At 38.8% G+C, this 576,716-nt stretch overlaps 6 protein-coding genes across 13 annotated transcripts in view; 2 read left to right on the top strand and 4 right to left on the bottom strand.

Annotated features, from left to right (window-relative positions):
- LOC149942911 (amine oxidase [flavin-containing] B-like) overlaps positions 1 to 2,964 on the bottom strand; it is a 5,555-nt gene extending 2,591 nt beyond the window's left edge. The window contains exons 1-5 of the mRNA XM_090179537.1: positions 2,950 to 2,964; positions 2,325 to 2,416; positions 2,111 to 2,252; positions 1,990 to 2,050; positions 1,711 to 1,799 (exon numbers count right to left, since the gene is read on the bottom strand). Coding sequence (XP_090035663.1) covers positions 1,711 to 1,799; positions 1,990 to 2,050; positions 2,111 to 2,252; positions 2,325 to 2,416; positions 2,950 to 2,964 — 399 coding nt within the window. The remainder of the gene's footprint in view (positions 1 to 1,710; positions 1,800 to 1,989; positions 2,051 to 2,110; positions 2,253 to 2,324; positions 2,417 to 2,949) is intronic.
- A 10,560-nt stretch (positions 2,965 to 13,524) lies between these two features.
- On the bottom strand, positions 13,525 to 14,364 carry LOC149942910 (uncharacterized). Its single transcript, XM_090179536.1, has one exon. The coding sequence runs from the start codon at positions 14,362 to 14,364 to the stop codon at positions 13,525 to 13,527; it is 840 nt and encodes a 279-aa protein (XP_090035662.1).
- Positions 14,365 to 16,721: 2,357 nt separating this feature from the next.
- On the bottom strand, positions 16,722 to 18,143 carry LOC149942909 (uncharacterized). Its single transcript, XM_090179535.1, has one exon. The coding sequence runs from the start codon at positions 18,141 to 18,143 to the stop codon at positions 16,722 to 16,724; it is 1,422 nt and encodes a 473-aa protein (XP_090035661.1).
- Positions 18,144 to 73,489: 55,346 nt separating this feature from the next.
- On the top strand, positions 73,490 to 81,275 carry brun (trafficking protein particle complex subunit brun). Its single transcript, XM_090179534.1, has 26 exons — positions 73,490 to 73,629; positions 73,718 to 73,915; positions 73,990 to 74,280; positions 74,348 to 74,867; positions 75,797 to 76,074; positions 76,139 to 76,272; positions 77,009 to 77,077; positions 77,139 to 77,210; positions 77,264 to 77,392; positions 77,465 to 77,534; positions 77,601 to 77,871; positions 77,934 to 78,082; positions 78,143 to 78,228; positions 78,297 to 78,423; positions 78,485 to 78,695; positions 78,750 to 78,835; positions 78,891 to 79,016; positions 79,091 to 79,230; positions 79,287 to 79,429; positions 79,502 to 79,737; positions 79,817 to 80,022; positions 80,092 to 80,197; positions 80,456 to 80,575; positions 80,634 to 80,732; positions 80,797 to 80,921; positions 81,046 to 81,275. The coding sequence occupies exons 1-26, from the start codon at positions 73,560 to 73,562 to the stop codon at positions 81,259 to 81,261; spliced, it is 4,278 nt and encodes a 1,425-aa protein (XP_090035660.1). The 5' UTR covers positions 73,490 to 73,559; the 3' UTR covers positions 81,262 to 81,275.
- A 39,442-nt stretch (positions 81,276 to 120,717) lies between these two features.
- LOC149942907 (latrophilin Cirl-like) lies at positions 120,718 to 403,035 on the bottom strand. Of its 8 annotated transcripts, XM_090179813.1 has the most exons (22): positions 402,439 to 403,035; positions 402,293 to 402,372; positions 302,799 to 303,148; positions 183,456 to 183,648; positions 177,579 to 177,688; positions 174,834 to 174,933; positions 174,054 to 174,358; positions 172,703 to 172,846; positions 167,571 to 167,674; positions 159,575 to 159,766; positions 156,730 to 156,913; positions 152,333 to 152,476; positions 152,044 to 152,273; positions 151,926 to 151,975; positions 151,738 to 151,849; positions 149,858 to 149,961; positions 147,259 to 147,649; positions 129,158 to 129,249; positions 124,055 to 124,226; positions 123,793 to 123,993; positions 123,072 to 123,195; positions 120,718 to 122,937 (listed from the first exon to the last, which is right to left on the bottom strand). In XM_090179813.1, the coding sequence occupies exons 3-22, from the start codon at positions 303,031 to 303,033 to the stop codon at positions 121,925 to 121,927; spliced, it is 4,200 nt and encodes a 1,399-aa protein (XP_090035939.1). In that variant the 5' UTR covers positions 303,034 to 303,148; positions 402,293 to 402,372; positions 402,439 to 403,035; the 3' UTR covers positions 120,718 to 121,924. The 8 variants fall into 8 exon arrangements, with proteins under 8 accessions (XP_090035939.1, XP_090035938.1, XP_090035943.1 ...); XM_090179812.1 differs by lacking the exons at positions 402,293 to 402,372; positions 402,439 to 403,035 and adding an exon at positions 359,052 to 359,659; XM_090179817.1 differs by lacking the exons at positions 402,293 to 402,372; positions 402,439 to 403,035 and adding an exon at positions 359,052 to 359,659 and having other exon boundaries at positions 123,120 to 123,195.
- Positions 403,036 to 556,187: 153,152 nt separating this feature from the next.
- LOC149942906 (uncharacterized) lies at positions 556,188 to 572,450 on the top strand. Its single transcript, XM_090179533.1, has 4 exons — positions 556,188 to 556,349; positions 563,738 to 563,870; positions 571,756 to 572,001; positions 572,065 to 572,450. The coding sequence occupies exons 1-4, from the start codon at positions 556,188 to 556,190 to the stop codon at positions 572,448 to 572,450; spliced, it is 927 nt and encodes a 308-aa protein (XP_090035659.1).
- Positions 572,451 to 576,716: the final 4,266 nt, after the last annotated feature.

The following is a 576,716-nucleotide window of genomic DNA, read 5'->3' as shown; positions in this document are numbered from 1 at the left end:
CTCCGAATAGATCCTCTTAGGAGCTCCTCTCTCGGACGAGGCTATCTCCACTTGCTTTTCCTCGAAAACCGAGGCCTTGAATACCATGGTCGGAAATCTTCAGCAAATATCTGCCCATCAAGGTTTTTTTCTGTTAAAAAACTCAATTGCTATCCCGATGCTGTCGTATCTCCTTGGCAGTGCCCCCGCGTGCCTTACGTCGTTTGATGAAACCCTTCGTTCGGCGCTGCAAACAGTTACGAACACTCTCATTGATGAGGCACCTTAGCTATAGTCGTCACTTATCGTGTCTCGGAGAGGCCTGGGTATTCGCCATACCTCTACTCTTGCTCTCTTGACCTTTCTCTCGTCAGTATCCAGCGTCGAGGCCTTAGTCCACGCTATTCTCCCTGCCTCTATCGACCCTAACGGGTTCTATTTTTCCAACGCTTCATCTCAGTGGGAAATCCTTTGGTGTGTGGTCTTGCTATCGTCGGATCTCCAAAGTCATCAACGCGCGTGGGAGGCCCCACTTGTCAAGCAGTTTATCACTCGTTTGTCCGCCCGTACTTCCAGTGACAAGGACTCTGAGTGCGGGCTTGAGTGCGGGCTTATATATATATTTGCGCAAGCTAAAGCTTAAAACCATTTTAATAAATCTGAGTGTCTTAGTGACAGGGCAATAGTTCGTGTTAGTACTAAGGCAGAGGTGGGAGAGTCCCGGAAAGTGAGTTTGACTGACAAGGAGACTACCCGAGGTGTAACACACCGATTTTGATCAAACTCGGCGGTTTCGTAGACCTTCATGTAACTTGAAAAACCCTGAAGGGAAATGATTCCATAGGCAACCGTTTTGCCATGGCAACCAAAAATGTTTTTAACAACACAAAATGGAAATTTTCCTACTGAATATAACATGGAAATCTGACCAATTTTAAGGGTACCCCCTGTAAAAAATTTAATCAATTTTGAACTTTTTCATTACTTTTATATTTATATTTATTTTTAGCATTTTCAAAAAAATTATTTTTTTACAGGGGGTACCCTTAAATTTGATCAGATTCCCATGTTATTTTCAAGGGGAAAATTTCAATTTTGTGTTGCCAAAAATTTTTTGGTTGCCATGGCAAAACGGTTGCCTATGGAGACATTTCCCTTCAGTGTTTTTCAAGTTACAGGTAGGTCTACCAAACCCCCGAGTTTGATCAAAATCGGTGTGTTACACCTTGGGTAGTCTCCTTTGTGAGTGAAGTAGCGGATGAGTTAAGCAAAAAAATAAAACATGCAAAAATAATGCATCAAATTTGTAACGATAAATTTCTATTATTTGGTTTGTTTCATGCGAAATACACCATTACAAAAATGTGGCGTTCATGGTGAAATTGAATTAAAAATAAATTGACTCTATTAATAAAAACAAGTATTTGTTATTTTTCATGAATAATAATTTTGTGTAAATGCAGTAGAAAAACCACGAAAGATTTTGATTTCATTTCCATATTTGTAACCTTACATGTATAAATTAAATTAACTGCTAAAACAATCTCAATTTAGAAACAACGTTCCGCGTGGTGTAACATTTTGCAATTGGATTTTGTCAAAAGTAAGCTACTCTCGCTAGTTTAACTATTTATCTGGTACTTTCATTCAGCTAGGTGTTAATCTGTTATTGTAATCATGGACTAATTAACTAATTGTTATATGTCCATGTTGCAATGAATATCGTCTTACTTTATACGTTTGCCCGTCCAACGTAGTAACCGTGACCCCACTAGCATTTTGTTGAATACGTATCACTGGTTTTTCAAGTATTACTTTATCTAAAAATAAAAACGTTAGCTCGACACCATACTCGATGTTTGAAGTACAATTTTCAAATAATTCAGCCTTCGTGGTAACCTTTAGTAACAGTTGTACAGGAGTACTAGCGTTACGTATCTTGTAAAAGGCCACTAGGTCTTTATAAATTTACAGTTTAATTTATATTTATTTACTATACAACTATTTTACCTGTGAGTTTTTCCGCAATTTTAATACTAATTTGTTGCATGCCTCCCACAAATTTTCTTTCCTGGAAATGAAAAGTATAATCTTATTTCTATATTTTTATTAATTTAGAATTAAGTTATACCTGTCCTCCGTTAGAAGTTGAATTAATTTTTTGCACTCCTCCGCACTGCTTCACGTACCAAAGAAACCAAAGCAAAGACGCCTCGTACGGTTCGGATGTTACGCATGAGTTAATAAATAGTGTTCCCAAGCTCTTGCAAGTTCTGCAAAGTCAAAAAGGGATAAGTACTTAACGTTTAAAAACATAGTAAGTGAAACGGGTGAAAAAAACCTACTCAGTATAACACGTTTTATTTATAAATTCTTTGAATGTCATTGAATCCCATTCTTTGGCCTTTGGAGCATCCCATGGAGCGTCTGCAGGAATCTAAATATGAATTTAAGATTCTCATCATGACCACTTAGTAAAGGTGTTCTATAGTGCGATTAAACATTAAATAGACTCCAATAATATATTACTACTATCAGACTAGATATATGGCGATTAAAACGAGCCAGAATGAGTTTAAAACTCAAGTGGAAAAAAATTAAATAGTGTTTATTATAGCGAATATTTTGTTCTGACTTAATTATTAGCCACGGGGGAAGGGTAGCCATCCCATATACCTTCTCAGAATAAACCAATTTAAGTTGTTATTTGAAGTCTCCTGAGTTTGGAAAAGTTCCGCTACAATTTTAAGTTCAACTTACCCACCCACGCTCCTCCCCCTCCCCCTCCGAAATATTTCGCTGCGCCCCTGAATAATGTATTTTTTTCCAAATCAAGTGTTATTTTTAATTTAAAAGCGTTCTTATTTTTCGTTAGGAATTTGGTGAAATTGAGGAGCTTGTGCAGCAGATTTCTCAAGTGAGGATATTTGAAGATTGACCCGTACGAAGTTTCAAAAGGTTCGAACTTACGCTATGCGCATTCATATTCAAATGACGACCTATCAAAGTGTACAATGCACTGGCATCGCTAGGGTGTTTTAGGAGCTGTTTGGCAGGTACTGGGGTGCTAGACTTAAGCCTACTCAGGTTATCGGTTTAACCTTGGCCCTATTAATCTACTTCGTACAGGAACGTTTCATTGCCAATAGCTTTTTCTTATCCCTCTACCCGCGAAATAGCTTACCTATATTTGCGCATGTGAGAACACCACCTGGAATAGCTATGCACATGCTGAGATAAAGTTGCTCATTCATTCGACGATAGAGGGTACTTTTAAATGTAGTCGAAACGTAAAACAATTTTCAATAAGTCAAAATAATTATCTCAAGGCAACAATCATTGGAGATATTCTTTCATTGCCGATTAGCAAGGTATGGTTAAGCGACTTTAAAATTTAGTGCCATTTCTAAAAGTTATGTGACCTGGTAACCTGATTAAATTTTGATAATTAGATAGCATTTCTATCTAACTATTGCAAAATCTTTATTTCGCCGCTACAAGGCATTGTCTGCACAAGGAAAAACCATTTGATTAGGTTTCTTCTTTCTGTCTCTGATTTTAAAATAAAGCGGTTGCAAGAATTATTTTAGACCTAAAGTAATCCACAGTTAGATAAAACTAAGCCCTAATGAAGAATTTTCCATGTGAAGTCTAATCAACTTCTACCAAGATGTTAATTAACCTCAACTATATTAGGAAAACGTTCAACACCATGAGCTAATTTATGAAACGTGATTTAATAGTAATAGTACGCAAACTTTATTACAAAATACACACGAGAGTGTTAATTTAAGACTTTCCACCTGATCCCACCTTTCGTGATTAGCCAAGCTGATTATTATTATTATTATTATTAAATATAATCTAGAGAATCAACCCATTGTAAGTTCCAGTCATTACGCTACCGTCATCTCTAGATAGAAGTGAAATATTGCCGGTTCTGGCGCGTAACATGGTAACAATGTTCGCGCGAAATTTTAATGTCAAGTAAAGATAGTATTTTTCAGTGAACCTAATTTATGATAAGAGGCCATTGGATTTTTATTACGTATCTAGACTTTGGTTGACACTTATTTCGCTTTTCTTACTAAACCTCACTAAGGGTTAGCAGTTCTTTTATTGTTTATGGAATAAATAAGCTTCAAACTAAATTAAAAATAATTTTTTTCATTTAAACTATGAAAATTATTTAAAAAAAACGAGCATCAAAAACGTTAGCTATACAAATTATAATTTGTGTTACTAAAAGTGTAATGACATTGCAAATTAAACTTTATTATTGAATGATGCAATACGGTAATTTCCAAATGCCCTAGTTTCAATTCCATCTATAACATATATCTTATTATCAATAAAGCCTTGTGAACCGAGGTGATGCGCTCATTGTTTGTACTTGTTTTTATTTTGAACTAGTCATATGTCTTTTTGTCTACATCTGCTTACGTCAATAATTTAACCCTTTTAAGTTCCCCGCATATATTTTCGCTATCATACAGTGGATTTATTTCATTCTCATATGCATCTTTTTACACAGGTTGTAAAGCTGCTAAAATGAACCACACGAAACACTTATTCCACCGGATGATGAATTTCATCCTGATGGCGACGTTACTATAACTCGTGCATTGAGGGAGCAGTTACAAAATATACTTTTTATTCCAAGTGGTTACAACGAATTGGAGATCGTATTAATCTTCCCTGAAAGATTTATAGATAGCCTTCCAAAACAATTGGAAACAATTCGTGGTATCAAATGGAATATAAGTCTTCATGGAAAACACTCCAAAGCAACGGTTTGCACCGAGAGAGAAGCTCTTGTAGAAAGCTCACTGCATTTCCAAAGGACAGGATTTACCACTCTTCGGGATGATATAATAAACGCTCAGATACCTAAAACCTTCGCAAAATAGAAAAATCAATGCAAGAGTATGAGAGGGAAGGTAGTGGCTGGTCCTTTGAATATTAGTTCAAATTTAAGATAAAAAAGGGTATCGTTAAAGGTTCCAGCTTAATTCCTCGGCCTCAGGAGCTGCAGAATAAAAAAGCGCTAATGAATATTCAAAACGATGACATTAGTGCTTCGTGTGGTCCATTTTGGTAACTTTATATCCAGTAGGAAAAGGTGCCCATTTAGAGGGAAAATACCTTCAGTGTTATAAGTTTCCCAATGAAGATTAAACCGGTTGGAAAGTTTGAGAAACCGAAAAATCTGTCAGTCAACAATTTGGCATATAAGAATGTTGATTTGTTGATGGTAGCAGATGAAGACCAAAAGATACGGCTAGTTAATGATAGAAAACAATTTAAAAAATGAGCGCATCACCTCATTTCACAAGAGCTAGAATTTTGAATAAAAATCACGTTGAAATGGAAATGGCTAAGAAAAAATCAATAAAATAATTGGTTTTGTAAACTATTTCCCGTTACTTTGAACTAAGATGCTGCCTAATCGACCGATATATGTCTTATTTTGTGGGCTATTTTAAGTTATTTTGAGTAAGAATGCTGCTTAATCGACCAATATATGTCGGATTTAGTATTCTTGATGTCAGAAAAACCTGCATGTATGCATTTTTATATGAGATAATGAGGCGCTTTGCATCAAAAGCAAAGCTGTGTTTCACGGACACTGACTCGCTATGTTATCTGCTTGAGACCGATGATATTTACAATGACATGGCAACGTCTACCCATCTTTATGATTTTTCAGACCATCTTTATGATTTTTCAGACTATCCTAAAGATCATTTAGTGAATCTATCAAAAAACAAATCTGATATATGAAAGATGAATTGTGTGGTAGACTTGGCCTCTCTTTCGTTTGTCTCAAATTACTTTTTCCGTTCGCGTTGTGCCCTCGCTGTTGCCATTTTTGAGTTAATTATTGCCATTGTTTAATTGTAGAATCTTTAATTATAGTATTTTAATGATCTAAGACGGTTACTTACGTATAAGGTAGATAAAGAAAAATTAAAAACCACTTTGTTTACGTAATACAAATTTTAATTAAAAACAAATGAAAATCGACGACTAGTTTCGCTCTCTATACAGAGCCATCGATAGAGGTTATAATTGTGCCTCCCTTAACCGGGGTTTCGACAGAATCATTAATAACAACAAAATTAATCAGAATACTAACTTAACTTTAACTATTAAAAATAAACCATATATTGTTCTCCCCTTTATTAAAAATACTGGTGAACGGATCGGTGACGTGTTCAGCAACAATGGTATTACCCCCATTTTCAAACCCATTAATAAAATTCAAAATTTTTTAGGTAGCAACAAAGATAAAATTGACATTCTACAAAAATTCGGGATTTATGAAATTCCGTGTTCTTGGGGCATGGTTTATATAGGACAATCAATAAGAAACTTAAAATTCCGTTTTAATGAACATAACAACGATATTAAAAATAAAAAATCCACTCTTCCGCTCTTGCTGAACACGCCACCGATAACCCCAATCACTCTATTAATATAAAAAACGCCACCAATATTGTAACTTCTGATAATTACTTTAAATTAAATATATACGAATCTTTAAAAATATTAAAAAAACGAAAAATTCACCCGGGTTTCCTATTAGCTGATTTCTGGTTTAAAAATCTATATAACTCTACACTTGACACGTGATCATTTCTATGTATATTTATTTCCCCCCTCTTTTGTATGTTTTTTATCGCGAAACGTAGTTTACTTCATTTGGAATTTGTATTCTCCTGTCCAGACCTGATGATGCCTTTGTATAGAGAGCGAAACTAGTCGTCGATTTTAATTTGTTTTTAATTAAAATTTGTATTACGTAAACAAAGTGGTTTTTAATTTTTCTTTATTTATAGTATTTTAATTGTAGTGTTTATTATTATTTAGTGTAAGTGTATATTAATTTCTGTCCCCTCCGTCCTTCGAGCCCAAGTTGCCCGAGAGTAGGGATACCGGAACCGATCCCATAGAAAATAGTAAGAGATCGTTTCATTAATAAATTTAAGGTCCAGAGTGTATTTTTATGTTTAAATTCCTAAAAGAACCATAGAGGAAATGGCCTAACCATCACTAGAAGCAAAGTCAGAACTATTCCCTCAATCCCCCTCATTATGTTCATTTTTGTATTTTAGTGCTTTTATAAAATTAAGTGTTAAATAAAGATCTTGTGATTGATTAACGACAAAGGGTTTCCATTCTGAATTCGAATCTCCCCCATTTTTTTTTATTTTTTCTTTCCCCTATATGTTACCCCCTCTCTCAAATTTAATTCACGCCACGAAAGGCCACGACTCGCATTTTGTCACCATCTTCCCCCGCCTTGGTGAAATAATATCTTTGAGCAAGGGCTAGGAATATTTCTTATCAATCATCATACGACGATATTTCCTAAAAAGGTTGCACACTGTTCGTTCACACGTTCGATTTCCAGTGAGTTTGGAGAAAATTCGGCATGCTTAGTAAAGTCATACAACTAGGAGCTCATCTGCACCCGCATTTGTGTAACGTTTTAAAAATTAAAAATGCACTAACACAGAAGAAATTTGTAAATTTTTTCAAAACATAAGCTTATAGTTCCCTTTAAACCATTTTGCTCGACGTATGAGTGTTTTATTTAATGTGGCGTTACCGTAGAAAAACATTTTCCCACCAGCTCTAGGGACAAAAACTTATTTCAACGGTCAACACTTTATTTATTGTTGTGTTTTTGTTAAGTTAAAAAATATATCATCACTGTTTATTTAACGGTCAAAATTTTCAAGTTTTATTTCACCGTAATTTTAAATATCAGATTACCGTTAAGTAACATAACACTAATTTAACGGTTAATTTTACGGCAAAATTTGATACGTTCATATGACTGTAAATTTTAGGATGAAATTACCGTTTGGTTACGGAAATTTTTTAGAGTGTAAAAGATATAATAATAAAATTAAAAATGGGGGATGGAAAGCTAGCTAAGTACAATAGATATAATTAAATGTTAGTTTTCGAAATGCTAATAATAATTAGCGTTGTCAAAATCGATAAGAACTCGAACTTTCAGATTTGTTATAAATCCATTTTTACAAGAGACCTATTACAATTGAGATAGCGCGTAAAAAAATGCGCTTACCGCTGATCCCGGCTCCAACAACTATCACTTGCGTTTCGGTCGAAGGCATTTCGCGAACTGTGATTACGAGTACGCGCTGTTACTGTCTTTAATATTTGATAGCACCTGATGTCTCAATTTATTTAAATTCGAAATGAAAGTTCTTACGTTACGTGACTTGAACGAAATTTTTAAATTTACAGGTGTTAGATAAAGACCCTTTCGCTATCGGAATAATATAAGTTCCAGATTAAGGTTAGAGGTGGGCGAAACAGATAAATTAACTGCCAAAATATCGATTAACCATAAAAATTGCGGTTAACTGTTTATTTATAGATATTATCCACAGATAGAAAGGGATTTAACATTCAAAAAATAATTTTATTTTTCGGATAATCGTCGGTTGTGGATAAAAAAGATAAAGTTATTAATTCTTATCCAAACGCCGACCTCTAATTAAGGTGGTCTTTATATATCTTGTCAATTGACTTTTTCTCATAACCGAATAGAGGACGAATACGGGTACATACTAGATACGTTTTTCGAATCCTCTCGGTATAATTAGAAGTTTTGAATTGCGAAAATTCTTTATTTTTAACACCAAGCAGTTTTTAACGAGAATTCCGTGTATGACCTTCCAGCGGTAAATAACTGCCATAAGGTTTTAGATGTGTGTGTTTCGAAATATTTTTTAATCTCGTGTAGCAGCGGATCATGTACATCATTCGAAAAACCATAAAAGTAACAAGTCGGCCAAGCCAGTAATATTACCACTCCTCGGGGGAGATTTAGTTCATTCCCCACGCGTGGTCTCACAACATTTTAAATACGCTTATTCAAAACTGTTATAAGGGCGATTCGTTTTTTTAGTAAAAAAGTAAAGAAAACGGGCCGAAAATTTAAAAATTTAATTTAAAGTTTATAAATTTCACCAAGACCCCCACGATAAATTTACGATACTTTATTCCCGTTGCCGCTACATCAAAAATGTATTTGTTTCGAGATTGCCAAAACTGTTTGTAAGGGTGGAAATATAGAAAACTCAAAAGAAAATAGTGTATTCTTCTTTAGACCAGATTTTCATATTGACTTAAATTCTATCCAAATACTTATTTAAACAATTATTAATTATCACAGTGATAATGTAAAGATTGATTAGAAATTAAGCAATTCTAAATTTATTAACAATATAGTAATTAAGGTAAATAAAACCAAAAGAAAATGTAATAATACCCCAATCCATCAAACTTCAGCCAAAATAAAGAATAGTAAAATATATAATAATAACCCAATCGATCAAGTTTCAGAGCAAAAATTAACGAATAGAATTAATTAATTTTTTCTGTGTTTTATTTTCTTTTGGTATTGCATTCTCCCCGCACTCTTGACCCTCTAGATTTATAATTATTCTTAAAGCCCCATATATCAAAGGTCTTAAAATTCGAAGACTATTAAATATAAACTAATCCCAGTGTTAAATATAATTAAAATTAATGTTAAACTAAAAACTTAAATAACTTTTGAACGCCACATACGAATTAAATAAAGTTACTACATGTAATAGAACTCGATCTACCCCCGCTATAAAATATAAAATTAAGCTAATTAATTAAACCATTATCTCACAATAAATTATTAACTAAATCCCTGCCTTCAGCAAAGCTAAAATTTAATCCCTCGCTAATGAAAGTGTGTTCCCTCGGTCACACGATCATGGTGCCAGACATTCTGAGCCGTCCCCACCCAGGTTTTTCGCAAAACCTTTCCGAACTAGACCAATAATATCCCCTCAGCTCACAGCGATCCTATAGAATCATTATCATATTCGTGGTCCTCTAGCCCACCATCAGGTAGCAAGATCCCAACAAAAGCGCACGTTTCCCACGGCTGCCGCCATAAGGTCGCGAGGGTGCCTGGACATTTCCACTTGGAGACCAAAATAATGGTAACCTCGAGACTTCCTGGCATCCCCCCCCCCCCGCGCAACCCCGAGCGCCTTTTCGTAGATCCGGCGACGTCATCAGTACCATCACAGGACACGAGTCTTAGGTGCACCAATGACCCACGTAAAATGGGAGGTCACCAATTGCTTTTTGTTACAACCCCGCCCCACAATTCCCGGAACAAAACCAAAAGACACAGCCCCAAAAAGACAGAATTTTGATTTATCGAGAGAGACTTGGGACAGATTTCTGATCCTCAAGGGTCAGGAGAACTCTGCTTCTCGGACAAGAGAAAGACCATGTCGAAATAAATAGAAAATCATGTGCGATGAAGTCGCGCTTAAATATTAATTAACCCTCGCTGCAACCCTCATGATCGAAATAACCATCAATGACTACCTAGATGACCTACATCCAAGCAGCCATGAATCTGGGAAATGTAATACCCTAAAATCACCTGTTGGTCACCCGATATCTAACCGTTCTGAGAGAAGAAACCCAGATGGAAGAGACCGATTCTCCCGCCTAGCCGGACATTTCAGACCGAAATCCGAGGTACCTACCCCCTCGTCAGCTTGTAAGAAAAGAAGAAAACGAGGATAAGAAACCTGCAATCCGGCCGCCAAACCGTAGACGAGTAATAAAGAGAAAAAGAGATTAATGAAAAGTGTGAAATAAAACGCGTTTACAAGCAACCCCCAAAGACGTCCCGTTCTGTGAAGTGCGTGTGTCGGGCATCTTGCGTGAACCGAGGAACGCGAAAACCCGTAAACGGCGAGACGACAACGTAGCGGAGGACATCAAAATCAAGTGATAAGTAGAAAATTATCATAACCCCCCCCCCCTCCTCCCATTGTAGAGTATCCAGGGTCGAAATTTGAAGTAGCCAGTGAAAAGGTAGAGAATCATTCTTAGAAAGAAGGTATAAGCCCTCGCTATTGTTCGGAGAAAGGTTAAAAACAGGTCCCGTCGAGTTGAGAGCTCATTCCGTTTCGTGTATTTATACAGTTATGATTACCTTTTTCGTTAGTGTTTTACCCTCGCCTTTTTCATTTTTGAATTAATTATTTGTCATTGTTTAATTGTAGAACTTTGAATTGTAGTATTTTAATTGTAGTGTTTATTATTAGCGTCAGTGTATATTTATTTCTGCCTCTACGTATTTTACAACCCAAGATGTCTGAGGTAAGACACATTGGCACCAATCCCAAGGGTGCGTGGAGAATAGGAAGAGAAAATTTAATGGGTATTTCGTCTCCAACTTCTTCTTATTGGCTTTTGGGATGGACCGAGTGCTGACGGTTAAGCTAAATATCTCAACGTCCCAATGGCACGGTTTCCACCAATTGTTTACGGTATCCGTCTTAGTTTCAATTTGCAATCGTATCGGGCGGGATTCAAAGCCGAGCTCTCCTGCATGACAGGCGACTGTTTTACCACAGAACCACCGATACATGTTACGGTTCGTTGAAAACTATAAGCTCAGCTTAAGCGGAAGAGTATCTTAATAGTTTTTAAAGTCTCCCATTATTTACGTATGAATTTTTAAAGGTCAAATCTTGTTTTAGCGCAGTCAGCAGAGATAAGATGGTTAAAGGGTAGAACCCGTGTGTGGTCCACTTAGTTTTTTGTAATTTATTTACGGGTTTTCTTATCGACTTAGATATAGTTGTATTAATGCGGTGGTGTTGGTTTGACATTTATTGATATACGAGCGGTCGTGTTTAGTCAAGTGACTTTCTGTGCTTTGTTAATGGTAAGGTTCGCTTTTTCTATTGGTGTGGATATTTGGATATCTACGATTCCTAATGCAGTCATTGATTTCCTGGGTGTGCGAGTCATTATATGACATTGGAAATTGGACGGCATTGGTCTTTTTCAAGCGGTATGTGTCACAACGTCAACAGGAAGTTTACGAGTCGTCCACTACCAGATGTCGAATATAGCTATTCTATGGTATCTTCATAAAGGGCGAGTGTTGAAATAAAATGAGCTTTAAAGATGCGGCAAGTATTTCGTAAGCGAGAAAAATGCAAATACCCTCTGTAGATATTTCTTTCATTAAAATTGGTTTCGTATTAAAGTTAACTGATAAACTTGTACTGTAAATAGGGTTAAATTCAATTGTGCATTGTTTTAATACGTCTAACTCACTGTTGTAACTACTTAATTTATAATATTCTGAATAAATTAAACTCGGTAGTTTCGTCTCAATTATTTTAATTAAAATTAAAATTTTATACCGGGCGGGATTGAACCCTTTCATACAAACCCTTTTCAACTGTAATATTTCTTAGTTTATATCTAAAAATTAAACTGTGATAAATATAAAAACTCTGATAATCCAAACAAATTTGATAATTGCTAAATATGTAAACAATTGTTTGATCTCATTTGAATTTGTAATTAGTACAGTGTTTTTTACCGTTTGTATCAACTCAAACTGAAATAAAAGAAATCCTAAAAAAATAATTATAATAATAATAATAATAATCAGCGAAACTAATACTCAAGGCAACACTATAGGGCTAAGGCAACTAGCGACTTGTATAGATAATTGAAGTCTTGTCCATTTTTGGCATTATAGTACTGTACTATTACACTAATAGTTTTTCTGAATTCGCGTTAAAAGATTTCGAATGTTGAGCCGTGGAATTCCAAAGACTCACCCATATTAGATAAAATAACTTGCAAAAAATTTATAAATCAAAAATGTTATACCTACTGTTGAAAACTAAAACCAAAACGCACTTGTAGGGAAAGCTTAAATTAACTGGCGATTAAAGCGGACTGAAACACTCCAATCGTTGATTTCTTGACCAGACACGATGGGTTACGTGAGAATTAAAATGAATTGAAACCAAACTTCTTTAAAAACAAAACAACTACTTTATTTAAACTAATTTTACTAAATGCCCCAACACAAGGGGCGCTTTACTAGGAGACTGCCGCAGTCGCTCCTTTCTGGACTAAAACTCTTGCTTTTCTAACGGTTTTCTTTTGAATAAAACCTTTTTCTTTCTTAAGACTGACCCTAACGGCCCGTAATCCCTCTTTTGGGGTTTTTCCAACACGTGACCATCCCGCGGAAACAACTCCCTCTAGCTACTTGGGAAATTTCCACAGTACACTTTTTTCGCTTCCCTTCATAGGGGGGCTATTAGCTATTTCTTTGACAAAGGTATTGGCCCAAATGGTGCCTACAAAATACGTGGGGAAATATCTTGACAAAACATGCAATACACTACCGAAATTACAAATATTACAAAATTAAATTCAACATAACAATACACTAATTTAGCTATATACATTAAAATTATAAGTTTACACTTAATTAATTAATTAAAATTAAAAACCATTTTATACAATCGAGATTTAACAACCTCCCCCGAGTTGAACCTTTAGTTCAACAACTTAAATTTCCAAATTATAAAGAAGATTGATCGGGCGTTTTACACGGGTTCCGTTAGGAAGACGCACCATACACGATCTAACTACCTGATCTAGACCTCGGATTGTGTCTTAGACTAATCGAATTTTCCACAATAGTCTCGGAGTCTTTATTTCTTCCAGTAGAACCACGTCGTCCTTTTTCAATTCTTTGCTAGTCACGCAATTTGGTTTATGGTGCGCGGATCTTAGTTCTAAGAGATAATCCTTTTTCCAACGCACCCAGAATCGGTCAAGCAAAATTTGTCGATATTTTAACCGTTTTGTTAATTCCTCCCGTTGATAATTCTTGACTTCGTTTGCGAAATATACTCGCGAAGGAAGAGCTGTCAAACGTTTCCCTACTAGAAAATGCGATGGAGTTAACGGGGCTGGTTCTCCGGCTTCTTGATAAACGTAACTTATAGGTCTCGAGTTGACCGTAGCTTCTATCTCTATTAGGATAGTTTCTAATTCTTCGTAAGTAAGGCGGGCCTGCCAGAGTGTTTTCTTTAAAGATGACTTGACGGATCTGACCATCCTCTCCCAGAACCCGCCCCACCAAGCTGCGCGTTCCGCGATGTACCTCCAAGAGATACGGAAGGTACCGAAAAATTTAGCAACTTCAGGATGACGTAAATTGCTCAATAGGCTGTTTAAGTCTGCTTCAGCTCGTTTGAACGTTTTAGCATTATCGCTATACACTACTCGCACCATTCCACGACGCGCTATAAAACGACGGAATTCCAACAAAAATTTCTCAGTAGATTGATCTGATACGATCTCTAAATGCACTCCTCTGGTTACCGCGCAAGTAAATAACGCGATGTAACATTTGTCTCCTTGCTTGGTGTACATCGGTCCAGCGAAATCAATTCCGCACACTGAAAACGGGGGTGACGGTTTTATTCTGGTGTCGGGTAATGGGCCCATTGTGGCCGTTGAAGCTCGCGCGCGAAAACGTTTGCACCTTGGGCAAGTATGCTTTTCTTGTTTTACAAGTTGTCTTAATTTTGGTATCCAGTATTGTTCTCGAATTTCCGTCAACGTTTCATTTACACCAGCGTGTTTTAGTCGAATATGACATTGGTCAGTAATAAGCTCTGATAATTTGTGTTTGTGGGATAAAATCCACGGGTGACGCTCTCTATAGCTAAGATTAGCCACGTCTATACGACGTCCTACACATATAAGACCATCTTCATCGAGATATGGACTCAAAGTTAAAATATTTGACGTTTTTGGTATTTCTTTGCCTAATTTTAAGAAATTAACCTCTTTGGGATAACTTTCATTTTGAGCTACTCCTATCCAATATTTTTCTGTGCTAATTAATTCTTCAGCTGATAAGGGGTCTTTTTTTAACATTTGATTTTGTATTATTTAAAAATCTCTTAAGCCAAGCCATGATCCTTAAATCCAAAACCAAGGAACTATAATCTTTAAGTTGGAGTAGGGGTTCTCTTTGATTTTCGGCTTCTACCGAAACCAAACAAACATATTCATTTTTAGCACGCAATTCACTTTTAAGCTCGTTTTCATCGACTTCTGGTTTTACATCTGGTCTAACTTAATTTGATTTTGAAGAAAAGATGGACCATGCCACCATAATTCGCTTTCTTTTCATTCGTTTAGCTTCTTACCCCTAGAGGTTTTCTTTACCTGGGCATTGTTGCCAGCAAGTTGGATCAACTAATTTTTTAATATCTCTAACTCTATTGGAAACAAATGGCTTCCACTTAGCGGCTGATCCTCTGATCCAATGTAACACTATAGTAGAGTCTGTCCATAAATGGATGGTACTTGGGTCATAGGCTAAAGTTTCCCTCAGATTTGACATAAGCCTAGCGCTTAACAATGCTCCCATTAATTCTAATCTGGGTAATGATAATTCGCTCAAAGGCGCTACTCTTGTTTTTGAAGCCACTAGTGACGTATTTCTTTGTCCGTTTGGATATTCACTGCGTAAATAAACAACTGCCGCGTAAGCGCGTTTACTAGCGTCGGTGAAGCCATGTAATTCTAATTTTGGCGTCATGTCAACGGGCTCGTTGACTAAGTAGTATCTAGATATTTTTATTCGTTCCAACATAGGCAGTTCTTCGCACCAACTGTTGAATTTTTCCGTATACAAATATTTTTCTTCATCTTTTAACTCTTTGTTCCAGGAGATCTTATTTTCCCATAATTCTTGTAATAACAATTTTGCTCTTATGGTAAAGGGGGAAACTAACCCTAAGGGGTCAAATATTTTTGCGACCTCCTTTAACACCCATCGCTTTGTGTTTTTCCTATTCACTAAGAATTGCAATAATCCCGTAACTTCAAAAGTAAATAAATCATTGACCTCGTCCCAAGTTAATCCTAACACTTTGAGGGAGCTGGGCTGGGGAAAATATCCTGACCTTGTTCCTTTTTACTATTGTCATCCCACCTTTCTCTAACTTCTCTGGAGTTACTGCGCCATTAACGTAAACGCATGTTTGCCTTTTCTAAAATTTCTGTAGCTTCGCCAATTAACTTATTTGCTGCCTCCACATTATTCTCGCCTCCTACCAAATCATCAACATATAGGTCTTCATTAAGGACTCTAGCCGCGTTTGGAAACTCACGCTCGTATTTTTTAACGTTACATGTTTAATTGTCGCCGCTAACAAAAAGCGGCTTGACGTGCAACCAAAGGGGACCCTCTTAAATCTATATGTTACTAATTTGTGGCTCTGTGGGCTATCGACCCATAGGAATCTCAACGCGTCTCTATCTTATTCTCTAATTCCAATTTGGTGAAACGCCTTTTCTACGTCACCTGTGAATGCGACTCTATGTTGGCGAAAGCGAACTAACAATTTAAACAACTCTGTCAATAAATTGAAACCAGGTTCTAGACAATCATTTAAGGATGCTAAGTTGGCTTCGTGGGATGATCCGTCATTCACTATTCTTAACTTGGTGGTTTGCCTATCGTTCTTAATTACTCCGTGATGAGGAATATAGTATAGTTTACCCGAGAATACACTATTTCTATTTTGAACCCTCTCGATAATTCCAGTTTTCAATTGCTCTTGTATTACGTCATCGTAGGATTTAAAATGATGGGAATTTGATTTCAATTTCTTCGCTAAATTTAGGGTGCGAGTTTTGGCCTGACCAAAATTGTCTCCTAACTGATCCCAGTTTGCCTTCCACGGAAGTGCAACTTCGTAACGCCCTTCCCTAAATGTTATGTCCTCCTCAAACGATTTTAAACTATTTTCTCTCTCTAAAGACTTCTGATTTTCACCGTCATTTATTCAAATCGACTCTAGACTCCAAAACCTTTGCACTTGCGAAGACAATAGCTCATCTTCCGATCCCACCCCTATATGCATGACTGATATTGAATTTACCGCTATTTGGCTTCCTGGCTCCGACATATCGCTCGTTCTCATCACTGTCCATCCTAATGTTGTATTTAGGGCCATTAATCTTTCTCCTAGTCTCTCTAACTCACCCGTAGCTAACTTCCAAAAGTAGTTGGCGCCAATCAGAATATCTAGTTTGGTCGCGTTTACCCCACCTGGATTTTCAAGGTTATCTGCTAGGTCTAAGTTGCGTTTTTGCATTTCCGCTCTAACTTCCCTTCCTGGTATCTTAAACTTCGCTCCACAAATTTCTGGAGTTTCTTGAGCTACAATTTCAACTCTTTCACCAGTGGTCATATTACTCAAAATCACCTTAACCCTTTTTCTCTCTACATGGATTGGCTTCGTATGACCAAAGGGGAAAACGTCTATTCCTTCTGTTCCTAACACTTCTAACTTTAAATCTCTTGACAATATTTCTGTAATAAAAGACCTGTGGCTAGCGCCATCTAGTACGCACCTAACTCTAGATTTATTTCCTAAATCGTTCTCTATATTAGCGGGAACGGTTTGTAGCAACACTATCCCCGAATCTGAATTTGCTGTCATAGTAGCTAAAGTAGCGTTTGTTTGACCTTGGGAGTTTCTGTCTAGGGACGCGCTATTTAAATTTACTTGAGAAGAATTTGAATTTATTGACTTGTAATTGGTATTGGTTCTGGTTTGATCAGGATTGGCGTCGTAAACAACCTGGTGATGTTTTCTATTACAATTTTTGCAATTTTGAATTTTTCCTTTACATTGCCAGGACTGATGACCTGGTCTTAAACATAGGAAACATAACCTTTTCTGGCTGGCGATACCTCTCTTATTGTCTATGGAAAGATCTCTACATTGATAGAAGGGGTGATTGGGGCTATTACAAAATACGCAAGACCTATGGCTTTGACTTTGATAATTATTTTTAACCTGACTTGAACTATGACTAGCTGATTTTATTTGCTGACTAGAAGCTCTATGAACGGCTAACGCTCTTTCTCTACATTGAATTTCCTTATTTAAGAATGACATAATTTCTTCTATATTCCACAATTGTTTTTCATTTTTATCCCTAGTAAACTGTTCTAACAATTCAATCGGCAAAAGACCTCCAACAATATGAGCTAACAATTCTCCATAATTATTACTTAAATGTCCTAAGGAATCTAAACTACGTATGTCTACTTGACAATTATCATGCAAATTTCTAAGACCAGTGAACTCTATCGCCGTAGCGTAATTGTTATCGGTTATTGGTAAATTTTCAAAAGCCTTCGCGGCCGCGCCCGATAAATACGACTTTAAATACTGAAACTTATCTGTATCTTCCATGTTAGTTTGATTATGAATGGCTCCTTCGTACTGCCCCCAAAAGGTTAACCATTGCGAAATGATACCGTCGAATTATTTAATTTCTAGTTTTGGGAGCCTAACCGCCTTGTTGACGTTGCCGTTGACGTACATTTGCCGGTGTTAATCCCGTCAGGTTGACGGTATTGTTGCTTCCCGTCCCGGAGGCTCCTCCGCTCGGCGTCGTTCGTCTGTCTTGTAGACATCCTTTCGCTCTTGACCTCCACAACACTAATTTTTCGTTGTACTCTTCTATGGTTTCCAATTACGCGTCTAATTCCTCATCGGTTGTTGTAAGTTTGAGGATCCGGTTGTCCAGATCATTTAATTTTATTTCTTTAGAGTCTATTTGCGCCATATTATCTTTGAGAGTTTGTTCACATATAACTGTTGATTTCTCGAGCTCCACCTGAATACTGTTGCAAGCTCGCGTTACCATGCCTCTCGCGGAGGATAGCTGCTTCTTTAAAATTCTTAAATCATCCGCCATTGTCTTTATTTTATTTTTTAACTCATATTTAATTACTCGCGTCCCGGGTTTCTCGGCACCAAAATAATGTTGAAAACTAAAACCAAAACACACTTGTAGGGAGAGCTTAAATTAACTGGTGATTAAAGCGGAGTGAAACACTCCAATCGTTGATTTATTGACCTGACACGATGGGTTACGTGAGAATTAAAATGAATTGAAACCAAACTTCTCTAAAAACAAAACAACTACTTTATTTAAACTGATTTTACTAAGTTATTTTACTAAATGCCCTAACACAAGGGGCGCTTAACTAGGAGACTGCCGCAGTCGCTCCTTTCTGGACTAAAACTCTTGCTTTTCTAACGGTTTTCTTTCGAATAAAACCTTTTTCTTTCTTAAGACTGACCCTAACGGCCAGTAATCCCTCTTTTAGGGTTTTTCCAATACATGACCATCCCGCGGATGGTCGACACTTTGTCCACATTCCCTTTCATTTCTCAACATGATGAAACAACTCCCTCTAGCTACTTGGGAAATTTCCACAGTACACTTTTTTCGCTTACCTTCATAGGGGGCAGTGATGTTCCGAGCGGTACAATTGTACTCAGTGGTGTAGTCGGGCCAGGGCAGGGCAGTTCGTCGCCCCGGTGCTTGGTTTTTCCATTTTGAAAGGGCGCGCCCTGCCTCTTTTTTTTCAACTTGCCAGGGCGTGCCTTGCTTTTATTTCGTAAATCATTTTTCTCGAATAAAGGGTGTGTGAATTTATGATAAATTTTGCCCGCAGAAAAATTCCATGACAATTTCAAATCGTTACCTAGGTACGGCCAACTTCAATCACGCTAAAAATCAAAGTTGGACCTAAGTTTATTTCAGCCGGTACAGCCAACTTCGGTTACGCGCCCCGGTTCTTTTTATTTTAGGACTACACCATTGTACTTTTTTAATACGTTTTCAAATTTTTAGTATGAAAGTACGTTTTGGATTTAATTAATCGTATTTAGTACGTTTGGAAAAATTTATGATACGAAAATACGGTTTGATATTTTTTGGCATATATTTAGTACGTTTGAACTTTTTGGGGTGCGTAGAAAGTTTTATAAATAGTATGTTGTCTAATTTCACCACCAAAGCAGCTGGCTTTCTCCGAATTCCTCTTGTATTGCCCTCTATTGAAAGCGACCTTCAACCGGTTTTCAAGCGCATTGTAATTGTTGACAGCAGTTACAATGCCGGATTTAATCTTTTGACGTTTAAAAACGGAAGAAAATTTGTTTCATAGATGGCGTATTAAGTGTAAAATCGAAAAGTACGGTTTTCCTCAAAAAATGCTTCGAAAATACGTTCTGTGATTGGAGGAAATACGTTCCCGAAATCGCTCGGAACATCACTGATAGGGGGGCGATTAGCTATTTCTTCAAAAGGTATTGGCCCAAATGGTGCCTACAAAATACGTGGGGAAATATCTTGACTAAACATGCAACACACTACCGAAATTACAAATATTACAAAATTAAATTCAACATAACAATACTCTAATTTACCTATATACATTAAAATTATAAGTTTACATTTAATTAATTAATTAAAATTAAAAACCATTTTATACAATCGAGATTTAACATATACAAAGTAACTAGCCACTGCTATTATTATATTTCTAACAAGTAAAGTTATCCGAGAGGTTATGTGGAATATCCAACTTTCTTTACAGAAAGTGCCAAATGACCGTGAATGTGAATGTGACTACAGAACCTCACGAAACGTCCCTCCTTTGGTTTCTGTGGTACATCAAACAATGCGGAAGAATTAAGAGAGTTATGGCTACATCCAACGGAGGACAGGTGAGTTAGAAGAATAAGCTTAATCGCTAGTCATTGTAATGTACCACAAGAAGGATTTTATTAAATTTTAAAAACTAACTAAAGGAAAGAAAATTTTAAGGTCAGCAAATCAGTCTAAAAATGGCCGAAAGACTGAAAGGTATTCAACCATTCAATTACCGAATGTTCAGGCCGGTATAGTTAAAAATTAATAGGGCAACATTAAATCATATATCATTTAGGGACAGTCTTGTATAGTACGTAAAAATTTCTAAATACAAGTCAAAATTATGCGTTGATTTTCAAACACTTGGTTTTACCAAAGTTTAAATACACAAACACGACCTCACCTACTTAAGAGGTATTCATCTCCCTCAAACATTGTATTGTTTTAGATTCTAATGTCAGCGTTTTACTGAATGAAGCTGTGTGCAAAATACAGAAGGAAGATAATCATTGTTACGAAGTATCTTCCCTTTCTAAAAAGCACTGGAAGGTGATTATTTTTCATTACCATATTTTAAAAAGCCGTTTTCTTAAAAAATAAGTCTAGTTGATTATTAAGTTCGAAAGAATATGTTAAGAACACATTTCAAATAACCATTTTGTTAAAAACGCAAATTTTGTTTAAAAGTTTTAAACATGTTTTAAAAATACGTTTCGAAAATATTTTCATGATTAAGAGGGAAATGACGATTTGATTTATGTCGACAAAAATATCAAAAAACCTGATTGTGACAAGTTTAACTTGAAAGGTAACTAAGGGAGGTTGAAATAAAACCCGGTATATGTTTGCAGTTTTATTGACTACAAAGATGTGAAATTAACCAGTCATGTCACCATGAAAAGTCGATTTTTATGATATTTTCAGGGCATGTTTACATGGCTGCGAAAAGCCTGCGATACGGTGGTATACAAAATATTAAGTTAAAATATTGATTAATTTCAGCAATAGGACCAAAAATGTTAAAAATGATGGCGTTGTCGAAATTATTCTACCCTTTCCCCTTTTAAGTAAAGAAATGGGTCTTTATGACTTTTTTCAAAACGTTAAAAGTACTTACCATTTCAAAGGTCGGTATTGACACTAAAATAAACAACACCTTGATCTGACAAACTAACAACAAACTTTAATTGTGGAGTAACCCTCTGGTTCACCCCGTTTTAATGATACGATACATTCCTAGGCACAGTAGGAAACATTATGTATTGACAGATAGTGGATAGACAAAACTACAAAGTAGTCTGAAATAGTTCTAGATTAGAAACTCAATATATTACATGCACCTCTTCTTTTAAAATGAGAAGAGGAGGGTTTATCACAAATGATTTAACCCGAGGTACATGTTATATTTCTTCTATTAGTCGGGTTGGTTTGATTCTCGTTTTCATGTGAAAATTTTAAAAGAAAATACACGGCATATATTTCAACAATTTTCAGTAATTTTTCACCAAATTGAAAAACTTTAGGATTGGATTGAAGATGAATAGGTCCAACGAACGTTAAAATAATATTTATTAATGGAACATAGCACTGCATGGTCTTTATTTTTTGGGGCATAAAATTAATAAGTTTTAGATTTAATATTCATAAAATCCAACAAAATGTCTTTATCTTCCTTTTTTTCTATTAAATAATAGCCACGTACCAATCCTTATCATAAACCGCTGCTTCAAACATTTTTATCAAATTTAATAAACCAATGTAAAACAATAAACTAGGAAGTACTGTATTTAGCGTCGTTAATTCGGTTTTTAATTACAAAGTAGTCAAATCAAAGGTTCGGAATTCGTCTGCTTTTAAAAAGGAGGAACAGGGCAAAATATAACCACTATAAAATTTCCCCAAAATAAACCAAGGCAAAATCTATCATCTACAGTAGATTTTTCATGTTACATAAAGGCCATTCCTTAACTTAAAAGGGGAAAAGGGTAGAATAATTTCCACAATCAGGCCTCTCATTGTTATGACTACAGGCTTTCAAGGACCTGTTATAAATTAGTTGACGTAAAATGCTACGGCACCGTCAACAACGGGTTAAATGTATCCCGTCAATATTGTGAACCAGATCGAGTCATTCATAAATTGGGTGTCCGAGACCTGATTATTCGTGGCCTCGGTAGTCCAATGGTAGTGGCGTTGGGACGGTAATCCATAGGTCGTAGGTTCGATTCCTGCCCGAGGTGATGTGATTTTTCTCATTCACTCTGGTATGGCACCACACGCAGAGGTGTTCCTTGTTTAAATTAAACTTCTAATTACGGAAAGTAAATCTCCTATTTAAGCGGTGGTTGTTTAACTTCAACCCGTTCTTCGGGTTTACTAACAACTTACGGAAAGTAAGTGGCCTATTTAAGTAGGGGTTGTTATACACCAACATGTTCACAGGGTTGACTAAACAACATACGAAAGGTAAGTATCTAATTTAAACGGGGTCCTAAATCTGTTCTCCGGTTTGACTAACAAATTGGAGAGAATTGAACCTTTTTGGCTAACTTATTAACTATTGTGGTAAATTATAACATGTATAATACCCAATAAAAGCGTTACTTCATTGTTTTCCTTCTTTTAGTCTTAAAAAACATTTTCTTTAATAAGAAAATTAGGGTAATTTACCGCAAAATGGTAATTACAGCGTAAACGGTAATTTAAAGGGATCCCTCACAACAGGGGAAGGCATAGGGGTCACAAAAAAACTGGTTTTGAAGCACACTGCAAGTCTGGATTTTATGTGACCCTTCTGCCTCCCCCTGTTGTGAGTGATGGATCCCTTTAAGAACTCTACTGGTTCGAGGAATTGGAATTGGAAAACGAAAATCGATCTCATGTTTACACACTTTCATTAATCAGTGTTGAAAGAGGCTTAACAAATAATCTTTGCTACAAATCTTGCGATAGTTTAAAAATGTTTAATAACATCCTCAGACTCCACGATGATGTCATTAAACAATTTAAAAAAATAGTACACGACGAGCCACTTTTTCATGTAAATAAAGAGTTTGTAACGAAAAAGTACGATTTTAGTTTAAATGGAATAGTAGTGACACTGAGGATTTCGGTTTTCCTGCAGGTGCGCGTGCTAGTCGCGTAGGTCTGTAGGAGACGACGGGTCATCATCAAGGTTCCTAGAAAAATCTCTTATATGAGCCAACCCAGCAGAAATATTCGAAAGTTTAAGATGGCGGCCTGTCTTCAGTATGCCGCTGTAAATTTAGATGAAAATGATGTTCCTGGAGCAGTATTTATTCATGAAGATATTTGTAGGCACAGTGTTGTGCAGTTAAAACGTTGGTTAGAGTGCCGCGGATTATCGCAAAAGGGAAAAAAGGAAGATCTTATTATCTTTAACATATGGTAATACTAGCATAGGGGTAGTTCTCGACGAAGGCATAATTTCTTGGTGGGTATTTTTTTACATTATGTGAAATGAAGATACCAGACACCAGGGATTTATGGTAACCAGAATTGACAAGTTGAGAGGTAATAATGTTTTAATCAAAGGTAGGAGTCGAGAACTCCCCCTACGCTAGTATTACCATATGTTACAGATAAAAGTGAAATAACGAATAGATTGTTGGAGAATAAATTTAATATAAAATTGGTTAGTCGTGCATGGTGGTAGAAATCTGAAAGGCATTTTCAAGAATGTGCCGTTGAAAGACACGAAAGGCCTTTTCACACGAGCCAACTTTTTTACCCAATTAGATGAGTCAACTTGAGTTGAGTCAACTAGTTGGTTCGTGTGAATAAAAGTTCGATGAGTTGATCCACCAAAAAAGTACGCGAGTAAAAAATGGATCACTGATCCATTTTTGCTGACTCAGCATTTTGATTTGAAAAGTTGGCTCGTGTGAAAAGGCCTTAAGAAGAATATTCTTGATGACAATTGCATAGTATATAAATTTGATTGTATCTGCAAAAAACCATATGTCGGTGAAACAAAGCGCCCCCTACGTACAAGAATCAGTGAACATAAATATTGTATAAAAACTGGCGACTTGAATAATGGTTTGGCACACCATATTTGGAATTCTAAAAATGATGAAAATCATGAAATTTCGTTTAATGAACCATCAATTTCATACAAAGAAACGGGTTATTTCAAAAGAAAATTCATAAAGGGTGTCTATATCAACGACATAGGGAAATTAAACTTGGACGATGGTTGTTTAACCGCAAAATCGTGGGGTGCGTTCGACAGGAATTTATTGTATACCGTAGGAAAGACCAATCAATGATTGTGTCGCTTTTTAATTTATATCTACTCTGTTTGGTATATATATATTATTTTTATAATTTTATATCCTTAGTTTTGACAAAGACCCTTGGATCGAAAGCTCAACCTGTGAATGAGTTAGTTTTTATTTAATTTTTAATGATTTTGGAAATTTAAAAATTGAAATAAAACAAGTTTTACTTATTACATCCATGTTTCCTCCGTTTAAATTTATAAAATTATTATTCTCCATGGATCTTAACAAATCTTTCAACATTTATAACATCAACTTTTTTGGATACAGTCCGGTTAGTTGCACTATAGTAAATTGTGCGGATGGAATCACGGAAGGAAATCAAAAAGATTACCAACAGAAATATCAGTGGCCAACTATGATAAAAAGAGAAAAGATGGACGAGAAGGATATGAACCACGCCCATTAGAGCTGATTTCCACTGAGCTAGACGACCATCGAGGTAACACGCTAATCACATACTGCCAATACTCAACAGTAAAAGAAAATCTGATATTTCCTAGCTTGTGGTAACAGCTACTGAGCCTGAAGTATGAAGATTACGAGCTATTGATATCCGATACGGAAGTATTGTTTGAAATGGTTAAAAGCTTTCTACGAAATATGTTAGAAGCGCTAGAATCGCACGAAGACCCATACATGGTTGCGGGAACCGAAGCACAAAGCAAATCTGATATTTGGAAATCGCGAAGACGTTTTAGAGTCATAGCTTCCCACGAAATACTTTTAACTAATTTAAACATTGCTCGCCCTTGCTTTCAGAAGAGAACGTTCTTTGTCATTTCATCAGTTTTATCTATTATGTTAAAATGGATACATCTCCCCAAAGTCAGATAAGGATAATTTTCTAATAATTTTAAATTAATAATTTTTAAAGTAGCTAGCTTTAATAGCATACTCCTACGAGAAATAGACTGTCAGATCTGCTAATAATTTCAAGCAATTATTCTTACTTAAAACAAATGTTCCAAAATAGAGTATTTTGTATTTGAAAATACTAAAATAAAGTTTTTTATTTTAAATACTATTTCCAAAGAGTATTTAGTATTTTATTTTAAATACTATTTCGAAAGAGTATTAAGTATTTGATTTTTAATACTTTTTTCAAAGAGTATTTAGTATTTTATTTTAAATATTTTTTCTAAAGAGTATTTAGTATTTTATTTTAGATACTTTTTCTAAAGAGTATTTAGTATTTTATTTTAGATACTTTTTCCAAAGAGTATCGAGTATTTTATTTTAAATACTTTTCCAAAGAGTATTTAATATTTTAATTTTAATACTTTTCCAAAGAGTATTTAGTATTTTATTTTAAATACTTTTTCCAAAGAGTATTTAGTATTTTATTTTAAATACTTTTTCCAAAGAGTATTTAGTATTTTATTTTAAATACTATTTCGAAAGAGTATTAAGTATTTGATTTTTAATACTTTTTTCAAAGAGTATTTAGTATTTTATTTTAAATACTTTTTCTAAAGAGTATTTAGTATTTTATTTTAGATACTTTTTCCAAAGAGTATCGAGTATTTTATTTTAAATACTTTTCCAAAGAGTATTTAGTATTTTAATTTTAATACTTTTCCAAAGAGTATTTAGTATTTTATTTTAAATACTTTTTCCAAAGAGTATTTAGTATTTTATTTTAAATACTTTTTCCAAAGAGTATTTAGTATTTTATTTTAAATACTATTTCGAAAGAGTATTAAGTATTTGATTTTTAATACTTTTTTCAAAGAGTATTTAGTATTTTATTTTAAATACTTTTTCTAAAGAGTATTTAGTATTTTATTTTAGATACTTTTTCTAAAGAGTATTTAGTATTTTATTTTAGATACTTTTTCCAAAGAGTATCGAGTATTTTATTTTAAATACTTTTCCAAAGAGTATTTAGTATTTTAATTTAAATACTTTTCCAAAGAGTATTTAGTATTTTATTTTAAATACTTTTTCCAAAGAGTATTTAGTATTTTATTTTAAATACTTTTTCCAAAGAGTATTAAATATTTTATTTTAAATATTTATTCTAGCAAGTATTTCACCCAACACTGGTCGAAATACCACTCATGCTCGAAAGGTATGCCTCTTTCCCCTAAAAAAAATCATATCAGTCCATCATCTCAATGGATCACTTAAACTGAGTCTTCCGACGCGGTTGAAGATCACGTCGGAAACTTTTTCCTTCACACTCTCTAGTGCCGGTGTAAAATTCGTCAATGACGAGAGGCGAAAGTTTCAACGCAGTCATTCTCACTATCTATAAATAAATACATTATTGATCATATACTATCCCATTTATGTGTAAAGCATTTAGCTCTCTAATTTAAATTATAGAACCAAGTTGAAATTTTCAGCAGGTAACCTCCCCATTCCCAGAAATATTTCTAAATTGTGATCACGGTTCACCAGTTGCAGCCAGTTACCTATGAAAGTATTCATCTGAATTTCCAGGTTCGTTTCGGATCATTTTAAGAAACACATTGCAAAGAAACCAATTTAATTACTATATTTTTAGGTCAAACCCTAAATAGGCTGGGAAAAATAATTGTGGCCTGAAAATATTCCGATGTTGAGATTATTTTTCCAATAAATAATTCATCAAAATTATAAAAGAATAAATTTACAACTAACGCCCACTTAACTTTAATTTTAAGGGTTTATTGTTGTTAATAAATGCCGGGAAATTACTGAAATTTCAAAAGAAAATAGAGAAAAAATTCTAAAACAAAGCCTCTGTGATGTTTTCCAGATGACTGAGGTTTACGAAGTAATAAATTTATTTTGGTTTGATATCCGATCCTTTCCAAATCATCAAACGAGGTGCTATTTATTTATTATTTCCCTGTTTAGTCGACGCATTACGAAGAGTTCAACTGGTGTGCTCAGCAGTATTCCGGGGGTTGTTATACCTCAACCTGTTCTCCGGGCTTACTAACAACTTACGGAAAGTAAGTCACCTATTTAAGCGGGGGTTGTTAAACCTCAACTTGTTCTTCGGGTTTACTAACAACTTTCGGACAGTAAGTCGACTATATAAGCGGGAGTGATTATTCACCAACCTGTTCCCAGAGTGGTCTAAACCACTTTCGGAATATAAGTAACTGATAATTTCAACGTGGTTTTAATCCTGTTCTCCGGTTTGACTAACAAATTACATTAGACCGCATTTAGAGGGGCGCTTCGGATCTTAAACTGCAGACCAAAATCCCTTTTTCGAAATGAAGACTAAAGACTTGAATACAACAAACTTAAGATCGGAGAACTTTACGTATGGGCTACGTAATAATCGTATTTACGAAGTTTAATAATTCTTGAAAAGGCTCAACGTACCACAAATTTATTTTTGAAAGTAGGCTTCAGAATTCTATAGCTAAGACCGCAAAACAGATTTTCTACTGGAGGGGGGTTGGGGGAGATCAGATGCCAGAGTTTCCAGTAAAGACTGGAGACCAGAGGACACACCTACCAGTAAAGACTGGAGGACTGGAGCCCGAGGTCGGACCTAGCAGTAAAGACTGGAGGACTGGAGCCCGAGGTCGGACCTACCAGTAAAGACTGGAGGACTGGAGCCCGAGGCCGGACCTACGAGTAAAGACTGGAGGACTGGAGCCCGAGGTCGGATCTACCAGTAAAGACTGGAGACCAGAGGACAGACCTTACCGTAAAGACTGGAGAACTGGAGAACAGACCTTACCGTAAAGACTGGAGAACTGGAGAACAGACCTTACCGTAAAGACTGGAGAACTGGAGAACAGACCATACCGTAAAGACTGGAGAACTGGAGAACAGACCTTACCGTAAAGACTGGAGAACTGGAGAACAGACCTTACCGTAAAGACTGGAGAACTGGAGAACAGACCTTACCGTAAAGACTGGAGAACTGGAGAACAGACCTTACCGTAAAGACTGGAGAACTGGAGAACAGACCTTACCGTAAAGACTGGAGAACTGGAGAACAGACCTTACCGTAAAGACGGGAGAACTGGAGAACAGACCTTACCGTAAAGACTGGAGAACTGGAGAACAGATTTTACCGTAAAGACTGGAGAACTGGAGAACAGACCTTACCGTAAAGACTGGAGAACTGGAGAACAGACCTTACCGTAAAGACTGGAGAATAGGAGAACAGACCTTACCGTAAAGACTGGAGAACTGGAGAACAGACCTTACCGTAAAGACTGGAGAACTGGAGAACAGATCTTCCAGTAGAAACAATACAACGGGAGGCTGGTGACCAGACCTTTTAATGGAGGTTCGAGGACTAGTAATTGGAAAACAGACTCGACCTCATATCTACCATGACGGAGTTGCGACTGAACACACTTTCATTAATAAGTGTTGCAAGAGACAACAAATAAACTTTGCTACAAATTTGGCGATAGTTTAAAAATGTTTAATAATATCCTCATACCCCACAATGATGTCATTAAACAATTTTTTTTAAAAATGGTACACGAAGAGCCACTTTTTTCGTGTAAATAAAGACTAACTTATTTTGTTAAAACTATTTTTTTAACTTTAATTTTTGAATTTGCTAATAATAGACAGTTTATCGGTATATTTTGTAAAAGAGGCACCAAAACGTTAAATATCGTTAATATCGTTAAATTTAATTGTAAAGTCATTTAATTTTTCGGCAGAGACATACGTAAGCCGGTGAATGGTATATTTTTGGCCGGAACCGAAACTGCAACCCAATGGAGCGGCTTCATGGATGGGGTAGTAGAAGCCGACGAAAGAGCAGCCAGGGAAGTGTTGCACAAACTGGGAGTTCTTGAGGAGACAGATATTTGGCAACTGGAGCCGCGATCTTTGGTAATGTAGGAAAACTTCTGTACCACAGAACTAATAAGGTTACTCATAATAATGTAAAGTTAAGTTTTCTAATGGCATTAATGTTACTAATTTTCCAAACGCTTATATTTAAAGGTCATTTTAGGAAATATTGTACGTACAACTATTAAGAATTAAAGTAAATAGTGGCACTTGTACATAGAATACTCTAAAATAATTACAAAAACCACTTATTGTACAATAAGTGGTTTTGAATTATTTTAGAGAACTATTAAGATTTTGAGTGATTAATAGTTAATTAAAGTTAGATATAATTAAAAGTTAGAAACAATTTCGGTTATTTCTAAGTCGTCTCAAAAAGAATTCTTTACAAAATAAAGATTTAAATATTAAGATTAATATTAAAAAAAGTTCATCAAGATCCGCATGAATGATCCGATTAATTGGTCATTGGCGAGGAAGGGTGATAGTAAGTAAACAATGCACGAACAAGGCTGAAAGTATCATGCTTTGGGTTATTATGCCAGTTATAGTTAAATTTATAGTAAAGTAAGGCACCACATTAAAACGTGTGAAATGCTTTTATGAAATTAATTAATTTAAATAAATTAAATTTTGTCCCGACATTAACAATAATAAAGGCGAGTGATGAATTGATAATCTTTGAAAAGTATCGTTTCATTTTATGATGTTGTGGAAAAACCGTTTCATGACACATTCTGGGAATTTAAACATCTTCCTTCGATTCCGGCACTGATAAAAACCGTCGGCGTTTTATCATCAGTCTCAATTTTACTGTTCATTTCTTTGAAACTAAAAAAATTCTGAACATTCCACAAATCTACCTGTATATTTTTAATCGGAATTAAAAGGAAAATATCATCGCTCAATGAAAATTATTTTTTATTGACCAAAAATATAAATGAATCACCTTTATGTCGAATCTAGCCTTTATACTGTTCAAGTCACAATTAAATAATGCGTGATGGATGTAATTATATTATTATTTTACGAAGATACCCATTTAAAATAATACCTTTTAAGTAATTATTTGGATAAACTAAGCTAATGCTAGTGCATGAGGAGAGTGAAAAGTTCTTAAATAGCATTTCAAATTTTATGGAGGTATATAAATAATGGTTTAAATTGATATATTTATTCCATAACATAAACATCATCTGAAAAAATAAATGACTCTTAACCTACTATTTACTGTGTATTTGACTTATTATAGTACATAGGCTGTAAAAATGCAGGACTTCTAACGGTATTATTTACCTATTACTTTATAAACAAGTTGGCAAGCCAAAATATACCTCTCCTCGGAAGAATTGTCCCTAGTGGTATTAATTTCTCGAGATAACCCTTAAAGATATATCTCCGCAATTTAGAGTTATTTGTTAAAAATATTAACCCATTTCTATCCCGCCCGGTATAAAATTTTAATTATAATTAAAATAATTGAGACGAAACGACCAATTTTAATTTATTCAGAATATCATAAGTTAAGTAGTTACAACAGTAAGTTAGACGTACTATAACAATGCACAATTGAATTAAACCCTTTTACAGAACAAGTTTATCAGTTAAATATAATACGAAGCAAATTTTAATGAAATATCTACAGAGGCTTTTTGGAATTACTCGCTTACGAAATACTTGCCGCATCTTTAACGCTCATTTTATTTCAACACTCGCCCTTGATGAAGATACCGTAGATATCTGGTAGTGGACGACTCGTTCACTTCCTGTTGACGTTGTGACGCATACCACATGAAAAAGACCAATGCCGTCCAATTTCCAATATCATATAATGACTCGCACACCCAAGAAATCATTGACTGCGTTAGAAATCGTAGATATCCAAATATCCACACCAAATGTATTTACAAGAAGCAAAAACCTTACCATCAACAAAGCACAGAGAGCCACTTGACTAACCGCCAGCTTTTAAAGCAATTAACGTTAAATTATCTCCTTTGAATTAACAGAACTATATATAGGTCGTTAAGAAAGTGGACCACCCACAGGGTCTACCCTTTAACCCTCTAATCTCGGCTGACTGCGCTAAAACAAGATTTAACCTTTAAAAAATACCAGATTAGGCCTTCATAAATTCATTAATAAAAAAAGACTTTATTACCTATTATGCTTACGATGCCTGTCTTAATTTCAGCGAATCTAAGCAGCTATCGGTGGTTCTGTGGTAGAGCGCTCGACTGCCAAGCCGAATGGTCTGGGTTCGAAACCTGGGTGGCGCATTTGTTTTTAATCAATAGAGAAACGCTAAATTAGAATTTCTTCGATGCAATAATTTCAATTTCAATTCTATTTCAATTAAACCAAAATTTCGTACTCTATTAAATACGCTTCCGATAAAGCTGAAGGTCTAATTTTCAATAAGGCGTAACAAGTGTCGGTGGTTCTGTGGTAGAACGTCCGCCTGTCAATCAGGAGGTCTCGGGTTCAAATCCCGCCCGATGCGATCGCAAATTGATACTAAGACGAATACCGTGTACAACTGGTGGAAACCCTGCCATTGGACGTTGAGAGGTAGCATTACACTCAGCACTCGGTCCGTCCCAAAGTCATTAAGAAGAAGTTGGAGAGAAAACGCCCATATAAACACAACAGACTCAACATGCACATCCATCAGAACACAAACACAACAAATTCAACACTCACAACCTACGCATAAACATTACAAAAACCGTAATACACCAAACCGTGACGTCACGACGGTGAGCGAAAAAACCCCATCCAAACCAAACCGCAAATGCATCCGTTAACGCTCACCGTCACACGGTGGTTTTGCCAACCCTTTGAGAAACTGCGTACGCAGTGATTACACTTTGCACCGAAAATGCGAACGCGTTCGCAGTCCTGACAGACAGACAGACCCACCCACAGACCCACAGACAGACACGGTCGTTGTATAACCCCTCCTAGGGGACTTTGTCCCCTCGGAGAGGTAAAAAAACACTTAAAAAAAAGAAGAAAAGCTATATTTACAAAATATTTTCAAACATTATAACCTTTTTGGCCTTAATATCCTGATAATTCCGGATCATAGATTGAAAAAAGTACAGAACTTCTAACCGACTTATTTACCAATTTGTAACGCATAAAATCAATAGCCTTAATATTTAATTTAAACATTCACATTAGTTCACTTTTCTCACATCCTTAACTTTACGACTCTGGGTATATGCTTAGAGTCATTTCAAAATTCTCAGGAAAACATCCCCACAACCCTTCCCTGCCTAGACGCTGGCCGTCTAGCTGACAGGTTAATGGGGTTACCCCCTTTCTAGATCCCCTCTCTATAGAAAGTCGTTCTGGGACCTCTGGCCACGGTTCCCCCTTCGCTTTCTTCTTGCCGTCCCGCGGCACCATCTTTATTGGGCTTAGCGACTCTCCCTCTCTTACCTATTGTTATTTTCTTTAAAGTAAGGACCATTTCCCATCAATTTTACCCAAAACGTTGAGGTTTGCCTATCTAGTTGCCAATACTTTCTTTTTGTATGTTTTATTTTACTCGCGAGAATTCGTGGGAATTCCACTTTTAATTTAACAGGGCGACCTAATTGGGATCGCCCTGTCAAAACGTTTGCGTCCATATATGGTGAACTTTTATAATTTATGGTGGCCGCCGCCCTGGCGCCACTTTTGACATTTCTACGGACAAGTGATGCGCGGATCAAACCTTTGATGACGCCGGACACAGTGGCTGATCCCACGGTCAGGGATTGGTAGTTACTCTTTCCCGGGCTTTTCTCAGAGGTCATGATTGGCCCGAATTACGGACGATCTCTAAGACCACGTTGCGACCTGGTTTAAATACTCGGACTTAGACATTTTTCAACATAATAGAACTCTGGAAGTCAACCAGAGGAGACGACCTCCAGATATAAAGATCGGAAAGTCGCAAAACTAAAATTGGGACATAGTCCCAGTACGGGTCGCGAAGACCGCTCGTTTTAAAAACGCGTGAACCCGATTTCGCGATAAAGAGTCGCCATGTGTACATAATATGTGAGTGCGTGATTCTCGCTAACCGACATCGCCAGTTCTTCCATCAAGGAGCCTGCAGCATCCACCGTCTCTGGACCATATCGTAAAACATTTTTATTTTCATTTATGATATCCATTTTGTATTTCGATTTATATTTGGCTTCAGGCTAACTGGCGCCTTAATATGACGCCTTTGGCATTATTGGACGTAGTCCTCCCTTTTATTTTTCTTGTGTGTTATATTTCGCCCATTGGGCAATGTTATTCTTAAATCTTTATTAAATGTTTTGTTTTACTTGGCAAACCTCAACCCCATTGTTATCTTTTAGTATAAGCATACCCCTAGACAGACTAACTTTAATAAAAAAATACCCCTAGACTATTTTAATAACCTCGCTCACCCCAATAGTGAAAGTGACGCGAGTCCCCGGGCCAGTCGTTTTTAGTTCGATTAATGTAGCGAAGGTAAACATACGTTTAACCGACTTCCCCTTTTTACCCCTTTTTAGAACGTAGTTAATGATTAATTAGGTTAATGGGTAAAGGTATATATGTCGTTACAAATTATTCCATGAAATATTCATCATTGACTGTAATAAATACATGCATTCCACCCGTTAATTTTAACGATAATATCATTGAATATACGATATAGAATCTAAAAGTCACATGTTGTGTTCCTGTATTTTTTCATAAAAAAACAATTTTTCTCTGTAATTGTATTTTAAAGAAAGCCACGCTAAACCTAACGAAAAGTAATGGAAACCTACACGTCCATTATTTTCCTGTAATTTATACTAAAGTTTTTTATCTCAGTGTATGGTCAGGTACCGTGGAAAATATTGCTTTACATTGATACACTAGTTCTTCTAAAATCACTCTCTGCTAGTCTGAAACCCTGAACGGGGCGTATAATGGCCTTCTTTGGGGCGAGCGATGCCGAGTTGGGCGGATGATAGCGCGAAAATCTTGGAAATGCCGTTCAATTTAGACTTCAATTCAAACTCATCAACGAAGATTTCCGGTGAAAACATTAACTATCATGCCCGTGGCGTACAACATATAACACCCCAAAATACACTCATACCCTATCGCAGAAACGTACACTCTAAGAAATAGGGGTGTTTAAAAGGTGTTAAGAAAGTGTTACACCTCGTTCACACCGTTTTAACGCTTAACGGTTATACTTTTTAAAGGTGTAAGAATAGTGTGACTTAACACTATACAAATGTTTAAATAAGATAAACATTCCAAGAAATTGGGATTCGTTTCACACCGTTCTAACACCATTTAAACTCAATTTGATGAGTCGAACCCAGATTCTACACCTTAACCAAACAATTAAACCCGTTTTAAGCACTCTCCACAGCTTGAGAAACAATATATCCAATAACATGTAAACGCACTTTTAATCAGTTATGACGCATCTTTTAAGCGTTAAATCACACCTTTAAAAGTGTTAATACGCCCTTTTCAAGAGTTTCATCACACCTTTAAAAGTGTTAATACGCCCTTTATAAGAGTTGAATCACACCTTTATAAGTGTTAATAAGCCCTTTGGTTAGAGTTAAATAGCACCTTTAAAAGTGTTAATGCGCCCTTTATTAAGAGTCAAATCACACTTTTAAAAGTGTTAATAAGCCCTTTTGTTAGAGTTAAATAGCACTTTTAAAAGTGTTAATACGCCCTTTATTAAGAGTTAAATCACACCTTTAAAAGTGTTAATACGCCCTTTATTAAGAGTTAAATCACACCTTTAAAAGTGTTAATACGCCCTTTTTAAGAGTTTCATCACACCTTTAAAGTGTTAATACGCCGTTTATTAAGAGTTAAATCATACCGTTAAAAGTGTTAATACGCCCTTTTTTAGAGTGAAATCACACCTTTAAAAGTGTTAATTCCCCTTGTTAAGAGTTAAATCACACCGTTAAAATTTTTAATACGCCCTTGTTAAGAGTTAAATCACACCTTTCGAAGTATTAATACGCCCTTTTTAATAGTTAAATAACAATATGAAATCTACAACGCCTGGGCCAATGAAATGATTCATAACCCCAAATTTCACCATCGCGCAAACCGTATCAACATCCGTGAATTCTATATAACAGAGCTGGTCTGAGACGATTAGCCATTACGCCTTAAGTAATATCTTCATCGAGGGTTATCACTCAAGAAAAATGCGATGAAGGTATTTTTTTGTTCTTAAGCTATCAATAATCAGAAAGTTTTTTATACATATTTTATCTCTCCGTCATTCTGTTTTTAGCAGATAATAATACTTTTCGTCACGCTTGGTTTTTCGGTATAAAACGCCCGGGCATTATTGCTCCGTTAAAATTACGTCTTAGGCTAGGCGCCCACTGGCTCTCCGTTTCGTATCCGTCCTGCCTTCCACAAGGCATTGTCTCCGTTACGAAGCAAAGGCTTGTGAAAGCTGGGACGGAGACGTTACGAAGAGCAGTGGGCGCCTGGCCTTAGGTGAAGCCGGTTCATTGTTGCGTTACTTTAGTTATACTTAACGTTTTTTGTAAATTGGCTCTATCATTTTACCGTTGCGCCCGGTTTTCCGTGCTGTAAACTTCAACACTATTTCCAATGGTTTTTTTTAACTAATAAAAGGTTTTATTGAACACTTCAAAAATGACATAGTAACACCATTAAAATTGTTATTGAGCTCTTATAGGTGCAATGTACCTTTCAAAAAAACTTTGGAATCTGCGTGGCAAATTCGGAAACAGTCTCTTTTGGCTTTTACATTCTCTCGGCAATCTTATCTTTTATATTTTCGTCATTACCCGAACTCTCAAATCAGTGGGGTGGCTGAGTGGTTAGCACTTTAGCCTCGCAGCAAGATTAGCCGGGTTCGATCCCAGTTAGTGGCACTGGGTGAAAATCCGGAACCACTCCTTCTGCGTAGAGTTTGTAAGTTCTCTCCCCACTGGTTAAAGGGGTTTTCCACCGAGATCTTCGGTTTCCCCTTCCCATAAAAACTTGCTGAGGTTAACGGTAATAGTTAGTGTAGGGAGCTGTTGGCTCGCGTGACATGAAGGGCTTGCCACCACCCTCCTACGCATTGTAACCCGGCCACCTGTTACTTGATCACGCACAAGCAACATTGCTTATGTGGTCGAAGGTGGTGCCTTGGGTATTAGCTCTATTTAAAAAAAAAACATGCTTAATCCTGCTCTCAAAATCAGGCCATGACGAACAAGTGATCTCTGCGTAAAACCAATCTAAAGCTGGGCTCGTAAGCATCGAGGGATAAACTTTTGTACGGACACGTCTTCGGGGATACCATTAGCTATGCAATCTTGTTTTGAGTGGCGCAAAAAGACTTTTGGGTCGGCATTAACGGGTTTTCCAGGAAACGGTGGTACTGTCATCGGACGGAAGAGAGGGGTTCCAAATGTTCAGGGGGTATAACCCCTCGCTGGTTTGTAAAAGGCATTTCTATAAAATAACGTGGCTTCCTTGTTTACTGTTTTGCTTTCCCTCTTCTGCAATGCTGCCTCAGGCATCCCACTAAAGAGAGCTAGTGAATTCGTCCATAGGGGTGACTGCACTATCTCAAGAACAAGTTGGGCAGTCGTATCGAATTTATGGAAAGGCCTATTATGCCGCCGGACGGAGACGTGACTGGAGAGTGAAATGAGGTATTTTATATAAAAGAATTGCCTGTGGCTATGGATTTAACTATTAAACGACAAAACTGGTAAAAAAGACCGTAAATTTAATAAAAATAAATCGCAGTACTTCGGCAAAATATGCCATCAAGGCGGTACAAGATTTAACTATCGGTGGGGTGGCAACGCTATTAGCTGGGGTGTTTTGGCTTTTGATTTGCGCCATTTCTTGACGAAGTAGATTATTTTCACTAATGAACTGATTATTTTGGTTTTCGATTTGCGCCATTTCTTGACGAAGTAGCTTATTTTCACAAGCCCACTGATTTAATTGAAGAAAAATCTGATCTAATACGCTGGGAGCTACCGGAACTACTACCCCACCTACACCTGCAAAGCTTATATTTTCCCCTGCCATAGAAGACTGAGTGACTTCTTGTTATTGATATTAAGGGAGGAATTATAATAATAATCAGTTAGGGCTAAGGTGGTGCCTTGGGTATTAGCCTAAGTCATCAAGCGACTTTTAACGCTCTCTTCTACTGCTTTTTAGGGCTTCTACTACTTCCTTATTGAAACGGCTACAATAACTCATATAATAATCAAAAAGTTAATCGGGAAATAATTTATATACAGGGTGTCTACTAAAAAATGAACCAGGGCGAATATCTCAAAATCTGTTTGAAATTTGCAGGTCGCATAGAGTGTGTAGGGGGAAAACCTACTAGGAAAATGTCGATGACCTTGAACCATGTCACGTTTTATGTCTAAATAGCTTTAACCCGATCGGATTTTACCAATAGGAGGTCGAGAAAATGTTTAATAAAATCACAAAGGTCGTAAAAGGGAAATTTGCAAGAAAGTGCTAATAAAATTGGATGACCTTGAAAACGCGGTTCAAGGTCACGAAAAAAGTATCTCGCAATCCATTGGGTTTAGAAACCAGGTTTTAAATAGAAAAATGCGTATCACCACATTCTCGTCCAACTAGCTTTGAACCATTTCTTCAAGGACATTCGAAAATGACCTTGAGAAATAACTCTGAGCCCATGAGGCGGGTCTTCAGGAGGGAGGGAGCAGTGTAACGAGTGGATTGTGGATACAACGCTCTCCCCCCCCCCCACCTCCCACAGGTGGATTGTAGAACGACCGCTTCTCCGAGAGCCGCTCTCTGCCTTTAAATACAGAGATGCCAGCCGACGAAGAGAAAAAAGCCGCAGTCCCAGATCAGCTCACATAGCTCCAAGACTTCTACAAGATCTTTTGACCACCAACGAACTCGTACCGCTGATCGTTCCCAAACCGTTGACGCCGCCAATTCCAGAACCAGCTCAGTCAAGCACCGCCGCATCAAGTCCACGTCCAATAATTCCAAGTCCGAAATATCACCTTCGCCCACGCACTTATAAACCAAACTACCTTTGTTAAAGAGTTACCGCAATAAAGATCATTTCACTTATCAACTCAAAACCTGTCGTCGCAATATTAACATTCTAATTTAAAGTTTAATTTATCAACCAGCTAAACTATCTACTAACCTTCGTTTTTTTTAAACCCTGACATATTGAATAGATCGAAATATATTAATGCCACCCAAAAGGCGATCTCGTGACATAATATCAAGCGTTACTCCAAAACTGTCAAAATTCAGCAATCTTGCGTAGAGCTGCGACGTATGGTAAAATTTGACAAGTTCTACAACTTCATGTGGCTCTGATTTAAAATGCTTATGTAACTTATCCAACAAATCTGAGTATGATGTATTTTCTGGTTGTTATGTAAAGTGTAGGTCTGAGTTCCCATAGCTGTAAGCAAAATAGCTATCCTCTTAATTTGCACTGCTGCAATAGACGCTTCAATAAAACATACTCAAGGAAATTGCCCATAAGTAATTTTTCCAAGAGCCAAGACCTACATGTTACTGTTTATATAGTGCTTGATGAAATAATGGAAACCTCTAACGCTAAGGTATATGCAACAAGTGTTTCCTTTTAACCAGGTAGCTTTTTAGGCGACGTATTAAGGCTTATCAAAAAACACGGCTGGTGAAAAGTTTCCATTATTTCAACAAGCCTATACACAGTAACTTGCAAGTTCTGGCTCTCGGAAATATTACTGCTTGGTGATTTATTTGAAGATGTTTTATTTAAGTGCCTATAGCTCCTATGTTCGCGGCAATCAATCACGGTAGGGTCTATAGAAGCTGTAACTGCTTGTTCTATAATATCTTTGGCAATAAATGATTGATTTAATCTTTCTGTATGAATAATCAATTTTCCTTGTTTGTGATCAAAAGGTGTGGGTCAAAATAGACACTACGTAACTGAAATGACTTAAGAACTCGATCGTCTGGATAGCGTGATTTGTTTGTCGTTTTATTTTTTTAGTTTCAACTTGGTTTTATTTTCTGGCTAACGTATTCTTCATTTTTCGCTTGACTACTTCTCTTTTGTTGTTTTAAAGAAAATAATTAATGATCTCCGTCGCCATTTGTTAGGGTGATGTCTGTTATCTGTTATCGAAATGAAAACCCCTTGATTTATATAAAATAATACTTTTAATATGAAGAATAGAATACACATGCTGGTGTTCATACTAGCAGCCATTGAGAAGTAATGGTGTCTTCCACAGTTACACGGCTTAGCTACCTTCCTCTCCTATCCCCAGTCTACAGCGCCAGAATGCGGAAAACATACAAACTACATTTTCTATGTACAAATAGGAAGAGAGGGGAATTTATTTTAATTCCCCATGGAAAATGGCTATGATACAAACATAAACATATGTCTATGGATACAATAAATGAGATTCCGTTCCGTAGTATTCGCGATTGAAAACTACCACTACGCTCCCTTTGGTTCACCATTGAAACCTATATAGGTTGCACGGCTAAAGCAGACGCTATTAGTTTTTCCTCATCGTTATTCATAAATTTGACTTTATAAATAATGATACTTGCATTTTAATATAATTTTTTGATCGTTTTGATAAGTTAATTTGAGGAAAAACGTTCTTATAACTTTTTAATTTGTCTGTAGCAGACGCTAGGTCATAAGCGCAACCTCGGAGAAGCTAGCGCCGTTGAGCCACCTAGACTCTCGGTCGCGAATTAATGAAAACATAGACATATGTCTATGGCTGAAACCTACTCGAAAAGATCCGTCGTCAAAAATTGGCTGTAATATGACAAATGTTTTTTCTGGGGTTTCAACTTGTGGTAATTTTTTTAGGTATATAAAATAAAGCGAAGTTATTATAGTACAAAATTAATTCAACTGTTTTATATTCTAAAATTATATGACACCGTTTGTCATTTTTAACTTTTAGATGGACACCACACACGATTTATAGCAAGTAGCTATTTACGAGTATTTAGTAGCTCAGTATTAGAAAGCGGAAACCTAGGGAAATTTAACGATTTAAAAACGTTAGTCTTATATCTATTTATGCGAATTGGTTTTGTCCTACATATGAAACGATAAATTTTTGCATTTAACTGAATAGTTAGACAATTAGCAATTGCACAACTAACCATTTTCAATCTTATTACGTACTTAAAAAAGGTTATTCTAAAGTTTTCAAAATAAAACACTTTTCTGCCTAATTCAAATTGCCCGCGTTATTTTTTTGAAATATTAATTTTATGGATCACCACCCCAGGGGAAAATACTATTACGGAGGTGACAGCACTGCTAGCGGGATATAATATATCCCTCTAGCAGTGCTGTCACCTCCGTAATTTAAAATAACCCATGGACCAAGAATCTAAGGGGACTCACTATTCAGGCTTTAAAATACTAGGAATAGGAAAATCACGGTAAATTTTAGCTCATTGTGGACAAACTTGGCGTCACTAAAGACGGTTTCCTATGGCACGCCAAACGAGACATAATTATGTTTGAGTTAAAAGTGCCTCGTGGAGAGACGTTATGGCGAAAAAATTGTTCTCGTGGAGAGACGTTATAGCGGTAAATGTCTCGTGGAGACACGTTATGGCGAAAAATTTGTTCTCGTGGAGAGACGTTATAGCGGTAAATGTCTCGTGGAGAGACGTAATAGCGGTAAATGTCTCATGGAGAGACGTTATAGCGAAAACTTTGTTCTCGTGGAGAGACGTTATAGCGAAAACTTTGTTCTCGTGGAGAGACGTTATAGCGGTAAATGTCTCGTGGAGAGACGTTTTAGCGGTAAATGTCTCGTGGAGAGACGTTATGGCGAAAGATTTGTTCTCGTGGAGAGACGTTATAGTGGTAAATGTCTCGTGGAGAGACGTTATAGCGGTAAATGTCTCATGGAGAGACGTTATAGCGAAAACTTTGTTCTCGTGGAGAGACGTTATAGCGGTAAATGTCTCGTGGAGAGACGTTTTAGCGGTAAATGTCTCGTGGAGAGACGTTATGGCGAAAAATTTGTTCTCGTGGAGAGACGTTATAGCGGTAAATGTCTCGTGGAGAGACGTTATAGCGGTAAATGTCTCATGGAGAGACGTTATAGCGAAAACTTTGTTCTCGTGGAGAGACGTTATAGCGGTAAATGTCTCGTGGAGAGACGTTTTAGCGGTAAATGTCTCGTGGAGAGACGTTATAGCGGTAAATGTCTCGTGGAGAGACGTTATGGCGAAAAAATTTTTCTCGTGGAGAGACGTTATAGTGGTAAATGTCTCGTGGAGAGACGTTATGGCGAAAAATTTGTTCTCGTGGAGAGACGTTATAGCGGTAAATGTCTCGTGGAGAGACGTTATAGCGGTTAACGTCTCGTGGAGAGACGTTATAGCGGTAAATGTCTCGTGGAGAGACGTTATAGCGGTTAACGTCTCGTGGAGAGACGTTATAGCGGTAAATGTCTCGTGGAGAGACGTTATAGCGGTTAATGTCTCGTGGAGAGACGTTATTGCGGTAAATGTCTCGTGGAGAGACGTTATTGCGGTAAATGTCTCGTGGAGAGACGTTATAGCGGTAAATGTCTCGTGGAGAGATGTTATAGGAGCAAATGTCTCGTGATTGGGTTATTACTCAAAGCGTATCGCAGAAAAATTGCGTCAAATTTTAAATTGTTAATTTTTTCATTAAAATTATTTTAAAGGGAATATAACTTCAGTTATTTGGTGTGTTACACCAACACTTCGAACATTGTCCGTTCCCAAATCACAGTGTTACGAAGACAGCGAAATGCGGCAGAATTTAGGAAATTACCAGACATATGATATTTACATATTAGTGACAAGGGAGTAATAACGAGTGACGTAACGAAACAAATTTAAAGCCACGCCCCTTAGCGACGAAGTTTGTAAAAAGAACTATACGTTCCGCCCCGAGCTTGTGCCTTACAGTGCCAATCACATGCGCGCCTTGAGCGTATCTATAGTTTCTTAGTTTCAACGTTTAGTTAATGTAGAAAATAATAATAATAATAATAATAAATAGCTTTATTAGGATATCCAACTCAGTTTTTTAACTGCTTTCCAGTTGGGTCCACATGAACAACAATACATTTTAAAATATATACAGAGATAATTTTAAATAAACAAGAACAAAAAATAATTAAACTATTGGAGTGTCGTGGAGTAAATTTAGTATAGAAGTACGAAACTGATTTAAAGTAGCAGAGGTGTCAATAATCACACGAGAAAGATCATTCCACAGTTTAATACCGCGGCATCGCACACTAGAATTTCGAAGCGTAGGGGCCATGAGAGGAACTTGGTAGCCATATTCGGAGACTTTTGTATTGTATTAATGACGGTTAGATATTGGTAGAAAATGGTCACGAAGATATTCAGGAACTAGATTATTTTGTATTTTAAACATAAAAATGTACATGTGAAGTAGATACTCTTGTTTGAGGGTTAGCCAGTTAACTGAATGACGAGCCGCCGTGGCAGAGGAGCGTCTTGATAAACCCAGGATAGTTTTAGCCGCACGGTTTTGTAACACTTGAAGGCGATTTACATTAGCGACAGAGGCTGAATGATATAGTATATCGCCGTAGTCAAATAACGGCTTGACCATCGTTTTAAAAATCAAGTTCAAAAGGGGTACATCCAAGAAGGGCTTCAAGGAACGAATGCACCATAGCCTCCGATTAACTTTGGTTGAAAGATAATCCACATGATTAGACCATGAAAGACCCTCATCCAATTGAATGCCAAGGTATTTCATTTGAGCAACACGGTCGACTTTAGATCGCGGAAGTGAGTGTATATTTTCAAATGGTCGAAACTTGAGTTTAGAGCCAAATAACATAAAGGTCGATTTCTTAGGTTGAAGAGAAAGTTTAATTTCATCGTACCCGGCAATAATATTACAAACATCATTGTCCATAGATGTTATTAGTGATAAAGGGTCATCAGCTATGGTGAGTGTTGCCGTGTTGTCAGCAAATAGGTGAGCCAAGCTATTAGTAAGGTAATCTGGGATGTCGTTGATATGGGCCGAGAAGAGAAGTGGGCCGAGGACACTGCCTTGATATTAATAGTACCCAAAGACGACCAAGCACCATCAACTACCACAGATTGAGTTCGATTTAAAAGATAAGAGTGTATCCAGTTTAACGCATCCGTAGAAAATGAAAGTCCACGGAGGGTAGAAAGGAGAGTGGTATGATCAACCGAGTCAACACAACAGGGGCGGATCCCGACCATCTAGTAAGGAGGGGCGATCATGAGTGCCCGCAGACTTATTTATTATATTATTATTATATTTAGTTATATTTTCTGGGGGTGGGTGCAATGAGTCCCCAAGCCTTCTATTTGCATCCAACCCCCAACCCCCCCCCCCTCGAGCCCAGAAAATATTTCCCAAGTTTTCATAATTTGCACCCCCCACTTCTAGTTTCTTTGCTGGGTCTTGCCCCCTCTGCGCGGTCCTGTGGGGGCTTCGGTCATGCTTTCTTCTTCTCCTTGGGAGGGGAGGCTGCCCCCTTGGGTGCGCCACTGGGGTGGGCCAAAATGGGCGTGTTCGGCGACATATAATTTAAAAGTAAATGTACAATACAATTTATGGAGCTTTAAAATGTCACAAGGGGCTTTCATTTTCGTTTGCACAAAGTTTCCACACCTAGTATGCTCTAGTCTCTAGAACTTGAAAAACCTAGTAAATGTTGAAAATGTGATTGAGCGTTTTGCCAATTTTGGAAAATCGCAATCTAGAATTTGTGTTAAAAATCGTTAAAATAATCAATCACAACCAATCAAGGTTTTAGATACATTACTAGGCTAACAACTAAACTCTGTATGTACTATTCATCAAATAAATATATTTCAACAACTTGAAAAATTGCCAAAAACTGCAAGCTGCTCTCTAGGGGGGAGCGATCGCCCACATCACCCCCCCCCCCCCCGGTTAGGAACCGCCACTGAGACACAATGACACACAAACTTCCGGAAATATATAGTAGATTCTATATTATAATATTAAAATTATTTATATCGTGAGTTAAAACTTATAAGCCATTTTCAAGGGTTTAATTTTACTGTAGACCGAAATAATTTTACAATTTTTGTCAAATTTTAACTAAGTATCAATGATTTATTTATATAGAACGGTATTTTTTTGATTTAAAACTAAGGGGTTAATTTCATTTTCAAAGTGAAATAGATGGTAAATAAAAAATAATTAGCCTAATTCCTATTCAGTTTCCCCGCTACCTATAACCGCTAATTTTTGAAATCTGCCGTAATCTATAGCCAAAAATATGATTATGTATTTGTACCCCGCCGTTCCACTAGGCACTACGGCGGCCTACAAGACTAACCAGTCAGGCCGGGACAGAGGATGCACGTTGCGAAACAAACTTTCGGCCAGTGAGACAGCTATAAAAACAGCCTCACATATGGCAAACAAACGCCCTCATCACGGCCCATCAAAAGGCGACACCATGGGCCTGCCCGAGAACCCATCCACGCACAGCTGAGGGCTAGAGTGACCTTTTTCTTCCACTGCAATTACCATCCCCGATAAGGTTATCAAATGACAGTTATGGAGCGAACCATCGCGCAAACCCAAAAACCAGGCCAAGCAATCAAGAACCACATCCGTCACCCCCACCACGGTGAAGAGGCCGATGCGAACTGACGCGCAAACCCAGAAATCAGGCCCGGCAGCCGCGAACGACACCAGTGACCCCATTATGGACAATCCGGATAGGGACAACCAGTAGGAATATAACTTTCTTGAAAATCAGACTTAAATTTCTAGGCGAAAATAAAAAAATCACAAAATTTGGGTCCCAGTGGCGGCGCCTGGGGGTAGGCAACCGCCAACCTTGAAATTTGAAAGGGGCCCCAAAATTTACCAAGGGGCCCAACACAAAGCGAAACCACCGAAAATAGTAAATTGGGCCAATGCCTAGTTTCTTGGGCTCTTATTCCGAAATTTATGAAAGGCGGTCATATGTACATTCGAACGAGATATCATTGACCTTTCTAGACCTAACTGTTGAAGAAATTTGTACGAGACATTAAATATACCAAAAACTCCGCTAGGGCAGCGAAATCAGTAGCGGGGTTTCCGAAAACTCTCATTTTCCCGCTTTGACGTTTGCCACTGAGAATCTGAGATCGTTTTAATTACAGCAGAATTCATATTAGGAAAGTATTTTTCTAGAGTTGGACTCGCGATTAGTCGATTACATACGGGAAATTACAGGTCATAGTAAGACATGAAACCGAGGGGTCCGTCACTTCGAGGAATCTCGTACGGACCTTGATTCCGTGATTCCGAATCTCAAGAATCTAATCAGGAATCTCTCGAATATCCGAATCTTCGGAATCTTGGAATCCTACTCGAATCGATGAATCACGGAATCAAAGATTAATCACCGAATCTAAAATTGGTTTAAGGAATCACAGTCATAAGCCTCGGTCACACTTACAGCAACTGTCGGCTCTATCATTGCCAACTGTATTATGAAAAGGCCATTAATCTATCTTACCGATTTGAGTGGAGACCGCGGTGCCATCTATTAATGAAAAATGAAGTTAAATTTTAACGTCCACTTATGATTTTATGATGTGTACCGAGCTGACCGCGTTTCTCTCCCACCCCCGGCGAAAGGCGCCAGGGGCGGCGTTGCGATTCTGGTTGCTAGGTCTCTTCCGACGGTACAGCTTCCTTCCCCAGGATGTGTCGGGATGGAAGTGCTGGCTCTTAAGATCCGCTTTACCACTGGCTGGATTACTCTTTTTAACATCTATGACTCGGGTGGTGTAGCCTCCAGACAATGTTTCATACTGATCAGCAAGGCCGCCTCATCCAGAGTTGGCTAGAAGCCCAGGACTGTCTGGTCCTCCTCAACACTGGAGACGCCATCCGCCGCACAAATCGGGGGCCCAGAGGCTGCCCTAGATCTGACTTTCGTAAGCTCCACATTGGCTCACTCCCTCCCCTGGACAGTCTTTAACCGAGGAACAAATAATCATCTCCCTATTTTTATCGGCGACCCAGTACACACTACAAGTTCTACGGCAAGTGGTATGCATTAGCACTATCCAGCGGTGGACTGGAAACGTTTTAGAATCCTTATGGATGACACACTGGAGGACGCTCCGTTATCTGGATACTCTGCAGAAAATCTTTTCCGCCAGATAGCCCTGGCTGCGATTCCTATCAAAAAGGGTGGGGGAGGCTCGTCTCCTCGTAAGCCTCCATGGTGTTATCAAAGATAATTTAAACTCATACCCTAGATTCGAATACTGAGAGCTTTCCCATTGACGGTTTTGTTACGAAGCGTTTACCCTTTTCCGGCACATGACCTCAGAAAAATCGGGTTGTAGAGTGTTTGGCATTCTCAGCTGGCGCTGACATACATCCCCCGCCAATGGCCCATTCTCGACAGAGGAACTATATGGGGTCCTCTCCGGGTTACACAATACGGCTCTGGGCGTGGACAACATTTCTGACCTTATTATCAAAAATACTACTCCGGCATTCCACACAGCATTTCTGAGTTTCTACAACAGCCTGTGGGAGGCGGGCATCATGCCGGCGAGGTGGATGCAAGCCATCCTCCATCCGATCTAAAAGCCGGGTAAGTCCCCCACTTCTGCTGATTCATACAGAGATATCTCTCTCCTCCTGAACCTGGGAAAACTTTATGAGAAACTGGTACTGGGCCGTCTGGTTTGGTTCCTGGAGAAAAATCATGTTCTCGGGTTTCCGGGAGGGTCGGCGGGTGACGGATAATGCTTTCCGATTGACTACGGTGGCACAGTGCGCCCTAGCAACCAACCAATTTTGTCTAGCGATGTTCATCACCAAGCGCTCCTCTATAAGCGGCCTCGAGGGCAACCTTCTCAGCTAGGTGGAAAGCTTCTTAACAGATCGTACGTCCCAAGTGCAAGTCAACGGCGAGATATCGGCACCTTTTACGGTTAAGCAGGGCGTTCCTCAGGGCAGCTTGGTAAGTCCCCTCCTCTTCAGAATCATGCTGGATGGGAATCTGTTGAAGATAAAAAGCGTTACCGGCTTTTCTCGTTTAGTTTTTTTTAATAGGTTAAAAAATGTTTATTGTAAATAAGATATATTTTTAATCACTAATCTTATATTACTATTTTTTAACCTTATGTGTATATATATTCGCTTACAGCGTTTATTATTATCGTCACTCCTAATATGTCGTTCATCTTGTAAAGTATTCATTCTTAATAAACGTTTGTCATTTTAAATTACTACGTTATGATTTCTTACTAGTTTCATTAGTTAGTTAGTGTGGGGTAGCTCTGCTGATTAACATTGGATTTAAAACTCCAATATGGTAGCAGAGCGTGGTTCCGATTGGAGTTTTAAATCCAATGTTAATCAGCAGAGCTACCCTACACTAACTAACTAATGAAACTAGTAAGAAATCATAACGTAGTAATTTAAAATGCCAAACGTTTATTAAGAATGAATACTTTACAAGATGAACGACATATTAGGAGTGACGATAATAATAAACGCTGTAAGCGAATATATATACACATAAGGTTAAAAAATAGTAATATAAGATTAGTGATTAAAAATATATCTTATTTACAATAAACATTTTTTAACCTATTAAAAAAAACTAAACGAGAAAAGCCGGTAACGCTTTTTATCTTCAACACTCGCCCTCGTTGACGACTTTCTCGTACTGTCGTAAACTGAGATTCTGACGGTGGCGGGTGAAGACTTCTTTAGGTAGTGGCTTAGTGAAAATGTTGGCCAGCTGTTCTTCACTCGGGACATACATAACGTCGATGACGCCCTCTTCGACCAGTTCACGAATGTAGTACTGACGAATACTGATATGTTTCGTTCGGCGATGAAACTCAAGATTTCTGATGAGTTTAATGGCCCCTGCATTGTCGACTCGGAGTACGGGTACATCATCGTCTACGTTGAGACCCAGGAAAGACTTGATTCGTTCAATCCAGACGACATCTTTCGCCGCTTCAGTGGCAGCTACCAGTTCAGCCTCCGTGGTTGACAAAGCAACAGATTGTTGCTTTCTGTTCGCCCAAGTAACTGGAGTTGAGCCAATTAGGCATACGATCCCAGACGTTGAACGTCTTGTTTTCTCACAACCACCGTAATCAGCGTCGCTGTAGGGGATGGTTGTCATGGAATTCTCGGACTTGAATAAGAGGCCCAGTGACTTGGTCCCTCTGAGATAACGAAAAATTCGTTTAACTCCATTCCAGTCAACGACCTTTGGATTCGCCATTGCTTGGGACGCTCGATTGACTGCGTATTCGATGTCAGGTCGTGTTCCTGTCGCTGCGTATCTGAGACTTCCAATGGCCGAGGCATATATGGTCGTTGACTCGAAACTCTCCTGACTTTGGTTGGTCGTGTCTGGACTGCCGATAGGAATGCTCACTGGTTTACAGTCTTGCATGTTGAACCTTTCAAGAACCTTCTCGATGTAGGCGCTTTGGTGTAAGAATACGGAGCCGTCGCTTAACTGATCGATTTTAAGTCCAAGATACGTTGACGCTTTTCCGGTTATGATTTCGAATTCATGGCTGAAGTCGTGAAGAAAGTCATCAACTGCTTTGGTGGTACTGCCGGCAACCAATCCATCATCGACGTAGAGGATCAAGACCAAGAAAACGTCATTGGTTGAGTAAATATATAGACAGTGATCTCCATCAGCACTCTTGAAGCCATGGTTCTGAAGCGATTTGTCAATTCGTTCATTCCAACATCGTGGAGACTGTTTAAGACCGTAGAGACTTTTCTTTAACTTCCAGACTTGTCCACTACTATTGTCGAAACCTTCAGGTTGACGCAGATAAATTTCTTCGGATAGCTTCCCATGAAGGAATGCGGTCTTTACGTCGAATTGCCTGAGGTTGAGATTTTTCTGGGCAACTAGGTTGAGAAAGATTCGTAGTGTCTCGAATCGGCCAACTGGAGCGAAAGTCTCATTGAAGTCGATTCCCTCTCGTTGCGTAAAACCTTTTGCGACAAGCCGGGCTTTGTGCTTGACGATCGTCCCATCTTCATCATTCTTTGTACGAAAGACCCAACGATTTCCGATTATCTTGCGACCAGGTGGAGGATCAACCATTTCGTAGACGTCGTGTCTTTTCATTGCCGAAAGTTCATCTACCATCGCTTTCTCCCACTCGGCGGATTCGTTGCTTGAACGTGCTTCTCGTGCCGTTTGTGGTAACATGTCGCAGATGAGGAATGCTTTATTTGCTAGCTGGCACCTCTGACATGGTTCGACTTTCCTTAGTGTTGAACGATCTCTAAGGACTGGACCGCTCTTCTCAGGTTGATTGTCCCGAACATTGTCAGGAAGAGACACTGTTGCCTCATTAGGTGTGGTGACCTTATCTTCTGAAAAACCGGCAGCTATGATGGGCATGTTGGTGATGGGCTCGTCTTCTGAGAAACTGGTCGCTCTGGTTGGTATGTCTCTCAGTACGTCGATGACTGTGACGGGTCCGTCTATGCAGACCGTATCTTCGGTTGACTGCTCGCCCTGGTTACGAACTTCAGGAGATGACATATTGCTCTGGATCAAACTTGACATCTCTTGATCTGAGTACGTTATCGAGCTCCGGAACGTAAATTCGGTAACCGTCAGCGTCATCTTCATAGCCGACGAGGAGACCCTTGTATGCTTTCTTTCCAAGTTTCTTCCGTTTCACATTTGGAACGTGAACGAAGCAATCAGTGCCGAAGACCCTTAGATGCTTGATTGACGGATTTGGCTTTCCCGTCCAAAGTTCGTATGGCGTCTTCCCAGTAATGCATGTTGGAGCCGATCGATTCAGAATATAGACGGCCGTATTCACCGCTTCTGCCCAGAGCTTGGGTGGTAGATCTGTCCTGGAATGCAACATGGCACGGACTGACTCCATGATTGTGCGGTTCTCTCGTTCAGCGACTCCGTTCTGTTCGGGCGTGTACGGCATGGACGTGCGATGTTATAGACCTTCTTGAGAGGACCATTGATGAAACTCTGCGTTGACATATTCTGTTCCGTTGTCGGTGATCAGCTCTTGAACTGGGTAATTCCGGGTTCGGCAAAGAGCAAGAAAATCCTTGAAATAGTCGATGACCTCGGATTTCTTCGTTAGGAAGTAGACGGCTCGTATACTGGAATACTCGTCTTTGAACAGGAGGTAATACCTCTTCCCCTTCATGGACGGTGTCGGTGACGGTCCCCAGAGATCGAAGTGAATCCTTTCACCCGGCTTTGTAGCCTTCTCCAAACGAGTACCGAAGCTGTGCCTCGACATTTTTCCATAGATGCATCCTTCGCAAAGCTTGCTTGAGGTTTGGTTTTGGACTTCATATCCAAGTCTTCGCAACGTAGCTGCAACGTGCCGTTTATCCTGATGACCCAGCCTCTCATGCCAGACTTGAAGATCTGCGACTCTGTCATTTCTAGGATCGGCTGCTATGTGAGCGGAACGTTGTGGTTTCTCGATCTTGGCGTCCAAACGGTAAAGATCCTCAACTTTGCCAGGCAAGCAAAGGATTTTCTTCCCTCCAATGTTTTCATAGACCCCACAAGAGGTTGCTGTGACTAGGAACTCAAGGTTCTTGTTCCTCTTCATGACGCTTTTCAATGAAAAAACGCTACAGGCGAAATCGCTAATGTGCCAGACGTTGTGCACAATTTCGTAATAGCGTTTCTTTTCAATACGGAAAAGAAATTTGATATCTCCTTCCCCATCGGCGGTCATCAGTGTCTTGTTTCCAATCTGGAGAGTTGCTGGAGTGGTGAACTTGCGGAATGTGAGGAAATTCGTGACGTCGTTCGTAATGTGCTGTGAGGCACCCGAATCGAAGTACCAGGCTCCTTCAGAAGAAGAGTTGACAACTAAGCCATTAGCTGCAATCACACCTCCGGCTCTGTCACATGGATTCTCTTGGTTGCTGCTACTTCTGGATTTCCTTTTCAGAGCTCGACAGTCTTCGATGACATGACCATACTTGTGGCAATGGAAACATTGTCTTTTGTTTTTCCTGTTCTTCTCGGTTGAAGTATTGGTGTGATGACCCTTGCTATTGCGTTTCACCATCAGACCAGAGGAATCTCTGAAGACGTCTTCCTCTCTGGTAGCTCGGCCAATTAACAGACGTTCCAATTCGGCGACGGTCTGTTTTTCTGTGGGCATTGTGTCCCAGAGCATGCCGAATTCTCTGAATTCTTCCTGAGGTAAAGACTCGAAAATACAGGCGATGAGAATGCAGTCATCGAAGGATATGTCCTTTTCTGAATGTGCCGTTGAGAGAATATCTGCCCAAAGAGAGCACATCTGGGCAATGTGGGTAGCCATGTCGACATCAGGCGACTTCGTCATGTGCATTAGCTGCGCCAGGAGCTTTCGCAGACGATTGGACGATTTCTGATCGAAGATTTCAAGTAGCTTATCCCACATCTCCTTCGGGGTGTCGCAGTTGGCGATCATGTTTTGGACCTTTTTGGACAAGGTTGACCAGATGATGCCACGGACTGTACTGAAAGCCACTCGGTACTTCTTTTTGTTTGAAGTGTATTCAGATCTCTCTGCTACTGTTAATGGTTCCGTTGGTTCAAGCCATTCGCCAGTAAGGATCTCGTATACGTCTCGTACGGTTAGAATGTCGACGATTTGTCTTTTCCAACTCCTCCAATTCTCCGGACCTGATAGTTTCTCGACGTCTTGACGAAAAATACTATCCATGGTTACTAACGGGAACTGTTGACAGGATACGGATTACGGTGATGGTAACTGAAACCGGGATACAGCAGACTAGATCATCAGCATAGTAGTGGCGCAGTGGGAGCGTGCTGCGCCCATAACCTATTGGAGTTTTAAATCCAATGTTAATCAGCAGAGCTACCCTACACTAACTAACTAATGAAACTAGTAAGAAATCATAACGTAGTAATTTAAAATGACAAACGTTTATTAAGAATGAATACTTTACAAGATGAACGACATATTAGGAGTGACGATAATAATAAACGCTGTAAGCGAATATATATACACATAAGGTTAAAAAATAGTAATATAAGATTAGTGATTAAAAATATATCTTATTTACAATAAAAATTTTTAAACTATTAAAAAAACTAAACGAGAAAAGCCGCAGCAACATGAGGCCTCCAAGTGAGACGACTGTCAAAAACAACTCCGAGGTAGCGAGCCGTGCGAGCCATTGGAAGATCATGACCATCCACCTTAAGGGTAAAATGGTCAGCCGGATTTCTTTTGCGTGTAAAACACATTGAAACACACTTGGCCGGAGACAGGGAGAAGCCCTGACGCCGGAGGTAGTTAAAAGTGGCATTGAGCGCATCTTGCATGTGATCATTCAAGATCCCTAACGACTAGCCCGTGAGAAAGAGCACAATATCATCCGCAAACATGGCTACCTGGATGCCAGGAGGCATGACGGAGGGCAAATCGTCTAAAAGCAAACTAAAGAGCAAAGTACTGAGGACAGCACCCTGCGGGACCCCTCTGAGCAAGGGGAAGAAATCGGAGAGTGACGTGCGAATACGCACACGAGCTGTTCGCCCCGTTAGATAGGACCGAAAGAAGCTGAGGACTCTTAAGACAGCTTGCGAAGGATGAAATCGTGAGTGGCGCTTCCAAAAGCGTCCTGAATGTCCAAAAAGACGGCGACACAGGAATTCTTGGACAAAAGCGCATGACGAACAACACCACTCAGTAAAACCGCATTATCAATGCTGTGACGGGCGCGCCGGAAGCCACTTTGAAAAGGCGAACGCTTTCCAGACGATTCAAGCCACCAATCAAGGCGGCGCTGGATAATACGTTCAAAGATCTCTCTGCTACTGTTAATGGTTCCGTTGGTTCAAGCCATTCGCCAGTAAGGATCTCGTATACGTCTCGTACGGTTAGAATGTCGACGATTTGTCTTTTCCAACTCCTCCAATTCTCCGGACCTGATAGTTTCTCGACGTCTTGACGAAAAATACTATCCATGGTTACTAACGGGAACTGTTGACAGGATACGGATTACGGTGATGGTAACTGAAACCGGGATACAGCAGACTAGATCATCAGCATAGTAGTGGCGCAGTGGGAGCGTGCTGGGCCCATAACCTATTGGAGTTTTAAATCCAATGTTAATCAGCAGAGCTACCCTACACTAACTAACTAATGAAACTAGTAAGAAATCATAACGTAGTAATTTAAAATGACAAACGTTTATTAAGAATGAATACTTTACAAGATGAACGACATATTAGGAGTGACGATAATAATAAACGCTGTAAGCGAATATATATACACATAAGGTTAAAAAATAGTAATATAAGATTAGTGATTAAAAATATATCTTATTTACAATAAACATTTTTTAACCTATTAAAAAAACTAAACGAGAAAAGCCGGTAACGCTTTTTATCTTCAACAGAATCCCTTGCTATGTCCCAGGGCGGTCGACCAAGGGGAACAAGCTGATGATTTCGCCGTCTGGATATGCGGTCGGAATTTTGAGCGTCTATAAACGACAATGTTTCGTCCTATGGCGTAAGATGGGGCCTAAACTTCCAGCCGCTGAAATGATAATACATGGTTCTATCCAAGATCAAACATATTCCGGACGCTCTTCAACTTCAGCTAGGACGCAATATCCTGTCGAGGGTGACGTCATACAGATATCTACGGGTTACTATAGATGCAGGGCCATGCTTAGGGGGGGGCAAGCCGGGCGGTCCCTCAGGTCCTCTTAAATATTACCATGGGGATGTATATACTGGAGGGCCGCTACACTCAGTTTCGCCCATGCATTTTGCCCAGGGCCACGAGACTTCTAAGTCCGGCCCTGTATAGGCGGCTGATCTCGACTTCTCTGGAGCGTCTCAATCTTTTGAGGGCGGTTTTGCGACTGGCTGGGGGCCAACAGGAGCAGTCATTAGACTGCTTTATACCCATCTCAGTCGCTCCAGGATGGATTATTCCAGCTCTCTCTATGCGTCGGCCTCCTCCACTCTTCTTGCTAAGCTCGACACGGTTCAAAATGCAGCTCTCAGAGTCATCCTTGGGGTCCCGCCCTCAACGGCCATTAGTCTCATATAGGCGGAAGCAGCGCTTCCACCATTGCGCTTCAGACGCGATTTGTTGGACCTCCTCAACCTCACTCCGTGCGGCGCGGCGGACACTCCTGCTTACTACACCTGGCCCGGGTCAGAGTGTGCAATAACTAGTGGCTTTACCGGGGAGTGCGGGTCCAGCTCTTGAAACCGATAAGGGTGGTGGCGCACTTGGAGATGTTAGGTCTGGTCAAATGGTCCTATCTCCACCTCCGACTTCAGTCAGGTAGGGGCTGGAAACTGAGTTTCGGCTCAGGCTAACGGAGAGGGTCCGTGCAAACTGGCCACCTCGGTGGATTAGGTAGCCTGCTGTGGGGCGGCGAGCCTCCGTATGAGGGCACGGCGGTCCTGTTTCCCGGCCTTTTGGAGTCACACCAGGATCTCCGGTGTCAGCTGTTCCGGGTTACTAGGACTGCTGTGTGCTCGTCGTTCCCCTTTAGGAGTTCTCTCCAAAGGGTTTGACGCTGTGTGCGAAGTGGGAAATGGTCCACCCATTGCTGCACCTTCTGCTGGGTTGAGTGGCTTGCGTCAAAGGTGCGACCATCAGTAGTAGGGTACTACTACCCGTGTTGGATTTGTCACCTGTCCGGGCTAGGTAGACGCTGGCGTAGGGCACTATGATGATAGACCTCCGGTGATATGGTCTCTGTTACTAGGTACACCGGGCTACAAATTCTGACACACTGCTTACTACACCTCCTTTTTGAGGTAAGGATTGTCTCCTCTCGAAACTTTGGAACATCGCTTCCCGTTGGGACGTTTACCATTCCTCCTCAGGGCTTGGCGTTTGGCGCAGGCCCACCACCTGAGCTGGCTCTTCAATACCTCTCGTTTCCATTTGTCTTTCAAGGATTCGCCGTCCTGGCAACCACCCGCCGCGATGATTCTCTTGACTTGTATCACTACCGCTAAGGAGGACAACAGCTCGGATATGCTGCGACAACTTTTCCTCGCGGCTCTAGAACCTCACGGAAAGAACGCTACAGTCATCTAAACCGACGGCTCGTTGGCTGAGGGCTGTGGTGGGGTGGGTGCGGCTTTCGTGAACCCGGCTATCAATGTCGGCGCGACTTGTCTTGGGGATTCCGGTCATCCCATAAATAGGATTGAGCTCTTCGCTATTCAAATGGCTTTGTCTTATGCGTCGGTCAACCTCCAAGGCATTTTGGTTATTTGCTCGGATTCGAAAAGCGCTCTCACGCAGCTTCACTCTCGTTCTACGGACGCGGTGGTCACCACCATTCTCGAATTTTGTGATGGATACCAGTGGCCCATAACTCTCCTGTGGTGTGCCTAATTGAATATTTTTTTACTCTTATTTCGTCTGTGCAGAGAATTTGGATATACTTAGGATTGTGAAATTATCCAATTTGACTAATCTGAAGGTGTGATATCAATTTCCGTCGACGGTTTTTCGATATTCCTTCATGGAAGCTAGTTCTGCCGCCAGGAGTAGCAGTGTTTCGGTTCTGATATTGACGTAAATGGTATAGTGTACTGAACCATAATATGTAAACACATTTTTACTTTATCTTTCGGGAATTTATGTGTTATCGTGTAAAATGTGTTAGTATTGTTTGCAATTTTATTTCAATAATCGGGAGTCCTACTATAATCTAAAATGGTTTTTCGAAAATCAATTCCGTCGGAATGACAAAACAACGATATAATCAAATTCAACATTTAAAAATGTAGAATTTTGTAATCTTTAAATCTAATTTAGAATTAGTTTAGTAATTGACACAGCTGAAGAAGGGTTACGGCCCGAAAGTTCCTGAAATTTGTATATAATAATAATAAAATTATTTAAAAAAAACCCACGAAGTATCTGTCGCTTATTTACCACTATAACGTCTCTCCACGAGACATTTATCGCTATAACGTCTCTCCACGAGACATTTACCGCTATAACGTCTCTCCACGAAAACAAATTTTCCGCCATAACGTCTCTCCACGAGACATTTACCGCTATAACGTCTCTCCACGAGAACAAATTTTTCGCCATAACGTCTCTCCCCGAGGCACTTTTAACTGTAACATAATTCTGTCTCGTTTTTCGTGCCATAGTTTCCGACGTAGTTTCGTAGAGAAGCTGGAGCGTTCACGTTAAAGTTTGATAAATGGCGCCGTTCTTGTCGGCTAAACCTTTTATTTTTGAAATTGGTTCTTTAAAAATTTAAGTAATGGTAATTAACCATTGTGTTAAGTAAAATAACCAGTAAGCCGCATATTGCTGAGGTGTTTTAAATAAATTCACTGCAATCCGTTTCATTTCTAAACTTGATGAATCCTAACCTAACATGATTCTGGCACGTACTTTCGCCTAAGCCCCGAGTAAGATTATCGTGGTGATAATTGAACAGAATTATTTGATGTACCTCAGTAAGCCATCCGATTTCAATTCTTGGTCCATGGTTCGCCCAAGCCCAAGGTTGTATAAGCACTAAAAAAACTATATGGCCCAAGTTAGAGAGCTGCATTTTAATAAAAAAAATTACCATTCCCGTTGAAGGTCTTCCCGTTCCCGATCCATTCCCGTAGTTTTCGTTGAGAGTTTTCCATTCCCGTTCCACATTTCCCCGTTCCATCCGTTACCGTTCCGTAATTTCTCGCTACCAAACTTTTCCGTTTCCATTTAAGAAAAGTAGTCCCATTCCCTATCCATTACCGAAATTTTGTAAGGGAAAAAACTAGAGTAAAAGAATTGTTTTCTAGTAGTATTACGACTTGTACACGAAATGACACAGATTGTACCGACTCCCGAGTACCGAAGTCCAACTACTGAAACTAGCGATGGCGATGACATATTGAAGAACTTTCAAAAACGAAACTAAAAGTAAAACCTCGATCTTCCAATTGAAGGACGCCAACACGTACCCTCACTGACTAGAAAGTAGAAACGCCCAGTGCCGTATTTCCGCCTAGGCCAACCTAGGCCGTGGCCTAGGGGCCCATCCTTGAAAGGGGCCCTCCAGTGACCGTAATTACTGTATTCAAAGGCATAAATCTATAATATCAATCGTAATTTATATTGGAGAAATTCCTAGGTAGAAGATTTTGTTTTAAAATTAGCAAATTTTCCGCCTGGCATTTTACGGACGCAGCCTCAAATCGCAATGTTGCATAATTATCGCATATTTAGTCAACGATTGTTAAGAGCTTTTTTGTGATATAAGCAATAATGGCCGGGAGTAGTGGCGTACTCCTGTACTCCCAAGCATTGAGTTGGGAATATTAATCTAGAGATCCAATCAAATCTGCTCCCCGCGAAACAAGTTTTTGAAAAATACGAATGTGCCGTCTGCTCTAAAATGACGAGCAAACGTTATCATATGACCCGTGGCGCCATCCATTATTTTGAAGAAAAAAAATCTTTTTGCTTGAAAACGCGTCTTATTTGGACGAATCATTGAGAGATAGACGGCGCCACGGGTAGAATGATAACGTTTTCTCGTCATTTGGGACGCCGATGGGAGCAGACGACAGTATTCTTATTTTAAAAACTTGTTTCGCGAAATACTGAAATCCGACAATTCGATTGGACCTCTAGATTAATATTCCCAACTCAATGCTCCCAAGCGTCTGGGAGGCAGAGTTTGTGGATGGCCGTTTGAGGACAACCACCAATCCCCCAACAGGTGGTCGGAATACTTCCGCCACGGGTGTCCTCACCCCTGTCCACACGTAAAATAAGCAATAATGGCATCGGGTCACTGGGGACCCGTAGATGCCCGTTGTACTATATTAGGGCCAGAACTTACGAGGCGTTCAATTAAGGAGAAGGGGAGTTGAGAAGGATAAGCAGTTTGAACAAATAAACAGCCAGCACCCGCAAGAGTGGCAGACGCTGTCGGGGAGGGAGAGCCATGTACGCCAGGACATGCGCCAGGGAATAGCGAACCGGATCAAGACGTCGTAATAAAGGCCACCTGAAAGCGGCAGGCTGGGGACAGTGAAACATATAGTGAGAAAGATCTCCCAGAACGGCACACGTCCTACATAGAGGGGTAGAGGACCTGTGGAAGCGGAATAAGACCGCCGGAGTGGAGAAGCGTTCAACAAGTGCCAGAAATAGAGGGCGCTCCATACATCGACGTAGGCGCAGACTCCAGAGGGCCGGATAGCAAGGGGTAGGACGAACGGAATATAGGAAACGACCCGCTGAGAGCGAATCCCAGTGGGGCTGCCAAGACGAAAGTAGGGCAGTAGTAAGTAGCCTTCGACACTGAAGAACGTCGGCGGGGGAGAAAACATAGAAAACCATTGGAGAGACCACCGTGGCACGGGCAGCGCGATCCGCCAGCTCATTACCGGGTATTCCGATTTGCGCCGGTACCCACTGGAAAGTGCAAAGTGCCTGGGGGGAAAGCACGCAGTCGACCCAGCAGAGGAAATAACAGGGGGTCGGAAAGATCTGGGCGACTGAGTAACGCTAAAGCCGACCGGGAATCAGAGCAAATTACAGCTTCCAGGATCTGATGATCTAGAAGCCAAAGAAGGGCCTGCACAATGGCTGTGAGTTCCACACGACAAATTGAGAGCCCCTTCGAAGTACGAAATGAGCAAGTGATCTTGAGGTTGGCTACATAGAATGCGAAACCGGAGTAATCAGCCTGGGGAAGGCGAGACCCATCAGTATAAACAACATATGTCGCATTACGAAATAGGGAAAGGCGATTCAGGAAATCCACCGCGAGTACAGTAGGCCAGCAATCGGATTTGGAGCTTTGGCACCAATCGAAATCGAAGGCAAAGGGGGCCCTGTTCCACGGGGCAAACATCGGCAACGCGGGAAGTCGTAGGAGCGACTGAAAGACCTCAGTAACTTTATGGACATTGGCAAGATGAGCCAGAGCTCCACGAAACGAAGCTGATGTAGTGTTAGTAAGCGCCATCCAGTCGGAAAGGCAATGGGTTATGGGGCTAGAATGACAGTGGACACCATATCGCAGGGTCAAAAATTCACGGTGGAGGGAAAGAGGTGGCACATAGCAAACCACCTCCAATGCCCCAATAGCCGTGGAACGAGGAGCCCCAGTTATAAGACGTAGGCACGCGTTCTGAAGGTTGTTCAGCAAAGCGAGTGTTGAACGGATGAGCCCGAAATAGAGAAGGCGGAGGTATTTACTCGAAATTCCCCATCGGGAGCCCGCCATTGTACGGAGCAGATTGAGCAACCGGAGACAGCGCGTGCGCAGCAACATGAGGCCTCCAAGTGAGACGACTGTCAAAAACAACTCCGAGGTAGCGAGCCGTGCGAGCCATTGGAAGATCATGACCATCCACCTTAAGGGTAAAATGGTCAGCCGGATTTCTTTTGCGTGTAAAACACATTGAAACACACTTGGCCGGAGACAGGGAGAAGCCCTGACGCCGGAGGTAGTTAAAAGTGGCATTGAGCGCATCTTGCATGTGATCATTCAAGATCCCTAACGACTAGCCCGTGAGAAAGAGCACAATATCATCCGCAAACATGGCTACCTGGATGCCAGGAGGCATGACGGAGGGCAAATCGTCTAAAAGCAAACTAAAGAGCAAAGTACTGAGGACAGCACCCTGCGGGACCCCTCTGAGCAAGGGGAAGAAATCGGAGAGTGACGTGCGAATACGCACACGAGCTGTTCGCCCCGTTAGATAGGACCGAAAGAAGCTGAGGACTCTTAAGACAGCTTGCGAAGGATGAAATCGTGAGTGGCGCTTCCAAAAGCGTCCTGAATGTCCAAAAAGACGGCGACACAGGAATTCTTGGACAAAAGCGCATGACGAACAACACCACTCAGTAAAACCGCATTATCAATGCTGTGACGGGCGCGCCGGAAGCCACTTTGAAAAGGCGAACGCTTTCCAGACGATTCAAGCCACCAATCAAGGCGGCGCTGGATAATACGTTCAAAGATCTCTCTGCTACTGTTAATGGTTCCGTTGGTTCAAGCCATTCGCCAGTAAGGATCTCGTATACGTCTCGTACGGTTAGAATGTCGACGATTTGTCTTTTCCAACTCCTCCAATTCTCCGGACCTGATAGTTTCTCGACGTCTTGACGAAAAATACTATCCATGGTTACTAACGGGAACTGTTGACAGGATACGGATTACGGTGATGGTAACTGAAACCGGGATACAGCAGACTAGATCATCAGCATAGTAGTGGCGCAGTGGGAGCGTGCTGGGCCCATAACCTATTGGAGTTTTAAATCCAATGTTAATCAGCAGAGCTACCCTACACTAACTAACTAATGAAACTAGTAAGAAATCATAACGTAGTAATTTAAAATGACAAACGTTTATTAAGAATGAATACTTTACAAGATGAACGACATATTAGGAGTGACGATAATAATAAACGCTGTAAGCGAATATATATACACATAAGGTTAAAAAATAGTAATATAAGATTAGTGATTAAAAATATATCTTATTTACAATAAACATTTTTTAACCTATTAAAAAAACTAAACGAGAAAAGCCGGTAACGCTTTTTATCTTCAACAGAATCCCTTGCTATGTCCCAGGGCGGTCGACCAAGGGGAACAAGCTGATGATTTCGCCGTCTGGATATGCGGTCGGAATTTTGAGCGTCTATAAACGACAATGTTTCGTCCTATGGCGTAAGATGGGGCCTAAACTTCCAGCCGCTGAAATGATAATACATGGTTCTATCCAAGATCAAACATATTCCGGACGCTCTTCAACTTCAGCTAGGACGCAATATCCTGTCGAGGGTGACGTCATACAGATATCTACGGGTTACTATAGATGCAGGGCCATGCTTAGGGGGGGGGGCAAGCCGGGCGGTCCCTCAGGTCCTCTTAAATATTACCATGGGGATGTATATACTGGAGGGCCGCTACACTCAGTTTCGCCCATGCATTTTGCCCAGGGCCACGAGACTTCTAAGTCCGGCCCTGTATAGGCGGCTGATCTCGACTTCTCTGGAGCGTCTCAATCTTTTGAGGGCGGTTTTGCGACTGGCTGGGGGCCAACAGGAGCAGTCATTAGACTGCTTTATACCCATCTCAGTCGCTCCAGGATGGATTATTCCAGCTCTCTCTATGCGTCGGCCTCCTCCACTCTTCTTGCTAAGCTCGACACGGTTCAAAATGCAGCTCTCAGAGTCATCCTTGGGGTCCCGCCCTCAACGGCCATTAGTCTCATATAGGCGGAAGCAGCGCTTCCACCATTGCGCTTCAGACGCGATTTGTTGGACCTCCTCAACCTCACTCCGTGCGGCGCGGCGGACACTCCTGCTTACTACACCTGGCCCGGGTCAGAGTGTGCAATAACTAGTGGCTTTACCGGGGAGTGCGGGTCCAGCTCTTGAAACCGATAAGGGTGGTGGCGCACTTGGAGATGTTAGGTCTGGTCAAATGGTCCTATCTCCACCTCCGACTTCAGTCAGGTAGGGGCTGGAAACTGAGTTTCGGCTCAGGCTAACGGAGAGGGTCCGTGCAAACTGGCCACCTCGGTGGATTAGGTAGCCTGCTGTGGGGCGGCGAGCCTCCGTATGAGGGCACGGCGGTCCTGTTTCCCGGCCTTTTGGAGTCACACCAGGATCTCCGGTGTCAGCTGTTCCGGGTTACTAGGACTGCTGTGTGCTCGTCGTTCCCCTTTAGGAGTTCTCTCCAAAGGGTTTGACGCTGTGTGCGAAGTGGGAAATGGTCCACCCATTGCTGCACCTTCTGCTGGGTTGAGTGGCTTGCGTCAAAGGTGCGACCATCAGTAGTAGGGTACTACTACCCGTGTTGGATTTGTCACCTGTCCGGGCTAGGTAGACGCTGGCGTAGGGCACTATGATGATAGACCTCCGGTGATATGGTCTCTGTTACTAGGTACACCGGGCTACAAATTCTGACACACTGCTTACTACACCTCCTTTTTGAGGTAAGGATTGTCTCCTCTCGAAACTTTGGAACATCGCTTCCCGTTGGGACGTTTACCATTCCTCCTCAGGGCTTGGCGTTTGGCGCAGGCCCACCACCTGAGCTGGCTCTTCAATACCTCTCGTTTCCATTTGTCTTTCAAGGATTCGCCGTCCTGGCAACCACCCGCCGCGATGATTCTCTTGACTTGTATCACTACCGCTAAGGAGGACAACAGCTCGGATATGCTGCGACAACTTTTCCTCGCGGCTCTAGAACCTCACGGAAAGAACGCTACAGTCATCTAAACCGACGGCTCGTTGGCTGAGGGCTGTGGTGGGGTGGGTGCGGCTTTCGTGAACCCGGCTATCAATGTCGGCGCGACTTGTCTTGGGGATTCCGGTCATCCCATAAATAGGATTGAGCTCTTCGCTATTCAAATGGCTTTGTCTTATGCGTCGGTCAACCTCCAAGGCATTTTGGTTATTTGCTCGGATTCGAAAAGCGCTCTCACGCAGCTTCACTCTCGTTCTACGGACGCGGTGGTCACCACCATTCTCGAATTTTGTGATGGATACCAGTGGCCCATAACTCTCCTGTGGTGTGCCTAATTGAATATTTTTTTACTCTTATTTCGTCTGTGCAGAGAATTTGGATATACTTAGGATTGTGAAATTATCCAATTTGACTAATCTGAAGGTGTGATATCAATTTCCGTCGACGGTTTTTCGATATTCCTTCATGGAAGCTAGTTCTGCCGCCAGGAGTAGCAGTGTTTCGGTTCTGATATTGACGTAAATGGTATAGTGTACTGAACCATAATATGTAAACACATTTTTACTTTATCTTTCGGGAATTTATGTGTTATCGTGTAAAATGTGTTAGTATTGTTTGCAATTTTATTTCAATAATCGGGAGTCCTACTATAATCTAAAATGGTTTTTCGAAAATCAATTCCGTCGGAATGACAAAACAACGATATAATCAAATTCAACATTTAAAAATGTAGAATTTTGTAATCTTTAAATCTAATTTAGAATTAGTTTAGTAATTGACACAGCTGAAGAAGGGTTACGGCCCGAAAGTTCCTGAAATTTGTATATAATAATAATAAAATTATTTAAAAAAAACCCACGAAGTATCTGTCGCTTATTTACCACTATAACGTCTCTCCACGAGACATTTATCGCTATAACGTCTCTCCACGAGACATTTACCGCTATAACGTCTCTCCACGAAAACAAATTTTCCGCCATAACGTCTCTCCACGAGACATTTACCGCTATAACGTCTCTCCACGAGAACAAATTTTTCGCCATAACGTCTCTCCCCGAGGCACTTTTAACTGTAACATAATTCTGTCTCGTTTTTCGTGCCATAGTTTCCGACGTAGTTTCGTAGAGAAGCTGGAGCGTTCACGTTAAAGTTTGATAAATGGCGCCGTTCTTGTCGGCTAAACCTTTTATTTTTGAAATTGGTTCTTTAAAAATTTAAGTAATGGTAATTAACCATTGTGTTAAGTAAAATAACCAGTAAGCCGCATATTGCTGAGGTGTTTTAAATAAATTCACTGCAATCCGTTTCATTTCTAAACTTGATGAATCCTAACCTAACATGATTCTGGCACGTACTTTCGCCTAAGCCCCGAGTAAGATTATCGTGGTGATAATTGAACAGAATTATTTGATGTACCTCAGTAAGCCGTCCGATTTCAATTCTTGGTCCATGGTTCGCCCAAGCCCAAGGTTGTATAAGCACTAAAAAAACTATATGGCCCAAGTTAGAGAGCTGCATTTTAATAAAAAAAATTACCATTCCCGTTGAAGGTCTTCCCGTTCCCGATCCATTCCCGTAGTTTTCGTTGAGAGTTTTCCATTCCCGTTCCACATTTCCCCGTTCCATCCGTTACCGTTCCGTAATTTCTCGCTACCAAACTTTTCCGTTTCCATTTAAGAAAAGTAGTCCCATTCCCTATCCATTACCGAAATTTTGTAAGGGAAAAAACTAGAGTAAAAGAATTGTTTTCTAGTAGTATTACGACTTGTACACGAAATGACACAGATTGTACCGACTCCCGAGTACCGAAGTCCAACTACTGAAACTAGCGATGGCGATGACATATTGAAGAACTTTCAAAAACGAAACTAAAAGTAAAACCTCGATCTTCCAATTGAAGGACGCCAACACGTACCCTCACTGACTAGAAAGTAGAAACGCCCAGTGCCGTATTTCCGCCTAGGCCAACCTAGGCCGTGGCCTAGGGGCCCATCCTTGAAAGGGGCCCTCCAGTGACCGTAATTACTGTATTCAAAGGCATAAATCTATAATATCAATCGTAATTTATATTGGAGAAATTCCTAGGTAGAAGATTTTGTTTTAAAATTAGCAAATTTTCCGCCTGGCATTTTACGGACGCAGCCTCAAATCGCAATGTTGCATAATTATCGCATATTTAGTCAACGATTGTTAAGAGCTTTTTTGTGATATAAGCAATAATGGCCGGGAGTAGTGGCGTACTCCTGTACTCCCAAGCATTGAGTTGGGAATATTAATCTAGAGATCCAATCAAATCTGCTCCCCGCGAAACAAGTTTTTGAAAAATACGAATGTGCCGTCTGCTCTAAAATGACGAGCAAACGTTATCATATGACCCGTGGCGCCATCCATTATTTTGAAGAAAAAAAATCTTTTTGCTTGAAAACGCGTCTTATTTGGACGAATCATTGAGAGATAGACGGCGCCACGGGTAGAATGATAACGTTTTCTCGTCATTTGGGACGCCGATGGGAGCAGACGACAGTATTCTTATTTTAAAAACTTGTTTCGCGAAATACTGAAATCCGACAATTCGATTGGACCTCTAGATTAATATTCCCAACTCAATGCTCCCAAGCGTCTGGGAGGCAGAGTTTGTGGATGGCCGTTTGAGGACAACCACCAATCCCCCAACAGGTGGTCGGAATACTTCCGCCACGGGTGTCCTCACCCCTGTCCACACGTAAAATAAGCAATAATGGCATCGGGTCACTGGGGACCCGTAGATGCCCGTTGTACTATATTAGGGCCAGAACTTACGAGGCGTTCAATTAAGGAGAAGGGGAGTTGAGAAGGATAAGCAGTTTGAACAAATAAACAGCCAGCACCCGCAAGAGTGGCAGACGCTGTCGGGGAGGGAGAGCCATGTACGCCAGGACATGCGCCAGGGAATAGCGAACCGGATCAAGACGTCGTAATAAAGGCCACCTGAAAGCGGCAGGCTGGGGACAGTGAAACATATAGTGAGAAAGATCTCCCAGAACGGCACACGTCCTACATAGAGGGGTAGAGGACCTGTGGAAGCGGAATAAGACCGCCGGAGTGGAGAAGCGTTCAACAAGTGCCAGAAATAGAGGGCGCTCCATACATCGACGTAGGCGCAGACTCCAGAGGGCCGGATAGCAAGGGGTAGGACGAACGGAATATAGGAAACGACCCGCTGAGAGCGAATCCCAGTGGGGCTGCCAAGACGAAAGTAGGGCAGTAGTAAGTAGCCTTCGACACTGAAGAACGTCGGCGGGGGAGAAAACATAGAAAACCATTGGAGAGACCACCGTGGCACGGGCAGCGCGATCCGCCAGCTCATTACCGGGTATTCCGATTTGCGCCGGTACCCACAGGAAAGTGCAAAGTGCCTGGGGGGAAAGCACGCAGTCGACCCAGCAGAGGAAATAACAGGGGGTCGGAAAGATCTGGGCGACTGAGTAACGCTAAAGCCGACCGGGAATCAGAGCAAATTACAGCTTCCAGGATCTGATGATCTAGAAGCCAAAGAAGGGCCTGCACAATGGCTGTGAGTTCCACACGACAAATTGAGAGCCCCTTCGAAGTACGAAATGAGCAAGTGATCTTGAGGTTGGCTACATAGAATGCGAAACCGGAGTAATCAGCCTGGGGAAGGCGAGACCCATCAGTATAAACAACATATGTCGCATTACGAAATAGGGAAAGGCGATTCAGGAAATCCACCGCGAGTACAGTAGGCCAGCAATCGGATTTGGAGCTTTGGCACCAATCGAAATCGAAGGCAAAGGGGGCCCTGTTCCACGGGGCAAACATCGGCAACGCGGGAAGTCGTAGGAGCGACTGAAAGACCTCAGTAACTTTATGGACATTGGCAAGATGAGCCAGAGCTCCACGAAACGAAGCTGATGTAGTGTTAGTAAGCGCCATCCAGTCGGAAAGGCAATGGGTTATGGGGCTAGAATGACAGTGGACACCATATCGCAGGGTCAAAAATTCACGGTGGAGGGAAAGAGGTGGCACATAGCAAACCACCTCCAATGCCCCAATAGCCGTGGAACGAGGAGCCCCAGTTATAAGACGTAGGCACGCGTTCTGAAGGTTGTTCAGCAAAGCGAGTGTTGAACGGATGAGCCCGAAATAGAGAAGGCGGAGGTATTTACTCGAAATTCCCCATCGGGAGCCCGCCATTGTACGGAGCAGATTGAGCAACCGGAGACAGCGCGTGCGCAGCAACATGAGGCCTCCAAGTGAGACGACTGTCAAAAACAACTCCGAGGTAGCGAGCCGTGCGAGCCATTGGAAGATCATGACCATCCACCTTAAGGGTAAAATGGTCAGCCGGATTTCTTTTGCGTGTAAAACACATTGAAACACACTTGGCCGGAGACAGGGAGAAGCCCTGACGCCGGAGGTAGTTAAAAGTGGCATTGAGCGCATCTTGCATGTGATCATTCAAGATCCCTAACGACTAGCCCGTGAGAAAGAGCACAATATCATCCGCAAACATGGCTACCTGGATGCCAGGAGGCATGACGGAGGGCAAATCGTCTAAAAGCAAACTAAAGAGCAAAGTACTGAGGACAGCACCCTGCGGGACCCCTCTGAGCAAGGGGAAGAAATCGGAGAGTGACGTGCGAATACGCACACGAGCTGTTCGCCCCGTTAGATAGGACCGAAAGAAGCTGAGGACTCTTAAGACAGCTTGCGAAGGATGAAATCGTGAGTGGCGCTTCCAAAAGCGTCCTGAATGTCCAAAAAGACGGCGACACAGGAATTCTTGGACAAAAGCGCATGACGAACAACACCACTCAGTAAAACCGCATTATCAATGCTGTGACGGGCGCGCCGGAAGCCACTTTGAAAAGGCGAACGCTTTCCAGACGATTCAAGCCACCAATCAAGGCGGCGCTGGATAATACGTTCAAAGATCTTTCCCAGGACCGATAGGAGGTGATGGGACGATATGATGACGGATCCCCGGGACTTTTCCCCAGCTTCAGAAAAGCTAGGATTATACCCGATTTCCAGGAGGAAGGCATAAAGCCAGTCGCCCAACATTCATTGTAGATACCAAGGAGAATGGTAAGGATATTATGAGGAAGGTTCTTTAGCAGCAGGACCTAAATCCTGTTTGCCCCTGGCGCCGTGTTTTTCGTTTTGGACAGACCGATGTGGAGATCGTCAGCGGTAAATGGGATAGAGAGAGCCGACGGGGAAGTCACTGGATCAGGGACACGAAAACGGCCCCCTGCCGTGGCGGCAAATGAGAAATGGGACGCTAAGACACGGGCAGCCTACGCCGCCGAGGAGACAGGACCACAAGGGGTTTTGAGCGGGGGAATAGGAGAGAGAACCAACGTACTTTGTTCCACAACGAGTTTATAGAGATGGAACCTGACACCCATATGCACGAGTCACCCAGAAAATAATGTAAAAGATCAAAGTCAGCTCTGGGAGCTGAGCCATGCGTGTCATATATACTGGCCACAGCCGTCCACCTGTTATTGAGAAGGCAAGAGACCGCCACTACCTCAAGAGTAGTGAATGTCGGCAACATAATTGGAGATTGGGGAATAGACGATTGAACCACCCCACCTCCAAGGCGACCCTGCCGATCACAACGGTAAACGGAATAGCAGCCAAAGCGCATGTTAATCGAGGAGGATACGGAAAGGAAAGTTTCTTGGAGTCCTACAATGACCGGCTGATATTTCTGGATTAGCTGTGCGAGGAAACCCAAATGAGCCCGGACCCCACTGACATTCCACTGAAGAATGTTAGATTCAGTGGGATTCATCATCAAAGGTAGAATCGTCCATTCCACTCACCCCCTCAACCCAAGAGGATTTGGAGAGAGGTGGAACGTCACGTAGTGGCGCTAGAATATCGCCATCAATCCATGGAAGATCGGCAAATCAAACCTTGACCGATTGGAGAATGTAGGCAGCAGAGTTACGGTTACGACGGGGGTTTTTAAGGATGTTAGCAAGATCTGCAAGGAATGTGATGATGGCATCTGTCACAGCAGTGGTAGCACTGGTATTCGGAGGGTCGAGCTCTGCTTAACGAACAGCAGGGGCGGAGTCGGGGGAAAGGCGGGAACTAGGTCTGGGCCGTAGAAGTCCCATCAGAGAAGGTTTTGTAGGGGGCTGAACTGGAGGAGAAGGGAACTCATGGAGAGCGGCACGGAAGGAGGGAGGCGAAGGGCCAGCACGAGCTGTCGCAGCGTAAGTGGACGCCACAGATATGTGAGCCTCGGAGAAAGTGATGCCTTTTTCGACTTGGGTTTGCTTAACTATCAGTTCTTTGGTGAGCGAGAGAAACGGGGGTGGGGGCCTTTACAATGAAGACAGCTGGACTCTTTCTTACACTGAATCTGGTCGGAATGTGGCTCACTGCAACGAGGGCATCGCTTCGATATAGGCGGCTGACGGCAGCGCTTGTCCGAATGGCCATAGCGCAGACAGTGACGACAACAAAGAGGCCTATCCTCAAACGGCAGGATATAGAACAATTATCCGTAAATCTGGACACGCTCCATAACTATAGAATTGAAACCAAGGAGAAACACCTTACTGTTCTGTCCCAGGCGCCGACATTCCACCAAGGACTCCGCCTTGGTGGAAATTTCTTCTTTCACTTCGGTGTCAGTATAACCGAGAGCAACATTAATGATCTTACATCGTAGGAGAGGTAAGAGATTCGGCGCATCCAGGAGTTTAACGGGGATACCTCCCAGCTGGGTGAGTTCCCGGAGTTTGCCGGCGGAGAGAAAGTTGACAGGAGTAGTAGAAACTCTGCCATTGACCAAAAAACGAATGTCGGAAACATCGGCTCTGTTGAACGACTCCGACAAGACGAGGGGCTTCGTAGGATCGGAGGTGACAAAGATGAGAGGAGGAGCTGACGGAACGTGACCTATCTTCACGTGATAGATACGTCTTCGGGGTGAGACCGCTTAGGGGGCATAATGTCCCACAAAGGGCTTGGAAAAGAGAAACCCGCAAGTGCTAAAAGCCAAAACGGGAACACAAAGAGAAAGGAGTTAAAACAAACAAGACCAGTTACCTTCTTGCACCGGCCGCAACTCGATGCAGTGGAAAGTGAAAAGGAGCTGCCTTATTCTAAAGAAAAACTAGCCCTAAATGGAAGGGATGACCGAACTGTGCAGTTAGAAAAACAAACCCGAAAAGGGAAGGAAAACAAACTTCGCAGTAGATAAGAAAAAATAAACAAAGGCCACGGGGTAGCTAAACTACGCAGCAAACGAGAACGAACCGACTCCTACGGGAGTCAGACCTCTACGCTGAATCAGGGAAATTCAGGCACAGCCAAGTTCCAGGGATAACAGTAAATGCAGCGCGTGAAAATGGGGCCCAGACTCCTTATCTGCCTATGGGCCCAGGATCTCTAAGTCCGGCCCCGGAAACGCCCCCCACCCTTAACGTTCATTCCCCTTCCTTTCTTCAACATTACACCGCATAACGTTCTTCAACACGCAACTAGTTCGCCCAGCGAAACAAAAACAACGTACGAACTACGAAGTTACCAAAGACTATACATACGCTTCGCTTAATAGACTGGCGTGTTCAATGGCTTCTTGCATACGATAGCAGACGCTGGTCAAAAATTTCCCTGCACTTCAGCAGTGCTACTAGTATCGCCTCTAACGGCTAGTCAAAGGCTTCTCCCGTGTTTCGAAAGTGTTAACAGGTTTTTTGTATGGAGACGCCTGTCTCGTAAGCGAAGCGTATATATAGTATATAAGTAGAATGTGAGTAGCAAGCGCGTCGCATTTCCATCCATTCCATTATCGAATATAATTTTTCACTCACATTACGGACCATTCCCGCGGTGTTCCCGCGGTTACCGTGGGAATAGGGTTATACCGTTTCCATGCAGCTCTCTAGCCCAAGTCTATTTTTCTCAACGGACCTTGGCCCATAGATAAAATAACTTCGTATATAGATAGGAAACTTCAATGGGGCAAACTGACTCTCACGAGATTGCCCTGACATCTAGTGACTGCGCCAGTTGGCTGTGTTCTCAAGAGCGTAGAACGTATTGAGAAATTTGAGGTCGGAGTTTTGGGAATAAACGTATTTTGCAAGGTAAATGTCTTCAAATATACCAGAAATAGCGTTTAAAACAAACTTTAAATCTTTACTGAATGCTATTTCTTTAATAGTGCTATTTTTTTAAATTTGCTCTCAGTTCAAGAAAAAGTACTTTTAATACATATAGCTCGCTTAAGCCTTTGTAATTGGGATTGCGTTACACCAAGGTTCTAGTACGGACTTCGAATAGTGAGAACTTCACCAAATAATATTATTCGGGTGCCGCCACCAGATGTCGGCCAAAATTCTTTCGTCACTTCTACAACATGAAGTTTCCTATCTATATACGAAGTTATTTTATCTATGCCTTGGCCCAAGCCAGCGTCGTGGGTCCATTGGGTTGGGAATATACTACTTCTAGAGCCAAAATTTGTATTTGATTGTTGGGCGCACATTTTTGAAATCACGTATGAAATAGTGCAACATTATTATTTATCTAAGGTCCATCCTAGTGTGGTTGTCACTCTGTGATTTTTATTTCTAGCCCTACTTAGATATACACATTTTTATTCAAAGACTACATTTACCGCGATATTTACGCTCATAGAGATAGAAATCAGGGTTGGAAATAAAGATTTTTTTGAAAGTGGACAAGTGACCAGCTTAGATTAAATAAACTGGACCATGACCAGTGCACGTCGTCTGCTACATTATAATAGCGTGTTTTAACGGGGCTCAAAAGTTCAGTGGTTGAAACTTCACGGAGAGAGGGGAAAGTATTGTATTTTTTTTTATGCGTGGACATCCCGCCCTATCTTTCCCTCCTGAAGTTTCAACCCCCATGTGCCACCGAACTTTTGAGCCTAACTTTTAAAAATTTATAATAGGGTTAATTCTAGGGCTGTGAAATACTCGAACATCATCGATTACTCGGTATATTTTGAAATCGAGTACTCAAACTGGACCTCGAATAAGTAATTGGAAAACACTCGTCGATTATCGAGTACCAACAAATTGAATAGTTGTTTACCCGATTACTCGAATAAGCTGCTGTAAGTTCAAAGACGGGTGTTTGCGAGCGGGTGTTTGCAACTTTTTGGGGTGGATATAATGAACAGTACCTACAAGACGTACAAACAACAAATGCTTTGAATGACCTTTGGGATGGATCACGGTTTTTAATACGTAGTGCGCCTGCGCGGTTTTTCTTCATGAATTCCGCTGTCGGCCGGAGTTAGAACTTAGGAGTGTTAACTTCTTAAGCAATATTAATATTTAATATACTATTAATTACTATAATTAGGCTAGTAGTCTAGTATACTAGTCTTTTTATATACCACTAGTCACTATAATGTTACTAAAGTTCTGGTAACTGCATGAGGTTCATTTAAAATTAAGGAATATTTTTCAGCATTGAAAGCTAGTTAATACTCATTTTAAATTTAATTTCTTAATTACTTAATTACTTGAATAAAACCAGCTCCTGATCAAGTATACTAGTTTTTTTTTAATTATACTTGACTCGAATGAGACAAAGTTTTCCCCTAATCAAGTACTCGATTACCCGACTCGACTTGAATACTCGATAAAAAAAATTCGTACTCGATACCCGACTCGATTGCCTAGGACTCCCACAGTTCTAGTTAATTTGAATTGGAGTGTACAAAGAATAACATTTGAACCTACCAATTGCAAAATATTAAAGCATTATCATTTAAAAAATTAAAACACCTCGAATTAATTAAGTGGTCCAGTGGACCACTAACCCCCTCCGATTTAATTAATAAACTGGTACGGGCAATTTTTAAAATGGTCTTTTGGCCCACTGCCACCGCCTTATTTCCCACATTAAAAAAAATTATATATTAATCCCTAACATTGTTTGGTCTTTGCTTATATGCTGTGTGCTTGGTCTTGTGTCAATTGTGTGTATGGGTGGGCATTGGGCAAGGACAGTAGATACAGGGACGATAAAGTGTATTGGCGGCCTCTGTTAGAATATATCACCTAAAACGACCTAAACGCAAGGAGAGTTAGTTGTAAACAAAAAAAGGCGGTCACCTAATTTTAGCGGTTCTTGACGAGGCTTAAGTGTTCAAAACAAATGGGCATTTTTTATTTACGCTCGTAGTTTTATTTTTAATTTAACATCAAAATGGTAAAAACTAACTTCAATAATACTGTCCATGGTGAACCACGTCTTATCAATGGCCGCGGTTTGTTTACATCAAACTCCCCGTGAATATGAAGACGTTTAAAATCGAATTTTTCCCCCGCTTTCTCGTCCCTGTATCTACTGTCCTTGGGGTGGGTGACTGGATGCATGGATGCTGGATGTCGTGAGTCTGTCTACTCTTAGACTACACTACACACAGAAGTGAATTTAGCACATATTGTCAAGAATAGATAATTTGACCATAAATTATGAAAGTCTGATTTTGAAGGTTAAAAATGGTAAGTATCCAGTGGCCAGTTTTTTAATTAAACTACCTGGGCTCTATTGGCCATAGGTCCAGTTTAAAAAAAATCCTTATTTATCATCCTGATACGATCCGCTAAGCGAAGCGTATATAAATAGTCTTTGCTTTTATCATTATTAAATGCTGTCTGCTCTTTGAGCTTTAAATGTTTTCGGACCTTTAGTTTAAATAGAACATGCCTTTTCTGTAGTAATTAGTTAATTTTGTTAAAAATCAAAATGTCGTCTGTTAATTATGATGCAAAAGCGGAGGATCACCAGTCAATTTTAATTCTAGTTAAGCAAATAGGTAAGATTATCAAGGAAACCAACCATGTAACATCTGCATACCAAGGCTTATTCTATGGTTCATTCTGTTTTGTTTATTTTTGTTACAGGAACGGAAATACCATCCTCGACTTTTCATAAAATATTTGAAAGACTTTCGAGAATGAATTATGTCAAAGTTCTTGACAAACAAGCTCCAGGGTGGCAAAGGGGAATTTGGGTAAATTACAAAAATGAGTATTGTCAAGATAACAATGAATGGGGTGATTTCCAAGCTCATCGTAAAGTACTTGGTCTTATTTCTATAGGTAATCATGTCATGCTTTTAAATCCAAGTTTAAATTGCCTAAAAAGCTAATATTGTTTTCTTATATTACTTTAGGAAAATGCTCAGATTTGTCTAATCTTCAGGATCTTTGTGAAAGTCATACTAAGCATCAGGAAGATTTTAAATCAACAATATATGACTCCAGATGTTTGGTATTTGGCTTACAAGAAATTAGTAAAAATTTGAAGTTTGAGCTTGCTGAGGCTGAAGAACGGGATCATCAAAGTACTCCTGCCCAAATTCTTAATCAATCTGGACTTTCCCCAGAATCGGTGAATCTCGAGTTTGAATCTGAAAGCACTAATCTTGAGGAGACTGATAAATGTAATATTGAATCTGTTAAAGGTATGCCTAGAATTTTTTTTTAATTTATTGCCACTGGCTTTTGTAATTGTTTAGTTTTCATATGTAGAGAATGAGGAGATTGTTTTGCCAGTATCAGAGAATGATATTAAATTAGAATTTGATGCGACAACTCAGTCGGCTATTGTTGAAGTAGAGTCATCTCAGTCCTCAGTTTCTGATCATCAAACGTCAACTTCTCCATATGATACTAGTGATCCGTCACCTGAAACAGAAGGCACTGATATGCCTATAAGTGAAACGGCCAAGGCAGGGTATTCTAGTCATGATTCGAGTTCTGATTCAGATAGTCCTCAACCTGCACGATATTCCTTACAACCAACGAAAATAGAAATGGTTCCTGGTACTGGAGGATCTAGGCGAACTCCTTGTATTCAATATGGGAGTTTTGAAGAGTGTGAAAAATTGGAATTGGACATCTACGAATTTATCTCTTCAATATTTTTTGTTCTTGAATCGAAACGACTCTCATATGTGGGACAAGATAAACAGTTAAAGCAAGAAAAATATCCATTATTGAAAGCACCATATGAAAATAAAGATTTGGTAGGAGTTGACCTAGATACCAAGTGAGTCTTCACAAATCACTTTTCTGTGATTCATTGTTAGCATAGTCACCAAAATTATTCATGGTAGAAATACCTTCTCAATGAATTTGCGCATGCCATTAATTGTCCTAGTTTGGTCAAAATGACTTTAAAATTTTATAGTATAATTAAGCCATGTTCACACTTCTTAAAAACCAGCGTGAAAAATCGCCTTGTGTTGGTTAGGGAAGCAACTCGTCCAAGTCAGTTTTCATAACTACAAGGCGGGGAAGTAAAATTGTAAATAATGTCAAATAAGATTACTGTGTGTATAGTAAACGTGATTAACTAATTGTTTAGGGATACATTTTAGTATTTTCCAAATTCTGGTCATAATTTGAAATGACGTTAAGCGAGCCGGGGTGAAATGATTCGCACGTGTGAACCAAGAATTATCATCGTCGATCAAAACTGGCATTCAAATTGACCTAAACTGGGTTTTAGGCAATAGTGTGACCGTGGCTTTAAAACCCTCCTTTGGGTATTAGCCTAGCTGATTATTATTATTTTTTTAATTTTTCTGCAAATTGGTAAAAAAACAAATCTTTGTGTTACTTTGAGTCTAAATCCATTAGACTTGCACAGTACAAAAGTTAATTAACTTAGAAGTAATGAAATGATTTTCTCAGCCTTATGCAACTTGCTCTCATTTCATAATTATTACACTTTAATTATATTTAATTTTAACGTAGGCATTGGCCAGAACACATAGAAGTAACTACTTAGTGTTCCTGGCATTGTTTATAAAGTGAATGTTTATTAAGAAAATAATCTGCTGAAATACTGCGGTTTAACTAATACACTCTTTGTTGTTTAAAAAATTGTAATGCATTTTTAAAATTCACTTTTCTCAGACTCAAAGCCGCATCCAGAAATTCAAATAAATTTTTCAATATTTAATGAATTTTCAGAAATTTTAAGAAAAAGTGCTTAGGACGCATGAAGAAACATATAGGAGATATTTCATTACAAGTGGGTCTCCCAGTGGAAGCATTGACAATGTACTTAGCCGCAGTTGATACCCTAAAATCAGCCAGTGATTGGTTATGGCTCGCAGCAGCTTATGAAGGACAATGCGCCGCTTCAATAGCCCTTCTTCACCCACCGCAAAATCGCAGCTTAGCTTTGCAAAGAAATTCTTCTGTTCCTCTGCCTGAAAGAAATACAATGCCTAAAGCGAGAAATAGTTGTAAGATAGAAATATTTAGTCAATTTTTAGTTTTTTATTGAATAGTAATTTTTCATCATTTCAGTTAACGTTACGCTTCCAAGTCGAAGCTTACCTAGTGGTTTAAATCCATCTGATGTTAAAGCACTAGGCAAAAATATGCTAACTCAAAATGAAATAACTGAGAAATATAAGGAAGGTTTTGATTACTATTCTAAAGTAAGATTTTTTTAAATTCCATGTAGGGTGCTGTGCTGCCCTTTAACCAAGAACTAGGCATGTGCGAGCCTTGATTTTCTGGTTTAGAGTCGAGCTTCGAGTACGAAAAATTTAACTTTTCAAGCATCGAGCTGAAATTTAAAATTTTATCAAGCTTTCGAGTTCTTAGGCTTAGGCTAAAAAGTGGTTTAGAGTACTCGAATAATTAGGGGGGGGTTTCGAGTACTCTATGATAGATTTAGATTAAGAAGGATCTGAATAAATGGGTTTACTAAATAAAACATTTTTCAAAGTTAAAACAGCTAGGGAAACCTACATTATGTAACTTATGGTTTTGGTTTTGGTTTCGACATTTAAAATCAGTGACCAACCAGGACTTGTACCTCACCCTTTAGGAGGTCTTAATGCAGGACCAAAGGGATTTTTTAGTAGCTTTTCCCGCCATTTTTAAAAGCTTGGGTAAAAATAATAGTTTTGAGTACTCGAAAGTGAAGCCTAGGCCTCGATTTGAGACTCGAACCATTTTTGAGCTTTTCAACAAAATATTTTCGAGCTTAAAGCTATGTACTCGTCTCGAATCTCGATAAAATCGAGAATTCAGCATTTACTCGTACATGCCTACCAAGAACTAATTTACGTAATTTGGTTGTTGGTGTAACTTACAACACATCCAGCATGGTCTGGTCAAGTATATGAAACTGAAAGTATATTATATTTTTTTTTGTGTATAATATAGACCAAAAATACATTTTGTATTGGTATTGAATGCTGTATAAAAGCTGCCAGAATCCACGTTTTATTGGAGGTAATTGTTTTTTTTTCTTTTCTTTTTGTGAGAAACTTCGCAATATTAATTCGCATTTTAGAGGCACATCACAGCTGCTTATTTTGTGCAAAACATAGTTTTCTCAAATTTTCAACAAACTGAAGAAGATAAGGTAACAACAATTTATTTTATCCATTTACCTTTTTTTAACATGTTCCTTTTCAGTTGAGGTGGTTTTGCACACTATCTGAACTCTATACAGAACTGGGTTTTCATCGCAAAGCAGCATTTTTCAAATGGATAGCAGCAACTCGTTATGGAGCATTACCTGTAGATGAATCAAATGCAAGCAAAGTAAGGGTTTGACAGTATTATATTAAGTATTACATTATTTTTTTGAGGTAAAGTAAATTTTCCTTTTATTAGCCCTATCACCTTATTTTAGAAACATTTGATGGATATCAGCTCTCGCTGGACCCGAAAGAGTTTTCTTCAGGTGTTACTTTTTAACTTTGTATTACTTTATCATTAAGGTGATTAACTTATATTTTATTTATTTTAGAACCGGTTAGTGGTTGGCCACGTGTTCAAATTCAAGTATTGTTGGAATTAATTGCATCAGCAAAACGAATGAATAATCAGCCATTGGCCGTTCGCCATACCAGTTTTCTTCTTTTTGCAATGTTCCAACACTTATCGTCAGCAGAGAGGAAAGAGTACTGTAGTCAGCTGGAACAGTTGGCTTCTAAGAATGAGGGGGGTCCATTTCCTTTGGCTCTAAACTCTGGGCTTATCATTCCACCCGTTAATTTATTGAATTTACCACTTATAAAGTAATCGTCTAAACTTTTCCCAAATGGTTATTATTTTCATAACTCTAATTTTTACAATCTAGATCAATAAAGTTACAAAGTTTAGCTCCTCATTTAAGGCCAATTAAACTACAGTCCAGGAAATTAACTCCTCAAGCCGACAAAATGGGTCCATTTATTTTTTCTCCACTTATGATAAACAGAGACCAAAACTTAAAAAGCAACAAGCTAGGTTTGTTCTTTCTTTTGTACAAAGCTTTGATATAATTCTCAAAATGCCTTTACCTTCTAGAGTTCAAGTGGGTTGAAGGAGATGTGTGCGAAGTTTCTCTGCAAGTTTTTAATCCATTACCTTTTGAACTCAGAGTTACTCACATGGTATGAAGAAATGCTTTAAATATTTGAAAATGTTGTGGTACTTTTATTAAAACGATCCAGGTATTTAGGGTTTAATGGCTGATTCGGTTGCCTTTGAAAGCTTCCCTGCATGTCTTTCCTTACCCGCAGAATCTGGCCCATATCCTGTAAATTTACTCGGAACACCTAGAGCTTCGGGAGAACTTCATATACTAGGTATAGCTTGTAGTGTTTAATAGTTATAATAATACTAAGAAACTATTCATTGGTTTTCTAGGATACACTACTCACGTTTTGGGAGTTAAAAGCAATTGCAAGTTGAAAGATTTGAAAACTATCAAAGAAGACTCTTTTATAATTGACGTCATTCCATGCTTACCTCAACTTCAATTATCAACGTTTTTACCCAAATCAAGTGTCTTTTCCAGCTTGGGTGATACTAGTCACGTAGTTATGAATGCGGCTCTATCTTTGCATTCAGGGGAAAGGTAATATATTTAAATATAAATTAATATTGGTTGGCATTAATGTAGTTGTCAAAGGCGCCAGTGTGAAATTACATTGAAAAATATTGGTAAAGAATCTGTGGAGAAAGTGGATGTTACTATACAAACAAAATTAGGAAAAGGTAAAAAATAAATTAATTTAATTAACCATCGTTCAATTTCTTATATTCTTTTTAGATGTTGAGCAGTACTTTTTTACATGGAGCAAAGAAGAATTGGATGCGAAACTTCCAATTCCACCTGGAGGCTCTACCAATTTTATTATCTTCATTCACGCTATCACGGGATTTGTTCATTTGCCTGGTAACAATTTAATATAACTTAAAGTCACGCAAGTCCTGTTAATTTATATGGCTTTATATAACAATTGGGCTCAGAAAACAAATCAAATAAAAAGGAAAAAATAATTTCTTCAACTCCATCAGGATCTCCTTCTAATAGTCCCAGATTCCGAAGTCGAAGTTCAGGGCCATTATCTGACCAGAGAGTTGCAAGTCCTGAACCTTACTCAACTAAAGTAATTTTCACTTTTAAATATCTCTGTGAAGTAATTAACTCAATCATATGTTGTAGACAGTGGAAGCTGTAATCCAACTGCAGTATACTGGTGGTCCAGGGATGCAAAGTAGTTATGGCAGACAATGTGCAATTGCTTTAACTGTGGAAGTTGTACCATCTCTCATTATCACAAAATGGGATGTGTTACCAGCGGAAATGTAAGCTTCTCTACGACTAACTTTTGGTTTGTGGACATAGTTTTTTACTCATTTTCCTTATTTATTTTTAAGTTCTTCACATTGTTACTTAGTCTTAGATTTATTTAATGCTACAAAACATGAAATGGAACTTCAGTATGCGGCAAATAAGTTCATTGGCATTGAAGCTCAAGATACTTGCCGAATACCCGTGCCAGTTGAAAGATGCCCCATGCCAACTAGTGGGAAAGGTGTCATTTCTCCAAAAAATTTAGGTTTAAAAAATGTATGCAAGAAACATCTAACTAGTCTGGTGGATTTGCAGTGGAGTTTGATATCCTTTTTCTTGAGAACGTGTTATATTGTGTGTTAACTATAAAATTATACATATTTCAAAATGTGTTTTAGTGAGGAATTTCAAACTTTCAGCACACTTAGGGGGTAATTTGACAATGGAAATTTCCTTGACCTTGAACCATGTCATCAAGGTCGTTCAAAATTTATATCGAGAACCATTAGAAGTGTTCCAAGTGATGTCACATTTTAGGTCTATTTTGACCCATAACAAGTTGAGGGAATCGAGACAAAAACAGGAAGGTCGTGATGAAAATAATGTACCAGTGACCAGGTTAAAGGGCTAATAACTCGCAAAATACTAATGCTAGAGTATAAAAATTTGCTAGACATACTCATCTAGTAGGAAATCAATAGAATTTGCAAACTTGGGTGATATTTTAGTGATGGTTCAAGGTGGTTCAAGGTCATTCAAAGTTTATCTCGAGAAACAATGTATTTAGAGAAATGGTTATTGGTCAAATAAGGAAGAATTAAAGCTATTTAGATCTAAAATGTGACTGGGAACAATTTTCTAATTGAAACCAACTTTGTATCTCTAATGGTTCTGAGAAATTTTTTTTAAATGACCTTGAAGACATGGTTCAAGGTCATGGAAATTTACCATGTCAAGTGACCCCAGCACGTTCTATGTGTAATCGTGGTTTGGATACACCATGTTAAATGCGTAAAACTATTTAAATTTTATTGAAGTATTTTCCCTTGACTACATTTTGCACCCTAATTTGGATCTTCAAGGAACTGCGTGGATCGCTGATATTCCTTGGACATCATCTATGATTGATGGAATACTCATGTCACCTATTCAATGGGGTAAAAATATGCTCGCTAATAAAGTACAATCAAGTCATTAATTGACCACTTCTTTCAGAAATATATCTCTGTGATCGTCCTTTTAAGTTTGAAGATGAATTTAGTTTTAAAATTGGACAGCTAATTACTTTATCTGTTGTGCTACAAAATCTTTCCGGTATGAATTAGATTGTATGTTGAAAAAATTTTGAGTTTGGTTAACTTATGTTTTTTACTAATAGATCATAAATTGAATTCACTTTGTTTGCGTGTCAGTGGGTACCAAGATTATCAAAATGGACACAAAACATATAGGCTAGAAACTAAAAGAGCTATTGTTGGTAGTGATAGGGTATTAATTGATGAGGTAAGATTAATTCTGTGATTTTATGCTTTACTTGTTTTTTATTATTTTTGGGGCTCCATTATGCTTTTAAATTTTTTTTCTGAATTTTATCTAAGTACTAATGCTTTTCTCATTTAATGTACAGATTGCCCCAAAAGGAAAATATAACCATAAATGTGGAATTGTGTTTTTCCATACTGGATTTTATAAACTTGATATTCAGTGCAATTGTTCCAATGTTAATGCAAAATCTCTGACAGTTGATACCCACCTCAAACATTCAAGTTACAATGAAAACCATGTCCATGGAAATCATATTTGGCGGTGCACACCATCTGTTGAAATTAATATAGTTGAATAAAATAAAAAATTTACCATAAATTATACTTAGTTGGAATCTTCCGGCCAACTTCTCAGTGTTGATTTAGGAGGTGGTGACACCCTGCGGTACGTGAAACAAATAAGAGCCCCCTCACAAACACAGCAAAGGTTGATTGGCTCACAGCTGTAAATTTTATTTGAATACCAAATAGTTTAGTAAATTGGGTTCAAAATTGACCAAATCAAAATGGGAAAGGCTCATTTCCCCAACTTGCCATTACCCCAACCACAAATGCTCCATTTCCCCAACTGTTCATATCTAAACCATTCATTTCGCCAACTACTCATTTCACCAACTAGTTTTTTTTACGGAGTTGGGGAAATGAATAGCTCATCAAGGACCTTTTCGATTTTCTCCTTCGTAGCATAGGTCAACGAGCTCAATTTGAGACTGAGCTCGGGTATTTTAAATAAATATTGTGAGCCTGAGACGGGACCGATAAGTTTGTTAAAATACAAATTACTTAGAGCTCGAGCTTGAAACCATTTCATGATTCACATTACTTGGAGCTCGAGCCCGAGCCTGTATTAAAAATTTACGTACTAAGAGCTCGACATAATACTTGAGAATAAACCACGACAAAGGTATGAAAGACCGTTTTTCAATGGGAATAAACGCGGTACTTCGGCACATATGCCTTCGAGGCGAAAAGAAAACTAACAATTAAAGGTTTTAAAACCTTTAATTGTTAGTTTTCTTTTCGCTCAATATATTGGGCAGTGGGTGTATGGTCAGCGGTTCCTGATTTGTCGAGAACTCGATGCAGCGGTAAAGTCATCTCTCGACCGGTAAGCGTGAAATTTGGGCTGTAACCGGTCGACGAGATGACCGCCGAACGAATAGCGAGAGTGAATTTAGGGCAAATGAGCATCCCAAGTCACGTGGTTGTCCTCAACGTAGGAGGCAATCATTGTTTTTATTGTGCGATTAGCGCATTCAGTGAAATTTGCCTGGGTGATACGGGGTCGTGTGTTGAACTTTTACCCCCCAATAAGTACAAGCGCGAACGAATTGTTTAGAGATAAATTGGAAGCCCCGGCCCCTGTTTACGATTAAAACGCGAGGAACCCCAAAGCGTGGAAAAACCTCCTCCGAAAGTTTCTTAGTTATAATCTGGGAAGTAACCTTGTGCAAAGCGAACATTTCAATATATTTTGAAAAATGGTCAGTGACAACTAGGAGATATTCGATTCTTTTTGTACTAACAGGGAAGGGGCCCATAAGATCTCTCAAGGAGCGGTGGGCTCGATTGTGTCAAGGAAACCTGCTGGTTTAGTGTTGGAAATCTTAAATTTGAGACAGGTGAGGCGAGAGTTGACGTAGGCCTTACAGTCGGCTACCCTACCAGACTTGTAAATAGCGGCAGTCCACGCGTCAAAAACCCTTGAAAAAAATCACGGGACTCCTAAAAAAATGAATTTAGAAGGGGGTAAAGAGTCCACGGGACTCCCTCAAATTATATCGTTAGCTGTGTAAAAAGAGGGAAAATTTCGAGAATTAAATAAAAAGTAGAATTCTTTTTCTCTTTGAGGCATCTGTATCTGGAAGGACGTCCTTCCAGTCTGTATAGTGTATACTGACCGCCACTATGTCAGCTCTCCGAATATTAGTCGGACTCCCAATTACTATTTATCTGTGAGGCCTATAGAAATTTACCATGACCAATGAAAAATTTGGAAAACTTGGGCCTACCAGGGAAAAACCTCTTAACTCAAACAGGTGTGGCCCGTGTCGGGAATGGAAATTATTAGCCCATAATTAATAGTCTTGCTCTGTATTCCATTAGGCACAGTAATTGTAGACCAATATTTTGCTTTATTAAAATGAATAAAGGTAGAAAACAAAAATTTAAGCTCTATGGGTTTGGAATGAAGACTTTAATGGTTAAATTAATTGTGATAATATTTAAGAGCATTTTAATTTACCCGATCACGATTATATATGAAAATATGTAAACTTTGATGCTGTAGTTCGATTACGGACTGTCTCTTTTATAATTACCATAAAAATGTTATAGGCTTTGCCTCTATTAGGTGTCATTTATTTTCGAACATAATATGGAGGAATAAAGAGATATTAAAGAACATATAAATTTAAACGAGGGGGGGGGGACGAAGAAAGAGGGAAGAGTCCTGGACTCGTAGAAAAAATAGATCGGCGGAGGGGTCCGGGTCCAGTGGACTCTCTTAAAAATATACACTATTTACAAGTCTGTACCCTACCGTCCCAATACACGGTGTTGCGCAGTCTATGGTGTTTTTTCTCAAACCCTAAATGACCAGCTGTGGGGTGGTCGTGCAATTCAAATAAAACTTTATTTTTGAGGGAAGAGGGGATAACGGGACGCGACGCTATGGGCTCCGCGATCCGTGCCATGTGCTTAAGTGGGCGACTTTCGATCCATCGGTAAAGAACGGTCTCGTCACAAAGACAATAGCTTCTCGATTTTCGTTTAATTTTTCTACCAAATTTTTCACGTGGAAGGTCCCCATTTGTGAGATAGGTTTTCAGGGCCCTGATTTTTACATCTTTATCCTGAGCTTCGGATAAACGGCGTAAATCGCGAAGCGGAGCTACCTGAGTCGCGGCCGCGTCTTTTAGGGCAAGCGCGTCAACGACTAGTTGAGAGGGGGTTTCAACTTCTACGCAATTATACTTATTTCGTAAATCTCGAGAATTCGGTTAGGTGATCATCGTTAGATTCAACGGAATTACGGGAGAGGGTGTCCGCGACTTCATTTTCGCGACCCTTTCTATGGACGACTGTGATATTGAATTCTTGGAGCTCGACCGCCCAGCGAGTTAGTTTAGAAGTTACGTTTTTCATTTTTTATAACCATTGAAGAGCGCTATTATCGGTAATTAGAGTGAATTTAATGCAGTGGACATATTGCCTATACTTGTTAACCGCCCAAACCACCGCTAGAAGTTTGCGTTCTGTGGCGTGGCATCGGGTTTCCGCGTCTTTAATCTTTTTGCTGCCAAGAGAAATGAGTCAAATGACGCGTTCCCTTCTTTCCCTATCATTCTGATACAAGACCGCCCCGAGGCCGGTTAATGAAAGGTCGGTCCGCGGGACAAAAGACGGAGTAATCGGGGTAAGCTAACACAGGGGGGGGAGTAGGCTTTTCTTCATTTCCTGAAAACTGGACTCACAGTCTCACAGACTCACACGCTGCATTCCAGGAAATTATTGCGGTAGTAGGGTTTTTCGTCAATTGGGTGATGGGTAGTGAAATATCGGCATAATCTTCGATAAATTCACGGTACCAACCACACATACCCAAGAATGACCAAACCTCTTTAAGGTTTTTCGGCCTAGGATATTCTTCGATAGCGAAGGTAGATATGAGGGGTCTATCGCGATTCCCGCGGAGCTCACTCTATATCCCGAATATGAAACTACCTTTTTAAGAAACGCGTATTTATAACGCTTGCAGGTTAAACCAGTTTCGCGTAGGCGCTGGAAAATGGACTTAAAGCAACAAGGTGGTCTTCTAGCGTGCGGGTTTTAGCTAAAATATCGTCAAAGTACAGCTCTAGTAGTTTGGATAGCATTTCCTCGAATATTCCCTCTATACAACCATGGGCCAAATAATGATAAATCATTATTTGGCCCATGATACAACAACAATTTGCCAACAATGTTGCAGACAGCAATTGTCATTTTTATGGGGTAAATTCCAAAAATTACCTTTTGGAAGTAATCCAACATTTAACAAAATATTTTGGGGTATTGTAGCTGGAAAACAAAGTACGAAGCAAAAAGACAAACAATTCTTTTTTTAAATTTGAGATATCTTCATCCGAAACAATCGCGTTGGTGTGACGTGCTTCGGTTCAGCCTAAAAGAAAAGATCAGATGTTTGGTATGAACTAAGAGTTTTTTATCAATGATGTTGAGTCATCCATCATTGATAAGAAATTCCCTCCGTAATAAAGAGAGCGTCTTTTATTACACAATTATTTAGGAAAATTTTAATTATGCTACTTAGTAATTGTACGTTTAAAGCCCTAATTACGTATAATCTAATACTAACACGATAATTAAGAAACTACTCAATAAAATTGATTGCGGCTATTTGTGCATAAATTACTATTAGGGACTTGGCAGCATGACGTAGGTAATACGTCACCTATGCTTTTTTCAATTGAAGAAAAAAAGGATACCAGCATGGCGGCCATAGCAAAAGGTGTTTCCAAAAGCGACATAAGACCCAAAAGTGTGTTAGTACGGTATAATGTTTAGTCATGGACTGTAAAATTTACAGTCCGTGGTTTAATGGGAGCTTGTCGCGAAGTAAAAAGAAGGAGTGGGAGAGGGGGTTGAAAATACGTCATCAAAATTTGAAATTTTCTCCACTCCAGCGCCGCCGAGTGAGGCGTTTTAGAACGTATGTCAACGGGCGAGTAAATCGAAGAGAGAAAATCGCGCCAGACCATAGACTAAATATAAAGTTACTAGTACTATTCCAACTAGTAGGTTATGTAGTCTATTGTGAGACTAGCTTTCAATAAATATTTTAACGGGCGCAAAGGTAGAGTTGACACACTTTTGGGTCTTATGTCACTTTTGGTGTTACTTCATGCTGCCAACTTGCCAAGTCGCTATTGAAAATTTGAAAATCGACGGTGCTTTTTTTCGCACAGTAGTAAAATCAATTAAAAGACCGACTATAGTTTCTGCTTGTTTAGGCCTAGTGCCGTTGATTTAAAAAAAAATTATTTGTAGGAAATTACTTGTAAATTACTTACTTCGTAGATGAAAATACTTCTTGGTCACCTCAATTCTTTCACCAACTTTAAACGCCGCTGAGCCGATCTAGCTGTACACAAAAACCACGAAATGGTAGACCGTAGAAGGGAATTTGGACATGAGAAAGGGAAACAACGGTCAGCTTCAAGACATTTTAACCATTCTTTGCCCTCCCAGGGTCTCTATCTCATAGGCGTGCGCAGATCTTCTCGTCAGGTGCGGCCAATTAAATATTTTCCGCTCCCATTTATTGCCAAAATCTTTTTAAAGTTAAATTGCAGGTTAATAAATCCCTTCCACGGTAACTGTAAATTTCCATGTTTAAAGATCCATTAGTCAAAAGCGAAGAGCACGGTGTCTAGAGAAACGTTTTTGGAGTAGATAGGACAATAGTCCACTAACCGCTATGCGATTAATCAGGCTCGAGATATATGTCAGGGCCACGTCAACGTTGTTATATGTGGAGATAGGGAAGGTTTACCGGTGGCGGAAGTATAACAACCACCAGTTGGGTAATTGGTGGTTGTCCTCTAGCGGTCATTCTCATTATCTCCCTCCCAGACGCTTTGGATTACGAGAGTGCACCACACTCCGACTTCACGGAATTTTCTTCTCATATCGTGTCCCATTGTCGTCTGTAAGCTGAACTCACCAAAGTGAACAGAGTAAATGGAACTCTAGTAGCATACGACGATTGCCAGACGTTTTATAGAAACTTATATATTAGATATTTTAAAGTAGTATACAGTGTATTTAATATAATCAAAAGTGACATAATTATCATAAGTGGGTCTATCGGACCTATTTCGTCGATCTCGAGTCGAGCATTCATTAAACCTTTAGCACACTTTTGGTAATTATGTCACTTTTGATATAATATGTTACCACAAGTACGTATAATATATTTATTACGAGTTATAATATATTTTTTATATTATATTGATTTATAATGTATTATAGTATATTATATTATATTATATTATATTGTTTTATAGTGTATTATATTATATTATATTATATTATATTATATTATGTTATATTATATTATATTATATTATATTATATTATATTATATTATATTATATTATATTATATTATATTATATTATATTATATTATATTATATTATATTATATTATATTATATTATATTATATTATATTATATTATATTATATTATATTATATTATATTATATTATATTATATTATATTATATTATATTATATTATATTATATTATATTATATTATATTATATTATATTATATTATATTATATTATATTATATTATATTATAATATAATATAATATAATATAATATAATATAATATAATATATTATATTTTATTTTATTTTATTTTATTCTATTTTAGGATATGATATGATGATAATGTTTTGTGATGTTATGTTACGTTATATTTTATATGTATTATATTTTTATACGTTATTAAAATATAACTTTATTTAAAAAGTTAGTATAATATACTGAATATTTTGAGAGGCCTGCTATACAGCTTCTGGAAAACCAGGTGGTATAAAGATAAACCATTCAGGAAACGTAATAAACTCTAACAATCAAAAATTAAACCATTGCAATTTTGAATAAATCCCTATTTTAAAGAACATTTTGGAGTTCTATTTAAAACTGTTGGCTTCAATAAAAAGCCCGGGACTGCAAGTGGAACCCCTAGGTTCCAAGAAGAACATATTCGTGTTCACGTCGAAACCCCAAGGTTCCGTGATAACCCTATAGGTTCCAACGCGAACCCCCATATGGTTCCATAAAAAATGGTTTTATAAAGAACCCTATAGTTCCAGGAAAACCCCGATGGTTCCAAGAGTAGCCCAGAGGTTCTAAGAAGAACCATTTCTTTCAAGAAATACCCTAAAGGTTCTACAAAGAATCATTTATCTCCAGAAATTCCTCCTAACGGTTCTACAAAGAACCCTTGGGTTTTAAAAGACACCCTTTAAGAACACTTTTTTCTAAGAGTGTACACCGTTGAAAAGTTGCGGGTGCGTTAATGAGGCCAATGGGCATGACATTGTACTCAAAGAGTCCCTTGTGGGTTACGAAAGCGGTATATTGCCTATTAGACTCTTCCAGTTCAATTACAATTTAAAGACGATATACCTGAAAGGTTCGGTGATACGGTACAAGATGACCAAAGCGATTGGAAAGTGTTCGCAAAGAAAATGTTCGTCGAGAGTTCTCGGTTGATTTCACAACGCAGGAGTGGATAAGACGCCGGTGGTCTTGGTGATGTGAAGGTTGCGTCGGGTACAGAGAAGCGTTGTGGCCCAGGAAAAGTCGCCAGGAACGGTGAAACGTCGTTGCCTGGACTGAAGTGGTCGGAACGGATGAAGCGTCGTTGCCTGGGTGGTTGATTCGTCAGAAACGGATGAGTGTCGTGACCCCGGAGTAATGTGTAGTACGATAGCGGCTGACATCGGCAGATACTGCTACGGGGCTACTAGCGGACCATGATCGGGAGACATCGAGGTTTGGGGCGTGAATTCAAAAATTGATTAACGGTGACTTCGGTAACGGGTTATCTTCAGCGGGCTTTGTTACTCGACGGTAAACTTAAAACCAAACCAACGCCTCCACCATATTTGTAGCGGGGGATACGCGACTTAGCGTGTTAACTACAAATAACAGAACTACGTTCTAAAGTTTAAAGAAAAAGGAATAATTTTATTTAGCATTAGAGAGGAGAACCTCTCTCTTCGAAGTCGTACATCAAAATGTGCCCTCTCCTTGAAAGGCAGTCCCTTTTCAAGCAGAGGTCTTACAATAGGTATTTGTCCCAACGCCGAGAAAGAGTTTTCCCCGGCGAAGGGATATTGGTTCGTGATTGACAGGTGACATCTTACAATAGATAAGATGGGGAAAACACGCTACCGTTAAGCAGGGCAGGAGTTACTCATCACACTATAGGATCGATTCACAGGGCTCATCCAGAGCTGGCTGGAAAAACACGACAATTTGGTGCTTCTTAACACAGGCGAGGCTACTCGTAGCCCAACTAAGGGCCCTGAAGGAGCGTTAGATATAGCTTTGGCGTGCGCAGATCTTGCTATTCATCTTCCTTGGCCTGTTCTGTCGTCAGGAACCAGTGACCACCTTCCAATCTACAAGGGAGCTCTATCAAAAGTCAGCGGCGGTCCCACCGGTCCAGCTCATTGACACTATCCGGCGGCTGACTGGAAACGTTTCCGTATACTCTTGGATGACTCCCTCGGGACTGACCCCTTAACAGTTCAGTCAGCTGAATCAAGTGGCCATTGCAACGATTCCGGCTAAGTGGGGCAGTGGTGCAGTCACCCCCGCCAGCCCCTTTGATGGGACGTCGCATGATTGGAGCAGGCCAAGACAGTCTAAGCTGCTCATCGCAGGGCACATGGCTCGGGTCACTCGTTGGACCAAGTTACTTATAAACGAGAAAGGGCGCTCTTCAAAAAACTTACTAGAGAGACGAAGTGTAATAGTTGGATAACTTATTGTCCCAAAAATGTGCCAGAGCAAGTGGTCCTACACTTCGCGTTATATACGGCGCCATACAGCTTTCGCTCGACAACATTTTAGAGAACGGTGCCTACTGGGGCCTCAACTTCCAGCGACTGAAGTGTTAATTAGGGATTGCAATTGCTGGATCCCTCATCCAGCAATCCAGCTGGATCCAGCGTATTTTTCGGTCTGCAGGATCCAGCACCACGTGCTGGATCCAGCGATGCGGATTCGCAAGTAATTAACGTTGCCGCTTTGCTATGTGCGCTATGGCCCTGCGTGAGACAAGACCATCAATACCATTTGTTTCTTAAGATTGTACTTCCAGAAAAGTAAAAAAAGGCTCTTATGTGGTTTAATATTTAATAAAATGTACCTAGTTGTCAGTATTTACAATACAGTGTGGTTTATTTGTAATTGTCTGCCTTATTCTTCCCAGATGTCAACAAGAATCTCCTTAACTAATAGGTGTAGATAGATACCCCCAACCCACGTGCGTTACAAATTATACAAACATGATCGATTTTATCCTTTAAAATACTTCAAGACTAGTATTATATAACCCCTCCTTCTAACAAGACTTTACCATAAGAGAGTTCCCTAGGAGGGATTTTACAATTTTTTGGAGTGTCTGTTAACAAAATGTATTCACCGCGTTGGCAGTTTCATGAACTTTGCAAAAGGTTCATCAGGGCAAAACCGATCTTTTACAGCTGAGCCAATGACTGCCACGTCTACTAATTGCAAATAAATAATATCGTAGACATACCATGGAGGCATAACAGGATAAGTTTAAATTTGTCACGCTTTTTAGTACAGTACGACCGCCAGGTGACGCTAGTATCGCCTTTCAAAAAAACTCCTGATAGTTATCCATGGAAAACTTCCGAGGAGAGGTATATTTTGGCGTTCATTTTTGATAAAATTCTTTTGTTTTTTGAAAAATATATAAATTGCTGGATCCGCGTTGGATCCAGCTGGATTGATTTCGGTCCAGAAAAAATCCAGCTGGATTGAAAACCCTGCTGGATTGCAATCCCTAGTGTCAATACATCCTATTCTCCAAAATGGCTACCATCCCGGGAGACATCTCTCAGTCTCGGAGGCACTCCCCTAACCAAGGTCCAATCATACCGGTACCTAGGTGGCTGGCTACTCGCCTAGGAGACCTTTGCCCGGAAGCGCTGAGGCAATTGTTCTTAGAGACCCTTGACATCCACGTCCAAGGTGCGATGGTTATTTATACTGATGGGTATCTGGCTGCGGACTCGGGAATCGGGGGTGCCACCTTTGCCATTCCATCTATTAGAGTCGGCGTTCGGTCCTCTGTGGACTCCGGCCATCCCATCAACAAAATTGAGCTATTGGCCATCCAACTAGCCCTCTCATATGCGCAAGACCAGTAGTCATCTGCTCAAACTCCATGACTTGTGCGAAAAATACTCCTACTCGGTGACGCTATTGTGGCTCACGTCGGAGTGGACGGCAACGAATTAGCGGATGGTCTAGCCGGTGTTTCTAGTATCCCGCGCTCTTCCATGGTGGACTTTTTGCTCCCGGCTACACTTACTAAACTGAAATCTGCATGCAGTAAAGCGATTACCACTATATGGTCGGATTCCTGGCAGACGCGTGCCCTTTTCTATGCCCTTCGGGAGGCGAAACCCAACCCGGGCTCTCTTGAGTTAATAAGGATCCAGCTGACCAGGAGTGACGATACTCTGTTGGCGTGACTCAGCTGCGTCTCCCCACGCTTAAATTTGTGCGTCATGGACTCTTGTTCCAAGTGCGGGGCTGAGGATACCGTGGATCACATCCTCTTCGACACCCCTATCATGAGGCTGCACGACGATGTATTTGCAGTACTTAACATCAGCGTGTGTTTCCCGTCAAGCTGACGGGGGTGTTAAAAGCGATTCACGCCGGTTTCTCAGACGTGATCTCCACCACTTGCTCCATTCTTCACACTGCACTTCGGACGTGACCTAGAGACATTCTTCTACGTTTCTGGCGCCCATGGTGTGATGGCTTACAGCTAAATACACAAACCTTTAACATCCAGTTATTCTGCCCCCACCCCCGCCACCATAGAATATATAATAATAATAATAATAATAATAATAATAATAATCAGCTAGGCTACTACCCAAGGCACCAAGCGACTTTTGAAGCCTTTAATTCATATGGCCGGGTTACAATGCGTAGGAGGGTGGTGGGAAGCCCTGCATGCCACGCGAGCCAACAGCTCCCTACACCTAGGTGCAACAAACACAATACCCCACACAAAGAGAACACAACTAGACAAAAGTCGTGGATTTTCTTGTGTACATTTTTCATTGGCTAGACGCTGTAGCGCCTGCTGCCGTCGGAAGGGGAAAATTCGGAATTTGTCTTCCCCCCCCCCCCGCCCGTAAAACGTTCAGCGTAAAGGCTCGTGACGCTTGTCCAATGAAATTCGTACACAACCCTTCGTTAGCGTGTTTAAAGGCTAGCTGCGTTCTCCTTGTGTTTGTTGCTCCTAGCCTACACTAACTATAACCTAGGAGCAACAAACACAACACCCCACACAAAGAGAACGCAACCCGTCAAAAAGTCGTGGATTTTCTTGTGTACGTTTTTCATTGGCTAGACGCTTTAGCGCCTGCTGCCGTCGGAAGGGGAAAATTCGGAAATTGTCTTCCCCCCGCCCGTAAAACGTTCAGCGTAAAGGCTCGTGACGCTCGTCCAATGAAATTCGTACACAACCCTTCGTTAGCGGGTTTAAAGGCTAGCTGCGTTCTCCTTGTGTTTGTTGCTCCTAGCTATAGCCGTATGGGGACTCACTGATTCCAAGTGGGTAGGCGTGGCCTAAATACGAAGGCTTACTGAGGTATGCCAGCCGCTTTGAAGCGCGTCAAGAATTATGTTCAACTATCACTACGAGAGACTTAGTCGTAGTACAGTACGTGCGGCCAAAGATAATATAAGCCTCGTGCCCTAGATTTGAATTCTGATTGACGATTTTGTAAAGAAGCGTTTACCGACTTCCGGCATGTGACCTCCAAAATGTCGGCCTCCATCGGTCGCTGTATTGTCCTAAGACGGCCAGCTTTGATGACGCGCGGTTGCGCGAACAGCAGTGCGTTATAGGATCATGGCATTAAATGTTTTATGTTTACAAATGAAATGGATGACAGTGAATTTGATAAAAAAATACCTCAGCCATGTGCGGCTTACTGGCTATTTTTACTTAACACAATAGTTAAATACCATTACTTAAATTTTAAAAGAACCAATTTAAAAAATAAAAGGTCTAAGACTTACTTAGACTAATCATTTAACCGACAACAACAGCGCCATTTTATCAAAATTGAACGCTCCAGCTTCTGTACGAAACTACGCCGGAAATCGTCTTCAGCGTCGCCAAGTTTGTCCACATTGAACTAAAAATAACCGTGATTTTCCTATTCCCAGTATTAACGCGGGCTTTTTAAAGCCTGAACAGTGTGTCTATGTTGCCACCCTAAATACATCATTATGGGTAAAATCGACTTAGGCTGTTGGATAATTTCGAATGCTTGGGAGGGTTTTATTTACATAGCCTCCATGTCCATGCTGCCACGGCAGTGACATTTCAAACAGACCTCGTGACAATTTTTGAACATTATTTTCAATTCAATGAGCATTATTTTCAATTCAATTAACAATTTATTTTCATTATTAAACTTAATTACAAGTTTACAATTGTCACTAAATTGACAGTTAAATCAGCATTGTCTTTGAAGTTTAAAAAATAAATATCCTAACGCTCGGTAGGCTAGATGGCGCCAGGTTATCCACAGTTTAAGTATTATAAATCGCTAAATCTGATCAGGACCAGAATGTAAGGGAACTCACCGTTCAGGCTTTAAAAAGCACGCGATAATACTGGGAATAGGGAAATCACGGCTAACTTTAGTTCAATGTGGACAAACTTGGCGTCGCTGAAGTTGATTTCCGACGTAGTTTCGTAGAGAAGCTGGAGCGTTCACGTTCAATTTTTAAGCACGTCATAATTTGGAGGCCCCATCTAACTTAATTTTTTACTTCTGGTTTTAAGTGTTATGATATACAGCTAGGGTGTCTTCATTTGATCGGCCCAGGCATTTTTCTCAAAAACTATACTTTCTAGAAATGTTAAATTTTCAGTATGTACTCTCTCGGTGGAGGTCGTTGTTATTTGTGAATTTTAGAAAAATCGTTTTCACGGTTTTAGAATTTGTAGTTTTTGAACGCGAGGTGGTAGCCAAAAAGTTTCAATGAGTAAGTTGTAGAGCATACTCGAAAACCGTTAATGGAGTTGGTATGGTCAAAATCAAACATTTTGTCTCTGAAATAATAGGTCATGAAAAATAACCAGTTGGTACTACCCAAATGTTTTTACGCCACATGTTATTGTAATGATTGTCTGTGAAAAATGAACATGTTTTGAGCCAAATCATTGTTTTACCTTTACAAATTAAGTGTTAGAACAAGTGCAATTTTATAAGGAATTACAGTAGGACCCCGCACACGTTCTCTAGGGACAAAATGTTGGTGTTTTTTATTAAACAAGAAAAAGTCGTTTTTAGGGTCTACAAAATGTCTAATTTATGCCAACTGAATTTCCGAAAGCTTTTTTTTGCACTTCTGATTCGTTTAAAATGAAGACACCCGGTATATAGAAATAAAATATTGCGTCCCATAAATACACCCCCCCCCCACCCGCTCATTTTTACCTCCTTACAAAATATTCTGTCTTCATTCTTTATACTCTTGTTGGCAAGAGTAAAGTAACATTTTTTGAATTATAAGTTTCTTAATCAAAAAACGATATTCTACTTTTAGATATTTTTCCAAACTCGTCGACGACTAACATAACGTTTTCTTTTACGCAGTTAGATAAGTCGCGATTAATCGAAAGTATGGACAGATTTGAAAGTTTGTCCTCGCCTATTGTTGTCCGTATAGACGCGTTTCAATTCTGTTGAGAGTACTAAAACCTCTTTCTGAAATTGTATTTGACACAGGATTGCACAGGGCAGTTTTATAGTACTTGACTAAATCTAGTAAGCCATCTTCCAACGTTATTAAATACAGAAAGCAGTCGGTAACGGTGCTCAGGTTTTTGGATTTAATCAAATTTCTGGCTATTCCGATCTGCGCTTTTAAAGCATGTATATCAAAATTGATGTTTTACAATGAGATATTTTGCGATTATTCCTTTGAAAGGGCCAGTGTTTTCAAAAAGTCTAGATTTCATTTCTGATATAAATGTATCAATTAACTCTTAGTAGGTAGATCTCATCTTATCGATTAAGGTTTTGGCTTCCATTTCTCGACTCCCTGTCCGGCACGTAATGACACTATGATTTAGCCTCTTGTTAGGAATTATCTTCCACTTTCGTAAACTTAAAGGTTCGCTGTTGCGATCAGGCACGGCGATAAGGGCGGACTAATTTACTTTTAGTTTTTCATATAAGCTCATCTTTATCCTATCTCAGATAACTCTATGTGGGTTTCTACGTAACTGTCAACTGACACACCCTGACGTATTCTCAATTGAAAATGGGCTCGTCCTCCAAATGTTTGCTAAAAAACTGGCATAATCCGGAAATCCGCGATAGTTTTAGTTTTATTTTCTTAAGTCGGAAAACTCGACACAATTTCACAAATGTAGAAAAGGCCACAAAAAATATTTGTCGTCTACTGCTACTAGTGTGCCTTCCGAGCAATTATTTAGTGGGGCAATGGGCAACCATAATTTTTGATCCCCTTCGCAACGGACTTCGAGGAGAAACGGCAAAAAAGCCAGTGGTGTAAATAACGCCCCGGCAGACTCCGCAATTTGGGGGGGGGGGCTTCCATCGAGGGGCCCCCAAATTGCCTATGGGACTGGGTACAGTCCAACCGCGCGAGGCCTCGTCTAGTTTTTTCTCTTGTCAGCTCAAGTGAATGTTCTACTTGCTTCAAATATTTCTTTATGTTTCAACAGGTGCGCCCAAAACCTTATATATGCAACCACAATAACCATCGCATCAATATCCAAACAACGTACATAATGAAAGTAACATACTGAAGTTTGAAAAGTATCGAGACACGTGTTTTATAGCAGATCGTTAAACTGGGTTTAAGGGGTTTTTCCCCGAGTTCTTCGGTTTCCCCTTCCATGAAAACTTGTCGAGGTTAACGGTAATAGTTATTGTAGGGGCTGTTGGCTCGCGTGGCATGCAGGGCTTGCCATCACCCTCCTACGCATCGTAACACAGCCTCCTGGATTAATGGCTTTAAAAGTCGCTTGATGACTTAGGCCTAAGGGGGTGCCTTGGCCCCTTGGGTATTAGCCTAGCTGATTATTATTATTATTGTAAATTAATAACTAAGTTGTGTTTCTGAATTGAAAGTTTTTAAGGTAAGGCTCATTCGTTTGCATAATATAATCGCTGGCCTGGGTAGTTTTGGTCTAGAAAATCTAAAATGCTTGTTGAACGAAATAATATGGACTCCATTTAGAACGATATACTCAACTGAAATCAAATTAGTCATAGAAATCCCGTCTTTATATTTTTCAATGAAATGAGGCAGAGGCGTAGGAACCAGGGGGGCAATACCCCTCCCTAGAATTTTGCTGGGAGGGGCAACTATTGTTATTGCCCCTTCAACTTTTTGGTCAGTTGAAATCTTCAAAAGCTCAAATTCTCAATTTAAAAGCATATAAAGCTTATAAAAGCTCAACTGTGTCTTTTCCCGCCAATTTACATAGTAGTCAAACAGTAACACTTGCATTCGGTGAAGCTACACTCCTTTAAAAATTCAAAACCATTCTCATTTTATTATTGTGGATTTCTGTATCTTAAATTCATAAACGACTCCAAAGACTAAAATACACTTCGTATGATAACTATTGTTACTGTTAATGCCTGAATGACATTCGCGACAGATTACTCACTCTACATCGGGGGTTAAGCTCCTAGACCCCCGTTTCGTTTCTCTTTGCCCCCTCCAACTTCTAAAACGTTCCTACACCCCTGAAATGAGGAGCGGAAGGGAAGGCAATGTCTCCCCAAAACTTGAAAGTACATAATCCCCCCCCCCCTCGATCTTGAAACGATGAAACCGTGGGAATTTTCAAACAGATGATATCATTTTTTACCCTACTTTATTGAATAAACAAATAACGCGCTTACACGAACGAGTTCCCTACCTTTTTAAGTACGTTATATTTACACAAACATATTTATATACAGTACTATAATACTATATAGGAAAGAAATTAGTTCGTAATTTCCGTTCCAACTAACAATTGAGAATTTAATTACAAGTAACTTATTCGATGGTTTACTCAAGTATAATTGAAATATTTACGCGTTTACCCAATTTTTTTGAAATAATTAATAATTTTTCCCAATTTTACTTGAAGTAACTAACTTCAATACATTCTTGCTAATATTTATTGGTTTTACCCAAATTTGTTCGCTTTCATCCGCATTTAATTGTAGGCATGCTAAATTACCTATAAAAGCCCAAAATTGCTGTCATTTGGGTCATTTTTAGCGAAATCTCTTTATTTTACCCAATTTTAGTATTTTTTTATTTTTTTTGGTTCAATTTTAGCGTAATTTCTTTATTTCACCCAATTTAATCAATTTGATTTGATATAAATAATTTTTAATGAATTTCACCTAATTTTATTAAAAAACTTATTTTCAAAAGTTTACCCAATTTAATAAAAAAATATTTAATTTTTAAAAGGTTTTACTCCAATTTTATTTGATAGAAATAATTAATATTTTAGAACTTTTAGAACTAAAACAACTACAGATTTAGATTGGAAATTAATGGGGTTTTTGATCGAAACTACTTATTTTTTAAAAAATTTTACACTTTTTTACAAAATTTGGAAAATAATTTAAAAAAAATCAATTTTTCTATATAAATAAATTTCCATCAATTCCTATCAATTTTGATCGTTTTGGATCGAAACTATTGATTTTGATAATTTTTTCAGTGTTATTAACATTTTTCAATTTTGAAAATAAAATATTTCACACAATTTTGAGGTAGTTGATCGAACTTAGTTTATTTTTATATAATTTTTACAAAACTTTAAAATTGGGCTAATTTAAATCTATTATTTTCCAATTTTGGTCCAGTTTGATCAAATTGACCAAAATAAATACTTTTTTCAAAAAATCGCAATTTATCTATACATTGATCCAATTTTACACATCTTATAAATTTCCGTCAATTCCTATGAATTTTGATCGAAACTACTGTTTTTGATCAATAATTTTTCAATTTAATATTTTTTTTTTCAATTTTTGAAAAAAATTATTTTAATCAATTTTGAAATATTTTTTTCAATGTTTGTATTTTTTTAATTTTTATCTCACATTTTTTTCAATTTAAGCCACATCGGTTCATTTACACCCATTTGGTTCAAATTGATCAAAATGTGATCAATTTTGATTTTTTTCGTCAATGTTTATCAATTTTTTATAATTTTGGTATTTTAAATATTTTTAAATTTAAAAAACAATTTCGGTCAAAATCCCATGTTTTTTTTCAATGGGAAAATTTCCATTCTCAAATTGCAGGTGTCAACCTCGCAGATTCATTGTATGTGTATTTGTTCAGCTAAATGGGGAAATCAGGCAATCTGGAACCAAACCAGTTCTAGTCTCTTCTTGGAATATAATATTGAGAAATATTTCATACAATACAAAAGTATATTAGAGTTCGAGATGACCTTTGGCATGTTTAGAGAAACACTCTAAACACACAGTAAACCTTATTTTTCTTAAAAAAAAAAAAAAAAAAAACGATTATTTTTCCAAAAAAAAATTAAAACTCAGGCTTTAAATAGGCACATTATTAACCCATTTTGAGGGCCCTATTGGAAAGTTTTTTGAAATTTTGGGTCCCCCAAAATGGCCCAAAATATTTCAACGTAGGCACGTGCCTACCTGTGCCTATTGCTGGTGACGCTACAATTTACATTAGAAAATTGACATTTAATCCTCCAACAGTGCCTGAAAATGTTTTTATCTTATTTTTTATCTTTATACAATGTTTTTTATTAGTTAAATTTTTTTATAACATCCGTCAAATTTACTCCCGACTATTTACAACTAAGATAAAAATTTATAAATCAACGTAAATGTATTTTAAGGTCACAACAAACCACCCGCCTTGAAAATTTAGATTTTATATACTTGAATCTTGCGGTAATGGGCATAATTTAAAGGGGAACGGCCAAGCTTTTCCAAATATGGCCTTATTTCCGTATCAAAAGATTAACAAGACGTTCGATATGCTAACACGTACCTTTTTTTGTCTTGAAAAAATAGCTTTTGTCCTAAAAAGTTGAAACGAAAAATAACGCCAGGTGTTTGGGTTTGAATTTTCGCCGCCATCTTAGGGGCTGCCGCCAGCACCCAAAGGCGTATCCAGGATTTTATTTAAGGGGGGTTTTTGAGGGAAACTGATTTTTATTAGGCAACCTCCCCCCACAGTCATCAGCATTTACAATACGCCCTTGCCAGCGCCCCTAACCCCGTATGAGCGATTTGCGAACTATCCTAACTTTTAAAATAGCGCAATTTAGGCTTAGGTCTCTTATAACTGGAACGCGCCGCGCGTGCAAAAGAAATTTTTTGCGTCCTCAGCAGCGCGCGCGCGCTTTTACGTTGTTTTTCTGTCTCACCGACTTCTCACCGGCTGTCGCGGCGGACGCGCGCTTTTCAATTTCCCGAAATTTCTTTATTTTAATAAAAATTACCCACTGAATATTTTTTTATGCGGTTTCCGCCATAAATTTTAGTTTCTAATGGGCTATAGGGCTATCTAACTGGTTAAAGCTTGACCGTTCCCCTTTAACAATTGGTCTCTTGACTTATCCGCCGTTTAGACTGTGGCCACTCGAACTCGTCCGTCAGTACCAGAGTGCACTTCCATATTCCGAGCCATCTTCCATTTCATTGGTGCTAAATGTTCGTCTTTCAGCAGCAACAATTTCCCCGATCTGGAGGTTAGGGTGCGGAGTGGCCCATTTCGGACGTTGTTGTAGACGAGACAGGTATTCTTGGCTCCACCGTCTCCAGAAATGCTCTTATAGTTTTTGACTCAACGGCTAGCGAGATAAACGGTTAGTCGTCGTTGAAGTTAGAAATACTACTTTGGGATTTTGATCTTTTCGGCTAGCCTAAATCATAGACGGAGGATTCGAAAAAAAAATATTTATGTGTCACTAAAATTGGGGTAGCCGGGAGTAGTGGCGTACTCCTGTAATCCCAAGCGTCTGGGAGGCAGAGTTTGTGAATGGCCGTTTGAGGAAGACCACCAATCCCCCAACGGGTGGTCGGAATACTTCCGCCACGGGTGTCCCCACCACTGTCAGTGAGAAGAGGAAGGAGTTACGAACGCTCAGGAGGAGGTTCCAAAGAACCAGGGACCTTGCAGCCCGGGAGGCGCTTAAGGTCGAGTATCGTCTCGAGTCAAAAAGCTGTAAAGCACTTATAGCAGACTCAAAGCTTAAGTCCTGGCAGGATTTCTGCACAAGGGTTTCAAGGGAGGATCCTTTCTCCCTATCCTATAAGCTGGCCACAAAGAAGGTCAAATGTAAGAATGCATTAAATTGCATCAAGAAACCTGATGGTTCTTTGACCTCAGGTATTGAGGAGACGTGGTCTACTCTGATGGATACTCTTTTTAATGATGAGGAGGTTCATACGACAATAAGGGAGTCATTGCACGAAGACTTCATGAGTCAGTATGATGAACCATTTACGAGTGATGAGGTCTTGGAGACTATCAACTCTTTTAAGAAGGGCAAGGCTCCTGGTGAGGATGGTATCACCATTGAGCTTTTCAAGATATTTTTCTTAGCTTGCCCAGCGTTGTTTGTCAGGCTTTTCAACACTTGCCTCAGTATGGGATACTTCCCAAAGCTTTGGAAGGTTGCTAAGTTGGTTTTTCTTTATAAAGAAGGCAGAGACAAGCAGGACGCAAAGGCCTACAGGCCAATCTCGCTTCTTCCGGTGGTAGGGAAGGTGCTTGATAAGCTGTTGTCAAGAAGGTTGTTCTACTTTCTACACAGCAACAAATTGCTTTGCGATAAGTAATTTGGGTTTAGACATAGTCGATCCACGACTCACTGTCTTACCAATATGGTGAACCAAATCAGGGATAACAAAACAAATAATTGTCACACCAGTCTGATATCTTTAGATATCGAGGGTGCTTTTGACAATGTGTGGATTCCAGGAATCCTACACGGTTTAAGGAACTTTAAGTGTCCGAAGAACATATATGAGACATATGTTAACTATCTGAAGGATAGAGTTGCAGTGGTGAGGGCGGGTAGTACCTGTGTACGGAGAGTACTGACCCGCGGCTACCCTCAGGGTTCATGCAGTGGACCTCTGCTATTCAATGTGGTTATGGATAGCGCACTGAGGATTAAGTACCCAGAGGATTCTCTAATCCAAGCCTTCGCGGATGACTTGCAGTCATTATTTTGGGGCACGTCCAGGCGTGCTCTCGAAACCACGGGTAAGGTGATCGTGGATAAATTGACTAAGTGGAGCCAAGTCTGTAAGCTGAGTTTTTCCATTAAAAAGTCGGCGGCTATCACCTTCGCTGCAAAATCCATAATGAAAAGGCTCCCAATCTATAAGATGGGAGCCGTCAACATTGCAAACGTTGACAAGTTGAAAGTTGTCGGTGTCACCATCGACAGCAAGCTTTCCTTTCTTCCTCATCTCGAGGAAGTAAGTGTCCGGGTGACGAAGCTTGTGCAAAGCATTGCTTGTTTTGCAAAGGTCGAGTGGGGCCTCGACCATAAAGCGTTAAGGACTATCTACAATGGGTGTATTGTGAGAGTAGTGGCTTACGCTTGCGGTGCTTGGTGGAAGAGCACACAAAACAGTGTGATGGTGAGGAAGTTGAGCTCAATACAGAGAATTGCGGCCCTTCGTATTACTTGTGCTTACCGGACTGTCTCGAGCGATGCGCTGCGGGTCCTTGCTGGTATTCAACCGTTGGACCTGGTGGTGAGTCAGGAAGCTGCTGTGTTCCGATCCTTTTCTTTTAGAGAAGACAGCAAGCACTGAGGGGTGGAGTTACGCGGTGGTAACTACCTCTACCCAGGTGACCCATGTGAGGACCACCCAGCGGTCAGAAGCATTATAAACATCACAGAGCAACTACCCAATGGCAATGGGATAGAGGTGTTTACTGACGGTTCGTTGTCCGGTCGGGGTGCCGGAGTGACATTTGCTGTGTACAAAGATGGTGTGGAAGTGTACAACGAGGTCACTCGCATTAGTGGTAAGGTGGATGCGTTTTCTCTTGAGCTCTTAGCAATACATGAGGGTATCTGCTGGTTAAGGATGCATGGTCAACGTCCTGGTGATGGTGCAATGGTTTTTACAGATTGTCTTTTTGCTATAAACGCAATAAGCAATCATAAAAACAATCATGGTTTATGCCATGATATCCGTAAGGTGTTAAAACGGATGGAGACTCAAGTAAACTTTACTTGGATAAAGTCGCACACTGGGTGTGCAGGGAATGAAAGGGCTGACTTTCTTGCAAAGTCAGCAACCGATCTTCCAGAGGTGAAGGAGATGAAGCCAACTAAGTTGGTGATTAAAAGGTAGCTCAATGAGGTGACGACTCAAAGGTGGCAGGAGTCGTGGGATGAGAGTGAGAAAGGAAAGGTAACTAAGAAGTACTTTCCTAAGGTCAATGGTAGCTTCAACACGAACTACTATTTGACGCAAATCCTAAGTGGGCACGGTAAGTTCCCACTTTACCTGTTCAACTTGGGTCATATTGCATCGCCCAAATGCATATGTGGTGCTCTGGTAGCAGACTCAGAACACTATGTTCGTAATTGTCCGAAAACGAACCACCTGTTAAGGAGACCAAGCCACGAGAATGGTCTCCATAATCTGGATAACGAAACGATCAACGATCTTGAACGCGTAATGCGTTATATCGTTGTGAATTTTGACGAACTCACGAGTGAGTCGTGAGTAGGTGGTGCAGGTAAACGGGTGTATACTGTTTTGTGTACGTGTTTTAGGAAGCGTTTCCTATTTTTGTATACAGGTCGACGGCTCGGCCAGGACAAATGATGAGTAACCCCTGTAATGGTTTAGCGGTGCACGGGGTATATAAATACAACAATCTGATGTCCCCACGTATCCCCCCGTTGGCGTGGCCGTTACACATATCTGTAACGTAGAATTTTTTTAAATTTTTCTTTGGTTTGCATTACAAAAATGCTTTAAAATATGCTTTGTCCCATTAAAATCGAACTTTTAATGACAAAGATATCAATTTCCAATTTTTCGGGGTCAAGGCCTTTTTGGCCATTTTTGGTACAAGTTCTATAACCCGCTTATCGCACATTAAAAATAATTTGGAAATTGGCTTTATCGACCAGAATAACCCTTAAGACTAATTTGTATTAAAATCTTAAAAGGTAGGGTGGAAATTTCCAAAATAATTGGTCGATTAATCGTGGAATGACCCATATGTTAACGTCGTATTACCAACCACTCGCTTCAAATGGAACTTCATAGATTTAACTCCGGCTTTTAAGAGGCCACTGAAGTGTGGAGATGCGGGTGGGTTGAAAGGCCATTTAATTTCTTCTTCGGTTGACCATTTGACAATCTTTGACTAGGTCGACGTAGTGGTAGTTAGTGTAGGGAGCTGTTGGCTCGCGTGTCATGAAGGGATTGCCACCACCCTCCTACGCATTGTAACCCGGCCACCTGTTTAAAGGCATTATAATTCGCTATATGACTTGGGCCTAAGGTGGTGCCTTGAGTATTAGTTTAGCTAACTGATCTTGATATGAACTGGATGAAATTTTTAAGCTCTCGGTCGGCTCCTATAAAATTCGAGCCACAGTCACTGTTAATATTGGTGAATTTTCCCCGGCGAGAGACGAACCTCTTGAGAGCCGCCAGGAATGCTTCGGTCGTCATATCGCTTACCAATTCAAGGTGCAACGCCCTAGTAGAAAAACAAGCGAAGAGTGCGACATATGCTTTAAACGATTTATGGCCACGCCCCTTTCGAACTGTAAGCAGAAATGGCACAGTGTAGTCAATGCCACAGTTGATGAATGCTCCTATTGGAAACACACTTGTGGTCGCCAAGCTCCCCATGAGTTGCTTTTCTACCTTGACTTGTTGACGAGTACAACGGACGCAGGGCTGAAAATGGAATCGTACAGCATCAAAATCCAGAACCTGTGTTGAAGACTCGATATTAATAGTTGGGGCCCACCATGTAGCTTCATCTCATGATTAGATTTTCTAGGAAGTATCATTGGGTTAATTTTATTGCGTATTCTGGAGACGCCCTCCTACTCGTATGATAAGAGTTTGCTTTTCGTGGAAAGATCTTTCTTCTGGCTCAATCGCTCGTAATCTTCCGAGAAAGCTTCCTGTTGTATTCGATGAATCCAATGTCGCAAGTCTGTGGTAGACAATGGTCCCGTACGTCTAGCTTCTCTAGTGGCGTGAGGGACTCGTGAGTTAAGCGTAAACCGTTGTACTTAATCTGGGATGTTGTTTATGGTATTTAATGTGGGGTATTTCTGTAGGAGATCTTTGTCAATTTGACAATGAGCAACGATTGTTACAATCGGCTTCTCTTCTAGACTGTATTCCTTCAGCTCCGGGATTTGGGCAATTGATTTGGTTGCGGACCATTGCACCATAGTTGATGTCGTACCTGATGTAGCTCAGGTGCTTGGAGACCTCGAGAGGCGCAATCGGCAGGGTTGGAGTTGCCTGATACACGAGGGGAGTGAGAGCTAGGTACGAGCTCTTAAATTGCGGTGACGCGATTAGCCACGAATGTTTTCTAGCGTTGCGGAGGTGCTATAATCCATGCCAAGACGATAGTATAATCGGTCCAACAGTGTACGATGGTGAATTTTCTTTCATGCAGGTTTGAACGATTCGAATCAATTTCACAAACAAGACTGCTCCATATAGCTCCAACCTAGGTAGGGTTGTCTTTTTGAGCGCTGCAACTCTTGTCTTGCTGCTATCAACTGTACTTTGACTTGACAAGATCTTGAAATGTTTTACAGATTAATTTCTGCTGCAAATGCCTTTTCGGAGGCGTCGCTGGACCTATGGAGACTTTGTTCTTGTGTCTCTGCTTGTGACAGGTACCGTGGTAAAGTTATCTTCTCGAGTTCAGGTATACCGGCTCCGAAAACCGTGTTATTTTCTGACCAAGGCAGCTGGTAGTTCTTCATCCCAGAACTTTTTAGGAACAGCTTTTCCCCAATCGTGATCGGAGTGAGTAAACCAAGGGGTCGAAAATATTCGCTGTATCAGACCGGGTAGTGCGCTTTGTTATGAACGCTCTGGTTTCCAGTGCCGTGACTTAGAACGTGAGATGTCGGAGTCCATTGTAGACCCAAAGTTTTGATGTTTTCATAGCTGTCAAAATGCATTGTTCCTTGAATTTCTCGAAGTTCTGATGGTAGTGTGTCTAGGAGTGCAGGGTCATACGGAATCCATTTTCTGAGCTCAAACCTGCTTCCCTTGTCAACTGAAGCAGCTCTCTCTGGAGTTGAAGACCTGTGGCTCTCGTCTGGACGCCTGTCATGAAATCGTTCATATGGTAAATAAGTGAGCGGAGGCGATTGAATTTTAAAAGTGTAGATTAAGAAGATATCTTTTACGTCACTGTGAAGATTACCGCCGCCAATTAACCGGAAATTCGTGCTAGTATCTTTCCGCCACACGTACTAGATATTTTACTTTTCGTAACCCGCAACCGACAATTGTGAGTAAAGTCATTAAATTTGTAAGAAAAACCCTTTTTGAAACGTTTTTCGAGAAAAGAAAGATTTTGTGATAAAATGATTGATTGAAATTCGGTAATTATCGGTGAATTCGACTAATATTGAGTAAATTTCAATAAACTATAAAATTTGGATAAATGCGAGTCAATTATATTCAAGTAAATGCGTGAAATTTTGTGAAATGCCAAACAAATTGCGCAACTGCAATAATTTGATAAATGGTACAGTCAAACTAATATTCAACCTAGACAAAATTGCAACAACATTATCTCCGGGTCATAGGCGCTATCTCTAAAAACCTAGACTCATTTTGGTCGCGGACACTCGGAATTTCCAAGTATACATTGGCAGCGTGTTGCGAATGCGTCTGGAGAAACGGGCTACGTCACTTCTTTTCGAAATAATTTGCTAGCCACCGTCGCAAGCGAAAATATCAGCTTAGAGAAAGCCCCTTCAAAGTTGTTACTTTTCTGGCTGCGTTCAGTAACGCTCAACGGTTGGATACCGTTTTACGTTTACGTTGACTCCGTTGTCAGACGGTGTTGAACGCTTGTTGTAAATTCTGTAAAATATCGTATGTCGTGGCGTCTGCAGCTAGCCTTCCTCCGTGCTGCAATTTCAGCCGATAGCTTCGTTGAATAAACGTTTTTAACGTGACGCCAAAACCGGATACGCGAAAAATCATACAGTAGAGTAAGCGGTCTCAACGTTGAGTTCGTCGTCAAATCATTCTAAAAGCTAAAACTTTACCATTAAAGTTATAAATAATTTAAATAGTATCTGATTTGAGGCTTTGACCACCACTCAGCTAATAGGATACCTCTAAATTGAATTGAGAAATAACCTTTTGATATAAATGTACATGTATAATTTCGCATAGCGCAGTACTTGCAATGGCCCATAGGCAGTATATCACGATCAGACATTCAAAGAAATCCCGTACACTTTCCAAGAAATCCGAAATCCGCCAAAATATCAAGAAATTGAAAAATCCCGAAACCCGACGTGACATCTTGAAACTCAACGTGAAATCTTGAAATCCAGCCAGAAATCGAGAAATCCGACGTGAAATCCCGAAATTCAACGATAAATTCTGAAATCCAACAATTAATCTTAAAATTCAGCGTGAAAACCTGTACAAATTTTTGGTGAATGTCCGACCCCTCGCGCACTATATATTACGCATTTTTCGATAATTCAGCTTGCACGTACGATAATGTACGATATTTTTTAATTTTGGCTGAAAAGCATGTAAAACTGACTTTTAAACTTTTTCAATCGGTCGAACTTTTAAGTACTAAAATTCAAATTTACCGCCAATTTGCAAGCGTACGATAATATTTTTCTGATTTCGAAATTTTATTTAGCTCTGGTACGATAATTTGAGTTTCAGGAATTTGGAAACTCTGGATGTGACGGGGCCAAACAGCCGTCGGAGACGATCGGATCAATATCAACCAATCAGAACTCAAAGAGTGATTACCGCAGCTATTGTGTGACATCTAGCTTGAGTTCTTAATGGTAAATAATTACTTTATACATTATGTCACTATAGAACTAGCAATTGGTTGGCCGATATCTCTTTTATTTTTAATTTTACAATCGAGGTTTTTAAATATGAGGCGATAAGATATAAAAGCAATTTTAATAATTCTAACTCAAGACTTTATTTTTTTATTGTTATGAACCTCGGTGTCTAATTACAACGTACCAAAATAAATATTCGACGGGCGCGAATGTTTCCTTGTACAGGTAATTTATAAGCCTCGGGTTGGAAACGGCAGGGGATTTGAATTATTTGTTTATAACCTTATTTCGAGGGTTATCAAAGCAGCCGGCTATTTAAACGGAGTTCAATTTAAGTGACGCAGAACGATTTTAAAATTTAAATTACAAAATATTTGCCCAATGCAGGTATTGATGAAAGGAAAATTATCCTTTGTGAGAACATTCACGACCCGAGGTGATAATCACCGATTTTGTTCCAAGTCGGGTATAATGTACACCGCCATGTAACTTGAAAAATCTGCAAGGGAAAAGTTGCGACGGGCTTTCGTTTTGCCATGGCAACCGAAAACGTTTTTGACAACATGATTTTCAATTATTTCCATTGAAAATAACATGGGAATTTGAAGGATTTTAAGGGTCCCCCAATTGACCAAATTGCATTTAAGCTTGATTAAATTTAATTTTTAAAATCAATTTAAATGTATTTTTAACGTTTGTGAAATTTTCAAAAATTTTCATTTTTTAAAAGGTTTCACAGGGGGGACCCTTAAAATCGTTCAGATTCCCATGTTATTTTCAAAGGGAAAATCCCAAATCATGTTGTCAAAAACGTTTTCGGTTGCCATGGAAAAACGAAAGCCCGTCGCAACTTTTCCCTTGTAGGTTTTTTAAGGTACAGGGAGGTGTACACTATACTTGAGTTTGAACAAAATAGGTGATTATCACCTCGGGTCGTCTCCTTGTCAGTAAACCCACTGGAATGGATTCCTTAAATGTCTTGGGAATTTTATTGTAATGAAATTTATGGCTGTGTCTCTGGCAAGCAGGTGGGTATTGCTATAATAAGCAATGCAGCCCCAAATTGTCTCACAAACGGGACTTGTTCGGTTGTACACATCGTAATTTTGTATAGTACATGTACCTATATTCGTTTTCAAATGTTTATATAGCGCGCGCACGCGTGAAAGTGAGTTTTTGGTTGCTGTTAAAAAAAGGTGTTATTTTGCGCGTGTAAAAATAAATTAACGGCCAGTTCTGTTTTGAAATAAGAGGAAAAAGGTTTACCGGTTTTTATGTCGGAAAAGTTCGCGTCTTTTATTTGGCTGTTCACGACATTTTTTGGTCCGTCGAGCCGGATACATTCGTCAACTTGATTATGTTCCTCAACTAATCATCGAATCGGCTATCTTTCCGTGAGAGACAGTGAAAATTAGCGTGGATTCTCCGTTGGAAACCGTTTAAACCATCGATCATATCCCGATCGTAAACGAATCAACATAAGTCATCATGGATGTTCTGGTGAGAAGAAGAGCAGCTATCAAGGGACAGATCACCAGGATTGAAAATGCGGTGGGTCAAACAGCAACGAATCTATCTGACGTCGCCTTGAAGCTGTATGTAGACAAGGTGGAAAAACTATCGAAAGACTTGGATGAGGTTCACGATGCCGTAGTTGCAAATATCGATCCCGACGACGACGACTTCGCGGATCACGAAGATGAATACAACCCTCTAGTCGCTCGACTCGAAGATCTGACAATCCTACTCGTCACTGAATCAAATGAAAGAGCAGCAAACATTCCAGTGAGACAAGTCAGACCAGCTAGTGATGTACGTTTACCTAAGCTGGAACTTCCATCATTCAGCGGTGGTTACGTCGATTGGCTTCCATTTCATGATCTCTTCACGGCCACCGTACACAACAACGAATCGCTCACCGGAGCTCAGAAGTTTCAGTATTTGAAGTCATCATTACGAAACGAAGCAGCGCTCCTAGTTCAATCTATTCCGGTAACTGACGCTAATTATCTGGAAGCTTGGGATATCTTAAACAATCGGTTCAACAATACCCGGGAAATCATCGATGCACACGTAAAACGTCTCTTCAGTCAAACTAACGTCATCCAAGAATCTTCATCCGCTTTACGAACGCTAATCGATACCACCGCCGAATGCATAAGGGCGCTCAAGGTTCTCAAAGAACCAGTACAACATTGGGACTCCATACTACTTCATCTTGTAAAGGAAAAACTGGATTCAGAATCTCGCCGACAATGGGAACTTTCCCTGAGGGGGACCGAAAGACCAACTTTCGAGGATCTCGTTACATTTCTTGAACAACGGGCCAGAGCCTTAGCAGCAGCTCCGCCTACAACTACTGCAATCAAGTCGAAGCCTCCATTACATCAGAGACCGAGTACAAAGGCTCATCATGGTGCTCTGAGCGAGACGTGTCACTTTTGCAACGAAACACACTCTGTATACAAATGTACCAATTTTCTGAATGCATCTTCGGACGAGCGTTGGAACATGGTCAAGAGGAGTGCCATGTGTTTCAATTGCTTACGAACCGGTCATCAAAGCAATGACTGCAAATCTGGTCATTGTAGGAAATGCAACGCACGACATAACACACTTCTACATCAAGAGAAGGAATTAACGAAGACGAAGGCAACCTCCGGTGTAGTTTCATGCCCATCTCGTGAAATAATTGGATCAACCCAAGTTATCTTGGCAACCGCAATGGTCCAAGTCAAGGGACTTGACGAGCAACTTTATCCAGCCCGAGCGCTTCTGGACTCGGGTTCTCAAGCCAGTTTCATCACGGAACAATTCACGAGGAAACTAAGATTGAAGCGAACACGTTTCAACGTCTCGGTTGACGGAATTGGAGCAACCGGAATGAACACCTCTCAAGGCTGTGTCATGGTGAATATTCAGTCAAATATCATTAACACGTCGGAGGTCATCGTCGAGGCAATCGTCCTGAAAAAGGTCACGGATTATTTACCTAACAGTCCGTTCGATCCTGGAAATTGTCTACATTTGAAAGGCTTAACACTTGCTGATCCAACTTTTCATAGCCCTGGACAAGTGGATATTTTACTAGGTGCTGACGTGTATCTAGAACTCTTACAAGATGGCATTTGCAAGGGGAAAGAAGGTCTTCCAGGTGCCTTTAATACTCTTTTCGGATGGGCAGTTTCCGGTCCATTGCTGATGTCCGGAAGAAGTTCGAAAATAAAGGTCCACCATTGTACATTGGAAGCAGATTTGAAACATCTTTGGGAGCTAGAAGACATCCAGCCTCGAAGAATACTATCTCCAACAGAAATTCAATGTGAAAAGAACTTTGAAGAATCACATACACGTGACTCTACAGGAAGATTCACTGTACGATTACCAAAGATAAACGATGCACCAAAACTTGGAGATTCTAAACAAATGGCAATCCGTCGATTCTCTCACTTAGAACGACGTCTACGTGTTAACCCGAATCTCTATGAGGAGTACCGCAAGTTCATGGGGGAATACATTGCCCTTGGACATATGGAACTCATTCCCTCGAATGAAATAAAAATCGAAACCAATCCATCTTACTACGTCCCTCATCATGCGGTATTCAAAGAAGACAGTACCACCACGAGAGTTCGTGTGGTGTTCGACGCCTCTGCCAAATCTACAACTGGAGTTTCCCTAAACGATCATCTGCTAGTGGGGCCAAAACTTCAAGATGATTTGGTCAACCTCCTTATTCGCTTTCGTCAACATCGCATTGTAATGAAAGCAGACCTTGCCAAAATGTTTCGTCAAATTAGAGTACATCCAGACGACTCCGCTCTTCAAAGAATTGTTTGGCGAAACAACTCACACGAACCCTTGCTCGAATACCGTTTGCTAACGGTTACATATGGAACCGCATCAGCGCCATACCTAGCAACTAAAGTCTTGAAGCAACTCGGCCATGACGTGAAAGAGACACTTCCGTTGGCATCTTCGGCTTTACAAAATGACTTCTACATGGACGATCTAATGACAGGAGACGAAACGATTGAGAACGTTTTAAGACTTCAGTCAGAAATCATTCAAGCTACATCTCAAGCAGGATTTGAAATAAGGAAATGGGCGTCGAATGAAGCTGCATTATTGGATACACTACCAGCCAACATGAAGGATTTACAAAAGCCACTATGCATCGAGAACGACGAATCAGTCAAGACTCTCGGCCTATATTGGACTCCTTCGGCTGATAATTTCTCGTTTATGGTTACTTCTCCAGCGTCAAGAAGTTCAATCACTAAACGTACGATTCTTTCGGATACAGCAAGGATATTCGATCCTCTGGGACTGTTGGCACCAGTAACCGTTCGAGCGAAACTGATGTTACAGGAAATGTGGCAGCTAAAATTGAATTGGGATGAGCAACTTCCCCAACCACTTGAAGCTAAATGGAGGTCGTTTCGAACCGATTTACCAGAAATTGAAAACATTACGGTTCAACGGCACATTTCGCAAGCTAATGCTACAGACATTAGCCTGCATGGATTTTGTGACGCATCGGAGAAAGCGTACGCAGCTGCCGTATACCTGAAGACGGTGAATAACAACGGACAAATCAAAATACAACTGATCGCTGCGAAAACAAGAGTCGCTCCGCTCAAACAAATCACACTTCCGAGACTGGAATTATCTGGTGCATTACTTTTGGCTTCTCTGATTCAACTGATCAGGGAGTCATTGAGATTGGATATAGCTGATGTTCATTGCTGGTCGGACTCAACAATCGTCCTAGCTTGGTTGAAAGCTCCACCGCAACGTTGGAAAACGTTCGTAGCCAATCGAGTGTCAGAAATCCACGAGAAACTACCGAGAGCGCAATGGCATCACATTTCAGGAGACAGCAACCCTGCAGATTGCGCTTCTCGAGGAATATCCGCTAGCGAACTGGGAAATCATGGTCTCTGGTGGCATGGACCGCAGTGCCTTATTTTCGCCGCAACAACGCAAGAACTTCATGAACTCTCAGAGCCAAATGAATGTTTATCCAAGGAAAGACGAATTATTTCTTTAGTAACACATCATCAAATGGATTTCACGCTCCTTTCCAAATTTTCAGCGCTTAAAAAACTCATTCATATCACCGCCTACATTCTACGTTTTGTCTTCAATTCGCGAAATGCGACAGAATTGAGGATTACTGGACCATTATCGAAGGAAGAGAACGAAAAGGCGCTATCCCATTGGATTCGGGTCGTCCAAAGCAACAGTTTTAACGAAGAGATAGCTTGCCTTAAACAAAACAAGGAATTACCACGGAAAAGTAAAATCCTTTCGATGCGTCCGTACATCGATCAAGATGGGATTCTTAGAGTTGGTGGCAGACTTTGCCACTCCAACTTACCATACGAACAAAGGCATCCGGCATTGTTACCGAGACAGAGCAAATTAACAGAACTTCTAATACAACACGAGCACGAGAAACATTTTCACGGAGGTGCTCAACTACTAACTTCTGTCTTACAGAAACGTTATTGGATCGTCGGTCTTCGTGATGCCATACGTTTCCATATCAGAAGATGTGTTTCATGTGTACGACAGCAGGCAGTCCCTGTAAAGCAACTTATGGGCGATTTACCACCAGCGAGAGTAAATCCTGCTCGGCCATTTTTGAAGTGTGGAGTCGACTACGCAGGACCATTTACCCTTAAACTAATGAAGGGACGAAGTCACTTCAGGTTTAAGGGATACATTGCCGTCTTCGCTTGCTTTACCACAAGATCAATTCATCTTGAACTTGTCAGTGACATGACCACCGAAGCATTTCTGGCAGCATTGAAACGCTTTGTTGCTCGACGAGGAAAATGCGCCGACATTTACAGCGACTGTGGAACCAACTTTACAGGAGCCGATCGAGAGATGAAAACATTCATCAAATTCATAGTCTCTACAAACAACAACGATCAAGTATCACGATGGCTCGCAGACGAAGGAATTAATTGGCACTTCAACCCGCCTGCAGCGCCACATTTTGGAGGCCTCTGGGAAGCCGGGGTGAAGTCCGTCAAGTATCATCTGAAACGAGTTCTTGGCACCATGGTTCTAAACTTTGAAGAAATGCAAACGCTTCTTTGCCAAATCGAAGCTTGCTTAAATTCACGTCCTTTAACGGCGTTAAGCTCGGATCCAAACGACTTCAATGCGTTGACACCTGGACATTTCCTAATCGGAGATGCGCTCACCGCAATACCCGATCCCGATCTCACTTCTGAAAACGTCAACCGCCTGTCACGTTGGCAATTGGGCCAACAAGTACTGCAGCACTTTTGGAACCGTTGGCGAAATGAATTCCTCTCTCGCCTTCAACAACGTCCAAAGTGGACTACACCAAAACCGAATCTACGAGTCGGCGACTTGGTCTTGCTCAAAGATGAAGATTTACCTCCAACCAAGTGGAGAATGGCAAGAATCACTGAACTTCATCCAGGACAAGACAATCAAGTTCGCGTCGTAACTGTCAGAACCTCTGACAAATCACTGAAAAGACCCGTAGTTAAATTATGCCAGTTACCACTAGACTGATTTTAATTGTATTCAAACTGTTTACTAAGGGTTATTTATGTATGCAAATGTAACTTTTCGGACTTTTACTATCTCATTTGAAATTCGTTATTTCAAGGCGGACGGAATGTTCGGTTGTACACATCGTAATTTTGTATAGTACATGTACCTATATTCGTTTTCAAATGTTTATATAGCGCACGCGCGCGTGAAAGTGAGTTTTTGGTTGCTGTTAAAAAAAGGTGTTATTTTGCGCGTGTAAAAATAAATTAACGGCCAGTTCTGTTTTGAAATAAGAGGAAAAAGGTTTACCGGTTTTTATGTCGGAAAAGTTCGCGTCTTTTATTTCGCTGTTCACGACAGGACTGTATCGCAGATTAAAATAAAGATCGTGATTCTGGCCCAAGAAATTTGTGGTTATTCTATCTAAACATTATTTTGGAACTTTAAATTAATTTTTGAAAAAATTGTATTTATAGCAATTGTTAAAAACCAAATTACTTCTGACTTGTTTTATTGTGATGTTGCGTTGTATTCTAGTAATTATAACTGCATACACCATAGAAATCTCAATACATTCTTTTAAGACAAACCCCATCCCTAATTTTTCTCAATCTTAGCGTAAATAACCACCAATGGCCTGAAATTCAAAGAATATTAAAATTAAGTCCTTTAAATTAGGGTAAAGTTAAAAGGAACCACCTATGGACTGCATTGTAAAGGATTATATAATAAGCGAATAAGTAGATTATAGTCAGTTGCAGGCTAAGAAAGACAAAATATATAGTACAGTCGGCGCAAGAATACCTCAGACCATTTCCGGCCAGTCGACCGCGCGAAAGTTGAATTTGACCACTTTACGGTCAATTTCAAATTTCGTGATTTTCATCGTATTTTCGCGCCATCTAGGAACCGAAATTGGTATCTATTTTTAATTTAATGTTACGAGTTTAATTACTGAATACAGCCGAATTATTTTGCTAAAGAAGGTTCGATAATTAAAGCTCCAAATATATTAAATAGCCCAAGAGGTTACTATAAAAAGCATGATAAAGGTTTATTGTTAACAAGTAAAGAGAAAAAGCATAATTTTAAATGTCTATAGCTCATTAAGACAACGTTACCCCCAAGAAAGCGTGGTAACTATTTTAAAAGAAACTGCCGATTTAACTGGTAAGACGTAGAAATAAATTTACAAAATTAAATAATTATACATACTATTTTAAATTTAAGAATGATAGGAATGCCTTATCTTTTAAATTTGCTCGCCACCACAATAATGAAATTAAAAAATAAAGATTCCAATTTTGGTCTCTAGATGGCGCTAAAAGACGACGAAAAGAGCAAAATTCGAATTTGACCGTAAAATGGCCAAATTCAAATTTCGCACGGTGGAATGACCGGAAACGATCCGATTGTACTATATATTTGGTCTTTCTTAGCCTGCAACTGACTATTGTTCCTTTATGAAAAGGGATAATAAAGCTAAACCCTAAACAAATTTGAAGAAATTTAAAAACTTACAAATAGCTCGTACCGATAGGTCTTCGAGCGAACAAAAAGACGCGAAACTCGGACCAAATAGATCTTCGAGTGAAAAACTAAAAAAAAAAAATTAGGGACTTTTCTACTTTATAAATTCACTTTTCAAACTTGTTTGGTTTGATTGTAGGCTAAATTGAATTTATAGCAATTATGAAAAGAAAAATTATTACTTTAACTGTTCTATAGCGTTCAACCAATTATAAATTCATATACCACAGAAATCTGTACACATTGATTTTAAAAACTTGACCAAAATTTCATCGATTGCGGTTACCCCCTTTTCTCATTTATCTTTTAGTCGGACTGTGTGCCTTAGATATTACTGTATACGCCTTGGTTTTGTTTTGTGTTTTCTCTATCTAACACTTTTAACTTATTTGTGAAAAATGTATTGGATGTTATAAAAGAAAAAAATTGTAGTTAGTGTTAATTTATCTAAATCTTTGGCGTCTACGAAATTTTATATATCGTAGACGCCAAAGATTTAGATATAATAAATAAATTAAATAAATATAAATTATAATTACATTTATTATTATGTATCAATAAAGACGTGCAATAAATATGTAAAAAACATTAAAAAAACAATTGCATCATTTAAACTTAAATACCGTATATACATGTAAAAGTAAAAAAAACTTCTATTGGCCCTGGTTATTTATTTACACTTGTATTGTCTATCGCAGCGTCCTTGACTTTACCTTGATCACAGACCGCGACTTTCTGCTCAGTTTCGTTGTTGTCGGAGTCAAAACCCTTCTCTTCCCTCTCTATGAACAATTCTGCCCACGTTGTTTTTCTCCTTCTAGGCGATACGCCGAACCGTCGATTTTGACGGGAGCCGTTCAAAACATTCCAATCATTTTAAATCAATGATTATGCACTTAAAAATAAAACTAATTAAATTGACACATATAAAAGGCATTTGTCTGTGACGTCGACGTCAGGAATCCAGTGGTGGTGTCAAATTTTGTCTTCGATGAATAGTTTTTCTCTAGATGCCTCTAATTAAATGAGTCTAGCTTTCAGAGCCGAAATATTATTTGTATTTAATGATTTACTATTTAAAACTAACTTTAATTGACTTGAAATATAGAAAAGGTGGAGAATTGTAGTGTCAGGAATCCGATAGTGGTTTCAGAATTTGTCTCCGATGAGTATTTTGTTCTCTAGATGCGCGGGATTAAATGAGTGTAAAAATGTTCACCCCTGACAAAACTCTTCGAAAATTTGGGCTTACGGATCCAGTGTAGCTCAAAGACATGCGATCCGTAACAGTTTGCTTTCTTTAAGGAATAGGCTTACAGAAGGCAGGGATTGAGTCTAGGAATAAACAGTAAACCTATCGGTTAACATCAATAACTATTTCACATTGAAATCTCGACTCTTAATGGGGGTATTTAATTTTAAAAATAAATTATAGTATTACAATTTCTATGATATGGTCACACAAACACTCATACATATCCACATACGTAAACCAATATTTTTCTGTAGAACTTTCTTTCTCCCATCGGCCTTAATTTGAGATTCAACCTCACATTTTCTTAATTCCCATCGGATGTCCAAGCCCGCTGCCCAATTCATTAGTTTTTGTTGTTAGATTATGTGTCGCGCGAGTAGAAATTTGTTTCCCATTATAGCTTGAAATTTCTATCTCTAAAGCCAGGGTCACGCTAGAGCTTACAACCCGGTTTGAATGCCAGTTTTGACCGCCGACGATAATTCTTGGTTCACACGTGCCAAATCGCTTCATCACGGCTCGCTTATAGTTAAGGCTTAAGGTCATTTCAAATTATTTGGAAAATACTCAAATGAATCCCAAATACCTTATTTAAAAATAATAAAATAAAAATCAGCTAGGCTAATACCCAAGGCACCACCATAGGCCTAAGTCATCATGCGACGTTTGAAGCCATTAATTCAGTCATGTTTACTATACATACAGAAATATTATTTGACATTATTAAGAATTGTATTGGCATTATTTTGGATAATACGAGCAATTTTTCTTTCCCGCCTTGTCGTTTTGAAAGCGATTCTAAGCGAACCAACTTGGATGAGTTGCTTCCCGAACCAACACGAAGCGATTTCTCACGCTGGTTTTGAAAATTAATTATCTAAAACGAAGCGAGTTTAGGGGTAAGTGTGAATCTGGCTTAAGTGTTTGTGCGCACATATCAATTCCTTTTGTGCGAAAGCGCCAAAGGCCATGCTAGATGCTCCCCTAGTCGCTTCGTTGAAAGTGCCTCGGGGCCAAACATGGTCATGTGAACATATGGCAACTGTAAAATTATTTTTAACAACATATTTTCGTTCATCTTTATTACCATGTATTTTTACTAGCCTTGTCGGTAATTTAACTTTAAATGACTCATTGCCTAATCAATTACAAATGTATATCTGGAATTCAAATTATCTTTGTTTAATTTTTGTATTTGCAAATTCTTTGTGCTTCACTCGTAAACATCACTTCGTTGGTATGTGGCTTTCAGACTAACCCACTTCCTCAAGATGGTGCAACTTGATCTTCTCCACTCTCTCACTGGTTATTAAAAACCACGTGATGACCTGGACAAAAGGGCAGTAAAAACCTCTAATCGACAAAAATCTCCGTGCTCTTTGAACTCGAGGGCATTAACAATTTTTGCTTTCTGCGTTCGGAAATCTTTTCCATACTTTCCTCGGGACCCATTCAAGTGGGCGAACCAAGATGTATTTTTGTTTTTCATCTTTGATAATTGTCGCTTTTTGTTCTTATAAAATTTAATTTTAAAATTCACTAACGTTTATAATCGAACCCTACCCCTTAATTAATTCGTGCTAGGATTGTAGGATTTTGCGAACAGTTTTTAGGTGTCGCGACTCTGATGAACTTTTGTTCCCGCTGTATGCGCTTGAGACATTAGACTATCAGACGATAATGTGAATTGACAAATAAACAGTTTAATTATGCGATTAAATATTGGTTAAAATAATATGGTTACAACTATAAATACTGAATAGTTTAACAAAAAGGGAATATATAGTTTAAAGTTTTTCACGCTAATTATTTATTCAACATTGTACGCTCGCTCGCTCTTCTTCGCTTCAACTTCAAAACGCTAACTGAAACAAAAACTTTCTTTTGGCGAGAGGAGCCTTCTCTCCAGTATCTGTCCCTGCGCTTCTGCAGTACAGACTTTGGGACACCCCCAATTCCTCACTTAGTCACGGCCCAATTGCGACCAGAAACGTCCGCTAGAAATGGGGGTCAAAACATGAACTTGGGCTCTTTCCATTCCTCGCGCCTACGCGTTACACGAGAAGAAAATATAATAATTATAGGGCTACAGAAAATATAAACCAAGGTTACAAAAAATAAAACTTAAACAAATTTAAACGAATCCAAAAACAATTTCTACAAGGATTAATTAGCCCTACAATCCTTTTCAGTCGTGATTTTAGTAGCACTATAGTTCTCCCACTCTGAGCTTAGACTACCCGAAATTTTCCATCACAGCAACTAGTTGGTTTCCTTAACGTATTTCAACTTTCATCTCTTCGGCTTCGCTTCTACAATTATTCTACAGACAATATCTCTACCCTGCTCCACCTCTTCAAGTATATCTTTAAGCTTTGAACTAGTCCAATAACCAGCCATGGTTTTAAGTTCAACCTCTTCCCAATAAAAAACAATTTGAAAAAAACTAGGCGGTTGCACCAAAATTGAGAGAGATCTTCGATTGGAGGAAGAAGAAGTAGTCTCTCCTCTGGTAGAGCGATATAGTTCGTTAGGACTAGGACATATTGGAGACATAGCCCGGTTTAGGCCTTAGGTGACTATTTGGCACAACAAGTCCCAGGGAAAGAGTTCAACCGCAGCCCGAACTAACAGCGTAAACGGTGACTCTCAACTTCGCCATCGGAGCTACGTAAAAAGATTTCACCAAAAGACTTCTTCGGCAAAACTAAACAATTAGTAGTACTCGTAAGACAGATTTCCACGGTAAAGAACTATATTATTATTATTATTAATTAGTCTGCATGTTAGTTGATTATAAATTGTGCATGATAATCCTTTGTTATTGAATTTGACCTATTAGTAGTATATTGTTTGTTTATTATGATTTAACGTTAACAATGAATTTTATTTAATGTTGGTATGTTTAAGTGTTCGAAATACATTTTACTTGGACACCCGATACTTGCCATTGATTTAATTAGTAATCATACTCTAGATTTAAAGGTAATACCCCAAGATAATTTGAGACCAGTACATCCCCCCTTCTATGCTGGCGCTAGGAAAACCTTCAACACATTTTAGTCTTACTTTTTACAAAGTAACAAATAGCGTCGCACCATTAGGGACAAAAACAAAGATTGTCATCCATGCTAAGCCGACATTCTGGAAGTCAAGGCTATTTCTCACTAGCAATAACCAGCATGATCTTAGGTCCAAGTAGTTGTCTAAGAGTCAAAAACGGTTAGAGACGTCCCAAAGGGGAAAAGGGAGGGATTCCTCCCCTCCCCAATAATTGGCAACAACTAGAGAAAAGGTTTAAAATAATCAGAAGAAAGTGAAACTATTTAGCTTAATGTTTTGATGAATCTTTTTCAGGTCCCTAAAACACAAACCATGATTGCTGTAGAACAATCCGAGTACTTACCCTTTTCCTATGCCTGCATGTCTCAGAAAAGGTGGCGTTTGCCGGTTGGTTCGTAAGCCTATATTATTGAGCCAAGCCACCAGGAATCGCCGTGTAACGAGGCAATGGGAACTCGGTGCCTAATACTTTCCCACCGGGTTCCTCACTCGGGGAATGATTTTCGTTACCATAATTTGTAACCATCTCTGTCTAATAAAGAAAGCCTCCTTGATTGCCCATCTTAGAGGTGGTCCATAAAACCTTGTTGAGGCTAACGGTAATAGTTAGAGTAGGGAGCTGTTGGCTCGCGTGGCATGAAGGGCTTGCCACCACCCTCCTACCCAATGCAACCCGGCCATCTGAACTAAGGGCTTTAAAAGTCGCTTGATGACTTGGGCCTATGGTGGTGCCTTGGGTATTAGCCTAGCTGATTATTATTATTATTATTATTAAAATTATGTACCAGTGACCAGGTTGAAGGGCTAATAACTCGCAAAATACTAATGCTAGTGTATCAAAATTTGCTAGACATACTCATCTAGTAGGAAATCAATAGAATTTGCAAACTTGGATGACATTTTACTCATGGTTCAAGGTCATTCAAAGTTTATTTAGAGAAATGGTTATTGGTCAAATAAGGAAGAATTAAAACTATTTAGATCTAAAATGTGACTGGGAACACTTTTCTAATTGAAACCAACTTTGTATCTCTAATGGTTCTAGAGAAAAATTTAAATGACCTTGTCTTCAAGGTCATGGAAATTTCCCTTGTCAAGTGACCCCTGCACGTTCTATGTGTAATTAAAGTTTCTTCAAATTCCTAGCTGATTATTATATGTTATATCTAGATAAGTAACTATTTGATAAACGATCTATTTGTTCGCGAACCACATATTTACGTGCTCTACTTTTAAGTGAACAATTGCCTCGAAGTCGATAAGATACATGTAGTAAGGTTATATTTAAATAAAGCCCCGCGTGATGTATCTGACTCTTTTATGATAATTCCCATTTGCGATGGTCATCTGTATTATAATCGAACCAATTGATGAGAATGTATGAGAATGAAAAAGCAAGTTACACATGTCTGATTACACTTTATTCTTTTGTTGTTTTTCTTTACATTTTACAAGGCACCGGCTTTTACTAAAACGGTTACGAAATATTCGGGTACTGGGTATTTTGAAATGATCCCACAATATTATGGTTTTATTTTGAGAGAGGGCTTGTTGGGGGCAGGCAGCATCGAGGGTCGCGCGTTTTCATCTAGAAAAATCCGAAACGGGATACATTAGTTATTTAATTTATATATATTTTTCAAACACAAAAACGACACTACCAGTATTTCGTTTTATACACTAACACTACAAAGAAATGTAAATATTCATTTTGTTATCAAAAACAATCGTTTCGTGGGTGCAAAAAAAAACGTACGGGCTTAGCCTATGAACAGCAACCCTATTTTACTTGTTTTGGTTTTAAGTGTTTTAAAGGTCTATAGCGCTTACCTGTAACCGGATTTTTATAAAATATGACCTATTCGCGGCTATTTATACCTTAGGTTTCTCTCATTCGCTTTTTCATCATAATAACAATAATAAATATCATTATTATATTTTTACCACGATTCGAAATGTATATAAAATAGTTCAGTGGCGCTTTTCAAAATTTCGCACGCTCTTGTATAATAAAATAAAAATTAAAAACATTCATTCGCTCGATGAAATATATTTATATAACTTAAATTTAACTAGGGCCGGGAGAGCGTTGTCTAAGATACGCGATTAGTATCTTTCTTTGTAAGAAACGCGCGTTTCGTTTTCGTTATAAATACAATAAAGTTCAAATAATTTATCGAGGGAGAAAAATAAACCAAAGTTAGTCGTTAAAACAACTTTTCCGAAAAAGGGTTCAAATATTTTCGTACGACATTCACGCTCGCTCCAATCACTCGCGCACAAATGTACATTTATTTAAATATTTCATATTTAGTGTTTTTCCTTTCTTTCGAAATAGGGCTGGGAGTTTAAAGAAGACTACGTAGAGTCCAAGGACGCTTCTTAGCCTCTATTCGTCTTGTTTCTGGTAAAAACGGTCTTCGTGTACGCGAAACATACATTTAACGTTCACCGCATTGACTAGGCGTGTATAAGGGGGACTGATATAATATATATATATATACTATGTTACAATAATGGGGCCTAAGAACGAGTGTACCGAGGATGCGTTTTTTGTTTCTGGCGCCTTAAATATGAAAGTAGAGGCTACATCATTTATATAGGATTCCGATTTGCTCACGTCGCGACTTTTAAATTGAGACTGGAGTCCGGCGGGCCAGCGACCACGGCGTTCGCACTGGGGTATTTAAGTACGTTGGAAAAAGTGACAAGCTCGGATTGCGCCTGTAAATTAGGCAAACTTTGCAAATACTGAGAGTCAATTCCGGAGTTTCTATTGGCGGCGTGGTTGTCGCAGTCCTGTTTCCGCGAGCCGGCGTCCCCTCGGTCCTCGAACCCGGAGGGGCCACTGTTGGGGACGGTGTCCCGAGAGTCCACGGAGGGCGAAGAGCTGCTACGGTCCACCATCAGAGAACTGGAGGATCGTTCCGAGTCCGTGGAGCTGGGAACGCCGCTGTAGGCCGCCCTGGATGGCGACCGGAAACAGCCCTCTCGCAACAGCGTCAAATGACGCCCGCGCGGGGACCCGCTGAAGACGGCGCTGAGAGACGTGAAAAGTTTGGCGTTGTCTCCGGCCGAGTGTCCCAACGACCTCCTTTCCCAGTTCGTGCACGGGTCAAAGACGGGAACGCCGCGACCGCCGCTGACCCTTTGACTGGCACTGGGCAAGCGGCCGGCGTTGACCACGCCGTCCGCGCGACTGTTATCGGGTGAAATCGCGTCGTCGTCGTCCACCACCTCGTAGATATGTTCCTGCAACTTGCGTCGCTTCCCGCTCCCGTACGAAGCCAACGACGCGTTCGATAAACGCGTCCTGGTCGGGATGTTCCTCTCGCCGATGGTCCCGCCTAAGTCCGACTGGCGACCCGACCCCGAGGATCGCTGTCGATTGGCACTCTGATTGAAGTTGTTGAGATGATGTTGAGCGGGGGTCGAATCCTCGTGGTAAGAAGAAGGGATGGCCGACAAGACGCTAAAGTCCAAGACGCGAGGGTCCGAGGAAAGAGGTTCGGTGGACGAGGCGACGAGATTGTCGTGACGGTTCTGAAGATTGTAGGCGGAGTTGGGAAGCCAGTTTTGCAGGGGACACTCTTCAGCTAACACTAGATTGTTGGTTGTAGATGGGAGACCTGAAGAAGAAAAAAACAAACGCGTTTTATTTTAATATAAACAACGCCAATTGAAAACTTAATAACGGGGTTTCAAAAATGGTTATTCAATCACGATTTAATTATTTTTAAGGCAAATTTTTATAGTTAAAGACCTGGATCGTGACTGTATTCCTTTGTAAGAATGGTCCGTTTCAAGTTACCTGGTGTTGCAGACATCGGGTTTGTGGTGGAGTTTGCTTGGAATTGTTGACACGAAGTCCATGTTGGCTGGGACCACTGAATCGACGAAGAAATTATTTCAAAAATTAAAAAACAAAATAAAGTTTGCGTTCGATAAACCGGGAAAAAGAAATTGAGAAATAAAAAATGTTAAGGAGCCAGAGAATAAAAGGATATGATAAATATAAAAACCTGCCTTCAACCCACCAGTTTGCAACTCTGTTATAGCAGCCCAAAAGGGAGGATTAGATTAGGGATTAATATTTGATACTTTTTTGTTAATTCGAGAAATACATTAAGCGTATACGGAGATCGAGAGATTTGGAAGATGAAAAGAACGCAAGAGCCAATCGAAAAAAAGAACATTCAAGCCAAAGATTTCAAAGTTTGTTCCCGAGAGAAAAATGGTTTCGGAGAATTGTAGTCGTAAAAATTGAAAAGCATATAACGCAATAAAAAAATAACTCGAAACGAGAGCAAAAGTAGTACACAACGGCCAAAGTTGAAAGGCGTTCGAGGATTATTTTAAACAAAGGTCAAGATGATTTAGCGGTAATAGAGTGTATATATTCTCGTCCTTGGGGGGATGTTGTGCGCAATACCTGTGGTAAAAGAGGAGACAACTGTGGGATTTTGAAGGCAGGAGTTACCCACACTGTGCTGCGGAGGCATGGGCCCAGTTGTGCTGTTGGACATGGCTCCTCCGGGAGGCATGGTCACGAGTCCGTTCGCGTGCATGTAGAGACTGGGCCTTCCGTGCAGCGAGTCTCGTCCGACGCCATCCACTTTGGTTGGCTTCATACAGTCGGGCACCCATTCCGATTGGCGTAGTGTCTTTTCGAAAGACTCGCGAACCTGCAAACGATTTCAAAGTGTTAAAGGTAATGGTCGCCAAAATCGTTTACGATTTCAGTACCTTTTCGTTCTTGACGCAAAGAATGAGGAATAGACCTAATCCTTGCAGAACGCTGGCCGTCGTGAAGAGGTAGGCCAAGAGAGAGTTGGTATCTTCGTGGACGTAGAGAAGAGCGGTGGCCCAACAACCGCTTACCAGAATAAGTCCCAGGGTGGTTCGTCTACTCCAAGATCTAAAAACAACGATCAAGTTAATTTAAACTACTTCGCAATCCGAAATTAATTAGGATTTAAAGTTTCGATCCGAAAGAGCGGTAACTATTACTTACAAGTAAAATGTACGAAGAAAGAACGCGTTTGAAATAGAATCAAATATATTTCTAAACGCTAAACGTTCGAAAAGATGATTAAGTTGAAAAAAATAACCAAGACGCGAGATAATTTCGGGCAACTAGAAGTTTCGAAAGGTACTCGGAAACAGGGGGTTAAACTCTGACACACCGTACTCTGCGGAAAGCGCGAAATCCGCAAAATTGGACGACCACACTTGATCCCTCCATTTTTCAACGGTCGTGAATCAAAAGGAAACTGGAGAGTGAGAGAAAAACGAAATTGCTTTTTTTTAACAAAAACTAGCGTCCCTCAATATACCAAAACTCGGGATAAAAACCCTTCTCGGCATTTAGATGTTTTACCGTGAATATCGAGCATTAGCACGCCACTCGTAATCCGACGCTATAGCGAAAAAGAGAATCGCGGTAAAGTCTGTCTTACTTATCTCTAACCAAACTATCAATTTAGGCTATCCAACAACGATTCTAGAAAGTTTTTAGATTTGGGAAGAGAGGGAAGGTTCGGGAGAGACGGTGGAATATATAAAGGGCTTTTAAAAAATCCGAGCTCGTGTGTATATTTGCTTCGAAAGTTTTTTCGCATTTGCGTTAAAAGGAATGCGAAATAAAATAAATGGGAGACCATTTTTCACCTTCTCTGGTTTCCGGACTTGATACGCGTATTATATTATGCCGTAGTAGAACGGGCTCGGAAGGCCGCGCCACCAATTGAGAAAAACGGAAACGAAAACGGGAAAGAGAGAGACTGAAGCTATACGGATGCGCCAGGCGAAAGAGAAAGTTTCTCTTGAGTGATTGCGTTTTATTTCTGGAGACAGCCTTTCCAAAAGTGGAGCGCCATCGTGGGAAATGAAAACCCAAAACCTAGTTTAACCACCTCCGGAAAGTAAAGTGCTGGTGGCGCTGCCTGGTGGGAGCGCCGAAAACGAATGGAAAATGAAGGGGGAGAAGATGGGGAAGAAAGTTTCCAAATAAGGAGTTGTAAGCGACGATTAAAAAGAGGTATTATAATTCCTCTAAGCAGGGGCAAATTCACGGGCTAAAGAAAATACTTTTGCAATTTTTCCAATAGTGCCAAATTTTAATCAACTTGGCGAAATTGAAATCTCAACGATCGTTAGAATTATAGGTTATCTTTAAAAGAAGTCTAAAAATTTTATCAGTTTATTAAACCCACGTTACTATATTGAAATATTTTTTATTTATAATCAGCTAGGCTTATACCCAAGTCACTAACTAGCCATCAAGCGACTTTAAATGCCTTTAAGCAGGGGGCCGGGTTATAACGCGTAGGAGGGTGGTGCCAAGCCCTTCATGTCACGCGAGCCAACAGCTCCCTACACTCACTATTACCTATACAAGTTTTATGGAAAGGGGTGACCGAAGAACACGGGGTAAAACCTCTTTAACTAGTAGGGAGATAACTTGTTAAAATCAACGCGGAAGGAGTGGTTCCGAGTTTTCACCCAGTGCCACAAGCTGGAATCGAACCCGACTCCTCTTGCTGCGAGGTGAATGTGCTAACCACTCAACCACCCCACCTTAATCAAATATTAACTGGGAAAAAATTGATTCGAAATAATATTAAAAGGGAGACTATAGTCCTAACCATACTAACAAACCTTTTTTTCAACAAAAAAACCTTTTCGTTATTAGCAATATATATTTAAATTCAATATCGCAAATAGAAAAGTTTCGAGGGAAGTAAACGGGTAGACTCAAGTCGGATCCCAATCTTTTTCCCGCCAAACATTACAATATAAAGGCGAGATATATCCTCAGCCTCCGCGAGCGCCTCCGGAATAAGCGAAAGGTATTCCGCGAGATATACCCAGGGCATTTTTAGTCTCTCTTCGCGCGTTTCTAGAACCAGCGTCGTCTTTGACTCCGGAACTAATTTACAATTCTCGACGGAATCGTAGTCAATAGCAGCGAGAGGAAAGAGGGGACCGTATAGAACGCCATCACGCGCCCGTTCCTCGTATTAAACGGATACCGCCGCGATATAAAGGGATGAAATTTCTTTCCTTTTTATAAATTTTAGGTAGAGTAGAGGGAGGGAGGGTGAGTGCCATCTTCGGAAGAATAGCGTGTATATATATTAGTCTATCTCTGGCTGATTTCCATAAATTTGCATCGATATCAGATTGGCCACCTTCCTCGGCGAGCGTTTCCCTCAGGAGTCAAAAGGGAGAAAATGAGCGCTCAGCGTATATCTTATACGTACTTTCCTTTCGAGCCGGCTGACATATCACTACATAGACGATTTATAAGCTTGTTGGAAATCGTTCGGGACCCCCGCGAAGCGGTAGTTCAAGCCGTGAGGATTAAAAGATTAGTTGACCGGCCGCCCCAGAATACTTTCAATGGAAGGTTCGGTTGGGTGGGAGGGTTGGGACGTCGCTATTTGTTTTAACTAGGTTCTCGGATCTTTTGTTCGAGACAAAGGGCCAGTGCCGTAGAAAGACTTTTGCGAAAGTTGAGGAGGTGGACGACGGGGGTGGGTAGGGGTGGAGGGGGGCCTTAGGCTTAATCGCGACTGAAGAAAGATTTAGGGAAAATTCCGGCTCGCCCGCAGTGTCCGGGAAATTCCCCATCTTCAGCTAGCTTATCGTCTTGAGAGATGAAGAAAAATTAGCTCGAAGGTTTTTAAGCTTCGCGGATAATTGCATCGTTGAGTGTCGAATATTTTGGGAGGATGGAGATGAAACGTTAAAGGTTAATTACGCGAACTTTCAAATTGCGTTAGTATTTTCGTTTCAAGGGATTATTTACTAATATAGCCGATATTATTATTTCGTTCGCTTTCATTTGTATCGTTTTAATCTCACTATACCAGAAGTAAATGATATATTTCTTAGAAAGACGTGTTAATTTCCCTACACTTCTAATGGTATTTGTTCGCAGGCTCCCGATTTCGAAGAAATACATTTTAAATTCTAAGTCTTTTGCCAATAATGAATTCAGGTTCCCAAGAATATGGGGCTGTAAAGATGCTCAGGGTGACCACAGGAAACAGTCAAATTTTTAAATAGGAAAAATAGGAAATATTGAGTCATTTTATAAGACATTACAGAAGTAATTTTTAAAATAATATAAGAAATTATAGAAAAATTCAGGGGAAATTATAGGAATAATTTTAATAAAGATAAAACAAATGCTTTTAAATAATAATAATAATACTACTTTTAATGAAATTAGTGCTTTAGTAAAATGTTGGCGGTTTTTGAGCACCTATCGATTTTTAAAACAACATTGAAAGCAGAGCGCTAAGTACGAAAAATGTATAGAAAAACGGAAAATATAGGTGTGGATGCTAAGCCCTACATTGGCATAATTTGTATCGAAAGTTATGTTAACGTTTTGTGATAAAAAATCAGACGAAGGTCTATGCACTGCCTCATATTCATAGTTATTATGAGAAATTTTTAACTCCACGCAACAGTAGGAGGCTTCAACGTTTCAATTTAATAACGTAGCGTGACGTACGCTCCGGGGAACACTCTTATAGGGTTGTGTGGCGCCATCTTCAGCTTAGGCGAAGTAAAAATAATCCTCACTGAATATTTCCTCGAGCTTGCGAAGCTATATTTGTTCTTTTAATGGCTCTCGTAAAAGATACTTTATACCCATTACTTCTCCTACTAATTAGATTAAAAATTGCCATCACTAATTTATATCTTACTAAAATATTAGCTAATCAAGACGGCCAATAAAATGTAGGCGCTTACAAAACGAAAGAGCTCCGAGTATTTATTCCTTTATTCACAGAGCAGTAGAAAAATCATTGAGATCTGGATGGCTTACGAGCTTCGTCAAGGCGTTTGTTGAAAGGTAAATGGGACGTGAACGGTCAGTTTTCGATATTTTTATAAGGTGCGCGGCCATCCGCGGCGAGGCTTAACCAGCAGTTTCCTCCAAATGAAAAAGAAGAAAGGAAGATGGAGAGGAACTCAAACCTATTTCCAGGCGGAAATAGACTCATTTAGTGGCGCACGTTTGTTTTATTTTCGAGGAAGATGGTGTTAAGAGCCAGGGGTGCCCTTATTCCCCAGGTTCAAACCATTGATTTTTATTTTTTGTCAGCAGTTTTGACCCTTACAAAGTGTCTTTAAAATTATTTGGTTTTTGGGCCCCGAGTAAATGGTCTCAAATATGTTTTTATCTGTATTGCAACCATGTATGATATGTTTTGAAATTTTAGCATTGTGGTTCGTAGACTTTATTATAATTTAATATTATGTAAAAATAAATGATGAAGTATTTATTACGATTACTATTTAATTAAAATTCAACGCTCACTTTTGGTCTATTTTTGATCTAAAAACGCCTGTAGAAGTGTTCCAACCACGGCGCTTCAAAGTAGTACGCGGCAGTTACCTGCCAGGGGTAATACTACCCAGCGTGCGTGTAACATAGTTAACGTGTCCATTGATTTGGCAAATATCGGTGAGAGGAAAGAGAAGATTATACAATTTGGAGCGGTATGGAGCGTGGGGTGCTATTTGGCTCCAATCTGTTACGGTAATAGGCGCTCCGTCGGGAGTTCCGCTTAACTTCTCATATATAGCGACTCTGATTACACAGATCCATCACTTACGCGGGACGGCACCAAAATAAAAAGGAAAAATTTCTTGACGGCAGTTTAATTAAGCGGATTTTTTCTTTCTTAACAGGTTAATTGCTTTTTCCCCTCGCGCGCGCGGATGGCGAGGGAGCTAGTCCGAGGAAAGCGCTTTCGCTAAGCGACTTTCCGCTCGCAGTACGGAGAAACGCTGTAAGGAAGAGAAAATGAGAGAGCATCCGCTTACTTGGCTGTTTTTAGTTTGGCTTGAGCTTTGTTGACTACGTTGGGTTGACAGCATGTCCGGCAGAGCGTCAGCAACAGCAAAAACAGACTGGCCTGAAATTGACACGACAGAGAAAAACAATTAGACCAAACCCAACAGATGGAAGCTTACGTTCCCTACGCGACTATTAATAAACACTTTTCAACAAACTAAATACATTAAGAGTCCCTGACATTCGCTCTATAGAATATTTACCCGAGATAAAAATTAAGCTTGACGGGCTGCTTAAAAGGAACGTAATTAACGAGTTTATATTTTCAATTTGCGGCGACGCAAGCAGCTTAACAATCTTAATTGCATTTACGATGCAATTAGTTAGTTTATATTGTATATTGTATATTGTCGACATTTAGTTACTGCTCGCTTGTTAACTGAGCCGGGGAATTTGCGATTCGTCAAAAGTAACGACACGCTAGGCAGTTTTTTTTGCTCATTTCCGTGTCTTAGTATACTTAGTAAATTATCTATCGTAGAAAGCGGGAAATTTTAAATTAACATCGCTTTCTGAATTTTTATGGAAGGAAAAGTTTTCCTTGATGCCTAATAAGATATTTAACACTACCGCTAATTTGTTTATAAATAAGTTTAAGCAACTTAGTTAAAATTATTTTATAAAAGAATCCCTCTTGAATTGTGGAAAATATTTTAAATGTTGTTGTTAGAAATTGCAGAGATTTTATGGAAACAATAAAATATCTAATAAATGCCATGATGCTTCCAGTTAATTAAATAATAATCAGCTATGCTAATACTCAAGGTACCATCTTGAATCAGGTAGCGTAGGAGGGTAGTGGCAAACCCTTAATGCCAGGCGAGTCAATAGCTTTACATTTACTATTACCGTTAAACTCAACATAATAGAACTAGAGGGAAAACCCCTTCATCCAATGGGGGGAGGGGAGATTTACCAACTCAATGTGGAAGCCGTATTTCCGAGCTTTCAGCCAATGCCACAAGCTGGGATCGAACCCGGCTGCTCTCGCTGCGAGGCGTAAGTGCTAACCACTCTGTTTTTTCTGAGATCTAAGCTTCGGCGATCCGTTAGACGCGGCAAATACGGCCCTTGGCCCCCGATACAAGGACGACAGCGGGAATGAAAAGGAAATAAAAGGGGCGCGTCATGATATAAAATACCGTCATCCAGCAGAGGTGAAGGCATCCCAAAATATACGCGTTTATAATATCTCGAGTAAAAGCCCCAGGGTGATGCATTCTTCAAGAAACCCAAACCGGGGATGAGCGCGGCAACAGGTTCGACAGAGCGGCCGCGAAATTCGAGCACCCTCGGCGTATCTCTCTCGGAGGCTCGGGATAAATGAGATCCACGGAGAGAGGGAAGAGCGAGAGAAAGTGGAAATCCATAGTCAAAGGAAGGGGGAACGAAGAACTATCATCGGCCGACCAGAAATTCGACGCCTCAGCCAACTGAGGAGGGAATCGTGGAGAGGAGAGGGCGGCGCCTCTTTTTTCCGGGGCTCATGTTGATGGAAAAGAAGGTTAGATGGAATAAACGGCCGGTGATTCCTAATCATTTCTTTTTTGGCCGTGTCAAAAACACCTGCCCGAGTACGCGCCCCTTTCGTTTCCGCCGCGTTCTCGTTGCACCCCAAAACTTTGATCATCGCCCGTCTCGAATCATTCACACGCTATACACAACAGTTCCGAGGGGGAAATGCTCTTTGGGGAAATAGATTTCGGTTGACGGAAATAAACAGACTCTCAGGCTTGGTTTGATATCGAGAGAGAGAGAGAGAGAGAACTTACGGAACAAATATAAGGGATTATCTTCCACGCAAATAAGCCCTTTCTACCGTCACAAACTTCCAAACAGAAGGAATATGACAGATTTAATCTCAAAGGCTCCGTTTTCTTAGAGATATTTGGAAACGGATTTCGAGGACTTAATTGGGAATTTATTGACCTCAATTTCATCGATATAAGAAGATTTTGGGATAAATTCGCTCAAGATGACGGATATAGCTCAAAGGCAGGGTGTTATCAGGGAAATAATAATAATCAGCTAGGCTAATAGCCAAGGCACCACCTTAGGCCCAAGTCATCTAGCGACTTTTAATGCCTTAAACAGGTGACCGGGTTACAATGCGTAGGAGGGTGGATGCAAGCACTTCATTTCACGCGAGCCAACAGCTCTCTACACTAACTATTACCGTTAACCTCTACAAGTCTTTATGGAAAGGGGAAACCGAAGAACTCTGGGGAAAGGGCTCTACCACTAGTTTTGCACCATTTTATTTTATTCGGAAAAATTTTAAGTAATTTTTCATTTATGTGGAAGTCATTATAAAGCGATTCAACGGTGGTTTTCTTCGCTTTGTCGGTAGGCAATTGCAACTTACTTCTAAGTCGATAGAATGCAAAGTGGTATTATTGATGGAAAAACCCTTTCGAGTCTTTTAAACCCGTCTGGTTTGCAACATAACCGACCCTTTGAAACATTGAATTTTTCTCTTTCGAACGGAAGAAAAACAAGTCGTCACGTACGGCAAATCTTTATAGGGAAAAACGTAATAGCCAAATACTTTCCTCCAAACTCCCAGACAGCGGTAAGAAAGCCATAAGCGTCCCTACAAACCCAGTTGAGGCCCCGAAAAAATCGAAATCGTTGGACTGTGGATGAGCTCCAGTGGAGAAGAGGAAAACATTTTTTATCGAAAGGACGCCAGATTCGAACGGCAGGCGGCATTATAGGAGGTCGCCCAGTCCGCCACTAGGGGGATTTAAAAAAATCCGACGACAGGGACAACCGGGACACGAAGGACAGGGACAGCGTAGGAAAAGAAAGGAAGCAAAAAGAGAGAGAACCAGCTTTCTTCTATAGTTAATTGAAATTACCGGCAGCAGCTTTTTAGGAGAGAGAGAGAGAGAGAGAGAAAGCAGCGGGATAGGACGACGAGCGACAGAAAAAATGTTGGGGAATTCATCGATCCATATCAAGGAGGGTTATTTAAAAAAGAAAATTATCAAAAGACTAGCGAGGTTGAAAGGAACGAGATCCGATCTGTCTCCCGAGGGAGGAAGAACAACGAAAAAAGACATTTGGAAGTTGGAAAATGCGATGATAAATATGTCAAAATATTTGTAAAGGTGTAATTTAAAAAAAAACAGATTCTTCGCGATTCAATTAAGATTGGAAATAACTCGATTATTCCAGAGTATTGATATCGTGGTTGAAAATATTTTGAATCTTACTAAGGATATTAAACTAACAAACATTTTATTGGTTTATCCGCAATCTATTACAGTATAATCGCGCGTAAAATTCGAGGTTGTGGTCTATTAATTTAAATAAAAATATATTTAAAATATATCATGTGGCGGATAATACATTAAAAGTATCGACGAGTTACGAATATCAAAGGGTAACCAAACAAATCCAGATCCAAAGTTTCGTTTAATGCGCGTAAAATTCGAGGCAGTGGTCAAGGGATTAATAATTTAAATAAAAAGATATTTCAAACATATCAGGTGGCGGATAGTAAATTAAAAGTATCGGCGAGGTGCGAATATCAAAGGGTAACCAAACAAATCGAGATCCAAAGTTTCGTTTAATGCGCGTAAAATTCGAGGTAGTGGTCAAAAGATTTATATTTTAAATAAAAAATATTTCAAAAATATCAGGTGGCGCATAATAAATTAAAAGTATCGGCGAGGTGCGAATATCAAAGGGTAACCAAACAAATCCAGATCCAAAAATTCGTTTAATGCGCGTAAAATTCGAGGCAGTGGTCAAGGGATTAATAATTTAAATAAAAAGATATTTCAAACATATCAGGTGGCGGATAATAAATTAAAAGTATCGGCGAGGTGCGAATATCAAAGGGTAACCAAACAAATCCAGATCCAAAAATTCGAGGCAGTGGTCAAAGGATTAATATTTTAAATAAAAAGATATTTTAAACATATCAGGTGGCGCATAATAAATTAAAAGTATCGGCGAGTTGCGAATATCAAAGGGTAACCAAACAAATCCAGATCCAAAGTTTCGTTTAATCTACCGAACAACCTAACAAATTAAATCCGTAGCCAACTGTTTTATCCGGGAAATGTTTAAGTTCACGCGGCAAAGTCGGAAAATAAGTCTTTGGAAATCTTTCGGGAAGAGCGAAAGAGAACGTTGTAGCCTTTAGAAATGGAGAACGGTTAATCCCAGGCCAGTTCAATGGTTTCATACTCGACGAGCATCTTCTATGTCGGACGGAAGAGGAGTCGTCTTTAATGGTATAATAAGATCGGAACTGTCCCTCTATTAGAAATTAACTCCCGTCCGCCCAATGTCCGAGAAGGAAGCGAGACTGGGATGGAATTTGATTAAGTGTTTGGATCCATCGGAGTCGAAATGAAGTGAAAATAGCGGATTAAAATTCCGGGCTTCCTCACTCTCGCTTATGGCCCGTATTAATTGGAGATTCCCAAAACGAAAGCTTTAATCAAAACGGTAAAGCCGGCTGAGTTTCGACAATATTAATATTTGGTTCCCAATTAATTAGTAACAGAAATCTCGCTATTGGGGAAAAGTCGAGCCCATCCCCGCGCGTTCCCGTCCCCTCCCACCGGCTCTCTTTGATATTCACTCGAGCGTTACAAGCGCGGAGTCAAGAGGAGGATGCGGATAAAATAGCCCAATTATAATCCCGAATCAAAGGGAACGACTTTACCAAAATGCGCGTTTAGGCGAAAGTTACGATCAATTTTACTGGAATAATATTAATAACGATATTAAATTTAATTTCCAAAATTCCATGATTCGCGTTTTTTAAATATTAAAATTAAAATGTAATCAAATTATTCACTTTCGCTAGTTAGATTATCGTAACTTTTTTTTAATAAATTAAAGGTTCGCTTTCGCTTTAAACAATTCGAACGTACTAGGTCTAATTCGTACAATGCGTCAAGTTAAAAATAGCGAGAGAAAACAACGGATAACCGCGAACAGTAAGCGAAATTTAATAGGACAAGAACCTATAAATATTGCTCTTCGTCGGTTGCAACAAATAAGTCAGGCGGCGACTTTCCGTCGTTTATTTGATGTTTGGGAATGCGGGTCTCCTGGTCTCGACGCCAACTGAACCGAGCTGAATTCTTTATTAAGAGACACTCGGTCTACTCGCTTTAGGGTGACACATCCTGCGAAAGAAGCCTGGCTGCGAGATTCGCTATTCTTCGATTTTTGACACGCCTCTCAGTTTCGCTTCCATGCCAGCGAAACGAACGATTTCTATATAACTACGTCAACATTGACATCTAAGTACTCTTTTTTTTTGGGTTCGCGCGCCAATTTTAGCTTATTTACCGTTCTCTCACCGCTAAGTCAAGATTCGTATTACTATTGACTGAAAAACATTTATCTGTATGCAAAGAGAAATTATACGAAAAATATTTGTTACTAACAAAATTATTTTTAAGGAAGGGGTTGGTAAGATATTACTTTACTACATGAAGTTAAATATTATATTATATTATCTTATATTATTTAATTACATTAAATAATATATTATATTATCTTATATTATTTAATTACATTAAATAATATATTATATTATCTAATATTATTGTATTACATTAAATAATATATTATCTAATATTATTGTATAAGGCCTTCATGAAATTTAATATTATCTTATATTATTATATTACATTAAATTATATATTATCTTATATTGTTGTATTACAATATATTAGCTAATATTATTGTATTATAATATATTAGCTAATATTATTGTATTACAATATATTAGCTAATATTATTGTATTACAATATATTAGCTAATATTATTGTATTACAATATATTAGCTAATATTATTGTATTACAATATATTAGCTAATATTATTGTATTACAATATATTATCTTATATTATTGTATTACAATATATTAGCTAATATTATTGTATTACAATATATTAGCTAATATTATTGTATTACAATATATTATCTTATATTATTGTATTACAATATATTATCTTATATTATTGTATTACAATATATTATCTTATATTATTGTATTACAATATATTATCTTATATTATTGTATTACAATATATTATCTTATATTATTGTATTACAATATATTATCTTATATTATTGTATTACAATATATTATCTTATATTATTGTATTACAATATATTATCTTATATTATTGTATTACAATATATTATCTTATATTATTGTATTACAATATATTATCCTTTATTTTTATCTTATATTATTGTATTACAATATATTATCCTTTATTTTTATATTATATTACATTAAATTATATAGTATCCTACATTATTATATTACAATATGTTATATATTTAAAAATTAATGTAGGGTAAATTTGAACTTCGAGAACGACGTGGGTTAGACCCAACAATCTTCAAAATTTCGCTCAACTCTAACACCGTAACCGAAAACCGAGAAATTCAGTTTGAAAAATTAACGGAGGAGAAAGCGGTTACGACCTTAATGATATAAAAATTCTTACGAGTAATTGGGTTCGAATTTATCCAGGCAGCGCCGCAATAAAATATATAAAATAACCCCCACCTCCGTGTGTAACGTGTGTAAAAATAAACTCCCATCCCAACCACAGAGTATCTCTCTTAGTATCATTTGGGGAAAAGATTAGGAGAAAAAATAATATAAACCTCTAGCTCAACTCTTATCTCGTCCGACGCACCTTTTCTTTTTATTTGCTTTCCCCGCATAACCCCCTCCCCCCCCCCCCGCAATAGAAAAATAATAGAAAAAAAAACACCAATGAGGGCAAAAGATGTAAACGAGAAAGATCTTCCATCCAGAAAATTTCCAAAGAAAAATTGTTGAACCGTACGAATGGTAAAGGAGAAGCAAAAATAACGTCCTAATAAAATCCGGCGTCTTCGAGATGGGTCGCGGGCGGGCACGCCACTATTCTACCAGATAAAGAACATTAAAGAGTATTAAGATAAAGACAAATAGGAAGAATATTTTCATCCTCCTACCGACAACGAAAATAATAGACACGTTAAAATAAAAACGGTTGTCCTTTATGGGAAAATATTCGCGAGGATACCGAAAGAGATAAATAATATTTTTCGGCAAATTTGTAAAAGGAAACGTGAAGGTGGCGAAAACTAGATAGGAATTTTAGGTTTAATAGGAAAATCTAAGAGATAAAGTTTTGTCGGGAGCCATTACCCGCGGATGGAAATGATGTCTTCATATTTTAAGATATACGGAACTTGTCATACTTCGCTATTAAATAGATAATTTGTTTCGCGAGTAAATAGGGACGCGTCTACGTCTAGCGGGGGCCATTTTAATGGAAACTTATTCGCGAGGACTGTACGTTACATCGAAATACACCATCGTAATATAGAGAGTGATTACACGCTTAAAACTCTCTTTATGGGAAAAGATAGCTAAAAACGAATAAATTTTCCTTAGAAGCTTACACGATGGTTCGTGTTATTCTAATGGAGAAACGTGGCCTTGAGATGGTTTTTTTTGTTAAATAACGGCATATATAGAAGATGCTTTGCCTTAAAAATATTTTCAATGTTGCATCAAGATCATTAAAAAATGTAGCAGTTTCAACTTTGGAGAAAAACCTTTTAAAAGTAGACGTCGTTTTTCTTCCGGAAATCACCGGGCGAACCGGGTGCTACTTACATATTCTCTATACACCCGAATACAGGGTTCATACAACTATTGGAGAACCAGGTGTTGCTTACATATTCTCTATACACCCGAATACAGGGTTCAAACAACTATTGGCGAACCGGGTGCTGCTGACATTTTCTCTATACACCCGAATACAGGGTTCATACAACTATTGGAGAACCAGGTGTTGCTTACATATTCTCTATACACCCGAATACAGGGTTCAAACAACTATTGGCGAACCGGGTGCTGCTGACATTTTCTCTATACACCCGAATACAGGGTTCATACAACTATTGGCGAACCGGGTGCTGCTTACATATTCTCTATACACCAGAATACAGGGTTCATACAACTATTGGAAAACCCGATTTTCCCTGTTTTTTCATATCTCCGTGTCATTGCTAACTTAGCTATTCTTTAGTCGAAAAGATGTAGGGTTGACATATAAATCCAATTGGTTCCATATAATTATACATAAATAAGACAAATCTTTAATAAGAAAAATTTATTAATGTAAATTTGTACTCTTTAGTGTCAACTTCCTCAACCCAAGTAAATTTCCATGATTTTGCAAAAGAAAATGGGAATTTCCTGATATTTCACTACTTTTCTGTCGTCAATCTAATTCCCTGATACACTGCTAATTTAATTTCTTACATAGACGGCGTTTTTAAAATTTTAATATAACTAGGAAAATTTAAGCCGTAGGTCTGGTATCTTTACATCGCTATATCGCCATGACGAAAATTAATTTTTTGGTCGTGATAAAATTCGGGTCAAGTGGATGAGGAGATAAAAATATCGAACCGAAAGTTACCCTTTATTCTCTTGGAAACAGCGTTAAGTTTTTTTTCCTGGTAGGGAAAAAATTGGTGTAATAGTCTCGGGCTTCGTAGATAGATGTTGGCCGCAATGCGCGCCTTTCAAAAGAAAAATTATGCGGGACACGTCCTTGGTAGAGGGCGCCAGTTCCGCCTTTTTTGTTAAGTAACGAGAAAAAGCGAGCCTACAGGGGTAATAAAGATCGTAAACTTCATCGTTAAAACGAAATTACAAGCGAGAAAGAGAAAGGACTATGAAATATGGGGATGGCCAAATTTAAAATTCAAATTCGCCGGCTCTACTCGAGGCGCTTTTTGTACGGCGCGACGAAAGGGTCCTTTTCACACCGATATAATACTCCCAGGTGAGCGATCAAGGAATTATCAGACCCTCCGAAACTACCCGCGGATATAGCGGCTTTAAAAATGTAGGCTACGCACTCTCAAAGACCATTTTAAAACAAACCTTTTAAGTGGTTTAATTATCTTGGACGCGTTAAGTTTTAGAGTACTTTCAAAATAGAATGGAATATTTCAGTGAAATTATTTAGAATCTCTTTCTAATTACAACGGGAGAATTAAATTGAAATCGGAGACTACACACGTTCAAATCCATATCTACATTAAAAATAGAAATTAACATTGTAGAGAGTATAACCAGAGGAAAATCTCGCACGTTTGAATTTCCACGCTATGGTTATACTCTCTTCGTAGATTCGTTAAAGCCACTACGAAACAAAATTTACTAAAGTGGGGTGAAATAAACTAAAAGACGACACTCGGCGCGAGAAATTAGGGTAAATCGGTCCCCAAAGGTCAATCCAGTCCGAGATAACCTTCCAAGTAGACAATTCGACCCATCAGAAAGATAACAGAAATTAACTCTCCTTCGAAGAACAGTCAAAGTTCCTAAATAAAAACAAGTCGTCCCGTTGTAAGCTAACCGAAAATAATTTTGTATTTTATATTTTGATACAGTCTAAAAGCAAGTGTCGGGCTCGACGTTAAGTAGTTATTTTTTTCAACAGATGTCGCTATCGCCGAAATCCAAACAAAATGCTTAAGCTAAATTTTAATTTTTTTTAAATGCGAGACATAAAAGTACCCCTCGCGTTGATTGGCTCGTTTGCAAATATTACGATAACTTAAATTATAGTAATTTTTTATAATATATTTTATACGGGATATATAATTTAGGTAAAAGTACACTAAATAGAGTATAAGTTGTCTAATTATAATACTTAACAATAGTTCTCTGAAAACGTTATTGTTTCGCTAATCTGAAATTGAGCTTCCTTTTTCATTAATAGATGGAACCACGATCTCCAGTAATGTCGCTTTTTTCGAAGAATCGTATAGATTAATTGCCATCTCTAATAACAAGGGCCACAATGTTCTCATTTTCTCACCGATATTCTTATAAACTTTAAATATGTCTGTTAGCTATAAGTAAAATAACCAATTTATATCTAAACGATACACATTTTCACAGGGGTTACGCCATTAGAAGCCAATTTCTAATTTCCCAAAGTCTTAGTAGATTTTTTTCGTGCTCCTTTTATGTCGCTTTTTTCCCATGAAACATCGCATACCATAGTGTCGAAGTATTTAATAAGCATAATAATAAGCTAGTCTAAAACCCAAGGCTCCACCTTAGGCCCAAGTCATCTAACGACTTTTATTGCCTTTAAACGGGTGGCCGGGTTACAATGCGTAGGAGGGTGGTGGCTAGCCCTTCATGCCACGCGAGCCAACAGCTCCCTACACTAACTATTACCGTTAACTTCTACAAGTTATGTGTAATAAATCCTTTTTATTTACTCCCTTGCCGCCAAAAGGTTTCAATTTGCGCCATCTAGTATAAATCACGGGATTAAAACTGAACCTCTAAGGGTTGCCTTCTAAATGCTTAGGTTACTTCCCAGTAATCAATTTATAAATCGGTGTCTACTTTTTTGCTACAAAATAATTTAGCGCTTTACCACTTCACCATCTATAGTTATTACGTTCGCTGTCATTTTCCCCTTTGCGCACAGTCCATAGTTTTAACGTTTACGGCGTATTGAAGTTCTACAGACGGACAACTAGGCCAATGTCATAAGGCACTCTTCCTCCAGCTGTCGGTTCGCTATATACGGTCAAATGGTCTCCCATTAATGCTTGATAAACCAATTTCGATGTACGGCGAAGGAATTCCGCCGTTAATAACTATCTATCTCCGAAAGCACCAATAAATTTCGCCTTTATTCACTGGGTACCTTATTACAAAAAGAAGGGCTGTATGGCGACCCCCCTCCGTTACTACACACTACAACGACCCGTAGCTCCCCCCCCCCCTACTTTTTATATTTCTTTCATAGGCGCGGATATACGTATTTTGTATAATAAGGAGATTTGGGGGCTCCTACAACCTCCGAACGAATATGAAAGAAAAAAAATACATATGGGTGGACTGCAACGAGGGGGACGGGAGAGTAAAACGATAAACCATAAAAAAGCGGAAAGTTATCACCGTCGTAAATTTCAACTGCGGAAAACTGCTGCCGAAGAAGGAGTTATACGCGCTGAAATCAAGTAACAAGGTCGCTAAGATCATCTGTTCCAACCGCTTCACTCGAACACGAATCGTCACATTTTTTGTCCAACAAGGGCACTATATTTTCAGGATGATAACATTATCATCCTTTGCATTGCAGTCCATAGGTGGTTCCTTTTGACGTTACACTATATTTTAAAATCCACTTCAGCATTATTTAGCATTTTTGCTTCAAATATGATTTACGTCAAGGCTGTCAAAATTAAAGAGTAAGTTGCATATAGATTTTCGGAATAGAAACTTCTTTATATTATTGTGGGCTTTCCGAAAATGTAACTCACTTGATGAAATACCGTCGTTAAGTTTATTTAATATTAAAATTAAATTTACGTGTAGCACCCCTCTGCGGCTTTTATTTTGAACGATAATTTTAAAGCGCCTAGTTTGTGACGTCATTGACTATGGTTTTTTCAGAATTTTTCTCATTGCATCTGATAGATTACCTAATTTCCATTATCCTACCGAGATCATTCTTGTAATATCCTTAGTAGATATGGCTTCGATGTCAATTTAGCGCGCTCTAGCGAATAAGCTTGAGCACGTGTTTTAAAACCATGTAAGCACTCGCGTACAAAATTCATGGTTCTAAAGGAGATATTTCGGATTCGGCCACGGAATCAGTAGCATCTACATTTGGTATGCAAGCCTCAACTCAAGGTTGGGGATAGCGGCCAATGTGAAATCACGTGTAGTCAATTACGTCAATCACCACGCTAAAATTCAAATTGGTTGGCCGTTCTACTAATTACTCCAAATTAACTACGAAATGGAAAGCAACGAAACTTTGTATTTGGGTATTTTAAACGTACGTGCTTCGTTTAATTACAAAATTGAGGCGGTAACGAATAATTTGCAACTTATTCTTTAAATGGCACGGTAAATTTGGGCACTTCGTTTAAGTGATTGGCTAGTACCACAACGAAAGTGACAAAAAGGTTTAAGGGCGCGGATGAGGGGAGAAACCACTCCCTAAAATACAATACAATTGTCCTTTTCATTCAAGTGGTTGAATTATACCGCGTAGGAAGGTAGAGCTCCCTACACTATCTATTACCGTTAACCCCAACAAGTCAATGCTACAGACTAGCACGGGAAGTGATCAGAGATTCTCTCAAAGAGGAAAATGCCAAATAATTTCACCTACCAGTACAACCTGCTATTTCATACGCTGCGCGCTTTAAACGGCTGATGGCTTAAATTCGGGTCCTGATCGGCATTCTACAAAAAGGGTTTTAAAAATCCAATAACCTAACTGGAGCTTTACGAGCGGGAGGATTTGATATATTGTCTGAGGTAGACACGCCGAATAGAACTTCTGTCTCGCTCCCGCTCTCTCTAGGTGGCTAATATTTTTACGACTAAACGATAACCGTTAAAAGATAATGTATATAGGATATTTTTACTTTAAAAGAGGAGTTAGACTAACAGTGTCCGTTCCAAGAAATCTACTTAAAAATTAGTATTACGTTTTATCGTCTTTATCGTACATAGGGTAATAAAATCTGGCTGAATTGACTACGGCCATTTTCACTCTAATTGGAAGGATTTTCAAATCAAGAGCCAGTATGGTACGGCTTCTTGAACAGGGGTAGCGTTACTATGCTGGTATATAATTCATAAAAATTTAAATATTTTACTACATAGACAGAAACTGAAATTCCCGACTTAATTCCGAAATCAATCACATCAATTTTCCTTACTCATCAATTGCACCAAAAATATTAGAAACGCCGATAGTTATTTTCATATACCGTGAACGTTATTCGTTAGAATAATTAGTTTATTTTATACCTATTTTTACTTAAAAACGCCTGTAGAAGTGTTCTATTAGCGATACATTGGTGTTTTGGTATATGCCAACCTTTCCCTTAATACATAATTTTTCGTTATACTCAAATCTTAAATTTTTTTATAGGAAAACTATTATTATATTTCTAAAAATATAGAGCTTTAGAGGCATATTTTTTCAAAATTATAGGATTTTATAGGACTTTATATGCATTTCATTTAATAAATTTATGCATTTAAAAACATTTATAACAAAATATACTAGTACCAAAACATGTTAACAAAACTTTGTATAGGAATTTATCCTAGATTGCTAAAACTATAAATTTAACTGACAATTTTGAGTGGCGGGATATGAAGTGGGAAAAATATCAAAATTAAATTATTTTATAGGACGTTTTGAGCTGTATACTAATATTATAAAATTAATATATTTAAAAGAATTAATTAATGTAATAATATTGATGTATAATGTTTCTAATTACGTTCAAGAGATGACCCTCTCAGGGCCCCCACTCAAATCCTTAATTTTTTTATAGGGAAAATAGGACTATTTTTACAAAATTATAGGATTTTATAGAACTATATATGCTATTTAATTAACTAACGTAATGCATTTAAAAACAAAATATATATTTAGAGAAATAAGTCTTTGATTTTCACTTAAAAATTGAAACTATTTAACCATTTTATCACCAAAATATACTAGTAGCTAACCATGTTAACAATAACAAAAGTATAGACTAGAATGACTTGGTATAGGAATTTATCCTATCTAAATCTAGCAATTTAACAGAGTGGCTGGATTTGAAATTGGCAAAATATCAAAATTATAGGATTTTATAGGTCTTTTGAGGGATTTTGCTAAAAATATAGGATTTTATAGGTATTTTGAGGGATTTTGCTAAAAAATAGGATGATATAGGACATTTTTGAAAAAAAAAAGATTCTATAGGAATTATAGGACCTCTGGGGCCTTGTCTGTCTTTTCACTGGAAGTCGGCTGCACGCGTAACATTATTGCCAGGCAGTCAGCCAGCTTCCAGTGAAAAGACAAGGGTAAAACGAAGAACGACGTAGTTGTCCTTTAAGAAATACGTAATTAAACGGCAGCGGTTTGGCTAAAGTGGTCTATTTCAATGCGAATTTCAAAATGGCCACGAAAGTTTCTAGTTGGGGGATAATTGAAAAAAAAAACTAATGGAAACGCAACACGTTACGTCCGAATTCTTTAGAAATTAATTCTGTGATAAAAAAAGTGAACACTTTCGCCTGGTTTATGGTTCTCCGGTGGCCATCGCGTTACTGCAAATTAAAAAAACTTTTTGCTGAAAGGGATTTAATCCAAAACAAAATTGAGAAGGACTGGGCTCGAAGGCGGGGCGGGAGTACAGCGTTTCTATTAATTAAAAGCTTAGAGCGCAGACGCACTCCTTTAATTAGAATCGGCGAAAGGAATGTATTCGGGTTCCTTCTCTTTTCCCCTTTTTTTCCCATTCTAGGTCTCTTGATAATTTCCGTTACTACAAGTCCTGTTTTATTAAGTTTAGAGAACCAGCTGGAATTGCCACGGATGGAGGGGTGAGGGTACCAGTTTGCGCTTATAAACGCGATTCTTATTCGACAAGAAACGCGGAGGTTGGTTACGTGGAATAGGTGGGAAGTCCGAGAAATTATATCGAGAAAAATGTTCCAAAAGTGCGCTTAAAAAGGGAGGAAAAAAATAAATCACGGATATAATTTTTAAGAACCGATTTTAATAACAGAGAAGGTATATTTTTGCTAAAATTTTGAACGCTACCCAGAAAAGTTTAATCTCTATGCCAAATATTTAATTAAGTTTCCTTCACCGTGCACTTAATATTAGGTATGCAAATTTCGCGACGAAATGGAGTAGTTTTAAATAACGGGTTTCCTAATGAAAGAAATTAAAATATATTACTAAACTTCGAGTCATCTTTAAAAATGTTTTTGAGAATTATTTGAAATGCAAATTCCCCGAGTTTTAGACCGATATTCAAATCCCCCGAGTTTTAGACCAATATTCAAATCCCCCGAGTTTTAGACCAATATTCAAATCCCCCGAGTTTTAGACCAATATTCAAATCCCCCGAGTTTTAGACCAATATTCAAATCCCCCGAGTTTTAGACCAATATTCAAATTTCCTGAGTTTCAGACCAATATTCAAATTCATTGAGTTTCAGACCAATATTCAAATTCATTGAGTTTCAGACCAATATTCAAATTCATTGAGTTTCAGACCAATATTCAAATTCATTGAGTTTCAGACCAATATTCAAATTCATTGAGTTTCAGACCAATATTCAAATTCCCTGACTTTTCTATGTTTTCCAGGTACTATGGCAACCCTGTTTTAAAATGAGTAATAATATAATTTTATTTTTAATGATAAACACCGAGTTTTAGTTTTAAAATGACTTTTCTTTTGTAATGGTTCAATTCAAAAGTTTCGGAAGAAATGTCTCAGTGAAATAGATTCCAATTAATTCAAATTCAAATTATTTTTTATTTACTTTTGGAGTCATATTAAGATATTTGATCACTCGTTAACTTATTTAAACGTGATTCATTCTTAGAGTCCATTACAACGCTAAGGTCAATTTAAACTTTGCAAAGCAAGATAGATAAATAGCTTTCGATAAAAACAAGTCGCAATAACTTATATTAGAAAGCGTAGAAATAAAAATATAATTCACAAGTCTCTCTCTCTCTCTCTCCTTCTGGCTATGGCGAGAAATTTAAAAGAAACGGTCACAGACAAGAAACGTAAGCTCGCGTTTACGTTTCTCACATAAATTCAGAAATATCGCGGCTGCTCAAAAGATAGGAACGTTTTAGTCGGCCCACCGAATATATGGAGAAATGTGGGCTCTTAATATAAAACCAGATTGTATAGAGGGGAAGAGCTGGAGAAGGCGAAAAAACCTAAACGCTAGGGGGCGTTTTCTAGACTCCTATTTTCCCAAAGTACAAAATTGCTTTTTTTTGGAAGAATTCCCCGTTAGACGGCGTTGCACGCGGGCTGCCGCGACTGAAAATTTACGATACATCGTAAGTTCTAGCTTCATTTCAACCGGCTTATTTTTTTCACTCGTTTTTCTCAGACTCTCTTTTAGTTTTCCAATTTTTAATGAACCGCAATGTCTGTAGCAGACGGCGAAGATTTAAATAACTGGAGAGCGGAACCCCGCTCGCGACGTATCCGTAGGCAATTTTACTCATTTTAAGAGGAGGGAAAAAATTATAATATTTCTTTTCCTCTTTCAAATCGGTGTAAGGTATTAAAAAAAACAGAAATTGCTCGCTTTTTTTTCTAAACATAAGCTCGAGAGAACGACGGATTACACGCGTGGGTGGAAATTATAAACTTGTGTCGCTTTATAGATAGAATGTCAGATAAATGTATCAACGTGCTTACAATTTATAGGGCTCGAAAAATTAGAAATTTTAGCAGTACTGGAATTCGTTAATGTATGAAAAGTAAATTAAACACTTTTCATCTTTTACCAAGAATGTATTCATACTTGGAGATAATCACAGGGCTCCCGTTGATTATTTTTTAAATAATTATATAATAAATATAATAATTATAGGAATTATAAGAAATTAACACAGAAAATATAGGAATTTATAGGAACATCTTCCTAATAAAAACCCTTATTACAATAGTCAAATAATTTTAAACTTTAATTTTTTTCTATCACATTTATTATTTTTTCAGTATTTACTTAAAATGTGTTTCAAAATTCCAATAGGAAAGACATTTTAGTGTTTTGGTAAGTAATTCAAAACTATCGTAACCATGCGCCAATCCGCAGGGGGTCGCCGTTTTCAATTACTTCTCACAAGGGCCAATATGGCGTTGAAATAGTAAGGAAAATAGCGCCATTGCGTACGCTTTTCAATCATAATTACGAACGCGGTAGTACAGTTCCGGAGTATGTCTAGGCAGTATGGAAATATTTATTTAATATAAATACTTCGTATCAGATCGACGAGCGCTACCCGCGACTATCAACTTGAAAGCCAACAAAAGAAGGGTTTAAAAATGATCGATAAGCCTCTCTCGTATTTTATTTGCATTCTTTCGATACTGCAATGATTTAAGGGCCAGACAATACCTTGCCGGTAGCGGATCTTACGCGTGAAAAAACAAGAGTATGAGAAAATTACTAAGAACGAGACCGAAAATTAGCTGTCCGTCGGAGTAACACGAAATAACAGGTCGGCCCTAATTCGCCGTCAAGACGGAGGCCGTCGCGTAAAACTAAAACTACAATGATGGGGAAATTGTATTCCTCCATCGCCGAAGCCCGGTTCGGACGGGACCAAATATCCGTGTTTTATCTATTTTCTCATTTTCAGTTTTGCCTTCCTCAGCGCTCTCAGATAAGCGATACGATATACAAAACCAACACAAATGGTCCGGCGCGAACCCGGCTCTAGTCAGCCTCAGCCGAAAGCTCTCTTCCTTATTAAATATACAGTCACGACTTCTTAAAATGAATTTTTAAATTGAAAAGTCAAGAGTTGAAGTGCTACCAACTTTTGCGAATGCTTAAAACTGCCTAGCAGAATTCGCCAAGAATTATATGGTCTTGTATGCCTACTTCGAGATCTCGCAAATTCCCCCAACTCCCCCCCCCCCCTTCCATCTGGTTAAGAGTGACGCGACACGTCGTGACTAAAATTGCAAATTATAAAATACCGTACGGGTTTCGACAAGCGAGAAATAACGTCGACGATTTAAACATTTTGGTAGAAATATAATTTAAAATTATTCGTGAAATATTCGATATATTTCGAATATTTGGTAGGAATGCACACTTATACACCTAAAAGCAACAAACACAGCACCCCACACAAGGAGAACGCAACCTGTCAAAAATCGTGCATTTTTCATTGGTTTGACGCTTTAGCGCCTGCTGCCGTCGGAAGGGGAAAATTCGGAAATTGTCTTCCCCCTTCCAGGAAAACGTTCAGCGTAAAGGCTCTTCCAATGTAATTTGTACACAACACTGCGTTAGCGTGTTTCAAGGCTAGCTGCGTTCTCCTTGTATTTGTTGCTTCTAGCTTACACTAACTAATTGTATTATTTGTAAGAATTCATGTAAGCTTAAGGTAAGCTTAACCAATTTTTGGACGACATCGACGAAATGTTTAGATTGAAAAAAAGGGTACTCACCAGGATCGCCATCATGGCGGGTCCAACAAAGCTGAAGATATAGTAATTGCTGACGTTGATCCAGCAATAATTGGGCGTTCCGTAACTGGACGGGTCGACGGCGGAAGAGATGGCGACGATTCCAGCCGGAATGCCGTAGGAGAGCAAGGCGTACCAACGACATCTGTCTTTCTCGATCGGGAACAGCTCCGACACGGTCGCGTACAAGTCGAAGCATTCCATCAGCAACCAAGCGAAGACGACGGTCAGCAAATAATGTAGGATACCAGCCACCACGGAACACAGGACTGTCGCCGAAGTCTGGTGAATGCCAGCCACGTATACGGCTTCGGCCAGTAGCAGACACACCACCAAGTGCTTGTGGATGGTAGCCCTGTCACCTTTGACGCCCCTATAAACGGAAAGAAATAATACATTAACATCACAATCGCCATATAAATTTAACTCGTATTGAGGTATGTATCACAGGGTTTCCGCAATTCAGATTCAAATTCCCTGACTTTCCCTGACCATTGGCCAAACGTTTCCTTGACCATTCTAACATTTTCCAATTTTGAACCTATATTTTTAAATAAACATTTTCTATCCGCAAACCAAAAATAATTCCCCAGTTTTTGTAATTCCTCGAAATAGAACCATTTAAAAATTCCCTGACTTTTCCTGACCGTAGCTAAATCAACAGACAAAACGCGCAAAAAACAGTGTAAAATTGCAAAAATGCTTAATAAATCGATCAAAGTCTAATTTCAAATGTATGACATTAAGTTTTCGCTCCAAAAAGCACAGAGGTGAATCTTAAAATCTTCTAGCGATATAAAAAACCAAGTCGATATCCGATTTTTTTCACTCACCCTTTTTTTAAAGGATTATCGGCTAATTTTTTCTTTGGGCTATCGAAGGGGGGGGGGGTGGGGGGGACTGTTTAGCTAACGTTCTGAGCGAAAAGAATCGATTACTAGCGAGGAAATTGAGGCTCCGACCAAAAAAGGAAAGCCACCTCAATCGCTCTCTAGCAGTCACTCTGAAAGCTGGCCGCTTTAAGCTAAGGGATCTAGTTATATCCTTCACGGTGGAGGTATCCCGGCTCAACTGACAGTTCGGCCGATGGTAGAGGTTCTCCAGATGAAGCTGCAACTAACGGCTTTGCGGCCAGTTTTAGGTAACCTCCTCAAACCAGTAAAGAAGAAGCTAAACTAACCCAGAAGTTCGATCAAAGAAACATCAGATGAAGGCCATAAGAGGTTAGAAAGTGTAACCGGTAAACATTAGCTTTTGGCCTACTATGACCGGAATTGAGGTTAGTTATAAAAACGTTTCGGTAAGATAAAATGTGATATTCCGCAAGATACCAATAAGTGGTTAAAAAAATGCTCAAGATTATGAGACAAATCAGACAGCCATTTACCCGCTTAAAGATAATGGAAATTTTTAAAACGAAGGGAAAAGCCTAAGTTGACGTCATAGCTCACTAAGGTCAAGTCCAAGTACCAATCTTGACTTAACCAAACGGCGCTGGCGTCATACACGTACCTCTAAAACAGAGAACCAAAAATTGCTAACCGAACCCCGTGGTAATTATTTAAATATTTCGTGATATTAGAGTGACGTAATACCTATATTTCGCAAATTAATGGATAAAACCGGAACTGGAATAAAACAAGAGGACTTTCTTATAAAATAATTGCATCAGAAAGAAATGAGAAAATACGAAGTTCACCTTTTTCTCGGCGACGGGGTTAAATTCGTGTTGATTCCAGGTTAATTAATCGCAATTACGCCAATCTAAAAGATTTTACGGATAATTGTTACGGATACAGCGGGGAGGGCAACGTCTAGAACGGGTGGGGGGTGGTGGCACGGCGACCGACACGATTCCGAGCACGCGCGACTCATCTTTGCATAAAGTTGAATTCATCAAGACTTGAAGGGGGGAAGCTGCAACAGCCAACTTAAAAGAAAAAAAAAGCCTAGCTCGGGGATAAGAAAAAAGAATTTTCCCTTCTTCTGTTCGTCCCAACACTGTGGCAGGGAAGGAGAGAGAGCTCAGATGCCGCGTGCTAGGCTTTGAAATGCGATCCGTGACTGTGTTATTAAAGCGGGTGTTGACCATTTGCGCCCCGAAAAGCGCCACACGGAAAAAGAGAGACAAGGGCAAAACGATTCGACGATAAAAATAAGAAATTGGGGGCTCATTCGTAAAGGATACCTCCCAAACATCGCATCCATTTTGCGCTGAGGTTGTAGGGTCTAATTGTGATGACTTATATTTCTTCATTAACAACATTACCACACTTCAATAAGATTTATTTTGTATTTCAAAAAGAATTATCTACACTAACAAACATCATGTTTTACATTTACTATTAATCCTTGAAGTGTCAGAATATATGATCATTAAATAATAAAGAAAATGTTTTATACGACACAATTTGCAAAGTTTAGATCTAATATAAAACCCCATTTGCGGTAACCTTGAGAGGTCAATTTTATAAAGTTTGTTGACCCCCTAGACAAGAGTGTATTTGTTTTTGGTAACCGATGTCGGGTGTTTCTGGCCTTCATGACCCAAAACTTCAGCCAAAGAATTCTAAAATCTCACCTGCAAAGTAGGAGGACCAGCGCGGTCAAGAGCAGGAAGACGATGGCGATCGCGCATCCCACCGTGGTCACTAGGTGAAGGGTCAACAACATCGGGTTCTTCACCTGCGGGGGAAAACAATCCAATTATATTACAGCGTAAAAGCCGTTCCAGAATATAAAAAGGCTGGCAAGACTGACTATAAAGGAGGCAGCGACGCCTAGTGTGACCCGGGAGGACGATAAGGCTCTTTAGAGAGAGACGCTCTAAACCTTTCCGAGATTTCTTCGCGGGGAAGAAGAGGGAGAGAACTAAAATTAGCGGTGGGCGGATGTCTTCCTAAAGTTCCGCTAAAATTTGAATTCTTTACGGAGGTGTTTCGACCCCACTTGGTCGGATGGGTAATTTAAGTCCCGCGCGGCGGCTTTGGTCCCCGATCAAGCGACTGAGGTAGTGGTTCCACTTTGCCTAAAAATTTACCTTCTCTCTCTAGCCACTACCTAGATAAATTACCGAGCCACGAGTAAAAAGAGATCCACGACGTGTTATTCCAAAACTTGGCTGCGAGTTGAAATGGAACCAAAACAATATTCCACAGCCAAGAGGACCCGCCGTTTAAGAGTTCGTAAGCTGGAATGTAAACACGTGACGTTTAATAAGTTTGAGTCACAGGCGTCATAACCAGTAGACCGCGTCTCTTTAAGACTATATTCCTGGGTGGTAGTTCATAACCGGCGAGTTCGAGTGATACAAATAGGATGGCGTCCAACTTGACCCGGACCAGGGAGCTGGCTAAGAAAAAGACTCGCTTAAATTAATGACCTCGTCCATTTTCACACCCACGAATCTGTACAATGAAAACAGCGAAAAATGGTTGTCTTTCAATAATAACCACGTCTCTGTTGAAAATATTGCGAGAAATATTTCTTTGCGTGTCTTTTTTTCTCTCTGGAAGAATCTAAGGATTTTCGCCTTTAACCTTTCGTAACTTTTGTCGGCCCACGTATAAATCTAGAGGGGGGAAAATATGGCTCGCGAGAAAAAGGAAGAAAACTAACAACCCTGGCGGGGAAATATTCCAGGACACAAGTTCTGGTTGGGAATATTATTTCTCCGTGATCAGAGAGAAAGACGGGGCTGCGAGGACCAGGGGTGGGTTCCGTGTCGCGGTATAATCGAAACGTTACGACGGTTACGGTTTCTTAGCATTAAACAAGACATCTTTTCAAAAAGAGAGAGAGAGAGAGAGAGAGAGAGGTAAATTTTTTTGGCATCGTAGGAAGACGAAGCGTACGTGATCCAGACGAGATCGTGCGTCACGCCGCCAATCGACCCAAACTCCTCGCTTTAATACTTTCGCGAGGAACATAAAGCGCTGTTTACCAGTATTGTTTCGTACCGTATTACAAACACAATCTCAATAAACTAATAAAATTTAATAAACAATATTATTGCGCCAACGAATTTAGTAAATGGAACTTCATCGTGGTAGATGAAAATCCGAGCCTAAGGACATCATTTATTTCAGCAAAAAACGAGTAACGAGAATTCCCATACTACGGCTCTTTTGTTACGAAGGCTTTCCCAAGCATCGCCTTAGTCGTGACTGACTGGGGTAAGAAGACCTTTAAGGGTCAAACCACTTAGTTTTTTCCATAGACATCCCTTCACCGAGTTACACGCGCGAAATCGTTAGGGTTTTCATTTAGAAGTTTCATAATGCCAAGTTATTGCTCCCGCGTAATTATAATTTCTGCCGCCGGGAAATATCAAAGCCCGGTCGCTACTTTCATATCACGACGTATTACGAAAGGGGTCTCATTTGCATACGCGGATTTGCAATTATCCGACCGTAATGACGAGTACAGTCGCGGTTTACTCGTATATTTGTAGAAACGCACCTGAGATGCCGAGACCTCCATGACCAACGCGAAATTAGTCAGATGGTTACAAGCGCAGGTCGTGTGAGTGATGTTGAAACCGCGAACCCAGCAACCGCTTCCGGACCAGGTCCTGCCAATGAAAGGCGAAAATTGTTATTAATCTGCGATTTAATATTAAATCGATTGGGAATAAAAGGGGTCATTACCTGGCGTTGATGTCCCAGAAAACACACTGCGGATTGGAAACGTTGTCCTCCTACGATATAAAAAAATATGATTTATATTAAACTGAAATGATGACGGAGGACGAGATTCTCAAATTACTTGTAGATGTCTCAAGGTGACGATGACCGGCTCCAGAAGCCTGACGACGTGATAGCCGTTGACTGAGGCTGATAACACTCGAGAGTTGACGATGAAAGAACTGTTTCCATGGCCATCACCAGAGTCGCCGTTGCTTCTGCCCGTTACGAAATGACCATTGTCCAGATGGCCGTGGTAGCCCAAAAAGTCGTGTATTTTATTGAACGCCATAAATACAACTTTCACCACGCCTAACAAATAAATAAATCGTATTAGTGAGTTAAGTGACGAAAATGTCGTCGAAGCGTACCGTCCGAAGAAGATCCAAGAGCAGCCTGGGCGGGAAGGACTAACGAATCTTCCATTCTAGTCCAGGACGTTCCGTTGGTGTCTTCAGGGACCGGAAACGAAACCTCGGACACTGCCCACGCTTCCAGTAAACGAACGGAAACCACTTTAACAACAAGATGAAAAATAATAATTTAGTTTAGAAATACATTTAGGTTAAACGACCGATTTTGTTGGCGGCATATTTTTGGTACAAAAAAGTATCGCTTAGGCCTATACATCATTTCCATTGTTTTCCAGAGATGTCAATAGTTTTAGGCGTTAGTCGAGTTATAAGCCAACTTTTATTCCAACAGTAAAACAAAATGACAAGTGGTTGTCGGGCGAGAGAAAAATCGAAGGAGGACTGGCACTCCTTGTCTTTCGACGCGAGACAGTTATGTCCCCGGAAAGCGCGAGCGGGGAATAAGACAAAGGGAAAATGATTTTTCAAGGCGATTGTTTTCGTTTCGCGGCAGCGACTAGTAGCTGGCGTACCCTCTCTCACTCTCTCGCTTATAAATCATCGAGCCGAGTTCGTCGGCGAAAGTCGTTGAAAGCTTTCGGGGAGGGTCTTCTCTCGGACTAATTAAGCAGTCCGGAGCCGAGCCTAAATTTAGATTCCAAAGACAGGCTTCGTCTTCCCGCGCGGTTGCCGTCATCCAGCCGAGCCTCTTCCAGGAGAGAGAATCTTTCTGGAACACGAGGAAACGAGAGACATCGCGCGGGAAGATAGACAGAGAGAGAAACAATGGCACGACGACGGGAATTCTTAATAGTTTCGCCCCGAGAAGAAGAAATTCCCGGTTGTTCCGAATTCCGACGCTTGACTGAGAAAAGTCGCTTAATTAACGTTACTCGAGAGCGAACGCAAAAAAAAAGGAAACCTAACAACGACAGACATTCGGATAAACTCTTATTTTCGTCGCCATTTCGCGCCCTTTTAAAACTGATTCCGTAGTCTTAAAACCAAAGCGTTCTCTTACCGAACCTTTCTTATAAAATACTGATTTCAAAGGTTAGCATTTTCAATAGCGTCACAAAGAAACCAGAGTGGTGGTTCGTAGATATACGGGGGCAATGACGTGGTCAAAATGATTGATATTATAAATAATTTTATTATTTTGGTAATTACGATATTTTTATCGGTCTCCGTATATCAAGCATAATAATTGGGAAAACTTCGTCTTACGCGTTTGTCGAAAAAATAGGCTTTAATTAGTAATAGTTAGTGTAGGGAGCTGTTGGCTCGCGTGGCATGAAGGGCTTGCCACCACCCTCCTAAGCATTTGTAACCCGGCCACCTGAATTAATGACTTTAAAAGTCGCTTGATGATTTAGGCCTGGGGTATTTGCCTAGCTGATTATGATTTATTATTATTTGAAAAATTTATATTTAAATCAATACTCGCTATATTTTAAGTACAATATACTGTTTTTTTTTACTGGATTGGATAGATTTGGATCAGATTCGTAGTTTCTTAAATACAATATCCAGTTTTATGATTTAATTTGCAATCGTTTCAACCGCGCTTTGAAAAGGGCAACCTTAAACTATTGAGGAATTATTGCGCGCTTAATTGGCTCGTACAATAAAGCGAGACTGAAAGGAACTTGAAGCAATTTGAGCGTGATTGAAATTAATCGAACTATTAAACAATTTGTTAACAATGCGCCATTAGGTAAGTTTCACTAAATGATTCGTACTCAACCTATAACATTAATTAGCCCATTAATAGAATTCAATTAATCTTTTAAATAACGTGTAAACCGTTTGATGACGCACAACGTTAGCGTTATATTTAAACACCGATCACAATGCTCGTACTTGCACATTGTTTACCGCACTAAAATTATCTCAACGAAGGTGCCTATCTTAGCAGAATGTCTTTAAAGCCCCGGATATAAAAAAAAAACTTTTTGTTTTACGCGAAGACGTCTCTAGTTTTATTAAGAGCGAGAGGATAAAGAGGAGGTTGGATGGAAGGAAAGACGTCATAGGCCAACCCCGAAATAGACCACGACTTTCGCTCTTCCACTAACTAAGATACGCAGAATGAGAGCGAGAGAGAGGAGAGCCACACGCTCGAGGAGGCAGATTGCGTGACGCATGGCGCGCCAAAGGTTACGGATGCCTCTTCGCCAGCGATGCCAAGAACGAGCGACTTAAACGATTCCTGAAAGCGAATTATTCAACTTTCCCATATGAAACAAGCCGATAAAGCCACGTTATCATTCGAAACCAAACTTAAGCTCAACAAACCGGTCCGCGCCCGGCGAAACCACCTACCGTACAAAAATATATATTTATATATCTTTCTCCGATCGGTTTTCGTTCGCGACATACAAACCGAGTGTTTGCTATTGTTTTATCATGAAAAAACAACAGAGAAAAAACTGCTAATAAATTAATCGGGAAGATGACTATGGTGTCAATTGAGTACTTGTACTAAAGACGAGATGTAATAATAATAATAAGTAGCTAGGCTAATACCAAAGGCACCAACTTAAGCTTAAGAAGTCATCAAGCGACTTTTAAATCCTTTAATTTAAGTGGCCGGGTTACAATGAGTAGGAATTGTGGTGGCAAGCCCTTCATGCCACGCGAGCCAACAGCTTCCTACACTTACTATTACCATTAACATCAGCAAGTTTTTATCAGCTAGGCTAATACCCGAGGCACTACCTTAGGCGCAAGTCATCTAGCGACTTCTAATGCCTTTAAACAGGTGACCGGGTTACAACGCGTAGAAAGGTGGTGGCAAGCCCTTCATGCCACGTGAGCCCTACAATAACTATTACCGTCAACCTCTACAAGATTTTATGGAAAGAGGAAAACCCCTTACACCTGTGGGGAGATAACTTGCAAACTCAACGTAGATGTACCAGAACACTGATGTCATCTACCATAAGAGGACAGTGAAATATGGAAAAGTGAACGCGAAATTATAGTCCAATCTGCCAAACCCTATCAGATGATAACTTTGAGAAAGCAAGTTTCGTTTTGGAAGTAAAAATGAGAGAGTCTGAGCGAGAGGCAGAAAGATGGGAGAGATTGGTACTATAGAGTAGGAGCAACAAGGTACGCGGAAGACGAAGAAAGAGTCAAAGAGATATGGATGGAGATGATGGCAAGAAAACACGACGCGATCCGCGCGGTGGCGATCCATCAACAAGATCTCTGATCCTCGGGATTAGACGAATAATTTTGATAAGGGCAAAAAGCGAACATCAATTTGAAGAAGGGCCAGCGCTCTTTCATTCGCAGCTCCTCGTCGTCGCGGAGATCAGATAGGACGTGCTCTCTATAAATGCAATCCTTTTAATAGTTTGGCGCCGCCGGTTGAGGGTTTTCACTATTTCAGAGAGATACTAGACGCGTTTCGTGCTCGAATCCACTTAAACGCTAGATTTATCGCTCTTTTGACGCATTATAAAGATACAGAGCCCGCGGCTCTCACTCAAAATATCGTTTCATTTCGCGGTTTTTTCTAAACCGTCGACCAAAGGTATTAAAGCTCGTATTAAAGAAGCGTCAAAAGGTTTATAGCGCGCTAAAAAGGAGACAGTTTAATGTTTAAAAATGAGCCTTCTCGTAAAAAAATTAAACGTTTTCGTTAAATGACAGGATAAGACGTAATACGGCAATGAGATATTGACATAAACATTCGGAAAAATTTATAAACAATTCGTCTTTTTTCGTGGTTTTTTTTAAATCGTAATGAGTTTCTCTATATTCGAGAAATCTTTTAATATATTGACGCGATTCTACGGGATTTAATAAATTATATACATGGTTTTTAATTTTTAATCAATTCAATAGTGTACTTTGATATTGTTCTAGTCTCTTGAATAAATTATAGTTACCATTGAATGTTAAACTGCTCAATAAATCTCATAGGCTTTAGCCGCCGCTACTATAAAGCGCACCGACAAATATTTACTTAGAAGAGTGCTCACGAAACAAACGGAATTCGAATTAAAATTCGAGTAGAAAGGAATTGCAAATTATCTGTTTTAGGATCTTTTAGAGTAAAGGCTCTTTAGAAACTACTAAATATTGGTGGAAAGGCAAAAGCTTCCGAGAATTTTGCGACGAGAGCGGCACTGTCGGGGAATCTAAAAATAACGGCGCATTTGGGGAGGACATTATTTTATCCGTCCCTATTGTTCACCAGATTCGCGGCTTTTACACCGGCGGCTCCATTCGACCAAAGAAAAACCCCACATTCCGGCGAAGCTTGGCAGCCCAACGAAACGAGGAGAAAGAGGGTACGGTCTACGTGGTCGCGATCGCGGACAGGCCTCCGAGCGACTTTTTCTACGAGGCACGGTATCGCGAATGAATGAGAGAAATTGTTCCAAAACAAATATACTCACGAACGTTGCCGAGAGCTCTGCTGAAGTGGTATCTATTGCGCTGACTACTGGCCACCAGCCAACTGCTCCTTTCGAGGCCTTCGAGGAGGGCCGAAGCCACCAGTCTCTGGCGGGGTCGTGGCAGATCGAGCCAGGCTTGATATTGGTTGTCGTCCAGAACGTTACTGCAAACGTGCAAGACAGACTGCGGGAGGTAAAACAAAAAGAACGACGTAAGATATCGGATGAAAATAACAATAGAAATTAGTAAAGGGAGGAATGGTTTGGATTCCGGAAGCCTCCCGCGGTTTCGTTCAGCTCCTCAAAGACTAACTCCGCTCGCCATCTCTCGCAACCAGGAAGTATACACGAGGCGGGAAATGTTTTTGCGATTTCGTTAATTGACCGACGCGTTGCGGAGATCGCTTGGAATAGCTCGCGGCGGGTCGAATAGGACGTGTGGCGTTATCGCATCTATTTAAACCGCGTGTATGGGTTCGAAAGCGCGTGGATTTGAGACGGAATAGAGCTTATCCTTGACAACCGCGATTACGCGGCTCTAGCTCCTATCGCGAATTATCTCAACTTGGCTGCTGTAATGAGCGGGGATTAACGTACCTCATAGACCAACTTCCGGTTTCATGCCGAAATCGGAAGTTGGTCTATGAGGCACGTTAATCGTTAATTCGGATTGCGGGTGCCTCCTATTTTAGGCCACGTGTATTTTCGATAAGAATTGTTTCGTCTTTCCAGCATTTTATTTAAAATAATTTTGGATAAAAATTCAATAACCTATTCGGCGGGAAAATTAAAATTAATAGTTCTACCCAAAATTTGTTCGACAAAATGGGTGGCTGACGTCTTGAAAATAAGGAGCTTATTCAAAACCATTAGACAAGGCGAACAGCCTTCTTAATTAAATTAAATTTCCTAAAACATTTCTTCTTGGTCAAATTAAGTTTATACGGAGCAGACCAAGAACTATTCAAAACTCCGTTCGAGACAGCAGGGCGATAAAAACAGCGACTAATATAAAACACGAAAGCAGTAGACCTAGCTACGGCGCGAGTGCGAAGGGCGCAAATTTGCCGAACACGGACGATATCAGACGGGAGAGGATGGCGAAAAGTTATTAGTAAAGAAAATGCGGGGAGGGTCGGATTCGCTTACCCCATTAAACCCCGCCATCTCTCAGAGGGCTTCGTTACCCCCAAATTATACACCTCTTAAGAAGTTGGTCGTCGTAAATATCAAGCGGCTGCGGAACCGAAAAACGAAAGAGTGTACCTCATCCGCCAGTTCTCCTCTGGCACCCCATTCCAAAACTCGGCACGAGCAATTACATTCGGCTCGTTGAATACGAAATCGAGCGGATTTGATTTTGGTCGGGCCAATCCTTTCCGACTTAATTCAGCCCCCAACCCCCTCCACGCTTGTCTCTCCAAAACATATTTCTTCAGCTTCCAAGAACGGGTGTACGTTTATGCCAATTAAGAAACGAGAAAGAAGGGAGGGAGGGAGGGAGAGCCTAAAACAAACCTCCGATTTATTTTTGGTGCCGCGGACCAACCGTTCTTATTAACGCTGGCAGACTATACTTCTTTCTCACATTCACGGCGCTTTCAAGTCACTGACCTTTTTCGAGCGTAGATGAAAGGAAAAATCGAGAATAATTCTCTACTAACGCTTACTACGGGACTGGGTTATTGTTGCTGGTAGAGAATTGCGAAAATATTGCGCCGTAAATTCCGAAGCCTATGTAATAAAGCGGCGGCTCACCTGTTTTTTTTCTATTAAAAGAGCGGCCAGTAACGATAAACATCAGAATATGTTTTGGATTTAAGAATGAGGTTTTTAATATCGTCTCGCATCCGGATAGTAATGCCCCCTTTCAACCCCAATGACGATAATTTCCGACCATTCCGTCGCTTCCTGGAAATGTCTAGCTTACTTATAACAAGCGTCACGATTTAGCAATACTTACAAGTTCAAAATCGAGACGCTTATACACGACCCCGGAGACAACAGGATCTCGTCCCCTCTCTCGTGAAAATCTCAGACAGACACAAATTGAATTAAAAAGAAAAAGGTTGACTGTACGTAGGCGCCCGATCCTCCAAAGACGCGTCATTGAGAGCGGGTTATAGTTTAGGCGGAATTTTACGAAACGCTTCAATAAGCCGGTCTGGGTGAAATGAGGTTAGTAATGGGAGAGCTAACTAATGGGGCTTAAAGGTTTGTTAGGAAAATTACTTTTCGACTGCAGTTTTAAGATCGACCTTTTCCACGCTGTAACCCGTTATCGACAACAGCGACCCTTGGCGGAAAAGGAAGAATTTTAATAAATTCAAGGGGAAGCGTACTCCTAAAGCTGTATAAAGATAATTAGCGCGTACAACCCTTTTAAGTAACGTAAAAGCGATGGACTTCGAGTCGCGTAAAACAATCGCTTCCTTGCGTTTCTCGCTCTTGGCCAGTTGTAAAAGTGGAATGTACGGCGTTCGGTCACGAATCCAACTCGGAGAAACTCGAAATTACGGAGGAAGGAACTCTTCAAACACTATATCAACAAGGGTTTATTACTACTGGTTCTCCCTAGTAATTTGGCGACTGCTAATAACGTAGTAAGAAGATTTAATAGTCGCTGTTCGCAATATCTTGGCCGTAGAAATCCGGTCTCATTGGAGGGTACGGACAGCTGGCAGGGGTCAAAAAGGAAGCTACGAAAAGGAAAACTCAACCTTTTCCGGCGACAAGCGAAAAACGAAGAGGGTAAAAGTACAAGAGCGGCTCGCGAGATGATGTATCGCTTTTCCGCGAATGACGATGGACGGTACTCATCGAATTGGAGCAATCTTCTTCTTACCTCGAGTAGTTCTTGGACAACTTTATGGCGTTGCGTCTCGTCGTTGAAGTCCTGCAGTTTCTCCGTCATTTTTCCAACGATATGATTCAACATGTCACTCGTTTTCAGGACGTCACCGCCGTGAAGCGCTTTCGTCCTGCTCAGCTGAGCCAACTCGGCCGCGATGCTGACCACGCTGTCTCCTCCTTCCACCTAGAATTGGACATCAATAATTTTTAATAATTAAACGACATTTGCAGTAGTGTAAAATTGACCTATTTACGTATAAAATTAATAAATATGTTTTTTAAATAAGCATGAAAAATTAACTTCAATCAAGGTTTATTTATCTTCCCTAAACATAGAATAGAGACTAAATTCAGTAGGAACTCTGATTAGAGAAATAATAATCTCAAGGGGAATGTTAAGGAAGGAACTTCATTAGTTTCTTTCGAAAGACGATACATCAAGCGTTACCAAAACAAAATTCCCAAAACCCAATGAATAAAATATGCCTCACTGGTTCTTAGTCGGGTGAAATCATCGCGGTAACACGAAACCCAGAAAGGGACGTGCCCCCTTTAGCCCCGAAATAACTCTAAAGAGTGAAAGAAAGCACAGATTTATCCGAAATACTCAAGGTTACCGTCGAAAACTCGCGGTGGCAGCGGAAAATGCGCCCGTTATCCTCCCTTTCGGAGCTAGGGTTAACAAGCGGTTAAGTCGAAGGCGAGGAACGAGTGAAGTTTGTTCGCGAATGATCGAGGCGACGACATTCGGGTATTATCATAGTTTTCGAGGTGGAAACGGGGTCTCGGAAGGGGAACGCCAAAGTGGAAAACTAGGTTTCGGATTCTAATCGATCACTCGAAATTTACTTCTTTCCGAACCCTTTTACTCTTTCTCGAAGGACCTTTTCGCTGGCGACCCACGCGGAGGCTTAAAAGAATTCCGACTTCGAGGGCGACCAGCCGTCCATCCCACCCTGACTTAAGCGGAAAAAACGTCCTCCAGCAGATTCTTTTCATCCCGCATCGCGTTCTCGATTTTGAAAATGGAGAAGAGAGGGGAGTCGCTAAAAGAGGGGAGTGAAAGCTCTCCGAAGCGACGGAATGCAAAAACGATATGGCCAAAGGCACCTCTGTGAAACTCGAGGCACCTCGATCCGAGGAAACGGGAGAGATCACTATAACCAAAACGCGGATGAAGACTGATCAGTCCGAATATAGTGAAGTACTCGTACGTTTTGAGCGACAGCCCGTCGACGTTCAAATTCCAAGGTATACTTTTAGGTCGAGAAAATAATTTTCAATGGGTGGCAGGGGTTACTTTAGGACACTATACGACCACAGACGTAAACACGTCGATTTAGAATTTCAAAAGAGAGCCAAAGATCGATCTTCAAGATATATTAAGCAGTTTAAACACCACGAATCTGCAAGTCAATATTTAGGCTTTCGCGATATAACCTTCGAGCAACATTGGAATCGATTAGCTAAACACTGAAACAAAAATGTCTATACTGAATAACTGATTTCCGTTATTGCCACGAGAACAACATTGCTATCCAACCACTAGCCACGAAAAATCTATGCCTAGCTCGCTCGTGCCTCGCCCAGAGAAATGCCTAGCTCGCTCGTGCCTCGCCCAGAGAAATGCCTAGCTCGCTCGTGCCTCGCCCAGAGAAATGCCTAGCTCGCTCGTGCCTCGCCCAGAGAAATGCCTAGCTCGCTCGTGCCTCGCCCAGAGAAATGCCTAGCTCGCTCGTGCCTCGCCCAGAGAAATGCCTAGCTCGCTCGTGCCTCGCCCAGAGAAATGCCTAGCTCGCTCGTGCCTCGCCCAGAGAAATGCCTAGCTCGCTCGTGCCTCGCCCAGAGAAATGCCTAGCTCGCTCGTGCCTCGCCCAGAGAAATGCCTAGCTCGCTCGTGCCTCGCCCAGAGAAATGCCTAGCTCGCTCGTGCCTCGCCCAGAGAAATGCCTAGCTCGCTCGTGCCTCGCCCAGAGAAATGCCTAGCTCGCTCGTGCCTCGCCCAGAGAAATGCCTAGCTCGCTCGTGCCTCGCCCAGAGAAATGCCTAGCTCGCTCGTGCCTCGCCCAGAGAAATGCCTAGCTCGCTCGTGCCTCGCCCAGAGAAATGCCTAGCTCGCTCGTGCCTCGCCCAGAGAAATGCCTAGCTCGCTCGTGCCTCGCCCAGAGAAATGCCTAGCTCGCTCGTGCCTCGCCCAGAGAAATGCCTAGCTCGCTCGTGCCTCGCCCAGAGAAATGCCTAGCTCGCTCGTGCCTCGCCCAGAGAAATGCCTAGCTCGCTCGTGCCTCGCCCAGAGAAATGCCTAGCTCGCTCGTGCCTCGCCCAGAGAAATGCCTAGCTCGCTCGTGCCTCGCCCAGAGAAATGCCTAGCTCGCTCGTGCCTCGCCCAGAGAAATGCCTAGCTCGCTCGTGACTCGCCCAGAGAAATGCCTAGCTCGCTCGTGCCTCGCCCAGAGAAATGCCTAGCTCGCTCGTGCCTCGCCCAGAGAAATGCCTAGCTCGCTCGTGCCTCGCCCAGAGAAATGCCTAGCTCGCTCGTGCCTCGCCCAGAGAAATGCCTAGCTCGCTCGTGACTCGCCCAGAGAAATGCCTAGCTCGCTCGTGCCTCGCCCAGAGAAATGCCTAGCTCGCTCGTGCCTCGCCCAGAGAAATGCCTAGCTCGCTCGTGCCTCGCCCAGAGAAATGCCTGGCTCGCTCGTGACTCGCCCAGAGAAATGCCTAGCTCGCTCGTGACTCGCCCAGAGAAATGCCTAGCTCGCTCGTGACTCGCCCAGAGAAATGCCTAGCTCGCTCGTGCCTCGCCCAGAGAAATGCCTAGCTCGCTCGTGCCTCGCCCAGAGAAATGCCTAGCTCGCTCGTGCCTCGCCCAGAGAAATGCCTAGCTCGCTCGTGACTCGCCCAGAGAAATGCCTAGCTCGCTCGTGACTCGCCCAGAGAAATGCCTAGCTCGCTCGTGCCTCGCCCAGAGAAATGCCTAGCTCGCTCGTGACTCGCCAAGAGAAATGCCTAGCTCGCTCGTGACTCGCCAAGAGAAATGCCTAGCTCGCTCGTGCCTCGCCACGAGAAATGCCTAGCTCGCTCGTGACTCGCCAAGAGAAATGCCTAGCTCGCTCGTGACTCGCCAAGAGAAATGCCTAGCTCGCTCGTGCCTCGCCACGAGAAATGCCTAGCTCGCTCGTACCTCGCCACGATAAATGCCTAGCTCGCTCGTACCTCGCCACGATAAATGCCTAGCTCGCTCGTACCTCGCCACGATAAATGCCTAGCTCGCTCGTACCTCGCCACGATAAATGCCTAGCTCGCTCGTACCTCGCCACGATAAATGCCTAGCTCGCTTGTACCTCGCCACGATAAATGCCTAGCTCACTTGTACCTCGCCACGATAAATGCCTAGCTCGCTTGTACCTCGCAAGCCACGTGAAATGCATTATTAACAACTATTTATTTTCAATTTTTAAGTGTTTTTAAGTGAATTTCTTATAGATTGAAATCAAATCTTTAGTTTAAAATTTCACACGCTAAATGACGGAGGTAGTAAGCGGGTTGGAAATCGTTCCTCGTATAGATAAAACTTGTTCCGACGCCAAGAAAATTTCTCAAAATAAAAAGTGAAAGTTTGAAGTGATTGTACTCGAATCTTCCGAATCAGCCAAACAAAAAGGTCGTCAATGAACGTAATTTAGTAGGTATCCTCCCATCCGGACCTTTAGAAGCTTTGTAGTGGCAATAATTACTCCCAGCAGGCCTCGTAACCTATAAGTAACGTACCGAAGGGCGATTAAAACGAGTCTAAGAAGACGGCCATTAAACGCGTTTGTCGAACTTTGCAGAGTTCCATAGCGCTATAGATAAGCGACGTAAATTATACTGGCGTGGCAAGAGGCCGCAAAACATACACCGGGGAAATATATATCAAGAAACTACAATCGCTTCCCAACGAACCCAGTCCGCCATTCTAGACGCGCGGATCCTGTTCTAAGAAAATTCCGAAGCTCAGAATTTATGTTCAGTTTTCTTGGGAGATTACAAGATTACTCTAATCCTGGAGCGGCCGATAATAAACAATCCCCTCGAAGTTGGCCGCCGTCGAAGCGATGCTCTACGGAAACGTACGATTTATTTGAGCCGTAAAAAAGCCAGTTCGTTTGGTTTCCCGAAAGAATTACTTTATCTCGAAATAAAATCGCTATAAATAATTACCCATTAAATAATTGATCAGAGGTATATGTTCGGTACCGAAAGTTCCCAGGAAAGAACGAAAATGGCTTCCCTAGCAAAATTTATATTAACTGTACATTTGGATTATATTTCCAAGCACGAAGCAATTGCTTTTTATATTCCGTTAAAACTAGTGACAAAATGTAACCGATTCCATAGATAAATCTAAACATCAAATTATTATTTAAATTAATTTTTGAAGATTTAATACTGAATTAAATATATTATAAGAGCACTACAAACTATTTTATTATAACAATTGCTCAGATTCGTATCTCTTTTTAGAGAATCACGCGATAGTAAGCGGACGGAAAATGTGTGCTGCAAGAGGTATGTGATGAATAGAAAGTGTCATACTTACGGAACACCATTATATTCTTATGGTTCTACGTTACATAAATAAGTTAAGATACTTTTATAACATTTTACCACTTTCTATTATCATTCCTCTAAAATATATTTAACAAATTAATATTCGTGATGAATTTCGACTACTAGACAGATAATAATTTTCTATGGGCAGTATGGGCTAAAACAAAAAAGTGCGAATATATCAGGTTTTTGTACAAGCCTGTTTTTCCATTTTCCCGCGAAAGTGAGAAAAAAATAACTTTATTATATGGAAAAGGTTTTCTCTTTTTTCTTTTAGTTATACCATTTTCTTTTATGAAAATATAAATTTCATACGCAAGAATTCGGGGAGTAAATTTAAAATGGGGAGTATAGTTTTTCACTCAGGATTCTCTTCTTTTCCATATAAATTTTCAAAATGAAGAGAGCTTCGTCCGCGTTAGCGTGTATAGAGTGAATGGAATAATGCATTCGCGTACGAGGATTTAAATATAAATTGCTTCGGCGGAATCGGGCCCATAATATTTATTTGGGCATAGAAGTTTCACCAAGTTGAATGAAGTTGAAGCTTTTTTTCCGAATTCCTCCGTTCTGAGAAGCAAAGCTGCTTCAAGAAGGAAAACCGCTTTGGATCAAATATTAGCATAACAGCTTGCGGGTTAATTAAAACGCGAATGAATGGGCCGAGGTTGGGGATCTATTATTCACGGCGGGAAATTCAATATGTTGTCAACGAGGTTCTCCTATTGTGGTTCCGCCGAATTCTATAGGCCAGTTACTGGGAAAACCGCGTACATAAACTGGTAAAAGTGGACAAACTGTGACACCGTATATTCCATAAGTTTCTTTGATAAAAGTTGCTAGTTCTAAAAATCTTTGGGTATAATAGGGGCTTTGCAGCATGACGTCACGCCGTACCTTTGGTTACGGCCGCCATGCTGCCCTTACCAAAATCGAAGTTAGTTTTTTTTAAACTTAAAAACGACAAGTTTTGAGCTGCCACATTTCCATATTCATCCTTTTTTCACCTTAATTCACGCCTAATTTCGACCTTAAAGAAGGCTTATTTACAATTGTAGAATGTAGATATGAACCAGATTTAAACACGCACCAACAAAATGAGCTTAAAGAAGTCTTTTTTAAACTGTCTCAATCCCATATTCATCTTTACATCAGATCTAATTAAAGCACGCGATAGCCTGATTTACGACTCAATATTGCAGAACCATAAAGTGATTTATCAACCAAAAAAAGTCATAAATAATTTGTAATCGATAGACTTTGGTTGAGTCTTTATTGGATAGAAAAATCAGCTTGAGTTTAAAACTTTGGTTGAGTCTTTATTGGATAGAAAAATCAGCTTGAGTTAGAGACTTTGGTTGAGTCTTTATTGGCAGAAATAATCAGCTTGAGTTTAAGACTTTGGTTGATTATTTATTGGCTAGAATAATCAGCTTGAGTTTAAGACTTATTTAAAGCTGCATTATATACTTTTTAGCCTACATTTAAATTTAATATATTTATTCTAGTTTTAATCTAAAATAATATTTGGAGATTCGTTTTTGTCTAGCTTGCAGTAGAGTTTTATTAGTCTCAATCTTATCTCAAAATAGGAGATTTGGTCTAAATTTAATTTGAATTATTCGCAGTTACTAAAGTTTCAATCTAAAAGGATAATACACAAAAATTAGTCTATAATATCGAAATTTGCATCCCTATTTTCCCTTTCTTTCAGTCAAATTTAAAACTTATTTAAGAGTTAATGAAAATCGGAATGTAAACGTAGTAATAAAGACGTATTTAAAATATTAATACGATCACTGTGAGTTATATTAAGTTAACAAATATTTTACACGCGTGAGGTTAGGTGTAGGCTTACATGTGTTATATTTTCATGTTTCGAAAATATCTGTTTATTGGAGTCTACTCTAAGTCTTGATTCTTAATTATCCTAGTTCCATCCTAAAATAAGATTCCTATTTTCGTAAGATCTAATCAAAACATATTTGAATGTTATTTATGTTTTAAAAATACAGACTAAATTTTAATGTTTCAGAACAACGATTCCACAATTGAGACTTGAAGTAAACCTTATTTGGTATTTAAAATTCGTACTTCAATATAAATTAATTCTGTATATACCTAACATCAGAGCTTTTCTAGGGCTAAAATAATTATTTTTCAACTTGCAGATAATTTTATTAAAACGCATTTTAGGCTTTAAATTTAAACCTTCTTTAAGACCTTTTCAAATCTTACACGACAAGGAGATTAGCATCCATATTTTCTCTTTACTTCAGTCAATTTTAAAACTTATTAAGGACTTAAAATAAAAAGACTTCTGTGAGTTATATATTTAGTCTACAAATATTATTCACACAGAAGGTTTGTTTTAGTCATAAATGTGGTTATTTTGATTTTTCGAAAATATAAATTTATTTCAGTCTTATCTAAGACTTGATCCTTAATTATCCATCCTAAAATAAGACTCCTATTTTCGTAAGGGTGGTATGTTTTTATTTTCAATAGGAAAAAGCGTTGGTAACGCATTATCTACGTCCAGCTTTATAGATGAGAAGCGGAAGTTAGTGAACGGGATTTTGAAATCCTAGCCGGTTCTAGCTTTGGAAATCTACAGTTTGGCTCGTGCCCCGTGAACACGAGATTTTGTTTCCATGGTAACGTTTTTCAATAGCACAAGGAATAAAAGAATTTTCACTAATTATAGGTTCCGCGTGAAACAAGGTTACATTGAAATTTAACGTTAAAAGGAACCACCTATGGACATTGAAATTGTATCTACATAAATACTACTACTAATTACGTTAGAATATGCCTATAGTTAGCCCGATTTAGTAAATTGTACGGCAATTTGCATTCATGGACTGTTACTTCTGGTATGCAGATTTCCCTTCTACGTAAGATTTTTCTTAGTTTTTTTTGCATAAAGAAAAACGGTCCACTAGCGTAAGTACATCCGTATTCTGACTTCAAACTTGTTGGTAGGCTTACAACAGCAGTTACCAAGCTAAGTAGATCCTACACGCTATCCAAAATATAATCACTAGCAAAATGGCGAAATTCAAAAGAAAGAGGGTGGGGGATCATTTTTGGGAAACACAAAAAGCTATTTGTAAAGACACGCGCGAAGGCCCTATTACGAGAAGCGGCAGTCAAAAGAATGCGTTTTGTCCCGCGAACTTAATAAGAAACTGGTTCCTTCGTAGACTTTCTTTTAGCGTTTTCTTTCAAACCGGAGAGAGCCGGGATAAAGCTTAAGCCTTAACTAGTTGTTCCCTCCACCGCGCGAAAGGGTGGTGTTCGGCTTGTGGTAAATAGCACTGGAAAATGGTAATAAAGAGTTCCCGCTGTAAGCGAGCGCGTTTGGAGGGATATAGATGGGAAAAAGAGACACTCACCCGTTGCTTGAGGTTGTCGACCCAGTAGGAGGTACACTGGCTCAAATCGGGACTGTCGGACATCCAACGGACGGGATTCGAACCGCACATCCATTTGGCGTGACCTGTAACCAAAAAAATACGCTTTGAAGGTTAAACCACCGTAAACTGAGAATCTGATTGACTTTGTTTAGGCGTAGATAATAAGGCCGTGTTTTTCCCTATCGTCCATTATCTCTGAAAAGGACGATTAGGAAGGAGGTGCACGTTACGCGCACGCGAAAATAATAACCCATCATTGGTTTTTTTAAAACCGAAAACGAAATTTTGTATTTCTCGGGAGCCACGCGATTGTTGCGCGTTCAGAGTTGTTTGCAAAATGGGCGGATAAATACGCTCTTCCTTTTCCCGGGTCTTAATTGACTACTAAGCGCGCCTGCCAACCGCAAATTACAGCCCAGTTAGGCTATAGAAGAAACGGGTCGAGATACGTGATTTATGATTGTATAATTTGCGTAGGAATAAAACTGAGCTTAGAATAAATAGTCAGGTTAAAGGGTATCGTCGAACGACGACGTCATACGGAGAATGTCGACCCTTCGTAGCTCCCTTCGAGGGGTAATCGTTCTTGATTTTACTTAAACGTTTCCGAGAAGTTCAAAGACAGATTTCTCATAAACGAAAATGATGGCTTCAAATAGGGTTTCTTAACCGTAACTAACGTGATAATAAGTTTAGTTATCACGGCGAGCGATCAGATGAGGAAACGAAGGGGCGAGACCGTCAATCGCCTACGTGTGTTCGAATTGACAGGTATCATTGTGCCTAGTGATATCTCGGGGCGTTTCTGATAGCATCCAGGACGGAGGGAGGAACCCACGGAGTTACCCTCGAAATATAAATTACATTTATGGGTGTATTCCATCTCGAATTCGTTTAGAGTTTCATCGAAGGCTTCGCCGTATAGTCACGGCCGTATTTGACGCTGTCATTCGATCAATTCGAGCCGATTCGTCCCGCTTTCCAACGAAGGACCCCGCGTGTTGTTAACCCTCTTCAATTTGCCACGCGAACCCCTGCCTTTCATTCTTTAGCCGTCGCGGCGGACGACAATCTGAGAGTATTACGAGAGCGGAAGGGAGAGGTGCAGTCCGCGTCTGACGACTACGAGGTAACCCTGGCAGGGACAGACCCGTTTTATCCTAAGCCTACTCGGGATCTCTTCATTTTTTCAAATATCCGCGCGCGAGAAAAGGAAGCGAGCGCCTGTTTTCTTTCTCTCTGGCCTTTGAGATAAAAATCGAAATTTCATAGCGTGTGGAAGAGAAGATGAAGGATGGCCGGCAATCCGTCACTATCGGTGCCACGACGGCCATCGCGCTCAACCCAGTTTAACGTGTGTCCGATACACCTTTTTATACAAGCCGTAGATGGAGAGTTTTTTCACGCCGGCTGCTATCCCGCTTTGATACGATATATCCCTCCGCGACGGGGTGCTGAGCCATATACGCTTTTCTAAGTAGGCTCGAATAAACGGGCGAGTGCCGCGAGAAAAATGTATTTATAAGAAAACGCCTAGACGCTTTTCTACGTAGACTTTTATAGACATTCCGAATTCGTCTCCCTCGCGCGTTCTCTACCCACGCGTCACTAAAATATTTGAATATTTTTCAATCGCTCAATTATGCAAATTTTAATAATCTACTCTATCCATCATTTTTATTTTGATATACAAACCTATAAATATGAAGTTAAATGTCGTAAATATAGAATGTACTATAAAAATCTACGACCCAAATAATTATCAAATTAATGTATAAAGAAGAATTACAGGGTTCGTACAAAATTTCCGGAATTAAATTCCCTGACATTTCCATGTTTTCCCTGACCAAATTGCCAAATTTTCCCTGAGCATTTTTGAAGAATAAACGAATGATTTGAGGTAAAGATCTTGAAAAATATTTTCTTTCAAAACTATTTTGGGGGTCACTTTAAAATTCCCTTACTTTTTAGGACCATTTTCAAATTCCTTAACGTTTCCCTGACCTTTGGAAATCTTTTAAAATTCCCTGACTTTTCCCTGACCTTTTGGAAACATTTCCAAATTGCCTGACCTTTCCAGGTCGTGTACGAACCCTGTATTACTAAATAAAATCTCTAAATCGAAAAGTATAAGATTCACTTTAGCACAATGTCGCGAAAAAATACTTGATTTATATTTATATACAGCGGATAACTTTTAGTCCAGTCATACTTCAAGTCCAGGATGTAATTCCAGTAACCTAACATTTTCGCGTCGACCAGGAAAACTGTCCGAAAATACCTCTTCGCTTCTTTGGAAATGAAATGGAAAAAGATAGAAGAAAGAGTCTGTGCCTCGGATATAGAAAGTGGGATAAATGGGACAAGAGCATACAGTTGGAAGATGGGAAAGATGGATGTGGCCATTTGTCAGAGCGCGCTGCGAGAAGCGCGAGTCGCGGGCAGCACCTACGTAGTCAAGAAGATATAAAGGGTTAACCTATCTATTCCATTCTACCTTCACCGAAGCGCGGAACCATCTGACGCCAGTGTCAAAGGTACCGCGAAGGAAATAGCCCCTACTGTCGCTATCGAGTAAGGTTCGGTTCGAACTGCGAGTCTACAGAGTGCTTTTTTCTTCGGGTTTCTATAGTCGCGGGATTAGGCGCCCTGGGCTACTAATCTGACGTCCGGATCTAGGGACGAAAGCTTCCGTTGAGCCTCGGAGAACCGAAATCTCACCGCACCCATCGCTTCTCTCTCTCTCTCTCTCTCTCTCTCTCTTCTCTAGAAAAAGAAGCGCCCTCTCTTTTTTCACTTCTTCTAAGCCTACGGTTCTCTTTTGGGATAATCCCGGGTCTTCTCTATTTTGGTCGACTATTTAAAGCTTAATAAGTCGTACAAGTTAGCTAACCACGATCCTTTGATTATAGCTAAGTGATAGGCTGAAAACGTTAACTATACTTAAAATGAGATACATTTTTACCAACTTTTTTCCTCAATGATTTCAACAAAAACGGTGGTATTACCATTACAGATATTACATTATTATTTCCCTAATAACTCGGTCCAATATCCAAATTTCTATCCAACTCGAATCAATACACATCCAGTTCGAATCCAATTCTATTTGTATAAAATTAATTTGAAATCAGATTGAAGTTAAATATAATTCTTTGTAATTGGATAAAATAACACATTTTGGATAGTTATTTGTGATCCAAGTCGAATTTGGAAAATTGGATCTACCCAATTTTGGATATGGTTTTGGAATCTACCAATAATTTCAAAGGGTGCTGGCGAAGTATACGGGGTGGCCCTAATAGGCCCGGTTGTTGACCCCTTTACCACCAAACCACGGCTAGTTTGCCCCCCGTGCCTTCCCCCTCCGCACAGCCCCGTATTTACCCGTTTACAATAACTCTAATAATAACGGGTATCTAAGGCGGACTTGGAAAATAGAATAAGACGAACAAACCCCAATAAATATAGCACGAAAGAGAACCATTAATAATGTATGGATTTTGCGGAATCTATAAGACCCATGAGCCGCGAGGACATATTTGTTTATATCCAACAAATCATTATATACGTCAGGGCGCGAAAGCGGCTCGGAATGCGCGTCGTGGGAACAAAAATCCGGGCGCCTAAACAAGGAAGGAAGGCGCGTCATCAATTAAAGAGAGAGGATTCTAAAAGCTGCCTCCGCTATGATGTTGTTAAAGGAGTTATGAAGGAGTATAAAAGAATGAAAAAGATTGCGCCCCCTTCTTAGCCCCGGGAGGCTGGTGGGCCGCCAGTTGAAACGTCGAACGGCCCGACTGCGCGCGCGGACAATTCCTCCAGAGAGTAATAAACGGAAGCGCCTTTCAATTTATCTGGTCGAGAAGTGTCAGCTTCTAAGAAAGTGTCATTCGGCGCGATCCAATTTTTCCCGCCTGTCGGAAGAATCGACTAAAGCGCCGAAAGAGCTCGCCAGGGGTAAGGGGTGATAGTCACGGAGGGGGGGGGGGGGGCGCCAACGAGATATTGTTTTCCTCTTCTTCCTTCCGTTTGACTCGGGCCTTGGCTTGATAAGAAAAATAAGAGAACAAACTTTTCTATCCGTCCCTGGTGTGGGAGGCGGCGATGTCTACCGGCGCTAGAGTTCACGCGCTCGCTCTTCGCGTCCAATTGCCGCTAAGCTAAGAGTTACGATTATAGGAAAGTAGCCTGGTACAATCTACGTCTTTTGTTTCTGGCTAAAGTAGCGGCTAAGGCTGGGCGGGCTTCTCTTAAAGGATGAGACTGAGTGGTTGGAGAAGGCCGGTAACAGTTGTTGTCTATAAATAGACTTAAATCCTCTTCGGCGACTTCCGACACCTTCATCACTCCCGGGAGGGTCCTCACCCTTCCTCTTCTCCTTTTTGGTCGGCGCGCTGTACGACGGAACAGCGCCTATTTAAGGGGCATATCCATCGCGTACGGTGTCTTCGCGGCTTCTCGCGGTTAGTTTTTCGCGCGCGGACATTTGGAACAAGGAGAATGCCCTAACGAGAAGTAATGGCTCAGGGAGGCGCTTTATTCTTTAGTTCTCTCCCCGTCTTTTCTTTTTTCGCGACGAGCCGGGATACAAAAACACCTTAACGTTGTTTGAGGACGAACCAAAATGAAGAAGACAAATTTTACAATGATTTTTTTTCAAATGGGCTTCTTTACTTTAAAAGAAAGGAAGTAGAAGAAAAAACCCTAAAAGCGGCTCGCCTCTTTTACTTTTGAAGGTAGAAAAATAGCGTCGAGACGAAATGAAACGGCTGCGGGATCCGATTAAAGGTATAAGTGATGGGGTTTTTATTTCTACGCCAGTAGGACTATCGCGATTTCCCGCCGAATTAGTCGCGCTTCGAATCATCCGGAGGTGATTTCGTCGAAATTTGTCTCTTCGAGTAAATTTAATCCCATTCCCAGACACAATAACCGTAAACAAATTCTCCAAAAAAGGATTCAGTTCATATATTTTTTCAAGCTTAAACTGGAAAATAAGGTCTACGATTAGTAGCGTAACACGCGTGTTTTTCTTGAAGTATTACGCAAAGGGAAAGATGTCTTTGTATCCTCATTCAAAAGATGATGAAAGAAATGAACAAACTTACCAATGGCACCTCCTGGGCACTTGTTGACGGCAGTCTCGCCCGCTCTTGTCCAATTCCATTGGACGTGTCTGGCGAAAACGGGAGAACACTGTCCTATCCTTTGCACCACGTTGTTATTTGATAAGTGGGCGCCGTACCGGGAACCTTCGTTAAATAAAAGAATAAACGTTATAACAAATGTCGGCTAATAAATTACAATATTGTTTCGCGAATGCAACCAAATCTTTCGAAAGCAAAGCTAATAAACGGTCGATGGAAGGGTAAACAGCGGTAAAGATGCTTCCATCACGCAAACTGTCTCCTTCTTATCGACCAACAAGCTTTTTATTCAAATCAGTGGGGACCCCGATAGTCGAAATTGGCAACGTTTCGCAACTAACTAAAGTCCACCGATCACGTTTCTGGGCCGATGATGGCCGAGCGAAGAACGATAAAAAGAAACGTACTTTAAGATGGGAGTTTTATTCGACTCGCGGCAGACGGACATCACTCTCGTTAACAAACATTAGAGGAAAAATATCACGCTCAAGCATAAAGGAGAGTCCAGTTAAGGAAGAGATAAAAAGTTCCCTGCCGCCCACAGCCCCCCGCTTTCGGTTCCTTCTGACGAAGCTAGCGGGGAAGCGGCTATCAAGGGAAACAGGCCCATTAAATCCGGAGCGTAATAGGAAAAGGCAAATCTCTTGTCGCCTAGTTAGCTTCGGAATTAGGGCAACTCCTCCCCCTTCCTAAGTGGACACGTATATATACGTTGCAAAGACACTGTACATTATTTAAGCCGAAGAACGAGCTCCGAATTTAAGAATGGACTTAAAACTTTTCTACAAATAAACTTCTAAAAAGGGATTAAGCGAGAGTCATCGACGCGGGGGATTAACTTTAAAAGGTATATTTACGTAATTACGTATATCCATTACGTTCCATTTGCAAGCTCATATTTAGAAGTCGTAATAAACGGATTAGGTCGACGCTAGAATTTTTAATAATTTAATCTATTACTATTTCGACTACTTATGGATTACATTCTATCGTGTCTAGATCAAAATGAAAAATGTACGCTTTGACTTCCCTCTGGTGTTTCTTGACGAACGATTTTAATCCTTTCCGAAAGCAGTTTATATTAGACAAACATTTTCTAAGTTAGCGGTACTACGATAGCGGATATTCATATAATTCGTATTAAAAATTAATGACTTTGAAGAGAGTAAAGTACATTAATTTTTAATACGAATAGTTTTAATAATTCTTCGCAAATATGAAAGCCAACGAAATTTCGTTAAAAATGTCACGGGTTACAACGAGAAATAGCTTAGTGCAAATAAGAAACCAATGACAACGATTCGCGACTTACCGTGGGTGTCCGTGGGCCATGGCGTGGACTGATACACGTAATGAACTCTGTGTAACGGAGAGCCATCCGTCGTCGTGACCTTTCCATAGGAATATCCTTTAGTAGGAACTCTAGATGGCGTTTCTTCGGTAGAAATGCTGGGATTCTGTTGTTGTTCGGGGTACGACTGTCTACTATTCGGAGATATGTTCGCGGAATGCACCGGAATCGGCGTGTTGTTCGCGAAATTTTTAGACGTAGACACAGTTGCCGCCGTCGTCGTTGTAGACGTAGTGGACGACGGCGTGGTCGTTGAAGTAGATGGCCTGCAAACACGCGTCTCTAGGTTATTCTCCGAAACATTAAAACTTTAAATATTTTAATCAGCTTAGACGAAATCCGCTGGTTTAAACCAAGGACAGTAGATAGAGGGACAATAAAGCAGGGGAAAAAATTCGATTTTAAACGTCTTCATATTGACGGAGAGTTAGATGTAAACAAACCGCGGCCATTGTTAAGACGTGGTTCACCATGGACAGTATTATTGTAGTTAGTTTTTACCATTTTGATGTTAAATTAAAAATAAAACTACGAGCGTAAATAAAAAATGCCCATTTGTTTTGAACACTTAAGCCTCGCCAAGAACCGCCAAAATTAGGTGACCAACTAACTCTCCTCGCGTTTAGGTCGTTTTAGGTGATATATTCCAACAGAGGCCGCCAGTACACTTTCTCGTCCCTCTATCTTATTTAAACATTTCTAACTAGGTCTCTACGAGTTTCTGATTTAAATCATAGTCACCTAAATATCCTCGTGAGAGGTATTATTATTGGAGGCGGCGTCGACGTGGTTGTCGTCGTCGTCGAAGGCGTAGTCGTTGTTGACGACGTGGTCGTCGATTCTGCAATACGCGTGTTCGGAGAAAAAGCAATATTAGTTGGACGTAAGTGTGAAACAAAATCACGACAAATAACTAAATCTACTAAGGTTGCATTTCTACGTCTAAAGATGCACAACTTCAAAGTAAAAAAGCAACAGTGATGTTCACGAACAAAAAAATAAAGCGCTACGCTATAGCTAAAAGCATGCCTATGTAGACTAAACAATAATACTATTTTGGAACGATCACCTACTCAATATTAAGCGGTTTCTTTCGCTTGTTCCGGGATTTTATGAGTAGGGTAAGAAGAGTAACGCTATGACGTCATTTTACTCTGATTCGGTGGTGGCGAATAGTTTAAGTCGGAGTAAAAACGTTTTTTTCCAAAATGGCACCTGTGGCCTTTTTATCAGATAAATTCTGGCAAGCCGGCGACAAAATACGATTAACTCTCTTTACACCTCCTTTTCAGAAGGAGTAAAAAGAGTAGCCCTAATACTCCGGAACAAGCGAATAGTTTATGGGACGGAGTAATTATCATCCCCGGAACAGGCGAATAAAACGTTTCAGCGTAAAAAGAGTACACTTTTAGTCCGAGAACAGGCGGACAGAAACCACCTATTTTATCATTTCAAATCAAAATCTTTAAGGAATTACCTGACCGAAATATTTTTAAAATATCTTTAAGAAATTAAATCAAGAGACGTGGCCGTAAAAATTGAGTAAATGATCGACATCCAATTGTCGATCAACCTGTATTACGACTAAGACTACAAAAAGGTCACTTAAAAAAATAGAAAAACAAACAGTGGCAGGCAGAGGTCAACATGCTGCAAATCGCGAATACTCCAATTTAAAAAAAAATTTAAACCAAAAAGGGAATAAAAATGAAAATTCATATATTTCTACAAATTTCGTAATAACTGTAATTTCGAAGTAAATAACGCGTAATGGTAACTCGGGGGTTGTGTTCTATACCTGGCACACACTTGTAGTGAGCTTCCAAGTACTTGAGTGTGCCTGGACAAGGATCGTCAAAGAGCGAACTTGAGGCCAGCAGACTGCAGCCCCTCTTCATACCACAGCTTGAAAATCAACAAGTGCACATGGCAATAAAGCATAATCATCAAGCGTACTAACTCTAGAGATACAGTCGTCGGCATCCAACCCCGAGCAAACTGCGGAAAGCTTCGATATTGTCTCGTACCAAAACTGAGACTGATTATCCATATAGAATCGAACCGCGCTAAAACTACAACATTCGTTTCGTGTATACTGTAGAGACACGGAGGAGAAAGTGGGGGGCGCTTTCTTAGCTCATCCATCTTAATAAAAGCGCCCTCTGTAGGAAAAGAGAGGAGTTACACCGACCGCGACAATTTGTTACCAATCGAGAAAAACTAAGTTGAAGAGAATCCAACGATTTTTCAATTTTGTTTGTTAGTTTCATTCTTCTCGTAAGAAAGAAAAGGCGGTAAAGACGATAAGAACTCGGAGATTTAAAGGGGGCGGTATTGTCTCTCGGAAGGACATCCGAAATCGCCACCGACAAATCTGTCACGGGAAATCTCCGAGACGAATCTTTCAGTTACGATTCGAAAAGAAAAGAGACGAGACGCCAGTTTCCACGGCCCGAGAAGAAATACAAACACCAACTCTCTACTTTCTTACGAAGTTGACTTTTTATTTTCCTTCTTTCCAATATGATGTTGAAGGGAAAAAACTGCCCTAAAGTTTTTATGGCAAATTCTTTCGTAAATATATAAATCGTTGACTTTTTATGGGGGGGGGGGGGGGGATAGAACTTAGCATTCCTCCGTGTCTCGAGTGTCGTTTAAAGCTAAAACATTTGACTTCTCCGGTAGAGGGAGCTTTCAATGTCGCCGTTGGCTACAAATACGTCGCTTTCTTCTCATTGCGTAATAGCTATCGGAGCGAAAACTCTGCGAAAATGCCTCGGCAAATATGCCGCCCAAAGCGAAGCACCACGGCTATTGACAAACAAACCCAAAAAACAAACGGGCAACATTACCGCGGATTCCCGCTGATCGCGTGATAGGTACTTAAAGCGTTTATTCGGAAGATTTAGAAGTATTCCCTCCGAGGAGACGGAGAGCGTGTTCTTTCCCAGCCCTATTATTTCGAGCGTGTTCTCGCGTTTGTAGGACTCCGCTTATCTGGAACGTCATCTTCATCAAATACCAGTAACGAACCGTGGTCGCTTTGGGAGGCAAATTTTAAAGCCGCGGTCGGTAATCAATCCTGAACCTCAACCTAGCCTAACCTTCAACGTAACAGTCGCGATCGAGGCTAGAGTAATCGCTTCCTTCCCCCCAATGAAGACGACAGACAGGTAGAAATCACGGAGGTCAAAGCTCTTCGGCTTGTCGTTCGATAGAAGATTCCGTATCGTCTAGCATTCGCTCTACCTCGCGTGACCTTTCGACCTTGCCTTTCGTCAATACGTTCTCTAACCAACGGCGAAGTTGAAAGGCGAAACAATGGGACATTCGTGGACCGAATACGCGTATATTTATCTTCGGCGGTTAATTTGTCCGAGAAGTCAAAACAAGGGGCAACTCGCTCGCCGCTAATTTGCTCGAAGCGACCGAAACATCTTAAAACGGATTAGAAATGGAGTAGGCTTAATTTCTAGACAAACCAACCTAGCATGCACTTGTATTGCACTTCTAAGTATTTAAACGTGCCCGGACAGGGATCGTCGTCGAAGCGATCACTGGTCACGTTGACGTTGCAGCGGACCAAGTTATGGCATCTGCAAATCAGACGTTATCACACACAAATAATGGAAACAAAGTTATTATTATACGAGATTTATCTACCCCCTCAAATACGACTTCACGACGGAATTCATCGAAGCTACAGATTTCCAGAATTGATTAGGAGGGTTATTGGTCTCCGTCTTAGATTATTTTAAGGTCCTTAATCGCGTAGTTGGTCTCGTCCTGGGTGGTCAACCCGAGGTACGCTGTGGTAATTTCGACGATATACCACTTTTAGGCGTGGGCATATTTCTAAGACGACTGACGTAGGAGGGGTCGATCATTTCGAAGCTTACATTTCTACTTTCGCCGACACACTAATAAACAAATATTAAGAGGCTAAGAGCTCGTCCGAATCCTTAATACGTTTAAATATTAAAAGATCAAACGAAACAAATGGGTTCGAATATATTTGCTTTTATTACGATTAAAAAAGATTACGCAGTTTCATTAATTTTAAGGAAAAGGTTTATCCGAATGGGACCTCCTAATATAATTTTCTCAGAAATCCATTAACAGATTATAAATCTAATATAACGTAATTACCGAAATATTTTAACGAAGAAAATTTGAATCGTTAATAGAAAATGTTACTGAAAAATAAATTAGAAGTTAGAAGGGCTTTTGTTAATATTGCGGCCCGTTGAATCTGGTTAGAAACGGACATATCGATTGCGCAATTCCATTTCGAAGGGAGATTTTTTTGGGCGGATGGGGATGCGACGTGGAAGAGGCAATTGAGGCAGTTCATGAAAAATGGCGACTGAGTGCTTCATTACCCCCTCTAATGGGAAAAAGGCGGAAAAGTATTACGCAGGAAACAGGCTTTCGCCCCAATACGCGAACTCAATTCACTATACAGTATCCACGCATGGTCTTCAAACTCTGGGAGTTTCCGTCTCTCCAGCCCACAGCCGTTTATTATACGCGAATATTGCGCTCACGGAGAACACCGAATTTCGATATTTAGGAAAACGCGGCGTCACGCGGTATATGCCGCGTTCCTCCCCGCTGCGAATACGAAATTATTTGAGGGTAGTTTTTTTCCAAAAGAGAAAGACAAGTGGATATGCAGAGTGTTTTATGGTGTTCTCAATGTTTACCACCGCTCGGTCACTACTCGGGAGGTCTATTTCCCCATCGTCGAATATATCCGCGCAATATTCGTTCGCTTCAAAAACAAGACCTATATTAAGCGGTTTCAAACGGCTCGACTTCTTGACGTTCAATCAGTTCAAAAATCGTCATGGCAAATGTCTTTTTTTTTATAAATTACTTCAACGCAAATGGATATAGAGTAGAGATTTGTATTTGAAGCCGTACCATTTTCGCCTATTAACGTTGAAATAATATCCATTATCATCTCGTGTCCGTTTGAATATTTTTCTAGCAACTATTCCCATTCCATTTGATTTAACTTTTCTATATTCCCAACACCCATTCAATAACATTGCCGAAATTCCCATTTTCGATGGTAAAGAAAAACCATCCCCGACCATTCCCTAACCGAAAATAAGTTAGCAAACTGATCCCCGACCATTCCCATGGTTACCGTGGTAAGACGTTTTCAACCGTTTTCACGATAAAAATTTTAAAAAAAAGGAGTCAGGGGTCATAAAGCTATTGACAACCCGATTTCACGGATATTTCCCTGATTTTTCCAGGTGCAAGATAAAATAAAACTAAAATTAAAAAGTAACTCATTTTATTATTGTCATTTAAGTTAGAATGGTTGCATATTATATAAAAGAAGAAATAAAGTCAAATCTTTAATAACAAAAACTAATTGATTCAAATTTGTATTCATTAGGGCAAACTTCCCTGATTTCCCCAATTTTTACTAAAAAAATTTAATTTCCCTGACTTTTCTGTTGACAATCAAATTCCCTGATTTTGCTGATTTTTACAAAAAATTTAATTTCCCTGACTTTTCTGTTGTCAATCAAATTCCCTGTTTTCCCCGATTTTTACTAAAAAAATTTAATTTCCCTGACTTTTCTGTTGACAATCAAATTCCCTGATTTTGTTGATTTTTACAAAAAATTTAATTTCCCTGACTTTTCTGTTGTCAATCAAATTCCCTGTTTTCCCTGATTTTTACTAAAAAATTTAATTTCCCTGACTTTTCTGTTGACAATCAAATTCCCTGATATTTAAAGGTTTTCCAGGTCTGTATGAATCCTGGGAGTGAAAGAGAATAGCAAACTTTCGAGCAGCGGCTCTCCCAAATCTAACAAAGCTCGCTCGATGAAATATCATCTCGAAAGAATCAACAACCGAGAGCCCCGCCCTGTAATAAAAACGACGGCAGATTGCGAAAGTAGTAAAAAGTAAGACAAACCAAGCAGAAATATTAGAAACTTCCTTTATCCGTAGCGAAACCGTGGGAAGAAGCGAGCGCCAAACAGAGCTAGAAAGAAGGGATCCGAGGAGAAGGAGGTGGCCCGGGATCCGGACTAATTAATGACGCTTTTCTCTTAATTATTCTTCAATATGAGCGAGCCCGAATTTCGATGGAAATCAAGGGGAGCTCGCTGCTCCGCGTTATCCGACGAGCGGACAAACGGCTCGTTTCAATTATTTCCGATTGCGGGTTTTTGCTCGGCCCGTAATTAATTGAGTTCGAGATAAAAGAAAAAGGGGCAGAATACGCGGGAAGGCACGCTCGGGTATAAGCTAATAAAGACGGAGGAAATAACCGCCTCTTTCTAGCGCCGCCGACGCTTTATCCACGATTACCCCTTTTTCCAACCCGCCTCCCAGCGAACGAACCTGTGACCACGGATTGGCGACTATTGGCTGGGGTGGAAAGGTGAAACAACGCGAGAGACAAGACCTCATCTACATCCGATACACTGCCGTACTTTGCCAACTGTAACGATTTTTGTTGCGTTTATTCTCTCCCTTTTTCCGCATTCGTATGATTTATCTTCGGAGAGGTATAGTGGAAGATTAGAGACATTTTTTACCTCCGTCCCTTTTTCCGAGCTACTGTGTCATTCTTAGTTGTAAAAGAGAGTCGTTTAAGGGCTTACAACTATAATCCCGAGAGCGTGTAAGATTTATATGTCCTCACCATCGTTAAGAAACCTTGGTCATAATTCAATTGAAAAAAATTCAGCTTAACGGTTTGTCGCGTTAAGTAAACATTAAAAACTGATTTCAAAGTTGATTACGTTGATTGATAGTTTTTAATAAAGGGTTCCTTGTTTAGAAAAATAGATGGCGCTTGAGAGCTGTCTGCTTATTTTAAGCTAAATTAAACTGAAAGCCGATGAAGGGCTAACATTGTTACCAGCCGTCTCATCACAGCGCCATCTGGGAATTAGATTCCTTATGAAATTGCACACTATCAAAATAAAAATCGATAAGTTAAACAGATTGTGATAATATTACAGCGAGAAAATCCTACACCTTAAATTCCGGTATAAATTTTAAACTTTGAGCATAATATCTAGTTTAAATTCCTCAATCTTGAAGGAAGGGGAGAACGGTGAGAGGAACAGGACTCGAGAGAGACGTCGTCGGACGGGAAGATGGCATAAAGAAGGGATCAACTTGTCCCAGTAATTAATTATCTGTAAGCGATTTTTCCTTCATTTACATTTTTTTATCCCCGAAAACTTCAAGGGGTCGAGCCGAGGCTTACTGACTAGTCCCACTCGAGCGGAGGACGGGTAGGGTGGCAAAACCCTCGACCACTTCGAGAGCCTCCAAAATATGCAGATAGGGAAGGCCGAAGAGATACCACGACAGAGGGAGCCACCGCCAGAGCCAACTATTAACGAGGCAGTCGGCCTAGTATCCGATTCCAAATTACGAACAAAGAGAGCGATTTGATAGAACCCAAAACCCTTCCCAGTTCGTAACTTGATACAAACTGGTGGCGCCATCTACCGTCTCTTTTTATCCCCATTACCCCTCCCGCGCGTTCACGAAGGGCTTTAAAGAATTCGAGTATCTTGAAACGGGGGGGGGGGTGCAGGGGGTTAAAAGGGGAGATTCGTATACAGAGAAAGGAAAAGAGAAGCAGTTTGTTGAAGAAGATTCCTTAATCCTTTTAAGCCTTAAAATCCCTTCAAACTAAGTTAGCGATGGTTCAAAGCATCGCGAACGACGGTTGACGAGATAAATAATACCGAGGGAAGAAAGGGGGGGGGGGCTAGCTAGCGGGGGACTTTATATTAGGTAACCATAATGGCGACCCCTCTTTCCCTTTATAAAGGGGACTTTAGGTATAGGTTGTAGTTTCGTCTTAAAGGGGGCGTTAAAATCGTTAAAACAAGACGACGGACACAGTACCTAAGTTTATACAACTTGACGAGAAACAAAAAGGGATTAGAGGGTTCTGTTCTTGGAATAAGAAATTTTCGGGTGTCTCAAATATACAAACCGGTACTAGGGAGGGTGGCAGGATTTTGAAAAGTTAGCGAAAACTAAGCGAACGCCAATTCGGTAAAGCGCGGAAAACTTTTCCAAGTCATGTCGCTTAATTGGATATTATTTGGATTGTAAAAGTTGCCTAATAGCAAATAGCGACACTCCCATCTCGTTTATTCGTAACCACGTATATAGAAGTTAATTCTTTTGCCGAGGGAATAAATGCTAATTATACGACAAATTCCCTTCCTACCATAAGCCTAACTGGATTTTATAGTAAATATTAAGTTCTTTTAACACGCCAAGAATGGAATGTAATTAAAATAGGGTTGAACGCGTGGGAATAGCGCCAGCTAAAGAATTTTGATGTTGGGCGAGTAACGAGGAGGCGTGCAATTTTTGTGTAAAGTAACTTTGCACTGTGTCATTAATATCTCCGAATGATATACATTTAGTTGTTTTCGCAAAATTAGGTTTAGGTTGCAGCTGAGGGATTTCTAAAATGATTGTCAATAAAGCACTCTGGCGTGGGGGAAGATGTAAAAAAACCTACGACTTAACCATCATTATAAATATAAGGATAGCGTAAAACCTTCTAATTTGTAAAATTCTGTATACATTAAATGCAACTACACTCGTTAAAAATATCCGGCTCACCTATTTCTGAAACAGTTTTGAACTAAATAAATCTACTTGACTGCACTGCAAAAACACGTTGCAATGTTGTGTCATAAAGCCTTATTTTACGTATTGATTTTTTTTTAAATTCTGGACTTTCTTTTGGGCATTTCAAGACTTTTCATCAAGTCGTGTGTATTAAAGTTACGCAAAAGGCTTGTCTACAAAATTAAGTTCATTTTTTAAGTACGCACAAGCAATGTTGTGAATTATTAAAAAAGATCTTGCAGCTTACTCAACGCAATCAATAAGTGAACATTTTCAGAAAAACTGTGACAGCAGCGAATGATCTCAATATGAATTTAGTTATTGCCAACGCAAGAGGCTACGAAGATGGCCTTTTGAAGTAGACGGAAAACTCGATTTTCAATTATCTAAATGAATCTGTATTTGACAGGTGGTTCTCTCCGAGTGTTGTTACTGCAACTCTCAGTAGCTTTATATAATACGGAGGAGTTTGACCATGGATATTAAATCGAAGGTAGAGGGCACTAGAACAATTTGAGGTGAAGCCCCCCCTCAAGGGTCTATAATACGTAACCTCTCCTATCAGGCGATCTAGAGTTTGAGAATTAACCGTCTATAGCTAAAACCTTCCATAAATCATTATTATAATCAACTGTCTGGAGGCGGTTATATATAGTTAATGGAATAAAAGTGTTAAGTGTCGGTGGACCGACGAGCGCGGCGCTCTCCGCCTACCTTTCATTGATGACGTAATATGATCGATCCGACGCGCAATCGACACTCCAGTCCAGGTTGCCGTGCTCGTTACAGATGCCTATGCTGAATCGGCCGAAGTTGGCGCGGATCAAGTGGATGAGGTGCCCTTCTTCGCAGGCGATGGACAACTGGCTGCCTTCGCAAGCGTACGCCGTTCTGTACAAGGAATTTCCTGGAAAACAAAAAATACACGTTATTAATAATTATATCCAATAAACAGATACAGATTAAAAATAATAGTATTAATATTAAATTAAATTATACGCGCTAAATTTTGTGAGATTAATCCAACAGCGTTCGGGGTAAACAAGTATAAGAAGTGACCACTAGGAGCGCCCAGAGCCACCAAAATAAATTTCAAAATCTAATTTCCGTCACTAATAGGTCAATTGGTCTACTAGCCCCTGTAGAAGTGTTCGAACCGCAATGCACCAATGACTAGAGAAAAGCCATCCACCAGACGCGCGTAAAATATACAACAGAAATTCCGAAGTAATATAAATATTAAAATAATGAACTCGTGCATTTAGCGTGAGAAATTCTGAAAGTATAAGAATAGAAATGGAGATAAAAGACACTTCATTCGAGGTCAATTTAAAAGAATTGACTTCGACGACGTCCGAGACGAACAATCGAGGCGAAAGAATCAAGACCCTCTATTTCTTCCAAACTCTAAATCGAGACACTTGATCTCTTCTCCTATTTTTCAAGCGATCCAGTCTTCATTTCCAAACTTATACATCCTAATATAAAATGCTCAGTAAAAAGGGGGTATATACTACCCGTAAAGAAAATTCACAAAAAAAATAAGTTGGTACTCGATCAGCCTTTTAAGAATAGGGGCATTATATAGATAGAGAAGATATAGTTTTCTGAACTGGAAACGAAGCCCAGCGGGGGAAAGAGAAAAGCTTTTAACCCGTTCATCTGAAGTTATTTCCCTCCCCTCAACCGAAAACCTCCCGGCATTTAGAGAATAAAATAGAAAACGGGGGGTTTATTTCTCTTTTATTGGAAGATGATGAAGTGATAAAGAAAAAAAGATTGAAAGCAACAACAAAGTTTTCCACGCGCCAAAACAAAAGAGAGAAAAAGATGAAGATCCGAAGAGATGAGGAGGATGAGGAGGATGAGGAGGATGAGGAGCAAAAAAAGAATAGAGAGATGAACGGATGGGAAGCGCAGACTTTTAAAACAACGTTGTTTCAAAACTTTACGGCTATTTATCAAGGGGGCAGCGAGGAGAGGAGGGGGTCAGTGTGAAGAGATCTCCTTTCGGTAGTGGCCGTCACGGAGGAGAAAAAGAAAAGGAAATTATTGTTTCAAGAAAGTATCGACCCGTGGCCTCAGTCGAAACTTCTTTGCCGCGGAAATCGATTATAAGCTGTTACTGCTTCCCCTCTCGCTCTCAAAACCTCAGCTCGAAGAGATCGATCTAACTTCATTCAACTTTTAACAAAACTTGACGTCCCGTTTATAAGCCCATATAGCTACTTGAGAAAACTTTCGACTGATAGTTTAGTTAGTCTTTTTATTTCAAGGAAGAGGTTTAGCTAATATTGAGACGTTAATCTAATTTTTTTATTTTCCTATCGAGCTTATAATCTAGCATCTTGACAAGGGAAGAGGGGGCATTTTTTTTATTTAAAGCTTACTTTGCTTAGGATAAAAAAAGATAATGATAAAATTAACCGCTATACCCCATTAAAACGTTTATCCCAAATTTGTGAATGATATTTAATTTTTCACAATTCTTAGCCATTAAAAATTTATTTCCTTCAAAATGTGTCTTAATTGCAAATTCGAAGCTATCGGGAAGAGAAAACACCATTGGGCTGCGAGGTTAATCGGGAAATTGAAAGGACAAAGGGTTAAAGGGATGAAAACATTGATTGCAAATAAAAAGACGTAGCGTTAGCCCGCACACTCCTCCGAATATCTCTACCTTTCGGAGTAAAGCGCGGCTATCTATTTAAAAATCGCTTGGGTCCAGCGTTCGTACGTCTCAGCTTTTTTCTCGAGAGCGGAGTGTGGAGCGAAAGGTTTTCGATCCATAAACCCTTTCTGGCCTCCGCGTGAAATGGAAAAAAACCCCTGGCCGTCACTTCCCTATAGTGCCGGCCCCGTCGCGTCGAGGATACGATGGGCGAGGGAATCGAAGGATGGAAGAGGAGAGAGTGAAAGAGATGAAGATCGGAGAAAAAGAAAAAGCGCTAGAGACAGACGATGCTTAGATGGTGAATTTAAAACGAGTTCGTCCTTTCTTAAAATGCATTTTTCAGAAGCCGGCCAAAACAGTTTCGAGTTAAAGGCCAATCTCTTTTCCTTCTCTCTCGGCTCCCTTCGTAGAGGATCTTCTCCAATTCGAGTTAGAAATACAATATTCTTCCATCCAACATTCTCCAGAAGATATAAGCGTAACCCCCACCGCCTATACACCTCCTTCTCGAGTGTCCGTCGTAACCTTTTCCCAGATTTAGAATCGAGGAAGGGACTCCCCGGATGAAAGCTGCAGTAATAGGCTTTCGAAATCGAGTCTACTTTCCAATTCGACCGGCGGAAGGCCCATTTTTCTCTCCTTGCCACCCAACCCGGGATCTCTTTGGAACGCCACGAAGGCCTGCCGGGGTCGACCCGGAAAATTGAACATTTCAACCGGGATTCGTTCGGATATATCAAGTTATGTTTTCCATCACACCAATCTTCACACAACCCTTAATTTGTGGCTCCAGAATCGACACGCGACTGCGCCAATACTTCTTGGCGTCCAATTTTCCTGGGAAAGGATTTCCAAATGGTACGCGTATTTAGTAATAAACCAATTAAGAGTTAATTTCGAATAGAAGACTAATGCAGTCAGAGGTTGGTCTTCACTAGGGCAAAAACGCCGCGACGGTGAACGTCGACGCGAAAAATTCCAGTTAGGTCTAATGCAATATTTTTGCGTCGAATCTCACCGTTGTGGCGTTTTTGTCCTAGTGAAAACCAGGCTTTAAGGGCACAAACGATATGACGGTAAGCTTCAACGTAAAAACCATTGTATTAGGCCAAACGGAGATTTTTCCATAGTTAAAAACAGCCTACAAAGTAACAAACCTAGTTAAAATAATATTAACTTTACAGCAACCTTACAAAACCAAAATCTGTTCCGTTTTGAACGCTTACTGATACGAAAAAAACGATTGAATTAGCCACTGGTTTGGCGCCAATCGTAACAACGAGCGTTGGAAGAAGCAACAGTGGCTCGTCCGAGGCGAGAAGGTCGCGGGTTCGAATGGAGCTCGGAAAATAAAAAGGGCGAAAAGGGGCCATTTCTCGGGGAGAGAAAAAGTGGCTCGGAGCGAAGAACTATTCATAAGAGTATCAAATGGCTCGCTTGCCTATCTTGGTCGGACAGCGTTTCCTCTTACCATGGCGTCGTGTATTTTTTATCCGATACCGCGCTGGACGCCTCGCAGCGACGACGACGCGCGGAAAAAGGGACATAAAAAAGAAAGTAGAAAAAGAAGAAAAATATGGCCGAGAGTTCGCGGACGGGGTTTCTTTTTTACAATTTCTTTCTCATTTTTCTCCGTTTTTCGGGAAGGAAGCGCGGAGGGCGAAAAGGCGCGCTCCTATTTCTACGTGCCGACTGCGGATTTACGACCAGCGATGGAAAACGACCGTGAAAGAATCCAACGTCTTTTCCATTCGAGGGACGCTGACCCCCGACCGAAACACGTAGCGCCTCTACGGAAGAACCGAAAAACACTCTTTTCAAATACACGAAACAAGTTGAAAAACGATTTTACAGCTTTTGGCTGTAGAGGGGCGTTATTATGCCTCTTTCATTGAATTCGCAAAGAATACTGGTTGCATGGCAAGCCTTACTTTCAGCTAGGATAAAGGACGCAAGGTAACACTGTCTTTCAGCTAGGATAAAGGACGAAAGGTAACACTGCCATTCAGCTAGTATAAATGTCGCAAGGTAACACTGCCTTTCAGCTAGGATGAAGGTCGCAAGGTAACACTGCCTTTCAGCTAGGATAAAGGTCGCAAGGTAACACTGCCATTCAGCTAGGATAAGGACGAAAGGTATAACTGCCTTTCAGCTAGGATAAGGACGAAAGGTAACACTGCCTTTCAGCTAGGATAAGGACGAAAGGTAACACTGTCTTTCAGCTAGGATAAAGGTAGCAATGTTACACTGTCTTTCAGCTAGGATAAAGGTCGCAAGGTAACACTGCCTTTCAACTAGGATAAAGGTCGCAAGGTTACACTGCCTTTCAACTAGGATAAAGGTCGCAAGGTTACACTGCCTTTCAACTAGGATAAAGGTCGCAAGGTTACACTGCCTTTCTTTAGTGTTCTTTACGATTATTTGTTTATAACGACAAAACATTTTTTTTAAATTTGGCGTAATTTACGTCATATCCGGTGAGCAACAATGAATTAACAAAATTCTTTTACGGCATACTTAAGTTACTTTTTAAGTAACAGAATTCATTAATAAAATGAAAATTAGAGTGATGGAATGATAGTTATGACACAGAAGATTTAGAAACTTCGCGTACTGACTACAGAAAAGAGTTTCCAACCGAAAAAAACCCGAAACTTCTCTAAAGCATTTGACAGAAGATCTTTAGAATACGTGAAGGTTGAAAGACCAGTAGAGAAGAAAAACCTAAAAGTATATGGACGGAGGGTAAGAAGGCGCGTATATAAATGTGAGATATACATTTGAGGCAGTGAGGGGGACTCGTCCGAAAGTGACAGACGTATGACGACACAATTTCCAAAAAACGAAATATTTCTTAAAAAAAAACCGAAAAATAGGCTGCTTCCATCGGGAATGTCACGAACTTTCATAAAGAGAGACGATATATTGCTCTTTACGAAGTAAAAACTGGTACGCTCTAAATAAATAATACAGGCTCTGTTTAGATCTGAAAACGCCGAATTTGTAATCTGTAACGTAATAAAAATAAGTACGACACAGAACCAAAACGAAGGGGATGTTTCCAATAGTAAATTTTGACTCCATTTTAATCAGGGTTCGAAACCGACCCAAAAAACCCAGTGGGTTTTGTTAGATCCACCCATCTCAGAAAAAAACAAACTTTAAAATCTCTAATTTTAAAGGAAAAACAACTTATTCAATGTGCAATGACCGCTTTAATATATATCTTAAACTGAATTGTAAGGTGATACAAACTTTACAAAATTAACTGGCTTGTTAACCTGAAACTTGGACTACCAGTCCTTTGGCTTTGCAGTATCAGTATACTTTTACATATCCTTTAATACAAATATGGAAATTGTATATTAAAATAAAAAACCCACCCAAATGAAAAATCCCATTAAAAACCCACCGATTTTAATCATTTATCATTATATTGCCAAAGTAAACGTTATTTTTAACTGTTCGAAGCGATTCAATTTTCAATAACACTTGGTTGATCCTTCAAATGGTCAATGGCGAAACAAACAATCAGTAAAGAAAAAATTACAAATAGGAAGTGTCGTACTTATTTTTATTACGTTACTTATGATATTTATAAATTATTAAGCGAATTAAAAAGATTAGAAATATAGTATACAATTTTATAAGCTGGTATTAAAATAACAAAAACAGAAATAATAATTTAGGTATTATCCTATTAAATATTGTAAATAGAATTTAAAAGAGTAAAACCCTACATTTCAAAGGATTTAGAATCCTCGGTGCTTACTGGCTTAAAACAACATTATTGGACAGGGGCTTTATAGAAGGATTATTCTACTTTGGAGGACTTAACTAAAGATGACTTCAATTGAGTTTTCGTCAATTAGTTTCCGACGCAAAGGGTAAACAAGATCCGGGTACTCGTTGCCAGCATCGACGATTTCAAATTCTCCATCTCGGGCATTTCGGAGACCAAAGGGAAGCCTCATACTGGAGATGTCAGCCTAATTGACAGGCTAAGTCGAAGCTCGATACCGGGTAAAGTCTGTTAACTCCGAGATTCTCTTAAATCCTTTCCACTTACGCGGCAACAGGGAATGATATCCAAGTCCCGTTGTATTAATACAGCTTTTCGATTTCGTTAATAATGCAGAGTGCACTCTCAAACTAAGACATTATCTAATACATTCTTAAAACGGTACTAATGCAACTGCAAAGCCGTAAAAAACGGGAAATTTTGCATGAAGATCAGTTCATCAAGATGACAAATATTTAACAAATATTTTAATAATAAATAATACGCTATGTATATACTAATTATTGCTTTAAAACGTTAGACATATTTTATGGAGAGAGGAAAACGAAGTACTCGGTGGAAAACCCCTCTAGCAGACGGGGAGATAACTTGCAAGAACCACGCAAGTTTAAACTACCATTTTACAAAAAGTGCAATTTGTTTAAAACATTTTAAACCGATTTATGCTGTTTAAATTGTTTCAAACATATTTTCAGAATTTTTAACAGAATTGTTTTATATACGTTTAAAACTAGCTTAGTTGTTTTTTAAACTCATTCAAATTGTTATTTAAACCATAGATTTTTGTTGTTATTTTTAGTATTTATTATTAACTCTTTTCTGTTAAATATTTTTATTTAATTTGTTTTTAAAGCGATTTCATGTTGTTTACTTACAGCTTTCAACTAATAATTTTTATTTCCAAATAAATACGTTTTCCTAGACGAAATTCTTATCTAAATAACTAAAATTGCAAATAGAATATTTTTTTTAACATCGGTGTTTTCTAAGTAAATCTCTTATTGATAAATTTTTATTTAAGTACAATAAAATATATAACGACAAAAGTAATTTTGAAATGCACTTTAATTTATAAAATTACCTATTTTTAATCAGCGTATCACCATCTAAAAGAATCGATAAAGAAAACCTCGTTCCATTTAAGGAAAACGGAAAAGATGAAATAGAGCGTCGCAAAAAATAAAGCACCGCCTATTGGTCAATATTTCGATCGTGGACGAATAAAGGGGCGACATCTATTGACACTTTTCGCTAGAATGAAATACGATCCACGATCGTCGACGAAGAAGCCATCGCGAAAAAAATTGTCAAGAGTGTTCTGGGACAACAGATAAGAAACAATTTCTCTCTTTTTTTCACTCAATAACTTATAACGTCCGAGTTATAAGAAAAAAAAAGGAACTTGATCAGAAAAGAAAAGGTTAGACCAAGGCCAGCTTTATAAGATCATAAATATCGCATCCCCCCTCCCTTTCCCTACGAGGGATGAAAAATAAAATCGGTATTATTATACCGCGTCGAGCGGCTGTATTTATAAAGTTTTTCTACTTCCCGCGCTCGGAAGTGTATGGTAGCGCCATAACGGCCGATATTCTTTAACCCATAAAAAAACGGGGGGATCCTAGCGTCATCTATAATGCGGTCGTAATTCTTTCGTGATTTATGCGCGCCCAAATCTTCCGTCGCGAGGTTTTTAAAGCGTATAACAAGCGAAACAAGATTGCCCGAGCGCGATTAGATCACGTAACGGTATTTGATTTGTACCGCGAATCGATTATTGCATTAGAGAGATATTGTTGAGTTACGGATGATGATTGTCAGTACGTCATCGGAACCAAATCTATCTGAGAGTTACTACTTCCCGCATCCTATCCCATAAATTATATCGAATCGACGCGAGAACATTTACTCCTGATAATACGATACCGTCCATTTACAGTTTGTCAAAATTTATAGCCCGGTGTACCTAGTAACAGAGACCATACCACCGGAGGCCTATCATCATAGTGCCCTACGCCAGCGTCCCCAAGCCCGGACAGGTGACAAATCCAGCATGGGTAGCAGAACCCTACTGCTGATGGTCGCACCTTTGACGCAAGCAGGGCTGATACTCAAATTCATAACTAATATTAGTGGAAATAGTAACTAACCTCTTCAAAAATAGTAACCAAAAAGTAACCTAAAAGTAACTAAGAAATAACTTAAAAACACGAATTTAAAGTAAAAATCACAGTTTATTGCTTAAAAAATCGCACTACATTAAGTATTTGCTAATTAGGAAAAAAAATGTGGCTGCCAAAATAGGAGTAAACATAAGTTGGCTTAGGGAGCGGCCGTTATATTTCTAGGCCGGTGGTGACCTCTCCCGCTAGTTTTGTAGCTAAACACGTTTCCCTTCGTTACGAATAAAGGATTTTGTTAAAAGACCGCATTTTTGATTTCTATGGGCAGTACTAAAATTAAATATGATACAATTAAATATGGTAAAATATTTTTTCGTAGAGATAACCTAACAAATTTCAAAAAAGTAACTTTTAGTAACCAAATTAGACAAATAGTAACTTTTAGTAACCGATTTTAAAAAAAGTAACTTTTAGTTAAATAAGTAACCCAGTATCAGCCCTGCGCAAGCCACTCAACCCAGCAGAAGGTCCATATACAACATCAACAACGGTTTGAATTTAGTAGCTTCGTAAATGAGATAAGTGGGAAGTGGACTAAAAAGGCGCAGCGTCGAAAAGCGTTGCGGATAAGTAATTTTTCTCCGGCTTTTTCCATCGCGCTGGTTTGAAATAAAAAGGTTTCCTCGCTAACCGATATTATTAGATTTACATCTAAATGAGCCGATAGCGAGGCAAAAGCATCGAGAAGAGCCGAGCCATCGTGGTAATATAATGAAAGTTAAAAAAGACGCGGGGTCATATGGCGTTTCGCGAGTGAAGGCGATTAAGGGCAGACGCGCAAAAGGGGCTGATGGGAAACCAAAAACGAATCAATCACTCAGATGAATGAGCACGAGTTGAAACACTAACCTGAAAAAGAGAGGCTAACACCGCCATATTTGCATAAATACCGACGTTGGTCGGAAAGCCAGTTGTCGATAAAAATGCTGAATTTTGGTGTTTTAAAATTTAATGTTATAAGACTCGCTCTAAAATAATATTGCTCTTAATTATCATTTTACTCCCTAATTATACATAATTTGGTATACAAAACGTGAAACTAGGGTACATTATGTTCCTTTACTTTAAACTCAATTTTAAGACAATAAAAGCTTATCAGAAAATATAAGGTTTAAACTAAATTTTAAGCCATAACAATTAAGCTAATCTGGAAATATAGGGTTTAAACTCAATTTTAAAGCCATAACATATCAGGAAATATAAGGTTTAAACTAAATTTTAAGCCATAAAATTTAAGCTAATCTGGAAATATAGGGTTTAAACTCAATTTTAAAGCCATAACATATCAGGAAATATAAGGTTTAAACTAAATTTTAAGCCATAAAATTTAAGCTAATCTGGAAATATAATGTTTAAACTAAATTTTAAGACATACCATTAAAAACTAATCGGAAGTATAACGTTTAAACTCAATTTTAAGCCATACCATTTAAGTTTATTATAAAATATAAGGTTTAAACTCAAGTGTAAGCCATAAAATTTAAGCTTATCATAAAATATAAGGTTTAAATCATTACACGTTTTGGCAAAATTAAAATTATAAATTTCAATCTAAATTCGCAATGTAAAATTCTAAACTATTTGGTAATCAAGGCAATTTAAACACAAAATTTATTATAATATATGTTCGGCGTATAAAGAAACGACAATTTATAATAAACAAACACCATATAAAGTACATCTTACAGGCCAGTTCATTACTGACCATTATCGTCTACATTAAGTGGCTATGTTATGCCTTTCTTAATAAATATAATCAATCTTAGTTGGTTCAAACAACACTCTTTCCCCTTTCCCCAAATACCCCCCCCCCCTCCTTTGAGCGGGCCATTCAAGCCCTCCATAATAAGATATGCGAAGATATTGTTTACGACCCTAACATTTTTTTTTGTGGCGCTGACTCCTTTTATTAAATAAGGGGGGATGGGGGTGCGCGCAACCGATTCCAGAAGATGTCTGACGAGGGTGCTATTTATCCTGGCTTCCCTTTCGCTGCCCTTAACACTCGCCACTCTTTTCACTCCCTCTGGTGGCCGGGATAAGGAGAGGGGGGTTGCTAAAACGAGTCTTTATCGGAATTTACCCATCTTTGATAGCGTATCGCCGCTACACGTTAGCGATGAAAAAATAATGAAGTCTGGAGCGGGATAGTTTTCTCATTTTCCAGCCTTTTTTCCCTTTCTTTTTATATTAGCCCGGATCGCGAGATGCCTTTCGAACGATAAAAAACGTAAAGACAGGACCCGATAACGGGTACGTGTACGTATAGGACGGGCTCGAAATTCCGTCGATACCACCGAGAGATAGAAGAAAAATTTCCTTCCACCGCGCGCCGCTCCCAGATCAATCAGATGATTGCTCCGGCAATTAAACTCGCCTGGATAGTGTCGAGTCAAAGAGAGCAGAGTCACCTAGCGAAAGGTATTTCTATTATGAGCCGGGCGACGTCGAAAGGGACCAAATCATTTCTATATCTCCTGGATAAGGAAAGTAGCTCTCTCTACAGGGTTGCTGTTGATTAAATCTCCCTGATAGAGAGACGGAGGTGAGGAAACCGGTCTCGAGGTGGAGATCAGGCGGATCTAAGGTTGATAGCCATCGATAGCGAAAGGCTTGTAAGTAGGGAAGCCTAATTGATGCCAATGAATTGCACGGAAGATTTATTTGGTTGCTCAGCAGCAACTCGTTCCCGTACCACGTGCCTGGACAGAGCCGCATCTTGACTTCCTTTCTCTACCAACTATAATTAGTTGAACGCGGGACTATGGTGGTTATCTCGTCAGTCGTTGTGTTGCTTGAAATCTCAGTTTAATCAAGTTGTTTTTTGATTTTACTAAAATACGAATGGGTAATAAATCTCTGTTCCGAATTAAATGATAAAGATGTAATTTGTCTATAATTATAGTTTTAACAGTTGTATTATTTCCTACTCATTGTAGCCCAGCCACCTGATTTAAAAGACTTTAAAAGTAGCTAGCGGACTTAGGCCTAAGGTATTAGATGGTGCTTGGGGTATAACCATAGCTAATTATTATTAATAATATTTTATCCGTGAGTTTTTGGAAAGTTAGTCAAACTTTCAAAGTTAGAAACAAAATGAGGCTAAAATTCAAAATATTTGACACCAACTTCCATACATAATCTCGAGCCAGCTTCAGAAATTATGAGATGAATCAGGATACGCGGCACAAACAACTGCCATAAAGCTTTCAACACGTGTATCTATAGCAACTTTATAGAGGAGATAGTGAGATCACCAGCAAAATAAATGCGCGGACACGCACACCTCGTCAACAACGACTTTCGGCAAACAAAACAACCACAATTGTGGAAGTAAAATGTCCACCACGGTGAGTTTTTCCCTAGAGAAGGTAAATTAGAAGTGAACCAAACGAATAAAATAGAGAAAACCGAGAAAAATGCTAAAACGTAATCCTAAATTCCAATATCCCTAAAGATATTTTTATACATAGCCATAAGCCTACGCAAATAGTAGATTGACGTTTCAACAAATAAAGCAAACCGAATAATGCACGGTGGAACGATTTTTCGATTGAGGAGGTCCCAGAAACTTAGACTCGGCCAAATGAAGAAGCGAGTTAGGAGAAAGATATGGCGTATCTTTCCAACGAATTGGGTTCGCAGTCTAGGCGCACAAAGCAAACTGGCGCGTAAATATTTCCTACCTAACTCTCTACGCGTAGGATGGATTTATGACTACGAGGGATTTGTAAGGAAGGAGAAAAGATATATAAAAAACGAAACTAGATATCTCCTAGATTTAGCCGGAACAGCGGAGACGGTTCAGCTAGCATTGAAGGTCGATGTCGGGGAGAAGGTGAAATTTACGTTATACCAAGGTTATACTCGAATATAGTCGAATTTCCAGGTGACGTGGGGTAGAACTGAGGGATTGGGACGGGAGACATTTTTATAGCGACCAATCTAGTAAAGAACGATTTTGAAAGATTCCAGTTTTATCCGAAAGGAGGACTTATTTTGTAGACGTTCTCCCCCTCTCCCAATATTTGGGGTAACGTCTGCTTTTTCCATACACGTTTTGGCTGAATATGGTCAAAATGGCCGTTGGAGGGGGGAATTGAATGACAACAAAGATAATTAAGAGTTCGTACTCTAATTTTGAAATCACAGCCTCGCGCGTAGTCAATAACTTTTACCCCATTTACGAAAAAATTAGCTTCGTAGTTACCATGGGAACCAACTATATATAGCGCCCTACAGGTCAATTTTTCGGAGGTCACGTGCACCCGGAAGTGGGTAATCGCTTAGTTACGAAACCGTCAATAGGAAAGCTCTATTTTCGAATAAAGGGTACAAAGTTCTATATTATCTCGGTTGAACTTTCAGAGATAATTCAATTTTATACCCGATCGGTAGGCGGCGTTACTTAAAAATTAAACTACGCACGTAGCCTATAAATTACTACTTTATACGCTTTAAGCTCGTTTTCCACTGGCGCGCGCAACGACGCGTTTCTCAGCTTTGAAACGTTCAAACATTTTTACGCGCATAAAGAAAATAACATTATGACGCTCGCTAGTGGAAAACAAGCTGCATGCGTATAGGCTATGTGCGTAGTTTAATTTTTAAGTACCGCCGCCTACCGATTGGGTATAAAATTGAATTCTCTCTGAAAGTTCAACCGAAAAACAAACGTCGTATGCTATTTGTTCACATATTTAGTTGCCGGAGATAAAGGCAGATGGCGCTATATTCCTAAGCTCTAAGCCTATATTTCCTTAAATAATTACAAATATCGGGTGATAAATACGAAAGTGCACAAATTATTATTTATTCATCACAAAGATAAAATTAATTATTTTCTTGGCTCCCTTAACTGTTTCTATCTAATAATCTAACATTTTATATTTCGAGAGTTCCTTAAAGGAAAACTAATGTAATATTTATACGAAACGTTGTATAAAAGACCGTAAACCATAAACTTAAGATTTTCTTTTAGTTATTCAACCAGGATTCGGAAGAAAAAAAAAGATACTTGGAATTCTCGGAAGATGGCGACGGTGACGAGATGGGAATTCGTTAATTTCCTGCCAGTTAACGTTTTTAGAGACATCCCACGTAAAAACAAAAAAACCGCCGGCTGAATACGAGGAACAAAGTAAGCCCTAAAAGGAAGGAAAGGCGGGAAGGAGGTTTGATCCTTCATAAATTAAACTTGCCAGCGGCTCTAGCTAAACAATGTGGTTTTACAGAGAAGACGGAAAAAAGGAAATTTATTCATTAAAAAGACACCAGAGATAAAAGTGAAAAAAAAAGTCAATTAGAAAAGTGACAGATATATTCCTTTTTCGTTGTTGGGGGGCGATAAGAAGGGCCCTCGCCATAGCCCCCACTGCGAGGTGACGAACTAACGCACGCTGGTGGCGGAGAACCCGGGAAGAGATGGTAAACAAGCTTTTCATTAATTTAAAATAAAGACAACGTGTCACTAAACTGCTTTAATTGCGAAGGGGTGTGTATAAATTCACCGCCAGGCGGCGCGTCCGAGGGACGTTTATTGATCCAGCTTGGTTGACATCGCGTTGGTCGACCATTTTAAACGGAGGAAGAAAAACCTTTTTATTCGCGATTTCAAACCATTAATTTTACAATTAAGTTAAGCGCGTTATTTGAATAATAGTTTAAGCATGGGATATTGTAACGGGACACCGTACGTCAAACTAACTCGGCAATGCTGTCAAAACATTCAGATGTTCTACGCGGCTTTATTTTCAAATTTAAATTGATTTTCACTTTAGGAAAAATACGCTTTATGTAAAAACAAATTGGGGCAGTTTTAGACGCGATACCCCCAATAATGAGCGTTTTAAATCGAAAAATATAAAAACAATCGTATAAAATACACTTTTTCGTCTCTATTTGTGTCACTTTCAGAAAATATTTCAACCGACTAACGTTCTTTTTATTTTCACAGAGAAAAATAATATTTTGCGTATGGAACACAAATTTGATAAAAGCTTTAAAGAGTAAATTCGCTTCATTATAATAGCGGGGTATTCTTTCGCTATAATAAAGCCAACGATCCACGAGCAAAAAAAAATGAAATTTTGTCCTCCCCTCAAAAACTCGCGTCTCTCGCAGCAGTCTCCAGAAAAAACCCTCGAATCAACCAGTGTTTGTGCTCTCTTGGCTGCAACTTTGAAAGGAAAAAACACATTCCCCCTCTCTCTCTCTCGCCATCAACTTCAGCATCCAGGGGTTGTTCAAAGAACGGACTTTCGTGGATGTTATATAATATAACCGAATTTTTCAGCGTAATTCGAAGAAAGGCCACCAGGGGGTCTTTAAATCACGTGGCCAACAACTCGGAGTTTCCCAAGCCGAGCACGTCTGCCCGTTCAGGATGGGGGAACTTAGCGCCCAAGACTTGTACCGGCGTGTCTAGGCTTATTCTTACGGCCAGTTTCCCCTCAGCTTCTAGAAAACACGTAAAAGCGGACTCGTAACCCAATTACCGACGAAACTTTTAACTCAACAATATTATAGTTGGTGGAAATTTTACGAGATGGAGCCACTAGCGATCGTCAAAGCTCTTTCACCAGCGAAAAATATAAAACACCTTATAATTCTTTAAAGGATATTGAATTTACTCCCTAATTTCATGAAATTCAATCACCTGATATACAGGGGGTTTTTAGAAGGTTATGCACAAATTTTAAGGAGTTGTAGGGGGTGAGTTGAGAAGTATGCCTGGTTATTTTACATTTTCCTACGATGAGTTAAAAGAGCGCCAGAGAGCTTCAACGTGTGGCCAACTAGCCCCTGGAAGTAGGCTGCAACAAGCGCAAAACCAAGCAGCGGGGAAATGCGAACCTTAAGGTTTGGGTTCGTGTGATAGGTAAAAAATAACCTTGTAAACAAATCGAGGTAAACAGTATTTAAGTTCCCTACTGCTTGGTTTTGCACTTGTTACTATTTAAGTTTACTTTTTTACGCTGGTTACCTCGATTTGTTTATATAGTACTTTTTCACCTATCACACGAACTCAAACCTTAATGTTCGCATTTCCCTGCTGCTTGGTTTTGCGCTTGTTGCAGCTTACTTCCAAGGGCTAGTTGGCCACACTTTTTAAGCTCTGTCACTCTTAACTCATCGTTGGAAAATGGGAAAAAACAGGCATACTTCTCAACTCGCGCCCTACAACCCCTTAAGATTTTGGCATAACTTTTCGAAACACCCGGTATTCAATTGAAAAAAAAAAACATTTAAATTTTAAGTAATCACCTTTAACCAGCTTGTGTACACTTGTTATTATTACTGGACACAAAACGCTTAACAATTGCGACTTATTCGTTGTTCAGACTGTCGCTAAATACGTTGAAAACGAGGCTTTTCATATAATAGGAGTATACTTTTAAACCTTTAATCAACGTATTTGAATAGAACGATTAGAAGGAGGAAAAGGAGCATTTTTAAATCAATTCGAGGGAAACAAAACGAGCCACCGCTGTATACGAGAGAAGCCGCTTAGACCAGTTAATTTACATCGCGACGCGTATGGCGGGGTGCATCGGGGACGATTTCGTCGGGGAATAACCGAATTGTTTGGAAACGCGTAGGCAAGGCTCGCTGGCGACGATAACAACAAACAGAAAAGCCGCTAGTGATACGAGAAAGGTCGAATGGCGCCTCCCGAAAACACCCTTATCTAAATCGTCCATTTGGCGGGACTTAAGCGCGTCAGCCACCGAGAGCGGGTGAACAATATCCCCCTAAAATTGCATTGTTCCATATCCCGTAACGTACTTAGGCCTTTTCTAGCATTGTATTATCACTTTGACGGAGCCAGTTCCCCGTATCGATTCCCTAATTTGAATAATTCCGGGGAGCTATTGAGAAGAGGAGAACGTATAATTATAAACGCCTGGATACGGCGCCCTCTCGGAATCAGTAGCCTAGAGCGAGGTGGGGTGTTGGATATCTTCGTATCAGATTAAAAGGCGACCCCGCACTCTCGTATATTACGGACACGATTTCTAGGATCGCTCGCTCGGTAACTGCAATAAACGGCCATCCCAGACAAGCGCGCCACTGCCAACTTTGCCAGCGATTAGATTATAAGGGAAGGGGTATACCTCGTCGCAAAGTCGCGAGTAACCGAGGATTCTGGAAGGTCGTAATTGATGTCTATAAAAGGTCAATGCAAAGAAGATAATGAGAAATACCTTAATTTAACCGGCAACGGTGACATCCGAGGAGGGAGATTGCGGGAATTCTGGGGCGCTCGCGGGTACGCCCGCTGCAGATACGAAAGGAGGGGCTTAAGGCCTTAATTAAACGGACGGAGATCAATTTATCAATATAGGCGAGAGAGCTTCTACAAGCGACAATGTCACATCGAACGATTACGCGGCATCGTCTTCAAACTCTCATTTCAATTCCAAAATTATAATGAAGCGTCCTTGAACCACGCTTATTTTATTAGTTTAATACATAGTCAAAGCAGCTCCTGGCAATTAGTATCCCGTATCCATTCGCTCCTGATCTGTTGAAAGGTTGAGGTTACATCTAAGATAGCGACCGATTTGATTCATCCCTACCTCCGCAATTTGGTTCAAGGTCTTTTTATCCGAATTAGCGGGTGAACAGTCATTGAAAAATACGTCATGGCTAAGGCGGGGTCTATAGTGAGACTGGGATGACCCATAACGATTCGTAACGTCTTACCGTGTGTTATTATAATTTTTAGAAGGGATAATGATTTTCTGGCCAAATTTATAAGATGTTAAATTTTAAAAAGCTGCTACTTCATGACTTAGAAAAAACTTTATTTTATTCGGAGCTTTCGGACCGTGGTCCTTCTTTAGCGAGTGACTTACAATTTATAAGACTTTATATAAATTTTATAAAAGTTAAATAATAGAATTAACCGTGTAGTATTATAATTTGTGGCACTGGGTGAAAACTCGGAACAACTCCTTCTGCGTTGAGTTTGCAAGTTCTCTCCCCACTGGTTTAAGGGGTTTTCCCCCGAGTTCTTCGGTTTCCCCTTCCATAAAAACTTGTCTAGGTTAACGGTAATAGTTAGTGTAGGGAGCTGTTGGCTCGATCTCGTGGCATGCAGGGCTTGCCACCACCCTCCTACGCATTGTAACCCGGCCACCTGAATTAAGGGCTTCAAAAGTCGCATGATGACTTAGGCCTAAGGTGGTGCCTTGGGTATTAGCCTAGCTGATTATTATAATTATTTTTAGAAGGGATAATGATTTTCTGGCCAAATTTATAAGACTTGAAATTTTATAAAAGTGAAATAATAGAATAATTTATTTAGATTTGGGAGTTTGCGATTCATCTTCTTAGAATAAACAACATCAAAGATACTCTCTCGAGAGGGCGAAACAAGCGACGTTTTGTTTACGCAAGGAAGACGAGCCTATATACCTACAAAATCGCGAGATTTTAAAACAAAAACCTAAAAATAAACACGGGACGACGCAAATCTTGGAAACTTTAGGAAGAAAGCGCGGCGAGTAAAGGCGCGCGCCAACTTGAACGCAAACTACGCGATATCATCCCCGAAGTGGAGAGACGAGATAGGCTTTCACGTCATCCTCCTTTTCAAGAGGTGCCCAAAAAATGGAGATGAAGCGATCATTAAGACTGTACCGGCCCTCGGGCTACGCTCTCAAATATCCGGTAACCCTTGCCAAGAAGCGATGAAGTAGGGAAGGAGATTCTGTTTATATAGTTTTAACGCGAAAATAAAAAATAGAAAGAGCTAGAGAGGGGGAACCGCGTATATAAAGCTTGACAAGATTTTAATGGACTCCTGAGAGAAATATCATACTTCCGAAGTTTCAAGGGCTGATGCGGATACAGAGACGAAAAAATTTCGTGGTCGTCCAACTGGTACGAAACGGTAATTTAGAGATGCAAAAAGAAACGCTCCTATTCGGAGAAACGCCGGCCAATTTTCGCAATTTCGTTACGTGCGCCTACCATTAAAAGGGTGCTAGCAGGATCACGCGGCATACGGACGAACTAGAGCAATTTTAGAAACGAAATGTTGAAAAGCCGTAGAGTTTTATTTAACGAATGATAGGCGTACTATATTCCCAAAGGAATTGGTAATGCCTTTCCCAGAATTCTTACTTTTTCATTTAAAAGTTAATGTACGATTTTTTAAGATTCTAAATATTCAATTACGTATAAAATATAATGAAAAGGGTATACGTATATTTTAAGATGGAAATGTTCATTTTTTTAACGAAAACGTGAAACTTTCCCATTAAAAGTTTTAATTTTACGTACGAGAAAATAATCATTAGATTTGCAAGCGAGTGAAAACTCACTAAATATAATCACAAGATGGTAAATAACTCATCGTTAAAAAAAATTACGAAAGTTCTTACGAGCGTTAAGTTAACTTGATTATATAAAATGGTGTAGGCTATTTATTCAAAAATTAACTTTTGGTCCAACATTCGCGCGTTCAAGGGCGCGGTTATAATAGACGGAACGCGCCGGGCCTCCCATATTTATCGCGAACAGCGCCGCTTAACGGCTCATCGGCTAATAAATTTAATTACAAACAGAGGGAAAATTTTAACAGCGTTCTCGAATAACGTCTCGAAAGCCGAAACTGGACGAAAGAGAAATGCCTCCCAACAGTACCAATAATAACTGCTCGAGAAAATTACGTTTCTACAGAGAAGATCCATTTTTCCCGCTAGCTACGCGGAGACAGTTCGGGAGGAAAAATAAGGGGAGTGAGAGTTTAAAGCGCGAGAAGTGGAACCGAAAAACTATAATTCATCTTATCATCGAGGCCCGCCTATAAAAGTGTCTGCGAGTTCGCATAAATCCATTTTAATACCTCTACGGAGATTATTAAGCCTCGCGAAAATAAAGGCTCTACAAACGGTAGAGAGCAAATACTGAACGTGGGAGGAAGAAAGCGCGCGCTAGACTGGAACGCACGGGGCTTATAAATCATGGAAACGAAACTGTACGTAAAGAACTCCGCGAACGGGAGGGGGCGCCTAGAATTTACTGAAGTATGCGCGCCGCAACTCGTAAAACAAGTCCCGTAACAACAAAGATAAAACAAGTCGCGTCATGCCGCAGAAATGTCCCCGCGATTACGACTTTAAAAAGCCCGAAGGATTATGTCAAAATATATATATGAATATTTATATTTGAAAGTATCACCATTAGGGAACGTTCAGAAATGACGTCACGTTGTTTATGACCCACCTCCCCGTCTGTCACAACTTGTCACTGTTAATCTTCCAACCAAAGTCGAAATGAAAAGAATTTACCAAAAAACATTTTCATATGAAATTGAAAAAAAGTGGTTTCTTCGTTGATAAAAGCCGTGACGTCACAAGTGTAAAAATTGACTAGATCCACTTCTCACCTTACAACGTGAATATGTGACAAAATACATTTACGAACGACCCCTTATAACCTCCCTAATACATTAATGCAATAGTTTCGGTCGGCGATAATTGAAATTAGTTTCCGTATAAAGATGACTTAATTTAACGCTGTTAATATTCCTTTAATCTCCGAGGTTTGTGAATACAGTAGGTTATTTTGGCCTACCAAACCCCCGTGGAGTGTTTACCCTCCACGAGACGGTGCCTAGGGATAAGCGAACAATCGGGGGTTATTGCGTGGCGGAGGGATGGTTCCGTATTAAACGACTTTTCAGAATTAATAACGAGTTATCTCGATATCTCCGGAATCGCCAAATATTAAGTGAATTATAAGCGCTGGTTCCGGGCATATCTGGGTCAAAGCGCGCGGCGATGCGGCTAGAATTCTATTAGGTCTTCGATATGACGGGCTCAAAATGTTGACGAAGCAGTCAACCTTACGAAGTTGGCTCGTTGGGAGAAAACTATTTTCGGTTCCCTCCGTAAATTAGTTTTTCGTCCGGTGGCGTAGAGGCGGTGGATCTCCTTTCATGTCTTTTAAAAATTATTATCGACATCAGCGCCGCTTGCCGGTGCTTAAGTAAACACTGTGACGTTGAAGTACGAGCCAGGCGACCCAAGTGCCGCGCCTTCGTCGCTACGACTGACTGTACGGAACAGGATCGGCCGATGCGGGGTACGACGTAACAGGACGTAAATAAAAAAGGCTTCAAAAGTCGCTTGATGACTTAGGCCTAGGGTGGTGCCTTGGGTATTAGCCTAGCTGATTATTATTATTATTATTATTAGTCGGGGTCGACCAACAATAACTGATGCCCCCTAACGATAAGTTATTGTTTCAGACAGACAATAACCCCCTATGACATAAGTATCCCAAGCTCGTTCGAAACTTTATAAACAAGTATAAAGGTTGAATAGGGTAATTTTTCGTGAAAATGTTTATAGTATTAGAAGACCAGGACATATTTCAGTAAGATTATAATATACGTTTTTTTTAAAGAATCTTTTTCCGATTTTCAATATTATTATTAATAGAAAATTAAATATTAGGTTAAATGCAATTAATACAAGCGATAAAATTTAAATATCAACCCAAATTGCATTATCCGTAATTTTTTATTTTATAACATCAAAATTGGAAGAAATTTGCACACTAACTAATAAAAACAAATTTACAATCAAATCAGAAGTTTCAGTCAGACATTTTTTCGATTACAAAACGTAAATTTATATCAGGAGTTAATAGAAAGGAGGCTATCCTGAAGGTACGCTTCTTCCCAGAACACCAAAAGTTTAAACAATATACTATATCAGGAATCCATACCTCTACTTGGAATGCTTATCGCGGCAGATTTCCGTCTCGATGTGGCTGACGGGTTTTTTGACGTCACTATGTTAACTTTACAAACAACAACGTGAGAGGGGAGCGCGCTCAAAGGAGATTTTTACTCTCGTAGGCGTGGCCAAAGCCGTCAGAGTGATCTTAGCATACGCGATACAGCAGGATAAGCATTCCAAGTAAAGGTATGGATTCCTGACTTGATACGGATACCGCGTATTTGCTTAGAGAGCGATTAACGCCTAAATATATATTTTTCTAACTCCATTTTAGATTTAGGCAGGGCGAATATGTCAATAGTTAAAAACAAGTCGTCGTAATGTATATATAAGCAATAATCCTCATAGAACCCACTTTAACATTTATAGAAGATTAGAAGAAATAATAAGGGAAGTTCCCCCGACCAAAGACGTCGCTTTTACGAGCGCAGGAACAACCATAAAACGACCGCGTAAAAATATTTTACGCGCAACTTGGGGAATGCATCTTTTAAAAGGCGAGCGGGGAGCCGCTCAAAACGAGGAAATTGAATACTAAAGCAGCGCCGAAAAAGGGAAATAAAATGGCCGGAATTATTAAAACAGCGCCAAGAAGAGACGGTTTAGAGCCCTAAAAGCTGGTGATTATTGCACGCTCCATGGCTTATCATCGCGGGATAACGCCAAACGGAAACGAGGGGTCATCCCAACCATTATCAGACCCTCTTCGCTAGAGAAAGAGAGGGTCAAGATCTATAATAATGATCCATTTCACCGGGAATATCCAGTTTAAAGATACTAAAAATGGTTAAGAAGCTTAAAGAAAAGAAATTTTATACTTTCATATCGTGAAACGCGTTTTTTCGCATATGTGGAAGCCACTATAACCTCTGTTTTCATGATTCCATGATGATATTTTCCACCTAGTTGGTAAGAGAGAGCCGGCGATTTACCTAAGCAGGGTTGCCACAGTTTGCACAAACAAATTCCCTAACTTTTCCAGGTTTTCCCTGACCGTCACCTAACTTATTTTGTGTCAAGATTGTATTTTTTAACTTATATTTTTGTAAAAAATTTCTATTTGTAACCGAAATTAAATTCCCTGACATTCCCCCGATTTTTATACCAATATTCAAATTCCCTGACTTTTCCAAAAATTACCGGTACCGTGGCAAAGTATCTGCCCCCATTGGGAAATAACACGGAAGGTTAGGCGAGTAATAGCGTATTTTACCTTCCGAGAATCAAGAGAACAGGGTGCTACCCACATACTCCGTTCACTCGAATGCACTCTTTTTAAAGCCAATTTTATGATTTTGGAATTCTAACTTTAAATTGGGTCCTGAAATAGACCATGAAAAACGTAAACAATGTCGCGTTTTACTCTGGTGAGTCAGTAAAATAAATACGTCAACAAAAGAAAACACCAAAAAAAGTGTACAAAATTCCGGTAAAAAAAGGAAGTGTGTTCGAGACAAGCCAAAATCCGTCAGAAATCAAGTCAAATTTCATTACATCTCTATTTTTCTGACTTGGAAAATAGTGGAGACTCGAAATCCGGAATAGAAATGGCAGAAAAAGGATTTTATATTTTCCGGAAACATAAAAGGCGCGGAAGAGAGAGAGAGAGCGAGTGGAACACGGACGGAAACAGTCAATTACTGTCACCTAGGTTTTTCACAAAAATAAAAAGAATATATTTTTTCCCCGCTTACATTCTCGTAGCGTTCTCTATCCTCGCAGATTTAACAGAAAGCAGATAGACAAAAGAGGCGTTGGTCATTAACGGGCTTTCGAGAGAGATATACTCTCAGTCCTCTTTTCCACACGTCTTCCCATCTAACGGTTCAACCCCCCTCCCCCATCTACCGACTCTCTTCAAAGAAAAGGCGACATTGGCTCGCGTCAAGTGAAGATGCCCTCTCTATCCGCGCCAGAGTGCCAAACAGGAGACATATTTATTTTTATTCTCACTCCCGCGCTTGTCATCGCGTATTTGGCGAGAAAGGACTCGAAAAAGAGAAGCGAGGGGAGGGGGAGGGTAATGGTGGCGGGTGAGGGGGGGGGTACGCGCACGTGCCACGGGGTGCCAATCGCCGCCATCTTCCCTTACCAACCAACCATTCCCCATATTTACTTTTCCGTCGCTCGGTTCGCGCGCCGATTCGGAGAGCAGGCAGACAGACAGACAGACAGACAGGGCTGTCTTCGCGACCTAACTTCGTCGCTACTTACGAGCGCAGTAAGTAAGAGAACCGGGAGTTGTCGGTTGAGCGACAAAGGCGAGCCGAGATGTCAGCACCATCAACGGTGAAATATCAAAAGCGCTATTTCAAAAATTGTACTCACGCTCTCGGTCGTTCGTGAAAGAGAGAGAGAGGAGTATCATCTTCCATTTCTTCTTTTTTTAAATATATTAAGGCCTACACAGCGTCATCCCGAGCTTCTTGGAAAATATTTTTCTAACGGAAATGTGGCTAGGACGGCGCCTGGTATCGGACCATTGCTCGCCGGATACGCTCGAGAGACGTCCGGGAAGAAAAACACCAACGCGAATGTCATCTGGTGGCGTTATTATGTCGCGAGGAGGTAAAAAAAAAACGCGAAATTCACGTCACTATTTATATTTTCGTCCCTCCGCAGTTCGAAAGATGTCTACACTTTCGGCGCGCGAAAATGCCTTCGCCACGCCGATGAGAAGATTTTGGTTACGCATTCTCCGGTTGATATAACGTCGTACTACGAACAAAGCCTATTTAATAACGAAACAGCAGCCTAGATAAAGTCGTAAAGAGCAGACTGAGAGCCTACTTAATATATATAGTTGCGAGGGAAACCCAAATAGAAACTTTCTTAATGTAGCGGAGACCAGTCAGGGTCTATTAAATATAAATCGCGTTATCTTAACGCGCTTCTACTACTTCGGACGGAATTTAGCAGTCTGGTAACACTGCGGGTTCCTTTAACAGAAATCGAAAAGCCCCGCTATAGACCGGTTTGACGACAGCCCATATCGGGTAAAAGAAGTGTTAATGTAGCGAAGAGAACGGGCGAGAATTGCTTCGAAAATCAAACCATTTTAGGAATACTTCTAAAAAACATTTCCTATTATTAGATCTACGCGGCCGGCTTACCAACGAGTGGATTTTGAAAAGAACTCGAGCTAAGAAAAATAAAGAAGAAAGTGTAGTTTCGAACGAGGGGCTTTATATATTTCTGGTTGTATCGAGAGGCCGAGCGTCCTGTAAAACGACGTTCATTAGCGGAGAATTTTCTCGTTCGCGACACTAAAATTTCCCTCCGCTAAAGGGGCGCCGATACAGTCAAACGAAAAAGAAGGCGCCAGTTGAAGTCGATGCCTCTCGCTCGGAGAAAAGCGCGTGCTTCGAATCCGCAAAAGAGACGAGCGAGCGCGCGCTCCCGCCATCTTGAATAATGGCCGACGACGCGCCTTAAATCGTACGTAAGGGTGAATCCGCTAATACAACATATTCCGCTCCTCGGAATTTATATTGCCTAGCATTCTCTCTCTCTCGACGTTCGGTAATAAACTAGTTCTGGGGGCGGCCGACAGGGGGTACTGCCGAAGCGGCCGACCACGACGCGAGCGCCACCTTCCCGGCAATGGCAAAACCCCCGACTTTACCATCCCGTATCATTATCGATATTTGATATTTAATCGCTCCCTCACGCGGCTGAATACGCGACTAATTATAGGTCTTACCGAGCCAAAGATGCGTTATAATTCATACTCGTTCTATAGACATAATAAGAAAATGTACTGCCTACGAAATAGGCGGGCCAAATTATTATTTTTCGCATTTGTGAGAAAAAGATGTGTAAAGAAATGTTTCTAGTAATGGTAATGGCGGCTCATTATATTATCAAAGAGGGACAGGGCTAAAACATTCACCCCGGGCCAACAACATTCGTTAAGGCTTTCACTTCAGAGCGGCTTAATCGTGTCCAATTTCGACTTAAATTTGTCATCCATAATCGTGACTAAACTTTTTTAATTTGTAAATAATTGAGGGATATAATTTGCCCAAATTAACTATTTGAGATCGCCCGTGGTCTAGACCGTCTAATACGAGTCGTTAAAATAGGTAATAATTAGTCAAAAATAATCACCCCGAAATAGACTAAACATCCAGTAGAAATGTTCGAATTGGATCCAAGAAGTGAACTTTCTTAGCGCGTCGTTAAGCCTTCGTATTTAGCATTAGGAAAGGACGGAAGAAACCTTTTCCGAATCATTCGAGTCGAGATAATGTTAACAAACAGGCAATCAATGCTTTTAATCAAGTAATTTCAATTTAAAATGACCTGGATTAAATATACACGGGTGTAAGGCGCGGCGCTATAACAATGTCCAATCGGAGTTGGCAATGAAAGCGAAGCGGGAGAGATAAACAGGTTTTGAATTAGAAATATTCAAGGAGTCGCGGCGTTGCTATTATGCCTACGACGGGGTCCGCCGCGCTATAGATTACGAAGCGAGAGAGATCTCGCTAATGAAATGCAAATGATTTTGTTCGGGATATAGAAATAGAGAGTCTTCTCTGTATCATTAAAGTTAAACATCTCGATTTCATGAATATTTATACGACTGTGAGCGACCGCTTTTGCGAGCAAAAACGATTTGTTGCTCTCTACGAGGACACCAAGAAGTTTCTTTAAGTTACAAAGAAAATAAGTTGTTCCTTTGAAAATGGTATTTTTACTTTTGTTTTTGGTATAGTGAATAGGAACGACACGCTAAAGAGTCGCGCTAGTTTTAAAAACGTGTTTATAAAGAGCTAAACTAATAGAAAAATAGTGAAATACGCGTTTAAAACACCGTTTCCAACCCATTACAACTTCGTACTTGGTTTATATAAAAAGAACAAAACGTGTTACGGAGTTGCGATTGACGGGTTGGTGGCTCTTTTAGTCCTAAACAATTAATCGTCCTTGTAAAAATATGCAAATGAGGCGCCTTTTCAGCCCCTTCGCTTACAAAAACACGATTTTTTCCAAGTAATTTTAAACCTATTTTCTGACTGGAATCGACTTGGAATTGTTGTTTTTTCTTGTGGCGGTGCGAAGTTGAAACGGAAACGCGTGTTTTAACACGAAGTAAACGTGCTTGAGGTGGAATTATATATCGTGAGTGATCCTAAAAACCAATCTCTTCTTACGTGGGGCGCCTACGCAAATTTATATTGCCACGGTTTCTATCCCTATTGATTCGATTCCAAATAAAGTTAAACATTCTTCGGATTTAGAGCAATAAATTAAATATTTTTTCCAATTTATCTTTGAAATATTAATTTCAGCCGTGTTAGAATTAAAATAAGAAGTCTGTAGATTTAAAAAAAATCATAAGCAAGCAGGTGGTCTTAAGGCAATCTGTAAGCCCTTCGACAGAAAACATCTATACAATTTCCTTTTTTTTGAAAAAGTAAATTAACTTTAGACGCTACGAATAAATTAGATTTAAAATAGAAGAAAAACTATCAAATTCAATTCTACAGTCGATAGACAGAACCATTTCATTGTCTACCTCCCGTAGACTAACAATGGGTGTAAATAACGAAACGTCTTTAAGAATTTCAAAGGATTTCTTTCGACCTAACAATCCTTATTTAACATATGAAAAATAAAGACATAAAATTATTTCCAAAGAAACCAATTCCAGACTGGCTTTGTAATAAAAATAAACCCCCGACAGAGAATGCCAAAAAGGCCATTTCCAGAAACAAAAAGTGCAGAAAAAAACTATTCGAGAAACATTGATTTCTTGGATAGGGATCATGTGCACACAGACACATTAATAAACTTTGAGACATAAGAGAGAGAGAGAGAGAGAGAGAGAGAGAGAGAGAGAGAGAGGTCTTAAGGTTTTAAGCCGAAAATAGAGCCTTCGCTAAAACTAGTTCCTAAAAGCGCCATCTATAAAAGACGTTCGGTCTTCTCTTTAAGAACGAATATACGGACATTCATAAACCATCACAGTCCCATTAATATCAAGTTGGTTGGATAAGGAATAGCTAAAACCGGCATTAGAGTTTTTTAACCAACCGCCATTGTTCGAAACTTTGCCGAGATAAAAAAACTTTGGAAATTCGCAGAAAGTTTGGCTATATAATATTGCAATTCCATAAACTTCTACACTTTGTTCACCCTTGTGAATATAAAAAAACTCGGATAGGTACGTTACGGAGCCGCGGCGAACACGACTCGACAAACAAATTGGTCGGATGGAGGAGAATCTCGTCAGAATTACACCCTGGAATCTTTTTACCCTTAGAAGCTTAAAAAAAAGAGAATGAATGAATTTATACGAAAAACTTTCCATTCAAAAGTAGCCGAACAAGTTAATAAATCAACGGAAACAAAAGCTCGCCAAGATCGACTTCGAAAAATTTATAACGCTTTTTTTACCGTCTTCGGAGACCGTAAAAATCAACTGTAATTGGTAGTCGAGCATCTAGCCACTGTCTTTTATAAGTTTTACGATTACCGTATAGGGAAAGGTTAATAAATAATTATATATAAAAAGACTAGCCATAACAAGTGAAGTATTTAAGCTTATACATTAAAGCCAAACAATAGAAACCGGTTTGGCGCGTACAGATTAAACAATGAAGTACAAAACGATATTGAGATAAAAACAACAAATCAGGTTACGTACTGAGCTATAGAAACCGGTACAACGCATAAAATTTTAGGGGGAGCACCTAGAAGTAGTAGATGCGTTTTTTAGAGAAAAGAAAAGTGAACGAATAGAAATGGGTTGTGAAACAATATTTCACGAATTAACATAAAACTCCCAGTCTTTGACCCTTCACCTTTATCGTAGCCACGGCTTTTTCTTTTCTCAGGCTTGGCGACCCAAATATTTTTACTCACTTCTTAAAAGCTTAAGCGCGACCATTTAAAATTCAACTCTCTTCTCTGATTTAATATATATAGGCCTACATACATTTAATATATATCGGTATTACAAACATATATTTCTATTTTTTTTGGGGGGACGAAATTGAATTTAAAGCCCCAGATTTGGATGTAAGAACCATAAAGGGGGGGGGGGGCAACGCAGAAGGGTCGGGAAGGCAGCTAAGGTTATATGTATGAGATACGGTATTAAGAGTAAAAAGGGACGGGGGGGGGGGTGGAAAAACTTGGCATTTGTAATAGCTGAAGTGAAAGCAGGCAGACTAGGATGAGCAAAAAAAGTCCTATATGGATGAGAGTATAAGATCCGTCGGTAGGGCGGGATGAAAGGGGGATGGAACGGGATGAAATGGAGGGGGGGGGGCGCGGGGAGCCGAGAGGAAGCTTAAGAAGTTGCCCTAGCGAGTAAGACGGATGAAGAATGCCGTCCCTAATGACAAGCCAGACATCTCATCATTCAAAGAGACGGTGGCGGCGGCCAACTCCGTCCCAGTGAACCCGAGAGAGAGTAAAAAGAGAAGTTGGCCGGCTGGCAGGGCCGAGTGGGTTGCGCTGGACGTAATCGAGCCCAGAAAATATTAACAAGAAGGAACAGCAGACCCCAAAACACTAAACCATCTCCTATCAAATTCAATATTGGAGGAACGTGGGAAACATGTTGATGTTATTGCTGGACACCCGACCACGTATTTTGAAGGGAACATCGTTTAATTAGATCTTTTGGGGCTCAATTATTTTCGCGGTTTCTAGAATATTGTGCTTTCTATCATTTTTTAATATATAAATATACAGGGTGTTTCAAAAGGTTATGCAAAAATTTGAAGGAGTTGTAGGGGGTGAGTTGAGAAGTATGCCTGTTTTTTCCACATTTTCCTACGATGAGTTAAAGGAGCGCCAGAGAGCTTCAAAGTGTGGCCTACTAGCCCCTGGAAGTAGGCTGCAACAAGCGCAAAACCAAGCAGCAGGGAAATGCGAACCTTAAGGTTTGGGTTCTTGTGATAGGTAAAAAAGGACCTTGCAAGCAAATCGAGGTAGCCAGCGTAAAAAAAGTAAACTTAAACAGTATTTAAAATCCCTGCTACTTGGTTTTGCGCTTGTTGCAGACTACTTCCAGGGGCTAGTAATCCACACTTTGAAGCTCTCTGGCGCTCTTTTAACTCATCGTAAGGGGAAAAAACAGGCATGATTTTCCACTCACCCCTTACAACTCCTTCAAATTTTTGCATAACCTTTTGAAACACCCTGTATAATCAGACGTTGCTAGTCGCGCCTATTTTGGACAGTGCTACGCAATCGGGTACTAAGCCTCTCTGAATGGATCGGTGCGATATGGAGAAGCCATCGCCATCGCCATCTGTCTGATCAGTTACAAAATAGAATTTTAGAATAAGACTAAAATTATAATGCTTTGAACATACTTAATTTTATAATTAGGATTAGCGTGACTTGAGTTGAATTAAGCCGTTGTGACCCGCATATTCAACCATTCGGCAAATCTTGAAGGTTGATTCGTGTTCTCAGAAAAATTAAGTTATTTTTGCAACACTGTTGTTACGGTCTAGTCCCTCACAATAGCGATTCCCTCAAAAGTGTACAAACGTCTCTAAAAAAACTAAACTAGATATCAAAGGCCGAGCGAGAGGAGCATTTCTTATATGACAATTAATAAGCAGCGTCTCCCAGAATAAAGGATGAAAAGATTCGGACTGAAACCTTTTTTCTTCTTCTGGGGTGTATATACAAGACAACACACAATGAGGTTCGTATTAGCGTCTTTGACACCCGTAAAATTCACCGTCTTTGAGAGTGGAGAGGCAATTACTCAGACCTTGATAATAAAAGAATCGAGAGGCAACCAAACCCCAAAAAGACCAAGAAGAAATCAAGAGTGTCAATCCTAGTCAGTCCGGGGAAACTGACAAAAGAATTAAGGATATTCATTCCTCCGACGAGACCAATTTCGTTATCTTCAACGAACTATACCTTGATAGGTATAATACCCCCCCCCCCGGTACAATTATAGCTACGTACAGGCTGAGAAGAGAGAGATGAAGCGCCCCCTCTCGGAGACACGAGTCGATGAGGAGAGGAGATAAAAATATGTGGAAGGGGGGTGCTATCTAATCGCATTGGCTTAAGCTCATCATCAATCAAAATTTTAAGTTCTAGAAAATTTCGACCATTATTTTTAGACGCCAGAGCAGATCCTATTCGAGCGTAAGCCCCCTTTTTTCGCGAGTAGGGGCAAAGAGGGGCAGGCGTCATTAAAAAAAGATGGTAAACTTCTTTCTTTAAGTTCGGCATAAATACGAATACTCAGAAAGAAATAAAATATAATTTAAATAAAAACAAACCTGATTACAGGGTTCGTACAAAATTTCCGGAATGAAATTCCCCGACAATTCAAGGTTTTCCCTGACTACTTTCGTAGAATGATGTAAAATCTTGAAAAATATTTATTATTACGTATTCATAATACATCTTTCAACAATTTATTTGACTGATTTTTTTGCGGCCATTTTAAAATTCCCTAACTTATCCCTGACCTTTTTGAATTATTTTCAAATTCCCTGACTTATCCCTGACCTTTTTGAATCATTTTCAAATTCCCTGACTTATCCCCGACCTTTTTGAATCATTTTCAAATTCCCTGACCTTTTTGAATCATTTTCAAATTCCCTGACTTTTCTCTGACCTTTTGTAAACATTTTCAAATTCCCTGACTTTTCCAGGTTTTTCAGGTCGTGTATATACGAACCCTGGATTTTAGGCTACATCTTGAATTCATCCCTGTACATCTATACGCACTTTATGCAAATCAATTTAGACACGGTTGACGATAAAAACCTTTGAAGCTACGGGAGGTAAGTTTATTTAGAAATCGTGGACGTTCAACAAGCGTAGACAGCGACTCGAGTAGATCTAAAATTAAATTGGGAAGTTAAGAACACGCACCGTCGCATTCAATTTGAAATGACGGTCGCGGATAGAATGTCAAACTTTGCGCGGAGCCCAAAAAACGTCGGTACAACAATAACGTAACGAATTGGAACGATTCGCTGTAGGAATTACCACGCACAAGTCCCTGAAAATTCTTTGTCAATTTGAAAGTAAATTCCGGAGTTTCTTGATATAATAACGAAATCAAATTTTATTTGAAAGGAAACCGAAGAGGATTGTAGAAATTTCACTGGATTCAAAAGAGTACGAGCTAAATGCGGGGAAAAAAACCGGACTTAAGTTCAGTAAACATCGTACGTGGCCTTAAATGGCGGAGAAAACGAACGGATTCAATTTGCATTCCTTTCGTTGGAGCCCCAAACAAGATGGCGGAAACGAGTACAGAAAGAACAAACGTAAAAACAAAAGTACACCGGTTGCTGTTATTTTGGTGAAATGGATACGTTGGGCCAGGGCCGTCTTAAGACCTTTTGGGGCCATGGGCTAAATTATTTCTTAAGACCTTTGCGATCCCCAACGGTCAGCCTTTGTATGTCCGTTGTCTAAATTTAACTACACAATAATCAAACCAAAGCTTTTAATTTCAAAAGTATAACATAGTCCTACTGAAAATAAGATTTTTACTGACAGTGACTCGCTGTTAGGTTTTAGAAATTGTTGGTACCGTATGATGCGCGATGTGGCGATGAGTCAAATTACTTTAGACGTAACTAAAAGATACATAATATTAAATGAGTATAAATATTATTTAATTCCCTAATCCCTTATCCCTAGAGTAGAGGCGGTATGGATGGCCTTTCCGGGCCCCCCAAACTGGATGGAGGCCCTGGGCTATAGCCCACTTGGCCCATGCCTTAAGACGGCCCCGAGTTGGGCTACTTTGCTCACGATGCGAAGCTACAGAATCGCCTCAAGTTGGCCGCGTATCATCGAAACACCCCTTAGCCTCGACAAGGTTTTTAACAGTATGGCGGCGGCCACTGCAAATCGAAAGCAACCTATCTATACCCGATGGTAACCAACGAGATTGTTTATACGCTGGGCAGACTGTTCCAAGACTGAAAGAAAGAGAAATAAGGTTCTTCATCCCCGACTAGTTTTTTTACCCACTAAGTTTTCGGGCGGTTATTATCGTGTCATTTCGGAACAGATTTGAGAGAGTAAATTATATACCGCTTTCTCATTGCCGCGTCACTTTGCAGGAAGGAAAGGAATATCTGGTTATCTAGCTTCGTAATTACCCTAGTGGCCAGTGACAGTGGCCGTGAATATAGACACTACCGTCTACGCTAGGCGTCAGAATCATTTGATTTCAAAGTAAGCGAAGAAACCGAGCGAAACAGCCGAGGTTGAAGCAGCCAGTAACTTCGAAACGCGGGTGAAAAGCCTCAACGAAGGCTATGATCATACGTTATAAAGTGCCACTATACTATACATGGTTGTACGAACGAAACTGCTTAAGATAAACCAGTCAAAAACTTGAATTTTATTCGTTGAATTAACCAAAAATTTTATTATAATAATCAGCTAGGCTAATACCAATTACGGGGTGAAATTAGATCAATTAAAAACACAATTCTGGTTATAACAAAATATGCGTTGGAGACAAAGATGGTTACAAACATTAAAATAATCAACGATTGAAGATAGCGAGACAATTTTGTGGTTTATCAGTATTTTTGGATGTGGGGAGTTGTGCGCATTCCAAGCGGAATTGGAGCTGGTATCTGCCCGACGTCAGGGTGAACGGTCATCGTTTAATTTCCTGCAACGCGCGAAATTGGTGGCGCGTATAAAACCAGAAATCGACTCAATTGAAATAAAGATTTGTCGGATAAAGAAATTTACGAGGTTTCTCGACTGAACGCGGTGCGATGGTGGTATATATAGTATTGGTTTTCCGGGTGGAGCGCCGCTTGGGGTTGGAAAAATCTAATTAGTCCGGTAACTCTAATTAATAATAGAAACGGCAATACCGTCGGGGGCCCCGCCTCTCTTTTAATCAAGGCGCTCTGTCCAACGAACTGAGATGTGGCGCGGAGAAAAGAAATGGTTACCGGGGGTAGAGCTTTCGCTCTTAAATAATACATACCACGAATGTAATCAGTTAGGTTGGGGCCAACAAAGAGAGAGGTCAAATGCCATCCTCAGCACCGAGCTCGCTTTCTTTCTAATTGCATTTCACGCCGATTCCGAACCGCCGATAACCGAATCTCTAATAAAAACGTTCCGACTTCCGATACTTTTATAATGAAAACCTCCGAGTAAAACAAAAAGGTGGCTCTCTTTCACCGCTTTGTTTCTTTAACCCCCGCCCCATTCTCCCGACGTCTTTGGGGTCTATTAACTAAATTAAGACATTCCTCGCTAGGTCAACTCTCGCTATTTGTACTTCTTCGGTCATTAAAGGTCTTTCACCTTGAACTTAAATAGGAGATATATTTAACAGATTGACCGCCGTTTTGCGTTTAATTGGCACCACGGTCTACACCTTAAATCAAACGACTTTGATTTAAATCGTTTTAAAAGATTTCTTAAAATTTTATGCCACTTTTCCCCCGTGTGTTTATTGGAAATTTGCACGGATGAGTAATGTACATTGTTGATAATTAAAATACTATTTGAATGAAATCAGATTTTAAGCAATTTTAAAAACATATTACGCCATGAAAATTTATTGGTCATTTGCATGCATCGGTATGTACACCGAAACTACAGTAGTATAATTAAATTTAATTATTAATTATTTTGTTGATAATTAAAAAACTATTTGAATGAAATCAGATTTTAAGCAATTTTAAAAACATATTACGCCATGAAAATTTATTGGTCATTTGCATGCATCGGTATGTACACCGAAACTACAGTAGTATAATTAAATTTAATTATTAATTATTTCGTTGATAATTAAAAAACTATTTGAATGAAATCAGATTTTAAGCAATTTTAAAAACATATTACGCCATGAAAATTTATTGGTCATTTGCATGCATCGGTATGTACACCGAAACTACAGTAGTATAATTAAATTTAATTATTAATTATTTTGTTGATAATTAAAAAACTATTTGAATGAAATCAGATTTTAAGCAATTTTAAAAACATATTACGCCATGAAAATTTATTGGTCATTTGCATGCATCGGTATGTACACCGAAACTACAGTAGTATAATTAAATTTAATTATTAATTATTTCGTTGATAATTAAAAAACTATTTGAATGAAATCAGATTTTAAGCAATTTTAAAAACATATTACACCATGAAAATTTATTGGTCATTTGCATGCATCGGTATGTACACCGAAACTACAGTAGTATAATTAAATTTAATTATTAATTATTTCGTTGATAATTAAAAAACTATTTGAATGAAATCAGATTTTAAGCAATTTTAAAAACATATTACGCCATGAAAATTTATTGGTCATTTGCATGCATCGGTATGTACACCGAAACTACAGTAGTATAATTAAATTTAATTATTAATTATTTCGTTGATAATTAAAAAACTATTTGAATGAAATCAGATTTTAAGCAATTTTAAAAACATATTACACCATGAAAATTTATTGGTCATTTGCATGCATCGGTATGTACACCGAAACTACAGTAGTATAATTAGATTTAATTATTAATTATTTTGTTCCGCATTTCCTTTGCAACAGCAACCACTTTTGGATATATATTGATAAATACAAAGAACGAAGGATTTAAATAATTAATTTTTAAGAAAATCATTAGATTCAAATCGCTATTGAAATTGAAATTAGACCACCCTGCCCTTAATACCGCAAAAGATCGTTGCTGTCAAGTCAAAAATACCCAGGGTTGGCAAGAGCCAGCCAGACTGGTTTAAACCACCCTTGTTTAAGCCATATTTCGCCACCGAAAAAATCCATGGTTAAAACAACTTTTTTTTATTAAAGAAATTGAGATATTAATTAGAAATATTGAAAAAACTAAAACTTAACCTTCACCTTCACTTTTGTCACAAGTAATGTCAGCTAGATATAAGCAATTAGGGGATCTTGAAATTCGTTTTGCGGGTGAAAGTACGCTGCCATGTTAGGGTATAAAAGCAGGTAAATAAGTCTGCTTTACCTCACAATGTAAATGATCTGTCACTCGCTAAAACGTTATTTTTAAAATCGGGTAATTTTTAGCAATGAGGGCTAGATATAAGCAATTTTACCTTTTTTTATTAATGGTTTTAGCCGGTTTAAGCCACCGGTTAAATTTAAATTTAAATAAAAGCCGGTTTTTTGCCAACCCTGAAAATACCGCAACTTTAAAAACTTAAATATAAGATATTTTAATCTTTTTACCCAAATTGTGATTTTATATTAGTCCAAACAAAGAAATTGACGAACCGCTTAAAGTCCAGTGTTTTGGATCAGAATTAAAAGGCCAAGCAATTTCAAATATTTTCCGGCTGCGCATTCCAACATAAATACATTCGTACCAACTCATAAATCTCTCGTCTCGCATTTTTTTTAGCACGCGCTTCCATAATCTAGTTCGAGAACTAGAGGCTGAACATCAGCAGCCAGACAAAATATAGAAGACCGTTAATAATAGAGGGGGATTTAAAAAAGTTTAATCAAAAACAGTCCGTGGGATTCTTAAAAAAAATAAAATTACAAAGCAGCGTCGGCGCTTCCACAAAAGCAAATTTATGATCGAACTTTTATTTAAAAATGCCTTTGTCAGATTCCATCCATTTCTACGGAGGATGGAAGGAAGAGTACAGAGCCGCTGAAAAGCCCCGGCGATGGAAAATTTTTGGGTGTGAAAATTAATAACTCCCAGAAGAGAAGGGGGAAAGTTGGGAAACAGAGAGAGCGAGAGATCGAGGAAACTGCACGAAACTGCTCGTGCCATTTTTATACGTATTATATGAAAAGACGCCCGTGATTTTTTTCAAACGAATTTATTTCTGAAAAAAATCGGAAGGGGGGGGAGGGGGTCGAGGATCGTGACCGGCTTGTTCTCTTTTTACTCACGAGAGGGGGCTGCTGCTTTTAAGGCAAATATGTCGGCGCACGCAAAATCGGGAACAATATTTCCCGAGCCGAATAAGAAGGGCGGGATTCCTTAATTTTTAGAGTCTACACGAGTTTAAAAAAAAACCTACACAGCGTGACACATTTCCAAGGATAACGTTGCTTTTTAAATTTAAACTCTGATTCTGACCGTTTCAAAATTGTGGGTAGTTTTAAGATTTAATCGTGCTGCTAGAGAAATATTTATAATTCATAATTTATTTGGAACCAACTATTACACACTTGTGGTAACCCAATTAATTACTAAATACGTAAAACGGTCTCAATTCAACATAATTAAGTACAATAGATTTGAATAAAATTTCAAGTATTTAATTATGTGCAATTAAAATTATAATTAAATTAGGTATTTTCCCTAAGTTGGTTGAAAACTTGGCCCTCCAACATCTAATGCAATTTGGACATAAATAAAAAATTTAATTTGATTTCAATTTTAAACTTAAATTAAAAGAAAAACGAAGTATTAGTAGTTTTCCGTAATTAAGTATATTAGATTTGGCATTTTCTTTAATTAAATGCCTTGGACTTAAATTAAAGTATCAAAGAATTACATTAGTAATTTTAGTAATTTTTCACACGTTATTGCACTTTCTTTATGAAAACGAAATGGCCAATATTAAACACGCATGACCTTGAACCAAAAAAAAACAGCTAATCAAATTTTGTAATACAATTTCGGTCGACACTAGTACACTAGCATTGGAAAATTTCATTTCGTTCGATCACTTTCATAGCGCGGAAACTATTTAAAAAAACCAGTTGTTTCAGAATTTGAAAGCTTGGAACGTCAGTCAATGAATAACCGTCGAAACGGGTAAAGCACGTTTTGCAATTTTACGAAAACAGTCATTCATTAATAATATTTGCTCCTACACCATAAAAGAAGAATTGTTTCACGAAAAAAGGGCGTTTAATGAGACACCGCGGATAATTCGGCTTCATAATGAAAGCGCTGTTGGGGTGAAGAAAAAGTGTTTGGTCTATCTACAGAACCACTTCAGAAGTAACGCGAAAGCGGGAACAGGCCAGGCCGCCTTTTGATTGAAATCGTGTTGTGTTTGGCGATGATAGAAAGATGTGGGTTATGGCGAACCGCTAAATTAAATACCAACAAAGGAGGTGCCGTGGCGAGAGACCAGTTTGGCGGGTTCACACCACGCGTGTCGATACATTCGCGTTGAAATAATTTCATCAAGTTCGAATGTATTTAAATTTGATCGAATTTATTAGATAGAAACCGAAACGAATTTTTCCATTAAAATATGGCAATAATAAAATAAACACCATTTATTATTTAAATATAGGGTTCGGAAAGGGTCAAGCGTGATGTTTTGAAAGAAATAATACGATTAAACACGAAAACATTTTTAAATTTAGGACATTTATTGAGCAGGAAAATATATTTTGCCAAATAAACAACCGTTAAATATACTCTTAAAAATATATTTTAATCGTTATGGAACAAAAAATGCACCTATTTTTTAAATAATTTGTTTAAATTTTAATTATTTCATCACTGGAATAAATAAACCAGTTTCCTTCAACCGAACCTTTTATATAATCTTCAAATTAACATTTAATTAACGAAATCTAAACAAAAATTAATCAAGGGGGTTTAACGAAAACCGGCTTAATCTTTACGCGAACGAATAACGAAGAAAATTTGCTCTTGAATAAGACGACATATGACAGAACGAACTCTCGGACCAAGTACCGGTTTTTGTAAACTATAAACAAAATTGGAAGAGTGCAAGCAGCCCGCGCGGCTTGTCAAAATTGCCTGACAAGCGGAATTTAGCGGCTTTAACGAAGCCCAAACTTATATCCTTTTTGGAAAAAGTAAAAAAATATAAAACGAGTTTTCGAAAATTGACGAGCGTCGGAATTTCCAAGTTTAGAAAGCCCGACCGACGAACGGAAGGCGACAGTGACGGGTACAGTCTACCTCATATCCTTATCAGCGCGGTATAGTATGCGGCGTAGAGGAATCGCTATACCCAATTACGAAAACGGGGGAGGCAGGGGGAAGCGAAAAATAAAGGATGATTATCAGGGATCCGGAACAACCGGCTTTAGTCTTACCGGTCATACGTTACGCGATAATAACAGAGGGGTTTCCGGTTTGAAGAAAACAGACCTAATTACTCGGCGGGTGCGCGGAGGATTAAAAGTCACGAAGGGGCCATCCGCGCCTACCCTTTTACCTAAATCACACCGGGGACTACCCCCGAGCTAACACAAACACGCGGGAGAGGGTTGATGGAAAAAAAGGCCCTAACGTTAACCGCCCATCCCTATTGTCTTTCTAACCAGCCTTTGTAGTAGCTAGCTGGCTGGCTGGCTGGCTGGATGTCCGCCAGGCGCTGCCTGGACTTGTTAATCTTTCCATCAAAGTTATTATACAAAAAGGGGTTTCCTCGCTCGTATACAAATCACGTCAACATTAGGGTCCGCGTGCTCCTCGCGACGTCGGGTCGCGGAGCACGCGACCTTCTAATAAATCAAAGAGGATTGGTACGGAGCTGTCAGCGAACTGGCCACGGTAAAACAAGAGCGGACAGAACGTAAAAATCACCTCATCCTGTCGCCAAATCATAGATGGATCTTCGTGCCAACGCTTTTAATTAAAATTGGGAGACGCGCGCGGGGTCATTGTGTAAAAATCATTACGAGATCGAGGTGGTACGCGCTGGCCAGGGCGGAACCGGAACAAAGGGGACATGGCTCCACTCCGGATACAATGAACGGGGGGGGGGGGGGCAGTCGGAAATAATCACGAGGCCGGGACGATTCGAGGAAGCGCGCGGGGAGGACGGGCAGATCGGGTGACGGCTTTTAACCCTCCTTCAAACTCGCCGATTGTCTTCCCTCCGCCATTTAAGTCGATAACGAAGCTTGACAAGTGAACGTCCATTATTATTTTCAGGCTGACTTTTCGGCTAAAAAGAGGAACTCGCTACTGTCCAAATACTTCGGCACAAGCGAAACGACGGAGGAAATTGATTACCGGTATATGTCTAAGAAAACGTCCAAAAAGTTAATTTTGAAGCAAAAAGTAATCGCGACGTGCTACCAGGGCCATCGTTCAATATGTTTCCCAGGTAGCAAATAGCTAAACTTCCGAGAAATCACCCGATATTTTTTTTATAAACTAAATGACGTTTTGAAAAAATTATTAAAAACAAATATTAGCTAAAAGTAAGAGGTCGCGTTTGCGAAAGGGAAACGTTCGGATGTAGAGATAGTTGGTCAGCTCGGACAATCGCGGAAGTTTATTCGATACTGGGACGAAGTAGCTAAACAATTAATCCGGCGCGCTATCCCAAATCCCCGAGAGTATAATGGACGATTGGGTGGATGGCTCCAGCGCTACAACGATGGCTTTTACCGGTAAAGTAGCCAGATGAGAAGGAAGACGGTTCGTTTCCCCGCGTAATGCGTTTTAGGGTTGGGACAACAGTCGTCTCGCAATCGCGGGGGTCATCCCAACGCCAGCGCCTTTCCCTTTGGCGCCCCTTCCGCTCGCTGGGATATGGATATCGAAAATGACTACCGTTACCGGTAGAAATGAGATTTCTTTTCAATCATTAATGTAAGGGCCACGACTCTCTCTGTACGCGAAGGGGTTCCCGGCAGCAATGGCCATGGGCTGAGAGCGCCCGATGACGATTTCGGCGAACGGAGAGAATGCGAGCAATATCTCTCCGGGGTGATGGCCATTCTTCCTGATGGGTCCCAGATGTTTCCTTTTCAATCTCTCCTCGCCCTTTGACCCCCTCGACGCCTCCTTCTCCTCCTCCTCTCTCATCTACCCATTTCATTAAGCGGATACTTTCCGGAGAAAGACTGTATACCAATGTTGAAAAGTACGTCATTTATTCTACACGTACCGTCATATCCGTGAAAGAGCTTCAGGTATGGATCTAGCTTTTCACGGTTGGAAATGGGAACGACTGGAGAGTTTCGCCTACAAAGTTTGAACCGACAGACTGTGGAAAGTTAAGATAAAAGGTGTCTAACGATAAATTAGATTACTTCTAGCTGTAGAAGTCCAATACTAAATAATAATAATAATCAACTAGGCTAATACCCAAGATATCACCCTAGGCCCAAGTCATCTAGTGACTTTTATATCATGCAGCGACTTTCGAGTGGGTTAGACAAGCTCGTTAAATGATCTAATAAAATAAAACTTAATAGTAAGCCAAAAATAATTATTTTTTCTAATAAAGCGGAGGATCTGGCCCTGAAGGTTAAAAATCACTAAAATAACACCCGTTCTTACGTAACATTTTCGCCTCGGGGCCATACGCGAACGGAAGTGCCAAAGGACAAAAGCTCAAAGACAGGAATGCAACCTCCGAAAACGACCACTGTCACAAGCCTTTTTCCCCAATTAAGAGAAATAAAAAATCGGTATAGAGTAAATTTACAGCCCCTCAGAACGCGGAGGCTACGACTTAGTCGTTATCGAATGCACGTTCACTGGCAAACGACGAAACCCGGGAATAAATGGGCGGTTTTGAGCCCCCGTCACTTTCATTACGGGTCGGTTATTAAGGTATTTCCCTTCACATCGTTCATTAATAAAAAAGAAAAAGTTTAGATGTAAAAATCGGACACTAGTAATTTAAAATTAACATAAAGCCGACGGCGACATTGGCGCGCGAGCTCAGGAAGAAATGGAGGGGCTGGAAGCGCAGGATGCTCAGCTCGCTGACTTCGGGAGCCCCAAATTTACGAGCCCGAGGGCGGAAATTAAGAATTACATATGCGTCAAATAATTACGGGGCTAAAAATCGAGAGTCGGTTTTTAGGAGAAATTAAGAGCGGAACCCCTTCTTTGCCTCGCAGGAAAATCAAAAACCGCGAGAAAATTGAAGTCTCGAATATTTATAAACGCGCGAAGATCAAAATTTAAAATAACACTTAAACGCAGCCAAGAAATTCGCGTGCCGTTTTTTCTCGCCTATTAAAACTGCCAGATGAATTTATAAAACGTATCTTAAAAAAAATAACATGTAAGCCGAAAGTAATTTTTTAATGAAATTCTAAAAGATACAAGTTGGAATGTTGTCTAAAATCTAATTTCGCCCCGGGCGCGACGCTACATCGTCTACACGAATAAAGCGTACGCTTTTCTTAATAAGCTTGTAAATCGATAACCAACTAGTTTTACGCTAATAATTGATGATGTAAGAAATAATATTTTATACGTGCTTATCGGCTATTATTTTTATACGTGCTTATCGGTTATTTTCGAGGTTTCCGTTTTTATTTACTTTTACATATCTATCCAAAATAATATCCAGTAAATACCAACTTCATCCCATGTCTGGGATCTAGAATCATCTAGTGGGTTTTGACTTTACGGAAACCGCGCCATCTAGAGAACGAAGTTGGCAGACTTTCCCCAAATCGTGGATAATACCATTAGGCTATCCGCTTAACGTTAAATTCCACGCATAACGCCACTTTAAAGCGGCCCTAAGTTAAGTTAAAGGAAGGCCAAAAATTGATTTTATTATTCGGAATAAAGCATTCGGAGACGTTCAACCGAACCGCGTAGAGGATCAAACAAGGAGACGTTACGAAGCGCAGTTGAACGTCAACTTAAAGAAGCGCATTTACTGGGATAAGAGAGTCAAAGAAGAAGTTCAAAGAAAAAATAATTCGGAAGGGGGACTCCTTAAAAGCAATATTCTATAAAAGCTGATTTCTTACTAGTTTTTTTTTATTATACTGCGTGAAAGGCTATTTATTGCGAAGCAATTTGGGTCAGCGGGCTTTTATCCAGTTTTGGAAGCCGGTCTGGCAATTCGCGTTTCCACGGGAATGTACCGCGAGGGGATAAAGCTCACCGCACCCATGCGTGGCCTTCTCTTCCGAATACGAGACTGATTATCAACAGACCACCGCCCAAATGCCGCCGAGAAATGCCAGATTGGGAGAGACAAGGCGAGGGAGACTTGTTTTTGTTTGTACGTGCAGGTGAAAACATCGGGCCAATTACGTAATGGCTGATTGGCCGATCCCAAACGCGAACTGACCTGGACTGAAACATTCTTTTCTACAAGAATGCTATTTTACGAGGGCTATATTTGCTAGATAATGTCCAATATTCCATTTTATCTCCGAACCAAATTCCTTGATTTCCTTATTATTGTAAAGGATAAAAATCTATAACCAGGGTTGCCACAAAATTTTGATATTCAAATTCCCTGACTTTTCCCTGTATTTTTAGGTCCATTTTTAAATTCCCTGACTTTTCCCTGATTTCCCTGACGTGTGGCAACCCTGATAACGGTAATTTCAAGCATATTATAATAATTTTGTAGAAATTAAAATATTCATTTGTTAGAATAAAAATGTATCGTTAAGCGTAACGCGTCGGAATTTTAAGTACTGTTAAATTTTTTAAATAATTTGAGTGTGTTGTCCTATTTCTAGTGAGATTGGCGATTTTAAAAAATTAAAACGTAAATCATTTTACCATTTAGAAAGAAAAAAATTAAGACTACAAAAAAAATTAAAATGAAGTTCCATTTATAATTCAAGCTCTCGAAATTAATTTAGCGAAGAAGATAATTATTTCTCCGACGAGTTATTTGACAATTACAATGACGACCGTTCATTACTGGTGAAAGCGGGGGGACGGGGGGGATGTTTTCGGGTGAGAACGAAATGAAGCAAAGAAAAATGTCGGAAAAGACAGCGGAGCTCATTACACACCGCCCAACGCGGCACCCCTGTCGCGCCACGGAATGGCGTAGGTTTCAACGCGGCCCGGAGAAACAGCAATAACCTTTTGACATTGCTAGAATCATTTTCTTGTTATAACAGCGCTAAAGGGGACACCGAGGACGGAGCCCGCCACTAGGACGACAGAACACGAGCCGCGTTTAATATATCGCGCCCAAATGACTTCGCTTGAAGGGAAAATACTGGGGAAAAAACTTTCGCCAAAAAGCAAAACGGCTGCTCCCGTTGGGGAAAAAATGCCGCTCAATGAAGGGTAGGCAGACGGAGTACCTCACCGAGAAAAAATAGTTAATCAAACTTCGCTATCCCACGCACGAAAAATTTGGGGGGAAATTGATTAATTATTCGAACCTAAACGGTAATTCTTGCCCCCCCCCCTCTTCGTAAAACAAAAAAAATACCTTTCTCAAAGCGTCATAAAGAGCGTAATTGTTCTTCAATTATCGCCACCCTTTGCTACAAAAATGTGGAACCTAGTTTTATCAAATTTTTCTTTTCGTTTTATTTTACTTTGGGGTATGTTTGATACCTAGCAGGGAGATAAATTCGCCTGGCAGCTATTGGGAGACTGGCCTAGTAACTACTACAAAAAGGGACAATAGCAGGGCGTTATGAATTTTACCATTTTTCGATTACGAAGTAGGCAGGGTTACGCCTTGAACTAGATTTAAAAGATGAAATACACTCTTAAGAAATGAAACTGAAACATTTCACCTTGAAAATTTTCCTTTTACGTTGAGACGCTGTCCAAAACACGAGATTTATAATAATGATGCACCGATATATCGGTTTATTTTTCTAATATCGGTATCGGCCAATATCGGCTTAAGCGAAGCCGATATTGGCCGATACCGATATTACATCAGGGAAAACTTTTAAAATTAAGAAAATTCTCGATTAACTAACTAATGATAATATTTTATTTGATTGATCGCGCTACCTACGCCAGACTTCAGAAGCTAGATCATACCTTATTTTTAGACAAGGGGTTACGAGTGTATACATAGAAAAAACCACGTGAGATAAAATATGTATCAAGTAAAATGAAAAGAAACGTATTCGGATATGCTCTTGCAAACCTTTTTTAATGAAAAATTAGAATAAACCGGATGACAGCGCAATGATTTTATCATATGCACTACTGTTATCATAGATAACTTTGTTAATATCGGCCGATATTATCGGCATGAATAGCCGATATATCGACTGCATCCCTAAATAACATTTTAGGAATACCCGGTTTAACAGCCGAAGATTTTCCCAGATACGCCGGAGAGTTTAGGTCTAATTTTACGATGTCCATTAAAATTTAAACATTCCGATATATTTGGAGCTTTCGAAACAACGTATTTTACGCACTTCATTAAAATTTATCCACGTGAGAGACATTTGGCTAACTTCAACGAGCAGCAAGGCGGATTATAAACTTAAAACTTATTCCGGCAAAATAGTAACTTTTACAAAAGGTTTAGAGAGGCGCTTGGTGTATTCGGAGCTCACGGCGAAACTTTTAATAAGATTACGAATTTTCGCTCCGAGCTAAGGCAACAGCGGTTGCTATGTCGCGAGCATCTCAACAAGGCTCGAAACAAAACCAGCGCGAGCGAGAAGCGGTTCGTTGGTCCGAGAAGAAATGAAAATTTATATCCCACCAACGCCTCTATTTTATACTAATTTATTTCTCGGTTCATATACGCGTGGTCTAAAAAACTAACAAGGAGACTACCCGAGGTGTAACTCACCGATTTTCTTTAAATTCAAGGATTAAGTAGACCTTCACGTAACTTAAAAAACTCCAAAGGGAAAAAAATGCGATGGGCTTTAGTTTTACCATGGCAACCGAAAACGTTTTGGACAACTAAAATATTCTATGTAAATTAACATAGGAAAATTGAAGATTCCTAAATTATTAAATTTTTTTTAAACAAAGGTGGTTAATTGTGGGTAAATATCAAATTTGATATTTACCCAAAATTAACCAAATTGGTTTAAAATTTTTTTTAATAATTTCATACGGGGACCCTTAGAATCTTCGATTTTCCTATGTTAATTTACATAGAGAAATATAATATTTTAGTTGTCAAAAACGTTTTCGGTTGCCATGGTAAAACTAAAGCCCATCGCATTTTTCCCTTTGGGGTTTTTTAAGTTACGTGAAGGTCTACTTAATCCCTGAATTTAAACAAAATCGGTGAGTTACACCTCGGGTAGTCTCCTTGTAAGTGTCCTGGAAAAAGGAAAATGTTTTTGCCCTAGATGTGTTGTAGGAATATTTAAAGAAATATTGGTCGAGATGGCGACCATAGGTAGAGCACGATGGATATTTGACGCTAGCTGTCCAAGGCAGAGATAACTACTTACGGAAGCCTTCGCTGTGAGTGAGAAATATATGAAGGAACACGCCACGAAGGATAAGTCATCTTCGGCCAAACTGGTTACGCAACGCGAGGCGTCGTTATCAATATAGTCGAAGCCGAGATATCCATATTATTCGCTTATCAACAAAGGTAGAGTTCGAGTCTGACCATATTTATTACGGTCTCCGCTTTCTCGACACCAGGGTGCGTCACCGTTCTAAATGATCGTATAATATTTACCCCATTTCGGCGGATCATATACGGAGCAGACGACAAAAATCCCGGCGCGTCTACTTTTCGTACGGGGGCCAACAGCGGTTGGTCTTATTCAATACAAACTCTCGCCAGTCCCCGAAGTTGTTAGGGACGCGTTCGCACCGTACATATTTGACATCCAAACAATAAGTAATTCATTGACCGCTAAAGTCTAGCGGTGTTACGGGGCAAATACGAACGTCGCGGTATAAAAGTAAGTTGCGGGATAAACTAGAATGAAAAAGAGTGGGAAGAAAAATGCGACGTATTAAGTAGGTTACCTGGTAGTGCGGTAAATATTTGAGGGTTTATAAAGAAAGGGCGGGGCGAACTAGCGGGTAACTTCCGTCAAGGTGTTCGATAGTTGGAATGAAAAGAGGACGAACGTCGAAGAGGTTGAGGATCATGGAGAGAGAGAGAGATTGCGGAGGCTGAGGACGGACGGATGAGGGGACGGGGGACTCCTCCATCAATTTTCATTTGTCCGCCATCCAACAAGCCAGAGATTATGACAAGCAAGATGATAACAAGATTAATGTAAAAGACAGGAATACTAAAGCTCGTAAATCTTAAATATTTTCCCTCGAACTTTTCCCGCTTACGGTCCCCCCCCCCCCCCGTTAAACATTATTTACCACCTAACGTTATAAACTACTCATCAAATAATCAACGCCAAAATTACAACATAATTGACTCGGCACATCATCTGACGAGTCACTTTACCAAAGTTGAACAGCGCTTTGAATTTAATGAAAGCATTTAAATAAATGGCAATATGAAACTTATAAGAGGATTTTAAATATTATTACTAATTTAATTTCTCAGTCTCGTTAGTAATTTATTTTGCAATGCGCTTTTCGCTTCATCTAATATTTCCCATTTTCAATCCTAAACTCAAATATTTAATGCAATTTATGGCAAATACATAAAATATTTAAGTTTACAATATTAAGTTTATGTAAATCAAGTAATATTTCCGAGAGCCAGGACCCGCAAGATATTGTTTATCTAATGCTTGTTGAAATAATGGAAACTTTTCACCTGTAAACCGAACGTCGTGTTTTTGTCAAGCCTTAATACTGTCAAAAAAGCTACCTGGTTAAAAGGGAACGCTTGTTGCTGCCGTAAAGGTGAAAGCACTATATAAACCATGACTAGCAGGTCCTGGTTCTCGGAAATATTACTTTTTGGCGATATCCTTGGATGATTTATTGAACCGTCTATAGAGATATTTTATAAAATACGGGAGGTCACGTGTAAAGGTTTTTTCTAAGTCACTAGCTAAAGTTATTGAAGATAGAGAGTCCATAAAGATTTTAGAATTTGAAACCCACGTGCGAAACGCGCGTGTTAATAAAATTCTAAAAAGCTTAGCTGGCGACGCAGAGAAAAACATTTTAAACTTTTATTTTCTATTTTATGGAAACACCTATTTTCGGTCGAAGAAGAGAGTCAAATTTTAATGAGCGAATTGAAGATTTATCTACGAAAGGTAACAAGCGAAAAAACTCATTCTCAGAAACATATTTCACAAGCTCGATAATCTACTTAGTCTACTATCTAAAAAAATAATTCGCATAAAGACAATTACGTGGGTAAGGCGCAAAGTGAACGGAACAAAATCACCGTACTTCATCAATCTAAAGCGTCCGCCGGCTCATACACGGAATAGATCAGTCTAAAAATATTTTCGCTCTGTATAGATCGACGGGCAGAAAGCGCAGAAAGCTGAACGCGCTTATTTTGCTGCCATTTTGTTTTCTTTATATATACAGCATCCAGCGAGAAAAAGAGGAGCTATGATAGCCGCGAGCGAATGCGAAATCGCCCTTTTCGCCTCGAACTGACACTAGCATATGGCCAATATAAGCAGCACCCATACGCGCCCAGATAAAACTACTTTTGGGCCGGGGGAAATCTCTATATCCTCGAGAAACTAAATTTCAAAATAAAAACGAAAAGTAAAAAAAATGTTCGAAACACACTGCAGCGACTAAGCGCGTAAGTTTAAAGGTATTTTACTGGAACCGGAATTGTATCGACTTTTAAGGTACGTTCAAAAGTATACGGGTAGGTAAAGACTACGCTATTTCGTAGCGATAGCGAACCATCGTTAAGATACCCAGGTTGCCTTTAAAAAATAAGAGGATAAAGTCATTTATAGGCGAATTATACGAAATCGCTCGTTTTACGGATTTTTTTTTTCCTATTTTCGAATTCTAAGATTTTTTTGAAGTTAAAAAACTAACAAAAAATAGCCTTTAAAGCGCATTTCCTTCAAATGTCTTTTATACCGTTTCCCCCTTTTTCATTAAATATAAAGGCCTTTTTATTATACCGTTCATCCATAGAAAAAGCACTAACGCGTAGCGTGTAGTCAACCTAGTATACGAGCAAGATGGCGGCGCCCACTTCGGTACAAAATGGCGGCTTGGAAATAAGTGTTTAAATCGTAGACTCATTTTAAAAACAACGTAGTAGCTTAAGAAGAAATATCAAATCGATTTATAGTCTATAAAATATTTATGTTTTTCACATAAAGAAAGCTGATATTTTGTCATAAGCTTTTAGATTCGTGATTGCGCCACGACGAAAAACATCTCACGTCACCTACATTTCACTCTATCGAGTCGTCGATTATTTCTTTTCATAAAACTAGTATTGTTAAATCGGAAAATTTTCCGAAAAAAAGAAAAAAGGTTTCATTCCACGATTAGTCTAATATATTGTTTGCTAATTTCTTCACCTTGACAATGGCATAATGTTATGCCGAAACTACAGTCGATTTTTAAATAAATAAACCTTTTACTTACGCATTTATTTCGTGTTTATTATTTTATTTTAATTATGCGCGTAAGGTGTTTCCAAAATATTGTTATATTTGCCAATTTAAATAAAGCGGCATTTTCGCCTCATTTTTTCGAATCTGAAAGTAAAACTAAACATCTAGACTGGTTTAAACCGATTAACAATGCCACATTATTTATGTTCTGTAGTATGTTAACTGATATTAGACATTTTATATCGATGTAAAGTTAAAAACATTAAAAACCCTTAAAAAGTAATTTATGTTTAAATTTTTTATTTTTCCGATTTGCGGAAATTTTCCGCAATTCGGAAAATTTTCTGGAAATGTTTCAGCATTTTATTACATAAAACCTAAGAAAGGAAATGTTGACCGACACAAAATTGGGCGTATATACTTGGTAATGCACCGTTAAGGTTATTAGGCCAAAAATACCTCGAAATGAACAACGTAAATGGATGAATTCCCGGGGTTGCAGCCATTCCCGAAGGCATCAAAAAGTTTTATTATTATTGCTAGTTTCCGGATGAAATTATAGAAGGAGAGAGAGTGAACCACTCGCTGCCTTTGCTTTTAAATATTTGACTCGCGTTTGTAGAAGGAAAGGGGGGAGGGGGGTAAAAGGGAAGGTGCTTCGGGGGGCTGGAAAAGGGGATGCGGCGGAAGGAGGTTTCGAGTTGTTAACGAAGCGATCCGTTATCGCTTCGCCGAGGGAAATTCAATTCGACCCTTTGTTTTGGTCACGTACCCAACTTCGATTGATGACGTCACGTGATCGATTCCGTACCCTTTCCTGGCTCGTAAATAAAATACTGGCAACCAGCTCGGATGTCGCCGTTCTGGAACCCTGCCTCACGTACGACTATTAGGAAAGGCCGCGCTAGTACCATCGGATCAGTATGCCATTGGTGCGAGGTAGCCTATCTGATAATGTATTGGATAATGTATTGGAAAGGTGGCCTATCGTATAATGTATTGGAAAGGTGGATAGAGTCGTTACGGGTCATTTTAGGATGAGGGGACTCGAAATACGAAAAGGAGGGGACGCGAGACGCCAATGTCAAATGGTACGTTTAACAAGAGTTTTAATTAACATGGAAATTTATATAGAAAAGTTCCCGGTATGAGTGTTTTCCATTTATACTTCGCGAACTTGGAAGTTTTGCCGGTTGATAGAGTGCGAGGGACTATATTAAAAGCTTGGGGGTTTAAATAGATATATTATGGCCACAATTGAAAGCTATCTCTATGGCGGAAACCAGTTTTCTGCGAATAAAATATGTGCTACAAAGTGACTGCCCAGTATTTAAACTGCACCCATTTTCCAGCCACTTTTCGTTAAGGTTCGAAGTTCAAGGTTTTAATTACGCCATACAAAATGTAAATACTTTCGTAACGGGGCGGCTCCGGGAAATGAATAACAGTCTTTGAGTTGAATTAAGTTCGACTATTTTTATGTACAAAAATTGGGGTTTAATCTACTTACTAAACCATTTAACTCTACCACCACCCTCCTACGCATTGTAACCCGGCCACCTATATTAATGGCTTTAAGAGTCGCTTGATGACTTAGGCTTAAGGTGGTGCCTATAGGGTATTAAGCCTAGCTGATTATTATTATCTACAACCTCCTTAACAAACACTAAGATAAAAGTATATCTGCGATAATCCTTAAATTCTGAATTGTATAAATTCCAATTTTGCAAAAAGAGGAGGGTTGTAATATTGTCATATTTGAAAACCGCGCCTAGTCTACTACCGCCATCTATGATAAGTTTACAGAATACAGATAGTAGAGGATGTATGTAGCGCGTTTGTTATTATCGGGAATAATAAATGTTTGTATTATTAACCTAATGTCTTTTGATTATCATACTTGAAGGCATTAAATCATTGTTTAGACCATATTTATACTCCATAAATTTCAAAGTTCGAAGTTCAAATCAAACGCGGACTATTGGCTAGAAAGTAAGGCCGGGATCGAAAAATCAAAGTTTATAATTGGCTTCTAAACATCAAAGCTAATATACGGATGGATAAAGAAGAATAAAGCCTTAAATTTTAAACCCGGTCGTGGAAGGGGCGGGAAGGGGGATAAATTAAATTGGGGAAGTCGTTTAATCCTCTCCCGAGCGATAAATTTCCAATTTTCCGGCAGCTTAGATTAAAAGAATACAGATTAAAACGGGGACCAGGATTCTCCTTGGCCCTCTGTCACCCCTCCTCTCAATCCCCCTTTTACGTATAGGTAAAACGGCCTATTTGATGCCTGTAGTTCGTTTTACCTTTGTAGAGCCGCGAAAACGCGGCTATTCGACAAGCGGCGCTTTCGTGCGTAGTAATACAAAGCCTAGTAAAAAGGAACGGCAGCGCTGTCCGGCAGAAGTTAAGGACGTATATGGTTTTAAAATTTAGACAAAGGAGGAAAATATAGGCTTCTAAGTCCTCTCGATATCCTGGCGTCTATGGCGCGGCGCGTAGAAAGTACTCCAAAACGCGTGCCCGCTTATTACACGGCCCGAAGGATACGAATAAACGTGCCTATCTCGGACTCTCGGGGATTCAAACTGAGAACTTCGCCGGCTTTCCCGACTTTAAATACGCGGATAGAATGACGCCGTTGCCAAGGCTAAAGATAAGGTGAACTCCCTCTATATCTAAACGAGGGAGGTCGGACAGTAGACGACGCGAAGGATATAGAGCCGAGGACTAGTCGTTCGCGCCAGGACGAGCACCCTGCTCGAATCCGCAGAGTAGTCTTAAATCGAGAGAGAGGGGGGAGGGGGCATACAATAGGGATAAAATGGGATGAGAACAAGGATTCCTCTCTGGTCGCTTCCGCCAAAGTTGACCTCCCTTTCCTCCCGCGCTTTCGAATTCTCTCTCTCTCTCTCTTTCGGAAGAGAAGACAGATCACGGAAAAAGAAGCGGGATAATTTCGGAGAGGAAAGGACTGAGAAGAGACGGTATATTGGAGCGCAAAATATAGCGTCCTGGGCTAATCCCATAAAGAAGCGTCAAAAACACATGGCACCCCGAATTTGGCGGAGATTTCCGCTTTCGCAGACAGCAACGACAGCGAGCGCTTCCACAGAACGCTAGCGTCCGAAAGAATTTAAAACCTTATTTTTCAATTACTAGAAAAGGGATCAAAATTGGAACCGCGAGGCCAAAATCCTTCCCAAGCGATTAAAGGAAAGCCGAAGGCGCCGAAAATGGAGATCCAATTAACGGGGATGCGCCTATTATTATCCGAATTTCTGCTCTTCGCGTCTTTGTTTATATCGGAAGGGCGCAGTTTCAAATCCGGCTAATAATAAGGATTTTGACTGTTGATAGCGAGGGAAAAGCGTCAATTTAGGAGATGGGGGAGTCACAAATAAGCTAAGGTTTATCGAACTAATCCTTGGGGCTGAAAGGGTTGGAATGAGTTACAAAATTTATAGAATATAGATTAGGTTTAGCCCAATTAAAATTTCCGATTCTATATATCACGATTGGGGTTTTGCAAAACTAATATTTACACCCGAAATTTGGTTTAGACCAAATATGCGATCTTTAAGTAAATGACGATATTGTTTATCTTGAAAATATATTAAAATATTTGATATTGATCATGTCGATCTTCAAAATCTTTTTAATCTTTTAAATGGAAATTTTTGGCACCACTTGGTTTAGATTGTTCAACGTATACAAATTTAAGGTATACTTAGCCAGATGAGATAGTAATTTCTATATCTAAAGGTTAACTGTTTCTGTATTTCCTACTTTTAATGTTAAGTTCTTAATATTTTCTAAAATGTACCATTTTGACTTATAGGGGTGACGTTCACAAGGTCAAATAATGATTCAAGCTCAAATTGTAGAAATTACGTCAATTAGGTAAGATTACTAAAAATAACAAATCACAAAAAATTATATAGTATAGTGATAGCATAAGAAGCATAATACCAATAAGTTTAATCTAGGTTTAATTCTGAGTACTGAACCGCCTTGTGTCGAAATATAACTAAGGCAAAATATACTACTACTCAGTTCCAAGACACAGCTTGTCGAGAATGTCAGTGTCGAAGAAATTTTCGCTCAGGAAATTAGCATTAAAACCGTAGGAATTGTCATAATCATGATTTTTATGTTAATTATGGTAATATAACTTAAGTATATTTTAATACAAAAATATTGAGAGGATTTAACGAAAACTACAAGCACCATTCGTAGGGGCACTTGTTTAAAAAATCAAAGGCAAAAGCCTCGGGAGATACATACGCGCAAATGGAATCGCCGTAAAAGAAAGGCCATCTTTCCTAAACATATCACGTAGCAAAACGACGGGAAAAAGACGCGTCTGATGCCAAAATTGCCGCGATTAGACGCTAGAGGGAGTCGCGCGGTGATACATTTCCCGGAGCCAGCTTGGCAACTTGGCTTCTAGTAGGCCGGCTGCAAAGGGAAGAGAAAGGGACCTGGTTGAACCGTTTAGAATACATCAGTCGGAGGAGGCGGAGGACCGAAATTCATGTCGGTGGGGAAGGATGTCTGCTTGAAAAATGTTTCCAAGAAGCCTTTATAACCCGCCGAACACATTCATGGCCCAGAGACTGGAATGCGTTTCGACCAGACTGTACAGTCGAAAGCGACGAAGGGGGTAAGGTCGGCGCCCCACTAGCTGGCTTACGAAGAGCGCTACAAATAAACGGCAAGCGTGTCCCCCTCACCAAATCGTATATACATTGAAACATCTTTATTTCATGGGTGACAGATTCGCCTCCCACCGACATGACATATACGAGAGCGGCGAGGAAACGGGACCAGCCCACTCTCGTAAGTTACAACTACAATGGGTGCCGCGGAGAATTGTTGAGCGCGGGTTGCTGCTACTGGTCTCGGGGTACGAATAGCTGGAAAGCCCTACATTACGGGATTACGCTCCGAGGAAAGCGACAGAAAGATTATCGAAGTTCTCCGCCCCCGCGTATTGCTGGCGTCCCGAAGCATTGTGCAGCGGCGTTCTTCTCGCAATTGACGACTTAAGCGCGGCAACATCCCCGTTGCAGTCTTTAGCCAAAATTGATTCCCACGCCGGAATCAAAATTCGCGAAAAAAAATGATCTCGCTAGTCACGCCTGACGGAATGACACGGTGAATAAAAGAGTATTGTAATTTCGGGTTGCGTTGTAGGTGTTTTTTAGGGGCCGGAAATGATCTATTGTATATTGAACGGTACCACAAAAGTAAAACAGACAGTTTTCAATTTTACGGGCGATGTTTATGCAAAAAGTATTTATTCTCAATCCTTATTACTAAACGAAACGTGACCCCGTGAACTGTTTGCGACAAACAAAACAAGTGGAAAAAGTCCGATGCGGTAGTTTTTATTTAAGCGCGGTTGGGAGGCAAATACGCTTAGCGAGCGGATTTTTCGAGCAATACCGTTGTTTTCGTCGTAAAAGTAAGAAATCACAGCCCTTAAGGCAACGCGAACGAAGCTACGGGGCACGTACGACACGGTCCAGGGCGACGGATTCCCTTATTCTCAAAGACAATCGCGGACTGCCGAGCTTCTCGCGCCTGAACGTTTTTAGGGCCAATTTCCGGATCCTTCTTTCTCGTCTCCGAATGGGAATAAAAAAGGGAAAAGAGAAGAATGGGAAAAGCGCGCGTTCCGAACCGGGAAATGTAGGGGGGGGCAAAGCGCCAAGGACTATCCCCCCCTCGGAATAGTTGTGTTGGCTGCAGATCGCCAATGTATGTGTGTCTGGGGGATTTGTCCCCGGTATAACAATGAAAGCTGCCTAGGATTAATTACCTCGTCTTGGCCTGCGTCGTATACGGACGGATAAAGCGAGCCATCGCCCATTCTAGAGGACCGACCTTCGAGCTTAAACATATTTCTACTACAGAAATAATTAAATTCCATCTTCTTGAAAGGAAGACTACAAATCACTACATTACGCGGCTTCACCTACGTTCTCGTAACAGGTATATAATTGTGTTAGATTATGAATACCTTTTCATTCTGGAGTTTTAGTTAGTAACCGTTGTCACCAGGTATTTTTCACTGAACACTTCTCACCAGTAATAAAATCTGGTCAGCCATCAGGGCGCCTACTCAAATTTTCAATTTTATTATAGGAAAAATAGGACTATATTTCTAAAAATATAGGACTTTATACTACTATTTTTCAAAATTATTTATGCCATTTCAGATACTCACTATGCATTTAAAAACAAAATATATATTTAGTTAAATAAATATGTGATTTTCAGTTAGAAAATAGAAACTATTTAAGCATTTTATCACAAAAATATACTTTTAGCTAGCCATTTTAACAATAACAAATGTATTGACTGGAATGACTTTGTAGAGGAAATTATAAAAAAAAGCTAAATCTAGCAATTTATCTGAGTGGCGGGATTTGAAATGGGCAAAATATAATAAAATTATAGGTAAAGGACTTTTTGGGGATTTTGCTAAAAATATAGGATGTTATAGGAAATTTTAGAAAATATAGGATGTTATAGGGCATTTTTGAAAATATAGGATTTTATAGGAATTATAGGACCTCTAGGGGCCCCGAACAATTTATAGGTCACATTAAATTAATTTATTATTGCTGTTCAATATCGCAACTGTAATCAGACATGAAAATGACCACCAATAAGGCCATAAAATTTGCTGACTTAGGCCTAAGGTGGTGCATTGGGCTGATAATCATTATTACTTCAGACATATTATTCTAAAATACGAATCTAGAAAAATACACATACAGACGGGATAAATATTTCTAGGTTTACCTCTACATTTAAATGGATAAACCAATTCTTACTATGCTGAAGAAAACCAATTAAAAACCTAATGTCACAGTCGGTCGTTCGTATCGTAACATTTTCAGCCGGCCGCAGATGTTATTGACACTATAGATAATTACCGATGCCGCCTCTCCTAAACACACGATATCTCCAACCACCATGCACTAACGATTTAAAAAATAGACTAGAACAAACCCAAAAAAAGCTCAAATGATATTTAAACCACTTCCAAGATCTTGAAACAGCTCGTTTGCTTTTAAAAATGGAGATGATAATTACGCCAAGAGATGGGGCTTTAGTCGGTTTGCGAACTTTTATACGAAGACCAGAGGCAGGTAGCCTTCTGGTTTCAAGAAAAACAAAACGGCATCTTTAATTCTTTAACGTGTACAAACACAAAAAGCCAGAGGCAAAAATGTCATTAAACTTGGCCGTGTTAGCCGACGCATCGCCAGCAACACTGAAAAGTGAAGAGGGTTTTCAAGCAGATATTTAGGCCTATTATATCCAGAAAGAACAAGCTATAATTAGTCAGGGTTCGAGCTAGCTTCCCGCCGTGGCTCCCTGCCATTCATTTTGGGTAAATATTTTTCTTCCTTTCAGAATTAAGGTACTTTAAGAATACATACAGTGACGAAGAACGTCTTTTAATGATCCGAGGTATTGTCAAATGGGAGTTTGCCATTTACTTTCGAGGGACCGCGTCTAAAGGTCGGGTTCGCGGCTGAATGTAAGCTTCCGAGTTGAAGAGAAGGTAAAGTCTGCGTGTCTTGACAACCGTCGAAATTATCGGGTAACCGTAGGTTTCTCTAACTTTATTACGCGTCAGCCAAAGTTGGCATTGACGCTTCTATTTACGGGTGTAATTCGGTCAATTCGGTTTGCTAGGCTGAGAAATGTAGTCAATGTCAAACGAATTAACTTTCTGGCGAAAAAATCCGGTTTGGCCCATTCAAAAAGGAACATTATTTTGGTACGAAATTAATGAGTCGGTCCTAAAGTTTCGGTTACACCTCTTCTTTCCCCTTTCTCACCCCCGACAGTACTTCTCCGACAACGGCCTAGTGGTAATTAAATTCATTTTTATGAATGATAAGTTGAACGATCCGCCGCCATTACCCAGACGAAATAATTACAGACGAGTGCTCGTGGTGGTGGCAATAATAACCGGAGTTCAAAAGCGTGAGAATTAAGCCACCGACCGCCGACTTGATCTTTTGTCAAATGTAAATCCCTACATTTATCCAAGGGACACACAGCCCCGGCGGATAAATTACATTCTCAATTAAAGATCATTTCCTCAGACGCTTTAAGATAAATTGTGTTGTCCATAATTATAGCAATTCCTAATTGTTTTGGGCTTAAAATCGCCCACATTTAAACGAATAAAGTCTAAATCACTTCAAATTATACTTTAATATTTAAATGTATTTTGTCAAATTATTGTTATTGTTATACCATCATTCGTTTTTCTTTGCGCAATGAAACGCTACCTACAAAAATTTATTGATTTATCTGGTTTGGAGGACAGTTGTGTCGAGAAGATAGTTTACCTCGTCAATCGCTTCAGAAGACGTGGAAAAGTTAGGGAACTTATGAGACACAGGGCCAATGTAATTGATATTCAAGGTAGAAGCATCATGACGGACCGCGAGATAAATCCCTAACTACATAAATTATTACAATGAAAATTATTACAAAAAGTTAAGAATATTTATTATTATAAAAAGCGCTTTAACCGCGAACACACGGAGAAAACGAACCGAAAAAATCAATTGTTCCAAGTCGTCGTATAAGACGGAAAGGCATTTGCCTATTCACCAATGATTTTCGATAGCTTATAAAGGCGTATGTACAAAGATAAACAACGGGAGGAGGAGCAGAGCAGACGATGAAATCCGGCTTCTTTTTATTCGCGAATAAAAGAGCCAAGAGGCGAACAGAAATTCCGGCAGCAATTCCGCAAACAGAGAAAACAATACTTTTGCGCGGGACTCCAGAGGGGCCAGCCTATAGTCGGCGACGGAATCACGTAACAGTTGGACGCAAAGCTTAAGACGTACAAAAATCTGGGCAATTTGGCTCGGACGGAACTGGCGAGTGATTGTCGCCTTCGCTATAGGCGCGGGTTCAATCCCCGAAGGCGGCGTAAAAGTCGAATCGGAAGAACAAAGTCCCGTCCAGCGCTGGAGGCTAGCGGCTTTTCGCTGGCAAGTAGAATTGGCAGACGCCCGAAGACCAAGCCGTTGTATAGAGCCATTATCGAGAGGGCTTTCTTACGGCTGCTAACTCGCTGGATAAACTGGAGAAGCGAAAATAACTCCATCGACCCCTTCTCTATATACGCATCATGTATGTACGGCCGAGCTGAGAAAAAGGAATCCAAAACTGCCGCAAGCTGCAGTTACTGCCTCATTGGACGCCGGAAAAATAGGCCCACAAAATATAACTTAAGCTAATGTTTGCGCGGGTACATTCTTTGGCTCAATAAAATATAGCAAAGATTAGTAAATATTTGCCTTCAAAAGCGGCGACTAATTTCATTGAAACAACCATTTTCTTGTTAAATTTACGTTTCCGCTCGTAACTCCTAACGAGAAACTTACCCGCGATACGCACTTCCAGGCGTAGGTACTCAGTCGAATGGCACACAAACGTTGTAAATTACATAGACACTGCCAGAAGAAAAACCTGATGACTAATTTGGGGACAATTTCTATTGAGAATATAAGAACGAAAGTCTTAATGTCTAAGGATCCGAGTCGGCATAGTTGCCATTAGCATACGCGATTTAATTCAATTTTAATCAGCGGACCATATTTACAAACACATTCAATCGCGTAATTTGGGCGTAGACAGAATCACGATATCAGCGTCGATCTGAAGGCAGACTAGACGAGACGTGTTGGCTCGAACGGGAACACGTACTCGCCAAGATTGGGACAACAAATACAGCGGAGTGTCTCGTCGCCAATGCGAGTGGAAGAAGCAAAGAAAGCGAGACAGAGGCTACAGCGCCTAATGGGTTAAAGGCATCATCTGACAAAGCCTTCTGTCCTTGGCGCAATAAAGCGGCGGAGAAAGGGGCCCATTCAATGGCATGGGCGTTTTATTTATACCGCTCATCACGTCAGAAGGATGTTCCAGCGGCATCCCACCCATTCTAATCCTCCTCCTTTCACCGTCCACTCCACGACCCCCTCCAAAAAGATGAAGAGTAGTAAAGACGCGACGGACGACCAAAAAAAAGGAAGATGGTAATGACCTCTTTGTGACCTCTTTTTACCGATATAAGACCTCTCTTCTTACTCGACCATTCGCGTGAGAGGATATAACCTGTTTTTTGAGTAAAATGACGGTTGCACTTTTTTATAAATAAACTGAGAAATTTAATTGAGCCGTAATATTTAATTCCAAGTTTGAAAGCGCAAAATCCAACTTTCAAAGTATTTATTTTTATTCCGTCCACAACTGTCTTTGAAGTATTTTTGGTCCCTGATAAAAGTAATATTTTTAATCTTATTCGTTTGGCCACAAAGGGTTATTTTTTCATCAATCCTTAGTTTCCTCGTTCGTTTTGAGAAAAACATTTTCATCAAAGGAAGCGAATAAATAAGAAGAGACTTAATTTCTCAAAATGAATTTCATTTTCTAGGAACCTTTGATGGCAAAAAATAAGAGCAAAAATAAAACGAAATAAAAGACTTCTTTATTTCGAATTAATTAGAAGCATATTTAGAGAGAAAATAGATATCTATTAAAGTAAGAAGGGTCACGGGTCTCTAAAGGTTATAAATAAGGTCGGTAAACCGCACCGAAAAAGGGACCTTACCAAAACGCATAAACGTCTCGCGGTAAAGTTCGAAATCATACCAAGGCGTAGATACTTTCTCAAAACACACCAAAAAAATTCAGCTGGCAACAGCGTATCAACACTTCAAACAACAGCTGTTAAGGTTCAAAAAGTAGTGGCAGGTTTATAAGCCATTCTTTCTTAACAAAAATAAGGGTATCATTTCATAAGGCGAAACCACACGCAACACCACCTTCTTGACACGGCCAGAAGAATAAACCTCGCTTTCCACAACAACCCGCAACTTAGTACCGTATCAATTGCCTCCTCTATATATTCTTTGGCAAAGCGATACGAAATGGAATTGCAACGTTAGAAAGTCCCTTTAAAACCCAGTTTCCACCCCCGCGCACCAAGAGACAGAAGGATACCTTCAACTCTCAGAAAAATCCCTAATATTTCTTTTCAATTCTAGCCAGATACGCGACACTTTATCCGAACAATGACTTTCGTAAAACGCGCCGTACGAAACCGCTGACCTGAACTGGCAAAAAGTTCAACGGGAAAATTTCAAAGGGAAAGAAGAGCTTGTCTGCGGAGTAACGAGGATTGAAGTCGGTGGAAGAATCTGGGAATATGTAAATTTCTAAAATGATTAATTGCATTCGATGTCACTTTTTGAAGATAGGCGGTATGTAGGACCGAGGTACCAAACTCGCTCTAACATCTTTCGGCGTCACCTAAAGCGCGGCATGCTCTTTGAAAATATTAAATTAACGAAGCAAACTAAAATTTTAATCCGTTACTAATGACTATTAACGTTCGTTATATTTAGTAGCTGAATGTAAACAAATGAAGAGAAAATTAAAATGACTTTTCCTTTATACGGAGTCCACGATTCAAGCCTAACTTCGTAGTCTGTTATCCGCGAAAGAGAAAATTTGTCCCATTCTATTTGTAAGGCGCGGTAAAGTAATCGTTGCCAAATGAAATCGGGTCTCGTTTGAAATTTAGCCAAAGTAGGTTTCTCTACAAGGGAAAATTCCGAGCTTGTTAGGTAGTTTTCAGACTCCCATCAAGTTCCAAGTAAACGTGACGGAGAAAATCATTCGCTAGTGAAAAGTGATAATAATAGAGCAGGAAAAGACACTCTTTTGACTCTTCAATGTCACACGTGGGGTCGCTGCCGCATGGCTACATTCGCGGGGAAAAGAGAGGGGGAATTGAAAAAAAATGGTGAAAAAAGGTACGAGTGCGTATCAAAATCCCTAATTATAGGTGAAAGCTGGAAAAGTGGGTGTAGAAGAGGCAACGAGGGGGAGGAGAGAAAAAAAATTGCAATAAAAAAGTACAGAGGGGAAAATAAGAGAGGGATCCTGTTCCTCGGTTTGCAGAAAGTAGTTTGGCCGGATATTTTGAGTGGTAAAAAACCCCTGATTTGTTCCATTCTTTTCATCCTGCCATCTACTCGGAAAATTCCGCGATACACAAACTTTACACTGCTTGGGTAAATGTGGAAAAATCGATTCCCTCGCGTACTCTACTTACTACTAAGTGAGGGGTCGTTCCTATAGGTGTCACGCGCTAATGTCCTCCTAGATAATATTTTAATAGGTAGCGAATGTAAAGAATGACGTAATCCGTTTCAGAATTTGACCATATAGTAGCTAGAAATTTAAATAAAACATTTTTTCCCCGAATTATAAATAACTAATGATATTTATAAATTTTTAATTTGTTATAATAACTAGAAGAACAAATATTTTGGAAACCAAATAGTTTTTTTTAAATTCCAATATTTTACGCCTTAAAAATAAAAATTACTATATAAATAAATTAAAATTATTAATTGCATTACTACTATTATCCATTTGAACTTTTAAATTAAATAAAATTTGTACTCTCAAGATAACCCAAGAGTTAGATTTTAAAAATGTTTTTAATATAAAGAAAAATTATCTAACCAGGTTTTTAAATTATAATTCTTTTATCGTAAATCAAAGAGACATAATTTTGGGGGGAAAAATGTTTTTTAATTTTAAATTTCAATATTTGATGCCAAAATGTAAATATATTACTCTGCTAAATAAATCATTTAAAATTATTAATCGAATTACTTTTATTTAAAAGCTAAATTTTAATTTTAATTCTCAACATGATCAAGAGTTTCAACAGTTTGTCATATTAATCGTATATCACTTCTATGTATGTAAATATGATAGGGTTGCCACAAAATTTTCAGATTCAAATTCCCTGTTTTCCCTGACCATTTTAAGAGATTTTCCCTGACTTTTTAAGGCCAACATTTTTATTTTATATTTAACTTTTATCAGAAGTCAATAAATTATATTTCAGTAAAAAGGTTATTGCAATGTTGAAAAAATTAAAAAAGATAATCATAGAATTTGTCATAGATCCAGAGTAAAATTTCCTTCAAAAAGTGTCAAGAGAAACTTGAATTCCCTGACTTTTCCCTGACGTTTTACAAATTCTTAAAATTCCCTGACTTTTTAGGCCCATTATTAAATTCCTTGACTTTTCCATGATTTCCCTATTTCCCTGACGCGTGGCAGCCCTGTGTGAAATGCACCCTTTACGAACAGTCCCAATCGTATTATTTTCAGCGAAAGAACACAAAGTTGCGGAATAGACTTGGAAAAGAGGCAAATGAAAAACAAATTTAGTCCGCTCGCAGTAGATGGTCCGCGGAATTGCGCCGAGAGAGAAAAGGCGAAAGTATAATTTACCTATCGCGAGACGCCCACTTTTGTTCCCCAGCCCACGTTTCGGGATTACCGCGATGAGACGATGGCGAGAGAGAAGAGGTGTAAGGCTAAGAGGAAACATCTTCGGATCCGGCCAAGTCGAGAGAAGAGCGTTCAGTTTAGGAAACGATGCTTTCTTCCGCGATAGAACGGAGGCCAAAAAAAACTTAAAGCGATTCTCGGAGAATAAATAAAAAACCATTATGATACTTTGAGCGCTTGTTCTACATTCGGCCGAGTGAGGGAGCTAGATAAGTACCACGGAGAAAGGGCTTACGAGTCTATGGAAAAACCCTTCTAAGGCTCAAAAATAATACGAAGAAAATAAGTTCCAAAAAACTTTTCCGAGTCTGTTAAACCCTTACTCGCAACCATTAAACCATTTTATTTTATAGTTGATTGTTATACAAATATAGTTCTATTTTGAATTCGAAATTTATACGCCTAAATCTAAAATGGAGAGTTAGAAAAATATATATTTAGGCGTTATTCGCTCTCTAAGCAAATACGCGGTATCCGTATCAAGTCAGGAATCCATACCTCTACTTGGAATGCTTATCCTGCGTATGGTAAGATCACTCTGACGGCTTTGGCTTCACCTATGAGAGAAAATATCCCCTTTGCGCGCGCTCCCCTCTCACGTTGTTTTTGGTTAAGTAAACATAGTGACGTCAAAAAAACCGTCAGCCCCATCGAGACCTATGAGCAACACACAGCACCCCACACAATGAGAACGCAACCCGTCAAAAGTCGTGCATTTTCTTGCGTACATTTTTCATTGGTTAGACGCTTTAGCGCCTGCGGCCGTCGGAAGGGGAAAATTCGGAAATTGTCTTCCCCCCGCCCGTAAAACGTTCAGCGTAAAGGCTCGTCCAATGAAATTTGTACACAACCCTTCGTTAGCGTGTTTAAAGGCTAGCTGCGTTCTCCTTGTGTTTGTTGCTCCTATAGATCGAGACGAAAATCTGCCGCGATAAGCATTCCAAGTAGACGTATGGATTCCTGATCAAGTGGATTATCAACGAATTAGGGAGGAGTGATATTTTTCTGAATAAGTCAACTGAAGTGGCTCCGAGGGAGGAAATTCCCGCTTTCAACGCCGAAGAACAAAACCAGCGAATAGAGCAAACAGCGGCAAGAATCACGTATTTATTTTTCCCCGGAGCACCTTTTCGGAAAAAGAGGGAAATCGTCGATGGAGAACATTCGAGTAGATCCTTTCATAGGTCGTCCACCAAAAAACATCGCTTTTCCGTTCCACTCTATTTATTTCATTGGGAGCGAGTTAATGGCGACTTAAAAGATGGGCGCAAATCGCCAAAAAAGAAAACGAGCGAAGGAGGGAGGGAGACGTTTCCGAAAATTATTACGTGTCATTATATCGGTTGAACCGAATCGAGAGGGAGAACGCGACTAAGCCCGGTAGAAAAAGCCTGAAAAAATATATTAATGAGTAACGGGCCTTTCAGATAACCGAATAGGGTGGAAACAAGGGCCACTGAAATACCCCCTCTTCCTTTTCCACCGAGAATTTGGCCTTTTAAACGAACCCTAATCGATATCAGACAAAAATGGTGTTAACGGGGGTGGGGGAGAGTCAAGGCGAGAGAGCCATTAGCGGACAGTTGAAAGCGAGAGATTGCGGAACGAGTAGACGGATAAAAAGTCAGTTCGACGGAACTTCGTAGCTTCCGCGTGCGCCGAATGGCGGAGACCTCGGAGGCTGCGGTTTACGAAGAGGACGTTAAGTTTCGTAAGACGCGAAGAAATCATATTGAGTAAAAGAAGATTTTTTCGTCGGTGGTGGCGCGACCCGAAACATAAACGCTGGCAAATGTCCTTCGCCCAACTACATAAATGGATTTCTGTTAACTCAATCGAGCTTGCTTTAATGTCCGAATGAAAGGCGTCCCAGGTTCGCTCCTTTAGGTGGCTGTTCTTTCGTATTTCCAATAAAAACACTCTCCGGCGACAGCGTCGAAGCTTTCAACGACGGAAGTTTATATGGGACTTTTGGTTCGCCGACATAATAGATAGATAGAGTCCGCAAAGAGCACTCTTTTTTATTTATCTTACTTCGGGCGCACCCCGTTTACACTCGTTTCCCTTTTTCTTGGCGCCGCGAAGAATTTATTATTGTTATCCTTTGCCGAGTTTGTTGGCCGCCGCGGAAAGACATTTGGCTGGGCTGCCGGCTTTACGGCGTGCCCGACGCGCGGTTTTCCGCCCTGGCGATTTCGTCGACAATCTCCTCGCTAACGGTATCGCCATTACACAAAACCGCCATTGGTTTACCCCGATCGTCCGCGCTCAAAAATATTGGAACATTCCACCGAAAGATGAGGCCATAAAACAGCTCTTCATTCTCGCAGTTGACAAGCGGATTGCCAAAGGCTTAGACGGCGAAGATTAAAGAGATCTACGGCCCGCGCCTAATCCTCTCAACATTTCACCTACACCAACGATTCGAGAGCTTGTTTATTTCCTAGACGCGTCTATTCCGAAACCGATTGTCCGATTTATTTTTATCTCGATTTGGGAAAGAAGAGAAATGAAGTGGCCGAGTTCTCGCTCTACTGACTCTCCGAAGTACGCTTATATACTGACACGGATTGCGTGGTCATCCGGGGGAAATGGAAATTCATTACTTCTAACATCAGACATTTTGTAGCGAGATCGATGAACATTTTACGAATCACCATAAAGATCAAGAGATTAACTTAATTTCACCGTCATTGTTGATTTTCTCTTTAGGCCACTTTTAGAAAACTTTAAAGGTGAAATTTTCCAGCAGAAATGGAAGATCGACACGCAATAAGCGAGGAATTAATAATTTATAATTTGAAAACTTCAAAGGATGGTTTACCGACAAAGGAATGGGACCGGAAAATTATAATCCTTCGTTCGTATATAGATCTCATTAGAATTGGGTGACAAGTTATTTCAGGCTCCACGTTGCAATTAAGAGTCACTCTTTTGAAAGTCCTATCGCGATAAACACAAGGGAGATTGCCAACAACTTTGGCCGCTAATTCGCCGGATAAACCTCAAACTCTCTACTTCGTGCACCAAGAGGAATGACATTCTCGAACTAATATCCACCACCGTATAGAGTGCGTCCTCAAAATTAGCAAAAGATTGAAGAGTAACATAAAGCAGAAATCAAAGGTAGTTTGAAGGGACACTGAGAGACGAGTTGTCTATGTCTCACTCAGGGGCTTCCCCGCATTCGCGTAGACGCCGCGCGATTGATATCCTCGTATCACTGGTTCCATTTTAATGAATGCGTCGCGGAGGTTTGGGAGCGGGCCAACTTGGAACTAATTACAACAATTCTAAAGGCTTCTCCGTGAGACGAAGGAGAGGGGGGGGGGTTAAGACGATGGACGGAAATTGGCGAGGATTTATAATACGACCTCTAGCGACACGTTATAACGTACTCGAGTTCTAGGTGACACTTGGGCTAGGTGAGGAAACGATCGCCAGCAGCATTCGAGCGGGCTATCAGATCCTCGGGACATCCTTCCACGTCGAAGGCCTTCGCCCGATACAGAAGCCTTTCAGAGCAAACAGCTTGCAATGACGGGGCGCGTCTTAGCGACGGACGCCGAGTGGGGCCCCTACGCCCGCGTGCATCTTGTTAAACTGGCCGAGCATTGTATCGTTTCCGACAAGCCGTCTTTTCAACCATTGTGTTAGCTCCCAAAGGCGAGAAGTTGGTACACAGCCGGCTTATATCCGGCATTTCTCCGCCTTAATCGGGTGAAGAGCGAACGGGTGGGGGGGGGGGGGGGGGGGCGAGAACCCGCCTCTCGAACCTTCTCTCTCCTATTTTCACTCTTCAGCGAACGTTTGATAAATTAATGGTCAACCGAAACGACACTATGGCGTTATGGCGGCGGAGGGGGAGGTAGACGGGATTACCGCTAACGTCGCCAATATCGAATAGCCAGCGCCCTATTACGTTACGACCAATAGTTACGAACGAGCAGTCCCGAGAGTATACGCTTCTACGGACATTTATTTCCAAAACGTCTTCGGAAGACCCCGTTCGCGCCCATTAGCCTAAGCTTACGTCGCCGTTTATACGCCGAAATGGCGCGGATTTGTAGACACGAAACCCAAACCGTGTCGCGCAATTGGGGAATTGAAAGAAATTCACCCCATAATGAGGTTGTTTCCAACTATCATTCCAAACCAGTCCCGGTCTTTCTCGCGTGATCGAATCGGGTCGCCAGAGCGAGTACTTCCAGATGACGGGATCGCTATAAGCCGATGAGGACCGAAAAAGGACAATCAAATGATTCCCTTCTGGTCACTCGATCCACCCCGACTCTGTACGCGTTCCGTTTTCATCCACCCTAAATAAACAGAAAGTCATTCGTCAAATTTCTTCGATTCTTCGGAGTCTCTTTCTCGTTGCGGTTCTTCGTCTCCAGACTTCCTTCTTTTCTCAGAAACTGTCAGAAGCGACGCTCAAAGCGGAGGAAAAACTACGAAATGGCGGGGAATTTGAAAAATTAATTCACGCGCAGTTTCTAGTAATTAATCGCGTCTGAGTCATCCCCCCGCTAGATGTCAGCCCTTAACAAAGAGCAGACTTCGTAAAGTGGAGAATAAAAATTAATCCTTCAAAAGGAACGTATCCATCTTCGTGGTCGGCGTAAGTCGCATCTCCGTTTCGTCCTTCCCAAAACTGGAGAGACTACCCTCGAGAAGTTACCGCGAAAGCGCCGCGTCCTGACGTTAGGAAATCGCTCGTAAGAAATATTCTTCCCTAATTAGATTTTTTTATCCAGTTAATTCCGATCTATTTTATCGACCGAGTTACGAAGTAAAACATTAAGCGGGGAAGGGGCATCATTTTTCCGTTTTTGGTCTAAGCTCGTCGAAAAAAGAGAGCTGATGGCCTTATAATAAAAATGTTCATATTTATCTTCGCAATTTCGTCGTTAATTCGCCTTTCGAGTAAGAGAATCGGTGATTAGTTTGGAAGGGTCCAAAGAAGGAAAAGAGGCGTTTCCGAAACCGTGAAAAGCCGAAAGTAAGAAAATTGACAAGCTCGGGGACGGACGAAAGAGAGGGTTTACGTTTCTTATTCGTCTCATTTTTGGGGGTAAAACGTCGGAAGGCGCGGACGCCCGTGGGAGAGGATGATGGAGAAAGATGCCGATGTGTCTGGATGAGAAAGGCAAAGCGGACAGACTGGAGAAAGAATTTTGGGCTTCGGGGCTGGCGGGCAAACAAACTTCGACAAAAGGCAGCGGACCCGTCAAGCGAAGAAGCCATTTTATTTGATTCTAACGTAGCGGCGGACGTTGATTCCGTGCGTGGCTCGATAACAATCCCCGAACCAACGGGAAACTGAGCTACAAAATACCTACAGTGACGGCGAAATATTTGGCGCGTCTGTCCGGTATATTCGCGATATATCGAGAAGCTGACGCACGAGCGAAGGAGGATCGGGAGAGCGTGGCTGGCGCGTTTCACTTGGCCCAAGAACGCGTCAACCACCCGGAGATTTTCCAGTTTCGGATGCTCGGGGCGAATGTCAAAGTTTAAAGAACTTCATTACTTTTGGAAATCTCCGTATAAGGGAGAATCGTCGAAGAAGACTCGGAAGCGGGAATCGAAAGGTGATAGGAACGGCGCTAAAATATAATAATAATAGCGCGTAAAAGGACCTCTCTCCTTTTCTCTCAATTCGTGGCCGCGAAAGAGAAAATCTGGATCATTCATCATCTTAAGACATTTTGATGGCTTTTACATAACGCAGCTTCTCTATTCTCTCTCGCATTATCGCGCACGCCGACCGATTCAAAAGGAAAATACGAAAAGGGAACCCCAAAAAAAATTCCGATTCCTTTCTATATTATTAAATTCGCTTTGAAATCTTACAAATGCCCTCCTCCCTCTCCATATTCAACAAGTGAAAATCCTCTCGAAAACGTGCGGTTTTGTAAATGCTTGAACAGTAAGGTACCGAGTGAAAATCGTTACTTTTTATACACTTTTCAGTTTCATGATAAACTAATTTTAGCACCTTTAGAGAAGGCCTTTATAAAGCCATTCCCACATCACGACTTACCTTTGGACCATAACAGCCAAGTGATAGATATTTTTCACAGTTTAACGCGTAAACAAAGTTGGAAAAGTCACGGGAAATTAATTAAGGTTCAAATACTTCGATGGTTTCGAATATCTTCCTTTCCAGAACAAAACTATTTCCCCCCCCCCCCCCCGAAAGAAAAGGTTAGACTAAATCCCTGGAAATACTAGACTACACAACGCGTAGTTAAAGAGGAGCGGCTCTATACTTAATTGGCGAAGGAAAGTAATTCGAGATATCGAAGCGAACGGAAGTGGACTGGAGACAAAGAGCGGGAGTTAAAGGTCGCCGATAGAGGACAGAGGACGGGGGGGGGGGGGAGGAGAAGGGCGCGTCCGGGCGAGCTGGAATTGGGAACATAAAGAGGCCATGGGGGGATAAATAACTGATTAACCTTTTACTAAATATCGAAGCGGAGGGAGTTTTAATACCAAACGACTATTCGAGTGCGAACGGTTAATTCGCTGTTTCAGTTGTCAGGTCATTAATTGGCCAGGCTCAGGGAGCCCCGATGTCCACCCTGCCGCCACTGCCGCCCGCAGTCCTCGTTCTAATCGAGACGGCCATTTATATAAAGCGAGGCCCAGCGCAGTGTTTATATATCGACGCGCTGTTTGGCCAGTTACGAGCCGAGTTAAATGGGCCGCGGAACAATCGGACTTTTAATGGGATCATGTACGGCGACTTCCTCGCGACTGTAACTCGCCTTTAAAAAGAAAACCTTGATATTTATTACAAATTGTCCGAATTCCTGAGTAACCGAATTTTTACGACTGGGTCCTCTATAGCCACGACCTCCCCCGCGTATACTAACCCCAAGATTACGGACGTTTTTCACCATATCAGACAACGGCAGACGCCGCGTTTCGTTACCGGAGTTTCGAAATTCCTGTCGCTTTAATTAAGCAAAGTTTCTTTGGATGGATCGTCGGGTCACGTAGTTGCGACGTACGTTTAGAATTCTCGTGACAGGTGAAACTGAAAAGTCGCGGAAACGCGAACGGGGAAATAATTTTGTAAATTAAAATAAATGATTCGGCCGAGTGCGAGCTAGTTTCCTCTCGGAGTGGCGCTACTAAAACAAACGGCATTCGGGCCTAGTCCTAACCTGGCGGCGCCTCGTCCGCTTTCACGCTGCAGTTCACTCCAAAAGTGACGTATCGAGCAAAGGCCAGAGGATGGGGTTCACGTCGGCCGGGTCGGACGTATAGAACGCCTAATATCCGAGAGGGGGGAGGACGCAGTTCGGCAACGACCTTGTAAAGTCTTCTTATCTGTCAGCCGCACATGACGCGTCGGGAAAATGATATTAAGGGGCACCTAAGCATTCATAATGAGTGGAGCGGCTTTATTTTATACCGACGCCGCGAGAAGCGCGCTCAACTTTTCGCTAAAGAAGAAAAATAAAGAGTTGGCGGCTCTCTCCCCTTCTCTTCCGTTTTAATTAATCCGCTTACGGCCGACACAGTTTGTTAGGCGACTTCCCATCAAGAATTTTTAATATCTCGCGTAAAGAGAAACAAAAAGTGAAGCGCAGCCGGGGCCCGTTAAGAAACGCGTCAACTTCATCCATCCTCTTTCAATCTACGTATATACACGAAGTAAGGCCGGGTCACTTCATAATAGCGCCGAAACTCGTTAACTTCTTACTTTCTTAAGAATATCCGGGCTACCTACGAAAATAAAGGCCTTCTAATACCGACACTAAATTTATAATAAAATAGTCTCTTTATATCCTATTCATTAAGAAAAAGTGTTTTAATATTCGGACCAGTACTGTTCGAAGCAGTTCTAACAGTTTAGTTCGGAGCAGTTCGAACAGTTCCGATTGTTTATTTAAAGCTAGTTCGAAAGCACGCCAAAAAAAAAATTTTGGTTATTACAAAAATCTATGGCAAATTTGAGCGAACTCAAATTTTCACTCAACGCATGCGCGACTAAATGTTAAATGCAGGAAATCCTCTACGACTATGTGGCGCCATCTTTATCCAGACCATAAAACGAACATCCTACTGATGTATAAGGAAAGTTTCTATAAGCGAAGTACAAATTATATCCCGCGCTGATGTCTGCGATTTTCAAAAACCGGACAGACGAACATAACTATCGTAAGCCGGTTCGTCTATATTTAATTGCTAAATCAAGCGTACAAATTAGATGCCTTCCGACTTTAAATATTGAATACCCATTAAATCCGATGCGCCCTTAAAAAGAATTTCTTAAAACAACTCAAACAGAATTCGCTAAGTGTACGGGTACATTAGTTTATTTCGATTTTTCCAAAAGAAAGAAAATAAATTAATATTTAATAAAGGCGAACGTAGATGGCGGGGAATCCGTTTCAGTTTCCAGAGCCACGAGCCTTGTAGTACCAGTCTCCCCGAGCTTTCATTTGAAAAGAATGAAATATGCACGACGTTCGAGTAAAAAATGGATTTTTTATATCTCTCGCTGTTACTCTTTTGGGGATTATGAAAGCTTTTTTTTCGCTACAGTACTTTTCCCATTCTATATTCCAAGGTACATTATTACCAATGCTAGAAGCGAAGGGAGAAAAGAGAGTAACAGGTGACATTAAATTTGCACGCTAGCAATTGATGGTTGATGGCTCCTGCCCCGCACGGAAGAAAAACCGTATTAGAAATCCCCCCTACTGATGCAGTAGGTTTTAAACGCCTTCTATCGACCCAAAATCGTCTGCATGCGGATATTATACCCCAATTTAGTTTTCCAGCGCTATAAATAGTGTGTTTTGTAGCGAAAATAATACGTAATAATTCCCAGCGGGGTCCTTTAACGCAACCTCTATTAAAGAAGAACTTAGCCAAATATAGCGTGTATTAAATATCGTGCAACGTTTACTATCTAAGCGGGGATGGGACGCGTTCCTACTCGCGTGTTAGACCGAAAACCATCAAGATTTGTATTTCCAAATCGTTCGCTTCAAAGGAAAAACCCTCTAAGTTCAAATACACGATATTTAAGCTTTAACAAAACCTAAAGATATCCAATCTGTAGCCATTTCGGATAATCACTTCAAAAACTTGACTTCCCGATATTATTGAAACTCGGCGGTTAGGTAGACCTTATGGTAGTATTAAAATTGCCAAACATTTTCGGTTGTCATAGGAAAACTAACACCCATTGCAACTTTTCCTTTTGGGAATTTTCATACTACCATAAGGTCTACCTAACCCCCGAGTTTCAACAATATCGGTGATGACCACATCGGGTATAGTCTCCTTGTTAGTGCGTTATAGCTTTAAGTTAGTTCGGTAGTACGAACTATACCCCCCTTGTTTTTTTATAAGCACGAAACAATATATTCTTTAGTATCTTTTACTGGTTTATGACTAAAGTTATAGTCGTTGGGTACCAAATCCGTAACGTGATCGTTGTACGTTAAAAAGTCATTGGACGTGACTCTTGACGGGAAGACATATAGCCTCTAGTTTGAAAGTCGGGTATGTACTGCAGCTTTATGACTAAATGAGAGGAACTCGGCGCGACACGGCAGCAGCTGGGTACGACACGGTTCCTGGTTCCTATTGTTTGCTCGAGGGAACGTTATTCATTGTTACGTGTGGACAAAATAATATAAAAGCAAACGCGACGCGCGGAAAAGAATTTTAAGCGTAAAAAATGACTGATATTTAGTGGCACAAACGGTGTCGCGAAAATTTGTTAAAGACTTCCCGTCTTTTATATTTTCGAGTCCCGTTTCTAAACGCTATCGATCCGAATCCATAAGTTACATTTTGAATGGCCTTACAAAAGTTCCGTCAAGGCGAGCACATGAAGCAATGTTGAGGGGTCCAACATTCCAGACAAAAATGATTGTAGAAATCTCTAAATCAACGACAAAATCTCGAAATCAGTTTCGGATATCTCGAAATCACTGAGATTCTAAATCCCGTACGCAAAATTTGCAAATGTCGGACCCTCGGGTAATATCCAGGGATACCACGCATCTAAGGGGCCTTGCGCAAATATGTTACCATGGGCCTTGGGCATTGTTTTCAGCCTCTAATGCTCTAAAGACGGAAATGGTTCCAGTTACGGTATAAACAGAAGAATGTCCCATCGAAATAAGGTCTTATGGACCCGCGCAAAATTACAACACAGAACACAAAAATAAAGAACTAGTTACAGCAACTAGCCTACTCTACAAGGAAATGGGCTTTGCTCGAAACGGAACTGCGAAGAAAAGTTTTAGTTTCAACAGCTATTTCAAGTACTTAATCATATCCAGTCAGTCGCCGATATAGTTCCGGAACGTCTAAGAAACGAAGTTAAATCTTGGAAGCGTAAGTCTAAATGCAGCCGGCCGTTGCAGCTCCGCAGCTTAACTGCGCCGTCTTTCATAAACCATTAGCTAAACGCACCGGGATATCTCCTAATGGAAGGCCAAACGGATTAAATATGGGGCTCGCGGTAGACTAACGCAGAGACGTACCTTGAAAGGAAAGTCTAATTCAACCGTAGTCTCACTCGAAATTGGGAGTGCTTCCAAAGATGAGGAGTGGAAGGGGGGGGGGGGCTTAAAAGTTAGTCTAACATCATAGAGTTTCCATTACCCTGTCTCCGAGAACGCTGGAAAGTATAACTGACGATAATACGTCTTCCAACGGCCCACGTGTAGCTACGTTGGTAATAAATCTTACAAATACCGCGCGGTACGTAAAAAAGCATAAAGAACTATAAACCTAAAAAAACTATTTGCCGCGCCAGTTTACGCAACATCCTATAATATATTTGAAATCTGTCCAATTTAAATAAAGCAATTTGAAAAATATCCCTTTTACAAACTCGTTTTCTAGAGCAGCACGTTGCGAACGTTCTTATACCGCTTTGGAAAAGGAAGTATAACACGAATATAACCCATTCACCCTTTGAAACAAATCTTTAAACTTTGAAATATATGGTTCTGTTGAAACTGACTAAAGAACGAACAAAACTCGGCCACGGAAAGGTTTTTTTTTTAATAAGACGACGCTTAATTTCAATCCGAAAGCCGAGGTGAGCTAACGCGGGGGTGTGAAACGAATTCGGGTCAAGCAAGGCCCCCGCGGCGGGAAGGGAGCTCAAAGGAGGAATTGCTTAATTGAGAGCGCCCATAAACCACACCTTAAACTAACTGTATTTATCAAAATTGCAACCAAATACTTAAAAGAAGTAAAAGAAATTAAGGGTGGACCGCTGTCTTTTTTACATACATCTCTAAGGAGTCGAGAGAGAGGGAGAAAGTGTGTGTTATAAGGTAATATTACGGTGTTTCGAATAATCCAAAGCGGTGGCGTATAATGAGCGAGCTTATGGCACAATTTCTGGCCATAATGGTCACGCAACGGGTTTCAAGAAGAAAAGAATGCGAGTCCCGCTTTCTGCATCGGAAATATAACCCCATTACGTCAGATTGAATAAAGCCAACATCGTGAGGTTGTTCCGAAATTACCGGACTTATTATTCAAGCTAAACGATGGAATAAACGATCTTTTGTAATTGTCTATACAGTACTTTACGTCTCTCTTCCCCCACCTCAGTCTATTTCGGATCACGATGTAATCAGAGAGATAAGAACTAGGCTTTATTTTGTAATGGTTTCTCGAGGGCAGTAGTTATAGTTTTCGGAATCAATGGCCCCGGGGCGATCTCCCCATACATGATGAAACAGGAAACAATGATTCGATTCACCGAATTCGCGTCAAACTAGTTTTACCATCAAAACGCGTTTTGTTAACGGCTTGTCATCGTTAATAAATCAAAAATTGGAAGCGTACAACGAGAGATTCGATAGTGGGTAACCCACTGTTCGCCCATTTATAAAATACAAATTTTGTTTGTAGATAAAAATTAGTTTTAGAATAAGTCGAAAATGTTTGCCCTACTTTTTCCCGCGGAGTAATTTTGTAACGTTGCTTTAAAAATTCTATCAAATTATTGATAGAAATCTAGATATTCGACATAAAACGCGAATAGTTTGGAGTAAAAAAATCGACGAACTATCCTAAAACTCATTACCTTCCGGAGGATAAAAACGAAAGTGGGTAAGCTCGGAATAAGGGGGAGAAGCTTTCAAAGGCTTAAAGATAGCAAACGAGAGTGACCTACATCAGTCCTTTGTTCGTGGCAGGATGCTGGGTTTGATCCAGACAAATCAGATCAGAAAGGGTTAATTAGAGCACTATTTTAGCGGAAGAATATCCGACTGGTCGGAAGCCTAATAAGGAGGGAAGGGACCCGAGGAAGAGAGCTTAGCTATAGAATAAGTAGTTCCTTTTTTTCGCAGTATGAGCCTCGGCTAATGTTAGCGTGGCGGTTAGGTTTTTAAATACGGAATAACGGTTCCGTGTTTAACGCCATCTGTCGACCCGTTTCACCACCAACGGCTAGGTTTAAGGACCGCGCCAAAAAGGCCGAAAGGGGAGAGAGAGAGAAAATAATTGTGGGTGGATGAAAGAGAGAGAAAGGGTAAGAAAATCGGGAAGAAAATGGCGACGGGGTGGAAAAGCTCATTAAGGAGAAATCAGAACGTCGAGGACCTATGGTTTTTTTTAAATCACCAAGCTGCGGTGGCTCGCTTTTTTGCTTCTTGCTCTCCCCGCTCGGATGGCTAAATCTAATGAGTCCCTCCTTTGATTCCAATAGGTCCCAATCTACATTAGAATCCGCTCGAAATAATTATTTTTCTAGAAGCCACTCCGTAGTTTAGCCACGAGCCGCCCTGGCTAATAAAAAAGAAGAGACAGAAATAAAGATAGACACGGATATCTTTGTGTCGCACTAATAGCCGGAGACGAATAGGCCGCTTTTGAATGTAGCAATCTCCCCCTTCCCAAGAACCACCGGCGTCATTACTTCTGGGTTTCCTCCCCCCCCCCGTCCTTTCATAAGTACCTACTAACGAGTTCACCATTCGGAATCATTTGCATTAAAACCTATTTAACAATAACCGCGCGTGGCGGGATAAAAATCTACGGCCAACCGCGATCAATAATTATGCTTAGTTCTAACAACCTAGCCTTGCTTCGAAAGCTTTAGGAATGTACCCTCCCCGTTCAAACAAGGCGCGCGCTTTTCCAAATGACACACAACGATAATTATTATGAGAGTTTATACTCGGTGATTTACATCGATTTTCCCTCCGCGCGATTGTACCAATGACGAAACAGAGGGGATCTTCGTACCCCACCCCACCCCCGGTTGATTTAGCCTATTTGGCAGTGCTAAAACGGCGGGGAACTGCGAGGGCTTATACGACGGATAAATCATCTTCCCCTCCGCCCTATATAGGTTATTTCATTTTTGTCATCTTTCATATCGAAACTAGGCCTACAGAGAGAGAACGCCACCAGGGCGAAAGGAGGCGTTTCGATCGCAGTCGACGGAGACGCGTCGTTGAGATGAGTCACGCCTATGGGACACCTACAACGAAAACGCGTAGGACCCGAAAAACGCGCAACCCAGATTGAGAGAGAAGCGGAATATGATGGCAAATCCCAAAAGGCGCCCGCTTGCCAACAGCCTCGCTCGGAAATGTGCAAAATGAACGTAACAGCCACGTAGATCCGAACCCTCCTCTACGGCACTCTGTCTATAGAACGGAATAGCCATATACTAACAGCGTTGGTCCACCCCGAGCTAAAAAACACCCGACACACTCAAAATACGAAATTTAATAACCGATGTCGTGGCTCGAATATGGAGCGCGCCGAGTAACCATCGTTCCTTTATGTTCGGTCAGCGACGGCGAAGTTGGAGTATCCAATGTCGCGGCTGTTTCCGAAGGGACAACTAAGAATGGACCAAGTCCGGGGAACGGCGCACGTGTCCGCGTAAGAGGCAGACACCTACTGGCACGTGTCGGCTAGTTTGGCCGTGATTCAACCCCTCCCATCATGATTCTCTCCGCGGATGAAATAGTCATCATTTAGCTCTATTTAGCTTTGAAAACAAAGGCAATTTAAATCGAACGGCTCGCGTCCGTTCCCGTAAGTAGACTCCTGGCGTGCCGTTCGCGACTAGCGTGATTAGAATTCTTTGACCCTGACTGCGCGAGAGCCAATTTGGTTCAGTTTAATATTTGCAACATTTAAGGAACGACGGGTGAGCCAGAGAACTAATCAAATGATATTGCGGAGGGGATATCCAAGAGAAACGCGAGAGTTCAGGCTTCCGAGCAAAAGTTCGCTTATCTTTCCTGACGGCTTTTGAAGGGATCCGCGAAGGACAACAAGGAGAATTTCGACGGCGACCAGAGTCTCCGAAGACTACGACGTCGAGTACGAGGGTGCGGACTGCCACTTCATCCCCACGTTCGCCAGTAGTACGCCGTGAGGCGCGGAGTAAGAGTTGGGATAGCGTGGGGGGAGGGGAGGAGAGGAAAGAGGCCGAGTTTGAGCCTCTCCGGTATTTAAACGATATTCTTTGATGTCCCCCGGTTGTCATGGTAACCCAGCCGAGGGACGCCGAGGAGGATTACAGTCGGCGAAAACTTTGAAGAGAGCAATTACACGCTTGAAAAGACACGGTTTTAAGTACAAGTAGAGAAAGCCACGGTAGAAAGAGAGGAAAGGCTGAAAAGTCGAAAACCATAGGCTCGCCTCCTTTCTCGAGACGAGCGGACCACACAGATATCAGCGGAGCCCCTCCAGCTTGACTCTTCGGTGTTAACTAACAAGTTTGATAACCAAGTAGACACGGAAAGGAAGAAAAAACTCCCAGAGTTTCCACTCTCGGAACGTTATTATAAGGGCGAAGTGGGAGGACGTTTACTCGAATCAACTTCGATTCGGTTTTCAAACGGAGCGCGATTCGGGCGACAAAACACCGGCGCAAAAAAAACCCCGTTTTTGCTAAAGAGCGCGAGGACCACTTAATACCAGCCCCTCGACTATCCGCTTCTTGGGTTCTGGCGAGTAGCGGGACCGGCGAGTGGAATCTCCATCCTCTCCCTCTCTTTCGAGAAACTAAGAAAGCGAGAAAAAATTAAGTGCCATCGAGAGAACTTCTAATTTAGAGCAGCACGCGGAAGTTAAGAGTCGCTGCAAAACCATTTCCTTCAGCGTTCCGGTTCCACCATCGGAATCCCGGCGACTCTATTTCTTCTTACCATCCTTTCTTTCTTTGGTTTCGACGTCTTCGTGGATTTTCGGTGAAAGAATGACGCGAAAAAGCAAACCGTGCCAGACGCTGATTATTATTTGGCGAGGCGTCTGGCCATTGCTCTAAACGCAAATGCGTCGCCCTTGGACTACTAAAGCAGCCAGTCCAAAAGGAGCCGCAAACCTTTATCACCCGACGCGTTTGAAAAGCCGCGAGTCACTAACGGGGAGCCTTGATCGAAACGGGCGACGGAGGGTGCAGTTTGTACGGAGAAGAGCCGGGCACCCACGGTTACTTCAAACGGAAAAAAATATAGTAGAGCGGTGCGCTGGCTGGGGGAACTCCAACTGATGGCGATGTCGACACGAAATCAATAGTCCCTTTTCCTAACTGCTTCGGCGTTCTCCGATCAATCTTCGAATGTTTCGGCAGCTGCAGCGAGCTTTCTTCGTTGGGCCGAGGACGGGGGGAACTGGGTGGGCGAACCGAAAAGAAAAAGGCCCGCTCGAGGACAGTATATCCCGTTTTTCGGGACTAAAAGCCAGAAGGAGGTAAGGCGGGGATATCGCTTCATTCCGAAGCGACCGATCGGCTGGACCCCAATTTCTCCACCCACGTCATCTCGGAGAGAGTGAAGGAAGGCCACCGGTCAACCAGACAGCCACCGGACCTTACATTTCCCGAGGAGCTCGCTCAAAATCAGCCTCCCGCTCCCAAATATACCACGCTAGCTTCTGCCCGTCGATATTGAGCGCATCCCACGTAAGAGTCTTTAAGCAGCGTGCCATCCTTCCTCGCTGCTTGTAACGAGAGATAGCCACGATCGTATATACGCTGGGCGAAAACTTTCCAAGCGTCTGTTGCTGGCGCAATAGAGTCCCTCTTATTACCACGACTAACTATCCGGGCGAACGCGATCCCGGGCCCTGAAGGACCCTTGACAGCTCCGCTATCGAGCTTTCGTCGAGAAGGAGGAGGGCCTAACGCGTCTCCTTCCTCGGTATCTTCTCATTTTTGTACGACGACGGGGGTGCTATAGTTTTAGGGGGACGAAACGCCTTTTCTTACATTTCCGCACGTGTTACCACCCGAACGCTAAATAACGTCCGCGGATAAATGAAATTTCTCCACTGTTGAGCTAAAACGCTCCCTTTTTTTGGCCAGCTTTCTCTCATTTTCGTCACCGACTCGGGGCCCTGTACTACGATGACAACTTCGCGACAATAACTGTCGCCGAGCGCGGGGGCGCGTGGTAATAGGCTTTCGGGACGAGACGAGTGGCAATGTCATTACTGGACCAGAGGTACGTGCTAGAAAACGCCGACTATTTCTTTTAGCGTTCCGTCAATAAACGTTGCTGGACAACGGTCACAATGACTTATCCAATAACAAAAACCTCGCGATTGGACAAGCTTCAGTTCTTCAATTAACAGAGTACCAGTAGCAGGGTTCGAAAACAAAAAATCCGAACCAAAAACCCTGGTGGGTGTTTTTTGACCCAGCCTTTTCAAAAAACCCACCTCAGAAAAAAAAAACCCACTTTAAAATCTAAATTTTTAAAGGAAAAACCGACTTGCTCAATGTGCAATGACTACTTTTATATATATCATGGACTGAATTGTAAGGTGATACAAACTTTACAAAGATAACGGGCTTGTTAACTTGAAACTTTTAACTTGGTACTTCTACCAGTCCTTTGGTTCAGCTTTGCAGTTGCTCTATACTTTTACAAATAAGGAAATTGCATACTAAAATACAAAAAATTGGAAAATACCTGGATTTTTTCGAACCTTGAACAGTAGTGCCTTGTCAGTTTGATATTTACCAGCGTACGCAACCAGTTCAAATATTTTAAATTTCGTAGCCAAAATGTTTGAACTTAGTAAATTTAATTACGCGGAAAAAATATTTCCAAATATCTGTTAAATATCTTCGTAAATATAAAGTTGAAACCCCGCGATTGCCATTGTCATTAACAAAATATAATAAATATCAATTAAAAGCAACAGTTTCGTGTATGTCACGTTGAAGTATTAAAAACAGTTACTTGAATATGGTATTTAGGTAGCGATGTCCATTTCTTTAAGAAGCGCCAGAAAAATTCAAAACATTTGGTTGAGCGAACAATGTTTCGGATGTATCAACCACAATCCAACTTTAAATTCCGAAAATCAGGGCAGTTGTATATTTAGTATAGAAATGATTTCAATAATAAATGAACTGAAATGGGTTTCCCAGAGATATCAGAATAATTTTCAAAGGCTAAGTATACTTATAAAAATAGAGGAATACACGATCGAGGGTTTCGTAGAAAAATATTCCCGCTTTCCCTGATGGAACTGAACTCTTTCTGGAAGTTCAAAGGGTTGTTTTAGTTTCTCCGAGAAAACATTACGAAAGAGAGAGGGAAGGTGAAATGCATCGATAAATAGGAGCGGCTGGGTCCGAGAAAAAAGAATAAAAATAAACGGTTCGTTTCCTTCGCAAACTTTTATAATTCGATTTCTACTCTCGCTCTCGCAGTCTAAATCCCCTCTTCCTAACTCTCTCTAAAAGATGCCCAAGCAAATCAAGAAACAAACATAAAGAGAACGAGGCAAAAACATCCTTATTTTGGTCTTTTCCTACTTTCCTCTACTCTCTGGTATTCTCTCTAGTTCTGACTTGCCAAGAAAGAAAATAAGGGGTCGATTCGTGCTGTTTCCTTCTGGACAACAAAACCAGCCAAGAAAAGGGCCGAAAATAGGCCCACTAAACATTGCAAAACCAGCTACAAAAAAAATTAAAAAACTGTGAAGCATACTAAAAAATACTACGCATTCCAAAGGTTAAATCAACTGAGACTGCGATACAATAAAATTAAAATTAAGAAATAAATTAATTTTGAATTGTGCAATAGTAATTATATTATTTGATTTTAATTTATAAGCACAAGCGAGCCGGTAAGAACTTGAATCATTTTATTAAATTAAGTATTCAATTTTTGTAACTATCGATTTTATTTCTTAGATAAAATAGGCTAAACTCCAATTCGTATACAGCATTTTTTGTTATTCATTTGAATTTATTTTCAGAGAAGAGACAAAAACTATACAACCAGTGACGTAATTTGACGTAAAATGCCATACTAAAAAAAATATTTGGTCATGACATACTTTAACAAAAAAACATTTTCATAGACGTGAGGCGTAAATGTTGGAATTTATTTATAAAAACACCATAGAGAAATTTAAAGAACGTAGAAATTTTTTAAAAACCCTGGTATTATTTATTTAAAAAAAATAATGTTAAATTTAAATATTAAAAATTCTTCTACAAATACCCTCCGGAAAGAACAGGAATTACCATATAAAAAGTACGGACTATTTTCACACCACATTTATCTCCCAGTTGAAGCCGTCATCACGATTTTAGAAACACAGTGCCAACGGCGCACGAACCAAAATGGCGACCTCTATCGCGTACTCTGGGTATATGCTGCCATATTTGCGCGCACTCTTCAAAATATACGCGAAACAATCACAAAAAGGGAAAACCCCATTCTGACATTACAATACACACGCCATCATTTCTTCGGTATATTTTCGTCATACGCCCACGTAATATGACAAAAGAGGTCGCCGAGGTTAAACAAATAGAACAGGGTCGCCCCCCCCCACTTTATCCCCTCTCGCTACTTCCATTTGCTCCCGGATTAAGAGACAGAGAACGGGCCCTTCCTTTAGGCTACAGAATCCCTTATAGTCGAGTCCCGAGCGCGCCAAACTGATATATCGGCGATACAGGGAGATGCGTATAACGGGCTAGCCTTCGCTAGTACCCGAAAGTGAACCCGACAACGATTGTAGGAAAAGATGGTCGATACCTTTTCCGAAGGGAAGCGCGAGAGCGGGAATATATAGGGAGAGGAGGAGGAGGGAGTTAAGAAAAACAAGAGGGAAGAAAGGGAGGCTTTTATCCAAGCCGCTAAGGATGGAGCGAGAGCGAGCCAAATCAGCATACGACACGCTCGGAAATAAATTGTGTTTTGATTCCATCAAGGAGAGTAGAGTGCTCCGTCGCGCGCTGAGCCAGCCAGCTTACGTACGCAAAAACACGATAGGAATCGCTTAGCCTATTTCACTACCAGACGACGCAAAAAATACCGCGAAAAAAACCAATATAGGGTTAAAAGAAAAACAACTCTGGGAGAAAGAGCACCCTGGCGTCCAGTACACAGATTGAAGATTCTAAAATAAGCGAACGAATCTTTACGGTTAACCTCTGGCTTTACCCAATCCCGCGAGCGTCGAGGCAAAAAAATAACACCGTGAAATAGTATTGGAAGAGAACGTAGAGTGAAAAAAAAGCTTATTTTTGTTATTTAGAAAAGGATTCGTATATATAGAGTGGTGTTTTCTCTAGCCATTCCGTTTTCTCGGGACTTCTGGGATCCCGAAAAACGGGCTAAAAGGATAAATCTTTTCCCAACACCGGTTTCCATCCTTAACGTTTGAGCCTATTCCATCCGGAGCGATCTGGTCGCTGGTGGCCCGCCGCCCGAGAGACCCGGAAGTATATCGGGGCTATATATGTATTTCTCTAAAGGAGAATGAGAGATCCCCTCTTCAGTTCGAGTCCCTGTTCGCCCATCTTTTTCTATTTCGTTCCGTCTGCCAGCCAAATCTCCTTTTGTTCTACGGCATCCGAGGTATCTCCTGGAGGCGTGGATTGGAGCTTCGGATAAAGGATCGCTTATAAGCCCTCGCTCAGATACGTAGATCCTCCAAAATATATTTCGCTTATGTTTTAAAAACGCTATTTTTATCTTTAAAAGAAAACTCGGGACTGGAGTGTTCTCGAAATATCCCCTTTATACCAAGAATGTATTGAAGTTACTAAGAATATTTGAGCATAGCATTAATCCCTGGTACCATCCTCATAGCTTTTGTGGAGAAAGTTCGTCTGCATTTAAGGCGCATTCAAGGTTATACCATATAGCAAACTTGAATGGGAAAGCAGACGAATTTAAGCTACAAACGCTGCGAGGATGGGAATCAGAATCCTGTAGTCCAATATTCTTAGTAACTTCAATACATTCTTGTTTATACATATTTCATTTAAGCAGTCAGAAAAGTAATAGTCACGCGAACAGTATACGGTACAATATGTTTCGTAAAATATTAGGCCAATGAAACTTATTTATGGCAGTGCAAGCTACGATATGCACCGCCAAGAATGCTTGATCCGGGTTTCTTATACGTTTAAAGCCTAACCTGATGTTTTTGGCGTATTCGTACCGTTATAAAACTCAATTTCCAGTTTCAAGGTTATCCTAAAACATTTCACTTTCTCCTAGAAAAAAAAAAGAGCTTTCTTTTGCCGAAACCACCTGCTAGCTCCCTTTTCTTCGTGCTGGCTACACGGGGATCGCTACAGAGCCCTCGGAGCGAGATACGCCAAGCGAAGCCTATAGTCACAATTAAGTGACGGCTAGACGGACGAATTTACCTCCGGGCTATACAAAAGAAGCGGCTCTCAACTGTGGTATAGTCTGTTTTTGATGTTGGCAGCAGCCAACTTCGGTATATCAAAAGTAGATAGCGAAGAATTTCACCGGCGGCTGGGATATAGCTAGAGCTTTTGAATTTCTACACCCCAAAAAAATTCAAGGTAAAGTTGATCTTTCGCTTCAGATGTTGATTCAAAGGTAGGGTAAAATACGACTATCTCGTTAACATCCACGCCACTAGTCGCGCCCTTACCTAACACCAGCTAACGAGCGTTGGAAAAGCGTTCTTAAGGTACGCTCTAGCTATCAGCTAAGACGTTAGAACCACGGTAGACTGCTTTGGAACAATTTTGCGGGTACCACAAACATTTTAACGCCGCTGGCCAAACGATGCGGGCTTCACCTGATAGCGAAGATTAAGAATGGAGATTAAATTAGCTCCAATAAATGCTTTAGAAACCCCCGGCCGCAGTATAAAAAAGCGGAAATTCCCCATCTTCTAAAGGACATAGCCACGTTCCTCCCCTAAACTTGGGATGCAAACATCCATCCTGGTACTACAAGAAGAGCGCTATTGTTATCATCGAGGAAAGAAGAGCCAGCTAGCTCGCTTATTAAGATAATGGCTTTACATTGATGGATGAAGGTAGCTCAGCCTTCCATCCACAAATAATTAATAAAAAAGCGACCCGCTACGATTGACAAGAGCCACCGAGCTGCGGCCGAATACGCCGAGACTCTCGTAAAACCACGAGGGAAAAATAGGCCCAACCATTTATCCTACCGGTGACATTTCACCATCTATTTTTCAAATTCCCAACAAGCAAACCTGTCATATATAAGCAAGTTTACGTAAAAGATAAAGCTTTTATTTAATTGGAAATTATACCAAGTATATTAAATTGGATAAAACCGTAAGTAACATAATAACAATAAGTATGACAATTAACGAGATTTACCACCAAACTGATTTTCATAGTTATTGCGTAATCAAGATGTTTTCTCAGCACAGAGCCCTCTAGTGTCCAAAATATGCGAGACTTCCGCTAAGCCGAAATATCTGGTTTCCGATAGATAGGCGGAATATTAGGCTAAAATGATAAAAATTAAAAATGTTTTTCTCGGCGTCACGAGCTCATGGTTTTTTTTATCACGCATGATTCGCACGCGGGCTTCAAAACAAAGCCAAAGCCCCTGGCGACTCCAGAACGTGCTCTTCGATATTAGGCTTAAATTTTTATCAAAAAGTAGTCATCCAAAACGGTAAGTCGCGATTCCAAGTCACAGCTTGAAGAGAGTATCAGTGCCGAAAAAAGGTTCGGTTAGAAAATTAGCATTAAAGCAATAGGAAGTGTCATACTTAACGTTATTACGTTACTTATGATAAAACGGAAGTTAGAAATGAGCCATAATTTTTAAGGCTGATGGAAGTTTTAAATGACTACTCCCGCGTGGGTAACAACCAAATTAAATTTCGCAGTGAAAAGAGGTTAACGTACGTAGTCTGAAAGCGCTCTGTACACACAGTCGAAAGTCAAAATTAGTAAATTAATTTTTTTAATTACTGAATTGGTAGCGTTTTCATCAACTGTAGACGATATCGCGATTACATTTAAAACGCTCCCAGGTACTTTAAAATTTAAAATGATTAAGTTCATTTTAAAAATCCACGGTTTAAGGCGATATATTGGCTTCGAAATATCACGCTTCGGAATCAAGCCAATGCTTTCAATTCCGCACAAATCCCCCGAGATTTGACCGCGTATACACTAATAATAAGATAATATAGCCTTAAGGTTTTTGGCCTATTCAAAGCAACATAACGCGTAAACTAAACCTTGGTAACGGGGGATTATAACCTTATATTTTAAGTCAATATTATATCTATAGCAAAATGTCTAATTTTAAATTATATATATATACGTGAGATCCTATGTTTACGTCGGAAAATTTATTCGGTTAGGCAAACACAGCGCGGACCAAAGAGTTCGTTAAACGGAGACGTCGAAGCGAAGAGGCAGGATAAACAAAACAACAACAAACATTGATAAACCACTCGAAAATCTTCCAGCAAACACGACGAAAAATTGTACATTTACCTAACTGTTTTAGATGCTAAATACAACAATGGTTAACGTCTTATTCGAACAAAGGCAATTATTGATTTAATAAATATGATATTTGTTTTATATCTAACCACAATGCACTTATTTATGACCGTCGATTTGATTCAGGTAGACCAACAGGTGAATTTGGCGATACTTACACTGGCTATGTAGACACAACTTTTTATAAATAAATACAATCTTGAAACAATTTAAAACTTGAAAGAGAATAGTTTAAAAGCCAAGTTCTAACAGAAGTTTCTGAAAACTCGGTGGCGATTTTCACCTCAAATGTTATTTTTACGTCCCGCTAATTATTTCTGTCATTAAGAAGAGACTTCCAAACAAACCCAAAATTAAACGCGCGGTGAGACTGTTGAAAGAAAGAAAAAACGGTTTCGAATTTACAACGTTTCTACAAAATATTCCACTAAGGGGAATTCTGTCTCGAGAAAGGCCAGGAAGCGAAACCGATCATTAAGAAAACGTTCCGGGTAATAAATGATTTAAAAATGGTGGACGTAATCGAAATTAAATTGGGAGAAAGAATGTTACGGCTAAAAGAGATTTTTCAGGTCGGAGAGGGAAGGCTATTTCCTTTCGGAGCTCGCCTGCCACTCAAAAGCCGGAGCCAAGAAAATAAGCTGGCCGAGTGAAAGCGTAACTTACACCGCTTTTCGCTATAGCCGCGCGCCGAGAGGGGAATTAATTGGATAAAAGCTAATGAGAATGTCTCGTCGTTAATAGCGTTTTGGCCTACCGCGCAAAATGTAATATTCCCTCTTCAACGTACGTATAAAGGTCAAGGATGGAAGGCCAACAACATACCTTGCCTTCTTTAATATCTCGAGGCTGTTGCTAATTTCCCCCGCCAGAGACCGCTTTTAAAGATCGCGATTTTGATAGTCGGATAAACAGTAGTTTCGCTGTTTTACTTCGGGTATAAAGGAGGACATTTTTCAATTTAAATTTTACGTATTCAGGGTTGCCACAATATTCTCAGATTCAAATTCCCTAACTATTCACTGTTTTCCCTGACCATTTTAAGTTATTTTCCCTGACTTTTTAAGGTCTAAAAATAAGACAGTTTTAACTTTTACATTTATCAGAAGTTAATAAAATTTAATCAACTTATATTTCATTACAAAAGTTATTTCAACGTTACAAAAACCTTTCAAGGATCTAAATAACGGAATTTGCTATAGATCTAGAGTAAAATTACCTTAAATTGTCAAGATTGAACTAAATTCTGAATTTTTACAAATTCTTAAAATTCCCTGACCTTTCCCTTATTTCCCTGACGTGTGGCAAACCTGGTATTCAATGTAAATAAATACGACTTTATAGCGTAAATAATTAAATTTTATACGGATTATAAATTTCTAGTTATTTGCACCGTAACTAACAGTGAGTTTATACTTGATATTAGAGGTCGGCGTTCGATTAACTTTTATCCATGGATAAAATAAGTTCGGCGATATTTAAATAATATTTATTTAAATAAGCAATATTTGAATAATAATTGTAAAATGTTTAAAAAATCGAAAGTGGATAAGCCTGTTATTTAAACAAAACAAACAATTATTTAAATAAATACCATTTTAATTCAAATAAATGCTTGGTTGCGTAAAAAACATAATTAAATAAGTTAAAATGATATTCTTTTTACCAACTTTTGTTAAATAAAACGGAAATTTTGTGGATAATGAATAAACAATTCCGAGCACTACTTGATATCCCTCAAATTTTATCATAAAAAATTTAACATTGGCCATTTTCTCAAAAATGAACTGCAGTAAAAAAAATATTAAACGTTTTATTTCCGACATTTAAAAAAAAAGTATTTTCGAACTATAATAGACTTAAATCGCTTAAAACAAGAACAGGTTCTGTCTGAAGTCACGCGTGGCTACCATAAAAATAAAGTATTTTTGATTCGATTAGCGTTAAAATAAAATAAAAACATCTAAAAAAACGCATATTTTAAAGAAATTCAATTTCTGGAAATAAAAGCAACGCGTATCTCCCAAGTCGACGGAAACCTCAAAACCATAAATATTGAAATAGAAATTAATAATGTATAAAAGAAGATTCCAAAATCTACATAAGAAGAAAAAATATAAATGCGTGCACGGTTTTTCTCCCGCGAGAGTCAGTGAGTGAGTTGGTTTCGCTTCTACGGTACCGAGGACAAAATAAACATTCACTCCGAGGATTATCAACGGTTAAAGAAAAAGGCTAAAAAGAAAGCGACCCACACCGTGTTCGAACATTCTCAACGGCGTCTTAAAAATATAAAAATTTCCAAGAAAAAGCTATAAAAGTTTTAACTTTCATTTTTCGCTCGCTTTCTTTATAAAAGAACAAGCTCTTTCGCATTCAAAGTCGGCTTCGCGATGAAAGGAGAATACGGAGAAGGGGGTGGGAAAGGAGGCTCCTTTGTAGTTTGCCAATTCTTTCCCCAGGTGGGGCTATAAATGGCGTAACAGGCCGAGGGCGCCTAAGAAGCCCGCTTTCGCCCCCCCCCTCCCTTTCCTCGCTCGGCCACTCGTTATAGGTACGAAAAGAAGGTACAACACGAATAACGGCTTTATAATTGAATTAGGGGAAAAAGGCGTAAGCATTTACTTTTTACCCGAACGCCGGCCGAAAGGGGAGGGGGCCCAATACCCCCGCGCCGTAAAAAATAGCCCCTTGTCTATAGTAAGTTTGCGAGGGCCAATTAACGGATGCCCCTACCGGATTAGCCAAGCAATAATTGCCTTCCGTCGATTGTTCGCCAGCATATTTTAAATTGCAACTATAATGGTTGCCTATTTAAACAACAGTAATGTATAAAACGGATAAGGGTATTCTCGCAATTACTAACGGTATTTTCGTCAAGTAAGATAGATTAACTGGATTTTACTGTATTTATTTTAAGAAAATAAATTGGAATAAAAATAGTGGAACTTAATTAACTTTTTGGTTTAAGGTTCCTAAAAATGCTACCCGCACTACATATATTCCATGTTCTAAATAAACCACATAAAACAATTACACATTTAAAGGGGTTTAAATTTCCTTTTATGCCATTTATTCCAAAATTACTTGAATATCCTATATTTATGGTACAATAAATTAAAAAAGTTTAAGGGAATATAACCTGCAAACCAATATTTATGGAAGACCACTTAAATTTTTCAAATTTCCCTGTAGAGTGGCGCTAATCATTTTTAAAGCCAAAGGCAAGAGCGGCCAGATCCGCAAACGTTGGTGTTCCACACCTAATACCTGAGGCTATATTCCCTTCATTTAAAATTTAATTTATCCCATTTAGGAAAACAAAACAATAAGTTTAAATAAATTTCAATAATTCATATGAATTTAATAGTCATTATTTCCGGAAAATTTCTGATTCACAAGAGATATTCTGGATAAAGTAGCGGCCAAGTGATGTGAAAATCTGTGAACGATCCCCCGTGACTGAAGGCATAAAAGAGATATTACCGAGACGGAGATCAAAAGATAAGGGAATGGAAATTATGTCACAGGTTTTTGGTCGCCGGCTTCTTATTATAGCATCGTCTACAAAGATGGATAAAGAGCGGGAAGGAGGGAAGAAGAGAAGGGGGCACCCCCCCCCCCTCTTGCCGACGGAACGGATCGTATTTCGGAACACAGATCAAAAAGCATCGGATCCGAGGGCTCATTTCTTTCGGCCCCATCTCGCGAGGCTCTAGTCGATAGCAACCCCACCGACCGAAACGTTTATGAGAAAGATGGTGGTGGTGTCTGGGGCCCGCTGTTGGACGCGAGCTTGTCCAGGGAATGTATCTAGATCCGATTACCGTCTCATAAGCAAAGCTTATAGGCTTTATATCGCCTTCCCTTTTTTCTAGCCGATACGGCGAAACCGCGTAGACATTACCGGGAATCGGTGAAGGTTCCCATGCGCGAGAAAAACGAACGGCTAAATCCATCCAGGCTGAATTTCTATAGCCACCTATTCCAAACCGAGGAAAGGAAACCCCACCTTCTTAAAGCTTTGGGAAATCGAAGAAAACCTGTTGTGCGACATTGGTTTTTAAACCAGCGTTTAGTTTTTTTAAAGAATTGATATTTTAACGCGAAAAAATAGGAACTTAATTTTATAAATATTAATTTATTTTCAACGTAAAAATTTAGTAAATTTTGCACTAAGATATTTACATTTTATATTTCCACATTTTCACTGACCAAAACACCAAATTTTCCCTGACCACTTTTGTAGTATAAAAAATGAAATGACGTAAAATCTTGAAACATATTGATTATGTATTTTTTAATACATCTTTCAAAACATTTATTTGCCTAATTTTTTTGGGGTCATTTTAAAATTCCCTGACTATTCCCTGGCCATTTGGAAACATTTTAAAATTCCCTGACTATTCCCTGGCCATTTGGAAAAAATTTAAAATTCCCTGACTATTCCCTGGCCATTTGGAAACATTTTAAAATTCCCTGACTATTCCCTGGCCATTTGGAAAAAAATTAAAATTCCCTGACTATTCCCTGGCCATTTGGAAACATTTTAAAATTCCCTGACTATTCCCTGGCCATTTGGAAAAAAATTAAAATTCCCTGACTATTCCCTGGCCATTTGGAAACATTTTAAAATTCCCTGACTATTCCCTGGCCATTTGGAAAAAATTTAAAATTCCCTGACTCTTCCCTGGCCATTTGGAAACATTTTAAAATTCCCTGACTATTCCCTGGCCATTTGGAAAAAATTTAAAATTCCCTGACTATTCCCTGGCCATTTGGAAACATTTTAAAATTCCCTGACTATTCCCTGGCCATTTGGAAAAAATTTAAAATTCCCTGACTATTCCCTGGCCATTTGGAAAAAATTTAAAATTCCCTGACTATTCCCTGGCCATTTGGAAACATTTTAATTCCCTGACTATATTCCCTGGCCATTGGGAAACATTTTAAAATTCCCTGACTTTCCCAGGTTTTCCAGGTCGTGTACGAACCCTGTTAGAATTTTAAAATGATGCTACTTTCTTAATGTTGTTTAACTAATTTCAAGAACTTCCCGAAATTTTATTTTCTTACCTAACGAAATAAGAATCAATGTTTATCTACATTTTTCAAATATTCGAGATACCAAATTGGTGCATAATGTCGCGTTCAAAATGGTTTCAAAACACAATGAAATACTACAATATTCAATTTAACCTTGAGAATGTAAAGTTTGATCGACTAGTAACGGCCGAAGGAGAAGGGGCATGCCAATTCCGAATTCCGCGCCAAGAGATCGCGGCCATTTCCGTTCCAAGTGATTACGGTTGTCTCTCTCAATTGAACGACTCTTGGAAGTTAGAAGACGCTAACCTGAAACGACCTCCGCGGCCCAGAGCCAAAAGAGAGACACTGAGAGAAAAAAACGGAAACTAAATGGACAAATCAATTTTTCATCATTCGGAACGAGCCATTAAATAGAAAAAACGTCGCGATAGTTCAATTTAACCCGTTCGGTTCGATTTCGGCAGACAAACCCGGCGCGTCCAAACCCTTCTCAACCTTCCTCCGACGGTTCCCCGCGGGTTTATCGGGTTGCCAGTCCGCCAAGGAATATATATAAAGACGAGGGTGGATTTTATCCGCAATAGCACGCCCCGGTAATTCATTGTCTCGCTGATAAAAACGCCAAGCCGCCAGCACCGACTCCGCGCCTCTCGCCTTGGTTCGCCAGTGTACACGCTCGAAGACTATCTTTCAAAATAGAAGTTCCCCGGCTCTATAAAAAATAAATCGAAAAACGCAACCCACCTCACGCGCACATACACAAAGAGCGAGAGAGACAGAGACAAAAATACAACAGTAACAAAAAACTCGAACCGCGAAATGATAATAGTTGTCGGATTGAATCCGGCAGGGGAGACGAAAAATCCTTGAAATAGCAGACGCGAGCAAAAACAAAATACGTTGTGAATGTTTAAATTTAATCCTAAATTACTCGCAACGTTAATATACTTATTTTAGGGCTTATAATTTAATTAAATAGTTTTATGAATTTAGCCGCGTTGATTAGAAAGGATTAAGTTGTAGCTAAATAAAGAACAATTCACAAGGGCATTTTTCCAAAATTAGGATTGCGGTGTTTTATCGCTTTTCTTAGCAATGCGGCTAATGAAAAGAAAAATTAAAAAATTAACCAGACTTTAAAATGGTTCTAATTTTTATGAGTTAAGATAATTTTGGGCTAGAATCTTAACTTCTTCGCCAACTTAGTTCTCGACCATGCCAGGATAAAATACCGTAGAACTATACACCAGGGTGAAGGGTAGAAAGCCGCGTATATAGAATGGTAAGAAATATATTTATTTCTGGAGCTTTATTCTTACGACGCGATTCTTCGGACATGGCCTATAAAATTTGGACGGAGCGCGTACACAAAAGCCGCGGGCATAAACTACATTCCCCCTCCCTTCTTCCCCGCCCCCCGTCTTTCAAATCCCCGACTTAATAGTCATCTTCACGCTCCTTCGAGCCCAAGTTGCGTGTCCTGGCTCACTGGGCTTCGGCTGGCACGCTCGACGCTTTGAAGAAGAAAAAAATATATACGATAGGATATAGTACATTCCACGCATTGCGAAAAAAGTGTCAGTTCGATTTCGACAGTTCGCATTGATCACTCACGCTCGGACGCGTTCCTTTCTGTCGACATAGTATTATTCGTCAGTGGAACACTAACACGCCGGCTAAAACTTACGAAAGAAAACTAATACGCAAGGAGCAACGAGAAAGAAGGGACTGGGCACGCGTAAAGTAAAAAGCCTCGCGCTGATAAGAAAAACAAAAAGTCGTTCTTAGCTTTTCTCCGCGCGATAGTTCCAATAGGAAGTTTGCCGATTCGCGACGCGTTTAAGCGAGTAAATTTTCCTTCCAGTTTCTTTTAAAAAAGATATATTTTATTGTCATCACCATCGCGAGGCGATAGCTTTAGTATATTCCTCTATACGCGCGAATAAGCTCTAATAAAAAACACTGGGTCGTGAAAACGGCTTAAAATGACTACAATATCTTTCCCTTAACAAGAGAACTAGTTTAGTGGCGTTTATAGATAGGCTTTAATCGATATTTTGCCTGATTTCTTGGACGCAGCTTCGAAGAAAATATTTTGGACTGTTAGTGATGCGAACCCGACCCAACGCGTCGATTCCACGTATCGATTTATTAGTTTTTAAAGGAATATCCTCAAGCCCAGTCGACTAAATAGACCGATACTGTCAAATTCTCCAGTCGCTTCAGTTCATGTATGACGGAGGGGAGAGGATAGGGGTGGAAACAGGAAGTACGTCACGTCATACGAAACCGAATCGACCGCTTGCATCACTTATCCCGAGGCCCCAACTCTTCGGAGAGTTTCAAAAAAGAGAGAAGATTTTAATTTAGAACGAAATCGATTCTCTACTTTAAAAAAAAATGTCGATAGGTTTTAATTATCGCGCGGATATAGATTAAGACATTTTTCTCTGGGTTGGAGACAATTTGGGGACAAGTTGGTCGATATCTAAAAATTATTATAATACTTATCAGCTGTAGGCTAATATCCAAGGCGCGATCTTAGGCCTAAGTCATCTAGCGACTTTTATTGCCATTAATTCAAGTGGACGGGTTAAATTGCATTACAGCCATGGACTAATTAATCTATAGATAAATACTTCATTGTTTAAGTAGAATAAATAAATAACAATCGACTTTTACACAATAAACATTTTTGTTTAAAAAATTAAAACCGCACTACTACACCTGACGACGACGTGTGTGCACGTCGAAACATGTAGTGCGGTTATAGTTTTTACAATTAAGAATCTTTATTGTGAAAAAGTCGATTATTATTGATTTATCAATATACACAAGGGGAAAAAATCTTCAATTTATTTATGGTTTAGTAGAAATAAAAGTTAACTATCCAAAATATCTTTCAATTAATAGGCGACTCTCCCTGAACGTCATACCAATTTTGAAAGTGATAAAAATGGCAAGGTTAAACACCCTCAAGTTGAGATATACCTATTTCGGTTTATACATTTATCACGGTAAACCCCCTTTAAAGATATAACGCGATAGAACTTTACTCGATAGTGTAAACTCCCGCAGCAAACAGCACCAAAACAGGGCGCTCAGTCAATTGGATTTCGATTCCTCCTCTTCACGACCATGCCTACCAGAGAAAACGGAGCGTTTGAGTGAGGCCAGGACTCGACAGGTCCCGACGCTGCAGTTTATATTAGTTTAAATATCGCGCTGACTTTCGTTCTCGTTATTGGCACGCCAGTCTCCTCACGCGGCGGATAAACTATAACGCGGCCAAGTCGGCTTTATCACCTTTACGCAACATTAGCGACGACGGGGTGAGCGAGTGAGAGCGAGAGAGTGAGAGAGTGAGAGGAGAAGTTGAGCGGAATACCTCTCTCGGTTGAAGCTTCTTCCTTTCTGGCACTATTTTTTGCCCGGCCGATCCGCGGTCCAGATAGCGAAAAGCGGCGTCATCCGAGCCCCCACCAACGCTAAAGAGGCGGACCCCCAAATGGTGTTTTACACGGTGGCTGCCTCACTCGCATCAACCGCCAGGGATCAAACTCCCGAAACTAGACCCAACGCGTTCCCCATACGCGCTACAAACCGAAATTTGCCACGGTAACGCGTACGTATCGGTGGTGTCAGCGATAATAAGTACCGAGTACCACGCTACGTCTTGGAAGCGAAGGTGTACACACGAACTACCAGAGGAAAGGAGAATGATTCTTGCTTGAGCGCGTGCGAGACGCGGGGCCTGTTTGGTTCGCGATAAAAAATATTATTTCTTCCTCGGCCCGAGGAAGAAACGCTATACATAGTCGGTCTAGTAAGTATCGTATAAAGACTTCTTATTCATTATCAAAGCGGCTTTCCACTCCGCCTATACCGCTCACAATGCCGCCGAAAAACCAGACGCAATTCAGTAACCATAGATTGCGTATGAAAAAACTGTCCCTATAAATAACGGCGACACGGTCGAAGTCGGAGTCGGAAGAACTGTTTTTGTCACGATTACATTGGTGGTAAACGTTGAATAGAGAACTAGTTGACTGTCGCGTTTCAATTTAAATAAATACGAGGGCTATATCCGCAAAATGTTTTAGCCGGGCAAAGTTTGTAACAAATATAATAGCCTTAATATATTCTTTATTACGATAGAGGGGAGGGAACTAAGTAACAACACGGGTCTCGCCACGACAACCCCTCCTGTATCGGAGGGAAGCCCAGCTTGTGGCAAACTCCATCGAAGCCAAATTTAAAAGGAAAAGTGCCCCCTACCCCTACACGGTTACTTCGCGACGGTGGCCGGGAGTATAGCGGCGACGCCCGCCTAGCGGGGGCTCATTGTTTTCATTACCTTTCAAACACGTTATAAATGTCCGAGCGACGGCGCGCGGGAAAGCCCATTTGCCGACACACGCGGGAACGAGCTCCCCGCCGAGTCGAGCGCCGAACCCACTGATAAGAACCAACTAGATTACCAGAGTGCTCGCTGAAAGGGACAGACGGGGGACACGCAATACGATTCCTACGATTATTATTATTATTATTATTATTATTATTATTCCCAGGCGACTTTTCTATTTCCAAAACATCAATATCCTCATATCCCATTGGTACCGCGGGCAAGGCTTAAGTTTAGTTTAAAAAAACTGGACATAAGTCTACTAAAAACTAAAGTTGGAAAATCCTTTTTGTACGTTCACCCCGAAGAAGAATGGCGTGCAAACGGAAGGGTTACGCTTCCGGTTCGATCCGATATGCCGATACAAGGCTCCATTTTAAGGGGATTTAGACGTCCAATAGACATGGCGAGGCATTAGCGCTGGAGAGGATAGAGAGGAGAACGAAAAAGTATAACGCTCCGCCGTTTCGTAATATCCCCGTATATATGTAGTAAATATCTATCGGAGCGAATCTAAGCCTCCTACTGATGAGACTAAGAAAAAAGAGAAGCGCGAGAGCCGCGGCGGGAAGATGAAGGGATGGTAAGAGGAGCGGTGGACGTCCTTGGTGGAGGAAAACTGTTGGGAAAGATGGCTGAAGCGGGCGCCTCGGAGAAATCCTCGGGGGAGGAATGGAAACCACGTCATTACGGTAAAAGCAATCGCATCATACGAGGCGAGTAAAACTCCGATATCATTCGAGCAATTCCGACACAGCCCCGAGAAAAGTCCGGCTTAGCTTCAGACACAGTAGGAGTCCTGGTCGAAACAGTGCCGTTGCGTCCTATAGCGTAGTGACACTGTCGATCTTCCCCCAACTTTAAAAAAAAAACCTATATTATCTCAATTCTAAAGGAGGGGAGAATTTGAGATTTCGAAAGAAGCCTCCCAAAATCCAACTCCCCGCGAAACTGAAAAATCGTTAAACGTATTGAATACCCTCGCCATCTCGAGGCTAAATGTATACGAGTTTTTCAGCCGGGCGAGAAAACCATCAGGATTAAGGCTGTAAAATTGTTGTACTTTTGTCTATATTATTTCTCGCAGCGTTCCGAATTAATAACAACAACAATGTTGTTCCTAATAGCAACTATTGGGTCCCAAAACGCGGTTCATAAAATCCTTTCCTAAACAGATTAAAAACCTCTGATTAAACAACGGGTCAGGGGTAAGGGTTAGCTAGATTGATCCCTTTTTGACCCACTTTCGTGGCCGGGAAAGGAAACAAAACCGCGGAGAATCGCGCCCATAATCCAATACCGAAGGGGGTCGTATCCCACTTTCATATGGCCAAAAAAGGGCCCAACTTATCCACTAAAGAGGGGTTATGAAAATAAAAGCACTTAAATAAGATAGGACGGAAATAAGGCCGGAAAAAATAACCAAAAATGACCGAAAGAGAGAGCGAGATAGGCGACGGCAGCGCCCCCGGAGATCTAGCGGAGAGAGAGAGAAAACGACCCCGGCAATATTAAGCGCTTACTTAATATAGGAGGTCTCTGATAATAATCCATTCTCGCCCCGTTTTCTTTACTACTTATATTCCCCGCGAGCTAATACGTAGCTGAATCCAATAAAGGGCATTTTTTCCTTATCTCTTTTTGCTCTCCATCCTCCCACGGATGGAGGATGGCTCTCTCCAACCAAGCAGCGCTGCTCTCGGGCTTCATCTTCTCCTCCGCGGCGGCCACGCTCCCCGATTCTCGACAGAATTCTCCGTAATAAGAATTTTCTATCTTTTTCGCTCCTTTTTTTCGATTAACTGCAGCTTCCTATTTCGAGGCTGTGATTACTTGGGTCTTACGAGAGAGAGAGACCGAGAAATAGGGAAAACCGAGGGTGGCCAGTCCGAGGAGTGAAGGCGTATAACCCAATAAGCCCAAGCCGACAACCCCATCCCCCGCCGCGCGGTACGTATTGCCCAAAGATGCCAGAAATATAGGAGGAGAAAATAAATGGAAATAGACTCTTCCCTAAGATTGCAAAATAGGGCCCCGAAAAAAAAGCGTCTAATCGCTCAGTGCATTTCCCTGACGTATAAAGGTCCCCCTCAATCCAACAACGTACTTTATGAAATTGCGTCCAACGACTAGCGATCCAAAGTTTCGACGTACTTTGGCAAATTGCGACCGGTCTATCGCGACATTTAAAACCCTCCGGGAACGAAGGACTAATTGGGAAACGTAGACGGCTGAAAATGAAAATAAAATAACTTTGTTTCAATTTGAAATTACGAAACAAAAGGAAAAGAACGGGTAGCGGCCATCGAAATTAAATGCGGTTTGCTTAAACTCCGAAACGGAGGGATAAAAAAAACGGTAGAGCTAGCAGCGTACCGGTACGTAGCATTCCAGTATCAAACCCACCCCGAAGAAAAACTTATTGGCCTCCTGTGTTATTTTCTCTAAGTGCACTTTACAATTTTTGTTCACTTGGCCCGGTTGCCCCGCTCGCCACATCAGTCCTCCGCGGACAAAAAAACCAATTTCACCCTCCCCCACTTTGCGCGGAACGTTTACGAAAGTTCCATATGAAAAGGCTACAAAAGTAGAAATAAGTTTAATATTGAACCCAGGAATTTTCTTTCGCTTTTTATATCTTTCCCAAATAGAACGGTATAACCTTTTTCTCCAACTATACGCTTTCATAGCGGTGTAAAAAGGATTAAACAAAGGTAAAGTAGGGGTAAAGTTTGCGTTCTAACCGGGTCTCTTACCTTCGACTGAGAAGATACGCAATCTTCTACACTGACTATAGGCAAGCACCCTATTGTATAAACGTTATCCCTGTTAGATGTATTAAATTTAAGGGAGGGCGGCAACCTCATAAAAGACCGGTACATCTTTTATGTACACAGAAAAAAGAGTCGCTATAGAAGGGAGGTGCAAAATGTCCTCCTCTGTTTGTTTGGCCAACACTCCAAGCGTAGCTCGCCTTTCTCTCCGTGTCGGTAAAGTTCGGATCTGAACACACATTCGTGAGACAAAATACCATTTTCCGTTATTTTATTTTTTACAAGTCTGTCGCGGCGTTTAGTTACCAGCTATATAACGCAACAAATATTTTCTTTACTCCGTTAATAAAGGGTGTCGTCATAATGTAAAAAGGGAAGAAAAAAATCTAGGACGAAATGGCAAATATTGACATTTGACTATTAATTTGATCCCAGCCGGATGACGGAAAGCCACCCCTGGTAGCGAGCTTTTCACTTTCAACTCTACTAGTAGACTAAATTGCCACTAGATTTTAAATTTGATAAATGCTTAGCCAATTTGGTCAACCAAAAACCATAAAATTATAGTTATTTCATTGGAGTAACTATTTGATATTTGCATATCTAATTTAATACTTAGTTAGGTTAAGGGCTTGCCACCACCCTTAACCGCAATGTAACCCGGCCACCTATTTAAGGCATTATGAGTCGCTTGATGGCTTGGGTCCAAGGTGGTGCCTTGGGTATTAGCCTAGCTGATTATTATTATTTTTCAATTCAGTCTGAATGTTAAACAAGAAAATATTAACAAAATACGTGCTCTTGTAATATATTTAATGAACAGAGAAGTGCACTAATGCAAGTTCAACTTACAAAGAACGAGAGCAATGCGAACGCGGTTCAGTTTTTATTTAATACAACGGTATTGCCAATCTAAGGTTTCTGATACGAAGGGACAGTCCGAGGTCGGGAGTAGGAAGTAAAGAGAAAGTCCAAGTGAAGCTACTTTCGGACTTTTCTATATATCAAGGACTTGATACCCAATTCTTCTATATACGGCGTTTGTACTAGAGCGAAGTCAAGAAAGTAAGTATATATAAGGTCAACGAGGGCTTTAACTGGACACAGAGGGTTTGGCCTCTCCGAGATGAGAGGCTTTTAGAGAGATCTTGGAGGAAATAGTACGGAGAAGAATTCGATTTCTTAGTGTTACTAACGGGAGGATGATACGGACGGAGAGAGTAGCTTCATCTCGTGTCTGAGTGGGGAATGCACAGAACTAACCATTCCTTCTCCTTACCATTTCCTCCGTGAAGAGAAAGCCAGCGGAGAAAGCCCCCAATTCCTAATTCGCTCTCTCCAAACAGTCCGAAGGAGTTGGCCGTTAGCTTGTATAATAGCAGAGTGCAGTCGCTAAACGCGAGGGAAGACTTTATGAAGTAACGTCAAACGAAAAGGAGACGAGGGAGGCGCGCCACTAATTTGCTGGTTTTCTATTTTGTCACGCGGTGTCGGTGGCGGCGGGCGACGACAACGCGTCCTTCCGGTCACGTCGCAGCGTCCAGTCTCAAGACACCCGCTGGGACCATCCGCGCCATCTAATCAGCCCTCATCCTTCCTCGCCGTCCAGCCACTATGCCGCGCTCAGTGTGGAAACCGAACAAAGGGGTCACCTCTCTCCCGTTTCACCCTCTACGTACCCTTAACTTCGTTCACGGTCCGAAGAGCCGGGGATAAAACGGGCTGGGAACTTGACCTCAACTTCAACCCTTTCAACATCCTCCGAGGGAAAGGAAATTGGAGCTAGATCTCTTCAAAGAAATTGTCCCTCTGTTTTATAGGGCGATAAGTCGTGTTAGGACACGATTCTAGATGGCGACACTCCGTCGGGACAAGCTTCTCCTAAACTTTCACCTTCTATACTCGAAATTAACTTGGCCGAAAAAACTAAATACCAGAGTCAACGCTACGAAAAAAAACCCCAAGGCAAAAACATGTTCTAACTGTAGGGCTGTGCGATTAGTGGTTTTAGGCAATCGAGTCGATTATCGAGTATCAATTTTTCTTCATCGAGTATTCGAGTCGAATAATATTGAAGTCAAGTCGAGTAATCGAGTATTTGATTAAGGGGAAACTCTCTTATTCGAGTCGAGTAACTAAAAAAACCTCTAGTAATATTTTTAACGAGTCGGGTTATCGAGTACTTGATTAGGAGCTGGTTTTATTCAAATAATTATGAAATTAAATTTAAAAGATTATAAAGTAACTTTCAATGCTGCAAAACATTCCTTTATAGGTACCGTTTATTGCCCCCCAAAAAGTTGTAAAAACCCCTCTTTGAACTTTGAAGCAACGAGGAAAGAAAAAACAAATACTCATAGAGCAGCTTATTCGAGTAATCGGGTACCCGAATATGTAATTTTTTGGTATTCGTTAATTTTTCAATTACTTATTCGAGGTCGAGTTCAAGTACTCAACATAAAAAAGAACGAGTACTCGATTATGTTCGAGTACTCGTACAGCCCTATCCACAGGGCCGTGCTTAGGGGGTGGCGAGCCGGGCGGTCGCCCAGGGCCGCTAAAAATTTACCATAGGGATGTATATACCGGAGGGCCGCTACACTCACAACTTGTCAGTTTCGCCCATGCATTTCGCCCGGGGCCACGAGACCTCTAAGCACGGCCCTGCCTATCCAACTGTATTTCGTTCCTCACACGCTAAGACGGCAACGGTAGCTAAAACGTTACGCGGCGCTACGAAGCGGTTGCAAAAGTGAAAAAAAAATGTATATCTTTATAGTTCAACAACGCTTAGTGGACAGGCGAAGAAAAAGTAAGAGTACTAAGATTATCCAGACCTCGCTAACTCGAAATTTAAAGGCGATGTCTACGCGCAATCCAAAAGGGCAGCTCGATCACGATACCCCATTTATTCCGATAAAGAAACGAGGAAAAAATGATTAAAGGAACGCTCCCCACCCTTGAAATAAAAAAGGTGTTTCTGGTTGGCACGCCAACCGTCAGAGGGAGTTGGCGTCGCTATCGATAACGCACCAAGGCAGAAGGCTCTACGTTAAGAAAAAGAGAGTTAGGGTTCGGGAACGCCCCGAATTAGCTCGTTACGCCTAATCTAATCGACACGCTACTTTCATTCCGGAGAAAGTAGCACCGAAAATAAAATTGAAAGAACGTATAAAAAATTACGCTTTTCTTTGACCTTTTTAAAAGTTATTCTTCGAAGTGCTAACGTCACTGTTCTTGCCAGGCTGTAACATAATATCGTAAGTAACGCAATCATCAATAAAAACTTAACAAAATGGTGACGGATAATGTAGGAAACCAAGATAAAATAAACCACAGACAACTGGGATTTGGCAAAACCCGGCAAAACATGTGGGAAAAACCGGTAAAAACCAGTAAAAACTCTTTTCATGCTAAATTAATCATTGATATATCTATTAAGTGACTAATTTGGTCATTGCAAATAGGAGAGATGAAAAAACGCCAAAAGAAGAGTGAATAGAAGAATATCTGCTTTTATAATTTATTTTTTATTGAATTTTGCCACTAGAGGTGGAAAAAGGATGGAAGTACGATTTTCCACACGGTTTATAACAGGAAAAGAATAGGTGGAAAAAACCGCGGAAAATACTAGTTTTTTCCTAGTAAAAACCGCGAATTTTTTCCACCCTTAGCAAAATTGTGCCAACCCTGTGTACAAGTCATTGTAAACACACAAAAAATATAATTGAAAACCATTACATCTACTACGACTATGGATTATCACCGTCGCATACTACTCCACAATAAATTTACGCGGTTGAAAGTCGAGCTCTTTATACCTTACACGGCCTCTTTCTCGACTTTTGGAAAAGATTTTATTCGCAGGCCGAAAAAATATACATATATAAATCTCGCGCGTATATGTACGTACGCAAAGTAGATAGAATATAGGGGCTTATTTACCCCCATTCTAAGCGAAGGCACAGGCAAATGCCCCAAAATATCTACAAGTTTTAAAAGTTGGCGTTGTTATCGCTATATATAGAGGTCTACGTCGCAGAAAGAGAAAAATCGCCTATCAAAGTAAGGCCGGCTCCGGAAAACGCCACTTTCCAAAATTGGTCCTCGCTAGAAAATTGGTCTACAAAAGGAAAGAAGAAAAGTTTCGAGGCGATAGAATCCAAACGCTTCATTCTTCGGGGCTTACGCCTATATAGCGTTGTTAGTGGCGCGGACGTCGCTAAGGACGAAACAGAAAATGGGGTACAGTCTGCCTCGTCGAAAGCCCTCTACCACCTTTACCGTCGTCCGCTCTTACACACCCAATATAGATTCCGTCACTTCCTAATAGCCTAAGTAACGTAATAACAATAAGTATGACACTTCCTATTGCTTTAATGCTAATTTTCTAACCGTTTTGGATGACTACGTTAAGCTTAATATCGGAGAGCACGTTCTGGAGTCGCGAGGGGCTTTGGCTTTGTTTTGAAGCCCGCGTGGTAAAAAAACCATGAGCTCGTAGCTTAGCGGAAGTCTCGCATATTTTAGACACTAGAGGGCTCTGTGCTGAGAAAACATCTTCATTACGCAATAACTATGAAAATTAGTTTGGTTGTAAATCTCGTTAATTGTCATACTTATTGTTATTATGTTACTTATGCTAATAGGAGTCGCTGCCGCCGCATTCTAACATCTTTTTCCTTTGTATTAGCATTAATAGTTCTTTTATTTTTAGAGGCGCCGATCCCTTATTCGCCCCGTCCCGGCTAAGAAATATTTCCTTTGTTACACCGACGACAAGATAGGAGACAACCTTATATCACACTACCTAGCCTTCAAAGCGGTGAGCTCAACCCCGGCCTTTCGCGAGGCAAATCTGATACGTTACGAAACTGGAACGAACTGGCGTCACCGATTTAAAATAGTCGCGACTATAGCTTTGCGGTATCACCCGCCAGGGGCGCGACAGTCGCGAGATTAACAAGCTGCTTCAATTAAGTTTCCGTTTTTAGAAGGAAACAAAGTGAAAAGGGGCACTCACGCCCGAGATGATGATACTAACCCGTCTTGACGCTCCTCTTTAAGAATTTCTATCGGGATGACTAAATTTTGGTCGCGAACCCGCTTGATTAGCTAATGAAGCGAACCGCCTAAGAAATTCTGTCTACGCTTAAATTAAAACACCAGAGCAAATGGCGTAGACAATTGTTTTCCTATTCAGTCGGAATAAATCGAGGGGCTGATCACTCCGCGTAATCGGTGTACAGAGCCGTACCTTTGACTGTACTATTGGGATTACGCGTAATCTTTGAAGTCCCTGCCTTTGGCAGTGCTAATCTAAGCGTAATCCGGTGTACAGACTTTCTAATAGTGGTTAGCCCCTCGGAATAAATAAATTAAATTTAAATAGAAATTTTTTTAAAATAACGAAACGCCAAAAACGCTATTTTACGTTTACGTCCCAAAAAGTCAGGAAAGTTAAGTTTTCCGTAAGTTTCCTTCGAACAGAAAATATTTATAAAAATGAATATAAAACATCGTTTTGACGTTCAAAGGTCGCCGATTTTACGGCCGAAAAACAACCGAATAATAAAAGTAACAAAAACGTCTCGACATTCAAAATACATAACCTTCTAACCTATTGGAGCAAGAATTTCACGTTTTTCCCGAACTTTTCTGGGTTAAAAACGCGCGTTTATAGAAATGAAAAGCGTTTCCCGTTTCGAGTAGCGGAAGACTAGTTTTCTTCCAATCACTTGCAAAACCGTTTGACTGGGTTTTTCCGAATAACAAAAATATAATTACGTCTAACGTTTCCCCCTCACATCCTCCCCATAGACAAAAAAAAAATTACCGACCCTTAAAAAAAGAACTATTTAAAGGGGAACGGCCAAGTTTTTCCAAATATGGCCTTATTTCCGTATCAAAAGATTAACAAGACGTTCAATATACTAACACGTACCTTTGTTTGTCTCGAAAAAATAGCTTTTGGCCCAAAAAGTTGAAACGAAAAATAACGCCAGGTGTTTAGGTTTGAATTTTCGCCGCCATCTTAGGGGCTGCCGCCAGCGCCCCTAACCCCTTATGAGCGATTTGCGAATTATCCTAGCTTTTAAAATCGCGCAATTTAGGCTTGAGTCTCTTATAACTGGAACGCGCCGCGCGTGCAAAACAAATTTTTTGCGTCTTCAGAAGCGCGCGCTTTTACGTAGTTTTTCTGTCTCACCGACGTCTCACCAGGTGTCGCGGCGGACACGCGCTTTTCGATTTCCCGAAATTTCTTTATTTTATTAAAAATTAACCACTCAAATATTTTTTGATGCGGTTTTCGCCATAAATTTTAGTTTTTAATGGGCTATAGGGCTATCTAACTGGTTAAAGCTTGACCGTGCCCCTTTAAACAACTATAGAAAACGCAGAAGCAGTTTAGACACACGAAAGAAATGAATCATTGGCCTCTTATGGTTCGCATGGTGAACTCCTCCGATCGCTTTCAAGCGTGTAGACCTATTATGGCGGAGGCTATAGAATAGATGACGGAATCCTATTTTACTCTAGTGTTCTTCGATACACAGCGCCATATCTGGTCGGAATAGAAACGCGCTGAACGGTTACGAAGCTTTTTTTCGTTTTCACTTTTCTCTTTTGTAGCTGGTGTGGCAACAATGTATCTAGTTTATACATGGGAAGACGAGTCCGAAACAGCGGGACAGGCCCAAACCCCGAGTCCGAAAGAATGAAACGCGTAGCTGTATTTTCCACGCTCTGACGATCCTTCATCCATCCTCAGATTTCTACCCCCTCCAACAAAAAATGGTCGACTTCGCCTTCTTTATATTAATGTTCTTTGAGGACAATTGTACAGAGTTCTTCTACCCACCCGTCTACAATTTCTCATCATACTTGGTATAATGTTACACTGTTTTCGCGCTCGGTTTCACCGGTTCTACTTATAAACCAGCCATCGAAGACATTTCCCCATTTTCGTATTTTTCGCCAATGGCCGAGCTTTTTTTCCGTCATAATCGATTTGGTTAAATATTTTTGGTACGATGTAACGATTGTCGTTTTTATTCTAGATAGGTCACAACAAAGTTCAGGGTTCGTGCAAAGTTAAATTCCCTGAAATTTCCAGGTTTTCGCTGACCAAATTTTCTCTGACAATTTTTGTAGAATAAATGAATGTTTTGAGGTAAATCTTGAAAAATATTGATTATGTATTTTTAAAATATTTTTCAAAAGTTTTAATGTCTGATTTCTTTGGGGTCCTTTTAAAAATTCCCTTACTTTTTTTGGACTATTTTCAAATTCCCTTACTTTTTTTGGACTATTTTCAAATTCCCTTACTTTTTTTGGACTATTTTCAAATTCCCTTACTTTTTTTGGACTATTTTCAAATTCCCTTACTTTTTTTGGACTATTTTCAAATTCCCTTACTTTTTTTGGACTATTTTCAAATTCCCTTACTTTTTTTGGACTATTTTCAAATTCCCTTACTTTTTTTGGACTATTTTCAAATTCCCTTACTTTTTTTGGACTATTTTCAAATTCCCTTACTTTTTTTGGACTATTTTCAAATTCCCTTACTTTTTTTGGACTATTTTCAAATTCCCTGACCATTTGGAATCTTTTTCAAATTCCCTGACCATTTGGAATCTTTTTCAAATTCCCTGACCATTTGGAATCTTTTTCAAATTCCCTGACCATTTGGAATCTTTTTCAAATTCCCTGACCATTTGGAATCTTTTTCAAATTCCCTGACCATTTGGAATCTTTTTCAAATTCCCTGACCATTTGGAATCTTTTTCAAATTCCCTGACCATTTGGAATCTTTTTCAAATTCCCTGACCATTTGGAATCTTTTTCAAATTCCCTGACCATTTGGAATCTTTTTCAAATTCCCTGACCATTTGGAATCTTTTTCAAATTCCCTGACCATTTGGAATCTTTTTCAAATTCCCTGACCATTTGGAATCTTTTTCAAATTCCCTGACCATTTGGAATCTTTTTCAAATTCCCTGACCATTTGGAATCTTTTTCAAATTCCCTGACTACTCCCTGACCATTTGGAATCATTTTCAAATTCCCTGACCATTTGGAATCATTTTCAAATTCCCTGACCATTTGGAATCTTTTTCAAATTCCCTGACCATTTGGAATCTTTTTCAAATTCCCTGACCATTTGGAATCTTTTTCAAATTCCCTGACCATTTGGAATCTTTTTCAAATTCCCTGACCATTTGGAATCTTTTTCAAATTCCCTGACCATTTGGAATCTTTTTCAAATTCCCTGACCATTTGGAATCTTTTTCAAATTCCCTGACCATTTGGAATCTTTTTCAAATTCCCTGACCATTTGGAATCTTTTTCAAATTCCCTGACCATTTGGAATCTTTTTCAAATTCCCTGACCATTTGGAATCTTTTTCAAATTCCCTGACCATTTGGAATCTTTTTCAAATTCCCTGACCACTCCCTGACCATTTGGAATCATTTTCAAATTCCCTGACTACTCCCTGACCATTTGGAATCATTTTCAAATTCCCTGACCATTTGGAATCATTTTCAAATTCCCTGACCATTTGGAATCATTTTCAAATTCCCTGACCATTTGGAATCATTTTCAAATTCCCTGACCATTTGGAATCATTTTCAAATTCCCTGACCATTTGGAATCATTTTCGAATTCCCTGACTTTTCCCTGACCTTTTCGAAACATTTTAAAAGTCCCTGACTTTTCCTGGTTTTCCAGGTCGTGTACGAACCCTGAAGTTGCAGTACAATAATATAATTAATAAATTATTTATTTAAAATTAGTAAAACAAATGATCCTCAATAATTATATTAATTAAAAATACTCGTATTTCAAAGCTTTAAAATAAAATATTTTACTGGAGTCGGATAAAGAAAATGGAATTTAATGAAACCCTGTCAATTGTTAAATACGTCTTCTAGGATTCCACGAAAATGATAAATAAGACCAACACTATACCCGTTGACAACTTAACTCTTAAATATTTATTCTAGGAAAAGTTGTGTGCACAAAAATTAGCGAAACTTAGCGAGTGCTTTTAAATTAAACTTAAAAAATAAAATTGATCCCCAATCTTTCGAATCCTAAGAGAACTGGAATCAGCCTCGATTCGTCGCGAATGAAAGAGTCGTTCCGAGTTTCGCGTCTCTTTAATTTGAAGGCACTTTATTGATATTTCCGCCGTGTTAGACTATTGATTAAATGAAAGAGCACTCGAGACTTAGCATAGTGCGTGTCTTTATAAGCATCTTCGCCAAGAGGACCCGGCGCGCTGAAGGGGGCCGCTCCGTCCAAACACTTCCCAATTTCCTAATCGACCCCTACTTGACTCCGAAATAACAACCCTATACAACACACACACAGAGAATACCCTCTTTAATATTAAAGAACCATACAGAGCCTCTTTCGCTTCTTCAACTTCTTTTCGGTACATCGGGGTACCCCCCACTTAAGGATCAAAGCCAAAAAATTTGGTATGCCCCCTTTCTCTTCCTAAACATCAAAAGATGCGATAGAGACGCCATAGTACGCGTTTTATTGGTCTGGTCTATACAGCGGCGCGATATTGAATCAGTTGACACTCCAGTTAAGAGGGCGTAAAGAGGTACAGTTTGTCACTTTTTACGTAAGATCTTTTCACGTACCCCGTTTTTGTTATTTCGGTAGCCATTTGTTATCGTTAGACCTTTTTTACGTTATAGACGGGTACCATTCGAGCGACTTCCGTTATAGTCCGTTTGTCTGGACATTCCGGGTCGCCTTACGCCTAAACATATTGAAGAAAAACAGGATATTTTTATTGAAGGTCGTTTATAGAAGAAAACCAACAAAGTTAACCACGATTTCGAATTTGAATTTACTGGAAATATCCGTTTATAAACGCAAATTTAGTTTTCATTCGACGGTCGTTGGTTCGTATATGACTAACGTCAGAAGTTAATAATAAATCTCCTCACAAGATAAGTAACCATTTAGGTCATAAAAATGAAAAGAGGACTTTCGCAATCTCGAGGCAGATTCTATTGGGTGACAAGTTTAAGCGAATATGTGAAAAATTACCACGCTTAAATCCATGAAAAATTTTAAAATTAGACTACATAGGCCGATATTAATTAATAATTCATTTTTCTTTTCTAATAGTTTTAAAATTTCAGTATATGATAAATTTCACCCTGCACTATATTTTCTTGCAAAAAAAAAACCTTTTGAAAAATCAGCGTAAGCCTGGGTAGGTACACGTTTCAAACTAATAACATTAGTGGGATAGGAAGATAAATACTTATCTATTAAGAGATATTATAAGCTTCTGCTAACGAGAATCTACGGGATTTATGAATAGCAACTAGCCATCAGTAACTTCCTTGAAATTCCACGAGTTCGTTCCAAAGGCAACTTGGCTCGAGACAGGGGTAAAAGCCTTTAGTATAGTAGGTGGTGGAAAACGACTTGTCTTTGACGCCTAAAAACGAACCTTTACAAAACTCTCGAAAGGGTCGCTTCGCTTTTATTGCGGCGCGATCAGCGTTGCCTCATCTTTTCATTCTGTGTCCGTGGCGCTATTTATTCAAGAGGGTGTGAGCCCGAAATAAAACCCGTTTCCATATTTTGAACCCGAATAGACGACTCTACCATCAACGGTCTATGAACCGAGATATTTTTTTCCTTCGCAGAAATTCCTGGCTAGGCGTCCGCGTTTTCGTCTATTACGGATAATTCGACTGTAATTTAACGTCTTATTAAGTTCAATTAAATATTCCTTTCTACGGGTAAAATATAGCCGTGCGTGGTAGAAGCAATCGAAAGCCGTTCATTTCAAAATTTAAGATATTTCAAAAGACTGACATTAATAACAACATTAATTCAGTGTTGTCTGATTCAAATCAGTGATTTAAACAAGAGTTATATTTAAAAAATCCTTTATTTATATCAATGGATTTACGAAAATGTGCCAAAGTAGGTTCTCTAGCAATGTCAGGTCAGAGCAAGATAAATTAAATTTCATTTTAATTATTCATTAAATTTAATAATGATTAAGCTGCATTCAAATTATTATTCAGTTTGACAAAAGATACATTTAAAATTAAAAAAACTCTTATTTAAATAAAAATATTCCGATTAAATAAATTAAAACGTTTATTTTTTAATAAAAAATCGACCACCCTGAATTATATAAAATTACAACGACGACCTAATCCCAAAATGTTTATATTTAATTGAAACTAGGCTAAAGCGAAGCAAGCTAATTGGTTGTTTTTATCAACTGATAAAACATCGTAACTTGTTCGTAACAAATCATCTGCTTTTTATTGAAAAAGATATTTATCTATTAGAACACCTGTGTTTGATTATTGTAGTTTTTTATGTTTGACTATACATTTATTACAAAGCTAAAATATTGGTTTTTACTTTAGTATATAAATAGTGATTAATATTTGTATAAAGCCAGTGTTCAACGATTCGTAATAGCTTCACTTAAAAAACTTTCATTTTAATTTATATCTTGTCGAATTTTTCCCAAAAATAATTGTCTTCAAATTATGGTCCTTCGAAAAACTCGAAAAACTCTAAAGACTATTTATTGAATCGGAAGCTGCCGAAGAAAATCTAACAAAAGCAAAAAATTGCCTTCAACAAGTAAACACACTCAACTCATTCGCAACAGCCTCAGCTTCAAGCCGACGTTCTCGCTACTATTAATTAATTAATAAAGTAAACTCGGAGAGTCACTAAAAATAACCCCCTCCGGTTCCTCCGATCTAGTTCCGGAAATTCGATGGGGAGGAAGTAAGCTGAGAGTAAAATGATGGTACGTTTCCGAAGGCCTGTAGAAAGGCAGCCAGAAATTGAGGTGGTGAAGCTAAAAGCGAGCTTAGCGCTCTACCTAGAACAAATTAATTTTTATTAAAAGAGGTAGTTGAGGGCGGCCAGATACCGAAATAACCAGGGAGAGAGAACTCGCTTGCCTATGCAAATTTGCCCGGGTTCTCTAATTGAAAAACTCCATAAAAGTAATTTGAAGCATCGGCCAATTTTCGGGTTGGCCCTAATAAATTTTCGCCTACAGTAGTTAAAAGGGGGATACTGGTTCGAACTTTATAGGGTTATTTTAATCAGTTTTAAAAGTAAAGGCGCTGTTAGCAGAGAGAGAGAGAGAGGGGGGCAGGCGTCAGGAGTGGAGCTGGTAAGGACCCATCAAAATCAAGGCGTCCAAAATTATAACTTTCGCGAATGGTCCCCCTTTTAATAGCGCCGTAAAATCCGTCGAGGTGCCGTACGCCAGATATTAGGATAATATTCATATATTGTAAGCGTACATTTTTGACTTACGACACGGAGTTCGGCCCAAAACTTAAAACTCGGTTGGCCAATGATATACGGAATTTGGAGTTTATAAGGCTATAGGAGACTCTTAGTTTTGAAGTGTTCTCTACCTGCGGGAAATTTCGCGAGATGGCTGAATAGGCTACATTCAAAATTTATTTATAGCCGCGACATTACGCGCGAGAAGCCAAATTGTACGGTTGTTAAAAATGAAAGATACTAAAAATACAATGTTCGTAATAAGCGTTATTCGTAATTTATCGAAAAGCGAACGACAACGGCCAACTCGGATTCATTGGAGCGGCGAAAATGAAAATTTATATCACCAGCGGCGACTTCCGCCACAACATCGGCAGAGTACATACGTATCTTTCCGTAGAAGTTTCGAAAGGGACTTCTATGGTGAGGGGGGTGGGGAGGAAAACATAGCCAAAGGCTATAGAGAAACGCCATTAAAAATCCAGGAGAACGACTTTTAACGGTCGTTAAAGTTTAAATCTCAATTTTCGTCGCCGACAAATGAGACGCTTACTCAGGGAGAATTTTCGAGACCACCCGTCTCTCACTTTCTCTCTTCGCGAGCTTTCGCCAAAATTTCGACTCTAATCTCACCTACGGACGCGTCAGAGGCGAAATAAGTATTCGCCCGAATGAGTTAAATCCGAAACTCAATATATATCGTTCCGCGTCAAACTTGGGCTAAAAGTTCTATACGGACTCTTTAAATTTAACAACGTCGCTCGATTTTTCATCTACGAGCGCGGACGGAGATGCCGGCTCACCTATTAAATCAATAAAAAGGGCACCGAGATTTAATTTTATACAGCGCGGAAAATCCGATTTAAGTGGGCGTTAGAGCCGCCTAAAACCACTTAAAAAAGCGCTAGCCCGTGCAGAAAAAAAATTGCGACAGTGCAGCCTAGTATATACTTCTCCTTAACTCGATGGGGAAAAAATCAAGTGTTCAGCAGGAAAGCGCGACATGTTAGAGTCGTGCCTTCGCTACTTTTTCCCTCCATTTTTTTGCGCGCGATTCTCCCTCTCGACGGATTGACTTAGTCGCCTACCTACCATCCCCGCATCCTCCCGAAGGGAAGTTTAGTCATCGAAAGTTCATTGGATGAAGAAGTCTTAGGTGACGGGGACTCGCGCGTTAAACGCTGAGCGCGACTCCCCGAGGGTGCGGATTGAACGAGAGGGGGGCCTTACAGGGTGACTCAAAGAGGCTTCGGGTCACGAAAATGGCCAAGCAGGAAATTGGCAGCCAGACAAACAATTACTACTAGGTAATTTTCTAAATTAAATCGTCCGGCTACGTCGACTGAGGGAAAAGCGCCAAAAGAACGCTTGCTACGCGTTCAAGGGTTCGCGCAAAGGGAACTTGTCAATGGGTATTCGACCAAATTGGTTCAAATAACCAAGACTATAGAAACTAGACTTGTTAATTTTCCGAAAGAATAAAATGCGAAACAATTTCCAGAAAATTTAAAAAAATTTAAACAAATTACTTTTTAGGGGTTTTTAATGTTTTTATCTTTTCATCGATATAAAATGTCTAATAACAGTAAACATACTACAAAACATTAATAGTGTTACATTGTTAATCAGTTTTAACTAGTTTAGTTTTACTTTTAGATTCGAAAAGATGTAGACCTAATGTTTAGTTACACTTTTGGTAAACAATTCTTGAAAGAAAAATCTGTACATTTATCTGTATAAGGATTAAATCATGATTAAAATATTTAAAATTGTAGTCATGCATTGATGCTCTCAAAATACTTTATTATTATAATATTAAAGATTTTCCCCGACTTTCTAAGGCCAAAATTTTTATTTTATATTTCTTTGTTATCAGAAGGGAAATGGATTTATATTTCAGTAAAACAGTTTTCGAAATGTTGAAAAAATTAGCAAATTTTTCAAGGAAATAAATAATAATAATATAATTTGTCATAGATCTAGAGTAAAATTACCTTCAAAAAGTGTCAAGATTTAAATTAAATTCCGAGACCATTCCCTGACTTTTTAGGCCCATTTTTAATTTTTCCCTGACGTGTGGCAACCTTGTTCAATACGAATTTTTAAACAACAGAAAGAGCAATTTGAAAAATAAAACTAGCATTTATAGCCATATACATTTTTAACTTATAAACATAATTAATCATTTTAGATTTACTTATAAACAACCCCACGAATCCATTTTAAATACACCAAATCAATAACAACCTATCAATAACAACCTATCAATAACCAAAAAAAACACTAGGATAATATGAAACACCGTAGCGGTAATTATAAAACTGTCAGAAAACGAGTGATGCGAAGGACTACATTCGCGGATCGCGTATCCTCCCGTGGGAGTATGGAAAATCCCCTACTCTCTAAAATATTCAAAAAATATACACGCTCCATTAACTTAAAGGATTATATGATTAATCTTGCCATTATGAACGGTGACTTTAGGCTCGCACCCCTGGCATCGGTTCTAGCCGCTATAATACGGAAGAGAGAGAGTGCCTTTGTTTGTCTCTTCCGAAGCCCGCGAGAGAGAGAGAAAGGTGGGAAATTATGGGTGCCTTTTTTCTCCCAAGGCAAATTAACGGAGGAGCGAGAGGATGATGGGGATGCCCAGAAAGAGGAGAGAGTTGTCCTTCACCAACCAGTCTCAATTCTATTGATATACCGTCTGAAGTACAGACTTCACGCGTGCCCCTCTCTTCGGATAAAGAGTCGACTAATAAGGGCGGCGAGTATAGATATCTCTCTTGAGCTTCCACGCGATGCAAACGGGGGGGAAAGATTACCGAAACCTCTTTGGCTCCTCTCTATTCCAGTCTCGCTCCTCTCCCCTCCTATGACGGCATTGGCAACCATGCACGATCAATGGAAACGCCGCCGCTGACGTAGTCTATAGAAATAGCGGTTGGGAAAGGATGGAGAAAGGGAAGAGGAGAAAATGCTTTCCTTTAACATGTAAGGGAAGGAAAGAATCGACGCCTTCGCTTCGGACTTGCCCGCATGTCCACCGCAAAAAAAACGCTCTTGATTGAAAAGAAAAAAAAAGATAAAGTTTTGGTTTTACAATCGATTTCATCCTTGTCCAGTTGTTCCATGTTTTCTTCTACTTCCATCTATTTTTTTTTGTCTAAAGGCCTGAATCAATCATACTTTATTAAAGGTTTTCAATCGACCTGACCCCTTCAGGGATAAAGCTACCAAGCATTATATTATTTGGCACACTTTCTCGGTTCAAAGACTCCGATGGAAGCTTTTTATTATCGCCTAAACCTTGCATAATTTATCGCGGAGTATTTTTAGAATTTAATATAAAAAAAATTGGGAAGTTTCAATTAAGAAAGTTTCCTTTCTGATTAATGACGGTAGGTTAACTAGGCGTCCCGAGTTATTGGTTTGCTACGTTTAAGGTATTAATTAGGCGGATGACAAGTTACGGGTCAATAACGACGAAAGGTCGAACTTGGCTAAAACGTTCCAATGCGGATTTTAACGCTTAGAGAGACTTGAAATAAAACGAAAAATCGTCCGCTAGGACTTGCTACGACTTGTTTTTAACGTAATTAGCGCCAATAATCCATAGCTTCTGTTAAAAGCCTGGCGAATGGTTTTATTCCAATTAAATATTTCTTTTCTAATTGGCATCGATAAATAATATTTTTTTGCTGCATTTTCATCAATTCCTTGATTTAGTGTAGGGAGCTGTTGGCTCGCGTGGCATGAAGGGCTTACCACCACCCTCCTACGCATTGTAACCCGGCCACCTGAATTAATGGCTTTTAAAGTTGCTTGATGACTTAGGCCTATGGTGGTGCCTTGAGTATTAGTCTAGCTGATTATTACTTTTATTATTATTATTAAAATATACGATATATTTGACACACAATTTAAGTTTAGATTCAATTTATTTATTGAAAAACATCAATTATCGAAAATTAGCTTTAAAAAGGACCACTATACGATAAATAGAAATTTGAAATTGCGTCAGAGCTACAAAAATGTTTAAAGATTTAAAGCCTTAAATTAACGAACAAGGCCAACAAAACTGGCACCAAAAGGTAGCTACATTAGACGGTTTTTGACTATAATTAAAGCGAAGAAACGGCGAAATTATGAAAAGTCGCGAGGGACTCCTTTACCGAAATTAACAAAACTGGCCGGATTTACTTTGAAGAATAGTCTTCCTCGAGGCTATAGAAAAGCTCCCTCTTAAGATACAAGTCAGCCAAAAACAAAAGCCACCAGAGTAGATTGCAGGCTTGAAGGGTATACTTCTCAACTCCCCGTTTCAAAAATTGACTACTATAAAAGCCAAAGGCGGGTTGTAGGGGAAAGCGGGCAAGCATATACATGCCTTTACCCCGCCTTCGTCCCCACTAGTTCCCAAACTAGAGAAAAGATGTTAGCACGCGAACGCACCGAAAAAAAAGTGGGCTGTGAGAGCGCGCGAAGAACGATTAGGGCAGAGGCCCCCCCAGACAATAACGAGGAAGGCGCGGGCCCGGGGCCGGGGAGGAGAAAGCGACTCGCGAGTCTTTTAGCGAAATGAAATTAGGCGAGCGCCAAGGCTTCTTAACGAGCCCGAGAGCAGACAGACACTCAAGAACTATCAAAGAGAGAGAGAGAGGACCAGGATAAATAAGGAGAGAGACGGAGGAGGCGGTGAGGCGAAATTAGCACTCTTAAAGTAAAACACCCCAAGCCGAGAGATTTCCCAGATGCCCAACCACCGGCAAAGAAACTTATTACCGACTTTTAATTCAGCCGAGCACAACGGCGATATCGGAGACCACCCGTTCCCTCCCAGTCCACCACCACTACTACGTACCCAAAATAAACATCAAACTTTAGACCCATTTTATCGCGACCGTTTTACACTTTTCAAACTTGTCAAAAGTACTTATTCAAATAAATATATCCTTTCTCCGAGTTGAGTGAATATTAAACGTAATTCAATAAATAATTGGAATTAATTTCCAAAACCTCTAGAGTAAAACCATAAGTGTATAATATTGTTACATAAGTGTGACGCTTACTACTGACGACGTGAGAGCTATTCACAAGACTGACTGCATTACGGGCTTCGTCACCGTTTTTCGTTTGCTTGCTAATGCGTCACAAGTATAGCCTTTGACGGCGCCTCGCTAGGGGGAGATTTTACCCTGGGGATGACGTCACTGTTACTAGCCCTCAGTAAAATATTCCCCAAAGTGACAAACTTATGGAAAAATATTATAAACTTATGGTTAAACTAACCGAGGTGCAATTTTATCTACAAAGATAGTTTGAAAATGTTAAAAATGTAAAAATTAAACGATATCCGTGGGGAAGTTTTACAGTAATAGCGTATTAAGGGAATAAGGGAGACGATGTTTGTTCAGATGTTACATATTTTTCAACTTAATTTAGCCCGAAAAACTTTTCTAAGTCTTTGGTTAAGTCGCACAAGGCCGATCGATCTTGGAGGACGGGGAACGCTGAGAAATCAAAGCGTTTTACTCTTTGCGAAGAGAGAGAGAGAGAGAGAGAGAGAGAGAGAGAGAGAGAGAGAGAGAGAGAGAGAGAGAGAGAGAGCTTTCAAATTTAAAATTTGCCCCGAAGCGAGAGAGATTACTCAACAGCGGCTGGCGTCATTCAATACGCGGCCGTCCCCAGACGGAAATAGAAATTTTCAATACGACTCCCAAGTCGAGGGAATTAAAAATAAATAGATACAGGTATACGAAAATACGCCAAAGATTTCGTTGAAAAGGATAAAAAAAACGAATTTTGATAAACCGCGTAACTATATACACGTTCGCCTGAGGAAAAAGATTTTCGTAACACGTCAAAAAGTTTCAATTTTGAAAAACTTAAAAAAAAATTAAGCGTATCGTTAACAACGCTATAATTAGGAACGTATCTGGTAATCTAAAATTAACTCTAAAGTCATTAGTTTGTACTAGTAAAGTTTTAAATATTTGAAAAAGAGGAGCGTCGATCCTAAATCTGGGTTGATTAATGCTAGGAACAGGCCTAGCCTACAACAGCCCCAAAAAACTTCGACCTTTAAATGGGATATTTATTCAAAAATATTAGAGCCAAGTTCGCGTTCGCATTACCGCTCCGACAAAAATATCGATGTGTAAGAACGTTAAATTCTAAAAGTGTTTATAAGAAGAAATAATAGCGGAAATAAATTTTGCCCTATGATGTTAAATAAAAAAAACCTAAATTTCGTTGTAAATTACTTTCCCCAAAAGAAAACACCAGGCGGCGTGAACAAAAGTATTATAAAATAGAGACGGATTAAAAAGAAATGTATTATAAAATCGTGCGCGGCCTTGTTTCGACGTTGAAGTAAACACGATCTCGCCTCCAAAAGCCGCGGTGTATATAACAAGAGTGTTCTGGAAATATATTTATCCTTGTAAACGTATAGCTGTATAAAATATATATACAATGGGCTCTCGAAGATCTTGGGTGCAAAACGGGAACGAAAAACATCGTAAATTTAAATTATACCTTCAACGAGCTCTCCAAAAACATTTACAGATTTTTTTCATTTAAAATACCCTCTTCGGTTAGATTAAAGCAAGGGGGGGGGGGGATTTTCGCAAATAGGGGATTTTTAATCCATTTTTATCCTATAGCAGCGTTATTTTTGCTGGCATTTAAAAGAGAGAAGAGAACAGACCATTATCGAACGATCTCACCCGGAAAAAATGTTTTCCTTCATCAAAGCGCCCCATACACCAACAAGGGTTAAAATTTAATGGTTTTCGGTTTTTAAATACTGGTTTTCTTTCCACCAAAACGGAGTGGGTGTATACATTGCGAGAAATAAAAAATATTAACCGCACGAAAAACTCATTTCCTTCAGCTTTATACGTAAAAATAATTAAGAAGAAACGTTTAATTAAAGTCTACTTTCATCAACTCCTATACAAATTCTTTAATGCTTAGCCTCGAATGCGGGAACCGAATTTAGGTTAACGTTCTATCAAAAACTGCCGAATTCGGAGAATTAAGATTTTATGCAACCCTCGTTATTCCCGCTTAATGCGCTTTCAGCGTGACAGTGTCAAGGTCATTTCATAAAGAGTTCCATTGATAATTACTTACGTTCGAAAGGATCAACTCTTCAAATGAAAAGGACTTATTGAAAAAGCTTTCAGTATTCAGAATGAAACCTTAGCGAAGGTTTAAAACCTAACTAAATGAAAAGTATTCTCAGAAACTGAGAAACTGCGTCTAACACAGCCTCCAAAGGCGATGACAATTTTGGACACAAATGTTACACCGATCGCCGTTGTGAAACCATTCCTAAAAACAAAATCTTAATTTAATAGGCAAATCGTTTTACAACGGATTCCCGGTACCATTTCAATTGTCACAAAGGCCCGTAAAAAAAGGAGCAAAATTCTTAGAAAAGACAAATCGGCGTTGAAACAAAAGAAACGCTTTGAAGAATATAGATTCTAACTCTTTCAATCCTTTTTAGGGCACGACTGGCTCGGAATAAAAAAAAATGGAAAGTTGGGATGAAATTCTAAAAGAACCCTTTGTATACGACTTATATATAGAAAGGATATTTCTTTCAGGCCGGAAAATACCGCCGCGGACGCTAGTTCAAGTTAAAACTCGCAAACAAAACAGATGGTAGAGGCGAATTTCATAAGTGGGCCACACGGATTTAACTCCGAGAGATCTCTCGCGGAGGGGCCCCTGAAATCGATGAGGCGAAGAAGCGCAGGATGGTACCCGGATGGCCATAGACATTGTATTAAAATCGTAGCGAGCCCAGAAATAGGTGGATGCGGGGGTGGCGCGGATGAGGGTTCAAATACGGACGAAAGCCTCCCACCCTCCGTAATAACCAGAAACCACCGCCGAAGAAATCTTTGCGAATGGGAGAAGAACTTTTCCGAGATGAGTGAGAGACAAAAAGAGAAACAGCTGATGCCGAATACGACTACGCGCCTCTCAGTTCTTAAACTAGACTGGGATCGTTAGAACTACGCGCCGGAGCGTCCCTCGCTCCCTCATCCCGCTCCAAAAAATGGGAATCATTTCTCTGTACGGAAAGAGAACGGGAAGGCGGAAAAGAAGACTCGAAATTGACGAGGGAAAATGATGGGGGTCTTTGGAAGATATCTTTGTCTAAAAACGAAGGGCTTCTTGTTCCTTCGATTGGCTGAATACGCCGCAATCAGTAAACCAAAAAACGCCCTTAATCAAACCGAACAAGAAGTCGCGATATAATTCCCTTTTTTCAAAACAATTCCATAGTTATCAACATTTGTGTAAAAAATAACTGTTCTTTAAATAGAGACTTAAAGCGAGTGTCGCCTCGACGTGAAGTAGCTTTTTATTCCAACAGATGTCGCTAGCGTCGAAATCAAAACAAGATGCTTACGCTACATTTTGACCCCTCGGTTGATTGGCTCGATTGCTAATTTTACATTAACTTAAATTAGAGTAATATTTTATATTATATTTTATGTGGTATGTATAATTTAGATTATAGTACACTAAGTAGTGTTTGATTTGTCTAATTATAATTCTCTACAATGGTTCTCTGACGACGTTATTGTTTCGCTATTCTGCATTTTAGTTTCATTTTCAATTAATAGACGATCTCCAGTTATAGATCCATTGCCATCTCTTATTACAAGGGTCCTAACATAATACAGGTGGCAATGATAGAGCCGACTGTTGCTTTAAGACTGGGTAGGAAACTTAAAATTATTATTATTATTATTATTATTATTATTATTATTATTATTATTATTATTATTATTATTATTATTATTATTGTTCAGTTATATTTTTATCTGTTCTGTTAAAAAAATAAAAGTGGTTGATTATTATAATTTTGTATTGTATATTCAATTATATTTTTATCTGTCTTGTTAAAAAATCCTTAGTTTTAAGTTGATTATTCCTTCGTATTACGGTTAGACCCGCAATGATGGTAGGCTGTTCTACCGAAACTATCCGGGTATTGTAATTAAATTTGGCGCACGAGAATAAATCGTGAACAATTTCTTTTCGAATTTCAGATTGGACCGATTTGAAATGCCCACGTTTTAAAATGACATCTATGGTTTTTTTAAAGTTCATTTTGAGGCTAACAAAACCTCAACACTTTATGATTAATAGGGCTGTTTGACAAGCGCCAAAACATTTCCAAATCAGTTAATACCACTTAAAAAAGACTTCCACCTTAATCGTGCAACCATAAAACTTTTTGAGAAGTAATATCATTTATATATATTCTAAATTAGAGGTTTAACGTCTTACGCTCATTCCGTGATATACGGTCAAACCAAGGTTAAATCGCCATTCTACAAAAGACAAAAAAGATGGAAAGACCGAAAAAAGAGAAAAAATAAGAAAAATCAAAGTTTAAATCCAGATAGGAAATGCTGAAGTGGATTTTTGCTCGCAGTATATGGCACGCGGGAAAGCGAGGAAGGGGATGCGGATAAAAAAGAAATCCTGGATGTAATTCTCCGTAATTCATCACTAGGAATATAAAAAGAAAAAATCCTTTTTTCCGCTATTTTTTCGGAAGGCAAACCTAGTTTTCGAAATGCTATGGATATTTCGAGAGAGAGGAAAAGACGGGACTGTTTCCAAGCAGCCATTATAAGCGAGGAGCCCCCAGCAAGAGAGAGGTGGTCTTTCATAAATCAAGAGCGATACATCAATCGGCGAGCCTGCAAACATTTATCTCAGAGTCATCGTAGCAACTGCGAGCTGCTTAGCTTAAGCCTACGTGAGCGATTTCTCCCCCCCCCCCCCCTCATCCCGCTCTTATACTATTCGAGATTTTCTTATACGCGACTTGCCAGCCAGAAGAAACGAAATGAAATCGTTTTAGCATGCATTTCGAAAGGCAAAAAGGGAATGAAACCGCTTCCCCCTAATAACACAGTCCCTACAGACTTCTCTTCGTTCGAAGGTTAACTTGGTGTTTCAATCAAAGACTACCAAGGGGGTAAAATCAGCGTATTATCCGCCCAAGACGATTATCCTTAAATGCGGATTAGAATTATAACTCGATATTAATTTGGTTTGAAAAGAAAGGTTTTGCCCTACTTTCTCCCGATTCTTTGTAAATAAAAAAGGAGCATTCCTAATTTAATAAAGAAAAGAGCTGAAGGGTTATCATTTATCTATTTATTTATTTAGATATACTTTCTTTCCTTCGAGAAATAATTTAAGATAGTGGTGAATTTGCGTTGTCGTAGTAATGTATTAAGAAAACATCAAATTATAAATAAACGATATTATTTTCATTACAGCTTAACTTATTCATTATGATAATAATTAAATAATAATATTGATCGTTTAAATTTAAATTTTTAAAACAGGAAATTATGATTCAATATCGTATTAATCGTTAATGGAATATTTACAGCATCAAGGGCCCAATATGTAATTACGAATCGCTTAGCTCAATTAGTCCGGGTCTTCATCACTTTGGTTTAAGAACATAGAATGCACGATTAAAATTACCATAACAAAAGATTACAAACAATCCTAATATAATATTTGGCGCCAAATAGCCTCAATTTCAAAACATAGTATGTCCCAGTTGACTCCATTACACAGACGGGTAGCATATTTGAAAACGCGTTAGTAAGCGATATTTTCAACACAGCGATCGCGAGCGAAAAAACCAATAGGAAAAAAAATAGGATGGAGAGTCTTTTTCGGGTTACAAGGCGGCTGAAAAAAAAAGAGGATATTTTTCAACACTCACCATTTTTCTTAGCGTGACACCCGGCGAAAGGATGCAAGCACAGCAGAGTCAGCAAAACGAGACGCGTTGTAGCGAAGATATCCTGCAGCGAGCCAGTTGACCGTTGCCTGACCCGAGATGACCAAGAATTTCGGAGCGGCCACATGCTTCTTCGGCGCTGAGGTATTTCGTCGGACGTTTTCAAACGGTCAAGCGGGTTTCTTCGAGGAACATCGGAGGTCAGCGATGACGTCATATAACGAGGGCTAAGCGGAGAGAGAGAATGCCGCGTGACCCGACGCTGCCCAAAGTCGCTTTATCTTCCAAAGTTTCCCCGCCTCTCAGATTTTCGGCTCAAATATTTTGGCTGCCTGTTGGGAAAAAAATAAGAAAAACGATAGGTAAGAGACTAATGACGCTAAGAAATATACAAGTTACGTTTTATTATTTTGATATATTGCCATACTTCGCTAACAGCCTACTGTATTGAAATCTCAACTTTAATCTTAACGCTTAACTTAAAGTAAGCGCTACACCAGTTGCCACAAAATATTTAAATATGGGCTCTTTAAAATAAAATTTAGTTATGTTAATTTTCCGGAAAAATAAAAAAATTAAACAAATTACTTTTTAAGGGTTTTTAATTTTTTAACTTTTATATCGATATAAAATGTTAGGTGCAAACTATGTATTACATAGTTTGCACCTAAGGGAGGGGCCTATGGTCTCCATGGAAACCGAGAGGGGAGATCAAAAAGTCAAATCATTTCACGGGTAGCTACTAAATAGGTATCCATTTTGTTGGTCATCGCAAAAAAGCGACAAAACGTACGAAAATTAAATTGATGCTTCAATTTTTTAAATTAATATTGCTATGGGCCCTAAACCAAACCAGGTAAGATTTTAAACCCGGGTTATTTAAACAAAATAGCAAATGACGACTGAAATATCTACAAAAAGAAGTTGGCAAAGTTTTGGTGGTGATCGAATAAAATAACAATTTGTAACAAGGCAGTTAACCAATTTCAAAGTGAATCTAAATTCTTAATCATTTTAAAATAATTAAAATCCGCAAACAGACGATTGAAACTGTTAAACCTCGCGTTTTACTGATAAATATATCTACACCAGCAAAATGGCGGCATGGAACGGTTCATTCTTGCTTAAATAACATTTATTCTTGGTGCATATATCTATACTTGCAACTGCGTCATTGGCGACGTAGGGATGCAAACTATGTATAGTAAACAAATTGTTAATCAATTTAAAAGCTAGTCTAGAGGTTTAGTTTTACTTTTATATTCGGAAAAATGAGGCTAAAATGCCGCTTTAATTAAATTTGCAAATAATATTAGACTAATCATGGAATGAAAAACTTTTTTTTAGGAAAAATACGGAAAATTTTCCAAAAAAAAAGGCCTCGGTCATGTTCCGGAAAATTTTGACTTACAACACTAGTATTTTGTTTTACTTATTTACGTCTAAACTTACAAGACGTTAGGCTTAAGAAATGCTCCACACGTTCTTATAGACTCTTAAACTCGCCTTCCCAATGGACCACCATTACCTTACAGTCTACGTGGGGGGTTGTGAAAAAAATCGGTTTTGGGGGGTTGAAATTTCTGCGGTAGAGGGCTTGCTCGTTAGTTGTCTGTACGATAATGGCGGCGCCCAGTAAACGTTTCTAAAACGAGTATAATTTTTTACGTTCTTAACAAACAATAAACCTAAACTGCTAACCAGGCAGTATAGTTGGATAATTTTCCGACTAACAACACTAATAAAATTATTTTGAATTACCAAAAGAATTATTACACAAACAAGAAAAATGTTGTCTATTTTGGTCAGAAGGTATAACTCTTCGCAACATAACCAATCATAACTATTACAACAAATCCGTTTGCGTTTAGGCCTATTTAAATCTACAACATATATTTATATTCAACAAATCTTGGAAATTCACGATGTACGGGTACCAGAATTTAAAATAGAAACCATTTTGGGGCTTCAACTACACATCCCCGCTCCCCATCAATCTAGCCAAAAAATATAAATATAAAAGGTTAAAAGAGGCGAAGAGGAAGAGTAAGGGGCGTATTCCTTTAGCCTGGAAAATCTCATCGATTGGGCGTCTGAAAAAGATCTCGGGCCCCCGTATTAACCTTTTAAAAAAGGGGCCAAATCCGAAGGAAATTTCTTAAAAAGAAACGCGCATTTTCGCCGTGAAATATATCTTGACATACACTATATATAGAAAGAGAGATTCGAAGCTTTCTTTATTATTCAAATTCTTTCCACGACGCGGCGGGCTGCAGGGGGGGGGGGGGGAAGAGGGGGGCGAAGAGAACCTGAAAAAATGAGCCAGAGTCATTTTTTTTCCTTTTCCACCCCCAATTTCAGGACCCTCCTATTTTAAGCCTATAGCTTTCATAATGTCGGCTTCAAAGGAAAATGGTCTTAAAGTATCGACCGTTTTTTTACTCGTAGGAGGAAAAGGAAGCTAAAAAGAATGCCGCGTATTATGACTTGGCTGCCTTACTTAGAAGAAACAGCGTTGTACACTATATGGTGGTCTGCGGTAGTTAAGACAGTCGTTAGGTGGCGTATTAGACAACGCGTGAGACCAGGAATTTATTCAAGTTAGCGGAGAATATGTGATGGAACTATTATCCATATTTTACGCTTGACTAGGGTATACTAAAGTTATCATTGTTAACATTTCAATTTACTGAAATGTATTATTCCAGATCTAAATATGACACCCAAAAATGTTAATAAAAATATTACTTGAAATTACAAAAAAAAAATTATAAAAGGGTAAAATAGATAACTTAGAAATTATAAAAGGTATTTCAAAAGGTTACGAAATTTTTTGAGGAGTTGTAGGGGGTGAGTTGAGAAGTATGCCGGTTGTTTTTCTCATTTTCCTACGATGAGTTAAAAGAGCGCCAGAGAGCTTCAAAGTGTGGCCTACTAGCCCCTGTGAGTAGGCTGCAACAAGCAGCAGGGACTTTAAATACTGTTTAAGTTACATTTTTAAGCTGGTTACCACGATTTGTATACAAAGTTCTTTTTTACCTATCACACGAACCCAAACCTTAATGTTCGCATTTCCCTACTGTTTGGTTTGCGCTTGTTAAAGCCGACTTCTAGGGTTTAGTAGGCCACACTTTGAAGCTCTCTGGCGCTCTTTTAAATCATCGTAGGAAAATGGGACAAAAACAGGCATACTTCTCAACTCACCCCCTACAACTCCTCAAAATTTGGCATAACCTTATGAAACACCCTGTATATCTTTTTCATATTTTTAATATAAATAAAAGGCCCAAAAGGCAAATCGGCTTACGTCAGGTTACATTGTTTTGGAACCTTTTATTAATCATTTAATTAGCACTCTGCAAATTAAATGACGGTTAAAAAAAGTAAAACCGAAAGACACATTTGATTTTATGATTTTGCAACGCGTAAAATACATTTTCTTGACATTTTATAATGTAACAGATTGGGGTTTAAGAAGAGAGGGGATAATATGGAAATGCCCAATAAAAACTGCCAAAAAATAAGAATCTACGGCGTATTTCTTTCGGAAAATGTCTCGCGGGCTAGAGTTGGGGTGAATACTCTTTCGTATAAATAAGTTCTCGTTTTGAACGACAACGGATAAAATGAAGCCGCTCTTTATGTAAAAAAAGGATTGAAAAAGATTCCATCCAGGGCGGCTACGAGCGATTCACTCTTTCGCCGGAGAGTTCCTTTTTCAGACGTAACGCGTAGGCGGACGCCAATTTTGGAATATGGCGCGTTTATACGAATATAATGGACTTTTACATAAAGCTCGAGTCAACGGCTTTCCTTCCGTAATACGAATCTCATTATTATAAAAAGAAGAGAGATTTGGTCGCGTTGTCCGGCATTCGCTACTGGAAAAGGAGGTTTGGATCGACGCGGGACGTGTCGGGACGGCTGACAGCTTTGGATCCCGATTGCTTCGGAAATTAAACTAAGTTGGCCGCGACTTAGCAACCGCGACGGGATGAAAGGCTGGGGAAAGCGGGGAAGCGTACGTGACGGAGTATCGCTTTATTAGACGGGTATAGGTTCGCCCGTATAAAGCGCCGGGACTATAACCAATATTTGGTAGGAAACGACGGTGACAAGCTTAAGTGATAAAGGGAGAAATATGGCGTGAGAAGAGGAAGCGAGAGAACCGGGGAAGAGAAAAGAACGAGATGAAAGAAAAACTTTCGCATCTTCGGACGTACCCCTCCGTCTTCTGGGTCGCGAGGGGGAAACGAAGGAACAAGGTGGAGGTAAAGGGTGTCGCGCAGAAAGAATGAGGGGAAAAACAATCGACAGGGCTCAGCGGGAAGTGCCAAAAGAAAGCTGCCCTCGCTTTCCGCCGACGCGGCCAAAAAATGGCGTCACTCAATCTTATTACAGATATTCCGAACCATCCTCCCCTCCGACCAGAGAGAGATAACCCGCCACCCTTATAATTCATCGGACAATAAAAAGGCCATTGTTTTTACAAAAGCGGCTCGTTGATCAATGCCAATATAGGAAATCGTCAGCTAGGGAATAGCCCTTCATTAGCCCTCGCAGTTTTCTTCGGGAGTGGGGCACACGCGGGGAACGGTCCTCTCAGACTTTACACTCGACCCTCGTTTGGGTAACCGATGGGGTGATTCGATGACCCCTAAAGCTACATCGGCCCTCTCCGTTACAAACGCGTCAAACTGTAGCGATTATTCCCCAAAGGTTATCGGCGCCGTATTAGTCGAATCTAAAAATATCTAGTCGCAACTACGGAACGTCTCGGTTACGCCTTCGAGACTCGGGGAATCTCGTACGGAACAAAGTTTCGCGCGGCCGCGAAGCACCCACCCAAAATGTCTACCGCAAACACGCGGAGAAATCCGTCGAATTGGATATACAGAGTTCCGGTCCCCGTCCTCCGGGTGAAGATTAACCAGGACGTTAAGATCTCCCCTCCCGACTTTAGTTAGTGGCGCATTAGGAGGGAGGCGACGGACTGTTACGGTCCCGTCCAAATAACAAACCTACACGGGCAGTCCGGCTCAGTGGCGTCGAGGTGTATCCACTTTCACACACGCAGCGCGCGAGGGAGGATCTGTGGGTCCATCTATAGAGCGAAAACCCGGTTCTTCTTAACTCGGCCTTCTTCACGCTTGACTTTGCGCTCCCGGGGACGGAGGGAAAAGGGAGGGCGAGAGAGCGGTCACTTCCACCATCATGAGCGAGTTGATGGGGATACTAGGCGGACGTAGCATTTCCATTACATCCCTCCTGGCTCCCGTCTTCCTGGATTTGCGGCAACCCTAAGCTCGAAGAAAGAGATTCCGCTCTTTGATAGCCTCTAGATCCCTTCTTTCAATCCCCGGCATCGGTGACCTTTGTGTAAAAGCGCGGTTGCCATTTATAAGGGGTCACGCGGTTTGATGGTCAAGGTGGTCGTACGATAAAAGAGAAACAACCGGCCACTTCTACCCTCCTACGTTTTCCGCTTGCTACAGCCCAGTCCCCGACCAAACCACAAAACTAGAGGTCACCCGTTGGAATCACCCGACCATATACAATTCTTTAGAGACGATGTCTAAAATAAGTTACCGCAGCACTACTGTCAAAGCTGGTTTTTTTACTGTCGGCTATTTTACACCGATATTGCAAACAAATAAATGAAGCCAACACAACGATTGATTGATTGATCAGTTTGTGTTTTAACCTCCGCAGGAATTTTATTTTAAAAAGGTTCAGTATTATTACTATTACAGGGTTCGTATAAAATTTCCGGAATTAAATTCCCTGACATTTCCAGGTTTTCCCTGACCAAACGTTTTAGAATAAATTAATGTTTTAAGGTAAAATCTTGAAAAACGTTAATTGTGTATTTTTAGTACATCTTTCAAACATTTATTTGCCGGATTTGTTTTTGGGGTCATTTTAAAATTGCCTTACTTTTTGGGGTCATTTAAAAATTCCCTAACTATTCCCTGACCATTGATAATCATTTTCAAATTCCCTGACAATTCCCTGACCATTGGGAATCATTTTAAAATTCCCTGACTATTCCCTGACCATTGGGAATCATTTTAAAATTCCTTGACCATTGGGAATCATTTTAAAAATCCCTGACCATTGAGAATAATTTTCAAATTTCCCGAATTTTCCTGACCATTGGGAATCATTTTAAAATTCCTTGACCATTGGGAATCATTTTAAAATTCCCTGACCATTGAGAATCATTTTCAAATTCCCTGATTATTCCCTGGCCATTGAGAATCATTTTCAAATTCCCTGATTATTCCCTGACCATTGAGAATCATTTTCAAATTCCCTGATTATTCCCTGACCATTGGGAATCATTTTCAAATTCCCTGATTATTCCCTGACCATTGGGAATCATTTTCAAATTCCCTGATTATTCCCTGACCATTGGGAATCATTTTCAAATTCAATGATTATTCCCTGACCATTGGGAATCATTTTCAAATTCCCTGATTATTCCCTGACCATTGGGAATCATTTTCAAATTCCCTGATTATTCCCTGACCATTGGGAATCATTTTCAAATTCCCTGATTATTCCCTGACCATTGGGAATCATTTTAAAATTCCCTGACTTTTCCGGTATTCCAGGTCGTGTACGAACCCTGTATTTTGATAATAAACCCAACGTTCCAATATCACAGAAAAATACCGTATCATTTGCAAACAGTTTATAAGTACAAACATTTCCCATCGCAGACCGAACAACTCGGAGGAGATGTGGGAAACGAGAAGAGACAAGGGGTGCGTTTCCGCGCATGGGAAGATGGTCGGCCTGTAACGTGACGCAACATTTCCCCTTCTCGCGACAGAGCGTGGTGTAATTACGATAAATGGGGAGACACAGCTATTATTCATCGCACGACCAAACTTGGAAGGTGGTTAAAAGAATAGCGCGGCTACAGAAATGGGACTGTCTTCGGGCGACCCGCTGCCCATGTCCTAACTAACTCTCAGCAAATTAACGGGAAGCCGGTGGACGTAAAACGCCAACTCATCGCCCATTGACTCTAGCACTCAAAACTTTACTACCGAAAAGCCTATCTTTCCCTTAACCCCGCAGACTACAGAGCCTCGTTGTAAAATAAATGGCCGGTCTTGAAAATCAGATGCCATGGCACTTTGCAGCCATTTCAAATAATAGGTTCTTCCTCGTCGATGAATGGCCTCGGCCGTATACGCGATTCGCTTCCCATTCACGCCAGCTCGTTCGACATTAGGTCGTCCGTAAAATATCGAAAGTTTACGTTCCGCCGAAGAGACAGAGCGAAAGAGACATCCCGGCCGAACGAGAGAGAAGCGCTCCAGTCCGATTTCGGCCAATTAGACACGCCAAACGAGCTAATTAGGAAAATTTACGCGCGTAGACCGGAGAGAACCTATCAAAGAGACTTAAAAAGCGAAAAGGCGAAAGCGCGGTTCCCGAATCCGTCTTTGATTTAATCTCCGAAGGAAGGACTTAAATCAGCGTTTAGACAACGCCAATTCCCGCAAAGTCGGCGCAAAGTCAACTTCCAATAAATAGCCGAGAGCTATTATAGCGTGCTCCAGTAGATCAATTAAGACGGAAAATCGCCCCCAATTCAGTCTTAGCATTTCATCTTAATGCAATTCCAATACGCCGATCTTACCTTATGGCCACGCTAGCTTTTAAGACGATTAGTTCGGTTACGTTTCTACAGATGGCGCCGTCAAATTTATAAAAAGTATCGGGATAGAGATTTAAGCTCGTAAGATTATAGGTGGGATGGGCTTACTACGCCTAATTTGGTCCAAATTGGATTCAATAAAAGCTTCGACGTACCGCGTAAACGCGCGTTTTAATAGGCGGTCTCGGGAATACCCGATTCAAAGGCGGTTCAAACGCGAAAGGCACCCAATATAGATTCCATTTTATCCGCCCGCCGCTATAATCTAACTACCGAAGACACCGAGTATCGCTTTTGGTACCTCAGAGGAGTACCGCAAAAAAAAGGGCCAACGCCCAGAATAGAACACGGTCGGCGCTTAAAGGGAATGCGCCCCTTACCTCGAACCGCCCTCCTCCCCGATAAACGGGGACCCTCAATTGGCATCGGAACCCGAAGGGCCGTTTACGACGATTAATTCGGATATAAGACGACGAGCTCCACAGTGACTATCTCGCAGTTGGAGAAAGATTGAACGCATCCCCACACCCGAACGAAAAACCATCTCTAGTTTCTCGTCCCGCGCCTTGGAAAGACTAGGAGCTACGATAACCCTTAAAAAGCGCCATCTACCCGTGGGGGTCGAGGGAGGCTGAATTAACGTACTTTTTCACGTAATTACCTTGGGCTTCGGCCACCGAGGGTAATCGATTATACGTACACACGCTCTCAACCACAGCGTCTCGAAGACGAGGACAAGGTCTCGAACGGAGCGAAAGCCGCAGTGGAAGGCCAAGTTCCTTCAGGACTGGGATGTCAAGATTCCTTCTCCGGATCTCTCGAGCAAGAATAGAGACCGATAGCCGTGGGCACACGTTTCTATCGTCAAAGAATAAAAGGCACTCGAAAAGTTGATTTTTTTTTATTTAATAGTGAAATCCCACGAATTTATTTTTATTTTATCAAGTGATCACCAAGCTCACGGGTTTCTGTTATAATTAATTTTTGTTAAGCCACATTATACGAGTATGACATAAATTTTTAATTGCCGTACTTTTTGACGAATCGTTTTCGCGACGAAAAATTCCGCTTAATTTAATTGCGGAATTTGGGATGACGGGTGGACCTAATCGGCCTATACACCCGAAAAAGACTAACTAGAATGGGAAGAGAAGGACCACACCCTACGAAATATATTTTTTTCAAGTCCACAAACACAATTACATACGAGAACTTTATAAACAGGTCTGAAGCTAAAGATGACTATCTCCAAATGTATAAGTCAAAAGTTATAAATTTTAAATAAATGGCAAATTAATCCACTACTGTCTCTACCATTTCGCTCCAAACAAGTTAATTAGCCACATGTCATCTGAGTACAAGCATGCTCTCGAACTGTACGCTAAAGTGGTTAGGTTTAACTGATTAATAAAAACTGTAATGTAATCGGTGTACAGATAAAAACTTGTTGAGGTTAACAGTAATAGTAAGTGTTGGGGGCTGTTGGTTCGCGTGGCTATGACGGGTTTAGCACCACCCTCCTACGCAGTATAAACCGGCCACCTGTTTAAAGGCATTATAAGTCGCTAGATGACTTAGGCCTAAGTTGATGCCTTGCGTATTAGCCTAACTGATAAAATATTACAATTAGCATGTGGTTAGCCCTACAACCACATGGAAAAAACGAGTTAGCCAAAAAAATTTAATATAAATCAGGAATCCTATCTCTACTTGGAATGCTTATCGCGGCAGATTTTCGTCTCGACGTTGCTGGCAGGTTTTTTTTTGACGTCACTAAAGCCAGGTTCAAACTTACCCCTAAAATCGCTTCGTTTTAGATTACTAGTTTTCAAAACCAGGGTGAGAAATCGCTTCGTGTTGGTTCGGGGAGCAACTCGTCCAAGTTGGTTCGCTTAGAATCGCTTTCAAAACGATAAGGCGGGGAAGTAAAATTGCTTATATTTTCAAAAATAATGGGAATAAAATTCTAAATAATGTCAAATAATATTACTGTATGTATAGTAAACATGATTAACTAATTATTTTGGGATACATTTGAGTATTTCCAAAATTGTGGTCATAATTTGAAATGACGTTAAGCGTTGGCTATAAGCGAACCGGGTTGAAGCGATTTCGCACGTGTGAACCAAGAATTATCGCCGGTGGTCAAAACTGGCCTTCAAACCGACCTAAACTGGGTTTTAAGCTCTAGTGTGACCGTGGCTTATGTTAACTTAACAAACAACAACGTGAGAGGGGAGCGCGCGCAAAGAGGATTTTTTATCTCGTAGGCGGGGCCAAAGCCGTCAGAGTGATCATACCATACGCGATACGGCAGGATAAGCATTCCAAGTAGAGGTATGGATTCCTGTATAAATACACTAAAAATGAAATAGCAAATACTAACCTACAAGTTTTTGAGTAAATATTTCCCGATGATTTATGTCGGAATTAACGTCAATGAAAATTAATTAAATCAAAGCACAAACGCTGTCACATTTTAAACGACTCGCCGTTTTAATAACGCGGGAATCCAAAGGGACGAATGCATTCTAGCAAGCAGTCGCAATTTTAATTATCCGAAAATTTCCACACGCCTCGCGCCTCTAGAAAATGATTAGAAAATGTCAATATTTTTTAAGGTCAATTAGTCACCGCTAGACGCCGCTCTTTTCGTAAACCCCGAGACCAAAAAAATGCGGGACGAAAATATAACCTTGACTTTTTTTTAACGCGAAGTGAATGTTTCTCTTCAATCTAATATAAAATTGGCTTTCGCTGATGCAAGGGCCGCCGACCGAAAAAAAACCAAAGGAGGGGAAATTTTTGGGAGGGTGACTTTTAGTCCCCCTCGATTTTTTTCCCTTCCCTCCCTGGCTAAAGAACATCTTAGAACCCCGGGCGACGAATGGCCAAGTGTTAATGTTTCCTTTATGCTAATTAACTCCGGGTAGGAAAAATGGCATTCGCTAGACGCTCTTTTTCTCCGCCAAAGCAAATAGGAAACTATGAAATGATAATCAACTGCGTATTATTAAGCTTAGCATTTTTAGTGAGCTAAACTAAATAACGACCTATGTCTATCGCCAAAAAGTGACCAATTTTTTTAGGTTATTTTACTTCTAGCAGCCAACATAATTGCGATGCATATTTTACGTACTAGAATGTTAATTACTTTCTGCTGCGCGGAAAATAATAATAAGTCATAATACAATCGCTTCAGATTTTGGTTAATTATACTTCAGATTAAATATTCCTTAAAATATTAATACATTTATGATTATTACTTGTATTAGATATTAAAATGCAATAAATTATTTGTTTTAGTTTAAAGAAGTTAATCATGAAAAAGAAAAATTTAGAGACAACGTTTTTTACACACAATCCCAGAGTTAAGGTTATAAATTTCAACGAGATCTAGTTCGAAGCTATATTTACCGGCCTCGGTATCCCAATATATTTTTTATAATCTGAACCCAAGAAGTTAATCATTTTTCCATTTTTGTGGTTTTTCGCGATTTTCGACTTAAATCTACATATTTTTTTTAATTAAGACCGACTTGCTTGACAATTATATTTTTAGTTAGTACCGATCATTTCTGAACTACGTTTTCGGTTTCAATAAGAAATTTTCATTTTAGTTGAGATTTCGGGCCAATTCGCGGGACCTCATAACCCTATAGTGGTATTTGAATTTCGTACCAATTGATACAGGCGCCATCTAACTCCAAAAACAAACCATGGCTATCTTATTTCCAAATAACTCATTTCCGATAAAATTGTTCTTGGGTTTATTAAGTTGATATGATTGAAAATTTGTTCCAATTTAAATTTAATATTAAAAATATAGTTGTAACATCGGAGGGATTGTGTGTACTTAAATGTCCGTGACATCTTGTTTTTATTTGCAGTCTGTAATCTCAACCTAACTTGATGTTGCTGTTTAACCTCACCAACCTCAATTTCATTACGTTTCAGGATACCAAAATCATACTAAAAATCGTGGAATTTTTGGACTAATTTCGCATAATAAATTTCGTAAAATACTCTTTTTTCGAATTATGAAAGACCTTAGGTCTGAATGAATAAATTAACCGAAAAACATTGACCTATTTAATATTATTTAATATTACTTTTTTAAAAGAAAAATGTATTATCTGTGGATTCGATCTTTTTCTCTCTCGAGTGAGAATGGGTAAACAAAGTTTTTGTTACGAACTCCACAGAGAACGAAAGAGCTTTATTATGATTTCGAAATCGGCGCGAATTGTATGAAGTAGAAAATGGGAGAGAAAGAGCTCATTAATAATCGCACGAAGCCTCCGCGTGTGAGAAAATGTATAATAAACTTTCGAAGTGAGCCGAAAGAGAGAGAAATGAGGGAAGAAAAGGAAAAAGCCAGTCTGGCAACGAGGAAGTGGAAAGCGGAGTTACACCCCCGATACAAAAGTCTCCCAGAATTATGATGATGATGTGAGAGAGTTGTCTGCCTTCGTTCTCGATTCGGGCGTTAATGCGCACGTCCACGTGCGAGATTGTGTAATTTTTAGAGGTTAAGCCTCTGATTCTACACTTGCAGAACGATTTGAAGTCAATCTAACTTGCAGGTGGGCAATAAGGTAGTTTGTAGAGTTGTTAATTTTCCGGGGAAATAAACTGCGGAAAAAATTCCAGAACATTTTCCGAGTTGCGGAAAATTTTTCGCAAAAAAGAAAAATAAAAAATTGAAACATAAATTACTTTTTAAGGGTTTTTAATGTTTTTAACTTTTTATCGATATAAAATGTCTAATAACAGTAAACATACTACAAAACATTAATAGTGTTACATTGTTAATCAGTTTAAACTAGTCTAGAGGTTTAGTTTTACTTTTAGATTCGAAAAAATGAGGCGAAAATGACGCTTTATTTTCATTTTCCAACAATATATTAGACTAATCATGGTATGAAAACTTTTTTTTTCGGAAAAATACGGATATTTTCTGGAAAAAGGCCTCGGTCATTTTTCGGAAAATTTCTGACTTACAACACTAGTATTTTGTTTCATTTCTCTACGTCTAAAGTTACAAGACGTTAGGCTTAAGAAATGCTCCACACGTTCTTATAATTTTTGAAGTTCTTAACAAACAATAAACCTAAACTGCTAACCAGGAAGTATAGTTCGAGGCAGGTAAACGCATATTGTTATACGGTTACGCTGTCTGGAAACTTGAGATTCTAAAATAGGAGACCATTTCTACTTCTACATAAGTGGGATGGGTCAAAGTAAGAGGTCTTGGGATCAAATTAGCAGGCATTCAACCCTACGCTAATCATAGTTCAGGGAACAAGGTCGCCAGTTAATTTCCAAAATATCACGAAGCGCACGGTTTTCTGGGATTTCCGCGTAAAATTAAATTGTTATTCAAATCAATAGCTATGTACAACGAATAGGATTTAAGTCGGGTTTCCGAACAAAAATCTACATTATTTTTACTAGTTAATTTATATTATAATTTAAATATTAAATTTATTGCTGAGTGCTTATTTTAATCTAAATTCGGCCGGTTCGGGATAAATGTCTGGTAGCCACAAATGTCTGGTAGCCACAAATGTCTGGTAGCCACAACGCTGCCGGAGAGCGAATGGTTTTGAAATAAATAATCGGAATTACTGGGATTTCCGTGTTAAATGAAATTTTGATTCTAATAGCTGCAACGTTCACGTGACGATATCCGAATAGGATTTAAGTAGGGTTTCTGAACAAAAACTACATTATTTTTTGAACTAATTTTTATTATAATTATAATTTTAATATTAAATTTATCTACATTCGGCCGGTTCGGAATAAATGTCTGGTAGCCATGACAACGCTGCCGGAGAGCGAATGGTTTTGAAATAAATAATTGGAATTACTGCTTAGCGGGATTTTTCGAACCGGATTCGCTGAACTCGGCGAGAGGCTAAACAACGTAACTCGTTGTTCCGCTACGGCCCAAAAGAGCGTAGTTAGGGGCCAGCAAGTGGTTATACTAAGACTGGCTTCATCCCCGCATTAACGGGGGTGGATTTTGACCGGCATCTCATTTCGCGAAGGTTTCGGATTACGTACCCGGCTATAATAATATTTCGGGCTTGAAGGGAGAAAGGAATTCCGCGGAGGGGGTAATCATTTATAAAAGGGCGGAATACGCGTGTGAGAGCGGACATCCAACACACACGCAGCCTCTCTCAGGAAATATTATTTTTAGACAAAACTTCCACCCGATGAAAAGAATCTTTCCCTTTCAACACGTTTTTTTTTTCTTACTTAATAGTCCCCCATTATGTCTATTTATAGAGGAAGGGTTAATCAACCCCTTAAACATAACTATTCGCGAAAAGACCAGTCTTTAAAAGGTAACTAAAGAATGTTATTTTATCGCTTTCACCAGTTTGTCCAGAATACGCCCAATGAGAAAGAAGACTTATTGACAGCGACTGATCGTTTCTCATACAACTTTTTATTTCTATCGGTTATATGATATTAAATAGCTTTTATTTAATTGAAATAATAATTTTTTTTCACTTTAACTAAAAAAATAAAGATTTCCGAAGAAAATTTACAGACGTAAAATGATAATAATATCGTAATTATTTTATGGAATCGATGGTTTTAAACGGCATGGAATTAAACTTTCCTCGGAAAACGAATATTTTTTACCTCAAATATTTCAATTTATTTCCGGATTATGTTAACAAAAAAATAAAGAAGTCTTAAATAAATCTATATATATATCCACAAAAAAATTGTTATTTAAAAAAATTTATTTTATCGAAACATATTTTCTTGCCATATGTTATTCTAAAACATTGTTATTTAAAAAAGTTGATTTTATCAAAAGGTTATATTTTCTTGCCCTTTGTTATTATATTTTCACCACGTTTGGTTTTATTGAAAATGTCTGAAAAACTTCTAATCTACAATTCGATTGACAGTGATAATGACAGCGACTCTTAATATTCTTAATTTTTAAAACTTTATGGTCAAATATCTTGACTATATTATTAATATACAAAACCCGAGGGGCTAACCACTCTTAGAAAATCTGTACACCGGATTACGCTTAGATTACCACTGCCAAAGGCAGGGACTTCAAAGATTACGCGTAATCCCATTAGTACAGTCAAAGGTACGGCTCTGTACACCGATTACGCGGAGTGATCAGCCCCTCAACAAAACCTGTAGGGGAACTTGAACTTATCGCGTACAATCTAATCTCTTACACTTTTTCAAGAGGGTGACTTAACCCGACTATGGTAAATAGGTATATGGTAATTATATCAAATCACATCTTTGTAACCTGATAATAAAATCAAAAGAATATCAAATAAATGCGTCCACCACCAAAACCAAATCCCTTCCAGGATGGCTTCCAGAAATCACCGCTTTTCATATTAGCTTCTTTTCTTTTTTGTAAGGCGAACGAGAAAAAAAAACAAAAGACAAGTGGGGGTGCAAGGAAAAGGGGGCTTAATCGTTTCGAATTACCACAACACGGCTTAAGGAGGAAAGGCGTACTTAGGGATATACACACGACGAAGCGACGCGGTGTAGAAATAAAAAACGGGAGAAAAATCTAATCTTCCGCCATTCTTTTTCTTATTGGATCGTGGCATCCTCGAAAGACCAGTGGTTTCGGTGTATTGTAGTTGCCAGTAACGCGTAACGGAGCGCGTTATCCCGTTAGCCTTCCAGGAGGGCTTCCAATTGAGAGTGCGTTGAATCATAGCCGCGAATCGTCCGGCGGAGAGGCCGAAGAAACGCCATTGCCACCGAGAAGGGGGAGGAGAAAAAACATTAGCAGAAGTGTGGCCATGGCGCAAAAAACGAGAGACACGGCCGTAAAAAAGGGAAATGTCTTTGGCCGGAAAGCAAATAGAAACTGGGCAATGGGAGGCGCGCGCCAGACCTCCGCTCGATACGCTTTATGGGCATTTCCCGGCGTCAGAAACCTATAATTTTCTATCTCTTAGGCCGGTCGAGGACTCCGCTGGCTAATGTATCGAGGGTGGCACTCATTAATCTCTCGAGGACCTTTCTCGCACCCGGGACGCCACGGATTATGCCCCTCCGTCCGATCCGAAGAAAATAGACGCTTCCATATAGATGACGCGGGAATTCCGACCGACTAAACAAGCCGGCGAGACGCCGCTCGATAATCATCGATAAGCGGACACCGAATATGATAATCGATAGAGGAGAGACGACGCCCGGAGATGGAGAGAAATGATAATTAGGCGATGGCAACGGTCGCTCTATCGAAGAATAATGCTAATGTACGTTCGTAAAAAATCTCCCCTGGCCAGAGTGCGAGTGTGTTAATGGCGGGTCCGAGCAGACAAATCAGAGGCGTATACCTATTTCCAAGACTTCGACGACACCACCGTGTCCGCGAAAGCTGTCGAGAGACAATCGAGTCTACTCGGTAAAGATTGTCCGATTACCAGAGATTCCTTAACGCGTCCGCTTCAAGCTGACGCGTGGTGAAGCTCCGGCGAATGAAGTCGCGTCACGGGCTCGACTCGAACGCTATTTGGGCGGTTTTTCGATGGGCTCTCGTCATTACATTGAGGCCCGGAATGAAATTTAGACGATGAAAGACTCGCGGGATGCGGCTCATTATCAGTTCTCGTAGTTAGCGTGTCGAGCGGCATGGGCGCGGAAAGGCCGGGAGACGGGCGCGTAATCATTTATACACCTGACCGACCTACAACGCCGCCATTTGGAAGGAAGACCCTCGGGAGACCCTTCCCGAAAACCCAACTCGGGACAATATCACTTGGCAACTCGAACGTAACCGGGAAGCCAGTAGGCTAGAAAATAAACGCCGAATCTGGCAACTACTAGACTACTTCTGGCTCGAGAGGTTAACGAGTTCTTTTTATACACCATTGGGGTTTCCTAGGAAACGAGCCTCCGATGCTTAGAAAATTCGTTTAGAACGTTTTTGGCTGAGCAAAAATACGAGACTGACCCCTGGAGAAGCGTTAGCCTCAACGACGGGGAATCGACCCATTCCTTCGGTCCTATATATATCTGGTAGGGCTGCCGAATCGCTAAGGGCCTTTCGAGAAAAAGTAGAGGGGCATCTAGCGGCTCCTTGGAGTACTACGGTTCCTATTGTCCGTTCGGAATTCATTAGGAAGTTGGGGAAAAATTCCGCCGCCAAGACTAACGTCCAAATACTTTCGTTGGAATGATGAGGTTACGTAGTTACTCCGCGGCGCTCCGTGTCCGCCGTTATCGAAAATAAAGAGAATCGGGTCCCGGCGACTGGGAATTTTCACTCTTTCTTTCTCCGAATTAGGGCCCTTCAACGAGGTGCCCGCCAAATCGGGGACCGGGTTGGACTCGTTCTAGTCAACGGCGTTTTGGGGTACGGGATGAATTCCTTTTCGAGGCCTCCTCCGCGCCGCCCGTCAATGGGCTTATTCTTATTATCGAGCTCGAAAATAATTAACGCGGCGCTGGCGGAGGGCGTGAAGCTCTCGAAGCGATGATGCATCAGCTTGTAACTCGTAAGCGATCACTCAAATACGAAGGAAACGAAAGCGACTGAGAAAACTGACGGTGGGAGAAATATTTAATCGTTGGCGTTCGTAGTCGTCCGCCGAACGAAGTCGAGTCGCCACCAAAATCCGATGGCGAAGGTCGTAGTTTCGTTCAATGAGGGACCCGAAAAGGGGAGAGACGGGGATGGCTTGTCACCGCTCTCCGGGACCCCAGTTCCGATCCTCATCGGATGATACGGCGAATACGCGGGCAGAAATATCCGAAAGCCGTCATTCCGCGTGGGTTATCGCCGAAAGAATACAAAAGAGCGACTACGCCGCGCACTTTTCATCGACGATTGCCGACGTAAGCGAGAGAAAATGTTCCATCTTTTGACAAGCCACTCATTTTCTCTCTCCGCGATTCAGGAACATAATAGTATTATACGGAAGAGATATTCAAAGTTGTCACGAATAAAGAGTCGCGCGGGGAGGCAACCCCGCTGGGGACGACGGTCTTGAAAGCGAAATTTTCAAATTCGCCGTTTTTGGAGTATTCTATATTTTCTATCGATTGTAAATTTCTAATCGAGTGGAAATAATGGATACACAAATTTCCATTTAGCTACCTGGATAAGAAAATGCTAGTTTATAATACGCATACACAAAGCAAACCAAACAATAGTGTCAAATATGGAAAATATAAGACTTTGCTTGATACAACTATTGATCGAAACACTGTTAAACTCAATTCGATGGCCAATTTAACTATTATCTACTGAGATGTGCAAAGAAATCCAGAAAGACCAGCAAATGGGCAAAGTCAAACGAAAAATAAGGGATAACCCTAGGGGTTCCGAGATTTCGCTGCGCGGCCATCTTTGTTTGTGTCCAGAGTCTTTTAAGATAAGTAAAAAAAATGAGTTGGGGTTCCGGCAGAATTAGGTTAGGTAGCCAATACATTTTCCTTTATCCGAACTATAATATAGTGTCTTGAAATCGGAGTTCCACAATAATCAAAAACAAAATACACCATTTGAATCCTCCAGGGCTGAAAATCCAAAACATATAATGGTTTCCACTCGTGAATGCGAACGAGTCTAAAATTGGTTCCGGACGCAGCGTGGTCTTCGCGAAGACATTCCTCGCGCGGAGGACTTGCCAAGGAACGCGGTGGCCGCGTTGGAACGCGAACACGTGTTCGTCAGATTCCCGCTGCTGCCATCAAGCTCATTGTCAGAAGCAGCCAGAGGAAAAGACGGCCGAAGAAACCCAAGAAGAAGACGGAGAACGCGCCAAGTGCCATTAATTACCCGAGAAAGCGAGCGTCCTTCTCAATCGCCCGAGGCCCGAATTATTGGAAAAAGATTTAGAAAAAAAACTAGAATAGGAACAGGGGAAATATTTTTGGAATCTCGTAACGCGGAGAGTCGCCGTTCGCGGGCCGAAAACGTATAATAGACGCTTCCTTTTCAAGGAGCGGCGTAATATGGGAGAACACATACGCGAACACGCTGTAGAGAGTGAGAATAAAGGCCCGCGGCGATAAAGAAAGAAGAAGATGCCGGGGGGGGGCGTCAAGGGGAGGGCGATTTATTTAAAAAAAAATAAAAAAAAAGATCGAGCGAGAGAAATGTCTCGCGAGTAATTCCGATTCGCTAACAATAGACTGCAAACACGATGAATGATTACCTCCGGCTAGCGGAGAATTATTAAGTTTCGTTTTGTTATTGACGCGTCGCTCATCTACCTACTCTAGCCTTTGACCCCCCTACCCCCTCTTCTCCAACATTTCTCTTCATTTTCCAATGAAGAGGCCAAAGAAAAGATAGTGCCGTGTTTGGGGCCAGTTGCCCAATCCATTTCCGTTGCATCAGCTCGAACGCCGCGTACATCCAACCCCTTAAAGTGGGAAAGACAGTGTTCTCGAGCAGCTCCAGAGATTGCACCAGGACGCGGAGCTATTTCTCTATTCTCCTTTCTTATCTCGGCCGCTCTTTTCCTTGATAAAGCAAAGGCCGCGCTCGCTGGGAATAATTAAAAAGAAATAAGAAAATTCCGTAGACGGAGACGCCGACGAAGATAAAGTTATCTGCCGAAGAGCTCGTCTTTTCTTTACCAAAAGAAAGGATCGGCTGATATTCTTCTCGCAGTAAATAAAGCTAATTCTATTCCTATTACCAGACAGCCCGAATCGCGTAGGTAAACAGGATACGCGCCGGACCGAGAAACATGTCCCGATCACCGTAGACCCCCCAAAATAAATAGAAAGATTTATAAGCCCAACGGGAAAGCGAACGTTCCCAAAATAGACGTACGTTTTTGCATAGATAGCAAGGAAAACATTTTATCCGCAATTTCAAACTAACAAATAAACCGTATATACTGACGGATTTTTAAACATCCAGGGAAAGCTGACTTCTCATACGCATTAACAAAAACCTTGTAAATAAAATAAATTGTTTACCACTCAAAAAGTCAATATGTTAATTCTTTAAGCCAGTTGATACACTAACTGTGACTAACTGGTCTCTGTGGCTCTTTTTTTGGTTGACTGCTACCAAGGTTAAAAAAAAGTTCATTTAAACTAGGTGCTACAAACCAGGGTTGGAAAAAAGCCGGCTTTTATTGACAAAATCCAGACCGGTGGGTTTAATTGGCTATATCCGTTTTTTTTCTGTTATAACCAGCTATAATATAAATAGTACCTTTTACTTATGTAAGTAGAAATTGTCTGCAGTTATTGTCGTAAATAAGAAACTAAACAAATAAAGCGAAATAACTATATAAAATAACTGAATTCGTTTGATTTCCTCGGGAAATTCCCCCTAGTTTTTGTGTATGACGCACCGACAGAAGCGAGGCAGCGAACTTTGGAACTTTAAACCTACCGAAAAACTGGTAAAAGTAAACCGCTTTAATATGAAACCAAAAATAAACTAAATTTCTAAATAAAAACTATTAATTTACTAAAATATTCATATTGTAATTTTATTTTTTAAAAAAGCCACAAAAATTTTGATTTTTTCAGTGGCTATAACCGGAATTAACCAGGTGGCTATAACCGGTATGGCTGGTTCTATGCCAACCCTGCTACAAACACACAAGGAGAACGCAACCCGTCAAAAGTCGTGCATTTTCTTGGGTATAGTTTTCATTGGCTAGACGCTAGGCGAAAATTCGGAAATTGTCTTCCCCCGCCCGTAAAGTTTTCAACGTAAAGGTTCGTCCAATGAAATTTGTACACAAGACTGCGTTAGCGTGTTTAAAGGCTAGCTGCGTTCTTCTTGTGTTTGTTGCTCCTAGGTTTCACAACCGTCACATATCGCTTGCCAATTCAAAATGTTCAATTGAGACATAAACGCCCAGTCAATTTCAACACTAAAATAATTATAGATAAAACAAAACAACACTACAATTTTGAGGAAAACTAAATAAAGTCCTCACTATATTTATAAAAACTAACAAAAAAAACGAACATTTTTACTGATGATAATAATATCATAGAGAAACGGTGAAAAAAATACCCCCAAATTTACCTTTCGCACGAAAGATTTCGATAATTCCAAATTTCTGACCCGGGGGTCTTTTCCGTCGCGGGTTTAAAACGGAGAGCTCAGTCACTCTCCCCTTTTTCGGAGGATGCGGATCTGTAGGTTATCGTAATTATTCCGCCGCCCGGCCATTCTCGCCCCCCGGCCATTCTCATCCCCCTTCTATCTCTGATCCCTTCTCTTCCCAAAAAAATCCTCCTCAACATCCCACAGACCCGGTCCTCCTCGACATTTTAACACGCAAGTTCCCCTCGCTCTCCTTCGAGACGATGTATAATTGCTGCGGCACCCGATTCTCGTTCGAGCAGAAAAACATTGTCAACCGCGATTAATACACCTGGCAGCGTTTCGAGGGATCGAAGCCGGAGCAACGCCTATTTCGGCGGCCCACAGAACAGACAGGCCCAAAAAAACTTATTAGGGGGACCGAGAGAGAGAGCACCGCGATGGGGGGATTTAGCGAAATTAGGAAACAGGATGTTACCATTGGGAATATCAATTCGATTTGGGAGGGGATGGAATTAAGAATATATAGATATTAAACGAATGGCCATAAATTATGGAAGGGTGCGGATCCATTGATTGTTTCGTTTTATATCGTAAGAATAACACTGAATATATGTTATTTAAATGAAATTATTCAGTTCGAAATAAGGAAATTTAGTCAAGATGGCTGCTACGGGTGAAAATCAGGGAGTGGAGAGGGAAGGGACGATGTCGTCACGTGAATATAATAGTGGAATAATATCCCGACCTTATTTTTAAAAATCCATTTATTCTAAGCCTTTATCTAGTTGAATAAAACATTTATCAGTAACGTATTAGAGCCAGCGCAATGCGGTAAGGAAAACCACGGCGAAACCACCCAAAAAAAAACATATTATTAAATAATGGGAGGATGAAAATTTACATCCTCCGACGAATAAAAAAAACACAGCTCGGGAGTGTTAATTTTGAATAAGGCCTAAAGGTACGAGATAAACGCAACTTCATTTACTTCAATAAAACTCAGGGCAATCCCCCTAAGGAAATTCGGATCAGAATTCGTTACAAAATTGCGGCAAACGACTAACGTCGGAACGATCAATAAAATTCGGAGCTTCCCCAATGTACAGAAATACTCTTTCATAAATGTATGGATAGGCGGCAGAATAAAAAACTAAACTCTATTCTCGAAGGAGGAAAAGGAGAAGATTTGGTTTAATAACTAGACTCCCCAAAATGATGCAAATTTGACGCGAGAAAGCCAGAGGCGAACGCCAGAAATACAGACTAAAGAGGTTAAGAAACGCGAAATACGGCGAGGAATACGTCAAGGCACGTTCCTTCTTGTATAAACGTGTTCGGCTTACGAAAAAGCCCGATGCGCTAGACGTATTTCGCGCGCTTTAACTCTCAAATATAGCCCCGGGTCTAATGAGAATTCGGAAACGGGAAAGCGCGAAAGAAAAGGATTGCGAGCACCGGGGAGAAGCCAGCATCTGGCGAGGTCTCCCCCAACCGGAGAGCCGAAGACTGTGACTGGCGTATAAAAGTCAAATCTGATGTAATTGATTCGAGCAGACGTCACGTCTAGTTATGAACGTATCTCCGAGCGTCACGCGCGCGTGCGAGCCCCCCTCCGCTAATATGAATATATAAATATAAGTACACGTATTTTAATTTCCTTTTGCCAAGCTTTGACACCAGTTCGCCCAGATGAGGTCCATCATGCAAGAGGAATATCTTATCAATTCCCCATTCTGGAAGTAGAATGAACGGGGGGTTTTCCACGTATATCCGGGTTCGACGGTACACGCTGCGTAAAAAGCCGCGCCAATTGGGGATAATTAAACGCCTCTTTGGCAGGCCAGCGCCAAGTGCCCGCGCATATTAATATATACAAAAGATTACATATATTCTCCGTCCACGGTCCCCCAGTCAAAGAATATTTTAAGTTCCTTCGCAAATACGAACGAGAAACCATTTATAGCTAAAGCCGATAGATGTTGCGCATTTTAATACTAGAAGATATTCTGAAAATATGATAATCCCTATTTTACAAAATATTCGATACTCAAAGCAAGTTTTTAAAATTTTAAATTCATTTCGAGATTTTAACCCGTCCCTAATTCCAGATTATTTACCCGTCCTTTAATTCGAGATTTTTCACCCGTCCTTTAATTCGAGATTTTTCACCCGTCCTTTAATTCGAGATTTTTCACCCGTCCTTTAATTCGAGATTTTTCACCCGTCCTTTAATTCGAGATTTTTCACCCGTCCTTTAATTCGAGATTTTTCACCCGTCCTTTAATTCGAGATTTTTCACCCGTCCTTTAATTCGAGATTTTTCACCCGTCCTTTAATTCGAGATTTTTCACCCGTCCTTTAATTCGAGATTTTTCACCCGTCCTTTAATTCGAGATTTTTCACCCGTCCTTTAATTCGAGATTTTTCACCCGTCCTTTAATTCGAGATTTTTCACCCGTCCTTTAATTCGAGATTTTTCACCCGTCCTTTAATTCGAGATTTTTCACCCGTCCTTTAATTCTGGATTTTTTACCCTTACTTTAATTCGGGATTTTTTTACCCTTACTTTAATTCTGGATTTTTTACCCTTACTTTAATTCGGGATTTTTTTACCCTTACTTTTAATTCGGGATTTTTTACCCTTACTTTTTCCAGCCCTTATTTGAGATATTAAGGCCCTGCAGTGTCCGCACTTTTTCCAGCCCTTATTTGAGATATTAAGGCCCTGCAGTGTCCGCACTTTTTCCAGCCCTTATTTGAGATATTAAGCTCTTCCTCTACATAGGATTTCCGCAGTGTCCGCTTAATTTTTCAAGTTTTCAAAAATACGTTTCCCAAAAGGTGCACGAGACTTTGACGAATGTCTGACCCCAAAGCGTGGTAAGTTCTGGTTTCCACTCTACGGACTTCTCCGGAATATCGCGCGATCGATTGATATCCCCGATGGAGAGATACGAATAGTAAGAGACTTGTTTAGGAATTGGTCATTTGGCTCTGAACCGGACAATGGTCGTTGCCTTGGGGTTCGGGTTAGTCGTCAAATATAGATGAAGCCGCGATGGGTTTCCAGAGGGAAGATAACTCTACTTCCCTTATAGAGGAGATCCGCTGGCTTCCCTGGAAATGAAAGAAAAACTAAGGCGGAAGTGGCGCGGATGCATTATTGAACGCCGTGCCTCAATTATTCACGAGCTACTTTTCTAACCCGGGCTAAAGTACACCCTTCCATCGCTAGTCTCGAAGACAAGTCCTAGCTCGGTTCTTCCCTCTGATGGCGGCGGTGGTACGCGGGCTGGGCTGGGTCTTCTTATCCCTTTATTATTGTTAGAGCGCCGGGCTCTATAAAAACGTCTACTTTACAGGTTGTCGCGAAGAGAGACCCCTTCCTCAATAAAATAGGAATATAACAACGTGTTAAGGTCGTAAAAACGACATGTTAGCGCGCCAAAAGAAACAACCGGGTTTGGCGAGAACCATTTGCCATTTTCGCCGCCGCCGTCCCAACAAGCCGACACACACCCCATTGTTTATACTAGGTACACCGTAACAAGTCGTACGTTAAAATTGCTTAACTTGCCAAGTTTTATATTCGGGAAACTAAAGCATACAGCGCTATATCAAAAGTATATCAATATATCTTTCAAGAGAAGTACATATACTGCTAATGTTGGAAACATGTTATTTAATTTCGCTAATTTTAAAGTTATTTCGGGTAGAAAACAGTGTAGAGCTAATTTCATCATATAGCGAGGTTCTCAAAGTATTATAGATGGAAAATGATCAATTAATTAGTTATATAATTAAAATAATAATTTTATTATTATCCGGCGGTTTGGCGGGCAATCCGCGTCGAGTCTGCGAATTTTACCAGCTTAAATGTATTCACCTCCCGTAAGTGTATATTATTATTTCATTTATTTGACTACGCGCTGTACTTTCAGAAACTTAAAATTATATCATTTTTTAACGCTGATACGAAGCCTGGCCAAACCGGAAGCTCCATAATTCAACGGCTAAAGGAGGCGCCTAGGGCGGAATTATTTATTTGCTTTCGTAGCGTGCATCGCAGAGGCGAGATGGTTTTCTTGGGCGTCCAATATCGTTATCCCTGACGTTATAAAACAAACGGAGCAATATCTGTCACATTTTAACACCTCTCGTCTATATATTAACGGGGGCGCTCGCGTCACCGGGATTATGTTTTCGCGCCGTACACCGTACTTCACTCCACATCTGTTTAGCGTCCATCCATCCTAACTGGAATGCACTCGAGAGGGGCCCGCGCCGACAATATTTATACCACCCTAAAAGTCCTAAACTCGGGAATAAGCCATAAAGGGGGATTACGGGGAAAAAATGGACGAAAAACACAACGGCAGACGCGAAGAGATTTGGCCTAGAGATGGCGCGGAGCTGCTTGGGTGGCTGGTTGATACGGCCAAGGCCTCCGCGCGGTGGTGGCTCCCTCCATCGTTCAAAATACACACACACCCAGATAGTGACGGAGGCTAAACGCAAAAATGAGTCAGGTTCGAGGCGGCATCTTGGGACGACCCATTACAGATAAACATCGGCCAATCTAACAACATTTTACTGCACTTTTTAATGGTCCCGGAATAAATCTATCTTAAGAGGCTCGACCGCGGAGTATATCAAAATATATAAGGACTTTGCCGAATTACCGCGCCGGCCTATCCTCGATAGCTTTTTAAATATGCCGTAATGGTTCTTCGTGGGATGGTCTATCACATACCTTGGTATATCGCGGGTTTATTTTGGGGGATATCTAATAGTGCATCCAAATGGACACTATATACGATAAGAAACGAAACCTTTAGAAGAATTCATTCAGACTTACACTAGTGATTTAGAAATAAAGGGGCCAATAAGCTACCAATGTAGGAGGAATATTTTATTTTAAAGGATTTTGAAAGATTAAAACAATTATTAATCTTCGCCTGTTAGTATATAAGCAGTTTTCCAAAAATACCAATTTTTTGGTATATTGGGCATACCACTGGTAAATAGTGGTAAATAATGGTATATATTGTAAAATAATATGTGAAATAAAGAAAATAATAAAAAAACACATAATATATCAACTTTAGAAGACTTTAAAACTTTATTTTCATTACTCTACAAGTCTGTTCTAAATCTCAATATTTATCTGTATAAATGTGGTTTTAAATACTGTAAATAACCCGTTGAAATATATTTACCATTTATACCATAACATTATTTACTATTATTTACCACCTGTTAAATACCACTTCGGAACCCTTAATCTACAATCCCATTTTTATCTATAAATTTTAAAACATTTGGTCGAAACATTTTCAGCAACTATTAACAAATTAATTAATTATTTTAATAAGACATACCAGTTATGTTTAATTTAATAACGGATACTTAAATAAAATACGGTTTAAGAATATACATAAATATTATTACCACTATTACCTTAATCAGAAGTAAAATATGGTACCTCTATACCGTCTGTAAACCGATAATTAAAAAAAAACTCATCGGACTAAACCGTACGTTATTACCTCCCAAGAAGTAAAAATTAAAATCATCTACCGTATCTTTGAGTACGTATCTTCATTAAAGTTAACCTTGAGAGATGGATGATTCCAATATTTTAGCACCGGTGTCGAAGTGAGGTTTCCATTTCTAAATTGGGGAAAGAATAATATCGCGAAACGGTCAGAAAAAGAAAGAGATCAAGTATATAACCTTGGCGATAAAACCCGAAAGAGGTTCGTTTTTCTAATTTCGAGAGGGTCGTTCAATTAGCTACTAGAAAAGCGACGGCGCGCGGACAATTTCAAACAGCAGCCGTTTCGCCTTCTAATTGAGAGATTTTTTTAATTATGTTGGGTCGGGCCGACCCTTTTCCGACTCATTTCGGTTCTTTAATGAGCGAAATTCGAGAAAACGAAGAGAGATTTCTTCGGGAAATAAAACGACGAAAGTGGGTCGCCGAAGAAAATTGCTTTCTCCGGACGTCGTGTCCTTTTACAAATAATAATAATACGGAAATAATACCGACACGACCTCGCTCGCCTTTCTTTTTGGCGCTCCGAAACAAATTGGAGCCACTCTTTTTGACTTTGAAAACTTAATGGGCGCTCTAAAGAACGAAGAAGTACGCCATCGACAAATTCCCGGGATTCATCCAGTCCTTTATGGATGGTGAAGCCATTCACTCCCGTCTTTTCCGAGTCCATTTAATTCGTGGCGCCACGCGCAGTTTGACGGTGGTAATACCGGCTTTTCAACCATTTCGTCCTAATGCCCGAGACGAATTATAATATGCTAAAGAGTTTCAGGGCTCTCTCTTCGCCTAGTCCATGGCAGACTTCCCAGGTCACGAATGATTTGACTTCTAGCTGTTCATTAAATATGGCCTCTAATATAACTTTAACTACAAACACCCGGGTTTTATCGTCAGTGGGTGATTTGAGAGTACCCGCGTTTATAAAATTTGTTCGCTCTCTTTCGTGGGAAGTGTCCTAGACGAACTTAAGTTTGTATAAGTAACGACTCAATTCACATTGACAAGTTAGATCAAAGCGTAATTACGTATACTTTAGCTTGGTCACGAAGTATCGTAAACTAAACTGAGCTTGAAAGGTTTGTTTGAATAAATTCAATATTTAAATTATTCCTTGTACATCTCATCTTCTCTATGTTAATTTCAGAGTAGGTTTTTGAGAAACTATTACAAGATTTGATTATTAAATATTCTACATCAAATAATTGACTTCTTATAAGTACTATACACGTATAATGGATTATTTCATTTGACAAAACGAAAATATATTTCATTATTTTAATTATCTAAGTTAATTAATGTAATTAAGTAGTTATTTGAATATACTGCAAAAATATAAATAAAATTAATTAATTAATTAATTAATTATTAAATTATGTTATGTAAATACTACTAATGTAATTAAATATAGATATTTGAATATATTGCCAAAATATAAATAAAATATTTTTACCACCATTTTTTCTAAAAAATAAACTTTTCTTTAAAAACCAAGGCTAATTAATAATGATAAAATTATTAAAATTTTAAATTATTTTATATAAATACTATTATTTAAATACAGCCTTTCTTGAAGTCTAATACAGAAAATCTCTCAGCGGAACCAAATAAAAATAAAACATTCTGAGCTAAAGTAAAATCACTTGAAAAACAATTTCCTTAAAATTTGCAAACCCGATCTATCAACGACTTGCACGTTGAGCAATTTCACTTTAAATATCACGGTAATCCTTGATTAAAAATATCTTCGGAAATATATTAAATCCATAAAATGAAATTAAAAAGAAAACCAGTTTGGAGCCCAATTAAAATTAAATCGCATAATCGAATATCGTTATTTTACCATAAATTTTTAAAGAAACGAGATTAATTAAAATAAAGAGCGCGCGGTATAAAGGAACTAAAAAGATTACAGCGAAAGTGAGACGGGGGAGGGGGGGGGGTTAAGGGCGCAGGAAGGTTATCTAATATACCTTTCTATCTCAAAATCGTGAGTCAATGGCGGGTTTAATATAAATAAATTTAGCTGGATGTTGGCGGTGCGGGAGTGACGGAGACTAAACGAGGGGATACCACGATATTTCAACTAGGAAAAGGATGGAAGGTTACCCTCCCGATTAAAAAAAAGACCCCATCTTTTAATATTAGTCTAGATACCTTTATAGGAAAGCCATTTGCGTAGTTGGGCGGGAAAGGAGTGCCGAACCCCTTTTATGAATAATTAAGTAAAAATCTCCGTCCTATTTTTACAAAATCTCGCCACTAGGAGGCGATAAAGAGTCCGGGACTCTCCCGTTACCATCAGCGAGCTCTCCACACTCGCCAAAGTCGGGAAGGTAATGGCGAAGCGCAATTAGAACAGAGGCGAAATTCTGGCCGAACTTAATTAGCGAACCGGGACACTTTTTTCGACAAGAAAACTCGCTGGAGGGAGGGGGCTTACGATGACGTCACTTTATCCAATAAAGCCGACCTCCTCTTTCTAATCTCGGGACGGGAAGGCTTGTTTACATTACTTTGAAAATGGTCCTGATCTAGGAACGCCCCTCCCCCCCCCCGTTTCTTTCCGAAATTTTGGCCATAACGAAGTACGCCTGGGATTTTTAATTAAGAAACGGCGAATTAATTGAGACAACCATTAATTTACGCCAGGTTTTATAAAGATAACCGCCGAATGAACCGATCTTGATGCGTCACCATAAACAAACGCGTACGGGCTATTATAGGTAATTATTTTGCGGAGTGGAGAGCGACTACACTTTCGGGTTGTTGAACAAGATAAACTCGCCGTTAGGAGAGGGGTCCTCTGGCCCGCTAAAGGGGTATTCGCGGATATCCGATGGAGATGAAGACGCGCGCTATTATAAGAGAATCTTCACGCCGAGTCGAGGCGTCGTTAAGCGTTATCTCACGCTCTCGAGACACCGGCGAGGTCATTCAAGGTCGCGAACGGGGTCGGCCAATACGCGAGGAGCTCCGATTTCTCCTCGAGATTTATTCGAGTTAATGGGCTAGGCCAAGGATGGTGATCCGTAATCGAACACCCGCGACTTCCCGTTTCTCGAATCCGCCATAAGACACCAGCCACCCGAACTTCCCATCCTAAATGATCCAAGTCAATGGAGGGAAAACGAATCGACTATTTATAGAGGGATGTTTTTCTTGTCTTTTTTTCAAATCAGTGTTTCCGAAAAAAAAAACGTTTAACGACAGGAAGTACCCGGTTACTTTTAACGAGATGCCCAACTCTCGCTTCTACCCAACAGCGATTTTGAGAAATTAGGGCGACAAAGTTTTTAAATATTTTTACGACTATTGGGTCAAAAAACTATAACGTCATGTAAAATAGTTTCACGAAATATAGGCTTACTATATTTTTTCTACAATATTAAAGGCCTAGGATTTCTTCTGCCAGTTTTCCTTGGAAGTTTTCTTCCCGCCGCGCAAATATCCTGGTGGTAGGCCAACGTGTTCTGCGGTTGGCCTACCACCAGGATATTTGCGCGGCGGGAAGAAAACTTCAAGGAAAACTGGCAGAAGAAATCCTAAGCCTTTAAGTTCTTTCAATTTCAAATGATGGTAACGACATACAGGCCAATAGACCTACTAAAAAACTCCGTAAGTATTATCAAGAATGTTGTCATAGGCGTAGCTAGGCGGGCGTTGAGGGGGGTCATTTGGTGCCACCCGTTTGGAGCAGTTTTGGGGGCGACACCCGACCGTGAAGAAATAAAAACGCAAACTAGAGAAATTCGAAAAAACGTTTTTACACGTTTTGACTAGTAAGTAGAACACCATGATATCAGCATAATTGTAACAGGGTTCATCCCACTAATGGCCAACCGATTTCCCTGATATTTACAGGTTTTTCCATTCAATGTTTTAAGATAACCTCAATAAAAACTTACGTAACATTCCATGTCATCGCTAACTTAACCAATCGTCTCATGAAGAGCTCACTAATTTCATGAAGGCAATTTTTAATGAAAAATAATTTATTGATGTAAATTTGTACTGTTTAGGGCAAACTTTCGGAAGCCTGACTTTTCTGTCGACTCTCTAATTCCCTGTTTAACCTCCGTTTTCATGATTTCGCCTACGTGGAAAGAAATCCAGAGTGCCTTACCAGGAGAAAGGGATTAAGATCACGCAATAAACTACAGAGAGGCGTGTTTATTTCTATTCCGATACATCGCCTAATTTCAAAGTACAAAGAAACTATTTGTAATCAAATAGAATCGGCTAAAAGCATCCACGAGACGTAGGTTTTACAAAAGGTAAGCGGTATTCGTCAAAGCGACCAGCGATAAAATCAATTTACGCCGCGAAATCTCACCCGTTAATTTCGGAGTGCGCCGATAGATATGGCGAAAAGGCGTCACCTCGATCGGTCCGGCAATTCGGACTAGCGTAAAGGGGTCGCGACTTCATTAGGGGACAAACGCGTCATACCCCGAAGGCCCGAAAATGGTCCTGGCGAAAGTCTCGGTTTAAAAGCTTTGATCGAGCGGGGTCGAAGCCTTTCGAAATGGAAGCGCGGGGGGGTGGTCTCATCAACGCGTAACAGCGGGCCCAGCGCATTAAGCGATACAAGTGGACGTCGGATCTACAATGCGGGACTTGGCGGTTTGAGGCTGAATAACGCGTGTATCGAAATAATACGTACATTTGGCGCGTGTCCCCGCTGGCTTTAGGCCCTTTCTATTCCACCAATTAGCCGCTATACGGGAAAGGGGAAGGCCGCACCGCTAAGACTAATTAATTCCATAAACCTTTTAATGGAATTAGAGAGGTAGACGTTGGAAGAGCGAAAGATAAATTTATTGAGGTGCGCGATTTAGCAGCGAGTCCTAAAGGCTCGGAAGGAAGTCTTTCAGGGGCTTCTAAGAATTTATCGGACCAAGGAATTGGGGAGAAATCCGGGGGAAACATATATACCTCGAATCCCCTCCGTCTCCCCCACCACGCGCCGTGTATATATTTGTAGGAAAGCGGGAATAATTCGCTCAACTTATGCGCCAAACGTCACTAAACAAGCTTTTCGCCTCGGTAATTTTAATTAAGAATGATATATGAAATAATAATTATAATTCTCGGCCGGAGAAACTAAACGGAGGAAACGTGCGGAGAAAAGAAGAAAATTAATATTTTGAAAGATGTTTTGCCGTGCGGTTTCGCGCCAACTGAAATATTTCGAGGGCCCACTACTAAAGAGTGCCTACTTCCTGGTTAGTTGAATAATCCCCCGCTCGTCGTCGCTTCGGTCCAATTTAGGCAAATTTGGCGATGGCCCGGGAAGTTCTACGTCGGATTAAAAGCCCAATCGGCCGAACAAAGCCGATTTGGGGCAGCGGCCAACCAGCGAGGGTCTGTCCCTTACTCCCTCGCCAACCAACGTCAACCACTACCGTAATTAATCATTCGCCAAAATCAAAGTTACGTCGAGCGTTAATAACTTTGCTCGTTAAGTGTAACCTTTGCGTTACAGGATTTTTATAGGTTCACCTTACGAAATGACTAAGCAATAACGCTAAATGCTTCGCGTAATATTCTTAACTTAGTTTTTGATCATAAACCGCTATAACAGTTTAGGACAACGATAAGTATACAGGGTATTTCAAAAGGTAATGCCAAAATTTTAAGAATTTGTAGGGGGTTAGTTGAGAAGAATGCCTGCACGTTTACCATTTTACTACGATGATTTCCAAGAGGGCCAGAGAGCTTCAAAGTGTGGCCTACTGGCCCCTGGAAGTAGGCTGCAACAAGCGCAAAACCAAGCAGCAGGGACTTTAAATACTGTTTAGGTTTACTTTTTTACACTGGTTACCTCGATTTGTTTACAAAGTTCCTTTTTACCTATCACACTAACCCAAACCTTAATGTTCGCATTTCCCTGCTGCTTGGTTTTATGCCGGTTGCAGCCTACTTCCAGGGGCTAGTAGGCCACACTTTGAAGCTCTCTGGCGCTCTTTTAACTCATCGTATAGGAAAATGGGGGAAAACAGGCATACTTCTCAACTCACCCCCTAAAACTTCTTCAAATTTTAGCATAACCTTATTAAACACCCTGTATATAACTCGAAGTACTGTTAAAACACTAGTTACTGTACTAGTTAAATTTCAACAACAATTCTGGCGACATAGCTGCACGGCCCGAGTTGGACTCTGGCTCATCTCAAAATGTTTACCCAAACGTTTAAGTGCTCGTCTCTAGCTCAATTTACGGAAAGATATTCTACAGGCTCAGCTCAGACTCGGGTAAAACGACAGGGTTTGAAACGGCTCGTCTGATATGGACTCACCTCGGTCTCATTTGTTTTTAATTTTTTTTCCACGTCTCGTCTCGAGCTCAATTTTCTTAAGTTAACAAATTTCGGCTCCTCTCGGGCTCTTCTTACATAAGCAATTCATTTAGGACTCGGAATAAATATTAGGCCAATCACTCGTTTTGAGTCCTCGACTCAACACAAATTTTATGGCGCAGTACAAAAATATATATTGACTCTGTACATAATAAATGGCTGCATGTTTTTGTAGTTGTTTAAACAATAAGTATTATTTGCAAAAATTGCAATTTCAAAACGGTATGAATGCTGCTTTGTTTAAATCAGTTCACACCATAAATGAACTTACCAAATACAGGCTTAGGTGATAAAACGGCCGCAGCGTTTTCAACTTCGAAAATCCGCGAAAAGGCTGGTTAAAAACGACCTTTTCCAAAAATAAACGTGGGTTACGTGGGTGCAAAGGTCGCATGAATCGCGTCATTCAATTTAACAGCCAATAGAATTTGGTTCAGTCAATTATTTTTAGGGGTGGATGATTTTGTATACTGAACAAATAGAATTTCGAGGCGTGAAATAACCCAAGACTATTTTTCGGACTCTGACTCAAAACCATTAACGGTCTCGTCTCCTCTCATAAATTAGACCATAAATGGTCTACGTTTTTTTCGAATGGTCTCAGCCGAGGCTCGTGATTTAAAGAAATTTAGAAGGGACTCTACTCGAGCCCAAAAATTAACTCGAATATTTAAGGTCTCAAACTCACAAATTCGCTGAAAATTGAGACGAGCCCGTGCAGCTATGTTTGGCGATTAGTGACTTGGTTTCGGGACAAAACAACAAACAAAGCTAATTAACACTTTTTATCTGCCCGGTTACCATGGAAACGAGTTGTGGCTTCCTATAACGCCAGCGCAGTTCCGTTACGGGCGCGATTAAGCGTGCGCGTTATCTCTCATCAAAATGGCCAAATTCCCGAGCCCCGACATTGGTTTAAAGACGCCGTATAAGTCATTACAGGAAATTGCTTTCACGAGAGAGAGTGTTAAGCTTCCCGTTAAAAAACGGGTCTAATGCAGCCCGAGACGGACACGCGGGGGTGAGACGGGCCACAAAGAAGATTCCCAAAGACTTCCGAGCCCAGACCCTTCAAGTCCATAACATCAAAAGAAGGCGACTCTATTAAAATAGTCATAACCTAATATAGCCATAAAAATAAGCCGTCTTTTCCATTACCGGTAGAGGGCATCGGGCCAGAACAAGAAGTCTAGCGCCTGGTGCACGCCAAAAATCCAGAAGGGCAAAAAGGAGCGACGGAAAAGGGAGAAAAAAAAAACCTTTCAATCATTTTATTTTCGGTTTTCCTAAGGTTTTCGGACGCTGTGACACGGGGTGCGGGGGTTTCACATCCCCCCCCCCCGGAATGAGATGAGAAAATTAAATTACGCGCTTTTTCCATCCCCCTTCTTTTCCCATCCCCCCGTATATTCCTTTTTGTAATAGCGCGGGAACTTCATAGGCAGGCGCTCAAAGTAGCTTCATTACTCGAGCTCCACGGGGAAGCCGCTCGCAAAAAAAGAAAACGTAATATTCCCATATTGAATTATCGGGAGAGAGATGCCCCAGAACAATAGAGGGCGGGTAGCGAGCATGCAGAACGCCCCAAATAAAGAGGAGAGAGAGAAAAGGGGGAAAAATCTCCACCGAAAAAGGGAATATTAAAACGCCTAAATTTTTCATATATTTATATTAGATTTTCCCGTCTCCCTTAAAGATTTTAACACCGGAAAATTGAGAAAAAAATTTCATAAGGGTTTCCAGAAAATGAAGTTGGGTGGAACTCTAGGGTGAGAAAGTTTGTCTTTCTCAATCTGGGATATTAGGAGCTCCATAAGTGAGTAAAGTAGGTACAAATGCTCAAATATTTGGGGTTGAAACTAGGGGATGTAAATGACTTTATCATCTTAAAAATTGATTAATTATTTTACCACTAATTTTCACTAGTTTGGTTACACACTTTCATCAATACGGTAATTAAACTAAATGTCTTAATTTAATCATTATAGTTTCGAGATTTCCTAGTAAATAATTGGGCATAAATTTTGAACTTTTCCAAGAAACATAACAAAGTTTCCGTTTTACAAAATCACGCGTGACAATTTGATAGATAAATCTTTTTATTAAAATTTATTGTAATTCGAAAATTAATAAACCATATTCTAAAAATCGTTTTAAAGAACAATCCAATAGCACAAATAGAGATTGTAAATACCACGTTGTTGACTGGCAATGATAGAGCGTAAATGAAATGATTTCTAAGACCTTCCCATTTCAACACGACTCAAATACGAGAAAACTATAATTAGTAAAAAGATCGATAGCGAACGAAAAATGAAGATGTTAACTGTAAAATAACGTCAATTTGGAAACGCAACGCACCGGAGGCAAATATTTCCTCCGAAAATGGGGGAAATGTTTAGAGCTGCCAACGCTTCCGCGAGTTCGGACCCGCGAATGATCGATCTAACGGTGCCTGAGGTCGGGTTCACGTACATAAAATTTATGATCGACTACCTCACTCGCTACTACTGTCCAGAAGGAAATTTCCAGTCCATTCGCGTCTTACATACTGACCAAAGAATAGACGTGGCACCTAATTACGCTCAGAGTAACGAGATTGAAGCTATACAGTATATAGTCAACGTACGCTCGGATCCCCATTAAGTCGATTCCAATATCCCTGGAGGGAAAAATGGAGAGCCCCGAGTACACGGTCCGAATTACGAGCGAACCACCCCCGGCCGAAGCGTACATCAATCAAGCGGCCGAATTCAAAATCCCAAATCCAGAAAAGCTCCCGTGAAAAAGGAGCGAGGAAGCGTTATTATTATTTCATTCCTCGGACAATATCTCCCCGGACGCCACGGTCGCTTTCAATACGAATTTTTGACACAAAGATTTATCGCCGAACGCATTATGCCGAGTAAGGGTCTATTTTTAGCACCACCCGATAAAACACGCTCCGATACAATTCCGGAACGCCTAGGTATTCATGCTATTAACTATAGTAGGAACGAGGCTCGTTGGATAAGTTTACAAAACTGCGACGGACGACATGCCAGGAAATCGCCAGCAGGGAGTGGCCGCGGCACCGTCCGTACGGAGTTAACCCACACGAGATACCAATCCCCCTTAATGCGCCATACTGGGGGTTTTATCGTTGACGTCATCGCCCCCCTTTGACTCAATTAAACAAAATTTTATTTTCCGTCCGGTAGCCCCGCGCGACTGCCTTCGAGAGGAATGATAACCAAGTCGTCTGGTAACACTGCAGCGTCGAGAAATCCTTGGAAGAGAGGGAACAACTTCATTCAGCAGGGACCCACCACGGGGCCACGGCGCTGTAAAAAGCGGGCCACTCCTCTCTTTCAGCGAGAGAACAAGACTGTTGAGAAGCGCTTCGGTTCCCCATCGACGGTGTTTTTTGGACAGCCGGCCTTTTAAAGCCGCCTTTCTCTGATAGAAGCGGAATTCGGAGGTCTCGGCTCGCTTTTTAGGTCAAATACTTAGGACCCCGCGTAGATACCTCTAACCCGGATCCGCGCTAGACGCGTAGATAACTGTTTCCCCTTCCAGTTGACAAACAGGGCCATGAGGCTGTCGGATAAGTTATCTTTACCTCCAAGCAAGAAGATAAAGACAATTTTTCCAACTAGGTCCTATTTATAAATCCGCACCTGGAATTAACATACCCATGAAATTTGTTACGGAATGGTGGAATTGTAAAATAAACAATTAACAATTGGAAAAGGGATAACCATTCGTCACCGATGTCATTACAGACGCGATAAAAGCGATGACAAGTTAAATGGCGAAACGATTCAGAAACAGATAATATTGCAGCCAGCGTTAATTAGAGACATCCGTTCAATTGCAACAAAACGATCGTTTTCGGAAATTATTGATAGATTTCCGGAACCATCCGTTTCTGGAGAGAGATCAACGCTACATTACGCGTTCCAGAAATGTTTCGGCGCATTAAGGGCAGGTAAATAGAGCCCCCAATCGTCATCCGGTTGCACTTCAGCATTTCGAGGAGGAGGCGGGCTCTCCGTGCAGACGCCGAACGAGTTAATAGACGGACGCCGACCAGTTGGGCCAGGCCGCTTCGTAATTAAACATCCCATTCAACAGTACCCTCTATTTCGGTTACTGACGCTTTGCCGATTATCCGGCTACCAAATATAACTCGAAAATGGGCCAGTTTGGGGAAAAAAGGCTCCCGAGTGCGCGTCTGCGGAAGCGGTGCCAACGCCATATGGCCAAAAGCGGGATAATTGCGGGCAAAGGCGCTGGTAAACCCAAATTTTCTCAGGGTGAACCTGGTCATCATAACGCCTCGCGCTCTCGGAGCTGTCGGCGTACAATGAAGCCAATGGGATGGGCGATCCAAAAAAAGAGAGGGAACAAGGGGGACTTCGTGGAAGGTAAACTCTCTCCGGACCTCCTCGTACAGAGAGATACAACGCGGAATAAAAAGACCCGGGGTATCTTCCGCAGCTGATAGGAAGGACATTACGCGGCGGGAGGGAGGCAGGCTCCGTTTTAAACCCCCCTCGTCCGCGGTCCGCAGCTCGGAGGCGACTACGCGGCTAATGTAGCGTATCGAGGGTACTTTGGTGGGCTTCCGGGCACCCTCGCTTCGAGAAGAAAAGAAATGTATGAAAAAAGAGATACTTGGCCGACCTCTTTCTAGCACTCCATTATATAGACACAACCCGAGAGAGGCCAAAAAGAGAGGCCCGCGTAGAGAGGGGCCAAAAAATATCCCATTCGGAGCGCCCTTCTAAGATTGCGGACAATCGACCAAATTTAGACTTCATTGAATATCGCGGATATACTTTTTTATAGAAATTTCTCCGACGAATAGGCTCGCGACTGTTATTCCAAGGAAGAAACTGGAGCACCCAACAGATAACGGATCCCGAAGAGGTGATTGAGACGTAAATATACCGAAAGGGAGTCCGGACGAGGGAGGTTACCGTAATCTATAGACTACTAACAACTTCCCCGGCCCAACGCGCGCTTCTAAAGTGCTTTGGCAAATACCCGCTCGGAAGAAGATGAGGGGACGACGTTGCCAGTCTATTTGTTCGATAGCTTTTACGGGAAATTGGTCAAGATGGCGGCCATGGCGCGATGTAGGACGCGATGGTTAGTAGCGCCGAAAGCTTCCATGATAGACGCGAGGACGTCACGAGAAAGCTACCTACGAGAGCCTAAAATTGTACTTTGGAAAAATCGGAACATCCGAATGCGATCGTGGTTCATGGCTCAATTGAGGCGGTGGTTGGGGTCACGCGCGATGACGGAACTACCGGTAAACGACGAAACAAATTGCGACGATTTTCGTTCGAGGTGGTTCGGCGGGGAAGTCAATGAAAATGACTCGTATCGTGTAATGGCGGCGGACGCGATGATTGCCAATGCACGAATAGCACGATGATCAACTCGTTAAGACGCTGGTCGGCCTGGCTGGCGGTTGGCGTCGTTGGAAACGAGCGACGATTATCGGGGAAAGCGCGTCAATTCGAATTAGACGCGTTATTACTTCACACACGTCCGCGGATCTCCTAACAGCGAATTCAGGTGCGCGCGATAGTCCGTGTATCCGTGTGAAAGGCCGAATGCGTGTTGAAATTAAAGGGGAAGGAGACGCGGCAGCCATCGATACGGTATAGCGAGTGGAGAAATCGAATCGTAGCGAGGAGGTGGGCTTAAAATCACCCTTCTCCCCGAAACCAAATTAAGATTCTCGAGTACAAAAGCCGGTTGAAATCGGCAGCGGTATATCCGGATTAAAGTCAATAGAGCGGCCTTGTTTTCCCGAGCGATACAACGCCAGAACGGGATTAGAGAAGCCCGACGGGAAAACAACCGATGACAGTCGCCTTTAATAGTAACGAACGTAGAGTGTACCCCCTGGCTAAACTAACTCCAAACTGCCTACTGAACGAGGGTTCCATCCCGATAAACCAAATAGCGACGCGATATAACCCGCTTCAACGTTATATTATCAAACATTTTCGTATTCTGATTGTTGTTTGTAGAGAGAGAGCGCGGAGCGGAATGGTAGCGGAAAACTCGAACTATAGTGGCGGGCGCGCATTGCGTATGTCGATATCTTCATGTTTGAACTGGAATAAATTAATTCGAAAACTATGGCGGCTTCCCCTCCTTTCCAAATCAAATCCCAGCGCGAAGTTCGTGCTTATATATATCCCGAATTGGGCGAATTCCAAGGAATTTCAACGGTTTAAACTTTAAATTAGTTGGTGAATGGTCGATCCCCCGCCCCCTACCGGCGTCTTTTAACACGTTCCTCAAAGGTGAGAGGTATTAGTTCAAAGTTTCCACTCATTTACACCTATTTCCATCCGCGCCGCTGTTTTAAGTTAGATCAATGTCGTTCGGACGAAACTTGGGCCCAAAGTTTGCCTGTGTATTTTAGCAGAACACATAAAGACGGTGGCGCTACTAGCCGTAAGGGGACCGGGCCTGGTTCCTCGGTCGATTCGATTAATTAATACGAGGAGGAGACGTGTTTGTCACGCGCCGCGCGCCGGGAAATGATTGCGTAGCTCCGACGAATGCGTGTTTATACTTCGGAGCCTGTTTAATAGTCTCTGCCCTGGCAACGGCGCTGTTCGAATTAAAGTTCCAAACAGCGCAGAGTTGATTTTGGAAAGCGAAATGGGACTGCATTCCCAGACTTATTAAGCGGACGAACGAGGTATCTGATCCTATACGGTCCCAGATGGAAAAATATTAAAATTAATGCGCCGTAGAGTTCAGAGCCGTTCGCTCGAATTAATAAAACTACGGAACTCGGATTCAGTCGCGAATATTGGCTGGTATGTATGTAGATTTCGCGTGACGTTATTAGTCGAAGGCGTTAGTGTCATCCTAACTTTTACTCGTGACGCCAGCCTTCGTCCCGTGGCTGACATCTTGCTTAAATTTACCAGGAAAGTTTAATTATTATAGCTTACTTCGAAATTCGTTAAATATTTACTCGCGGATACGCTGAAGGTTTATTTACTTTCGCCGCGAATTAAGAAGGTCAGAAGGAGGTCAAAGGAGGATTGCCCTATAGAAATAGCAATCCTCGCGAGACCAAATTGCGGTTTACATTTAAGAGACCCGCAAATTATTCCAAGTTGATTTTCCACGTTTAAGAAGTTCAAATAATAAATTCTTCAGTAAGCAAAACCGGAATATTAATATTTTTAGAACTTAACGCTAGAAACTGTCCCTTATTGTAGCATTTCATGTCAGTTTAGAAAGAAAATATTAAAATCAGTCCACAATTCTCAAAAAATAGATAAAAAAACTAAAGTTATAGAAACAAACAATTTTCTCGTAAGCGCAAAAAAAAACAAAAATCAACTAACATAGTGATAATTAGTACACCCTCGTACGACTAACTCTGATTAAAATAAAACCTGTACCTTTGTATAAAGATTAAAAATGATTAACTCATGATAAAACGTTATCATTAAGACGTAATATTCTCACTTGAAACTCACTAAAATCTATAAAAATAAAACTGTCAAAAATCAAAATCGTTAGAAATAATATTGACAACATAGGTTCAATTTGAATGTAAGTATTTCAAACGGCCGACCAAGAGATAGTGTCATTTAATCGGAGCTCAACGATAACGCGCGAGCGTCGTTAAATAAGGGCCATTAATATTCTATAACGGGCGATATCAAAAGGCGCATCAGGGGATCAGGCGCCGGCGCTCACCGCGAAATGATATCTCGGGATGGCAAATGAAAAGTGTAAAAACGTCAGAACGTTGACTGAGCCTAGAGACAATCAATCGAATTAATGGAGACGCTTAGGGCGACGTAATTCCTAATAACAAGGTATAACTGAGGCGGCGAGCCCAAAAAAGAAGTACGACTAATATCAAACCCGATTTGAAATGAAAATAAAGTAACGCGCGACTGGCCGGAGGGGGGCCTGCCAACTAAATCGCGTCCCCTTCATCCCAATTCCATCGCGTATTCTACGCATTTTATGTAGAACCCCCCCCCCGTCTCTGTCCTTTTGCAGTTCGACCCCCCAGTTCTTCATTCTCGCGATGCATCTCTCCACTTTCTTGTCAATCTGGCATTGACCTTATACATTTTTTTTTTCATCTTCCTTTCCAAGTTTCGTCGTTCTTTAAGTATGAAAAATCTCCCCCCCCCCCCGAAGCAATTGAGTTCGAGAGAGAATTTCGGCTCAAACCTACTAGTAATATATCGAGAGAGAGAGAGAGATTTGGCCATGCAGAGCGAGCAGAGACCGGGGGGGGGGGACTGAGTGAGACGGGATAACTGGGATGACGGGAGGGGGAAGGGAAGGGGGCAAGGAAAGGATGCGGGGAGGATGGAAAGAAGTTACGCCCGCTCTCGCTCTCGATGGCGGAAAAAAAGGAAAACGCAGGGGTGATAATGATCGGCTAGCAGGAAACTGTTCCATCGACTACCGCTTTAGGGGTTTGCCGATCAAGCCCCGTTCGAATCATCCCAGCACCAGACAGTCGTCCCAGACCACATTCTACGCTCGACACCGTCTCCACCATTTAGCCCGTGATACGCCGAAGCTAGAGGTAAAGTCTGTTTACGTTCGTATACGCGACCGTAGAACATCCTTCCGTCAGTGGGGGAAATCGGCTCACGGTCAACTTGGTCAAGACACGTTTTTTTTCGGGGCCTAAGAAAGTCTAATAAATTCGAGCGAGTACTTGTACTCGAAGTCTATATCGCTGTTACGCTCGTACCTGTACATTTATCGGCTTAACAACCTAGGAGGCCTCATCCATAAAGAAGTAATGGAAATCCATCTAGCAGCGTCCATTTCGAGCGGGGAAAAGACAGAAAACTATCAGAATATTTTTGTCGGTCAATATCCGGATTTTTTCTACTTTATATTGAAACCAGTTAGAATTACTAGACTACGTCGATATCGTCAAAATAACGCGTTTAGATGGTGTAAAATAATTTGAAATAAAATTTTAAGAAATGGTAAATTTGTGGAAATATTTCGTTCACCTATCATTAAATATCAATTTGAGATCTATGGATTTACTGGTAAGCCACGGAAAACCCTATCGGTGATAATTAAAATTGAGAAGAACGATAGAATAGTGATTCCGCCAAAGGGGCCGCAAAATTCTTCTCGTCTTTGGATCGCTGAAATTATTAGGTCATTAAAACCTCGATTTGAAATTCCCCTCAAAACCCTCCCCGTTTCTTAACATCTCGAAATGAGAAGACGATTAGCGATTGCACGCGACATCGGTTGATGAAAAAGAGACTCTTCGAATTCAAAAAGAGGGAAAAAAATATATCCAAATACGTATATTTATAATACTATATAATACTTAGCAGGACTCCCAGGTGTCGCGATAATCGTAAGCGCGGCTAAGAGTTAAACGGATAAATTATATGAGACAAAAAAATCGGCTTCTTAATATTCTCAAAAGAAACGAGTAATTAAAAGCAGGTGCGCTTTCAACTTGAAAGAAAAATATATATCGCTTTTTTTCTTTCTTTCTTATTGTTCCATTAGTACTGAGAGGTTGTTCAAAACGCCGTGCGTTTTATTAACTGAATTTCAGAACGCTACCAAGTTAGTTTGACGTAACGTCAGACAAGCACCGTGGAAGCTTACCTATTCCCGTGGCTAACGTCGGGCGCTTAATCTCTTTAGTGACTTCTAAATGAGTTCCGGCCTATTGTAAGAACACTTAAATGGAGTGTTAAGAGTATTGAATGAAAAATGAATTGCAAATGTAGGCACATTCCAAGAGTATAATTAGCGAATAATTAAATGGATGAAAATTAATTAAATATCTTTTTCAACGCAGAAAAAATGCCTGATGAATTTCAGGTGTTTTACATTTACAAGCACGAAAGGTATGAAACGTTCTGTATTACTGACGATAGCCACTAATGTCAGCATAGCACGAAATCCATTTTATAATTTTTTTATAATCAAGGTCGGTTACTTCGAACCAAAATTATGGGTAAAATCTAAATCTTTTAAAGGAATTAATTATTTTCCTATAATTATTCTAAAAAACCCGATAATTTTACAAAAGATCTATATAAATTAGGTATAACTCTTTGCAGGTGACTACGGGGAAGCACTAATGACTTTCTAGGTAAAATAGGTTTGTAGTCGATTTCATTTCATCTGTTGAAAATGGCGAAAAATTTAGGTATCAAATATTTATTAAGTGAAAATATAAGTTTTGGTCATAAATTATTTTTGATTGCCGTCTATATTAGAAACTTGTAATGATAACGCAAGTACAAAACAATATTTAAAATTGGCAAATAGTCTAATTATATCAAGACATGTAAAATATAGCATTTTGAATTGCAAACGAAATTTTTAAATTTTTAGCTCTTCTCAATTTTCCCGGAATTTCTAGGCGTGTGCTTTTCACTCAATTTCTTTGATTTACAACTGCCTATATAACTAAATTTTTTTTTTTCAATTGTCACGAACCGCTTAACAAACGTAATAAGCCAAAGCTCCTTTGAGTAAACATACGGTTAAAACAAAAACACTAAAATCCCCACTAGGAATATAACTGTCATCGTAACGAACCCTTAAGAATACACTTCGCATCAGTTGTTATATAGTGGAAAATTATGTAAAAATAATAGTTTAAATCCGGTAGCGGCGTGTTAAAAGTAAACATCTTCGGTATCGCTTAGAAAAGCCGGTATTTTTAAATTTTTCGTTCACGTTAAGATAAAAAAATAAAAGGTCGAGAGATAGAAAATATCCATTAAAATAACGAACAAAAAATACCGGTTTGGAGAAATCTGCAGAAAACGTACAACCTCTAAAAGGTACATTTAACTTTCATTATGTCACGGATTTTGCCTACTGTTTTCTTTTCCAGAGAAAAGATATAAATGAGACCGGTTTAGCTTCGAAATATATCTCAAATAAACGAATGACTTTCTTTTCCAAATTAATGTTACGACCACGAAATACGAGACGAATAAAAATATCAAAGCCAAATTTTCAATACACGATATCATTACGAAGGTATGGAATAGTGTTGTAAGTCGGAAAATTTTCCGTATTTTTTCGAAAAAAACTTTTCTTTTCATGATTAGTCTAATATATTGTTTACAAATTGAATAAAGCGGCATTTTCGCCTCATTTTTTCGAATCTGAAAGTAAAACTAAACCTCTAGACTAGTTTAAACTGAATCAGTGTTGTTAATTTTCCGGAAAAATGAAAAATAAAATGCGGAAAAAATTCCATAAAATTTTCCGCAAATCGGAAAAATAAAAAATTTAAACATAAATTACTTTTTAAGGGTTTTTAATGTTTTTAACTTTTTATCGATATAAAATGTCTGATATCAGTAAACATACTACAAAACATTAACAGTGTTACATTGTTAATCAGTTTAAACTATAGTATAGAGGTTTAGTTTTACTTTCAGATTCGAAAACTTAGGTGAAAATGCCGCTTTATTTAAATATGCAAACAATGTATTAGACTAATCATGGAATGAAAGCTTTTTTATTTTTTATTCAATCACATTCCAACCCCGCAGGAATGCTCAATTATCTTGTCAGTGAAAGATCACCGCATTCCGTCGGGTCCGGGCTTTATTTCGCGACGAGATCCCGTCTTATTTATTTCATTTCCAAGGCAAAAAGGAGGCTCACCAAATATGAATGTTGAATGAAGAGGAAAAAGAGCCCACTCCTTCACTCGACGCTGCTTTATTTTTGTTGTTGAAATGAATTATTTTGACGAGCAGGATTTTGAGACGCGAATAATACGATAATAGCTGCCTTAAAAGGGCCAGCGAGTCATACTGCCCTCGGGCCGCGTATAGCGAAGTAAATCTGAAAAGGGGTAGAAGGCGATTTTTATTTGCTTTTTTTTAATAGGCATATTCGATTTACGCATACTAAGCAGCTGGCGCGGTTCTAAATTTTCACCTCGGGCCTGATTTTAGCATTATTTCCATAAACAAAAATTTCGTTGGTCGAGCTTTTTTTAAAATCCTCTTCCAAGGAACACCCATACCAACCGCTTGAATTATTTCTAGCGATTTTCGAGATTATTTTTTTACATAATGCATTAGGCGTGTCGATATTTTCAATACGATTAGTTAATATTCATATTAATAATTATATCGCCTACGTTAAATTAAAAAATAATAGATAAAATATTTAAATTAAATATTCGTCGGTCGCGCGCTTAATAAAATAGTGACTCGAGTGGAGGATAATTTATAGGGAAGAATGCGACATCAACATATTAAGAAACCGAAAGATGCTACTATCAAAATCGTGTTCGGCATATTGTAGAGAAGGAAATAATCCAAAACAGGCTTATAAAGATAGTTTAGATAATTAAAAGTACGTTAACTTTGTTTCGCTTTATAGGACGTAATTTTTAAGAATGAAATCGAAACTACGTTTACCATAATTTTCCTCACTTATTTTTATTTAGACTAAATAAGCGCCAAAGCGGACTTAGTTTTGGACTCTTGCAAATATTATTTTTATTTAGACCAAATAAGCGCAAAATCGGACTTAGTTTTTGTTTCTTATATGCAAATATTATTTTTATTTAGACTAAATAAGCACAAAACCTGACTTGGGTACCAAATTTTAGCTATTGAGTACCAATTCACCCCAGTTTTGACCATTTTGTAATCAACCCTTACACAAAAATATAAAATATTTTAAACTGGTAAATTTACCAAGACTAATCTTAATTTTAGATAATTTTAGGGACCATGAAAAAATAAAACGTTTTAGGTATTTTAAGGATTTGATGGGAGTTTTGTGATATAACAATTTAGCCTAAATATCAACAATTAATTGAAAATTATTACCCACGGTTTATATAATTTTCTATATAATGCAGATGACCGAAAGTATTATTGGTAAGGGACTTGGTAAAAAAATTAAATTGATCAAGGAATTTCAGAGAAGTTCGATCAAATAGACTCATCAGAAACGGGCGAATATCCTCGTATAACTTGAGAAAATAAGTCTGGCTACCACACGCGAATGATCACCCCGGATTTAGCGTGAAATTTATCGAGTCAATTTTATTCCACTCCGTCCCAACACCGGAGCCATGGTGGTGAAACGTTAGAAAAACTGCATCATAAACTTTTATAAGTATAGAATTATTGAGGGGATAATAACCATTTTTCATACTTTTATTTTCCAGACATACTTTTCCCCCTTTTTTATACCCGCGCCATTTCACCCCCACATTTAATAAACTATCCGGTGCCTTCCAATCCTCCTCCAGCAACCCCCTTTCCCCAACCAAAATGAAAGCATGGCCTCCCTTCCCGCCGAAGTTCGACACCCCCTATCTCGTTACACGATGAAAGTAGGCCTGATGGACCATCTTTCGGAGTTTACGCGATACCTGTTAACGCGCGGGCAGTCTGCTAGGAGGACATTAACTGGCGAAAGAGGCTGGCTTTTTGGGGGAGGACGCAACACCCGCTTATGGAAAAATTTGGAAGCCGGCTATAGCGACATTACCATTACTATAAGGTAATCATTTTTCTGCCCTCCTGAAACGACAGGGGATTATTACGGGGTTGCTAACGTCTACTTTGGCCGCGAACTGGATCGGGGGAAAACACTGTAGCGATTTTAACTTTGAGAAGGAAAAAATTGGGAGGTTATACCACCCATAATGGATATTAAACAAAGTTTTAGTCTAAAGTTGATCAAAGTTTGTTAATGTTTCTAGTTAGTGCTTCAAAATGGGGATGACAACCACCTATAGTTGATGTGCCCTTATATATATGTATTGGACGGTACAGGATGGCAATTCGTAATAGCCCCAATCTAAGCTATTATGAAAGTTTATGTACTGTTTTGTTTTTGAAAGTATTTAAAATTATAAATATCATTCATCGTTTAGGTGGTTTTAAACCAAATGGGAGGGAAGCTACTACTAATGAAATCAGGGTTGCCAGATTATTTTATGAGGAAATTATTAATCTACTTTAACACGAGAGGGATGACCAGGGAAAGGCTTTGAAAATTTTATCGGAAAAATAGGAATGTATAAGAAATAAAATAGGATAATTATAGGAAAATGTAGGACACTAAATAGGGTAATTATACAAAAATTTAGGACACTAAATAGGGGAATTATAGGGAAATATAGGACACTAAATAGATAATTATAGGACGCTAAATAGGTTAATTATAGGAAAATATAGGACACTAAATAGGATAATTATAAGGAAATATAGGATACTAAATAGGGGAATTATAGGAAAATATAGTACACTAAATAGGAGAGTTTTAGTAAAACGTTATCGATACGTCACCCAGCAGCAACATCAAAACCAGAAGGCCTATGTTACTTTATAGAAAAGCCAATTATTGCATATCGGTATACTTCGACTCGAATCACCTAGAATATTGATAATGTTTTGTACACTGCTTTCTGGCATTATTGGATCACTTAGCGGATTTACAAAGCCCGTGCATTTCAAGATTTTGTTTGAAAGTGACAGTGTTTTCCCTAGATGTTGATTCCCCGTAAGTATCAATAACTAAATTTTACTTTTATCAAAAAGCATTTTATAATTTATATATTTAAAAATGGCGTTGTGCTTATATTTATGATAAAAAATTATAAACCTTAGTTTATATAAATTTTTTAAATGAATTCAAATTTCGCAACTTTCTAGATATTACATTTCCTAACTTTTTAGGCGTATTTACAGAATCTGACTTGTAGCAACCATGGGTAGTCTTGACTGGAATGTTGATTTAAATTGGTAAAACAATTAGTGGGCTCGTTAAGCAAAATTGAACCGTAGTGAGAAAGAAAGTGGTTCGGATATTCCATCGCGTCAATAAACGCCTTAAGGAAAGCGAAAATTGTTTTCACACGTCTCAACACTGTTTTAGTCACGACCACCGGCAATTATATTCAGAGCAACATGACACCTCCCACATGGTGCCCACAGAGGCAAATGAGACCGTATAACACTTTTCACAAAATTAAAGTTGGAAATTAAGGTACCAATCTACCAACTTGCTTAATTAATGAAACTTGGTAAGAAAAAATTAATTAGAATTGCTAATTATCTTACGCGAGGAGAGAGAGTGAAAAAATAAATAAATTCCCTTCACAATAACAAAATCTTCAAACGACACCGAAAATTATTCTCAACACTTAATTTCAAATTTCCATACATTGGTTTTTTATCTTTTAGCACTTTGCATTTCGTTAATGTAGACGGAGTATCATCGCGATAATATTTAATATATTCATTCGTTAATTAAATGTTAATGTATCTAATCCATTAGCAGAAATCCGGGCGTAATGAATTTTCAAACAACTTTTTAAGCTCCATCACTAGCAACAATACACGGTTCATACGTGCGGTATAACGAGAAGAGGCTGAACAAAAAATCTATTTCTAGAAAGGGTGAGCGAGAGATGAGAAAAAAAGAGTCATCTTCGCTTCTTTCGAAAAAACCCGTCTTAGTCCGTCGTATTAAAAAAAATCTAAGCTACGTGTAAGAAAGAAAAATTGCAATTAGAAAACCTGTCATTATGAAAAAAAACTTGGACTCTTGAAAGCGTAGGATATATCTTTCAAAGGGCGAAGAGAAAAGTCCGCTGCTAGTAATATGTGAAAAGTCAAAGTGAAAGACAAGTATATATAAATCCTGTTGTAATCTTATTAAGATGATAAGGCGAAAAATCTGTCGCCCTATTTCATTTAGAAGAAGAAAATTACGTTCCAGGATGGGTTGAAGGATCTACCATGCAGGGGCAGAGGGGGGCAGACAGACCTTAATCATTTTCCGAGTCCAATATATTAGGGCCCACCGGTGTACTCCAAAGTCTACGGGATTTAAGTTTTCATTTTATTAATTAAATTTACGCGATTTCTAAAACTTATAATCTAATTCACTGTGTATTTAAATATTCGGAAATTGTAAATTCATTTTTCTAAATGTATACTACTACAATTTACGTCATTTTCAATTATGATGTAGAAAATGTTTAATTAGAAATTTCGTAAAAGAAATATAAAATTGTAACTGTGTTTTAAAAATTTTCTTAAATCGATTTTCCTCGTACCTATACTTCGTGACATGACAATAGATTTTGCAATATTAATTTAATAGGAATATAGATTTTGCAATATTAATTTAATAGGAATATAGATTTTGCAATATTAATTTAATAGGAATATAGATTTTGCAATATTAATTTAATAGGAATATAGATTTTGCAATATTAATTTAATAGGAATATAGATTTTGTAATATTAATTTAATAGGAATATATAGATTTTGTAATATCAATTTAATATGAATATATAGGTTTCGTAATATTAATTTAATAGGAATATATAGATTTTGTAATATCAATTTAATAGGAATATATAGGTTTCGTAATATTAATTTAATAGGAATATAATTTTGTAATATTAATTTAATAGAAATATAGAGACTTCTATATTATTTTATTAAATAAAAACAAAAAAATTCTGAGAAATTTGATTTCACAAATATAAAAATGAAAAAACCCAATTTCTCGAAACTTAATTTCATAATTATTATTATTATTATTATTATTATTATAATTATTCTAAAAAAAAAGATAAATCAGTGGTTAATAGAATAGACGGGGAAATAAACAATTCCATAAAAGGAACCGTAAAAGAAATGAAATGAAATCCAAAGTCGAAACAACACCCAAAAGACTAGTAATACGTACAAAATTCAACAATCCCCTAAAACTCATCAGTATATTAAAAATATACAAACGGTGTAGCAAAAAAAACTAATTTCCTTTCGCCAAAGTTACGATCTGACGAGCCAACATATTTCGGGGATAAAAAATATATAAAATTATTCGTTAACGCGGATGGCGCCATCCCACGCAATCAATGATCCAATAGGTAATAAAGTCCTACGCTAGAGGGCGACTCAAACCTACGCACCACGTCGAGGAAGGAGGGGGTTCCGAAGCGCGGCCCTGCAGGAGACAGCCAGAGAGAGAAGGGAAAGAAACTAGCCTCGATTTTGACGGAGCGGAACGCACGATTTTCGCTTTCTGGCTCGGCCCTAAGTTCTTTTTTATCTTAGCCAACGCTACATTCCGACCATATTACGTAACATTTACACCCATACTTGAAATACGCAGACTGTACCGTCAACTCCATCTACGACTTCGCTATTACGTAAAGATAGTTTTTAGACTAAATCCAAGCGTATGGCTCTGGCATATTACAACTCGGCGTATACGCGCAAAATCTGTCCGAGAAGTAGGCAAGAAGATTTCGCAGCTGCAGTCACGCTTCGGCTGGGATGCAGGATTCCAAAAACTAACGGAGAAATGTAACACCCAGTTAATTCGATCTCTCTCTTCCAAGCTATCGAATTAACAAGCCTCAGAGAACGAGCCGGGGTCACGGATATTTTTCTTTTTACTCAACACTTTCTGTTTAAATTGTAATACTTTACATCTAGCGTTAGACCAAACAAAATTGTGGGTATGTTACAAAAGTTAGGTTTTTGTTACGGTTCGAAGTCCACGGATATCCTAAGGGAATCAAATTCACGGTTTACATAAAATAAAGTTAATAAAAAACAGCTATGGACGATAATGCAGTAATTTGACTGCATTATAGTTCATAAGTATTTTTTTTCTTTAACTTATCGTATATTTTATTCTCCACCAACATCTCCATATTTGGATTTCCGTTGCTACGCAACGCGTTTTCAATTTTTTATGTTTAGGCTTAGCTTCTCTTTTTGGATTAGTCGCGAGCCTGATTCCCGGTGCGGTATTGATGAGATCCAAAGGTTTAGCTTTTTTGCCCCTTTTTATTATGAATTCATAATAATTACTTTTCTACTTTTTCAAGAAATTTAATAACATAAGCTCATTCAAACACGTAAGAGGGACAGACGTGGGTAACTATACACCGCTATGGTGCCCCACTGTACGCTCTGAGAAAAGCGTCATCTATAGGTGAAACTATTTGTTTATACAAGTTCAAAATGATCTTGAATCGGAAGGTGATTTCAGAGATGACACTGATTTTGAGATTTTTAAATATGATTTTCAAGCTTATATTAGGTTTTTATTTTGATTTTTAAATTATACCACTGTTAAATGCGCAGATTTTGATTCTTCAAAGTGTACGATATTTTTAGGAATATCTGAACTAGATATATAATCCCGAAGTTATTTCAGAAAAAAAGGAAATAATTTTGAGAATTCAGAGCACGATTTTCGTGTTGATTTCTGGTTTTTAAGGCTGATTTTGAGAATTTGTAAATTGCAGGGCTCCTAGCGATTATTTTTTATTAATTATAGGAATTATAGGAACTTAACACAGAAAATATAGGAACATCTTCCCCATAAAACACTTATAGCCAAAGTCAAATACTTTAATATTTCTTCAATATTTACTTAAAATTGTATTTCGAAATTAAAATAGGAAACAAATTTTGTGTTTTGGGTTTTTGGAAAAATAAGATTCCATAAGAATACCATAACGCTAGCTAATAAATGCTAACCCCAGTCCTAGAGAATATATAAATAATAATTATCAAGTAAGAGCCCCGGTAAGTGATTTTTTAAGATTTCCTATAGGTAAAGGTGTTTAGTACATTTCCCATAAGCTTTCAGCAGCTATTTAATGACAATTTTGAAAATTATTTATAGGCACAATTTTGGGAAAACAGGAACACTTTGAAAATATAGGAATTTATAGGAATTATAGGCACTGATTTTCGCCCAGATTTCGTGAATTTCAAGTTGATTTCGGGATATGCAACTCGTTTTGAAATTTTTAATATTTAGGCTTAGTTTCTCTATTCGATGTTATAGTCGCGAGCCAGATTTCCCGCATGGTACTGACGAGTCCCAAATAGGACGAAACCGGTCTACCGTTGGAATTTCTGGCTATTTTATTTAATTTAATTTAGTTTTTCACTCGAAGATCTATTTGGTCCGAGTTTCGCGTTTTTTGTTTGCTCGAAGTACTATTGGTACGAGTAATTAGTAAGTTTTTAAAATATCTTCAAATTTGTTTAGGGTTTAGCTTTATTATCCCGTTTCGTAATGGACTTATCTACTTATTCGCTAATTTTATCATCCATTACAATGCAGTCCATAGGTGGTTCCTTTTAACTTAACATCGGGAATTTCAAGTTGCTTTCGCGATTTTCAAGTTGATTTCTAAAATCATTTTTTCAAGGAGACATCCCGAAGTGTAACCCACCGATTTTGTTCAAACTCGGGGGATTGATAGACCTTCATGTAACTTTAAAAATCCTAAAGAGAATTTATTCAATGGGCAACCGTTTTACCATGGCAAGAAAAATGTTTTTGACAACAACAAATGGAAATTTTCCCATTGAAAATAACATGGGATTCTGGCCGATTCCTAGGACCCCCCCCCCCCCCTGTGAAAAATTTAACAAATTTCAAAATTTGGAAAATGCCAAAAATTGAAAAAATTGATAAAAATTAACAAAAAAAACATCAAATTTGATCAACTTTTGATCAATTTGAGGTCAAAATCCCATGTTACTTTCAATGGGAAAATTTAATATTTTGTGTTGTCAAAAACATTTTTCTTTGCAATGGCAAAACGGTTGCCCATTGAATAAATTCCCTTTAGGATTTTTCATGATACATGAAGGTCTACCAATCCCCCGAGTTTGAACAAAATCGGTGGGTTACACTTCTGGATGTCTCGTTGTTAGCCTCTTTATTAATAAGAACATTGTACGTCGCACACCTACAAGTGTCCGTAATGGGAAAATAAATTGCCCAATAACGTCGATAACACGGTATCGTACCAACAACCAAGTTATTACACCGAGATTTTTTTTAAACCTATAAATAGGCGCACGAGGCGCAAAAAGGGGGGGGGAGAGGGGGTAACTAGAAGCTTCACTTTCTGTATCAGAGCGACGATATATTTCTATTCCTCTCTTTTTACCGAAAAAAGAACGGCGCTAAAAAACAAAGGTCTTCCTTCTTTTTTCGCCTCCTTTCGTATATAAGAATTTGTCCTTTCTCTCCGATCCTCGCGGAACCCAGAAACTAGGGGGCGCTTTTGGCCCTTGTTCTTGAGTTCTATATGTTTATTTACTAAAAAACCGCCCGGAGAAAGATTGCGACGAAACGTAGAAAACGAGATTTTAGCCACTCCCCCCCCTCTTTCTTCTCTCGGTACCCCCTCTACGAATATATATGTAAGACAAAAAGACCCCCCTCCCGTCATGCAGTAACTTCTTTTACGGTACGCGCGAAGGTTCAGGGCCCCCCCGCCTGAAAATTCTCTTCTAAAAACGCTTTCCCATTACACTTTCTTCTATTTCGCTCTCCGCTGCACTCCCTTCGCTTAGCCGAAAATATATTTTAACTTATATTATATAGGATATTCCTACTATGGCCTACGGGCTTCGAAAAAAAAATTCCCTAGTCTACCATAAAAGGTTTGCGAGTTTTCGTTGTGTAGTATACTCACTCTCGTAACAACACGCAAAACTCTTTTATTTTTTTCAATCTAGCCGTTATTTTGGTTATACATATGGTATTTTTGTATTTTGGTAAAAAGCTTTTAACTTAACCACCGGACAGAACTGACACAACTCAATTTAACTACTTTTAAGTAAGGGTAGTTTTGTAACGATAAATTTCTACGGATAGTATTACAATAAATAAGGGGTTTTTTTTGTTTGGCGAATCGACAGAAATTAAATTAATTTAATTTATTCTTTAAAATACTACTTCAGTGTTCGTTCATAATTTCCGGAATTAAATTCCCTGACATTTTCTGGTTTTCCCTGACCAAATTTCCACATTTTTTCTGACCATTTTCGTAGAAGAAATGAATGGTTTGAGGAAAAATCTTGAAAAAAATGTATTATGTATTTTTAATACATCTTTCAAAAATTTATTTGCCTGATTTTTTTGGGGTCATTTTAAAATTCCCTTACTTTTTTGAACCATTTTAAAATTCCTTGACTTTTTTCTGACCTTTTGCTACCATTTTCAAATTCTTTGACTTTTCCCTGACCTTTAGGAATCATTTTCAAATTCGCTTACTTTTCCCTGGCCTTTCGGAACCATTTTCAAATTCCCTGACTTTCCCCTGACTTTTTGGAATCATTCAATTTCCCTGACTTTTCCCCGACCTTTTGAAATCATTTTCAAATTCCCCTACTTTTCCCCGACCTTTTGGAATCAATTTAAAATTCCGTGACTTTTCCCAGACCTTTTGGAATCCTTTTAAAATTCCCTTACTTTTCCCAGACCTTTTGAAATCATTTTCAAATTCCTTGACGTATCCCAGACCTGTTGAAATCATTTTAAAATTCCCTGACTTTTCCAGGTCGTGTACGAACCCCATACTTAAGTGGTTACTTTTGTGTATAGAGGCCGAAGCTTAGGTTTTGCCCGATTTTTCATGAAAAAAGGATTATCTGGCAAACCTGCCAACTTAGTTGTCTGGATAAATAGTGAATTTTTGATCAAAATCCTACTCTTTTGACGGTTATAGTTTTATACAAAACATAACAAAGAGTTAATTAACTATATCTCATGATTTTGTAAATAGTTCAGTTAAGGACTTACTATATTTTTAAATATACCACCTTCTGGTAGGCTACCCTAGCTATATTTTGAAAATCGAGTTTATGGGTAACGTTTCAGAAAATACCAATCAAAAAGGACTGAGAAAAAGTAGAATTATTAATACCAAAGAATAAATAAGTTTGCAAGTCCTACTGACGTAGCGCTATCTTGTCTTTGTGGAAGTTTTTGACCGGTTTAGCTATTAATTTATAGAAAAGTCTATTAATTACAAGCCTGTAGAACATGAAATATTAATTAGCGAAATATTGGTTCAAATATAGATTTAATGATCGCTAAGTTAAGTTTTCAATGTAGCGAACTTGTTTTTTTTTATTTTTGTTAAAAACTGAACAGTCAAACCTGTTAGATATTTATTAGTTTAGATTTCGGTTTGTCACAGGTACAATTTACACTAAAACCTTTAAATAAATCAATCAAAGTGTCAAAATTAATTGACAGTTTTCTGAATTGTTAAGGTAGTTATTGTTAAGGTAGTTACCATTCTCTCCAACGATAATAAATTGGCTTCAAAATATAATCATTGAAAATATAGAGGAGGAACTAGAAAGATTAATACTATCGGGGAAATTTACTTCATCAATAATTTTATTACTTGAATTTCGTCTATTAACGGAAATAACGCTTTAGTACCTCAAGATACATTTTAAAGCCTAGTTCGAGTTGCTATGATATTTTCTACGCGTAACATAAGACAAAAATTCTTATTATAAAATCAAATAAGCCAAAATGTGTCGAAATCATAAATCTTTAAAAACGCGTAACAAAATAGGAGCAACCTTCAAACTACATAAATTTTCGGCGAAAATAAAAACCAAATCCAGCAGGTGCTGCTACTCCATTTATAACATTTTCTAGACAAGAATATGAAGCGCATCGATTGATAGCAGCCATAGCCCACGGCCAGAACATTTCGCCAAACAGCTTCTTAAAAACATTCGCCGTATATAGCCTAAAAAGGAACCTCCCGGCTTTTAGACTATAAATATATCCAGCGCGTTCTCGCCCGTATCAGTAGACACTTAGGCGAAAGAAAAGGGATGGGGTATAGTTTACGGTTTATATTCGCACTCGAAACTATCGGCTTGGTCAATTTCTAGATCTTACGTAAAGATAGCAAACGGGCCTATTGTAGATCTACGAGTACGTAGACTCGGGCGGGCTTTTTCGAGCGAAATCGCGGCCGGCGGTTTTTCAAAGCGTCAGCGAAATCTTCCATCGCCGCGGCTAAAATTTTTCGCTGAACACGTACCGATTTCACGCGAAGCTCACTTCAGAAATCTCTTTCCTATATCCCTCGCGAAAGTCCCCGTTTTATTACGACAGGCGCGCTACAATACAAAACTCGAAAGCATCGCTAGGCCGGCCTGATACGAGCCCAAAGAACGCGTAGAATTCAACAAACAACGAAAAATCTTCTAAGCCACCGTGATATGTTTACGAGCGCGAAAAGCTTTGTTCTAATAAGTTAAGGTCGATAATACAAAAAAAGAAAAGAGGAAACAACAATAAAACGGTTTTACGACCGATAGAAACAATGGCAATTCTTCCTCGCCGCTATCCCGCCGTAAGCCCCAGGAATACCAAAAACTTGGCGCCCCCCCTCGAAGCCTTTCTCAGACTGCCCCCCATCAATTTCTTAGGGATATAAATTATATTCTTCCATTATCATTGGATGTTTCGCAATTTGGTAATTCAAAGTTATCTCATGCCGACAGAATGGTCTAACTGATTAAATTAGTTAATTGTTATTCCCTATAGGACCCCTCGCACTTTCCCGGTGTTGAGTCACGAAAATTCAGCGCGACAATTTCATCGCAGAACGCCCGAGAAACGCCATAATTATCGGGCTTTTGTCCGCAACGAACAATTAAAGACGGCGATGACAAATTATATAAATGCCAAAATTAAGTTTCAAAGTTCACTCACCACTGATTAAGATAGAGCTGGTAATGCTACGGAAAAGTAACGAAACTTTTTCGCGTCCTGTTGATAATGTACGTTACGCCGAGAGCATTTTCACGAATCGTTGACGGAAACACTTGTCAAAAACACGTTCGATTCAAGTTTGGTTACGGTTTATTTAAGCGCACCGGCAATTAGACTTTATCTTAAGGCGATGAATCTTGACTTTCTCCTAAAAACAAACAGATACCGTCGATTATATCCTTGTTTGTGTCGACGGCGTCCGGTTGGTTTATGATATTATTAGCGGAGGGGTAAATTTCACTCGCGTACCGTAAATCCCCCACTTTTCACCGGCGAAAAGGGGGACGAACCCGGCTGAGACCGTCCGAAGTTATCGGTGGAAAACGTTTCCCTTTACCCGAAGTATACTATCGCGAAAATCGGGGTAACGACTATTTAACGAGGCGATTACGACTAAACATTAAAATCGGATCAAAAGGGAACGTCAAATCGCGTCTCTTGGCTCGCTTTCAAACGACGACGATTCGGATTTCCAGTCGAGAGAGAGAAGCGAACTCGAAACTCGCGGCGACGGCGCTCCTGGCGAAGATGTGACCGACGCGAAGGAAGCGATCCAACGTTTTACAGCCCGCCGAGAACCCAACAAAAAGTTCATCCGTGGCCAAGTACGCCAGGGGAGGATGGAGACGCCGAAACCCGGGGAAGCCTGTTTTCGCAGTTTCTCCCCCTCGTCGCTAGAGAGCGTCACCGAGATCAGACTCCATCCCCATTGGTCCCTTCGTACTGGCTTCCCTCTCATTTCGGATCGAAATAGAAAACCGTGCCGCCATCTATCGGGAACTCGAACAAACTGTAGAAATTCGAGAAAGCCAGGTGTTGCGTCCCCGACTAGACAAAAAATACGTATCCGAACGAAAAAACGAGAAAAACACGGTGGGCGGGACGGACGAAGCCAAATTAGTACCTTCTCGCCGTAGAAAGCTCGCCGAACGTAACCGAATCTGCGAAATGGTAATAGTAATTGCAACTTATCACGGGCTAGCGGACGACCGGTTCCTTTTTTCGCCGCCGCTCCGTTTGTCAAGACAAAGTTTGGGACCCCGTGTTTACGCCTATCAAGAGGTAATGTGACGGACTCGCCAATGACAAGCCGAAATTGCGGAAAGCCTAAAGCGCCGCTTTCTCCCTTTCAACCGCAGTCAAAAGCCAGGTTGCCTTGACAGTAACCAAAATGAGTTTCTACTTTTTTCCCACTGTCCACCGCACCGCCAACTCCGGCTCGATTCCGTCCTGTAGAAGAGAGACCTGGCCCACATAAAAAGAGGATTCTTATACACGGGGGGAAACGGAGAGAGAAAAAATGGAAGAGATTCCCTTTTAGTAAGAAACACGAGTTATCTCTCTGGAGCATTCCCTCCTTTTCACTTTTTGGCCGAGCCGCTTTCAGGGGCCCGGTACGTGTCTGGCAAAAAGATATGAATATCAAAGAGGCATCAAGAAACGCCCGCCAGAGGAACACCGAAAGGAAACTGCGCGAAAGAAGAAAAGAGAACTATTTGCGGAGTTCCCAAAGAGAGAGAAAACACTTTTTCGGAATATGAGAGAGAGACAGAAGGGGGAGGAAATAATTATCTTTTTGTAATGTAGCTTTTATTGCGAGGCAAATGTCGTTGTTAATGCGTTTCATCTTCGGAAAAGCCGCCGGGAATTCCTCGCCTTGCGAAGCCTAAAGCGAATTCGTTATAATATAGAAAACAACCATTTCGGAAAATGAGAAAGAGCTCAGACGTCAAATAACATCGTTTTACTATTTCTCTACATTTTGTACTTCTCATATTTATAGAGCCTTTCTATTTTAAACCTTATTAAATTTATCAAAAGACTCGACAATTTAAAAAAATTTAGAGCAAAAATAGTAATTAGATTGAGATAATAAAGAGTCTAGGTCTAAGTCATTATTAATGCAAATATTATATTAAATCTGTAGCCTTATATCAAGATCCCTTATATTTAAGCGCAAATAAAGATACACAGACTATTTTCAAAATTATTTCTCAATAATTATTTTCATAATATTTTTAAAAATGACTCGAGATCCGTTTTTGAAGACACAATTGTGCTTCTGTCATGTTATGTTTACGCTGATAAATAAATAAACAAAATAAGCCGAATTCCAGGCGATCTCGACCTTGATGGTGATGTCGACCTTCAAAAAGTTGATCTTTAGGATGGCAAACTTGGTCATAGCTGCTTTACATAAACTAGGCCTAAGGTGGTGCCTTGGGTATTAGCCTAGCTGATTATTATTATTATACCACACCTTAACATATTAACACTTCATAACTATTTAATTTAAAACAATTTGAAGCCGAAACTGAGTCAGTGTCATATCCAATTTTTTAAGGTCCTTTATAGCTACAATCGCAAAAAAAATCCATAACTCTATTACTAATATTTCACAAAATAGAGCTATTCAAATTTCAAGTTTAAGTTTTTCAGCACTCAAGTTGAGACGTTTACCAAAACAATTAAATTGGGATGTTTTAGGTGTAAAGTTTTGACCATATTCAATAATGAACTATATACAAAAGATTATAATAAAAATTACATACATGCAGTTTACGTATGATCATAAGTTTATACCATTTAAAGCTAATAGCGTTTTAATAATATACGAAGGTTGAAAATGTAGTTAAGAATCTTAATAGGTTTCATATTGCCATTTGGAATATACGGGGTCAAAAACCTTGGGCGTAAGAGGACCCAAAAGTTCAAAGAGTCGATAATTTAAGCGCGATGGAAACTTTGCGAGTATTAAAATGCGATTACGAAGTGGTCTTCTCTAAAGACAATTCATCGCAACGCTGGTAATTATTGAAAGATGCTCCTGCTATATTTTCGCGAATGTTTACGGAGAATTTCATCTACAAGCTTCACGTGTAGCCCTAAGGAAACCACTTATTTTGATGGCGAGGTTAAGCTCCACACGTTAGTAAGTGAACATGTTCTGGATAATAGAGAGGTTAAGCTCCACACGTGTGTACGTGAGCGTGTTCTGCATTTTAGAGAGGTTAAGTTCCACACCTTTGTAAGTGAACATGTTCTGGATAATAGAGAGGATAAGTTCCACACCTTTGTAAATGAACATGTTCTGGATAATAGAGAGGATAAGCTCCACACCTTTGTAAGTTAACATGTTCTGGATAATAGAGAGGTTAAGCGCCACATGTTTGTAAGTGAACATGTTCTGGATAATAGAGAGGTTAAGCTCCACACGTGTGTACGTGTACAAGTTGGCTTGCACAGCGAGTACAAAAACCACGAGTAGTTTTTCTTGTTCCCGTTCAGAGACGTAAGCTTAAATTTGTATCAGCTAACGAGAGAGAGAAAAAGCAGGTGGTAAATATGAATATAGAGAACCTTATATGGATATAGACGGCGAGCATTTGTTAGGGCGGTCACGCCCAGACAAGCGTGACCATAATTCCGTGATCTAAATAGACCACAGGCCACTATATGCACCAACTGGCTCTAAAGAGATGATAACGTGATACGGTTTCGCCTTCGGAGACACGATTTGTTTACTGACATATTTTGGGGGAAATCTCGATTTTCGCGTACGAAACGCTATTTAATTGGAAATTATTATCAGCATTTGCTTGTTGAACATTCTACAAAACACTTCTTTAATAAATATTGGTAGCTTTTACGTGACGTCATTGTATCCGTAAATCCAGGTTAATACGGATACTTTTTCAGTATACTCCTGATTTCTTTCACGGTATTGTTACCAAGATTCATATTTTTATAAAACAATTTAATTTTAAATTGACCTGAAGAGTTTTTAGAGAATAATTTAAAAGTTGACTTATTTAAATATATCAGTCTTTAAATTTTCACAAATAATGAAGAGGTTAAGCAAAGCCCTCTAGAAGTTTTAACAACAACGTCGGGAGTACCTCGACGTTCAAGGAGAAACATTTTTTAAACGCGCTTTCAGTTCGCCGACTAACGCAATCAAATATATGTTTCCAATTGAATTTTAACAAATTGCACACCTTTCGCTAACCCAGGGTACACGAAGAAATAAAAACGTCGTTTGAACAATACTAAAACAGAAGTTATGAATGGGTATGAGTGTTGTCGAAATACAATTATGTGTTTTTTCGTGTGCCCGGGTGTACGTCAAATCTCTATCTTTGTATACTCGTACTTATTTCATAATTAGTCTTAATTGTACAAGGCCTAGTCGTATTTCAATTCAAACAAGTAATTACGCTTTTAAACAAGTAGACTGTTTGATTAAGAATAAACTGTCATAACACGGAAAATTATAGTTATCAATATTTTAATTTAAATTATATTAAATTATTACCTAAGGTACCCGGTATTTCCCGGAGAACTTTGTACAAAAGTGCCGATGGCGAAACTCCGACACATTCAAATCTAAACTAGAACGCTGCAATAAATATGTATCTCCACGCATGACACCATACTCAATATAACCAACTGGTTAATGACAATATTAACCAATTATACGTTGACGCCATAATAATTTGCCTTTTATTATACGGCCTAGTGTCTACAGAAAAAGGCTTTTAAAAACAATTGCATCAATTCAAATTGTTATTTCGTGTGTATGGCTAAAGAACTAAAAAACTCGGTCTTTTGGCTAAGATCAAAGTGCGGTATCTAGCTGGGGTACCCGGTATTTGTATAACCTAATTACAAAATCAATTCAATTAATTAAAGTTGTTTTGCCAACCGTAATCGTCGAAAACCACAGTCAGGGTACCATGAGATAGGTCAAACACATTTGGTATACTAAGTTGAAAACTGTAGATTCCTATAGCGGACAAACATACATATACAAATAAACAAACATTCATCTTTATATATTAGATTACAACGTGTCACGTAAGCTTGACATAAATATAGCATCGTTTTGAAGTTGTTACAAACGGGAAAAATAAAATGTCTAAAATGTTCACGTCACTGCCGACGTTGTTCAAACTTCTATGGTGCTCTGCTGAACCTCTCTATTGTATGTTTCTTGGAAATGGTAAATTTTAATATTAACTTTCTAAAATAACCGTAGGAGAAACGGTGAGATTCAAATGCACGGTCCATATTCAGCGATATATAAAATTCGGTTGTTCAAATATTTAAAATATTTCCCAGAAACGGTAAGGGTGCGTCCATAAGAAAATGCTCTTTTCTCGATTTGTATTATCCCCATTTGCCACATGCAGAACTAAAAGTAAAAATCCCATAATGTTAGCTCTGAATGTAACGTCACGACTTGAAAAAGACCCCCTTGACCTTTGTCGCCATTTGGTTCAATAGAGTCAAACACCCTCCTAAAGAGAACGTCATTTATGGCTAGTCCCCAACTTTGCATATCGGGCATTGTTTTATTTTCGCCCTTAAAACCTAACAAATACGAAATAAAACAAACCTGCAGGTACGAATGAAATTAGGAATTTACACCCGAATATCAACAATTAAATAGTTATAAGATAGTCAGAGATATAACTAGAGCTAGAGAATGGCGTATAGCTCTGGGGATGCATCGGGAAGCAAAATTCCCAATTTAGTCGTTCGTTAAAATTTAACAACCAATTTCGCGACAAGATCCGACCGGCAGTGCTATATATACATTTAGGGAATAACAAAACTCGGCGTATTACGAAAGCGGCGACTAAGCCATTTAGAGTTTGGCGATGGGCTCGAAGCCTTTTGGAACCATTTGCTGGTAAACAGCCCTTAGAGAGAAACGTGAAAGAGGCCAAATATTTACGTGTTTATAACATTTGACGAATTAAAGCGATAATGGCGCGATGCCGAACGCGCAAACACGTTAAGAAGAGAGTCGTTGAGGCCTTCGCTTGGCTCTCCACCGATAAACTGTAACGCATTAAGGCCGGTTTCGGCGGAAAAATAGCATACAGTATCTCCTGCGAAGCGTATGTTTCCCATCTCCAGCGCATTCGATTTTTATCGGTCGAACAGAATGGCTCTTCTCGAGTGAGAGCGCCATTGCTCCGGCAAAATACGTTTTCGATACATAAAAGAGGGAGCTTCGCGCGGTTTAACTCGCAAAAATTCGAGCCACGATAGTTATACGTCTACACCTTACTCACTTTACCTTCCGCCGCTTCGAAATCCACTGCCAGGATAGATTCGACGGACTACACTCTCGGAACCTTCGAAGTAAATGCTCAAAATGAAAATCTTGCCGAGTGATGCCAGTTACGGCCATACAGAGAACCCCTCGCCTCGGAAAAATCCGTCGGCAAACAAATCGGACAATTGAGTTCGAACTCGGGCATCCGCGACAAAAAGATGCGGAGGCCTTGAAAGGATCGTGGACCACTGCTCAATTCCCCGACTGGTTCCGAGCGACATCATGCCTGCTGACATTTTATTCAACGAACCGACTTCTCAATCATGCCCCTTATTTCAGGTAAAAGAGCCCATTACGAAGGCAGAATGTCGGAATTGACGCTGAAATTGCTGGAATATCGTCATCTTAAATAGACAGCCTTGGCCAGGTAAGGATGGTTCTCATCTTAAATATGCGGTCACGAACATACCATATCCTAAAACGTGTTGAAAAATACGTTTGTCAATAGAAAATGGATTAGAAAAAAACCACAAGCTCCGTTTGCGGCTCAAGAGACTTTGCCACAAGCTACCACCAGTGGCGTAACTATAGGGTGGCAGGGCTGGCAAAATGCCACGGGCCCCCGACCCGAGAGGGCCCCGGCCTAAGCGGCCGTGAGTTCAGAAATAGCCTAACTTTTTTAACAAAATATTGTACCTAGGTACTTAAAAATTATAATTTTTTCAAGTACTTAAAGTGTTGGTTGCACGAAAAATCGATAGCAATAAAAACGAATGAATGCGGGCTTGTTTTGAAGCCCTGGACGTTCTCTTTCCAAAAATATCATTGTCGAAACAAATTTCCAAGCCTAAGTGTACTAATTTTGAGTTCGAAACTGACCTTTTTCGCTCCCCAAAATCCTGAAATTTTCCGCGAATTTCTCTCCTTCGTAGCACGAGCAATTTGGAGCAAATCGAAGCCGTAGTTTTATTCCTAAAATAGGAGGCATTGAAGTGGAGCGATTCTGTTTACTTGTAGAAGTTTTCAAACCAGAGATATTTAATCGTAATATTAGGCTTATTATCGAAATAAAAATAAAAGCTTAGAAATTAACTTTTCAAATCACGCGGCGCGGCGCGAGGAGCCTTCGGTTTCATATCGTTTTTCTACTACGTAGCCTTGTGCAGGCCTATTTCAGTAGTTATTTCTATAAAATAATATATACGCATACATGTATAAAAAGTGTTATTTTTTGGAGCGCGCGCTTCCTAATATTTCCGTGTAGAGGGTCTCGTGCGTTTTCGAGCGAGCTCAACATAAACAAAAATATGCGCGTGCTCTCTAACTTTAACTGCACGATGAATCAAATTGCTCGACTCTACGGCGCATCGTCGTCCGCGCACGGAGCACAAGCACCGTCTAAAAATTCTGTTAGTAGAATCCCATGTTTCAATAGGGTTTTTTTTTTGTTTCATCCACGGAATTAATAGCATCATAGTGGCATCAAGGTATTTGTATGCAAGCCTGAACTCTATGTTGGGTAAAGCGACCAATGAGATAACTTGTTGTCAATGACGTCAATGACCACGGCAAAATTCAAAAACATTTTTAATTATTTCTAATTATCTACGAAACGTAATTCAACGAAACGATTTTTACTGGGAGGGCCCCATCCAAAGAATTTGCCACGGGCCTCAGATGGTATAGTTACGCCACTGGCTACCACAACAACCTTTACATTATAATTTAACCGGGGATTAGTTTATTAACTTATTTATTAATTTATTATTGGTCACAGTGACGTGTAATTCTATATGAATAAATTAACAAGCATTTAAAATATAATAATAATTTTATTTTGGGAAAGCTGACATCAAATAGTAAGAGTAAATCTCACGCAGGTTGGGAACATCGTGGTTGATTAACCCTTAGAACCGAATCGATCTGACCCTTTGCCCTATCACGAGCTATTTCCTTCACCTTTAAATTTTTATTGGCGGCCACTATACAGCGCGCGTATAAAAAGGTCCATTTTAAGTCTCCGGAGAGCGGCCAATATTATGTCTCTCTAATAAAAGATAAATAAGCGACTTCGGAATCTCTCCTCCAGCCATCGGGTCAGTGCCGTGAGACCCGAGCGGATCATAACGGCATATCCGATGATATCCCCCGATGGACAAAGTATTAACGCAGGGTGGCAAAAATGGAGGAGAGCATACGCAAAATCCCCACCCGTTCGGCGTTTTTGATGGAAAGGGAAACCAATCGTATTCTGTCGGATAGATCCCTAAAAACCATCCCTTCACCGAATAGTTTTGACCCCGCGGGCTATTTCCCTCGCTCGCGCCCAACCGAACTCGTAAAAAAGAGAGAGAACCGAGAACTTTCTTCGAGATGCAATACGGATTCTATATATATTCTCTCGAAATCGAGTTATTGGTTCTTCGCTTCGAGAGCCCAGGTTATTTACACACGCGCTGGCTGCCGCTCGCTCCCTTTCCATCGCGTGCGCAATTTTGCTATAAATTTCTGTAGTGAGGTTTCTAAAAGATTTTTGTCAAGATGGCTGCCATTGATCAAAGGTACGGCGCGATGGAGGTAAGAGGGGTTACACTCGAATCCCACAACAGAGTGGAGTACGTCACGTGAATACTACCTTATAAAATATACGGTCTCTATTCTCTCCGTGGCGGGAAAAAGCGCCTAGGGCTTCTTTTATCGAGTTAAACTTTCAAATCCCTACAGTTTTTGGCACCCTGGTACTTAAATTTATTTACTTCCTCCCCTGACAATCGATGCTGATGTGTTCAGCCTATCGCTTCCTCTTGACTAGGCGTAACTTACGGTTACGTCCTTCTAATTTATTTAAATGAAGAAAATCTTATCAAATCAACTGGCAACTAACAAAAAGGAGTCCAAAATTTACAACGTTTCCATGATACCCCGTTTTTTAAATTTTGTGGGCGGAGTTAAACTGAGGAATGGCGGAGTCGCCACCTATGGATCACTAATACTATCATATTTCCCAAAGTTTAATTGTATTTAATATGTGTGGTTAAATATTACATTTGTAATATATTTAATTTTAATATAATTATAATAATTATTAAATATTTAAAATTAGATATGTTAATTTTCAGGAAAAATAAAATGCCGAAAAATTTTCACAACATTTTCCGAATTGCGGAAACTTTTCCGCAAATTGGAAAAATAAAAAATTGAAACAAATTTATTTTTAAGGGTTTTTCATGTTTTTATATTTTTATCGATATAAAATGTCTAATAACAGTAAACATACTACAAAACATTAATAGTGTTACATTGTTAATCAGTTTAAACTAGTCTAGAGGTTTAGTTTTACTTTTATATTCGAAAAAATGAGGCGACAATGCTGCTTTATTTAAATTTGCAAATATATATTAGACTAATCATGGAATTAAAACTTTATTATTTTTTTTCGGAAAAATACAAATAATTTCCGGAGAAAAGGCCTCGATCATTTTCCAGAAAATTTTCCGACTTACAACACTATTTAAAACAACAAAAAGTCAGGATATATAGTTCCTTTTTCGGATAACAGAGGGCGCTACGAAATTGCTAGTAGAAGGGGACTAAGAAATCAGTATTATATCACATTATTAAACCCCAATGCCATATTAGTTTGTTCTCAATTGCATCGATCCGTTCTTGCTACATGATAACTTAGGATTGTCAATTCTGTAATATATATTCTTTAAAGAAGTAATTGGATTTCAACTATTGTTTTTCCAATCCATTTAAATTGAATTTATATATATGGTTTTTGTGTTGTTCAGAAAAATAAACCTCAAATCGAAAGAAGGCTTTCAATTATTTAAAAAAAAACATTCGTGACTCAGTGATGGACGCACTCAACTCATTTTAGAACGCGACGGAACGTTTGGAGTTAGAGAGCTTGAAATTTGAAACAATATTGAGAAGAGAAGAACAGAGCTGCCTCAGTATTTAGCTATTAATGAGCGAAATGATGGATAATCCCAATTTTATTTGGATAAACGAGTCCTTAGGTCTGAAAGTGAGCGTACCTTAGAAATGAGCGCTTCAATTATAGATTGAGAAAAAAATAGAGCTTGCATTTTTACTCTTAAGCTCTAACAATAATCTAACAATCAGCTTACTAATATTCAATGCCATTTTCATTTAGGCAGCTGGGTTACAATGCGTAGGAGGTTGGTGACAAGGCACTTAATTACAGTGGCGTAGCTAGTATGGGTGACACCCGGAGCGGATACTAGTCTCTAGTATGTGTAAGATTTTATTTTTTTCACAGTCGGGTGTCACCCCCAAATCACGCCCAAACGGATGGCACCCGGGGCGGGTCGCCGCCGCCGCCCCCGAAGCTACGCCACTGCTCAGTTTTTATTGAAAGGGAAATCCGAAGAACTGAACAGATAATTAGTCTTACAAACTAGATTTTATGTGCTATAATATCTACACTATATTTTTTAGATTTTATATTATTTTGGTAGCTTTACAATTGATTGGTTGCTGAAATAGGATAATATAATAAAATCTGTTCAAGTTTGAATGAATGTAATTCGTTATCCATGTTCGTTGATATTTTTGATGATGCGAGCAAAACGTATTATGTTTTTATTGAGGTGTTCCTGGCAGCTGTATATAATCAATTCGATGTCGAGCGAATGAGCGAGCACGTAATTTCCTGAAAATATTGAGCGAAAGATCAGGTGAGCTATAAGATTCATACGAATTGATGTGATAGAGAGACAATATCTGAAGTGCTCTTGAGAAGGGCGTCAGAGACCAATATGTCACGTTAACATGGGCGGCTTGTCAGCTGAGTATGAATTTAGAATAAATGCTCATCACTGCAGATTTAAAAAAAAACGAGTTTGAGTTTCTATTGCTTCGGTTTTGAGCACCGCAAAGCGTATTTTTGCTGTATTGTTTAAACTGAAAAAATCCCTTTTCTTTATTGCGTAATTGCTATTGTATTCAACTAGCGAAGGTTAGCACTTTGTAATTTTAAATATTGTAAAGTTTTATAAATTGTATCACGCTTGAAATTCCATTTTTAATATTGCTATTTCAATATTATTAATGTAATTAATAATTTAGGTTATTGCATTATTAGCAGATAAATTTCCGATTAGTACCGGTAAATGATGGTAGCTCAGCGGAAAAATTCGTCCCAACTGGCAAAGTGGCCTTAAAATTCCATTTTAGTGTCTACTTTGATAATCTGATGAGTCCGCAGCGATGCCTTTGCCGCCGTAATTTGCGTTCAATGAATTGGGCCGTGTTTGGTGTTGTCACATTCGACTCAGCGTCAAAACATACTACAGAAACGATACCCAACTCGATGTCTAAATTTAAAATTTTTGGATTTATTTGCGTATTAGAGAAAAAACCACGTAATTCAGTACAAATTCGGTCATAACTCGGAAACGGTTCGTCCTACGGCCCTGTGGTCGGTCTCATACGACTCAGTGGGAACAACACCAAACACGGTCCAATTCATTGAATGCATAGCTCGGGAGCAATGGCCCCCTCTTGCCCCCTTTGCCCCCCTCAAAGTACACACCGAAATGGAATTTTTAGGCCACATTGTAAGTTGGGACGAATTTGGCCGCTGGTGAGCTCTTTTTTACCCGTACTATATTAATTATAATAATATTATCATTATTATCATAGACAAAAATTTATAGAAATTAAAAAAATAGTTTAAACCTATAAACTACAGTATGAGTGGTGAAACATTCTTCTGTTAATTTTTTTCTACTTCAAAAATTTAATAAAGGATAATACTATCAAATTAGCTTTTAAAGGAATTTAATAAAAATCGAGCATGTCCTCTCCGCTGTCTTAAGAAGCTAATATACGGTCGCAAGAAAGAATAAAAAACCGGGGAAAAATTGGTCAAAAATAAATTTGATAAAATAGGAGAGATATTAAATTTTGAAAGACGAAAAAAATCTCTTCCCTCGAGAATAAGTTTAGATTATCCTATATTGAAAAAGATATGGAAAACAGAAAGAAGATTCTATAATACACCGCCCATAGGGGCAAAAGGGAAGAAAATCTAAATGGGTGAAAGAAAATATAGCCAAATCAAAAAGCTTTAGATTCCTTTAAATATTTTCGGCCAATTCAATTTTAAGCTACGTTCGGATGGAAAAAGAAGAGAGGCTTTTCTATCTCGAAATAGAGCGGCCGAGAATCTCTTTTATTTCGCGAGACGTTTAAGGTTTTAATCAAGACTCCTTATTTTTACTCAAAAGAACGAAAATGGGGGGAAAGGGGGAGGGCTAAAATGAAGAGAAAACGACTCATTCCCGTCTGAGTCGCTGGGATGATGTTTAATGCAAGCCGGGGCAAACGCTAAAGGATATAGCGGGTGAGGAATTCTACCGTTACCGGAGATTAAACCGAGTACGTTATGAAGATTGCAGACTTTACTTATAAAGCCGCCTTCGAGTGACGTTTCGATTGATGCCCCGATGAGTGTAAAGAGGGAGAAGCCCAAGAGGGGATTGGCAGAGGATAGAGATGGGGAAGAGTGAAAAAAAGCGGTTTCCGAAAGGAGCAGATTGATTTTTGGACAAGTCAGCTTCATTAAAATAGCGAAAGAGAATGATTATGGATACACAAAAGAGTAAGAGAAAGCCCCGAGCCAAAGAAATTCCCAAGAGTGCTTCGCAAAAAAAGAATCGAAAAATTTCGGGTATTTTTTCCTCCTGCGAGTCTCTTTTCATATTAAGTTGAAATAAACGCTTGATCTTTTACTCTTTCATCGCTAGGAACTTTTACCAATTGCCCTCAGACTTTTTGAATTCGCGGAGAATAAGCAAAGTTTAAATTATTTTCGATATATATTAAGAGGTAAAAAGATTGGAACGTGGGACCCCCGCAGCTAAGTACAACAGTGGTGCCTTAAAAAGTTTCCGAACTTAAGTCATTATAATATTTGGTTGGCGTTAAATTCTTTGTTGTATAGCGTTTATATAAATAGATTCATTTCCATCATCAGGTGCAGTAAAATACTTTATTTTCACTAGGCAAAAGTGGTCTTTTAAATTTTTCTATTATTGGTGAGATATTTACAGTGTTGCCACCACTCAGGGGAAAGTCAGGAAATTTGAAAGTGGGCCAATAAAGTCAGGGAATCTGAGAAAATTTAGGAATTTGAAAGTTAGCCTATAAAGTCAGAGAATCTGAGAAAATTTAGGAATTTGAAAGTTAGCCTATAAAGTCAGAGAATCTGAGAAAAGCTAGGAATTTGTTCTATAACTTGAAAAGTCACCTACACTTCATTAAAAGCCCAATTAAAAAGATTAAAATCTGATAAAAGTCAAATATAAAATAACAAAATGACAAATTTTGGCATTAATAGATGTCACGGAAATTTATAAAAGTGGTCGTGGAAAACCGGGAAAAGTGAGGGAATATAAAACTCAGTACATAGCTTTTTATTGGTCACTATATTACTTAAAATTACTCTCTATAGAAAACTGAAGTTAATTAGCTTAAGGCAGAGCACCACCTAAGAATGCCGTTGGTAGCAAACATTTTAAATTTACAAATAAAACCAAACTAAACTTTTGCTAATTTATTAAAAGTCAATTAAACCTTAGGATATCGGGAAAAAAGAATGAGCAAATAAAGTGCTGATCGTTCACTAATAACAAAACGATAAGAATATAAAATTAAATTAAATTTTTATTCATAAATATAATTATATTGCAGATTTAAGATGATTATTTCCTTATTTGTATTCCTCTAAAAACACGGATTAGTGTTTTTAATTAATTCAACATTCAAGTAATATAAAAAATTTTAAATGTAATTTGTGATGATATTTCATGTAATATCAAAAGTTAAATAGTGTAAATAGTGTATATAGGCTTACTTTTATTTTTAAAACATATTGATAAAAAGTTTCTAGTTTCTAGCAGTGACCACTGGGTTTTTACCACAATCCCCTTCTCGAACGCAAAGGATTTCTTTCTATTGTGAATATTTTTGTACGGCGGATATTGTTGTATCGATAGAAAAACCCTGACCGGAAATTGGTTGATAGGTAGTGAAGTAGTGGAAAATACGCGAATGCCCCATCGCCGTTAACCTAAAATTAGTGTTTGATAACTTAATGTTTAAGTAGTATTTAATAATTGTTTAATTGTTTAATTGCATTCATAATTTCAAGTGTATTTAGTGTTACCAAAAAGGTCTTTATGTGTAGGGGTTTTGGCCAATTAGTGTTCAGGTATATAATTTAGTGTTTTTGTAACTTCAATTTTCTTTTTAAATATTAAATGCTTTTCAAATTCAAACCCTTTGCGTTTCAGTATTTCCATAAATCATACTTTTTGCCTAATGATTAATTTAATTGGATGTCAACGTTAGTGACTACGCTGGTCGCGGTAGGAAATTAGTACCTCGACTAGAAAAACTTAACAAATTTAAGGAAACTGAATATTCTCAAATAAATTCACCCCATTTCGTGTATAATTTGCACTCAAAAAAATATCCTGGGGCCTCTCGCGCGATAACAGGAAGGGGGGATTAGTTTGTCGCGTGCGGCGGCGTTCGCTACAACATCGAACAAACAGACGTCGTGGTTCAAGCTCCAATAATTTACCATAAAGACGGTTTTAGGACCCCCGTGATAAAAGTAATACACTGGGTAATAGCGGAGCTAGGATCTGTATTTATTACGCGAGGTAATTCCGACGAATAAAATAAAAAAAACGCTGAGAGAAAGGGGCAATTGTAAATATACGAGAACTTGAGAAGGGAGCGATTCAATTGTGACATATCCCATAGAATCGAGGAGCGTCTACGTCTAATACCGAGGGTCCCCCTTTTATTCGTAGCTAGCCCGCGGCCAGGGGCGAAAAAAGGATAAACTAGGGAAAGAGCGAGTGTGAGAGTACTCCTATCTCCTTCACCCAAAAAAAAGGGGGGAAACGTGGCCTCTTTGGGATACTTTAAATCTAAAGCCTCATTGAAGAGAAGAGGAGCGACTCGAGGCCCAACACTTTTAGCCTCGCTTTCCCCAAATGCGGAATAAATAGTGGCAAAGCTTAGCTATTTCATACGCCCCTACCACGAAATATCGCTCGCCACCCCCCCCCCGATCAAACGGGAAGGAAACCCCGCGTTCAAAAGGTGTACCATCGAGTGCTCCCTACTCGGAGAGGGGGCCGCAAACAGCTCGCCAAAAAAAAACTGTGCGAGGCGCAAAACCACTTTCAATACTGGGAAAGAAAAACCTTAAATTTAAAGCGCAAGAAAAAAAGAGCAGTAGGTGCCCTGGTACGGTATTCTGGAATATATATATATAAAAAAACTGGCCGAACCCCATTCAAATTGTCACGTTATCCGTAAAACGAGCATCTGGAAACTGGAGGGTTTTCTACACGGACACCGCGACTATAGTCGAAGACCACCCTCTCTCGAACCTTGATGGCCGTAAATATCCGACGAAGTAACTAACGATGTAAGTTGATACGGGAACCGACTATAGTCCTTTACTGGACCCAAAGGGACGGAATGCTTCTGATACAGAAACGTAAAAGGGGAGTAGTTCGACCGGAAAAAAACGAAAGTGTTATACGAAAAGTAACCGGACAGTTTGGTTACGGGTAGGGATCGGTATATTCAACTTTAATAAAACCGCCACGGATTGAAAATCCTACCAAGTGACTCCGACTAACCGCGTAAATATAAAAAGTTCCGGTATATATCTGATTCGGACTCGACCCGGTGTCCGATTTGCTGGTATCGATCCCCGCTTTAAGGATATTTTACTTTGAAAAGTACCCAATCTGGGTATAATATATTAGAATTTCTTCGCGGCCTATAAGAATAGAATGTGGAGGATTTCGGTTTCGCGCGGAGAGACAGTATAACCCCTTCAACGGAATCGCATCAGCCACGCTGTGGGAAGTTCTTACTTTCTAACTTAGATGGCAAGAGCGATTCATTTTCCTTTTGGTGTCAAACGGTAGACCAAAGAAATATTCTTTTCAACCAATAAGAAACTAAGAAATAAAAACCTATTTTTTAAAAATTGCTTTGTAAAAAGGCAATCGAAGTATCTCCAATACCGGTAACCCGAGAAAAGTAAAGGTGCAATATAAAATGACAACGAATTCTTCAGAATCCACCGCTTTTCCCATAGAATTATTATCGAAAGCAAGTACTATAATCACCAATCAGAGAAACAGACACAACACAAACAAGTCTATTAATTTATAATGACAGTACACCAATTTGGAATGATATCCCCTAGAGATATTTTAGATAAAATACGAAACACATATACTGTTATGTTATTATTTAATAAATCTCTCCAAAACTATTTACGGTTTCCCAACCCAAACAAGCTCAATTTCTTCAAACGTATCAATTAGACATAATTTCAGCCTTCCATAAAAGCAATCGCGGCAACAGAATGATATAAACTATAATTTTAGTTTTAGGATTGTCCGCTCTAAAGCCGAAAGTAAAAAAAAAAACACTTTTTCCGACATACGAGAGAGAATGTGAACCAATTTCCCACATTCCAGTCAAGAGAACTTTTTTCTCCCAATACTCCCGGGTTTCGGGACCATTGCAACAGCCTACTCCTACTGGCAGCCCAGTAGATGAAAATAAAAAAATGTTCGGAAATTACAAAGTAACGCCGTATACGAGTAGGAAAAAGTAACATCTTTTCATTTGAAAAAGGTCGGGGGGAGGCGAAACGAAATGGTAGCCGGAAAGTAGAATTACGCTCTATCCCCGAGAGCGGCTTTCAAAACTAATGGATGACCAGAGCCCGTGAGAGCGTTTATTCCAGTCCCAAAACTCTCTTTCTCACTCTTTCTTCTTTTCAACTGCCCCTTTTTCCTCTACTTTCTACCAAAGACAATAATCTTATAGCTCTACAGTTGGCTTCTCGTTAAAACGTCTTACCGTACAGCGTAACGAAACTTATACCCACCCTCGGCGCTTCTGGAGTATAAGGTATACCGATACGAAATTCTTTGACCCGACCGTCGGGACGGTTGGCGTACCGAGACCTATAAATCTCTTTTACTCCGTTACCGCCTTAAACGCTCGGAAGAGGAAAGGTTTCTTTCGGAATACGGTATAGATTGCGCCAGTAGTTCAGTGGTCTTCTTTCGATCGGGACCGCATTGATGGATGAGGTTTTTCTCTCAACAAACACGAAACGTCCTTTCCGCAACTCTCCGGCAAAGCCACTATTTCCAACGGGCCGCTCAATTTCAACATTCCCCTCGAGCCACAAAGCTATTATCTCATTTGATTCTACTTTTACTAATGGTTTTAGTCTTTTGGGAAGCCCCGTCGAAGGGACGCCCCGAATCGCCATTCCTAACAATCAAACCTTTCACAGCGTACGCATCCGATCAACTCATGTACGGAGCTAACAAAATGACCGATTTGGCCTTTTATTTTTCAAATAGAAATAACGCTTTACGACTATCAGGAGTCGTACACAAATCCACATAACAGCTACAAAATTCCAAAATTTATCATTGAGTAATTTGCTTTACGCGTATCCTATCGATTCCTAGTAAATTGAAGATAAATATATCGCTGCTTACCAGGCTTGCCACAATATTTTCAGATTTAAATTCCCTGACTATTTCCTGTTTTCCCTGACCACTTTAAGAGATTTTCCCTGACTTTTTAAGTCCAAAATATTTGTTATATTTTACTTTTATCAAAAAAAGGTTATGGCAATATTGAAAAAAATTAGCCAAACTATTAAGGAAATAAATGATAATCATAGAATTTGTTATAGATCTAGAGTAAAATTATTTTCAAAAATTGTTAAGAGGAATTCCCTGACTTTTTCCTGAATTTTTACAAATTCATAAAATTCCCTGACCTTTCCCTGATTTCTTTGTTTTCCTTGACGTGTGGCAACCCTGCTTACGTTAAGAATTATCTGGTATAAGTTCGAATAAGTTTTTCCTAAATCAAATCTAAGCAACAGGCTATACGCTAGTGTATACGAATACTTTAAAGCAATGTCGTCAAACTATACAAAATCCGCATTCCATTGTCAATCGCCAGATAGACCAATCGGCGAAACATCCAAACAACTTCGCGGGCTTCAAAGTCATCAACTTGAGAAGCTATATATGTCGTGACACCCTGAGAGTGACAATTATTTCTCTAACTGTTATATCTTTGATGATAATGAGTGGCAAAAAATCACGATATCAAAATTTTTCAACGCGGATTCTAACGAAATAATTACGTGTAATCACTATCATTAAGCAGGGAGCCTGGCTCTCACCGAAAAAGAGGATATCCTAACGAGAGGTGCTTTTTCCCCTTGACGTGCTGCCGAGAACAGCGACCACTTTCTTTGGCCCTTATCCATCTTCTCGCGTACAGAGAACAACTTTTATGCTGCCGGAATGTTCGCGAGAGTACCCCCAAGAAGCCGATAAGGTTAAGTACTGAGGATACGAAGTACAATTGATTTATTTTATTTATATTGCCGTTCGGGCTATTTTATTGGTTAATGTTGGACCTAGAATATATTTATTTATAGTTAAGGTTAATGCCTATATTGAGTCGATTTTTAGGGTTGATCCTATTAAACCGTCTAAATATGAAATTTAATAGTTCTTTTTATAAAATAACCTTGGCTATCTTGTTGAAATGTTGCCTACTCGCTTCAGCTGTGGATCAGTTTTCTCTTCCACTAAAGAGTTTATGAACTCATTCTTAGGCATTGGCTGAACTATTCCAGGGCAACATTTCAACCAGTTGGGCAAGCGTAAAGACATTTTATAAAATTAACTATTGGTTCCTTAAGACTTCCGTCTTCCTATTCGTCTTCCTTTCCACCTCTTTTGTCGCTGAACATTTATACCATGGTGACCATTTTCCTCACCAAAAAAAAACGGTAGATGACTGACGTCTGCATTGTATTTCTAAAAGAAGTTAGTCCTTTTGAATACACTATTAGAAATAAAGGTTTTATTTTAGACTTCTAAATGGTTGAAACTTTTTCCAATATTTAAGTACATTCATAGTATTGACACAGATCATAAATTTAAACCTTCTGCTCTCCAATTTCAGTCTTTTTTTGGAGTGTTTAAGTACTTATTTTAAACTTTTTTTTTATCCTTTTTGCTTCATAAACAGTAAGACGTTCGACCTTCTAAGGTCTATTTTAAGTCCTTTATATTCCCTAACTTTTTTAAATTATTCAATATGACTCAATATATTAACCATTAAGCTGGTTTTCAGCCGTGGGCAATAGCAAAATGAGCGTCCCTTAAATCGCAGAAGTATTTTAATATTTGATATAGATATCACAAGAATTCTTGCGCGCCCTTATTTAGGTACGCTTAGTTTGGCGCCTTAATCAATATCCCCTATATTTAAAATATTTAATCAAACTTTTAATAACTTAACTGTTGTTAAATATTTTAGGTTATTGGAATTTCTTCGCATTATGTTATTTTCAAGAAAATATTCATAAACGAAATAACGTTGTATTTAAGTACTATTTCAAAATTTGTCAATTTAATTTTTTCTTCTTTTAAGGGAATTAAATGGGTATTTAAAAGGACTAAATGTAAGAACCTTTACTGCAAGGACTGGAAAGGTTTAGTCTTAGGACTATTTCCCTTTCAATACCCCGATGGTTCGAAATAGATTAAAAGTCCAATTTTTGTCGTTTTATAAACCTTTATTTTTACTAGTGTAGTTTTCAAACTAATATTTGTCGCAAAACGTATATAACTTTCAAAAGCATTTGGGATATATATTTATTTTATGCTATGCTATTTTCCTTAAATTATATTCCCAGAAGAAACAATATTTTCAATGGAAATATTTCCAATAGCGGACACCGTAGCGGTGCTGTGCTAGTTAAAATTTGGGTACAATACATGATTAAATTTGAAAAACTAAACTTCGACTTAATGGGTTATTAGTTAATAATTAATTTGGTGATTATGCAATTATACATTTTTGTTTATTTTAACGTTCGTGTTTTTCAGAAAAATGTTGGCTTCATTTTCTGCTTTATTCAATGACAATATATAGCATTAAAAAAACAAACGGTGAAATTGAATATAACCGACTCAATCGCTATTGGACACATACAGGGTTCGTACAAAATTTCCGGAATTAAATTCCCTGAAATTTCCAAGTTTTCCCTGACCAATTTTGTAGAATAAATGAATGTTTTGAGTAAAAATCTTGAAAAATATTGATTATGTATTTTTAATACATCTTCTAAATATTTATTTGCCTGTTTTTTTTTTGGGTTCATTTTAAAATTCCTTTACTTTTTTGGTCCATTTTAAAATTCCTTTACTTTTTTGGACCATTTTAAAATTCCCTGACTATCCCCTGGCGATTAGTAAACATTTTCAAATTCCCTGACTTTTCCCTGACTTTTCGGAAACATTTTCAAATTCCCTGACTTTTCCCTGACTTTTCGGAAACATTTTCAAATTCCCTGACTTTTCCCTGACTTTTCGGAAACATTTTCAAATTCCCTGACTTTTCCAGATTTTCCAGGTCGTGTACGAACCCTGATATAGCTTAAAAATTGATCAGTGACATTTCCTACGCTTCCGATAAAGTAATATAGACGATAAGGTAGAAAAATGAAAACCGCTAGTTCCACTCGCAGATGGTATATCAGAAAAGACCAGCCTACCAAAGCAAACCCTCATTTCCAAATACAATGGGAATCAGACGAACGAGCGTTGCTTCATATCCTCGCAGCACGGCAGACAAACGCTATTCGAACATTTCTGAGAAAGCGAGAAAAAGGAACATTCAGTTCGGGCATCCTTGGCTCATTTCTCTTCCAGCAACAGAGTCCGCCAGCAGCAGAACGGGCAGATAGGGAACCGCCGATCATTTTAATACCTTCCCCATTTATCCCCAGACAGAGTACCCTCTCCCCGTCTCCGCCAAACCCATCGGTTCTCGGCTCCTTTCCAGGGGCCAACTCAATTATAACGATTCGTATCGGTACGCCTCCTCGAAAAAAACTCGCGTGAGAGAAGGCGAACAAAAGGAAATTCGCGAGGGTCCAACAGATTTCTTAATTTGAATATTTTATCAGTCCGATGTAAAAGTTTTTCAATTACAAAGTATCTTTTACGAATTAGAGAAAGTGGAATGAAGGAAGGGAAGAAAGAGGCAAACATTTTCGTCTTAATTCCTAGAAAAAAAAGGGTTGGAGGAAAGCGAACGATTTACCGCTCAATTTCGTTCAGAAGGGGGGGAAGGTAGAAATTTAAAAACGAAAGTTCACGTTCCCCGTTTTAAAAAAGAATTCGTTAATCTTTCAAATTAATTGAACTGACGTGGATAAACAATCTGAAATGTAACGTCTGCCTTAATCAGCAAAAAAAAGACGATAGGAGGTTTTTGTAACTGGAAGAAATCGGAAGATGAACTGCTTTTTATAGAGCTTGTAGTTTATTTTTATAACAGGATGGAATGAGCGTTAAAGACAAGCTATTAACGTTTTTATATGCCACAGAACGAGAAAGGCGTAAGAAGACCATTTTATTTTTCTAGAACAGTATAATTATATCACCTAAGCTTGTGACCTAAAATCATTACATTATGTAGTAAAATGATCTAAATACATTATGTAGTAAAATGATCTAAATACATTATGTAGTAAAATGATCTAAATACATTATGTAGTCAAATGATCTAAATACATTATGTAGTCAAATGATCTAAATACATTATGTAGTCAAATGATCTAAATACATTATGTAGTCAAATTATCTAAATACATTATGTAGTCAATTGATCTAAATACATTATGTAGTAAAATGATCTAAATACATTATGTAGTCAAATGATCTAAATACATTATGTAGTCAAATGATCTAAATACATTATGTAGTCAAATGATCTAAATACATTATGTAGTCAAATGATCTAAATACATTATGTAGTCAAATGATCTAAATACATTATGTAATCAAATGATCTAAATACATTATGTAGTCAAATGATCTAAATACATTATGTAATCAAATGATCTAAATACATTATGTAGTCAAATGATCTAAATACATTATGTAGTCAAATGATCTAAATACATTATGTAGTCAAATGATCTAAATACATTATGTAATCAAATGATCTAAATACATTATGTAGTCAAATGATCTAAATACATTATGTAGTCAAATGATCTAAATACATTATGTAGTCAAATGATCTAAATACATTATGTAGTCAAATGATCTAAATACATTATGTAGTCAAATGATCTAAATACATTATGTAGTAAAATGATCTAAATACATTATGTAGTAAAATGATCTAAATACATTATGTAGTAAAATGATCTAAATACATTATGTAGTCAAATGATCTAAATACATTATGTAGTCAAATGATCTAAATACATTATGTAGTAAAATGATCTAAATACATTATGTAGTCAAATGATCTAAATACATTATGTAGTCAAATGATCTAAATACATTATGTAGTCAAATGATCTAAATTCTTTAGGTAGTAAATTGATCTAAATTGATCTAAATTCTTTAGGTAGTAAAATGATCTAAATTGATCTAAATTCTTTTTGGTAAAATAAGAATCTAAATTGATCTAAATTCTTAGAGAAAAATAAGAATCTAAATTGATCTAAATTCTTTGAGAAAAATAAGAATCTAAATTGATCTAAATTCTTTGGGAAAAATAAGAATCTAAATTTATCTAAATTCTGTGGGAAAAATAAAAATCTAAATTGATCCAAATTCTTTGGGAAAAATAAGAATCTAACTTTATCTAAATTCTGTGGGAAAAATAAGAATCTAAATTGATCTAAATTCTGTGGGAAAAATAAGAATCTAAATTGATCTAAATTCTTTGGGAAAAATAAGAATCTAAATTGATCCAAATTCTTTGGGATAAATAAGAATCTAAATTGATCTAAATTCTTTGGGAAAAATAAGAATCTAAATTTATCTAAATTCTGTGGGAAAAATAAGAATCTAAATTGATCTAAATTCTGTGGGAAAAATAAAAATCTAAATTGATCCAAATTCTTTGGGAAAAATAAGAATCTAACTTTATCTAAATTCTGTGGGAAAAATAAGAATCTAAATTGATCCAAATTCTTTGGGAAAAATAAGAATCTAACTTTATCTAAATTCTGTGGGAAAAATAAGAATCTAAATTGATCTAAATTCTGTGGGAAAAATAAGAATCTAAATTGATCTAAATTCTTTGAGAAAAATAAGAATCTAAATTGATCTAAATTCTTTGGGAAAAATAAGAATCTAAATTTATCTAAATTCTGTGGGAAAAATAAAAATCTAAATTGATCCAAATTCTTTGGGAAAAATAAGAATCTAACTTTATCTAAATTCTGTGGGAAAATAAGAATATAAATTGATCTAAATTCTGTGGGAAAAATAAGAATCTAAATTGATCTAAATTCTTTGGGAAAAATAAGAATCTAAATTGATCCAAATTCTTTGGGATAAATAAGAATCTAAATTGATCTAAATTCTTTGCGAAAAATAAGAATCTAAATTGATCTAAATTTTTTAGGTAGTAAAATGATCTAATCATAATCGGTAGAATGCAAAGTATTGTTACCTAATAGCTAGAAACAGGATTTCCGCTCTAAAATTCATGGAAAATCTAAATATGTACACAAAATAATCTGAAATTCTTTGGTCAGTAAATAAGTAAATGTTTTCTTACCAAAGTATGGGTTAATTAAATAAAAGGAAAAAAATTATGTTTTCAATGACCCAACGGAAGTTGCCTTAACCAAACAGTCCCGTTTTCAAATTCCGAGAACCTAGTAAACTCTGGTCTTTTATAATCTTAATAAAATGAAAGAACGTTTTTATTTCCATCTTCAACCGAGTTGTTTTCGTCGAGCAATACACGTTAAAGCGCCGCCTTTCTTTTTCGAAGGGCATAAAAACGATACAATGAGTTGGAAGAACGTTTTTATGGATTTCTGCGTCGGTAATATAATCCTCGCGGGCAGATGATGGCTCGAAGGGGAATTTAAAGAGGAAAATGGGCGGCGCCGCTGAGGACGACACTGCCTCGAATAAAGAATCGCCTTCGAGCGTTGCACGCGTAACGGACGACCTATACTCTCAGGATGAGGGTTCGTATTCATAAACGAATGCTAGAAGAAGATTTAGTGGTAAGCGATGCGTCGCACCTGCCCACTTTGCAGGTACGACTATTAATTTCGCCTTTAAACCTAACAAGCGGATAGAATATTATTAAACTATACAGGTTGTAACCGCGCTTCGGCGATGATAAAAGTACAATAGAATGATTGCGTAACAAGTTCAAAGCGTTCCCGCGTAATCTAATATTTAACGAGGATCGGCTATATACACGAGTTTTAACAATGACCAAACTATTCTTCAATTAAGATATTGTTATAAAAAGTACCAACAATAGCGTTGAACCTAAGGCTGGTGTACATCCAGAACCTTTTTACACACATTCCAAGGGAAATGTGTGTATTGGTTTCACGTATAGTGTAGCCGATGCTGCCGATAACATAACTCTTTCAATTTCAACGATAGCTAGTCCGACGGTTCGTTTACAGCTTATATATATATATATATATATATATATATATATATATATATATATATAAATATATATATATGTGTGTATTTTTTTAAAATCTGAGTCTAAGACCGACTTGGTTGAAAATTATATGGATTATTATGATAATCATCTTTTTTGAACTACGTTTTCGGTTCCATTCAGAAATTTTAAATTTAAGTAAGGTTTCAGGAGCAATTCGTGGGACCTCTTAACCCGCGTACCCACTATTGTGATATTTGAATTTCGAACCAATTTAAAGTAAACAAGTTGGCAAGCCAAAATATACCTCTCCTCGGAAGAATTGTCCCTAGTGGTATTAATTTCTCGATATAACCCTAAAAGATATATCTCCGCAATTTAGAGTTATTTGTTAAAAATATTAACCCATTTCTATCTCGCCCGGTATAAAATTTTAATTATAATTAAAATAATTGAGACGAAACGACCAATTTTAATTTATTCAGAATATCATAAGTTAAGTAGTTACAACAGTAAGTTAGACGTACTATAACAATGCACAATTGAATTAAACCCTTTTACAGAACAAGTTTATCAGTTAAATATAATACGAAGCAAATTTTAATGAAAGAAATATCTACAGAGGCTTTTTGGAATTACTCCCTTACGAAATACTTGCCGCATCTTTAACGCTCATTTTATTTCAACACTCGCCCTTGATGAAGATACCGTAGATATCTGGTAGTGGACGACTATTTCACTTCCTGTTGACGTTGTGACACATACCACATGAAAAAGACCAATGCCGTCCAATTTCCAATATCATATAATGACTCGCACACCCAAGAAATCATTGACTGCGTTAGAAATCGTAGATATCCAAATATCCACACCAAATGTATTTACAAGAAGCAAAAACCTTACCATCAACAAGGCACAGAGAGCCACTTGACTAACCGCCAGCTCTTAAAGCAATTAACGTTAAATTATCTCCTTTGAATTAACAGAACTATATATAGGTCGTTAAGAAAGTGGACCACCCACAGGGTCTACCCTTTAACCCTCTAATCTCGGCTGACTGCGCTAAAACAAGATTTAACCTTTAAAAAATACCAGATTAGGCCTTCATAAATTCATTAATAAAAAGACTTTATTACCTATTATGCTTACGATGCCTGTCTTAATTTCAGTGAGTCTAAGCAGCTATCGGTGGTTCTGTGGTAGAGCGCTCGACTGCCAAGCCGAATGGGCTGGGTTCGAAACCTGGGTGGCGCATTTGCTTTTAATCAATAGAGAAACGCTAAATTAGAATTTCTTCGATGCAATAATTTCAATTTCAATTCTATTTCAATTAAACCAAAATTTCGTACTCTATTAAATACGCTTCCGATAAAGCTGAAGGTCTAATTTTCAATAAGGCGTAACAAGTGTCGGTGGTTCTGTGGTAGAACGTCCGCCTGTCAATCAGGAGGTCTCGGGTTCAAATCCCGCCCGATGCGATCGCAAATTGATACTAAGACGAATACCGTGTACAACTGGTGGAAACCCTGCCATTGGACGTTGAGAGGTAGCATTACACTCAGCACTCGGTCCGTCCCAAAGTCATTAAGAAGAAGTTGGAGAGAAAACGCCCATATAAACACAACCGACTCAACATGCACAACCATCAGAACACAAACACAACAAATTCAACACTCACAACCTACGCATAAACATTACAAAAACGTAATACACCAAACCGTCACGACGGTGAGCGAAAAAACACCATCTAAACCAAACCGCAAATGCATCCGTTAACGCTCACCGTCACACGGTGGTTTTGCCAACCCTTTGAGAAACTGCGTACGCAGTGATTACACTTTGCACCGAAAATGCGAACGCGTTCGCAGGCCTGACAGACCCACAGACCCACAGACAGACCCACCCACAGACCCACAGACAGACACGGTCGTTGTATAACCCCTCCTAGGGGACTTTGTCCCCTCGGAGAGGTAAAAAGCATAGCTCTACCTTATTTAGAAAACCAGGTAACTCGACAAATTCGGTTTCCCTAAAAATTTACTTAAATTAGCGTGTTTGCGTTTCACTACCTTATTTCCAAAACTAGGTAACTCGAAAAATTCATTTTCGATAAAATTCCTCTTGGATTTATTCAGTTGAAAGATGATTAAAAATTTGTTTAAACTGTCTTAAATATAATATTTAAAATATAGTTTTAACATCGGGGCGATCGTGTGTACTGAAATGTCCCTGACATCTAGTTTTTTCATAAGACAGTTAATGATCTATGATGAAGTACTGTGAGAAGAAGATTTCTTTGGATATCTATCGATTCGTATCCCGGGCAATGCCGAGAAATTACGGGCCCTAGGGCAAATAATGTCTTCGTGGGACCTTCTAACTGAAATTTCCAAAGGTGGTGTTGAAGGAGAGGCATTTTCGCCTATCGTAATTGGCCCCTAAAAGCCAGCACGTGGCCCAATTTCGTCGGGCCCACGTTGAATTTGCCCCTCCTGCACACCCCCTTGTTCATATCTAAAGTTGTAAAACAACAGAACTTCATTCGGTAAGTGTCTCACAATTTTAGACATTCTCTAAAGCCCTTTAAATACGGATGTCTTAACCAGTACATCTAATCACCTAAAGATATTATACATTTTTAATAATTTTCTGAATAATGATTTATTGAGCGATTCCTATTTCTTCGACATGTTCCTAAAACTGTGGTAATTCAAACAGCTATGACACTGAACGTTATAAATACACTTAATTTTTTTTCAAAAGCTTGAAATAAATGATAGAGTATGTGAAGACTTATCAGTGGGCGCCAGCATTACGTTCCACGCAGCTATTATACAAATATTATTATAGATGGCCTCCGATTTAAAGGGGATGGATAAGTGAACGAAAGAGGCGAAAAGAAATAACATACGTGACTTCAATTTTCTATAAACCTCAAATAGAGATATAGAAGCTGATTAAGGAAATATTATTTCTACGTCGTTTACGAACGAAGAATGATAATAATTAGCTTCTAAGAACACTAATTAAGAAGAAGAGGGTTGCAAACACACCAGCTATAATCTCTATATGTGTTGCAACCATATTTACCTACATTTATACCCTAACATATAGTGATAACTATTTAAAAAAAATAAATTGATCAATACGATAAGACGCTTAGAAAATATAGAAAATGTATAGCCAATATAGTTTCTATATAACTTTCAAACGTATTTCGAGGTTCTAACGCTAGAGGTGTGGACGAGTTCTGTTCAATTAATTATGCTTTCTTTATAACATTATCTTATGTTAATAGGCCTAACGAGTCCCGAGACGATAACTCGTCTCAGTTGCTATTCCTCTTTTATATTTTCTACGGTAGAGCTAAAAGTCATTAGACTTAGCAAATGTACGGAAAAGGCCTAATGCTAAACGTATTTTGCACTTACAATCTGCGAAACAAGACTCATGTAATAGAGGAATCTTATTAAGAACCTAAAGAACTATACAATTCTATTTTCAAGCCAATTCTAATCTAATATACAACACACGAGGTACTTAATTTTATGAACGACTCGCTGGCTAGAGAGAAAATGACGAGAGAGAGAGAGAGAGAGAGAGAGAGAGAGAGGACATTAAAACAAGACCAAAAGAGGAGAGTACGAGTTAATGAGGAAAAAATGTTAAAACTCTTTAATCATTAAAAAATCTGATATCTAAGTGCGGTTGGAACGAAATTAACCGCGGGAGGGGGCCACACCTCCTTGCTTATTCCGTGGGCCCCTTTTGCGAATCCGACAAGATTGTAATTGAATAAAAACACCGTATTAAGTATATAGAGCCCAATCTCTATCCCTATAAAAAAGACACCAGTAATTACAACGAGCTCGAGTTAATGAGTTTTAGTTCTTCCGTTATTATGCCCATTCATTAAAGTTGATCACCGACGAGGTTCTTTCTTCGCCCGCCCAATAACGAGCGCCAAAATGACGTATATTTAGACTCCCAATTATAGAAAAATGTAGATATCTTTAACGTGATCAACTCTAGATTTGATCACGTCGTGGTCCCTATTTTTAACAGTTTTCACAAGAAACTTTAGTAGGTAATTTATTTGCATTTATCTTATTTAATTAAAACAGATAGTAAAATTTATATGTTTTGACAGATCATGATTTTTTGTCATTTTTGATTTTTAAAGAATATCCTCCCAAGATACGTCTACAGGGCTTTGATTACAACTTTATACTGTGTCATGTGTAGGCTTAGTGATTTATATATATCAATTCGAGTTTAAAAAATAATTTACAAGATATGAAACTTATATTCAGCAAAGCCATATTTCAGCACCATGTCGTTTTATTAAATAGTAAAATTAAGAATGTATTTATTTATACTCAGGGAGAATGAATATGTCGAGATTATTTTTAGCGTTTCTCCAATTCTACCCGTTGAGGCCCCCGGTATGCTCCTCCGCTTTAATAAAATCAAATAATACTGCAATCTCATTGCTTCTTAAAAATTGCGTTTTTCGACGCGATTAACGCTGCTGCGAGGACGCCAAAAATAAGACCGCCTCATTTCCCCGCCCCCCTTAGCGTGACGGGGTTAGGGCCTCAACGAGTCCGTCGATAGTCTCGACATATTCATTCTCATTGAGTATAAATAAATACATTCTTGGTAAAACTAACTAAAACACGAAAATTTCGAGCACCAAAAAATCCCCCATTAATTATCTCTATAATAACCTTTATAATCTTCTAATTTCAACGAAGCATTCGCTCAATTTCTAGATATAGCCTCGAGTTTAAATTAACGAATATAACGGGCATTGAAACTGCCCAACATCGCGGCTTTAATTATCTCGAGAGATCGGGTCATTAACGGAAAATGAGTTTGCAGTTAACATCAAACTTAAAGCACACCATTATTGTGAGCTCGCTTCGTCGCAAAAAACTCGACTTCGTTCAGTTGAAGGAAAGCTTTTAATTATTAAAAGAGGGTGAGAGCGGCCGTGCTACGGGAAACAATGAAGTCGTAATTTAGTCGCCTACTCGAGAAAACTGCCAAATTTTTGGAAGTTTACGAACAAAAAAAAAACCCCTAACAGGAAACGACGCAAATTTCCGAGCATAAAGGGGGAACTAACTTTTGTAAAACGAAGGGTCAAAAACGTATAAGGACATTTTAAAGAGACGCAAAATTCCCGTACCAACGCGCGCATGACAAAATCTAATAACACCTTGCAAAACGGATAGCTTTCCGTTCTTAAATAATGACGTTGCATTTATAAAACACTGGAGGAAGACGCGGCTTCGGGCACCCAATAGGTTCTCAGTCTAAACGCCACTTGGTCAAGATACAACTTGTTACGGGTGTACGGTCTTCCGAAAGCCACGTTGCGACAAACTGACAAATGAGAACTGGACCATCCCGCGAAGGCTATCCTAAGAAGGACTAATAGCCGTAATCTTATTGCCGAAGTTTAACTTTTTGGGACTTCTTTTGAGTAATTTGTCCCCCCAAATGCTTAGGTTAGTTTCTGCAGCCGATTGGTCCCCGCGCTATATAATTATCCGAGAACCGAGACTTTTTATACGGGCATGTACTGTAATTATTGATGGTTCGAGCGGAGGACCCTTAAGAAGATTTTTACGAGTCGGAAAACCGTCAACCGCGGTTGCAGCGCCGTCGCTTAACAGGCAAAGCGGCCGACCCACGGAATAGCCTCGAGGTAGACGACTGACAGCTAAGGCTGACCGCGTCTATCAAACAAATTCTTGACAAATTCTTTCAATGGACATATTTTTAAACGCGAAGGGGCAGCTGCCTTTGAGTTTCAATTAATAACAGTTATCAATATTTTTTTTTGCCTTATCTAGAGAGCCCGGAGATCATGAATAGATATGGTAAGACGCGATATAGTATAGCCCGGGAGGATTCGATGGGGGTTTCTACCAAGACTGGTATAAATCAAAAACCGAGAATATACCTCTCCAGTTCGAAAGAGCGTTTATAGGATCAGCCTATACAGGGTGTCCGCCAGCGAGATCGAGGGAAAGTATTTCGAAATATCAAAAATCAAAATGGCTTTGGGGGAGTTAGTTATAACTGTTTTTAATAAATTTCGAATAATTATCATTTTTCCAAAAACCAAGTTTTATTTTTATTTTAAAGTCAACATTTTATTTGAATTTCCGATACAAATATTACGACTTTACTAACGTTTTAACTAATAGATTATGTAATAGATTGTCCATATCTCTTAGAATAGAGGTCGGCGGAACAAATAAATTAACCGCAAAAATTTCAATTAATCATGAAAATTAGTATTATTTGATTTATACGAATAAATTATACGATTAAATAACGATTTAACATGCAAAATTAATCCTTTTTTTCTAATATTTCTGAATAATTCTCGGTTATTGATAAATATAAACAATCGTATAATTTCTTATTCAAACGCCGACCTCTATCTTAGAAGTTCCAAAACCATTTTTTTTAATATAAATGTACTTATCAGCGTATTCGTATGATTCTATTTATTGGTTAAATCTTAATATCGGTGAACCGATGATGATATTTTATTTTCCACTAGTATCCTTCAAAATACGGTTACGAAAAGGCGTATTTTTTCATTATATGAGATTTCTTCGCAGTGAACTACCGAGATGAACTCCCTGTACAAAGATATCAACTGAGCAACCGCAGTCAGGTACAAACCGTACAGCGGGGGATATATCAAAAGAAAGACTCGGGAGATTAATACCAGTCGAGAAGTATATTGGACATCTATTTCACGCCCCGAGAGACCAACTCAATTCCGTATCTCCGTCTTTTACTACTTACACTTCAAGAAAAAATGGCACGCTCATCAATATCTAACCAATGACTTTCCCTAGAATTTGGATCCCGCAGTCTTGTCTTAAAGAAAGGAGATTTTCTGGAAATTCATCCCAAGACGCCAGCAGATGGCCATTACCTACCACCGGGGATTAAGACATCGCCATCAGCGGAAATGTGATAGATTGGAACCAGAAATATCGGAATCATAATAAAGTTATTTTAAGCGGAAGTTCTAAGAAAGTCTTATTATCTCTTGTTTCTCACGGATTCTACTACCTACACCCGGTAGTCGACAGGCACGAGGGAGTTGACAATCTTAAAACCAAAACCACCGAACAGATTCAATCTTGAAGGATCCTCGAGTATATGTTCGAATGTGGACGCAAAAATATAAAACCACGAAGTTTTCCAAACACATTTCCCCAAAAGAAACTATCAACATTTTAGAGACCTGGCTAAAGTGTACAAACATGGCCAAACAGGAAGCGCGAGCCGGTTGAAATAAAATCCTCGATCGTGAGTATCGCGTTTGACCCTAAATAAGGAGTCGCCAGATTAGCCCCTGAAAAGGACACGGGACGACGCGGGCGTGCAAACGCGACCGAAGAGGTATTCAACGAAAGTCAAGGGCAGGGTCCCGCCTCTGTCGGTAGTGTCCAGTGAGCCGGAGAGTAACGAAGCTCGCTGGCCTCAGACGAATCCGGTAACGTTCCCTTGTAGATCAAGTGGACTGCCGGAAAGAGCGGCGATAGCGGAGTCGGAACGGGGCATCGGGGAGTTGTTTTCCTCTTAAATTATCCCGACAAAATGGTATGGGACGCCAGAGACGAAGCCCGCGCCACTGTACTCCTTCCGTTTTCGGCGGCCCAACGGATAATGGCACCGCGAAAATAAATTTTGTCAAGTCGACTGGGAATATATTTGGTTACTTTTTGGTGGCGCGTTGGAACTTCCGTGTTTACCCAGCTCTTTCGCTCGGATTTCAAATAGCATACTTCAACGGAGCTCGCCGGTGGAGGGAAGACGCGGGGAAGATGGTTTTAGAAACAAGGGAGAGGATGCGGAGTGGAGGACAGTATCCATAGTAACAGCGTCATCCGTGTCACCGCAGCATCCTCGGAGGTCGTCGTGCTCGCGATGTAAAGAGTATAGCTTCCGCTCGGACGCGATTTTAAGTACGCGGGAGACGAAGAAATATAAGTCTCCGGGGGTTTGCAGGAAAGGGGGCCGGGAAGCCATTATTGCTATAATCGGCGGATAATAAAGCTTAATCATATTATACGCCAATTTGTTGACTCGGTTCACGAAGGGGCGCCACTATAATGCAAGGGTAACGACACGGAATAACGCGATCGGGTTTTGGTTTAGAGTGAATAAAGGGTCAAGGGTTCGAAATTTGTCGTTGTTCTCGTTGTTGAGAACCTACCGGGAGCTATTAATAATTGCATGGTGTTTTTTTTTTAAATATTAACGCAAATTTTATTAAACATAACTAAAAATAACGGTTCCTTTTAGGCTCTTCACGTCACGAGGAAATGGCAGCATAAATTTTTCAGTAAAATTTCGGTTATGTTTGTGATGATGAATTTATTTATGGTGCATTAAAGCATTTTACATTGATTTCACCAGGTTTAACAGCACTAGTTTCGTTAAAGGCAAGTCGTAGCGCGTGTTAGCAACGATTTTTCGACTTTGTTTTTAATTCCTTAATTATTCAGTGAACAATTGAGCTATCAGTTTAAATTTCCAAAGTAAAGTAAATGGTACAGTCGAAATTGGCTGTTTGGTAATTTCAGTTCGTAAAAGAAATGAAGCAGCTCTCAGTCAACGAAGTTGTCTTGATAGGTAATTTTATTTAAATGTTCATATTACCCTCTTAAATTTTAATTTTAATTAATTTTTCGTGAAAGGGTTCGAACTGAAATAGCGTTTGATAGACGAAAATTCCAATATAGATATTTCAAATACCAAAAGGGCCAATAATTTTTTATGTTTAAATAAAAATTCGTAACTTTTAAGGTAATAAGGCGAACCACGGAGCTAATATTATAGAATTAACCCACGCTTCGGAAAAATATATAAATTATAGTTCAAAATCCCACGGGGTAAAATCTAATTAGAATTTAGGGAAATTTGAAGAGCGTAATTAACAAAAACATCCTATTATAAAATATAATCCCTTTGAAAATATTCGCCATTATAAAACCGGGTGGAGTCGGCGGACAGGGCGACGTCTGGCGGCGAAAGAGCGCAGCCCGCGTTTTGGCATTTAACCGAGAGAGAACCCCGGGACCACCTCGGTCCTTGTCTACTCTAACGATATTTTATCACTCGGACACATCGTCTAGAAGCTATCTTTAGGCGGACACCGAGGTATACTCCCACTCTCGAACTCTCGCACCGTTGAAGACGCGGCTCAGCCCACGCCAAGCCGACTTATTCAATCACCGATTTCCAAAATGCAAGGGTTATTTCTCGGTCAATTTGCTTCCCCCCGCATTTAATAACTTAAACAACTATAGGACGTTTATTCGTGAGCGGCCGACCAGGGCGTAATTATAGCAAATTGCCAAATATATAACTCACACGGAATCCTTTTCCCCCAAGCGCACTCCCATTAAACAACAAGAAATGGAAAAGAGACGAGGAGTCAAAACCGGAGAAAACCTTTCTTAGTTCATTAGCGGATTCCGTGACTACCCAAAAGGATCGTTAGACACCTAGGCTATCCGCCTCGTACTTAACCGAGTGTTACGATAGAAAGCGGAAAAAAGTGAAGTTTGCGTCTTATTGGGCGGGATGCTAATCACCGGTTGGATTTGGGAGGCGCTGTACACAGGGACGCGTCTGATTTCGAGAGAAAAGCCACGCAACAGCTATTAAAATCTCCCCGCAAAGACTCCTCCCAAACACGACGCCGAGGTTAGTAGAAAGCCAAGCCGAAAGCCCTTACGGTACGTTAGCTTTCGTGCGATACAAATTAAGAACCCCACCTGAGTCGAGCGCCACCTTTGGCATTTTTTAGGCGTTAAAACACGCGTTAAATGGTTGGTAAACCGCGTGATCTATGGGGACAAACTCGGCCCGAATCGTGCTCCGGCGCGTGTTCCCGAAGTTTGACAGTAAGTCATCTCCACCCTCGCCATTCTCGATCGAGACCCCTCCCGCGGGTGCCAAGACTCATTCCCGCCAAGATGGACGCCGAAAGGAGTAACACTCTGGCAATCCAGTCGTGATATGACTGTAGTGGAATAACGAGCGATAATTTAAAGGACAGACGCGAAAAGGCACCGTCGGAAACCCTCGTCAATTATTTGGGGGCGTTCTCAAGATATATTACCAGCAAACGCTTTTTAATAATTCCGTTTAATTACCACCTAACGTTCGGTAACCTTTTAGAAAGACCCTCGTCATCCGTTCGCACTGCCCAACGGCAGTACTTGCACACCGCCAACGAGACCACGACGTCATTGAGGAGACCCGCGAAATGAATGAATTCGAACAGGACGCGTTAATTTTTCTTTCCGTTCGCCAAACACGGCGTAAGAGGGCGCGGTTGAAATGTCCAAATCGGGCCTCGAAACCAATTTGGGGATCCAGACGGACCTATAAATATCTCGCGCGCGATGGAGTTGAATATAGGGGTCCCCTTCGTTTCTAATCAGTATCACGCTACACCCCCCCCCCATCGTAATTCTCCGCAGCCTATATTTAAGTGGCCCGAACGCCAAAATAGAAAGCGCCGCTTTTATATATAGAAAGAACGACGTCAAAATATCGGGCTATCTTTAAAAAGTGGAACGTCAACGTGGGAGGGTTCGCCGGATTATTCGAAGATTCGTCCGCCGCTGGGACCCTTTTTAATTAGATTAAGGGTGTTTTTACCGCCCTTGGAAAATGCCGCGGGGCTAACACAGCCAGGTTTCCAAAACGATCTTCTCGAAACTATCCAGAATGATGAATTAAATAATGGTGTGATTTCCATTACATTCGCTAACTGTTAACGTTTTAACGCGTTTAAAAATGCTTATTATTATTATTATAAAGGGCTAATTTTCTCCATTTCAAAATCGCTACTACCAAGTACAATAACTTAATAAATTGGACACACGGTGACCGCCATTTAATTCGACTATTATTTTCGTAAAGATAGCTAGGCTTATACAATAATAATCAGCTAGGCTAATACCCAAGGCACCACCTTAGGCCTAAGTCATCGAGCGACTTTTAAAGCCTTTAATTCAGGTGGCCGGGTTACAATGCGTAGGAGGCTGGTGGCAAGCCCCGCGAGCCATCAGCTCCCTACACTAACTATTACCATTAACCTTAACTAGTTTTTATGGAAGGGGAAACCGAAGATCTCGGGGAAAACCCCTTAAACCAGTGGGGAGAGAACTTGCAAACTCAACGCAGAAGGAGCACCTACTTAGACCTAAGTCATCGAGCGACTTTTAAGGCCATTAATTAAGATGGCCGGGTTACAATGCGTAGGAGGGTGGTGGCAAGCCTTTCATGCCACGCGAACAAACAGCTCCCTACACTATATAACGAATATTTAGGCGCTTTAACGCGACTACTTGTTTCCTTAAATGTATTAGAGACCAATATCCACCCCGGCCAGCTAATTCCGCGAGGTCATTGTTAAAATATGTTTTCCAAGATAGGGAATCTCCAAAGAATATCTTTTTTTGTTATTCGCTGGCTCTCAATAGTATTGTACCCCCTGATACGTCACTGGCTCAAGAAAAGGTTTTCCCCATGTTTTACCCCTTTGCTAATTTCCGGTACCCCTGGTACATTCTCGATGCGGTTGTGAAACAGAGAACTAGACGAGATGTTAAAAACCGAGAATGCGCGGGAAAATGCAAGATTGTGTCGTGCCATTCGATGCCGAAAGGTTGTGGAATTGAACTCGGACTAGCTGTAATAGATTGAAGGTTTCCGCGTTAATACGTGTAGCTATGAGTGCCGTTAAAAGTACCATCGTGGACGCGCGATGAAATTGGACGCTCGCCATACTATCCAACCGGGAACCCCGACCATGAAGAGCAGGACCGATGCTAAAATCGCCCGGCCATCCATCAAGGAGAGCCGCGTGTCCGTGATCACCAAAGTCTTCGCCACCGAGAAGTCACTCGCCGAGAGATAAGTAGAATGAATTTCTAAGAACAATAGAACTTGAACGCTATCGCCATAGAGTCTTGTAATAGAGCATAGTAGCTAAGTATAAGACTATAGAGCAATAAGAGCGTTTTCATTAAATGATTCGAATCATTCCCCTTTTAATTATCCTGAGAGCCAGTAGACGTAGTCCTGTATATTTTAAGTATTTAGTGTATTTTAGATAACTTAGTGTATTTAGTATTTAACCGTACTACAATTTTTAGTATTCAATTAAACGTTTCTTAATTTTCATCCAAACTCGTAGTATCCTTGATTATTAAATTTAAATCATAGGTTTAAGTGTATCATTTAGATTAGATTAAATCTTTATGTATAGTAATTTTAGTTTAGTCTAATTTTAAATGCTAACGGTATATAATAAGTTGGCCGGGGCGGAATATTGGGCTCTGACCATAAAATCGTTACATTTCTGGGGGTCCGTAACCGGTTTTGAACAAACGACCAGTTTAATTAATTTTTTTTTACAAATTAAATTTGTACTTTTTAAATTCTTTTTAAATCTCAATATTTCGAGGCTTATTAGTAATGGCGTCCTGAGAGCCGTTGCACTTTCTATATTCAAAAATTTTCCCGCCCTTTGGTAGGCTTGCCTTTGTATTTTTGGGTATTTTCCTAAGTGGATGAGTTCCAATAGCGACCTTTCGAGTCATACGCCTTGCGACACTTGTCTTCCCGCCGCGGGAAAAGATTATTGTTGTTCACTTTGTTGGCGTGCTTTCCAGGCTATTGCGCGTACAAAGCGATTAGAAAATCGTACCCTACCCAAACTGGCACCAGCAGAGTCCGTAGCTGCCACTATGGCCGGGGGTAATTCAGTCGCCTCAGGGGGGACTAACGCCAATGCCGACGGTAGCGATGCCACTAGCCCCGCCAATATTAGTAGAGGGGATTTAGCTAGAATAATGGCCGAACTCCAAGATCTCCGCACGCAGCTGCAGAACGTCGGGAGGGGTGGGGGTCCGAATTCTACTGGATTAAACCCCCCGCCTCCTCCGCCGCCTCTTCCTAGCGGACACCTGCCGAATTCTTGGGTTCCTAACATTCCTATTCCTACATTTTCGGGACGGTATACCGAAGGTACCCCGAAAGATTTCCTATTAAAGGCAAAACAAATATTTTTAAGTAAGGGATTACCGGAAGATATTTTTATGAAACATTGGGTGCCATCTATGCTGGAGGGTCCCGCCCTAGAGTGGTGGCTAGCCCAATCTCACGTTAGAACTTGGGCTCAGTTCGAATTTTCCTTAGTTGACGAGTTTTCGGGTCACGATAGTGATAATTTTTCAATGGCCCAAATTATGAGTCGCCGTCAGCAACATGGCGAAACGGTTAGCGCTTACATAGAGGACATGCAAAAACATTTTACAGCCTTACGCAACCCGTTAGATGTTTCGACTCAAGTTAGCATAGTGTATAACAATTTAAACTCGCAACTTAAAATTTATTTAGCCACTAAGGTGTATCGTTCCCTTCGTGAATTGTTATCAGATGGTATTAAAACCGAACTAGCTATTCAATCGTCCCGTTCTTTTAAGGGGTCTAATTTCATTCATAGTGCCACGTCCAATTCAGGTTCGCAGTACAGTTCCGCTAGTACTACTTCCATAGTTTGCCACAAATGCCGAAAAGCGGGTCATAAGAGTCCAGAATGTCCCGATGTAGAATGTTTCGAATGTAAACAAAAGGGGCACGTTTCCAAAAATTGTCCCGCTAAAAAGGGCCGTGGGTCGGGAAACGGGCGAAGGGAAGGGTCAAGCGGGAGCCAAAACTCTTCCTGGCAGCAAAAGAAGTAGGAGGCTCCGTTGATAGTGGAGATTGCCACGTGATGAACCAGTCCAACCCTATTCCAAATTCTCAGCTTAAAACAATTAAAATTAATTTAGGTCCAGTTTTTACTTTCGGTATTTTAGACCCTGGGTCCTCGTTCACTCTGTTAAATTCAGATTTTAAGTCCAAATTAGTAGAGACCGGCTGTTTCATTAATGAAAGCCGCTATAATTTAAAAGTAGCTGATAATCGTAATTTAAAAACTGAAGGCTCAGTACAAGTTAATTTTTCTCTCCCTGGTAGGACTGTTTCTCACAAGGCGTTATTTGTAGATAAATTGGCTTACCCTTGTATTTTAGGTGTAGATTTCTTATGTAGTTTTAATATTTGTGTCGATTTTGGGGATAACTGTTGGTTTTGGGGTGATACACCCACCATAAGGTACCCATTCGGGTCCGATACGACTAGTCATGCCAATCTATTTTTAGTTTACGATATTGATCGGGACGGATTAGATTCCGCGATTCAAAACAATACCCTTAGCGATAGTGAGAAAAATAGACTTCGCGATACAATTAACCCCTACGAACACGTCTTCTCCTTAGTTCCTGGAAAAACAAACACCGCCTGTCATTTTATAGACACTGGGGATAGCTCTCCCGTAGCTTCACCTCCTTACCGATATTCTCCCGCCAAACAAGCGGAAATTGATAAAATTATAGACGAGATGTTAGATCTCGGTCTCATTGAACCCTCTAATAGCCCGTGGAGTAGTCCCACGGTTTTAGTTGGTAAAAAAGACGGGGGGAAGCGCCTTTGTCTCGACTATCGAGGTTTGAACAAAAGAACTCGTAAAGACCGATACCCTTTACCATTAATAGATCTAGATATTTTGAGTCGCATTGGTAAACCAAAATATATCTCAATAATGGACTTGAGAGCGGGTTATTGGCAGGTTCCTCTCGATCCCGGTTCGAGAGATCGCGCGGCCTTTATCACGCATAGGGGGCTTTTCCACCCAACAGTCTTAATGTTTGGCCTCACAAACGCGGGAGCTACGTTTCAGCGAATGATGAACGTACTCTTTTCTCACCTTCGCGACGCGGGCGTGATGGCGTATTTAGACGACTTAATAATTATCTCGGACTCTTTCGAAGAGCATTTAGCGACATTAGAAAAAGTTTTACAAACCCTATCTAACGCTGGGCTTACGGTAAAAGCTTCTAAAACCAAATTTTGTCAAGAGGAAACGGTAATTTTGGGGCACCTAATAACGCGTCGCGGGATTCAAGTTGATCCATCTAAGATAGAAAGCGTCAAATCATACCCCCCTCCTCGCAATGTTCGTCAATTGCGAAGCTTTCTCGGTTTAGCTAGTTACTATAGGAGGTTTGTGCAGTCGTTTTCGCACATAGCTTCGCCTTTAAATGACTTGTTAAAGAAAGACGCGAAATTTATTTGGGGGGAGGATCAACAAGCTTCCTTTGAAAAACTTAAATCCGCTTTGACATCCGCGCCAGTTATGAGTGCACCTAATTTCGACAACCCCTTTGTTATTGTAACCGACTCCTCAAATTACGGCTTAGGCGCTGTGCTTCAGCAATACGCTGAAGCCGGCAAAAAGGGGCCCATGAAGGTTATCTCTTACGCTAGTCGATCATTGAACCCCGCCGAACGAAATTATTCGGCAACGGAAAGGGAATGTCTCGGTATCGTTTGGGCAATGGAGAAATTCCGCCCATATGTTGAGGGGGCAGACTACGAGGTCTGGACCGATCACTCGGCTTTAACCTGGCTATTGACAACCAAAGACCCAACCGGTAAATTTGCCCGTTGGATCACCAAGCTTCAGGCTTTGAACTTTCCAATTAAGTACATTGCTGGAAAGAGCAATGTCGTTGCGGATGCATTGTCGCGTATACCCGACGCGCAACGGGAGATGCTGGCATCTTCTGAAGGGTTCGTGGCAATGGTTGACGCTAACGGCGTTGCCGATTCCGGTGATGGGCTTTTGCGGTTAGATCACGGTCTTATTTTTGAACACCAGCGTACCGACGGTAAACTTTTGGCTTTAAGGATATATTTAGAGAATAGTGGGTTACCCGACGATAAAAAACTAACGCGATGGATTAAAAGGGTCGCTCCCTTCTGCGTAATTCGGGACGAGTTGGTCCATAGGCTTATAGAAGCTCCACACTCCTCCGAAGATAATTACCGAATATTAGTTCCACGCTCTTTAGTTAGTGCAGTCTTAGGGGTTAGCCACGATATTCCTACTAGCGGTCACCAAGGTTGTAGCAAGACTTTAGGTCGGGTTAGAAAGGCATTCACGTGGGAGGGCATGACTAGGGATGTCCTTCGTTACGTAAGCTCGTGTAAAATTTGTCAGTGTTACAAAAACCCGCAGTCGAAACCAAGCGGCCTTATGCAGTCCGCGCAACCTAGCTCTCCTTGGGAAGTCATAGGGGTGGATCTTAAGGGGCCATTTCCCCGTAGTAGTAAAGGAAACACCTACATTTTAGTAGTCATTGACTATATGACGAAATGGGTCGAGGTTTTTCCATTAAGAAGCCCTACGTCAAAATGGATAGTCAATCGGTTAGTCGAAGATGTTTTTACCCGTTTTGGTTTGCCGAAACGCGTAGTCAGTGACAACGGCTCGGTATTCGTGTCGAAAACTATGGAAGGAGTTTTTAAAGCCCTTGGAGTAAAACAGCGCTTAACCTCGATTTATTCTCCGCAATCGAATCAAACCGAACGAGTCAATAGAAATTTTTCCCACATGATAGCGTCCTACGTAGCCGATCACCATGAAAAATGGGATCTTTATTTGCAACACTTTGCAATGGGGATGAGAACAGGCATACACGACGGTACCGGGTGCTCTCCAGCATACCTTAACTTTGGACGGGAACTTAGGGAGCCCGGGGAACCAATACCCAATACCGACGACTTAATAGACGTCACTCTAGAAATTACGCCAACCGAAGTGGTGGCGTTCGCTAAAAAAATTAGAGACATTATTGTAAAAGCTAAGGCTAATCTTAAGGTAGAACAGGAGCGTCAGGCTGAAATTTATGACAAGAAAAGGGTCGACCGAGAATTTAATATAGATCAGCTTGTCCTTAAGAAAACCCACATACAATCTTCAGCTGCAAATAAGATTAACGCCAAGCTAGCCCCAAAATGGGATGGACCATTTAGGGTCTGTGAAAAACTATCTAAGCACACGTATAGGCTTCAGAATGTAGACACTGGGGTGATATTGAAAGGCACACATCACGTTAGACAATTGAAACCATTTATCGGTCGTGACAGTGACGCCCCTGCTGGTGAAATTATACGCCCACCCTCCCCGGATCAGTCTGATTCCGATAGTGATAACTACCGTACTCATCCCATGACTCTTAGGTCTCGCACTTCAAGAAAGCAATAGGCAAGTCTCCCATTGATCAGCATTCCCTCATTTTTTTTTAACTTGTGTCCTCTCGGGACGTTCGGAACTAGTTGGGGGGAAGTATAACGAATATTTAGGCGCTTTAACGCGACTACTTGTTTCCTTAAATGTATTAGAGACCAATATCCACCCCGGCCAGCTAATTCCGCGAGGTCATTGTTAAAATATGTTTTCCAAGATAGGGAATCTCCAAAGAATATCTTTTTTTGTTATTCGCTGGCTCTCAATAGTATTGTACCCCCTGATACGTCACTGGCTCAAGAAAAGGTTTTCCCCATGTTTTACCCCTTTGCTAATTTCCGGTACCCCTGGTACATTCTCGATGCGGTTGTGAAACAGAGAACTAGACGAGATGTTAAAAACCGAGAATGCGCGGGAAAATGCAAGATTGTGTCGTGCCATTCGATGCCGAAAGGTTGTGGAATTGAACTCGGACTAGCTGTAATAGATTGAAGGTTTCCGCGTTAATACGTGTAGCTATGAGTGCCGTTAAAAGTACCATCGTGGACGCGCGATGAAATTGGACGCTCGCCATACTATCCAACCGGGAACCCCGACCATGAAGAGCAGGACCGATGCTAAAATCGCCCGGCCATCCATCAAGGAGAGCCGCGTGTCCGTGATCACCAAAGTCTTCGCCACCGAGAAGTCACTCGCCGAGAGATAAGTAGAATGAATTTCTAAGAACAATAGAACTTGAACGCTATCGCCATAGAGTCTTGTAATAGAGCATAGTAGCTAAGTATAAGACTATAGAGCAATAAGAGCGTTTTCATTAAATGATTCGAATCATTCCCCTTTTAATTATCCTGAGAGCCAGTAGACGTAGTCCTGTATATTTTAAGTATTTAGTGTATTTTAGATAACTTAGTGTATTTAGTATTTAACCGTACTACAATTTTTAGTATTCAATTAAACGTTTCTTAATTTTCATCCAAACTCGTAGTATCCTTGATTATTAAATTTAAATCATAGGTTTAAGTGTATCATTTAGATTAGATTAAATCTTTATGTATAGTAATTTTAGTTTAGTCTAATTTTAAATGCTAACGGTATATAATAAGTTGGCCGGGGCGGAATATTGGGCTCTGACCATAAAATCGTTACAACTAACTATTACGGTTAACCTCAACAAGTTTTCACTATATACCAAAACTCAAATGTCTCTTACAAATGAAATCGAGCACACCCACTAAAATGAAAGGATTCAAACCGGGTGTGTTATTTTTAATTAAAATATAAATAAAAATCAAAACTTACGGATTTAAGTTTTCTTCGCCATACCAGTACCTAAAAGACAATGAGTGAGTCGCGGAGTCCGCTTCAGCGATGAAACCGCGCTCGTCCGGTATTCACGCAATTTCTGAATCCTACATTAAAAAAATACGAAATTAATTTATAAATTATTAAGCTCACTCCAAAGACGTATAACTTACGAAATATTTTTAAAAGACAAATCTTATCGTTTAAAATTACAAAATACACATTAACCGGTACTTAAAAGGTACGGTCACGAAATATGCTAATAGCCCCTTCGTATTTTAACGACATATTTGCCCTCGCTAAGCCACGTACTAATAGCTTGTAAAAATCGCCAGAAAATCGGGATTAAAACGCCGAAAATACTTAATAAGCGAATAAAGTCGTAAGGAGTCATTGATCAAAATGTCCCTTCTTCTATAGAGAAGAGGAAAAAAAAGCCACCGCCAGAGAAAAAGAAGCTTGAAGGAAAGGGGAAGATATATTTCCTAGGAACAATTTAAAAGTTTAAAAATGTCGAGACCGTCCGATCGAAGCTCATGTCTCCGCGCGTGAGAAACCGCGGATGGCCCCCTGGAGGCGAAAGGCCCGACGACATTAACCCCAAAACGACATTTTTGCGGTTACAACCCGGCGACCAAAACCAAGGTCTATATAATACAAGCAAATCGTATAAATTAGTCCCGGTCCCCCTCTTAAACGATAACGATACGCGAAACGATTTATTAAACAAGGGGTATTTTATTGTATAATATATTCGGTCAGCGCGCAAAATCGCTATCTGAGATCATCGACGGAGGGACCGAGCCGACTTGGCGAGATGTTACAAACCAAAGTGGGAGGGGCCGAGATCGGCCGCAGAAACGATGAATATTTAATCCCGACTCCGTTTAAAAAGGGATGTGATTTTTTTAGACCTTGTAGCTCGAAAAGTCTTCCCTTCCCCTCCCCCCCCCCCGCTAGATAGGGATTTAATTGGGACAGTACAACGATAAAAATACGAGCGGGCCTCGCTAATGGTCTAAAGATCATCACAGGGCGAGTATAAAATTAATTATTGTCTCTTTTTAATACTCCCTCTTTAGACGAAATCGTAATGGCTCTTGCGCAACAATACTGTGATAATTCACAGCGTCGGGTAATTAATGGTTATACGCCTATTACAAACTATTTCAATGGTTATTATTTTGAATAAGAAGGAAAGTTTAGTTCAACGATTCCAGTAATGCCTACATGTAGCTGCAATATATAGCCGTAGGAATTCATTACGCTACTTGGAATGATCGATGGTATTTTGTAGCGGAACTTACTATCCGAGGTGGTTATCACCGATTTTGTTTAAACTCGGGGGTTAGGTAGACCTTAAGGTAGTATGAAAATTCCCAAAGTTGCAATGGGCTTTAGTTTTCCCATGGAAATCGAAAATGTTTTTGATCTCTCAAAACGAAATAATCTCCATTTAAAAAATCATGGGATTTTTCACAGGGACTTTTTTTTTTAAAAATTTAACAAATTAAATTTTCAAAACTTACCCAAAGAGATGAATTTGACCAATTTTGGGTAAAATTTATCAATTTTGGTTAAATTTTAACAAAATTTGGGTAACCGAGAAATTATCATACTGTTTTAAATGGAGAGGTCAAAAACATTTTCGGTGGCCATAGGAAAACTAAAGCCCATTGCAACTTTTCCCTTTGGAAATTTTCATACTACCTTAAGGTCTACTGAACCCCCGAGTTTCAACCAAATCTGTGATAATCATCTCCGGTAGTCTCCTTGTTAGTGGTTGTTGCTAAAGTGGCATAAACTGTGTGACCTTAAATCTGGAACTTCTGATTGGATGTTTAAAGATTACGGATTTCGATGATAATATGAAGTGCCAATGTAGGTTTTTAATGGAACTGATCTAAAAGTGGAGACAAATATGTATTCATATATACTTACAAAGGAGACTACCTGAGGTGATTATGACCGATTTTGTTGAAACTAGGTGGGTAAGTAGACCTTATGGTAACATGAAATTTCACCAAGGGAAAAGTTGCAATGCGCATTAGTTTTGCCATGGCAACTGAAAATGTGTTTGACAACACAGTATATATTTTCCCATTGAAAATAACAATCTGATCAATTTTATGGTGAAATTTCATGTTACCATAAGGTCTCCTCGTTAGGGATAAGGAGTGTGGATATGCGGGTATCATGGTCGAAATTTATCCCCGGGGGGAGGGTGGAAAATCGTCAAAGGCGTGCACTTTAATCGCGTCAGTTTTAGGAAACCAATGAGATAATAATAATAATAATAATAATAATCAGCTAGGCTAATACCCAAGGCACCACCCTACGCCTAAGTCATTAAGAGGTAGAGAATAGGGAGCAAAGCTAAAAACGTCTTCCTCATTATAAATAAATGTTTTATTTGTAAAATTCAACCACACAAAATTTATTTCCAGAAATAATGGCCGTAAATTTCGTTTATTTGCCTTGCAAGATAACCCAGGGTATTTCCGGGCAATTTTGTCATCTTAAACATTTATAGGAAAAAAGCTCAGCTTTGCCAAGGAAAAATGTTATATATCATTCCCCGCTGTCAAGAAAGGACAGGATTTCAAGAAAATTGTTAGAATTTCAAGAAAAAACCTTATAATTTAACAGATTTTTGAATTTTATCAATAGATTAGATCAAATAAATATGTATAAAACAATTAGAGTTAGGAACTTATTAAAGAAATTACAGCGCAATAATACGTTGTGTGTATAGGGACTCGCTAGTGACGTGATTACGACACAGTAACCGTTTCCTAAAATTGAAGCACTCCTGCTCGGCTCTAATAGAAGATTCTGCGTCATGGATAGCTTGTTCCAAAATAGATTTAGTTTTCTTACTTCATTCCCCTGTAATCATGAATGAGAGGGTACGTCGCTCTAGAGACGTTTTGGTCCACGGTGAATCGTCCGCTAGTCCCGTCTACCATTATGATAGCTCGCTCATCTTGTTCTCCATTTTGGGGTTGCGTCTTCGGAGGAGGTCACGGATGGACTTGATATGTTGAAGAGGGGCCCTCGCTCCCTCTATACTTAACGCTCAGAGTATAGAGTAGAGAGAGGCATGGTTAGGTCTGAACTTCACGCCATTGTTGTCAAGCTTGTCACCAAATATGACGAGGGGGCAGAAAATACCAGATAAGAGACTGTTTTTTTCACGTCACACCGCAACTGGAAAAAAATATTTCGACGACTCCTAGACACTTTGGTCTATAGAAGTGCCAAATGTACCACCGATTTAAAAATACAGCTTTCTTTAGTTCTTCCTCAACCTTCTTTTCACACTTTTCGATCACGATATTTGATGTGGATGGCAACCCAGGTTTGTAAAATCACGGATGATAACTGAAATTAACCTAGCATACGAGATTTTCAATATTTACGTCATCTATTGGCTTTAAAAAGGATTATTTTTAATCTTTAAATTGCGCGACTATTACAAGAATTAATGTAAGCTTAGAGGTTACGTAAGCTCTTAAATACTATGTTCAATATCAACATTTGATCAAATTATATTTAATTCCAATTAAAATAATATTACACTCATATGAATCTTACGTTTTATGAAACCTAACTTTGATCCAATTCTGATCCATCTTTGATCAAAATCTTAATTTATAATTAATACAGCCTATGACCAATCGTGCATGGTTACGCCACATGATGCGATATACAGGGTGTTTTTAAAAGGTTATGCAAAAATTTTAAGGAATTGTAGGGGTGAGTTGAGAAGTATGCCTGTTTTTTTTTTTCATTTTCCTACGATGAGTTAAAAGAGCGCCAGAGAGCTTCAAAGTGTGGCCAACTAGCCCCTGGAAGTAGGCTGCAACAAGCGTAAAACTAAGCAGCAGGGAAATGCGAACATTAAGGTTTGGGTTCGTGTGATAGGTAAAAAAGGACTTTGTAAACAAATCGGGGTAACCAGCGTAAAAAAGTAAACAGTATTTAAAGTCCCCGCTACTTGGTTTTGCGCTTGTTGCATCCTACTTCCAGGGGCTAATAAGCCACACTTTGAAGCTCTCTGGCGCTCTTTTAATTCATCGTAGGAAAATGGGAAAAAAACAGGCATACTTCTCAACTCACAACCTACAACTATTTTAAACTTTTGCATAACCTTTTGAAACACCCTGTATTACGTAATATTCGTATATTGGGAAGATAAATTTACAAATATTTACACTTACAAAATCATTTAAGTTCTACGTTGAGACAATTTGTTATGGAATTTCTTCATCACAAAATGCGTTCTTAAAATGTTCTTATTTCACCTTAAATAACCTCGCGCGAGAAATCCCGGAACCAAACTGACGAAGCGTACATTTCACGCAAAAAAACTGTATTACATCAGTAACTCCCGATAATATCAAAAGTTGACTGAATGTATTATTAGGAGATAACGAGGTAAATGCGCATCTTTTTTCGCTAAGCTTGTAAATATTGGGCAAGAACGCGAGAAGAAACCAACGAAATTCCCCGTGATTAATTACGTAGAGCTAACACTATCAAACAAATAAGAGAAAAAACCACAATGAATGAAAAATATAAAGCGTAATATTCGTAAGGATGGGAAAATAAACGAGATCATATCTACGAAACGAATAATAATAGCTAGTATATACCTGCAAAATTGCGTTAAATTTCGCAAAAGAAGAAAAATTAAAAAAACCTATTATTTTATTTGCGCGCTCAGAAATAAAAAGGGCTTTTCGAACCGTTTATCTTATTTTATATATATATATATATATATATAAATTGTACGACTGGTTTTTATCTTACGGAGGCGGTGGGTACCAACGCTAAAATGATTAAATAGAGTAATATGGAAATGAGTGAATTTCTCCACTCTGGAAAATCCTGGAAACCGACGGCGGCGAGCTTCCACCAAAAATATAAAATGATAGAAAGAGAGCGAGACTCACTGAAAAACCGTTGCGAGAAACTTCAGCATTTTCCTCACGTTCTGTCGCTTTAATTTCAACCTCTTCACCAAAAAAACTTCCTCTTTTTTTCGAATAAAAAAATGGGAAGAAAAATTGTTGAAAAAGGTATAGTGGAGAGCCCAAGAAGAGAGAGAGAGGGTGTCACTGGAAAGAAAGGGTATAGGTGGTTTCGAACTTTACATAAAGGTTAGGCATAGTTGGGAAAAAAAAATTCGATGGTTCGTTTCCCGAAAGCAAACACAGCATCTTCTGCAAAAATCCTCCTTCCGAAAAATACGCGCTCAGAAAAAAAACTTTAAACCTTTTTCCTCTCTGGCGAGTCGCGCACACACACGCACGTACGGTTGGCGAAGGAGGAGGAGCCATATCATTCTCTGTTTTGATAACGGATCTTTCAAAAATCTGCCTTTTTTGCATGGAAAAGACAAATTTAGCTTCTTTCGTATGCTCGTCTCGCATCCCGCTTCTACTCCTTCTTCGTTTTCAAATTTTCGGCTTAGCGAAAATAAAATCGCAACGGCGGTAGTCAATACAATAGAGAAACGCGTGCGTCCGGTTTACGATTTTCTTCGTGTTTATAAGTTTGAATTAATGGTTTCTCTACGTTGTGGTTTGGTTGTCGGCTATCACCGAAAGCTTCTTTACGAGTGGGGTTCGGTTTGGGGATACAAAATACAAACACATTGAAGTAGGTCCAATAGCCATTGTCGTCAATCATAAATACCATAGTTCTTTACAAAATAATTCTGAGGGTGATGCGAATATTGAAGTGTTATGAAAATTAGAGGTAGTATTAGCATTATCACACTTTATCTGCACTCCGGTATACTACGATAGGTTTCCTCAAGTTTACGCGGTTACTTGTTTCGTAGAATCTTCCATTAAGTTAGGGGGAAAGGCGATGTTCTAATAATTTTCACCCTTAAGGTCAATTAGCAGTGTTAAAAATATGAAATATGAAATCGAATTTCTTAATTTATAACGTAACTTAAATAATGTTCAATCCTAACCCATTTAAAAATATTGAATGTCAAAGTATTTTCCTAGTTTTTTCACGTAGACGGGGTAATTGAATTTATACCATGTTGCTAATGCTACTCGCTGATTTTTCAAAATAAATAAGTAAATATCTTTTGGCTGCGTAGTATTTACATTTTCAATTGTTTAGTAGAGTAATAACACCGTCCATTGAAAACTGCTTCGAGTCTGCGAAGGTAAACGTTTCTTTTTTACCTACTGGTCATATCCTTTTCTCTTAAGATATATATAATGTTCTTCTCGTATTTCAGAAAACATCTTAACGTTGGCAACCACGCGGTACTACCTAATACCATACGGTTTGGCCATCAGGGTACGCTTATATAAGGTTAAAATTATACAAAATACCAGCAGGTATTTCCATTTGAAAAACCAGGCGTCTGGGGAAAACTTTAAATCTTGTTGGAGATGGAGACGGGATCGAAGGCAAAGGCAGAGTGGGCTTTAAAAGGAACTTAATTGGGCTTACGATTTCCCAGAGCGAAGTTATATACGTTTGTAGGATTTCTCAAGGCGAAGAGACTTCTACTACTCCCGAAGTTTAAATTCGCAGTTAAGTAATTTTCACCTTCAGTATATAAGTATAAACCTCTTCTGCAGTGTAAATAATTTTATGTACGGAGGGGGAAAGATGGATCTCTCAAGCTCATGTATACAGTCACTTACAGGATTGCCCGGCGGAGAAATTACGAGCTAACGAATTTATTAGGCACATTCTTCAGCAATTGACTTCTTATGATAAATAAAGCGTTTAAAATTCGCCGGGTGCTCTCTTCGCGAAAGTAAAAATCCTGATATTCCAGTCATGTTACATAAAACAAAGTTCACGACTGATAAAAAAACGACTTTCGGAGGCCCCGACCGTTTTAATTAAATAGGAAAAAATTTAAGGGCATTTTTATAGCCTGTTCAAGCGACGGTGAGAACTCGCCGAGATTGGCTATTCGACTAAAATACTAATAAAAAGGAAAATCTTTTCGGGCCTACACCTGTTTCTACGAGTGGCCAACTATCTCGGACAAGATAACGACAAAGTCAAACAGGGTTATTTCAAACACCGTTTCTTTTATACCACTCTGCTCGAAGTGTGTTTCGTTCGAATCTCTCAATTGCTGATAGCTGACATCGGGGAATAAGACATTTTATTTCGAGTGATTTATTTAAACGATAACTGTGTTAATGGTCGAGGTTTATTCCAAATGAAAAAAACAAAATTTTATTTTGCGCGAAAATTGTCAAGTTCAGATATTATACGTATACGTTATTAAGATACGAGGTATTATAAAGATTTTTACGTCTTTAAACTGGAAAAACTCCGCCCACTGTAATGGTTTAATTTTGAATCAGATTTTCAGTTGTATTATGATATCTTTGGTTTCAAAAATGAGATAAAAACTTTTAATGTTTTTGACAATTTCAAATGACATCATATTCACGTTTCATATTTTTAATATTAGAAAATTTTACTTAAAACCCAAAAGTGCTTTTCGTGTACTAAAATTTTTCCATAAATCTTTTAGTTTGTTGATTTTGATTAATATCTCAAAAATTACAGTCTGAAAATTCAGTCGCCAAGGGCGGATGCAACTTGAAGAGTTTGCTTAATTTTTCCATGTAAAAAATAAGATTAAAGATTGTAGTTTAATTTGCTGTCAAAGTAAAAATTTTGTTATTTTAATTTTTAATTTACATATTTTAAATATTTATATTCAACTAGTTATTTAAAGTATGTGATTCAAACACATAATATAGATCTCGAAAACACTTCAGTGGCGATTTTTAAGTAAATTTTCCGTCACAAAATTAGTAGCCTCGGTGCCAATTTATTTGAAATATTTTTCCGGATGAAAAGTACTAGTCTACAAACACGAGGTTTCCGTCTCTGGCACAACTCCCCATTCTTTGCAACCGTCGTTAGCTCATTTCCCAGACTGTATACTTATGCAAAATAGTCCATACTCTTCCACGTTAGACCCAAAGAATCCGTAAAATCCGGGAAACCAATATCTTATTAAAATAGCAGCTTCAGCCACGCAGCTAGGCATAGCGTGGTTTTGGAAAATAAGCTACTATAGAAGAAAAATATAGTGCTCAAACTGGCAGAAGACGCAGAGTTGGCGTTTATTTTGGTAGACAAACACAGAAGGGGTCGGTCTCTCCTTTTCCTCTATCTGTCTCTCTCTCTCTCTCTCTCTCTCTCTCTCTCTCTCGCTCTCGCTCTCTCTCTCTCTCTCTCTCTCTCTCTCTCTCTCTCTCTCTCTCTCTCTCTGTTATTTGCTATCAGGAGCGAATCTGTAACAATCCCATTTGGTTGGGTCAGATGCAAATTGCCATTAGAAACCGTAGAAAGGTGTCTTTGAAGTCTTGAAGTTTAGCCTACTCTAGTTAAAGTTATGCGTCTCTCTCTAAAATGGTTGTTTCAAATTTCGCCGCTGATGAATAATTCAAATAAGGAGAAAAATAAGGAAATTTTCAAGAAATATAATCTTAAGCGACATCTGTCAACAAATAATTACAACCAAAATGCGGGAATTCTGTTCGTATAATAGAGAGACGACGAAATAATATTTTGCATACGTTTATTTGGTTCTACTCGCCTTAGGCTCCTAACAATCGGGCAAAACACCATTATGACTACATCGTACCGAAATGAATTCCGAAGTCAAAGCTCGTTAAACCGTACAATGCAAAATTATAAAACGTTAACCTAACCGTAAATGCGATCCCATAATATTGGAAATAATAAAGATAATTTTATTTATTCAACTATTTACTCAGAGCTGAGCTGAACGAGCAAGGGAGGAAAATCGGTTTTACTTTATAAAGGTTTAAGCTAATTAAGTTCGTTCTGTGTTATTAATTAACTCTAATAACATTAAAATAAAGTAGTAGCATGTGTTAATATTTTAAGCTAAATTTACTTTTATTTCAGTTTTATTTTAAAATTAGTTAAAATTTGATCTAAGCTTAAATTTAACTGTTAAAATTAGTAACATTTAACTGTTTATTAAGTCTTATTTGAGTGTAAAAGTTTGTCTTAAAAAATATGACATAAATGAGATTTATTTAAAATATACTTGCATGTTACAAAACCATTCTGTTGGTTTATTTTTGTTTCAAAATGAATTATCCTTTAACTAAAACGTTATCCAATTTTATACTTAATGCAACTTAAATAAGAACGCAATTTGGGTAAAGGTTAGCGGTTGCTTTTTCTTTCTACTCCCTTTAAATTTGATTGACCATAATTTGATTATAGTAAAATACAATTACATCGACTATTCCAGTCATTTTCCTCGTTTCCGTTTAGCCGGAGTTTACAAGATAATAAGAAACTTATTCAATTTCTCACGTAACAGGATACAATTTTTACCGACTTCTGATTGGTATACTATAACGACCTTTCCCCCCGGGCCCACCCCGTCTTAACGGTTTTATAGAGATAAAGATATCCTATCTCACGCGTCAATTAATTCTTGGGAAATAAATGTCGAATTAAATTTACCGGTAGATAAAACTCTGGGAAATCTGATAGTTGTCACAAAATGACGTGGCGAAGCATCGAGCGTTACTTATTCATTTTGGGTAAAAGACAGTAGAAAATAGAAAATAATAGGTGCAATTTTATAACAATTCTATAAAATATGGCGTGCGTTTTCATAGAAGACCCTGAAAGTTTTTATTATTCATAAGTTGTAGGGTGGGGAACCTGGCTCTAGCGGAAATAATGGGACTTCCGTGATTGTAGTTGAAATAAAGGGGCGCTTCTTTGGAAAACAAAAGCCGACGTTCGGTAAAGAACGAGCCAGACTATAATTGGAAGGGACGGCTTCGTAAAAACTAACGTTAACTATACTCTTGAATTTGTACCGAATCGGAGAAAGAAGCCGCAGAAGCTGGTAAAATACAGGGTGTTGAATTTTAAATCGTGTTTCGAGATCACGACTTGGTTCAGGTGAAAATTTAACCTTGGACTTGGAAGGTTAAGGCTTACGGGAGGAGTTTGACTTCAACGGAGGGTACCAAGCGGGTGAAGCCCCGCCCCCAAAGAGGGGTTCAAACGCGCTTGGCGCCATCTATATACGAAAGAGCTAAGAAGGAATGGGGAAATCGTTGACTCACGGAATACAGATGGAGAGACGGAAGTTTGAAGTACTCTTTTGGGGCGGGCCTCCAGTCGCCGAATAGCCACTGATGAAGTAAAATTTCTCACTTGTTTCCGTACTCCTTTAAGATATATTCCTCCAAGATTAACGCCAGTGAAGTCGCGGCTCAAACGACATCCTTTGGAGGTTTTCTTAGCAAAAGAAATATAAAAGAGGAATAGAAACTTAAGCTATCCCGAAGTTTGAAAGCGTGATATACTTCCGGAGCATATCTCAATAGACGAGGTGTACGTCTAAATATTAAGTGAGTGGTCCTAATATATCCCGAGGTGTAATTTACAATGATCTTTCTATTTTCTTTCTAAAAAATATACTCTAAAAAGGCCGTTCTTATCCAGTCAGAGAAGAAGATTACGAATTCAAATTTCCCGGAATTTCATTTCTAAACCCTAAGGGCTATTCAATTACCTTTTTATTCGATTTATAAAAAAATATATATATACTATTTCTTAATTTCTCAAGGTAAAACTATTTACCCATTCGATAATACAAAATTTGTAAATTGACTAAAGTTAGGAAAAGGCTACAAATTTCATTGGAGGTAGTTTAAAAACACCCTGTATTTAAGGGATTAAATTAAAATGTAAAATGGTGAATGTTCCGAAAACTCTGAGTCACTAAACCTTAAGATTCAAATATTTTCCTTGTAGCTAACAAAGACCGGAAACATTAAAAGAGTTCATGGAATTTCTAAGAGATGGGTAAATATTTTGAGAAAGATGCGTTCAATATTGTTTACCGGCAGTCTTTCAATCAAAGTAAATGTTGAATAATATTAAATTGTATAAATAAAATATTTTTAGAAATTAGCTCAGTCATCCGATATATTTCAATTCGGAACTAAACAAACCTAAATTCAGTGATAAGGCTATGCCGAAATCAGCTGCGATTAATCAATAAACATTGTATACATAATATCGTAAATTTAGTTCTGACTTTGAAAAAAGTGGTAAAAGACTACTGTCCTAGTGCGGGCTTTCTTAAAGGTCGAAAAAACATCTGACATTGGAGGTTTTCCTGAATGAATCTAGAGGTAAGCTGCACTCGGGTGTCTTGGCACTGCCTGTTCTTTTTAGATAAGAGATTATATCGTGCATCTCTCTGCCATAATAAAGCGTTTGTGCAGTTAATTAGAAATGTATTACAATAAATAAACATAAATTATAAATTTAATATTTGCAGTATGGTTAGTGTACTATACTGCGCTGTGACTACTTGCACTACACTCCTAGTTTACTATACTGTGCCGTGACTACTTGTACTACACCCCTAGTGTACTATACTGCGCCGTGATTACTTGCACTACACCCCTAGTTTACTATACTGTGCCGTGACTACTTGCACTACACCCCTAGTTTACTATACTGCGCCGTGACTACTTGCACTACACCCCTAGTGTACTATACTGCGCCGTGACTACTTGCACGACACTCCTAGTCTAATATACTGCTCTGTGACTACTTGCACGACACTCCTAGTCTAGTATACTGCGCCGTGACTACTTGCACGACACTCCTAGTCTAATATACTGCGCCGTGACTACTTGCACGACACTCCTAGTCTAATATACTGCGCCGTGACTACTTGCACGACACTCCTAGTCTAATATACTGCGCCGTGACTACTTGCACTACACTCCTAGTCTAGTATACTGCGCCGTGACTACTTGCACGACACTCCTAGTCTAATATACTGCGCCGTGACTACTTGCACTACACTCCTAGTCTAGTATACTGCGCCGTGACTACTTGCACTACACTCCTAGTCTAGTATACTGCGCCGTGACTACTTGCACGACACTCCTAGTCTAATATACTGCGCCGTGACTACTTGCACTACACTCCTAGTCTACTATACTGCGCCGTGACTACCTGCACTACACCCCTAGTGTACTATACTGCGCCGTGACTACTTGCACGACACTCCTAGTCTAATATACTGCGCCGTGACTACTTGCACGACACTCCTAGTCTAATATACTGCGCCGTGACTACTTGCACTACACTCCTAGTCTACTATACTGCGCCGTGACTACTTGCACGACACTCCTAGTCTAATATACTGCGCCGTGACTACTTGCACTACACTCCTAGTCTAATATACTGCGCCGTGACTACTTGCACGACACTCCTAGTCTAATATACTGCGCCGTGACTACTTGCACTACACTCCTAGTCTAGTATACTGCGCCGTGACTACTTGCACGACACTCCTAGTCTAATATACTGCGCCGTGACTACTTGCACGACACTCCTAGTCTAATATACTGCGCCGTGACTACTTGCACTACACTCCTAGTCTAGTATACTGCGCCGTGACTACTTGCACGACACTCCTAGTCTAATATACTGCGCCGTGACTACTTGCACTACACTCCTAGTCTAGTATACTGCGCCGTGACTACTTGCACTACACTCCTAGTCTAGTATACTGCGCCGTGACTACTTGCACGACACTCCTAGTCTAATATACTGCGCCGTGACTACTTGCACTACACTCCTAGTCTACTATACTGCGCCGTGACTACTTGCACTACACTCCTAGTCTACTATACTGCGCCGTGACTACCTGCACTACACCCCTAGTGTACTATACTGCGCCGTGACTACTTGCACTACACTCCTAGTCTACTATACTGCGCCGTGACTACCTGCACTACACCCCTAGTGTACTATACTGCGCCGTGACTACTTGCACTACACCCCTAGTGTACTATACTGTGCTTGTATACTACCACCCCAAACATTGACAAATACGATTTTGACCAACGAGCGTGGTAGAAATACGCGCACGAAGGGTGTGGCGCAGCTGATCCTTGGAATAGTCCATATAAAAGAGCGTAAAACTTTACGTCTCTTTCAGAGATTCTTGACTAGCGCTGCAGCGATGGAGGGTACTGGTATTTTTACAGCCGTGAAGGCTCTTTTACGGTTGACCCTACGACCCGCATTCGCGGCAACAGCTCGCTGGCCACTCGGGGAAGGCCAAAGCGCTTTATGTCACACATCCACTGGCACCCTCGCTATTAGAAATTACCTCTTTCGGCCTTCAATTCCAACTCCTAGAAATTACAAGGCGAAATAACGCGGCCCTATAGCGATTGAGAAAAACAACCCACTGCACCGTTGTAGTGGGAAAATCTCAATGTTCATTCGGAACCATAGTTATGAAAACATTTTACTACGTTACGAAAAGTAATAATTAAGGAAATACTTGAATTGGACAAATGTCTCGTAATATTACCACAAATGAATACACCTTTTTGCCCAATCTTGTTGGCGAGTACTTTTTTTTTACTTTTTCATTGATACGCTTCCAAAAACGATGAAAAACAGGGTTCAAACAGACCTGTAAAACCGCGAAATATCCTGGAGTTAGATAGTCATCAGAAAAGTCAACGAAAAATTAAGGAAATTCTCATTATTTAGTAAAAATCTGGGAATTTACTGAAATTTATGTCGGTTTATAAAGTTTGCCCTAAAGAGTACAAATTTACTCTTATAAATAAATTATAAATATAATGTTATGTAGTGTAATGTAATGGAATGTAATGCATTTTAATGTAGTGTAGTGTAATGTAATGTAGTGTAGTGTAGTATAATGTAATGGAATGCAATGTCGTGTAATGTAGTGTAATGTAGTGTAATGTAATGGAATGTAATGTAGTGTAATGTAATCTAATGGAATATAGTGTAATGTAATGGAATTGAATGGAGTGTAATGTAGTGTAGTGTAGTGTAATGTAATGTAATGTAGTGTAGTGTAATGTAGGGTATTGTAATGTAATGTAATGTAGTGTAGTGTAATGTAGGGTAGTGACATTTAGTGAAATGTAATGGAATGGAATGTAACGTAATGTAATGTAGGGTAGTGACATTTAGTGAAATGTAATGGAATGGAATGTAACGTAATGTAATGTAATGTAATATATATAATCAGCTAGACTAATTTACACAAGGCATGACTTTTAAATCATGCTTTTATTACTACTCTTACATATAATAATATGGAAACAATTTAGATTAAATGTCAATCATGAAAATAATGACCGTATACTCCTTCATGAATAGATTGGTTAAGTTTCATTAGGTAAGTGTTTTCTACATAGTTTTTATTGAATTTATTTTAAAACATTGGCTGCTATAGCATCAGGAAAAATCAGGGACATATCAATGGGGAAACCTGGAAATAACAGGGAAATTGTTTACCAATAGCGGTATGAACCCTCTTAAAATTTTCGTTTGCGACCCGTGTAAGCCAGAAATATTTTGCTAAAATGTTGACCTTTACTTTGGGTTCGATATTTTAATATTTAAGACTGCAGCTTTTCAAATGAACAAGTTAGATTTCAAAGTAACAAACAGGAATAAAAATAGAGAACATTTTAGCGAGTCTCCAAAAATATTCCCCAACATACAACCCTTTTTACCAAACTTCCATCCGTTGCGTACACGCTTTACAATTTAATAATAACGACGACGAATAAGATTTCTTCAATTCGCTTTAGAGGTAAAGAATGTTAGGTTGCCTCTCTCGCGATCGAAAGGTGAAGCGAAGCGAGCTAAAGAAAGGTAGGTAGCTTAAATCAAATATTCCCCGTCAACTTAACACGGATAATTTTTATAATTTAGGCTCTTACCACTCCTGACAATTAGTCCTTTAATTTTGAGTTAAAAATTTTATTTAAATTAATTGGTCGATAAAATTGACTTTTTATAGTTAGGTTTCATCTAAAAAATCATATTTCAATTGATCTCTCACGTTGAAGTCGTATCACAAAAATCTGGGTCACAGGCCAAATTTAAAAATTAATTTACTTGGTTCTTGTTTGAACTAAATTACACGCATTTCCAAATTTTAAGTGAGTGGAATATAGCTTCGCTCGGTTGCGCTCGCTCCGCTTCGATAAAGTAGTTTCTTTTATGATGGAAGAGAAAAAAAAGAAAGCGAATCTAATATTGGGCATCACTCGGGCTCTTGGGCGCATTATATTGGATCAGAGCCGAGTATTGATTCTTCTGTCAGTCACTGTATTTAATTTTAAACCTTTTTCAGGACGCGAAACGGCTGTCGCGAGGGGTTTTGACCATCGCGAATGTTGTCCCAAGTTCGTCGTCGAGAAAAAAAGAGCGCTTTCACCTTTCTTGGCCTGTTTGGACAAACGCCAGAGATTGCTTTTTCCATTTCTTCTTCCGGTTCTCTCTTTTTTACGGTACCTTTTAAGAATGTTTTGGTGTCTCGGGAATAAAATAAAAAAGGATGGACGACTCTGAGCGGCCCCTTTCATCCGACGATAAAGGGGGACAAAGTTTAAGTTTACTCAACTAAAAGATATAATTGGGTTTGAGGTAACCCTGTTGAAAGAGCAATGAGTTTGCGCTTTAATTTCGAACGGACCTCAATGGAGACGGACAGTACTGACGGCTTGCGCTCGCCCACCAAGATGTTTTTATCAATATTTCGTCTTTGTTATCGGGCAAACTTCCTCGAAACTAACTTATTGTCGGAAACTTTTTGATTTGTTGATCAAACTAAGTTTTCGTTAGTTTCCAGTCGTCAAATAAATATACCACCGGCTCTTCAATTATTTACAAATGTGTGCTTAAGCGAAGTATTTTCACAGATGTTGACTAAGATGAAACGGAATTAATATAAACACAATGGTCAAATATGTTTAAAGTTTACACTGTTGTGTCTTCAATATTTAAGCTATATATTCAAAGAAACGAACCCGATAATTTATAAATAATAATTTATTTTCCCATAAATAATATCTTATGTGCCCAATAGTTCAAGCGGTTGGAGAATAATCAATAAATAATGACAATTTCCTTTACTAATATCGTCGGAAAAAGTCACTAGCTAAATTCATTAATTGAATGTTTTATATAACATAATTGTATTTATTAACATTTAGGGAAAATGATTATTATGAGATAATGTGTAAGTACCATGGTATTGTTTTGAGCCTAACTATATAAAGAAGAATGTTTATATATATGTTTGTCCGCTATAGGTATCTACAGTTTTCTACTTAGGTCTACATTTGGTATCCTGACTGTGGTTTTCAAGGGTTACGGTTGGAAAAACAACATTAATTAATTGAATTAATTTAATAATTAGGTATATCCTTTATATACAAGATAGTACACTTTGATCTTAGCCAAAAGACCTAGTTTCTTAGTTCTGATAATAATAATAATAATAATAATAATCAGCTAGGCTAATACCCAAGGCACCACCATAGGCCTAAGTCATCAAGCGACTTTTAAAGCCATTAATTCAGGTGGCCGGGTCACAATGCGTAGGAGGACGGTAGCAAGCCCTGCGTGCCACGCGAGCCAACAGCTCCCTACACTAACTATGACCGTTAACCCCTACACGTTTTTATGGAAAGGGAAGCCGAAGAGCTTGGGGGAAAACCCTTAAACTTGCAAACTCAACGCAGAAGCAGTAGTCCGAGTTTTCACCCAATGCCACAAGCTGGAATTCAACCTGGCTCCTCTTTCTGCGAGGCGAAAGTGCTAAGCACTCCGCCACCCCACACACGAAAAAGTTTCAATTATTGCATGTTTTTGTAAAAACCTTCTTCTATAGATACTAGGCCGTATAATAAAACTCAAATTATTATGTAGTCAACGTATAATTGGTTAATATGGTCATTAACCAGTTGGTTATATTGAGTACGGTGCCATGCGTGGAGACAGTTATTACAGCGTTCTATTTTCATTTTAAATGTGTCGCAGTTTAGTCACTGGCGTGTATTCCTTGGTTATATAAAAAGTTATTTTTCTCCGGGAAAAACCGGGTACCCCAACTAGTAATTAAATGCATTCTTGAGTGTAATAATTATGTAAAAATTCAATACTCTCGCGGGTTAAATTAAAATGTAATCCAATCTAGTAAGCCTAACTTGGACACATTGGCTTTCAAGTTCCACGTTCATTAATTCAATATATCTTTAATCAAACTGCGCCAAAAGTAATTTTTCAAATTTACAATACACCAGCGGGATAATGACACTAATATAGAACTGATCTGGCAAAATTAATGACCATTCATCAGGAGGAAGACCAAGTATACGAGTAACGTATCGAAATGCCAAATAATAATAGCTTTAACGGATGAGACGTGAATAGAGAGCGGGCAGCGATCGTACAAAAAAACTGTCTAGCAGCCATCAAGCGATAATGAAAGAAGACCACCGCGAAATCAAAACAATCCAAAACACCGAGATACAAAATAAACACTTATTGAACTCGAAAAAGCGCCACGAACAATCAAAGAGTATCAAACGAGACAAAGATGACGGGTATTTAATTTTCATTGTTCGAAAGGTAGAATTTGGCTGTCCCTCCCCCCTTTTATATAGATGCCCATAAGCCCAATATTAAATGGGAATAAGAGAGCTGGGCTAAGTGCCCTGTCTGGCTAAGAGAGGGCGCCCGCGTCGGTTCTAGCCGCGGTCTATAATAATTTCCCTATTCTACCATCGTTAAACAGGGAGCAACTTCATTAATCACACCCGAAAGCGAGAGAGTGAGAGAGACGCTTTCCAATATCCATTAAAGTCAAGCTAGTTTTTTTGCGCCCTCTCTGGCCAAAAAAAGAAAGCTTCCACGCAGAGCCGGAGAAAAAGAACTATAGAATCCAAAGGGGAAAGGGGGCCGGAATGGGCATTGATTGATTTTAAAATAAATCTCTTCTTTCGATATTATAAAAACCTTTAAAAATGGGGGGCGAAGTCAACTTTTTTTCCTCCATTCTATAGCTTTCAATCACAATATATATATTTTTTTCAAAAGCGACGTGCTAGGACCCGAACGAAATAGATGGTTTTTTCGCAAACACATACGCTGTAGAATCTACATATGCGTGTCTATGAGCGAGCAAAAACTTAATTCTAATATAGGGGAGAGGAATTTATAAGTTGGTGTGTGTGTGTACGATGGAATTGGGGAGAGGGTCGCTTCCGCGGATGATACCCGGGGTTATATATCGTTTTGGCAATGAGGATGAAAAGGTTATAGGGCTCGCTCCGATCTATAACTTGGAATTTGTGGCGTTGAAGCTTAAATTGAGGAAAGGCGTAGTGCCTTTCTCCTATATATCTCTTGATATACCTTTTTATATGTCTTTACAGCTTTAGGGATATAAGCACTTAAGAAATTCCTGATCATTTTCAACTCAAAATTATGATCTTAAGCCCCAGGGAAAGGCAGGCGCACCATGATGTCGATCGCATTTATTATTGCTTTAAATAAATTTAGAGTTTTAAAGTGAATTGTTTGGATACTATTATTTACGGTATAGTTGGTGCCGTGGTTTTGGTCTACGGGCGGTTTGACCTATTTTTGGTCTACCTTGGTATAGGCCTACCTTGAATAACACCAGACTGTCAAGATCAACTTACGCTCAGGATGAAAAGGAACGCGTATAGGAGTATAATAGAATTTATCTTGAAAAGGAAAATTTCACGAAAGCATTAAAGTTCAGTGGTTCCGGTGAATATGTCTAAATTCTCGCTGGATGAAGCCTTTATTTAATTTCCACATAGGAACACGACTAAAACAGAATGGTACGTGGGAAGAAGAACTGAAAATTAGGAAATGAGAAGTTACAAAAGTATAGTTCGGGTAGTCTGCCGACGGAGACGAGACTAAGAAGAAATTGACAAGAAAAACAAAGTTGGGATGTATATAAACGGAATGTGTGTGTACACTGGGAAGGCTTGCAGGCAAGATCCACAAAGGCCCCGGCGGTAAATACGGCCGTAAGGTCTTAAGTACCGCGAATAGAAGCGGAAAAGCGGAGCTTACGTTTATGACATCCGAAGAAAAATTAATCGGGAAGAAAAGTTGGGCCTTATTTTCCGCTGGGTAAAGAGACGTGTCCCCCAAACCCTCCACCTCCGAAAGTACGTTCTTTGTTTTAAATATTTTCTGTTTTAGCTAAGAAGAAGAACCAGGGCCTCGAGCAGCTCCGGAAAGAAGCGTTGTTAATTCCGGAGACGAAATAAGAACGGTAGAGAAAATTAAATCCTATTATAAACAAACCAAAATTTCGGTATAGCTCAATACAGATTAACGCGGTTATTATAGTACTTCTACCTCGTAACTTTGGCCCCTTAAAAATTGTGGGCCCTTCTAACTTTCCAAGGGGACACAGGGCCGGCGTAAGGGGGGGGGGGGTAAGCGCGGCAAAAGTCCCCCGGGCCTCCGAAAGTGGCCCTCCGGCCCGGGTGCCTAACTTAATTTTTTTGACCCTATCGTACAGGGACCCTAAAAAAGCACGCTTGTTAGCTTATTTTTCGCCAGGCTATTGGGATTTTTCAACGCCCTTTGCATTGCCCTGGCCATGGTTACCTTTTCGGGGGAGGTTACACAATGAATGTTGTCACGTGACGTAATAGTGGAGTGTGTATATTGTTCTTACTTTCGAGATAAAAATAAAATTAAGGTAAAAGGCACTTGCAAATTATCAATAACCGAGTTTTTATTATTAGCTAGGCTAATATCCAAGGCACCAAGTACATCCAAGGCACCAAGTACATCCAAGGCACCAAGTACATCCAAGGCACCAAGTAAATCCAAGGCACCAAGTACATCCAAGGCACCAAGTAAATCCAAGGCACCAGCCTGGGCCCAAGTCAAGTAGACACTTTTAATGCCTTTCGAATTTCAATAGTCTTTAGAAACCCGGTTTAACAATAAATTATTTTTAGCAGCTTATATCGAAAATTGTTTCAGACTGCGCTTGCTAATTATAATTTACCGAATGCTTTGTTTGAGTCAAATGTCGTAAAATAATATTAAATTGTTTTACTAATTCTGTAAAATAGGTCATTTCACAAAATATAGGTAATTTTTAAACAAAAAAAGCTTCAAGGGCAAATCTCTGGGATCTGTTAAACCCAATTGTCGGAGCCATTTTTGGAAACGTACGAAAAGGTCACCACGGGGTCAAAATCGGCAAGGAGAAAGCGTCTTTTCTTTAAACTGAACTGTCGCGAGGTGGTATAGAGGCGATATTGTATAAGCAATATCTTTTTATATACATACACACGGCTTAAAAAACATCACTGTCAAAGAATTTTGATGTCGCAAACTTTCTCTATACTTTTCAGGACTCCTAAGAAAACATATTTATAAATTTTGCAAAGGAAGCTGGGAGGAAGGGAGCGGGGGGGGGGGGGGGGGGCAACGTCACTCAGATTTACGTTTGACGAGTGAAATCTTCTATCGCCGTAATCATACCGACATACTTAAAAATAAAAATGGGACGTTTGAAGGAAATCTGGTAGCAATGTTGCCGCTGAGCATTTATACATCCAATTTGGGCTACTTTTGGTGGCTAGTGTCCTGATATTGGTTGACTTTTTCTATCACAAAATATTTGAAATTTGGTGAGTAGTTTCATAAAGGTAAAAACATATGTCTATAATATTGGTTTATAAGTATAACATTACTGATTATTTAGGGAACAATATTATTGTCTTATGGTAAAGAGTAACACAATTATGGAGCACAACCTAAGGGTTTTTTGGCACTTATCTTAATTGGCGAAGAAAAAATCAAATACGTGCTAATTAGGTTATATTTCAAAGTTAATTTAATAAAAAATAGTTATTTTTCAAAACTTTATTCGAAATTTATCATTTGATCAAAAATTATTGAAATATGCAGTTTTGTGCTACGAATTGAGTTACTTTCAAAGAACTTTGGGCGATATTTCAAATTTTAACGGATTGTAACTTTAGGTGGCATATCAGCCTGTGTCTCGCTCTGGCCTAGAGCGACAATTAAGGACAAAATAGTGGAAGAGATGTCAGATACATTGGGTACAGTGGTTTAATAATTTCCCATTTTCTCAAAGTATACGCTTTACTTAAAGTTGGGAAATTGGACTTACCGAATCACGCTGTACATACGATTGTTAAGAAAAGATAATTTTAAGTGACAGGCCTGTACAGAAAGCGACGCGCTTCATTAAGTCCAGGTATTTGAAAAGCCGGGTCGACTTTCAACAACGAGTTTGACTTTCCTCATACATTAAATTAAGTCAACTTTCTAAAACCAGCTTTCTTTTTCAAATAATTTCGTATCCTTGCCTTCCCAAACTCAAATTACGTCACGCCAAATTTTCCTTATTAATTCCATATTTTTTCTTTGTCATGCTTATTACGTTTATTATGTCGAAGCGTACGAAAAAATATTGAAATAAAATAAAAATTTCGTCGACCCACAGAGTAGAATTTAGTGAGTGAAAAATGTGTTAACGTTATTGACAGTAATTGTTAGCTACCTTCTCTATGGCTATCTGTCATTATTATTTCTTCTATTAAGCAATAATAATGCCATTTGCGTACTTTTTTTGTAGAGGAAAAACTATTTTGCATTTTGAAAGGTATAACATTTTTGCGATAGTTTTGTTAAAAATGTCAATTTGGAAAAATAATAATAATAATCAGCTATGCTAATACCCAAGGCACCACTTTAGACCCAAGTTATCTAGCGACTTTTAATGCCTTAAACAGGTGGCCGGGTTTATAAATAACAAGAAATTTGGAACTGAACCAAACCTATTTATGAAGACTGCCTATCAATTCAACACGTATTACGCAACCACATCAAAAATCAAGTCACCTCGCACGTGTTAACGATTAAGTAATAACCGCGGCCTCTTCGTTGAGAATTTTAAACAAAGCGAGGCGCCCAAATAAGATGGCGATTTAGAGAAATCAAACATTTTAATCGTATAGATAATAAAAATGGACGTTTCTAGAATTCAAAAGACGAATAGGAGGCCATTCCGTGTTTCCCTGGCACCCAAAGCTATACGCGACGATAACCCAAGAGTGACATGATAAGAATATCATTTATCCACCAGCTCCCCGAAATAAAAGCGATTATTGTCTATATTCCGCCGTTTTATTATGATGAAAGCGACGGCTTCCTTCCCACCAATTCCTTCCTGTTCCATCACCGATGAAATAAAATTGCTCAAAATTTTATAATCACCGAAGGGAACCTGATTGCAACGAGATTTCGGGTTAATTCGAGGTAGATGCGTCGTCCACTCTGCGCGTGATAGGCGTAAGGGTTACGCAGACTTTACTAGCGCCTTGTCTTTGAGTTAAATGTCGAGTGAGCCTCGACACGCTGTTATGTAATAAAGGCTGGCTATTGGCGAGTGTGGAGGGGGAAGAGAGTAAAAGATGGGATGGAAGACTCTAATACGCGCCGAAAACCAATCAATTTTCCGCGACCGGACGAAGAGTGGGGAGTGAGAGAGAGAGAGAGAGTAGTTTTAAAGCATCCGTTTGCTAGTCCATTATGACAGGCCTGGTCGCTAAATTAATGGTCGATGGCATCTCCATCTAGGTTTGTGCCTGGCGGCTCGCGCGCGTTTATACGTATATAGGGAAAGTGGGAGCGAAGGGGCGAGGAAAGGGGGTGGAAAAGATGATGCGATGTCACGATAGAGTCAGACTGCATTAACAACTCATACACGAGCTTCACCGAGATTTATACAGAATAAAACTAAATACAAGGACACCTGTCAGGGTTGCCAGAATTTCGATACTAAGGTTACTCGGCTAAGATCGTCGAGGAAAAAGCGCATATCGATTTGGATGATTCGAATGTATTTCCGATGGTTGAGTATGAATGTGATTCCGATGGTAGAGATTCCAGTGGCTATTTCGTCCAAATTATGATACATATATATCGGAAACGCTGTGAATTAGCGCACTATAAAGCTATTCCTCCGTAGTGCACTTCCGGATAAATGTATTCTTATTTATACATGATATGAGTTGCTTTATGAAACAAGTTACAATACACGGTTTTAATGGGTATTGTCGAGACACTGTCGGCCGATGGCACCCCGGAGGACCGAATGTTTCAACTTTCGTAGGACAGAAGAGCAGCGACATTCTTGTGCACAGACACCTAATTCAACATTTCGGTATTTGTAATTAACCATTTACCTTACTATACTATACATTTTGTAATTTCTTTTTCAATTATTAGCCTTTTCGGTTCTGTTGGAACAGAAACCAAATTTTAATTATGAATAAGATTGTACTCCTCAAGAGTTCTGGAATTTTTTTCGCCTGGTCCATCGGTATACAGCGGGGGGGGGGGGGGAAACGCTCGTCACATTATCAGGGTCTGCGAGTAATAAGGAGAGACGAGTCTGCGGACGAGTTAGGGGTGAAAGGATTGGCTCAAGATGGTTCGAACCCAGAGAACGTGACTTGATTCTAAAGGCGCTCTCTTCGTAGACGCGACCAAAGTCGATATATCGGTAGCTCGCATGCTCTGGTTGGTCGTGGTCGGGCTCTTTAAAAGTTAACCTTTTAAATAAAGAGGGATTGCGGGGAAGGGGGGGGGGACCCCTCGAAGACATTCGCCTCAAGCGCACCACGATGGCACTCGGCTCCTTATAGCTTTGATTTAGGAATGCCGGAGTTGAAATGTCAGGTTGAGAGCTACATCTCATATTAAATCTGTACGAAAATTTCATTGAAATGTTTTCGATTGAGAATTCTGCTTTCACAAATATATTCTTCAGTGGTCATTCATTTCAAATATTTAGATTTTATCAGTTTTGTCCACGTTTTAAGAATCTTACGCCACCTAATAGCGTAGAAACATAAAAAGCTGTACCGAAATTGCTTTGTAATTTTTGTGGAGAGATTATTGAACAAAACAAAATCAAACCACGTACCTTTCCCAGACCCATTTTGCTAAAAGTTCCACGTGAGTAATTGAAACCCCCAGTGAAATGACGTGTTAAGTTTCCTTCAATGGGACGAGTTTAATTTTTAATAAAAATGGAAGACATCCCAGTGGTAGATGCTAGTCTTTATGTTTTCAATCAACGTTTAAAACAGTCTACCATCGACTATCGGGTGAGGTGAGCAATGTGATGTTTCATTCGAACCGTTGAAAAAAAGTGAAATCAGAACTTCAGAAGACAAACGAGGCGTGTTTTAAAAAATAAACAAGTAACTTAATATTTCCACTATTACGTTCTACATTTTCGAAATCGCCTCTCTCGCTTCCTCGTTTCACTGGGATCGAGATAAATCGCAGTCAAACGTTGAAATATTCAAAGACCACTCTTTGTCGAATCGGCGGAGGAGCTGCCTACGCAATTATTAGAAAGTCATTACTTAGAGAGCAGGCCTTTGCAGCGGTCAAGTCAAATTTAAGGTGTTTAAATTTTGAACGGATTTTGTTAGAAACGGTGGCGCATTTTTAAAAGAAGACGCCAATGGACAAACACGAGCCGCGGGTTTCCTTTTATCATCTCGTGTATCGGAGCTCCAAAAAGGATCCAATTATGTACATAATTAATGGACGTATTCATTCGGTTGTTAACTCCGCTGGAATACGACAGGGTTGCTTAGCACCACCAAGTATACGAGAGGAATTTCGATAGCAAAGACGCATTAATCAGTAAATATTACATTTCCTGGATTTCTGCCGTTTATTCGAAAGATTTTAAAGTCCGTTTCAACACAGCTAAACACGATTCCCGTGGTTGTATAATAATTGTATTGGATTATTTTACAATGAGCTTCTGTAGTTCAGCGAGCGCGGATACTGCGTCAACATAATAAAAATTACGTTTTAATTAGAGTTAATATGCACACTGAAATTGAAAGCCCTATTCTTCGCGCGAGTTCAAACTGACAAATTTAGGTAAATAACTTTCTATTGCAGGTATTTGCGTAAATTTAGCAAATGAACTACGAAATTAATTGAAAATTCACAGTAAATATCAATATATAATATTTGCAAATATCATTTAAGTCAATGAATATGAAAATGGAGTCTAAATGACGTCAGAGAAGCCCACCATTTGAAACTCAAAATGTGTACGGCTTAGATTTAAAATGTTAAGACCAATTTTATATCACATAGGCGTATTTATTTGCCTCATCTTAATGTGACCAAAAAATTTCATCAACATCATTTATTTTAGTTTAAATTGGTCAAGTTACGTCGGATCAAAACCATTTCGAAATAAAATACTTTTGGAATAGAAATCAAGTCCTCAAAATTAACAGTTCTTGACGACGCATTTCAAGGTGATTCGAGTTTTCTTACAAGTATAATTATCCCGCTGGGCTATGAATCCCGAAAATTAAAATTTGTAGCGAAACCATTTTTAAATTTTTTAGAAAAGGGTCGATTTAGTTGACACTAACTGTAAATCATATTGCCCTTTTTCTATTACTAATCAATTGTTTCTGTGGCACGAAAGGGGTAAGGAAACCACAATGAATATTCGACGCGCATTATGGGGGACTGATAAGCTACGTTAAATGGTGCAAGATTCAGTGGCGTAGCCATAAATTCGTCAAGGGGGTCAAACTATGTGAATGTTAAGAGGAGGGGCGAGAAGCGGGTGGAAATTTAGTACAAACCCCCCCTTGTCTACGTCATTGGCAAAATTCATTCTCGAACTCTGTCAAACCTCCCTCTTTAATAGCATTGGTGTAAAATGTAAAGGCAAGGTAGATTGTTAGAATGTTTTCAGGCTCTGACCCAAATTCATCCAATTTTTGTTACCTTCAAATAGGAGAAATTTCACGCAAGCTACAATGAACCATTTATTCAGTCTTAGATTAATTAAATCGGTTTGTTACACTTAATTCTTCGTCGATATTTTATCGCAAACAAGTTATTTAAGGCAGGTTTGCAGTCTTTTGTCTTTAATAAATAATTTAGCTTGTTTTGTCCTATAGCGAAATAAGTCGCTACTTTTGTTTAAATCAATTAATAAACCTAATATGTAGTATATTTCATCCACGTAGAGTTTCTTTGTTAATTTGATACATATGGCGACGGGTGGATGAATTTTCAAATACAAACACGAGCGTGCCCTGACTCTGAATAACGTATCTAAACCATGGCAATAGGCTCACTCTAATAACTAATATACACAAAGTTATTACAACTTCGAAAATGTTGATCTTCAAAATGACGAAATTCTATATTATTTAAAATTTTTATGAAACTAAAAATTTTTAATGAGGCTTACGTAACAAATAATTAGGGTATTAAACTACGCGAAAATGTGAAGAAAAAAATTAATTTTGAATGGGAGTAAAAAAAAATAAAAAATATATAAAAAGGGAGAAAACTGCGAGCAATTTTGGAGGCGGTGGGAAAAGCGAAATGTGTAATCTTGGGGTGAAAATGAACAATTATAAAAGGGAGAAAAAGATTAAGTAAAATACGAACAATTTTATGGAACCCAAATTAAGAACAATTTGGGCAAAGACAAATCCTTTTAGATGGGGTGAGGATGAAAAACATTGGAGGGGGAGGAAATTTATTTTGGTAAATCATAGCCTATAGATTTTGGACAGGTTAAGATAAACAATTATGGAGGGTGAGAGACGAGCAATTTTGGAGGAGGAAAATAAACAATTTGAGGAAAATACTAACAAATTAGGGAAAAGACTAACAATTTGGGGGAAAAATAAACAATTTTGGGAAGGCAACAAATTGGGGAAAGAAGAAAAATTTTGGGAAGACAACAAATTGGGGAAAAATAAAATTTTTGGGAAGGCAACAATTTTGGACGGGGAAAGATAAGTAATTTTGCATTGGGGAAAGACAATGGATTTTAGATGAAGAAAAAGTCAAACAAATTTGGAGGGGATAAATTTAAATTTATAGGACCCAACACCAACACTTGAAAACAAAGAGGAAACACGTTAAAAAGCGTTAAAAACTGTCACCATGCGTTTGATGAAGAATTAAAGGGAACACGTGGAAACCACTCCGAGGGAAGATAAAACATCAAATGCTCGCCAACAATTTTCCTAAACGCCCACCAAAAAACTACTGCCGTTCGAAAAAGCTCTAAAACATCGCCATGTTAAACGCTAGTGGGGAAAAAACACGTCACCGGAATGATAGCGAGCGAACAGCCTAACACTAAATAGTTTGTAATTATTAAAAACAAAAGATCTGCTACTTCATGGTTTATTTTAATTAAAATCACTCGGGGGCTTTCGGACCGAGGTCCTTCTTCAGCCGCGTCTTACAATTGATTAATTACAATTTTCAATTTCCTAACATTCCAAATACGATTTACATTTTTTTAAATTAATAATAATAAACAACCATTAAGTCTGTACGAAGAAAATATTGTCGTTTTAAACAAAAATGCTATTTATAGTTAACATATAGATCTTAAATGTAATTGTGAAATCTATAATCTTAGTGTTAGAATATTGTATTGCAATATAATTTATTTGGAAAATTTTGTACACGAGGTGGTGGTAGCCAATTTGAACCATATATTGTAATTAAAGAGAGCGTTCTAGAAGGGATTAAATCATTATTGTCTAGGGAAACATGGGCTGGGTCTAGGTAGCAAAAAAGCTTCTAGTGGGTATTGCTTGTAATTCAAACAGTCAAAAATCAAATTAAAACGTGAATGTTTAACGCATTTTTGCGTTGGCTAGGCGTATGTTAAATGTAGGTTGTTAAAGCTATCAATGCGATAAATTGCTCGTACTTTCAGACCATGTTTCTTTCACTTCCGTTTCTCACAAAAAAGTCCTGATGACGCGTATTTCGTCAAGCGTAGGCTTATAAAAGAAAATTACATTTATATTTGCTTTTATAAATGGCGTTTAAAAATAAATTTAAAATTAAGATTATTGAAGCTTAACATTAACATTATTTAAGATGGATGATCGTTTTCACAACCTTTGAAATTTTCGGATCAGATATGCAGAATTCGGAGTGATTGTCAAAACGTTGGAACGGGTATCCTTTAAAGACGCTAAATAGTTTAGACAATCACAACTGTAACTTTAAAATGTTCGGTTCATAAATTCAGAATTCAGTGTCAAAAAGGTTCAGATTAGGTAGGAAATGGTACGCTCTTATCGGATATACCTATCAAGGTCAACCGTTCAGATAATGCAGAAAATCCCACCAGTTTTTCCCCTACCCATTGCTTACGTTTTGTGTATTGTTCATCTTTCAAATTTTGAAATGGACATTTCTAATTACTAAAAAAGGTGTCATAAGAACCGTTTATCGGTCTCTATACCAACGCTATTGATTTTGGAAAGACTGAACAAGATACAAGCCAAATGAAGCAGAAATAATAAATAATAGCGATAAATATTTTCTTGGAATTTTGAAGTGGTATCAGGCCTATGAAGTCGAGATAATTTGATATATTTCTTAAGAGTTAAAAGTAAAGTGGTGGCGGTAAATTTTAAAGGACAGGACATAAAGCATATCCGATTTTCACTGAATTCTCAAAGCAGATTTTATCGCCATTTCGGAGAAAAAGAGATTTCGTATAAAGAATTTGATAACAGATCTCAATAAACATTTACCAAGTGGCTCAAAGCACGAACGAATTTAAATTGAAAATAGCCCGCAGCCGAGGGCTAAAAAGTACGTAGAAAACCGGATTCTAAGAATCTTCTCAACAAATTCGAATACCGTGGATTTAAAGGAAAAACATTGTATTACCTCCTCATCTAGGCTTCAAATCCCGATAGACTCTGTTGGCATTTCGGAAAATTTAATTTCAAAGATCGGCTTTATTTTAAATATTTTGCGATCCTTCTGGGAAAATCTATTTTTTTTTCTAAAATCGCGCAAATAACTCAATTTACAAATTTTGAACCTAAAATTAAATCAATGCATTTTTACAGATAATTTCAGCTTCGGATTCGTATACTGCACCATTGAGATCAAATGTTAGATGAAAACTATACACCGTAAAGACTGATGGAAAAATTAACACTGAAAGTCAAGCGTAGCTACTACGCTAAAATTTAAGTAATTTAAGTTTTGTTAGGACTTGAAAATTGCCACTTTGTTATTAATTAAAAATGATTGTTGCGTTATTGATATTCCTCTTGATCTTTTGATACATAGGTAACTAGGTTTTATTTATTTTCCGTATTATATTACAACGTTTTTCAAATGGAGGAAATACAAGTTAATTCAAATTTATCCACATTTGTCTGAACTACTCTAAATAAAGGTAATTGGAGCTTGTCTAAATATAGGAAAATTAAAAAATTATCCTAAATTAATAATAAATTTGGGTGTCACAAGTTTATTTTGAATAATCAAAACCAAAGTCAGAAATTCCTATTAATGATATTATGGATTAACAAGAAATCCAACCATCGTAAGTTTAACCTTTAAGTTTTTTTCTTTTCTATTAACCATATTGAGTGTTTACGTTGCCTTTAATTTTAATTGGAGAGATAAAAGGATCTCTTCAGAGCGATATTTAGGAAAGTAGGTGTAGCATTCACAACGAGTACTCACGGTGAAACGCATTTTATTTTCTCTTTTCCTTTAGAACCATTTTTATGGCATCGTCTACAGCTCTTTCCAAAAATAACGAGACATCTTTCTCACAAAAGGCCAACTCTTCATTTGTAAATAAGACTAGACTCTTTTCTCAATGTAAGTGAGAGACACCCGCGCAGTCAGTTCAGTCATTATCCTAAGAACCGTGTCCTTATCGACTTTTTGTCACTCTGAATGTTACTATTTTTAATGGAGCTTTCGTTTAAAATCATTTCCTCTATTTTTGCAACTTGAGTTAAAAAGTTTTTTTCTGGCTCGATGTGCTTTTGAATAGGAATTTCTGACTTTGGTTTTGATTATTCAAAATAAATTTGTGACACCTAAAATTTATTATTAATTTGGGATATTTTTTTAATTTTCCTATATTTAGACAAGCTCCAATTACTTTTATTTAGAGTAGTTCCTTTAAAGGCATCTGTTTGAACATGACCATATGCCTACCGGAGAGTTGAAGAAAAATCGAGAGCTGGGGGCCTATTCTTGTCTCGGTTACGACATAACGATTCCGCCTTATCACTTCGCCATACCGACATTCGAGATAACGACATTCGCTTGAAACCTTATTCTTGTCCCCCTGTCGCTATCAGAAATGTCGTAAAAACGAAAATACCGCCAGGCGAGTTGTGACGTCAAAATCCGGTGACGCGCCCCTCTAATCGTCCAATAAGAATCGCACTTATTTATTTCTGTCGGCTGCTGTAATATTTTGGCGTTTGTTTACGTTTTCGCAGTTGTCATTTTTGTTCTTCGTTGGTAGTTTTTTTTTAAATAACATTGAGTCGCGCCACTAAATCTATAGGTTTTAATTTTAGAATACATGGAGGCTAAAGAACGTTTCGTTATCCGTAAGTTTGATGCAAACTGTACAAACGAGGCGTACAGTACACCGCGATGTCGATTAGTCTTGTCCAAAGGCTTAATGCTTGTGGTGGACCGTACTGGAGGTGCAGTAATTTTTTTGGAATAGAAATACTGTTACTTCTATCACTTATACATAATATTCCAGAGTTTGGCTGACTGGAACTTCCCAAACTAGAACTAAGACAACTGAGGAAGGTCGAGCAAATGCTGGGCAGCTCTCGTTTATTGAGCGGCCTAGGGGGTACATTTGGCCACTACGAAGTACCAGAAGCTGGTTTTCGGGTAAGTATTCTTTCATGAATACATTTCATGCTAACATTTCTTGGTTTTAACAACAGATAATTGAAGAAAATGGATGCGGCATTGGCTACTTTAGATCAAAGTCCCGCAGCTTCTTCAACAATGGCTCCTCCATATTCAGTCACTATCGCCAATTCTTCTCCCACTGGCTCCCATTACCGTAGATCTCCAAGATTTAATCATAGTTCACCAGTAGCGTCTGTGAGTTCTAATCACTCCCAAGGTAAAAATATTTCTCCAGCTGCACGAGGTAAGTAGAAAATCCTTTACTTTAAAAATATTTAAAATTTGTAAAAGATAATTTGGCTTAAACCGTTTAAAGGTCGCAACCAACAAAGGCAACAATGCCATATGCGAGGGCTCACAAATTTCTTGAGAAAATAAATTCAAATCTTGATAAGCAAACTAAGATAATGGAAGATCAGTTGGAAACTTGGTGCCATATATCTAGTTCTCAAAAGAGAATTTGTATTGTATAAACTATTTGAGTTTCATATGCTTAGTTTTAAAACAAAGTAAGTGAAAAATTCAAATTTTTTATTTTGAAGAATCTTTTACAATTTCATTAATAAAGTTTTGAAAAGAGAAATAGTTGTTTTTCTGTTGCCTATACACCCTCCTACTTACCATTATATTGAGAAGTTAATACCCAAAACTTACCTTAGGAATGATCTCTAGAGTTCTTGGTTGCTATATAACTTTTTTCAAAGATATCTTGAAACCATTGTATATGTGGGCATCATGAATACGCCCAGGAAACTTGGCTTTGACATTCAAAATTACCAAATCACAATCGCAAACCTTAATACTATGTAAATTTTTGAATGTACATGTATATTATTTATATATATAAATAAAGCTTACCAATTGCAAATTTAAGGAATGGTATCTTTTCCTGTTAATGTCCAAATGTTCCCAATAATTTGAATCTTATGAATTTGGAGCAATATTTGCAATGTGCGTACAATCTATTGCAGCAATGGCCCCCCGGAAATCTGGTCTTCTCCATAAATCTATACGCATTGTTAAATTAATATTTCTCTGCTATGAGAAGATTTGATAATTACCTCAACTTTGTGGCTTCCCTTTCCACTTTACTCAGTGGAAATTTTATCCATTTTGGCATTAAAATGCTATTTATTGCATCGGTTACTTGATGCAGACAGCGACTGACCGTTGCCTGACTGACATCAAGAAACAAATCTTGGCCAACTGCTTTCTGGTAAGCATAAAATCGAACAGCCACTAACGCCTAATGAACCATATAATTATTAAAACGCTAATAATTACGAAATTTAATTCTTAAATTCATGGCTCACCTTTGAATCTACAGGGAGATCCGTAACTCTTACGTTGGACGCGTTTGACTCTAACGTCGTTTTTAGATGCTCACAAATCTCTATTACTAAATACTTATCTAGGTGAAATAAACTTCTAAACTAATTTTCCGAAAGTTCAAAAGCTTTTGATCTATCTCTTAGAACTCTCTCCCTCCACAAACTCTTCGTTTCTTCCATTTCTGACAGACACCAAAACTCAAAACATGCGAGCTGTAAAGCAGCCATTTTGAAAATACCGCGATTCGAAGCGAAAAATGACGTCATAACGACAAAGAAACGCGATTCCGACTTCCCCAGCCCTGTCGTTATAATTCGCTGGCGATACGGCGATGTCGAAGTTAATTTTGGAGACAAGAATAAGGTTTTCGCCAGTCGATGTCGTTATGGCGATATTTTATCGATTCCGCCATAACGACATGGCTATCGCCAAGACAAGAATAGGCCCCCAGCGTCGAAATGAGTAAAGGCCCAAACACACATACGGTTCGCAAGCGATTTCGCCTGCGAATTTTCGCGCACGCGCCCATGCGCCATGACTTCCATTCTATTTAAGTCACGCGACGCGACGCGATTTGCCAGCGAAATTTCGCGCGCGAAGGCTATGTGTGCATCCACCTTTAGAGTGCGGAGTCACGAGTCACGAGTCCGGGTTAGGGTTATAACGAAGTTGAGGCAGGTAGTGCCGGAAAGACAGTTGTGACCGAGTTTAATTTAAAGAGCTTCGGACTAGTTTAATTCTAAAGAGTTTAATTGTTTATCTTTTTTGTATTGCGTCATAGTGACTATTGTGTATATAACATATTGGTTTTCGGAATATATATTACTTGAACGCCCGACGTTTGCCAAATTATTTAGTTAACTTACAAGTTATAACCCTTAGACATTTCTATACCCTGATTGCTATTTAATAAATAGAACGAAAATCGTTCTTACTTTTGCTAACGCTAGGGAAAACCAATTAAGTTTAATGGTAATTATAGACACTTTGGTCAAACTATATATTTAGCGTCGCAAACTCATACAACTGACCAATTTGTACACCCTCGTGCATTTCTCGAACTTATTTCTTTATTTTACCCCAATTTGTTTCATATCTGTTAAGGTAAGACTAATTTGGGAAATGTACGAAGAGTAATTGTTTCAGTGTATATTAGTCGTTATATAGTGAGAAACCATTTGAACCTTACCGTTATGTTTTTTGTTGTGATTCATCAGTAGCTAATCAAAAATTCACCAAAGGGGTTGGGGGTCAGAATCTATAAAGGTGAAAGGGAGTGATAATTCAGTACATTCAAAGCTATACCTAAGGGTGTTTTTGAAACATAAACCAACCCTCTGCCTACGCCTCTGTTATTTATTCATTTAATCCTAAGCAGGGGATAAATTGCTTTATCCATTTGTATCTGCATTTTAGCTCACAAAACAGTAAGAAGAAGCCCTTCAGGGCATAAGTGCCCCTTCATTCTTCGCCCTCCGGGAAAGAGATCGAGGGAAACCTTTGCTCAGGCGGCTGGAGGGGCGAAGGATGGAAGGGGTACTTATGCCCTGAAGCTCGAAGAGGCCAGCGGCAGAGCACAAACCTTCACCTTGGAGGGTGGGGGGTCAAATCTAGGGCTCGTAGGGTGGAGGAACAGATGAGGGAGGTGAGAAAAGAGGGGTGGATAGAAGAAAGCAGCTATTTTGCCGATGCAAGCCAGAGATACGAATTTACGGATAAATAACTTAGGCTATATGATTTATTGTCTTTCATCCCATGCTTTAGCTTAATCAAAAACCTACCTTCATGCAAACACACATATCTGCTTACCTACAATGAAATACTGACTGTAGAAATTGTTTTTGGATTCGTTTAAATTTGTATAAGTTTTATTTTTGTAACCTTGGTTTATATTTTCTGTAACCCTATAATTATTATATTGTCTTCTCATGTAACGAGTAGGCGCGAGGAATGGAAAGAGCCCAAGTCCATTTTTTGACCCCCATTTCTAGCGGACGTTTCTGGTCGCAATTGGGCCGTGACTAAGTGAGGAATTGGAGGTGTCCCAAAGTCTGTACTGCAGAAGCGCAGGGACAGAAACCGCAGAGAAGGCTCCTCCGCTGAAAGAAAGTTTTGGTTTTAGTTAGCGTTTTGAAGTTGAAGCGAAGAAGAGCGAGCGAGCGTACAATGTTGAATAAATATTTAGCGTGAAAAACTTTAAACTATATATTCCCTTTTTGTTAAACTATTCAGTATTTATAGTTGTAACCATATCATTTTAACCAATATTTAATCGCATAATTAAACTGTTTATTTTTCAATTCACATTATCGTCTGATTAGTCTAATGTCTCAAGCGCATACAGCGGGAACAAAAGTTAATCAGAGTCGAGACACCTAAAATCTGTTCGCAAAATCCTACACTGACTGCCCTACCTAAAAACTTACAGGGCCCTACCTACATTCACGCAAGTACCTATAAACACGGGCCTACCTACATACCAACAAATACCTACAAGAACACGACTACCTACGTAAAAATACTTACGGACATACTGCATAGGTATAATTACAAACACGAATCTACTTACAAACACAAACATTCTTATACGTAATCAATACTTTATATAATCGGTAAAACAAACACCTAACGCAAAAATATCTACTTAACTAGGTATATAATACTAAAGGAAGGACACATAATTTTTGCTTTGAGGGCGCCCAATAGGCGCTAGTATAAAGTCGGATATGCTTGCTGAACTTGTTAAAATGGGACGACGAAATAGTACAGTTAAAGCCTATGGATGAATTCATAGGCTCTTTGGTGGGGAAGCTAATGGAAGCATAGTGGAAGGTAGTCTTTCCCATCAAAACAAGAAGGCCATGTTACTTTATAATATCGCCTATTTAAATTATTGTTTTATTTTATTACTGCAGAGGTAACTTGTTAGTACATTTATATTACCGTAAAAATCATTTAAATGTCCTTGTACTTTAGATCATGTGTCTTATACACTGTAAAACCCAAATGGTACTTTTATTGTTGAGGACAGCTTACATCATTCTTAACGCTAACCAGTACCATTTCATGTCCTAACGCTAACCAATATCATTTATGGTCTTCTTCGCTAATCAGAACCATTTATAGAGTTGCCAATGCTTACCAGTGCCCTTATGGTTTCAATATTTATCCGATGTTTTAAACAAGGCTAGAGAGTGGCTAATTAAAATATCAGTTATTTCATATCACGTGTACCTTCCTTTGCCTTCAAATATTATAAACCCACTACTGCCATATAGTTAATCTCAGAAATATGAAACGGTAAATATTTAAATAAAATGCATTTGCGCAAATTCTAGTTTTTATAATAGCGCTTTTTCCGTAAATTTATGAATACTTATTATTATATAATAGAACTTAAATAGAAAAGAGTAATCAAGTTTAATCACCAAAGAATTTGTCCATAATTGATAGAACGGTTGTTTTTCTTCAGCGAAAAAAAAATTATGCACGAAATTTTAACATTTGGTTAATAGCTAAACTGATAAAAAAAACTATTAAACCCATAAGCTTATAAACAAGTTGAACGTGAACCTTATTTAAAAATTAAAGCTAGGGCTAAAATTATGCGAATTAAAAATTATTGTCGAATAAAGTCTTATTTGTGTACCTTTATACTCGCCAATAGCATTAAAATTAACCGATACCAGAGATTAACGATACCGATTAACGAGTGTAATAGTCCAGGGACTATTACACTTTTTCGGTGTAATAGTCGCGAGCCAGCCTTCCCGCACGGTACTGACGAGTCCCAAATAGGACGAAACCGGTCTACCGTTGGAAATTGTGGCTATTTTATTTAATTTAATTTAGTTTTTCACTCGAAGATCTATTTGGTCCGTGTTTCGCGTCTTTTTGTTTGCTCGAAGACCCATCGGTACGAGCTATTTGTAAGCTTTTAATTTTCTTCAAATTTGTTTAGGGTTTAGCTTTATTATCAATTTTCATAATGTACTAATTTTTTCATCCGATAGCAGAGATAGCCAAGTTGATTGTTTCCATTAGATCAAGCTTCGAATTTTGGTCTTAAGGTGGAGTAATATTTTCCCAGTGAATGGCTCCCACGCTTATCTACATTTCATATTTTACGTTGACGTAACGATTTCACGTACTTGAGATTTCCTTTGAGCTTCATAACGCTTAAACCAATAAAATAAATTGGCAAGGCAAATATTATTCCTTAAAAAAACCCGGGCTAATTAGAGCTAAATTTCTGCTGGGAGCCATAAAATTACCCGCTCTAAAATCAGAAATGATGGAAAACTCTGGTTAACTGATTCGCAACCCTTCCCCAAAAGAGGTTAAGCAGCGGGTCAAGTACGTGCGACCACGCTCATCGAAACGGCGAACCCGCTTATCGAACTCAAAAAGTAAGAGAGTCAGATAAGGCTTAAGAAAACGTTAAATTTTATTTCTTTTAATAGCACCGATACTTAACTTAAACCTATATATATATATATATATATATATATATATATATATATATATATATATATATATATATATATATATATATATATATATATATATAATATTAGGCAGCGCACAAACCTATTCTAGCATTTAGCGCGTTTCTTAACTGCCGCGTATTCTACCAGATGGAACACTCCGAAATTTATACGACCCACCAAAAAATATATGTCGAAAAGCGCGCACCAGAAGGGTCGAGAAAGGCAAAAAACAAAATTCCGCTCCGTCGCGTAACCGTCCACATTCATCAAGTTGATCGATTAAAAACCCTTGGGCCGAAGTTTTTATACGGGATATTGCGATCAACTCTCCGCCGTCCCTCCCTTCGCCATTAACTGGATTAAAGCCAGCTTATAAAAAATAAGATGAGGAATGGAGATGCTCGTGGGATGTTGCTTAGACTACGACGAACGCCCGACAGTTTCATTACGGACCCCGAAACGCAAACGTTACCCCCCGTCCTACCTTAAACGGAATTACGGGTTCACTTTGGATACGTGGAACGCCTGTAACGATAAGCTTCTGTTTATGATATTCCATTAAATATGGAAAGCGTATAAGGACCAGGAGAGAGAGACAGAGAAAATGTGTTGCATTTTAGCCGTAAAATCTGGGGTTTACACTCGCGTATTAAAAGTGTACGCTTTTAACCTATTTACGTTATTTAAAAATATTCAGGCCCAGCTCGCGAAAATATTCAAGAGATTTAAAAGCGTTTCGAGTCTTCCAGGAAGGACAAAAGGCCATTATGTAAAATAAATAATGGAAGGTGTAGCGCCATCGTATAACCTCTTAAATTTAATTTGATATTTATATCAAAGTATTAAAATAAATAATGTGTATCCTTTAGATTTTAAAATAACATTTTATAATTAAAAATTTAAATAATAATAATTATTTGTTTTATTCACAATTTCAATTTCATAATTACAATTTCTCGTTATGTCCGCCCACTAAGCTTAGCTTGTTTCGGGTGGACAGGTAAGTATATATATAACTATATATATATATATATATATATATATATATATATATATATATATATGTTTTACGATAAATTGTAATTATGAAATTGAAATTGTGAATAAAAAACCAATAATAATAATAATAATAATAATACAATTTAAAAGTTTCCGCTTATATTCAAGATTTAATGGAAATTAAATTTTATTTGTATTGATTGCATAGTCAGTGAAATTTCCTATCTAGTAATATAAATGCGGGAAAATCCGATACTGTATCAAGTTTCTGTCGAATCATACATAAAGTATTTCTCTCGGACTGAATTTAATAATGTATTATCGTTTTTCGTGAATCACCTCAATTTGTTTTCGATAACTCCATTTCATATTAAATTAAAGTATTAAGGTAATAAACTTCTGCAAAATTGACAACTTGTTCTTTCGACCTTCGCTCCCTGTTGGTAGACATCCGTTAAAAATAATGCTCTTTTTCCTCTCGTGCGAAAGCTTTAACTTAAGAGGTTAAGCGCAACCTTGTAGAAGTTTAAAAGGGAACTTCAAAGTGCTCTGACAGTACTGCAAAGATAGCTTGACGAAATGTTCTCAAAGCGGAGGCCTCCTAACGTTCTGGTTGGAATTTCGAACGCTTAACCTCCGTAATTCGCAGTTACAAACATGCCGAAACGAGCCTCTCCCTTTCCAGTACTCTCAAGTTACCAACGTGGTCACATAAAACAGCCAGAAAATCCAAAAAAAACCTATTTCATCGTAATAATTGCGCAAGAGAATTATTTGAAGTGAGGCTCCCCCAAAAACCAGTTAAAAATCCACCCAGAAATCCATAAATAATTCCGTAAAATCCTATTTCTCTTCCACTCTACAGCTTATTCGAGAAAAAAAAAGAAATATTACCAACCATAATAACATTTCTTTACTCGATTTTTGAACAGAAATACTTGTATCAAGACGTTTATAACTTGATACATATATAAACCTTAAGAAACACGATATAGCGCCACATATTGGTAACTCAAGAAGAGTTTTTCATTTTGCGCAATAGCATCTTCTTGAAAGTCCACTCTAGACATGTATATAGTACTTTCACATTTCTGAAGTTTCTCTACGATCACGCGTCGCGAGGGTATGACCCTTCGAGAAAGCTTGCGAAATGGGAAATATAAAGCAACAAGTTGGTTAAGCTATAAATATTAAGTACGGTTTTACGTGGAAAATCTTACGTAATTTGGGATAAAAATATTCACCGTTATGATAAGTATGGAAACCTTTGCTCAATATTTGAAGCAGCTAACTTACTCTAAGTCCAACCAGCCCTGACATAACCTTTCGAAACTTAATCTAAACTGACAAGAACTTGTAAATGATTTTTTAATTTGATATATAATTAAAGTTTGTTGGGATAATATTTACTATTACTAAAATGAATTTTTTATATTTTCTCGAATATGCTGATGGAGAGAGCCTTCTAGTTTTAGACCTTTAAAATTAAATTAAATAAAAAAATTGGCCAATTCGCTCCTTCCAAACGCCAAATGAATCCACTAGCTCAATAGGAAATAAGTGTAGGGAATAATATGTTTCATTTTTAATGGGTTAGCTGGTTTAAATCACACTGGTTTAATCCATGATTTAAATCATGGCTTAAACCAAGTGATTTTTTTTTAAAAACCAATGGTTTTTTTAATATTTTGTTTTTTTCATTAACTAAAAATTATTCAAAAAGGTTTGTAAATTTTCTTACCAAAATGATTACATTTCTAAAACATTTACAAGGTGACCAAAATTCCTTTATTTTCAATACCTTCCTATTCACCCCTTAGCTTTTCTCATGTAGTATATAACCCGTCGTATATAATATCGTCGTGTACCATTCTTCATCCTATATTTCACTTAATTTTATCTACGGTTTTTCGATAAGAATCCTTATTTTTGCTTATGGTTTTTCCTATATTTTCCTTTAATTCGCTTGAAAATTTCCTATTTTTTCTATAAAATTTTCGAGGCATTTTCCTGGTCACTCTGCATTTACACAAAATCAAAAATGAAACTAAAACTAAAACTTTGTTCTGGTGAGACTTGTAAAAAACGAAACTAAAACTTTGTTCTAGTCACGTGAGACTTGTAATAATACTCATATTAATATTTAGTTGATTGGTAATATGTATGCACGGTTAAACAAAAGCGAAAAATAGATTAAAAGTAAAGTAAGGAAGTGTTTAAAAAACCTGATTTAAACCAAAAAACCTGGTTTAAACCAAATAAACCGGGTTTTTGGGTTTTTATTAAAAAAACCGGGTTTTTTCCCAACCCAAATTTTAAATGAGATAGACTTACGAGAGCAGTTCGATTTTTATCTGACAACCTGAGCAATTCGGTTCCAGAAAAATGAAAACCCATTTTCCATTTGACTCGTAATTCGGTTACATCAAAGATAATATAGACCTCATACCCTAGATTCTAAATCACGGCCTAGCGAAGTCAATAGCGTTTACCCACATACAATCGGAACTACGAAATAATTTGCTCTACAGTGACCATGGAACTAACTACAACAACTGATGGAGACCGATTTTTCGGAGGTCACGTGCCAGAAGTGGGTAATCGCTTCGTTACAAAACCGACAATCGGAAAGCTCTCTGCATTCGAATCTAGGATACGAGGTCTATAATATCTCAAACTAAAAATACCAATGATGCAGCGTAAGAAAAATATAAGTCCGAAGTAAAGCGAAAGATTTGAGCTATCTGGCGAAAGCGCGTAAGAAAAATCCGTCAATACATTTATTACTTTACAAATAGCGTCGCGGAAGACGCGACGGGGTTATATCTCGAGGAAGGCAATCGCTTGTTTGATGTAAGGCAAAATAAGGGGGTAAAAATGGATAAAATGTTGCGTAGAGGGCACTGCGGATTCAAGCTCGGGGCCATGTCAACAGGGAAACGTCAAAAACCTGTAATGGAAAATAGGGAATACTCGTAGTATTATAAATATGTCTCTTTCTCTCTCTATTCCGAACATTCGGATGAAAACTACTTGAAGAGGCCCTGTATGGAAAAGAGCCTCTTCCCTCGAGATACCGCAAGATCTCCCCGTCTCTCTCTCTCTCCCATCCCGATGTTTCTGATATACTCAAGTGTGGGTTTTATACGATAAATGGTCGGCCTTTTCTTCTCCTGGAAGATGGAAGTGGTTTATACCAGTTAAAGTGGAAAGTATAAAGGTCACGTACTGAAAGAGTTATTTACTGTCGAATAGTGTTTGAAACGTGTAATTTATAGAACTGTTATCGAGGATCTATTTTTAGGCTATTTGGTAATTGGTGTCACGTGGGAATATTTGCTATTATTTCCCTCGTAAATAAATCAACCGTCAGATTAGTAAAGATTCTTTTGGTTAAAATATATGAGATATGGATCTGTAAAGACACGGAATAACTATTTTTTGTATCTGCGAGTGTTTAATTTAGCAAACAACAAAGAATCTAGAGGGACTGACAACTCCAAGTTTTTGGACGTGGTATTGTGGTCTAATTAGTAAGCGCGGCTGCTTTACGCTAGCCGATGTGGTCAGTGGTCGACTGAAGCGACACTCAGTTTTTTTTAATCAGATCCACCTGAATTAATGACATTAAAAGTTGCTAGATGACTTGGGGGTAAGGTGGTGCCTAGCTGGTTATTATTAGACGTTATAGGTTCTTGCGCTATTTAAGAGATTCCAGATTGGTCCTTAACTATTTTAGTTGTACAAAAAAGACTAGCTTCACGAAATTGTTTAAACTGCCTCGTACTTGGTTTAAATGTGAGTCAATTGTAGAAGTAATAAGGACGCGTAAGAGTATTCGCAAAGAAAGGGACTGTATATCAGCAGCTATGTAAAAACTATGCTTTGTCTTGGAAGACATTCGCCAAACTCCATCAAGAAACCCTGGTAGTACATGGATCGAAATCGAACAAACTTTAACCCAACCGACCGAAAATTACATTCGGCTCTTTTGGAGGATTTCGGTAAAACCATGGCGATTCAATGGAGCGTCGCGAAAGCCCTGTTTGGTCGGGAGCCAGGCGAATCATGTAAAATTGTCGGGGTGAGAGTAGAGAATACGGCGTTGCGTTGGAAAGCGCCAAAAAGCCTCTATCTCGTTCTCGCAGACCATCAAACATTGCAACACGCGCGCGTAGGTCCACCTACATCCGAGCCAAGGAGAAGCGGCTCTGGAGGGTCCTACACTACGCTCAGTCAGAGCGAACGCGTCGAAATTGCCCTTTCGTGTCGGAGTAATAACGGAGCGGGATATTAAATCCGCCATGTCAAGCCGAGCAGGTATAACGTTATGGAATAGGAAGACAGCTAAGACGCCTTCCTCCCTGGCATCACCACCCCCGGGTCCTGACAACCCTTGAACCCGGAGAGATGAGACGGTTCTTTTTTTAGCGGGTCCTCATCTCCTGGTCGGTTGTTGGAACGACTTTCGTAAGAATGACACGTGGACCGTGAAATTCGTTCCTTCTCCGACTGGCCCGTACCTAAAAACACGCCGGCCACTAAAAAGATAAAAAATACGGCGAAGAGACGTGGAAATAGAAGAAGCGGGTCTGAGGAAAAAATTATATATCCGTTCGTTTCCGAACGCGAAGGTTGTTATTCGGCTTGACGTACGAGTGGAGCGTTGGTAGCGCGTCATGATGGGTCTCGTGACACGCGCAACCCCCCTCGACCAGACCCCGCGGCGTGGCTGGGACCGTGACAAAATGTACTTCCCCTGACGGGAAATCGTCGCTCGAGGAGACCCGCGAGTTTCGCTTAGGACCAGCGGGCCAGTTTCGCTCTCCCAAGAGTGTATTTTTGGGACGCTGAGGGCGCCAGGATAGCGTGAACTCCTTGTAAACGTAACGAATTGGTCATAATATGCAACGACACTCTCATTCGGCGCTGTATAATTTCAACAACTCGAGAGATATCAACGCGAATCTCCTTACACCGGATAGAACCCGAACGTATTAACGTAATATCCATGGGACACTTGGAGATGATATTTTAACCAGTTGAAATAGCGAAAATTATTAATACACTCTCTCGTGTTTACACTTTTCTATAATTTAGGTAGAAACCTTTCAATGAAAAGATTACCTTATTTTGTTTTTTTTTTAAACTAAAAAGTGGTAATAACGACCCAAAGGAATTTAAGGCTTCTGCTCATTTTTCTACGGGGGAAATTAGTGAAGGAAAAAACTCAGTCAGACCGCTATAAAATTAAGATTTTCACTAAGCATTTATCATACTAAAGATTCATCATAAGGAACGCTAGCCCCAATTATGTCTACTGCCGACTTCAACGGGAAAACCCTTGGAATTGTTATATTTGACGAAGGTTATTTGACAGTAGATAAAAGGCTTTGACTATATATTGTCATAGTGTAACATTTTTGACATGGAAGTCTTTAAACTTGCGCCTTCTCAAAATTGTCAGCTCGTTAAAAGCTCCGCCACAAAATGCAAACATTAAGTTTCTGCTTTCGTAGAAACTGGTAGTTCGTACATTCTAGGTTCACCGACTCTACACATATAAAACTTTCTAGAAAACTAATTATTTCTGGTACTATAACACAGTCTACTGGAGGTTAATTGGTTAAATTTAATCTAAGAGCACTGATTGTAGGGTTAATTTGTATGTTTGCCGCTTAATTCATGGAGCAGTATGTAATGCCCAGTATGATCTTTCCACAGGATTTGTAACCAACTGATTTTTGCATAGATGGAAATCTCAGCTGTTGTTTGAGAGTTGCATTTTGACCACTATTTAGATGTATCAAGTATTAATTTTCTATAACTCAGTGACTCTGTTGTGGCTATTAAATTAGGTTATTAATTATTATTAATGATGAGCTTCTGAAGAATCACTGTATAAGATATCACAAAAAATCCAAAGCTTTAGGGTTGGTTTCCAGTAAGACTTTTACTAAAATTGACACGAAGGATTATTCTAGACCACAGAAGGTTTTTTGTAAGTTTCATTTATATCATTCATTGCATAACCTTTACATCGTAGTGGAGAATTTTGCTTCAAATCCAACTGTAGTTAAATTCTCCTTTTTATTTTCCATGTATAAAATAGTGGTTTAGGTAAATCTACGTAAAAAATTTATTACTGGAATGAAATAAAGTTTTTCGGCATGTAAAGATTTTAAAACTTTATGGGTTAATGGCGCTTAATTATTTACAAGGATTTAGTTATATCTACTATACAACTTCTGCGCCAAGAGAGTGAAAAGATACTACTCTTTAATCTTAGCTAAATGATGGAGAAATGACAAAACCTACAAACCCTTGCTTCGCTTGATAAGCCAATTGAGTACGCTTAATTATTACTTAAAAATTATTAAAAATAAATTCGAGGCCAACAAAGTTAATACAGTGTAGTAAAAAAAATTATTATCAGATTTTTTTCACTGTTTCCGATTGAAGTTTTTCGGCATGTAAAGATTTTAACACTTTATGGGTTAATGGCGCTTAATTATTTACAAGGATTTAGTTAAATCTACTAAACAACTTCTGCGCCAAGAGAGTGAAAAGATACTACTCTTTAATCTTAGCTAAATGATGGAGAAATGACAAAACCTACAAACCCTTGCTTCGCTTGATAAGCCAATTGAGTACGCTTAATTATTACTTAAAAATTATTAAAAATAAATTCGAGGCCAACAAGGTTAATACAGTGTAGTAAAAAAAATTATTATCAGACTTTTTCACTGTTTCCGATTGAACTGATAATATTTTAGCATGAGAGAGAAGGCGATAATGTGACTTAATAGGAACTTCGCTTCCCACGAATAAAAACTCACAAATTTTTCTATTTTATTTAAAATTTCCCCGGCCTTTTTCTGACCCGTCAGTCAGAATAAAGAGATAAATATTAATTTTTTTACCAAAGCAGATTAAAGATAGATTTAAGGGAGGGGGCTACGTTGGGACCTATTGAGGATCATACATTAATTATATTTTAAGAGAAACTTTTTTGGGAATAATTTAAAAAATAAAGTGAATTTTCGTTACTTCATACATGTTTGGAAATAATTGTAGTCAATTTTCGTCACCTTTTCGTAAATTGATATCCGCGACAGAAAACTATCGCTTAAACTCATTTGGTTCGCCATTGAAACCAAAGATAGGTAGCGGCAGACGCTATTAGTTTTTCCTTATCGTTATTCGTAAATTTGACTTTATAAATAATAAAACTTGCATTTTAATATTTTTTGCATCGTTTGCTTATATTTTGATAAGCGTATTTTAAAAAAAAAGTTCTTATGACTTTTTAATTTGTCTGTAGCAGACGCTAGATCATAGGCGGTACCTCGGAGAAGCTAGCGCCGTTATGCCACCTAGGCTCGTTTCGGTCGCGAATACATATTTATCAGATGGAAATGTATATATTTTTAAACCCTTTGCTTAAATTTGAGCCTGGAAACCGTAATAGTACATTGATAAAATATTAAATGTAATGGATTATGTTGTTATTTTTGTTGGGACTAATAACTTAAACTAATCTATTTTTAACAAAAAATCTAATATCCGTCAGTCTATGGAGTTTTCAGATCCGACATTTTTGGTATAAGAGTTATTAAATACATTTAGGATGGCAACGAATATTTCCCAATTTAATTTTTATCAAAAATTTAAAAGTATCAACAAATGCAAACAATTCATTGAAATTTGGCTGATTATCACTCATGAACTTTCACATAAAGGAATATAAAGCATTTAAAACAATAAGTCAAACCTACAGATTGCTAGTCAAATACAAAAAACACCAATTAATTTGTAACATGTATTTCAAAATGAAATATTATAAAAAAAATGAAACAGAAAGATATAAATAAAACTTAAACGTGCTAGACGTTTAAAATTAGCTTTGTAACTTAATGTAGCTTCAACACATGCCTAAATTTAAATGTAGTTCTGTTACATAATTTATAAAGTAAACCTATGGACGAAAATTCAATTACATATAATGTTTCAAACTCCCTAACCGTTTAATTAAACACAATTATAATTTAATACATAACAAACCCATGATAATTATGTTATTAAAACGCATTAAACGTTCAATACTTATTACACAAAACTGATGGACCGTGTAGCAGACGACGACTTCCCGAATGTCAAATATATGATTTTCATCAGGCTGAGAAATAAGGAATTTTTTTAAACTGGACCTGTGGCCAGTAGAACCTAGTTAGTTTAATTAAAAAACTGGCCACTGGCCACTTACCATTTTTAACTTTAAAAATCAGGCTTTCATAATTTATGGTCAAATTATCAAATTATCTACTCTTGACAATATGTGCTAGGGCATAGGCTTAGTAGGTTAGTTATTATGGGTATTTCAAAATTTTGGAGTGTTAAATAAAGAACTATAAATCTTGAAGGGAAAAAACTTTGAATTAATTAAGTGGTCACCAGGGCCACTAACACCCCAAGCATTTAATTTTTAAATTGGCCCAGCTAATTTTTAAACTGGCGATTGGCCTGTGATAGTGCCTTATTTCTCGCACTGATTTTCATAACAGAAATCTAGAGTCTGCTTATACGCTACCATCTATTTTTCGACGACCAAAAAAAGAGTACTTATGGATAGTTTTTGGTATACAAGCACGCTAACTACAATCTGAGTGAGTTACTGAGTTTCTAAAGTTTCTTTAAAATATAAACCCTGGACGTACTCCTTTACAATTTAATATTTTATCAATTTACTATTACGGTTTCAATGATCAAATTTAAGCAAAGGGTTTGAAAATATATACATTTCCACCTGATAAATATGTATATCAATTTACGAAAAGGTGACGAAAATTGACTACAATTATTTTCAACAATTTATGAGTTCGTGATTCTTAGGATAGATGGCGTTGCCGTTCTCCACAAAGTCACGTGACTACCTTCTTTTCAGCCCTCCATGGCTGGCCCCCTGGTTTTTATAGTTTCGCCTATTCAAGGCTAATAAATTATATTGAGCTTCGTAGAATACGACAACGCCTCACTAAAAGGATGACGTTTTTCTGATGACGTCATAAAGCTCTCGATAAAATATTTCCCGTAAAGACATACCAGAAGCGTCTTCTAATACTGAGTGTAGGGTTCTGTACATTTATTTATCTATCGAACATTGTATTATTATCGGCCCTATTATAAAGTCTGTAACAGACGACGGGTTAAACCAAAAGTAAAACTTTAGAAAGATTATTCCTCACTAAATAGTTACTACCTGTACCGTGCAAAGCCATTTAACTTATTGTTCCTAATAAATATGTGGTTTTAGTTTATTAAACCGGATCTATTTAATAAACCTACAAACATTACACCCTGTTAGCACTCCGGTATCTAATTACAAGTTTGCGAAAGGAACGTTAAAGAACTACTTTCTCGTAGCTCAAGAGTGTAGCGCGTACAAACAACGCAAAGATAATCCTTCATTTCAACGGGGAAAATATACTCGTCCGAAATTTACGGTTCACGACACCCAAAAGAAAAAGGTCCAGCGAGGCCTTCTGGCTCTCTTTGACCAAGTTCTTCGACGCGGAGAAAAGTAGAAGAGTAGAGCGGTCGCCACCAGGGAAAGCGGAAGAAGCTAAGATACAGTCGCGATAAAAAAACATCGCGGTAACGACCCTCGAGATCTAATTAATTCCACTCAACTATAAATCCTTCTGGTGTCAGGCGCAGGAGGCAACCCGGGAATGACCTTTGACCCTTTCAATCCCTCCAGAAAACTCGCCTAAAGTTCGGTGTCGAATTAAAAGAAGAGCCTTCTGAGGGGAGTTTGCTTTGCCGGGAAGACAAACAAGCGTGGGCCCCAGCCCGCATGCCGCGCGCGAGGCTGATTTCCGCTACATTAGCTCCTCGTGGACTAATCCAGCCGAAAAAGGTAAACTCCAGAAATCCCGACAAAACGTAGCGAACAGACCGTCGCGTCACTGGTCCTTTCGAACGGGAGACGCTGGCCCCTATGAAAGCCCCGCGAAACGAGTAGGATCTATTAGTCTTAGCCCTTTGCTAGAAACTTCCTAACTTATACAACCGGTCTAGATGCCATAACGGAATCTAAAAAAGTAGTTGCGAATGACGGCAAAAGGGTCTGCCGCTCGTCCAACTTAGTCTAACGAGTAAAGTGTTCGAATAAAGATATCCGCGTCGTGTTTACCGACATTTTAGCCAAAGGATGAGAGAGAAAAGGACACGAAGAGGGTGACGAAGCTTTCGACACGAGGCCGAACATTTTCTCAACAGCATCGATGGCGATGGCTCAACAGCGACCCTCCCCTCTCGCTCGCTTTTAAAGCCGGCTTAATGACAATAGGAGGCATCAACCGCCTCATCCTCTCTGGCAATCCTTCCCTTCTCATTTACATTGCCAATGTCTTGGTAGCTTAACGCCCACCGTAGGCTCCCTCCTACGACCCTCCAGTCTGTATATCCTTTCATCGCCTTCCATAAAAGTCTCCAAACAATTTTAACCCTTCGCTCTCCGCGTCAAAAGATAAATAGGAGAGTTTCGATAGCGTTCGGAAGCGACGAATCGAGCGGCGGAATAGAGAGAAGCCGGGGATGATACGAGCGCTCCGAAAAAACACGGAAGGGCAGATAAAGGATCCTCACTTTAATTAAAAGAGATTGATTCGTGAGGGCATTTTTAATGGAAACGCGTCGACTAATGCTGGCCAGGGATCGGATCAGCGACTCCTCCCGCCGTCCCCCTTTTTCCGAATCAGCCGCTTCAATTTAAAAATGAAGTGCGTCTAGCGAGTTGTAGTTGGATGGCCTGGGATAGAGGCGTACAGTCTATCGGGATTTCGTTAACTGCGTAAAAAACGCATACAGATTAATTAGGTAAGTTTTAACAACATGAAAAATCGAGGTTTAATTCAAACAAGTTCGTAACCGGGAGAGGAATAACGGTTTTTGTTATTAGCTAGCCTCTAAGATTACGAGACTATACGGAGCCCAATACCTTCGTGTCATTAAATTTAATGTTTCACTTAATGTACGAAAAGTATAATGTTGAAATTGAATTAAAAATAAATTAATGAAGTCGGATTACTAAATTCTGTAGAATGATTATCTACGTATTTATTAAACATTTATTGAGAGTAATCGGTCGATATTGATTTACCAAATACCTTTACGCTGAACGTTTTACGGGCGGGGGGGGGGAGACAATTTACGAATTTTCCCCTTCCAACGGCAGAAGGAGCTAAGGCGTCTAGCCAATGAAAAATGTACACAAGAAAATCCACGACTTTTGACGGGTTGCGTTCTCCTTGTGTGGGGTGTTGTGTTTGTTGCTCCTAGATGCCAGCTTATATTGAAGTATATTTCTAAATTATCGTGGGTTTATAAGGATAAACAATAAATAAATTGAATTCAATCGAAAAAATCAATTGAGAAAGAGTTATCACGCCTTAGATCTACATCGGGATCAATTATAATAGGTACGTAAATTCTAAAGATCACAGGTATTACAAAAAGCCCCGCATCGTAACAAGAAAACGAGAGACGCGGGAGAGTATGATCGAACAATTCCCGAAAAATGGACCGGAGAATAATAACTTGATAAATGAGGCATCTCATTGCGAGCGGGGGCATCAATTCGCGGGAAGCGAACAATTAATCTAAAGGAGCGAGAGCACCGAGAGCCTTTCGGTGGTAAACTATTGTTCAAAAACTGATAATTGCTTTTATACCGGCCCCAAAGGGAAAAATAAATAAATAGCCTGGCATCACGCGTAGATTAAGTTTTCTTCTCGACCGAAGAGCAAAATAAGTCTTTGGTGTTGAAATTGAATTAAAAATAAATTAATGAAGTCGGATTAATTCGCTCGGTCGAGAAGAAAAAACGACTCGGATAACCACGCCAATGCGTCATATTAATAAGGGATAGATCCTTTCAATAAAACAAACTAATTAAGTACAGCGATTAATTTTATCTAAAGAAATAGTTTTACATTTAAATGCATTTGAAATTTTGGTGGAAATCAATTTAACGGTAGATCATGTAGTTATAAAAATCACGCGCACAGACAATGAAATGTTTTAAATAAGTGTGTTGTTGTACATACAGGGTGTCACAAAACGCAAATAATAATAGTTATATACATTTATTGAAAGTATTAATAATATTACCATACGTCTATAATATTGTTACATAAGTTGGTCACTTTGTAGTATATTTTACTGAGAGCTAGTAACGGAGTCATCACAAGAAGAAAATCACCCCCTAGCGAGGCACTGTCAAAGACTACGTGTAATGCGTTAGCAAGCGGACGCAAAACGGCGACGAAGCCCGTAATGCAGTCTGTCTTGTGAATAGCTCCCAGTAAAACTTTTGAATGTGAAGAATAGGAAGGGTCACATTTAATTAACAATATTATACACTTATGATATTACCAACTGAAATTACAGTTGAAATGTTTTCCATATAGTGTAAAGTAATATTTATGCAGTTTATTTTAAAGGACACAGGGATGGTTGCTTTAGTTAAAAACACTTTACTTTTAAAAAGCTTATAAGTTTTAAATAGTTTTTAATTAATGTTGTATTATGCCTTAAAATAAAATCCACAAATATAAAATAATAAATAATCATTCGGGCATTTTAAAAATCTATTTCGAGTGGGGACAATTTGACAAAGAAAGTATTTCAAACCCCGCTCGCGTCTTTCAACAATTTCCAAATTTTCATAGCGACATATCTAAAAATGTCTCATTTGTAAAGTGCAAGGCGGAATGCGATGGAAAACTTCGCGAGTAGCCAATGACCTATCAAAGCGAGCGGACGTCTTTCGCAAATAACGAGCATTTCTTCAAAACAAGCCACGGACCAACATTACGGATGCTTGGGCAAAATATTTTATCACGGAGGGTCATCATTGTTCCAGGCTCTTGTCACCACCGATCAACGAGAAAACGTAGGAGCGGGCTAGACGTCTCAACAGCCGAGTGTTGAAGATGACGAACAGAAAGAGCGGGGACACTAGTCTAGGTTCAGGACCTGGGGTAGTACAACTGCAGTGTCAAATAATACTCAAACCTTTTTTACTTCCATTATGAACTCGGATTCTTAAGGGGAGATTAAGCCAACAGAAAAAAAACGTACCCGAGGAGGGGAAAGGCCTATTGTAGGCTATAGTCAGTCGTCATCCCCCCCCCCTTCGAGAAATATTTTGTCACATTAAACTTATTTAATACGATACCGGACTAAGAAGGCTAACCCCCCTTACTATTTTCCCAAATCTATTCGACCTCTAAGTATTTGTCCCTTTTCTTAAACCAGGTACAGATTAAAATGGGGGATAAAGAGACCCTATCTTCGTTTTTTTGGCCAGTAAAGTTTGGGAACCCTAGCCGCTGCTGTTGGTGGCCGAGTGAAAAAATCCACTCTCGACAGATGCTACACACTGGTGGCAAACAAGCGTGCCACGCTGCTATCGAGCCCTCCTTATCGCTGTCGCTCCTCACCTCGACCTCTCCCCGACCTCTCCCCACCTTCCTTTCAGTGGTTGCCAGTTATTTTCGGAGCCTAGGAAGTGGAGGGCATAGCGGGCTGTCCGTGCCACTTAAAATAAGATTCTTTCGAAAATAAATCGAAAGGCGTCAACAACCGACAACGCGAATGGAAGAGAGTGGACTTGTTCCAATCTACAGGTAGCTTGCAACATCGGAATTGTTTATGGTAGTGTTCGGAATTGTTTATTCATTATCCACAAATTTTCCGATTTATTTAAAAAACGTTGGTAAAAAGAATATCATTTTAACTTATTTAATTATGTTTTTACGCAACCAAGCATTTATTTGAATAAAAGTGGTATTTATTTAAATAATTGTTTGTTTTATTTAAATAATAGGCTTATTCACTTTCGATTATTTAAAAAATTTTTATTCAACTATTGGTTATTTAAATACATATTATTTAAATAAAGCCGAGCTTTTTTATTCATGGATAAAAATTAATCGACTGTCGAGCACTAGTTTATGGAGTCGATCTTTGCAAGACCATGCGCTGGAAGAAAAATTGTTTACAGTTCATTTTTTAATTTACCGTTCTCGGATCACTTGGACTCGCTATCGTTATGGAAACTAAAATAGAAATTAACGGCCACTATGTTGCTGTTAATGTTTCCTCCGCGCCGCCGTCGGCTTATAATATTTCTTAACAGGGCAGCTTTATAAAAAATGTAGCTCTTTCTTTATTACGTCTGTTGGTATTTAGTGTGTACTCTTAACGTCTTAAACTCCTAGAAAAGGGCTAAGATTAATTTTTAACTCAAGTAACTCAATAATTTTAATGAATAATTGCTTTGTAAATAGATTAATAATGACAAGCCCATCGCGTTAAAACTAATATTAAAAATATAAATGACAACAGTTGCGTGGTAAAAAATAAATAAATTTCACTACGCAACACTGGTTTTTTAAATTTGTATTATTAATAATAATTTACCCGACGAGGGGCAAATACTTCAGGTACCGCGTAAATTGGAACATAACAGCCATTATAATAATATTTAATTGCGCAATATGTTTCTCTAATCCTCAAAATCTAAATTTTCTTAGGATAAGATAAACATATTTTGATGATTCCTCCTAGAGATTTGATATTTTATGGTAGTGTTACAACGGATATTAAAAATTCAAAATCGTTTATAAACCACAGCCCATCTCTTAATTACATCAGCGGAGAGATAGATGCGCGTTTAATGAAATTCTTGAACAAACAAACAAATAACCCTAATAGAAGTTATTAAACGTTATATCAAATGTAATGAAAAACCAAAAAGGGTTCAAATCAGTAAATTTATTTATTTTTCCGAAAGAAACAAAAGAAAACCTCCTCGATCCACAAAAGGTTGGTTGAGGTCAGATAGAAATGCGAACGCGAATTAACGTCCATATTACAGGGTGTCGCGTTGTCCATTACACCAACCCGTGCTTCCCCGAAATACGATGGTGTATTTCTAGTTTAGGAGAATTCAGTATTGCCGTACGAACGGAGGGATAAACAAGCCAATGGCTCCAAGTACCGTCGTCATTCGTGGCAACACCCTGTATTTGGATGAGTCCGAAGATGGTTTGGAAAAAGAGCGAGATTGAGCGAGGAATGGCGAAAGATTGTAATAAAGACATCAATATACGGGAAGAAGGGCCCATTAGATCAATTGTGGAGCTAGAAGGCTCGACTGCATTATGGACGAGCCACTAGAATGGAAGAAAATCTTTTACGTCCCTCTTCCCCACCTTTGCCAGACACCTCATATCTTCGACCCGCGTTGGAGGCCAGCGCCCCAGAAGCCGAACAGCGCGGTAACATTCTTTATTGATCGCGGGACAACTGACGCGGCAGAAGACGAAACCTTTCGCGGAAATTGTCGGGACAGTAAAAAGGGAGGACCCATCAAACGCGACCTTATATTCTCGCCGATGCCAGGTGTAGACCATTTCGCCATTTCTCCTTAGAATTCTTCCTCTTCATCTCGCCAGTTCTCGGGACTATCGGGGAACGGGCATTGTGTCGCCACCTAGGGGACAGCCAGACTGCTCAAAGGGAATAGAATTCCGCTTCCAGTCACCTAAATAATGCCTACAACAGCGGCGCCTAGTGACAGGGAGAGCGGCGGAGGGATAAGGGACCAAAACATCTTTATCAATGATATCGCGAGCTACCAGGCGCGGTTCGACCCTAGTTGGCGTTGGGATCGTATTCGCTACTATCGCGCGCTTACCCGTTTGTCACGTGACCATTATTTATTCAGGTTTGCGAGTTTTACGACAATCTCGTGACGGGATGATCGAACTACTTCCGCGGTAACAAAATATTTAGACCGCTAAAAATATCACTTTGCATAGAAAGTATTGCCAATGCGCGCTTTGATGTGCCATATTATAAAGTAACGCGGTACTCGACTACTCTCACCCTAAAGCTTTAACTGAAATATTTCGAGAAACCCGTAGTAACAAATTATTCATTTCTTTAAATTTTCTAGGGCGGAAGACACACCGAAAAACATAGCGTCCGCTGAAAAACCCAAAGTCAAACTTTCGTGGAATTTAATTCAAACGTCACTTTAGGGGCACGAGGGTATACAGTAGCTACCTGACGGACATTTTCGGGAAAGGGAAATGTAATTTTAAACCGGGCATCCCGAAAGGTTGAGTCTTCTCGGAACACTTCGACCCGCAGACGACTCCATTCACGGTTTCAAAAGAAAGGGGACAAATAAAATATTTATGAACTAAAAGCGTTATCGTCTAAAAGACAGGAGAGCCCGAAAAGCGGCAGATGTTGGAAAATTCCCCTTTTAAACACATCTTTCGAGTCTGTTTTCATAATGCGACACAAAGGCCAAAAAAAGAGAGGTGAAAACAAGTTTGCTCCGACCTAACAGATGCTACACATTACCGATCAAACCGAATGAAACCAAGTTAAATTTAGTTTATTAACTAAACATTTTCTTATCAATTTCGAATTTCAATTAAGTTCTTTGGACTTAATCACTTTAGCGAAAGAGGTCAAAGCTAAATATGTTGTTTCTTGGCTAGATACCGGGTGTCGAAGTTCAAAAATGTAATATATATTAATTTTCAATAGGCTCGATCAGGGTACTTTTCTATTAAGCAAGTAGAATTTAGATATTTCGAATGAATTTCTAGGTATAAAAACCAAAACTTCTTTTTCTCAATACTTGCTGATATTTTGCTTTCATGTAGCGACAAGAAAGCCTAAATTGATAAAATTTTAAAATTGAATTTCAGACGTAATTACCATCATGACAACTTTAAATTTCACGTACACATTAACGTAACAATCTACTTCATAAACCACCACCTTAATACTTAAAATTATCACACGCGAGTAAATCCACAGGAAAAAAAAACTAATAAATGGGCACATCCATTCAATGTTAACAAGTTAAAATTCCGAGCAATATTCACCTGTCTGCGCTATAAAAAAAAAATAAGAAGGGATTTAAAATATTCGACTGAATAGTAGGGACAATTTTTCACATTTACCATTCATTCATAGAAGTCCCAGCGGCAAATAAACGCCAACAGGGGGCGACACGGAATCAAGTTTATTATAGATAGGATCCAGTCTAACCAACGATATTTTTTCTCCGCGCGAAAGACGGGAACACCTTTTTATTATTCCTAACTTTTGAAGAGCGCCTCGCGACACAATTTGCATTTGAAAAGGACCGGCTAAATTTTATTCCAGTCTCTCTTTTTTGAGATTTCTTCCCTTTTGTTGCGGAGAAGTCGCCGCTCTGGGGCTGCTACAGCTAGAGGAAGAAAAGTCTAAAAGGGGATAAAGGCGAAGAAGCCGGCGTTATTTGTACAACAAGACCCCCCCCCCCTCGTATGGAAGCGTCGCCTTTCGTCCTTTAAAGGTTGTTATAAACGACAAAAAGGACCTACGCGCCTTTTCACGCTCAAAATCTGGACCCTTTCCTTTTGAGCTTTCTTTAGGGGTATATAAAAGAGTCGACGTAATCCAACGTCGTGGCGCAGAATGCCTTTTGTCCTGACGAGAATTCAAATACTTCAGCAAAAACACACCATTGGCCTCCACTTACGTAAAACGGCTTGAGCATAGGTTTAATTAATTTCAAGAGGGATTTAGGTCAGAGCTCCACCTCGGATTTGTCGTCAATGAGGAATTTATCACCCGGAAATAGGGCTTGAATTTCAATGCCAAAAAGAACCATTATCGAAATTGAGAATGAATATTTTCTTCGTTATCAGGAATTTTAAAAATAAATTCCATTTAAAGCTAATCCGCTTTAGTAATGGATAGCGTCCATTAATGAAATTCCGTTTAAGTGGATAAAAACATTTGTTTTGAACACGAACCGCCTGATGTTTAGTTTCGTTTTGGAAAAATAATCCAATGGATCTGAATCATAAGCTAAAATACAATTCTTCAAATTAAACCCAGCGCTCCTACCGAGAGCACCGTTTCTACCCAAAAACAAAGCACGTAAGTAGAAATAATAATAATCAGTTAGGCTAATTACCACGGCACCACTTTAGGCCTAAGTCATCCAGCGACTTTTAAATCCATTAGTTTAGGTGCATGGGTTACAATGCGTAGGAGGGTGGTGTCATGCCACGCGAGCCCACAGATCCCTACACTTACTATTACCGTTAACCTCTACAAGTTTTAATGGAAGGGGAAACCGAAGAGCTCGGGTAAAAACCCTTAAGCCAGTGGGGAGAGAACTTACAAACTTAACGCAAAAGGAGTTGTTCGAAGTTTTCACCCAGTGCCACAAGATGGGTTCGAACCCGGCTCCTCTTGCTGCGAGGCGAAAGTGCTAACCACTCCACCACCCCACTCTTGCTAGGTGACTTTCATTTCGTTATATAAAATTCGTTATAAGCCTTATACAGGGTGTTCTTTAAAAACGATCCAAGAGTTAATAATTGAAAAGGTATTTTTCCTAGGAATTTGATTTTTTCTGATCGTATATAACGCGCAGGGGGTCATTAGACGAAACCAAACTAAATGACCTTGAACCATGTCTTCAAGTCCATTCAAAACTATCTCGAGAACCGTTGGGTTTCGAGACTCCGTTCCTATTAGCAAGGTGTGCGTCATCGCATTTTATGTTCAAGTGGCTCTGAACCGATGTAAATTTCCCAAAAGGAAGCCAAGAAAATAAACACCAAAAACCCAAAGGTCATAAATAAAAATGTCCAAAAGATCATGCTTAGGTGTTAATAATTTTGAAAGTACTTGTGATGCGGCATCGACATTTTTAGGACAAATTTAATCTGGTAAAATCTTCAGCTATTAAAATTCAGTTGACCTTGAACCATGTCTTTAAGGTCATTGAAAATGTATCTCAAAAACGGTTAGGGGTGGACGATTATTGATTATTTCGTCCTCTGAAGATATAAAATTGAGAAATATATTTTGAAAGATCGTGCTTATTCACTAGGGCTCGTTTAGGGATCGTATCATTAAGAACTCTAACGATAACTATACTCGGGCGCATCTTTCAACTATATTTGGGACTCGGACTCAGTCTCGTCCCAAAACCATTAAGGGTCTCGTCTCAGCTTGTAAATTAGACAAAATAATTTTTGGTCTCAGCTCGTGCTTAAAATGGTCTACGTTTTTCCGATTGGTCTCAGCCGAGGCTCGTGATTTTATGAAATTTAGAAGGGACTCGTCTCGGGCTCAAAAATGAACTCGAATATTCATGGTCTCGGTCTCAAACTCACAAATTGGCTCAAAATTGAGACGAGCCCGTGCCAAAAATTCAGACAGATATAAAACACAGATGCAGACGACGATAAGTTTGTCTCACTATTTTGATTTGCCAGCCGTCACGCGCCTTAAAACGTAAATATTATTGGTCAGCCATCATGGATAACGTTCGCCGATTTAGCTGCTCGTATTGAAATCACTGACGTCGGCATTACCGACCGCCACGATTTTGAATTTGACCAATACTATCGATAGTTTGATATTTCGATAGCAGCCTCTTCCGCACACGCGCATTGCCATTTTTGACGGATCATGATATTTTTGTCATTTTTGGTTTTTTATAGAATAGCCTCCCAGGTGTCCCAATAAGTCTCTTTCCTACATTTGATTTAAATAATTTTTACGTAGCCTGTTGTTGCAAAGCGTGTGATATTTTGAAAATTATGAAATTCATTAAAATAATGAATGGTTGGTCTATGGCATTAACTGGAATCTCCATGTTTTTCACAATAACCAGAAACATAATAAATTTCTTATTGATAAGTATTAATCTCCCTATAGTATTTTTATTATTAACTTGAAATATCAAAAGTAACATAATTACCAAGAGTGCGCCAATCGGGCCTATTTCTTAATGAATGTTACGAAATACAAGTTGGGAGGGGAGAAGGGAAAGTATGCCTTGGGGAGGGAAGGAAGTTAAAACCAACAAATAACGCCTCGTAGTGAGGAACGGAGGAACTAAGTAGCACTGGTCAAAGTTGGTGTATTTTTTTATTTTTCGTCGTTCTGTGGAGATGCTATCGCCATCTACCTACGATATAATAGCATAGACTACAAGATCCAGAAAGGCGACAATAAATAGTCTTTTACGTGGTCGATCTCGAGTCGAGCATTCATTAAACTTTTAGCATACGAAAGTACAGGGATTGTCACACTTTTGGTAATTTTCTCACTTTTGAAATATGTAACTTCGCAGGCTCCCATTAACTTTTCAAAATATATTTCGGAAGAAACAATAGTGGGGCCTGGAGAGCTAAATACATCAGAAAGTAAATTTCTAAAACTGCTACATCGGTAAATAAAGCTAATAAATAAGTTAAAAGGAACCACCTATGGACTGCATTGTAAAGGATTATATAATTATAATTTAACTTAACATTGCGTATATACTAAACTCCACCACTCTTCCCCTATTCGGCTTTCCGTTGCTATGCAACTCGTTTGGAAATTTTTAATATTTAGGCTTAGTTTCCCCATTCGGTGTTATAGTCGCGAGCCAGATTTCCCGCACGGTACTGACGAGTCGCAAATAGGACGAAACCGGTCTACCGTTGGAATTTCTGGCTATTTAATTTAATTTAATTTAATTTAGTTTTTCACTCGAAGATCTATTTGGTCCGAGTTTCGCGTCTTTTTGTTCGCTCGAAGACCTATTGGTACGAGCTATCTGTAAGTTTTTTAATTTTCTTCAAATTTGTTTAGGGTTTAGCTTTATTATCCCTTTTTATAATGGACTAATCTACTTTTTCGCTAATTATATAATCCTAATAAATAAGTACTTTCCATAGGCAGCGTAATCTTTACGTTTTACATCGCAACGTAAATTAGTACACACAGTTACGTTTCTGCCAGGATGTTTGTGAACAGAAATGCACGCCCATTACAATCTGCATCGTTTCATTTTGATATCTTAGGTGAAAACTTCATTCGTAAGACATCGATGTTATTAACTTCTGCAATATCTAATAACTGTCTCGATTAAGTTAATTTTTCAGTCTTTCTTTACCCCTCTTAATTGCCTCCCCGCCCCCGTTCGTCTGCCATAAAATCCGTCCCGAAGCTCGGAGAGTTCTGGTAGGCTGATATGGGTGTTCAAGAGGGAAACTAAACTTGAAAGTGCCCAGCAAAATTTCGCAGAGAAGAGTGCATGAGTGTATAGACTAATGCCCATTTTGTAGCTATAAATATAAATTCCGCGTGATATAAATAATTCCGCCGTAAATCGGACTCAATTTCATTGGTTGGTGGTGTCGCGTTACATATTCTTGCCCGGGGGGAGGAGAAGGAAGACTGTTGGGCTCCAAAAGACGGTAGCAGCGACCCCAACCGGTCATATAATAGTAATAGCTTCATCAAAATGCAGATAGATGGCTTTGCCTTCTCCATTTCGGCAATATCTTCCATCGCACACGAGGTTACGTTGCTAGCCTGCCTCGATTCTCCATTGATCTCAAATTTAGATTCACTCAGGGCAGAGAGGGGGTGATATACTCCCCGATGCAATTCGACGGGACCCCGAATGTATCGGCCGCCAAGGTACATGTACATTCAATCCCGTAGACGTAATGCGTTCCCGCTCTATCAATATTAGGCCACATACGTTAGGTTAGACCTCTTCCGTTCCGTAGTGGCGCTCGTTTAGAAGCGAATCGGAAAACATAGATCCCAGAATTTTGAATATTCATCGATAGTACGTTGCAATTTATCGCGTCATTGTGAAAGCGGTGGTAAATATCGCTTCGAATTTAACCTCGTCCTCGAAAATTCGCTTTCGCTTGAACCTAATTATCGGAATGTCATTAGTAGGTCAAATTCTAAATATACGGTGTCCATTGTAGCTTTGACCCCCAGTTTGCGAAGTAATGATTTAATCATACTCTTTTTTTCAGTGTACCGTTATCCCGATTTTCGAGAAAACTCCTGCTGTTTATTTTCATAATACGGTCGTTTTTCACCGATTGTAACGACAAATATTAGCCCTTTCATAATAAGTGTACTATTAACTTTTGGTGGCATTGATTCTGGGAATTCAAAGTCCCTTCTTGGCGTCCGCGCTGGTCACGTGGGCCTTTTGGAGATACGGCGTTCCCATTGTCATTGCCAGTGTTGACGTTTCGCAAGGGTCAGGACCCCCTGGCCAGAGCCCGGCCCTCGTGTTTCGTTTCTTTTTGATGATGCTCGCTTCTCTTTCCTTGGGATTAGAGGGTTTTTCCTAATCGTTTTAAAAACTTCCAATATAGTGGTTTCCTCTTCACCTTTAATCTAAAAAAGGAGGGTTGTCATGATTGTACTTACAAAATATTTATCACGTGCGCGTATGGTGCTCGTTAAATTTCCGATGTTTTTGGTGCGCGCATTCTGAAGGGTACTATGACGTAGGTCAGGACCGTTGGCGGAAATAATACGGTCGAGTTTTAAAAAGAGGAAGGCAGAAGTTGAAGAAATCTGGATACGCGAGTCACGCTCTATGAAACGCTCTAGGAAACGACTTCGCAATTAAAAACGTTAACTCCGAGTGTATGCGGCAACGAGAGCGGCGGTGATCCGGTCGTCAACGACGAGGCAATCCATCAAGCCGAGGGAACCGACCAATCGAGCCGAGGCAACAAGGAAGCATGGTGAAATATCGTATAGAAAAGATAGATCAAAATATAGATTATTGGACAATTTTGAAAAAAAAATGTATTAATCTAATTCTGTTGAAAGTTTACAAAAGTTTGTCACAATGATTTTGCAACTATTGTGACTTCAATTTAAAATTGAATTACATACATAATTTCAATGGGAAACTTTTCAAATGACGTTAGAACTAGTTGCAAAAATACCCAGTAATTTGCAAAGACACTTCACCGCATTCAGAATAGTCTATATAAATATTTTGAAGTACATACATCGTCCTATACGTAAGCAAAACGAAATGTTACAGAATGGAAAATAAAAAATCAGTTAAGCTAATACCCAAGGCACCACCTTAGGCCTATGTCGTCAAGCGACTTTTAAAGTGATTAAAACTAATGAAAGTCAGTGTTGAAATGACGCATTAATCCCAGAAAGTTCGAAGGACGTACAGAGTAAAATAAAGAAATTTCTCAAAAATAATGGAAGATGTAAAACACAGTCGTTTTACGTTTTAGTTTACCTCCTTAATTTCTCAAATAAAAGCGAACAGAAAATTTTCTCCTTTCTCGCGCTAAAGTTTTAATCCAGACGCCGAAGTTTTCGTAAAAGTATTAGCAGTAAATTTCAGTCTTTTATAGCCGCGAGAGCAACAGCCTGGCCGTTTCAACCCCGTGACCTTTGTGACCTCGATATAAGGGTAAGAAGTGAAGGGATACTGAAGGAAAGATTCGCGCCGTACATTACACATACCCCGAGTCTACCATCAATTGCGGGTGGTCACAAGTGGACAGCTCAGTGCGAAAGTAGGGTAACTCCAAAACATTATTTAATTAGCACCATTTTCAACAGTTAAATTTGTACCATAAAATTTTATGGAAAAATATAGTAACTTGAAGCTGCAATGTTTTTTTTATCACGAAAAGTGTTTCCAATAGAATTGTTGCGATTCATGGCCAAATTTTGTATTACATTGAGAAATTTCAGTGTAAACAAGATATTTAACATTGATAAAATCGACTGATATTTCCAAATTTGAGGTGTTTTCTACTGAGATATTTGAGTGTTTATCTGCAAATTTAAAGTTTTTGCTCGTATAATTGAGGCTACAATACTTTCGTTACTGAATTTTAAATTAATTTTTATGAATCCTTTAAAATAAGCGAATTTTTTAAAGAATCTTGGTCTCAATTTTGTCGAAAATTGAGATAGCATATTTTGGCATTCGGTAGCGCGGTACTAGTTTCCAAAGCGGATACGAGGGGGCGATGTGGACGTGACGTTGTCGTAACTTCCTTCGGTACGGGTCATTTTTGTAAGGCGAAGACTGCCAAGATCAGAGGGGATTACTGTTTATGGTCGCTCATTACAACATCACAAGGTGAAACTACAGTTTGTCGCTTGTTCACGCGGTATGGCCTCTATTTTAGCGCGCCTCTACGGGATCTCATCCGGGCGCAAAAAAACATTTCAGACGCCGAGAAATAAACATCCCAAGGACTGTTTAGAAAACAGGACGCGTCCAAATCAAGCGCTCCACGAGCCGCCCCGAGAAGAGGCATTACAGCGTGCGGAAGGGCGCTGAAGCCTAAAGACCAACAAATTAAGTTCACTCCGGGCGCGAATAAGAGAGATCAAGAAGGCTCTTTGAGAGGCGTCAAGATATTAAAAAGGCACTCGCAGCTTTTATAAGTCGTCAGATCCTAAACCTAAGAAGGTCAACTCGACACTCGAAAGAGAAAAGGGCTTAATTCCGGCAGAGTTGGCGCCAGAAGAAGCTAGTTTTAGACTCGTTAAGTCCCTGAAAGCTAGGAATAACAAGGAGTGAGCGTATATATTTCTTACACACTAAGCACTTTTGTAATACAAATTTCATTGGCCTCCTGTATTCGAACTTTACGGAGCTTTTACGACTGACGGCGGGAGACAGTCGCTTTCCTTCCAAAAATAATACCAGAAGTATATAATATATTTCTTATAATGCTATTCGCTTGAAACACGTACCCGAACAGGTTCCCGTTGATTTTTCAAAACACGTTTTGGAAGACCGTATTATTTTGATTTTCAATACTATATCATCGGGGAAATGTGGTTTAGTAATAGCATAAGTCTATAATATTGTTCAATAAGTTTGTCACCTTGGGGAATATTTTACTTGAAAGCTAGTAACGGAGTGACGTCATCACAAGAAGAAAATCTCCCCCTAGCGAGGCACCGTCAAAGGCTACGTGTGACGCGTTAGCAAGCGGACGCAAAACGGCGACGAAGCCGGTAATGCAGTCTGTCTTGTAAAACTTTTGCATGTGAAGTATAGGTAGCGTCACACTTATGTTAAAATTTTATACACTTATGGTAATAGTTAACAATCCCTAAATTTTATATTTTACACCTTTAAACGAAGTAATAAGTCGATATGTGGAGAACGCAGCTAGCCTTTAAACACGCTAACGGAGTGTTGTATACAAATTTCATTGGACGAACGTTTACACTGAACGTTTTACGGGTGAGGGGGAAGACAATTTCCGAATTTCCCCTCCCAACCGGCGTCTAGCGTATAAGACTAAAAAAGTAATTTTGTCTTGTACATGTAAATTTGGGAGGGGCTCGAAATTAGTTTTTTAATCTTTTATGCCTCTTGGTTCAGATTTGAAGGTTAATTTAGCGATATTTGGTAAGAGCACGTTGAGACCAATCGAATGATACCAATATCAGGTCATATCAATTTTCAAGGTCACCGGGAGTGACGTCACGTGATTCGTATTTCCGGAAAGCCGCCACTTTGACCCGTAAGACAAACAGTTCTTTGTTACAAATCACTAATCTAATTAAAAAATACCTTGACCCATCTTGTACCTTATCACATGCTAATTTTGTCATGGGTTCTTGGACTATATTAAAAATTTTGAAAAATGTAATAAGATTTAATAATTTCGAAAAATTAAATAAGAATTAAGAATTTCGAAAAATGAAAAAATAATTTAGAATTTTGAAAAATAAGAATTGAGAATTTCGAAAAATAAAATAAGAATTAAGAATTTGGATAAATAAAATGATATGGCTAATTAAGAATTTCGAAAAATAAGAATTAAGAATTTGGATAAATAAAATGATAATTAAGAATTTCGAAAAATAAGAATTAAGAATTAGGAATTTCGAAAAATAAAATGAGAATTAGGAATTTCTAAAAATAAAATAATAATTAAGAATTTTGAAAAATAAAATAAGAATTAAGAATTTTGATAAATAAAAAAGAATTAAGAATTTTGAAAACAAAATAAGAATTAAGAATTTTGAAAAATTAAATTCCGACGCCAACGAACGAAATTGAAGAAATGAGTATTCGGGTGGTATTCTGCCTGATGCCAGCGGGAAATTTTTTCCGTGTTAGGGCACCTACGAAAAGAATGAATTTTCTAAAGTCAAACATCGAGCGAGCTTTAGATGGTACGCGGAGCAGGACTACCCTCTATTTAAGATCACACGATCATCTAGATTGAATGTCGTAGTCTTGACGAATTTCAAGAGCGTTATCATGTCACAATCATCTCCTTCGTTTGTGTGTGTGTTGTTCACTTGCTTTAAATGACAATTTACCCAAAGGAAATTCGGTATGGGCATGCGCAGTGACGGACGAGCAATGTACAACCAGAAAACGAGAGATGCTTAGTATGTAATTTACTGTTCTCCTGTTTCTAAAAAAAACAATGTTTCCTGACACCAGAATGCATGCAGAAGTGGCGTTAACTTATAAGAAACGAACGATATAATAGTGGACGAAGAAAATCGAACTAATTTTGAGAATTAGCACAGGTACCGAAAATTAGTTATTATCCAAAGGGACGGTATCCCTATGCAAGGTCCGGGTATAGAGCACCTACCCGAGCACTTGCTATACTATCTCGAGTCAGAATAAAGCCGATTTTACCCTCTCGTATCTCAAAAACTATAGGTCGTATCAAAACAAGTGATGAATCGTTTGAAGGGTTACAGGCACGCGACAAACATATACGAATTCCATCGAACAGGGTTGACGCGATGTTTCGTAGTAGTGGGGCAAAGTTAGGCTTAATTTTTCTTCTTCTTCTTCCATCTTCTCCTCGCAGACCGCTCTACAGCAAAAACTACCGAACCGATTTAAATGCAATTTGGTATACAGTTTCAAATTAAGCCATTGTGTCCTTCCAAAGGAGAAGTTTCTATCTGGTATAGTTCTTGAGCTACGGCGGCAAATGTACTGTTCAGCGAGTCGGTAACGAAACCATGGAGTAATAAACACATAAGAAGTACTAAACCGGAGCGACCAGCGATTTAAAAAAAATAATGCAAAAGGTTTGAGGGTTGATTCTAGGTGAAAACGTGGCGCTGTGTTCGAAAAAAATAGTCTTGCAAGTCGCAGATTGGACAGTTAGCTGCCAGAGGGCGTTAAAGGTCAAAATGCCCGCTATGACGGATATACTTGGAAACTATGTATGCAACATATTTATAGGTGGATTGTAGGTAAAAAGGGGCGCTAAGTTCGAAAACAATAGTCTCGCGAGTGTCAGGGTGGGGGTCCAGTTTATGACGTTCATGGGAATATAATTACAGATCTTTCCCGTTATTTGATTTCACGATTTTTATGGCCTAGAGTAATATAGGACGTGACGTTTTTGATTAAAGGACCTTGCCATTTTTAACCGAATGGTTTTTGGGTGGATTTAATTAGCTCTAAGTAAAAAGCTTAAAATTCAAAATCATTTCATTTTGATTGATAAAAATGGCAATATTTGTTATTTAAAACAAATAATAAATGTGTATTTAAAGTAAACTAAGCAGTTTGTTATACCATGAAGTATCAGTATCTTTAAATTTATTATTTGTTTTAATTATATTTCACCATGGTAAAGACGTTTTGGGAACAATATTTGGTATATCTCGCGATCCACCATCTAATAATCTCTCTCTGTTATCCGATTTATGAACTCGAAGTGCTATTTCTATATAGGTACAGAGGTGGAATTTTGAAAAGATATCCACCTCAGGGGTGGCGGACGCGGGGCAAACTTCGTCAGTAACTACGAAGTAACTATCATTCCGGACACGCGCGAATTTCTGAAAAAGGCTCGTCACGTGTTGTTCTTCGTTATGAAGCACGCGCGGAACCCTCACTGTCCGCCTTTAAAGCTCCGACGTCGTCCACACGCGCCGTTTAGAGACGGGTCAAGCGGTCACCCGTCATTTCAATTACGGTCGGAGAATACGCAGACTGAACCCTCGCGTCCAGGTTCGTTATGAACCACGTGGTAAACTCGGCGTGAAACGGGATGGCGATGGCGACTCGGAGTTGATCCTACAAAATAGGGGGAGGGCAAAATGTATATCGGGAAAGCCGGCTTAACATAGGCGGGAGGCATATATAAGCTAGTTTGCCAGAAGCACGCGGGGACCCGAGGAGGAGGGGGGGAACTGATTTCGCTGCCGCGGGGAATGTCAACCGAGGCCTTCAATGGACGGCAATGCGGAGAAGCCAGCTAGCCGAGGATATTGGTTTAGAGGAAGGTTTCGACCTGTTGTGCTCGCCTCCAAAGTTAGCCAGACATCCGCGCGATGCGACTGACGTTCGTAGCGCGCTCTGGGAGCGAAGGGAATGCTAAATTTACAAAACACTCCCTCCTAATATAAACACAGTTCTAGGCCCCGAATATAACCGTAGTGAAAGGGGGGAAACCAGAAAAGTTCTGTTGGGAATACTAAGCGAGTCGGTCGCGGGGGGTCGAAGGAGGTCGCTTTACCCTCGACTCCGCCACTAAAACTCTGCCATATGTATAAAAGGAGGAAACGAAAAGTGCATGTAGATGGTTCGTTGAGGCGCGCGAGGAGCATTTCACTTCGACGCTTCCACTTTCAAATCAAGTAAAACATTCTGGTCTACCAACAACTGCGAGAAAATTTGGTCTACCATTCGTTTAAGGTGTTTTCTTTCGAGCCTCTGAGGCCAAAATCGAGTTTGTACGCCGTCTGCTTTTCGGGCTCTATTCCAAATGATGAGAGGAGTCGGAGGAGTTCCTTTAAAAGCGGTTCATTTTATTTACAGTGGGAAGTTTCGTTGGCCAGCAAATGTCGTTCCAAAGTTATGAGATTCGATAAAACCTAATACAGTTAGTCCTCCTCTTACCGAATAGAAGAACGTAACAATTTCATCAAAAATAGCACATTTTGCGCAAACAGCAAATACCTTTTGGAATACCCTAAATACAGGGTCTTTTTTTTTGCTCGGAAAAGTGTTTTTTTTTTCAAAAACTATTTATAGTACCGATTTCAAATTTGGAAGGTCAATTCTCTATACCGGGGGACATCAGTTTGAGAAATTTGAGCGTTTTCGGTAATGTTTTTCACCAATTTTGAAAAATTATTTTTCGACCACTAGGTGCGAGATAAAAAATTTCTATTATAAAGTTGTAGGCCGTCATCGAAAACCCTTAAAAATTGTTCACTCGACGAAAAACAATTTATTTATCAGTGAAAATTCGAGCTTGAAAAATTTACAAGTTGGTGAAGCCAAATTACGATTGTTTGAAACGATAATTGAAACCGAATTACCTAATCCAGTTGAAACTTTGGTTAAAAAAACGACCGGATTTAAAAAACACGAGGCTATAGGTCAATCCTAAACATGCATTGGGTATTTAAAGGAAAACTTTGGGAGATTATTATCAGTGTTTGATAATATTTCGAACAATGCCTCGTTATTCAGTAGCTGAGCGTACCGAGATAGTTGCCATTTACTGTGGAGAAGCAGCGCAAAACCTTAGAAGAGTGACTGAAATCTTCGCAGAAAGACATCCAAATGGAGCACCATCTGTAAATACAGTAAGACGAGCAATTCACGATTTCAATCAATTTGGTAACTTGCAACCTAGGTTTCGCGGATTGGGTCAACCGGATTTAGACTTCGAGAACAATGTACTCGCGTACTTTGTGGCATATCCTCGTCACAGTTGCGCTAACGCCGCTGCTGATTTGGGTTGTTCTGCAAATCGTGTGTGGAAAATTCTTCGTAAGAATCGCTATCACCCATACAGAGCTACGCTCCACCAAGGACTAATTGACGGAGACCATCAAAGACGTTATGAATTTAGCAACTGGTTACTAAATGCTGTCCAAGAAGATAGACAATTTTTGCGCCATGTTTTGTTCTCCGACGAAGCGTCATTTTCTAGAGATGGGCCCTTTAATCATCAAAACAGCCATCTTTGGTCTGACATCAACCCACATTGGGGTTTTGAATATCATCACCAGGTTCAATTTGAACGGGTCAATGTTTGGGTTGGACTTGTTGGAAACCGTTTGATTGGTCCCTTTTTCCTGCCGACGAACCTCAACGGCCAAAGGTATTTACATTTTCTACAGAACGAACTGAGTGATGCAATCGACGACCTTCCATTGGCTGAAAGACGTCAGTTGTGGTTTCAGCAAGATGGCGCCCCTCCGCATTTTTCCCGGCAAGTAACTGAGCACCTCAACAACGAGTTTCCTGAAAGGTGGATAGGGAGAAATGGTCCAGTGAATTGGCCAGCAAGGTCACCTGACCTAACACCGCTGGATTATTTTCTCTGGGGATTCGTTAAAGCAAAGGTATACGCCACGCCCATTGAAACTAGGGAGGAACTCATTAGACGAATAATCAGTGCTTGCCGAGACGTCACACCAGAAATGGTAGAGAAAGCGTTTGAGAACTTAATTTTCCGCGCACAAACCTGTGTTGCAGCCAATGGCGATATTATTGAAAATGTTTTGTAAAAATTTATGTGAAAAAATATCTGCATTTAAAAACCAAACGTGTACATTTTTTCAAGTGTGAAAACTCTACTACGTTTGTATTAGACTTGTTCCCTTTTCAATTATCGTTTCAAACAATCGTAATTTGGCTTCACCAACTTGTAAATTTTTCAAGCTCGAATTTTCACTGATAAATAAGTTGTTTTTCGTCGAGTGAACAATTTTTAAGGGTTTTCGATGACGGCCTACAACTTTATAATAGAAATTTTTTATCTCGCACCTAGTGGTCGAAAAATAATTTTTCAAAATTGGTGAAAAACATTACCGAAAACGCTCAAATTTCTCAAACTGATGTCCCCCGGTATAGAAAATTGACCTTCCAAATTTGAAATCGGTACTATAAATAGTTTTTGAAAAAAAAACACTTTTCCGAGCAAAAAAAAGACCCTGTATATCAATTTGCTTTTGAATTTCCTATTTCAATGTTCATTTAATTATTTTATAGATACATAGATGAACATGCAACACAAGCTCTCCCCAATTATGAAAAGTTATGGATTTGGCAGCTATATTTCAGAAGTAAAACCATTCATTCGTGAAGGTGCCTAATTTTCTTGTGATCTACCTAACCTGTTGAAAAAAATCCATTTTCTAAATGTACACACTGATTTTCTACTGTATTCTTGGATTTGCATATTTATTCGTATATTTTGTGGATTTAAAAAAAAATGATTTTTTTTAAATCTTTCGTACGTTTGCTGTTAGATTTATGGACTTACAATTTTATGGATTTGTTTTAAGTTTGTTAAAAATACTGTATTTCTAAAAATTGAAATCTTTGCCAAATTTTTGCGGGAATTTTCATTTTCCGGTGATATTACAAAGAATTTCTGAGTGTCCAACCCTCGATTCAGAATCTTTAATCATGTAAGATTGCTAATTCTATGCTATAATTAACTATATATATATCTATATATTTCGTCTGTGACATCGCTAAACAGTCACCTGTCGATGGTGACGCCAAGGATTGTGGTTAGGTAGGCCAAGTTAGTGGGGCCCCTATTTTATTATTTGGACCCTCTTCGAAGGACTTTGCGAGATCTATTTTTTTGGATTAATTTAGAAGGATTTCGGGGCTCCTATTTCTATTTGTTGTACTTTCTTAAAAGGATTTTGGGCCCTATTTTTGGGGCCATTTTAGAAGAACGTTGGGGCTCCTATTTATATTTTTTGGACTTTACTAAAAGGATTTAAGGGCCCTATTTTATTTTTTGATCCCCTTACAAGGGTTTTCGGGCCCCTATTTCTATTTTTGGAACTCTCTTAGAAGGATTTTGGGGACCCTATTTTTATTTTTGGACCCTCTAAGAAGAATTTTGGGGTCCCTTTTAATTTTTTGGGGCTTTTTTAGTTGAATGCGAGGGGCAGGTCACTTCCATTTTGGGTGCGTCTTAATCATAGTAAAATGATTTAATCAGGATAATCACGATTTAATCAAACTAATCACAATTTAAACGTGATTTAATTATTCTAATCATGATCTAATCTTTTTATTCGGGATTTAATCATTTTAATCATATTTAATCATTCAATCATGATTAAATCAGATGTAAACATTCGAACCATGATTGAACGTGATATAAGCATTCTAATCATGATCTAATATTTTTAATCATGATCTAATCTTCTTAATCATGATCTAATCTTTTTAATAATGATCTAATCTTTTTAATCATGATTTAATCACTTAAATCCGATTTAATAATTTAAACATGATTAAATCAGATTTAAACATTCTAAACATGATTTGAAGTGATGTAATCAACATAATCGTGATTAAATCGAAATTAAGCAAAATAATCACGGTTAAATTGGATTTAATCTTTGTAGGGGTGCGTCGTTAATCAAGGACGTGACCTGCCCCTCGGTTGAATGTTGGGCCTCCTATTTCTATTTTTTTTACTTTCTTAGAAGGATATTTGGTCCCCATATTTTATTTATTGGACCCTCTTAAAATTATTTTGTTTCCTTCATTTTTAATTTTTGGATCCTCTTAGAAGAATTTTTGGGCTCCTAATTATACTAATTGTCCCACTTTTTTATCCTAACACAAACAAATTATGGTTATTTATAATCAAAATTTATATTTCTATGCTCCTTTCAACTAATTTCAGTTGAATTTTAAGGAATTTAAAGGTGTTAGATAATTCGTAATTTTTAGGCCGTTTGGTGTGAATTTGGTGGCCAACCTTGTCTACCCTTTGGCGAAGCCATTTCCAACTGAATGAAAATAGAAAGTGCAGTGGAAAGTGGAGATATCGAGAAAATCATCAGTTCAATGTTTCGTTACCCGGATTTTGGATACCAGTGAAAAACTTAAAAAATAATTGTTTTTTCAGTTTACTTGAAAGTATTCCTACACTAAAAATAGCACCCTCTTAAGAATTGGTACCATTAATATGGTCACTTAATCCTACACAGCTATGCAATCATATTTAATATCAAATAAATAGTTATTTAAATAATAATTATTTAATTTAACTCGGTTACTGATCACCCTTACCCCCCAAAAGAGGGGCAAGTGTGATAGGGGGGTGTGGTAATTTTGATCACGTGAAATCCTTGACCAATCGCAATGAAATTACACACAGAGGTTAATTACGGTGTCCCAATAAAGCTATATTTTTTTCGTAGCTCTAAAATATTATCTTCGTTTGGTCACACTAATTACCCCCAAAATGAGTAATTCTACATCAAGAAAATTATAAAAAGTTGTAAACCGTAAATTATTTTCCCAAAATTTTACATCGATTAACTGATCACACTTACCCCACCAAATGTAGAAGTTTTTCCTTATTAAATTTTGGAAACCTCAAACTATTAGCAATAATACAAAATTTTCCCAGTAGGTAAACAAATAAGCAGACTACAAAACTCGACAAAATAACAAAATATGAAACCGGTTTGCCAGTTAGGAAAAAAGTTACAGAAATTTTCTTTTGGGCATAAAATCTCTAAACAAAAGTAGAAAAGTATTACGTTTTTCAACTAAAAGTTTAAAAAACTAAATTTAATTTAAATTAATATTGAACATATATACAAAATGCGTATAATTAAGTATATTTCAATATCCATTCATCAAATATTTGCTTATAATAATATTTGGGGAAAAAATTAGGGGTGATCACACTTACCCCCTGATCACACTTACCTCCATTGACCATGCATCAGATTTAGTTATTACCCGTTAACAAAAACTAAAAACTCACCAAATAGGGTAATCTGATGGTACGCGATAAAAAATTTAAAAGTACAAATCGATATATTTTAGTTTGCGTTTTTCGTTCAGTGTGGGTATGTTTTCAGTTATAGCTGTTGATCAATGCGAACGAGACCGAGACGATGAAATAAGAAAAATAGCCCCCCTAAGAGCTCAATGATCCGCTAAAAACAAAAGTTTAGAGAAATTCTCCGCCAATGTAACCCCGTAAAGGCAGACACGGAGTCCCTGCCTCTCTTCCACACTTGGCCTCGGATATAGCGAGAAGATGGAGCCGATGCGTAAGCGGGAAAAGAAAAATATCCCCCAAAATATAAAATTTTAAAAAATGGTCGGCAAAAAGACAGAGAGAGCAAACACGAAAGAAAAATACGAAAGAAAAGGCGGCACGGCTTTGAATTTTAACGACAGCGTAGAATTCGCGTCGCAAACTGTATTTGCCGGTCGAATTGTTTATGAACCTAAGCCTCGGAGGTGGACCGTTCCTTTACAGAAATCCCAAAAATTGGCTGCCGTAGAGCTTTATCGGAACGAGAGTTGAAAACTCAAACACTCCAAACGCGTAAACGCGGACTTAGAAACTTAACGGGAAAAAAGCGCGCGTCCCAAAAAATGCTGGTTTGGTAAATTCCTCCGATATTAAAGCCGTCTACTTCGATAAATCCTAAACATGTCGAAGTAAGTTTCAACCCGTATCTTTTAAAAGAGAATATACAGAAAAAGAACGACCGAGCGTTGTACTTCAAAAACGAAAGGGGTCACTCTTTCCTCGCTGCGAAAAAGAGACTTTTGAAAAATTTCCAACCTCGGCGCGTACGGACGATCTTTCCCGTTAAGCTTAGTAAATGATAGGTAAACTTCCTGAAAAGTCTCTTATGGAACAAACGGTCAGAGAGAGAGAGAGAGGATTATTTCGTTGCGAAGGGAATAAAGACAACGTGGTCGAGAGAGACAATCCGACAACGAGGAATGAAATATTACCGAAGCAAAAAGGTGAAGAGCGGAAATAATCCCGCAACAAGATGGTCGAGCTCAAAATTGACCCGCCGATCACCGTTACTGAATTCGTGAAACAAAAAGTTCATTCGGCTTAACAGATAATATGTGGGTAGTTAGTGCTTTTCAAACAGCTAAAGTCAGATCAGGCTGATCTGCTATGTTCCCCTCAATACGCAACTGATTTAAAATACTATCTGATTCATTATTCCAAGTACCTGATGTGCTATAATTCATGGTAACTACCCTGCAAAAACCATATTTTTTTTAAAGCAATAAAAATTGAATTGAATCTCCTAATTCAGTTAGCTGAACAGTTATCGGACGTTTATATATAACGACTTACAATAAATCCTGATTAGTTTCGGGTGCATACCATCTGTTTTTCAGTTTGACCTATATTAACTGATCTGATAATATCTGAGCGTCAATGGGGATAATTCAATGTCTTATCTATCGCAATTATTTCCTTAGTTCAGATAACGCCAAGTATTATTTGAGAATCGGTTGGAAGCACTCAAACCGTGATTCCCGGACGATAAACCACGCCCCTCCGCCTTCCCTCGTGTAATCATTCCCTGTTATTCCGGTAAGAGGGAAATACACTTCTGAACAATTGCAAATTATCTCCGTTTAGAAAATCATGATCTGAAAACGTAAAATACGTTTTTGATTTCTAAAACCACTTTGAGATGTAAAATTTGCAAATGCCGGACCATTCACATTAGCCGTGGTCCAGAAATAACCTTCTGCTTTTTTTACGGTCTCCACATTTGAAAAAGTACTAACCCTAACTTCAAGTCACTTTCGTTACGTATTTTAAAAAAATGCTTTCGATTCTGCTAAATTTGGAAATTGTTACAAACGACCTCAAATCTTGTACACTATGAGAAATAAATACACATAAATTTACATAACAAATCAAGGGTTTTCGGTGTTATTTTAAAGTGGAATGCAGTTTGATAAGGCGTAACACCAAGCAAAACATTTAACCGAATATAAACGGCTACAACCACAGCTACAACCAGTTACAACCAGCTACAACCACGGCTACATCAACGGCGGTGAAAGAGTGTGAGGCATCAGAGAAAAGGTTAAATCCTTTAGTCGGATTGAAAATGAGAAATAAAATGGCCTCCTCGCTAAAAATGCTTTTAATTCATGAGCTCGAAACGGAATCCGAAAACTGAAATTTTTAACGCGCGCAGTGCGGAAATAAGGTTACCGATAGCCGCGGGAAATTGATTTCTTAACATTCGGGAGGAAATAAAGATCTAATGAAATGGAAGATCTCCATTATCTTGGCTTTCCTTCCACTCACATTTTAAATTATTAAAATTAAATAATATTGGCTCACTCATTAGAATACTAATGAAAAAAGCTAATACTCTATTTTACCCAAGCATTAGATTATAAATAATTGATGCCATTCTAAATGCGTCTCCGTGTAAAATTATCCTCGTTTGTCGTACAGTAAAGAATAAATTTTATTAAGGAAAACGCCGATTGGAAATAACAGCAATCACTGTAAATAATTAAAATACGAAGCAACATTATTAACTATTCATTAGTGATTTTAACGAACGGTTCTCCAGTATTTTTAATAATAAAATATCATTTTCGGTTGAGCAAAAGAAGCCAGTTTTAATTAAATATTACATTTAACTATACCACCCTACCGTCTCCCAAATAATATATCGGTATATCTGAACGTTTCACTTAGAATAAATTGGAAGATGTATACGGAGTAAGAAAAGAAGCCGAAACTATTTCTTTTCTTTAAAAGAAAGAGAAAAAGCAATTATATTTAGCTCGAAATAAAGTCAAGAAACGTCGAAAAAAGAAACTAATGATGCAACGAACGGGAGGAACGGAGGCTGACGCCGGAAAGCGAGCAACAGTTACAAAGCGTCGATGCCGCATCGGGAAAAGAAGAGTCATTTTTAACAAAGCCATTTCGAAGCGCGCGAGAAGGGAGGTATAATATTTTTCCTCATATGCCTAAGTACCGTTCCTTCTGACATTTATAGGCAGGCACGCCTGTAGCGTCTCTGATCGCCTTCCCACGCAGGCATCGGCCCCCTTTCCCAATCCAAAGAGAGAGAACAGCTCCCAGTATAAATACAAGGGAGTCTTGTCTACGAGCGGGAGAAGGCCCCGGATGGTGATTAAGGGGAATAGAAACACCCAATCCCGACGCAATTTACACAAATTTTGCATCCCGAGTGCCAAGTAATAGCTTCTTCCAAAGCCATTTTTCAAAGAGAGCTAAAAACGAGCGAAGGGTCGCTACTCTACCCGCGAGTCTTCGTAGAATATCGGAATACTATGATTGCGCTCTACGTTCGCGTCTTCTACGTTCGCCTTTGAACTATAGCTTACGCAAAAAAATTGAAGAAGATTCTCGAAGTGTTTTTCCTCTTCCGCTATATAGCCCTTATGTCACGAACAAAACACCTATACCGTAGGTCTAAGCGTTTCGGTAACGTTAGAAATGCTAATTCAGTTATTAAACTATTTTTTGTTGTATCGGCTGTGTGACGGCGTCAACCTGTGTTCGCTACTGAGGATAATTGCGAGCAGAAAATAACGAAATACATCCGGGATGGAATTGTCCCACCGAAATTGTTTCCAAATTTAAGGGCATAATTTGGAATCGAAATTCCACCGTCTTCCTAGTTCGAACGTTGAAATCGAGCATTTTCTCTTATATAATATTACAGCATTAAACTGAAAATCAGTCGATCGAATGTACAAAATTTGGTTCCAAATAGAATCCAGACACATGTAATTCTGTTTCATACATTGTAATTGGATCAAATATTCAATTATATTTGGATCAAATATGCAAATATATTTGGATCAAATATGCGAATCTATTTGGATCAAATATGCAAATCTATTTGGATCAAGTATGCAAATCTATTTGGATCAAATCGGAATAATGTTAAATTTCAAGCATTGAAATAGTCCTCTTCGGCTTAAATAGAGCCAGCTAGTGACTACCGTGAGAAGCTCTCCAAACTGCTGGATTTTCGTCTGCTACACACTCGTCTCCTTTCAATATAACTGAGGCTTAGTGTTTTAGAACTAGATCGGTGGTAGTTAAGAGTTTATTTTAGGCATTCTTAATGATGTATGAAATAGTTTAATTACTGTATTATTAGGTTTCAAGAGTAATTCACAAAACTAAAATCGTATTTTTTCTAACTGAAATGGCAAACTTTGTAAAAGATAAAAAAAGATTTTGTTTTAAAAATATAGAAGATTTACAGATGGAGTTTTGTATAAAAAACTTTAATTAAAAGATCAGTAGCTTTCGAGCTCGTGGCTCTTTTTCAACTAAAGTAAAGTTATTAACCAAATAAAGAACAGAGAACCACTGTTGTACAATAAAAACTTTATTAAAAAAGGCTATGCTACGGCCGTTTCGGTGCTAAAACTGGCGTCGTCGTCAGGCAAAACTAATCTAGATACAATTTTTGGCCGAGAGTTATTGAGAGAAACAGAGTAAACATGGTTCGAGTGTAGGCACAAGAATAACAACATTACATTTTATACCAAAGCAATATTCCCCTGGTTAAGTAACTGTACATAGTGCATATCAATCTCCTGGGCGGGGCCATCAATGTTGTTAATAAGTCGATTAGCAATTTCTATAGACTCTATAATGTTCAATTTTATTGGGTTGTTTTCTTTAGAAATTAGTTTTGCATTGTTGGTGTCTATAGTGTGTGAAACCTCCCGAACATGTTCAACAATGGCCTTGGGCCTTTTTAATCTAAGATCCGCATTGTGTTCCTTTAATCTGGCCGATAGGCAACGTTTCGTTTGGCCCAGGAGATTGCTATGCACTATGTACAGTTACTTAACCAGGGGAATATTGCTTTGGTATAAAATGTAATGTTGTTATTCTTGTGCCTACACTCGAACCATGTTTACTCTGTTTCTCTCAATAACTCTCGGCCAAAAATTGTATCTAGATTAGTTTTGCCTGACGACGACGCCAGTTTTAGCACCGAAACGGCCGTAGCATAGCCTTTTTTAATAAAGTTTTTATTGTACAACAGTGGTTCTCTGTTCTTTATTTGGTTATAACATGTACAAGTTAGTCCAAAAACATATTTAGTAAAATTATTAATGTTATTGCAACATTTTCTGTGTAGGGGGCGCCTTTTTACAAATCATCATCACCTTTTTTTCCCCCAATTAATTAAGGTCAATATTTAGACCTTCTTCAAGATTTAAGGCACCCCGTTTTTTTATACATACACTTTCTTTAAACAGACGTTTGAACCAATCATTTGTTTTACAAATTATTTCGGTGTCATCCAATTTAATTTCATGTCCCTTAGTGTTACAAATGTGTTTTGCAATGCCGTTATGCATAACACCTTGTCTAATAAATTTTTGGTGTTCTTTTTTTCTAATTTTTAAGTTGCGCTTAGTTTGACCTACGTAATTTGCACCACAGTGTTACATGGAATATTATAGATAACAGCCGTACATTCATTTTTATTTTCTTTTGGTCTATTTTTCACAAGCCTGCTTTTTAGGGTATTTTTACTTTTACTAATTAAGTTAATGTTTAGTTTTTTTAACTGACGCGAAGTGCTTTCACTAATTGCTTTTACGTACAGTAATGTTAATATGTTTTTAAATTTACTTTTTTCTTTAGATTCATTTTTGATCATATGCGCGTTGAAGATTTTATCAATTATAACAGGAGGATAGTCACAATTTATTAGCTGGGATTTTATAAAATTTTTATCTTTGTGTAAATCTTCTATATTTTTAAAACAAAATCTTTTATTATAATTAACCCTGGACCAAAAATCTTGTAACCTTTTTGTAAAAGGTAAGTTAGCAAAATGGTTATACAAAAATTTCATGTTAATATTTCCAGTATTTGATTTATTATTAGCAACCAAATTTCGTGTTTTATCCCTCCCGACTCGAGAATCTCAATACCGCTTGATTGAACTCTACTTGCAGCGCCATCTCGTGAATGAAATATTATTTTTCCTGGTTTTATCATTTTTCGGTCGGAACTGTCGTCTGCTACGACATTCTCCTTGGCTTTTTAACCGAGTTATATGTTTTTAAATTGCCTTACACGCCACCCTTTCTCAAATTTTTGCCGCTTCATTCTTTTGGCGCTGCACGTAGGTTCAACCGCGATTTCTGAAATTTTTGGAGCCGTTGCGGAAAAAGTAGTGTCACTTTTTAAATACCTTTCCAATAACTATAAAATTTCAGGGACATAATCATTGATATATTTTCTATCATTCTGTAAGAAAACCTCGTAAACTTTGGTTTTGGTGACAGTTCCCGTTTAAGCTTCGGGACCCGAACCTGCCAAAAGTGAATTCCTTGGATGCTATAGCGAGGGGCATTGGTCAGTTGGGCCCTTAGAAAGCTTTGCCTAATGGCTGGGATAATGAAACAGTTTAGACAAAAGTAAATTAAGTATAATATTTATTTTTAATTGTTTTTCTATTGCAGTAGCTGGTTAACTACTGAAGGCCTTGAATGAAAGTTAAGTTTCATTTTTATTTTAGGAATAATACGGTTTAATGCGGAATCTTCGACACCACCAAAAATCGGGAAAACGGATAGTTCTTTAATGCCAGAGACACAGGTCATTCCAACCAGACATATAAATGTGTGCTACTATTGAATATTCAGATATCAGTATTGGAGAAACGACTCAAAACTTTAAACGAAAATTCAAGTTTTAGCTTATATCAAGGTACATTTTCTTACAATCAATTGTCAAGTCAATTTATATTGGAAGCGCTATGTTACAGATCATAGCTACTATACTATTTATGGACAAGACTGGAAAGCAAAAAGGACTTATTGACAAACTAAATGAAGAAGTATTAAAATTGAGACAAACCATTTAATCGCTAAGTCATTGGCCGAGAAGGACAAAACATTAGTAGAGAATAACCAAATGGTAGCTTATAAAGATATGGATTTGTTTGAGAAATCTAAACAAATTATATAATTGGTTTTGGAAAGAGCAGTCCTCAAAGAACCTCTAAAGAAAGAAAATTCAAGATGCTTTTCAGTAGAAACTGTTCTTAATAATGAAGACGTGCTGAAATTTTATACCGGAAGTCAAACTTAGCTTTCTACAACTTCGTAATGGGAGACTCTGGTACTGCGTACAAAAACTACAGAAACATAAATCGTCAATCATTGAAATAAAACAGAGAACGCTCACTGAATTACGATGTGATCTCCTTGAATTTGATCTAGCTAATCGGTCTGACATTTCTACTAGCACCACAAGCGAAATGTGAAGTTTTTGGATTGTATATTTGTCAAATAGGCTGGTGCAAATCAATATTTGGCGTTTTCGCAGAATAGTTGATAAACGAATGTCACATAAACTTAAGGAATTGTATCCAACAACTAGAATGTTGTTAGATTGTACCGAGATATTTATAGAAAATCCGGCAGAATATCAAATTAAATTTAATATCTATTCTTCATAAAAATCGCACAACACCGCCAAAGGATTAGTTGATGTATCACCAAATGGATGAATATCATTTGGGTTCGATCTTTATGAATGTAAAGAACTTGGGATATTCCCCCATTTCTAGGAGGAAAACCAAGTTTAAATGAACAAGAACAAGAAACTACTCGTAAAATAGCTCGCGTAAGAGTTATTAACCTGATTAAATATTTCAAACTTTTGAGGTACACTTTTCCAAACTCAACGTCCGACAAACTTAATCCAATGTGTAAAGTTTGTTGTCATTTAGTTAATTACGCTGGTAATACTTTACTGGAGCAGACCTCGTTAACTGACATCATAACAATAACTAATTGAAATGAGTTGTTTAAAAATTTTTTACTCTATTTATTAAATGCTTTGAAATTTATCTGTAACAAATTTAATGTTTTTTTAAAATACATGTCAAATATCACAGTAACATTAGGAACATTAGAATTATCACAAAGCAACATGACTTATGAGAATATGACGATCATTAGCACAGTGATCATGAAGATCTTAAGCTCGTTAAGCTCTTTCATTTATAAAACTTTAGCATAAGAAGTCATATTACCTTTAACATATACGAAGTGGTCAAAATAAAACTTATTTAGTTTTGGTTCGATTTCTTTAGACCATTGTCTAAGTAAATTCTTTTTACAATATAATCTTTCCACTGTATACTAAAAAATCAGACCATATAAGAAAATGATAGCTAATTGTCCCTGTACTTTTGGTAAAATTTGTGACCTCACTTCAGCTCAATTTTGTTGGTTAGATAAGGCACGGTAAGAACTTCCATGGTCTTCTTGAAGTTTAAATTTTCTTTCTTACCACTGGCTAGCGTTTTAATTTCAAGAAGACCCCAATCATTTATTGAGCTGTCAAAGATTAGTCCAACCGGGGTTGCACCCAAGTGAGGGATAGGTGGATGAACACAAAATCCAACATCTACAATATGCTAGATTTTTTCTCTATCAATTGATACATCTTCAACGCTGACTCCTCACTTTTTAATCCGTCTTCCATATATTTGGTTCTAATATTATTTAACATCCTCATTCTCCCTAAAAATACATCTCGTCCACTTTTTTCCTTCTTACAATTTCTCCAAATTTTCTGACTATTGTTTTCTTGAGTTTTTCTCCAACTCCATTGCAGCTTCCATCGATAAAGTAACGTCATCAGTATAGTTTAGATTTGTCGAAGTTTCTAGTATCTTCAGTGGAAGTGATGGAGATTCAATTTTGTCAGGTACTGATTCTTTAGTTATCATAATCGGTTGACATTAATTTTCGAACATAATTTCACTAAATATATTGCCGGGTTCAGACATTTCAAAACCTTTGGCAAAGGCCCTGAGGCTCTCTTAAGATACGGAAACATTTGTACCTTCATATTTAAAAATTCGTTTGCAGCGTTAGCTTTATAGTAGCTTTCGAATTCTTGTTTGGGTCATGCTTAGTTAAAACCAATGTTTTTCTAACTTTTCCTCTGTATTTGTTCCACTTGCAAGGCTTTTCAGTACATGATTTATAAATGTCCAAAATTAAAGCATTTTATAGGGTAATAGTTCAATATTACCCGCAGTATGGCAATGGCATGTATGCCAAATCCTAATCGCCCGGCTTTGCAAAAACAAAATCCTCTTTAAATGACTCCGCTGTAATTAAATGTTACTGCTGCGCTATATTTTTCATGTTTATACGAAGCTTCAATGATAGCTTTCGCGGTAATGAAATGCTCTCCATAATGTGATAAAATATCAGACACCTTTCCAGTTTTTAACATACGATACCCTGCAGTAAAATGTTTTTCCCCATTAGTTCGACTGTGGTAGGTTAGAATGTTATCTTTAAATTAAGTTGGAAATTTTTGTAGCTGTTTTGTCCAGTTTCCTTTTGCTAAAGGAACAATTTATTTTATAGATTCTTTTAGATTTTGTTTCATTGGTGAGGTATTTTGTATAGTCAAATGTTTTAGGGTACCATAATTACATATTTTTTTAAATGGTGATATTGTCACTTGAGGTAACACAGTTTCTTTATTAGTTATGCCATAAACAAGTTCTTTTAAAGGGGATCTTTTATCCACCGCTAAAAGCTATGATGGTGTGGTGGCTATTTCAAAATTAAATTCATTTAAAAGCAAGCTAGAGTGAAAAAAAACAATCTGATAAATATAAAAATTTGTAAAATTAGTGTACTCTATGTAATGACTCTAGTCTTTAACTCAACTTACCTTTTACCAAGATTTCCATATCAGTTAGGAAAAAATACCATTTTCGTTTTGAAAATGACTCTTAAAAGCTAATAATACAGTAATTAAACTCTTTCATACTTCACTCAGAATGCTCTTAACTAAATGAGAAGGACAATTGGATCAAATAAGCAATTCTTTGGAAATCAAATCGGAATAAAGTTCAATATACTATATTGTATTTGGATCAAATATTTTTGAATTGCAAATTTCAATAAAATTCGAATTGGGATCTGTAAATATTTTGGACATAATTTTCGAATCAAATTTGATACACTATTTTCGTAGCGGAATATAGATAACCCAAATTACGAGATCATTTTCTATCAAATATCCTAATTTTCTATCAAATTTTCCTTTTCTATAAAATATCCTAATTTTCTATCAAATTTTTCTTTTCTATAAAATATCCTAATTTTCTATCAAATTTTCATTTTCTATCAAATTTTCATTTTCTATCAAATTTTCATTTTCTATCAAATTTTCATTCTATCAAATTTTCATTTTCTATCAAATTTTCATTTTCTATCAAATTTCCATTTTCTATCAAATTTTCATTTTCTATCAAATTTTCATTTTCTATCAAATTTTCATTTTCTATCAAATTTTCATTTTCTATCAAATTTTCATTTTCTATCAAATTTTCATTTTCTATCAAATTTTCATTTTCTATCAAATATCCTAATTTGCTATCAAATTTTCATTTTCTATCAAATTTTCATTTTCTATCAAATTTTCATTTTCTATCAAATATCCTAATTTTCTATCAATATCCTAATTTTCTATCAAATTTTCATTTTCTATCAAATATCCTAATTTTCTATCAAATTTTCCTTTTCTATAAAATATCCTAATTTTCTATCAAATTTTTCTTTTCTATAAAATATCCTAATTTTCTATCAAATTTTCATTTTCTATCAAATTTTCATTTTCTATCAAATTTTCATTTTCTATCAAATTTTCATTTTCTATCAAATTTTCATTTTCTATCAAATTTTCATTTTCTATCAAATTTTCATTTTCTATCAAATATCCTAATTTGCTATCAAATTTTCATTTTCTATCAAATTTTCATTTTCTATCAAATTTTCATTTTCTATCAAATTTTCATTTTCTATCAAATATCCTAATTTTCTATCAATATCCTAATTTTCTATCAAATTTTCATTTTCTATCAAATATCCTAATTTTCTATCAAATATCCTAATTTTCTATCAAATATCCTAATTTTCTATCAAATTTTCATTTTCTATCAAATATCCTAATTTTCTCGTACAAGCGCTCAACTTCGGGAGTCTCGCAAAAACAAAAAACAAGAAAGCTAATTTGTAGAAACAAATTAGTGACGACTAGGACTAGTCACGAAAAGGGCTTTCATTTTCTATCAAATTTTCATTTTCTATCAAATTTTCATTTTCTATCAAATTTTCATTTTCTATCAAATTTTCATTTTCTATCAAATATCCTAATTTGCTATCAAATTTTCATTTTCTATCAAATATCCTAATTTGCTATCAAATTTTCATTTTCTATCAAATATCCTAATTTGCTATCAAATTTTCATTTTCTATCAAATTTTCATTTTCTATCAAATATCCTAATTTTCTATCAATATCCTAATTTTCTATCAAATTTTCATTTTCTATCAAATATCCTAATTTTCTATAAAATATTCTAATTTTCTATCAAATTTTCATTTTCTATCAAATATCCTAATTTTCTATCAAATTTTCATTTTCTATCAAATATCCTAATTTTCTCGTACAAGCGCTCAACTTCGGGAGTCTCGCAAAAACAAAAAAAACAAGAAAGCTAATTTGTAGAAACAAATTAGTGACGACTAGGACTAGTCACGAAAAGGGCTTTAAAGTAACAAAAATGCTCAATATTTGTTAGAAGAAAAGTCGTTGATTTCGAACAATAGTCGTTGGCAGATAGAAGGCGACACGAACCCGAATTCCTCGAAGAGAAAAGAAGACGCGAACAAGGCGCTGGCGAAAAGGAAACGGATGGCCCCGAAATTGAGGTTCCTCGAGAAGTTAAGAATGACTCAGTGACGAAGAAGAAGCGCCAAAAAAATCCCCGAGCGACAAAATTGGGGAAGCGTGAATTTTTCCTTAATTAGAGGCGTGTGATAAATAAGATAGGCTTATTAAAAGACCAAAAACATCGGCGAAACGGAGAAGCGAAGAGCCGCGGGCGCTCGTTTCATATGAATGAGTGATGAAGCCATTCGGACCCTAGACAATGGACCCATGAAAATTCCCTAAAACAAAAGGGATGAGGGGTTCCGAACGGAATGGGGACCGCAGCTAATAGTGTCGAAAAGGCGACGAAAAAGAGACACGCCAACGGGCGTGACACGAGGCGCCGTTGCTTGAGAGGACGCGTTTAAAGCCTCACACACTCTTGGTAATTCCTCATTTCAAACGAGCCTAATTGGATCTCGTTTCCAGACAGAATTTATCGGCCCGAGAGCCGATGGGAACAAAAATCGAAAGACTATGGAGCAATTAGAAGTTAAAGCCTACTACATATACGCGTAATCAACCGAGCGAAGGAGCTAGTTTCGGGCCTTTGGACTTTTAAAAGCCAAGATCCAAGATCTCTCGGACGAAAAGCCGATAATTAAATTATCTGTAAAATAACTTTAAATAGCGCAGCCAAATTTGTTTTTAAAACATTAATGTGAATATATGAACTGCATTTTCGTTGGTTAACTGAAATTTTATTAATATAATTTATACAATATACTAATATAATTTCAACATACCACAGCTCGTTTCTTAAAGCAAGGCTCCCAAATGAAAAATTTAAAAATCCTCATAGTGAAGGTCAACATCATTATTTTCAAAGTCGAAATCGCCTGGTTTGTAGCAGTTATAAAATTCTTGTATATTTACGAGGTAGAGGGGTTTATAAATCTCAATTTCCCAATTTGAAAGGTTTCGCTACCGACCTTGCAGCTTGTTTCAATTTCAGGAAATTCTTAAGGAAAATGAAAAATTACGTTTTATTCAAAAGTGTAATGATGAATTACCGAAATATTAAAATGGTTGTTAAAGGGGAACTGTCACCAAAACCAAAATTTAAAAGGTTTTTTTTACAGAATGATAGAAAATATATTAATGATTATGTCCCTGAAATTTTATAGTTATTGGAAAAGTATTTAAAAAGTTACGCTACTTTTTCCGCAACCTACATCAAAGAACTCGCGGTTGAACCTACGTGCAGCGCCAAAAGAGTGAAGTGGCAAAAATTTGAGAAAGGGTGGCGTATAAGGCATTTTAAAAACACGATAAACTACAATCTACGAATATAACTCGGTTAAAAAGCCAAGTAGAATGTCGTAACAGACGACAGTTCCGACCGAAAAACGATAAAACCTGGGAAAATAATATTTCGTTTACGAGATGGCGGTGCAGGTAGGTTCAACCAAGCGGTTCTGAGATTCTCGAGTCGGGGGCGATAAAACACGAAATTTGGTTGCTAATAATAAATCAAATACTGTAAAAATTAACATTAAATTTTTTGTATAACCATTTTCGGACGTCCGCTATCCATTTAAATAGTTTTAACCAATTTTAGGGTGGTGACAATTCCCCTTTAAAGGTAATAATTTTCGAGTTTTATGTTTATACGCCTTTTGCTTTGCATTTTGCAGCGTAAATCTGTCAAAATGTCAATAAAGATAAAAAAATAATCAGCGAGCATTATGATTTAAATCATCTTTCAATCTTCAGAAAGTGTCTTATCTATTTTTTTACTAAGCGATTTGAGATGGCTATTAAAATAGAATCATATTAAAATCCGCTAGAACGTGTCAACAAGTGAATATGAAATCTAATTCGGGAGCCTTAAGCGTCGTCGCGTCACTCCAAATCCTGTCGATTGAAGCAGACGATTTTCATAGGCGAATGCTAGGAGGCGCGCGTAACGACGCTATAGGGCGAAATGACAGCAATATAATGCCCTCGTAAACGGGATTCGGATCATCTCCATTGGGTTTTACACGCTAGCTTACGGGGATCGAAGTGGCGCCCTCTGTACGGGATAGCCTCGTAGGCGAATTGACAATAACAAGCGCCCTTCAACGGATTGAGGAGTTATTAAAGCTAACGTATCTATACGGTGTATACGGCTCGTAAGCCTTGCCTTCTAAACTTCCTTCGGGGAAAATAGGCGAACTAAGATTGCCGCTGCATTCCCAATGACATTCGCGACATGATGTCAAAGGATCGGAAAGGTCGCTTCGACGTCGATAAATCGAAGGGGGGGGGAGGGAAAATTCGAGAGGGGCTAAAATGGAGAGTATTTGGGGTGTGTTTCTTTCGATCAACCCAAAATTCGCGTGAGACACTTTAGGAAGGCGAGTACGACGTTCTCCGGGAGAGAGAGAAAGAGAGTGAAAACCATTTATTTTCTTCCCACCGATTTCAATCCTGACACAAACATGCAACTCGCTCTTTTTAAAGTTATTTCAGGGGGCGGCTCATATTGGCCCGGAATATCGACCATTTGCGTTTGGGTGGCGCTGCTGTTGCCACCGCAATTTTGAAATGGTTTAAAAAAACGTACAGTGTAATTCACCACGTCCTTTGGCGGTAATGGATTCCACTCGCGATATCAAATAATACTTTACTTGATGTTCAAAAGCCTTTGCCCTCTATTACACAGTTTTGGTACGTGTCCAAATGCACCTTGCAGAAGTTAACTATACTAGTAAGTGTAGGGAACTATTGGCTCGTGTGGCATGAAGGGCCACCAATTCCTCCTATACATTGTACCCGCCTTCTGGACTATGGTTATCCTTTTTGTATTAGCCTATATAATTGAAAATTATTAACATAGGTGTAACCAGTGCTATTTTGTTAGGGCTGTGCGATTAAAAAAAATGAAAATGGCCGACAAAAAACTGAATCGACCCAATAACCGAATTTTGAGATCAAATGGTATATTGTCTTTGTCAGTGTCTGTCATTCAAATGATTGTGGTTCTTTTCAGTAGGTTTTGATCGATACTCCTCTTTTTTAATTTATGTTTGATTTGAAAATTAGTGATCTTGGTTCTTTTGCAATTTCTCCAAGATATCCAACCCTGAGTTTGTACAAAGCCGAATCTGTTTCTTTCTTTATAGTGACTACATCACTATTCTTTGACTCTTTTTCCGCGTGTGCTCTTTCACAGTAAGTTTCACCTTTTCTGGACATTTTTGAAGGACTTTACAAAAAGTTAGCGTTTCTGATGTTATAACATTAAGCAGCATAGCTTCATCGCGTCCAGAAATTTTAATAGTTAGCTTTTTAAATTTCTTGCTTGAGTAAAGTGGTTCACAGTTTATTCTGCCATTGGTTTGTTGGATCTAATTTTTGCATGGTTTATTTCAGATTCTTCTTCTTCCGTAGCCTTCTGTTTCTTTGGTCTTCCCCTATTCTTTGCTACTGCAGGCCTAAATATTTATCTCTGGGTTTCATTTAACTTAAGCAGCTCGAATAAGTAATTCTGTATATTTTCTGATTATGATAAAACTAAGTATTTATCTTTTCTTTCATACCTAAATTGTCTGGTAAGATAAGATAAAAAGATTTTTAATAGTTGACTTTATAAAATGAAAAGTGGTCTTGCCCAGCTTGTTAAAATGTTGCTCTTACGTCAAAAGACGCAGCTTTATTAGTATATTTTGTGCACGAGCGATTTGCACGCGCGCTAGGAAAAGCTATATTCCTCGCGACTGTAGCGCGCGCTCGTAGGCTTGTCAAAGTAAGAGACTGTGACGTAAGAGCCACATTTAAACAAGAAGGCCACGTTACTTTATAAAAAGAACTATTTATCTACTTTTTCCATTTTGGACAGCTGCAGCTACCGCCTTCCACTGACCTTTATCAGAACACGGCTAAGCCAGGGTTTGCAGACGACGTTACTCACGATTTGCTTCGATGAAATAATTTCTCTTAGCGTCACAAGATGGCGGGAAAGTTACCGTTGGTGCCTTCGACATTTTCCCTATAGTAGCGGAAAATTAAAAAGGCCCTGCTATTTAACCATCCCCTGTCACAGGGATAAATTGCCGCCCGGGAAATATATCCTCACTGATAATTTCGGTTCATGTGCTTATATAGTTGGACTCACGCTCACATCATACTTTTAGGTAAAAGTCTTTGGAGTTCGATTCGGAATCCTTTTCCCAATGAAAAGTTTGGAAAATCATCACAGATTATATTTTAACAGTGAAATGGAAAAAATGTCCTCATGTAGCTCAATTCTTAGAAAACATTTATTTACAACTACAGAATTTCACATCGGACTTTCATCATCAAAGAATTTTAACTACCGTCATAGTATCCAATAGATGGGTCGCTAAGCTCGCGCCAAAGTAGTACACCATGGATAACCATCCTACATCAATATCAATCAACAGGGTCAACACAAGCTCACCATGAAAACAGAACGGTCCGTGATTTTTTATATATATTTTGAAGGTTCGGTCACAAACTCGACGGTTGTCTAAAATTTGAGACCAGTTCGTGTAGCTACGCTATTGTTTATAATTTAGTGTAGAAAGTTTTCACTACTACGACATAGCTAACCTGGTAAGGTGGCAATTATATCAGAGGTGTGGTAATCCATTAGCAAAATATTTTATGTAGTTGAAGGCGCTGTGTTATGGCCAGATTGGATCAAGTGGCCTCTGTAACAAATGTCGTAACTCAAACAGCCATCTGAGAAAATAAGTTAAGATTTGACACATTCCAACATAGCAGTCTGGTTAACAAAAGACTTCGATCGTTTCTCAGGAGCTATACCGACGCTGTTCATTAAATTCCAGTTGCGAAACAATAAAGAACGTGATTCAGAATGTATAGAGCCACCATATTATTTTCGGCCTGGTCAAGGCCAGCGAAACTTTGTCTGGTCGGCGGCCAAATGAATCACCCGTAGTGACGTACCAGCATGTTTCCGAGGTTTTGAGTAGGGCACAAACGGGAGCAGGGGTAAGAGAAATCGCCATTCAGTATCCACGTATCCTTAATTTATCAAACGAAAAATTAATTGCCATATTTCTACGGTGTGGGTCCATTTGATCGAAAAATATGTGATCAACAGTCGATCATTATACGTTGCAATTGATCGAAATTCCATTTGATCGAATCCTTTTTGTCATTTGTTTCATAAGATCGAACCTTCAAATGATCGAATACTATTTGATCGAATTCAAATGTATTTATAATACCAGTTGGTATATTTTTATTTTACCGAATGTCAATATGAAGTGCAGAAGGAATAATGATGGAATAATTCATTGCTTTACCTGTATTAAGCCACAAAGATGAAGAGATTTTTACTTTATACACTATATGATGGATTTTTTATGACATCGACGATAACGGCCCGTTGTTTTTGATATATATAAATAGGGTCAGGTTATAGGTTAGGTTAGGTTAGGTTGATGTACGCGCGCCGTAGGCGCGTATGCACCGTTGCCTTTTCGATTTACTCCCAAAAACAAGTAGTTTTACCCTACAGTAGCTTTCGATCAAATTTCGTTCGATCAAATGCCATTCGATCCAATGCAATTCGATCAAATGGGACCCGTTCGATCATTTGGGAATCGATCAAATAGACTCAAACCATTTCTACAGAAGAACGAGCTGGGACGCAGTCGCTGAAAGTCTCGAAGGTGGCCAAAAAAAAACCTTGACACCTAATCACTTTCAAATGTCCCCGAGTTGAAATATGGCACGTAATTTCTGCGAGTACTGTCTTAAGGCATGGGCACGAGAGGTGTCGTGAACAGCGAAATAAAAGACGCGAACTTTTCCGACATAAAAACCGGTAAACCTTTTTCCTCTTATTTCAAAACAGAACTGGCCGTTAATTTATTTTTACACGCGCAAAATAACACCTTTTTTAACAGCAACCAAAAACTCACTTTCACGCGCGCGTGCGCTATATAAACATTTGAAAACGAATATAGGTAGATGTACTATACAAAATTACGATGTGTACAACCGAACATTCCGCCCGCCTTGAAATAACGAATTTCAAATGAGATAGTAAAAGTCCGAAAAGTTACATTTGCATACATAAATAACCCTTAGTAAACAGTTTGAATACAATTAAAATCAGTCTAGTGGTAACTGGCATAATTTAACTACGGGTCTTTTCAGTGATTTGTCAGAGGTTCTGACAGTTACGACGCGAACTTGATTGTCTTGTCCTGGATGAAGTTCAGTGATTCTTGCCATTCTCCACTTGGTTGGAGGTAAATCTTCATCTTTGAGCAAGACCAAGTCGCCGACTCGTAGATTCGGTTTTGGTGTAGTCCACTTTGGACGTTGTTGAAGGCGAGAGAGGAATTCATTTCGCCAACGGTTCCAAAAGTGCTGCAGTACTTGTTGGCCCAATTGCCAACGTGACAGGCGGTTGACGTTTTCAGAAGTGAGATCGGGTTCGGGTATTGCGGTGAGCGCATCTCCGATTAGGAAATGTCCAGGTGTCAACGCATTGAAGTCGTTTGGATCCGAGCTTAACGCCGTTAAAGGACGTGAATTTAAGCAAGCTTCGATTTGGCAAAGAAGCGTTTGCATTTCTTCAAAGTTTAGAACCATGGTGCCAAGAACTCGTTTCAGATGATACTTGACGGACTTCACCCCGGCTTCCCAGAGGCCTCCAAAATGTGGCGCTGCAGGCGGGTTGAAGTGCCAATTAATTCCTTCGTCTGCGAGCCATCGTGATACTTGATCGTTGTTGTTTGTAGAGACTATGAATTTGATGAATGTTTTCATCTCTCGATCGGCTCCTGTAAAGTTGGTTCCACAGTCGCTGTAAATGTCGGCGCATTTTCCTCGTCGAGCAACAAAGCGTTTCAATGCTGCCAGAAATGCTTCGGTGGTCATGTCACTGACAAGTTCAAGATGAATTGATCTTGTGGTAAAGCAAGCGAAGACGGCAATGTATCCCTTAAACCTGAGGTGACTTCGTCCCTTCATTAGTTTAAGGGTAAATGGTCCTGCGTAGTCGACTCCACACTTCAAAAATGGCCGAGCAGGATTTACTCTCGCTGGTGGTAAATCGCCCATAAGTTGCTTTACAGTGACTGCCTGCTGTCGTACACATGAAACACATCTTCTGATATGGAAACGTATGGCATCACGAAGACCGACGATCCAATAACGTTTCTGTAAGACAGAAGTTAGTAGTTGAGCACCTCCGTGAAAATGTTTTTCGTGCTCGTGTTGTATTAGAAGTTCTGTTAATTTGCTCTGTCTCGGTAACAGTGCCGGATGCCTTTGTTCGTATGGTAAGTTGGAGTGGCAAAGTCTGCCACCAACTCTAAGAATCCCATCTTGATCGATGTACGGACGCATCGAAAGGATTTTACTTTTCCGTGGTAATTCCTTGTTTTGTTTAAGGCAAGCTATCTCTTCGTTAAAACTGTTGCTTTGGACGACCCGAATCCAATGGGATAGCGCCTTATCGTTCTCTTCCTTCGATAAAGGTCCAGTAATCCTCAATTCTGTCGCATTTCGCGAATTGAAGACAAAACGTAGAATGTAGGCGGTGATATGAATGAGTTTTTTAAGCGCTGAAAATTTGGAAAGGAGCGTGAAATCCATTTGATGATGTGTTACTAACGAAATAATTCGTCTTTCCTCGGATAAACATTCATTTGGCTCTGAGAGTTCATGTAGTTCTTGCGTTGTTGCGGCGAAAATAAGGCACTGCGGTCCATGCCACCAGATACCATGATTTCCCAGTTCGCTAGCGGATATTCCTCGAGAAGCGCAATCTGCAGGGTTGCTGTCTCCTGAAATGTGATGCCATTGCGCTCTCGGTAGTTTCTCGTGGATTTCTGACACTTGATTGGCTACGAACGTTTTCCAACGTTGCGGTGGAGCTTTCAACCAAGCTAGGACGATTGTTGAGTCCGACCAGCAATGAACATCAGCTATATCCAATCTCAATGACTCCCTGATCAGTTGAATCAGAGAAGCCAAAAGTAATGCACCAGATAATTCCAGTCTCGGAAGTGTGATTTGTTTGAGCGGAGCGACTCTTGTTTTCGCAGCGATCAGTTGTATTTTGATTTGTCCGTTGTTATTCACCGTCTTCAGGTATACGGCAGCTGCGTACGCTTTCTCCGATGCGTCACAAAATCCATGCAGGCTAATGTCTGTAGCATTAGCTTGCGAAATGTGCCGTTGAACCGTAATGTTTTCAATTTCTGGTAAATCGGTTCGAAACGACCTCCATTTAGCTTCAAGTGGTTGGGGAAGTTGCTCATCCCAATTCAATTTTAGCTGCCACATTTCCTGTAACATCAGTTTCGCTCGAACGGTTACTGGTGCCAACAGTCCCAGAGGATCGAATATCCTTGCTGTATCCGAAAGAATCGTACGTTTAGTGATTGAACTTCTTGACGCTGGAGAAGTAACCATAAACGAGAAATTATCAGCCGAAGGAGTCCAATATAGGCCGAGAGTCTTGACTGATTCGTCGTTCTCGATGCATAGTGGCTTTTGTAAATCCTTCATGTTGGCTGGTAGTGTATCCAATAATGCAGCTTCATTCGACGCCCATTTCCTTATTTCAAATCCTGCTTGAGATGTAGCTTGAATGATTTCTGACTGAAGTCTTAAAACGTTCTCAATCGTTTCGTCTCCTGTCATTAGATCGTCCATGTAGAAGTCATTTTGTAAAGCCGAAGATGCCAACGGAAGTGTCTCTTTCACGTCATGGCCGAGTTGCTTCAAGACTTTAGTTGCTAGGTATGGCGCTGATGCGGTTCCATATGTAACCGTTAGCAAACGGTATTCGAGCAAGGGTTCGTGTGAGTTGTTTCGCCAAACAATTCTTTGAAGATCGGAGTCGTCTGGATGTACTCTAATTTGACGAAACATTTTGGCAAGGTCTGCTTTCATTACAATGCAATGTTGACGAAAGCGAATAAGGAGGTTGACCAAATTATCTTGAAGTTTTGGCCCCACTAGCAGATGATCGTTTAGGGAAACTCCAGTTGTAGATTTGGCAGAGGCGTCGAACACCACACGAACTCTCGTGGTGGTACTGTCTTCTTTGAATACCGCATGATGAGGCACGTAGTAAGATGGATTGGTTTCGATTTTTATTTCATTCGAGGGAATGAGTTCCATATGTCCAAGGGCAATGTATTCCCCCATGAACTTGCGGTACTCCTCATAGAGATTCGGGTTAACACGTAGACGTCGTTCTAAGTGAGAGAATCGACGGATTGCCATTTGTTTAGAATCTCCAAGTTTTGGTGCATCGTTTATCTTTGGTAATCGTACAGTGAATCTTCCTGTAGAGTCACGTGTATGTGATTCTTCAAAGTTCTTTTCACATTGAATTTCTGTTGGAGATAGTATTCTTCGAGGCTGGATGTCTTCTAGCTCCCAAAGATGTTTCAAATCTGCTTCCAATGTACAATGGTGGACCTTTATTTTCGAACTTCTTCCGGCCATCAGCAATGGACCGGAAACTGCCCATCCGAAAAGAGTATTAAAGGCACCTGGAAGACCTTCTTTCCCCTTGCAAATGCCATCTTGTAAGAGCTCTAGATACACGTCAGCACCTAGTAAAATATCCACTTGTCCAGGGCTATGAAAAGTTGGATCAGCAAGTGTTAAGCCTTTCAAGTGTAGACAATTTCCAGGATCGAACGGACTGTTAGGTAAATAATCCGTGACCTTTTTCAGGACGATTGCCTCGACGATGACCTCCGACGTGTTAATGATATTTGACTGAATATTCACCATGACACTGCCTTGAGAGGTGTTCATTCCGGTTGCTCCAATTCCGTCAACTGAGACGTTGAAACGTGTTCGCTTCAATCTTAGTTTCCTCGTGAATTGTTCCGTGATGAAACTGGCTTGAGAACCCGAGTCCAGAAGCGCTCGGGCTGGATAAAGTTGCTCGTCAAGTCCCTTGACTTGGACCATTGCGGTTGCCAAGATAACTTGGGTTGATCCAATTATTTCACGAGATGGGCATGAAACTACACCGGAGGTTGCCTTCGTCTTCGTTAATTCCTTCTCTTGATGTAGAAGTGTGTTATGTCGTGCGTTGCATTTCCTACAATGACCAGATTTGCAGTCATTGCTTTGATGACCGGTTCGTAAGCAATTGAAACACATGGCACTCCTCTTGACCATGTTCCAACGCTCGTCCGAAGATGCATTCAGAAAATTGGTACATTTGTATACAGAGTGTGTTTCGTTGCAAAAGTGACACGTCTCGCTCAGAGCACCATGATGAGCCTTTGTACTCGGTCTCTGATGTAATGGAGGCTTCGACTTGATTGCAGTAGTTGTAGGCGGAGCTGCTGCTAAGGCTCTGGCCCGTTGTTCAAGAAATGTAACGAGATCCTCGAAAGTTGGTCTTTCGGTCCCCCTCAGGGAAAGTTCCCATTGTCGGCGAGATTCTGAATCCAGTTTTTCCTTTACAAGATGAAGTAGTATGGAGTCCCAATGTTGTACTGGTTCTTTGAGAACCTTGAGCGCCCTTATGCATTCGGCGGTGGTATCGATGAGCGTTCGTAAAGCGGATGAAGATTCTTGGATGACGTTAGTTTGACTGAAGAGACGTTTTACGTGTGCATCGATGATTTCCCGGGTATTGTTGAACCGATTGTTTAAGATATCCCAAGCCTCCAGATAGTTAGCGTCAGTTACCGGAATAGATTGAACGAGGAGCGCTGCTTCGTTTCGTAATGATGACTTCAAATACTGAAACTTCTGAGCTCCGGTGAGCGATTCGTTGTTGTGTACGGTGCCCGTGAAGAGATCGTGAAATGGAAGCCAATCGACGTAACCACCGCTGAATGATGGAAGTTCCAGCTTCGGTAAACGTACATCACTAGCTGGTCTGACTTGTCTCACTGGAATGTTTGCTGCTCTTTCATTCGATTCAGTGACAAGTAGGATTGTCAGATCTTCGAGTCGAGCGATTAGGGGGTTGTATTCATCTTCGTGATCCGCGAAATCGTCGTCGTCGGGATCGATATTTGCAACTACGGCATCGTGAATCTCATCCAAGTCTTTCGATAGTTTTTCCACCTTGTCTACATACAGCTTCAAGGCGACGTCAGATAGATTCGTTGCTGTTTGACCCACCGCATTTTCAATCCTGGTGATCTGTCCCTTGATAGCTGCTCTTCTTCTCACCAGAACATCCATGATGACTTATGTTGATTCGTTTACGATCGGGATATGATCGATGGTTTAAACGGTTTCCAACGGAGAATCCACGCTAATTTTCACTGTCTCTCACGGAAAGATAGCCGATTCGATGATTAGTTGAGGAACATAATCAAGTTGACGAATGTATCCGGCTCGACGGACCAAAAAATGTCGTGAGAGGAGATTGACAAGGCGTTTGATGAGTTGTTGGATCTAGATTTGATAGAACCCAGTGTCTCGCCTTGGGCTGCACCTATTGTACTAGCGAGCAAGCCGGATGGTACCAAACGGCTTTGCATTAACTTTAAGGGAATAAACGGGGTAACGGAGTCTGACTGTTACCCCATGGCTTCGATCCCAAATATTTTGGCGTATTTGGGAAGCGCGAAGTATTTCACCACGTTTGACCTCTCCAAGGGCTTTTATCAAGTCAGCGTTAGGAAGTGTGACAGGCCGAAGACCGCCTTCGTCTGTCATCGGGGGCTTTTTCAATTCAAAAAGATGCCTTTTGGAATGAAAAACGCACCGAGCACGTTCATGCGTCTGGTGGATACCGTTTTAGCTCCTTACAAATGGAAATTTGTTTTGGGATTTTACGACGATTTCGTCGTATATTCCGAATCATTTGACGATCATTTGATCCACATTCGAAAGGTCCTAGAGCGTATAGCCGAAGCGGGATTAACAGTTACCCGGACAAGGTGCAACTTTGCGCTGACGAGGTGTCGCTTCTGGGCTATAAGGTCGGACCGGGGTACTGCAAGCCAAATCCGGATAAATTTAGGGCTATAGAGGATTTCCCTCAGCCCAAGAATGTAACGGAGTTGCAACGATTCCTCGGAATGATCGGGTATTATCGGCAGTTCATCCCGAATATGGCGGGAACTGCCAAGCCGTTGTATGACTTGCTGAAAAACGATGCAAAATGGCATTGGGAGGATACCCATACCAATGCTATGCGGGAACTAAGTAGGCAGGTTAGAGACACGGCGGAGTTGGCGCTCCCGGATTTAAATGGGAGCTTTCTCATTAAATGCGATGCGAGTTTAAAGGGCTTAGGCGCTGTGTTAGAGCAGAAAGGCGGGAAAGGGATGACCCCTATAGCCTTTGTAAGCCGGGGACTCGTATCGGCGGAGCGCAACTACTCGACGACGGAATTGGAATGTCTTGCTGTGGCATATGCCCTCAAGAAATTCCGAATGTACGTCGAGGGTACGGACTTTGTGATCGAAACCGATCACCAAGCGTTGAAGTGGTTACGACCCCTTAAGGAGCCGGTGGGCAGACTTGCCCGCTGGGCCTTGGAGCTACAGCCGTATAATTTCGAGGAGCGATACCGCCCAGGGAAATTGAACGTTGTAGCAGATGCTTTATCCAGGGCCCCTCTCGATTCCGAGAATGGTCAGAGAGAAGCGGCGGTGACGTTGGCGGTTTCAGAGGAAAACTCTTCTGACTCCGCGGAGGGAGAAAACTCTTCCAAGGAGTGGGGGCTTCCTTTTGACAGGAAAGCCATCATAAGTTCGCAAGTTACTGATCTAGGGTTAGCGAGGGTTATCGCTGAGTTAGAGCGGGTTAGAAGCTCTGGGAGTCCGATTACGGCATTGGAAGCCGGGACAGTACTAGATCAGTATATAATGGACAAAGATGGCCTATTGTTTAGGTATTTCGCTCCTTGGGACGAGGAGGATGAAGACGGGCTTGAAAATGCTTGGAAAGTGGTGGTACCTAAGAGACTTAGAGTACCATTCATTAAGTATTTTCATGACGATGCGCTTGCCGGCCACCAGGGGGTTTACAAGACGTTTAAACGTTTGAAAATCAGAGTCACGTGGTCGGGGATGAAGCGGGACGTTATCAAGTATGTGAGGGGTTGCGGGGTGTGCCAGAAAAGTAAGCCATCCCAGCAGTTAACCCCCGGGTTACTTTCTAGCGTCCCCAGTGAAAGGCCTTTTGAATTGGTAACCGCTGATTTAATGGGTCCCTACACTCGAAGTGCCAAGGGAAATCAGTACCTACTCGTCATAGTAGATCATTTTACAAAGTGGGCAGAACTCTACCCGCTTAGGAGAATGACTACTGAGAAAATATGGGAGAAAATGTATGAAGTTTTCTGTCGATATGGATTCCCACGACAGGTTATAACTGATAATGCATCCGTATTTTCTAGTAAAAAGTTCAAAAGGGCCTCTTCGAATTTCGGCATTCGCCCTAAGTCGACGGCCCCTTATCACGCTCAGGCAAATCTGACTGAGCGGATGAATAGAACTATAAAGCCAATGATAATTTCTTATGTCGAACGACATAAGGACTGGGACGCCCGTCTCCCAGAATTAGGCTTTGCTTTGCGTTCAGGCGAGAGCAAAGCGACAGGGTATTCGCCCGCCGCTTTGAACTTAGGCCGAGAGCTTCGCGCACCCCTGGATTGGGAGTTGATACCAGGAAATACTTCCGGTAATCGAAGCGCAGGCACGTACGCCGAGAAACTGAAAATTAGGCTGCATGATGCAATCGACCATGCACGCTTGAATTTACAGGATTCGAAGCTCACGCAAAAACTGCACTACGACAAGCGTCATCGAGCTGTTTTCTACAAACGCGGAGACCTCGTATTGCGCAAAACTCATCTTCTTTCCGACGCTAGTCGTGGTATCACGGCTTCGTTGGGAGATAAGTTTGAGGGGCCGTTTGTAGTGCAGGAAAGTACCACTCCTTTGACATATCGGCTGGGGGACCCGAACTCCGGTGATTTCATCGGAGTAACGCACGTGTCCAAGCTGAAGACTTTCACCCCGCCGTGGCAAGGTGATGACCCTCCGTGTGACGAAACCGGTAGGGGGGTGGAAACGCCGGACGAGAAGAAGGAAACCCTCTCTCGTCCCAAGAGGAAGAGACGGCGTAGAAGGGGTGAGAGCACTGTAGACCCCCCTAAGCATCGCTACAATCTGCGTTCCAAAGCAAATGCCTAGTAACACTTTTTGAGTGGGGGTCTAACTTATTGCGTTGAATTTGAGATACCTTGAATTGTACGTAATTTTGGCTGAAGATTGTTGCGCATTCGTGCCATCTTTTAGCAATTGTAACCAGGATCGGGGAGGTCGATCCCGTTCTCGCCGGTCGGGGCGGGGAGCAGCCGCCTCCACCAGAGGCCTCGCGACCCGTGGACGTCAGGATGGGCAGACGGCCCAAGGAACGCCGGGGCAGACCGCCCCGTCGAGAGGAGGACAACCAGCCCAAACTACAAGGCAGACGGCCTTAGGAGGACCCTTAAGGCATACCGCCAAAGAAACAAGGGGGCAGTCCGCCTCCTCCGCAACAGCATCACCGGCGTCCATTGAGGCGAGGCATACGCACCCTCAACGGATGTCGAGGACCGTGGCTACTTGGGTGGCGCCGATGGACCTTGGCCTGTTGATCTATTTCAGTGCCGACCGGTGGCCCAAGCAGCAAATGCTTGGGGTAGTGGGACGCCCCACTCCCCATGTCTTCCAGGGGTGTACTGTGGGGAAAGTAGCTCCGAGGGTGTACCCTTCGGTGGCTGTCCCTATGGTGCAAGGGGTTACCGTTGTCAAGTCAGTTGAGCCGATTCCGGTCGCTGAGCTTGGCGCTGCCCCTACCCCAGTCTTACCCCCCCGAGTGCCAGGATCCGCCGTCACGACGGATCTGGACACTTTGTTATTGGGGGATAACGACGTCTCTCCCCTCGATAGCGGTGACGAGCACTTTCTCGACGCTATGGACCACCTTAACCTTACACCCGACGCCTAATTTTTGGGTGGGGGTGTGTAAAGCCCGCATTTGCATCCGCAAATGTAGGCTTTGTCCCTAACAGTCTTTCCCTTTACTTCAGAGAGTTATCTCGTTGTTTTGGGCCAACGCTGCTCGGGAAGGTAGGGATGACTCATCCTCGCTCGCGCCGTCCACCTTCGGAATTCTCCGAAAGTGGCGACCTCTGACCCGAAGGGTTAAGAGCGGGGTAAAGTTACCGGTGACGCTTACTATTGCACCACAGTGAGTCCGCAAGATTTCTTGGCGGGCTTACTTCTCCAGCCAATTAGGTTGGAGACCGGTAGCGTCATCCGAGGGGCCTGCTATATAAGGGACGTCGGGACAATGGATTATCTCTTGGTTACGGACTCCGACCTAACCAGTCACATCTTGTATATTCTCTCTTCTAGAGAAAGTTTAGTTGTTTGCCATGCCTTGTAATATTTGGTAAATATGTATATATTATTAATAATAAAGGGTATTCTATAGTTTAACTCTCGTACATGGTTTAGACATAAGCCAACAATTTCCAGGCTTCACAAAAGTTACAAGATTTTAAGTGTGAATCGATTCAAATTGTTTCTGATACATAAAATATTTTCATAATGAATTTAGTGGTAAAGGAAAAAACTGTGGGATTGTGTTTTATGTATATTATAAGCTTCTCCAAAGACTAGATTTCATTAAAAATTTTAGTACCTGTTAATTTTTGGTTATAGAACATTTTAATGTTAACTAAAGGTAAAATGAACAAAAAAAATATAAACTAGAATGAAGGTTTGATGACTGCTGGAGTGAAATCAGTGCCCAATTTCTCTTTATGTTAAAGAGATTTGTACTTTGGTGACCTGTGCCACCACCTTGGCCACTTTGACCACTACTGATTTTTATTTCGCAGTTATTTAAAATGCATTTTTCCATAGTTATAATGATAAGTATTCTTTAAAGGCAATGATAAATCCCCTTGAGTCTGAAGGAGATTCTTACTTTTATATAAAAACAGGGCTGCCAACTCAGTGGTCCGCCCACAAATTATTCAAAGGGAGGAGTTGGGCTAAGCTTACATTTTTATCAGAGCCTTGAATCTGTAATAATAAATTGATAAAATATTAAATTCTTAAGGATTATGTAAATTTAAAATAAATTTAACCACTATTGCACAGTAAAAACATATTTATTTAATAGCTACTACAGCTGTTTCGGCTCCCTTACCGGATCCGTCGTCAGGTAGATACAAAATGAACAAAAAGTAGAGAAAAATGTGACGTAGGGGACGAGAAACAATGTTTTTTAGGTCCACAGTTTTTTAAATTAAATGAACAATTTCACATAGGGAACGACGTTTTCATGGGCGGGGCCGTCAATGTCATTGATAAGGAGGTTGGAATTTTTTAATTAAACAGCTGTAGTAGCTATTTAATAAATATGTTTTTACTGTGCAATAGTGGTTAAATTTATTTTAAATTAGTTTATGTACAGGAAGTCCGTCCACAAATAATTAAGGATTATGTAGATTAAAAGTCAAAAAAAGACACTTAAATTTACATATGTTATATTTAAAATCAATTAAAAAACTACGCAGAAAAATGTACAATTTTTGTGGCAAAACTTCTTGTAGATAAAGCTTTTTATAAACAAAAAACAGGTGAGATATTACTAGTAACCTTGAAAAATGTAAGAATAAAAATAATAATAATAATAATAATAATAATAATAATAATAATAATAATAATCAGCTAGGCTAATACCCAAGGCACCACCAGTCATCAAGCGACTTTTGAAGCCAATAATTATATGAGTATATGCTATGCTTATGGCATATCCGATAATTAAATAATTAAAAAAAACATAACATTAATATTATTTGACAACCTCGGAACAAAATTTGTAATTTTCTTAAAGACCAAATTGAAAAAATGCAGAAAAAAGGTATTTAAAAAATTAATTTCGAATGTAGTAAATCCTACATTGGAAAAACCGAAATAAATAAAAAAAAAGAGTAAATGAACACATGTAATTCCAGAACTTATTGCAACCTTTAAAAATCAGCAATAGCAAAACATGCCTTTAAAACTAAACATAAAGTTGAGTGGGAGTGAATTGAACTCATAGCACAATTAAATAACCACTCAAAAATTGAAACTCGTGAGTCTATTGAAATCAAAAAATATTCTTTAAGGGATATTGTTCTAAATGATAAAAAAGAAATCATTTAAGTGATCTATGGAGAAATCTAATAGTAGACATAACCTAAAAATAATATTTTTCCCTATGGTATTTTTTATGTTTTGTATTTAGTCAATAACTCAATCTTTTTAATAGGTTTTTTTCGTTTGACATATCAAAGGTTTTCCATATCAATCGCAACTCAATTGTTTATAATTTAATAGTTATTAAATTGAAAGGTTATAAATACGACGTTGCTTACTGTAAACTGGTCTCTGATGATGTAAGCGAAGGCTCAAGAAACCGGTCAGACAACTAGTGCTTCTGCCTAGTTTTTTAATTAATTTTAAATAAAACATGTGTAAATTTAACAGCGTCTTTATACTTTTAATCTATCCTCGACACATGGGACTACAGAACCAAAAATATAAGTTAAATGGTTATGTGTTAAATATCAGAATTTTATTATTTTTTTTTCCTTCAGTATATGAGTTTTGTGATCCAACATTTTTGATATCAGATTTAATTTGGAAAATACATTATGGAAGGTAACAATTGTTTCAACATTTAATTTTTTATGCAACATCAAGTATCCAAAACTATTAACAAACGCGAACTCTTCCTTCAAATATGATTGATGATCGATCATAACCTTTCATGTAAAGTAATAGAAAACGTTTTAAAATAATAGTTCAAAGCTACAGATTGCTAGTAAAATACAAAAACCTTTTAGTTAAAAAAAATGTCTGTAATAAACAGTGCCAGATAATTTGTAAGATGTATTTAAAAATTAAATAATATTAAAAGATGAGACAGAAACGAAAAATAAATTACTTATTTAAAGTGCTAAACGTTTAAATTTAGCTTTGCAACAACTTATATCTTCAATGCATGCCTAAATTTACATAATTTATAAAGTAAACTTACGAACGAAACGTCATTTAACGTTGCAAACTCCTTAACCATTTAATTTTATTTATGTTTATATAGATTTTAATTTAATACATACAAATCCATGATATTTATGTTATTAAAACTCATTAGAAGTTAAATTCTTATTATATCGCTTATTACACATAAATACGATCAAAACACGAGCCGATAATTCCTCGACGACACCGGACTCTTGTCGTCCTATGAGAAAGCGCGTTTCAAAGGGAGGCGTGTTTTTATAATATCTTTCACCCATTGTTTCAGCATGCTGAAGCCTACGCTCTCCTTACGTCTAAGTATACAAGTCATACTGATATTAGAAGCTTAGCTTCGTATGTGTTGAAAACAATGGTGGAATAGATGTTGTACGTGTTTTGGCGGGGAAACATTGCTCTTTGAATTAAGCAAAATATTAAAATGGTACATCTCTTCGCTTTTTCACGGTGTTATATGCGCCATATATTGAAAGTTCTAAATTTTGATAAAAATATATAGTCCTGGTCTATCGAATTATATAATTTTGATAGTATATTTATTTTAATTATATAATTTTGATAGTATATTTATTTTAATTATATAATTTTGATAGTATATTTATTTTAATTATATATTTTTGATAGTATATTTATTTTAATTATATAATTTTGATAGTATATTTATTTTAATTATATAATTTTGATAGTATATTTATTTTAATTATATAATTTTGATAGTATATTTATTTTAATTATATAATTTTGATAGTATATTTATTTTAATTATATAATTTTGATAGTATATTTATTTTAATTATATAATTTTGATAGTATATTTAATTATATAATTTTGATAGTATATTTAATTATATAATTTTGATAGTATATTTAATTATATAATTTTGATAGTATATTTAATTATATAATTTTGATAGTATATTTATTTTAATTATTTTATTGTATATTTATTTTAATTATTTTATTGTATATTTATTTTAATTATTTGATTGTATATTAATTTTAATTATTTGATAGAACATTTATTTTAATTATGTGATAGTATATTTATTTTAATTATTTGACAGTATATTTATTTTAATTATTTGATAGTATATTTATTTTAATTATTTGATAGTATATTTATTTTAATTATTTTATAGTATATTTATTTTAACTATTTGATAGTATATTTATTTTAATTATTTGATAGTACATTTTTTTTACTATTTGATAGTATATTTATTTGTATTATTTTAAAGTATATTTATTTTAATTATTTGATAGTATATTTATTTTAATTATTTGATAGTATATTTATTTTAATTATTTGATAGTATATTTATTTTAATTATTTGATAGTATATTTATTTTAATTATTTGATAGTATATTTATTTTAATTATTTGATAGTATATTTATTTGCATTATTTTATAGTATATTTATTTTAATTAATTGACAGTATATTTATTTTAATTATTTGATAGAACATTTATTTTAATTTTTTTGATAGAACATTTATTTTAATTATTTGACAGTATATTTATTTTAATTATTTGATATAATTATTATTATATCTCCTTACGTCTAAGTATACAAGTCATACGTGTTGAAAACACGGGTGGAAAATATATTTTAAGTGTTTTGGCGGGGAAAGCGGGTGGAATAGATTTCTTTTGGCGCGAAAAATTAACATTGAGATGAATTCGAAGAAAAGTATGTTTTTTAAGGTATGCGAGTGTAAGAAAGAATCTTGGTATTATGAGCGCAAGAAAAAGTGTGGGAGGCCGAAATCTTTGGAGCCAGGTAAGTACGGTTGCAAAGAAGAAAATTGTTCCTTTTGCTCCAAGTACGGCGAGGATTTGAAGCAACATTTGAAGTCGCTACAACCATGGGCAAACTAGTACTGCCATTCGAAAGAATGAATCGCCGCTTAATGGTGACAGATTCCTACGAAAATTCTAATATGCTGAATAACGAGGTGTAGAGGGCGAAGGTTTTGGCAAAATTTCGAGTCCTGTTCTTCGCCAGCGCCTTACATTGGAAACGTCTCTGCCCTTAAGATACAACAACTTTAATCCAGCCTCCGATTTTTAGTTAAGCGGAGGGGTGAATCCACGGAGGGGCAGGGGTATCCTCCCCCATCAACTTTGTCTAGAAGGCCAAACTTAGGTTGAGTTGGCGAAATGATTTTGAAAAGTCTCACTGCACCCTCCTTAAGTTGCGAACTCTAACCCCTTCATCTTGAGTTCCCAACAGCACTCCCGGCTCGGGTTGGCGAGACGTAACTTTCAGCCCCCCCCCCCAATAAAACATTCTTCGCTACACCCCTGGTTAAGCTAAAAATGTGTTTAGCTAATTTGCGAACCAATTCGGATAAGGTGCGGACATTAAATGTAAGAACATACCCCAGGCTCTGGTCCGGCTGTACGATCGTTAGTACACTACTGCACATTTATGAGTGCTTATGTTACATATGATGACAGAAACTAAGCGAATTTCTAATACGGGGCTAGCGATCATGAAATATTAAACACAAAATAAACTTTAATAATACAAAGTACACGTAAAACATTTGACCTGAATAGTGTTTGAATGTTTTGATTTCTCATTTGAATTTACACTTTTGTACCGACTTCAAATGTTGCTTCAAATCCTCGCCGTACTTGAAGGAAAAGGAACAATTTTCTTCTTTGCAACCGTACTTACCTGGCTCCAAAAATTTCGGCCTCCCACACTTTTTCTTGCGCTCATAATACCAAGATTCTTTCTTACACTCGCATACCTTAAAAAACATACTTTTCTTCGAATTCATCTCAATTCTTAATTTTATCGCGCCAAAAGAAATCTATTCCACCCGCTTTCCCCGCCAAAACCCGTGTTTTCAATACGTATGACTTGTATACTTAGACGTAAGGAGATATAATAATAATAATATCAAATATTTAAAATAAATACACTGTCAAATAACTAAAATAAATACACTGTCAAATAATTAAAATAAATGTTCTATCAAATATTTAAAATAAATGTTCTATCAAATAATTAAAATAAATATTCTATCAAATAATTAAAATAAATGTTCTATCAAATAATTAAAATAAATGTTCTATCAAATAATTAAAATAAATGTTCTATCAAATAATTAAAATAAATGTTCTATCAAATAATTAAAATAAATATACTATCAAATAATGCAAATAAATATACTATCAAATAATGCAAATAAATATACTATCAAATAATTAAAATAAATATACTAACACATAATTAAAATAAATGTACCATCAAATAATTAAAATAAATATACAATCAAATAATTAAAATAAATATACAATCAAATAATTAAAATAAATATACAATCAAATAATTAAAATAAATATACAATCAAATAATTAAAATAAATATACTACCAAAATTATATAATTCGATAGACCAGGACTATATATTTTTATCAAAATATAACACCGCGGAAAAGCGAAGAGATATACCATTTTAATATTTTGCTTAATTCAAACAGCAATGTTTCCCCGCCAAAACACGTACAACATCTATTCCACCCTTGTTTTCAACACATACGAAGCTAAGCTTCCAATATCAGTATGACTTGTATACTTAGACGTAAGGCGAGCGTAGGCTTCAGCATGCTGAAACAATTAGTGAAAGATAATATAAAAACACGCCTCCTTTTGAAACGCACTTTCCCATAGGACGAAAAGAGTCCGGTTTCGTCGAGGAATTATCGGCTCGTATCAATACTGCAGGAATGCCCTCAAATGGATTACGACAGTGTAGCAGACGACTGTCACGACTCCCCGAAATCAGGGCCAAATATAAGCGTTCCATAACAGCAATGTAGCGTCAACTTATATACTAACTATATTTAAAAATACAAAAGAGGGCGTACGGATAGTTTTTGGCATACAAGCCCGCTAGCTATAAACTAAGCTTGAATAATTTCTCCAAAATATAACGTTCTACTACACAATTTCATATTTTATTAGCAATTAACCATGGACAGTAAATTAAGAGGACAGGTTTTCGATAGCCTTCCACAGTGCATTTTATTTCTCCCCGCGTATCAATCAGCTCGAGAGACTCCGATGGAGTCTTGCAAGGCCGTTTGTACCACGTGATCTTGAAATTTCAAAATGGCAATCTAATGCGGTTGATATTGTTACGTAATTTTTTACGCTTTATATTTTAGTAATTTTTAATTTTGGTTTTATAATTCAATAAAAACTATCAACTGATATTTAGTATATCATATTTAATCTATAACAAGTCGGCCCACCGGCCCAGGCCGTAATATTAGTTCCAAATCAGTGTATTCGAGTGGGCAAACCCATACACCCTTACGAGGAGACAACCCGAGGTGATTATCACCGATTTTGTTGAAACTAGGTGGGTACGTAGACCTTATGGTAACATTAAATTTCACCAAGGGAAAAATTGCAATGGGCATGAGTTTTGCTACGGCAACCGAAAATGTTTTTGACAATACAATATGTATATTTTCTCATTGAAAATAACATGGGAATCTGAGCACTTCTAAGGGTACCCCCCTGTGAAAAATTTTAAAAAAATTGATGAATTTTGGTCAATTTGATTAAAATATGTAAAAATTGATTATTGATTGATTATTTTCAATGGGACAATATACAGACTGTGTTGTCAAAAACATTTTCGGTTGCCATGGCAAAACTAATGCCCATTGCAACTTTTCCCTTGGTGAAATTTCATGTTACCATAAGGTCTACATACGTACCTAGTTTCAACAAAATCGGTGATTATCACCTCGGGTAGTCTCCTCGTTAGTAGACACAGGTAGGCAAAATAATACAAAAGCTGTTGAGGCTACGTGATTTCTTATCGTTTGATATATAAATTGCCATCCTAAGTTAAAGAGTGGATGCCGCCCACCATCAGGATACCCGGGTGGGAAAACTGATATAAAAGCTTTTGAGCCCTTGTGATTTCCTATTGTTTGATATATAATTTACCATCATATGTTAAAGGATTAAAACTTGGGTGCCACCAGTGCCGGATTAAGACCATTGGGGGCCTCTAGGCACTAGGCTATCGGGGGCCCCTTTAATACAAGTAGAGGACTCAAGGATGGAGTAAGAGGGTAGCTAAGCAAACCAACTTTTTCTAGAGTTGACACAATGACCATTTTGAAAATGGGAAATGGTTTTTTTCTATGAGCGCCCGCAGAGGTGTGCAAACGGGGAAATTGCTCCACCCCCGTTTCTTTAGCCATACCTCTTTACTCCCCCCCCCCCGAATTGGGCCTTGCCCTGTTGTTTTTTCTGTTGAACTTTTTGGGGAGTGCAGTGACGAAGAAGAGTGATCCAGTTGCTTGAAATGTGTGTTACATCAATTTCGGGAAACTTATATCCCTATTCCTACTAAGCTTTAGCTATAGCTCATTCATTTATCGGATCGTTGTGTGTGTAAATGTTGTATATTTCATAGGGCGAGTTCGCTATATGACTTGAAATTATTTCTGCCGGCGTCCATGCTCTCAGTAGCTTAGGGGGTGGACTTGCCCCTTGGTCCACCCATCTGGCTATGCCACTGCATGCTCCTCTCTATTTGAACTCTGTTTGAACCCAAAAACCAACCTTTTTCTATTTGACTAGGCAAAAACCTAACTTTTCGCCCTACCACTCTAAGACCAAGCACTTAATTACATACGATCCTGAATTCCATATGTGACAATTCACAACGTAACTTAAACCAAAAAATAAATAAAAATGCCATAGCACCCACTTAAAGGAAGTAATAACTGGACCATGATTATCCAAATTATAGTTCGACTATTCAAATTTGTTTAATGCTGGGAAAATGTTGTCAATTCAAATACTAACGATGTTTATATGAAAGACTATGTTGGGGCCAAACAAAATGAACAGGGGTGGGGCAACCCCCTCTCTGCTGAGCGGCCTGACACGGAGTCACAGAGTGGACAAGAGATTGGTTATGCAAGGTTACAAGGTGGTCGTTTTGGTACGGTTCTACCTCTATAGATCACCGTAAAACGAAATAGAGGCTACGCGGCAGTAGCGGACTGGATCTAAAAATGTGGACTGCCAGGGGTCAAAGGGGGCCCACCCAAAACCAGAGGCGTAGACAGGGGGAGACACCCTCCGAAAAAGGAACATTCCCCCCTGAAATATTGTTTTATGTTAATAATTTTTTCGCTTTAATTATTTTTATTCAATTGTGTGAGAACTACGCTACTGCCGAAAACTAGAAGGATAAATGCTGAAATATTTTTAATTAAATCAAGGAATACCACTGGGCATGCCGCAGGCTGGAATCAAACCAGCGACCTGTCGGTTGCGGTCCCAACGCTTCTTCCATTTGGACTACCTAAGCCCACAATAAAGGTGTTCCCTTGTTTCGCGTAAAATATATCCCGATTTTTTATTAAGCCATAGCATTTTATAAATCACCTAGTAGTAACAGTTCCTTTCAATTGGAATACTTTTTGAAACGGCAACTCATAGGTCGCTGGTTCGTCGCCATTTATAGCGATATAATGTTTTTAATAATTACAGATAACATATTAAAGGCAATATACAGTCGATACTAAATGTAAACATAATTATACAGATTGTTATTATTAGTTTATATTTTAGGCAAATGCTAGCTTTTTAAATAGGTATACGGTGCCGAAATTTTACTTATTAACCGGTTGTTTAAAAGCATGTTTCATGTTCCACTATATTTTGAGTAATCGTTGGAATACACTAGATGACTGTGCGAATCTGTCCATAATTGCTTTTACATCCAATTCATCTAACAATTACAAATACTCGGGCTTAGCCAAACTTTTAAAAATGTGTTAAAAATGGTTAAAATTGTTTTGAAACTGAATCCACGCTGAACCGCCAGCGCCTCGGCACCCCGACGATGTCATTGGAACTTTTTTTTTAAAATAAAATATTAAGTTTTAGTTTTATTCAGTAAAAATAGAATTTAATATTGAAAGTTTTGGAACTTCTATTATACTTTGAAGCTACTATAATGTTGACATATTGTTGAAGGTTTAAGGTGTCCCACTGACCAAATTTATCATGGGGCCCACCTGCCATCGGGCAGGCCCAGTCTATGGCCAGTCCGTCACTGCTACGCGGTACCTAATCTCGACTTACTCGAATTCGTTTTCTAGTGTTTTTCGGAAGAGTATTTCATATTTCATTTATATTATAAATATTAAAAAAAGAATCAATATAGTTTCAAATTTATTGATTGTTTTCATTTTGAAAAAACATGCCGTAAAACTGTTATTAAATTTAAATAAGCTTAATGTTTTTTTTCAAATAATTTATTCTTTGAACTAGCGTATTGACGTGGGATCTTTCGGGGCCCCCTGACCCTCGGGGGCCCCTAGGCAAGTGCCTAGTGTGCCTAATTCTTAATCCGGCACTGGGCGCCACCCACCCTCAGGATACGCTGGTGGGCAAACCAATACAAAAGCTGTTGAGGCTATGTGATTTCGTATCGTTAGATATATAAAATACCATCCTAAGTTGAAGGATTAAAATTAGGGCGCCACCCACCATCCGGATACACGGGTGGGCAAAGCAATACAAAAGCTGGTGAGCCCATGTGATTTCCTATTGTTTGATATATCATTTACCAATCTATGTTAAAGAGTGCGCACCGCCCACCCTCTGGATACGCGAGTGGACAAACCAAATTAACCAATACAAAAGCTGTTGAGGCCATGTGATTTCCTATCGTTAGATAGACGGAAAGTATCAAAGGTGAAATAGGTAAGCAAAACACGACGAACATAATTCTTTTAAATTATTGAAATTAGTGGAAATAAGATTTAAAGAAATTCTTTAACTGGGATTAAAATGGGTTTATTTTATAAAATTTATATCAAACATTTGGGTAGTTTAGGCATCAAAAGTCATGTAAATTCGCAAATTAATAAAAAAAATACCCATGAATTTATTCACTTGTTTTTTTCGATCGCTCTCCCTTTAAGGAGGTTGGTCGGGGGGGGCGGAAATTAACGGCACTGCCTGCGCGTCAAAAATTCTTCGAATGAGACCAACTTGTTTTTTTCGGTCACTCTCCCTTTAAGGGGGTTGGTCGCAAGGGCGGCAATTAACGGCACTGCGCGTTCTATCGTTTGATATAAAATGTACCATCCTAAGTTGACTTTAACGTATTGTTATTAAAGGGGGGGTCGAAATTGTGCCTCCTGTTTACCTGACTGACTTGAAACTGGCCATCGGTAAAAGTTGTGTAGCCCCACACTGTAATTCAAACTTCCCGCCACGCCCGTGTCACCCTTTGTGAAAATCCACTGTGTGGGCGGGAGGCGAAGTTTGAGGTTCACATGACCTTAAACGCCGTAAATATACGTAAAATAACGCGGAAAAAGGAACAAAAATTGCGACAACTTAACTTGCTAAATCCCTCCGCGTCGCTAAAAACGACTAGAAGTTCCAAGATTAGTTTGAAGAGAACGGCGTAGCATGGTTGGTAAATTCGTCGGTTTTTGGAGATTACGCGGCTAGCATGAATTAACTATTACGGATTTAAGGCTCAAATTTAAGCAAAGGGTTTTACAATATAAACAGTTCCATCTGATAAATATGTACATCAATTTACGAAAAGGTGACGAAAAAATTTCAAACATTTATGAAATAACCTAAAATATACTTAATTTTTTTAAATAATTTACAAAAAAAATCTTTAAGTCTAAAATATTATCAATATCTGATCCTTAATATGTCCAACCTTGTTCCACCCCTATATCTATCATTTTTAGCTATTTCAAGAAAATTATTAAAAAAATATATATTTACATATTCATTGAATCATTGGTAGCATTTGCAAACGAATATTGTAGTCGTGTACCTGATCTTACGACAAAATAACCTTAATATCCGATCAATGAAAACGCTTGGATTTAGAGTTGTTTCTGGAAAAATTAAATGCGGAAAAATTTCCGAATCAAGGAAAATTCCGCAATTTGGAAAAATTAAAAAATTAAACATATTAATTTTAAAGGGTTTTTATTCAAGACTAGTCTAGAGGCTTAGTTTTACTTTTGGATTCTACAAACTAAGGCGAAAATGCCGCGAAATTTAAATTTGCGGATACTACTAGGCTAATAATGGAATTAAAACCTTTTTTTTTCGGAAAAAAGGCTTCGGTAATTTTTTGAGCGGACAATTTTCCTGAACTTAAAACTCTAAACGTTCTGCTAACACGTGAGACAACAACGTAATTAACGCCAATCACCCCTAGCTTCTGCTGGCAGAAATTCGGAACTCTATAATACACCATACTCCCTTTAAGATGGGTTTTTCTTCCTGTTTTGAAGATTAGTTTATTGAAGCCTGTGATCAAAATTCGTTCTTTTAAATTTAAAATAAAAATGAACCAATCTGTAGAAAACAATTGTTTGAAGAAAATTAACGGTATGATTTGTAAAGGGCCCACTGAAATTTCAACTTTCGAGAAAGAAGCGGCAATTGTTTAAATATACCGTTACATTTTTTATCCGCGAAGTTACTGCCAGTGAAAATCATTCAGCTTTTATGAATTTTTAATAGGTGGTTCAAAATTTGCATGGACATTGAAATCTCAATAAAAAAGGAAGTGAAATTTATGACGGCGGCGTTGGTTGGTTGGGGGGAAAATACTTTGCTCTGGGGTTAAAATAGTTTTTCACCATTTGAGATAACGTTCCCGCTACCAGCGGCGCCTTCTAGGAGAAAACACGGCGTCTATATTAAAGCTAAGGTAGTGCGAGAGGAAGAAAAAAAGGAGAAAGTTATTGGACTTTTTCGGCGACGCGTCCCCATCCCGTAATATCGTTGAGTTTTGCATAACTCGTTCCCTTCCTCTTTATACGCGCGTTTTTTTCCTTCTCAGCTAGGCTTCATTCGTCTTTCGTTTCGCATCTCTAAAGAGAAAGCGGGGTAAGGTGGATTCATCAAACGATTTGAAAGGACTTACGAGCCGATTTCCAGTCGGATATAACTCCGCCCCCTACTAGCTTCCTTTCGCCATTTAACGCGATCAAAAAAGGAAATTTTCCACGCCCTGTTCGGTCTAGCCTCATCGACTTCGAGACAAGAGCCCAACGAAAAGTGGGCGGATTAAAGTCGTAGAAATAAGCGTTGCTATCTACGTCATAAGACTTTCAGTTACGTTAGTCACAGGCAAGGAGAGGGTAAAGTATTTTCCACCTTCAACTAGTAGTAACGTAATTTCATGTCGTAAACAGGACGTAGATTGGGTCACCGTTAAAACAAAACCTCGTATCTTTTCGGTGGCCTTTTTGAGAAAAATTGATTTTTTAATTTCGCAGGGACTTGTGAAATCCCGTGTTGGGTTTTTACATGTGAGTTAATTTTATAGTTAAATAATTTCGTTTTGATATTGATTCTTTATGAGGATTTTAATTTAAAAATATTTTGCTAAAGGGGAATTTTTAGAGATACGTGGTTTTGCGTCATGAAGTGAGATAGGAGCTGAAAATAAGCGAGATACGTGCTTTTGCGCGAAATGCGTTGTGAATATCAAAGATACGTTTAAATGTTTTCTCGATTTAAAAAATAAATCCAAATGCAACCTATTAATGTTTTTAATGTTATATACGTAAATTGGGGTGTAGAATCTAAATATGTCAATTTTGACAAAACCACGTATCTCAATTTACGTGGTTTTGTTTTAACGGCGACGATAGCTCCGCCCAATGGGATTTATGACTACGATACTGGTTGCGATGCGAACTAGTCGCATTTTGCAATTTTCCCGAGGATGGGGGGCGAGGGGATGGTGGTAGAAGCTGAAAGGGACATAAGAAGAGGGTCGCTAAAACCCGAATATTGCCTGCTCATGCATATGAATAAAGTCTGGAATCCCCTTCCATTCTTTTTGGTAGGAGCGCGCGACATTCCTTAACCACTGGGAAGCCAACTTTTTTCGCGTCGTTACAATCCGGACGTAACTCGATAGTTGGCCTGTATCCAACTAGGTGTCGATCGTACTATTTTCTTAGCTTTGACTAAACTATCAGTTGATGGTTAAATCCTAATAAAAAAGCAGTAAGAAAACCTCTTTTTCTTTTATAAGAAATGGGAAAGAGGCGAAGGGTGTTTGGCCATATCTTATTTTACGGTTTTCTAATCTAGCCCGAGCTTATCGAAAGAAAAAATGGCGGGAGAGGGGCCGGGTTTGCTTGGGGACGATTATCTCCTTCATTTCCTAGCAGATGGCGCTCTATGCAAATGAGACGCGATTGAGGAGAAAACGGGATAAAGTCCGTTCGGGATAATTAGCCACGCAAAACAAACACGCTCTGTTTCTCGCTCTCTCTCACTCCGTCCACGAACCAAGAAATCTCTAAAAGGATTTACTTTTCTAGATTCAACGACGATGTAGAAAGAACCATAGATACATGGTATTTTAACCCACTAGGGAAGTTAGAAGATATGGCCCAACACTATCGTATTCGATCGCAGCGTCACCACGTTTGTCGGAAATGAACTAAAATTTGCCGAGGGTTTTTTTAGGATAACGCGAGTCCCTTTACAGACTAAGTCGTCTACGCTTCCGCAGTATTTTTGTTATTTCTTCATTACTCTTCGCACTCCCCATCCCTTTTCTCTTCTAGTCTTAGCCGCTTTTACAACCGGTTCGGATCGTTGTCGAGGAACAAGGGCTCGCGCGGATTTGGGACATTTTTCATTTATTAGCGAATAAAGAATAAATGAAGCGGCAAAATAAAGAGGTTACGAACTTTCTCCAGGCAACCCTTACTCCAAATACTTCTGACTCTACACGTTTTAGGCTTAAGTATAGCAAAGAAAACGCCTGATAGCATCTGCGTACTCTCAAGACGTAATACTGTGATCTCAACCTCTTTGATGGTAGTCCTAGTCTTCGAGGTACTCCGGCAGCCGGTTGAGGGGGAAGATTAATTAAGGCTGCCTCGAATGAAATTGCGTGAAAATAGCTCTCCCAAAGCTAACAATATCTTCATCGAGGAAGTTTTAATCATTTTCCTATTATACAAGTTGGATGAAGTTAACAATGGTTGGTGGAAAGTTAGCTAAATGTTTTGTACGTTATTTTATAAAGATGGTGGATAACTATTAAAAACAGTAATAAGGTGTGGTGACGGAGTGGTTAGCGCAATCACAGCTAGTGGTACTAGGTGAAAACTCTTAACAACTTCTTCCGCGTTGAGTTCTCAAGGTTTCTACCGACTGTCTAAAGGGGTTTTCCACCGATTTCTTGAGTTTCTGCTTTAAAATTTGTTAAGGTTAACGATAACGTCAAGTGTTTGGAGCTGTTATCTGACCACTGGAATTAAAGGGATTTAAAGTCACTGGTTCACTGATGAGATCTAAGGCAGTGTTGCCTTGGGTATTAGCCTATCATATTATTATTATCATACGTAACTTAATTACTCATAAGTAACTAACGGTTTGTTTCACAGATATAGCGTCATCCGTACCCTACGTGATATTTGACGTCATATTTGATGTCATATTTGACGCCATCGAATCTCAAATGCCGATTATGCCGTCGCACAATTAGCTCTACGTCTGATAAACCGACGGCCATTATTTTAGTAAACAAACCGGTTTGAACAACCAAGGCTTAGGAGCTAAAATGAACTATAATATACTGTCAAGTGCTGTTAATGCCATTAATTTGCAAATTAATGAAGTTCTCGGAGACTCAGGTTCTAAAATCAATTGCATTGTCAAATAAAAGAAGTAGGTTTATTGGAAAAAATAGTTGAAATTCAGGTTGAACTTTTCTGAGGCATCTATACAAGGTTGGAGTCTTTGCAGATTCTTTGGAGCCGAGGCTTGGTATTGTTTTTAATACGCTGGTGGAATATCCCACTTCAACGACTTGTTCCATTTTCAATAGAGCTACATTGGGCTGACAAAAATTCCGACACCAAAAATTCCTTCTCAATTTAGAGGTTTTCCATTGACTTAAATACATGTACTAGTTTCCAATAGTGTGACTCCCAAAATTACTAGGATGAATAAAAATTTGAAAATCTAACGTAGTCTATACCTTTTTACTGGTTCGTGGTGGCACTGGGTGAAAACTCGGAACTACTCCTTCTGCGTAGAGTTTGCAAGTTCTCTTCCCACTGGTTTAAGGGGTTTTGTTGGCTCGAACGCGTGGCATGCAGGGCTTGCCACCACCCTCCTACACATTGTAACCCGGCCACCTGGTTTAATGGCTTCAAAAGTCGCTCGATGACTTAGGCCTAAGGTGGTGCCTTGGGTATTAGCCTAGCTGATTATTATAAACAAAAAAAAAACAAAAACAAAAAACAAAAAACCGTCAGTGAAGATTTTTAAATGGAAAAAAGGTACAGTGGCATACTTATGAGTAATTATGTTACACATGTTATTATAGCAATTAAAGGATTTATGTCATTATCTATCAAACGATTCAACTAGATTACAGTTCGTTCAATTACAGTTGATTCACCTATTGATGATATTAAGATAAGGGTGTCCTTCAAACCTCAACAATGTGAACAGATCTGTGAATTCGAAAAGCAACTTCTATAAGGAGATTCTAACTTTATTCACCATTTAGAAAAATAAGTTGAACTTCCGGAATCTCTGATGGTACGCTCAACTTATACCCTATATAAATAAAAATAGCCATAAGTTACCTATAAGTAAGAGCTCACTTCAAATCCAGTAAATTTATACGTACATTAGAATTTTGGTTAATTTGGGCTTCTAACCGAAACTATTGAAGTAGAGTGCTTCTTGAGAGCTTCATAACCTACAAACACTAAAACGATTTGGAAGAAACCTTTCGTAGCCACGAGGCAACTTCAAGCGAAATCCTTTTTAGCCGAAAATATTGCATTAGTGAAATGAGGCAAAGATTTCCCGTTCGCACTTCCGTTGATGGCAGATTGAGTACCTATGTATGAGCGAAGGAAGGGACTCGATGGAGATTGGAAGTATCGAGCGAAATAAAGATAACTACGTCCCCAGCCTTGCCGATCTATAAGCGGTGGTGAGACCCCCTAAAAAAACAAGTCAGGGTCGAAATGACCTTATTTTCCGGGAGCGAAAACAGCTGTCATTACTGCCAAAGAAAACCCCGAAATTTACCTAGTCGGGCCTAGAATAAGATCCCTTCCGCATCTGCAGCGAAACATGGAAACTATCGTAAAACGGATCTGCGGTACACGACCAAAGCGGCCTTCAGAAAGTGCCGGGGCTTCAGATTACGTAATACGGTGGTCAATGCGAATGAGCTACCGGGGAATGGATTACCATTACACGGCGGACATCTCTATGCAAAAATATGGTAACTATAAAGGATTATATAATTAGCGAATAATTAGATAAGTCCATTATGAAAAGGGATAATAAAGCTAAACCCTACAAATTTGAAGAAATTTAAAAACATACTAATAGCTCGTACCGATAGGTCTTCGAGCGAACAAAAAGACGCGAAACTCGGACCAAATAGATCTTTGAGTGAAAAACTAAATGAAATTAAATTAAATAGCCAGAAATTCCAACAGTAGACCGGTTTCGTCCTATTTGGGACTCGTCAGTACCGTGCGGGAAATCTGGCTCGCGACTATAACACCGTATAGAGAAACTATGCCTAAATATTAAAAATTTCAAAACGAGTTGCATAGCAACGGAAAGCCGAATAGGGGGAGAGTGGTAGAGATTAGTATATACGCAATGTTAAGTTAAAAGGAACCACTTATGGACTGCATTGTAAAGGATTATATGTATAATTAGCGAATAAGTAGATAAGTCCATTATGAAAAGCGATAATAAAGCTAAACCCTAAACAAATTTGAAGAAATTTAAAAACTTACTAATAACTTATGGTAACTATAAGTTTTGGAAGATTTTGAATATCATGTGTTTGTAATTTACTATACTATTATTTAGTTCAATCTGTATTAGTTACTATTGGGCAGAGGAGACTAAATTATTTTTTTTATTTTAGAATTGAAATTCATTGGTTAAATATTATATCCCTGTTTTTGCTGATTATAACGAAATCGAAAGTAAATTAGTTATCTATCAGGAACATTTCGATTATTACATCACTAACAAAATAACTAATAAATAAAGTGATTCACCAGCTATTTAATTTTTGTTCACGCTTTTGCAAAATGCATTGATCAAAGATAATACCGGCTTTTCATAAATTAATGTAATACGAGATTTTATATAAAAAACATAACATATACAAATAGAGTAATATAATTGTTACCATATTCGAAATAGACAATAACTTAATGTACCAACTTTAATTAATCATAATTTGCATTGGAAATTAGGAAAAAGTTGAGGTAAAAACAGCTGAAATATATGGATATAATTTAACTATAAATTTAATTCTGGTCCTTTTTTACTGTCAGTTTTTACTATATAAAATTATAGAAATCCCAGATTTTCTAAGAAAACAATGTTAACATATTGGAGTTAGTGTATTTTGGCCCCGAGATAACGGTATATACGGGAGGCACTGTCCGAAAGAAGTTTGCCCGTTATTGATAACATTGTTCTCAGGTGTCGTTCTAAGCGCTCCTTAAAAGAATCCGATCCTTTCAGTCTCCCTTAACGTCCCACCTTTCCGAGTGTCACTACTTCCTAACGCGACAAAATTAGTCATTCACCTTAGGAGAAGGAAGGTAAGGAATTGCGTAGGGTGCCTAGTTGAACCCTGGGCTTTACGAACCATCGCGGTCATTTATATCGGTTATACAGATTGCGGCCATTTCAAAGATCTTCCGTTCGGGGAACTCGTTAAGCGGTCCGTAGAAGTGAACTATTCGACTATTCCACTAAGCTTTCTTATTAGGCAATTTATTCGACCTCCCGTCTTTGCGCCAGAGGGCAGTAAACGCCGGCAAAAAAGGTCGCTGCGATGCAAAAATGGTAAAAGTTAATTCCTATAGTTTGCGTTGTTATTTTTGTCGGGGTGATGTCCCTTTAAACGTTATCTTTGACGATAACGGAACCCATAAATGGTTTCTCTCGTCGCCGTCATCATGCATTCGCGATTCAATTAACAAAGTAACGCTCATCTGGTAGCACCAGGAGTAAATGAACTGAAGTTATCGAAATAACGCTCAGAATCGGAGGGCGTTTTCCTTATGAAAATGACGAGAAAATCGAGTCAAATAAAAGCTAATTTCCATCCCCGTCTTGTGACGCGAAAAATTGCACTTGGGAATTAAGGGTATAACTATTTCTATGTATAAAAAATAGTTTAATAAAAACCAAAACGTTTTTTGGCCTAGGAGCGCGCAAAATTTCAAATTTGAGGTCAAAATATAACTTCATAAGGAAAACGCCTCCAACATGGGGACTAAAGCAGTCTGATAACTTCGGTTCATTTACTTCTAGTAGCACCACGTCGCTGTCTTTGGGAGGAATGAAACATTTTTTTCTGGTAGCATTGCATTACAGAGAAACGCTGCTATATAGAACCTATATAGGAGCAACAAACACAGCACCCCACCCAAGGAGCACGCAACCCGTCAAAGGTCGTGCATCTTCTTGTGTACAATTTTCATTGGTTAAACGCTTTAGCGCCTGCGGCCGTCGTAAGGGAGAAATTCGGAAATTTTCTTATCCTTGTGTTTGTTGCTCCTAAATAGAACCAAGAGCGGCAGACGCTCCAAAACAAACCATTGCCCTCTATCGCGCCTTGCCTTTGAGATCATCTGAACAAAGGTTTTTGTTGGTGAAATTTATTTTTCCGTAACGATACAAGATAGAATTTGATTTACAATTTTTGTCTTTATTGAGGGAATTAAAGTTTCCGACTCTAGTCTCTTAATTTTAATGCAAATAAAAAAGGCAAATGCGATTTAGAAGGTTGATCGTCGACCATTTGGAAGTGGAACACTACGAGAGTGATGAAAGGGCACGAGGGTTACCAAACTGCGTGGATAGCGAGCGAAACAACGGCGCTTTGGTGAACGGCGAGAGAAAGAGATAGTTTTGGGTATAGAGAGTGCCTTCCCTTGACGAAAGGGCTTACAGACTGAAAAAGGCTTACGGGCTCTGCAGATCGCCAGTTCTCCAAAAACCCCGTGACGAGGGATCATCAGACTTATACTCCACGAATGGTCGCTCTCAAGTTTGACAATTGTTTCGATAGAAATCGTACAATATGAATATATATGGAACTTTTTTTTAAATGGATACTTCGATTTTATGAAATTTTCAGAAAACCAAAGTAATATCCCTTTAAAACCTATTTTATTCGAATTATTATTAATTAAATTAACATAAATTAATACGGCCATTTGATTAATTTTATGATTCGAGTAAGTAATAATGAAAATAATAACTTTGTTTAAGAAATAATTCCTGAAGTTATAGTTATTTTATATACAGTACTTGGTTACAGGTTTAAAAGTGGTAACGCAATGTTTGCCGTGAAATTTCAGCGTGCAATGCATATTTAACAACCAGCTTTAAAAATATCATTGATGGTATTATACCTAAGTATGATAAGATTATTTAAAGCCAAAACAGTATATGCGACCTTTCAAAACACGGATAAAACAATTTAATAAATAATACAGAACTACAGTCATTTATAGAACCCCCTCCATTTTTGATACGTGAACTTTATGGAAGTAAATTAATGACAAATTAGATTTGGACCATCCCAGAATATAGCGTAGTAAAAGAGTAAGAGGAGTGAGTAGTCCGTGAACAGGAGCCAAGGGGGGAGTGGGAAGGGGGGGGGGGGCTGGGCTGCAGAGCGGATGAGGAATAAATCCGCTACTGATATCTCGTTAGCCCTCCTCCGCCCCTTTCACTCTCCAAATCAACAAAAAGATAAAAGTACCCGTTATTATTGGATTTCAAAGGAAGAGTTCCGACGGGGGGTGGCAGGGGTGCCTCCCCCGCGAGCGCTTCCTAACCCCCCCCCCCCCCCTCCCGTTGTTATCATGCGGAATTGAACTATAACGCGGCAAAGATAAGCCGTCGTTCAAGGCTACATGGAAATCAGTTTCGCTACTCAGTCATTAGTGCGCGCATGCACGGAACGCCGGCAAATGGGGAATTACTCGTATAATAGCGGTAGACACAGCGAGAGAGCAAAAGACAGTATTAAACCCTATACTAAACCTATTTTTTTGGACTGAAAATCCCCCGAGAGACGGAGCCGTACTATTGGGATTTTAAAAGATATCGAATGAAAAGGTCCCCTCCCGAAACTTTAATTTCGTCCTCCACTCCCAGCATTAGATGTATACGCTGAAAGGATGATGGTAGATACAAATGTTGCGTTTTTTATATGGCAAATGGAAAAGTTGCTTTTATCATTCGGTATAATCTAATTTTGTATACGGGTTTTATACTGTAGGGGTTATTTATAAAGCTCTTCGTTGGTCGTTTGATCGAATGTTTAATGTATGAATCGTATACCTGTATATATGATAATTGCCTACGAAAGGGTTTAAAAAACGTTCCTTACCCCATTTTGACTTTTTTTTTGAAAAACTGAGATTTTGAGCTTTTCTTTATGGGCGCTGCCATTGCAAGTTGTAACTTGGACCGTTCTGAATAAGACTACAAATGACTACAAATTGTACTTTATAACAATATTTCATACAAATTTAAAAGTATTATGCGCAAAAAAATCAAAACATTTCTAAATAAGTGAACAGATTAATTCTTAGGTAGGTGCAATTATAGAACAATTTTAATTTTAGTTGAATATATAGGAATTAATTATTTCTTTGAACCTACGTTTTGTACAGGCCGGTACACTTTTAAAATTTAATCAGCTGCGTAATAAGTCGCTAGATGACTTGGGCCTAACGTGGTGCCTTGGGTATTAGCCTAGTTGATTATTATTATCATCAGGAGTTATTATTATTTAGGATACTACACTTTGGTCTTAATTTTTTTTAAATAGAGCTAATACCCAAGGCACTTATAATACTCATTTATACAAAGTCACATATTTTCTGCCTATTTACGCATAAATATTTTATTTACGTTTAACTGGAAAAACCATACAGCAAAGAAAAGTACACCAATTGCTGTTTTGCTAAAATTTCTACCATTTTAGAGAACTTTAGCATCAGTCAGTGCTAAAAGACAAAAAAAATGGTCTTTTACCAATCCTGACTCGCTTGTCCAATAAATCGAATCCAAAATTTCCCAAAAGACTGATTTATTCAAGAATTTCGAATGAATTTGAAATGACTTATTTACATCACCTGGAATTGGACGAAAAGTAGAGTTACTTCTGTTGTTTTTTATTCAAACGAAAAAGCCATTGTCGATCCTAAAGAGCAAGAGCACCAGGTACAGTTTTATTGGCCAGCCAACAAGAATATCAAGTCAAAACTCGAGACAAATAAAAATTTCATTTCCATCGAAGCAAACTTTCGTAGGCACGCGGGTAGCCTGTAAATCGAAAAATCCTCGCAGCGAGTAAAACAAATATAGATCCATCTTTTAACGCGGTCGTATACGAAATAGCGCCCGAAGAAACTGTAGAATTTTCTTCTCCGTTGCGTATTCCGAGAAATACACTTTGGAATAACAAATATAAACGGAGTTAAACTCGAGTCGAGATGGGGCTAAACTTTTCATAAAACTCGTATTTACTTAGGTGTCTATATATCACCGTAGATATACCAAATATGAAGGGAAATAAAAATGCGTACAGCGATATCCCTGGTACACAAACGAGGAAGCTACCCTATTTATCACGAAGAAAAAAGGCCCGAAGCGAACCGAAAGCCGCTCGTGGCCCTTCCCTTCAAAAAAACCCCAAAATACTGGGCTATCTTACATCCGACGTTACGACTCAAACATAGTGCTCGACTCTTACGGCTTGGCCCATTTTTATAGCTCTCCTGTAAGAAAACTCCACTTCGCGTATATAGTACGTCGAAAAGGGATGAGTAAAAAACATATACGTATAATATTGAAATAGTAATAGGAACCTTTTCAGATTCTCGATTCCTTCAAAGCTAGCCAAACATTTATCCCTAGGAAAAAACAGATTACGACCAGAAATCGCGGAATATATGATATTTCTTTTTAGGATTTTCAGCCTCTCATATGAGGTTTAGGTATATACTACGTGTTGCATTAAGGATAGTATAGTTTAAAAGATTTTCCAAGATTTCATACGCGGCTTGTTTGTACGAAAAGAAGCTAAAATGTTAACGGACGCTGTATATATAGAAAGGATGAAGGTAAAGGGAGAGTCTCGAGTGCAAAGTTGTAACTTCGCGCTGATATATATATATTTCTTTTTATTTCTTCAAATCCAAGTTTTGGAGAACTAGGCTTCGAAACGAAATGTTATCTTAAGTTTTTAAGGAAGGCCTTTTTCTCTCGGAAAACCGGCTCTTTCTTCCTTCCTAACTTTGTACTTCTCTATAAAAAGAGATTCTATAAAGTGCTCCTATATTTAAGCCAAAAGATATAAAGCCAGCCAATATAGAATTTTTCCGCCACGATTTTAGCCAGTAGCTCAAACACTTTCTGTTCTTCTTCCACTGCAATAACGGTTATTTTTTCTGGCTGAAAATCCTTCAAAAATGAAAGAGGATTTTTCGCTTTCGTGATGTCTGCCCTCTTTGGTATAGTGAGTGAGTGAGTAAGGATGCGGGATTGGCGGCCCCGCGTCTCAGCAACGAGAAAGACGTTTCTCAACCCGCCGCTGCAAAGTCTCGCTTAAAGTGACGAATTGAGAGACGAATTGCTATCACCCTCCCACCCTCTCCTTCGTAAAGATGATATTCTTTTCAAATCTCTTGGTGTTATTTTCTTTAAAGTATGAGGACACCATATATTTCCGTCACTAGGTGTTGCTTATAAAGAATTAGAAGAAATTTGAGTTATAACGTACGCCAAATAATGCAAATATACCAAAAACTGATTATCAACCAAATAAACTGTAGACTTTCTTTGGGACGTTGTCTGCTGTAGTAACGCGTTTATCATTTTTACCACTACCTGGTTTAATGATTTTATCCATTCTACAGTTTCACCCACTTGAAACCTTTTCCAGTTGGTCGGCTTCCCCGAATCGGATGTCATTTCACGATTTTTATCTTTACCTTACACAGCTCGAAGTTTAAGGTTTTACAACTGTACGAATTTTACTACCTTAAAACGTACTTTACGCTTTTTCTAATTTTTTAACGCATCACAAGCAATTTTGAACAAAATCCAGTGCAAACAAATGACCCTGAGACAGCACAATTTTAGAAATGGGCCAATTTGTAAAACCATTTGAATTTTCAAATTGGAACATTGTAAAGGTCAACGTGTAACATTTTATCAACGAAAGTTACTCCTAAGACAAATCCAAGAACATAAAACCTCCAAAGTTTGATTAGAAAATCGGAAAGGTTTAATTATTAAACTTTCCAATTATGAATAAAAAGTCTCTTAAGATTTAGTAAATAATTGACCTAGTTTGTACTACTAACTTGGAACTTGTAGAATTTTCTCTGAATGAGCAGAAAATCTTGCAACTCTGAAAAAAACATCGATCAAATTTTAAGGTAACATTAGAAAATTGTCTTGCTACAAAGAAAGTCTGGCCTTTCCGGAATTTGACGGTTGAAATTTTACGAGCGTAACACGCCAAACTAAATGTTTAATGTAAGTATAAATACAGTTTTCGAGCGAAGATTTATCTTCCCTACTCGATATTCTATATATTTAAAAAATGTTCATCTTGATATCAAACCGAATTGCACTACGTTCAAAATCTACATTAGTGCTCGTATAGGCTATCGTAAGTTATAAAATCAATTTTGTTAAATTTTTTAACAAAATTAGGATTTTGAATGAATTTATAAACTGTTTCTTATCCGACATATAAAATTAGAAATTAAACGTCAAGTTTACTCTACTTGAGGTAAATCATTTTTTAAAAAAAGGAGATTTAGTCTAAAATAAAAATAGGTTTTTTTATTTATTTTTAAAATTGATACGGGTTTTTTCATTTTCATTTAAAAAGCAAATCCTTTAAGAGAATGCAGGTAAAGCGAACATATTTTACCTGATCAGATAAGAGATAGGACATGAGAACGGGTTCTCTGTTACCCTTATCAAAAAGAGTATCAGAAGCAGATAAAGATATTCCTTAACAGTAATTCTGCTCATTTTTTCTAACAACCCAGAATCACACTATTTTTCTCATTCTCTAGATTTTAGAATACCCAACTGCGTGTATATATTTTAGCTAGGCACCAGTAAAACCTTTTATCGATGGGTTAAGGACTTTAGTAATCAGGTGTACAAATTGTCGGTAATCACGGGAAATCGTTTAAGAAAATCACTGGAAATCACCGATACATTGTTATAAATCACTGGAAATCACTGTGAATCATAGATAAATCCGTGGAAATCACTGTAAATCATAAATAAATCCTTGGGAATTACCGAGAAATTGTGATGAATCACTAGAAATCATAGATAAATCAGTGGAAATCATACATAAATCAGTGGAAATCACCGATAAATTGTAATAAATGCGACGCTAATTTCAGACACTTCTACTATAAGTGTATTTAACCATTATATATTCAATTTCGGCTCTAGGGTTTCCCTAGCGTCAGAAAAAGCAAGAAGGATTCTCGTTTTGGTCTTTAAACGTTATTCCGTGTATAAGAATGTCTAGGGGTATGATTACACTTTAAAGAAATAAATAAACAAATGATCGGGTGTCCAAGTAATATAATATAAAACCAATGCTAACAAATACACTAAAATAAAAATATCAACACTTTAAATAAAAATATACAGTTGAGATGGCTGCTCGAGTCTTTGGATGGGTACTTCTGTAGTTGGGCCTTTGGTCCTACTCCGTTGGATAACTTCTTTACTTGTTAAATTAAACTTGGCCTAATACTGGGCCTGAACTCTTTAGTCTAATTCCGAACTTCTCGCTTTATCCCGGGACTAACTGTCTCCGGACTCTTCCTTCTACTCAGCTACCCTGAGGTTCTCAGGTTCCCTGGTTCAGCGGGACTCTCTTGAAAAATCGCCAACTTCTCGGTTTTACTGTACAGGGAGGTCACGTGATTAAATCAAATTTCGAAGATGACAATTTTTAGGTCGATGATTGGCGAAGGTGAAAGGTTAAAGGAAGCTTGAGAGAGGCGTTTCGTTGAAAGGTGATTAGTCGAAGTATATTTGAAAGTCGGTTGTGGAAATTGGTGACACGTGTCCACGTGTGGTACCACTTTTTGAACCCGCGGCACTTTCGGAAGAAGAGAGAGTAGTCTTTACACTTTACGTTTCCGATCAATGTCGAGAAGAGCGGATATCGAAGAATAGAGAGAGAGGGGTTCGATGGCGCGCAATGGGACAAGATGTTAACGCGCGCAAAACACTGTGTAGAGGAGAGCCATTCTAACACATGTTGGGGTAATAAAAACTTTCGCGAACGAGAAAACACCTTTTGTAAAAATAATACACTAATGATAAACATTTGGGCTTGGACACCTGTACGGGGATAGAAAATATTAAGGGGCTTAAAGTAAAATAGCTAATGGATAACGAGAAAGCTTTCCGCGTGTGTGAAAACGAAAAGATAAGATGCTAGGAAATTTTACAAAGAGCGAAATAAAGTGCTGCCAGATGTTTTAAGAAATAAATGGTAACTTTAAGAATATAGGATAATTAAAAATTATTGTAATAAAGTAAGGATTATAAAAATTAAGCGTCGCATAAATCACTGGAAATCACCGATGAATTGTGATAAATCACTGGAAATCACCAATAAATTGTGATAAGACACCAAATCTCACAGATAAATTGTTAGTAATCACTGAAAATCACAGAGAAATTGTGATAAATCACTGGAATTCACCGATAAATTGTGAGAAATAACTGAAAATCGCCGAGAAATAGTGATAAATCACTGGAAATTACCGATAAATAGTGAGAAATCACTGGAAATCACCGATGAATTGTGATAAATAACTGGAAATCACCGATGAATTGTGATAAATCACTGGAAATCACCAATAAATTGTGATAAGACACCAAATCTCACAGATAAATTGTTAGTAATCACTGAAAATCACCGAGAAATAGTGATAAATAACTGGAAATCACCGATAAATTGTGAGAAATAACTGAAAATCGCCGAGAAATAGTGAGAAATCACTGGAAATTACCGATAAATTGTGATAAATCACTGGAAATCACCGATAAATTGTGAGAAATAACTGAAAATCACCGAGAAAGTGAGAAATCACTGGAAATCACAGAGAAATTGTGAGAAATCACTGGAAATTACCGATAAATTGTGAGAAATCACTGGAAATCACAGAGAAATTGTGAGGAATCACTGGAAATTACCGATAAATAGTGAGAAATCACTGGAAATCACAGAGAAATTGTGAGGAATCACTGGAAATTACCGAGAAATAGTGAGAAATCAGTGATTGATTTTCGAAAATAAGAAATCAGGTAAACAAAGATTTTACAAGTGACTACCTCCTCATCTTTTATAAATTTCAACCTCCAAACTTACATTTTGGGAATTTTTTAGTTATGTAAACAAAAGTGACAAAAGTTGTTTCTTCAATATTATCCTTATTATTTTTATGGTACCCATTGTGAAATTTTTAAATTTTGAAAATTGGTTGTCCATCATTCACCCACCCAAAACTGACGCGTTTGTGTAGAGGATACTAAAATTCAAATTAACATTTTATACGTTGACGTTTTTTGGGGTGAAGGTCCTTTAGAAGAACCGATAGCACTCGACGGTAGGATCGAATAGTGTAGACGTACGAAATTCATTACGGAGTAAAAATGCGGTAACGTAATGATACACAATGGATACGGAGAAAAAAGCGGCGAAGTCGTTTCCAGAGCGTATTATTATATTATTAAGAAAATTCCATTTCGTTAAAGAAAAATAACCCGGAGGGATCAAATTGAAAAATGGCTTATTACGAAGAGAGCGAAACTGCGCATTAAAAACGATTTAAGCGGCCACGTACTTAGCCGCCAAGAGAATGAATCACCGACTCGGGAAGAATAAGAAAGAAGAGAAAAGTGACCACCAATATCAATTAGAGACGAGCACGGGTTAATAGCAGCGCGGTTCTCTTTCAAATTAAAGGCCGAATTCAATTGTTAAACAGCGCCCCTCTCACGCCTTGGATTTTTAATTCGAAAATCGTGTCGAGGGGGTGACCAAATTCGCCAAAAATGCGTTGCGAGGTTCTTCCAAATTCTCGAAGCCGACCTTTCTCAATTTTCTTTCAAAAGAATCAATCAATTAATTTGGAACCCACTTAAAAGGGGTAGTATAAACCAGGGTGGTCCAAAGAGGAAACGGAAATCGGGCCAATTTTGCTACAAAATTTCAAAACAAATTTTGTCCCACGCGAAGTTAATCTATAATTTATCAAAGAAACGACGAACAAATTAAAAGTTCTTTGGTCTGACGACGATTTCTATACCTTACATCCAAAAGATCGAATCGTTGTTAATGGAAGCCCACGTAAGTTGAAAAGGCAATTTTAATTTTGCTATCGCGTGTTGCTGGCTTTTAACCTTATAATTTGCCAGCCCATTCCTCGCGGGAGACGTCGAACACTCGTCGCGGGCCGAAAAAAAATCAAAGAAATAGAACTAATCGTATAAAGCGGAGAGAGAAGAAAAAATATTTAATTGATCTTGGCGACTCTCGCCGTAATTCGTCTCGAGTAAAAAAGGACATTAGCGCCCTGCTATTTCTCGCTTTCCTCGAAGATTTCGCGCGGTGGTTCGCGACAGGGGAGCCAGAGTAGGCTGATTCGGAAGCTTATCTTCGCGGAACCGACGAGATTGATAACTATTTAGCGAACGAAAAAAAGGTCGAAAATCTCTACAGAGGTCACGCAGCCAGACTTTTTTTTTATTCCTTCAAATAGGTAATTTAGGCATTTTTCTTTTTCTTTAAATCAAAAGTTCTATACACGAGAAACGTGAACGGCATACAGAAATCGGCAACCAACCATTCGCCCAAATAATATTAATGGAGTGCATTTAAATTCCTGAACGGTCGAAACTTTCGCGGAGATACGGTTAAAAGAAATTAATGTCACTTCCCTCCCTGGAACTTTAGATTAGTACTTAATTTACTTTTGGCTATACAATTATAACAGGATGATCATTAAGATAAAAACGTGGGTAAAATTAAGAAAAAGCATCTGGAAAATGGAATATCCAGTTCTTTGAGTTATGGCTCCATAACAATCATCCCCGAGAATACGATTGAGAAATGAGAAGAGTGGAAATTTCTTGAAATAAGGTCGATGGGCAAAAACCAATATAAGATCGGTATCGGTTACCGATATCGAGCTAGACCGATTAATCGGCACGCGCCCAAATTACCGATTAACCGGTAAAAATAGCCGATACTGTTTAAAACAGAATTTTACTGATTATGTTCTCCAAGTTGGTGGATATCGATGACTTTTTGTTATGTGATAAAAAATAATACAAATATATATATATATATTTTAATTATAAGTCGCTAGATGACTTGGGCCTAGGATGGTTCCTTAGGTAAAAGCTTAGCTGATTATTTTAATTATTAAAGAGGATGCCAATCAATAGAATATTAAAAAATGTTAGTTGAGTTTTAAATATAATTTTCAGGGGTTTTGGGTACGAATAAATTATTTATATTTTGCGTTATCCACACGTGACTTCATTCCTTTGGCGGTAGCCGCCGATGCTAGGTAGGACCATGTGACAAAGTTGTTCTTAGCCAACTACCTTCCCTCTCCCCTGTAATCGCTTTGGGAACCATGGATACAAATTCGGGTGCCACGTTGGAAATTTTAAATCTTTGTAGCTTAAACGAATTGTCCCCTTTTTTAATTTTGGAATTGTTTGGCAAATATATTTATGTAATTTCACGTTTTAAAACTTTAAATAGTGATTTTTAAAGTACCATATAACATTTTTATCTGTTGTTAATTAAGGCTTCAGCTCACCTTTTTATGGGCAAATTTTACTTATATACATTTATACCGTAAGAAAACTATTCCGTTGGTTTAAAATTTCCACATTTCACTTCCAATTTTAATTTTAAGCAGCTATCAGCCAAGAGTGGGACTATTGGATATTAACGGCTAATTTATTACTGCCACCTAGGAGCAACAAACACAAGGAGAACACAGCTAGCCTTTAACCACGCTAACGCAGTGTTGTGTACAAATTTCATTGGACGGGCTTTTATGCGGAACGTTCTACAGAAAAGGGGGAAGACAATTTCCGAATTTTCCCCTTCCGACGGCAGCAGGCGCTGAAGCGTTTAACCAATCAAAACTGTACACAAGCAAATGCATGACTTTTGACGGGTGGTTTTCTCCTGGTGTGGAGTGCTGTGTTTGTTGCTCCTATATAGCTGCCACCAATCATCAAAGCCTACTAGAATAAAATTACCATAACAGCGTTGATTTACAATAGGCAGATAAAAACAAAACTTTGTTCTGGTTTATGCCCATTTGCGCAGTTCCCATTTACGCAGTTCCCATTTGCACAGTTCCCAATTTGCACAGTTCTCAATAGCGCAGTTCCCATTTGCGCAGTTCCCATTTACGCAGTTCCCATTTACGCAGTTCCCATTTACGCAGTTCCCATTTACGCAGTTCCCATTTACGCAGTTCTCAATAGCGCAGTTCCCGCAAGCGCGGTTTCCCAATAGCTCGGTTTCCCGACTATACTATACTCATTTAATATGTTACAAAACGTCAAAACCTCTATACAAATATGATTTTTTGTAAACCCTATCTCAACAACTCGGTTGAAAGCACCTAACCTAACCTAACCTAACCTAACGTAACCTAACCTAATCTTTCGGGAAACCGCGCTTTTGGGAACTGCGCTTTTGTAAACCGCGCTTTTCGGACACTGTGCTTTTGGGAAACCGTGATTTTGGGAACTGCGCTAACGGGAACTGCGCTAATAGGAATATACCTTTGTTCTTACTGTCAACCATAACATTAATAAACGATTCTTAATTAACGTAATCCCGGTTCAATCCCGCCCGGTATAAAATTTTAATTTTAATTAAAATAATTGAGACGAAACAACCGAGTTTAATTTATTCAGAATAATTTAAATTAAGTAGTTACAATAGCGAGTTAGACGTACTAAAACAATGCACAATTGAATTTAACCCTATTTACAGAACAAGTTTATCTTTTAAATATAATACGAAGCAAATTTTAATGAAAGAAATATCTACAGAGAGTATTTGTATTTTTCTCGCTTACGACATACTTGCCGCATCTTTAACGCTCATTTTATTTCAACAGTCGCCCTTGATGAAGGTACCGTAGAATAGTTATATTCGACATCTGGTAGTGGACGACTCGTAGACTTCCTGTTGACGTTGTGACACATACCGCATGAAAAAGACCAATACCGTCCAATTTCCAATATCATATAATGACTCGCACACCCAGGAAATCAATGACTGCATTAGGAATCGTAGATGTCCAAATATCCACACCAATAAAAAATGAATTAACAAGAAGCGAAAAACTTACCATTCACAAAGCACAGAAAGCCCCTTGACTAAATAATAAATGAGCGTAGACGGAATAGTTAGGGCTCTTTATAAATAAAATAATCGAACCCAATTGATGAACTGCATTAAACATCTTAATCAGTCGAGAAAACGTTTAAAATAAATTACGTGTTAATGACGACCCAGTTAAAAACCCAGACCACTATATAAACAACTCGATATTTTCTTCATAAATGAACTATTAACCTTGAAAACTAATACGCTAAACACACACGCAATAGATAAAAAATAGACTGAAAAACGAAATAAATTAAAAAAAAACTAACGGGTTCTACCCTTTAACCAATTTATCTGCTGACTGCGCTAAAACAAAATTTGACCTTTAAATTTCCATACGTAAAATATTTAGACTTTAACAAGTCCACAACTTAAAAAACAAAGTTCAATAAACAATATATACAGATATTGTATTCATCCGTTTAGTATAAAAACCCGCCTTATCATAATGGTTCCTTTACTTTAATATTTTCCGTTAGGAAGTCAATGGCTCGGCGGTGAACTATCCGCATGGTAACAATGCGACCCGAGTTCATTTCCTGATCACGATCGAATTTTACATTAAAATACTAAAATATTTAATTAAATACAAGATTAATATAATTTATAAATATTTAATTAAATACAAGATTAATATAATTTATAAATATTTAATTAAATACAAGATTAATATAATTTATAAATATTTAATTAAATACAAGATTAATATAATTTATAAATATTTAATTAAATACAAGATTAATATAATTTATAAATATTTAATTAAATACAAGATTAATATAATTTATAAATATTTAATTAAATACAAGATTAATATAATTTATAAATATTTAATTAAATACAAGATTAATATAATTTATAAATATTTAATTAAATATAAGATTAATAATATATACATATTTAATTAAATATAAGATTAATAATATATATACATATTTAATTAAATATAAGATTAATAATATATATACATATTTAATTAAATATAAGATTAATAATATATATACATATTTAATTAAATATAAGATTAATAATATATATACATATTTAATTAAATATAAGATTTATATAATTTATAAATATGATGTAGAATAAATTATAGTACCTAACGTTATAACTTCGTAAAGGACATTTGCCAAAGCTGTTTTTTAGAAAAACACCGTAGCTTGACAAGCGTTGGTAACTGAGTGGTTAGAATAAATCTCTTACACGCAGTAGACCCGGGTTCGATTCCCGGCCGGCGTCAAGAAATCGCAAATTGATACTAAGACGAATACCGTGAACAATTGGTGGAAACCCTGCCATTGGACGTTGAGAGGTTGCATAACACTCAGCATTTGGTCCGTCCCAAAAATCAATAGGATAAAGTTGAAGAGAAGACGCCCGTACAAACACAACAAACTAAACACCCACAACCGTCATAACACAAACTCAACAATCACACCCTTACACATAAACATTACAATAATGAAATATCCAATAAAACTGAGTTAAAACTCTCGCGACGGTGAGCGTTAACGCAAAATCACCATACGATCCAAACCCAACCGCAAATTAATCCGTTAACTGTCACCGTTGCACGACCTTCGACCTCGTTCCCTAATTCCTAGCAACTGCGAACGCAGAGATTTCGAGAAACTGCATACGCAATGATTAACCTTTGCACAGACTGACTGACACACACACACACGGACTGACACGGTGATTGTCTGTGTCCCCTCGGAGAGGTAAAAACAACAGACCGACTAGTTTCGGCACAATATTGCACCATTGTCACCTATTCACGCGTGATTTTTATTCCCGCGCATTAACCGTAATTGTTGTCACGTGGTTGAACGAGTGCAACAACACATTGTAGCACGATCACCGAGCAGCCTTGAGAGTGAGGTATACAAATTCGAAGAAAATATTTTGAAACTTATACTAAAATTTTCAATGGATTATAAAATCGAAAATGTTATTGAAAATGATATATTACACTTAAATGAAATACTTTTAGAAGAATATTTTGCAAAAGCTTCTGTGATTCGTAAGGAAATCCTACAAAACAACTCTTGTAAGAGAAATTGGGTGGGTCTTTGGCGAATGCGTAGATTTTTTATTACTCCAATAAGTGAATAAGATGTAAAACGCTATATCAATGAACTAACTAACTTATTGACTCAATTTCAGTCAACTTAATATGTAATATTTAATTTAATTAATTTCGGTGTTCCAAGGGTATACTATACCTTTCCTACTTCTTGTAAAATTTCAGAAATTATTCAAATTTTTAAAGCTGGATATAAGGGAAAAATCTCGAAATATAATTTCTATACAATCTAACATCTTTAAGGTTTTGAAAAATGCATGAAAACACAATTAACTTTTTTTTCTTCACCACTTTAAATTAATTTAAAATACGTAAAATGGCTTTCAAAAATTAATTTTTTACGAATATATACCGAGTAGTTTAAATAACAGGTATGAAGTCTTAGATTTTTTTTAGATCTAGCGAAAACATTTGATACGGTAAACCATGATATTTTATTAAGAAAACCAGTTGGTATTCGTGGTCTCTCCTAAAATGGTTTATAATTTTTAAAATTCCTAGTGGTCAAATTTTCTGTAAATAAGAACTATGTGATGTTAACAATTATGACCCCTCCAACTCGTTTGCTAATGATATGGTTAAAATCTACCACTTAAAAACTTGGCCAAAGCTTTCGAAAAAGCAAATATTGGAATTAATGTTATAAAGAAGCGCAGAAGGTTTTCGTAGGTAACTTACTTTCTATAATGTCAACATGGGACCGATGTTCACTACATTATGATGACCCATGGTAGAAATAAATCCAAGACTTTATCAGCCTGGTTCTTTATAAGACTAAAAAATATTTGACGAATATTTTGATGCAGATTTTACAATATTACAATTTCTAGCTCTGGTTTAACCTGTCAACAATTGTGTTACCTTCAAATCACTAGAAGCTTCCCGAAAATTGCGAAAATAAGATATAGGCATGTATATTACTTGAAGTTCCTATAGCATTACCGAAACATTCTGAAAGAGGGAAGAAAATTACAAAAAGGTTTGATGGTTTCAAATTCAATTTCAAATTTATTATTTATTACTAGTAATCAAGGAAAGTAGAACATAGTTTTTTTAAGGCTTAGTAACTTCTGTTTATTTCTGATAAAATAGGTCATTTATCAAATAATTAGAGAAGTGAATCCAACAATACGATGATGTATACAGTTCTACACCTTTCGCTACACATTTACTTGAGCGTACTTAACCTTGATCAACTTGATCAACCATGATCTCTATTTCAAACGAACGTTCGTGCATGGTTTATTAAAAGTATTATTTTGAAAATCTCACCTTCTAATTTTATTTTGTTACCTTAAATACCAGCAACAAAACGTCTATAGACACAAACATTTTAAACTGAATAATACGCTAGAAACATACCTTCATTGATTTTAAATTTTACTCGTAAACAAAGCCAGAAACGATAATGGTCGGTGACAATCACTTGTCTGACTCATCTTTGTTTTATCTTAATTATTAGAATATTTATAGCTTTAAAGATGACTTCTAGCGTCCGTATATGTCACCTGGAGTCGTGATACATTCCAATGAAAGTAGAATACTCCAAGACTTAGGGACTCCTGGTACATGAAAACTAAAAAGTTTGCAAATCATATAACACTGACTTTTGCTTCCATATAAGGTGAAGATTTATTTTTAATTTGCTTTTAAACATTTAAAAAACATCTTCATTTCTAATTAACTGAATATTTGACCCAATCGGTAAACACAATAAAATTTAAATAAATCTGGATTTTTTCTTTACAATGAACCAAATTTACAATTTATTGAAATTTATATAAACTATTTTTATGAAATAAAAATCATGTTTAAATCAAATTGATGGAAATAAGACAACCAGGTTCGGTATACTAACACTACTAAATTGAAGCCGTTCGTTTCTTCCAGGAAATTCTTTCAGTCTAGCAGCACTAGCTATCAAGAGTATCTGTGGCAGTCTGTCGTCTGCTTTAACCGAAAGCCATAACAACCAGCAGCTACGTGACGCCATAAACACGGTAGAAAGACCTATCTCATTCTTGATTGAAGTTGGCCGTAAGTGTTTAGTTTCCTCGATGGGCAAGAAAAAGATTGACTGCCAACTAAATTTAATCGTCAATGCGGAAAAGGAGTGTACTCGGTATCTCTAGCGGACTGAAAAATGAGAGAATGAATAACTGGTTGTACATCATCCCATCTTTGGCTCATGGTACGAGCGAGCGAAACAAACCTTTCCAAACAATTAACTTCGATGGAAAGAGAGTGAGAGAGTCAACTTCTTGGAAGAAAAGCGGCGCGTAAAAAGATGAAACGGTAAGGGCTCTATTGTAAAAGAACACATAAAAACCAATAACTGCCATAGATCCGGTAACTGTAACTATAACCCTTTCGACAACGTTGGAAATGGCCCGACTATACTGGGGCACTTTGGCTTAACGTTTGACGTCTACGAAGACAGAACGGAAAACAAAAGTATGAGAGATCATTTTCCTCGAGAGTTTATTTTGCTGTTGTTGTTTGGATTCTCAAAAAGAATATCGGTTTTCTGATTGCCGCTATAAAAGGCGTCATATCCGGACATTTTTAGAAGAAACTGGACGCCTATCACCAAATAAAAAAAGCTACGAAGAATTCTCCGAAATTGGGTACACACAAATTTGTTTTCGGTGAAATTATTTGCTATTTTGTTTTGGTCAAAATGTCACAAAATACCACATGGCTACAATAAAAATTGACTTCGTAGTCGTAGCCCTTAGACAAAAACCGAAAAACCAAAGACAAACAAACTACGTCTAGATCGAACTTTCCTAGAATTAGTAATTACTAATTAGTTAAAATAGAAGACAATCATCTTCTATAATAAACTTGGTTTCCTCCAAACGATGGTCTGGTTAAATAATGCTCGTAATGTCGTATATGCTTGTATATATTCTGATTAAAATCAACATTAAAATTAAGTGTATAGATGCATTCACATATTGGCTACAGGGAAATATGCAAAAAGGGGCGAAATCCACCCGAGGTACCTTCCTATTTAATAATATTTGAGGTAGATGGCGACACAATAAAGTTTATGAAAAATAAACTTTTTTAAAAAGTTATTAATTAATTACTAAATTATAGTACTTTAAATTCTTATTAAAAATATATAATGTTGTAATTTAAATTAACAATTAATTTTAACAGTAGTTAACACTCTCCGCCATAGATGACACTATGATACAATTTTACAACTATCCAATCAGGGAAGATAATTTTGTATTTTAAATCTCGACAAAATTAAAAACTGAAAAATTTCAACCAATCGTTGAAAATCAAAATTATGACGTTATGTTGCTATCAGAGCGCCATCTACTAACAAATAACACCATCACCACGTTATCTCGGATGAATTTTACCCCTTTAAAGTCGTCTTTGCCCGTTAAAAATTGTAAATCGATCTATAAATAAAATCTAGAATTGTTAAATTAAGGTTAAACGTAAATTTAAACTTCTAAACCTAAAAATGTAAAATTGTAGTTCTTCAAAATATGATCTTTTTCCATTGTATAAAAAGGGCGCCAATATTTTCTTCTGTATAAAGTATTGATGCTAATATCCTGTGTAAACCTGGGAATTTTCCACAACGCCCCATTTATACTTGAAAGTGCCCCGTCACCACGCTCTCTACTGAAAAATTGGAGTTCAACCAAGGATATATTTGGGAGGTCCGTAGAAATCCCAAGTAGAATCTTCAAAATCGTGGAATCGCCACAATGGTGAAAAATCTGTTGTTAATAGTCGGACCAAAAGCGCAATCTAATAAAAATTTTAGTCGTTTCCAAATGAAACTTATTATTATTTTAAAATTTTATAATATATTATAGAATAGAATAGTATAAAAAGTTCACCGCTAATTAGCCATTCTATCAAGTTGTTTCAGTCAAATTTTATTGAATTAAAAATAGCTCTCCCAAAATAAAATAACCTAACGAAATCCTCCCTCCGATATTCTTCAGGTCTTTACTTATTGGCATATCAACCTCAATTTTCCAATTTAACCAAATTCATATTAATATTATTATAATTGTCGAAAATATATCAAAAATCATGTACAATCTTTAAATGCAAGGCCAAAAATCACATTCACAAATTGTAATAGTTTATCACCTTTTTCAAGTTTCCAAATGGCATATAATGACTTTAGACATAAAATTGATATTTTCTCAAGTAAATATTATGATATTTTAAAACTGAAAAAAAAAACACACACGGAATACATTTCTATAACCTAGTAACTCATTTATTTTTATCACCATTTGTAAATATTAAACCACTGCTGTGTATATCATTGTAGGTATGTCTGTACTGTCGGTATGCGAAATAAATAAAACATTGCATTTCATTATTATTGGAGACGTCCCTGTCACGTAGGATTAACAAACACAAGGAGAACGCATCGAGCCTTTAAACACGCTAACGCAGATATGTGTACAACTTTCATTGGACGAACATTAACGCTGAACGTTTTACGGAAAGGGGGAATACAATTTCCGAACTTTCCCCTTCCGATGGCAGCAGGCGCTAAAGCGTCTAGCCAATGAAAAATGTACGCAAGAAAATGCACGACTTTTGACGGGCTGCGTTCTCCTTGAGTGGGGTGCTGTGTTTGTTGCTCCTAGCTGTCACTGCCGTTTTAATTAAATCTTAACAGCATTCGTTGCTGGCTTTAGAGGTGTATTAGTAATAGTTAGTGTAGAGAGCTGTTGGCTCACGTGGCATGCAGGGCTTTCCACCACCCTCCTACACATTGTAACCCGGCCACCTGAATTAAAGGCTTTAAAAGTCGCATGATGACTTAGGCCTAAGATGGTGCCTTGGTTGTTAGCCTAGCCGAGCTGATTATTTTTAAATTTGGTAAGTAAATTATTTCTCCTTTTGCTACGAGTTTGATTGTTACCTGAGTTGGCATATTTACGCGTTTTTAAGGCCATTCGACAAGAACAACAGCAAAAGAAAGTACGACGCGTCGCTATTAACTAAACATCGCGTTATTTTCATTTTCATCTTCCGTTTCTTTCGAGGGAAAGAGTACGTATATCCGGCGAGCAAATGACGCCGTAAAATATAATTACCTCTGTTGGGACGAACAGAGAGAGAGAAGCTCAAGAAAAAAGGAAAGGTAAAAAAGAGAAGAAAGTGCTACGAGAGGCAGTAAAAACTGGCCTATCTCCACAGACAAGAAAATTGCTTTTTTTTGTTTAATCCCGCAATGATAGACTAGTGCAATAAAACATTTTTTCATATCCCCACCTTTATCTGACATTAATACTTATCCCGCCGTAGCCTCGCGCGCTCATATCGTAAAAACACACAGAAAAAAACACCTCCTTATTATATACCAGCGTATCTAACATTATAAGCTATTCCTACCAACAAGTTCGTCAAGTCACAATACCCACTTCACATCGAAGTTTTTTTTTAATTTTTTATAACAAATACTTTTTGAAAAACAATAGTTACTATTGGATTTTATTTAATTCAATTTTTGATTTTATGGATCTTTACATTTTGGATTCGGTATAATTATAAATATTTTACTTACAAGTATCGTCAAAGTGAACTAAAATTTAATTTCGTCATAATTTAATTTAATAATGATAATAATCATCATCATCAGCTAGGCTAATACCCAAGGCACCACCTTAGGCCTAATTCATCAAGCGACTTTTGAAGCCATTAATTCAGGTGACCGAGTTACAATGCGTAGGAGGGTGGTGGCAAGCCCTGCATGCCACGAGATCGAGCCAACAGCTCCCTACACTAACTATTACCTTTAACCTCGACAAGTTTTTATGGAAGGGGAAACCGAAGAACTCGGGGGAAACCCCTTAAACGAGTGAGGAGAGAACTTGCAAACTCAACGCGGAAGGAGTTGTTCCGAGTTTTCACCCAGTGCCACAAGCTGGGATCGAACCCGTCTCCTCTTGCTGCGATGCGAGAGTGCTAACCACTCTATTATATATTAGAAACGTTTCGCTTTGAATGGGTATTAAACTATTTAAAATCGTCATCAATGATATTTTAGTTGCCTGGTAGGATCACGTGGGCCGTGTCACCCAATAGAAATAGTTTAGTACCTGATTAAATTAAAACAGGCACTAAAGGCAAAGATTACGTTGATGGTGAGGGGTGGGATCGAAAATAGGGAAGGGGGAAGGAAAATAAGGACACCCCGTCGCGCACCCGCTGATCGCCGAGAATATCTTTTTATTTTAGCGACGGGGGGTTCTCTAATCCCGCGGTTCTCTTAAATTTTCGTCCGCGTCTTTTGAAGGCTCATTCTTGATCCGACGTCGGCGAATGAAGGGTTTGGTCTCTCAGCGAGTTAGGTGGTCGACATCCCGCGCAAACCCGCCTTCCCTTCGCTTCGTAGGAGTAGCCATTTCTATTTGACGTTTATATTTTTTAATTCCCATCGAAGTCTAACCAAACAAGTTCTCCAAAGGTGAAACAATTTTAGTCCGGCGCAGAATCCCAGCATTTCGCGATAAAGGCGCAGTAATAACAAATTTTATTTAAATATAAATTTATTTCTTAATTTTATTTAAATATAAATTTAATTTTTAATTTTTTTTAATATTAATTTAATTCTTAATTTTAGTTAAATATAAATTTAATTCTTAATTTTAATTTAATATTAATATTAATTTAAATCTTAATTTTAATTTAATATTTATATTAATTTAAATCTTAATTTTTATTTAATATTAATATTAATTTAAATCTTAATTTTTATTTAATATTTATATTAATTTATATCTTAATTTTTATTTAATATTAATTTAAATCTTAATTTTAATTTAAAACTAATGTTAATTTATATCTAAATTTTAATTTAAAACTAATATTAATTTAAATCTTAATTTTAATTTAAAACTAATATAAATTTAAATCCTAATTTTTTTAAACTAATATTAATTTATTTCTCAATTTTAATTTAATATCATTTTAATGCAAATGTTTTAATAATATTATTTATATTCAATTGTTTTATTACTATTAATTTAATTCCTAATTTTTATTTAATATTAATTTAATTCCTAATTTTTATTTAACATTCATTTAATTCTTAATTTTTACTTAAAATTAATTTAATATTTAATATTTATTTAATATTTAATATTTATTTAATATTAATATTAATATTAATTTCATTCTTAACATTTATTTAATATTAATTTAATTCTTAATATTTATTTTATTTTATTTTATTTTATATTAATTTAATTCTTAATATTTATTTAATTCTTCATTTTTATATAATATTTATTTAATTCTTCATTTTTATAAAATATTTATTTAATTCTTCATTTTTATATAATATTTATTTAATTCTTCATTTTTATATAATATTTATTTAATTCTTCATTTTTATAAAATATTTATTTAATTCTTCATTTTTATATAATATTTATTTAATTCTTCATTTTTATATAATATTTATTTAATTCTTCATTTTTATAGAATATTTATTTAATTCTTCATTTACCCAGCATTTCGCGATAAAGGCGCAGTAATAACAAATTTTATTTAAATAGAAATTTAATTCTTAATTTTATTTAAATATAAATTTAATTCTTAATTTTATTTAAATATTAATTTAATTCTTAATTTTAGTTAAATACAAATTCAATTCTTAATTTTAATTTAATATTAATATTAATTTAAATCTTAATTTTTATTTAATATTTATATTAATTTAAATCTTATTTTTTATTTAATATTAATATTAATTTAAATCTTAATTTTTATTTAATATTTATATTAATTTAAATCTTATTTTTTATTTAATATTTATATTAATTTAAATCTTAATTTTAATTTAATATTTATATTAATTTAAATCTTAATTTTAATTTAATATTTATATTAATTTTAATCCTAATTTTTATTTAATATTAATTTAAATCTTAATTTTAATTTAAAACTAATATTAATTTAAATCTTAATTTTAATTTAAATCTTAATTTTAATTTAAATCTTAATTTTAATTTAAATCTTAATTTTAATTTAAATCTTAATTTTAATTTAAATCTTAATTTTAATTTAAATCTTAATTTTAATTTAAATCTTAATTTTAATTTAAATCTTAATTTTAATTTAAATCTTAATTTTAATTTAAATCTTAATTTTAATTTAAATCTTAATTTTAATTTAAATCTTAATTTTAATTTAAAACTAATATTAATTTAAATCTAATATTTAATTTAAAACTAATATTAAATTAAATCTTAATTTTAATTTAAATCTTAATTTTAATTTAAAACTAATATTAATTTAAATCTTAATTTTAATTTAAAACTAATATTAATTTAAATCTTAATTTTAATTTAAAACTAATATTAATTGAAATCTTAATTTTAATTTAAAACTAATATTAATTTAAATCTTAATTTTAATTTAAAACTAATATTAATTTAAATCTTAATTTTAATTTAAAACTAATATTAATTTAAATCTAAATTTTAATTTAAAACTAATATTAATTTAAATCTTAATTTTTTTTAAACTTATATTAATTTATTTCTCAATTTTATTTTAATATTAATTTATTTCTCAATTTTATTTTAATATTAATTTATTTCTCAATATTAATTTAATATTAATTTTTTCTCAATTTTAATTTAATATCATTTTAATGCAAATGTTTTAATAATATTATTTATATTCAATTGTTTTATTACTATTAATTTAATTTCTTATTTTTATTTAATATTAATTTAATTCCTAATTTTTATTTAACATTAATTTAATTATTAATTTTTACTTAAAATTAATTTAATATTTAATATTTATTTAATATTTAATATTTATTTAATATTAATATTAATATTAATTTCATTCTTAACATTTATTTAATATTAATTTAATTCTTAATATTTATTTTATTTTATTTTATATTAATTTAATTCTTAATATTTATTTAATTCTTAATTTTTATATAATTTTTATTTAATTCTTCATTTTTATATAATATTTATTTAATTCTTCATTTTTATATAATATTTATTTAATTCTTCATTTTTATATAATATTTATTTAATTCTTCATTTTTATATAATATTTATTTAATTCTTCATTTTTATATAATATTTATTTAATTCTTCATTTTTATATAATATTTATTTAATTCTTCATTTTTATATAATATTTATTTAATTCTTCATTTTTATATAATATTTATTTAATTCTTCATTTTTATTTAATATTTATATATTTTTTATTTTTATTTTATGCTAATTTATGTCTCATATAACGCCTTAAATTTAATGCTAATTTATGTCTCATATTACGCCTTAAATTTAATGCTAATTTATGTTTCAAATTACGCTTTAAATTTTAATTTCCAGTCCTACTATATAAATAGTTCCATATTCCTAGATGAGATAATCCAATAATAATCAGTTAAGTTAATACCCAAGGCACTACCTAGGCTAAGTCATCAAGCGACTTTTAATTCGGGTAGCCGGGTTTTAATGCGTACGACGATGGTGTGAACCAAAACGAAATTTCCGAAAAGAGTTCCTGTTGGGAGCATAAATCTTGCGACATCTATGATGCGCCGAACTAAAAGAGATCAAAGAAGACTTTGAGATAAATTTGATAAAGATGGCGGCCAGGGCTGAAAGGCAGGGCACGATGGGGGGTACGATGACGTCGCGTGAAAGCGGGAAAAAACATGATGGCTAGGTTGGAACAACAGTTCTTTATGGGATTGAAAAAATATTTGCTTAGCTGATTTACGAGTCCCAAACACGTAGGCTATGTAGCTGTCTCAGTGGCAGCCCCGCCAGTCTGCCTACCAAAATGAAATTATGTTGTTTTGTTGTTGGCAGTAGTTTTTCCGTTTGGTTTTTCTCATTTACGATTTGATGTTAAGGGTGATGGGTAGTAGGTCAAAGTTCACCGTATTTTATCGCCGACTGTTTCGTGGTATAAATTATAATGTAGGTTGGGAAACGTTCACGAAATTTGCCGATTGGAATGTTTCTCTTGGAGCCAGGTTTCTGGAATTTGGTATTTCATTTTGCTAAATTATATCGTATCTATTTCGACTATAAAGTTGGCACGACTCTGCGAGGTAACGGAATATAAGAAAGGTTATCAGAAAATTTAGTGAGAGAGTTAATTAAAAATGTTCGACCTGTTCTAAGGCAATATATGTGCAATTATGCGAATATCTCTCATTTACCGACTTTTCGGACCTCCGTAGGTCCTATTATATGGAATCGTAGGCACTTTGCGGCACTTTGCCTAGTCTGCCTTATGGATAAGGTGGCCCTGTTTGACTGGTTGCGTTCTCCTTGTGTGGGGTGCTGTGTTTGTTGTTCATAGATTATATTAAATTGGAATTTTTCGGTATTATTTTTAATAAAATAATTGTTTGTTTATAGACGTTTTGAAATTGCATTCCATATTTGGGTCGGCGCGTACGTTTAACCTAACTCAACTCTTATATTATTTCAGAGTGATCAGTTTATCTCTATCTATGTGTCGAGAAAAATTCCTGCATTTAGATTTTTGATGACAATCATATTTATAATGAACGTTTAGCAGTAATTTAAAAATACATAACTAACATTACAGTTTCAATATTCGCGCGATCTGAAGCACCAAGATAAAAAATATCCGCATGACGGGGAAATGTCGCCATCTATCAACATAAATGCGAACTACAACTCTAAATAGAAAAGCTTATTTCCATTATCAACGGACTCCGAGGGGATTTTAATTTGTAGCAATAATGTTATTTATAAAGGAAGAGTAGTCGGGAGAAAAGTAAATTACGCTATAGAGTATTAAGGAGTAAAAGTTGCTTGTATAGAGAAAGAGACAGCGAGAACTATCCCCACTTGAGTAGCAACGGCATGATAATTGCAATTCTCGTTTCTAGCCATGCAAACCCCGCACGTACTGACGATGCGGTATTAAGCGAGCCTTAAATAACATGTTCCAAAACAGGGAGGCGAGGGAATAAATGCACCACACGCTGCTATAACTTTCGTCGTTCCTCGCCCAAAGGTGGAATTTTCATCTCTCTCTCTCTCTTCGGTACTGAGAATCTACAAACGTAAGCTGACGGTAGATGCGAAGGTTGAGAGTACGCAACCATCATGAAAATAGCAACGTTGGGTAACGTTGATTCCAGAGGTCGAGTACATCAGGGAGAAAATGCCATCTCTTTCGGAGGGGGGTGAACTGACAAGTGAAACGATAGCTGGTCGGAGAAAGGGGGAAAAAAGAGGGAACTAATCTTTAATTAAATTCCCCTATCGTCAAAATAAAAGCTAACGCTCAAGAATGCTTAACATCAAATAACATTAATACCATTACTATACACCGGACAACACCGTCCCCCATTTCCAACAAAATACGCTACCAGGACGATAAAAACCAACGCAAACTTCACTTCATCCGTAACCTCAAATCTTTATACACGCTGATCGAATAACCCTCTATTTCGAGTTAACATGGCGAAGAGATTTCTAAAAACTGTTGCGTAAAGTATAGCTTAAGGTGATAGCGTTAATGGGAAAGGGAAGCGTTGCGAAAACGATGCGATAATTAAAAGGTAAACTTGTTAGAATGGCGAGAAGGGAGGAACAGGTTTACATGTACGAATCAAGGAGGCCCATCTCTCTTATTCGCGAGAATGTTACGGGACTAAAAAGGCTGATTAAAACAACGGGGGGCTTACCCGAACTATCAAAAAGTATTCGCCGCTTTCTGTTTATAGGAGAAACACACCCTGACGTTTATTCCATTTAAAGCGGCAACGAAGATCAAAGGGTTCTCAACTTTATAAATACAATTAATGTTTACTCGCGCTAATTCAATATATTAGAGGTGAGATTCCACTTTCCTTCGTGACTAAGGGTTGAATAATCTCTGAGAAAGAGTATACCATTAAATATATTCATAGAGGTAACTGAGCACGTCGCCTACAGCTGCAGATTGTCAACGAAATTTTCAGAAATTTTTATTCAACGAAATTAATCTCAATTTCCGATACATTGGTTTAAAGACCCAGTTTTCCGCCAAACGAAATTGACATCGATCGAGATTTGATAGGAAAAATCTGCGTTTGAAGCTAACAATTATCGAGACTCGATCTTGTAAGTGGACTACGGAAAATGATGTCGTATATTTATTTTGTTTACTAATTTACAGTTTCTCCGGCATCAACACGGGTAAGTAGCTTAGCGAAATTAAAAAAAAACTCAATCGTTTCCAAGACATTATCGACCAAAATCCCAATATAGATGGTGCAGACAAACTGGCTCGAATAAAGGAGAAAATTTTGACGCGCTACAACAAGAGAATCTCACCGCCTAAAATTGAACATTCATTTCGTCGTACATTTTAAAATAGTAGCAATCCAAGTAAAACGGATGGTAAAAACATTTAGCATTCAGATTTAAATAAAGAGGGACTTCATATTTTATAAATCCGTTACATTCTTTAAGGACGAGAAACGTGGAGTGTTGGAACTAAAGTTTTGTATAACATTGGTAAGCAAATAGTTGAGACAGCTAGCTAGCTGATCACTAAACATAACAAACCGCTGAGTGGAATTTGAACTAATAGTACCCAACAAATTTAAAACATATTATATAATTATTATAAATATAATTTTTTTAAATGCTTAAAGGGAATAAATAACATTTTTAATGCTAAAGGAATAAATATCTTTTTTAATGCTAAAAGGGACTACATAATTTTTAATGCTAAAAGGGAATAAATCACATTTTTAATGCTTAAAAAGCGATGGGCTAACCACACCCTCAAATTCTGATTCTCGCTGTAATCGGACGACTACAGCGAGTACAGCCTTTGGTAGTGCTTAATCTGTAAGCGATAACGTAATCACTTTAGTACAGTCAAAGCTACGGGCTTGTACACCGATTACGGATAGTGGTCAGCCCTTCGTTAAAAGGGGTAATTAACATTCTAAATGCTAAAAAGGCTTAGTAACATATTAAAAGCTTAGAAGGGGTAATAAACATTTTCCGATCACTAAAGAAAAATATAAATCTACTAAAATGGTTGTTTATCATATTGTTGAAACCCATTCAACCGAAGTAAGAAACTAGTGATAGCCCCATAAACAGAAATAAATATTCAACGATTAAATATTAATATAAAATTTTCTAAATACGTATTTATGTTAAAGTGGATGGATCCGAGGCTGGGATTTAACACCGAAGATGTTGTCAAAGCGGATTTCTACGTGACATACGGAGCCAATATTCCGCTTATGGAACGGGTGAGGTTCATTTTTAATCTTATATTAGAAAATACCTTTAACCTTCAGAGGAAAAGTAAGTTCGCGGAAAATTTACGGCAAAGGGATTTTTGATTTTTACTTATTTACTAAATAATTATGAATAAGATTTAATTTAAGTAAAGTGGCAGTAACGTGAGCTTCTTTTTTTCAGCGCTTAATTTAATCACGGAAGGGGCGCTCTTCTCATTCCGTGAAAGGAGCACTCTTCCTTTTCCTTACTCATTGTGGAGAAGACAGGAGCACTCCTATATTTCCATAATCAGTGAAGACACGAAAGGAGCGCTCTTCCTTTTCCATACTCATTGAGGACAAAACATGAGCGATCCTCTATTCCATAATAAGTGAAGACACGAAACAGATGCTTTTCTCTTTCCATACTCATTGATAGCACGACAGAGTCGCTCCTCTTTTTCCATACTCATTAAGGACACGAAAGGGGCGCTCCTCGCATTAATTGCTCATTGACTTTCAATTGAGTAACCAAAAGTTGGTGCTCCACTTTTGTGCTCATTGAAGAAAAAACGAAATTGGCTGTCCACTCACGGCAAGTTTTTCAGCAAATTTAATTTTTCATTTCTCTAAATGTTGTTAAAGGTTTTTGAGAGCTGAGAAAAATGTGCTACTCTTGTTTATCGGTGAGGTGACGGTGATGGGTAAATCAGACTATAGTATTTATATACCCAGTGCACCGCCTAGGTATTACAGGGGTTTATCATCATTTGTCCCGGCCGAGCCACCGATGTTAGGAATCACTTCCTAAAAAACCAACACTATGTAGTATACACTCGTATACGTACAACCCCTACTCACGACTCACTCGAAAGTTCGTCAAAGTTTACGACGACGTAACGCATTACACGTTCCAACTCGTTGATCGTTTCGTTATCAAGATTTAGAAAAACCATCCGCATCGAGTGGTCTTCTTATCAAGTGTTTCGTTTTAGGACAGTTACGAACATAGTGCTCTGAATCTGCTTCCAAAGCACCGCATATGCATTTGGGCGAAGCAATGTGCCCTAAGTTGTACGGGTAAAGTGGGAATTTACCGTGGCCTTTTAGGATTTGCGTCAAATAGTAGTTCGTGTTGAAACTTCTTTTAACCTTAGGGAAGTACTTTTTAGTAACTTTACCTTTCTCACTTACCTCCCACGATTCCTGCCACCTTTGAGTCGTCACCTCATTTAACCACCTTTTAATCACCAACTTAGTTGGCTTCATCTCCTTCATCTCTGGAAGATCGGTTGCTGACTTTGCGAGAAAGTCAGCCTTTTCATTCCCTACACACCCACTGTGTGACTTTATCCAAGTAAACGTGACCTGCGTCACCATCCGTTTCAAAACCTTACGGATATTATAGCAAAAATCCTTTTGCGTTTATAGCAAAAGACAATCAGTAAAAACCTTTGCACAATCACCTGGACGTTGCCCCTGCGTCCTTAACCAGCAAATACTCTCATATATTACTAACAGCTCCAGAGAAAACGCATCCACCTTTTCATTAATGCGACTGACCATGTTATAGACTTCCACGCCGTTCCTATACACAACAAATGTCACTCCGGCACCCCTACTGGACAACGAACCGTCAGTAAACACCTCTACCGCATTACTATTGGGTGTTCCTCCCATGGGTCACCTGGTTAGAGGTAGTTACCACCCCGTAACTCCACCTCACAGTGCTTGCTGTCCTCTCTGAAAAAGAAGGATCGGAAAACAGAAACTTCCTGACTCACCACCAGGTCTAACGGCTGTTTACCAGCAAGGACCCTTAGATAGTCCGGTAAGCACAAGTTATAAGTAGTGGTACAATTATCTGTATCGAGCTCAACTTCCTCACCATTACACTGTTCTGCGTACTCTTCCACCATGCGCCACAAGCGTAAGCAACCACTCTTACAATGCAGCCATTGTAGATAGTCCTTAACGCTTTATGGTTAAGGCCCTACTCAACCTTTGCAACTTGTCAACGTTAGCAATGTTGACCACTCCCAACTTATAGATTGTCAGTCGTTTCATAATGCTCTTGGCAGCGAAGGTGACTGCCTCCGACTTCTTTATGGAAAATCTCAATCAACTTATCCACGATCACCTTACCCGTGGTTTCTAGAGCACGCCTGGACGTGCCCCCAAAAAGCGATTGCAAGTCATCCACTAAATCCTGGATTTGAGAATCCTCTGGATAATCAATCCTCAGTGCGCTATCCATGACCACATTGAATAGCAGAGGTCCACTGCATGAACCCTGAGGGCAGCCGTGGGTCTGTACTCTCCGTATGCAGATAGTGCCTACCCTCACCACTGCCACTCTATCCTTCATATACGTCTCGTATATGTTTTTTGGACACTTAAAGTTCCCTGAATCCACACATTGTCAAAACCACCCTCTATATCTAAAGATATAAGATTGGTGTGACAATTATTCGCCTTGTTATCCCTGATACGGTTCACCATATTGGTAAGACAGTCGTTGACCGACTATGTATAAACCCATATTGTTTCTCACCAAGCAATTTGTTGCTGTGTAAGAAGTAGTATAGCCTTCTGGACAACAACTTATCCAGCACCTTCCCTACCACTGGAAGTAGCGATATCGGCCTATAGGCTTTAGCATCCTGTATGTCTCTGCCTTCTTTGTATAGAAAGACTAGCTTAGCAACCTTCCTAAGCTTTGGAAAATACCCCATGTTGAGGCAAGCGTTGAAAAGTCTAACAAACACCGCTGGGCAAGTTAAGAAAATAATCTTGAAGAGCTCGATGGTAATACCATTCTCACCTGGAGCTTTACCCTTTTTAAATGAGTTGATGGTATCCAAGACCTCATCACTCGAAAACGGTTCATGAAGTCCTCGTGCAATGATTCTGTGGGCGCTTAAAAAACTCTTAAATATCTCTTAATTTTTTATCACTGAATTTATAAATTTGCATGTTTTTTTTAAAACTTTGTATATATTCATGCACTAAGCAATTCTTGGCAGTACCACTGCAACTTTAAAATTTGGGTCATTCACTGCTGTCAATCTATGCCGCATAAAATTTGTGACTCGAGACTCGCAAAGAACTCCTGGTGATTACTTCAGTCATTCCTCATTTACCGATTATCTCGCAACGAAGCCGCCATGACTAAGACTACACCTGGAGAAGACGATGACGTTACCGCACTCTCGTAACAAATTTGATAGCTATCCGAACAACTCAAGCAGGCCTTGTCTTCAAGGGACCAGCTCACACTGCGAGACAAGAGACAGAACGGGTCCGCAATCTGGATACCAAGAAATTTTCGCTAGCGAAAAAAGATTTCGAGTTCATGATAGAGCCAACCAACGAAGAGCAACTTCGCAAGCCTACTTCTCATGAAGCTCAAAAAGAATGGCGAATGGCGACCATGTGGAGATTTCCAAGCCCTGAACCGATGCACCCGCCCTGACCGGTATCCTTTGGCTGTACTAAACAACTTCGCCGCAAATTTCGCTGGCTGTAATACATTCTCGAAATTTGATCTCGTCAAAGCATTCTACCAAATACCCGTTCACCCCGACGACGTCCACAAGACGCCATTTGGTCTATTCGAGTTCTTACGGATGCCATTTGGCTTGTGCAACGCCGCACAATTGTTTCAAAGATTCATGGACGAAGTCTGCAGGGGTTTGGATTTCGTTTTTGTCTACGTAGATGACATCGTCGTGGCGTCAACCAACGTTGAGACGCACCAGGAGCATTTGCGGCAACTTTTTGACCGGTTCAAAGAATACGGAATCATCGTAAACCCTTCCAAGTCACAACTCGGCATGGAATAACTCGAATTACTTGGTTTCTTGGTCAACAAAAATGGAATATCCCCATTGCCTAGCAAGGTCAAAGCCATCGTTGAGTATCCCAAACCCAGAACAAGCTCTGAGCTACGAAGGTTCATCTGCATAGAAAATTTCTATCACCCACCTCCAAGCACCTCTAAACGAATATTTGAAAGAGGCGAAGAAAAACGACAAAACAAAGATCAAGTAGACCGCAGAAGCTGAAAAAGCGTTTGAAGACTGCAAAACAGCTCTTCAACGCGTCGCAATGTTGGCACATCCGAGGGCAGAAGCATCTTTAATACTGCATTTTTTCTCGCAAATTAACGACACCACAATTAAAGTTCAGCGCCTACGACCGAGAACTTTTTGCAAATATTCTGCAATCAAGCACTTCAAACATATGCTCGAGGGTCAACAATTTATCCTTTATACCGACCATAAGCCGCTAACCTTTGCTTTCAACCAGAAGCTCGATAGAGCGAGCCCAAGACAAGCCAGACAACTCGACTACATTGGACAATTTACTACGGATATCCGTCATATCAAGGGAATCGAAAATACAGTCGCCGATGCTCTATCCCACGTCGAGATTAATTTAATGGAAATGGGATCCCTCGATTGTCAAGAATTGCCCAAAGCACTGGAAGTGGATGAAGAATTAGTCTTTTCTGGGAACAAAGGCGGCGTTGAAATTGAAGAAGGTCGAAATACCCGACACTGAAACTAGACTGTATTGCGACGGGGAATCGGGTGAGGTCCGGCCCTATGTTCCGCAGCAGTTCCGGAAACGAATCTTCCACAACATCCACAACTTGTCTCACCCTGGTGTCCGTGCAACTCGGAAGATTATTACTCAACGTTTTGTTTGGCCATCAATGAATTCGGACATAGCCAGATGGGCGAGGGAGTGTGTGCCTTGGCAAATAAATAAAGTAACCAGACACACTGTCAGCCATCATGGTAAATTTCAACTCCCAGCACGAAGGTTCGCGGACGTCCACATAGATCTGGTTGGGCCGCTACCGCCGTCCGAAGGCTTTTCGTATCTACTCACATGCATCGCCCGATTCTCCCGCTGGCCTGAGGCATTTCCAGTCAATGGCTGCACTTCTGAGATTGTGTGCTGAACATTCTATGAAGGTTGGGTTGCACGGTTCGGATGTCCTGACGCCATCTATTCCCAACAGGGTCGCCAGTTCACTAGCTGTATTTTCAAGGACCTCGCTAGTTACTTGGAGGCGAGACACAAGCTAGTCACAGCTTTCCACCCACAAGCTAACGGAATGGTTGAAAGACCCCACAGGGCTCTCAAGGCAGCCCTGGCATCGCATGGTGACATACATTGGACGAAAACATTGCCTTCCGTCTTACTGGGTCTCAGAACAGCGATAAAAGAAGACCTCAATTCTTCGGCTGCCGAGATGGTTTATGGAGAGACAATCAGGCTACCCGGGGATTTTTTCCGTCAAGTCCGTTGCGTCAACATGCCGAAGCATCCTTGAGCATTCTACAAAATGTTATGGATTCACTCCGGCCGAGCAAAAAACTTTCGTTCATACTACAGCCGAAGTATGAAGGGCCGTACCGTGTCATCGATAGGCATGAGAAGTATTTCAAATTGCAAATCAAAAATCGATAAGATCATATCACCATTGATCGTTTGAAACCCGCATACCTCGAGTACGAGGTTCTGTGGGGGGAACCTGAGGGAGCACCAGCCATTTCCGAACCTAAAACGCCTTCGAAGAAAGTTTCGTTCGCGGAAATGAACCACACCTCAAGGATTATCGGACTCGGTCCAGCCGTATTTCGAGGCCAGCGATACGTTATCATTGTCATTGGAGGGGGAATAATGTGGGCACTTCAAAAAACTTTTAAATATCTCTTAATTTTTTATCACTGAATTTATAAATTTGTATGTTTTTTAAAACTGCGATGCAATAAAAAATTCCTGGCAGTACCACTGCAACTTTCAAATTTGGTTCATTCACTGCTGTCAATTTACGCCGCCTACAACTCTCTTATTGCCGTATGAACATCATCATCATCCGTGGAGTCCTTTTTGAAAAAGTATCCATCAGAGTAAACCACGTCTCCTCAATACCTGTGGTTAAAGAACCATCAGGTTTTTTGATGCAAATAATTGCATTTTTGCACTTTACCTTATTAGTGGCCAGTTTGTAAGGTAGGGAGTAAGGATCCTCCCTTGAAACCTTTGTGCAGAAATCTTGCCAGGACTTAAGCTTTGAGTCAGCTATAAGTGTTTTAAAGCTTTTCGACTCCCGACAGTATTCGACCTTTAGCGCCTCCTGGACAGCTTGGTTTCTGGCTCTCTGGAACCTCCTCCTGAGCGATCGTAACGTCTTTCCTCTTCTCATTGAGTTAGCTCGTGGACTTCTGCCCCTTACTACCACGGAGCTTCGAGCATTCTTTCGAACACTCAACAATGAGATTTTTAATCTCAACTGAGCACGCCTCAACGTCGACCCATTGTCAAGAGAAGACTCCGCCAACCTCTCCATGTCAGACCTGATATTGTCTTACAACTTCTCAAGACTAATATCATTGTCGCGAATTGCATTCGAATCATTTTCCAGGACAAGAACAACGATTTCGAAGAAAATGTATTTTTCTGATCACTGCAGCTCTCCTCGTTGCTGACACGCCATTCAATTTCTCTATTCGCAATTGCCATACTGGATACCGTGAGATCCACCCAGCTCTCGCCATTAGCGGTCCAGAACGTCGGGCTGCTACCCGGATCGTTCTTGACGTTCAAATCAAACGAGTTGAACAAATCGGCTAGCAACGTACCCCTCTCATCGTGGTGCTTTGATCCCCAAAGCACATGATGGGCGTTAAAGTCGCCACACAATATAACCTTTTTCCCATTCTGTACTCTTAATTGATTCGCAATCTTATCGATATGGAATTCAATATCATCGCCCGGTGGTATGTAAATGGAAAACAGGCATAAGCTTAGATCCCCCAAAATCACATCCACCACAACAATGTACGAATCATCATAGAGAACGATCAATTGTGCCTGAGGTTTGAAGACAGCTACAGCTGCCTTTGGATTATCTTGAGAACAGATAATCCTTGTTGCCATGGGTTGACCAATTACCCACCCGCTAATGGCATATAGTGCCTATAGTAAGGCAATGTCTATAGAGTCTTCCTAGCAGCACATTCTGATCGCAGTGGTCGCAGTTTTGCCCTTGCCTAAGTTGACCTGCACACAACTCTTTCTTATACACAGGACACTGGCCATCCAGGGACGAATGCGCAATGTTGTGTTTGGTATTTTCGTCCCTATTGCTCAGGGCACAGTTTCTGCAAGTCTTGAGATCACTCTTACAATCCTTGTAGCTGTGATCCTCTGAAAATAGGGAACAAAACCTTCTATTTTCAATGCACCCACTTTCTATGTGACCAATTTTTATGAATTTAAAGCATCTTGGAAGATAGACATACTCTCTTACACCAACCACTGAATAGCCCAAATTCAGTTTCTTCTTCACCTTAAACGTGTTAAACAGGGCTGGAGAACCCTCCAGCACCTAGTTTTATATAATATAATATATACTATAATTTTATTTAAATGTTGAGCTCGAAGCCTGAATATCGGTTACGTGAAATTTAATGCAGTCAAATTTGACATACTTAAAAAAAGGATCACACTTGGGGGCGTACTCAAACTGACAAGACCCATCGGCGCAAGACGGCCAAGCTAAGGAGGATTTACATTTCTATCCCCAGAAACTTTACGATTCGTAGTGTAATAATCGACAAAGTTGCACGAAAATTAAACTCTACTTAGTCTTAGGTCTATTTTTGGCTCTCGGGTGCATAATAAACACAGGTAAGTTCTCCTATACCCTAATGACAATCCAGCTTTATTCAAACCAGCTTTATTCAACTCAATTCCGAAGTCCGAGGAAACAGCGATGAAAAACCAACGACGGAAAGTCTTTTAAAGATAAAAAAAGATATTTTGAGCCGCTACAACAAAGATAACGCCCCTCCCGTTGAAGCCAATAATCCGTTAAGAGTAATATGCTTTATGGTGGCATTGGCCATTAAAGGAGTGGTAAGATCGTGCTTAAGACCAACTTTCGCTTGCGGTATACATAATCTAAGTTATTTTAAAGGATGTTAAATCTGGAATAGTCGATTTGAAAATATACCACTCTTCTGTAAGTATAATGATATACAAAAAAGAAAACGTCTTATTTTGCCCAAAATTTATTTCATTTTAAAACCCGAGTTCTAATTCCAGTAGTCATTACTATTTTTTTATTTACAACTTTTAAACTAATTATTACGTATAACAGTACGATGTTATCCGGTTTGGACAATTTAATTTAAATATTCAATTACTAATATGATAAGTTAGATTAAATAAAAGTCAATGAAACTAATTTTAGTTGGAAATAATTCAAGACTTTTGACTAGAACTAGAAATCCTCTTTTAAAGTTGTATCCTTTTCACATATTCTGTGGTCAAGCAAGTATTATTAAAACGTGATACTAACGTGACCCAATAGCACTGGCGAGATTTCCGATTACAGTTCATGGACAGAATTGAAAACATGACCAGATTCGATAGATTTCTCACGTTTAGTAGTGATCAGATTTGGAGCCCGGTATTTCATCCGTGGAATGGGTAAGTGGCATTTTTGTTAATTTCTCAAGGTTACGTATATACTTTATCCGTTTCTAGAAATTACGAAAATTGACCAACTGACTAATGTATTTACTAAGGGAAAATGGCTATGTTGGGGAAATCGGTGGCCGTTGTGGTTAAAGTATTTCGGGCACGAATGGGGAGGCGGGTGAGGAAATACATCGCGTAGGAAGAAGTCGGTTTTAGGGAACCAACCTGGCCATTTTGTTTTTTATGGGGGAGGGGGGAGGAGCTTACTTGTTGAGCATGAGGGGGACTGGAACCAACGCTAGAGCGCATCTCACAATAATCATTCTCCCTAATTAGAAATGAATGCTTTCTTGATATAATTATAACGAAGTATTTCCGGTTAGATTTATGTTCCCGGAAGTATCTGACCCTCTAATAGCAGATCCAAATGGAATAGTTTACCAGCTGGAGCCAATGACAACGCAGACGATATGCGCATTCGACGACACGAGGTATTTTCCATACGATCAACATCAATGCGACATCATTTACAGTAAATTCGATCATCAGGTATAGGTCAATTGAACTTGGTTGGCTAGCTGAACTATAAATTTATTCAAATCGCTTTACTGCCATGTGGCTGTCGTAGAATCAGAACTAGATTTATAGATATTTACTCAACTTGGCATAAAAGTCAATGGCTATACTCGGTGGACCGGAAATAAAATGGCGTATGTCCATCGCGAAAGTTTTAATATTTTAAGTTATATCCATAGAAATCGGATAACAAACTAGAACGCTTAATCGAATGGCTGGCAGACCACCAATTAGATTCTTGGCTAAAACGAGAGTAACAGCATCTACACCGCGCGCACGAAGCTTATTTTAACTAGTGATCAGGTGTACTATGTGAATAACGTAGGCACTGATGCAAATAACCATTTACAGCTGTTGTTGATTCATTAGTGGTCTTTTCCACTTTCTTTAACGGTTTTAGCTGTAAGTACAAAGCAAGGTGTGGTTTTCGGACTCATATTTTTCGAAAGGTAAATACAGCATTTCTTTGTTATTTTACGAGATGATAGATTATCTTTTGAATAATTGTTATAACTTATCTTTATTATTAAAAAAATAGTTTACGGTATTTAGGGCTAGTTAGGCTTAGCCTTTGCTATCTAATTCTGTCACTCTTGTAAGCTAATGTTATGCAATTATATGTTACCTAGCCAGTAGCGGCGCTAAGGTTTTTTCACGGGTGGGCTAAATATTTTGGGGCCCCTAAGAATTTTGTGGCCCTTACCATTTTAGTTACCCCTTATAATTTGGTGGCAGCTGTGGCTTGCCCTCCAATATGTTTCTTATAGCTTCTACATATTTAAAAATTTGAAAATTTAACTCAAAGTATAAATTGCACTCTTCTCTTTTTTTTACTAAACTCGTCAACAACCAACAAAGGATTGTCTCTTAACCTATTAGATAAATCTCTATTTATAGAGAGCAAGGCTAAATTTGTTAATCGATTTTCAGACATTGTTGTTCTTAAAAATGATTCGAGTCTATTAAGTGTACTAAAACTACGCTCTGAAATAGTATTAGCAACAGGTATGCATAATACAATTTGGAAATAGTTTACGAGATCTGGGAATGCCTATTTATAGCAATCGGAAACATTTGGCAAATTTTGAGGTTTAAGATATTCATTGGTTTCAAGCTGCGTTTGCAAACTTTCTGTGTTTATGTTTTCACCGCTTTTGGTACTAAATAACATTTTAGCAACGTTGACCTGATTTTTCAGAGACTCCATTTCAAAATTAAATCTTTTGTAGTTTTGACAAAACGCAGTAATTTTTTCAACGTTCAAAAACTCGCTCGAATTTGGGTCTGATGCGCAAAGTTCTTCGTAAATAGAACAATTTTCTAACAATCTTTTTTCATTTCTAATACGAATCTATCTAAAATTTCAAAATAAGTTGCTTTAAGTTGGTCGCCAATAGTTTTGAACTCCATTTCCCGACTTCCTATAGTACGCGTTATTATGGTACCTTTTAACCTTTTGTTTTGAATAATTTTTCTTTTCATGGGTACTTTGACGGAACTATTCTTTTCTGGTACTGGAATTGAGGCTGAGAGAGCTAATTGTTTCGCAACATCCCAAATTTGATCGAATCCTTCAGAATTTCGGTCTGTTTCTAACTTTTTTATTGTGGCACCGCAAATTGCTACGGCTTGAGTTATAACTACTTTTGGATTTTGCAAATATTCAGACAACACATTTGTTACGCCTAAAATCTCATCTAATGCTACGACCATTAATAAAATGCTGAAATTTTGAAGCTGGGAATGGTACCCTCTACATTCAGCTGCTTCCTCAGATTTGCCACTTTCAATTAAGTTTTCTAAAGCTAAAACTACAGCATTATATCTAGTTCTAAAAAAATGTATACATTTTTATTTACTGGACCATCTAGTGTCACAACTCTGGGGTAATTTTAATATTACATCGTATTCAAGCTCTTTCTGGGCCTCTTGAAAATACTCACTTCGAAGTGAAGAATTACTTTGAAATGTATAAATTGCCTGTAACAAACCAAGTGTTTCACGAATTATTGGTACATTCTTACAGGTATCCTCCAAAACTAAATTTAGGCGATGGGCGTAACAGTGCACATATGGACACATCCCACCCACAGCATCCTTAATCCTAATGTTCACTCCCGACTTACTTCCACTCATTACACTCGCTCCGTCATATGTTTGCGCTACACAGTTTGATATTTTTAACCCATTTGATAAAAGAATATTAATAATCGCGGAAGATAAAGATTCAGCGTCAAATTTATGTAAATCAACAAAAGACCAAAACCTTTCAAGAACCTCTCCCTTAGTGGTGGTAAATCGAACACAAACACTTAGTTGTTCTACACCGCCTTGTCCCTAGTTTCGTCAGCAATTATTGCGTAAAAACCACCCGAATCATTAATATCCTGAATAATCATTCTTTGAACAAGTGCACCACTAGTGTTAATAAGCTCGTTTTGTATTGATCCGTGGGTATATTTTGCTACATTGGGCATGCTATCTACTTTTTTCTTTAAGTCAGGTGAAATGCGCTTTAACAATTCTAGGATTTCAATGAAATTTCCACGATTTTGCTGATCGTCGTTCTCTCGATGCCCTCTTAACGCGATATCCTGTTGAGCGCATGTTAAAACAATTTTCACATGGGCGGATAAAACTTCTCTGTTTCGAATAGTATCTAAACGGTGTTGCTTATTTATCTGTGAATTTATAGCTCCTCGTTTCTTAGACTGTAAAAAATGTATGTACTTCGTTTCCGCTAATTGGTGGGTCGATTTCTCGGAAGTAAAATGTTCGTGAAATTCCTCATTCATATTTTTCCAATTTTTAAAACCAGTTGTGAAATATGTTTTTTTACCACTGCTTGGAAAATGACGGCAGCAAAAACAGTATACCATGTCATTTTCTACAGAATATCCCAAAAAGGGATATTTTACATAATAAATACTATTGAAACTTCGTTTTTGACCCCTAATAATCGTTTGGGGAAATGATAAGAGCCTTGGTTGAGCGAGTGCAGAATCCATGTCGATACTAATGTCAGGAATAATTTGAGTTGCATTTAAATCAGATAGAGCAGGAGTTAAATGGTGCACGATACTGCTATTCTCATGGAGTTCTCGGGAATTCCTGGAAGCGACAAATGAAAGTGCAATGTCATTTGAATTGTTTGATTCACTTTCACTAGGAGCTCCTATTAAGATATTATCAATAACTGATTCTTCAATGCCTTCTACAACTTTATCGAAAACATTTTGACTCGTTTGCAACATAGAATGTTTATTTATAACATCGTTCGATTTATTAGTTGAAAGATTACTTTCAACATGAACCCCTATAGCGTCCTTCAATAAGCTTATTTTATTGTCAGTACTATTTTGTTTTGGTTCGGATTCTAGCGATTTGTTTTCGTTGTGGGAAAGTTGATTTTTTAAAGATTCAGTAGTGGTTGGTAAGTCAAGTTTGTTCGCAATTGCATTTAATTGAGTTTGTTCTAAGACTGGAATTGATGTTTTGAAGTACTTATTTAGAGCCCCTTTTTGAGAATTTAAAAATTCTTGACTGGCTTTTCGCTTTTTGCGACTTTGGCTTCAGGACGGAAATTTTCTCCCACTCATTTCTACAATTTTTTTAATTTGTCAATACTTAAATAGTTAAATTTACCGGATATAATTATCTAAAATGTATCTCTAAAATCCTTCTAATTCTCGAGGAATATTTATCTTAGTAAATAATAAGACTAAGTTTCTAAGATATTAGAAAAATAACTAATAATAGTAATTTGCCTTGACAAAGGCGGTTTGGAAAATATATATCTACTAATAGTTAGCTAGCCCTGAAAAATGCTTTTTGGAAAAATTAACTATTAATAGTTAATTAGCCTTTAAAAGGCTGTTGAAATAATTTGAAATAAAATCAAACTATCAACTAGTCATTTAGCTAAGTGTTTATATTTTAAACAAGCGCATTAGGGCTTCTTTAAACCTCGAGGAGGTAGAAGTCCGCTCTTGCTAAAATATTAGAACAGAAAAGACTAAACTACTTATAATTCGAGAAAGACTTTCAAAATATATATCTACTAATAGTTAGCTAGCCTTGAAAAAGGCTGTTTGGAAAAATTAATTATTAATAGTTAATTAGCCTTTAAAAGGCTGTTGAAATAATTTGAAATAAAATTAAACTATCAACTAGTCATTTAGCTAAGTGTTTATATTTTAAACAAGCGCATTAGGGCTTCTTTAAACCTCGAGGAGGTAGAAGTCCGCTCTTGCCAAAATAATATAACAGAAAGACTAAAGACTTAAAATTCGAGGAAGACTTTCAAAATAGACCTGACTCGTTCTGGAGCTCAAGACGAAATGGAAAGAAATGTTTTAAAAAAAAACAGCTTAGCGGTCGAGCCTGGCATTGACCATATTTCGCAAAAGTAGTGAAATCGAAAAACCGCAGAATTTTCCAGGAAGCGAGAAGAGCAAGGTCGTTTTATTGTTGTGGCTATCGCCGCGTTTACTGGACCCCCTTCTGCATGAGCTTGTATCCGAGCGTCGGATTCCGAGCATTGACGTGCATGCCCGCTGGGGTATTCCCTCAAGCCCCTTTCTTTTCTTTCAATTGTTCATTAAACTTTCTCTCCATTTCCGCTCCCTTCGGCTCCCGAATCTATCTGTTTATGGTCTACTATCTTTTTGAGTAAACGAATTGATTTTTAAAGATTTTCCCCCCGAAAAACTTTACTTGGCAATAAAAACATAAAGAAATTTCAAATATGTGGCCTCTTAAATATAAATATGTGGCCCTTTTAATATAAATATGTGGCCCCTCTCAGAAATGCAGGGGGGCTAAAGCCCACTTCAGCCCACCCTTAGCGCCGCTACTGTACCTAGCTAGCTCATATCCAAAAGTTTTATTTTTCTGCTCTGTTTGTTTGGGAATTTTACCTTGGTCGCATAGGCCTAACTATTTATAATACTTGGTTTATAGTAGGTTTTCAGTTGGCTTCTATTAAAATTAGATGTACTTTTGTTTAGAGAAACTGTCTTTGCTAAAGGATTATATAAGGTATTAACCAAGTATATTCTTGCTGGCTCTGATGTCTACATTTAGCGTTGAAATAATACACAATGTATATACTAATTTAAAGTATTAAATATAATTTATTACACGTTTGATTCGCTCGCGTTCTACATGTCGAACAGTCTCATCACTGTCGTGTTTTCTTTTCAAAGCATTGATACTGATCTTGTGAATTTAATCCTTACGGCAGTAAATATGAACTTAGATTGAAGTGACCCATTATTCCGACTTTCCCATCATTTTATCTCACACAACCTTCACAATAGCTTCATTTTCAAGAGATTTATTGCATAAATAAAAAGAGTTAGCTGGGCCGTAAATTTTAAACGCGGTTACATGAAGAGCGGCGGGCGCGTTTTTAGTCAACGAAGGCGCCAAATTGTAAGTCGCGTTTCGGGTACAACGTTAAAACCACGAATACGACACAACGATTGCTTGTATGTAAAATGTTCATAGAACATTTTTTGTAGGAAATAGCTGGGCCCTAATGTTCGTAATTGGGTTTATAGCCGTACATACAATACTAACGTAGATATTCACGATAAACCATTACTGTGCACCGGTTTCCCTCATAATCATTGCGGGTAAAACAACTATTTCTAACAGTAACCTGTGATAAGATATGTTTTGTTTGAGTAATTACTCCTAAAATATTTAATTAACCATTCTTCATTTTTTATTTAAAAAAACTAGCTTTCTATGATTTGAAGAAACGCGTTTTCTAGTGTGTTCTTAGCGATTGGAAATTATGGTAAAAAGAAAACTATTTCTAACACTAACCTGTGAAAAGATGTTTTATTTTGTGTATTTACTCTTACATGATTTAATTACGCAATTTTGAGCCATTCTTCAACTTTAATTAAACATTAGTCGCTTTAAAGATGTCAAAAAAACCGCGTTAGCGTCGAGCTAAAGTCAGCCATTTTATCTTAGGCGAAATAGAGTGTTAGTTCACCAGTGTGGCGCAGATGGCGTAACTTTCGTTGCCAGCCAAACGAAAAGCATGGGCCAAAGGCAAAGTTTTTAAAAGTTCTAATCGGACCACGCGACAAAATTTCAAAAATCGTTCTAGTTTGTTATCCGATTTCTATGGTTATATCATAACTTCTTCTGTAAATTAGTAATTGAGAAATGAACCAAGAGATTAACAAATAACCAAATTAAAGTTTCGGTAACGTTAAATTTGCTTCATAGCTTAATTTTTGCTGTATATATGAAGTTTTAAGAACTTTCAATTTAATGTCACCGCCGTTCGGTCACCGCCCAAAGGGCCACGGTAAGAATCGACCCAAGGCTTCACAAGATTATTAATAATTTCGATTCATTTTTAATATCTATAGACCCTAATTATTCTAGAAAACTTCATTATTCATATTTAATAACATCGAATCAGTACATTTCATAACGGGTTAATTTATAATTTTGATAAAATACGCTCCGAAACGTTTCTCACAACATGGTGACGTGCATTGCTGGAATTGCATTACGTAACGGAATTATGAATTAAATCTTAGGCTTACGATTGTGAGTAACCTACTACGTTATTCATTAATGATTAAATACGAAGTTTAGTTCCGAGCCTTATTTTTGTTCAGTATAGAAAGTAACGCCACGGTTTATAGAATCTACACAGGTTGAGGAGCTTGGGATATGGGAGGGTCCACTTACTCGCTATTCCCGCGTTTAGAAGTTTGAAATCAGGCTAAGGCGCCAAAAGCGTCATCTGGCGAAAACTAGTGATTTAATTTTACTGAATGCTTCGGGACTCCAACCTTGGATGAAAAGTTTTTAATTTTCATGTTATTTAATCCTAAAACACCTTATATAATTTTCAAAATTGTATTTTGGAATGTGTTTTAAGCATCCTGTTAAAAATATGATATTATTATTATTATTATTAAATAGACACGTGGATTTTTTTCTCTATAATCTTGGTTTTAAATTAAAATTTTAAAATATATAAATTAAATAAAAACAGGTGAAGCTTCTGTTGTATTGAGATTTCAAATTAATTTTTAACAAATAGTATATTAAGTACATTAGTACTCTTTATAACATACAGATGGCGCATAGATAGCTAAGTCTGGAACAGGGTTGGCAGGCAGTAGAAAATAAGGGGACCTAATCACTAGCATGTACGAAGGTACCGGGAGCTCCAGCCTGTGTAGATTCTATAAACCGTGGTGACGCGCTGCAAAGAGTGGAACGTATTGGTTTTGCCTCTCCGACAGGTACATCTCAGCGACGTAATACTTGTAAGTGGTAAAACATCACTGTAATTAATTGGCGTAAAATTTAACTCCAAGGGCCAAGCTGTTCCCATAGAACCTATACTACACTTGTCCACCGTCGGTGTCAGCGGAATACCATGGTTTAATCATGTGTGGAGGATTAAAAGTTTACCAACATTAATGAAAGAAATCCACAAAGACGTGAGAGGTAAGATAGTTCGTTGATGTTTCCGTTCCACAGGAAATGGTGATTGTGTTAAGTCATCTACGTAAAATATATAGCTAATCATTTTATTAGAAAATGAAATGGTTTGCCAACTAGAAGTCGACTATCTCGAAAGCCAGAGGATGAAAGCTAACCCTTACCCCAGTAGCACATAGGCACCGAAATACAGTTGGTTAAGAGTCCATGTGTCGGGTAAGAGTCCAAAGTTTGTAGACGGTAAATATTACAATTGGCCGACTGTTCAAATAACTGTCGGCGGTATACTTGTTTCGGGCCGGATTACCGACAGTCCGCTGACCGTTGCATTAAAGGTCTCTTTGTAGACGGTAAAAATTACAATTGGCCGACTGTTCAAATAACTATCGCTGATATACTTGTTTCGGGCCTGATTACCGACAGTCCGCCGACCGTTGCATTAAATTTCTCTAATAACCTCAATTAAGGTTATACAGCCAACAGTCGGTCGACTTTGGTCGAGAACATCTTATTTTTAATTAAGTTAGCTAACGGCTGGCCGAGAGATTTACAAAGTGCCTCTCTCTATTCTTAAATGTCTACAATGTTCTTTTTCCTGGTTCCCCGTGCGTAGAGTAAATTCTACGAATTGTAGCCGTCAACTGACCGAAATATAAAATAATTATTTCATAACAATCACTATAGTAATGCTTAAGCATAGGCTTAACAGACGACTGATACGCAGTGTACCCCCATAGCAGACGCTATAACTACAGCGTCGCTGCGCCACCTAGCAGCGTGGGAAAGAAGGCGGAGGCAGTGGGCAAATGACCAGTTTAAAAATTGCTCGAACCAGTTTATTAATTAAATCGGAGGGGGGTTAGTTAATTCGAGGTGTTTTATTTTTTTGTTAGTAATTTGTAAAATACTAAGTTATAAGTTTGTAAACTTCAATTTGAATTCACCCTATTGAAAACGGTTAAAAGTTAAAACACGATATTCTAATGTAGCAGACGGCATTCACTGTTCCAAGGTTAGTAAATTTTAGTAGTAAAAGGTTGCCTCGATACGGTGTGGTTTCTAAGGGCTAAGGCTGGCTACTTCGTTGCTAACGAAAATCGTGACGTCACTGAGATGAGATCCTATTGAAAATCAATGGGATCTCATCTGGGTGACGTCAGCAACAGACGAATTTTTGAGGCAATCTAATAATTCTTTCAAACCGTTTCTCGATCGAGACCCCGTTGGTCAAGGTCCAGTTTATTTATTATAAGCCAGGGGGGTCACTGGTCTCATGTCCACTTTAAAAAAAATCCTTATTTCCCACCCTGCCACCTAGACTAGTTTCGGTTAACGAGGATATGAAGGGAGGCGAAGTAGGTGGAATGAACGCGCCAGCATCCTTGTAAGACGTGTTATTGGCGGCAAGATGACGGCCGCTACGCCAAGGGGGTCTCATGTACCAAAAAAATGCATATTGGCCGAACCAGGGGACGACACCCGTCACTTGTAACTTTGAGAAGGCTAGCGTTTTCCGAACCAGTGACGTCATGTACTACAGCAGAAGGCTGAGTAACAGACCTAGAATCAGACGATGCGTAAACCAAAACCCCCTTTTCGAGGAAACCTTTTCTAGTTTAAATTTTACTAGTGTTGTAAGTCGGAAAATTTTCCGCGGAAAATGACCGAGGCTTTTTTTCCGGAAAATGTTCCGTATTTTTCCGAAAAAAATAAAAAAAGTTTTCATTCCATGATTAGTCTAATATATTGTTTGCAAATTTAAATAAAGCGGCATTTTCGCCTCATTTTTTCGAATCTGAAAGTAAAACTAAACCTCTAGACTAGTTTAAACTGAATAACAATGTAACACTATTAATGTTTTTTAGTATTTTTACTGATATTAGACATTTTACATCGATAAAAAATTAAAAACCCTTAAAAAGTAATTTGTTTCCTTTTTTTTATTTTTCCGATTTGCGGAAAATTTCTGGAAATTTTTCCGCATTTTATTTTTCCGGAAAATTAACAACAATAAATTTTACCAACCATGCGCTACGTGCGGCCCCATTTTTCCGAATTTTTCCCGCTGAGCGCGCGCTAAACGTTTTACAAGAATACTGGCTCGTTCATGCCTCCTACTTCGTCTCCCTTTCTAAGTTTCTATCCTCCTTGGTTTCGGTATCGAATTGATTAGACGATTGTTTAAAGACTATTTCAGCGACGTAGTGACGGACCGAATATTCAGCGTTCAGATGTGGGAGAAATAGTCACATCGCAAGTAGACTATTTTTACTTTTTGTGGATATATTCCGAACTGTCCGTCTTATTGAGTAATTAAAGACAGAATATTTTTATGGTTTTTTCGACCTATTGCCAAAATAGCCACTTATAAGAATTATTAGAAGTTTTCTTTTTTTAGGTTTCATGCGTCTGCTCTAAGGCTTGCACGATTTTAGAAAGCTTGGCTCTAAGGAGTAAGGATTAGTTGGGCGAGTTTCGTTATTCATTTGCTGCTTTAAATGTTTCATTATTAAATGAAACTTTACTAAGTTTAATTTGTTGGGAAATATAATTCAAGCAAAGTTAAGCAAAAAAAGTTCCTATTGAAGTGAAAACTAGGAGAAATGTTGGAAATCTTAACAGTATTAAAAAAATTCTAGTCCGATCTTAATGATCAATATATAGTTACTAGCCGAGAAGCCCACCCTACGGGCGGGCCCTCAGCTAAATGTGTGTTTCGAGGCAACCCACCCAGTAAGCCCCCCTACCGCTCTTTCCCATGCGATAATTACCATGGTACCCTTTTCCCCATAGTTGAACCACCCCAGTAAGGCACCCCTCCCTTTTTCCCCATGCCAGAATTATCAGGGTACCCTTTTCCCCCGAAAAAATAACAAAAACCCCGCCTTTCTCTCTCTTCCACATCCCCCAGTAAGGCACCCCTCCCTTTTTCCCCATGCCAGAATTACCGGGGTACCCTTTTCCCCCGAAAAAATAACAAAAACCTCGCCTTTCTCTCTCTTCCAAAATCCCCAGTAAGGCACCCCTCTCTTTTTCCCCATGCCAGAATTACCAGGGTACCCTTTTCCCCCGAAAAAATAACAAAAACCTCGCCTTTCTCTTTCTTCCAAACCCCCCAGTAAGGCACCCCCCCCCTTTTTCCCCATGCCAGAATTACCGGGGTACCCTTTTCCCCCGAAAAAATAACAAAAACCTTGCCTTTCTCTCTCTTCCAAAATCCCCAGTAAGGCACCCCTCCCTTTTCCCCATGCCAGAATTACCGGGGTACCCTTTTCCCCCGAAAAAATAACAAAAACCTTGCCTTTCTCTCTCTTCCAAAATCCCCAGTAAGGCACCCCTCCCTTTTCCCCATGCCAGAATTACCGGGGTACCCTTTTCCCCCGAAAAAAAACAAAAACCTCGCCTTTCTCTCTCTTCCAAAATCCCCAGTAAGGCACCCCTCCCTTTTTCCCCATGCCAGAATTACCGGGGTACCCTTTTCCCCCGAAAAAATAACAAAAACCTCGCCTTTCTCTCTCTTCCAAAATCCCCAGTAAGGCACCCCTCTCTTTTTCCCCATGCCAGAATTACCAGGGTACCCTTTTCCCCCGAAAAAATAACAAAAACCTCGCCTTTCTCTCTCTTCCAAAATCCCCAGTAAGGCACCCCCCCCCTTTTTCCCCATGCCAGAATTACCGGGGTACCCTTTTCCCCCGAAAAAATAACAAAAACCTTGCCTTTCTCTCTCTTCCAAAATCCCCAGTAAGGCACCCCTCCCTTTTCCCCATGCCAGAATTACCGGGGTACCCTTTTCCCCCGAAAAAATAACAAAAACCTCGCCTTTCTCTCTCTTCCAAAATCCCCAGTAAGGCACCCCTCCCTTTTCCCCATGCCAGAATTACCGGGGTACCCTTTTCCCCCGAAAAAATAACAAAAACCTTGCCTTTCTCTCTCTTCCAAAATCCCCAGTAAGGCACCCCTCCCTTTTTCCCCATGCCAGAATTACCGGGGTACCCTTTTCCCCCGAAAAAAAACAAAAACCTCGCCTTTCTCTCTCTTCCAAAATCCCCAGTAAGGCACCCCTCCCTTTTTCCCCATGCCAGAATTACCGGGGTACCCTTTTCCCCCGAAGAAATAACAAAAACCTCGCCTTTCTCTCTCTTCCAAACCCCCCAGTAAGGCACCCCTCCCTTTTTCCCCATGCCAGAATTACCGGGGTACCCTTTTCCCCGAAAAAATAACAAAAACCTCGCCTTTCTCTCTCTTCCAAAATCCCCAGTAAGGCACCCCTCCCTTTTTCCCCATGCCAGAATTACCGGGGTACCCTTTTCCCCCGAAAAAATAACAAAAACCTTGCCTTTCTCTCTCTTCCAAAATCCCCAGTAAGGCACCCCTCCCTTTTCCCCATGCCAGAATTACCGGGGTACCCTTTTCCCCCGAAAAAATAACAAAAACCTTGCCTTTCTCTCTCTTCCAAAATCCCCAGTAAGGCACCCCTCCCTTTTTCCCCATGCCAGAATTACCGGGGTACCCTTTTCTCCCGAAAAAATAACAAAAACCTCGCCTTTCTCTCTCTTCCAAAATCCCCAGTTAGGCACCCCTCCCTTTTCCCTATTCCAGAATTACCGGGGTATCCTTTTCTCCCGAAAAAAGAACAAAAACCTCGCCTTTCTCTCTCGTCGCAAACCCCCCTGTACCAATGGTAGACACCTCGCTATCTCTACCTATAGGATGGTCGAACCACCACCAGTAACAAAGCGAATGGCAGTCCCGTTTTCTCTCGGTCCCGTGCCGCCTGTGTCTTCACCCGGTTCGCCGCTCCGCCTTTGGTACCCTTACTGACTAAGCAAAAACACAAAAAGGCTATAGTTGAGCCACTAACAAAGCGAAAGGCAGCAGCTTCTCTCTCCGTCCCGCGCTGGCTTTTTCTTCGCCGCCCCGCCTTTGGCTTCATGAAAGACTAAGCAAACATTCCTGAAAGCTCGGAAGTACGACCGACGTACCAAGCACTCCTTATAATATAGGTATACATTTTTTAAACTATTTCTCAATAAATATATTTTTAATAAATATTGCACTGTTTAAATTCGCGATGTATCAATATAATACGTTGTTATAGGTTCATACCAGAATTATACGTCTAGAGACATCTTAATATTCCAAAGAGTTCGTGTTGGGTATGACTCCGTAACGGGGTCGGGTATGAATCCGAAACGGGGTCGGGTGGGTATCCGAAATGGGGTAGGGCATGAATCCGAAACGAGGTCGGGTGGGTATCCGAAACGGGGTCGGGTATGAATCCGAAATGGGGTCGGGTGGGTATCCGAAACGGGGTCGGGTATCATTGCAATATTGGGTCGTAATACCTACCCATTGTTAGTCGGGAAGTAATTTCTTTGCGGTAAAAATAGTTTTCCCGACTGTAATTCGGGCGGACATAGTACCAGTCCAAAGAGTAGTTTCAAGACTGTATTTTGACAGTCGGCCCAACCGAAAATCGGCGCCGTCGGGTAGGCGACAATTGCTACTGGGGTACTAGTGGTGCCACATATCCATTCGATGAACAACTTCTATATGAGTTTTTAACTGCCGTGCACCGTACACAATTCAATGTTTAGTTCCTACAAAAGTCCAGTCATGAAATAACCGATTAAAGAATAACCCCCTGTAAACGTAAAATATAGGTGTCACAACAATTCAATAGAAATAGCAAATGTGGAATTTATCTACAGCAATGCAAAGGGTTTACTTCCGAAATGGGGTAGGGCATGAATCCGAAACGAGGTCGGGTGGGTATCCGAAACGGGGTCGGGTATGAATCCGAAATGGGGTCGGGTGGGTATCCGAAACGGGGTCGGGTATCAATGCGAAACGGGGTCGGGTATGAATCCTAAATGGGGTCGGGTATGAATGCGAAACGGGGTCGGGTGGGTATCCGAAACATTCCTGAAAGCTCGGAAGTACGACCGACGTACCAAGCACTCCTTATAACATAGGTATACATTTTTTAAACTATTTCTCAATAAATATATTTTTAATAAATATTGCACTGTTTAAATTCGCGATGTATCAATATAATACGTTGTTATAGGTTCATACCAGAATTATACGTCTAGAGACATCTTAATATTCCAAAGAGTTCGTGTTGGGTATGACTCCGTAACGGGGTCGGGTATGAATCCGAAACGGGGTCGGGTGGGTATCCGAAACGGGGTCAGGTATGAATCCGAAACGGGGTAGGGCATGAATCCGAAACGAGGTCGGGTGGGTATCCGAAACGGGGTCGGGTATGAATCCGAAATGGGGTCGGGTGGGTATCCGAAACGGGGTCGGGTATCAATGCGAAACGGGGTCGGGTATGAATCCGAAATGGGGTCGGGTATGAATGCGAAACGGGGTCGGGTGGGTATCCGAAACGGGGTCGGGTATGAATCCGAAATGGGGTCGAGTGGGTATCCGAAACGGGGTCGGGTGAGTCTCCGAAACGGGGTCGGGTATGAATGCGAAACGGGGTCGGGTATGAATGCGAAACGGGGTCGGGTATGAATGCGAAACGGGGTCGGGTATGAATCCGAAACGGGGTCGGTTAGGTATCCGAAACAGGGTCGGGTATGAATCCGAAACGGGGTCGGGTATGAATGCGAAACGGGGTCGGGTGGGTATCCGAAACGGAGTCGGGTATGAATCCCAAATGGGGTCGGGTGGGTATCCGAAACGGAGTCGGGTGGGTATCCGAAACGGAGTCGGGTATGAATCCCAAATGGGGTCGGGTGGGTATCCGAAACGGAGTCGGGTATGAATCCCAAACGGGGTCGGGTGGGTATCCGAAACGGAGTCGGGTATGAATCCCAAACGGGGTCGGGTGGGTATCCGAAACGGAGTCGGGTATGAATCCCAAATGGGGTCGGGTGGGTATCCGAAACGGAGTCGGGTATGAATCCCAAATGGGGTCGGGTGGGTATCCGAAACGGGGTCGGGTGGGTATCCGTTATTTGGTCGGGAATGAATCCTTATCGGGGTCGGGTATGGTTCCGAAATGGGGTCGGATATTAATCCGTTATGGTGTCGGGTGTGTATCCAAAACGGGGTAGGGTATGAATCCGAAATGGAGTCGGGTATCATTGCAATATTGGGTCGTAATACCTACCCATTGTTAGTCGGGAAGTAATTTCTTTGCGGTAAAAATAGTTTTCCCGACTGTAATTCGGGCGGACATAGTACCAGTCCAAAGAGTAGTTTCAAGACGGTATTTTGACAGTCGGCCCAACCGAAAATCGGCGCCGTCGGGTAGGCGACAATTGCTACTGGGGTACTAGTGGTGCCACCTATCCATTCGATGAACAACTTCTATATGAGTTTTTAACTGCCGTGCACCGTACACAATTCAATGTTTAGTTCCTACAAAAGTCCAGTCATGAAATAACCGATTAAAGAATAACCCCCTGTAAACGTAAAATATAGGTGTCACAACAATTCAATAGAAATAGCAAATGTGGAATTTATCTACAGCAATGCAAAGGGTTTACTTCCTTCCAAAATAGAGACATTGTTCAAATAAGGGTATCATGCAACAAGCAGGTTTCAAGATAAAGTTGGTCATAGATGACAGCCATGGCACAAAAACAAATCGTGATGATGAAAAGGACAATGATAACTTTAAGCTACAAAAATTAGACAAAAACAAAACGAAACACACCTAAATTTATTTTGGGATATAAAGTGTAACTTCTAAGAAAAAAAGACTAGACGTTCTACGATTGATACCATAATCAAGCTTAGTTTAACCCTCTTTGATTGGTCTTCAAACTTCCAGTCAACTTTTCCTTTCTTCGTTTCTGCTTCAGCTCTAAAAAGTGGAACGACACTTTAGCATTTCCATTGAAATACTTTAACTACCGAATTGTTTTTTTAGGGGTTGAACACCATGCAGTGCGATTACGATTTACTTTAATCAGAGGAGAAGGAACCTTCATGGTGACGGTTATTTGTTCGGCTCTATCCGCGTTGTTCGCCAGTTCACTGAGTCATTTACTGGAGCCGAGCGATGGAACACTCGCCCGTTTTACTCTTTCCGGATTTTCATTGACCATTTTGGCATGCGTTAATCTATTTTTTCAACACTATACCCCGTTGGACGTCGAAAGACCACCCATTGTTTGTCAGTATAAACAGTAACTCTTGTAAATACCGGATTATTGTAACACATCGCTTTAACTTTCAGACATCTTATGCAATTTGTCATTCGCAATCGTACTGATTTCTATTTTGCAAACAGTCGTCGCAGACTCTATTCTAAAGAGGTCAAAGGGAATTAACCCTTCGCCAACGTTAACCGTACCACTAAAGAATCCGCTATGTCAAATAATATATTGGATATGGGGTTGGAGCGATACTATCTTCGATAATCGTGGTGACAAGACGAGTTTAGTCACGAACGAAGAAGATGGAGAAAGCGACTGCGTCAGTGTGGCCTCCAGATCAAGCTACGCCAAATGGGAAACCAACCAAAGTTTAAATGTTAGTACTAGTTTTGGATTCCTATTTATTTCTAGTTCTTCAAATATTGTTTGTAGCTTTTTTGATATTTATTCTTCTTTTATAAATTAATCATTTGCAACCAGATCTTTTCAATTTAATAAGGTGCAAAAAGCTTAGAATAAAATTTTAAACATGTTAAAAAATAAAAATGACAATGGAAATTGGTATTATCCAATTAATAATTAAGAAATCAGTGTTTAGATGGTTTCGAAAGAATTGAAGTACTTTACAAACTTAACCATTGCAACAAATTTTAACATCAAAAATACGAATAACAAATAATGATAACTATATATGTGCGCACTTATTTGAAAGGTGAGGAGGTATCTTACATTTGGGAATGAAAATTGAAAGCTTTAGGGGCGTTTATAGTTCAATTCCACATAATAGGATATTCAATTAACTGATAAAGTCAGATTGCGTAACAAGAATTGTATGATCCCTATGGATAATTATATTTCTTTCCGATTGAACCGACGATTCCAAAAGTTATACCCGGTTGGTTATGGCGTTCATAAAGATGTTGACTTCTTCACCATTAATCATGGTAACGGTGATGACGGATTGAATGTGTGTGCCCCCCCGTTTATCTTTTTAAGTTCTTGATGCTTTATGGTATAATCATTAATGTATTTATACTAAGATTAAATGAGTCCACGAGCACCATTATAAGAATTATTACGCGGCTGGAGATGGGGGAATGAAAAGGGTCACCGGCGTTCGCTTCAATGATGTCGGAAGACGACAGTTTTTGGGAACCAATTCAATACCGGGCTGATTAGATTTTATTAGTCGAATGAGTTAAGTCTTTTAGCGTTCGTAGCAATGCCAAAAATTTTCTGAACATAGTCATAATCCCTAAGTAGAAATAAAGAAATACATGATAATATACCTATTTTTAGAAAAATGGAAACAACAACGACATTTTAAAATTGCACAAGAGTTTTTATTTCAAATTTATTTCACCCGACTAGTTTCGGACACGCTATCGGACCGTCATCAGGGGTTACGTGTCCTAAACTAGTCGGGTGAAATAAATTTTTAGTTAAAACTCTTGTGCACTTTTAAAATTTCGTTGTGGTTTCCTTTTTTTCTTAAAATAAGAAATACATGGTTTCATTTAATATTTGCAATAATTAGTTGTTTATTTACAGAGCTAATTTGGCGGGGAAGGTCTCTTATTTATATATAAGCTTAGGAAGTCATCTTCGTATTTGGTTCTAAATGAATCGGGAATAAGGACTCTGTGTTCTACATGCTTTTTACGTCACCATTCAGAGAAAAAGTGTCATAAAATGAGCTTAGGGTTTTACGCAGAAATTTCAAAGAATGGAAGTTCATATCAAGAAAAAATATTTTGGTTAGAAGACTTCTCAAAATTGTATAATATATATATTTCCATCGCAACTGACAACATTGTTAGTTATTCACATCTTATATATATTCACGAAACTGTGGGAATTTATAATCCTCAGCTATCCAAATCGTACAAGAAATGCATATGGCCCCGCACAACTTAACCATCCAATAGAATACGATGAATGCTCGAAGTTAATAGCTTTTAAACCATAACTTATTTTCAAATTGTATAAAAAAAACTGCCGCTCGCAACGACAGTGCCAACGAATCTTAAATTTATTAAACTAATTTCGTATATTTACAATATTATATCAAATCAACAATGTATTATTTATACTTACGGATAACAAATATATTGCGACTATTTTTAGCGTTTCTCGCAATCCACATCAGGGTCGGCTAGTCAGCTCCTCCCTTTAATATTTAATCAAAGCCTCAAGACTTCTTATTGGTTTAATGAAATATTTGGATGACTGGGAGGATTTTGTAAATAAGCAGCAAGAAAAAAACAAGATAAAATAACGATACTAAGCTTAGAGACGTTGCAGCATGCAAGGCTTATATAAATTCTTATTGAAATAAAATTATTTTGTGTATAATGTAATTTAAATTTTATAATACTACTTCCACCAGAAAAGCCATGTTAAAAAGGAGAAACTTCTTTTAATGATACATTTAAAAATCATTTGGAACAACAATTTAGCCAACACCGAGCAGTGTGTGAAGTTAGGCAGAATTCTTTTGAAAACGTCAATATCGTGAAGTATATCGCGTGAAATCAAAACAGCCAATCGTAACATTTTATTATAATATTTGCTAAAAGTAAGGAAAATTTATAATATTAGCGTTAGCTACCCCAAAGCATCTATATTTACAGAGCTATGTTGTATTGATCTATGTTGTGTTTATATGTTAGCAATGCCTAAACTTCCACTATATACTTCAAGAACATGCTATTTGCACATTTAACAATTGTACAAGAGAGTACTACTATAATGATATTTAGAGCCCACATTGTTTATTATTTTATTTCTGAACAACGCTATTAAGAAATAGGTTAAGATATTACGTTTACGTGAAAGTTATTCTTAACACTTCTTGCAATTTACGTACTTTTAGGCGTATCTTGTTAGTTTTTAAATTTGGTCTTCAATTGATTATTTTCATTAACTTTAACTCATTCCATAGTTTGATGATTCAAGTCAATCGCATTTTGGAGTCCTCTTTCACATTAACGTTTTTCTACATATTTGGTTCGATTTGATATTTTAATAATCATAGTGAGCATTGCATTAGTTAAAGCTTAATTTGTTTCTAATGAATTTATCTTTGCAATGTAAATTGAAGTGACGAGAAATTTTTTTATCTACCCATCACTAGGAGCTCTTTTCTGTTTTGGATATAGACCAAATTTATTTCCATTGCAAGTGCCATGATCTTTATTTAAACGCAGACTCTATTTGAACAAATAACCATGACAAGTTTAATTTAGTCTAACTTGTAAGACATATGTAAGTCCGAAAAACGTTTTTTCCATCTTTGCTAATGGGTTTATATCAACATATGATTACCAATCATAATTCATTGGGGTATGATAAAAAATATTTCAATCACTAAAAGCAAAAAGCAATTGACTAATTCTTTTGAGTGGCATAGTGGACTTTCATTCCGTTTCCATTCATAATATGAACTAAGGTTCAAATTTCCAAAGTTTAATACTTTTGCGTCAAGCCCTTCGGACCCTGCCCCCTGAGGTCTATTTTTGTGAGTGAAATTTGGACGAACGTAAAGAAATTATTTAAAGAATAAATTGATACAAAATGTAAATGTTATGTATTAATATAAATGGAAATGTTCTATAAAAATTGTTCAATTATATGAGTAACTCCTAAAATCCCCATAAATGCTGTATTCCGAGAATGTTACGGGACTAAAAAGGCTGATTAAAACAACGGGGGGCTTACCCCAACTATCAAAAAGTATTCGCCACTTTCTGTTTATAGGAGAAACACACCCTGACGTTTATTCCATTTAAAGCGGCAACGAAGATCAAAGGGTTCTCAACTTTATAAATACAATTAATGTTTACTCGCACTAATTCAATATATTAGAGGTGAGATTCCACTTTGCTTCGTGACTAAGAGTTGAATAAGCTCTGAGAAAGAGTATACCATTAAATATATTCATAGAGGTAACAGAGCACGTCGCCTACAGCTGCAGATTGTCAACGAAATTTTCAGATATTTTTATTCAACTAAATTAATCTCAATTTAAGACTTGCCTACGTGACCCAGTTTTCCACCAATTGAAGACGTGACACGTTCATTCTTCTTAGGAAAGATATTGACATCGATCGAGATTTGATAAGAAAAATCTGCGTTTGAAGCTGGCAATTATCGAGACTCGATCTTGTAAGTGGACTACAGAAAAAAAAGGAGAAAATTTTGACGCGCTACAACAAGAGTATCTCACCGCCTAAAATTGTTCATTTCGTCGTACATTGTAAAATAGCAGCAATCCAAGTAAAACGGATGGTAAAACCATTTAGCTTTCAGATTTAAATAAAGAGGGACTAAAAATTTCATAAATCTGTTACATTCTTTAAAGACGAGCAACGTGGAGTGTTGGAACTAAATTTTTATAAAACATTGGTAAGTAAATAATTGAAATAGTTAAATATATCAAAGCAGTGCCAACAAGCCGCTGAAGTAGAAGGTAGAGGGGTGAAAAGAAGGGATATAAAACAGCCTGTTCGCAAACTAAAAACATGACGTTACGTTAGTTAATAAAAGTCAAAGTTTGAAAAATCTAGTCTCCAGAAACCTACGTTGCAATCTTTAATTTTTTTAACTGACTTATAGAAGTGCCCAACAAATTTAAAACAATCATTTTATTTTCTTAAAAGGGGTTATTATTTTTTTTTATTCTAAAAAGGATTAAATGTCATTATAAATGCTAAAAAGGATTAAATATCAT

The sequence above is a fragment of the Leiobunum rupestre genome, chromosome 6, assembly GCF_980474605.1.
Source record: "Leiobunum rupestre chromosome 6, qqLeiRupe1.1.hap1, whole genome shotgun sequence".
NCBI lineage: Eukaryota > Metazoa > Arthropoda > Arachnida > Opiliones > Sclerosomatidae > Leiobunum > Leiobunum rupestre.
Note: the sequence above shows the minus strand (reverse complement) of the source record. Positions and strands in the feature narration are given on the sequence as shown.

Bases quoted from the DNA above. Each gene is read 5' to 3' on its own strand.
- brun (XM_090179534.1), top strand. From the start codon at position 73,560: ATGTCGTCTGTTAATTATGATGCAAAAGCGGAGGATCACCAGTCAATT. The intron at 77,211-77,263 runs GTAACAACAATT...GTTCCTTTTCAG, and splicing joins AACAAACTGAAGAAGATAAG to TTGAGGTGGTTTTGCACACT. The intron at 78,229-78,296 runs GTATGAAGAAAT...CCAGGTATTTAG, and splicing joins AACTCAGAGTTACTCACATG to GGTTTAATGGCTGATTCGGT.
- LOC149942910 (XM_090179536.1), bottom strand. From the start codon at position 14,364: ATGGGCCCATTACCCGACACCAGAATAAAACCGTCACCCCCGTTTTCA.
- LOC149942907 (XM_090179813.1), bottom strand. From the start codon at position 303,033: ATGACGTCATCGCTGACCTCCGATGTTCCTCGAAGAAACCCGCTTGAC. The intron at 123,994-124,054 runs GTACTGAAATCG...AATCGTTTGCAG, and splicing joins TTTGCGTCAAGAACGAAAAG to GTTCGCGAGTCTTTCGAAAA. The intron at 122,938-123,071 runs GTCTTTAACTAT...TTTCTTCTTCAG, and splicing joins GGAATACAGTCACGATCCAG to GTCTCCCATCTACAACCAAC.
- LOC149942909 (XM_090179535.1), bottom strand. From the start codon at position 18,143: ATGGAAGATACAGATAAGTTTCAGTATTTAAAGTCGTATTTATCGGGC.
- LOC149942906 (XM_090179533.1), top strand. From the start codon at position 556,188: ATGTTCCCGGAAGTATCTGACCCTCTAATAGCAGATCCAAATGGAATA. The intron at 563,871-571,755 runs GTAAGATAGTTC...TTGTTTTTTTAG, and splicing joins AATCCACAAAGACGTGAGAG to GGGTTGAACACCATGCAGTG. The intron at 572,002-572,064 runs GTCAGTATAAAC...TTTAACTTTCAG, and splicing joins CGAAAGACCACCCATTGTTT to ACATCTTATGCAATTTGTCA.